Source organism: Meriones unguiculatus, chromosome 17 (genome assembly GCF_030254825.1).
Source record: "Meriones unguiculatus strain TT.TT164.6M chromosome 17, Bangor_MerUng_6.1, whole genome shotgun sequence".
In the NCBI taxonomy this organism is placed as follows: Eukaryota; Metazoa; Chordata; class Mammalia; order Rodentia; family Muridae; genus Meriones; species Meriones unguiculatus.
Genome location: NC_083364.1, coordinates 60,240,101 through 60,816,816, shown reverse-complemented (window position 1 = coordinate 60,816,816; position 576,716 = coordinate 60,240,101). Strand labels below are relative to the sequence as shown.

At 40.3% G+C, this 576,716-nt stretch overlaps 9 protein-coding genes and 2 long non-coding RNA genes across 23 annotated transcripts; 6 read left to right on the top strand and 5 right to left on the bottom strand.

Moving 5' to 3' along the window:
* The first annotated feature begins 18,065 nt into the window (after positions 1-18,065).
* LOC110540854 (olfactory receptor 5K17) lies at positions 18,066-19,019 on the top strand. Its single transcript, XM_021627644.2, has one exon. It carries the CDS (start codon positions 18,066-18,068, stop codon positions 19,017-19,019), a length of 954 nt encoding a protein of 317 aa, XP_021483319.1.
* A 12,980-nt stretch (positions 19,020-31,999) lies between these two features.
* LOC110540852 (olfactory receptor Olfr180) lies at positions 32,000-32,958 on the top strand. Its single transcript, XM_021627641.2, has one exon. It carries the CDS (start codon positions 32,005-32,007, stop codon positions 32,956-32,958), a length of 954 nt encoding a protein of 317 aa, XP_021483316.1. The 5' UTR covers positions 32,000-32,004.
* A 21,500-nt stretch (positions 32,959-54,458) lies between these two features.
* On the top strand, positions 54,459-55,602 carry LOC110540851 (olfactory receptor 5K1). Its single transcript, XM_021627640.2, has one exon. It carries the CDS (start codon positions 54,561-54,563, stop codon positions 55,524-55,526), a length of 966 nt encoding a protein of 321 aa, XP_021483315.1. The 5' UTR covers positions 54,459-54,560; the 3' UTR covers positions 55,527-55,602.
* Positions 55,603-77,218: 21,616 nt separating this feature from the next.
* On the bottom strand, positions 77,219-83,435 carry Cldnd1 (claudin domain containing 1). Of its 4 annotated transcripts, none has more exons than XM_021626599.2 (6): positions 83,261-83,435; positions 82,119-82,169; positions 81,593-81,902; positions 79,867-79,977; positions 78,504-78,641; positions 77,219-78,330 (listed from the first exon to the last, which is right to left on the bottom strand). In XM_021626599.2, exons 3-6 carry the CDS (start codon positions 81,882-81,884, stop codon positions 78,110-78,112), a joined length of 762 nt encoding a protein of 253 aa, XP_021482274.1. In that variant the 5' UTR covers positions 81,885-81,902; positions 82,119-82,169; positions 83,261-83,435; the 3' UTR covers positions 77,219-78,109. The 4 variants fall into 4 exon arrangements, with proteins under 4 accessions (XP_021482274.1, XP_060226578.1, XP_060226579.1 ...); XM_060370595.1 differs by having other exon boundaries at positions 82,119-82,162; XM_060370596.1 differs by having other exon boundaries at positions 82,119-82,184; positions 83,261-83,344.
* Positions 83,436-93,127: 9,692 nt separating this feature from the next.
* Gpr15 (G protein-coupled receptor 15) lies at positions 93,128-95,541 on the top strand. The gene has a single exon (XM_021626597.2). The coding sequence runs from the start codon at positions 93,314-93,316 to the stop codon at positions 94,385-94,387; it is 1,074 nt and encodes a 357-aa protein (XP_021482272.1). The 5' UTR covers positions 93,128-93,313; the 3' UTR covers positions 94,388-95,541.
* Positions 95,542-136,546: 41,005 nt separating this feature from the next.
* On the bottom strand, positions 136,547-148,159 carry Cpox (coproporphyrinogen oxidase). The gene is made up of 7 exons (XM_021626601.2): positions 147,503-148,159; positions 145,255-145,398; positions 144,949-145,059; positions 143,661-143,802; positions 142,673-142,891; positions 139,037-139,141; positions 136,547-138,029 (listed from the first exon to the last, which is right to left on the bottom strand). The coding sequence occupies exons 1-7, from the start codon at positions 148,023-148,025 to the stop codon at positions 137,942-137,944; spliced, it is 1,332 nt and encodes a 443-aa protein (XP_021482276.1). The 5' UTR covers positions 148,026-148,159; the 3' UTR covers positions 136,547-137,941.
* Positions 148,160-202,103: 53,944 nt separating this feature from the next.
* Positions 202,104-238,964, bottom strand: LOC132648739 (uncharacterized). Its single transcript, XR_009587127.1, has 3 exons — positions 238,822-238,964; positions 237,285-237,479; positions 202,104-203,466 (listed from the first exon to the last, which is right to left on the bottom strand). It is a non-coding gene; the product is annotated as an uncharacterized LOC132648739 (long non-coding RNA).
* Positions 238,965-248,117: 9,153 nt separating this feature from the next.
* St3gal6 (ST3 beta-galactoside alpha-2,3-sialyltransferase 6) lies at positions 248,118-302,419 on the top strand. 6 transcript variants are annotated; one of them, XM_060370591.1, is made up of 12 exons: positions 248,573-248,786; positions 265,078-265,222; positions 267,966-268,046; positions 280,386-280,485; positions 285,189-285,272; positions 287,630-287,733; positions 289,684-289,747; positions 294,394-294,489; positions 297,862-298,048; positions 298,145-298,282; positions 299,534-299,686; positions 301,317-302,419. In XM_060370591.1, the coding sequence occupies exons 4-12, from the start codon at positions 280,397-280,399 to the stop codon at positions 301,401-301,403; spliced, it is 1,002 nt and encodes a 333-aa protein (XP_060226574.1). In that variant the 5' UTR covers positions 248,573-248,786; positions 265,078-265,222; positions 267,966-268,046; positions 280,386-280,396; the 3' UTR covers positions 301,404-302,419. The 6 variants fall into 6 exon arrangements, with proteins under 6 accessions (XP_021517722.1, XP_060226576.1, XP_060226574.1 ...); XM_021662047.2 differs by lacking the exons at positions 248,573-248,786; positions 267,966-268,046 and adding an exon at positions 248,118-248,382; XM_021662046.2 differs by lacking the exon at positions 267,966-268,046.
* Positions 302,420-303,181: 762 nt separating this feature from the next.
* Positions 303,182-367,822, bottom strand: Dcbld2 (discoidin, CUB and LCCL domain containing 2). Its single transcript, XM_021662045.2, has 16 exons — positions 367,418-367,822; positions 354,407-354,634; positions 340,443-340,580; positions 328,317-328,368; positions 324,900-324,972; positions 324,462-324,595; positions 322,261-322,301; positions 321,178-321,393; positions 319,564-319,688; positions 316,014-316,164; positions 315,116-315,196; positions 314,833-314,949; positions 311,482-311,575; positions 308,815-308,864; positions 307,854-307,991; positions 303,182-306,914 (listed from the first exon to the last, which is right to left on the bottom strand). The coding sequence occupies exons 1-16, from the start codon at positions 367,611-367,613 to the stop codon at positions 306,448-306,450; spliced, it is 2,301 nt and encodes a 766-aa protein (XP_021517720.1). The 5' UTR covers positions 367,614-367,822; the 3' UTR covers positions 303,182-306,447.
* Positions 367,823-367,990: 168 nt separating this feature from the next.
* On the top strand, positions 367,991-576,128 carry LOC132648582 (uncharacterized). 5 transcript variants are annotated; one of them, XR_009587010.1, is made up of 4 exons: positions 367,991-368,176; positions 370,221-370,292; positions 371,132-371,303; positions 575,341-576,128. It is a non-coding gene; the product is annotated as an uncharacterized LOC132648582 (long non-coding RNA). The 5 variants fall into 5 exon arrangements; XR_009587008.1 differs by lacking the exon at positions 575,341-576,128 and adding an exon at positions 562,504-562,681; XR_009587007.1 differs by lacking the exon at positions 575,341-576,128 and adding an exon at positions 406,063-406,810.
* LOC110563458 (small ribosomal subunit protein uS14-like) lies at positions 509,940-510,176 on the bottom strand. The gene has a single exon (XM_060371005.1). The coding sequence runs from the start codon at positions 510,144-510,146 to the stop codon at positions 509,976-509,978; it is 171 nt and encodes a 56-aa protein (XP_060226988.1). The 5' UTR covers positions 510,147-510,176; the 3' UTR covers positions 509,940-509,975.
* Positions 576,129-576,716: the final 588 nt, after the last annotated feature.

Sequence of the window (576,716 nt, the reverse complement as noted above, 5' to 3'; positions counted from 1 at the left end):
AGTCATTAGTGACTTCAATTATCTGCCTCAGATCTTCTAGAACTAATTACAAATAAGAATACTACTGCACTTATTCAAGGCAGCAGTAATCTTCATTATAAGTAGTGGGGGGGGGCAGAGCAGAATGAATGACCTCTGGGTAAGAAGCTGTGTTTTGAAGTCTGGCTTTCCTCCTGACCAGCCATATATCCCTTGCTAAGTCGCAAATGATCTGTTCTTCTATTTTCTTAATAAATACAAATGAGGCACGAGACTAATAAAATTTTATTGAACATTTATTGTGAAGATATCCAGTATTTGTATGATTCAAACATATTCCCCACAAAGCATGTTATGTAAAAGAAGAGCTTAACAATATTATGTTGATGCATACAAATAGTTTTTAGAAAACTGATGTCTTTTGAAATTATACACAAAATACCTACCCATAAGACACCAGAGATAATGACAATGCAAACTGAATGGGAAGACTTAAATGTATTTATATATTGAGTAGTCTGATGAGAGATGATGAAGGCACTGATCTGTGAATATAGAAGAATATCATTAGGAGTCATTTTATTGCTACTTTGTTTTTGTTGTCTTTTCGTTGTTTTGTTTGTTTGTTTGTTGTTGTTGTTTTATACTAGTATTTGGTTTTATGCTGGGACCCTTAGCTCTCCAATCTTAGATTCTTGGGCACCCACACAGTGTCCAGTATTGGTCCCATCTTGCAGAATGGGCCTCAAGTCAAGTTAGATATTGGTCGGTAACTCCCACAGCTTTATGCCACCACTGCACTAGCATACCTTGCAGGCAAAACACCATGCTAGATCAAGGGTTTGTGGGAGGTTGGTGTTTTGTTTCTTCTTAGTTAACATTCAGAGTACCTTCCTGTACCAAAGACACTCTAATGTAGGGGTGAAAACTTTAGGTAGATGCAAGCTCAACTTCTTCATGTTCATGTGGCTGTTGAGACATTGCTATCAGTTTGTGGAAAGTAACATACAGCCTTGGCTACTGCCTAGGCTGTTTAGTGATTCCCCATGGGACCCATTTGGCCAACAACTCAATTAGATATAGCCCAATCCAAATGCTGAAAGCTTCAATTAGTGACAAGAATGGCCAGGAAGCACTTGTCTACCCCATTATTTGGTGATTTAATTTAGATCTTACTAACATATGTATATATTTTAGGTAGAATCTACTGTATTAGATTTTTGTACTATACCTCAAATAGCCCTTAAATTTAGCAATCTCTCTCTCTCAACTCTCTCTTGACTCCCTCTACCTTCTTTGCCTTTACTTAATCCTCATATTCCAGCCCTCCTTCCCTCCAGCATCCATTCATAGCTATCTATTATATTTCTGGTTCTGGGTTGCCTCACATAGGTTGATTTTTTTTCTAGTTCCATCCATTAACCTATGAATTTCATTATTTCATTTTTTTAGCAGTTGAGTAATACTCCATTTTGTACATGTACCGCATTTTCATTAACAACTGTTCTGTTGAGAGACATCTAATTTGTTTCAATTTCTGGCTATTGTGAATAGAGCAGCAGTAAACATAATTAAGCAAGTATCTCTGAGATAGGATGAATCATCCTTTGGGGTATATGCCTAAGATTGGTGTAGCTGGATCTCAAGCTAGTTCAATTCCCATCAATCTGAGGAACAGCCATACTGATTACTATAGTAACTGTGTAAGTTTCTAGTCCCTCCAGCAATGGGTGAGTGTTTTTCTTACACCAAAACCTTACCAGCATAAGCTGTCCCTTGTTTTATTGATCTTAGCTATTCTGACAGTGTAAAATAAAATATCAAAGTAGTTTTGATTTACATTTTCCTGGTGGCTAAGGATTTTGAACATTTCAAGTGTTTCTCCACCCTTTGAATTTTCTTTATTGAAAATTCTGTTTAGATCTATACCCCATTTTAATAGAACTATTTAATTTCTTTATATTTGGCTTTTTTAGTTCTTTATATATTGTGAATATTAGTCCTTTATCAAAAGTAAAATGGGTAAAAATACTCTCCTATTCTATAGGCAGCCATATTGTGCATATGACAGTATTCTTTCCCAGAAAGTTTTTCAGTTCCATGAGGTCCCATTTATTAATTGTTGATCTTAGTGCCTATATAAATAGTGTTTTGTTCAGAAAGTTATTTCATGTGTGAATTAGTTTAAGGTTATCCCCCCATTTTCTCTTCTATCAGGTTCAGTGATCTGGTTTTATATTTTTGTCTTTGATCCATTTGGGTTTGAGTTTTGTGCAGGGTGATGAGTATGGAACTTGAGGGGGGTCTTCAACTCAATTCTATTGATGTGTCTCTTTTTTGTATCAACACCCTGATTTTTTGTCATAGCTGTGTAGTAAAACATGAAATACAAAATAGTGATGTCTCCTGTATTTTTTTAATTATTCTTGATTGTTTAAACTATCCTAGGTTTTCTGTTATTCCATAGAAAGCTTAAAATTGTCCCTTCAAGAGATATAAAAAAAATGTGTTAGAATTTTAATGAGGATTGCTTAGGGTAGGATGTCAATTTTTTACTATATAAATGCTACTATCCATGAGCATAGGAGATATTTCCATCTTCTGATATATTCTTCAAAGTCTTTCTTCAAAGACTTGAAGCCTTTATCATACAAGTCTTTCAATTGCTTGGTTAGAATCATGCCAAAACATTTTATATTATTTGACACTATTGTGAAAGGTGCTGTTTCCCTAATTTTTTTTTCAGTCTGTTTGTCATTAGTATATAAAAGAGCTACTGATTTTGTGAGTTAACTTTGTATCCAGATATTTGGACATAATCAATCAGGTGAAGGAAATGAATAAAATGTTTCAAGGACTGAAAATGAAAATAAAATCAATAAAGAAAATGCAAACTGAGGAAATCCTGGAGATGGAAAACCTTGGAGAGAGGAAATACAAAGGTAAGTATTACCAACAGATTATAAGAGATGAAGGAAAGAGACTATAAGACTATAAGGAAAGAGACTATAAGTATCACCAACAAACTATAAGAGATCTTCGGGGTAGAAGATGCAATTGAAGAAATCAATACATCTTTCAAAAATATAAAATCAAAAAAATTGCTAACAAAAAATCATCCAAGAAATCAAGGATACCATGAAAAGATGGAACCTAAGAATCATAGGAATAGAAGAAAAAGAAGACTTCCTGGTTTCAAGACCCAGAAAAAATTTCCAAAAAAAATCATAGAAGAAAATTATCCCAAAATAAAGAGATGCCTTCAAACATACAAGAGGCTTACAGGACACCAAATAGACTAGACCAAAGAGAAAATATGCCTGCCATATAATAATCAAAGCACAAAATGTACAGAACAAAGAAAAATAATAAAAACTGCAAGGCAAAAAGGACCAGTAACATATAGGCAAACCTATAAGAATCACACCTGATTTCTCAACAGAGACTGTAGAAGTCAGGGCCTGGGCAGATATCTTGCAGACCATAAGAGACCACAGGTATCAGCCCAGACAACTACACCAAGTAAAACCTTCAATAACCATAGATGGAAAAAATAGGATATTCCCTGACAACAAAAAATTTAGACAATATCTATGCACAAACCCAGAGCTTCTTGATAGAAGGAAAACTCTATGCCAAGGAAGTTAACTACACCCAAGAAACACAGGCTATAAATAACTTCACTACAACAAAACCAGAAGAAGACAAGCACACAAACACACTATTACCACAAGCATCAATAATAAAAGGAACTAAGAATCACTGGTCCTTCATATCTCTCAGCATCAGTGGACTCAACTCTTCAATAAAAAGATACAGGCTCCAGCAAAGAGGGTGGACATCAGAAGAAGAAGAAAACAGGAAACAAGTTAGGAACTTGCCACAGAGGGCTTCTGAAAGGCTCTGCCCTGCAGACTATCAAAGCAGATGCTGAGACTTATGGCCAACTGTAGGCAGAATGCAGGGAATCTTTTGAAAGAAGTGGGAAATAGTAAGATCTGGAGAGGACAAGAGCTTCACAAGGAGAGCAACAGAACCAAAAGAATTGAACACAGGGGTCTTTCTAGAGACTCATATTCCAACCAAGTACCTTGCATGGAGATAACGTAGAACCCCTGCACAGATGTAGCCCATGGCAGTTTAGTGTCCAAGTGGGTTACATAGTAATGGGAAGAGGGACTGCCTCTGACATAATCTGATTGTCCTGCTCTTTGATCACCTCCCCCTGAAGGGGGAGCAGCCTTACCAGGCCACAGAAGATGACAATGCAGCCACTCCTGATGAGATCTGATAAAGATCAGAAGGAAGGAGAGGAAGACCTTTCCTATCAGTGGACTTGGGGAGGGGCATGCAAGAAGGAAGGGAAGGTTGGGTGGGATCGGGAGGGGAGGAGGGGGGCTTATGGGGGATACAAAGTGAATAAAATGTAATTTATAAAAGTTTAAAAAAAATAAAAAAGATACATGCTCACAAAATGGATGCATAAACAGGACCAACATTCTACTGCATACAAGAAACACACCATAGCAACAAAGATAGACATTACCTCAGAGGAAAGAGCTTGAATTTTTTTTCCAAGCAAATAGACCCACGAAGCAAGCTGGAGTAGCCATTCTAATATCTAATAAAATAGACTTTCAATCAAAATTAATTAAAAGAGATGGGGAAGGACACTTAATTCTCATCAAAGAAAGAATCCTCCAAGAGGACATATCAAACCTGGACATCCATGCCCCAATTTTAAGGGCACCCACATTTGTAAAAGAAACATTATTAAAGTTTAAATTACACATTGATCCCCACATATTAATGGTGGGAGGCTTCAACACCCTACTCTTACAAATGGACAGATCATTGAAACAGAAACTAAATAGACAAATAATGAAACTAACAGATGTCATGAATCAAATGCAATTAATAGCTATCTACAGAATTTTTCACCCAAACACAAAAGAATATACCTTCTTCACAGTACCTCATTGAACCTTCTTCAAAATCAACCATATACTAGGTCACAAAGCAAACTTCAACTAATACAAGAAAATTGAATTAATCCATTGTACTTTATCAGATCATCATGGATTAAAACTGGACTTCAACAACAACAGAAACAACAAAATAAGACTTCCCATTCATAGAAACTGAACAACTCCCTACTCAGGGAAGAAATAAAGAAAGAAATTAAAGACTTCCTAAAATTCAATGAAAATGAAGGCATAACATAGTCAAACTTATGGGACATAATGAAAGCAGTGCTAAGAGGAAAGTTTGTAGCACTAAGTGCCTTCATAAAGAAATTGAAGAGATCTCATACTAGAAACTTAAAAGTTCACCTGAAAGCTTCAGAAAAAAAAAAAAAGCTAACACACCCAAGAGGAGTAGACAGCATGAAATAATGAAACTCAAGTCTGAAATCAATGACTTAGTTAGGGTCCTCTCTCTTGCTTAGTTTCTTTAGATGCACAGGTTTTAGTGGATTTGTCCTATGTTGTATATCTATATGAGTGAGTATATACCATGTGTGTCTTTTTGCTTCTGGGACAACTCACTCAGGATGATCCTTTCCAGATCCCACCATTTACCTGCAAATTTCATGATTTCCTTATTTTTCATTGCTGAGTAATATTCCATTGTGTAGATGTACCACAATTTCTGCATCCATTCTTCAGTTGAGGGGCATCTGGGTTGTTTCCAGCTTCTGGCTATTACAAATAAAGCAGCTACAAACATGGTTGAGCAAATGTCCTTTTTGTGTACTTGAGCCTCTTTTGGATATATGCCCAGTAGTGGTATGGCTGGATCTTGAGGAAGCGCTATTCCTAGTTGTCTGAGAAAGCGCCAGATTGATTTCCAGAGTGGTTGTACAAGTTTACATTCCCACCAGCAGTGGAGAAGGGTTCCCCTTTCTCCACAACCTCTCCAGCATGTCTTGTCACTTGAGTTTTTGATCTTGGCCATTCTCATGTCCAATCCCCATCCGGAAAGGCAAAGAGGATGGACATCAGAAGAAGAAGAAAACAGGAAACAACCTAGGAACCTACCACAGAGGGCCTCTGAAAGCCTCTGCCCTTCAGACTATCAAAGCAGATGCTGAGCCTCATGGGCAACTGTTGGGCAGGTGAATGGAATTTTAGGTAAGAACTGGGAAATAGTAAGAGCTGGAGAGGACAGGGTCTCCACAAGGAGAGCAACAGAACAAGAAAATTTGAACACAGGGAACTTCCAAGAGACTCATACTCCAACCAAGGACTATTCATGGAGATAACCCAGAACCCCTGCACAGATGTAGCCCAGGGCAGTTCAGAGTCCAATTGGGTTACATAGTAATGGGAAGAGGGACTGCCTCTGACATAATCTGATTGGCCTGCCCTTTGATCACCTCCCTCTGGGGGGGAGCAGCCTTACCAGGCCATAGTAGAGGACAATACAGCCACTTTTGATGTGAACTGACAGACTAAGATCAGAAAGGAGAGGAGAACCTCCCCTATTAGTGGGCTTGGGGAGTGGCATGCAAGCAGAAGGAGGAGGGAGGGTGGGATTGGAAGGGGAGGAAGGAGGGGCCTATGGGGGGATGCAGAATGAATAAAGTGTAATTGATGAAAAATTTTAAAAAAAAAGAAAAAAAAATCCTAAATATGACCTGTTTGGTCAGTATGATCTTTCTTATAGGTGTTTTTTGTTGTTGTTTTGTTTTGTTTTAATAAACATGTCCTGACATCCTAAAAAAAAAAAAAAAAGAAATCAATGACTTAGAAACAAAGAACAATATAAAGAATCACCAAAACCGAGAATACGTCTTTGAGAAAATCAACAAGATCAACTAACCCATAGCCAAACTAACTAAAAGGCAGAGAGATAATATCCAAATAAGCAAAAATAAAAAATGAAAGGGAGATATAACAACAGACACTGAGGCAATCTAAAAAATCATTAGCTTTTCACCTCAAAAATCTGTACTCCACAAAATTAAAATTTTTAATTAGGAAATGGACAGTGTTTTTGGTAGATTTCACTTACCAAAGTTCAGGTAAACAAGTTACATAGTCCTATAACCTTTTAGGAAACAAGTCTCCCATCCCCCCCCCAAAAAAAAATAGGTGCAGGACCAGATGATTTAAGAGCAGAATTATACCAGACTTTCAAAGAAGAGCTAATACCAATACTCCTCAAACTATTCTACAAGATAGAAACAGAAGGAACATTGCCAAACTCATTCTAAAGGTCACAGTCACCCTGTTACCTCAACCATATACAACAAAGAAGTAGAATTTCAGAGTAAATTTCCCTAATAAAAATTAATGCAAAAATGCTCTACAAAATTCTCACAAACCAAATCCAAGAACACATAAAAAGTATCATCCACCATGCTCAAGTAGACTTCATCCTAGGCTTGCAGGGGTGGTTCAATACACGGAAACCCATCAATGTAACCCATATAGACAAACTGAAGGAAAAAATAATAATCATCTCATTAGATACCATAAAAGCATGCCACAAAATTCAACACCCTTTCATGTTAAAAGTCTTGGAAATATCAGGGATACAAGGCACATAGCTAAACATAATAAAGAAAATATGCAGCAAACAGATGGCAAACATCAAATTAAATAAAGAGAAACTTAAAAGCAATCCCACCAAAATCAGAGATAAGACAAGGCTGCCCACTCTCATCAAATATCTTCAATACAGTACTTGAAGATCTAGCCAGAGCAATAAGAGAGCTACAGGAGATGAAGATGATACAATGTAAAAAGGAAGAAGTAAAAGTATTGCTATTTGCAGGTCATATGATAGTATACATAAGTGACCCCAAAAATTTCACCAGAGAATTCTTACAGCTGATAAACACCTTCATCAAAGTAGGTGGATACAAAATTAATTCCAAAAATCAGTAGCCCTCCTGTATAAAAACTTCAAACGGCGTGGGAAAGAAATGAGGGAAACAATGCCCTTTCCAATAGCCACAAATAATATAAAGTGTCTAGGTGTAACTCTAACTAAGCCAATTAAAGACCTGTATAACAAGAACTTCAAGTCTCTGAAGAAATAAATTGAAGAAGAAATAACAGATGGAAAGATATACCATCTTAAAGGATCAGAAGGATAAACATAGTAAAAATGGCCATCCTGTCAAAACCAATCTACAGATTCAATGCAATTCCCATCAAAATGCCAACATAATTATTTACATACCTTGAAAGAACAACTCTAAACTTCATATGGAAATACAAAACAAAAAACAAACAAGCAAAAAACAGAATAACTAAAATAATCCTATACAATAAAAACTTCTGGAGACATCTTCATCCCTGACTTCTAGCTATACTACAGAGCAATAGAAATAAAAACTAGATGGTACTAGCATAAAAATAGACTGGTTGATTAATGGAATTGAAGAGAAGACCCAGAAACAAACCCACACATCTAAAGACAAATTGATTTTTGACAAAGGAATGAAAGCCATACAATCGAATAAAGAACACATCTTCAGCAAATGGTGCTGGTCATGACTACATGTGAAAATTGCAAATAAATACTCTTGAAACTGAAAGCTTCTCTAAGACAAAGGAAACTGTCAATCGAACAAAATGGCAGTCTACAGATTGAGGAAAGATCTTCAACAGTCCTATATCCAAAAAAGGGCTGATATATAATGGCTAAGATCAAAAACTCAAGAGACAACACATGCTGGCTAGGATGTCAAAAAGGGGGAACACTCCTCCACTGCTGGTTGGAGTGCAAACTTGTGCAACCATTTTGAAAATCAATCTGGATGTTCTCAGATAATTGGGAAGAGCTCTACTGCAAGAACCTGCTATACCATTCCTGGGCATATATCTAAAAGATGCTCTACCATACAGGTACACTAACTTAACAGTGTTCATAGCAGCTTTATTCATAATAGCCAAAATCTGAAAAAAAAAAAAAAAAAAAAACAACCAGATGTCTGTTAACTGAAGAATGGATACAGAAGCTGGTACATTTACACAATGAAATACTACTCAGCTATTAAAAACAAAGAAATCACAGGCAAATAGATGGAACTAGAAAAGATCATCCTCAGTGAGGTACCTCAGACTCAGAAAGACACACATGGTATGTACTCACTAAGTGTGTACCTCCCATGCCCCTCCCCAATTCCACTGATAGGGGAGGTCCTCTTCCCCTTCCCTCTGACCTTAGCCTATCAGGTCTCCTCAGGACTGTCTTCACCTGGTAAGGCTGTTACCCCCTCAGGGGTAGGTGATCAAAGAGCCAGCCTCTGAGTTTATGTCAGAGACAGTCCCTGCTCCCATTACTAGGGAACCTACTTGGTGACTGAGCTGCCATAAGCTACATCTGTGAAGAGGTCCTAGGTTATCTCCATGCATGGTACATGGTTGGAGTATCAGTCTCAGAAACAAACAAACAAACAAACCCATATGTCCCTCAACTGCTGAATGGACAAAGAAACTGTGGTATATTTACATGATAGAATGTTACTCAGTTATTAAATATAAAGATGTCACACAATTTGCAGTCAAATAGATGTAACTAGAAAATATTATTCTGAGTGATGTAACACAGCCCCAGAAAGGCAGGTGTGGTATGTACTCACTTTTAAGTGTGTATTAGCCATAGTATATAGGATAACTGCTACAATCTATGGACCTGAAGAAGCTAAGTAACAAGAAGGGCCCAAGGAAGGATACTTGCATCTCACTCAGAAGGGGGAATAAAATAGTGATAATAGGTGGAGAAAGGGAGGGATCTGAGAGAGGAGTGAGGAGGGGAACTATGATGGGATCAGGTGGGAGGGGCAAGTTGGCTGAGAGAGAGAGAGGGGAAATCAATGCAAGGACATTTGTGAGACAAGCTGGAGACCTGGAACAGGGGAGGCTTCCTATGGCTTTTTATGGGAATGACTCAGAGCTTAGACTCCTAGCAATGGGGAATACATATAGAGGCTGAAGTGGCCACTCCTGTAGCAAAGCAGGATTTCCAGTAGAGCAATGGGGACACCAATCCATCCACAAAACATTTGACCCAAAATTTCTTTTGCCTACAAGATGCGTAAGGAAAAGATGAAGCAGAGATTGTAAGGATAGCCAACCAATGACTGGTCTAACTTAAGACCCATCTCTTGGAAGAGAGCCAAGCACTGGCACTCTGCTTTACTTGCAGACAGGAGCCTCCCATAACAGTCTTCTGAGAGGCTTCATCCAGCAGCTGATGAAAACAGGGGCAGAGATCCACAACCAAGTATTAGGCAGAACTAGGAGAGTCTTGAGGAAGAGTAGAAAGGATTGAGAGAGTCAGAGGAGTCAAGGACACCACAAGAAGACCTACAGAGTCAACTAACCTGGCCCCATAGGGGCTTACAGAGACTGAACTACCAGCCAAAGAGCATGCATGGGATGGACCTAGGCCCCTTACATATATGTAGCAGATGTGCAGCTTGGTTTCCATGTAGGTCCTCTATTAATTGGAGCAGAGGCTGCATCTGACTCTGCTGCCCCCTTTGAAGGCAACACTTCTCTTAGTGGGATACCATGTCTGGCCTCAGTAGGAGAGGCTGTGCCTAGTCCTGCTTCAACTTAATGTGCCAGGGTGAGTTGGTACCTATGTATGGGGGGTGGGAAGGGCTTGCTTCTCAGAGGAAAAGGGAGACATGAGGAAGGCAGATGTGTAAATGTGGGACTTGGAGGAGAGGGTGGGGCTGCAGTCAGTATGCAAAGTGAATAAATAAATTAATAAAAAGAAAAGAAGGAAAAAGAAAGAAAGAGAGAGAAATGTCCTATAAACTTGCTTATAGGCCAAACAGATAGGACTATTTTGTCAACTAAGTTTCCTTCTCCTCAGATGATTCTAGCTTATGTCAAGTTGATAAAAATCTAACCAACTCAAATGTAGATATCACCATAGACTTGGTTTTTTTTTACGGAATAAAAAGAAAAAGGAAGACAGTGGATGGGCTGAAGACACACAGAAACATGCCAGCCACCACAGGACAGGCTGAAGAAACTCAGAGATGCCACTGCAAATAAACAAGCATGTGGTAGAGAGATGGGACAAAAAGAGAAGAGAACTGTGTGTGCTCTGTGAAGCGAGGCAGAACTGGAGATTGGACGGTGGTGAGGTGATCCTATGTGATAGACTGTGACACCACCTGAGGCCATGGTAAGACCCCAGCCGGTGCTGTCTCTGAGGGCCACCTCTGAATCTGCGCTCATGACCCTGCCCCTAGCTAGAGTGGTGCTGGAGAGCTGGACCTGGTGGCATCAGTTTGGGAGAGCTAGCAGGATGGCATGAGCACAGAGAGCAAGTCCCACCCTTGCTGGTTGCAGTGAGCAGAAGAGCTTGCCACCACCCCTCATGTAGCCCTGGTGGCACGGGCACAGGAAAGCTTCCAGGCTGGACAACACAGACACAACCCAGGACTAGATCCAAGGCTTTGAGTTGGGCCCTTCCCAACATTTACCCCATCCCAGGCATGAAGGGGCTGGTCCTACTGAAACAAAACTGCAGGATCTCAATGAGACAGGACAACAACAACAGGATATCTGAAAGGAGCCCTAGTGAGGATCTAGTGCTGATAGTGAGTGTAGCAGAGGCCAGAGACCTCGGACCACATCAATGATTCATTGTGATGAACATTTACAAGGAAAGCTGTTTGGGTAAAAGGGTATGCTAGGGGACATATAGAAGCTTCCACAGGAGAATGTTTTGATGGTTTTTCCCCCCCTTTTTTATTTTATTTTTTTATTTTTCTGTTTTGTTTTCTTTTGTGGTGTTATCAAGGGTGGAGGAACAGGGAAATAAGTGGGATCAGGGTGCAAAATATGAAATTCACAAAAAATCAATTAAAAAGTTAAAAAAAAATAAAAAAAATTTAAAAAGAGAAGGAAAGTGGAAATCACTGCAACAAACCATACCTTCAAGCCATAAGACAAAACATTTCCTTCCTTAAATTGCTTTTGTCAGGCAGTGTGTCACACCCACTAAAATGTGACTAGAACATGACAACATTTCATCCAAATACTGAGATTTTGTAAAAGTCTGAATTTAATATAGGTGGCAGACTAATTAATACAGCTGAAGAAATTAGAAGGAGGCATGGTATTCAAATTGTCACATGGATATAGCTGGTTTCTTCCTGCTAGATTATAGTCAGAATCGGAAGCAACAGTAATGACTCGAGGTTTGAACAACTTCACAGTTAGTGAAGATTTGATGAAAGAAATGTTGGCAACTGAAGAGATTAGGGCCATTGAAATCCCAACTTATTGCACTATGTTAACAGAAAAGTAAATCTCTGAAACTTAGAGGACTATAGCCATCAAAGCATCCAGGATATAAATGTGTTATTGGTGGTCCATTTCTAGGATAGTTGTTTGCAAGTTCTTATTTTATTATTCAAGGAATTGAAGTAAAATCTCACACATGTTTCAAAGTAGAAAGGACATTTTGTTTCAAATAAAGCATTAGAGATGATCAGAATATACTGCCTTCTCGGTCTGGAGATTTGACTCTACTTGACAGCCTTGGAAATGAGCGATCAAAGAATTTTGGGTATTGCTTTAAAGTTTTTTTTTATTTTATTTTTTTCTTATCAGTTACTTTTTATTAACTCTGTATCCCAGCTGTATCCCCCTCCCTCATTCCCTCCCAATCCCACGCTCCCTCCCTCATCTCCACCGTGCCCCTTTCCAAGTCTACTGATGGGGGGGACCTCCTCCCCATTCATCTGATCCTGTTTTATCAGATATCTTCAGGACTGGCTGCAAAGTCCTCCTCTGTGGCCTAACAGGACTGCTCCTCCCTTGGAGGGGGGGAGGTCAAAGAGCCAGCCATTGAGTTTCTGTTAGAAATGGTCCTTGTTCCCCTTAGTATGGGAAACCAATTGGTTACTGAGCTACCACGGGCTACATCCGAGCAGAGGTTCTAGGTCATATCCATACATTGTCCTTGGTTGAATGTCAGTCTCAGAAAAGACCCTGTGCCCAGATATATTTGGTCCTTGTGGAGCTCCTATCCTAGCCTGAATGGAGGCTAGCCAGATGGAGACATGTCCAGCCGCCCGTAGCGGGGTGGGGAGGAGGCCAGCCTTACTGCATTCTTTTCCTGCCTACTAGAGATACAGTTGATAGGAAACTGGCCCAGATGGCCAGGCCAGAACCACTTATGGTCTTGATGCCTAAAGTAAACCAATCATTTCAAAAGTCAATTTCCCTTACCCAGACTGTAATTAATAAAAAATAAATAAATAAAAAATTTAAAAAAAAACTGAGCAGAAAAAAATAAAATATAATGACTAATTTTGAAAAAAAAAACTCAATACTATTATTCTACTATATCAACCCTATACCTATTAGTTAAACTTGTGCTTATAAATTAGTTCATCCCTCTCAACCCTCATCAAAGAAGGTTCATTTTCCAGTAGATGGTGGTTAATACTAGAAACCCACATTCTCTGCATGATCAATATGCAGAGAATGAGAGAGTGCTCAGCTTTTTGTTTGCTTGTTTGCTTGCTTGCTTGCTTGCTTGCTTGCTTGCTTGCTTGCTTGAAGACATGGTTTCTCTGTGTGGCCTTATCTGTTCTGGACTCATTTTGCAGACCAGGCTGGCCTCAAACACATAGCAATCCACCTGCCTTTGCATCCCTGAGTGCTGGGATTAAAGGCATGTGCCACCACATTTGGCTGACTGTTCAGCTTTTAATGGGACACCTGTATCACACTCTTTCACCCCAAGGCTCAAGGAAGGAATGGAAAAAATGTAAGAGCCAGGAGTTATGGGCATCTTCAATGAAACAGAATGAGCATGACAGGGCCATTGCACACGTGACCTCACAGTAGCTGTGAGTGCACATAACAAGACTTGTAAAAGGTCAAGCCAACGAGAAGGCCAGCATTGATGGGAGAGGCGTTATTTATTTAGTCCTATCCCTACCTGAGAAGCTATTGGCAATTGATAGCTGGTGGAGGATAAACAGTAACATGTCTTCAGGGATGCAGCACCATAGAAGTTACCCACGCTTGTGATCCTATGTAGGCATACAGTACTGCCTTCACATATTGGCAGTACTAAGTAGACTCAGTGGGTTAAAAAAGAGAGAGAGAGCGAGAGAAACATATCAACTTGGGAGGAAAAGTGGCAATAGGGGTGGATAGAAAAGGAATTGTGGGGGAGGAAATGAGACTAGATTTCATCAAAACACAGTATATGCATGTGTGTATCAGTGACAAAATGCTTTCTTCCCCCCGCCCCAGTCGGTAAAATATCAGTTTGAGGAGTAGGCCTGGTGGTATATACCTAAAATAATCAGAGCTTAGGGAGGTGAAGGGAGAACAAGAAGTTAGACTGCGCTGTGCAGAGAAAGCTTGTCTCAAAAAATATACAACGGTTGATAAGCTGCCAGAAACAAGCAGAAAATCAATATGGCAAAGAAGCAAATGTTAATTTATTTTAGTTAACGTATAAAACATATGGAAAAATTGAAAAAAAACATATGATATATACTAATGTGGTATCATATTAAGCTTCAATACATGGATAATGATTAAATTAAGTTAAAGACACTTCGCAAACTTATTTGTCATTTTCAGATGTTAAAAATTCCAATCCCTTTCCAAATTATGAATCTTAAAGCACATTATTGTTATCCTTATCCATTCTGTTCTGTTCTACAATAGCATAATAAAGCTCCTTGATCCCATCAAACTGTAACTCATTAATCATTGACCTAATTCCTCACCTACCCGTACTCCTAACAGCCTCTGGTAACCAGAATTCTACTCTCACCTCTTTGACATCAACTTCTTTGGATCCTTCAAGTGAAATCACACAGCTCTTGTAATTCTGTATCTAGCTTCCTTCACTCGAGAGAAGGTATAGATCCATTTTTAGTACATAGCATAGTTTGTCCATAAAGAATTGTGTAAGTGACTTTACCTTCTATCTAGGGAGCTCAGGAAGATATTGAAAAGAATCATGTTCTTTTCTTGCACTACCTGCAAATTCACTCTGGTCTGACACATAAGTGTCACAAGGAACATAATGTCAGAGCTGTTTCAGAAAATGGATCTGTAGGATGTGGTCAGAAGCATTGTAGGTAATGAAAGGAATGGATGTGATTCTGCTATACTGAACCAGATTTTTCCCACTTATCCACAAATTTAAGTCTCTAATAACTGTTACTTCATGGGATTTATATAGATATTATTTCTTATCCATTGCAATTGCCAAGTAGGTAAAATAAGAAATGATGATATAATCGAGTATGGGACAAAACAAGATCATCTAAAAGTTAACTCTAGTCATAGGTGTTTGACTTATCTTCAAAATCCCATCTATCTTTCGGCCACCTTCAATTACTTCTGTTTGGTTCACTGGTGATTTGGGAAACAAGTTTTCAGATGAGAAGTCCCTGCAGAAATACCCAATGTCAATGCCAAGGAACTCCCTTTAGAATCAAGAGAACTTTATTTTGCCCTAAAGCTAACATAACAAATATTGCTGACCCATGTGTCGAGAAGGTATTCTAGATCTTCAAAATCTATTCCCCAATGTTTTAAAGACCTGATTATTTATTCTTAACTCCCTAAAACTAAGAAGCATCTTATTGGAAGCCAATTGTATAAAATGGGTGTCTGTGAACTCAAAATATTAGGATGGACTTTAATTTACTTACAAACATAAAGAAATCCATGTCTCAAAAACACGTCAGTGTTTTGTTTTTACAAATTCTACTTAATTTTCATGTGTCTCTAAATCAATCATATCCTGACAAGAGATGAAACAGTAAATGGGTCATTTAATCAATCTGTGTTCAAAAGCTATACAGTTTATCAGCAAATATCCAGGTAAGATATTAATGATAATATAAAACAATTTGAAAATGTATAGTAAAACAGATTTCTGATCCAGGAGTATAATTGTATTTCATGCTGGAGAAGGAAAAAAATGAGTTTTCACTTGTTATGTTCTTGTAGATCTTCTAAAAAAAAGGTAATTTTTGAAAATTAAACCTAAATATTTCTAGTTGGTTTCTCATTATGTTGTGGTAAAATAATAAAAGATAGTCATTTTACAGTTTTTCAGATAATTTTAAACTACTTTAAGTCAAAGGAATATTGTAAAATGTTATAGATCTGAAACATAAATGGCTGTTTTATTCATTTTATTATATCTCATACTATGAAACTACAGAAAACTTTATCATATTGTCTGTGTGTGAGTAGCAAAAATTATATTAAGATCAGTTTAGAAGAAAGGTCAGTTGATTACTAATTAAAATATGGTTTTTAAAGATGCAGTTTAGAAAGTAAAATTCTAAGCAAAGCATCATTGCTTCACTGTGATTATTATAACTGTATAGAAGGTCAATGACATGTAGAGAGGTCTGGGAATGTCAGGGGTTTGAATACCACTTAGCCATCTTTAAAATGTTTTTTTTTTCCTGTGAGTTATTTAAAATGAAGTGCTTTTTAAAAGGAAAATGTATACATAACTATTGTATACTCATCTCCAAAAGGTTCTACCTATAATGTGTTATGCCCAGAGATTTTTAATATGATAACTGCATCATTCTTTAAAGCTCCCGCTGTTTCTGCACTTGAAACATCACACTATTATACTGTCCAAAATATAACAGTATAAAGTGATCACTGAATTACAAAAATATAGCAGATCAGAAACAAATGGCTATACAGATTTAAATAATCAAATAAGTGGAAATTCTCTAACTTAAAAAATGAAGATATTCTGAATGAGTTTGAGATATGTAAGTTGGGCTAGAATGAGCAATAAGTGCACTGTGTCAATGGACACTGTCGTGGAGTTTCATGGTAATTATACCTACAAGAGGCCTAAAGCTAGACCAACTGTTAGGAAGATACTCAGATAACTGAACAGTAGTAACATCATTGGAAGTTTGTTAGATGATACAGAAGAGAAAATTGACTATGTCAAAAAGAGTATAAATGTGACTTTTTGACTAAGAAAACATACTGCTATATATGTTTAGCCTGTCTTAAAAAATAGATTTTTCTGAAAATATCCAAATGTGACTTTATATGAGAAAAATGTAAGCTGAAGAAATTTTTTCAAATTAATCCTGATTCTGCGTAAATTTTTAAAAATTATCCACTAGATCTAAGAGATAATTCATTTTCAACATTATTTTGACCCCATAATACAATACTCGGAATAGTTTTGCCTGGAGAATGTTATTGTAGGGTAACAAGCAGATGCTGAGGCTCATAACCAAACTTTGGGCAGATTCAGGGAATCTTATAAGAGAAGGGGGAGAGAGAAAGACCTGGGAGAGACAGGGGCTCAACAAGGAAACCAACAGAGCCAAAACTCTGGGCACAGGGGTCTTTTGTGAGACTGTATCTCCAACCAATGACCATGTATGGAGATAACCTAGAACCCCCTGCACACATGTAGCCCATGACAGCTCAGTGTCCAAGTGTGCTACCTAGTAAGGGGAACAGGGACTGTCTCTGACATGAACTCAGTGGCTGGCTCTTTAATTACTTCCCTCCGAGGGGAAAGCAGCCTTACCAGGTCACAGAAGAAAATGCAACCTGTCCTGATGAGACCTGATAGGTTAGGGTCAGATGGAAGGGGAAGAGGTCTTCCCATATCAGTGGACTTGGGGAGGGGAATAGGAGAAGAAAAGGGAGGTAAGGTGGGATTGGGAGGGAATGAGAAAGGGGGGCTACAGCTGGAATACAAAGTGAATAAACTGTAATTAATATAAAAAATAAAATTTAAATGTAAAAAAAAGAATATTTCAAGTTGAAAATGGCAAGTTCTAGAGCATGGATTTGCTCTCTGGAACAGGCTAGCTTGTGCAGGTAAAGTGTTCACTCTAGAAGTTTCACAGGCATTTCAGAACATCTCCTTGTGCACAATCTGTGAGTGACTTCTCATGATGCATGACCTACCCTGGAATTTCTGCTTTTCAGGTGACAGCACGGGATTATGTGATTAAGTTCTTTTGTACACTGATGTTGTAATTTGAGCTGGGTAATTAGGTACATTCTGCTTGTGACTGAAATTGAATTATAATTTTATCTTAGCACAGATCAAGAATGATGAAGGCAAATCACTCTTTAAAAACAGAATTCATCCTCATAGGATTCACAGATAACCCAGAGCTGAAGATCCTTCTGTTCCTGGTGTTCTCTGCCATCTATCTGATCACCATGGTGGGGAATCTCGGGCTGGTGGCCTTGATCTACATGGAACGCCGTCTCCACACACCCATGTACATCTTTCTGGGTAACCTGGCTCTGATGGACTCCTGCTGCTCCTGTGCCATCACTCCCAAGATGCTGGAGAACTTCTTTTCTGTGGACAGAAGGATTTCCCTAGATGACTGCATGACACAGTTCTATTTTCTCTGTCTTGCTGAGACTGCAGACTGCTTTCTTCTGGCAGCAATGGCCTATGACCGCTATGTGGCCATATGCAACCCACTGCAGTACCACACCATGATGTCCAAGAAGCTCTCTGTTCACATGAGCATAGGCACCTTCATAGCTGGTAACCTGCACTCCCTGATTCATACTGGTTGCCTGTTAAGATTAAATTTCTGTAAATCTAACAGAATTGCTCACTTCTTCTGTGATATTCTTCCTTTATATAGGCTCTCCTGTACAGACCCATTTATCAATGAGCTAATGATATACATTTTTTCCATGCCAATTCAAGTCTTTACCATTTCCACTGTCTTTGTCTCATACTTCTGCATCCTTTGTACTGTTTTCAAAATGAAATCCAAGGATGGAAGAGGAAAAGCATTTTCTACTTGTGGTTCCCACTTTCTTTCTGTGTCAATATTCTACATCTGCCTTCTCATGTACATTGGACCATCTGAAGATAGTAACAAAGATATACCAGTGGCTGTATTTTACACAATAATAATTCCTCTGTTAAACCCTTTTATTTACAGCCTGAGAAATAAGGAGGTCATAAATGCTGTTAAGAAAGTTATAAAAACTTACAATATTTTAAAAAATTCTTCTGCTTCTACCACACACTAATTTCAGCTCATTAAAATGACTTTACTAATATGAAATATAGAAAAATAAAAATGTTGTTTATATAAAGTATTAGTGTTTCCATCAATAGGTAATCTTATTAAACAGTATACAAATACAATTTCAAATAATTTGTCAACTATTAATATGGACTCTATAACTAGAAAAAATTAATTGTCATATATAATTATCTCATGAGATTTTTTTAGTACTGTAATTTCAAATTCAATAAACTAGTATTTTTCCTCAATTAAGTGGTTTAATGTGTAAGATTCTTGTTTGATTACTATTAATTAAATAATAGAAGAAATTTTGTGCCATTTTTTCAGCATGTACAATACCTAAGATTGACAGGCTTTAACTGAAGTCAGTTCATCTTCTTTCCCCCCTTTTATAAAGCAAATACGTTAATGAAGAAAACTTACTAAATAAGTCTAATTGCCTTCTTCAGAGTACTTTATAAATATAAAAAGAATTAATATTTGCAAATAATTATATAAATTTATAGGTTTTTGACCCATTTTCTCAGTTGATGTTAGAGTAATAGACACTCAAGCAAGGACTGTTTAATTTGTTCCACAGTTGTTCTGGCATACTTTCAGCAGATTCTGACACATTTTAAGCTCTTGTGTATGGGAAATCTGGACAAGGCCTGCCTCAGAATAAAATTAGGCAAGTTTTAAAGGTAGTCTTGTAAGTTTCTGGACAATATTTTATTTTCTTATTAGTTAAAAACGAAAAAAACAGTAAACCATACACAAAAGCATACACATTCCAGTCCTAGTTTTTACTCAAGCAGTGTTGTGTATACAGACCTTATTTATTGATTTTTAAAATTTACAATTTAACACAGAAATTTGTCCATATCATTATATAGTATTATTTGTTGTTCATCCCTTTGTCCTTATATAGTCATAGGTTACACTGTTGTGGTTTGAACTTTAATGTTTTGTTTTATTTTTAATTATGTGTATATGTGTGTCTCGTGTTTGGGAGTGTTCAGTTGTGCCGTTGCCCAAGAAAAGGGCAACAGACTCCCTGGAAATGGAATTACAAGTAGTTGTGAGCCCTCTGGCAGGGGTGCTTGGAACAGAAGTGAGATTCTCTGAAGAGCAGTCTGTACTTTGAGCCACCGAACCATCTCTCCAACCCCTTAGCTGATTTCTTCTTGATATTCTTCCCAGTGTAATAACATTGCACTGAGAAATCTCTGCAAATGCTTCTATTGGTAGGGAGTGTAAATTGCTATTTTATTATAGCTGTGTATCTTGTATTGAGCATACAATTAGCTTTCCTTTTTGATCAAGTCAAAACGTGAACGAGCAACAATAAGTTCTGTGATAGAACCAGGTTTGCCTGATTTCTGTCATAACAATTCAATCTTAAATTAACCAACTGTATCATATTGTTTACAACACAGTTTTACTCACTTTAAAATATTCCTATTGGAGAGGTATGATGTGCATTGTTGCTTGAGTTTCCTATGTTATATTTTATAACACACTTGTATCCCTTGTTTAGAGTTCTCTTTCTACATCCAGCTTTGTGCTGCTACCTTTTGTTAGTCAAAGTAATATTGACTATCATTAGTACTTATAGGAAGCTGAAGGGCTTATTTGTCTTCAGCTCTCAACCTTCTGTTGTATTTCATTGTGGTTTTTTTCTTTTTTTTTTTCCCTGTTTTGGTTGTGTGTATTTATTTTAAGACAAATGGCAAACTGTAGGTCATGAGGGATGCTTCCATTTCTGAGGGTGAAATACAGAACAGTAGGCTGTATAATAGGCAATAGAGCATGGCCCAAAGTGTTCCAAAACCTAGAAACCAAGCAATGTAGGCTTCTTGGGAAATACTAGCACAGTCACCTTGCTAACAGTAAAGCATTCTGGAGTAGTTAAGTAGCTAAAACTGCAAAACTAAACTACTTTTTGCTATTTTTCTCCCAAAGCAAGTTCTTTATGCTGACATTGCCAGTATTCAGAACTACAAATACTATTAAGTCATCTTCATTCTTTGCTTTACCAAGGAGGGCCTCTTTGTCCATCTTGTTCTGAAGGACGAACAAAGGCTTGAGGCATGCATTTCAGAAGATAGACTGCAGCATGAAGGCCCCCGATGTTCACTCAGACTGTACAGACTTTTCACCACATATGTCCCATTCCAGATAATGCCTTGGCAAAACATTTCTTGTCCTGAGTAAGCAGTACAGCTCTACCTGTCCCTGGTCTACAGACATGGCTCATTTCCTGAAGGCAGGCTGGATATAGATTCCAGTTTCTCTTCTTGGAGCCCATCCCTTTTCCAAATGGCATATCTGTAATAATAATATCCACAGAAGCAGTTATCAGTGGAAGGTTGCAGATGTCCCATTGAACAGCATCAATGGGCAAATCCCAGGATGTTTTTCCGTCTTTAATCTGGCTGTTAGTTAATAGAGACGCTGCCCGTGGGTTGTTGTCCCCAGCAATATGGTCACCTGCAGCTGTTTGCTCAAACCTATAGGTACAGTGGCTCCAACAGTGACTCAGAAATACTTGGACTCACTTCTAATGCCACTTTCTTTTTTTTTAATAAATTTTTAAATTTTTACATTAATTAAATTTTATTCGCTTTGTATCCCAGCTATAGCCCCCCTTTTCATTCCCTTCCAGTCTCACCCTCTCTCTCTCTCTCTTCTCCTCCCATGCCCCTCTCTAAGTCCACTGATAGAGGAGGTCCTCCTCCCCTTCCATCTGACGCCACTTTCTATTACAGGCACAGACCTCTCGCTCTCACAAAGGTTCAGATCCAGGATCTGTCTGGTAGCTTCTTGCATGTCAGACATGATGGAAATGTTCCTAAAAGGCCTGACAGTCTCCACAGACCCTTCCAGCAGCTGCACCTGTGGGCCTAGCACACTCAGGGCACCCTGTTTGTCGTTTAATTAACTTTATTTTTAAGCATTTCTTTTTCTTTTCTAAGATAATTACACCATTTTTCCTTCCCTTTAATCCTTTCCCTTCCCCCAAGATCTCCCATTCAACCCTTCCTTGCTCTTTTCATATTAACAGTCTTGTTTTTTATTAATTGTCATTACACACATACACATTAATATATATGTAATATATATTCCTAAATATATAAATACAACTTGTTCAGTCTATAAGTGTAGTGTTACTTGCATGTATCTTTTCAGGGATGACCATCTGGTACTGGATAACCAAGTACTGTGCTCTTCTCTGGATAAAGAGCATAGGGACACAAATTTGGAGATATTAAAGTGCACTCTTGTATCCTAGCCACAAGGTTTGTCAATAAAAACCTTGTAGCACCAGTGAGCAAACTAGCAAGTCAGGTAATCCTTTATTTGGTGCCATCTTGCTACAGAGAGAAATTGCAGATCTCCCATAGATTATTTTACAGAGGTTTCTGTGGTACTGACAAAGACCTTCCTTCCTCCTTTGTTTAGACCCACCTGAGGGCCTGTCCTTCACATTCTCAGGATTCTTTAGTTGACTGTGGCTCTTGGTGTAGGGTTGAGGCCTCCTGGACTTTGCCCCCATCTAAGTTAACTTTGTTATTTTTACTGGCATTAGGCTATGAAGGAAATAAATTAATAATATAGAGCTTGTTGTACACTTCACCAAAGCTCCCTCAAGTGAGTACCTTCTACTGTCATGGCATTCTTATTACATTATTTACATTAATATAATGCTATTAGCTGTAGACTTCACATTTGATTTTAATACTTTATCCATTAATGTCATACTATTCCCATGATTCAGTTAGGATGCCAACTTGCATTTAGTTGTCAATTCTGTTTACTTTCCTATAGAATGTAACAGTTTTAGACTGTCCATATCATCATGGCCACACCTGAGAGGAGTTCTGCCCACATATCCTATATCATTCTAATTTCTACCTAATATCAGTCTGCCTCACATTTTCCTAATATTGGATTTATCTTTTGGAGAAGAATAACAGAGAATTTAAGCTTATTTCTTCAGTGGTTATTTACATCAACATGACTTATAGCTGTTAATAGTTTATCTTGTATGACTAAAAGTAAGATATGCTTAGTTTCACTAGTGGAAAGTTACATGTCTCCTTTCCATACAATCCATTAAAACAAATCTAGATGAAATTGAAAGAGAAAGAACTTATATGACATATTCCATAGATGGAGGATTATCATAAATTCTGGAACTATTTTAATATTAAATCAGTAGCTAAGAAAAATGTTTGAGAGAATGAAAATGCCACACTTGAGTCACTGAGCACATTCTGGCATCTCTGTGGTTCTGGGGAAGAAAAATAACAGGTGTGATGCTACATGGACAGAGACAGAGACTTGGGCAGAAAGCCACATGAGAACAATAAACAATATACATATTTGTAACAGAAACATAGACCCTAACATCAGACGCAAGAGAACACAGCAGAAAGGGCATCCCCACTCTGCCACTCAACTCCTTGCCCTCAGCTGGGTCTAAACAAAGGAGGAAGGAAGGTCTCTGTCAATACCACAGAAAACTATGTGAAATAATTCATGGGAGATCTGCAATTTCTCTCTGCAGCAAGATGGCACCAAATAAGGGATTACCTGACTTGCTAGCTTGCTCACAGGTGCTATAGCAGGTTTTTATTGACAAACCTTCTGGCTAGAGTACAAGAGTGCACTTTAATATCTCCAAATTTGTGTCCTTATGCTCTTTAGTATCATAGAAACATACACATATCAATGTTATGTAGTAGCATAGAAACATACACAGTATCAATGTTAAGGCAGGAAACTGATGGAGACTTGGATGCAGAATCAAGGTCACAGGTCTATGAGGCACAAAATGAGACTGAGTTACAGGAGTGGGGAGTGCTTCTATTTGGGAATGATGGCTCAACTTCTGAAAGATGAATGAACTCAACCATGTATGGCTAGAAGAAGGGCTTCTGGCAGAAGCCAGAATAACCAGACAGCCAGGAACTGCATCATCGGTATAGATTGCTTTGAGTTATGACCCAGCACACACAAGCACCAGGGATGTTGAGTAGCAAAGCTTGTGCTCTTCAAGCATCTGTCACATGCATGTTCTGGCCAAATGCCACTGGCTTGAGGCAATGTCAAACAGGTTCTTCCCGTCTTGGCTGGCAGAAATGGATTTGAGATTGCATCTGCACTCATGACTCTACCAAGTTCATGTTGGGAAATACAAGTTCATCCCCATTGTTGTTTTGGGTCAATGGCAAGGCAAGGTGAGGCTCAGGCCTCTTTGGGTTAAGGTATCTGGATCCAAGACACAGTGACTTATACCATCCCCATTGCTCTTGCCCATTTTAGTGAACATTAAAACTAGAACCTTGGTGTGAAAAAAAAATCAAAGTATCTCATACTCTATACCCTTAAAAAGAAGGAAGCAGGGGCTGGAGAGATGGCTCAGCAGTTGAGAGCATGGAATGCTTTTCCAAAGGGCCCAATTCCAGCACCCCCATGGTGGCCCACAACTGTTTGTAACTGTAAGCTCTGACACCCGCACACAGGCATACATGAAGGCAAAACACCAATGCAAATAAAAACAAAAAAATAAACAATTGTTTAAATCATTTTTAAGGAAGGATTTGTCACTGTTTTTAATTTTTTTACTTTTATTGTATATTCAGAAATTGTAGTACATTGTGTGCACAATGGAATACTACTCAGCTATTAAAAACAAGGAAATTATGAAATTTTCAGGCAAATGGTAGGAACTGAAAAAGATCATCTTGAGTGAGGTAACCCAGAAACAGACACACATGGTATATACTCACTCATAAGTGGTTATTAGGCATATAATATAGGATAAACATACTAAAATCTATACTCCTAAAGAAGCTAAACAACAAGGAAGACATGAGGAAAGATGCTCAATCCTTATTCAGAAGGACAAATGCCTTGACATCAGAAGCAGAAGACAGGGAACTGGATAGGAACCTACTACAGCCAGCCTCTGAAAGACTCTACTGATCGAGGTATCAAAGCAGGTGCTGAGACTTATAGCCAAACTTTGTACAGAATTCATGGAATTTTATGAAAGAATGGGGAGATAGAAAGACCTGTAGGGGACAGAAACTCCAAAAGGAGAGCAACAGAACCAAGCCCTGGGAACCATGCAGAGAATGATGTCCCAACCAAGGACTGTACATGAAGAGGAACTAAAACATCTGCTCAGATGTAGCCCATAGATTCTGTCTCCAAGTGGGTTCCCAGTAAGGGGAGCAGGGGCTGTCTCTGACATTAACTCAGCCACTGGCTCTTGATCACATCCATGTGGTGAGTGCAGCCTTGCCAGGCCACAGAGGAAGACAACGCAGCCACTCCTAATGAGACCTGATAGGCTAGTCAGATAGAAGGGGAGGAGGACCTCCCCGATCAGTGGACTTGCACACCTTCTGAAGTGTACCGCTGCCAATTCTGCATGACAATCTTTTAACATGTAGACTTCTCTCTCCAGAAGGTCTCACTTCCACTCAGAGGAAAGTGCATCACAGTAACACAGCAAAGGCAAGGGCCCACATATGCCCAAGAATCAGTTGGAAATGGTAACTGTATGCTCAGAAAGAATGAAAGAGAAAATAACATAGATGATAGAGGCTAAACAATGAAGTTACAAATTAATAATATGACATAAAAAATCAAAGGGGAGGTAAAGTAAGGTAAAGACAGTAAAGATTTTGGGATAAAGACACCAAAATAAGTGTAGGACAACTAAAACCAAACATTACTGTTGCCCTGTAGTACAGCTTGAGATCAGGAATGGAGATATCTCCAGATGATCTGTTGTTATACAGGATCGTTTTGGAGATTCTAGGTTTTTTTGCTTCTCCATATGAAGCTGAGAATCTTTTTTTCAAGGTCTGTAAAGAATTGAGTTGGTATTTTGATGGGAATTGCATTGAATCTGTAGATTGCTTTTGGCAGTATGGCCATTTTCACAATGTTAATCCTACCAATCCATGAGCACGGGAGATCTTTCCATCTTCTGATATCTTCTTCGATTTCTTTCTTCAGAGGCTTGAAGTTTTTCTCAAACAGGTCTTTCACTTGCTTGGTTAGAGTCACACCAAGGTACTTTATGCTATTAGTGGCTATTGTGAAGGGTGTTGCTTCCTTAATTTCTTTCTCAGCCTTTTTGTCTTTGGTATATAGGAGGGCTTCTGATTTTTTTTGAGTTGATTTTGTATCCTGCCACTTTGCTGAAGGTGTTTATCAGCTGAAGGAGTTCTCTGGTTGAATTTTGGGAATCATAAGAAAGAAGGGGAGTTAGTCTGATGGGGAAAGGATAAGAGCTCCATTAGGACCAAATATATCTGGGTACAGGGTCTTTTCTGAGACTGACATTCAACCAAGGACCATGTATGGATATAACCTAGAACCTCCACTCAGATGTAGCCTGTGGTAGCTCAGTAACCAATTGGTTTCCCAAAGTGAGGGGAACAAGGACTATCTCTAACAGGAACTCAATGACTGGCTCTTTGGTCTCCCCACCCCCGAAGGGAGGAGCAGTCCTGTTAGGCCACAGAGGAGGGCTTTGCAGCCAGTCCTGAAGATACCTGATAAAACAGGATCAGATGAATGGGGAGGAGGTCCCCCCCTATCAGTGGACTTGGAAAGGGGCATGGTGGAGATGAGGGAGGGAGGGAGGGACTGGGAAGGAATGAGGGATCGGGACACGGCTGGGATACAGAGTTAATAAAATGTAACTGTAACTGATAAAAAAATAAAAAATAAATAAATAAAATAAATAAATAAAACCAAACATATAATAAAAAAAATTTTACTCCAAATTTTATTATTATTATTATCATTATTATCATCCTCATTTATTACAAATTATTCAATTTGTATCCTGGCTGTGGCCCCCTCCCTCATCTCCTCCCAATCCCACACTCCCTTTCTCTTCTCCCTGGCAAGGCTGCACACACAAACACACACACACACACCAGGGAGAGGTGATCAAAGAGACAGCCACTGAGTTCATGTCAGAGACAGCCCTTGGCCCCCTTACGAGGGCACCCACTTGGAGACTGAACAATATGGACTTCCTCTGAACAGGGGGTCTAGGTTATCTCCATGCATGGTCCTCAGTCTCTGCAGGCCACCCTGGGCCCAGGTATTTTGGCTGTGTTGGTCTCCTTGTGGTGCTCCAGGTCTTTGTATCTTCCTCTTAGCTTCATAACTTCTATATGTGTACGTGCTCACACGCATCACACCCACTCACCTAATAGGGCATATTAATTAGATGTCATTTTATTTTCTATACCTTTGTGGATTATAAAAAATTTGTCAGGCTAGACATATTTACCATTTATATGTTGTGAAAACCTTCAAAATCCTTTATATCAGTTTTAGAATTCTACAAAATGGGACCATTCACCTGCTTGAACTGAACTCCTTGCTGCTGTACAGTTCACGACTCACGTGCCTTTCACTACCTCACTGCTCTTCTGCCACTGCCCGGCAACTATCATTCTACTCTCTCTGTGATGTCAATTCATTAAACTTCAAAACTGAGATCACACAGAACTCATATATCACTCAGTATAATGGGTATGTTTATTTTTAATACTTAGTCTAGGTTACTCACTCGAGTTTTATAAATGATATGGATATCTATGAGAAGATTGTTTCTTGTCTATGTCAAGTTAACAATAGTTATCGAGGGCTCCTCTACCCTCTACGTGCCTTTTCTACTTAATCAGTTTATAAATTTTGAATTTAATTAAAATATCTTCAATAAATTTAAGTAACAGTCATGAAGTACATAAACTACCTGAAATTATGAAAGGCTTGTCATACGTAAAGTTAAAAAAAAATTAAACATGAAATAGGACTTTTCCAGGATGAATATACAAATAAGACCTAATTAAGATGCTTTATCATAAGGACTTCAATCGGTTTGAGATTAGAAAATTAATAATATATTCAAAGTGGGAATCAGACTTCTTATGAAGATTAAAAGTATTTGGATTCATGAATACATCTAAGAGGGCATTTAAGATTGTGTTCTCATTTGCAATCTAATAGAAAAGAAATGGTAGGTGTACTTACACCCATCAGAATGGCCAAGATCAAAAACTCAAGTGACAACACATGCTGGAGAGGTTGTGGAGAAAGGGGAACCCTCCTTCATTGCTAGTGGGAATGTAAACTGGTGCAACCACTTTGGAAGTCAATCTGGCACTTACTCAGACAATTAGGAATAACACTTCCTCAAGACCCAGCTATACCACTGCTAGGTATATACCCAAAATTTGCTGAAGTACACAACAAGGACATTTGCTCAACCAGGTTTATAGCAGCTTTATTTGTAATAGCCAGAACATGGAAACAACCCAGATGTCCATCAATGGAGGAATGGATACAGAAATTGTGATATTTTTACACAATGGAATACTACTCAGCAATCAAAAACGAGGAAATCATGAAATTTGCAGGCAAATGGTGGGATCTAGAAAAGATTATTCTGAGTGAAGTATCCCAGAAGGAGAAAGACAAACATGCTATATACTCGCTTATATAGACCTACAAGATATGATAAACATAATGAAATCTATACACCTAAAGAAGATAAACAAGAAAGCAGATATGGGGTAAGATGATCAATCCTCACTTAGACAAATGGGATGTGCGTTGGATGTATGACAGGAGCCTACCACAGAGGACCTCTGAAAGACTAACTAGCAGTGTATCAAAGCAGATACTAAGACTCATAACCAAAACTTCGGCAGAGTGCAGGGAATCATATGAAAGAAGGGAAGTTAGTATGACATGGAAAGGATAGGAGCTCCACAAGGACCAAATATATCTGGGCACAGGGGTCTTTTCTGAGACTGACACTCCACCAAGGACCATGTAATGGATATAACCTAGAACCTCTGCTCAGATGTAGCCCGTGGTAGCTCAGTAACCAAATGGTTTCCCATAGTAAGGGGAACAAGGACTATTTCTGACAGGAACTCAATGGCAGGCTCTTTGACCTCCCCACTCCCCCAAGGGAGTAGCAATCCTGCTAGGCCACAGAGGAGGACTTTGCAGCCAGTCCTGAAGATACCTGATAAAACAGGATCAGATGAATGGGGAGGAGGTCCTCCCCAATCAGTGGACTTGGAAAGGGGCATGGTGGAGATGAGGGAGGGAGGGAGGGACTGGGAAGGAATGAGGGATCGGGACACGGCTGGGATACAGAGTTAATAAAATGTAACTGATAAAAAAAATTAAATTTAATTTAAAAAAAGAAATGGTAGGTGTATATTTATATCCCGTGTGGTGAATACTTAATACGGAATGATAAAAAAAAAACAAAATCATAAAGTATTTAAAATTACTAATCCATGAAACTCTCAAAAAAAAAAAAAAGATAATGAGTATGGAGACTGAGGATAGTGGTATGGAGAATAACAAGGAACCAAAACCATTTCTTGGGCTGAAGCGATGGCTCAGCGGTTAAGAGCACTGTCTGCTTTTCCAGAGGTCCTGAGTCCAATTCTGAGCAACCACTTGGTGGCTCAGAACCATCTATACTGGGACCTATGCTATATTCTGGGATTCAGGTATGCATTCAAGTAAAGGACTCAACTACAAAATAAATAAATAAATCTTCTTTAAAAATTCAAAAGTATTTCTTGTGCAAAAGATCATGTCTATAGTAGAGAAAGGATGAAAGTGGGAGATACACTAAAATGTATCCTGTAATCATGGCATTAATCATGGTAATAAATTCATAGATGCTTATTTATCAACAATCTGATTAAACACAGGAACACAGCATTGCAAATACCAACTTTACTTAAAATTCTGTTTATTTCTCAAAACATAAATAGTGCCAAAGGACATTATGTCAGAGTAGCTTCCAAAAATGAATATATAGGACATGATCAGGTTCATGATAGGTAGCAAAATAAAAGAATGTGATTCTAGTTGACTGTACCATTATCATTTCCATGTAAGCAAGATTGATGAGGCATAAGTAGTCAAATATGTGAATAATAAAGTTGATGTTAAAGCTAACTTTATTGATGGACTTTTGCTTTAACCTCAAAATCCCGTTTCTCTTAACTTTAATTAAGGTGTTTGGTTTAGTGATGGTTTGGGGAGCAGCCTCTCAGATTAAAGTCTCTGCAGAAATAGCTAATGTCAATACCAAGCAACTCCCTTTAGAATCAATGATTTTTTTTTTTTTTTACATTTGCCCTGTGGATAGCATAATTGTCACTGACCTATGAGTAGTGTGTCCTACATTTTCATAAATTATTCCCCAATGTCTTAAGGTCTCTGTAAGCATCAGGTGACTCTATTAGGCCATATAAAGCGATGGTTAGTGAGCACACATCGTGAAGACAGGTTTCAAATTCATTTCTAAATATGAACAAGCAACTCTAAATTATTTCACCACTTATTTTCACATTTTTACCCGCTTATGTTTAGCTTGTCTCTGAATTGAAAATATGATGAAAGAATGAAGCAGTAAATGGATTATACTGTCCAGTTTGAGCTCAAAAGCACCATAGTTTTGTCAGCAAATATACAGGTAAGCTATCAACAACAATTAAAAATGATTCCAGGATGAATAGCAAAATTATTTCAAATTTAACTTGGCATCAGAGAGTGAAAATGAATTTTCACATGATATATTCTAATACAATATTTTTAAATAAAGTAGCATTGGTTACAATTAAATACCAATCTTAATACTTGATTTGCCAGTTATGTTGATAAATGCAATATTTTATACTACTAAAAAGTATTTTTTCAAAATTTCATAATTTGAGATATTTTTAGTATTATGTGTTTTAAATTATAAACAGTAATTTATTTTATTAGTTTAATTATAAGACATTAGTGATACAATGCAAGAAAACCTTTCTATGTTATGTGTGTGAATAATGAAATGGTGTATTAAGTTCAGTCTAGACAATAAAAATCATGGAAACAGTAATTACAGTGATTTTAAAGCAGTGCTATTTAAATAACTATTGTAAGCTGTTCTTAAAACTATCTATTTAAACTCTATAAAAGCCAGAGAGTTGTAACAATTCCTAGAAGAAAAAATATCACAATAGTAGGAATACATGCTGTTTCTGGATTTAAATATTTCAGTGTTGTATCGGTGAAACTAAAATCTAATAAATGTGTGTGGTTATTGAATTCTAATATATGCATTAGGAAGAAAGTAATTTAAAGTTTAAGTATATAAATCTGAAACCTTTATTGAACTCATAAAGGGAAAACATTGTTTCACCCTGATAATATTGGAAGTACACAGCAGGTATTTAACATATACATATCATATATACACTGTGAGTAGACCCTATGTCACTAAGACACATCATAAAGAACACATTGGTTGTAGTATCAGTCTCAGAAAAGATCCCTGGGCCCAGATTTTTTGGTTCTGTTGTTCTCCAAAAACAATTTTAAGAGAAAATGATCATATTATACAATATTATCTAATCTTAAAAGTTAAATAAACCTTCATTTAAAATACCCCACACTAATATTAGCAGGATAGGGTAATTAAGCCAAAAAATATTTCCAAATTTACTCTAATTCTATGAAGTTTTTATAAATTAGTCATTAAAATATTCACAGGGCAATTTACTTTTAAACAGCTCATTAACCCAGATTATAATAGTTTTTGGAAAGGTACCACAATACAGAAAAATATAGAACTCACAAAGGCTGACCATGAATTTATACAGACCTATCTTATAAATCATATATATTATTTATAAAATACATACATATATGTTATGTGAGGCCTTAAGGAGTTAGTTCAACAGACATCTCAAGACAATACTCATGTGAGCAGTCCGTGTATGATTTCTTTTCATATGACATAACCTATCATGATATATTTCAGGGGAAAGCTAAGGCAAATTGAACAGACCTTCACCTGTGAATTTAACTACAGAGGGAGAATTAGACATATACTAGCTATAATATCAAATTTCTTAACAAAATTTTGTCTCAGCCGAGAAATGAGACTGGAGAAGACAAATTACTCTTTGACAACAGAGTTCGTCCTGGTGGGATTCACAGACCAACCAGACCTGAAGATCCTTCTGTTCCTGGTGTTCTCTGCCATCTATCTGATCACCATGGTGGGGAATCTCGGGCTGGTGGCCTTGATCTACATGGAACGCCGTCTCCACACACCCATGTACATCTTTCTGGGTAACCTGGCTCTGATGGACTCCTGCTGCTCCTGTGCCATCACTCCCAAGATGCTAGAGAACTTCTTTTCTGTGGACAGAAGGATTTCCCTAGATGAATGCATGACACAGTTCTATTTTCTCTGTCTTGCTGAGACTGCAGACTGCTTTCTTCTGGCAGCAATGGCCTATGACCGCTATGTGGCCATATGCAACCCACTGCAGTACCACACCATGATGTCCAAGAAGCTCTCTGTTCACATGAGCATAGGCACCTTCATAGCCAGTAACCTGCACTCCCTGATTCATGTACTGTGTCTCTTAAGGTTAACTTTTTGTAAATCAAATCGCATTGATCACTTCTTCTGTGATATTCTTCCCTTATATAGGCTCTCCTGTACAGACCCATTTATCAATGAGCTAATGATATACATTTTTTCCATGCCAATTCAAGTCTTTACCATTTCTACTGTCTTGGTCTCATACTTCTGCATCCTTTGTACTATTTTCAAAATGAAATCCAAGGATGGAAGAGGAAAAGCATTTTCTACTTGTGGTTCCCACTTTTTTTCTGTGTCGATATTCTACATCTGCCTTCTCATGTATATTCGACCATTTGAAGAAGGGAATAAAGATATACCAGTGGCTGTGTTTTACACAATAATAATTCCTTTGTTAAACCCTTTTATTTACAGCCTGAGAAATAAGGAGGTCATAAATGCTGTTAAGAAAGTTATAAAAACTTACAGTATTTTGAAAAAATCTTCACCAGCTCACTAATTTCAGTTCATTAAAATGTTTTTGTTAATATAAAATATAGAAAAATTAAAATGTTATTTACATAAAGTAATAGTCTTCAAGTAATTACAATATTCTTCTTGGACAATCTACCACTGTAATTCCAAAGCAATTTGTCAATTATTCATCTAAATTACATAACTCAAATAGGTCAGTGTCAATTTAGTAGCTGTCATACTACTTTTAGTACCCTCACAGGATTTTCCAATACTATAGGTTCAGTAAACTAATACCAGATTACAATTAGATGCTTAAATGTTTAGGACGATCTTTTGATTAATATTGTCTAATTAATTGAACAATTTGGTGTGATTTTTCCAGTGATCAAAACTTGAAATTTTCAGACAAAATAAAAAAGAGAGAGAGTGATTATCATTCAGAAAATGTGACCAGGGCATACCTAAATTTACTAGCATTCCAGCATTGGGCAAAAAAGCAAGTATCATTACCACAATTACTTGGCTCTATCTGGCTAATAATGAATAAAAATGGGGGATATAGACAAACAGGTGTGGGCTTATAGGAAATATTATGAGAAGCCTTAACCTCCTCGTTGGAACATCCTGCGTCAGTTCTAGAACTAGCAGTGGTGGTGTCCGAGGTCTGAGTAGGTTCAGGAGACCATTGCCCCCAGGGGCGAGACGTGCTCCATGCCAATTGACTAACTCCATGTTTTCCTCCACTTTTGAAAGTCATTTAAGGTTCTTAAATTATTTTTATGTTACGCTCAGGATGCGAGGCTAAGCACTGCACTCAGGGTCAGCCGCTTTGGACCCAGAGAAGAGCATGTCTGGTTGCATGCAGGTTGATGCCCCAGGTCCCGCCTCTGAGAAAAAGGTATCAGACGGGTCTGATGCTCTTTGGGTCGATGACACCTAAATGAACATCGGTACAAAGTCCCAATTTATTTCTAATATCAGAGATCAGACCTCTACTCTTGCCTGACGCGTCTAAAACAAAAAGGGGGAACTGTAGAGAGCTGCGGAATGCTATGCCTTAAAGATGGAGCTGGTTTCCGCCTTCCACCTTCCCGATGGTGAGTGCTCTCTGTCACGAACAGTTCCACATTTGGCTAAGGCTGAGGATCTGGCTTGCTTCCATGTATGTGGACCTATCTGCATTGCCCACGTGGCACGCCTGGGTTGGCTACCCAGAGGCTATTTAAGCTGTGGGCTGGCTTTCCCCAGGGTCCGAGGATTGTTCAAGGTTCCTGAATAAACTGCATTGAAAAAAAAAAAACAAAACAAAAAAAAAAGAAAATGTGCTTTATCTTCTTCCCTACCTTCTTTCTCTGAACATTTTAAAGCTTTACTTCCCTAACAAGGAACGCTCTGAGGCTACTAACCAAAACTAACACAGTCAAACTATCTTATATTAACATAATCACTGGTCTTTAAAATACATTGTTTTATAAATGTTATTAATATTTATAAAGTATTAATTAAATTATCTTTTTAAAATTAAGACCATAAACTCACAGATTTTAGCAATTTTTTTCAGAATAACTAAGTTTTTCTAATTATTCTTTTAGTAATATAAACTCAGTTTGGAGACTTTGTTCCTGACAGTGCCTGATATAATCTCAATACTTTCTGGTACATTCCTTGCCCTGGATATAGAGAACCTTGTCTAATGTACAAATCATCAAAATAAAATTAGACTTTTTTTTTTCAAACAGTTAATGTAAGTTCCTGGTTTATATTTTCTCCATTTATACTGAAAAATAAAGCAAGCTACACACAAAAGTCTGCACGCATTTATCTCCTTTCTTACTCGAATGATTATGTGACTACAGGCATTATGCCTTGATTTTCTTTTAAACGTGGGAGAAACGAACCACTTTCTGATTAGATTTAAATCCTGCTGTAAAAGAAGAAACTCAGACCTGGTACCACTATTTGACCAAGAACCTGTAGATAGACAAGAGGTTAGGCCCTAGGAGAGAACTCAGTACTATTATTCTATTAAATGGACATAGTATTAAACTGAGTCTTATTTGTATTGAAGAGTTTAGGTTAGCCTGGGTATAGTTAGCCTGAGTATAACTCCATTTTGAAATAAAGAGCCATCTTGACTGGGAGCTGAATTTCCAGGAAAAATAATAGAATAAATGCTTCATAGAAAATAGAGACAAACTCCCTGACAATAATCAATGAGAATCTGTTGGGAATTGGGTGGAAAAATCCTCCCCAGTATTTCAGATTTGGTTTAGAAAAATAGTCATTGTGATTATATGCTTTACCCATTGTGATTATATGCCTTAGCCATTGTGATTGTGTGCCTCAGAAAAGATCACCACTCTCCTTTAAACTTTACCCAATCCTGTAATGCCAAGGCTTGTACTCCCCTGCTTGCTGCCATGGAAACCCCTGTTCACAGACTTTCCCTTTAAAAATCCTGTTCACTCAGAGCTCGGGTCCCACTTCTCTACTGCTGCATCATTGAGACTTCAGTCCAGAGTTCGACTGCTCTCGTAATAAAGCTCTCTTGCTATTGCATCAAGTCATCTCCTGGTGGTCTCTGAGGGTCCCATGAACCTGGCATTATAGTACTATAGTTTAATGCATTTTTCATTCTCAACAGAGCAGCTTCTATTTGCAGGAGATCTTAATTAACACACAAACAGCCAAAGTACAAAGAATAAGAAACTGTAGTAATATGTTCAACACTAAACAAACCATCTACATTGCACCCCTCTTTCAATGCTCAAGGACTGTTGTGAAAACAGCGTAGAAAGATGTTAAAAACAAGATACAATGAATGAATACAAGAAAGCCATGCCGTCCAAGTGCAACAGGACAGCTGCACAACATGAACTCTCAGGTTTTTATCATCACCAGTACATCATACTGATACAAGTACCTCTGATGTGATAGAGTGTGAAGGGTACAAGTTTACAGTCCCACCAGCAGTGGAGGAGGGTTCCCCTTTCCCCACATCCTCTCCAGCATATGTCAAACCTTGAGTTTTTTATCTTAGTTATTCTGATGGGTGTGAGGTAAAAACTCAGGGTCGTTTTGATTCGCATCTCCATGATGTCTAAGGATGCTGAGCATTTCTTTAAGTGTTTCTCTGCCACTCTATCTTCCTCTATTGAGAATTCTCTGTTTGGCTCTGTACCCTGATTTTTCATTTGATTACTTGGTTTGTTGCTTTTTAACCTCTTGAGTTCTTTATATATTCTTGATATTAGCCCTCTGACAGATCTAGGGCTGGTGAAGATCCTTTCCCAGTCTGTAGGCTGTCGTTTTGTTCTCATGACAGTGTCTTTTGCTTTACAGAAGCTTTTCAGTTTCATGAGGTTCCATTTATTGATTGTTGATCTTAGAGCCTGTGTTGTTGGTATTCTGTAAAGGAAGTTGTCTCCTGTGCCAATGAGGTCAAGGCTCTTCCCCACTTTTTCTTCCAAAAGTGTGTTTGGTTTTACGTTGGGGTCTTTGATCCACTTGGACTTTAATTTTGGGCAGGGTGATAAATATTGATCTATTTGAATTTCTCTACCTGTAGCATTAAGTTAGACCAACACCATTTGTTAAAGATGCTATCTTTTTTACTATTGTATGGTTTTAGCTTCTTTGTCAAAAACAAGAATCCATTGGTGTGTGGGTTTATTTCTGGATCTTTGATTCCATTTCATTGATTTGCCAGTCTGTTTCTATGCCAATACCATGCAGTTTTTATTACTGTTGCTCTATAGTACAGCTTGAGATCAGGGATGGAGATACTCCAGAAGATCTTTTATTGTACAGGATTGTTTTAGTTATTCTGGGGTTTTGTTGTTGATGTTTTTCTATATGAAATTGAGAATTGTTCTTTTAAGGTCTGTAAAGAATTGTGTTGGTGTTTTGATAAGAATTGCATCGACTCTGTAGATTGCTTTTGGTAGGCTAGCCATTTTCACTATGGATTCTACCAATCCATGAGCATGGGAGATCTTTCCATCTTATGATATGTTCTTCAATTTCTTTCATTACAGACTTGAAGATTTTTCAAGCAGGTCATTCACTTGCTTGGTTTGAGTCATACCACCATACTTTATATTATTTGTGGCTATTGTGAAGGGTGTTGTTTCCCTAATTTCTTTCTCAGCCTGTTTGTCTTTTGTATATAAGAGGGCTTCAGAAAGAAAATAAAAATGACTTCCCCAGTCTTCCCAGCAGCTATCAATTGCCACTGTTCGTCACTTAGGAATGAGAATTCATGTGCACCTTCCCTCTCTATGCTAGGATTCTGCCTTCATATGTATAGGATTCTTGTTCCTGTTAACTTTCCATAGGTTCTATCTAATCAAGCAAGTTTTTTTATAATGTCCTTTCATTATATAGACTCTCATGCATTGACACTTATATCGATGAACTGACAATACTCATCTTTTCTGGTTCATTTCAAACCTTTACAATTACTATAATTCTGATGACTTGTTTCTATATCCTTTTCACTATATTCACAGTGAACTCTGATGATGGAAGAGGCAAAGCCTTATCAAGTTGTGCATTCCACTTTTGGTCTGTATTAATATTCTATGGACCTCTTCTTTTCATATATGCTCAACTACATTCAGCCAGTCAAGGAGATAAAGATATGCCTGTAGCTACCTTTTATACCCTTGTAATTCCTCTATTAAGCCCTTTTATTTACTGTCTAAGAAATAAGGAAGAAATAAATGTGATGAAAAGACACATGAAGAAAAGATGATTCTGCAACATTCTAAAACAAGAACTATATTCTTTGGACAACTAATTTAAAGTTAAAAATGTCCTTTTATAAAGCCACACATAATGATAAAGTAGTAAAATGAAAAATGTTCAAATTATTAAAGCATAAGTACATCTCCATAAAATTTGTTCATAATAAAGAAATTCTATTAAAATATGCTTGAAATTCTCAGGAATAAATTACAGAACTATTGAAGTATTGGGATGCATCTAGTCACAGTTTTTAAGAGATCTAATAAATTTTAGGAATAAAGTTAGGCTCTCTAATGACAACATTCATTTAATATCATTAGCAAGTTTCTTGATTTCAGATCTTAAAATTTCAAACATGTGTTAATTCATAATCTTATCAAAAGCAATGCCATCAATTGAAGATAATTATTATGATTCAGTTTTCACTTTGACATTTGTTCTTTTAAAAGATTGTATTTTGAGATGTACTCATTAAAAATATTTACTTCTAACAAGAATATTTTCATATTTAGTATTGGACATCTTTACTTTCACATTTTCTAAACTATAGTACACATGCTTTAAAACAATGCTTTTACAATGACTGCTACATGTTTTTTTATTTGATTATTTGTCCATTATATACAGCAATGCAGCTCCTATGTATCTATGAAATGTCTTTTTTCTCCTCCATGGTATTATCATTGTTTGTTGGTTGTTAGGAATAACACCTTCACTAACTCAAATGAAAATCATTGATGTGTTCATAATTTTTAAAATAGTGAGATGTCATTCAAACCTGATGAAGTAAAACAAATTGGTGAAAATTCTAAATATTTAAACAAAAATAGCTATTCACCAAAAAGCAAAAGGAATTGTCCAAAATGTATAATTGATTGTGCTAAGGTTTGCTTTAAATTCTTATTGACTAAATTAGGCATTCTTTTATGTTTTCCTTGAACAAAAAAAAATCTTATACACTGAAATAACTCAGTAGCTTTCGATTCTCACACTGATTCTCACAAGGGTTTGAATCAATATTGCCTTTTCTCTAGAAGCTTAAAACCTGGGGAAACAGAGATTGTCTTTAAATACTTCAACCCTATACAAAGAACCACAGGAAACTCAGAAATCCTGAGAAATGGAGAGATAGCCTTCCTCACAGAAGATGACACCAGTTAGTTATCCAGTACCAAATGGTCAGCTCTGAAAGAAATACATACAAATAACAATCATCAGAGTAAGCAGTTTATATTACATTCTTAAGAAGATATATACTCACAGATTTCAATACATATATGTAGATATACATAGTAGATTGATAGATGATGATGAAGATAGATGATAGATAGATAGATAGATAGATAGATAGATAGATAGATAGATAGACAGATAACTGTGAGTAGAAGATAGACTCACAATTTTTATAGGTGAGAGAAGACTAGGAAGCAAACAATTGTCTGCTTCTAAAGCTGCCAGAGAGGGGGCTTTACCTCAGTACATTCTGAGAAGTTCTCACTCAGGATTAGAGTTATATGAAGCCACATATAGCATCATTGTAAATAGGAAAAACCAAAGCAGCTCCATTAAATGAGATGGGACTCCTTTCCATTGTGGTGCTTGAAGCACTAGCTATAGCAGTAAATCAAGACAGGGAAATTTAAGGTACACAAATAGGAAAAGGAATCATATTATCCCTATTTGCAGATAATATATTATTATACATTTGAGACTCAAAAGTTCCACAAGAAATTGTCTAGAAGTGACCAATATATTAATCAAAGAGGCAGGGGACAAAACCAGCTTACAGAAACCAGTAGCTTTTCTATATCCCAATAACAAACATGCAAAGAAAAAGATAATGGGGAAACTATCATTCTCAATAGCAGATAGATAGATAGATAGATAGATACATACATACATACATACATACATACATACATACATACATAGGTAGATAGATAGATAGACAGAACCTCTAGGAATAGACCCAACCAAGAAAAAGAAAGACTTCTATAACTAAAACCTTAAATTTATGAAGATATTGAAGAAGGCAATAGATGTTCGTGGATTGGTAGAATTAATATTATGAAGATGGAAAATAACCCCAAACACCTAAGATAGCCCACTGGGTAGAGGCCAAGGTAAAAGCTCAAGCAACAAAAGACAGAGCAATATGGCATCTCCAGAACCCAGTTACCCAGGGGCCAGTAGCCCTGGACACCCCAGCATAACTGAAATCCAAGAAGATGACCTAACAACTATGCTCATGAAGATGATAACAGATGAAGCAAATAAGATACATAATGACATAGAGGAAGATAAACTCAAACAGAATATTGCCATCCGTAAAGAAATAGAGGAAGTTGCAGCCAAACAGTTTGTGGCCTTTAGAAAGAAAATGCTTAAAGCACTGAATGAAATAAAAGAAACAGAGTTGAAGGAGCTAAAACAAAAACAGGAAAGTACAATCAGACAGGTGAAGGAAGTAAACAAAACAACTCAAGAACTGAAGATAGAATTGGAAAAATTAAAGAAAACACAAATGGAGGAAATACTGGAGAGGAAGAATCTAGGGAAGAAAACAGGAACTACAGAGGTAAGCATAACCAACAGACTAAAAGAGATGGAAGAAAGAATCTCAGGTGTAGAAGATACAATGGAAGAAATCAATGTATCTGTCAAAAAAAAATGTTAAATCCAAAAAATTCCTGACACAGACCATCCAAGAAATCCAAGACAATATGAAAAAACAAAACCTAAGAATAATAGGTATAGAGGAAAAAGAAGACTCCCTTCTCCAAGGCCCAGAAAATATGTTCAACAAAATCATTGAAGAAAATTTCCCCAAGTTAAAGGAGAGGCCAATTAGAATACATGAGGCCTACAGAACACCCAACAAATTTGACCAGAAAAGAAAATCCTCCCGCCACATAATAATCAAAACAGTAAGTATACAGAACAAAGAAAAAATACTAAAAGCTGCAAGGGAAAAAGGCCAAGTAACATATAATGGCAAACCCATTAGAATCACAGCTGACATTTCAACAGAGACTATGAAAGCCAGAAGGGCCTGGACGGATATCATGCAGACCCTAAGAGAACACAGATGTCAGCCCAGGCTACTATACCCCGCAAAACTCTCAGTCCTCATAGATGGAGAAAACAAGATATTCAATGACAAAAACAAATTTCAACAATACCTACACACAAATCCAGCATTACAGAAAACACTGGAAGGGAAAATACAACCCCCAAAATTAGCTTCTTTCAAGAAAACAAAGGAAATAATTAACCTTACTACAGTAAAACAAAAAGCAACCAAGCACACAACCTGATGACCACAGCCAACATCAAAATCAAGGGATCTAACATCCACTGGTCATTAATCTCTCTCAACATCAATGGACTCAACTCTCCAATAAAAAGACACAGATTAACAGAATGGATACGTAAACAAAACCCATCAATCTGTTGCATACAAGAAACACACCTAAGACACAAAGATAGACATTACCTGAGGGTAAAGGGTTGGAAGACGACTTTCCAAGCAAACGGACCCAAGAAGAAAGCAGGAGTAGCCATTCTAATATTTGATAAAATAGACTTTCAACCAAAATTAATAAAAAGAGATGGGTAAGGACACTTCATACTCATCAAAGTAAAATTCCACCAGGAAGATATCACAATCCTGAACATCTATGCCCCAAATACAAGGGCACCCACATTTGTGAAAGAAACATTGATAAAATTTAAACCACATATGGATCCCCACACATTAATAGTGGGAGACTTCAACACCCCACTCTCAACAAAGGACAGGTCAACAAAACAGAAACTACACAAAGAAACAATGTCTCTGACAGAGGTCATGAATCAAATGGACCTAACAGACGTTTACAGAACCTTACACCCAAACACAAAAGAATTTACCTTCTTCTCAGCACCACATGGAACGTTCTCCAAAATAGACCATATAGTGGGTCACAAAGCAAGCCTCAACAGATACAAGAAGATTGAAATAATCCCTTGTATCTTGTCTGATCACCATGGAATAAAGCTGGACCTCAACAATAAGAGAAATAGCAAAAAGCCTACACACACATGGAAACTGAACAACTTGTTACTAAATGACAGCTGGGTCAGGGAAGAAATAAAGAAAGAAATTAAAGTCTTTCTAGAAATCAATGAAAATGAAGACACAACATACCCTAACTTGTGGGACACAATGAAAGCAGTGCTAAGAGGAAAGTTCATAGCACTAAGTGCCTTAAAGAAGAAATTCGAGACAGCTCATTCAAGCAACTTAATGGCTCACTTAAAAACCCTAGAAAAAGAAGAAGCAGACATACCAAGAAGGAGTAGACAGCTGGAAATAATCAAACACAGGGCTGAAATCAATCAATTGGAAACAAATAAAACAATTCAAAGAATCAATGAAACCAAGGGCTGGTTCTTTGAGAAAATCAACAAGATTGACAAACCCTTAGCCAAGCTAACTAAAAGGCAAAGAGACACCACACAAATCAACAAAATCAGAAATGAAAAGGGGGACATAACTACAGACACTGAGGAAATCCAAACAATCGTTAGGACTTACCTCAAAAGTCTATATGCCACAAAATTTGAAAATCTAAATGAAATGGACAATTTTCTTGATCGATTTGACTTACCAAAGCTGAATCAGGACCAGGTAAATTAACTAAATAGTCCTATCTTCCCCAAAGAAATAGAAATGGTCATCAAAAGTCTCCCAACCAAAAAAAGCCCAGGACCAGATGGCTTCAGCGCAGAATTCTACCAGACCTTCAAAGAAGAGCTAACACCAATTCTCTTCAAAATATTCCACAAAATAGAAACAGAAGGAACATTACCAAACTCATTCTATGAAGCCACAGTCACCTTGGTACCTAAACCTCACAAAGACTCAACAAAGAAAGAGAATTTCAGGCCAATCTCCCTTATGAACATTGATGCAAAAATACTTAACAAAATACTTGCAAACCGAATCCAAGAACACATAAAAGATATTATCCATTATGACCAAGTAGACTTCATCCCAGGTATGCAGGGGTGGTTCAATATACGGAAATCCATCAATGTGATCCACCATATTAACAAACTGAAAGAAAAAAAACACATGATAATCTCCCTAGATGCTGAAAAAGCATTTGACAAAATCCAACATCCATTCATGTTTAAAGTATTGGAGAGATCAGGGATACAAGGCACATATCTAAACATAGTAAAGGCGATATACAGCAAGCCTATAGCCAACATCAAACTGAACGGAGAGAAACTTAAAGCAATCCCACTGAAATCAGGGACAAGACAAGGCTGCCCACTCTATCCATATCTCTTCAACATAGTTCTGGAAGTCCTTGCTAGAGCAATAAGACAGTTGAAGGAGATCAAGGAGATACAGATTGGAAAAGAAGAAGTCAAATTATCACTATTTGCAGATGATATGATAGTATACATGAGTAACCCCAAAAACTCTACCAGCGAACTCCTACAGCTGATAAACACCTTCAGCAAAGTGGCTGGATACAAAATTAACTCAAAAAAATCAGTAGCACTCCTGTATACAAAAGGCAAAAGGGATGAGAAAGAAAGTAGGGAAACAACACCCTTCACAATAGCCACAAATGACATAAAGTACCTTGGTGTAACCCTAACCAAGCAAGTCAAAGACTTGTATGAAAAACATTTCAAGTCTCTGAAGAAAGAATTAGAAGAAGATATCAGAAGGTGGAAAGATCTCCCATGCTCATGGCTTGGCAGGATTAACATAGTAAAAATGGCCATCTTACCAAAAGCAATCTACAGATTTAATGCAATTCCCATCAAATTGCCAACACAATTCTTTACAGACCTGGAAAGAAAAATTCTCAGCTCTGTATGGAATAACAAGAAACCCAGAATTACTAAAACAATCCTCTACAATAAAAGATCTTCTGGAGGTATCTCCATCCCTGATCTCAAGTTGTACTATAGAGCAACAGTTATAAAAACTGCATGGTACTGGCATAGAAACAGAATGGTGGATCAATGGAACCGAACAGAAGACCCAGAAATAAACCCACACACTTATGGACACCTGATCTTTGACAAAGATGCCAAAACCATACAATGGAAAAAAGGTAGCATCTTCAACAAATGGTGCTGGTCCAACTGGATGTCTACATGTAGAAAAATGAAAATAGATTCATGCTTATCACCCTGCACAAAACTGATGTCCAAGTGGATCAAAGACCTCAACATAAAACCAGACACATTAAATCGGCTAGAAAAAAAAAGTGGGGAATACCCTAGAACTCATTGGTACAGGAGAGAACTTCCTGAACAGAACACCAACAGCACAGGCTCTGAGAGCAACAATCAATAAATGGGACCTCATGAAACTGAAAAGCTTCTGTAAAGCAAAGGATACTGTCATCAAAACAAAGCAACTGCCTACAGATTGGGAAAGAATCTTCACTAACCCTTTATCTGACAGAGGACTCATATCCAGTATATATAAAGAACTAAAGAAACTGAAAAGCAGCAAACCAAGTAATCCACTTAAAAAATGGGAAACAGAGCTAAACAGAGAACTCTCTGTAGAGGAATATCGAATGGCAGAGAAGCATTTAAAGAAATGTTCAACCTCATTAGCCATTAGGGAAATGCAAATCAAAACAACCCTGAGATTTCACCTTACACCCATCAGAATGGCCAAGATGAAAAACTCAAGTGACAACACATGCTGGAGAGGTTGTGGAGAAAGGGGAACCCTCCTCCACTGCTGGTGGGAATGTAAACTTGTACAACCACTCTGGAAATCAATCTGGCACTTTCTCAGACAACTAGGAATAGCGCTTCCTCAAGATCCAGCCATACCACTCCTGGGCATATATCCAAAAGAGGCTTAAGTACACGAAAAGGACATTTGCTCAACCATGCTTGTAGCTGCTTTATTTGTAATAGCCAGAAGCTGGAAACAACCCAGATGCCCCTCAACTGAAGAATGGATGCAGAAATTGTGGTACATCTACACAATGGAGTATTACTCAGCAATGAAAAGTAAGGAAATTATGAAATTTGCAGGTAAATGGTGGGACCTGGAAAGGATCTCCTGAGTGAGTTGTCCCAGAAGCAAAAAGACACACACGGTATATACTCACTCATATAAACATACAACATAGGATAAACCCACTAAAATCGGTACATCTAAACAAACTAAGCAAAAGAGAGGACCCTAACTAAAACGCTCAATCCCCATCCTGAAAGGCAAAGAGGATGGACATTAGAAGAAGAAGAAAACAGGAAACAACCTAGGAACCTGCCACAGAAGGCATCTGAAAGCCTCTGCCCTGCAGACTATCAAAACAGATGCTGAGCCTGATGGCCAACTCGCAGGCAGAGTGAATGGAATTTTATGTAAGAACTGGGAAATACAAGAGTTGGAGAGGACAGGAACTCCACAAGGAGAGCAACAGAACAAGAAAATTTGAACACAGGAAACTTCCTAGAGACTCATACTCCAACCAAGGACTATTCATGGAGATAACCTACAACCCCTGCACAGATGTAGCCCATGGCAGTTTAGTGTCTAAGTGGCTTACATAGTGATGGGAAGAGGGACTGCCTCTGACATAATCTGATTGGCCTGCTCTTTGATCACCTCCCCTTGAGGGGGGAACAGCCTTACCAGGCCACAGAAGAAGACAATGCAGCCATTACTGATGTGATCTGATAGGCTAAGATCAGAAGGAAGGAAAGGAGGACCTCCCCTATCAGTGGACGTGGGGAGGAACATGCATGCAGAAAGGGGAGGGAGGGTGGGAACGGGAGGGGAGGAGGGAGGGGCTAATGGGGGGATACAAAATGAATAAAGTGTAAAAAAAAAATTATGAAGACAGCCATTCTACCAGAGGTAATTCACATATTTATAATACAAATCAAAATTACCATGGAATTTTTCACAGAAATATAAAAAAATATTTTTTAAACTATCATAAGCTTCATACGGAAACACAAAAGACCCCAGACAACCAAACACTCCTAAGCAAATGTAAACTTAGTATGGAAACTTTACCATACCAGATTTCAAGTTATATTGTGAAGCTATAGCAGTAAAGCAGCATGGTAGTGGCTTAAAAACTTGCTCAAGGACATGTCTCTTCTTTGTACCCTGGCCACAAAATGAGTAATTTGTTCTACTATACACATCTGCCACCACATGCTATAACACCACAGTCCTGAATTAAAAATATCAACCACTCATGAAATGAAATCTCCCAACCATGAGCCAAAATAAACTTCTATACTTGAAAAGGTGATTATTGAGAGGATGACATAAACTCCAATGTTTATCTCCATTTTAGGATCAGGCCTGACTTTAAAAGAAAAGTCATCAGTCCCACAAATTAGGCCATAGGTAACCAATTCCAGAAATAAGACCATAAAATCCCTTACCACAAGAGCAGCCTGGAAATAACCACAAGAAATGGGAAAATATCTTGTCTCAGGATGGGGGGGTATCTGTGCTGGGCAGCCTTACCTCATCCTGTAGTTAAACGTTCATGGCACAGAAATGCAGCCTGGATGCAAGCCAATTAAGAATCCACCCTTGTAACTTCCCCAGCACCCACCAATGAGGTTTTAGATTGCCTAATTCTTGCTAGAATTCTCTTGGTTTCCTATAAAAAGGCCTTTGAGCCTTTGTCTAGGGTTGCAATTTTATAAAACAATTTGACTCCTTGTTATGCCCAATTCATGAGACTTCCAAAAGACCACCAGGAATTGACTCCGATGCAAAACACATGAGAGATTATTGGATAGAGCTCGAGCCTGGGTTGTAAAACTTCCTGTGGAAGCAGGAGAGGAATGCAGCAGGGTGGTCTTGGGGAATGGGGTTTTTAAATGGAAAAACCACAAGCAACAGGTTATATGCCTTGCTGTTATAAGATTAGGAAAAGGAAATTTACTTTTGAAATGATTGGTTTACTTTAGGCTCCAAGACCATAAACGGTTCTATCCTGGCTATCTGGGCCATTTTCCTACCAACTGTATCTCTAGCGGGCAGGAAAAGAACCCTACAGGTTCCTTACAGGTGTCTGGACATGTCTCCACCTGGCTGGCCTTTGTTCAGGCTTGTGCCTTAAGCCTTAAACCAATACCCCAAAAAACTGATTTTTAATTCTTTGGTCTCTCAACCTAAATGCAGGTTTTTGAGAAATAAAACACTTGCCAATTGCATATGTGAGTGGTGGTCTCCATGCAGCAATTTCGGGCTTAACAATTATTTCAGGTACTTATAATAGTGATGATCAGCTCACTACCCCACCAATTAAGCAAACAACAACAACAAAAAAGGTATACATTGGCATTAGAGGACAACACTAAATGTTGGGAGAGAAGGAGCAAGGACTGAGGTATAGCAAGGCTTTCCAGGATCCAGCTTTAAGTTATATTAATTAAGACACTGAGACATTTAGTTTAAGGCTGTTGGCCTTTTGCTGGGGCAGTGTCTCAGCTAGCTATGAACTTAACCCGACTTTTCCAGCACTGTCTCTCTACGTGGTTCTCATTGCCTACACCTCCCTGCTCCATTCCATCTCCCTTGTATCTCCTTAACCTCTGTCAGCCTGTAAGTACCACCCAGACTTCCTGCCCCATTTCTGGCAGCTGAATCTTTATTATGCAAAGCCCCATTCTTTTTGCCACCTTCCCCACAGAAGCTTGCCTTACTTTTAAAGGCAGGTAATGGAAAGCAGTTGAGTTACACAAGCACCATTTGTGGAAGATGCTGTCTTTTTTACTTTGTAAGGTTTTGGGCATCTTTGTCAAAAACCAAGTATCTGTAGGTGTGTGGGTTTATTTCCAGATCTTCTATTCGATTCCATCGATCCACCATTCTGTTTCAATGCCAATACCATGCAGTTTTTATTACTGTTGCTCTATAGTACAGCTTGAGGACAGGGACGGAGATACTCCAGAAGATCTTTTATTGTGCTGGTTTGTTTTAGCTATTCTGAGTTTTTTCTTTTTCCATATGAAATTGAGAATTGTTCTTTCAGGGTCTGCAAAGAATTGTTGTTGGTATTTTTATGGGAATTGCATTGAATCTGTAGATTGCTTTTGGTAGGATGGCCATTTTCACTATGTTAATTCTACAAATCCATGTGCATGGGAGAGCTTTCCATCTTCTGATATCCTCTTCAATTTCTTTCTTCAGAGACTTGAAGGTTTTTTTTTCAAGCAGGTATTGCTTGGTTAGAGTCACACCAAGTTATTTTATGTTATTAGTAGCTATTATGAAGGGTATAATTTCCCTGATTTCTTTTTCAGCCCTTTTGTCTTTGGTATACAGGAGGGCTTCTGATTTTTTTTTTTTTAGTTGATTTTGTATCTTGCCACTTTGTTGAAGGTGTTAGCTGAAGGAGTTCTCTGGTTGAATTTTTGGGGTCACTCATGTATATTATCATATCATCTGCAAATAGTGATACTTTTATTCCTTACCAATTTGTATCCCCTTGATCTCCTTTAGTTGTCTTATTGCTCTAGCTAGGATTTCAAGTACTATGTTGAAGAGATATGGAGAGAGTGAGCAGCCTTGCCTTGTCCCTGATTTCAGTGGGAATGATTTAAGTTTCTCTCCATTGAGTTTGATGTTCGCTATAGGCTTGTTGTATATTGCCTTTACTATCTTTAGTTATGTGCCTTGTATCTCTGATCTCTCCAAGTCTTTAAACATGAATGTGTGTTGGACTTTTTCAAATGCTTTTTTGGCATCTAAGGAGATGATCATGTGACTTTTCTCCTTCAGTTTATTTATATGGCGGATTACATTGATGGATTTCCATATTTTGAACCACCCTTGCATGACTGGGATGAAGCCTACTTGGTCATGGTGGATGATATATTTTATGTGTTTTTAAATTCGGTTTGCCAGCATTTTATTGAGTATTTTTGCATCAATGTTCATAATAGAGATAGGTCTGAAGTTCTTTTTATTTTTTGCTGGGTCTTTGTGTGGTTTAGGTATCAAGGTGACTGCGGCTTCATATAATGAGTTTTGTAATGTTCCTTCTGTTTCTATTTTGTGGAACAGTTTGAAGAGAATTGGAGTTATCTCTTCTTTGAAGGTCTGGTAGAATTCTGCCCTGAAACCATCTGGCCCTGGGCTTTTTTTTTTTTTTTTTTTTTTTTTTTAAGGGAGACTTTTGGTGACTGCTTCTATTTCCTTGGAAGATATCGGACTATTTAATCTATTTACCTGATCTTGATTTAACTTTGGTAAGTGGAATCGATCAAGAAAATTGTCCATTTCATTTAGATTTTCAAATTTTGTGACATACAGACTTTTGTAGTAAGATCCAATTATTGTTTATATTTCCTCACTGTCTGTCATTATGTCCCCCTTTTCATTTCTGATTTTGTCAGAATCTGGAAACAATCCAGATGTTCCTCAACTGAGAAATGGATACAGAAATTGTGGTACATTTGCACAATGAAATACTACTCAGCAATTAAAAACAAGGAAATCATGAAATTTGCAGGCAAATGGTGGGAACTAGAAAAGATCATCCTGTGTGAGGTATCCCAGAAGCAGAAAGACATGCATGGTATATACTCATTTATAAGTGGATATTAGACATATAACATAGGATAAACATACTAAAATCTGTACACCTAAAGAAGCTAAGCAAGAAGGAGGACCCTGGGTAAGATGATCAATCCTCATTCAGAAAGGCAAATGGGACTGTCATAAGATGGAGAAAACAGGGAACAGGACAGGAGCCTACCACAGAGGGCTTCTGAAAGACTCTACCCAGCAGGTATCAAAGCAGATGCTGAGGTTCATAGCCAAACTTTGGGCAGAGTGCAGGGAATCTTATGAAAGAAGGGGGAGACAGAAAGATGTAGAAGGGACAGGTGCTCCACAAGGAGAGCAAGAGAACCAAAAAATCTGGTGCAAGGGGTCTTTTCTGAGACTGATACTCCAACCAAGGACCATGCATGGAGATAACCTAGAACCCCTGCACTGATGTAGCCCATGGCAACTCAGTCACCAAGTAGGTTCCCTAGTAATAGGAACAGGGACTGTCTTTGACATAAACTCAGTGGCTGGTTCTTTGATCACCTCCCCCTGAGGGGGCTCAGCCTTACTAGGCCACAGAGGAAGACAGTGCAGCCAGTCCTGATGAGACCTGATAGGCTAGGACCAGAGGGAAGGGGAAGAGGACCTCCCCTATCAATGGACTTGGGGAGGGGCATGGGAGATGAGGGAGAGAGGGAGGACTCAGAGGGGAGGAGGAGGGGGCTACAGCTGGGATACAAAGTGAATAAACTGTAATTAATTAAAAAATAAATTAATTTAAAAAAGAAATAGAAAAAAGGGAATAGGATGGGAGCCTACCATAAATGTCCTCTGAATGACTCTACCCAGCAGGGGATCCAAGTAGCTGTGGGGACCCACAGCCAAACTTTGGGCAGACTGTAGGGAGTCCTAAGAAAGAGTGGAGAAATAGAAATACTTAGAGCAGACAGGAGCTCCATAAGAAGACCAACAGAGCCAACAAATCTGGACCCATGGGGGCCTGCAAAGACTGATGCACCAAATGCATGAAGAGGATCTAGACTCCCTACTTAGATGTAGCCTAGGCAGCTCAGTCTCCATGTGGGTTCCCTAGTAAGAGAAGTGCCTGTCTCCAACATGGGCTCTACCCAGAGGAGATGAGGGAAGGGGCTAGAAATGAGATGTAAAAAATAAATCTAAATTTAAAAAAATAAAATAAAACTCAAAAAAATAAATAATGGCACATGAGGAAGTGACATTTACATATCCTGTTAGCCTGTTAGCCTGTTAGCCTGTATTGCAGGCTTCAAATAACAATAAAGAACACACTTTTTTCATAGCCAGAAAATAGAATATTTGTGGCTCATCCCAATAGGAAGGAAAAGGCTTTTAAGATGCTGCTCCTGATTTGTATTTAAATTATTGATTATTTTAGTTGATAAGTAAAAATATTGTGGATGTTATAACTTCAGAGAAGACTCAGAACTTGAATTTTGCCACTTAAAAGAAATAAGAAGAATCCAACCTCTGCTCATTCCCGACTTTCTCCCCTCAGCGGTAACAATCCTAACTGAGTTACAACATTCACTGTGAAATTTTTGCTGCAGGATTTTTTCTCACTTGCTATTTTTAATTCAAAATGGTAAATAGTATAAACTTAATTTCCTTTTTGAGTCTTTTAAATTGGCTTAGAAATAGGTATGTGTCTTATTTGCTAAGTCTCAAAGGATTATATGCAATTACTCTAATTTAGTTTGGATACAGAGTTCAGAAGATTGGGTCTCTCAGGCCATGCTCTGATGTCAATGCCAAGTAAATCAACTTAGAATTATTTTGAACATTTGAATAATTCTCTACCAATGACACACACACACATAGTCTAATAAATAGCCAAGTGAAGAGAGATTTACTGCTGAACCCTCTTTAAAGGCACATCAGACAAATACACAATTTTACAAATCGGGCATCTATACAGTTATCAGAGAAACCCAGGTGAGGACGAATTTTAAATGTACTTTTCTAGAAATATTAGCACCTTGAAACATGTCATTATCTAAGTTAGAGTTTTCTTTTCTTGCGATTTGAATTTCTCAAATTTAAGATGTTGAAGTTCCCTTTCCCACACATCTTTTGTCCAAATAGTAGACAAATAATCACCACTCATTTGTGTCACTTCTGAATTCAAGAGAAGCCAAAATTTACCAAAATGAAAGGGTCTTTTAATACTAATATAATAATACATTTGCAATGCGTTGAGATTGTTCTTAATTTAGTAAAATTCTATTTATTTATTTATTTATTTATTTATTTATTTATTTATTAAATTTTGTTTTTTATATTAATTAGTTTATTTACTTTGTGCTTCCATCTTCCTGAATGGCATTTAATTTTTGTTCAGGGTATTCCATATGTGTAATAAACAAGTTGTATGCAAAAGAACTAATTTTACATCAGGTATTTTTTAATTCTCAATGATATTTGAAAGAGCTTTCTAGCTTATCTTATGATTCTTAGGTGCCAATGTAAATTTTATTTTTTTATTTTTTATTATTTTTTTGCACACCATTGGCTGTTTATTAGTGACATCTTGGCATTTTTTTTCACTTTATTCATTTTGTATCCCCCCATAAGCCCCTCCCTCCTCCCCTCCCGATCCCACCCTCCCTCCCCTTTCTGCATGCATGCCACTCCCCAAGTCCACTGATAGGGGCGGTTCTCCTCTCCTTTCTGATCTTAGTCTATCAGTTCTCATCAAAAGTGGCTGCATTGTCCTCTACCGTGGCCTGGTGTAAATTTTATTTTTATCCATTATTATCAATTTGGAAGTTGGAGAAAATCATATTTGATGAATTCAAGCTGGCACAAAAATATATTTAGTGGAAAACTTATTCAAATCCTAAGTATGAAAAAATCCTAAAATATATATATATATATGTGTGTGTGTGTGTGTGTGTGTGTGTGTGTGTAATATTTCATTCATTCCTTTTCAGTAACGTTCCCAAAGGTTTCATCTTCAAGAAGTCTAAGATTTAAAGGTCAGAAATATTTTTGGCAAATCACAAACTGAAAACTAAAAAACCTTCCTCTGCTTCTGGTGCTGAACTTTGCTGTGCAAAGCATGTGAGTTTAGAGTAGAGCTTTGGTCAGGAACTATCCAAGTCTCTGTTCCAATGGAAATGCCTCATAGGACCAAGTACCCACCTAAAGAAAATGCATAGCACAGAGTAAATCTTAAATCAGTATAATGTAAGCAGGAAGCTATAAAATGCTGTGGATTGCTAATAAGCAGAACCATGCAATCAAGAAATACGATGGTAGGACTAAGGCACAGAAAGACTTAAGTTGACCTCAAAGACACTGTTCCCAGAGAGGAAAGTGGTCTGCATGGCCAGCCTATGTGATTGTGTTTCTCAGTGCTTAGGGAGCACACCAGGGTGTCTCTAAATCATTACTTCTAACTGCCAATGCCATCATCACAGTGAGCATCTGTTCTGCCCTGAGCTCATCCATACTAAAACTCTGATGTACATAAAACATTAGTGTTTCCTCAAAGACTACTATAGACTTGTAAAGTTACAGAATACTGCAGTGATCAGAGTATGACATTTATTTGTTAACAAATGAGGGGTTTTTCCAGATTTTTAGAGTAATGATTACTGTAGAGCTCTTGGAAAAAGGGAAATTAATAATGATGATGATGATGACGATGATGATGATGATAAATTATAATTCTCATTGCATAAGAAAACTAATATTAACATTTGGATTTTTCATGCTATCTTTCAGGCATAGTTATATGTATTTATTTGGAGATTATGATTATACCATATATAAGACTTTGTTTTGTTCTTCCCCTATTTTGTCTATCTTATGACTGAAATAAATATTCTTGGCAGTGATTGTGAAATATACCATCATATGCGTGGTTAACATTTCCTAATTGTGCATACCACTTAGTTGAAATGCAATTCTCACTACTAATAAAATCACAGTGAGAGTCATGACATGTAATAATTTGCTTTCATTTTTATTTCTTTTGATAGATTGTTCACTAATAGTCAAAGGATATAAACATTTTACTCGACATCAGAAGCAGGAGAAGACAGGGAACAGGAGCATACCACAGAGGGCCTCTGAAAAACTCTACTAATCGAGGCATCAAAGCAGTGTTGAGACCCCCAACCAAACGTTAGGCAGAGTACAGGGAATCTTATGAAAGAAGGGGAAGATAGAAAGATCTGGAGGGGACAGGAGCTCTAAAAGGAGACCAACAGAACCAAAACAAACAAACAAACAAACAGTAAACCTGAGCCCTGGGGGTCCAACCAAGGACAATGCATGGAGAGCACCTAAAACCCCTGCATAGATGTAGCCCATAGCAGCTCAGTATCCAAGCGGGTTCCTTAGTAAGGGGAGCAGGGACTTTCTCTGGCATGAACTCAATGGCAGGCTCTCTGATCACCTCCCTTGGGGTCTGGGGGTGCAGTCTTGCCAGGCCACAGAGGAAGACAAGGCAACTGGTCCTGATTAGACTTGAAAGGCTAGGGTCAAATAGAAGAGGAGGTCCCCTATTGGTGGACTATGGGAAGAGCATAGGAGGATAAGAGGGAGGAAGGGTGGGATTGGGAGGAGGCCACAATGGGATACAAAGTGAATAAATTGTAATAAATGATAATAATTAAGAAATTATTTAGCATTAAATTTTGCCTATGTTGTAATATGTCAATGTTTCCACTACTTTATAAGAATGACTAATATTGCATTTTGCATATGCACGAATTGTATCCATTCATTTGCACGTGCACATCTGGATTCTTGCTACCTTCTGGATACTGTGCATAGTACTGCTGCTATCAGTACTGTGACAATGATAGTCTTCTAACAACACCCTTAGCTACTACAAATACAGTCACTGAAGTTGTTCAGAACAATTATATCAGTTATAAAATGATACAGCATTTTATACAACCTGAGAAGTGTTTCATCCTGTTCAGAAATAACTAAAATACAACATACATGAATCCAATGTGAGGTTTTTTTTTCTTGAAAATGTGATGAAATGTTGTTTAATAAATAAATGTGAAAGGACTAACTTAGATAAGAAATGTAGCTTGGGTAGTGAATCCACTTGTCTTCCATGCACAATGCACTGGGTTCAAGCTCTAGCCCTGCAAAGAAAAGAACAATTACACTATGGATCAGCCATGCAAATTCAAGTCCATCTGACTTGCAAAGGCGTTACCCAAGAAGCATCTCCTCCTTTGGACCAAAGAGAGTTTAATGATGTTTACGGCACACAATAAACTTGTGCTTTATTTCCCAACTTTTTTTTTTTTTTCAGAGAATCAGGAATGGTTGAAGAAAATCACACCATGAAATATGAGTTTATCCTCACAGGATTTACAGACCATCCAGAAATGAAGGCCCTTCTGTTTGTGGTATTCTTTGCCATCTATCTGATCACCATGGTAGGAAACATGGGCCTGATGATTCTGATTTCCAAAGAACATTCTCTTCACACCCCAATGTACATCTTTCTGGGCAACCTGGCTCTCGTAGATTCTTGTTGTGCCTGTGCTATTACCCCTAAAATGTTGGGGAGCTTTTTTTCTGAAGACAGAATAATCTCTCTGTATGAATGCATGGCACAATTTTATTTTCTCTGCACTGTTGAAACTGCAGACTGCTTTCTTCTGGCAGCAATGGCCTATGACCGCTATGTGGCCATATGCAACCCACTGCAGTATCACACCATGATGTCCAAGAAGCTCTGCCTTCAGATGACCACAGGAGCCTTCATAGCTGGAAACTTGCATTCCATGATTCATGTGGGGCTACTGTTTAGACTAGCATTCTGTGGGTCTAATCAAATCAACCACTTTTATTGTGACATTCTTCCTTTGTACAGACTCTCCTGTATTGACCCCTATGTCAATGAGCTTGTGCTCTTTGTCTTTTCAGGCTCAATTCAAGTCTTCACAGTAGGTAGTGTCCTCATCTCTTACATTTACATTGTTTTTACAATTTTCCAGATGAAATCGAAAGAGGGAAGGGTCAAAGCCTTCTCCACCTGTGCATCTCACTTTCTTTCTGTTTCACTATTCTACGGATCTCTTTTCTTCATGTATATTAGACCAAATTTGCTTGAAGAAGGTGATAAGGATATACCGGCTGCTATTTTGTTTACAATAGTGGTTCCCTTACTAAACCCTTTCATTTATAGCTTGAGAAATAAGGAAGTAAAGAATGTCTTGCAGAAAATTCTAATGAAAAAAAAAATCTCAAAAAATTTTAAGCACGCATCTGCTATACCTTAAAGACTTGATTCAGCAGAAACTTCACATGAAATTACACAGGGGAAACACTTATAAGGTGTATGTAAAAATGGTAAAGCTTTCAAATTAAGCAGCAGTGTGCCACATGGAAGTATAGTTAGAAGAGTAAATTGGGATGGATCTTAACAGAAAACAGGAAAAAATAAAAAGTAAACTTTGAAATTCAAATACCCAAATAGTCTGCTGCTGGGCTCATGGCCTTTGCTAAAATATAAACTACCATCATGTAAGCATTTATAATCAATTCATTTCAGCAGCTTGAGCATGAGCACTTGGGTAAGCTAAGGTACATTAGAACCTGTAAAATATCACCATATTAAGGCACTGAAAAGCAAAAGCAACAAAATTCTGGCTGGTGAACCTTGAGGAACTGCTCTGATAGCATGTGGTGAATGATACTCTGTTGAACATGGAATCAGTGAGGAAATGGATGCCCTCCATAGAAGTGAATATTAAATGTGTATGTTGGAGTTGTTTTCAGAACAAAGACAACCTAAGAATGTTCATTTTTGAGAGAGGCTGGCTTTAACGTGGTTTTTTTTTTTTTTTTGTGCCCATGTATACATGCATAGTTACAATAAAATGAAATTTTAGAGAATTAAACCTAGTACAAAATTTGAGAAGCTTTGTTGTCAAGTAATTAGGCCAAATCTTTCTGTACCCCTTCATGTGAGATGAAGAAAGGGTCTAAAAATAGAAGTAGTACTTTGTGTAAATTATATGCACACACAAAGAAAGTACTGGGGTAATGAAATCTGCATAGAGATTGTCTTTAAAAATTCTTTTTTATTAAAAATAGAAAATTGTAGAGTAGAGTGGAATCTAATGCTCTTAATGTACCATACCAACATAACCACTTTCCAATTACTCACAACACAGATTTGTTGAGATCTTGCCGTGTGGGATGCAGAAGTGATTAAACATATCAATCTTCTTAACAGAACAATTGTCATTAATTTTGTTACTAACTCTACATCAAAGACGACACATATCAGGTAACACAAAAGTTCTTCCTTCCACCTATACTCTTGATACTCTGAGATCACAGCTAATTTCCCAGAAGCAATTGTGACGGTACAGCAGGCAAGATACCTAGCCACCAGAGGCTGACTTCACAGTAAAGAACCAACATCTTCAGTCTATTGAGAAAATGTATTGGAAAACATTTCTAAAACCCTAAACTCGTGAATGAAAAAATAACACCTTCTGTCTCTTAGGCACTAGGAAAACACATGTAGTAAATTACAATTATACTCATATGTTTCAAGATTTCCTTGGTCATTTGAAATGAAACACATCAATTTAGCATTTATCTAACTCCTACTGTGAACAATGTGTACTACTTATTTTTATAATCTATAATAAAGCTAGAGCGATAAAAGTAGAATAGGGCTAGCATAAAAATAGACACACACCAAAAGCATAGAATACTATCCATAAATAAACCCATTGACTAGTGAGCAATTTATTTTGGCTAAAGGTACCAATAACATACAGTAAGGATACAGTAGTCGTTCAGCAAATAGTATAGAAACCACTGAATATCCACATGAATTCAATTTAAATTCAATCATCATATCATACCACGTACAAAAAAACAAGTACAAATGAGCTAGCTAGTTAGATTTAAGACCTAAAACCTGGAAAGAGAGGTTGGGGGCACAAAGCTGTTACCTCAGGCAACGATTTTTATATAACACCAAAAGTATAGATGTTTTTATGCTTTGGTTTGTTATTTGTTGTTGTTGTTTATCTTTGGGGTGGGGATGGTTGAAGGCTGAGCAGATACAAAGGCAGGGCGAGAGGAGTAGGATTGGGGTGTATTACGTGAAACTCATAAAGAATCAAAAAGTTAAAAAAATGGTTCAGCTGTAGGCAAGCCTGTAGGACATGTTCTTAATTAGTGATGGATGGGGGAGGGCCCAGGCCATTGTGGGTGGTGCCATCCCTAAGCAGGTAATCCTAAATTCTATAAGAAAGCAGGCTGAGCAAGCCTTAAGAAGCAAGCCAGTAGGCTCTTCCTGGCCTCTGCACCAGCTCCTATCTCCAGGTTCCTGCCCAGCTTGAGTTCTTGTCCTAATTTCCTTTGATAATGAACAGTGATATGGAAGTATAAGCCAAATAAACCCTTTCCTCCCTAGGTTGCTTTTTTTTCATGGTATTTCACGGTAACAATAGAAACCCTAACTCAGACAATGCCCAAACCAGCCTGGAAGAATTCTGGGTGTTGTTTGTTGCTGTAGCTGCTGCTGCTAATGTTGTTGTTATTTGGCTTGTTCTTTTGAGTCAGGGTCTCATATAGCCCAAGCTGGCCACAAATTTAGTTGAAGATGGCCTTGTTGAAAATGACTTTGAACTTCTGATCCTCATGTACCTAGCTCCCAAGTATTGCATACAGACCTGTCTTTACTGAACAGTTTTAAATAAACACAATTATTAAGTGAAAAATTAGTAGAACTGAATTAAATTAAAGACTTATGAAAATAAAATTTTAGTTAACAGAGTGAAAAGAAACAAAAACAACTCGATAGTGAGAAAATTAATGCCTTGTGACAAGGTGGGCAATGAACCTGAATAAATACAGCTCAAAAGAAAGCATGCAAGTGTCCAGTAGATGTATTAAAGATGCTTTGCACCAACAGACATCAATCAGAGAAGGAAAAGAAGACAGAAAGGGCTTAAGATGTAGCACCTGTGAGAATAGCTATCATTAAAGGAAAAGAAACAGTAAACTGGCAAGAATGTATGGGGAAGGGGCTTTTTGTATTGACAAGAACATAAATCAATATAGACATTTAAGAAATTAGTGTGGAGGACCCAAAAAATAAAAAATAGATAAACTGATTCCCTGGGAACATGAAGGTCATTCCACCCAGGGAAGCAGGTAGGCTAACAGATCTTCACCTTTCTTTCAACTCCTCCAAATCCACCCCTCACCCAGTCTCATCTCCATCTCTGTAGCAGACTTCCAACTGCAGGTACCTTCCGAACCTGCCCCCATCTGTGGTTGAATATTTATTAAATTTTAGAGGGCTTTTCTATGACCCAGCTGAGACAAAGGCCTACTTATTTATTTAAACAAGTTTTAAGTACAAATAACTAGGCAGGTACAAGTTAAATTAATTTTCTAAGCTAGTCTGGCTACCTCCCAACTACAATTCCAAAGTTACTTGCCAATACGTCACCCAGACTTGGCTGAATCTGCTCCATCAGGCCACATTCTTTCTTTCCATTTTTTCCTTTCTCCTTCCTCTTTCCTCCCTCCCTGGCTTCATGGTCCCTACCTGAGACCCCAAGCCTGGAAACTGAAGCTCCACCTACTTCTCTTCTGCCCAGTTACAGACTGTCCAGCCTTCTTTACTAACCAATCAGAGATAATTGGGGAGTGAAGGTTACACAGCAGAGGCCAATATTTGTGAGAGTGCACTCATCTGAACTGTAACCATATCTTGGGGCCCAGAATTTAGCATTTGTATTCACATACCACCAGACCAACCTTCAACATTTCCCAATTTTTGTCTAAATAAAAAGCCTTTTTTTTACAACAATAAATGACATAAGGTAAGAACAATTATAAAGCAATTATGAAAACTATTATGTAATAATTACATTCCACAATGTCTAGTCCATTTGTATTTGGCAACCTAGGAGAAAGTACTCTACTATCTATTGTATCTTGATGAGCTCAGAGTTCTGTACCCAAATAATCTTCTATTACAGCTTGCATTTAACAACCTAAAAATTCTACTTGGACCTAAACATGTCTTTTTAAAATATTTTTTATGGTGAAGAAAGTGTATATTTAGAATTAGACAGCTGGACTCAGTTTAGATGATCCCAATCTTATCGGCAATATCCAGAGTATTATAATCAGGAGCCGACTGAAAATACATCTTCTTCTCTTTATGAGGCCTTATCAAAGTATTCACTTTGGCCACATCAATGTCATAGAGTTTCTTCATGGCCTGTTTGATCTGGTGCTTGTTAGCCTTAACATTCACAATGAACACAAGAGATAAACTACAACTTCTCCCCAACACTCCATTTTCTGGTCCTCAACTTGGCCTGCATCACCTGAAGCCTGCCAATACCAGAGACAACCAGATGGCTAAAATGGAAATAGAAGCAATAAAGAGAACACAATCTGAGGGAATCCTGGAGCTGGAAAACCTATAAAAGAGAACAGGAACAACTGATACAAGCATCACCAACAAAATACAAGAGATGAAAAAGAGAATCTCAGGCATAGAAGATATGATAGAAAAAAAATCAATTCATCAGTCAAAGAAAATGTTACATCCCAAAACTTACTATCACAAAACATCTAGGAAATGTGGGACACTATGAAAAGACCTAACCTAAGAATAATAGGGATAGAAGAAGGTGAAGTTTCCTAGATCCAAGGACCAGAAAATACTTTCAAAAAAAGTTAGAAGGGCCTCTAAGAGACCACACACAAATGCCAACCTAGACTAGTATGCCCAGCAAAACTCTCAATCACCATAAGGTAGAAAGCATGATATTCCAAGACAAAACCAAAATCAAACAATATCCATAAATCTAGCCCAACAGAAAATACTGGAAGGAAAAGTTCATCACAAGAAAGGTAACTATATCAAGAAAACATAGGAAATAAAATTGTATACCAGCAAACACAGAAGAAGATAAACACACACAAGCACACACACTAACATCAGCAACATCAAAATAGCAAATTAACAATCATTGGTCATTAATATCTCTCAACATCAATGGACTCAATTCACTAATAAAAAGAGTCAAACTAACAGAATGGTGAAACAGGCTCCATCACTCTGCTGCATACAAGAAATATACCTTAGCAACAAAGGTAGACATTATCTCAGAGTAAAGGGATAGAAAAAGGTTTTCCATGCAAATGGACACAAGAAGCAAGCTGTAACCATTTTAGTAGTAACCATTTTAATATCTAATAACATAGATTTTCAACCAAAGTTAATCAAAAGATATGGGAAAGGACAAGTCATACCCATCAAAGGAAAAATCCACCAAAATGGTATTTTAAATTTTGAAAATACATGCCTCGAAGGCAAAGTACTCACAATTGTAAAAAGAAACATTACTAAGATTTAAATCACATATCAAACCCCATATATTAATAGTAGGAGACTTCAACATCTCTCACCAGTGGACAGGTCATCACGACAAAAACTAAACAGAGAAATAAAGAAACTAACCAATGTTATGAATCAAATAGTCCTAACAGATATCTAAAGAACATTCCAACTAAACACAAAGAATATACCTTCTTCTCAGTACCTTACAGAACCTTCTCCAAAACTGACCACGTAGTCAGTCACAAAGCAAACCCCAACAACTACAAGAAAATTGAAATAACACCTTGTATTTTATCAAACCAACATGGATTAAACCTGGATTTCAACAATAATAACAGATATAACAAAAAGCCTAAGAACTCATGGAAAATGAATTTTCTACCCGATGACCACTGGGTCAGGGAGGAAATAAATAAACCAATTAAAAACTTTCTAGAATTAAAAAAAAAACTTTCTAGAATTTAATAAAAATGAAGGCACAATATAACCAAAGTTATAGGACACAATGAAAGCAGTACTAAGAGGAAAATTCATAGCAGTAAGTGCCTTCATACAAAAATTGGGAAGATGTCATACAAGCAATTTAAAAGCATACCTGAAAGCTCTAGATGAAAACAAAGCAAACACAGCCAAGAAGAGTAGATGGCAGAAAATAACCAAACTCAGGGGGATGAATCAAGAAAGTAGAAACAAAGAGAACAATACAAATGATCAACAAAACCAAGAGCTGATTCTTAGAGAAAGTGAACAAGATAGACAATCCTTAGCCAAAGTAAATAAAAGGAAGAAAAAAAGATAGTATCCAAATTAACAAAATCAGAAATGAAAGGGGAACATAACAACAGACACTAAGGAAATCCAAAGAATCATTAGGTCTTACTTCAAAAACCTATACACCACAAAAATGGAAAATCTAAAAGAAATGGATGTTTTTTTTAATAGATACCACTTACCAATGTAAAGTCAAGATCAAATAAACAATTTAAATAGGACTATAACAATAACAATAAAAATAGACCTATGGAAATAGAAACAGTCATCAAAAGCCTCCCAACTGGAAAAAGCCCTAGGCCACATAGTTTTGGCACAGAATTCTCTCAGACTTTCAAAGAAGAGTGAATACCAATACTCCTCAAATTATTCCACAAAACAGAAACAGAAGGAACGTTTGCAAACTCATTCTTTGAGGCCACAGTTATGTTAATACCTAAAGCACACAAAGATCCAACAAAGAAAGAGAACTTCAGACCAGTCTCCCTTATGAAAATTGATGCAAAAATACTTGATAAAATATTTGCAAACCAAATCCAAGAATACATCAAAAACATGATTCAACATAATCAAGTAGTCTTCATCCTAGTGATGCAGGGATGCTTCAACATACAAAAATCCATCAATGTAATCCATCGTATAACAAACTGAAAACAAACAAACAAACATGAACCTCATTAGATGTTTTAAAAAGCCATTGACAAAAGCCAATACCCTTTCATGTTTAAAGTCTTGGAGAGATCAGGGATACAAGGAGCATACCTAAATACAATTAAGGAAATATACAGCAAGCCAATAGCCAACATCAAAAGAGAAACATAAAGCAATTCCACTAAAATCAGGGACAAGACTGCCCAGTCTCTCTATATGTATCCAATATATTCCTTAAATTGTTAGCTAGAGCAATGAGTCAACTAAAGGGAAAAGGGGAGACAAAATGGAAAGGAAGTCAAAATATCATTATTCACAGATGATATGATAGTATACATAAGTGATCCCCAAAATTCTGCCAGAGAACTCATACATCTAATAAACACCTTCAGCAATGTTGCTGGATACCAAACTAACTCAAAAAAAAAAAATAGTATCCTTTATACAAGTGATAAACAAGATAAGAAAGAAATTAGGGAAACAACACTCTTCACAATAGCCACAAATAATATGAAATATCTTGGTATAGCTCTAAATAACCAAAAAAGTGAAAGACCTGTATGACAAGAGCTTCAAGTCTTTGAAAAAAGAAATAAAATATTTTATTCTCACCACAGCTACTACTTTTAAGACAGGGCAGTAATTAGGAACTAAATTGAAATTTAACATATAAAAATAGTACACAGGTCAGAGGGCACCCCAACTGAGACATGAATATTTGTAGATTATCATTTCTCCAGATATATTATCTAGAAAGTGAAGAATCGGGATATTGTTTAATAGAAAATTTTTACTGAATCAAATTTTAGCTGTGGGATTAGCTTTATCTGCTCCAATGCTTTAAATTTTAACTTAAAAAATCAATTTGTTCTTTTACATTATGGAGCTTAATCAAGAGCAGCCTTACCAGTCTACAGAGGAGGATGAAGTAGCCAGCCCTGATGAGACCTGATAGACCAGGGTCAGAGGGAAGGTGAGGAGGACCTATTCTATCATTGAGCTGGGGGAGGAGCATGGAAGAAGAGGGAGAGAGGGTGGGATCAGATGGTCATGGGGGAGGAGGCTACAACTGGGATACAAAGTGAATAAACTGTAATTAATAAAAATAAAATAAAATTTAAAAGAATTTTAAATTAGATGTAGCTAGGTATTTGATCCTAGAACTCTATGTTCTTTAGTAGCTTTTGTTTTTCATGAGACACATTTCATGAAACTTTGTGCCTTTAAAATATGATGACTTATAAGATTGTCCCACATACTACTTAAAAAATAATTGTTAATACACAAATGTTCTGATAATAAAATGTTATTTAGTATGTATAATTGCTTAATGTACCCCTAAATTAAAGCAAATCGTTAATAAAATTTTATGTGTCTAATGAAAATATGTACATTTAACTGTTCTTCCAACAATAAATTATGTAAGTTTCAAAAAAAAAGATGGAAAGATCTCTGATGTTCATGGATAGGTAGGATTAACACAGTAAAAATAGCCATCTTACCAAAAGCAATCTACAGATACAATGAAATTTCCCTCAAAATTCAGACACAATTCTTTTACAGACCTTGAAAAAGCAACTATCAATTTCATATGGAAAAATTAAAAATCTGATGGGAAAGAGCCAGCCCTTGACACTATTAAGGATATTCTGTTTTGTTCACAGACAGGAGTCTAGCATAACTGTCTTCTGAGAGACTTCATCCAGGCGCTGATAGAAACATATACAGAGACCCACAGCCAAACAGTAGGCTGAGCTATCGGAGTTTTGTGGCAGCATGGGAGGAAGGATTGAGGGATCAGGAAGGGTCAAGACACCACAAAAAGACCTACAGAGTAAACTAACCTGGGCCTATGGGGGCTCACAGAGACCGAACCACCAACCAAGGAGTCTGCATGGGCTGGACCTAGACCCCTTACAGATAAGTAACAGATGTGCAGTGTGTTCCTCATGTGGGTCTCCTAACAACAGAAGTAGGGGCTGTCTCTGACTCTGTTGCCTGCCTTTGGATCCCCTTCCCCTAGCTGGGCTGCTTTATCTGGCCTCAGTGGGAGAGGATGTGCTTAGCCCTGCTATAACTTGAGGGGCGAGGGTGGGTTGGTAACCCTTAGGGTCCCCACTTCTATGAAAAAGAGGAGGAATTAGGGCAGAATTGAGCGGAGAGGGGGGAGGGAGCTGGGATCAGGATGAAAATTGATTAATTTTTTTCTGTATTTTTAATTGTTTATTAATTACATTTTATTCACTTTGTATCCCCCCTGTGGTTCCCTCCCTCCTCCTGTCCTAATTCCTCCCTTCCTCCCCTCTCTGCATGCATGTCCCCCCCAAGTCCACTGATAGGGGAGGTCTTCTTTTCCTTCCTTCTGATCCTAGTCAATTAGGTCTCATCAGGAGTGGCTGCATTGTTTTCCTCTGTGGCCTGGTAATACTGCTCCCCCTTCAGGGGGAGGTAATTAAAGAGCAGGCCAATCAGTTGATGTCAGAGACAGTCCCTGTTCCTATTACTATAAAACCCACTTGGATACTGAACTGCCAGAAGCTAGAAACAGCCCAGATGCCCCTCAGTGGAGGAATGGATACAGAAATTGTGGTACATCTACACAATGGAATATTACTCAGCAATAAAAAATAAAGAAATCATGAAATTTGCAGGTAAATGGTGGGATCTGGAAAGGATCATCCTGAGTGAGCTATCCCAGAAGCAGAAAGATGCACACAGTATATACTCACTCATATAGACATATAATATAGGATAAACCTACTAAAATCTGTACACCTAAAGAAACTAATCAAGAGGGAGGACTCTTGCTAAAAGGCTCAATCCCTATCCAGAAGGACAAAGAGGATGGATATCAGAAGGAGAAAAGAGGGAACAAGTCAGGAGCCTGACACAGAGGACCTTTGAAAGGCTCTGCTCTGCAGACTATCAAAGCAGATGCTAAGACTTATGGGCAACCTTTGGGCAGAGTGCAGGGAATCTTATGAGAAGTGGGAAACAGTAAGATCTGGAGGGGACAGGAACTCCACAAGGAGAGCAACAGAACCAAAAAATTTGAGCACAGGGGTCTTTTCTGAGACTGATGCTCCAACGAAGGACCATGCATGGAGATAACCTAAGACCCCTGCACAGATGTAGCCCATGGCAGTTCACTATCCAAGTGGGTTGACTAAATTTTTAAAAAGAGAATCAAAAATGAAATAAAGCATCAGTATAAAACTTGGAAGTAATTGTCACATAGGAAGACTCATAAATATTTTTATGCCATGTGACTTGAAGATGACAGGAGGAAGGCACTAAAATAAAAAACAATTCAAATTACAGATGTCATGTGTTTGTTCACTCTTAATATTTTTCCTGGAGGTATTAATCTAAAACAATACAATTACGGCAGCAATGTTTTCAGAAAGAAAAAAGGAAGGAAGAAAGAAAGGAAAGAAAGAAAAGAAAGGAAGTTTGCTTGTAACTTCCCCAAGTACTTTTGGTTGTCCCTGAAATTTGGAATTGGAAGCAAACAATGTTCATGTAAGAATTTAAGTAGGTTTCTTGGCAGTAAGTTAAACCAAACTTGTCTGTTCAGCTTCCTAAGAGGTGATAAAAGGATGCTATTTAAAGATATGATAAAACTAGTGGCTATTGAACTGCAGGTAGGGCTTATCTAAAATAATCTGGTTTGGGTTTGATAGTTCTCTTTCCATCATTACAAAACCTGAAGTTGTGTAAAGTGAATTGAGCTCAGAGATTATAATGTGACATCTCAAACGGAAGCGATTACTTCACTAAGCCAGAAACCAGAATGTTATGGTGGTTCCTGAAGCAGTAGCAGCTACAGCCTTACTTCCAGCAAGAAAACCTTAGCAGGAGAGGAAAACCAGAGAAGTAACAGGAAGCTACAGGTTAGAACAGATTTGTCAGCTCAGCCACCCACAGCGCTGGCAGGGCCAAGCTGCAATAAAGACACATTTCAGGTAATGCTCCTGGGGTGGGGAAGGAATTGGGGGGGATTACTTGAGGATAGTATTGGTCTTTTGCTTGTTTGTTTTCTGTTTTTATTTCGTGTTTTTGTGGGTTTCTTTTGTGTTTCTTGTTTTTGTTTCTTGTTTGTTTTTGAAAGAGAGAGAAAGAAAAACTTGTGTGGGTTTGGAGGTGGAAAGGTTCTGGGAGGAGTTGAGAAGGGGGAAACATGATCAAAATATATTGTATCAATTTTTTTCAGTAAAAAATTGTAATGGTTGTTTTTATTCTTTTTATGTGTATGTGTCAGTGCATGTCACATATGTGCATGTGTCTGCAGAGGCCAGGAGAAGGCACTGGACCCCTGGAGCTCGAGTCACACCCAGTTTTGAGTCACCTGACATGGGTGCTAGAAACAAACTCCTGTCCTCAGGAAAAGCTGCAAACAACCTTAACAGCTGAGCCATCTCTCCAGCTCCCAACAGAAGGGTTTTCATGGAATAGTCTGATCGTGACACTAAATGCATATGTCTTTTAAAAAGATAATTGAGTGTAAATGAGGGGCTAGAAAGTAGAACCTTACTGAGAGTGTAGTTTGTTGTTTTTCATTTAATCCATGTATCTAACTCTGAAAACCATATGTAATATATAGACACATATGTACACACATGTATACATATATACACAAATATGTACATGAGTGTATATATGTACATACTAGTGATATGATGAAACTACATATAGACACATATACATACATATATACACATGCATATATGTACATACACATGTACATATTTGTGTATATGTGTATATATACATACACACAAATATGTGTGTGTGTATGTGTGTGTGTGTGTGTGTGTGGACAGGTGTTAAAAAACAGAAGACGACACAGAGACATGGGTAGAGTACCACATAAAGATGGAGGACCGGAGTGATGAACAAGGGTTAGAAACTAGGAAGGAACCAGGGATTTGCCTCAGCAAGTATGAAAGGGAGCATGGCCCTATTCTTATCTTCCATTCAGACTTTATAATAATACTAATCTTTAAAATAATAAATAATAGTATAAAATAATAATCTTTTATCATAAGCCATTTCTTGCTATGACGGTCCTAGGAAATGAATACACTTGTGATTTTTGTTTGTTTGTTTGTTTGTTTGTTTACATCATGACTGCTTAGCTCCAAGAAAGAAGGAACTAAGAGATCAAAGTGAGGTACAATGTTGAAGACCTAGTTGTAGAAGCTTCATAATGCTACTTCTGTCTCACTTCACGTGTTGAAGCAGTCCCAGTGTTTGGCCTACTTTCAAGGAGAGTGGCAGTAGGCTGCTTAAAAGATAAAGGATCCACATCACACTTTAAGCAGCGTGTGAGGCTGGAGAGATGGCCCAGTGGTTGGTGGTGCTTGCTGCTCTGCCAGAGGACGGCATGGCAGTTTCCCAGTACCCAAGCGAAGCAGCTGACAACTAACTCCCTGTGACTCCAGCAGCTCTGCTGGATCTTTCTTTTTTTTTTATATTAAATTTTTTTATTTTATTATTTTTTTTATCAGTTACATTTTATTAACTCTGTATCCCAGCCGTGTCCCAATCCCTCATTCCCTCCCAGTCCCTCCCTCCCTCCCTCATCTCGTCACTGCCCCTTTCCAAGTCCACTGATAGGGAGGGACCTCCTCCCCATTCATCTGATCCTGTTTTATCAGGTATCTTCAGGACTGGCTGCAAAGCCCTCCTCTGTGGCCTAACAGGACTGCTCCTCCCTTCGGGTGTGGGGAGACCAAAGAGCCAATCATTGAGTTCCTGTTAGAAATAGTCCTTGTTCCCCTCACTTTGGGAAACCAATTGGTTACTGAGATACCACAGGCTACATCTGAGTGGAGGTTCTAGGTTATATCCATACATGGTCCTTGGTTGAATGTCAGTCTCAGAAAAGACCAGATATATTTGGTCCTTGTGGAACTCCTATCCTTTCCCCAACAGACTAACTCCCCTTCTTTCTTATGATTCCCTGTACTCTGCCAAAGGTTTGGTCATGAGTCTTTGCTTTGAAAACACTGCTAGTTAGAGTCTTTCAGATGCGCTCAGTAGACTCCTGTCATACGTTCAATGCACATCCCATCTGTCTTTCTAAACGAGGATTGATCATCTTACCCCATGTCCGCTCAATTGATTATCTTTTTTAGGTGTATAGATTTCATTATGTTTATCATATCTTATAGGTCTATAATACCGTGTTTGTCTTTCTCCTTCTGGGATATTTCACTCAGAATGATCTTTTCTAGATCCCACCATTTGCCTGCAAATTTCATGATTTCCTCCTTTTTGATTGCTGAGTAGTATTCCATTGTGTAAAAATACCACAATTTCTGTACCCATTCCTCCTTGATGGACATCTGGGTTGTTTCCAGGTTCTGGCTATTACAAATAAAGCTGCTATAAACATGGTTGAGCAAGTGTCCCTTTTGTGTACTTGAACGAACTTTGGGTATATACCTAGCAGTGGTATAGCTGGGTCTGGAGGAAGCACTATTCCTAATTGTCTTAGAAAGCGCCAGATAGCTTTCCAGAGTGGTTGTACCAGTTTACATTCCCACCAGCAGTGGAGGAGGGTTCCCCTTTCTCCACAACCTCTCCATCTGCTGGATCTTTCACCCCCATCTAAGCTCTCACAAGTACCTGCACATACATGACACACCACACACAGACACACAGGTGGACACACACACAGACTTTATCTATGCTGACCATCGTTGTCTAAAATCAACTGCTCCAAGCTCAAGATTTTAAAATTCCTTTGGTTTGTCCTTTACTTAGAGACTTTAAAATGTTTCTCATTGAGCTAGACTAGTGTGTGTTTCACTGCAGATTACAAATAATGGTGACAGCGACATTTTTAAAATTTATCTTCTTTGTAAACTTAAAAAGGACTCTTGCAAGCTACAGACAATCCACCTCTCAGGTCAAATGGACTCCAGATAAGTACTACAGTCTAAGTTTCCCACCTATTGGCAATTTCATAAGGTGGGATTCCTCCCCCATTTCTTGGCTTTAGGACTCCCCTCCCCCATTTATCAAGACCATATGCTTAAAAGTCCATGGGCCTAAACGTTTCAATTGTACACCCGAGAAAGAATTTCCTCCCTAACAGCTACTTTGCTTTGTCCTCTGCCCATATATACGTTCCAGTATCCTGTCAAGTCCAGGTGTTTCCTACATCTAGGACAGCTCCAAGGCACCCACAGGTGCTCTAGTTTAACCTCAAAGATTGCTTCAGCTGTATCTGCATTTTCCTCCCTAGCTGCAGATGTTCTCACAGATCCTGGAGAGTAGTAAAACAGCTGGATCTCCCAGGATTTCGCCAGCACCCCCCCATTCTCTGAGGGTCCCCAAAGATGTTGTTGCCCTTAAGTCAGCAGGAAGCAGCCTTTTTTAACATCCCAATTCCTGTCTTACCATCTCTTCCTAAGTTTGTCGTTTTTTAATTGAAAAAAAAGGGAGGAATGTTAACCCATTGGCAGTCTCGCTAGTCTTGTGCCTGAGTTTTGTTCTGGCAGGTTTTTGAAGTTGCTGGGCTTCAATTACAAACTGGTAGTTAGCACAAGCATTGAAAGGCTGAAAATCTCACCCTAGCACAGTCTTGTTTGAGCAAAAGAATAAAAATGTAAGTTAGAAAGCAAAAGTTCTTCTACCTCAAGACATATGAAAGGCCAAAATACCTGAGTACCGGAGCCCTGGTCATTTTGAAGTAAACCTTTATCAGAAACCAATGACTTCCCAACCTCTATGCTAGAGGACTTCCAAAGGGTGCTCAGCAGCTCAGAATATTGCAAGCACCGTGATCTGACTCACAAACCTGTTGGGGCAACCTATCCCCACACATATTGTATCAGCTGGCTATGAATGTTCGTTCGCCCCTGTATTTTCAATTTTTAATTGCTGTGCAGGCAGCAGTGCCAGGTGTTGGCAGAATATGTAAGATGTTTGAAATTTCCTCACCTGCCCAAAAGAGGATTCTCTGAGATTGTCCTGAAAAAAGCAAGCTGGCATGGGGGGGGGGGGGGTCAAGGTAGGTCACATGCCCTCAATCTGGCCAAAAGGCAACACTAAGATAATGGACGAGGCGTAGTCCTGCTGCTGATTGAGTAAGCTGTAGAACCTCTCCCACTATGCTTGAGAGAACCTGACTAACTCCTTTTTGAGCCCGAGCGCAAAGCTGAGCCAAAGTTCTTGCCACCCTTCCCCCTTTCCTGCTTGACGAGTTACTGGAGACAACAGAAGACAGGCAACCAAATCGGTGACTGCCCAATATGGCCAAAAACTAAGTCAGTCAAACGAAGAAAAAAACCCTATAAGGTAACCCTCTCTCTCCCAAATATGTCCCTCCATGGACACTGGCCAGTCCCAATCAAAGTCACATAGCCCCAGTTGGAATTCCCCTAAAGCCTTTAAAAGAGGCCTGGAGGTGAGTTTATGGTCGCCATGTTGTTTAAATGGTCAGTCCCCGCATGCTGTTTGTTTCTGGAGAATAAACTCTCTTTGCTTTTACATACCATTTGAGACTGGAGTCTTTCTTCAGCCATTTTCAGACCCTTTCATGCTAATAGGGTTTGTTGTTGCTGTTGTTTTATGTGAATGAAATGTGGCTTTTGATAAATAATGAGGTAGTGGGTGGAGCTGGGCAGGATGACCGGGCAGAAGGACAGAGGCAGGAGACAGAAGTAGAGACAGACCCAGACCAGAGCAGGAAGGTAAAGAGAGGGAGCCACAGGGAGGGGACACAATAGCAGGGAGGTGGGGTCAGTTTAGAAGGCTAGCTGAGGTACTGCCCAGCAAAAATGCCAACAGCCTTATACTATACTGATATCTCTGTGTCATATATTAAACTTCAAGCAGGTTCCCAAGAAGTTCTGCAATACAAACCGATGAAAGGCTGCTTCCTTCCTATGCCGGTGTAGGCCTTCAATTAACGGTTAGTCTTTATTGGGTGCTTTTATTTCAGGATCTGTTCTAAGCCCTCTGCAAGTTATAACTTATTTAACATTCACAACAGTGAGAGAGAAGCTATTTTACTTATTTTATAATCTGTCCTCCATTTCCGGCTTGTATAGAGACTGTCAATCCGTGATCTTTCCTTCCTAGTTCTTGCAAACAGTATGAATTTGATAAAATAAATAGACATTAACCAAGATTCACCTTCTTGAAAGAGGCCTAATGACCCCCAACTACAGCCGCTAAATCCTAGAGAAATTAGCATCCCTCATTTTCCATGTGTCCTGGTAGTTACCAGAAATGAGGGAGGAGGGTAGATAGGAACACGATAATTTCTTATAAATGATGCAATTTAATCTTACTTTGCCTAACTTTTGAACCAAACTTTATCACAGGTGCGTATAAGGACACAATAAACTATATGTAGCAACTGGCACTTATATTTTAAGAATCTATGGGGGGGAGGAGGTTGTCTTGGAATACTGGGGAGACTTTAACTTGGATATGAAGCCAAAAAAAGCAGGGCTTCCTTCTCCCTCTTGCTAAATCTCCATCTTGAGAAGCCACCAGTGGGAGGGCACGGTGTTACAGACACTCCCCACCCATGTCCTCAAGCAGAAGCGTTGATGCAGTTCTTAGAGACCAACGGGGTATTTCTCAGCCCAGAGCTACTCAATACTGACTAGTTACCAAAAGTCAACCTGAGCCAATAGTTCTTGAGTTCACTGTCTCCCATCAGTGATTAAGAACATAGAGACCCAGGAGTAAGCAAAGCAAAAGCAAGCTTTATCAAGGAGAATTAAGGAAGGGAGAGAAATTCTCAGAGTTGAAAAGGTTACCCAAATGGGAAAACTCCAGTGCTCCTGTAGGAAGGAACTAAACAGGATATGACTGGGCTGTTTTTCCAGGGTCCCTTATAAGGCTTATTCAAGAAATGAGACACGAACTGAGGTCATTTCTCTGAGCTGTTCTTGAGCCAAGAAGCTTAGGTCACAAACTGTGTTTTCTTCTGACACAACCAGGAAGATGACCATGTGCTGCTAGGTTGTGCTGCAACCCATTGAGGGTAGCTGAAGCCCCTCCCCAGTCTGTCCCTCTCTGACTTCTGCTTTATCATCTGATGGCTGTAATGTTCTGCTAACCATCAGCTCTGGTTGGCATTACTGCCAGCATCCCAGGTATCTTGCTGGCTGTTAATCAAATCATGTTCATTTTTCTAAGTCATGCAACCAGCTTATAGTTTTACTACTGCAGGGAAGGAAGAAAGTATGCAGCTGGAGTTTTCCCTAATTGTCTCTTCTCTAGCTCCTTTATGGGGTAGTCTTGGAAGCTGGAATAGGTGGAGACTTTTTAGAAATGCTCCCTATTTACATTAACGTAGTCTGTTACAATTGGCTACCTTAGAAGAAAGAATATGAGAAAAGAGAACAGAGCTTTGCTTATGCTCCTCCAGAGGGCTAGAGGCAGGGGGAAGAGAAGACAGCCAGAGCTATGTTCCCCCAGAGCCCTTTCCTTGCTGTCCTCTGCTCAGCTTGGTGATCTCACACCCCAATGCAAGCCCTTTTATTTCTCATGCCTATCACTCCTGACCAGGCCTCACAGTTTTAATTCTAATCCTTTTAACTCTAATCTTTGTCCTCGCTGCACTGTGTTAAACTGAAGCTGACCACAAAGGGTCATGTCAGCAGCTTAAGACAATGCTGGAAACACAGGTACAGCTTCGAGGAAAGCAGGTTCTGTGCACTTTGTTTGCTTCACTGTCTCTAACAACTTCTAAAAAAAAACATAATTTTATTTTACTTTTTTATTATTTTTAAATTTTATAATTTTAATTATGTGTATATTTGTGCAGATTGAGCGCAGTGCCTGCAGACGGCAGTGTCTGACCCCCTGAAACGGATGTCACAGGTACCTGTGAGCCTGCCGACCCTGTACTGGGAACAGAATCAGAGTGTGCTGAAAGAATAGTACATGCTCCCAACCACTGAGCCATCTCTCCAGCCCTCCTAGTTCTTACTTTAGTTTTCTAACACAGTTGCCTAATGGATTCACTTTTTAAAGTGAATTAATTAATCAAAAAATTACAACGAACTAAACACTACCAGATCAACTAACTTAGATTGTCTGGAACAAAAGTAACTTTTATAAAAATATATGTATGCATATGTCTCTGTGTGTGCATGTTACTGTAGGGGCCTGTGGAAGCCAGAAGTGAGTGTTGGATTCCCTGGAACTGGAGTTAAGAAGCAGTTGTGAGCTTCCTGACATGGGTGCTGAGAACCAAACCCAGGTCCTCTGGAAGGGCAGTATATACTCTGAGCTATCTCCCCTGGCCCCAAAATTCATCTAGGAAATTACAATGTGCAATCTAGGCAGAGAACAACTTTATAAGCTCGGTTGCCTCCTAATGCAACCAGTTGTAATTAGCATTTTGAGTAACTGACTACTTTATGCTGGGCAATTTACATAATTGTCACTACAACTCTGAAGCAGGTATGTTAGTCATAGACTATCACAGGTGTGAAAAGTAGGGCTTGGACAAGCTGAGACAGATTCTGTTTCCTAAGCTGGGTACTTCAGCATATACCAGGATGCTCTAGAGCATACCCTGGCCCAGCAATTGCTCCTATAAAATATATTCTTTCTTCCTTAGGGTCAAAAAGGGTCATCGATACTCAAAGAGTTCATACCAGCATTCCTCAAGGATCACATAAATTCCTTCCATGGCAGTTGTGAAGAGTATGTTTCTAGGAAATGAGCATTATAGAGTAATAATTCAATACTCTGAGATGACTATAGTTGTCAGGCAGTTAAGTCAGTCTAAGTTCTTTGAATAAGTAAGCTTTGAGTTTTTGAACAGGCATCTTGGTATTTTGAGATTGAATCGGAAAAGGCAGAATCTATGAAACAAACAATGGATCGTAAAGGTGGGCAGCATGAGAATCACAGGTGTTTAGAAATATGGCAAGCTAAGAAAACAGGCTGGAAGGTTAGGAAGAGTCCAAAAGCTGCCAGATGGGCGGGGTAAAGTTCACACCTGCGCTACCAGCTCTGAGTCAGTAGATGAAAGGGGACCAAATTATTCAGTAATGCAAACAATTTAAAAGGTGAGCACAAAACAGTCTCTATTTCATAGTTCCAAACCTCTTCAAAGATACAGTACTACAAGCTGGATCTTGCTTTGTGGAAGTTTGCTGAAAGGATATAAATGTTTGTATGTCAGAAACATCTATTAACTCACTGAACAGCAAAAATTCTGCTACTGAGGTTAATTATTATGGTGACTTCTCTAAAGTAAATAGCCACTGTTACTCTTTTTGGAATGTAAGAGTTTCACATAATGAATGTACAGGACACTGACACCTAACTAATTTGACCCATGAGAAAATCATGTCATTAGAGCACATGAACAAAGGAAAAAGAATTTCTATACATAAACATATGGCCTTGTTTCACTCCTTTTCTGAGTCATTAATACTTTTTATGAGGGCTGAAAGGAGGACAAAAGACACTGCCCATCAGGACAGAGCTGTCTCCTGCCTGTAAAATACCAGTTTGTAACTCACAGCTACTTAGCTAGAAAGTGCTGAAGAGAAGTTCTGCAACCCAACAATTAAAAAATGTTTGCCTTTGAATTGTAAGTTTACATGAAGATTAAACATTGAAATGCCTTACTATCTTTTAGTCTGTTGGATTAAATTTTAAGACTAATTTTTTACGTGTGTGTGTGGTATGTTGAATGTGAGACTACATGCACCATGACACTTGGGTAGAGATGGAGAACTTTTGGGAGTCAGATCTTTTCTTCCATCATGGGTGCCAGGAATTGAATTCAGGTCTTGAGACTTGGGCTAGCAGCAAGAGCTTTTACTTGCTAAACGTTCTGGATGGCCCCAGATATAAAATTTAACAGTCCTAGTATAAAATTTGATGTTGGTAAAATAAAAGCACTCCAACACTGCATGGAGTCAAATCGTTTTCTGTTATGTGATTTAGAGTTCACCTGGGACTAGTTCCTAACCACACCCATTATTGAGACTACTATATGAATGGTGAGCACTTAAGATTACCAGAACAAATTACAGAATTATCCTGCTTTTTAAAAATTACATTAAGTTTTAGTGTTTTCACGGTTGTCCTTCAATTTGGCCAAAAAAGGAATAAATACAGAAGATATTTACCCAGTGTTTATTATTGGTGTTATAAAATTAGTTTTGAAATGCACTTTCTGCGTGCCACAAAACATGTTTGAGAACACTGGAAATTACCTTGAAGGCTGCTTTGAAAAGAATACCTGTAAAGATTATTAGGATTTACCTTATGTTGGTCAAAATTGCTATCAGCAATTTCATATGACTTAATTGGGAAAGAAAAACTGTTATCCTGGGAGGGGGCTACAAAATGAATAAACTGTAATGAATATAAAAAAATAAAAAATTAATTAAATAAATAACTGTTATCCTAGTCTACGTTAGGGCCCTGCTAGGGTCCTATTACATAGACAAAAAGTTGCTGCAGAAGAGAACACCCTCAACTATGCAATGTGTATAACATATTCAATATACAGATTAATTGGTGCTGGCTTTCCACATTGAAAGGTATTGCTGGGAAAGCAAGAACTGAGGCCAATTCTGACTTCATCTCCACAATACTCGTGAGGTTAACAGACACAGAGAACTGGGGCTAAAAGGCAGGAAGAGTTTGAAATAACCTCTTCATACAAAAAGGTCATGCAGCTAATGATTTCCAAATTGCACTCCCAAATGGTATGGTCCTTGTTCACTTAATTTTTATCATGTCCACCTCCTACAGAAGCTGTTGAAGGCCAAGAGTGAAGAATAACTTAGCAACAATGACAAGACTGGAATCCCAACTACCCAGGAAGCTGAGGTGAGAACTGCAAGGTCAAGGCCACATTGGATAACCTAATAACACTATTTTACGATACTGAGTATCTATAATCTAGCACTTGGGAAGCTGAGGCAGCAGAATCAGGAGTTCAAAGTCAGGCTTGGCTAAATAGTGAATTCATGACCAGGCTGGCCTACCTACTTTTATGTCCAAACAAACAAACAACAAACACACACAGCTATGGATGTAGCTCAGTGCTACATTGATATACATTGCCTTGAGTTTAATGTCCAGTGCCAGAAATTAAATAAATAAAGTTGGTAAGATCCCAGTAACCAGCTATATCAGAAACAATTGGCCAAAGTAATAAATACTGGCTTTGTTATAAGACAGAAGCTGACATGCATCAATGCAGAACACAAATATCAGTGGATCACTGGTAGTTCAGTGGCTGAATTCTCTCCTCCCCCAACTCAAATATCTAGTCATTAAATGACTTCTTAGAAAAAACCAGCTACATTAAGAATAACATGAAGAGTTCACAGACCTAGTTCAGAAACATGTTTCATTGAAGGCACTTTGTTTTCTAATGAGGAAAGGGCTTTTCAGTTTCTGCAGTAGACTGTGATTTGAATGAGGGGTACTCCTATAGGCTCACATATCTTACCACTTAGTCCCCAGCGCTGTTTGAGGAGATAATAGAACCTTTAGGAGGTGCTGCCTGCTGGAGAAAGTACTATCACTGGGGGTGGGCTTTGAGTTCACAACCTTGCCTCACTTTCAGTTCTTTCTCCATGTTTCCTGTTTGCAGTTGAAGATGGGATTTCTTAGCCTCCTATACCAGTAGCCTTCTGCCATATGGACTCTGCCTCTAAACTGTAAGCCAAAATAAACAGTCTTCCCTAAAATGCTTTGGTTATGGTGTCTTATGACTGCAACAAAAAGTAACTAATACACAGACCCAGAGAGAAGACTAACTCATCTCCCAGAGATCTACCATGACCTCCATTTTTAGCCCAATGAGCTGAGACCTAAAACAATACACGATTCTTTTTTTTTAATTTTTTTTTTTTTTTATTTTTTAAAAAAAAGACAGATTTAGGATTTGGTAAGAAATTACTGAGTTACTTTTTTTTTTAAATCTGTGAAGTGCTACAATATGGAGTAAAGAAATAAGATTTTTAAAGTTCAATGTTTACAGACATAGTATAAAAAAAAATGACTGAATTAGAAGACATTAAATAATGTTGATACACACCAGGAAGGAATTTGGGCAAGGAAAGGCACATAATTTCACCACAAGAAATAAAGACCATAGGTGGAGGTCAGTGGGTAGCCACAGCTCTCGATCTTGTGGTGGCAGTACCCCAGCACTGGGGGTCATTATTGGTAGGGCCTCCCAATTAGCTACAACAAAGCAGTTGGGAACTGACTGTGGTTCTTCTAATGCTCTCTTAAGAAGAAAGTGCTCTTTTAATAAGCCTGGTGTGTGGAGGGGGAAGCAGCAAACATTCATAATGGTTTGGTGGCGCTGAAAATCCTAATGAGTTTCAGTTTTTTAAAAAAAAATAGTATAATGTAGTAAGATTAATCAGCTTTTATCATTGAATTGAAAATTTGCAGTTAAAAGCTACAATTTCAAGTAAACATCATTTTTCACTTTTTTTTTTTTCTTGTAGACAATCACAGTATAAACAGCTGCCATATTTCACCTCAGATGAAGCAGTGTACCAATGTTTAGGGACAAGGATGCTAAATAATTTTCCAATTTTATGTGCACACATCTTTAGGAAACTGGTTCTGCTAGCTGACTGGTATTAACAACAGAAAGTAAACATGAAGTTTTGACAGTGTCAACAGATAGCACACAGAAATTAGTTTCTAGCTCAGCACACAGTTACTACACTACTGAATTTACCAGACGTTAGAGGACCCTGTTCTGGGTCAATTTTCCACTGCCGTTATTCTTTCACAAATTTGGGTCACATCTCTAAAGTTCTTTCTGTCTGGATTCCAAATCTAGACCAATTTGGTAAAAAGACCAAATCACTCAAAGTAAACCACATACATTTTAAATGCTATTTAGTATGTATTTAGTGGCACTGTATTTAAATAAGAGGGACTTTTAGGATAAAATAGCATATCCGCAAAAATAAAAATCAAAGACAATTCAGAAAAAGACATGGAAAAATCTCAATAGTTTAAAAAAAAAATTAAAAAACAGCAATTGCCAAGCAGGCAGTTCTCCACTCATGCCACGCGGTAGGCCTTCATTAAGGTGTACTCTTTCCGGTTGGTGTGGGCAGCCCAGATGAAGAGAGCAGACGCCATGAACTGTAAGGGAGCCGAGACGCAGGCCAGACAGAAGGACCATCCAAATTCTCCAGTCACATTCTCGGGCAGCCCTAGTTTCTGATGTAGGAGCTCAATGCCAGCAACATAACAACTCACAGAGCCCAGCGTACACAGACCTTAGGAAGAAATTTAGAAATCAGTATGTGACTGCATGAGAGTGCAGTGCAAAGCTGCTCAAGGAATGTGACAGTACAACAGAACAATGACATGTGGTCATTGTGAAATTATGAAACTTACAACTCTGACTCCTAAGAAGAGAGAAGAACCAAAAAACTTATGACGAACCCACCTGCAAGGAGATGGAGAATGCCCGTGGCAATGGTGGGATATAGGCTGCGGCAGATACAGGCACAAAGTCCAATTAAAGCCCCAAAGCACATCAAACCCAAGCTAACGAAAGGTAAAAGGAACTGGCAACGCCAAAGATCTGGTTTTAAAAAGAAGGAAATAATAAAAATATCATTTCAGACCATTTTTCTACAATGGTAATTTCTTTTATATTCTAAAGAATTAACTAGAGCTTTCCTCAGAAAGTGAGAAACATATATTTTCATATCAAAGCCTTCTTATCCAAAAGGATTCCAACTTTATCCTGAAACAAATAAAGGGCACAAATAAAGTTACCGAACAGTTACTATGAGCCATGCAATGTTTTCTGTAAACACACTTGAATTAATCCTCCCAACATCTTATACTATTGGTGCTTCTATTTGTTTTTTGGTGTTTTGGGTTTTTTGTAACTGAAGGAACTGAGTCCAGGAACATTAGTAACTTGTTCAAATGAAGAAAAGTGAAGAACCAAGACTTGAAGTTTCCTTCTATCGAAAGACAGAATGAAAGTCTTCGCATGATCAAAAGCAGGGGATAGCAAGTAAATAAATGGAGATTACAAATGGGGGCATCACGGTGGACCTGGAGTGCATCCGGCACTTAAGGCAGCTGTAAATCTCATACATTCCCTTTGTAGTCATTTTGTTTTCTAGAACATCATAAAAGTCTGTTTCTAAATATTATCTTTCCTTAAAATTCTGCACCCAATATACTTCTTCCTCTCATTCTCATTGCAGAGTTGAATAACTGCAGCTACTTCCATGATTCCTTTGATGATGCTGTCATTTTTCTTGGTAAAACCCTAAACACCATAGCTCAAATCTAAAGATAGCCTTTTATTGGCAGTCTAACCGTCAAGGAACAGAATACTCATGATATTGCTTGTTTTGGTATCTACTCTTTGGTTACTAACTCCTAAAACTGGAAGGGTACTGTCGACAGGCCTGATACTGAGCCATTGAGAGCCTGTAGCCATTTCTTCAGGTATGCTCACGTGAGCTCAGGCAATGCAAATGGGCATCTCAAGGAGCAAAGTTTAGTCTATAAACTTACTAATTTCTCCCTTATCTAGGCCACTAATAACATCTTTTAGAGATCTGGATTCCACCCTCTACGGTATTAGCTCTCTCAAGTGCAAAATATTTGAAGTTTGTTAAGTTTGTCTCTGTCTTCCAAACAGTATTAGCCATGGAGCAGAGCTCAAAAATGCTGCTGGGGAAATTATTTCATGCTGACACTGTGTTCTAAAACATCATTCCAAAAAGAGCTTAAGCAAACAAATATTCCTCTTTCAAATGTCCTGCTGAGAGCTAAGTACTCACAGGTCCGAAGCAGATCAATTCCACTATTGTGGTTTCCAGGATCAACATATTTCTCCATGAACTGTTCATTTAGTGAGAAACTCATGCACTTAGTAACCACATCAAGTGTCTCTGGAACAAGAATAACTGCTTGTTATTTTCATGAATAAGATGTCAAAATAATCTCTTTCAGTAATTATAGTTCGAAGCAAACACTGATGCAGAAAGACATCCCCCCAGGCTTACATGATCTTTGGACCCCAGTGACTCACAGGTCATTCTGCTGCCACCACTGAGTTTCAGTGACAGTCTCACGATTTAGACACAAGGAACAAAAAAGGGAACAGTAACACAAACAAAGGAGTAGGTATGTCAGAAGACCAGGAAATACGGACTGGGATACAAAACCTGAAGAATTCTCATCTCTTCCCCCAAAGTTACTATACCAGCCATAGTCCTCAGGAGCACAAGTCGACCTTTCTAGGTTCTTGATGAGAAACTTCAGTCATTCTTGCCCATATACATTTTAACAGAAAATCCTAACAGCTGTTTCTTCAAATAGATACAAGACCCAGCTACTACCCAGACCAGTATGCTGGTCGAATTCCAGTGATCTCTCACTGAATTCTAACAGCCTCCTAACCAGTCCCAAGCAGACACCCTTGCACACTGCCCATGTGTGCAGGCACCAGCCAGGGTGACCGTGGTGAAATCTCTCCTCTGCTCAGCATCATTCCTCTCAGCGGTTCTCTATAATCTACAAGGTGTTCGGAAAACTAAGGAACTAAAGGATTTGCCCCACACCCACCTGCACGGTCTATGCTTCTAGGTAGAAGTGCAGCTGTGTTCCTTTCTTTGCATGCTACTTCTATTTTTCATATATGGTATACTACCACCCTTTTAACATATGGAAACTCAAGTATGTTCTGCTGCGATTTGAATATAACGCTTCCCCAGTAAGAGGCCAAAAGAAGTAAATATAAACAGAAATACAATGTAAAGTTGTTTTTCAATGAAGAAGGATAAGATTTCCAATTTAATACCTGGAAAATTAAAACCTTTGTGTTAATAAGAATTTTTGAAGACTAAATCTAAGAAACAACTTAATAATTTTGAGCTTATTAATTCTTTATAGTTGTGCAAGTGTCAAATACATACAGATTTAAAGACAGAGTTGGTCAAATTATGGTTTCTAATATACAAGGCAAATGATAGAAACCTACCATAACATAGCTAATTGTTTTTAGTTTTGTTTGTATTTTGAGACAGGGTTTCTCTGTGTAGTCCTGGCTATCCCTCACCTTGTAGACCAGGCTGACCTCAACTAACAGAGATCTGCTTGCCTCTGCCTCCTGAGTGTTGGGATTAAAGTGTGCACCACCACCACCTGGCTAATTGTCAGAGGTCAATCAACTAACATTTGTTGACTTGAATTTAAATACCACTTCTTCCACAAATGATCAGATATTTAAAATCTGCAAACTAATTCATGATACGTTAGATGAATAAGAAACACTTTAATCAGTAAGTAAGAATGAGGATTCAAACAGCTGTCACAAGAGTAGGAAATTATTGACCCACCTGATGTCAGCAAGTACAATGGAGATGCACAGCATTGAGGAAGGAAAATGGCAGGAAGGAAACAAACACAAAGATTTTCTTAGGGGAAGGAAGGGGTACCCAAACCTGTTTTCGCATCCCTGGGTAACCATCATTAAGTAGTAGAGAGGAATGGAAATGAAGATACCTGTCCTTTCTGGTGGCGCGTACCAATGTGTGCTTTTGGGTATGGTGATGCACCGTCTCCACAGTCCCAGTCGGCCATTGTATCGGAATAGTGCGTCATTATAAGTCTTTTCATCTGCCTCATCACCAAGGAAGTCGTCCCAGAGGATTTTATTGGAATCACTTGAATTTTCTTGAACAGGACTTCGATATTCATACCAGAAGTCTGTGCCTATCGAGGCCGCCATGTAGATGGTGGAAATGAGGCTAAGCACACAAGCAATCACAAATGCTGTAGCAAAACGGTTATCCATTCTGGCATTCAGACTGCTCTGTTTAAGTTGAAGAAAGAAGGAAAGTTAGACCTCAACAACAAATAAGAGTGTATTAAAAAAAAAATCTCAAAAACCACCCTTTACCCTATTCCCCATCCCCTCTTTTCCAAATGCAATGCATTTATCAATATAAAAATTTACAAACAAAAAGGCAAATGTTAGGTTTAAAACAAAACTCATTCTCATGAAAGTACTTAGTGAATGCTCACATACCCAAGATGCTACGGAGACAGAAGTCTTGTTCTCTAGTCTATCACCTGCATACTAAAACAGACAACACTGAAATGGACATACACATTACAGATACAAACAGCAGACATGCCGTGGTCAGCAGCGGAGCGTGCACACGCTAATTGCAGGCTGAATTTTTACACGCGCTACTAAAAGTGCTGTGTTTAGGGTTTGGGTGAGAAAAGGATGTAAGAAAAGAAAACTAGGAATCACCTACTTTTTGGTTGGGAAGGCTTCCAAAATAAAGGACAAGAGTGAGGAGTTATTTGGAAATCAGAGTCGAAAGTGTTAACCCAAAGGGAAAGTTCATTTTAAGTGCATGTCATAGCAAAGAGAGCAATAGCATCATGTTAGGTATCGATCTCCCTCAATCCAATTAAAGCTAAGCCAAGCTTCTTGACACAGCCAGATCCTTTACTCCTTACTCTGTCCATTTCTTACACTTCTCAACCTCCCAAACTGTGCTCCCCAAATCCCAAAGTATAGCATAGATCCATAAAAACTAATGATCCCTACTCGCCAATAGAAAACTGAGTTAAGCAAAATCTGAACACTCCCTAGGCGTGGACAGCGTTCCGCGGCGGTAGTAAATGGCCGCGGTAAAATGACTGAAGGAGGATCACGCTGAGTCAAACCCTGCCAAGTGTATGCACACCGTGACAACACCAAACTCCTCGCATAAGCACCCGAGAACAGGCTCACAAACTGGGGAGCTGAGTTTGGAAAACGGGGAGTGACTCCGGAAGGACCCGGGGCGATAGCAATAATCAAGAATAACTCAGTAAGTGGGGTCTGTATTTTGGCTTTTCAATAATCTCATCCAACCTGGCACTCGCGGATGACCTTAAAGGCCGGGTTCTGGAAGCTGCGCCTGCCTGGCGCGGTCACCCTGGGCCCACACATCAGGGCCTGGCATGGGCAGGCTGAGGCCGGCTGGGCTGGGCGAGCCCTGGGTACCCGAGCACCGCCAGCCCCAGCCCCCTAGCCCGGAGCCCCGCCCCTCCCCTCCCCGCCCCACCCGCCCGACAGCCCGCCCGGCCCAGCCTCCCGGCCCCCGGCCGCGGCTGCGAGCAGACCCCTCCCCAAGCCACGACCCGTGCCGACCCGCGACCCCGCGCACTCACCGCCCATCCTCTCACTCCACCGGCTTCGCCCTCCAGCTCCGACCACAGCACCCTACTCTCCCGGCGCCTCCTCTGACGCACTTCCCTGCAGAGCCCGCCCCCTCCATAACTCCCGCGCCTCCGCCTCCGCCTCCACCCCAGGCCGGGCCAAGGCGGCCCTGGGCCGAGTGGCCTTGTGGGACTTGTAGGAAGACCGGAGGAAAAGCTGCTGGAGCCGGCGGAGAGCATGCCTGGCGCCGCGCGGGGCATTGTGGGGAATGTAGTTCTCTCCGAAGGCGGCGCCGCAGAGGTCTTGGCTGAGGGATTATTACACCTCAGAAAAGGAGGGACCAAGCTCCAGAAAGTAATGGGGGAGGGTCTTTGGTCAGCCATAGTCAAAGGCTGTGATTTATGGAATACAGATCTCTCAGTCTTGTGTTTTCCCTACCAAAACACCTTACCTCTAAAAATTACTACTACTGTGTAGATGAACGTTAATGGTATTCTACTCTTCAAATATCAACACACCCCCCTATTTCCTACATCCTCCCTCCCATTTGAGCAAAGAATTCTTCTGATTTGTTTAAATGTAACTGAAGATCTAACCCAGCATATAACTATAAACTAGCATTATAACGTAATAGGATATAATTACATTATTCTCATTTGAAAATATCCATTATTTGCTCTGTGCTGTAATAAATTTCCCTTTTTAAAATAAGTTTCAGTTGTTTAAAACTTATAAATCCTAAGGATACTAGATGTCAAAATGTGACTTTAAATTGCGAATGTAATATGAAAGGAGTTTAGAGAACATTTCCAACAGAAAGTGTCATGGGCAGCCTCAGAGACATGATTGTGCAGCATGGAAGTAACACAATGATTCTAAGCCCTCAAATATTTCATAGAAAGTTCTGAACAGGTAGCAGAGGTGTTTGTTTGTTTGTTATAAAGCATGGCTCACAGTTCTGGTTCACCATCCCGGACTGTAACGGACAGGTGGAGCATGTCATCCCATGGAGAGCAACAAGAAGATGACGGTGTGGTATGTATGGGCTTTTCTGTTCGTAGAGTAGGTAAACAGACACTTATATCCACTGCTTATCTAAAATAAGCAAGCTGTTAGCTAAATACACCGTAATATCCTCTTGACATGACTAGGTATCATATATAGCGTCAAATCAAAAGGCAACTTTGCCATTTGGCATCAGCTTGTAAGCTTGATGGGTGTGCACAGGCAAAGAGAAAATGTACAGTAAGACTTGTGAATGCTTTTATACGCCGGAAGTCTTCATCCACTGACCTTCCTTAGAAGTTACTCATTCATTGCATCCTAAAGTAACGTGCTCAGCCAATGCTGGTAAAAGGGACATTTTAAGAAGAAAAGAAGAAACAACCTAAATTTCTAGACAGAGATACTGAGGCCCATGAAGATTAACTAACTTGGTAAACATGAACGCTGAGGTAAGTTAACGAATTTTATGTCTTTGGACAATGTACTTGAGAAGCTTTAGGATTTTTTTTTTCAACATATCGATTTTTGAAAAAAGCATCTACCCATATAATCATTGTGAGGATTAGATGAAAAAAGGTATTTTAAAAACAGGCAGGGGACCTGAGGATTATTAAAGAATCATTAAAGTGATTGGAAAGATGGCTCAGGGGTTAAGAGCACTGGCCCTTCTTCCAAAGGTCCTGAGTTCAATTCCCAGCAGCCACATGGTGGCTCACAACCATCTATAATGACATCAAGTGCTGCCTTCTGGCACGCAGGCACACATGCAGGCAGAATATTGTATAAATAATAAATAAATAAATCTTTAAAAAAAGAATCATTAAAGCATTATTTATAATTGAATCTCTAGTGTTTGAACAAGATTAGTATAAGCAGCTTTTTAAAACTCCCGATTCCCCTGGTAAAGAGAAGCAGATGTCCTTGCTCACCCCAGCTGGCTTCTGGGCCTGTCTGCTAACTACTGAGCGATTAGGAAGGACTTGCCAGGAAGGCATTTCCAATGTGCTTGCTTAGTCCTCTGTTCAGGAAGTTCGAAGTCCTGGGCTCACAGGACATTAGTCTTCATGACACAGTAGGTACACGTTTCAGGGGGGTGGGGGCATCTCCATGACGGAGAATAATGCTTTCACCCTTCAACTCCACAGAACACCCCAAAAATCACCCAGGGCACCTTTTGGTCACAAACTTAGTGTCAACATTTAAGGGTGTACTTGAGGTTTTGACCACTTCAGCACAGAAGACCTGAACTTCCTTCTCATACACAGTCCCACCAACCACATACTCAATTTCTGGTTTATCTCTGCATCTTTGGTGTTTTCCAATTGTTATTTATACTGAGTTTCATAGGTAGGCAAAACATCTGAAATCAGTTATTAGAGATAAATTTTTGCTCCTATTTTTGCTCGACTGTTAAAAGATCAGTAGCTGGTCTCATATGCATTACTGACAAACCAAGTAGATCTCGGCAACCATCACAGATTATAGGCTACAGGCTTCAAACAGAGTTGAGTGAGGCTTCTGGCTAAATTCACTGAATCTGATGTTTCTCGCTTTCAGGAGGAAGGTGTTATAGCTATGCTATGCTGAAAATGAGACCAGTAACAGAAAATATATATATTTAGATAATACTCTTTGCACAATAATTCCCTTCCCTCCCAGGTTCTATAATATTCTTAAATACAACACTACTTTTTTGAATTGTTTACTGTTAGGAACTAAAACTTACCTTAATCAAAATCTTAAGTATTTGTCCTAATTTTTATAAATTTTGGTGATCAGGAAAAAAAAATAGAAATTGTTTCTGAGTTCTAACCAAAGCCCAAAATCATGATTAAAATTGCTTTGTATCTGTTTACTATAAAACAATGGCAAAACTTTATTTGGAAAAGCAAAAAAAAAAAAAAAAAAAAAAAAAAAAAAAAAAAAAAAAAAAAAGAGGATCTTAAAATTGTGGGGCATTCACCAGAGAAGACTGCTCAGACATGGATTTATGGCAATAGAAAGTCTTTATTAGCCGGCCAGTGACTACACTGGTTATTCAGAATCCCCGTGTATTCCCGAGTCTTTTTCTCAGGGTGAGCTTTTAAGCACAAAACCCGTGTTCTGAGCTGACATACTTCAGTTATAAGAACAGCTAGCCAGAAGCAGAACTACAGAAGCTAGAATGAAAGCAAGCTTAGTACATTTAGAGACTTTCCCAGAACAATGGACTTTGATGGATTGGAGGTTTGTTTTCAGTTGGTACTGTCTGTGTGCTGAGTTGTATGGCCTGCATGGTGCTTTCATCAGTTGTACTAAGTTTGGGGGCCTGCTAAGTCCCTGTTACAAAATATTAAACTTCATTCTTTTTATTTAGCAAATCCTATTTAGAGCCTCAAGGTGGAACATATTATAGTTGTTTGACTCCTACGGCTTGTGATGGATAATATAGTAAATAACCATTTGGAGATGAGGAAGTTTAGTTAAAATCGTGCTCTGTTTTAAAAGACTATGGATTTGTCTGCGTCCTAGCGACCTCGTTAGTCAAATAGTTACTAAACCACTACTGAAGCCCTAAATTTTATGACTGATAATTCAATTGAAAGGATAGGAATGTAATTTCAAAATACAGTTTTCAGAGGTTTGTCAGCAGCAGCAGGGATTGGGGCACACATAGTAGAGGTGTATGTTCTCAAATGAACTGGCTTGTTAATTCTGCTTTAACAAGTTACAGTTAGTTAAAACATTAGTTAAAGCAAAAGAAGCATGCTGTGTTAACTCAGCTCTCTGTGTTCGTTTATGGTGTGATGGGATTGGTAGGGTTAGTGCTGACCGGAAGCTAAGGGGATTATGAAAAGTTCTTGCTGGTTGGAAATGGCTCTCAATCCAAGTGTGATTCAATCCAGACTTATAAGCACTTATTGGCTACCTACTGCAGCCAAACACTGTGTTGTATTGCCAAGGACACCAACGCAAATAACTCTGTTATGCATAATGTAAATCCATATTCAAAGAAATCCATGTTTATTTCTATGTGCCTATGTGTGTGGGCATGCACATGCTATAAGCACATATATAGAAGCTGGAGGACAGTTTGTGATCATGAGATATCTCCTTCCATGATGTGGATCCAGAGGATGAGAGTCAGGTCATCAGTCTTGACAACAGGCATTTTCACCCAGTGAGCCATCTGCCATCCCCAAATCTACTATTACAAAGAGGCCTAAAGCGTATTATTCTAGCATAATAGCATGATTGTTATCCATGTAAACATGCGTTAACAAGGAAAATAATAAGCTAAATGTGGGTTCACTGATGAGAACAAATACATCCTTCTTAGTTTAGCATGCTATTTTAATAAATTCTAAATTCTCCAAGTAGCTGTAGGAATAAAAAACTCCTAGAGTATGAACTATTTCCTTAACGTTAACTGTTTGAATGACTGCATATTTTAGCTTCAAATAGGAAGTGAACAAGAGAGTATTTTTAACATAAATAATCATATGTCTGTAAGAATAAAGAGAAAAAGTTTGCTTCATGCTCTTCGCCATTTATCCTGAGATCTTTGAGCAAAACACACATGAGCAGATGACCTTATGTCTGAGAGGGCTCTGTGCCTTACTTTTGGTGTATAATCTGATGACATCAACCATGTCAGCTTTGCCAAGGGACAGACTTGATGAGTGGAAAGAAGCCAAAGTAATTTAATCCGAAAGGCAGAAGTTACAAACAAATTAGATTTTATCTGTTTTTACAAAATACTTAACACTTGAGAGTTGGAGGCTACAAACTGCAGACGCAGCCATACAGTAGACTCACCTGAGCAAATGTCTCCATGGAGTAAACCTACCTTCTTGTTCATCATCTTATACGGTTCTGAATATATCTTAGGAATCGAACGGACTACGAAGCAGATTTTTTTATTACCAAAATGTTGTGAAGTCCAGGCTAAAAGCCTTCTACAGGTTTCAGCTTTTGACATACCTTTAAACCTTCAAAAACTGTCAATATAATTACAAAGCACAACCTATCATGGTGGTTGTTTTATGTAAATAAGTATACTGATTCTAAACTTTTTTTGTGTTAAATACAGCATTCTAGGCTTCATCCCCAATGGCCGAGTCTATGAAGCTAGACAGGGTTTAAGAATCTATAATTAGTAAGTGGCATAGGTAACTCTAATGTGAGAAATGGGCCTTGACATCCTCAAGTTCAACATTATAGCTCTGAGAACAGCCTGCTGTAGAGCAGTAGAAAGAAGATGAATAGCCTCTTCCATTAAATTATTCACACTAAGTTCAGTGGGTCAGATGCCAAGGTAACTAGCCACATGAAATAACATCATGAGTACTCCATAGAGTATTTCAAAATCCAAAGGAGTAATGCATGGTGCTACACACCTTTAATCCCAGAACTGAAGGAGGCAGAGACAGGGAGATCTCTGTGACTTTGAGGCCAGCTTGGTGTACAAAGTAGACTCAAGTCTCAAAAAGAATAACATAAAGTTTTAAAAAATCCAATGGAATCATTTCTGGCAGGGATTAGAAAGAAAACCTGAGTGTTTTCTGGTAAATCAGTCCCTAAGAGGTGCATGCATACTTTGATTCAATTATTAATACCTTCATCCTTTTTTTCTTCTTCTTCTTTTTGAAAGAACCTTGTTTATCTTGCCTCTCACATGCTTAAGGACTCACTGATGCATCTGAGTTTTGGACAGGCTTTTTTTTTAACTGTTTTTTTTTTTTTATCATTAGCATCTGCACATGTATTTCAAAGGATGTTCAAAGCGCTAAAAATGACCCTTGCACTCAGGTTTCTTGGAACTTCCCTATTTTATAGCCAGCCTTTACTGTGGGTTTTCTTTTATGCCAACACTGTATTCTGAGTTACTAAAATCCCAGAACCAATGCAACTTCCTCCCCATATTCACCTTAAAACAGCCCGTTTGTTTCCTAATGTAGATCTGGAGATGCTATCAGTCCACAATGGATGTGTTCATTCTTCTATTCCTACCACGTGTCATAACTGAGGTTGCCGCATCTGAGAAATCAAGTCGCTTTATCTGTAACTGCTTCAAGAGTTTGCTGTAAATGTCAGATTCATTAGATAAGACTGACACCGTCAGTTCAGCAACTTCAGAAGCCTGAAAACAAAGAGTTAGGCCTACAGAGATTAAATTAAAAATTTTTCTTTTCCTTTCTTTTTTTTGTTTTTGTTTGTTTGGTTGGTTGGTTGGTTTTGTTTTTGCTTTTGTTTTTTGAAATTGGCTCTTTCTATGCAGTCCTAGTTGTCCTGGAACTCACCATGTAGACCAACCTGGCCTTGAACTCACAGAGATCAACCAGCCTCTGCATACTGAGTGCTGGATTAAAGGTGCGTGCTACCTCTCCTGGCTAGCAATTCTACTTTCAAGTATACATTCTATTAAATTAATATTTTCCTCCAAAATATGAGCATGGGCTCTTATTTTTCTATTTGTATTTTTAATTTTTTTATATTTGTATTACATTGTGTGTGCATGCATGTGTGCATGTGTGTGCGTGTGGGGGTCAGGGGACACTTGTAGGAGGAGTCAGTTCTCTCTTACCAGATAGGTTCCAAAGATCCAGCTCAAGTTATTAGGCTGGGTAGCAAACATCTGAGCCATCTCACTGGTGCCAAGATATGTTATTGACACATAGCTAAGGATTACAAACTACTAGCTAGCCCCCAACGGGAATGCATGGATTTCCCTGGAAAGCAGAAATAAAATACATCTTGTGGGTGGACTTGAGTCAGGTGGGGATGGGAACAGGAAGAGTCAGGTAGTGGATGGATAGAGAGAGGGTGTACTGGGAGAGACAACTAAAACTGGAGGAGTTTCAGAGCAGGTCAGAAACCTAGTGCAGTGGAAACTCCCTGGAATCTGCAAGGTTAACCCTAGTTAAGACTCCTAGTAATGGGAAAGACGGAGCTTGAACTGGCCACCTTCTGTAACCAGGCAAGGCTTCCAGTGGAGTAACTGGGACATCTACCCCGCCAAAAAACTTTGAATGTTAAAAAAAAAAAAAAATGTATGTGTGCTGAGGTAAAGGTGTTGCAGAACTTGTGAGAGTTGCCAACCTGAGACCCATGCCACAGGAAGGAGTTCATGCCTGACACTGCCTGGAGGTTCAGGACCCAGAGGCTGGATAGCCCAGAAGCCTGGGATAGAAGCAAAACAAGACGGGGAGGGGGATGGAAAGGCAATGAAATGACTCCTAAGGATACTCTGCTACATGTGAAGACCAAAGCCTAGCACAGTCATCATCAGGGAGGTTTCATCCAGCAAATGATGGTTACAGAACTCAGTGGATCCTGAAAAGGAGGCAGAAGGACTGTAGAAACTAGAGGGGCCAAGAACACCACAGAAGAAAAGAAGAAGAAGAAGAAGAAGAAGAAGAAGAAGAAGAAGAAGAAGAAGAAGAAGAAGAAGAAGAAGAAGAAGAGCATCAACTAACCTGGGCTTATAAGGGCTTACAGGGAGCCTGTATGGGCCTAACCTAGGCCACTGCATATATGTTATGGTTTTGTGGCCTGTTCTTCTCGTGGGATCCTAACAGTGGGATGTGGGGCTGTGTCTCTGAATATTTTGCCCACTTTTGGGACCCTCTTCCTCCTACTAGGTTGCCTTGTTTAACCTTTATATGAGGGGAGGTGCCTAGTCTTCTTCCAACTTGATAGACCATGTTTGATTGCTATCCCTGGAAGGCCTATCCTTTTCTGAAGGGAAAAGGAGGAGTGGATCTAGGAGGGAAGGACTGAGAGAAGAGGAGGGAGAGGAATCTGCCATTGGGATATAAGATATGAGAGAAGGATAAATTTAAAAAAAATCTTAGCCTGTATCAGCCTGATGTTATCAAATGCACAATAACTTCTCACCAAACAAGTTTAGTATTACAGCAAAGGCCCCAGCCCAGAACATTTCTATCATTGATCCTTCAACACATGCACTTAGAGATGTGGTGTTTAAATATTCTGTTTTAGATAACTATTCTTTTCCATGTAAATATTGCCTTATTTCACACTGTTTGAAAAAAAAGATGAATTATTCTCTTAAATAATTAAAGTTTACCCAATGAGAAGGATTTCTGTCCCAGAACCGTCAAAGTGTTAATTAGTTTCTCTGAACTACAGTCTATATTTAGCAAAGAATATGGCCCCCTTGATGTGAAGGAACAGCACAGAACATTTGGGGTCAAAGGAGCAAGTCATCCTGTAGATTAACTCGTGGTGACTTGTTGACTTGTCCACTCCAGACAGGTCGCCATACTTCCCTGATCTTGCTTCTCTTGCCTGTGACAGAGATGACCTTAGACCTCAAGGAGGGAGAGCCGGTTTCTCTCTTCAACATACCAGTTATTGAAGAAATTAAGTTTCTGTAGAAAGGATTTTAAATATGTAACAGTTACATTTTCATCTACAGGCATCCCTTCTTCTGTGTGATTACTGTGAAGCTGAAGTTTCGAGGGTTAAATGAAATGGACAGAAATAGCAGAGAAGATGAGACTCGAGACACCTTGGGCAGTGAAGAAATCAATGAACTCAACTTCGAAAGTTGTTCTATTCTACTATGGTCTTTGTATATGAGAGATACACATGAAAATGAGAGGTGAACAGCCTTCAGTTTTATTTTGTTTCTCAGCTATTTTATTGTACTGAAGTTCAGAAGCTAGCAGCTCTCCTATGAAAGCACTTTACGTGGTATTTGCTTCTGTTGCCATATCACTGATGTGTGGAGACACGTAACAAAAAGTGATGGGTCAAAGTTAAATAAAAAGCACTTACTCAATGCAACAGCAAACACTTCTACTCCCAGTGCTGGGAAAAAGGAAGCAGAAAAGTCTTAAGTTCAAAGCTTCTCTGGGTACACAGTGAGATTTTTTTTTTTCCCACTGCCACAAAGATGCAGTCTGGCAGCACAAAGGGAAGCAAGAAGAGATAATCTGAAGTCTGATGACAGTAGTCATGGTTTGTAAAAGCATAGTCTCATATCAAAGAAGTAAACTGAAATAAAAGAGAACTTTGTGACCAAGTTACAATAGCAGGTGGGAAAGTAAAAATAGCAGTTAGTGTTTTAAAACATGCTTGTAATCGCCATAGATTGCAATAGCACCTAGAGCTAGACTTAGCATTGATCCCCAGAAAGGAGAAAAGAGAGAGGTGACTGAGGAATAGAAGGAAAAAAGGGAGAGAAAAGAAAAGAAAGGGAGGGATGGAAGAAGGAAAGAGAGGAAAGGGGGAAAGAGAACAAGAAAGAAGGAAAGGAGTGAAGAAGAGAGAAAAAAATGAATGGAACAACAGAGAAATAGTAAATAAAAGTACAATATGCAATCCAAGCCATTTAAAAAATTAGAAATTGAGATAGGGCTGATTATGAAATAAAAGAGTCAGATAAATGGGAAGAATTTCATGCCCTTATGGCAACCACAGTGGCTGCCGTGCATGTGAACCTCATGGTTTGGGAAGACTGTAATTCTCTCAGTATGCAGTGAAAATATTATTTATATATATGTACATATACATATATACATATGTGTGTGCATAATTAACACTATGTATATATATAAACACTGTGAGAAAACAAAGCATTTTCATCAGCAGTTTCCATTCTATAACAGTATTTGACTGTGGCATAGAAGGTTAGAATTAAATAATTTAGTGTCCAAAAAAGTTCTTCTTTTAAAGGTGAAAATAAAAATGTTGATTCACCTTTTAATTTTCTAAATTTAAGAAAACAAATCAAACATTGCATAAAGAAGAAGAAGAAAAAGCACCTAAGTTTCACAGGCGAGTACAAATAAAGAAAACCACAACCACAGCCAATACCAATCACAGGGGTGCTTTCTTGTTGGCCTTCAGAAGATTGGCAGAAACTATACTTTTTAACCTGTTTTCACGTTCGTCCAAGATCTTGAGAGGGAGAAACAGAGAGCCGTGGGAGCAGAGAGAGAGAGAGAAGAAGGAAAGAGAGGGATTGCATCAAGAAGCTCCCTTGATTTCTCAAGTTCATACAACACACGGTAAGGACACTTACCAGATTCAGCATCTACCCTTCGGTGATGGAACCAACAGCAACCCTGCTTTATTTGGATTACCTTGACGCTACAAGCCCAGATCCTCCTCTCATGAAGACTCCCTCCCACATTTCCTACACATCTGTGTTTCTCCCTATCTTTTACACAGCTGTGTTCCTGACTGGAATACTGGGGAATTTCATCCTCATGATTGCGCTGCATTTCAAGCACGGCAACCGAAGACTGATCGACATCTTTATCATCAACCTGGCAGCTTCTGACTTCATTTTCCTTGTCACACTGCCTCTTTGGGTGGATAAGGAAGCCTCTCTGGGACTATGGAGGACTGGCTCCTTCCTGTGCAAAGGCAGCTCCTATGTGATCTCTGTGAACATGCACTGCAGTGTCTTCTTGCTCACGTGCATGAGCATGGACCGGTACGTGGCTGTCATGCGCCCAGCCTTATCCAGGAGGCTGAGAAGGAGAAACTGTGCCCATGCGGTCTGTGCCTGCGTCTGGATCGTCTCGTGCCTCCTGGGGCTGCCCACTCTACTGTCTAGGGAGGTCACTCTCTTGGAAGGCAAGCCATACTGCGCAGAGGAGAAAGCCACTTCCATTAAACTAATGTGGGGTCTGGTAAACTTGGTCAGCACCTTTTTTGTCCCCCTGCTGAGCATTTTGACTTGCTACTGTTGCATCACAAGGAGGCTGTGTGCTCATTACCAGCAATCGGGAAAGCACAACAAAAAGCTGCGGAGGTCGATCAGGATCATCATTATCGTTGTGGCGGCCTTCACCTTCTCCTGGTTACCCTTTAATACTTTCAAGCTCCTAGCCATTGTTTCGGGGCTGCGGCCAGAACTTCAGTTACCCTCTGTGTCTTTTCAGCTGGCCATGGGGGTGACTGGGCCCTTGGCGTTTGCCAACAGCTGTGTCAATCCTTTCATTTACTATGTCTTTGACAGCTATATCCGAAGGGCCATTGTACGCCCTTGTCTGAAGAATTCTGACTCTGGGAGCAGCACTGAGACATCAGACAGTCACCTCAGTAAGGTTTTCTCCAACTTCATTCACGCAGAGGATTTTGTCAGGCGGAGGAAGAGGTCTGTGTCACTCTAAGAGAAGCTGCAACATGACTAGCTCTGTTGGCACTCTTAGGAAGCTGGGTTTTGTCAGCAGCAGAGAAAGAGAAAAGCATTAATGATGACATTCATATTGCTTCAGAAATCCAAGGAAGTGCTGATTTGTTTTTTAAAGGCCTCCCTGAAGAGCTCCTGCGTTGTGGACATAATTATGTCATTTGCTTCATTTTCAGCTAAACAGTCTTACTTGGTAATCAAGCCAACTGGGTAAAATATAGACTTCATTGTCCTTGAACTCAGAGGCTGATTTCTTCATGTGTGTCAACACCCCTTCAGGCCTTTCAAGACCATCGACTGTTCGCAATGGGCTGTGTTTTGAAGACATGCTTTCACCTGGTAAGGCATGTAGTGGGATGCAGGATAACAAGAATGTGGGCTTGCACTCTGTAGCTCACTGTCCCTGAGTTACTGACATGGATTCTGGCCCCGTTTAATATTCTGTCTGGTGGGTCTTCCTCTCCCTCCAGTGTTGGTTTTCATCCCAAGCCATTCTCAACAGCTTTGGACCGGCCAAAAAAAGAAAAATAAAAAAAATACAAAACGTGAGGATAAACCACTTTTCATTGTGATTATGAGTTGAGACTCACCTCATCACCCAATCTGAAATATGTTAGCAATTACACATTATGCAAGGTTTGACATTTGTCTTGTGAGAAACGTTGGTAACAGTGCAGGTTATGATAATGCTACGGTCACTGCTTTTGTAGAAGACTTTAATATGCTGTTTGTTTTCGTTGCCTTTATAAATTAGAATTTGACTTTGTTGTAATTACATGTTTTGAATTGCCTGTCATCTAGTTATCAAATGAAAATGTTACTACGAATGTAATTGGAGGTTGGAGGCTTGGGCCCACCCCCATGCAGACTATCGCTTAGGGTTCTAATTAAAATGTTACTGTGTACATTCCTTTAACAATTCGTTTGCTTGGTGTATATAATTTCAAGATGATGTGGGATGCTCTGTATCCAGCTGAAGTACAAGGTCTATAAGAGCAGTGGTGCCGGTGTGTTACCTATGCTTTCAATCCCAGAACCATGCTGAGTCTTCTGACCTCATACGATAGTCACTTAGTTGGCTTGCACCCATATTTAAAGCAAAAAGAAAAAGAAATACAATTAATGGTAACAATAAAAGACCACTGCAGCAAAGTGGGCTATTGTAAGCTTGGGCTTTGAGTCCAGAAAAAGTGGGATTTTATTCCCACTGTTGACACAAATGAATTACCTTTTTGTTGCTAAAAAAGTTCATGTTGGAATTTGAAATAAGAAAATACAGATTATTTTCAGAGACTAGCTTACTTAATTTCCTCCCAAATATCTTTCACAGTAAGAGAATCTCAGAGAGTGGGCATGTTCTTATATTGAACCTATTTTGAAGGTGAAAGTACAGGTTTTGGTTTGACAAAGTATTCGATTTATTTATTTCTCCACACTGTTAAAAATAAAATATTATGTCCTTGTACAGGTATTCTTCATATTAAAATATTAATTTCAATAGCATTAATACCAGTACCAAAGGTACTAAGCAGTTTTTTAATTTTAATAGCTTGTTGCATTTATAGAAGGAGACTATGTAAACCATAGCAAATAAACTTTTCTGAGAAAGTTCAAAATTGAATTCAAAGTAGTTGAACAGTTCCTCAAAGCTTACGCAAAAGCAGAATGCAGAACATCAAAGATACATTTTTATGCAAGCAGAACAATGAAACAGCTTACTAACCATGGAAATTACCACTTTTGAGAAATGCATCTAAAAAACTAAGCTGAGATAGTCATTGGAAATGTGAATGGTTTGGAGATTACTGTAAGCATTGTCTTAACATCGTGCCTTAATTATTCCAAGGACCAATATCAGAATCAAAAGAAACAGCACACATTACAAAGAATCTTCAGAAGCTAAATCTGACACCCTAACATATTATATCTTACAGGTTACACCCAAAGTTAGTAAAACAAAGCAGAAGTAATAATCTAAAGGAAAGATGTAGTAAGATTGCTTGTTTTCATTTACTTTAAGCTATTCTAGGTCTTTAACAACAAAACCAACAGTAAACCTACATCCAAAGCATTTTCTAAAGTCATTTTCTGGAATTTACCTAAAAAAAAAAAAAAAGCCCTTGATTAAACTCTTGGCAAACTGTTGCCTTATAACCATGGTTAGTTTTTAAGTGAGTGTAATGAAGACGCATGTACTAACCTGATCCTTCTTGAGATTCCTGTGATGCGTGCACTCTGGCAAGTCCAATCACTTCTGTGCTGACCATAATGGTCAGCTACGATGTGTGTGTCTGAGAGTCGTCTATCACCATGGTCACAAGTTAATTTCTTTCTTTCTTTCTTTCTTTTTTCTTATTTCATGCAGATAGCACACTATGTAGTGGTGGGTGGAAGAAATCTTGCTCTGTGATTCATCTCAACCCCTCAAATCACTCTCCTTTCTCACTGGCAATCTCAGAAGTGAGAAATGACTTGCCTGCTGTGCCTAGCCTCAGAAAAGAATAAGCCTAGGTTTTTCTACAGACCTCATTCACAAAAGTCAAACAATACTACAGTGACTGTAAATTAATATTTAAAAGCCATGCCATGGGTGTAGCCTGCTAGCAGGACCATAGCTGCAACCTTGTCAGAGTGGAAGAGTCAGTTGGTCATTCAAACCACTGAAACTGTTCCAAGTTTCTTGTATTCCATTGTGTGAATTTCTTTCTGCAAGTATTTACCTGTGATCTTTGCTTGCTTTAAGTCAACATTTATTATTATTATTATTATTATTATTATTATTATTATTATTATTGGAGATTGTCCAGAGGAAAGAGTCTCTCAATATTCTGATTTTATTTTGCAGATTTAAAAAAAAAAATCTCCCTACCGTACAATGAGTTGCCTACATTGTTTCTGTTTATGTTAGTCATTTTCATGATAGAATTGTATTTCATAACTGAATTGATAAATGAGAATCACGCCCTAAAATATGACCACAGCACCCTCAAAAAAGTCCTGCTTTTAATGCCTAGTGCACTAAACTATAATATGAGCTTTTTTTATTCTTATTTTTTCACAATTTATTCATTATGTATCCTGATTGAAGCCTCCTCCCTCAACTCCTCTCAGTCCCACTCTTCCTCCCTAATATGAAGTCTTAAAACAGTGTAAGCTATCAGTTCCAATAAATAATCTATTTGTTATACATATTAAATTAGTATACCCAAAATTTCTAAGGCCCAAGTTATTTTAAAATTATCATGGAAAGTTTTGTAGTTTTTGTTTGTTTGTTTTTGGTTTTGTTTTGTTTTATTTGAGACAGAGTTTATTTGTGTAGCCCTGGCTGTCCTGAAACTCAAACTTTAGACCAGACTGGCCTCAAATTCAGAAATCCGCCTGCCTCTGCTTCCTGAGTACTGGGAGAGAAGGCATAAGCCACTACTGCCCAGCTTGTGTAATGTTCTTTAGTTGGCTACTTGTGATTAAGTTGAAATTCTGCAATGGGACCTGATAGGCTAGGGTCAGACAGTAGAGGAGAAGGGCTTCCCCTATCAGTAGACTAGGGAAGAAGGATGGGGAAGAAGAGAGAGAGAGGGTGGAGCTGGGAGGAGACCAGAGAGGGGCCTACAACTGGGATACAAAGTGAATAAGTTTTTTTAAATAAATAAATAAATACAAAAAAATCAATAAAATAAAATTTTAGAAAAGAAGAAAAAGTTGAAATACTGTCCAGTTAGACAAGTGTCTATTCAGAAGATATGCAATTCAAGGTTGACCTTACTTTTATGATTTTTTACATGTCTTTAACTGATCTTACAAGTCTAATATTCCTTGATTATTTCTGTTGCTTCTAACTTAGAAGGTTTAATAATTTACTAGTCTCCCATAACTCCCTTCTAAGAATTAAGTCTTCGTCAATAATACTTCATACTTCTCAACACTGATAGGAAATTTAACACTTTTGTTTGTGCTTATCAATTCTTTTTAGAAAATGCTTGCTTTTATCTCATTGCTTATCAAAGAAAAGGATAAAAGTTTTCCTTGATAGCATGCTTATGATCTATGTTCCATAAATGCACTGTTTTATTTGCTCTTGATTATGTATTAGGCATGAAATATAAGCTACTTGTACATCAGATAAAATTTTGTACATAAAAAATGATTTAGCACTAAAGATACTTTCAAAAATTTTTTTTCTGCTAGTCCTCGGCAAATACAGCTTTGCTCTGAACCTTATAAGTACAGACCCTCTGTAACTAATGACTATCGATTGTGAACTTTTCACATATCCCTGAATTTGACAGTTCCAGAATGATATGATCAACTCCACAGAAATTGTAGGGAAGGGTAAAATTTGGAACAACTGCCTGGATTAAAAAAAAAAATGAGCCTAAATAGGATTATTGGTCCTAAGTGTATAGCCTCACTCTGGTTAAATGACTCATTTCTCATCACAATGAATATGTTGGTGGCTTGAATTTATGATTTTATGCTATAGATCTGTGGGGATTTTTTTAAAACAAAACAAAAAATCAAATCATACACACTGTTAGGCATACACACTGTGTTGTGACAGTTTGTTAAATCTCCTTATTGTATGTATGCTTCCTAAAGCAGACACACTGCAATTGCTCACTCTATTGACAAAATAACTTTCTCACATACACATACTCAAGTATACACACCTACAGAGCAATCACTGCTGGTTAGCATCTATTAGATTTTGTTACTATGATTAAGTATCTTACTGTGATTTCTCAGAACACATAAATCTTTCACCTTCTGCTAATATTCTAAATGAATTACTTGAGCTGGGTGTAACTGTCCTCCACTTGATAAAATATGAAACACAAGGGGCCGTAAAACAAAGAAAAAAATGCAAGTGAAAACAAAAAGAAATGGCATGTGTACATATATCAACACTTGCATGACAAATGCAAATAGATTAAAATGCAAATAGATTAAACTGGTAACAGTTTAAACAAAGGTGTTAACTATCATCCGTGGTTCTAGTCTCGCCTTTATACATCTGGGATTTTATTAGGCAGTTGTGGTCAATCCCTCAAGGAAATGTTTATGGTGGCATTCCAAGAGGAAATGATGCCTCTGTTCTTTAAAGTTATTTTAGACCCTATAGTGGATTTTAAACAGGAGGAGAATCCTGACCTGCATTGGGTTTCAATGCACTTTCAAAGGTCAAACTAAAGAAGTGTGCAAAGCAAAGCACACATCTCTGAAGAACTTTCCAGACTCCATGATTGGGTAAGATGCCCTCTCACTTACCCTCAGTCTCCAGCAAAAGCAAAACTGACAGCTCCAGTAGAGAAGTGGTAAATGAGAAACGGAACTCCGCCTGCGGTTTCACTTTTGAAGCAAAAAATACAAATTCTCAGGGCTCAAAGGCAGATGGAAAACGCTAGTCTGTTTGTAATGGAAAAGGTTCATGAAATGCAGACCTGACCCTGTATTAGTAAAACTAGTTTAAAATCAGAACAATTAGTCAAGAATTGAGAGAGTCAGATTGAGAGAGTTGATGCAGAAATTCACAATGCATCAAACTCCAAAAACTTAAAGTCAAGGCCATTTCACCTTTGTAATTAAAACAAAACATGCCAGCAATAGTCTGGTGAAAAATATTCACTATATAATCAAAGATGATTATAGTAAAACAACAAAACTGAGTTTTACCTGTAAAGCTGGCAATCATTTATACATTAAATACTGTTTGGCCAGGGTTGGACCTGTGCAATGCAAAGGAGGATTATTAAAGCATCGCTTGATTAAGCTTTCTAAATGTAATTTAGACATATACCACTCATAGGATCCGACCTTGGCAAACAAATGTGGGCACCACCATGCATAGACAAGCACAAGAAATTTCTCCATGTTTTTATTGCAGCATTTCTTGTAAAAGTTAAAAAAAAAAAGAAAGAAAGAAAGAAAAGTTACATTGCAGAACTGACTAAATAAGGTTCCTGTACACCCTCACTATCACATACTATGCAGTCATTAGAAGATATTTTGAGACATTTGCCATAGGCAAAGGCCCTGTGTTATATCAAACAATACCTGATTTCTTAAGTGCAACCATGTGAGAACTTCTATGTATTTAAATGTTTTAAGATGATGGCTAACCTGAAGTTCAGGCACCACTTCATTTTACAGTACCACACTTGATATCAAATCTTATGTTTTTATGTCTATATCCAAGAAAGGGAGAGAGTTCTCTCCAAATCCTGCAGCATGAGTCTGGAGAAATGCCTTCATAATCGAAAATCCCATCTCTTTCGTTGCTCCCCATGAAACACTCAACTAGAGCTAAACCAGAATATCATTACTAAAATTAAATAAAGACTTCTTACAACCATTTCAAATATTAAAAGGTCATGTGTTTGCTCCAGTATTGATTCCTTTTGCTTCTGATACATTATACATAGGAAAGGTTAGGTGTATGCTTCACTATACATCATTTAGAAGTTACCTCGCCACTCTGAAGTCTCTTGATCATTCGAGCTGTCGTATGATTAAAGAAACGAATGGTTTGGATCTGGCTCTCATTCAGATCTTTCTCTTGACAGATGCATTGCTCAGTGGAAGACTTTTCTGGATGTCAGCTCACTTTGTAACCCAAAGTAGTGACAATCACTCACCACGTGATAGAGCAGTGCTTCTAGCTGTGACTGCGCTACTGCGCATCTTTCCACAAGCTCCAGGCCTAGAGTCCACATTGAACGATGCGAAACTTGGTTGGCTATGAATTGTTGAGGGTGGGATAGTATAAAGATAAACAAGACAAACTTTATGAAGTCTATAAAAACACTATGATGGAAAATAATCCCTTGCTCACTGTTCCGAAAAAGGAGCAGAGCAAATTCTGTAAATCGTATTTCAAAACTTCTCCTGAATGTATTTGTCATTTAACTCTCTCTAATGTCTCAGGTCAACATGTAGTTTAAACTTACTTAGACCTGTGAATCTATGTCTTCCTTCAGTAATTCCTATAAGGTTTCAGTGGTTGATTAACACAGATGTATATGTACAAACAGTTAAATCATGACCATATATAAAAATGGAAAGAAATGCCTAAGGATCTCCTGAGCCAGGGCTGTCCTCCAAAGACAGGAGATGTAAGGTGGAAGTAAGAGGTTTTTTATTCAATAAATGTTCTTGGCTCTAATGTCAAAGCACAGAATAGTCTACAAACATAAACCTGCAAATATTTGAAATGTTCCATCAAACAGATTAAAAAAAAACATTGTAAATACTACAAACATTTATGTCAATTATGTCAATAGGTAAAATATATATATACTAACTTTCTTGCTTCTAATTGTGGTGCTTACCAACCCTGCTCTTTGGAATAATGGACTCTAAGTTTGCATTGGGTGACACGGAAAGAAAGAAATATCTAGGAGGCAGATCAGTTACCATCATTGCTGCAGCTTTTTTTTTTTTTTTTTTTTTTGTCCTAATCCCTGTTTCATGTGTTTTTTATGCTAGACACATTGTGGACTAAAAATAAAATTGATAAATTCATGTTTCTAGTTTTTTATTGATGTTTGGTGAAGCAAAACATAAAAGGCAGGGTAGAGGTATTAATAAAAGTTAGTGTAAGTAGGAGAAATCTTGGGGGAAAAATTTATGTCCCATGGAGGACATTTGACCTGGTGGGGAAAGGTTGGAAGGTCTGTAGCCCCTTCCCTGCCCCTTCACCTTGGATGCCACTGTCAAATGCAGCCAGGGTGTGAGTGGAACAGTTCAGCCACTGGCCCGGCTTGGGACAAAGAAACCCGTCCATTCAACTGTAATTTTTCCGTAACTATTTCTGCTTTTGTGCTTGTCTACTCTCTGTTCAGGTCAAAACAACATCAGTGGTTATATTTAAGATGTCAAATGGATATTTTTCTCTCCCTTATTCTACACGCAAAACACAGAAAAAGAAACGAGAAACCACTTGTGTTCTTAGGAAGAAGAGAGTTTAAAATCTGTGTCAAGATCCAGCTAAATTCAGTTATAGTTGATGTGCCAGGTTTCAAATGGAAATCTGGTTCTCTGCATTTTAAATTGTGTAACAACTATTGATTCTAAAGCGGGCTTATCACAATGTTCGTTACGGATAGAGCTAAAGCTCATTTATGTAAAACGTTATAGGTTACAGCACAAACATTGTTCTCAGAGGAATTGTTAAGACTGTCTAACTCAACCCACTCATTTTTCAAATAAGAAAACTGAGAGAAATGAAGAACCTATTCAAAAATCCAATTTCATGTGTTTTATTTAAAGTTAGAATGGTGGATATGATAATGAGGGTTTTAATAATGCTGACAGTTAGTTAATCTGGTTGGTAACAGCCACCAGATCTGAGTGTTCTGAGTACACCACCCAACCACGGCCCTGCACCTTCCCTAGTTGTTCTTGCATCTCTCAGCATCAAGCAGCTAGGGAGTTATCACCTGATATAAAAGAGCCCTTAGAGATCCAGACTCCTGCAGTGAGAAATGTCTTTTAGATCTGAGTGTTGACCACGAGGGTGAAAACTCTTAATGGGGTGATATCAAGCCTGCTGCCATCGGTGATGAAAGTTCAGATATCTTGCTCTAAAGAACATTGTTGGTTGGTCCAGCACCCATCCCCCCACTTTCTCTTTTATACCAATAGGTAAGGATTTGTAGACTCTCACCATCAGGCAGCTAACTGGCTGCACTTTCCATTGTTGCCAGTGTGCTTCAGTAAAACTTAAATCAACTCTCACCCACAGGATAAAACTTTAGTTGACTTCTGGACCTCCATGCTTCTACATCATAGTCACAGGTACCTCAGGGCAAACATCTGAGAGATCATCAGGCTGTTTGAGAGGCCAGTCAGTGCTCTGTTGGTCCCTCCCACTGCACCACACTGCAACCTGGCTGACCACAAAGTAGCCAGTCTACTGTTCACTGTAAAGAAGGAAAAAAAAAAAGATACTAAGTAACTCAAAAGTAACTCAAGCTAGAAACTCTGAGCCCTTCCTGGCGTGGCTGAGCCTACAGATAAATCCATCCCAAAGTCTTTCCTGTATCTACTTTCCAAGAACCTGGACCTGAAAACACTTGCTGAACCATATTTGTTTTAATTTTTTTCACTTGAAACCCAAAGGACCTAGATCATGCTGGCTCCTCAGGGGGTTTATAGTGCTGCCCACAGTTAGTTGTACCTCAGAATACAAGTTCTCAAACTGTGTGCCTAACAGCACAAATTCAAAGACAAGATAATAGCCATGGTCCTTGGGCAGAACTATTCTGTAAACAAAGTCAAACGAAGGGATTGGAAAGAGATTGGGATCAACAGAGATCTCCACAAAGCATGACTTTTTTTTTTTTTTAATTCCTATCCAGTCCTTTAAGGATGTATTCAGTAAGGCAACATTCCGATGCAGATCCATTGACTTGTGCTTGTTATCTGGGAGAGCTTTAAACTAAGCTTTAAAACAGTGTCAGTTCAGAAATTACAGAGTAACTCATGTGTTTTCCAGTCCCTCACTGATCAACTGCTTACCAGCTGCTCAGGGAAAAGTGGAATACGATTCTAGTTGCCAGATTTAGTAAACAGAAAGAGAAGATATGCATATACATATATCACATATGTATATACATATATATGAATTTAAAATGAATAGCAAATGATATTTTAGTACAAGTGTGTGCAATGGATTGCTTGGGAAATAACTTAAAGCAAAATGAATTTATTGTTCATCTGAGATTCAAATTTAGCTAAGTGCAGTTTTATCTGACAATGCTGTGTGAGAACAAGGAGGGACTGGCAGGGAGCTTACGGTTTTAACTGTGCCTAGTGGCTTCACATCCTTTGGACATAGCAAACGGCAAAGGTAGATTCATGGGACAACTGCAGGCTTTTGAACACTGCATCAAATAGACATCTCAACTTTCAAGACCCGAGTGATGCTCCCGTTGTCCTTAGGATGTTCACACTTCTTTAGCTGTCAGCTTTCCAGCCAAGGTGCTCTTTTCCACTCACTCTATTTCACTCTATTCCTACAGCTCCCCTATGGCCCCCATTGAGAATAAAACAAGCCTTCTTTACCAGCAAAGTCCAGCCTTAATTCAAAGTGCAAGTCAGGTAGTTTTCTCATTGAAATTTCTTAAAAGGAGCCAATTATGCCCAGGATCCCTGGATCACTGAGGAAGGACGCTGTACTCCAAGTCATTAGACTAAAGCACCTGCCTACTGAGCAATGGCTTTCTCCAGTAGAAAAAAAAAAAAAAAACTAGGCTGCTATAGCACAGCCACATTCATTCATTCCCTAGGAAGTCTGTACGCCTTTCTGTGTTCTCTGCGGGGCTCCAAGAGGTATGGAAAGTGTTCTCAGAACTTAGACTTGCTCATCTGCAAACATACTGTGATTTTGCAACCACTTGGGCATCTTGCATTTATTTTATCTAGATGTCTACTTGAATTTTCAGTTTTACATTCTGTTATATAGGTTTCTTTTCTGGGAAAAATCCTCACAACTTTTATTATAGCATGACTAAAGTAAAACCTGGAGGAGGAAATGAACCACTTTCCTGGGAGGACTGTCTCAGGCTTCAGCTCAGCCCTTGAATATTTATTAACAATATCTTCCTATTTTAAAAAAATGCAAGGAATTTTAGGGGGCTGGATTGTTAGCAGATTCTTGGTGAACTATGGTTCTCAAAAACTACCTGTTAAATTAAAAGCTTTTTAAAACTATTCTATTCTTCCAGCTAACTTGTCCTATCAACAACTTTTCCTCTCTGGATTATGAGCTTTGGTGAAGAACACCAATGTAAGACCTCAATGTTTTTATGTGCGGTAGGAAGAAATTGGACATAACTGATCAATTCATAAGGAAGAATATATAGATGCTGCAATGACTTTATGTCAAAGGCTAATTTTAAGACCTAAAAGAACTCTTGCTTATAGTGACAAAGGGAAGATCGAGAGATCTGTATGGTAGATCAGTGTTATAAAATTAAATGATCATATTTGGGAATAAAAGAGTAAGGCTTCCATCTGTAATACAAATAAACACAGGCAGTAGCTCCCCTAGATAGAGAAGCTGGTGGCTCTCACACAGCTGGCCCGTGTTTGATAGTCTTTACTTCATGAAACTGGAGGATGGAGCCTCTAGAGAGGACCGTTATGGGAAGCAGCCCTAAAGGAAGGCACCAGGAGAATAAGCTCTAGGAGGAAAACAGCCTCAGCTCTTGTTAGCCAACACAGCTCATGCAACTGTTCTCTACCATCCCCCGTCTGTTCAAAGTGTGTCCTTAGTGAGGAGAAACTAGAAGTAAATAGTCTCCGACCAATCCACAATCCGAATGACTGAGGTGAGGGAGGGGTGTGTTCAGCAGGGATCTAACAAGATTCCTTAGCTCTGCTTCTCGGCGGATTAAGGCCCTAGCCCAAACAGCTCTAAGAGCGTGTTACTCATTATGCTTGTAATGAGTTGCATGCCAGACTGGTTTTTCTTTGGATACACTCAAGTGTGAGTGTACTTAAACACCATGACTAAACCGCCAGATTTAAAGCAAGAAGGAAATTGGCTCTGAAGTCCTCCCTCCAACTCCCAGCATTGTTTCAGAAGGCCGCTACAGTCAAACCACCAAGGGTGTGCCATAGAACTATTTGAGTCTGAAACCCTTAATGGAACTTATCCTCCAGTCAGTATTCTCTTTCATCTCAGTTGTCTCCTTTCCTTTAGCTGCATTTTACCCAAAGGAATAACCTAAATTTTCTCCAAGTTCTAAGCCGGATTGGCAAATTACACAGCCAAGTACTTCCACTCGTCACGCCTCTACTCCATAGATGTGACTCGCCAGCTGTGCCGGTTTCTGCAAATTGCAAAATATGGTAGAGTGTTTCTCTGTGAACAGACTGTCTGTCAGCCAAAGGAAATCAGTCTCTGCTTCCTTCCTCATTCAACACAGGCCTTTAAACCCCTCGGTGGTACAGACTACAAAGGTTTTGTCAGGGTCTCTTGCAATAAATCATTCCCACACAGTCATAACGTATGCCCAGTAATTAGCCTTCTCCCGGCATCGCTAATAAACCAACCTTCTCTATCTGTTCCTGTGCATCTGACATCCCTGAATTAGGAAGTAGTCATAACTAATTAACATCCATCCTCTGAGAAGGTCATTCTCATGCTACTTACTATAAATACACTGCAAAACAATGTGTCTCCTTACAGGCTTAGGGCTTACAACCTAAGCCAGTGTTTGTCAACTTCCTAGTGCGATTGGGGATTAACTGGAGTGGGGAGCATATAAAATATGAGGGTGCCATTGCTTTAATATTAATCACATAACATTTCTTGCATAAAAGTAAGTCTTAAAACTAAGACATTTAAAATAGCTTTGCCACACATAATGTGTAATGGGGGACTAGTTTGGAGAAAATGGGGACAGTTACATGACAGCAAGCTTCTTCCTTCATTTTCCTGCTCACAATATAAACCATGACTGAACCAACTATTGGCAAGACACTGTGCAAAGGTGTTCATTGTTAGCTGTTCCTAAACATGAGGACTTATTTAGAGGGAAGCTCATGGGTCACCGTGCATGTTAACCCCACACCTGAAAGTTGTAGGAATAGGATGGGTAGAACATAAATCTGGTGTACTTTAAGCCAAATAATCTTACAATCTTGCAACATTCTTCTTGTTTATTTTGATTTACTCAACTGTGTAATCATGATGCTACCTGTCTAAACCCTTTGACCTGAGTAATCCTAAGGAAATTTCATGTATAGATAAATATAGGCAATGGGGCTAGAGTCCTACCTGATCCTTTGACCAACACTGCTTTGACTAAATAGTTGGTTTTCTCTCTCCTGTGCTCTGGCTATGGAAGTTTCTCCAGTTTCAAACATTCCGTTTCTAGCGCTCTCAAACACCTTCCTAATTTCCAAAGCTCTTGTGTTCAAAGCTTCATTCTATCCAGGCTTATACAATCAAATCAGCAGATAAGAAAGAACGCTCAGAGATAGGGCTTATGGCTAAGGGAATCCAAAATGCTATTGGTTTGCTTTTTTTCCAGAGGGGATTTGGACCTGGGCCAAAAGTCCTTCTCTTCTTTCTTGTTATATGAGCAACCATCTCCTTTATTAGCACATGATTATTTACAAATCTAGTTTCACAAAGTGGTTTAGATCTGGATCGCATTTAGAGTTATTGGGCACTGTATATTGTTTTTCTCCTGTGGCTTAAGAGAGTTATTTACATGTGAAACATCACTAGCATTGAAATAAAGAATGGTTGTGGTGTAAACATCAGGAGAGCAACGGTGTCTAGAGCGCAAGGCAAGCGTTACGAAAACATTCACCCAAGCTTAGCTTATCTCAGGAGGAAGAGGAAACAGAGCGCAGGCTACGCAGAGTTTTCTAAAATTGGACCTGTTCACGGGGTGACTGGTAATTAGGAGAGTAAACACAGCTGCCCTCTTCTACCCAAAACGCCTTGTCTGTATGTGTGATTATGCAGAAACATGCCTTAAAGGTCAAAAATCACAGATTACTGCCTTTTGTGTTTCAGATAAAAACATACTTTGGCGATTTAAAAAGCTTCAGTGGAATCCGGAAAGCCAAATGAGAGGCAAGAAGAGAAAGAGAGAAACGGAAGCCAGAAGCACACCCGTGCTTCTGGAGGACGGTCTCGGGAGGCTTTTTCTGGAACCCCTTCAGCTGCCGAGAAGGTGGGGCCAGGCTGAGCATAGCGTGCCATCCTTGAAGGGTCCTCGGGGTGACTCATCTGTTTTATCATTTCTCATGATATTGAGAGCTGGTGGCCGTCACTGGAGAGCAACGTGTGACTTGATGACTGATCTCGTTACTGAACGGAGGAAAGCGATCACACGCAAGGATCAGGAACTCCCCGCTCCTCTAAAAGCCCGGCGGCTTCGTAGAAAAGTCATTTCCACCCAAGAAGACAGGTGTCGAGTGAAAACATGGCCAAGAAGAAAAGAGTAAACATCTTTTTATAAAAATGTAGCACTAGTTATGAACAATCGGGATTTTTCCCCCCTCACTGTAGAACTGATCATTCTTTTGTATTTTTAAAGCTCTCTCCTTTTCTAAATGTATCACTCCACTTTTAACTGTCCAAAGATCCCCTTGTGGTTTTACTTCATCTCAAATAGGTGTACTTTTAATAGAGCGATAAGATAAAAATGTCACCTGTCTGTCCCAGAAATTGGCTGAAGTTTAGAAATAATACCCCAACTATGTCACTACAGCTTGCTGAAGAGTGAGCTAAACAGAATGGAACATCAGAACCAAGGTCCATAGCCTCTGCCCTCTCAACCTCACCCACTCCCCCCACAACTGTACCTTCCTCTACACGAAGAGCAGCTTTTTCTGACATGTTTTCATCTGCCAGAAGATCCACAAGGCATTGCCATTATCCTGAGTCCCCTCAACAGGAATCTCCTCAGTGTGGAAGGAGACAGATTACATTCCAGAAAAGATGCAAGATACGAGATACGCCATGCCTGGGCAAGCTCTGTCACAGACTGTCACCAAGTCTTCTCAGTGACGCTCGCTTGTCTGGGTAACAAATCGATGTTTCCATTGGCGTTTCCTAGCACAGTGCATGCTTCATCTCAGCCTTCTTGAAGAAGCTCCAAACTCCTATTTCTCTCATTCTCAGGATGTTTAACTGCAACCATAAGCGGTTCTTCATGTATCATGTTCTGTGAGGCTTCTGAGCCTGTGTGGGACTCTAATGGTTTTTCTTGGGTCTATCTATTGTCAGTTTATTTAGATTCACCTATTAAAACATATGTGGGATAAGGAGGAGGTTTCCCACTTCAGCAGACAACAGTAAGCCCAAAGAAGTGATCACACACTAAGGAAACAATGGGAAGTCAGGTTCGCTCTCTGCTGGAGCAATGGGCCATGAATTTAGGCCGAGCTAAACTTCAGAGATAGGCAGCGATGTTGTTCTGCACTTGGAAAGAGCACAGCTTTTGTGGGTCATTTACTAGGCTAAAACAGGAAGGTATTTCACTAAATATGTTCCAAGCATATCTAATTTGTACTTAGAACAATAAGGTAAATTGATTCCTGCTCCAAATTTAGAAATGAGAAGGTAAACACGTCAGGTTCAGGGACAAGCAGAGACAAATCAGCAGAATCCAGACAAGCAGACCCCAAGGCGCGTCTGCTGCTTGCATGATTCTGGTGCACCGTTCTCTTTGTGAGTAATAATCAAAATCCTGGCATCACTTCAGTGCATCAAGCAGGGGACATACTGTGCTGGGAAGCTGTTCACTCTTGAGTTTATTACTCAGGTAAGGAAAATGAGTCTTGGGGCGTTCTCACAATCACTCATGCAGGAAGTAATCCAGCCATGAGCAGAACCCGGAGCCAGCGCCTTTAACCAGTGTTTCCTCTTTATTGTTGCCCTCTCCTCCTCATGATCTGTGAGAAACCTGTAGATCCCATCGACTCTCACAACCATCCTCGGCCAGAGCTCTTAGTCAGCAGCCTAAGGCTTTCTTCTCCAAAAAGACTATCTTTTTGCACCTTAGCACTTGAATCTTTCATCAGCCATTTACACTAGAAATTCTTTGAGTTCTTTTTGTCAACTCCCTCAACATTCAGCCACTGGTCTTTTTCAGTGTGGAAGGAGTTACTGTTCATGTGAAACAAAAATTAAACCAGCAAGCTCGATGGCCACTGTAGCGTGCCCGCAACTTGGTAGAGTCATGAAGATCATTTGGTGCCTCTTTGGGGGCCCTCAAGGGCAATATAAGTGATCCTGCCTCACAAAAACTTATTTAACTACTTAATTCATTAATTAATTCAAAAATACAAGATGGAGAAAGCGAGAGGAGAGAAAAGGCTTTAGTACTCAAGTATGAAGGGTGATATAGATGGGGGAACAAAAAACCAACAGGGAAACCATATCAGTTTTGTAAGCAAATTAAAGGCACACCTCTCCGCCCCATCCACCCCTACATCTGGCTGAAGGTGACTTCAAACTGTGTTTTAAGAGTGACAGCCTATGTTGGAAGAAAAGCTAACACTAACACACAGGATATTAAAGTGTGAACACAGCTGAAGTAAATTTATGTTGGCCTGAAGGTTTGCTTATTTCAGAGACTTCCTAAGCTGGCTAGAAATAAAAGCAAAGAAGATGCTGAGTTTCCCTCTTCCCTGTGCACATCTTGTTCAGTGGCTTGTGAGAGGTGGAAGGGAGTAGCTGCTTAGTTCTTTGTGTTTTTCACATTTTTTCTAACTACCTCTGTGTTATAGTACACTCTTGGCTCGTGATGGAGCGTAAAGCAAGCACTCAGATATTGGAAATCTGCAGATAAAATGAACCAGGGCTTTTGATAAGTTTTCGTTGAGAGCCAGTTTCTCAGTTACCATTGCTGATAAGAAAAGCATAAAAGCTACAAACTAGATGGTAATGTGGTATATATTTTCTCTTCATAATTTTTAGAGATTTGGGGGGATATTTTAAGACAAGGTCTCCTATAGCTATTGCTAGCCTAAAATATGTTATATGGCTGAGAATTACCTTCCAAGTGCTTTCACTTCCAAGCACTGGGATTACAGGCATGCTCTACTGTGTCTGGCTTCCAGAATCATTTTTTAAAATATGTATTACACCAAAAATTTAATTAATTAAAAATTTTTAATCATTTAAAATATTTTTTTAAATATTTTTTTAGCCGTAGTTGGCCTAGAACTCACTATATAAATTAGGCTGGCCTCAAACTCAAAAACATCCAACTGCCTCTGCCTCTCAAATGGTTATATTAAAATAATGTACCAAGTAATCCAATTTAAAAATGGGGCACAGCGATAAACAGAGAATTTTCAACAGAGGAATATCAAATGGAAAAGAAACACTTAAAAAAATGCTTAATGTCCTTAGCCATCTGGGAAATGCAAATCAAAACTACCCTGAGATTCCACCTCACACCCATCAGAAAGGCTAAGATCAAAAACTCATGGGATGATGCATGCTGGAGAGGTTGTGGAGAAGGGGGAACCCTCCTCCATTGTTAGTGGGAATGTAATCTTGTACAACCACTTTGGAAATTAAACTGGTGCTTTCTCAGAAAAATAGGAATAGTGATACCTCAAGATCAGCTATACCACTCTTGGGCATATATCCGAAAGATGCTCAAGTACACAACAAGGACATTTGCTCAACTATGTTCATAGCAGCATTATTCATAATAGCCAGAATCTGGAAACAACCTAGATGTCCCTCAACTGAAGAATGGATTCAGAAACTGTCATACACTTGCACAATGCAATTAAAAACAAGGAAATCATGAAATTTGCAGGCAAATGGTGGGAACTAGAAGAGATCATCCTGAGTGAGGTAATCCAGAAACAGAAAGACACATACAGTATACACTCACTTATAAGTGGATATTAGCCGTATAATATAGGATAAACATACTAAATCTATAGTCCTAAAGAAGCTAAACAACAAAAAGGACCCTAGAGAAGAGGTTGAAACCTCTCTCAGAAGCGCAGACAGGATAGACATCAGAAGTAAGAGAAGACAAAAAACAGGGCAGGAACGTTCCACATGGGGCCTCTGAAAGACTCTACCCACAAGAGTATAGAAAGAGATACTGAGACTCATAGCCAAAACTTTGGACAGAGGGCAGGGAATCTTATGGAAGATGAAGAAGATAGAAAGACCTGGAGGAGACAGAACTCCACAAGGAAAACAGAGCCAAAATACCTAAGCCCAGGGGGTCCTGCAGAGACCAATAATTAACCAGTGACCATAAATGGAGAGGACATAAAAACCCTGCTCAGGTGTAGCCCATGGGCAGCTCAGTTTCCAAGTGGGTTCCCTAGTAAGGGGGGACAGGGGTTGTCTCTGACATGAACTCATTGGCTGGGTCTTTGATCACCTCCCCCTGTTGGGGAGCAGCCTTGCCTCGCCACAGAGGAAGATGATGCAGCCAGCCCTGATGAGGTGATAGTCTAGGGTCAGATAGAAGGGGAGGAGGTCCTTTGCTATCAGTGGACTTAGGGAAAGGGCATAGAGGGAGAAGAGGCAAGGTGGGTGGAACTAGGAGGAGATGGAGGGGGCTACAGCCGGATACAAAGTGAATAAATTGTAATAAATAAATAAATAATAAACTATTTAAAAAATAAGTAACCTATAAAAAATAATATGCCATTATATGCAACTTTTTCTATTTATTTATTTTTTAGACAGGTCTGACTATATAGTTTTAGCTGGACTTAAACTTACTTTATAAACCAGGTTGGCCTCAAACTCATATATATTCATCTTCCTCTGCCTTCCAAGTGCTTGTATTTGTAAAAGTAAAAAAAAAAAAAAGCAATAAAAAGTTCATAGTAAGTAAAAATATGTACACATATAAAAAGAGATCCATTTTCACTGCACAAAGAATTGTGAGCTGCAGAAGCTCAAGCCAAACAGAATCCAAGCATGAATTGACGTGGTGGACACAATGTAGCTATGGAGCTATTGGCGGATCAATAGGTACTGGAAGAGGAAGAGTTTTAGGGTATGGCCCTTGGTTAGTTTACCCCTTTCATTCCTCTGTGCTTCAATAGAAGGTCATACATCAAAGTAATATGACTCTATAGGCAAATATATATATAATTATATATATATTATATTTTGTATATATTATTAATTATATATATATATAATTGAGTAGTGAAGGAGGGCGAGTGAAATATTTTATTGAAAGAAATGAAGTATGACAACATGTTCAAAACATGTTGCACAAAATTTCCATAGGACTAATAAAAATGAGGAAGAGAGATGAGGAGTCTGCTATATGTATAAAAGACATCAATTGCCAGATAACAAAATATAAATAGCTAAAATATATTTTAAAATCATCACATGCATAACTGTGAAGTGAAAATATTACAAATGAAATATTTAAAGCCACAAAATAATGAAATTCTTTTTGTTACATATATATATTATTTTTTGAGATTATACCTTGACATTTCCTCCTCACCTTTCGTATCTTCAGCCACCCCCATGTACCCCACCTTTCTCTCTCTCAACCTCATTACTCCTTTTTCTTTAACTGTTGTTGTAACTGTGTGTTCCTAAATATATTCCATATAATCTGCTTAGTCAGTATAATGTTACTAGTATGTATGTGTGTGTGTATGTAAATGTGTATGTATGTATGTTTTCCTAAATACATACATATAACCTGCTTACTCATTTTAATGTTACTCGTATGTACGTATTTTCTGGGCTGACCATTTGGTATTGGGTAAAAATTGGTGTGCTCTTCTCTGAGGAGGACTATTTCTTGGACTCCCAGCATTCCTCATTGCCTGCTGTCGTATTTCTAGGGTTGAGGTCTCCTGAACCTTCTTCTTCCATGTTAGTGTGTCTGTTGGTGTCATCCTTATTTAGGTCATTTTTAGGCAGCCATGTTTGTAAGACTTCATGGGAATACCTTCCCTGACATTTCTGGGAGACAGGATCTCACAGCAAACTCCCCAATTTTCTGGTGCTTCCAATCTTTCTGCCCCTTCTTTTACAACGACCCTTTAGCCTTAAATGCAAGAATTTTGTGTTGCATGTGTCAGTTGGGACAGGGCTCTACAATTCTGCATTTTGATTAGTTGTCATTTTCTGTAATGGTCTCCTTTTGTTGCAAAAAGAAATTTCCTTGATGAGGTGAAAGCTGTACTTAGCTGTCAGGATAAGGATAAATATTTATACTGTAGTTAGGATTGTGCTGGTTAAGTAAAGTGGTGGCTGTAGGTTCTCCTCTAAGATCCATGACTTTACTAGCCTTGGGTAGTTGGCAAAGTTTGCAGTACCAAGCATGATGTCCTTCTTGTTAAGAACATTTTCAGGGTAATGGTATCTCTGTGGTAAGCTGGAGACCTAAGTCAGGGTGAGATCCTGGGAAGATATGATGGGTACTCAAGCAGAGACTACTAGTAGCAGAGGCCACAGAGACTGAAGAGGACACTCACTACTAGGCTAGTCTCCTAGAAGAGGGAGGGGAACAACAACCCCCACACAAAAACTTTGACCCAAAATTTACCCTGCCTACAAGATGTGCAGGGATAAAGACAGAGCAGATATAGCAGAGGTTAAGGGAATACCCAATCAATTTCTGGCCCCGCCAAAGACCCACCCTATGGGAGAATGCCAACCCCTGACACTATGAACGATACTCTGCTAAACTTGCAGACAGAAGCCTGACAGAGTTGTCCTCTGAGAGGCTCTACCCAGCAGTGCCTCAAAACAGATGCCGAGACTCATAGCCAAACATTGGGCAATGCATAGGGAGTTTTGTGGAAAAGTTGAAGAAAAGAGAAAAAGACTTGGAGGTGACAGGAGCTCCACAAGAATACCAACAGAGCCAACTAACCAGGGCCTAGAGGGGCTTGCTGAGACTGAAGCATCAACCAAGGACCATGCATTAACTGGACCCTGGCCCCCTACAAAGATGTAGCCGATGGGCAGCTTAGGCCTCATGTGGGTTCTCTAGTAAGGGAAGTGGGGACTGCATCGGACATGGACTCACTTGCCAGCTTTTTGATCACTTTTCCCTGGGAGGACTGTCTTGCCAGGCCACAGGGGGAGAGAACATGCTCAGTCCTAATGCAACTTGATGAGCTGGGGTAGATGCGAAAGGGAGTTCCCTTTTCTGAGGAAAGGGGAGGAGGGGAGGAAGAGGGAAGGTAAGACTTTGAGGGGAGGAGGAATGGGGCTACAACAAAGGTAAAAAATAAATTTTAAAAAAATTTAACCAAAAAAAATAAAAGAGCATTAGTTACTGCTAAGATGTGTGTGCCTCCTTTGCAACGTTAAAGTATTGTGCCCCCTCCCCACCCCATTTTTCCAGTTTACCCGTTTGGCTCACTTGTACCTTGTTATTTCCCTCTCTACCAAAATGGTAAATGGCAAAACTCACACACACACAGGCACACACACAAATACATACAAGTAACACGATGCTTTAAGAATGGCATGAAGCTACTCATCCACTATGAGACACTGTGCAATTAAACAGAAAAATACTAAAAATTTTTAAATCCATGTTTTTAATTCTTTTTCAGTTCTGCTTCTAGGAATTTGTCTTGGGTACATGCATATTTTCATAAAAATAATCACATGTGCATGACCTTTGTGGTAATGCTTGTCTATTGGCTGTGCATAAAGCAAAGCAGAAAGCCATAATGGCACTACTGAATCAGAGAATTTCCCTGCGTCGGCCATGAAGAGCAGGCTGCGGCTGGCATTTGGCAGAGGCTGGTCCAAGAAGGTTCAATTTCAGTCTGACTCACTCACAGGCTGCCAAGTTGCAGATGTTAAGTCTCACCTCCAGACCTTTCAATATGACTCCTGGAGAATCCCCATAACCCCCTAACTGCTGTCTACCAGTGTGAATGATCCCAGAGAGAGCAAGGCAGAAGCCACCAGGCTCCCATGGCCCAGTCTGGAGTTAACATTTCTACAACAGCTTCCATATAGGTCAGCCGAACACCACCAAGGAAGGGACTAGAAAAGAAAGCAGGTACTAGGAAATAACGCTTATTAGAGGTCATTTTTGTACCCACCTATCACAGTTTGGAGAGTGGAGGAGAATAAAAGAAAGAGTGTTCCAATGTCCATTATTAAGGTGTCAGCCAAAAAAAAAGAAAAAGTTTATATTTTACGAAGTTTTATAGAGCCTTTAAAAGAAAACAGCCTGTATATGTTGTTACAGGAAGTTCCCAGAATATAAAGTACACACAATGTATATCTGTAAGATGCATTTGATGTTTCTCTTAAAATATGTATGCAAAAGAGTAAGAAATTTCTGAGACACACTTAAGAATATTTATCAGTGTGAAATAGAGCCGGATACAGGGGCATGTAAACATTCTACCTTATGTTTTATATTTACACCACTAAAAATTTTTTGATGTTTCGATTCAAGTACACTTAGGAATGTGTGCCCTAAATTTCATGTTACTAACTCCCCAACTTGGAGAGGTTACTGTTTAAATAAGATCCTCCTCCCATCCTGAAAGGCAAAGAGGATGGACATCAGAAGAAGAAGAAAACAGGAAACAACCTAGGAACCTGCCACAGAGGGCCCCTGAAAGGCTCTACTCTGCAGACTATCAAAGCAGACGCTGATACTTATGGCCAAATGTTGGGCAACATGCAAGGAATCTTATGTAAGAAGTGGGAAATAGTAAGATCTGGAGAGTACAGGAACCCCACAAGGAGAGCAACAGAACCAGAAAATTTGAACACAGGGGTCTTCCCAGAGACTCATATTCCAACCAAGGAACATGCATGGAGATAACCTAGAACCCCTGCACAGATGTAGTCCATGGCAGCTTAGTGTCCAAGTGGGTTACATAGTAATGGGAAGAGGGATTGCCTCTGACATAATCTGATTGGCCTGTTCTTTGATCACCTCCCCCTGAGGGGAGAGCAGCCTTACCAGGCCACAGAAGATGACAATGCAGCCATTCCTGATGTGAACTGACAGACTAAGATCAAAAGGAAGGAGAGGAGGACCTCCCCTAACAGTGGACTTGGGGAGGGGCATGCTTGAAGAAGGGGGGGAAGGTAGGATCGGGAGGGGAGGAGGGAGGGTCTTATGGGGGGATACAAAGTGAACAAACTGTAATTAATAAAAATAAATAAATTTAAAAAAAAAGAAGATCCTCCTCTCTTTCCGGGCTACCCAGGGACGGGTCCACACAGTGTTGTTCTCGATTCCTGGCGTAACTTAAAGGGGAAACTTACACAATGTGCAGAGCCTTTGATGTCCTGCAGATGAAGGAGGAGGATGTTCTCAAATTCCTAGCTACAGGAACCCACTTGGGTGGCACCAACCTTGACTTTCAGATGGAGCAATACATCTACAAAAGGAAGAGTGATGGTATCTACATCACAAATCTGAAGAGGACCTGGGAGAAGCTGTTGCTTGCTGCTCGGGCTATTGACATTGAGAACCTTGCTGGTGTCGGCGTCATCTCCTCCAAGAACACTGGCCACAAAGCTGTGCTGAAGTTTGCCGCTGCCATTGGAACCACTCCAACTGCTGGCCGCTTCACATCCGGGACCTTCACTACCCAGATCCAAGCAGCCTTCAGGGAGCCACAGCTTCCACACCACACAGATTCTGGTGGTAACTGATCCCAGGGCTGACCACCCTCACGGAGGCCTCTTACGTCAACCTGCCCACCACTGCTCTGTGCAATACAGATTTCCCCTCTGTGCTGTGGACATTGCCATCGCGTGCAACACGGAAGCTCACTCAGTGGGCCTGATATGGTGGATCTGGTTAGGGAAGTACTCCGCATGCGTGGCACTATCTCCCGTGAGCACCCGTGGGAAGTTATGTCTGATCTTTATTTCTACAGAAATCCAGAGGAGACTGAGAACGAAGGAGCAGGCTGCTGCTGAGAAGGCCGTGACCAAGGAGGAATTCCAGGGCAAATGGACTGCACCAGCTCCTGAGTTCACTGCCGCTCAACCCGAGGTGGCAGACTGGTCTGAGGGTGTGCAGGTGTCCTCTGTACTCATCCAGCAGTTCCCTACTGAAGACTGGAGTGCCCGGCCGGCCGCTGAGGAATGGCCTGAAGCTCCCACAGGGAAGGCCACCGAGTGGGTTGGAGCCACCACTGAGTGGTCCTGATCTCTTCTGCAGAAGACTGAGCAAAGGGAAAAGGGTAGCAGGAAAATAAAGTTCCTAAAAGTTAAAAGAAGGAGGAGGAGGACATCCTCCTCTCCTGAATTGATGAACGGGAAGAAAGCCATCTTTGTTATAGAGTGGGCTAACAAGTACAATTGTACTGTCTTGAACTGGGATGGCCTGCACTGTCTCAGGGCGGCAAAGCATCAGAACCAGCAGCAAGGTCCCTTTGCTTGACTTTGCTTGACTTTGAGTTTGGGGCCTCCAGAACTGTAAGAACACATCTCTTGTGTTTATAAAGTAGCTAGTGCATGTGTTCTGTTGTAGCAATCAAAATGGAGCAGGACAATCCCTTTGAAAACTAAAACCCAGTGACTCTAATCCAGTTGTTGTCAACCTTCCTAATACTACAACCCTTTAATACAGTTCCTCATGTTGTGGTGAGCCCCTACTGTAAAATTATTTTTGTTGCTACTTTGTAGCTGTAATCTTACTAGTGTTATGAATCATAGTGTGGATATCTGATATACCACCCCTGTGAAAAGGTCACTCAACCCCCAAAGGTGTTTTGACCAGAAGGTTGAGAACCACTGCTCTCATGAAATGGGGTAAGATAAGGATAGGCTCAGCCTTCAGGTCTAGCTGGGTCAGAGTTTCTGATTACCAAAAACTAAACCAAGACTATGAGCTGAAACTGTGGGATTTTAATGATAACACTGAACGCTTATCATGGGCCTGGTCTGTGTCAAGCTTTGTGTGTGTGTGTGTGTGTGTGTGTGTGTGTGTGTGTGTGTGTAACAATGTTTTCTTTCATTCTGTCAAGGTACCTGCCATTTACATGGGATTCTAACCTCAAAATCTGGCCTCTGAGTCCAAACCTTGCTGCCCCCTATGATTTTTATGATTTTTATGATCCATGTGGTGTCTTAGTTACAAGCACAAGCCTAGCTGTGGTGAAGGGTTTGGCTCAAACACTGCAGGTTAATGAGTAAACAGATGCAGGAAGTGGTTTGGGGCATCACAGTGAGTTTCTATCCATACTTCTATAGCTGTATCAAGTAACATGTCAGTACTTTCCAAAAATATCAGCAAGACCTTGATGTTACTAACGTTTCTTGGTTCAGAGCTCTGCAAATCGTATTAATCTATCTTTTTATTTAATATGAAAAAGGTGAGGCAAATGATGGGCCTGTTTCCATAACTACGGGATTCCTTTGCCAGAACACCAATCACAAGATATTTACAGATCCTTACAGAATGTAAATCATGTTTTGGGCCTCAGGGCAACTGAGATGTGAGGGGAGGTCTTGATTCCTCGGAGCTTCTCTTCCTCAGAGACTCAGAGTACATCTCAAAGACAGCCTCTTTTGGCAAAAGCTTGATATTGAGCACACACTCTATTCCTCTCTTCTTGCTTCAGTAGGGGTAACTGCCCACTAAACTTACTTCAGATCACGAAGACGTCAACATGTAGTTAGACTAACACCTGGTAGAGTCGACCCTCAGTGTGCGTTAGCTCCCGGGTTAGCCAATAGGAGGCAAAGAGGAGGCGGGGCATGGTGGCCCACTCCTTTTATCCTAGTATTTGGGAGGCAGAGTCAGTGGATCTCTAGTCTGAGGCCAGCTTGGTCTACAGAGTGAGTTCTAGGACAGCCATGGTTATACAGAGAGACAGTGTCTTGAAACCCTGCCCCCCAAAAAAGAGGCAACATAGAGTATAAATTTACAAAGAGAGAAATCATTATCAAATGTGATGAGAGAGTCAGATGAGAGACAGGAATATCAAATACCCCTGGGTCTAAAGTGGGGTGAGTCATTCAAGGTGGGCCACTGGGGTAGAGTTTCAGGGTAAGAGGCCTAAGGTAGAGACAGAAAATAGCCTGTTCTGTTCCCTTTGATGTGGGTCACATTCACTTGCTGTCCCTGGTGCAAAGCTCTCAGCTCCACCTAGATGGAGTTCAGTTTGTATTCGACCACAAAGAGAGAACAAAGAGAATGAAAAGCCAAGCAATAGATGTGAAGCCAACACAAAGTAAAATAACTGGCCTTTTGGTGTAGGAGATAACATCTTATCTTCTTCCCTGGCGAAACATATATATACCTATAAATATGTATCCAGTATTTTGACTATACGTACTATCTGTACTTTTTCAGCCAAGTTCTTCTGATTACTAAAATTTTTAATTTAAAAATGACTTGATGTGTAACGATCAGAGAAAATTAAAAAAAAAAAATACATGCCTTCCTAGTGCATCTGTGAATGCGAAGTATCTCCATTCACCTGTGTTTCACCCGGGAGGGGAAAGTCTGGGAAGAAAAGAACTACATTCTCCTCTCCGCTTGGTCTCACGTCTGTGTTTTCTTCCTGTGGTTAAAGTGCCAACCAATCACATGGTCTGCTCCAGGTGAAATATCTGGATACTGATTAATGTCTTCAGTGTGCCCCTAGCTGGTTCACTCACTAAACACCAGCACCCATATAGCTCTGTCTCCCACAGGGAGTGTGGCCAGCCTTGTTTTAGCATGGGTGCTGAGGATTCGTCAGTTTGAAGAACTTTTCCCCACATGCTATTTCATTAACTTAACAGGAATTTTTGGAAGTACACATTCTTCACACAAGTCAAATTGAGAGTGGAATCGCCCTCAGACCACAGCTGTGAGTAGCCTGGGATCTAGTCACAGATGGTATGGGAATACAATAAAAGTGTTCAGAAATTATCATTCTGTATTTAAGGTGAAAGCTTAAAATGGGGAAAGGGGACAAAGCGGAGTTATATTGGGTGCCTATGAAGTTTTTAATTTTGCCACTTTCTTGTATTCTTCTATTCTTGTTTTGGTTTTCTTTCCTTTTGAAAAATAACGTAAAAAGTTTTCGTCTGCAAGGAAGCAAGACATGAAGCAATAGGTCATTTGTGCTGTTCCTCTCAGAGCAGATACACTGGACCAGTCGGTCCTGAAAAGGGATCCTTGTTGCTCTGCTCTCACATAGAGGTCTTTAGAGCCACACACCTTGTACAGGCTTGACCGGAGGTAGCAACATTAACCCACTTCAAAACCCTTCAGCAGAAACTCATTAAGGTGTGAAACCACACAAGGAAGGCCAAGGAGGCAGAAGAGCCACTTGGGCTAGCCCAAGATCTGTTCAGAGACATCCATTGCCCACCAGGAAGCTGAAGCTTCCCTTGGAAGTATGAGCTCATAACTTGATGTTCCTCTGGAATCCTGGGTCTCTGCACTGCTAAGTGTGAGGAAGAAAGAGTAAAGTGAAGAATAAGTGACGCTTTATGAACTAGATAAAAGAGAAAAAGCACACAGCAAGGAAAGGGAAGATAAGACGGAAGGCCTTGCAAGTATCAAACTCTAGGTATATAACAGAATGTTATGAGTTGGGCAGAGTGCCTAAATTTGTCATCAAATGCTGGTTGCTCATTCTAGATGCAGAAGGAAAGAGTGAGCTGGTTTTTGTTTCTTACTTATTTGCTTGATTTGCTGTTTTGTTTTGTTTTGTTTTGTTTTGTTTTATATAAGTCTCACATAGCCCAGGCTGGCCTTGAACTTACTATGTATCTGAGGCTGGCCATTGAACATCTGATTCTCCTGCCTCTGCCTTCTGAGTGCTGAGATTGACGGCATGTACCGGGTATGTACCGGGCATGTACCGCCATACCTGATTTTATTATGTGTTGTGACTCAAACCTAGGGCTTCAAGAGGGTTTTGTCAGTACTGTACCAAGAGCTAGATTCACAGCATCTGCAAGACTCTTGTGTGTTTTTTACAGTTTGAGTGAGGTCGGGGGTGGGCACATGTGTTTGAGTATATGTGTAGCTATACAGTGGCTAGGAAAGAATGTTGGGTGAACTCTTTATTACTTTCTGCCTTATTTCTTTGAGACAGGACCCTTCACTGAACCTGGAGATAGGCCCCATCAGTCTTCTACCTCTGCCTCCCATAGCCTTTTTTCATGTGGGTGCTGGAGATTCAACCCCTGATCCTAATGCTTTTGCTACAATTATTTTCTCCTACTGAGTCATTGTCCCAGGCTTGAAAGGGTGAAGAGATCTGCATTCAAGTCTGTGGACACTGCAGAAAATGGTTTCTCTACAGAAATCATTGAATTAGTGGGAGCTCTAAATTAAACAAGCCTAGCCTTCCTCCACACAAGAGAGAATCTGCCGGCAAACACAACTGCGGAGCTCGAACTGCAGCTTCCATACTCACATGAGCCAATTCCTTCAAACTGATCTCATTCTCCACATTCATCGCATGCCCTGTGAGTTCTGCTTCTCTAGAGAACACTAGCAGTGAAGAGTTTAAGTTAGCCTGAATATAACTCCATTTTGAAATAAAGATCTTGACTGGGAACTGAATTCAGGCACCAGGAAATATCACAGAATGTACACCTGGCAGAAAACAAAGTTAACTCTCCTAGCAACAGCCTCCAGGAAATATAACAGAATAAATGCTTCATAGAAAATAGAGACAAACTCCCTGGCAATAATCAATGGAAATCTGTTGAAAATTCTCCCCAATGTTTCAGATGTGGTTTATAAAAATAGCCATTGTCGTTATATGCCTTAGCCGTTGTGATTATGTGCCTCAGAAAAGGTCACCCCACCCTGATAAACTTCACCCAATTCTGTAACACCAAGGCTTGTGCCCCCCTGCTTGCTGCCATGGAAACCCCCTGCTCACAGACGTTCCCTTTAAAAATCCTGTTCACTCAGAGCTCGGGGTCCCACTTCTCTACTGCTGCGTCAGTGAGACTTGGGTCCCGAGTTCGATCGCTCTCGTAATAAAGCTCTCTTGCAATTGCATCGAGTTGTCTCTGGTGGTCTCTGAGGGTCCCATGAACCTGGCCTTACAGCAGGAATAGGTTCTGACCATCTTTGTACAAAGAGATGCGTCTGAAGCTGCTCAATGGAACAAGAAGGAGCTGGCACCAGCCAAACTTGTGGCCCTGGGTGTCTGGATCCTGCCCTCAGTCTTCGGTTCCTCAGCAGCTCCTTCTAGCTCTCTTTGCTGACTCTTGTGTGTAACTGACTTCATTCAATTGTATTTTATGCTCCATTATGTGTCATCATAATCCTTATAAGGGGAAAAATGAAGAATCTCAACAAATGGCTTCTTACCAAATAAAGAAGTTACATGGGTACTGACTGATTTTCCAGGGTTCAAATCCCAGCACCCACATGACAGCTCACAATTGTCTGTAAGTCCAAGATCTGACACTGTCACGTAGACATGCACATAAAATAAAGGTAAATAAATTTTAAAGGAGTTACATAAGCTATATTTTGACTTCCAACATTCAAGGAGCATAGAAATTACATTAATCTGAAAAAGTATGATGACAATGAGATATAGAAGTCCCAGTATGTGCACAAGGGAAGAAAGCATTTTTGCAATAAAGCAGTGAGTCTTGAGATCAAGCCAAATGCTTAAACATTAAACCACAAAAGTGTAATTTATAGCAAAACAAAAATCTTCATTATAAAAGATGAAGCATCGGTTATGCATGCTATCCCAGCACTTGAGACAACGAGGCAGGAAAGTTGTGCTGAATAGGACTGTGAATACTAGGTTAGTGTAGGCTACAGATTGAGACTCTGTCTCAAAAGAATAATGATAAAATTAAAATAAAAGTTCTAAATTAAAAAGTTGAGGAGCAGTAAAGGAAAATGAATATTGCTTGAGCACCTGTACCTGAAGTTCGTGAGTACTCTGTAACTATAATATTTTCTGAGGGAAGAAAATTAAAGTGTCCGAGGGTGAAGACGTTATGAGTAATGAAAACATGATGCTATGTTGCCTCTGCGCACACCTCTCATTCTGAAGGGCTTTTCTGTGCTAACAAAAATTCTTGTACTATTTTATGATTGTCAGTAAGAGAAGCAAAAGATGTTTTTAGCTATATCAGGGATTTCAGAAAAGCACAAAAAAAAATTTGAGGAACAAATACTGGTGAACTCAGAATGTCACCACAATGCTAGAGTAAGAATGGAAGGACTCCACCCTGCCTGCCCACACAAGACCCTGGCCAAAGCGAAAACCAAACCATGAGAGAACACACCAAGCAAGCTCAAAGATTTCAGAAGAAAACAGTTATCTTAAGACCCATTTGCCCCAAACAGAATATGTCCTTTAGTCTCCTGTGCTTGTCTATGTTGCCTCTCACACAAATAAGACCACGAAGTAATGGAGGAGAGTGACGGCACACATATTGTGACTGTTCAGTCAATGGGACACATGTGTAACACACTGGCTCATCCCTTCTGCTGAACTTCCACTAAAGTCTGAAAGGGATGGAGGAGGAGTGGAAACTGTATGAGGAGTTTTTTCTGTGATTACATTACTTTCTTTCATTTCATTATTCTACTTATGGCAAAAGAAAGAGAGAGAGAGAGAGAGAGAGAAGAAAGAAAGAAAGAAAGAAAGAAAGAAAGAAAGAAAGAAAGAAAGAAAGAAAGAAAGAAAGAAGCAAGAATGTTGAGGTTTTTGGAACTATTTAGATAGCATCTTTTTAAATGTCATGAAAATCTACTTTGAAAAAGCATGAAGTAGACGTGTAAAAGCCAGCATATATGTTTTCTTTCCAATTTTGTTCTCTGGAAAACCAACTATGCAAGGATTCCCGCAGAGCACGTAAGATGTCCCCATGGTTGAGCCGGAGGGCTTCAGAGCTGAGGAAACATAACCACAGGAAAAGTGGTCAGGTTGTTCCACAGTTGTTGCTTTCAGTGTAACCCCAAACTAGGAGGTGAAACAATTCAAGAGGTCACACATCTTTTTTCACTCAGTACCCACCCTCAGAAGTGCACTTCCCATGCCCTTTGTGGCACACAGGAGCTGTGATTTAACAACTCGGATTTTATGAACAAAAGTTGATTCAATAGCAAAGGTAGAAAATGTGGAACTTCCATGGGTCCTTCAGAACTATTAGAACTCATGAAGTAATTCTTTCCTCTGAACACATCTGCCTCCTTAGAGCTTCTTGGAAGGTGATTCATGTTCATTAGTCTTAGCAGTAATGAACAACAGGAAGAGGCTTCTGAAACTGATAAAATGTAGCAGCTCATGATAGAAACATTACTTGATAAACATTTTTAAAACATAAATATTACTGTAACAGGAAGGAAGCCCTTTCCAATAAGAAACATGAGTTGATAGAAATCTACATGTGATTAAAAAAATGTTTTGAGGGCTTAAAAAATCCAAGGTCTTGAATATAATTTTTTAAATGTATTTATTTACTATCTCTACAGTGTTCTTCCTGCATGTAGGCCTGCAGGCCAGAAGAGGGCACCAGATCTCATTATAGATGGTTGTGAGCCACCATGTGGTTGCTGAGAATTGAACTCGAGACCTTGGGAAGAGCACCCAGTGCTCTTATCCTCTAAGCCATCTCTCCAGTCCTCCCTCCCCACATTTTTTTTAAGATTTATTTATTTGTTTGTTTGTTTATTATGTATACAATATTCTGCCTGCATTTATGCCAGAAGATAGCACCAGATCTCATTATAGATGGTTGTGAGGCACCATGTGGTTACTGGGAATTGAACTCAGGACTTTTGGAAGGGCAGCCAGTGCTCTTAACCTCTGAGCCATCTCTCCAGCCCCCAAAGTTTAACAATTTTAAAATGGTAATGGCAATAAAGTCTTGTAAGAAAACAAACATCAGTCTCTTCCTCACCTCATCTTTTCCTCTTTTACCCTAAAGCAACCACTCATACCTTTTCAACCTTTGTTTACCTCCAGCTTGCTTTCTTTCTTTCCTTTTTTTTTTTTTTTCCTTCTTGAAATTGGATTTCTCTTTGTATCCTTGGCTGTCCTGGAATTCATCCTGTAGAGCAGGTTGGCCTCAAACTCAGAGATCCACCTGCCTCTGCCTCCCAAGTGCTGGGAATTAAAGTGTACACCACCACCACACAGCTTACCTCTACTGTTAAAAAAAAAAAAAGCTTATTTTTATTTTATATGTATGATTGTGTTGCCTGCATGTATGTAAGCGGAAACAAGGCAAGGGTGTAACTGGTAACTGAAGCTACAGACAGTCATGAACTACTGTGCGGGTGCTGGGAGAAATCCTGAATGTTCTAGAAGAGCACGAAGTAGGCTCTTAACCATTCAGACATCTCTCTTGTCCCTATCTCCACATTTTATGTTAAATTTAAATTCATATTTCCCTGCAGATAATTACAATTTTTTTGTTTGTGTTTCTTTGCTTTTTTTCTCTCTCTCATATTTGGAGACTCCAACACTGCTAGTGACCCCTGGCTGTCTACTTGCATGCAGAGACACTAAAACACTGACAGGAAGACTCTGGAGACAGATAGGCAACAAAAAGAGCTAGCTACCTTTTGGTGGGGTCACCAAAACCTCCAGAGTAAAGCAGTTTTCTGTAAAACTACTTATTTTTCTGCAGAAACGATCCCATGAGTCTCCTGCCCAGCGGAGCCTAGTTTCCTCTGAGGAAGGAGACAAGAGTCCACAGTTCCTGACAACTTTTAGAAAATCCCTTATTTTCTCATCTCTGCCTCTGTTGTTGGTTTTGTTGTTGCTGTTGTTGTTTTGGTAAATTTTATTGTCCTGTGTTCACTGTATGTAGTGACGGGCTTCGCAAGATGTTTACAAGCCAAGTACCGTGGCCACATTCACTTCCCACAGTTTACTGTTTCCCTCTCACTCTGCCCTTTCATTCTCCTAGTCTTCCCGCCTTTCATGTCATGTACGTGTGTGTGTGTGTGTGTGTGTGTGTGTGTGTGTGTGTGTGATTTTATGTAATGATAAAATCAAAGACCCACAAATGAGAGAGAACATGAAACACTGTCTCTAAATCTGGCCTATTTCACAAACGTGAGTCTCTCCGATTGGAGCCATTTTCCTCCTATATACAACCTAATTGTGTCCTCCTGGTGGCTGCAAACTCCATTCTGTACATGTTCATGTGCTCACAGTCATCAAGCCAGACTGGATAACTTGGCTATTGAGAATCTTTTTTTTATGGTTAATTATAAATTTTTAATTAAATTTTTATATAAATTACAGTTTATTTACTTTGTATCCCAGCTGTAGCCTCCTTCCTCATTCCCTCTCAATCCCACCATACCTCCCTCATCTAATTTCCTGCCCCTCTCTAAGTCCACTGATAGGAGAGGTCCTCCTCCCCTTCCATCTCACCCTAGTTTATCAGGTCTCATCAGGACTGGCTGCAGTGTCCTCCTCTGTGACCTAGCAAAGCTGTTCCTCCCTTGGGGGAGGGGGAGAGGTCAAACAGCCAGCCACTGAGTTCATGTCAGAGAAAGTCCTTTTCCCCTTACTAGGGAACCCACTTGGTTACTGAGCTGCCATGGGCTACGTCTGAGCAGAGGTTCTAGTTTATATCCATGTATGGTCCTTGGTTGGAGAATCAGTCTCAGAAAAGACCCCTGTGCTGAGACATATTTGGTCCTTGTGGAGCTCCTGTCCTCTCCAGGTCTTACTAACTCCCCCTTCTTTCATATGATTCCCAACAAGGACATTTGTTCAACCATGTTCGTAGCAGCTTTATTCATAATAGCCAGAACCTGGAAACAACCCAGATGTCCCTCAACGGGAGAATGGATACAAAAATTGTGATATATTTACACAATGGAATACTACTCAGCAATTAAAAACAAGGAAGTCATGAAATTTGCAGGCAAATGGTGGGATCTAGAAAAGATCATTCTGAGTGAGGTATCCCAGAAGCAGAAAGACACGCACAGTATATACTCGCTTATAAGTGGATATTAGATACATGATATAGGATAAACATACTGAAATCTGTACACCTAAAGAAGCTAAACAAGAAGGAGGACCCTGGGTAAGATGATCAATCCTCACTTAGAAAGACAATGGGATGGATATTGGAAGTAGGTGAAAACAATTAACAGGACAGGAACCTACCATAGAGGGGCTCTGAAAGACTCTACCTAGCAGTGTAGCAAAGCGGATGCTGAGATTTAAAACCAAACCTTGGGCAGAGTGCAGGGCTATTGCAAATCTTGAAGCACAGAAATGCAAGTCACTCTCTGTGCTTACTGTCACAGGAGTAAAATGCTTTCCCTGCTTACAAGAGTGTTTCAGTTGAATTTCTTCTCATGTTTACTTATTCCCCTACGAATAAGGAGATGTTGTGTAATTCTTTGGTGTTCATAATTCTATGTAGTCACATTTATATTCTCTTCATTTTCTTTCTTTGTGTTCTTAAGATGTGGCTATTTTAACTCTTTTTTAACTCTTCTGTCCCTGCCTGGAATAGCTACCATGTATTACTTTCTAAAGTACTGTGTCTTAAGTATGTCTCTGCTACACATTTTCTCCTGGCCTAACTTTATAGTTCCAATCGAATTATTTTAACAGATGATGTGATACTTTTATTGGCATACTATAACAGATGCATTTGTTATCGATCTATTATTTTATATTATGTGTTATAAATTTATGTTTTAAAGTTCCCCAGTTTGGATTGGTTTACATTTCTACATTATATTATACTTTTATTTACTATCTAAGTTCTCTTGTGTCTTTAGACAGTACCTATAGGCTCCCTCTAACAAGTAATTAGCATATTTCCATTTCTTCCTCTGTAATTCCAACCAAAAGAAGCCAACTCAAGTTATCATGTTCTTATCTTTTTAAATGCTTTTGTTTTATTTTTATTTTATGTGAATGAGTGTTTGTCTGCATGTGTGTATATGTACATGCTTAGGCCAGAAGAAGGCATCAGATCCCCTGAAATAGGAGTTGGGCTTGGAACCAGCATCCCCTGCAAGCAAACCAAGTGCTCCTAAAACTGAGCCACTTCTCCAGCCTCACGTTCTCTTTCATTTGTCAAGAAATTTGGCATTCTCTCTTATCCATTTTTGGGCCCCCCAAAATTTAAGAATCTGTGAGCTATTTAAATAGTTTCAGTTGCTTATGTGTGTGCGCGCGAGCGCATGTGCGTGGAGCGGATGAGCGTGGCGTTCGGGAGAATGATTTGTGGGACTCAGTTCTCTCCTTCCACCATGTGATGTCTGGGGATTGAACTCAGGCTGTCTGTCAATCTCCTCACAGGTGCCTTATCCACTAAGCCATCTCCCCCGCCCGAAGAAGTACGTTTTGAAAATTTCAGTTAGACATGATGATTTCTGAACTCTTGGGTATGCTTATCTATGAAGTAAATACATGCACTCTTGTGGTGATTTGCAGCGGGAATAATTTAATTGTGCACAAAAACAGAGACTCTGAAATAATAAAAATGTTTGCTTACTTGTCTCACTGAAGTTTCAAACATACCCTGTGCTGTACAGAAATTAAACACTAGACGCTCCTATTTGAATGAATAGGTTTTGTACATTTTTTTTCCAGATCATCTACTATTCAAAGTCAAACTATCCTTGTTCATTCTTACTAAAAAAGGCACACATTTTCTCAGGGAATCGGGCAACTTCAGGTTAGGACCTATGGGAATTCTGACAAGAACCCTGCTTCGGATAAATTTGCTCTGAAGAGCATGAAATGAGGTGGCTTTCGGAAGCCTGAACGACTTCGGTTTGTTGATTCTTCAAAACACACTTATTTTCCCAAATCTTATGCAACCTCTACCACATTTATTTTCATATATCAAATCCTACGTACATTAGATTTGCTTTGTGGTTTCTTCCAAGAAAGGAAGTTGTAAATATGTTTATATTTAGCTGCTTTTATTCATTAAATTAGCCTTAATTGACTTGGGAAAAAAAAAAAAAGAACCCTGCTTCGGTCGTACAACGTTCTTATAACTGTAGCGCGTAGCAAGCGCAGACGCTCCTGGCAATTGTAAGAAACGCGGTACGTGGCGGAGCCCTGCAAGGAGAGCAGCAATCTAACTGCCTGAGACACAGCTCCTTCGGAACGTCTCTCCACACGAGCGCAGGTTTCAAAGGCTCGCATCTTGTCTTATTCTGCCTCCTCCTTCTCCTGAGTCTTCTTCATCTCTCTGTCCCGCTCCTACCCTGCCTTTTCCTCTTCCTTTCACTCTCCCTCCTTCTTCCTCGGTTTTCTTCAGTTTTTCCTCCCCACCGCCTCCTTCCCCCAAACCGAGAATCTACATTTCTTGAGCAGAGCTGCGCCACCTATTGGCTCTTAGAAGAATGTCATGGTTGTGCGCAGGAAGACCCTGGAGACAATGCACGTGTCGATGAAAATAATTATTACCTGGCTTTTACTGCCGAGAGCACCTTGGTATTTAATGGGCTACACCGTTGGTAAAATACTAATTGAGTTCCAAACTGATCAGACATGTTGACTGGGAGCATGTTGGGCGTTATCGCCTTCTCTTTCCTTCACAAACAGCAGCTGGGAAGTCTTCACTCTGCCGCAGGTGCGCCTCGTAGCCTTTCAGTTTCTCTCTTCCCTATTCCATTTATGTGAGCTGTTTCTCGGCTTCCCCGACTTTTCTGCCCTGGTTCAGCCTATGGCTTCCTTTCTCATTAATATTCCACTCACTTCCTTGAGCCGTGCATCCTCTTCCACCTTTTCAATTATTGCCTTTACATCGTACGCTTCTAGATTGAACTTGCCTCGTGAGCTGTGGATTCCAATCTCTAAACAATAGCCTGGGTAGCTTGCAGGCATTTTCCTCTCATTTATACCTTCCCCTCGTTGTTGTATTCATGGCACCTAGCACGCTCCACGTCTATTGATATTTAACAAACCTCATATTTCATGGCATACCGCAGCAACCACTTCATCGTGCTTAACGATGCTGTGGATCAATGATTCTGGGATCTCAGAGATACCTTGGCTCTGCTCCATGGCGGGGACTCAGTTGAAAAGCCTGCCTTTGGCTGTGAACAATAGGACCCATTCATTACTAAAATGAGGAAAAGTAGGTCCTTGTCCATTGCAGCCTATAAATATTTTTAACTATCTATCTATCTATCTATCTATCTATGTGCATTGATATTTTGCCTGAACATATGTCTGTGTGAGGGTGTTGAATCCCCTGAATTGGAGTTACAGATACCCATATGGCTGCTGGGAATTGAACCCAGGTCCTCTGGAAAAGCAGCAAGTACTCTTAACTGATGAACCATCTCTATAGTCCCAAAATATATTATTTTTAAGTACTCCTTCATGTTGAGTAGCATAAAAGAGAAACTGCACTTTATAGAAAGAAAACTACCTTGATAACCAATTGGTTTCCCATAGTAAGGGGAAAAGGGACTATTTCTGACAGGAACTCAATGGCAGCCTCTTTGACCTCCCCATCCCCCAAAGGAGGAGCAGACCTGCTAGGCCACAGAGGAGGACTTTGCAGCCAGTCCTGAAGATACCTGATAAACCAGGGTCAGATGAAAGGGGAGGAGGTCCTCCCCTATCAGTGGACTTGGAAAGGGACAGGGAGGAAATGAGGAAGGGTTTGGGAGGGAATGAGGGACCGGGATACAGCTGGTATAGAGTTAATAAAATATAACTAATAATAAAAATTAAAAAAATAAAAATGAAAAAAAAGAAAAAGAAAACTACCTTGAGCACAAGCTGCTAAATTTTATTGTACTAATGAAAATATTTTAAAGGATATTTGTCGGTCACTGTTTGGTAGGGTCCTGGAGCTCAGGTACTTGATGGAGAACGGGGTTCTGTTTCTTTCAGGAGCAGCTAGAGGGCTTTAGGGCAGGGCGTGAGTGTGCTAAGCCGGGGTGTAGAAAAGGTTTTCCACAAAGTGTTAGCTCGTTTAGCATGAAATAACCAGTGGCAATAGAAGCTCAGGCTTTCCAAATCCTATGGCAATACCAAAGCATTAAAAGCTCTTGGTCAAGCTGCAGTGCTGAGCACAGCAGAGGACCCACCAAGGCCCATGCCTGGTCAGTTTGCAGCCAAGAGACACAGACCTGGTGTGGCCCAGGCCCTGTGGAATGAGGCCCAGCAGAGGATAAATGATGAATCTCAGAGAGTCTTGAAGTGAGAAAGCTTTATTCATGTGAAATCAAGGGCAATATAAACTGTGGGCAAAGGGAGGGATTTCAAGCGTGAATGTGCTTGATTTTCTGGGGTCAGAGGTTCAGGGATACTTAATGGTCCTCTCACAAAAAGGAAAATACTAATTATTCTGTGGGAGGCAGGAATCTCCAAGCACAACTGAAGGTCACCACTAGCTAAGATCCTTAGCAGGGTGGGACATTTCTAGGAATTCCTAGATGCTTGCCAGAGCAGTTTCCTTACCTGAAAAGGGTCTGACCTGTCATCTGCCCTGAGGAGTATGCTCCTTACAAGACCTGGGGACACTCAGGTCAAGGAAGACTTTTAGAACCCCGCTGAGAAGAGGGAGTCTACCATCATAGTCGAGCACAATTGAATGGCTATCCAGAGACAACTGACTTCTGACTTATCCAGCCGAGCTCCACAGACACTTAATTATTGGTTGTTTTGCTTTTTTGTTTTGGCTTGGTTTGAGACTAAGTTTCTTTGTGTAATCCCTGGAGCTCACTTTGTAGACCAGGCCGGCCTCAAATTCATAGAGATCTGCCTGCCTCTGCCTCCTGAGTACTGGAAATAAAGGCCTATATCACCACCACTCAGCAAGGATATTTACTGAACTAATTATTTTTAAAAGCAAAGCTACAACATAGCTTCAAGAATTTGGTAAGTTGAGTAGCGTTCACATATTATACTTGTGGTTAGAATGATGTACATCCGCATGGAACAGATCATGGAAAGGGCTTCCAGCCTTGCCCAATAGAAAAATGGAAGTGACCTTAGCCAGACCTGAACATGGAAAGATTGCCATGAAGACTAACTTATAAATGTTTGTGTTCACACTTCGTGGTGGTGGTGGCACACACCTCTAATCCCAGTAGGCAGAAGCAGAAGATCTCTTTAAGTTTCAGGCCAGAAGTCTACAGAGCTTGAGGACAGCCAGGGCTAGAGAAACCCAGTCTTGAAAAACAAGTGTGGGGTGTGTATGTGTGTTTTGCTTAGTAATAAAGTGAACTTTAGTTTGAGGCCTCACCAACCGCGTCATAAGCAAATTATCTATGACAGGGCAGTGAGGCAACTGTCATCCTACAAGTAAATTGCTGAGAATATGTCAGGTTAGATCGTGTCAATTTTTATGTTAAAACACGTTTCTGAAATATGAAAGAGACACCAGAGACTGCAGGTAAAAGACAGTTTAAAATACCAGTTGAAGGAGTTTAACTTCTAGACTTAAACCAGGAACACTGCCGAGAAGCTGGAATGTGGTTTAATTACTTGCTGTGCTGGCATGCCTCCATGTGGGGTTGGCTTAAAAACCACCAGTAGAAACTGGTCTATGAAGTTCTGTTGTGACTGGGACTCGGGGAACATGGGAGGATTAGTCATGCATTTTCAAGTACCTAGCCTCACTAAGTGTTTTGATTAAGGCTTGTTATGAAATTAGAACTTAACAGGTTTATTTCTTTGGGAGGAATCAAATTATAGAATGTGGGTTTTTTTAATACATAACTAAGATTTGTGGCAGGAACATAATTTCTAATGGGCTGTTCTAGATGGATGCTTGGAACTCCACTTTCAGGGATTAGGTTTCATCATACAAGTTTGATGTCAAAATAGTCTGCAAAAACAGCTGTAAACAAAGGGTTAACAGGGCACTCATATACAAGTTTGATGTCAAAATAGTCTGCAAAAACAGCTGTAAACAAAGGGTTAACAGGGCACTCATAAGTAAATAAACTTCATCTCACACATTTTGTTTTTTATGAAATTTACACTGAATGACTACTGTAATGGGAGTAATAACAAAATTAAGAAATGTGTTGAACAAGTAAATGAGACTGTTTCCAAGGCAAGACACTTAAGAGATTTGAACTAGGCATGGAATGATGGACAAGAGCATGAGACAGTCCAAGCAAAGACAGCAACTATTGGAAGGTCAAAGGAGGCATAACTGAGAGGATGCTCAGAAAATCGTCTGAAGACAAAGTGCATAGGAGAAACACACAAAAGGCTGAAGGGCAGCAGGAGTCAAATAATGGACTAGTTTCAATGTCAGGCTAATTTAGAATTTTTTATAGGACTTGCTTTGAATATTCAGTGCAGAAGTGCCAATAAGATCTAGATAAGCAATTCTGAAGCACCCAGAGTGACTGGAGGCAATGCAAGACTATGAGGAAGTCCTTTACCCTTGAATATAGGGACCAGTAGAATGTAGAAGTGACAACATATAACTTCAGGGGTTAGATATGTAGCAGAATTTTAATCCAGCAACATGGCTGCTCAGATTACATCCAAAGACCTTCTAGGTCAGTGGAATGCAGACACATACTTGGTACATATCTTTAATTCCAAACAAGGAAGGTAAAGTTAGTTTGTAGAAGGGGCAGCCATGTTTGAAAGTGATGTCTAGTTGAGGGACAAACAGAGTGACAAATCAGAGAAAGTTCTGCCAGAATAGGATATACCCAACTCTCACAAGAAGAGAGAGAAAAGAAAGGTGACTTAAAAGAGAGATGCAGAGAAGATACGAGGCATCTTTCCAGGAGAGTTTTACAGAGACAGGATGTAGAGAGAGCAAGCTAGACACAGGTGAAGAGAGATGAGCTAGAGAATGAGGAGCCAAAAGATTAGACCATATAGCCAGAGCTACTTTGAGGCCACGCAGAGCGATTCAGTCAACAGCCAAGACAGGAGCCAGATTGACTCAGTCATCTTGGGGTTGACTCATCAGGCAGTTGAGTTGAGCCAGCCTGCCAGAGTTCAGAAAGAACTGGAAAAGGTGAGCTCATTCAGCAGTAAGTCTCAGAGGCTGAAAACATTTTAGCTTAGCTTAGACTGTATGGAGGCTAGAAGCTTTCAGGACTAGGTCTAAGTTAGCAGATAGAGCCAGAAAATTACCTTCACATATTCCAGGATACAAACATGCTCCTTCCATCTTGTCCCATGGAGTGTGTGTTGAGCCACCAACAGGCACTGGGACCTACTGTCTAATATGACGGGAACTTTGAGTTGTCCTGGCCAAGCTCCTCCTTACATACTGAGTTGTGTCTTGTTAAATTATAACAAAAGACACATGAAAGGATGCATCCTGTAGAAATACATTATTTGGTTCAGATCTGGGCATGCCAAAGTATTGCACTCAGCTCACCCATTATTTGCCTCCTGAAGGAACACAATGTAGACTTGGTCCACTCTGTGGGAGTTTCGAGGTGGTAGAAACTTGAAGAGATCTAGCCCAATATGACACTGCCCTGGGAAGGGATAAAGGCTGATTCCTCAGAAGTTAGTTATTGGTGACTTATTATAAAGGGTATCAACTGCACATGCTTGGCCTCTACTAGGGATGACCACTTCCCTTCCCTCTTCTCTGCCATGTTGTGAACCCGCCAAAAACAAAAAAACAAAACAAAACAAAACCCTCATGAGAGTCCAAACTGATGGAGCTCCCTAATCCTCATTTTAGCATCCAAAATGACAGTCTAAACCTTTCTTTATGAACTACTCAGCCCCTTATATTTCATCACAGTAACAGAAAGCAGACTATGTAAGTCAGCAGAGTAGCGGTGGGAAGGAAGTTAGAGACTTCTCCCTGTGTATTTACATCTCTCCCTACACACCTCAGGACCAACAACAAGTTAGGCGTTTATACCACATGGATATGTACCTTCATCCAGTCAACTCAGAATAGACACCAATAAGAATTTGAAAGGGCAAGGCACTTTGAAGAACAATAGAATATTCTTCAAGTTGGTAACTGTTACTGGTCTTCCAGACATGGCTCCGAAGTGGCTACTGGAGAATTCCAAACAGACACACAGGGTTTTAAAATTTCCTCTTTGCCTTGAGTGTGTCACCTACAAGCCTTGAATACAACTAAATCAGCCGGAGAACCTTGTGCTTTCCCTCCCCCTCCCCAGTTCTGAGATTAAAATTTAGGGCTTCATGCATGCTAGACCGGCTCTACCACTGAACCATATTCTCAGCTTGACATTTTTAAGTTCTTAAAAGGTAACCAGACAGGTGTGTGTATTTGAATATCTGTTTTTACGTCTTTTTTTCAAAATCTTTACGGAAACATCACCCACAGAAAATTAAGTCAATTATATGATGTTGTAATGTTGAGCTCACTGAATTTGATAAATGTATAGAGCCTAGTAACCATTGCCACCTCAGCCTCCACCGGCAGCCAGTGGCGGCCACTGACCTGCTCTCCTGCATAGGTGACATTTGACAGCACATACTCTTCTGTCTGACTTCTCTCTGTTGCCATGGAGCTTCTGATGCCTTGCACACCTGCATTTCTCAGTTGGCACTCCTTTTTGTTGCTAACTGTGTTTTAATGTCTGTGTAAGTCAAAAACTATTTATCTGCTAATTTGCATTTGAGTTACTTTTAATTTTGTCTATTTCAACTAAAATTACTAAGAAAATTAAATGCAAAGTATACATTTCTCTTGGGTAGAATTCCTAGTAATAAGGAACTATTGCTATACTGAGAATATTCCTAAGTTATTCCGATAAAATAAAGAATACAAATATTTACTTGTCTTATTTTAAAATAAAATTTATTAGCTGGATTTATATAAGACATGTAGAAGAACTTGTAGATTTTCTCACCCTAAAGAGCCAAATAACAATCACATACATTGAACATATTTAGGATATTTAAATATGTATGAGGCACTGTTCCTTACAAATAGTGCAGTCATATTACTATTTCAACAGATAAACCATGCACTAAGCAATCTGCTGTGACTTTTAAAATAAAAGATAAAAGTGGAGGAATCTCTAATTTGAAAACTAGAACAATTTCTATTTGTCTATTTTTTAAAAATACATAAAATGCCCACATGTTAGACTAGCTCCATTTGTTTTAATTAAAGATGAAAAATGTTTTTCATTTGTTCTTAGTCTAAACTAACATATCTAAATGTCTGAAATATAAAACTTCTTGTAAGTATCAGAATCCAGGGATATAAGCTTTTGCTTTCAAAAATCCATAGAATCACAATGTCAGCAAATTATGACCCCACAAAAGCTCACCATTTAGATGTCCCTTATTTAAATAATAATAATAATGCCATTTACAGTTGTAAACTATAGGTCATCATTATATAATACAGGAACTGACTTAAGGAAATTTCCAGAACTCCTAAATATCTATCTTTATAAAAATGAGTATTTCTATAATATTCTGGTCTATAGAAAAAGATACATGAAAATTACATTAAAAAATTTCAAAAATAACAAAGAAAAATATTCCTTCAAATTCTGTCTTTTTTTCTTTTGTCTTTTTTGTTGTTTTTTGATTTGTTGTTTTGGGTTTTTGGTTTCCTGGCTTTATGGTTTTTCAAGACAGTGTATCTCTGTGTAGCCCTGGCCATACTAGAACTCACTCTAGTAACGGTCTCTAACTCACAGAGATCCACCTGCCTCTGCCTCCCAAGTGCTGGGGTTAAAGGCGTGCACCACAGACACCTGGTTTCAAATTGCATTCTGAAGTTACCAAGAAGGTCAACCTGACTAAACTAATGAAGATAAAATGTATCCCTAGAAAAAAAACGACTGTGGCAAAAAACTGAAACTTCAAGCAACAAATAAAATGAAGAGTTTCCTGGTACATTTTCACAGTACTTACATTCCCTTATCTTAAGACCTGGAAACCCAATGTCAAATTAAATGGTCATAGAGAATGATTCTAAAAAGTACAAATGGATTTTACATCCAACAAATCTGACTTTTTCTACATCCCCACCCATCACTGCCACCTCACCCCATAGCACTGGAAAGGCTCGTGAACAGCTGCCACAGAGTGGTGCCCAGAGCAGAGAAGGCTGGAGCAATAAGGCACACGGGCCTGCCTGCCACACACGGTAACAGTGCAGGGAGACCACACCTGTGTCCACCACGGCCTGCCACGGCGCTCTGCCGCATCAATGCACCCAGTCCTTCGGATGGCGTAATACTTCCAGAATTTCAGCTTCTTTGGAGTTCTTCGGGGGTGAATGCATGTACTCCCATCTACACACGTCCAAAACAAGAGCAAGAAAATGCGAACAGAATAATAGTTAAGTGGCATACATAACTAATGAAGAATAAAACCCTAAGAGTAAAAAGAACACATTGTACCACCACATCCCTGTGGCTACCCTCCCTTACACCTTGTCATACTTGTATTATACCTGCATACTTGTAAAAAAGAGGAAAAAAAATCTGCTACTGAAGAGGTTAAATTTCTTAATAAGTCTTAGGTATAACTGGGTTAATATTAAGATCCAAACATCAAAATACACATTGATTAGAAACTAGGGTTTCACAAAGTCGAGAGCCTTGGGTGATACTATGAGTGAGAGCTCATAGTACATATGAGCTTAATTTTTTTAAATATTTTATTTAGTTATTATTTATACAGTATTTTACCTGCATGTATGCCTACATTTATGCCAGAGGAGGGCACCAGAACTCATTTTAGATGGTTATGAGCCACCATGTGGTGGCTGGGAATTGAACTCAGGACCTTTGGAAGTACAGCCAGTTCTCTTAATCTCTGAGCCATTTCTCCAGCCCCAATATTTTTTTTTATTTATTTTATGTGTATGAATGCTTTATCTTCATGTACACCTACATGCCGGAGGAGGGCATCAGATCTCAATATAGATGGTTATGAGCCACCGTGTGGTTGCTGAAAATTGAACTCAGGACCTCTGGAAGAGCAGCCAAGTGTTCTTAATCACTGAGCCATCTCTCCAGCCTAATATTAGCTTAATTTTTACAAATGTATCTTTCCAGAAGCAAGGCTGGGATCAAAGCCAACCTCAACCCTCAAACACTTCCTGCTCCCTGCACTTGCTCTCTCCATGCCCTCAGACACAAAGCTGTGACATTCATTCCATGTGCCTTATTCACCCTCAATTTCCTTATGAAATCGTCAAAATAAAAACAAATGGAGTATTAGGTAACAGGCTGTCGGGGCTGATATGCACATTCTGTGGGGCACAGGAAGTTACTATGACGAGCCATCGCCTTACCGGGCTGTTAGAGGTAAAGACATCAAGATGCTTTCAATCCTGGATCCCGGAGTAAAGAGGCCAAACTTGGTTCCCCGATCATACACCAGATTAAACTCCACATACCTGTCAAAAAGACATCAAATTACAGTGAGTGTGTGTTGAGTGGAACCTTTCAGAAATCCCTAAGGAACAAGGAGAGGGGAGCTGCTCCCCATTACTCCTATCAACTGGAGTCAGAACACAGGCGCAGCGTACAGCCTGGTGAGCTTTCTCCTCCAGAAAGCATTGAAAAAATGGGGCATTCAACTCGCTCAACAATTGGATACAGATTGTGCCCAACACAGAGCAATTACAATCAAGAAGATTATATTTTCCCAATGAATATACAGTACAAACACAAATGGAGATCAGGCATGCACAACAATTAAGAAAGAAATGGTGTTCTTTCCTGAGTAACACAGCTTGGGTCCTCACTGTAGCCCAAGGAATTTCACAGTAACTCACAGCACTAAACTAGGAACACTGAACTTCTATCAGTAAGGACTATATACTGCTTAGCAAGGTGCAGTCTGCTGACATTGACTAACAGCCCCATCTTCCTCCTTCGCGACAGCAGTTCACAGCATCAACAGAGATGGGATCACTCATTCCTACTTTATTCATAGCTGTCACCACGAAAGCTACTGCTTTATGGTTCAGTGCTCAGTTTTACTCGTTGTGCTTCTGTTTGTTTTCCTTAGTGAAAATATCTTGGTATCAACTAAAGTTATGTTCAGTGTATTGTCCAAATTTTCTACTAACTGTTAGGAAAACAGATTTGAATTCCATTTAGCCCAAACATCTGTTTCTCCCTTTAACATCATAGGATTCACAAGTCTCTTCAAGGGCTGGAGAGATGGCTCAGCCATTAAAGACTAGGCTCACAACCAAAAGCCTCTTCAAATATAAAACTGCAGTTTCTACTGTCCTAAAGAATTCAGAATGATTCATAAAAGTGGGTCTTTACAGAGCCTCTTTTCAGTCATTTCCCAACTCATTGAAGAACTCATTGAAGAACTACTCTTTTAGTCCAAACTTCCCTCAGACGTTCTTAGTTAGTATACATGCTGCTGTCTTTAAGCACATATATATGTGTGTGCGTGTGCGTGTGTGTGTGTGTATGTATATTGCTCTCCATATAAAAGGCAAGTTTTACATGGAGTTTTGTCAAAGAACATGTAACAATTAAGCAACAGTCTCTATGGATTCCTTTCTGTCTCCATCTTATTTATCACTGACTGGCTTTTATGCACTACTGACTATTTTATGCCTTCTTCTACCTGTCTCAAAAGATAGTTTAAGCAACTTTTAAAAAAGAACTCATCCATGAAACCATGAGAAAGGATTTCCCCCTTAGTGACCTTCCCTTAACATGGCATTTCTACATGTTCTCTAAGAGACAGCTGTGACTTGAAGACCTGTCTCAAGGAAACTGTAAAAGACCTCTCAAGATGACCTTTGTAGCATGTTTCTGCTTTCTTGAGTCAAGAAGCCTCCTTTCTCAACACCACCCTTCACTCTCACCTGGAGCTGACCTTCCTAGTACTTTCTATGTATCTAGCCTCTGACGTTCCTATAATCACAGGCTGCGGTAAAGAATCTCTTCAATGTCACAGATGCCTCTGTTCTTTCCTGCTGCCCTTTCCCAAAATAAGAAAAGAAAAATTAGCTCAAATTTTAGTTCCTATCTTCTCGTGGAAAGATGACTAGGAGTCTAACGTTCAAGGTCTAAAAAGAAAACAGTACTAATTGAGAAAAACAAGAGATGAGATGTACAAAAAGAGAATGTTAATGAAGTCAAAAGGGAACCCGAATGCCTTCTGGAAGGGACAGTCTTTTTAGGGGTGGGGAGGGAAGCGGTCTGTAAGGGATGCAGATAAAGGAGATTTGAGTGAAGTGTGAGAAACAGAGGCCATCGCTGACCACTGCACGGCTTTCCTACGGTCCTGGGGTTATCTAAAGCCCCAGACTCTACTGCTATCTTGCAACCCAGAGATAAGGGTGACAGAAAGCTTCTCTCTGAAGGTTAGTGACATACCAAACCATGAGGAATTAATTTAACCCTCCACACGTCTCCTAACTCAAAAGACAGCAGACAGGTACTGAGGCACACAGGTCAGACCTCACAGAATGACCTGCCTTCAAATGATGAAAATAAGAAAAACAAAACTATTGGAATAGTGTGGTAAGAGCTTCAACTACGTAGGATTCATAAACTCTTCCAGCTTCACATACAGAATATGTCCAAAACTGAAACAGAATTTCAGTTAGCAAGGCCCTCCCTACTGAACTATAAGCCACTTTCAGCACTGTTTATGCTATACCTACCCTGTAGTCAGGGCTATGCCGAACCTCAAGGGACCCAAGACAAATCTAGAGCAAGGAGGCCAGAAGGGGAAGGGTTTCTGATAGATGGGCCAGGAAGGGGGCAGCAGGGAGAGAAGGTAACAAAGATGTATTGCTTAAAAACATTCTAAAACAAAACGGAATCAATTCTCACTTCATCAGGTTGTTGCACGGGGACCAGACAGGGCACACAATTATGTCAGTAAAACTAACAAACAATCCAGGAAGGCAAATATAAACACTTATCTTTAAATTTGGAATACTTAAGTTGATTTCGTCAAGACCTCGTCAAGGCTTAAAGTTTCAGGTGCCGGAGAGAGTGAACATGAATTGGAAGAACTCGCATGATGACTGTGACTTGTGACACACAATTTAGATGGCCAGGACATACTAGTGGGGGCTGAGACAGTGGCTATGTGGAGCTGGTTCACGAGGACACTGTGACTGAACACAGCTCGTCTCACCACCCATGAAAGCAACAACTTCAATACAGAGTCTGGGGCTGGGAGTAAGTCTGGGTGAAAGCATACACAGGGCGATTTTAACATCTGGGATGTTATCAGATCTACTGTGTAATCTTGGGCAAAGGAATTCATCGGTAAAGATCAGTAAAATAATGCCATGAATATCACAGGTTTCCTGGAAAAACCAAGCATAGACTGCCTCATGCAGGGGCTATGTATAGTAAGAGGTCCAAAACAAGTAACAGTCATCGCATTGCCCCCGTGGCACGCCTGGGTAGGCTACCCAGAGGCTATTTAAGCTGTGGGCTGGCTTTCCCCGGGGTCCGAGGATTGTTCAATGTTCCTGAATAAACTGCATTGAAAAAAAAAAAAGAATGAATTGCTTGTATTAAAATGGGCTTCATAAAATATTTAAGATGAATCCTTTTAAAGCATGATTCCAAATTTATAAGTAGAAAAAAAACAAAAACAAAAACAAAACAACCTTAAATGATGCCCTCTTCTTGGCAGAAGGTTAGAAGCAGTGCCACTAGGACATGAAGAAAATTAAATTCCATAAAGTACTTATCATATAAATGTCTACCACAAGCATATGTACAGGTGAATTAAGTAAACCTTGTGACATTGATTATACAATGTTATTAAATTAATTTTTTATGCTCGTCTACCTAAGGAAAAAAAATAACAGTGTGGACTGAAAGGACTAATTATAAAGTATTTGGCCGAAACAATACAATAGCCACTGTTATTAGTGTCCATCCACTTTTGTCGGTTGTGTAAAAAGGCCATTGGTTCTGTCACTCACCGCCCTCTCCTCAGCTGCTGCCACAGCTTATCCTGGGGGGTGAATGAGTCATCGCAGTGCTTTTCCACAATGGGGACGTAGGAAGGAACCACCGCTTCCGCGCACGACTTAACCAAGCCGAATGCCTCCTCCTTGGATGGAGAGTTGAGATCATCGAAGAAGATGCCTCCGATGCCCCTCCGCTCTCCACGGTGCACTATAAAGAAGTAGTCATCGCACCTAGAACATGCAGCAAAGAGTGAAATCACGGACCGGAAGGGAAGATGATAGGTACTCGTAAATCGACAGGGGCCCTCAAGCTCAAAGAACTCTCCCTGACGCCAGCAGAACCTTCATTTTCCATACAGCTATGAAACTAGGACTTCAGCCAGCTCTCCTGCAGCGATTACCTACATAGAGCATGCATGAACTCTGACCTTTGGAGCAATGAGGCAATTCAAAACAAGCCAATCTAAAAGATAAGAAACACTATGAACTCCAGCAAATAAAATCAGAGTACAGGGCAGCGTTCTAAACCACGAGATGCCTCCCTCTCGGGGCACTGCTGCTTTTACAAGAGGAAAAGAGTGATGGTCTCCTCACACTGATACCAGCAGGGGTGCAAGCCTGAACTCTCCTGTTCCAAGTCTTCATCCACCAAAAGCAGGGCACTGTAAACAACTTTAGGTCTCTTTCAGTAAAGAAAGTGGTGACTCTAAAAGTATGCACACCTAGGGAAAAGGCCAGCAGAAGGAAATGTTTGCAGACTGTCTTCATATGTGGTAAAGGTTACTTCCCAGCCAGCTCGAGAAGCAATCAACCTACTCTCGATGCTCTTATCCTCTGTCTAATAAGACAAGTCTCCGAAGACGCCACTTACTAACACTACACATGTAGAATAGTCCTTAACTTGGAAAGAGTTTTCTTGATGATCTTTCTATAAATGAGGCCCACAGACAAGTCTATTCATAAACAGAAGATTACAGAAAACACGGTCTCAATAGCTTACCATTTTTTAAACTTGGGGTAGATGTCTGGCCCATGTTGATCGCAAGCTTCCTTTAGAGTGCGATGGAAATGGACAGCATCCTCCTTGTTCAAGTATGTTGGGGTGAGGTCACATCCACCCCCAAACCACCAGTGTGTGTTACCTACCAAAGCAAGGCAGCTGAATCAATGGCGCCTCGAGACTCAAGCAACACTGCTGCTACCCGTGAGCTTAATTCAGCAACTTAATTGACTAACGTGAAACAGGTGACAGGCAAAGAAGAGCTAACTGAACTCAGCTCTGACAGCCAGTAAAGCTGAGGCTGGCAAGATGTAAAAACAGAAACAAAAGGAGATGGGAAGTGAGTGAGACAGCAGAAGCCAAGTAATAACAGTTTATACCGTTTGTATAGTCTCCGCTGTGAGTCTCAGTGTTGGCTTAACATTAGGATCACACAGCTCAAATATCTGAGCTAGGTCACTATTTGAAAAGAGCAATTTCTACCTCAGACCACGTAAATTTAGTAAAACTACCCAGGAGATTCTGATGGTCCCACTATTAGGAGCCACCCTAAAGCCCTTGACACCTTCCATTTACCCCATAAAGTGAAAAAACGCCCGCCCAGGGATCAGTGTGCCAGGTAAGAGCAACTGTTTGATGTACTCGCTGGTATCTGTAACGTGTTGATAAGCGTCACCGACTTCTACACGTGTATCTGTGAGGATATAGTGTTTGCGTGTGTACAGGGTACATGGTAGATTGCACATTCATGTGCATTGGGGTGGTGGCCAGAAGCTAATGTCAGATGCCTTCCTCAATCACTTCTCCATCTTCCTTGTCTTGAGACAGGGTCTCTCATTGACCCTGGGGCTTGCCAGTTAGCGAGACTGCCTGGCTCCAGATATCCCGTCTACACTCCCCAGCTCCTGGCTTTTTAAATGAGCGTGGAATAGGATACCAACTTGGGTGCTCATGTTCTGTATGTATATAGAGTATACAAGTTTGGGTATGTGAGCCAGTGGCAAGTTTTCAATTTCAGAAATAACAAATTTACATTTGCAAAAGTTTTTTTTGGGGGGGGGGATGAAGTTTGGGTTCACTGAAATCATTCTGTGTGGAGGAACCATTAGAGGAGAAAATCAGCCTTATTCCGATGTTTCAGGTCCTGTACCTCCTGCCAAGACTAAGCCCCTATGATATTCCTGAAAAGTCTAGTAAGTTTGTTCTTTCTCGCTTTTTGATACCTTTCGACTTCTTTAAAATACAGACTTTGCACAACGATATTCTGCATACCTCTCAAGAGGCTTACCATCAGCTTCTTCTACTTCAAAGTATCTGTAGTTGAAATGCATAGTGGGTGCATAAGGATTCTTGGGGTGAATCACAGAGCTCACACCCATAGCAGTAAATGGCAATTTACCTGGAAAGTAAAACAACATAGTGAGATGCATTCAATCAGCTGGTTTGACCCAAATTACTCCCATGTGCTTTCTGGACCCATTATCATGTGCTGCTTTGTAACTTGTCTTTTAAGTAATGGCTGTTCCAGAAGAAAGAGCTATTTTTAAGTAAAACCGGTGGGAAAACAGTTGGTAGGGGGAGTTATCTGATTTACCATCTTTCCTCTTCAGAGCTTTCCCCCTGGCTGTCATTTGGCTGGCTGCTTCATCAGAAAGATTCCCATGAACGACGGAGATGCTCACCCCTGCCTTCTCAAACACACGGCCATCCTGAAGGACACAGGTGATGCCACCACCTCCTGTCCAGAGAAACAGAAAAGATCATGGGAAACAACTCTCCCATGATGGTGGCAGCATGGGGAGCTCGCTTCCTCCTCTAGTTTTTCTATAGGCAATAAATTGGATGATTAGCTTAACGTGTGTCTTATGCTGCTCACACTAGGAAAATATTGAACCCACCATTTCTTCCATGTTCTTGTGCATAATAAATCACTGAAGAACTCTTTCTTCAAATATCGGCAAAAAGTATCCGCTTTTTATTCGCAAAATAGAAAGCTAGTGTTACAGGCAGGAGTGGGTACATTGAATGGTGTTCTGTTTTTACTGAATACAAGAACAACTCCATATTGCTTCATTTTTTTTTTTTCTCAGCCTGCTTTTTACCTTTAATTTTTGGTTTTTGCTTTTCAAGACAGGGTTTCTCTGGGTAGCCTTGGTTATCCTGAACTTGCTTTGTAGACCAGGCTGGCCTCAAACTCACAGAGAACTGTCTGCCTCTGCTTCACAAAATGCTGGGATTTCAGGTGTGTGCCACCATGCCTGGCCACCTTTAATTTTTATATGCAATTTAAAAATATAATTATTCAAACTCTTAAAGGTTTGAATTAAGCAAAATATATATTATTGTTTAAGTATGTGACTTTAATGGGATTTTTTTTCCTCTTTTTTTCTTTTTTTTTACTTATTACAATTTATTCACTTTGTATCCTACCTGTAGCACCCTCCCTCATCCCCTCTCAATCCTGCCCTTTCTCCCTCTACACCTCCCATGCCCCTCCCCCAGGCAACTGATAGGGGTGTCCTCCTCCCCTTCTATCTGACCCTAGCCTATCAGGTCTCATCAGGGCTGGCTGCATGGTCCTCCTCTATGGCCTGGTAAGGCTGCTCCCCTCTCAGTGGGAGGTCATCAGAGATCCAGCCACTGAGTTCATGTCAGAAACAGCCCTGCTCTCCTTACTAAGGAACCCACTTGGAGACTGAGCTGCCATGGGCTACATCTGTGCAGGGGTGGGATTTTTTTTTCTTAAAGTCTATGGTGTCACCAAAAAGTCATTGTTCTTGAAGATGAACAATGTTTGGGTTGTCTTGTTTCTAAGAGCTGGTAAGGGTGTGCACATGGCACAGGATGACCCAGCGCAACCCTTGAATGTTCCAAATGAGAAAAACTCAAAAGAAGTGGGACGCTACACCCAAGCTCACACAGCTGGGAAGAGTAGGGGAGTTTTGTTTTTTGTTTTTTCAAGTGCTGGCCGTGTTTTGGACATTCTAAGTTCTCTGCATACAGCATAGATTAATGAAACAGAAAACAGTAACTTCCAAAGGCTAGAGAACTAGTATTTGTGCTTGTGTCCTGGGTCAGCGGCTTTCACTTTAAAATATTACAAGATAGAAAACTACAAAAATCAGAACGTCATTTAATATCGATATGGCAGTATCATAGCTCAAAATGTATTAATGATACACTGCTATAGATCCAGATGGAAAGAATTCAGAATCCTCAAGTTTAAGATCAAGATGGGAGGGGAGAAAGGGAGAGGGCTGCCTTATGGAGAACAACATGGTCACCAGTAAGAAAGAATGGGTAGGTATTTGGGAATTCTAAGGAAATGTTTTCCTTCAAGAAACTTGATGATGCAATTCAGTAAGGACTATTGAAACATCAATCAGCCATTTCTCGTGCAACCCCCAAAAAAGAGGTGGGGAGATTCTTGACACCGGGAGTCTAGTAGACATAAAGGATCAGTGCTCCTTCTGCTTCCATAGGACAAGGAAGAAATGCACTCTGACCAACAGGTGGCGGGGTGCGAGTAAGGGGGATCTGTTTATGAACAAACTTTGAACGTGCCAGCTCCCGTTTGCTGCCTGCAAATATTTCTTAATAAACCTATAGAAAATGCAGTTATGGCTTGCCAATATTTTGAAATGGCCTGTCCTGCGTTGTTGGCACATTTGCATCCCTATTTTGCAAGCGGAGAGTGCGTCCGCTCTGTTAGAACGCCCTCTGCTCTCTCAATGACAGTCTTTTTAGGGGTGTCCCTTCCAAAAAATACAGGCTACTTTAACCTATCCCCAATCCTAAGCTGCAACCGATGCCCAACCAGGAGACAGGAGGGCTCTCCTCACCTTCCTTCCTCTCCCAGCGGTCCACAGAAAAGTCGGCGACTCCATCTACCTGTGCCAGCGCCCGACACACCTGGGCCTGGGTCTCCATAATCATCAGCTCCATTTTGGTCTTCATGTCCTCCGGCCTCTTCCGCAGCTCACGCACATCGGTCACCGGCGAGGTCATGAAGGTGCTGCAGCGGCGGGCCAGCTCGTCATCGTCCCCATCCCGCCGTCCAGGTGAGGGGCTTCGCACCCCTGAGCTCTTGGGCACCATCTCTGCCCGCTGAACGTGCCCGAAGGCGGCGGCTGCCAGCCCTGCCAACCCCGCCAGCGCCGCGGCCAGACCGGTCCCCAGCCGGGACCCGCCTCCAGCCCAGGGGCCATGGCCCAGCCCGCGGCGAGGCTGGGGACCAGCGGTGCCAGGCAGTGGGCAGCTGCGCGCGGATGCGCCGCGCGGGCACCAGGCGTGCAGCTGTCCATAATCGCCCCGCACTACGTGCCAGCAGGGCCTCGCGCCCAGCCAGCCCAGCCGCAAGGCCATCTCTGGCCGGGACTGGGCAGCGCCGGAGTCCCGGGGGTCTGGAGACCGAGACTGGCTGGAACTGAAACCCAGAAGCCTGGAAGAGCCGCTGCTGGTGTGGGCCGCAGGAGGCAGACGGGAACCGAGGATGCTGGGAACTGTAGTCCAGTGCTATCGCCACCTGCCCTCGCCAGACAGCTCAGGGACTGGAAGATAAGACGCCACCCCGCCCACAGAGGTGGGTCCTCCTGAGAGGACGCCGGCCTCTGACGGAGGTGTTTGGACTGATAAGAGAGGCGTAAGAGAGGAGGTTTAGTCACGAACACCTTCCATTGCCCTGCTCACTCACCCACAGTGGGGCCGGAAGGGGCAGAAATACGACACTCGGACACTCCTGTCTTAAAAAAATCAAACAGGGATTGCAGAATAGTCCTTGCTGGGTGTCTGCGGGATCGCCCCCCCCCCCCCCCCCGAGCTAGGCTAACCCAAACAGCTCTGGAAGGACTCTAGAGTAAGTCACGGGCCCCCGAGTAAATCCAAGAAAAAACATTCATTCTCCACTTTCCTCTCAGATCTCTATTCTCCACCACAGCCCTACACTTTGAACATACGAGGGCGGAAGCTCCAGGTTTACTAAGCGCTTTGTTCCAAGCCGTACGGTGCCTAGAACAGATGTCATCAACACATTTTATATTATCAGAAGGGCCCACTTGCCCTTTTACTATCCAGGGTGATTTTCATTTCTAAATAATGATCTAGGGTACTGGTTATTTTTCCACAAGCTTTCCGCACTGGCTAGAGCTGTAATAGGGGCTCAGTGGGTGTGGTTGCGACCGGTCTGTTCACGCCACTGTTTCTTATGCTAAAGAAGATTCAAACTGCCTGGAACAGCGTGCTTGTTCTGGCCTGACAATGAAGAGAGTGGCAGGCGATTGACTTCACAGAGAACGCGAAGCTTTCAGAGAAGAAAACTCCTTAACTCTTAGCTGTCGTGTGCCCTGCCTGGAGACCAGCTTGGAAGAGAAGGAAAGATAAGAGTTATCTTTTGGAAGGTCCTTTGCGTCCTGGGAACGCCTGTGATGTGCCTGGCTGGGCCTGGTGATGATAAATGAACCCCTTTAATGAAAAAGAATCTAAGAAATTTCTCTGAAAGAAACGCCTCCATTTATGCTCCCATTCTGCTAATGCAAAGCTAGTCAAAAATAAGCCAAAAGGGAAATTTTGGAGACTTGCCCAGAAAAACAAGTGGGTCCTGAACAAAGTGTGTACCTGCTTCCAGCCTGTTTGGAGGTCTCTTCCTTCCCCTCCTTTGGCTTCCAACAGAGTTCCCACCTTCAAATTTAAATGTGCAGTGCTTGGTGGAATCCTCAAACTGATTTATAATGAGGAAAAAAAAAATCTTCCTAGCTGGGCATAGTAGTGCATGCTTTTAATCCCAGCACTCAGGATGTAGAGCCAGGTAGATCTGTGAGTTTAAAGCTAGCCTGGTCTACACAGTGAGCTACATAAACCCTTCCTGCAGGTGGGTTGCTGTATAAATGCAGACGTGGCCCTCCACAGAGCTGAGGACTAAGCGCAGGTGAGCAGCCCACAGTGCAGAAGGAGGCTCCCACGAAGCCTTCGTAGAACAAGGTGTCTCAAAAGTAGAAACGAGCAACAAAGATTAGCAAGGGACAGCGGAAAGCAGCCTGAGGGCCTCGGGATGGTGTGTCACCGGAGCAAAGGGGAAGGCTTCATACAGAAGAGTGAACCAGTGGGAATTCTTTTAGGTGTTGCTGTCTGAGCCACAGAGAATACACGTGCCAAATGGAGGAAAGCAGAATCCAGGAAGACTCTGGCTGCCTTTGAGACAAGAGCTTCAGGAAACAGAGAAACTGTTGACTTTCTCAGTACTGAAGCAGAAATTCTGAACTGTGAGATCAGGGCTTCAAATAGATGATTCCTCCTGTAGACCTCACTTTGCATGGTGCTGCAAATGAAGCTCAAGCAGAAGCCAGTGTGCCATTCTTAGTAATAAACAGGAAGCATTGTGTCCTTCCGTGGTCATTAATACTTTTGCTAACACATAAAATCTAAGTGATAATAAATTATAGATAGAAATATCTGACTTATTAACTACTTAGTAATTTAAAACACTAGTAACCTCGAAAACTTTTGAGCATAGCTTGAGCCATACCTTCTTGTTGTTACTGAGCACACTACAGCCTGGAGCAGGAGCCTTTAATGAGCTTTGCTGAATTGTCACACTTGTTTTTATTCTGGGTCAGCTTAAAACATTACACATTTTGGGCTTTCAGTCTTTTGAAATATTCTAGTAGTGCCTTTGTGTGTGAGTGTGTGTGTGGTGCCCTTTTTAAAACTATCTAATTTACGTTTCTTAATCCTTCTTCTCCCTTCTCCACCCCAATCCCTTCCAACACCCCAGTACCGGGTAGGAGAGAAAGATTAGTCAGTGGGAATGGTGGGGGGGCAGTGCAGGGAGTTCTCTCTAGCTACTTTCTGCTGGTTAGGGTAGTCGGGTTCCTTGTGGAAAGCCCAATCTTTGTTTCAGGATATCTCCAACTTCTTGTCAAACTTCATCAACAGCAACCAGGAACAGGATTAGGGATTGGGAGACCACTCAGCACTCGCTGGGCCCTGGCATTTATTCTCTCTCTAGAGTCCTCAGAGTTAAACTATCTGCAGCTGGCAAAGGGCTCCTCTCAGAGCCTGCATGAGGCAAATAGTTTGCTGCTGTGGAGACTCTGAATCAGTCCCATATCCTACACCTGGAATCAGAACAGAAACATGTTCACATCCACAATGTGTGTGTGTGTGTGTACATTTGCACCACAGCCCCTTGTGGAGGTCAATGACAATTTTCAGTAATCAGTGTTCTCCTTCTACCATGTGGGACCCAAGGACTGAATTCAGATCATCGAGCTTGATGGTAAATACCTTTACCTGCTGAGCAATCTCACTGACCCTTGTATAAGTTCTTATGGATATTAATTTTATGTATCATATATGTTGAGCCACATTTCATAGATATTTTGTCAAATGTGTATGTTCATGTAAGGGTAATTGCACATGAAACTGACATATGGACTGGTGGGTATTCTGCCTTCCAATATATGTGTGAACCTAAGACTTTAAGATTCAAATAGGATAGTGGATGAGCTCCTTGAGCAAGTAGAGACTTGCAAATTCTACCAGCAGAACATCTTCTGACAGTTTACCCTATAGATCTGAGATCTGCCAGACTCCGGCCTTCTTAAAGGGAACACACAGACAGACAGACACAGACACACACACATCTCTTCTACCCACTGACCTTGTCTCTCTTAGTAAATACACACCACTGGTCCTGACAAACTTTGACTAATAACGATCTTCATGTCATAAAGGAGTCTCAAATGGTGTAAGCGTCATTCTCTGGGTTAATAATTTCTCCTCTAATTCCACTTACATTTGGCCAGAATTTCTCTCTCCTTCCTTGATGTTCATCCTTGCTAAATAATTCTCTTTTCTAATCATTCATTTTTAAATAAAATGCCACATAGGTGCACCTTATAAAATGTACACATTGCACCCTTGAGCATATATCAAGTTGGCTGAGAAACACGACTGATGAGTGACCACTAGGAGCACTGTAATTTACATAGTGATCCATAGGCTAGAGGTAAAACTTAAAGTTTATACTTTACACAAAAAGCCCAAGTTGTAGAACTCACACTTGAGCTGTGTAGTTGGGGAACTGGAAATATTTGCATAAATCAGGTAACTAGCTATGTAACCTGGCAATGCTGGAACAACTGCTTTTAAACTAATTGTCTTGGTTTGTAATTGCTGAAGTCTCCACCAAGAATGACCATGAAGAAAACATGATTTTCAACACAACCAGCAGCTTCTCTACAAGAATGGTAACATTTCGTTAAGCTGGAGTTGTTGAAACAGAGGACATTTTTATCATAATTTCTATGAATAATCACCACTTGAAAAAATATATATATGTAAGGTTGTTCAAATAGCCAGGCAGTGGTTGGCACACACCTTTAATCCTAGCCCTCAGGAAACAGGCAGATCTCTGAGTTTAAGGCCAGCCTGGTCTACAGAGTGAGTTCTCGGACAGCCAAGGTTACGCAGAGAAACCCTGTCAAGAAAGAAAAGAAAAGAAAAAGAAGAGAGAAAGAAAATTGTCCAAATAAACAAAGTATCCTGTGAGCCAAAAGGCTAGTTTTCGACCCCAAATCTATTATTTTCTTCTTTCTCCAACAACAGCACTCCAAGTTTTGCTACACACATAACTTCCTCACAAGAAATCGCCACCCCCAATCTCTTGAAGCTTCTGACCAAATTACTGGCAGTAGAATGTGAAGGGGTGTGTGTGTGTGTGTGTGTTTATGTGTACAGATGCAAGTGTTATGAATTAGATTAGCTACTTTGAATCCATTCTACTTTTGAACACGTGGTCTGAGCAAAGAGATAGAGCAGCATTCTGCACCCCCAGGTCACTGCCTGTTGACAATTGCATCAGAAAGAGCAAGCTTCCCCTCTTTCATCCTCTGCCCTTAGAGACTTTGGACGCTTGGCTCCAGCCTGACAAGTGTTACACATCTTGGATCAGTAACAGTCTCATACAGAAACAGGAAGGTCTACACACATGTAACTAAGGAGTTCATGGATTCTCATTCCTCCAATTGTCATGTAAAGAGGACAAGAGGAAAAGATGAGGGACACAAATCTAAAATGATTCCCACCGGGAAATAAACTGAGCCTGTCCTGCTGAAGATAACTGACGGCAGGGAAGCTGCTGCAGCTATGATGATGACAGTCTGCATCTGGCACAGTGGCTATAACGCCTCCCTCTCCTAAGTTGGAATGTGAACGCACAGTAATAGAATGGAATTTAGAAGCTGGAGAGATAGCTAAGGATTCTTGGCCCCAAACCTAAGGAATGATCTGATTTTGGTCCCTGGAACCCAACAAGTGGAAGGAGAACTGACTGGCAAAAGTTGGCTCTGCAAGTGCTCTGATACACCCGAGAACATGAGCATACAGACCTTAATAAATCAATTGAGGCAATTTAAATTTTTGATGAAATGTAATTTCCAGGAGTCAATGAGAGCTAATGACATTCATCTGGCAGTACTCACACACTAGTGACAAAGTTGAATAATGAAAGTAGTTTATCCTACTACACCTGTAGAACATGAATTACAAAGTTTGGTTCCTGTATAGGAGGATTGGAAAGAAGGAAAGAGAAGGGAAAATTATGTAAATATTGTAATGTCCAACAACAAAATTTAAACCATCAACTAGGAGGGGTGTAATAGTTGAGTATGACCGCTAGAAGGCACTCTTGTACTGGTTGTTCTCAAATGTTTAACACTAACCCTTTCCTCTGGTTGTGGATGGGCCTGTGAGTTTGCCCTTTTGAAAGGTGCATAAAAGCATGGTTCAGAGGATGAGCCTAAGAGGCAAGTTTTGAACCCTGGCTTTGCCATTCGTCAACTCGGGCAATATTCATTGGAGCTTCCTGACCTTAGACTTCCTGGTCTTCAGAAAGGTTAGAAGTAGAAGCTCCCTTAGAGCAATTGTCACCAACTCCTAAAAATTTAAGTTAATTTAAAACAAATACAGAACAGTTGTAAATAATGCTTTCATGAAAGTGTTCACTGATTTTTCTCTGTGAACCACAGAACACAAGATAATTTTTTAAAACAATGATCCCTTTGTAGTGTAGCTTATTAAAACTTATTAAACGTTCTTTTAAACCTACAGAAAGTTCAGATTCTCAGCCGCAACGATCATGGAATGATGGTGATCAGAGCTACAGGGTAATTAACGGGGTGAGGTGATGTTGGTGTTTGCGTGCTGTTTCAGAGTTTATACTTTACCACTAAGTGGGTGGCATCCATTACAAAATGCATTGAGGCTGAAGCCAGGTAGGAAGACCAGGTTTATACTCGGCATGATCGCTGTAGAAAAAGAGGAGAAATGAAGCTGGATATGGAATTAAGTAAAGGAGAGCACAGGCCAATGTAAGCTTGCCTCTACTCTAAGAAAGAATCTTCAGAAAATACTACTATTCATATCTGTGACTCTAATAATAACAATTTGAACCTTATAAATGTCAAGATTAAGATTGCTGCTTTTCCAATCTAAGAAGTAATCTTCAGAAATAATAAAGTTATTCATATATATGCCTCTAATGATAATAATTTGAACCTGATAAATACTTTATTCTTACTGGATAAAAATGCAGTCTTGGAACATAGCAAGCCTAGTCTAAATACTTTGCTCATAACTTCCCTGGTTTATACACAGTTCATATTATAAAGTGATCCTGCAAGCCTCTTCCTCAGTTTTGGTTTTGGGCATGCAGTCCTACAAAGAGGAGACTGTGTACATTGCAACCACAAGGGAAAGCTGAGCTGCTTTTCATAGATCATGGGGCCAAGAAGGACAAGCATTCCTCAGATAGCCTGGCAGAGCTGTAGCAAATGCAGTGCGTTTCCAGGAACCACGGGAGCTTTGAAGTGTCTGACTCAAGAGATACTGAAATACATTTCAGTTCCCCTTATCATCCTGAGCCAGAATGGGCGAGGCTGCCACAGGGCTGCCTGGACGCGGGGAGAAGAGCAGTCGTTGTGGTTTGGATCTATAAATGCCCCTCGAACACTTATGTCTTGAACGCTTGCTCCTCCGCTGATGGGTGAAAGGTTCAGAGCCTGCGAAACCTTCGAGAGCTGGGGTCTAGCTGGGAGAAGCACGCTGTTAAGGATAGCTCCTGAAAGCAAAAATCATCCGCTGGTTCTTCCATGCTGTCTGTTTCCGGGCCTGCTGCCTTGCCAGCAACCCTCTCCCACAAGGCCAGACCTCCCCGACCTGCCCCGCCCCGTGACTTCCACGCCCACAGTGAGAGTCTCTGAAACCACGAATCCGAAAGAATCTGCCCTTCTTCAACTTGTCAGGTGTTGTGGTCCCAGTGGTGTGAAATGAACTGATACAGGTGATCCGAGCCAAAGAAGTGAGGTCACTGCTGTGACTGATCCTGGCCATGTGGCTGAGTCTTTGAAACTCGTGGGGGAGTGTGGGCGAATTAGGAAAATAAAAGGAGGTGTGGACTGGAGAAGCCATTGAATGATGGAAGCAGAATCTGATGGCCATTCTAGTGGGAGCGCAGAAAGGCAAAATGCTGAAAGAAAATGGAGACAGTAAAGGCGACGATCATAAGCTTCCAGATGAGATGGGCCTCTATTGGGATAAAACTGCTGGTCAGTATTTTGCTGGTGTCCTGACAATTTGAGTGAGGCTGAATTCGAAAGTAATGGACTCATTGACTCAGTCTCTCTGTACCAAACCGCACTCTTTCTCTATTCGTCTCCTCTTTGTCTCACTGTGGACCTGGATGAGAATAGTGAGCGGTAATCCTGACACACCCTGAATGCCATCCTGTCTAGACATTTCTTCCATCTCACACATTAGCCCGTTGCTTCTAAACGTGGCTTCACTCAAGCTTTGAAGACACAGGCAAGATGCAGCCAGATTCTTTACCAGCCACCGAGGCAGACAATCAGCCCTCCAGTTCTCCGCAGAAGCCTTGTCTCTCTCTGAAATCTCATGTCAGCCTCTACTGTCTGCCTGTCTCCCCGCATTAGGGTCTTCCAAAACTGCAAGAATGGTCCATTCACTTCTGCTTATTGCGTCCTAGCACTCTTCTAGATGCCTCCTGCGTACCAGTTTCAAAGGCCTGTGACCTACGTGGCCAGGTTTCTCGCAGCAACTATGACACGCCAAATTTTCTGTCTTAGTTTCTTTTCTCATTACAGTGACAAAAGCCTGGCAAAAGCAACTGAAAGAGGCAGGTCTTTTGACTGGGGTTTAAGGAGAGATAGCACCCATCATGCAGGCATACTAAGGCATGATCATGAGGCAGTTTACTGTGAACCTAAGAAAAATAATCTCAATTAATTATAAAATGTCACCCGTTGATCTAGATTTATTAGAAGAAAGGGAGAGGGGAAGAGGAAAACGCCTAAAGAAGATTTTAAAACATTTCTCTTCCCCACCAGATTTCTTTTTTTTTTTTTTCAATGCAGTTTATTCAGGAACCTTGAACAATCCTCGGACCCTGGGGAAAGCCAGCCCACAGCTTAAATAGCCTCTGGGTAGCCAACCCAGGCATGCTACGTGGGCAATGCAGATAGGTCCACATACATGGAAGCAAGCCAGATCCTCAGCCTTAGCCAAATGTGGAATTGTTCGTGACAGAGAGCACTCACCATCGGGAAGGTGGAAGGCGGAAACCAGCTCCATCTTTAAGGCATAGCATTCCGCAGCTCTCTACAGTTCCCCCTTTTTGTTTTAGACACATCAGGCAAGAGTAGAGGTCTGATCTCTGATATTAGAAATAAATTGGGACTTTGTACCGAAGTTCATTTAGGTGTCATCCACCCAAAGAGCATCAAACCCGTCTGATACCTTTTTCTCAGAGGCAGGACCTGGGGCATCAACCTGCATGCAATCAGACATGCTCTTCTCTGGGTCCAAAGCGGCTGACCCTGAGTGCAGTGCTTAGCCTCGCATCCTGAGCGTATCATTTTAGCTTTTTATGGTATCCAACCATGCTTGGGGAGAATGTCCTGCTTCAATGGCTGTAAAGGCCTGAATGATCATGGCTGCATCACACTGTTGTGAGACTCTAATCTTGCATATATACCACAGGCAAACCAAGGAGACCAACACCAGAAGGCCTGCTAACGCTCCCATGCCCGCCCATTCCTTCAGATGATTCATGGCTGCAGCAATCCATGTTGATAATCCTGTGGCTAGTCCTGCGTCCACTCTGGTAGAATTTACTGTGACAATGGCCACTCTCAGCTGCTCCATCGTAGTATCGAATTCTCCAGTCCAATTACCTAAAATATAGCTCGACAATTGTTTAGACAGATTTGCAGCACAGGAAAAATTCTCATGTTATATGCTAGTGACTCAAAGTCCAGCATATTTTCATTGACAGCCAAGTTGAGCGATTTGCCATAGGGTATCAATTTGCTCCTGCACGAGGTCAATCCTCTGATTGAACACCATCAAGCTTCCTTTTAGTTGAGCATTAATTCCTTTATGTACAACTAAGGCATGAGCTACATTGGCTAAATGATTATTCAGGGTCTGAGCAGTCTGCCCAGTATGACTCATGGCTAATGCCCCGCCCACCAGATTTCTTTAACATCACGTTCCTTTTGCATCCCGCCAACATGCCAGCTCTTGCCAAGAAAATTAACAGGAACCAGCCACCCCACTTCCATCGTCCTTCTAACATGTGAACCGATCTAGTGTAGCCTTTTTTCATTTAAAGGATGATACTGATGGTTTTGATTCCATAGTTTTGTTTCTGTTTTTTTTACCAGGGTGTGGAATCAAACCAAACATAAACTCATCTAAAAAGAGACAGCGATGTTTTTTCCCATCAAATATTCCTCAGCCGAGAAAAACTGTAGTGGGCCCAGGGAAAGTAATAGCAAAAAAGATTGACCACAACACAGAGCAGCATAAAAGGGTGGATTAGGGTTTGTTTTACTCTCTGCTCCTGTAATTGTTATTTTTGGTGGTACTTATGGTGGTGGTGTGTGTCAGTGTGTGTCTGTGTGTCTATGTGCATCTGTGTGTGCATAAAACAATAAAATTTCATGCAACAATGTCTAATCTTATTGTAGTAAATATTTACCATTATTCATGCTGATAACACAGACACTACAGTCTCATTACTGAGATCATAATTTCTCTTCTCTTGGGCTATGAATACATTGTGTTTCTGTGAGTGATATTCTCCACATTTTCACTAGGATGAGTGCTTAGGTGGACCACAAAGGCATTCACCAAATGATAGTGCAGGGGTGGTTACCACAGTTACTGTAGAAACAAGTTGTCAATGCCATGATTGTGTCTCCCAGAAAGGCTACACTTTAAAACCCTAATGTACTCTCTTCCCCGGTCATTTTCTTTCCTATGAAATGTTTAAGAGGTCGCAAGTGTATCCATTACAATGCGAAGTAGCAGTGTCTTGTGTTTTACTGACCCTATAATAGGACTGATATTTGCTTTCCTGAGAATACACTAAGTTTATATATATAGTCAGTGATCTTTTATTCAATCACAAGGCCCTTCATTTTAAAAAGTGTAATTTCACATATTTTTATTAAAATGGTATTAATAAAGTTCCAGACTGCAGGAGTTGATTTAGAAAAAAAATAGGCATACCTGCAGAATTAATCTTAAATATTTTATTCTAAGTAGGATTATTTGTTATTTATCAAATTTTATGTTTTATTTATTATCTTTCCTTTTTTAAAAAAATATTTATTTATTTATTTATACAGTATTCTGCATGCATGTGGGCTTGCACGCCAGAAGGGGGCACCAGATCTCATTACAGATGGTTATGAGCTACCATGTGGTTGCCGGGAATTGAACTCAGGACCTTTGGAAGAACAGCCAGTGCTCGTAACCTCTGAGCCATCTCTCCAGCCCTATTTTTCCTTTTTTAAAAAAGAAGAGTTTATACCTACTAAACTCATTTTTGTTTTGTATTCTTGAGAGACAAAGTCATGACTTCATGAATATTGAGTCAGTATATTGTCTGAACTATATTCCTAGAAATAATTGTGTTTGAGTGGGTACAATCCATCATGGCAGGAAAGCCATGGCTGCCGCAGTAGCTGTGCCCACAGCAGGGGCACTTACTGTTCAGCCTGTCACATCTCAGCAGATCTAAAGCAGAGAGCTTAGGCCACACACAGAAATGGCATATGACCTCCAAGCTCCACCTCCCTGGCCCTACATCTGCCACCAAGATGCATGTCAAAGACACTGCAACCTCAGAAAACAGTGCCACCACATGGGGATTATTATTCTGAGGAGCACATTTCACTCCCAAACCTTACCGCTGGGAGTTGGTCTAGGGCTACGTATTGTGATGCTAATTACCGGGCCCTGAGATCTGGGTGCTACCCCCAGACAAGCAGACACTCGCCCACATCAAAATGATGTTTGTAACCTTCCCTAAGAAATTATTCCTGTTTGACCAAAAGACACCTCTGCAGGGCCAAAGGAAAGCAGGTGTAGCAAAGATTCTGGGCTTGGAGACAGGAGGATCATGGGAGCAGGGAGCAGACAGGTATTGGAGGAAAAGGAAACAGGGAGCCACGATGATATGGATGGAAGAAAACAGGCCAGATGAGAGAATAAGCAAGTAGTTATGAAATTATGGATGGGAGCTAGCCCAAATAGAAATTATTAGAGCAGGTGTTGTGGGATGGAGGCTGGCAGGTAAAGAGAGCTTAGGGGGTAGTAACTGCCATTCCCCAGGTGAATTAAAGCTGTTCTAAACTCTATCAGGTGAATGTGTTTTGTTTTGTTTTGTTGTGGATAATACCACCATAATAATTATAAGGCTGATAATGAACATTATTAGACCATACCTTTTAATTAACCACAATACCTTCCATTCCCCTTTTCCATCGGAATCAGAATCTATGAAATATAGATCAAAGATCTAAATACGAAACATGACACTGCTAGAGGACAACGTAGGGAAAACTCTGTAACGCACTGATGTGGGTGACACTGTTTTAGATAAGATTTCAAAACATGCCACCAAAACCAAAATTAAATTTAAAAAAATCACAAAAAGGGAAATGACTAGGACAGTGCAGAGACCGACCATGGAAGAATCACAGAGTCTGCAAACTATTCAAGAGGGATAGAATATTAATGAGGAGAGAGAAAGAAAAATCTCAAGAGCAAAGGTTGAGAAATCAGATTTTAAAATTAATAGGTGGTGTGAATACGCATCTCTTTAAAAGATATTTACAGCCCGGCGGCGGTAGTGGCGCATGCTTTTAATCCCAGCAGGTGGGAGGCAGACATAGGTGGATCTCTGATTTCCAGTGAGTTTCAGGACAGCCAAAGCTACAAAATAAACCAAAAAAGAAATTTGCAAATGGCAAGTAAATGAAAAAGAAAAAAATTAATATCATCAGTCATTAAAGAATGTACATCAAAGTCACACTAATAATAATTGTAAAAAAAGGTTGGCAAAAAATCAGGGAAAGGGGGGCTAGGGAGATGGCTTAGTGGTTAAGAGCACTGTCTGTTCTTCCAAAGGACCAGGGTTCAATTCCCAGCACCCACATGGCAGCTTACAACTATCTCTACTGCCAATTCCAAGGCATCTGACACCTTCACACTAATGCACATAAAATACATTAAATTAATTATTTTTAAAAACCAGAGAAAGGTAAACTCATTCTGTTGGAAAAAAAAATTAAAATAAATATACATAGTTGGAAGTCAGTACAGCAGTATCTCAAAAAAACTAAACTATAGGCCAGTGAATTGGCTCAGTGAGAAAGACACTGGCCACTCAAGCCTGGTCACTTGAGATACATTCCAGGAATGCATAAAAAAGTGGAAGGAGAAAAAAACAACCCCCAAATTTGTCTTCTGACCCCCATCTACATGCCATGGCATGTTTACCATACACTCACACATATCCACACACAGAATATATATAAATACATTATTTACTTATTTAAAAAAACTGAAAATAGTCACTGTATCATCCAGCTTCCTTACTACTGATATTAATACTATTATATTATTATTTTATTATTATACTATATTAGTTGCAGCACTAGTCAAAATAACAAAAATGGGATGTTAAGTAACATTCATCTAGAGATGAACAGATATAGAAAGTGTGGTAAATATATACATATACATGAACATTATTCCATCTTCAAAACCTTAAACCCTGACATTTGCAGAAATAAAAATGAAATTGGAAGAGACTGTGTTAAATGAAATCAGGGAGGTGTCAAGAAACACTGTGAGTTCTCATTCTTGGGCAGAGCGTGAAAAGCTGAGTCCATAGAGTAGAGCTGAAATCGTGACCACCAGGAGCTGGGAAGGGTAGGAGTAAGTAGTGAGGTATAGAGTCCCTCAGATGACAGTTCTAAATAACTCACTGTGTAACCTTTAAGGAACTAGAAGACAGTTGTTTGTAGATTCCCAACAAAAGAAATGGTGTGTGTTTGCGAAGAGAGAACAGCTGACTTCTCTAGCTGCATCATTACACATCATGTAAGTTGCACAGAGATATCATCCTCTGTAAATGTGCAAAGTGACTAAGTCTCACTGGAAAATAAAAACTAGTATTTATGGACAGTAAGGCTAGTTAAGTAAAACCTCTGGTAGCCTTTTTCTTTTTCATTAGCTTTTTCAGTTAACATACAAAGTAATGGGTTTTAACAGGACATTTTCATATACATATATTAATATGCTCTGTTCGTGTTTATCTCCCTTGCCAACTGCCCCTCCACCCACCTCATAATATTCCACTTTCTCCCCACAAGAAGTCCTTCATTATCCTTCAACAACTAAATAGATAAAGAAAATGTGGTACCTATACGCAACAGGATTTATTCAGCTAGCCATAAAGAAAAATGAAATCATAGCACTTGAAGGAACATAGATGATACTGGAAATCCTTATGTGAAGCAAAATAATCCCAACTCAGAAAGACAAACACTACATGGTTTTTCTTGTGTGTAGAACTGATATTCAACTGTGAGTGTGTGGGGGGGAGGTAAGCATATAGGTCAAGAAACTAGAAAGGAGAACACGAGAGGGAGAAATATCACCCACCGTTAGGTGGGTCCTAACAGTCACAGGAAGTCTGGCTCTCCCCACTGTTTCTTCTTTGGTGACCAATTTTATACCGTTAAAGTCTCCTTGATTAACAACTTATTCAGGTGAGAATAATTCACTGAATGAATTACACTCAATGAATTCACTGTTATAGACAACACAGACTATGAAGTGACCTAGGAAACAGGAAGAGCTAACACCAAGTCCCCTTTCCTCATGAAATCTATAAAATGAAGAACATGTGTTCACAGGAACACAATAAGAACAATGACTGCTCTATGAAAGTTATTCTTAATGATAAGGACTTCCTGGTGGAACTAAATGTAGAAGGCAGCCCCTTGCTTCCTCTTTGGTACACATGACAAGGTAGAGGAACACTGAAAAGGTAAGAACTCAGGAGGATCGGATTAAGATTTTCAAAATGTAAAAGGAACTATATCATTGGGGGGGGAGGCCCTCGTCATTCTTTTTAAAACACATTCCAGGGATGAAGATGCAAAGACATTAGATAACCAATTTTATCTCACATGCCAATGCAAAGGCCAATGCAAAAATACAACAGTTTGGAGGAAATTATATTTTTTGAAAATATATATTCTAGCTAAAGTGCTTATAATGGGCTTTGATTTCTGTCAGGACATTTCTGTAATGCTGGAATATTTTATAATGATCATACTTTGCATTTCCAATTAGAAAAACAAGATGTATATGTTAAGCATCAATTAGGGTCTGATAATGGGGTAACTCCTGCGTTCTGTTATATTTCTTTATCGTAGCAAAAATAATTATAAAAGCTATAAAAAATGAAAAACATCACTGAAGCTCTTTCAGAGTGGTTAAATAATCAGCATTAAGTTTTTCTTAATAATTCATACAGTAGGGTAGAAATAGTATTCATACATGTCATGTATATGTACATGGTATAAATGAATATAGATACATAGTATGCATGAAAATATATGCATAGTATATATGAATATAGACAGATATATTCAGTCACAAAGAGAATGGTAGAATCATGAAATGTTTGTATGGGAGTATCTTAGGGATCATGCAGAGATATCCAACTGATCATAAAAATCTTTCTATAACTAAAACCAACAGCTTGTGGATTCATTCTCATATAAATTGCACCATACCACAAGAAATAAACCAAACTTCTTTTCTTATCTCTAAACATATGTTACTCTCACAGTATTCTGATCCTCTGAAAAGTTTCATGAACTGGGTTAGGAGTAATTAGGCTCATGTTTTACTGAGTGGTGAGAAGAAGCAGCGGACAGTCTTTACAGCTGCTCGGTTCTTTCTTCCTGGCCTGCTTTGATTTTCAGAGTCCAGTGTCTGCAAATTTTTTAGTATTTCTTCCCAAGAACCCTGCCATGGAGATCTTGACAGTGTAGTCATGTCAAGATGTCAGCACAGTAGTCTCAGGAAAAAAAAAAAAAAAGCCTCCTTTTCTCTCCTCAGAGATCACCAGCCGTGTGATTTCTACCTTACAGAACTTTATTAGCAGCTTTTCAGGGATGCTCTGAAAGCCTTTCTTCTCAAGGAGTGTCCCTGCATAGGCCGCAGGTTAGAGATGCAATGTGTCAGGTTCCACCAATCACAGGATGTGTTTGAACCAGCACCTCAGGTGATTCCCATGCAAACTACAGTTTGAGAGACAGGGTCATAAACCACCTCTCTCTCCTTCTGAAATGGAGGTAGATATTCAACTGGAACAAAGGCAGTGTTGCATCACAAAGCAACAGAGACAAGTTTCGTCCCTTCCTTAAAATGACCTTGCTTGCGAATCTCTGCCCAGCCTTAAAAGCTCCTTCACTTAATAGGACTCCTCCTTCCTCCAGGGGCTGCTCACCCCTCACCACCACACAGAGATGGACTTTTGGACATATCCTATTCCCCTTTGTACCCATCCAGACATGATTTGGGTAGAGACCCAGGAGACACATAGCATGTTTTACCCTTTACTCGCATGGAAACTGGTACGCTTTCAACACACTGAGACTAAGTACAATAGCCCCTGTTCTCAGCAGATAATAATTCTTTATTATCTGCTGGTAATAGATGCCAGAACACATCGAGATTTCAGAGAGATGGAGTGGGGAGGAAGCAGACTATCCAGCAGAAGAACCGGGAAACGATTACCTTCACCTGGTAGCTATAGCTGTTCTCCAGAAAGATGCCCTACTTCCTGTTCCACTTCTCTGTCTTCCTGCCACTATTAAGACAAATTTAGAACCTATATTTACCAGAGAATCTTCCCTACTCTCACTAACTGGCATGATTTTTTATTTTTCAGAACTCTGCCTTATCCCACGTTGTCTTGTGATGCCTCATGGACAAGGTTTGGGGTCACAGGGTAGACTCACTGTGAAGCCAACATGTTGCCATCAGTTTTTGGCAATACGTCACTATCCCAGAATATACCAGCTTTCTTTAATCATAGTTAGAAAGATGAGCAAGAACACTGAACAAGGAAGTAATCAGAACGAAAAGCTCCTCCCACGGATGATTTTTTTTTTTTTTTGGCATCCTTTAACCTGAGTCATTCTTTCATTCAGAAACAGTGTCTTTATTGGTAGGTTAGGTACTATTAATCACAGCTGGAAAAAAACTCACCTTCTTGTTAGAAGTGGGCTGATCTATCAGATTTAAGGAGCACTCTACAACACTAGGAAGCTCATTTTATGGCTGAGTCCCCATAACACCAAAATGGCTTCCAAAGGCCCCTTTTCTAAAGAAGTCATAGATGCTTTGAACGAAGTTGTGGCCTTACAGCTCCACATCTCCCATGTGTATGTGGGAATGGTTAGTATGGGCTCGAGCAGCTGTGTGGGAGGATTTTGCTCTAATCCGGGTGACAGTGGACTTGTTATTCTTTACAAATATTTGTAGCTATATCGTAAAATGGAAACTCGGTGGTTAGGATGTCGATGTTCTGCGGTCTGTTGATTTAGAACTGTAACTCACGGACTACAAAGAAGAGGGAAACAACCCTTCCAGTGGGTCCCCAACGTTAAGTGGACGTCAGGCGGTGGTAGGAGGCAGAATCAACAGGCTTATGCCAATCTGTGGGTTCATTTTTAATGCAGACATGTGGAGATTAATGAAGCTTTCCCTGAACCTCTGGCACAAATCTAGGAATGAATGAAAGTGTTAGCAACAAGGCTAAGCTTCCCCAACCTCCAATGTTCTCATCATTATCACCTCTCTCGTAGGCATATAATTTCATGGTTAACAAGAAAATGCCTACATTTGCCAGCTTCTTTGAAAGAGAGGCTGATACAAGAAGGAATAACGCGGAGGAATTACTAAAATGTCTATGGAAACATGAGGGGAAGCTATGCCCTCCAATCCATGAGGTAACTATAACTTTGCTATGATTGTCTCCACACAGTCTTGTCTAGGTTTAGAAAACAATTGCTTGCTATCTCACTGATTCGTTTTATTCATGTTCTTAGATGGCCTGCTTTGTAGCTGAACTCAAGGGTAGGCCTTTGGGGTAAAATGTAGTCACTGAATGCTTGTTTAGCTTTTCTCAATGAACTATGCAAAGGGTGAGCTCTGCATCAGCAGCTCTAGCTCCACCTTAGGATCCCGAGAAATGCAAATTCATGGACTGCAGTCCATGCCCAAGAGATCTGTGAGTGGGACCTCAGAGTTGCATCTTAACAAGGTCCTCATTCGGACCTGACTTGATCCAAATGTTGTGTAGACTGTGAAACTATATCCTCTCTTCTTCCCAGACCCACTAACATCCTCTTTTGTGTCACTAATTTATCCACAGGTTCAGGTATTTTTTATCTGTCTTGTCACTTCCACCTCATTTCTCAGGGAAGACACTCAAAAGAAATGGTCTGAAACTCAGGAACATTGCATCCCTGATTACCTAGAAGGTTGCTATTGTTAATAACTGACGGTTTATAGAGAGAAATGTCTGCTAATAAGAAAACAGCACTGTCACCACTGAATCCCAAAGCTAACAGAGCAGCTGAATATATACATACACCCACACACATGCTATTTCCCCTCCATGCCTTGATTTGTAGCACATTAAAATGATCTCTGCGTGTAAAATCCATGATCCTGAAGCTCTCTTTACATAGCCTACCAATTAAATCAGTGGTTAGCAGTGAGGCACCCAGACTTAGCTGACGCCAAGGTGCTCCAGATTGTGGAAACTATTGGACTGTGCAAGTCTCGCCATTATGTGTAAAGTAGAATGTAATGCTGTTCAGAGGAAAGAAACTAGCGACTCTGTTTCTTTCCAACAGACGCCTGATATGACAGATATAACCAGTCCTATAACAGCTGTAAAATTGGCTCGGGAGATGGAAGAAAAATTAACCCAGCTCCTGCTAGAGCTAAATGCTAGAATTTCTACAGTCCCTGAAAAGGATGTAAGTAGTTCACTGAATCTCACGCTGTCACTTCTCATTTTTGGCTAGCAATTTGCCTACGGGATGGACAGACAGAAGTACAGTCCACATTGTATGTATGTGTGAGTTTATCCCCAAAGAAGGGCAGAAACGTATTGCTAAGAGTAACTATGCCCTGGACAATTATACAAAATAATGGCCAGCTGCCAGCTTATCAACTTCATTCAGAAATGCCTAAGCTCATCGATCTGAAATGCTTGGAGAGTTCACTACCAGAAACTGTTGGCATCTACCCACAATTGGTTTTACTTGATTTGCTTTGCACAGGGTCTCCGATTTGCTTTTGAAATAAGTTACAGGACTGCTACTGCCAGCTGAGAGGCACCATTTGAGATGTTATTATGCTATAGTCCTGATGAAATCTTCCTGGCTAGCCAAAAGTGAAAATACTCTGTCCTCCTCCTCACAGTAGAACTCATTCACCAAGCCCATAGCATCTCAAGAATTCAAAGTGAAGAAAACACCATAGCACAGAAATTCTCCACCCCCATTAGACAATGCACTCACCAAGGGTCTCTAAGGAGATGCAAATAGCTAAGCCTGAACATCTACGTTTTTTTTTAATTAGTTATATTTTATTAACTCTGTATCCCAGCTGTATCCCGCTCCCTCCTTCCCTCCCAAACTCTCCCTTCCTCCCTCATCTCCTCCCTGTCCCTTTTCAAGTCCACTGATAGGGGAGGGCCTCCTCCCCTTTCATCTGACCCTGTTTTATCAGGTATCTTCAGGACTGGCTGCAAAGTCCTCCTCTGTGGCCTAGCAGGACTGCTCCTCTGTTGGGCCCCTGAAAGACATCTACGTTTTTTAAAACGGGCTCTGAGTATCTAGTTAAAGTTTCCATGTGATTCAAGTAAAGGGGACCGAAAAGCATGACAATAGAACCTTATTCCTTAAACCATCTATACCCTTGATGAAATACCCTGGCACCCCTGGGAGTGGGTGCCTGTATTCACCTAGAGGTTTTGAATGTCTGTGATCAGTTTTCTTGGCCCTTCAATCTGCATATAAATTGCCTGCTCATTCTCAGTGCTCAAACAGTGATTTAGTAGGTTTGTGGCTGAACTTGAGATTCTGTGTATCGGTGATGCTTTAGACTGTGGGTCACATGCTACAATTTGGGTAAATTGCCTCACGTTGCAGATATGGTCCTTAATGAACGTCCTCCCCTGCTTTTATGTCTGTAGCTGGTAAGCATTTTGACACCGTTCATCCAAAATCAGAAAAGGAATCAAAATTATCTGAAATTTCAAGTTGGTTATCAGGAAAGGCTGAGGAGACAAAAGCAAGCCCAGACTGAAAAGCCTTGTACCTCATCAGGTGAAGGGGTTTAACCTCAGAGGGTAAAGAAGCAAGTGGAGATCAGAAAGTCGACGATTTTCTTTTCCTAATGCTCATTGTTTGGATAAAAAAATAAATCTGTTTTGCATTAATAAACATGACTTAAGAGTACAATGTATGAGAAAGGTTAGTTCCACAAATGTGGGATGGGCAGAAGCATCCTGAGGGGTAGCTATCAAATACATTACGTGTGTTTTTTTTTTCTTCCTTCGCCTATGGTTCTCAAACATTTGGTGGCAATCAAGATTAGGGGAATTCAAGTACAAGTGAATGTAGAGAAACTACGTGGCAAAACTTTATTTTTATTTTTCGTGTATGGATGATTTGCCTGCATTCCTCTCTGCACCACATGTAGCGCATGCAATACTTGTAGGGCCCACAAGAGGGTGTCACTGAGCCATCTCTCCAGCTCTTACTAAAAAAGTTAAAAATCTCCATATTCTGCCCTCATGTGTGTATGTATTTTAAATTGGAGAAGATTGGAAGTTTTTGTTGTTTTGAGGGTTTGTTTTTTGTTGTTTTTTTTTTTCTTCAAATTAAATGCAATTTGAAAACAAGAGTTGTTCATGTAGAAAGGATGACTCTCCCCTGAACTATGTACAGCAGATGGTTTAATGCCATCTGGTCCCTCTCCGTGAGCAGAGATAGACATGAGTGGAATTAAGCAGAGGCAATCAACCCAAATACAGTCCAGTCCATGGCTTCCTCTACCTCCTTACAGTGGGCCAACTAGCAGCAACTGGAGTAAACTTTCAGGAGTAAACAATTACAATGTAACCTTAGGTCAAAGTTCCCATGGCTAATGTGGAGGCTGCTGCAGAGATCAAAGGCCTTACACTGTGTGTTTGGGCTCCAAACCTTGTAACTTCTGCAGTCATGGGTTTAGTTTTTACTTTTTTGTTTTGTTGGGTTTCTCTGTGTAGCCTTGGCTGCCCTGATCTCGCTTTGTAGACCAGGTTGGCCTCAGACTCACAGAGCTCCACCTGCCTTCCCAGAGCTGAGATTAAAGGAGTGAACCACCAATGCCCGGCTGATTTTTACTTCTTTATTGACTGAGTTTAATAACACATAAAACAAGGTTAATCTTCTAGTGAAGTTCTATTAAGTAAATGAATATTTATAAAACATGTAGAACAGTACCTGTCCAGATATATTTATGTAATATTAACACATTTTAAATACAAAGAAAGTTGATGAGTAAGAAAAAATTTGCAATAGGAAAACAGGATAGGAGTTAGAAAGATGGCTCAATGGTTAAGAGCACTAGCTGATCTTCCAAAGGAAGAGTTCAGTTCCCAGCACCCGCATGGTCTCCAGCTGGGGTGGTTATAGGCTCTGGGTGGGAGTGGAAACTGCTACTGCTGGTTTCCTAAAGGGACATGGTATCAAACTGCCTCCGAAATATTTATATTTGTGGCCAAATAGGGCTGTTCTCTGCCTTGGTCACAGAAACTTCTGTTTGCAGCGGGCAATAGTTAATAAAGACGGTCCTATATGGTCAAGGTGCTGAGATGTGATCACAAAGTGTTCAGCTCTAACCGGTCCATTTATATCACACATGCACACCATGTACTCAAGCATGCGTATGTGTTCAAGAGTGAGGTGGCTCAGCAGGCGGAGGTGACCTAACTTCCATCACCAAGATCCATATGTTGGGAGGAGATAACTGACTCCCATAAGTTCATAAGTTGTCCTCCACCTGCCACCTATACACCAATGCCCAAACATGTGCCACACAAGAACACACATACACATGGGTGCATAAATGTTTAAAAATAGAAAAGAAACATATTTGATCACTTATCAGAGTTACTGCTAGTGTGAGGACAAGGAGGCAGGTAAGAAATGCCGGCAGCTCCATTTGCACCTGTCCTAGATTGCTAGAACCAGGGGGTGGAAATCCACCATGCCTGGGGAGATAGACTGACAGGAAAAGAGCTGGGAACCAGGGGTGCAAGTAGACCAGAACCCAGCAGAGAACTAAGAAAGCCTGCCTTCTCACACCCAAACTTGGAGGCAATTGAGAAAAGTTGGGTTGCGAGGACATATATGAGCAAAAATACCACACCAGGACACATCTGCCATCAAGCCTTACATCTTCAGTCAAGGGGTGCAGACTACAGGTGCTGTATGTGGGCCTGGGATAGGAGAAAAAGCAGAGCGAAGCAAGACAGCAAGGGGAGGGGGGCTGGCAGACCAGCCATTAAGTACTCGGCCCAGATGACGTCATAGGACACAGGTACTGACATAGATAAGACTGTCAGGACCCTGAAGGTCCCTATGGCAGGCCAGTTGAATTGCCTGCACAACAATGACAGTACTAGTCCTTTAGAGCTTGGGGATAAGGCTGGGCCCAGGCACCGCTTGCCCATGGAGCACTAAGCAGTGGGCTCCTGAAAAAGTTCCAAGGAATGGACTGCCTGCCATCTGGTCCACATACAGGTTCTGTGATGAACACTGACCACTTGATGGCTTTAAAAACAGGAACAGCAAGGCGACTGCTTCACTAAGCCAGCAACAAAGTCCTGGCCTGCTGTGTTTGGTGTTTTCAGGTAATCAAGGCATGTGGAAGTTACAGTTGCTTATTCTTCATGCCACAACCCACATACCCAGAGAGGCTAAGCCATAGGAGAGCTCACACAGAGATGCATGGATCTCCCTGTGAAGAGAAAATAGATCTTGTGGGTGGACTGGGGGCAGGTGAAGACCAGGTGGAGGGGCTTAGAAGGACAGAGCATGAGGAGAGAAAACTGGAATTGGGGATCATTTGGAGGCTGAGGTAGAAACTTCCTGGAATCTATTCCTGATGATGTTCTGTTATACTCATAAACAGGAGCCTAGCATAACCATCATCAGAGAGGCCCCATCCAGCAATTGGTGGGGAGACCCACAGCCAAACATTAGGCTCAGGAAATCCTATAGAAGAGAGGAAGAAAGGATTGTCGGAGTCAGAGGGGTCAAAGACACAAGAGCACAGCCCACAGAATCAACTAACCAGGGGCTCGTGGGGCCTCACAGAGACTGAAGCAGCAATCATGGAGCCTGCATGGGTCTGACCTAGGTTCTCTGCATACATGTTATGGCTGTGTAGCTTGATGTTCTTGTGGGACTCCTAACAGTGGGAGCGGGGGCGGGGGGGCGTCTCTGACTCTCTTGCCTGCTTCGGGGGACCCTTTCCCTTCTACTGGCTTCCCTCGTCCAGCCTTGATATAAGGTATGTGCCTAGTCTTGATGTAACTTGTTAGGCTATGTTTGGTTGATATCTGTGGGAGGCTTGTTCTTTTCTGAAGGGAAATGGAGGAGGAGTGGATCTGGGGGGTGGGGGAGGTAAGAGAGAGAAGGGAGGGGAAACTGCAGCTGGGATGTAACATATGAGAAAAGAATGAATGACTAAATAAATAAATAAACAACTGTTTATCCTATTGCAAGATTCTGCCGTGTGTGTCTTACATTCACTACCTATAACCAAGAAAAAGGAACATCCACGATCCAGGGCACTCTTTCTTTTCTCCTCAGCCCTGTATTCTGAAAACCCGAGGGCAGAGGCTAGTGCAGCATTTGATAGGCAGGAGTCTGTTCCAATAACATACCAAGCCTTAGGAGGAAAGGCAAGATGACAATTATTACTCCTGAAAGGATCACGTTTGCCTATTAAGAACGTCTGGCACCTCTGGGAGCCACATTTAAATCAAGCAAAAATTTCTCACTGTTGTGCCCTCCATCCTCGGACTTTAGTTAATTCCAGAAGTAGTCAAGTTGACAAACCAGGAATAGTCACCGCAGCATCTCACCCTTAACTGAGGTGACGTCTGTTCCTGGTGATGCTCATTTTCTTAATTTTTATTTTTAATTTATTACAATTTATTCACTTTGTATCCCAGCTGTAGCCTCTTCCCTCATCTCCTTCCAATCCCTTCCTCCCTCTTCTCCCCCTATGCACCTCCCCTAGTCCACTGATAGGGGAGGTCAATCTCCCCTTCCCTCTGACCCTAGCCTATCAGGTCTCATCAGGACTGGCTGCATTGTAATTCTCTGTGGCCTGGCAAGGCTGCTCCCCCTCAGGGGGAGGTGATCAAGGAGCCAGCCTCTGCTCCCCTTACAAGGGAACCCACTTGGACACTGAGCCTATGGGCTACATCTGAGCAGGGGTTTTAGGTCCTCTCCATGCATAGTCCTTGGTTGGGATATCAGTCTCTGCAGGGCCCTCAGAGCCCAGTGTTTGTTTGTTTGTTTGTTTGTTTGTTTGTTTGTTTGTTTGGCTGGCTCCATTGGTCTCCTTGTGGAGTTCCTGCCCCCTCCAGGCCTTTCTATCACCCACTTCTTTCATAAGATTACCTGCACTCTAACCAAAGTTTGGGTATGAGTCTCCGCCTCTGCTTCGATACCTCCATCAGAAGAGTCTTTCAGAGGCTGTCTGTGGTAGGCTCCTGTCCTGTTTGTTCTCTGTCTTCTCCTGCTTCTGATGCCTATCACATTTGTGTAGCACTCATTTTTAAGATTTAATTTTTTTACTTTAAAATTGTGTGTATGTGTGTGTTTATGTATACCTCTCAGTGCAGGTGCCCAGGGAAACTGGAAAAGAATACTGGATATCCTGGACCTGGAGATACAGGCGGTTATGAGCTGCTTGATGTGGGTGCTCGGCACAGAACTCAGATCCTCTGTGAGAGCAGACAGAGTGCCCTCATAATAACTTGTTAACTCTCTGTCTGCTTGAATGGAAGTTTTCTCTCTCTCCCTCCCTCACTCCCACCCTCTATCTTTTCCTTCATTCCCCCCTCCTTTTTTTTTTTTTCATAGAAAACCTTTCTTTTGGCTGTTCTCATAGGATGTAATTAATTCAAATAGCAATTATTTTTATTAATAACAGTTATTACTTTTTCAAGTACTACCCTTTTGGGAAAAAAAGCAATAGTATTGTACTTGATAACAAAAACTATCTGTTTGAGTTGGTCTGGTGCTATCTATTCTATGTTAATCACTTCCCCCGCCCCAGAGGCCTGCTTAATACAAGCAGACACTGTACCCCAAAAGATGTTGTAAACTTTGCCTCTCCATTTGACCAATGAAATGTGGACACACCTGACCAAGGAGGATGGGGAAATGTGGCCTAGGTTCAAGGGTTTGGGGGACAGAGAGGATCTTGGGAAGGAAAGAAACAGAAAGAGGAGGAAGGAAGAAGGATGCCAAGAGGGTTAGTGTGGAAGGAACCATGTAGGCCAGGAGAAAGGGCTCTGAAAATGGCGTGGAAGGAAATATCAAGATGAAAAATATAAGCAAGTATTCCTAGAATGATTAAAGCAGATGGAATGGGATGGAGGCTGGGAGATAATGAAAGGTAGTTTGGGAGGTGATAGCTGCCATGCCCAAGATAAAATAAAACAGTTATAAAACCCAGCAGGTATCTGTGTCTTACTGATTGTGATTGCAGATTAAATAATACTACTGTAATAATTATAGTGCTAATAATAATAGCCCGATACAATTTACCACAACTATCGAAAATTGCAAAAACAAGTTTCTCTTTCTCACAACTCCCGGAAACCATCATGGTTATTTTTCCTTGTGCACCTTTCCTGGAATGCCACACCCATGGACGAGTTTCTACGTCTGTTGCCTCTTTTCTCTTCCTCCTTTCTTCCCTAAACCTCATGTGTCCTGCTCCTCATGGTCTTCTTTCTCCTCTGCCCCCAGAGAAGAAAATACGTAAATAAATAAATAAAATATAAAGTCAATACACAAAAGAAATCTCTCTACTCTATTTTTCTGGGAGCAAACAGAAAAAAAGAAAACCTTTTGCTTCTGCTAATATGAAGTTAGTAAAATATAACTTTTGAACACTAGACAAGTCACAAAAGTTGATCTTGAGCAAATGATGTACTATTTGCTAGATGCTGTTCCAGCCTTTCCCATCCTAGCTTCACTGTGCAAAAGCCATCTTCTTCACTGCACAGTGCAATGCTCAACTGAGTCCTTAAATAGTCTGACTAGTGTGAGTTGTGTCACCTCCCTGGAGCTTCAGATTGTCCTCTGTATTCATTGCTTTTCTTGTCAATGTGACAAAATACCTGCCAGAAGCAACTTAGAGAAGGAAGGTTTTATGTTGACTCAGTTTCAGGGTGGGGAGGAATGGCAGAGTTCATGGTGACAGAAATGGCTTCTGTCCATGGTACCATGGACATGAGGTATCTGGCTCACATATCTACTAGCAATAGAAAACTCAGAACGAGGACGACCTATAATCCTCACCTACACAGCCTGCTCAGCTAACTAGATCACAAGTCAAAAAGTTCCCTGACCTCCCAAACACTATAATCAGCTGGGAGCTAATTGTTCAAACAGATAAGGCTGTGGGGGGACTGTGGTAGTTTGAATGAAAATGGCCTCATAGGCTCACAGATAGTGACATAATAGGAGGTGTGGCCTTGTTGGAGTAGGTGTGTCACTGGGAGGGGGCACTGAGGTCTCAGAAGTTCAAGCTTACGCCTGGTGGACTTCCTGCCGCCTGCTGATCCAGATGTGGAACTCTCAGATCCTCCTCCATCACCATGTCTACCTGCATAATACCATGCTTCCCGCCATGATGATAATGGACTACGCCTGTAAGCCATGGAAACTGTAAGCCAGCCCCAATTAGATGTTTTGCTTTATAAGATTTGCTGTGGTCATGGTGTCTCTCACAGCAATGAAACCCTAACTGAGACAGGGACATTTCACAGTCAAACCATCATAATCTCCAAGTGGGACACCCATATTTAAGTCCCATTCAGGTTCTTGGTGGACTGGTTTACTCTCTTGGAAAATACACATGTAAGATATTTTATCTTTGTCTTTTTACATCTAGAAGCCAAGATATTTGTTTTCTGCAAATATCTATATTTGCCCTTTGTGGTTTTGTCTATTTGCCGTGAACAGTGTTTTTAGAACTGAATAGGTTGAATGAATTCAGAGGGAGAGAAAAGCCAACAAAAAATTCTCTCTTCCTACAGACTTACTGAACTGGCTGATGAATGCAAATGGGGCCCAAGATGAGGACAGGAGGGAACTGTAGCAGTCTCACAAAACTGAAAACCAGTTCATCCAGAAGGATTCTTAGAACAACTAGATAAAGAGCCGAAGGTCAGAACATAGGACAACAGGTAGTCTTAAAGAAAAAAGAAAGAAGAAACCTTGTGGCTTTTGTTGCAGTGACACAGAGGCAGGGCCGAAGATGGCAGTAAAAAGGAGAGTAGTTCAGTGAGCTTCGAACATTCATTGTCCAGTCAACAGAGAATGTAGGTACAAGGAGAGGAGCAGTGAGTCCTAAAGTCTACGTAGTTAGTATCTCACTATCATTGAAGCAGGAGCTTCAGAAAGTCTGGTTGGACAGCATCTAAACTGACAACAAGTGGGAGTAAGTGTGGGAAGTTACAGTGCTATCGTTTATTTGAGGTTGATGGTCAGTACTTTTTGTTTGTTTTGCTGAAAGCAGTGAGACAATACAGAAAAACTAAAAGAATAAGAATAATCACTCTTCAGACTTCAGGGATGAGCAAAGATTTGTTTCCTTCCTTTTCTAAATTACACCAGGGGGGCTCCAGCCATTGAGCATGGAAGTCAAGATGAATGGAAAAGGATTAGCAGTAGTGAAATAGCCACATCTGCTCCTGATATATGTGCTTTCAAAAGACCTTTCTCTCCTGCTCCAAGTATTTGCTTTGATTTTTCACTCTCATCCTAACCAGAATCCAGGCAGTTTTTATATATGTTATATTTGAAAGATGAGCTGTCTATCACCAACTCAGAAATTGGTTTGGTTGCCACTTGACAGTCTTTGAGAAGCAACTGCACATGCAGTGCCCTAACTGCATCAAAGGATTATCACCTAAGGGGGTTGCTGGAAGGAACATGGTAAAAAGTAGGTGATGAGGCTGAGTTCAGAGAAGTCACTGGGCATGCAGCCTGGGAAGATTTATCTTGTCTCCTGCCCCTTCTTTCTCTTCCTCTCTCCCTCATCTCCTCCCTCCCTCATCTGTCCTTTTCTTCTTCCCTCTTTCTCCTTCTGATTTCAGGCAGCCATGAGGGGGCAGCTTCACTGTAGTTGCTGCTAGACAACCGCAGACCATGACTTCTGAAACCCAGAGCCAGAACAAACCTTTCCTTCCCTTCCATTGTTTTCTCAGGCATTACTCCAAGCAATGAACGTTCTGAGTAGTATAATAACTAACCTCAATTGCAATTGAAAGTTAGAAGGTCAATACTGTGGAGCAGCCTGAACCCAGCGTCATTCATTTTCATTTTATCAGCCCTTTCTCTGTGTTAGTTCGTATCAGCCTTATGTACATGGAGGGCCACAGCAGTCATGCTCACATGGTATGTTAGGAAACTGAAGTTTGGGTGGATTTAGAGGAGGACAAGTCTAGATCTTGTCTTTAATTTTTTTTAACACTAGAATACTTATTTTTCTGCCTTTCACCAGGCTTAAAGTTGGCACTAATGCAATGTCAGTAGTATTTACTAAACACACGTACCTGTCTGGGAACTTCAGGGTTACAGAGAAGCTGTCAGTTTCCTCCCATGCCCAGGAGCAGCAATCCCTTTGAGCCATAAGATCCTGTCTTCAAATCCTGTCAAGCAAATTCCTTGCGCAATGCTGCAGGACCATGAAAATGACCATCAAGCAGAAACCAGATCATTCTTTTTTTAAAAGTCTTTATTAATTACACTTTATTCACTTTGTATCCCCCCTGTGGTTCCCTCTCTCCTCCCGTCCCAATCCCTCCCTTCCTCCACCTTCTGCATGCATGCCCCTCCCCAAGTCCACTGATAGGGGAGGTCCTTTCCTTCCTTCTGATCCTAGTCAATTAGGTCTCAACCCAGATCATTCTTAATAATCAGTGGGAAGTACTGGATCCTTCTTAGAGGCCTTAATAGCTTTGCCAATATAAAAGAACTAAGTTATAGTAAATTATGTGTGAAAATAGATAAAACATTATTCAGCTAGAATGTTTTCTTTGTCCTTTTGAGAATGACTTGAGCCTTGTTTGCCTTCTTGTTCTTTTTTTTAAAATCACTTTTAAGATGTATTCACTTTACATCTCAATCTTAGCCCCTTCCCTCCTCTCCTCTTGGTCCATCCCCTCCGTACTTCCCTCATCATTCTCTCTCACTCCCCTGCCCCTTGTAAAAGAGGAGCCCACACACACAAACCCACAGCCAGGGGGATGTGATCAAAAAGGATGTAACAAAGACCATGCCAGAGATAGTCCCTGGTCTCCTTTCTAGGGGACCTACATGGAGGCTAAGCTGCCCATTGGATATATATGTGTAGAGAGCCTAGGTCTAGTCCATGCATGGTCCTTGATTAGTGCTTCAGTCTGTGCAAGGTTAGTTGGGACTGTTGCTTTCTTATGGAACTCCTGTGCCCTCAGGTCCTTCTATTCCCCCACACCCCCACATACTCTCTTCTACAAGGCTTCCTACGCTCTGCTCTGCTCATTGTCTAGCTCTGAGTCTCATTTTCTGTTTCGATCAGTTGCTAGGTGGAGCCTTTCAGACCATAGCCATGCTAGGCTCCTAGCTGCAAACATAGTAGAGCCCAAGAAATCTAATCTTATAAATTGATCCACTTGTAGAAATTAGTATGACAATAGCATCAGGGGCTGGCTGTCTCCCATTGAGTTGGTCTCGGGTTGGGCAGGCATTAGGTGCACATTCCCTCAATCTCTGTTCTATCTTTATCCCTTCATATCCTGTAGGCAGGGTAAACTTTGGGTAGACGTTTTTATGGGTGGGCTGGTGTTCCCCTCCCTCCCCAGGGCAGTCCCATCTGATTAGAGAGTGGCCAGCCTCTCCAGTATCTATGACCCCCACCATCAGGGGTCTCAGCTAGGGGAAGTATAATAGTCATTGGAGGTGGTTGAATCAGAGAAACAGGATAAAAGAGGGGACACTAAAGAAAATTAGGGTGGGGATCAGATATGAGGAGGGGCAGGAGGGCAGAGGGCTTGCAGAGAGAGGAAAAAACATGGGTGGGTGCGTCTCTGAGACACGATGGAGACCTCCAATAGGGCAGGCCCCTGCAAGGATATGGGGGTAACTCTAGTCTTCTTGTTCCTACTGTGTATGCTCTGGCCTGGAGCACGAGTCTATGCTGGGTTTTGCTGAATTGTCACACTCATTTCTACACATGGATCACTTTGTAAGATTAGATTCCTTGGGCTTTGATTCTCTGAAATATACCAATAGGTCTTTTGATGTAGCTTTTAATTTTAATTTCTTTCTTTCCTTTTTATTTTCAAACATGTCTCTTCTCTATGCTATCTTCAACTAACAAACAAATAACAGCTGCATGCACTACCTACTGAACATGAACTGAGAAGCAGAACAACAGTAGACAAACACTAGAAGCTTACTTTGAAAGTAACATGATCGGGCTGCAAAGATGGCTCAGAGGTTAAGAACACTCACTGTTCTTCGAAAGGTCCTGAGTTCAATTCCCAGCTACCACATGGTGGCTCATAACCATCTATAGTAAGATTTGGCATGCAGGCAGAATGTTGTATAAATAATAAATAAATATTAAAAAAGTAACATGATTAATCAGTGAACATTGTGTACACTGTCATTTCCATAGTCACCTGTGGACTGATGAGTTAGCATACAGTTTGTATCCTTCACAATAAGCTCATTGTATTGTATGCAGTAAGTACAACGGGGTAACACATTTGAACAGTGTTCTTAGGGTACTGGTGACATTTAACTAAAAGCAGAGCAACAATTTGTGCCCAAGAAAACGAGCACAGTGACAGGTGGCATTTACTTTTCAGTTTTCTAGAGTCACAATTACTCAAGTGACCATCATGGAGGCCCCTCAAACAAGGGAAAAAAGGGTTCCCACAAGAATCAGTTGCCCCATTGTTAAGAACCCTATCACTTTCATTAACCGGAATTGTAGAGATAGCTAACACATGTAGCTTAATAGCTACAAACAATTGGCACATAAAAAAATCATATTAGAACATGTGAACATACAGGGTGACTTGTGTTAGAGACAGGCTTCCCTTCCTACAACCCATTACTTCTTGTAGGCTTAGATTTTTCACCAGACCTACTATATTATGGGTTCTTAAGCACCTTTACCTCCCTTCTAACCAACCCCTCCGGCCCCTGCAATCTTAGGTGGATTAGTAGGGAAAGGGACTGTAGTCCTCTTTTATCAACTTCCTGCCAATCAGGGTTGATGGGTCATTAGGGTATTACCAGACTCAGTCATCAGGATACCAGCAGTCTGGTCCAAAGGCCAACGTGAAGCAGCAACACAAAGTACAAAGTCAGCAAAAGCCACAAGACCCAGTTGGGTTGCCTGGAGAAACTCTCTAGAACATTTCTTGCTGTGAAGTCAAGTGTGGGAAGTGTGAATACCAATGCAGCGAAGCTGATCCAAAAAGAGATGCCTCACTCTTCGAGTGCCTCTATATATGTCCTCTCCTCAGAGTCCACCCTCGGATGCTCTCAGCTGGCCAAAGTCACACCCCTCGCACATGAGGGGTCACAGAAAAACGTCATGTGCCCTCTCACAAGCCAACCTGGGCAAGACATCACGTGCCCATCTTGCAGGAAAACATCACATGACAAAATTCAGTCTTCAGAGAAACCAGAAATTTCCACTTTAACTTCTCCCGTTAACAATAGGTTTCAATGGGGGCAAACGATCTCCTCTCTGACATTGTTAACCACATCCTCGTTTGAACCTTCTGACCAAATACTGGCTCGTGAGATGTGGAGGAATCTATGTTGTGTCAATTCTGGGTTTGACCATCAGAGGCATGGCTCTGCTTCCCTCTGGCCTTTTCTTCCCTGTCTGGGATACAAACAAAAGAGAGGGAATTAAATCAGCTACTGTGAACCCAGAAATGAAATTTGTGTTGAATAAGAGTAAAGAGCACCCTGGACTGTTATATCTGTTTAGTTATATCAAAAAGAACAACGTTCAGTCTCGTGGTCGCTGTGTTTTGGGGGACTGTTTGGTTACAAGCACATAGCAGTAGCTCACAAGTTCAAAGGACTTTTTCCTGTTTGGGGATGAACAGCCTACAAAGACAGAATACTTACAGACATGACAGTAAACAGTGGCCTCTCTCCCTTCCAGCTCGCAATTAAAGATAACAAAGTGGAAAATGATGAACCAACCATCCCTTCCAATGGAAAGAAGCTGGAAGGCCTTGCTAAAGATGATTAGTGGTGCAGTGAAGACACTGTCACTGTGTTGAAGAAAGTTTGCCTCTTACAGAGTGGCTATGGTGCCTCCCCGTTATCACTGCTATATGCAAAGGCCACAGATTTCCATCCTGACCACCAAATATGTTGGAGGAAGGACTCCAACAGAATACAGAAGCTGCATTTCCAAGAACAGCTGAGGCCCAGCAACTGTCATCTGGCATTCACTGTATAGTTTTTGTGAGGAAAGCAAATTTAGGGTGATAGTACCTCTTCAGGGATTAACTTGGAAATCAGCTATCCTGCTTACTGATACTGCTTTAAATGTGCATCAGAAAGTCTGGCTCTTACATAAGGAGTACAATTTAAAAACACAAAACAAACAAGCAAATAAACAAGCAAGGATCTGCAGTAGTACAGGAATAGCCATAGCCATTGTGTAATGCTTGTGTGTAACCATTAGAGGGCATACACCTACTAGTTCTCAAATCTAAATGTGACAGAATCACAAACTATATAAAATGTATATAGATTAAGTATATGTGTGTATATATATATACTGAATTGCAGTGAAATTCAGAGTAAGAGAAGACACAGACATATATATATATATATATATATATATATATTTTTTTTTTTTTTTTTTTAACAAGAGAATAGCCTCAGGTTTTGGAGAGGCAGGTGAATCAGCAATTTAGTTTACTGCATAGAAACATGATTTTGAAGTTGCAGTCATGCTGCAGTCATGCAGCCTGAATGTCACCCTGAATGTGGCTTTGCAATTGTCAGCTTAGGCAATCACTTTACCTCTCTGAGCCTAGATTTTCTCATCCTTCAGAGAAAGTTACAAATAACACCTGCTCCTTATAGTCACTGTGATTTTTTCTAAATGAGTTCATTTAAAACACAGTACATAAAATGCTTTTAAGAGGTAATAAGATGGCCTGTAATCCCTGTACTCTTGGAGGCAGAGACAGGTGAATCTTTGTGAGTTTGAGGTCAGCCTGGTCTACAAAGCAAATCCAGGACCTCCAGAGCTATACAGAGAAATCCTGTCTCAAAAAAACTGAAAAAAAAAAAAAAAAAAAAAAAACCTATGTAATAAGATTCATGTATGAGAACTTAAAGAGAGTTATCGTCTACCAATAGATATCCTAGAGTTAAGAAGTCAATAAATGAAAATTTTAAAACATAAAGTCGAGCACTTCAATAACAGACTAAGTCAAGCAGAAAAAATAATTTTCTGAGCCTCAGAATAGGTCTTTAGTAGGCATGCAGTCAGACAAACAACAAAGGAAGAAAGGAAAACAAAGCAGGAAAGAAAATAAATAAGGAAAAATGAAAGATGTCTACCAGACCTCTGAGAAACCACTGAAAATAGAGTGAATTCAGTAAAATTCAGAGTAAGAGAAGACACAGAACTTATTAGAAGAATGTTCTATCCTTTCCCAGTCTTGGGAAAAATCCTTACACCTAGGCTTAGGAAGTTCAAAGAACCCATCGTGCCGGGAGCCAAAGCTATCTAGTGAAGCCAAAGTCAATTAGTGAGCCAAGGCTATCTACGGAAGCCAAAGTTAAAGCTATCTAGTGGAGACAAAGATAGTTACTGAAGCCAAAGCCAAGTAGAGAGCAAAGGTCATTTAGTGGAGACCTAAAGCTATGTAGTGAAAGAGTTATCTAGACCCTAAATCTTTGGTGATAGATTGTGAGGACATCCTTTGTTAGAGCATCCGTAAGATATCTTAAGAGAACATCCTTATGGTATCTTGCAGGTACAATAGTTAACCCATGAAGGCACTCTTCCTGTCTCCTGCAGCAGCTAATTACCTTCCCCCTTTTTCTGCCTTCTCCCTATATAAGTTGGGTAAAATTTTCTAATAAACAGAAGCCTTGATCAGACAAACAGACTTGGCTTTCATTCCTGCGTCTCTTGTTCCTACCCCCCCATTCCTTCCAATCTCTCCACCTTAGGAACCCCGTTGAAGCCCCGCGGGACGGGGCACCATTGGACATAAACAAAGAAGATTCTTTTTGTGACATATTATAATAAAATTGTCCACAATCTAATCATTATTCTGCTATGACACTGTGTATCTGTGTCAAAAGATCACACGTGCTGTGTGTGTAAGTATGTGTTAATCAAAAACAGTAAGTAAAGCTGGGGAGAAGGCCCAATGGGCAAAGTGCTTCTTGCCCAGGCCTGACATGCTGAATTCTGATCCCCACTACACACACAATACCACAAGTGTCTGTGGACCCAGCATTGTCCTACCAAGAGATGGGAGGCAGGAAGACTGCAGGACCTGGCAGGGCAGGTACCCTGGCATATGCAGCAGTGGAGAAGACAGTTCCCATCTCAAGCAAAGAAGAAGTGGAAGACTGGCAGCTGAGGCTGTCCTCCACTAGTGTACATGCATGTCAAAACTCACACACTACACATACATGTGTATTCATGTGTCATGAATAATTGTAATAACATTTTAAGTGGGATAGAAAGAAGTCACTGTAAATCTGCCGTATTTGCATAATAATTACTGAAGATGTAATATGTTTCCATTGTGTGTGTGTGTGTGTGTGTGTGTGTGTGTGTGTGCTTTTTAGATAGAAAAACCTTTAGTAATATCTAATTCAAAGAGCAAAACTGTGCTTTAAAATACACATTCAGTTCTCCGTTGTGGCCCAGGTTGTATAGTAGAATCATGGAATGTTTTCGTGGAAAGATCTTTAAAACCACCCAGAAATACCTAAATTCTCAAATTACTTCAGTAACGAATCTATAAACTTCACATTTACTAACTTGTAGGTTGGATGTTATAAACTTGTCAACCTTGTCCACAAAATGCTGATCTCCTAGAAGAATCACAAGGTTTGAGGAGGAAGAATTGGGGTCATGTATCACCTAAGCAAACGTTAGACATGGGTGTAGGGGGCTGGGGATGACTCAGTGGTTAAGAGCACTTACTACTCTTTCAGAGGATCTCAGTTCTGTTCCCAGTACCTACATGGTGGCTCACAGCCATTGTGGCTACAGTTTCATGGGATCCAATGGTCCTTTGTGACCTTCTGACCTTTGAGGGCTAAGCACACACATGGTGCACATATATGCACACACACACACACACACACACACACACACACAGTGAAACAAAAACAACTATATCATTAAGAACAAGGGTGACAAACTGCATAGGTGCCATATTCTTGGCCTGCTCTCAATTCTAGAGCCTAGCTATTCAAAAATGCCCTCTCCATGAGGCTGCCATGGAGGAGGGCCTCCCTCTCCTTCCTTACACAAAGATTCCCGACTAAGCCAATGTGTGCCTTACACAACATTTACTGAAAGCTTTTCAGGAATTTTCTTAAAACTTTTCTTTCTCCTCAAAGTGTGTCCCTGGACAAGCAGTACCTGGCAGCAGGTTAGAGTTGCAACGTCTCAGGCTCTACCAATCACCATTTCGCTTTTGAACAAAAGTCCCAAATGATTCTTGTGCAAACTATAGTTGGAGAGGTACCTGTCTTAAACAACCTCTTCCTTCTAGGAGTAATCTCAGACTGGATTGGAGACAAAGGCAGTGTTGGGTTAGGAAACAAAAATGATCGAGAAAAGACATTTTTTTAATCATTCCTTCTTTTATTTCCTGGTTTGATTTTGTCCAAATTTGAAAATTTGGCTCTTTCCCTTAACATGAGTTCTCCCTCAAAGAGGCTTTTTCTGCCTTCACCAGCCCTCAGGGATGGAATTCGGGGCAATTGCTATTTCTGCAAATCTGTCTCACACATCAAGATCTTTGCTGCCATGTGGGTGCTGCGAATTGGACCTAGGTCCTTTGGAAGAGCAGCCAGTGCTCCTAGCTGTTGAGCCATCTCTCCAGTCCCTGAATTTTAAAGTTTAGTTGCATGTCAAATACATTTTCATCTAATCAACAGTGACTCAGGACATTTCTACAAGCACCCCATTATCAGCCACTAAGAATAGTGAAACAGGTACATGCAGAGCCACAAAGAGAGCTTTGAAATAAAGAATATGGGAAGAGCCAAAAAGATGCCAATTGGGAAGTTGAGAAACTGCTGCCTTATCTTGTAGCTACAGCTGTGTGTGTTTATTGCAGCTGCAGGTGGAATGCCTTTCTTCTAGCTCCGCTTCTCTATCTTCCCTCTGCTTCCAAGGCCAACTCAAATTGCCAGTTTATCGACAAAATCTGTTCGACTCCTCTAGCTGTATTACGGTATGTCAAAACTTGACCATACTCCACCATAAATTCAATTGTGTACGAGGAGGGAGAGGGATGTTACATTTCCTATAAACAGATGTGTTCTCAACATGCTCCTTAGATCCCATGTGTATAAGCATGCTATGCCATCATCATTTCAGATAGACTGAGAAATGAAAGATAATCCACATTACCCTTCAGGAAGTATACCTGCCTTCTCAAACAGAAAATGAGAAGGAGTGACCACTGAGAGAAGACGACAAAGCCTTGCATTCCCTTCTAATACATCTTTTCTCTGTTCAACTTGGTTTCTTTGCCCAGAGGACGACAAAGCCTTGCATTCCCTTCTAATACATCTTTTCTCTGTTCAACTTGGTTTCTTTGCCCAGATACAATATCCTTGTTGGTAGATTAGTAGCTGTAGTCTCAGGTGGCTGTGATTTCATCTTGTTTTGCGAGGGGTGGGTTGTGCCCACTCCTCTTAGTATTTGAGAGGCTTTCCAGCCCTGTGGGTAACACGTCTTACGGCTGAGTTTCCCTATGCTGAAATGGCGAGAAGTAACTGTGAGCCCATTCCTGAAGTGTCTTTAGGTCTTTTACATCGAATTGCCAGGGTCCAGATGAATATGAGTGATGTTTGTATTTTCCTGGTGAGTAAGGCTCTTGGGCAACTGTGAGGGGGAACTTTGCTTTGATCTGGGTGATGATACACTTGCTAACTTCATGTCTTGCTATATGACATTAGGTGAAATAGCAGTTTAATAGTGAGGCTTTGCTGACTTAGAACTGTGATAGCAAACTACAGGCTATGAGAGGAAGAATCAGTTCTTTGGTTGGGTTCCCAAGCAATCGCCAACAGTAGCAGTATAAACCCTTTTATACCTAAGTGCAATTTCATACTCACCATCAATATGTTAGGATTAGCATGATAAAATCTCCTCTTCGCTTTTTAATAAGTCTGTGCTAGGCTTCTGTGCTAGGCAGCCTGAGTTCAAAAAGACTGAAACGAACTCAAAGGACAAACAAGCTGCCCAGGAACACTAAAGACCACTAGATGACCACAGAGACAGAAAACTATTTTCATGAGATTCCTACCTGAAAATTCAACTTTTCTTTTCCCCCTTCCCTTCCCCCAAATTCTCACCTCCATCCCAGGCTTACCATTATTACGATGAGATGACAATGACTGCTTTTGGAGCATACATTCAGGACAAGGCTTCGATTAAATGGTCCAATGCCAAGACTACCCTAAGATACATCGCAATGAGAGGCAGTAAAATCTGCATTACGAATGACCAGGTGACTATAATTCCACTACGGTAATTTCTACTAGAGCTTTTTACTAGATCTAAAATAAACTTGCTCACCTCTTCAACTTCCTGGCTAGGTTATTGGTGTTCTTAATAACTGAACATCAGTCAATATCTCCAAAGGTGAAACTTGGCTGATTAACACCTGTTTAGCTTTTCGCAACGGGCCAGCATCTTGTATCTCCGTATGGGCAGCACCAGTTCCATATGAGGATGGGGTGAGAAATGCCAATCCGTGACCCTCATGTTGGCTCAAGGGCCCTGATTGTGAGTGGGGTCAGGCAGCTGTGTCTTACCAATCTCCTCAGATAATCTTAATATTCTACAAGAGCTTAGAGGCAGGGCTCTCACGTGTTCTCCCCAGAGCTGGTAGCAACCTTTTACGGTTCACAGACAATCCGGGTGGACCCTCAAGTATTCATTATGGTTGCCTCGTCAATGTCTGGGACTACGTTGTGCTCACTAAATGCTGACATTCTAAAGAAACTGATCTTATGTTAAGACTGTTGTATCCTAGCTTGATGGTGATGGTGGCACACATGCCTTCCGTCCCAGCATTCAGGAGGCAGAGGCAAGCAGATCTCTCTGAGTCTGAGGCCAGTCTGGCCTATAGAGCAACTTCCAGAACAGCCAGGTTTACCCAAAGACTGTTACACCCATTCATCTGTAATGTTTTAGGTGCATTTTTATGAAGGAAGTACATATCTGCTACATAATAAAATCTAACCACCATTATAGAGTTTCAAAGCCAATGGGATAATTATTAACCTGGGCTATTTTCCCTCAGTACCCTTGCTATGCACCAACTGAAATTGAAGAGTCTTTTATCCATTCATTCATTCATTCATTCATTCATTCTGTATACAATGTTGTGTCTGCACATACATCTTCATGCCAGAAAAGGGCACCAGATCTCATTATAGATGGTTGTGAGCCACCGTGTTGCTGGGAATTGAACTCAGGACCTCTGGAATAGCAGTCAGTGCTCTTAATCTCTGAGCCACCTCTCCAGCATGTAAAGGGTCTTTTTACAGTCCTGAGTCCCATATCAATTAATCAACATGACTGCAGGTGAGCCAGGTATCAGTCGTTGATACTCTCAGCCGACTCCATTAAGCTCCACCAAGTCTGAAAGCCATCTCACTCACAAACCTATTCCTCATCTTACCTAGAAATTACCTGAGGTAGGAAATTAACTGCCTGTTCATTTCCAACAGAGGCCTAACATAGACTACCAGGACTGCGTCCAGTGTTTGGAGGCCATTCTAAATATGGAAAAAGAATTAACGGAGATCCTGAAAGATCTTCACACCAAAGCCTATAGGATTGGAGACAGTGATGTAAGCAGCTGTCTGGTACTAAGACCCTCTGGGATCCCTTCCTAACAGTTGGTGAGCAATCAGGCTCAAAGTAGACCTTCCATCTCACTAAGCCCATAGCACCTCAGGAAGTCAAAATGAAGAAAGTGCTGTAGCACAAAAGTTCTCTGTGGCATTTAGACAATGCACTCACAAAGGGGGGCCAAGTAGATGGAAATGGCTGAGCTTTGTGCCACAGCACTTACATCTAAGTCTTCGAAAATGGGCTCTGTCAATCTCCATGTGATAAAAGTAAATAGGCTTGAAAAGCTTGACAGCAGAACCGTGTTCCTTAAGGTGGTCTATAATTCTGTCATTCACACAGCAAGTGGGTATTTAATAGCTACCCAGAGGTCTTAAATGTTTTTGGTCTGTTCTCTGGGACCTTCAGTATGCATATGAATCACCTGGTCCATTTGAAGATGCAGGTATTGATCTAATGGGTCTGATAGAGCTTAAAGGTGTTTTTCTACTATGGTCTGGGCCTGCTGGTTCATAGGCTAAGATGTGGGTTAACTGCCTCTCAATGAAGATATGGTCTTTAATGAGCATCCTTTTCTATTTTATTTATGTAGACATTAATCTTTGTGAGAGAGTTAATGATTAACCAGAAAAAAAGTGAAAAGCTTATGGAAAAGGAAATTGCTAAGCTGAAAAACAGAAGTGAGCAAGCTCAGCAGGAGAGGAAGGAAATGGAAACGCATCTGTAAGCCCACCATGGAAGCTGCCAATTACTGACTACTGAGCTGTAGCAAATAGCAAACCTTTCTATTACAGATCCTAGAATCGGTAATTTAAAGTCTCTGTCACTTTCACTTGCTAGAGGAATGCTTTCCTTTTTATCTTCCTAGTTCTCGTGGATGAAGATAAATCTGTTTTGCACTGTAATTATGTATAAAGAGGTTACTGTACACAGGTTTCCTGAGGGTTATGTAGTACACTATACATTTTAAAAGGTATCTCCCACCCTGTCCCATGGTTCCCAAATAATCAGTGACAGTCAAGACTGGGTAAATTCTGGAGAAGCTGGAAGAAGAAATGGAGGGTGGATATGATGAGACTATGTCTTATTTGAAATTCTCAAAGAATTAAAAAAAAAAAAGGCAAATTCAAGGTACAAGGGGAATACAGTGGTAGCACTAAATCTGAATGTTCTGCTCTCATTTGTGTGTTTAAGCTTGTGGAAAGTGGGGATTTCTTCACATTAAATGATGTTTTAAAGGGGGGTTTTATGCCAAAAAGATCTTTACCTTAAGGGCATTAAGCAAATGGCTAGAGCTGCCAGATGCTTTCTCAAGGCAGTGGTAGATGTGGCTGAGCTTACACAGAGGTAACTAACTCCCTACAGCCTGCTTTATGACCTTCTCTACTCCTCTGTAGTGAGACAGCCAGCAGCTATGGCAATAACTATTCTCAGGTGCAAACAATAAAGATGCAAACTTGGGTCAGACTTCTCAGGACTGATGTGAGTAGTGCAGGATAGGCCTCTTAGTGCTGATGGGGCTAGCGCCAACTGAGAATGTTAAGACCAGTGAAAATGATGATGCACGAAACAGATTTTATATGAAAGCGGTTTATTGGATGAAGAAAAAGAGAAAGAAAAGGAGAGAGCAAGACATTATAGGGGGAAAGAGGGAGGGCACCCCGACAGAGAAAGGGGAGAGGGCAAGAGAGGGGAGTGAAAGAGACAAAATGGCAAGTTGAACCTTTTAAGGAGCAACTGATATGCCTTCCAGGTGTGGCTACCTGGTGGGTGACACATGATGACATCCTAGGTTACTAGGCAACCCAGAAGCAGGCTGACATAATACTATCAGAGAACAAATGGGAACCTCTTTAGGATTGAGACCCAGCTCCAAAGTTACTAGCCATGCATGAGCCTTACCTCTTAATTGCCTCAGTTTAACCTATAAAATAAAGCCAATATTTCATAAGGTATAAATTAGGTATAAAAAGTAGGTCTCATTATAAATTAATTTATAAATTTATTATAATATAAATTTATAGATAATATAATTATATAAATATATTATATATTATAAATAATAATATATTATAAATATATAATATATAATAGTTTACATTATAAACTATTTATATTATATAATATATAGTATATATTATAAATTATAAATATAAATTATACATATAATTTATTTATATTGTAAACTATTATACATAATAGTTTATATATAATATATTATATATGATTATATAAATAACATAAATATATATAAATATATAATATAATTTTATTAAAAAATTATTATAAATGCACAAGCCTTACCTCTTAATTGCCTCAGTTTAACCTATAAAATGAAGGTAATATTTCATAAGGTATAAATTAGTAAAAGTAAGTCTCATTATAAATTAATTTATAAATTTATTATAAATTAATGAAAAGTACTTAGAGCAGCACCTGTCCAGGTTATGTATCCTTTTTATATACTACTATTTACAAGCACAGAGGAAGCTGATATATCTAAGAAACATTTCCCAGCACGGGAAAATCTTGAGAAAAAGGTAACTTTTGTTTGAACATAAGGACATGGGCATAAGAGTCAGCCATAGATGTCTTTCAAAAAGTGAAAATGTTCAATAAAAAGTGTTCAATAAAAACTGCCAATTAAGCGCTCAAAATATCATCCCAAAGGAGTAAAATATGTTTAAAATGTAAGCAAATAATCACAGGGAAAAATATTGACTCAGACAATCAAAAATTGAAAGAAAAAAAAACATAGTTAAAATGTCACTCATTGGTCATAAAAGCACCCCAGGAAAGGTCAGAAGTGATAATACAACTGATAGATGGAAATGTCTTTCTCACCAAATAAATGTCTTTCTTACCAAAACTAGACTAAAAAGAAAAAAAAATTTTTTTTTGGAATGTAGATGTTAAAAAGTGACAATGAGTCAGAATAAATCTTTGCAAATATCCATGGTGAAAAAGGCTTCTAGAAGCCAATAGTCAACAGAAGTTCACGAGGAAGTGTGCCATCATTTCCCAGGCATGCGCTTTGCATGCAGGTTCCTGTAGAGAGCAGCCAACATTACAGAGAACGTTCGTTGTCAATAATTGCCATGAGGAAGGGTGTGCCCCCAGCGGTGGCATCCTGTGGTGAGCTTTGCATATTTTCCAGTCACGTGTTTTTTCTAATCCTCCTCCTACTCTGTCACGGTGAACTTCCATCAACCCTAGCCATTACTGGTTTTCACTAGTTTGCATGACACTCTTGACTAAAGAAAGTCCTTATCTTTACACTTAATGGTGTCTATTGAATCTCACAACTTTCATTGTTATAGACATCCACATTAATTTAAAAATCAAGAGTAAGAGCCAGGTGTGGTGGCATAGACCTGTGATGCCAGCTAAGAGGATGAGGCCTGAGGATCTAGGGTTTCAGATTAGCTTGGGCTAAATACTAAGACCCTCAAAATAAGAGGCAGGAGAAAGACATCTCTCTCTCCCTCTCCCTCTCTCCCTCCCCAGTATGTTTCTAAAACATCTTGATCAACCTCAGCATTTAAAAAGTATGTTTATTTTGTCACAGGGCCTCATGCATGCACCCCAGGGCGGCCTCCAGCTTGGGTAGCCAAGAGTGAGCTTGAACTGATTGTCCTGCTGCCTGCATAAGTGCTGGTATAGCAAGCCAGTTTATGCCATTACTGTCAGTTTCACGCAGTGCTGAGCCTTGTAGGTGCTAGGCAAGCACTCTGCCAACTGATCCACATCCCCAGGGTCGGCAGTGCTGTGGATGCCTTTAGTGTGACAGAGGACTCACTGGTTTGTTTGTTTGTTTGTTTGTTTGGGCGGGGGGGGGGGGCGGGGGTATCCTTTTCATCCCTGACCTCTGCTTCAGACAGGGTACCTCCTGCACTCACAACAAACCAAAACTTCTCCAGACACCGTGAAATGCCCCCTTAAAAGGCATAATTTCCCTGTTTGAAAAACAAAATCTCAACTGTGAAATAAAAAAAAAAATCCATTCGAAAGAAGACTAACAAGGGCTGTAGAAATAATGGAGTTGTTCCCTCTTCCCGGAAGCCTGCTGCATTTCTAGAGTCTGGGGTGCCGCCTGTGATTCACAGCTATGGGGAGAGGTTAGATGAGCAGAAAAGATAGTTTATAAACGAAACAGCAAAGCAGGTTAAGCTGGAGCACGGAGCAGAGCCCCTCCACCACCACCCCGCCCCCGCCAGGCTTCAAAAGACAAAAAGCTCCACAGTCTGCGCAAGGTCGAACAAGAGCAAACCACAGCTCTCACCTTAGTGGGAATGAGAGAGACAGTTTATTCCAGAAACAAACGTGAGTGGCCGTGGGCCAGAGATACAGATGTAAGTTATTCCAAGTCTTGTGTTTGAACTGAGTAACAGTTTTGTGAAACACCATTTTGGGTAGCAGTACAGAGAAAGTCATTGTGGAGACACTTTGCCAATGCATTGGTGGCTGCATCAGGTAGGCTGGTTGAAACATATTTTTTATTGATTTATTCACTTTGTATCCTGGCTATAGCCCCTCCCTCATCTCCACCCAGTCCCACCCCCTCTCCGTCTTCTCCCCCTATGCCGCTCCACTAGTCCACTGACAGGTGAGGTCCTCCTCCTCTTCCCTCTGACCCTAGCCTATCAGGTCTCATCGGGACTGGCTGCATCCTCTTCCTCTGTGGCCTGGCAAGGCTGCCCCCACCCCCCAGGGGGAGGTGATCAAAGAGCCAGCACTGAGTCCATTTCAGAGACAGCCCTTTGTAGGTCCCAGATACTAGAACATTTTTTTAAGAGCTAGAAAAACAATTAGCTTTATATCATCTCTTATAACCAGTATTTATTTTATATATAATGTTTATCTGAAATGTACATAAATAATGTATGTGTCTAACATATACATTTTAGATAAAGTATATGTCTCTTGTGTATTTTAGATAACAGGAATCTTTGGGAAATATTTCCATCCTGTTTTGTTTTTTCATCATTATTTTGCAATTAGAACATTTTTTAAACCAGGATTCTCTGGAAGAACAGTCAGTGCTCTTAACTTCTGAGCCATCCCTCCAGCCCCTTCCCCCGCCCCCAGAATGTTTAAGTTAGTGGAAAGTAGCTGTCCGTGCACTCCAATAGGATTTACCTATGTCACAAGGATGTTAGGTCACATACATAGAGGGAGGCAAGAAGTAACATCTAGCTGTACTCTTCACAGCTCCACTATTTGGCCTAAGTCGGGCAGCTAGGGAATGAAGAAAGGACAAATACACAGATAGATGAACACAGACAGAAAAGCCAGGATCTGAGGAGAGGCCTCAAAACCCAAAAGCTTAGCTTCTTATCATATACAGGTGAACAAGGAGGCAGGTTTAGCTAATCTTCGTAAGAGCAGTTTCTATAAAGCAACAGTCTTCAATCTGTAAACACCCAGGGTGAGAAAGCTATGTGGGCCATTTTCCAAACACTGTCAACATTTACACTCAGGTTCAAGGAAGGCTTTGCTATCACTCTGAACCTCACCAAGGAAAGGTTTTGCCCCTCTCATGGGCCTGAAATTTTGAGGTCCTGGATGTGGCCATTACCAAGTCAGCAATACACATTAACTCAGGACTGCATTTGCTCCCCACATTTGGGGAAGCTAAAATGGCCCAAGATAATTTGGCTCTGGAGCTGCAACAGTCCAACTCTCCTCAGTCATTGAACTTTGAGCTATCAATAAGCCCTCCGGAATGTGGGTGCAGCTTCCCCCCCCGACCCACCCATGGGAAATTCAGTTAACAAATCACGGATGTCTCAGCCGTCACTTTGAACAAACCACAGATGTCTCAGCCATCACTTCAGGTCCGAAGTGAGAAACCTGCGTCATCACTACAACAGACAGACACTGGGGGCGGTGCCCCTGTGCTTCCCTCCCTCACAGACTGGTGCAGGATAGAGGACACACTGAGAAAGGATTCTAGATCAAGTCTTTCTTAGTCAGTAGAAGGCGAGATGCTTTTACATATCTAAACCCCTTACCAAAACTCTTGTCAAGCACTGGGGATACAGGAGAAGAGAGAGGACTTGAACTCTGGCTTGCAGAAGCGAATACATTTGGTTGAGAGGGTGGACCATGAGCTCGTGCTAGGACAGTAGGTGCTAATCTGATGAAAAAGCTTCATTCTGTCAAGCATAAAGACAGGTTTATTGAGTGCAAGGTTCACTGGTCCAAAGGAACAAGGCCAGGGAAGTTGAAATGGGGAAGGAGATGGAAAAGAAGGGTAATAGAGTGTGTGCATGCAGAGAGAGAGAACATGCGGGGGGCGGGGAAGAAAACAAAATGTCTGGATTATATAGGGAACCCCAGCACCTGGGCTGAAAGTTCAGGTTAGAGGACAAATTATGCCAGCCATGACCTATTACAGGTAAGGACTGAAGGATGCTGGGAGAACTTGGAAGCCAGGTCCAGTTTGGTATGTTTAATATGCACCTCAGTTGCTTGTCCTTGTTCTGAAACCCAACCATCAAGAACATTTTAAAAGGCCCTAACATAAAAATACATTAACGATAACGGCACTTACAGAGGTACTAAATCAAATGGACCTAATAGATGTCTACAGAACTTTTCACCCAAACCCAAAAGAGTATACCTTCTTTTCAGGACCCCACAGAACCTTCTCAAAAATTGACCATATAGTCGGGCACAAAGCAAGCCTCAACAGATACAAGAAGATTGAAATAATCCCTTGTATCCTATCCGACCACCATGGCCTAAAACTAGACCTCAATAACAACAAAAATAACAAAAAGCCAACATACACATGGAAACTAAACAACTCTCTACTCAATGACAGCTTGGTCATGGAAGAAATGAAAAAAGAAATTAGAGACTCCCTAGAATTCACTGAAAATGAAGGCACAACTTAAACTTATGGGACACAATGAAAGCAGTGCTAAGAGGAAAGTTCATAGCACTAAGTGCCTCCAGAAAGAAGTCTGAGACATCTCATACAAGCAACTTAATGCACACCTAAAAGCCCTAGAAAAAAAAAGAAGCAGACACACCTAAGAGTAGATGATTGGAAATAATCAAACTCAGAGCTGAAATCAATGAATTAGAAACAAAGAAAACAATTCAAAAAATCAATGAAATTAATAGCTGGTTCTTTGAGAAAAAACAAGATACACAAACCATTAAAAGTTTAACCATTAAAAAACTAATTAAAAGGCAGAGAGAAACTCTCCAAATCAGCAAACTCAGAAACAAAAAGGGGGACACAACAACAGATACTGAGGAAATCCAAACAATCATTAGGTCTTACTACAAAAGCCTATATGCCACAAAATTTGAAAATATAAATGAGATGGACAATTTTCTTGATAGATTCCATTTACCAAAATTAAATCAAGATCAGGTAAGTAAGTTAAATAGTTCTATATCACCCAAAGAAATAGAAGCAGTCATCAAAAGTCTCCCATCCAAACAAAGCCGAGGGCCAGATGGTTTCAGCTCAGAATTCTACCAGACCTTCAAAGAAGAGGTAACTCCAATTCTCTTCAAACTATTCTACAAAATAGAAACAGAAGGAACATTATCAAACTCATTCTATGAAGCCACAGTCACCTTGATACCTAAACCACACAAAGACCCAATAAAAAAGGAAAACTTCAGATCTATCTCTCTTATGAACATTGATGCAAAAATAATAAAATACTTGCAAACCAAATCCAAGAACATATAAAAGATATCATCTATCATGACCAAGTAGGCTTCATCCCAGGCATCCAGGGGTGGTTCAATATACAGAAATGCATCAATATAATCCACCACATAAACAAACTGAAGGAGAAAAACCACCTGATCGTCTCCCTAAATGCCAAGAAAGTATTTGACAAAATCCAACACCCATTCATGTTTAAAGTCTTGGAGAGATCAGGGATACAAGGCACAATCCTAAACATAATAAAGACAATATACAACAAGCATATAGCAAACATCAAACTGAATGGAGAGAAACTTAAATCAATTCAATTGAAATCAGGGACAAGGGAAGGCTGCCCACTCTCTCCATATCTCTTCAACATAGTACTTGAAGTCCTAGCTAGAGCAATAAGACAACTAAAGGAGATCAGAGGGATACAGATCAGAAAGGAAGAAGTCCAAGCATCACTATTTGTAGATAATATGATAGTATACACGATCAATCAGAGAACTCCTTCAGCTCATAAACAGCTTCAGCAAAGTGGCTGGGTTCAAAATTAACTCAAAAATATCAGTAGCCCTCCTGTATACAAAAAAGGGCTGAGAAAGAAATTAGGGAAACTACACCCTTCGTAATAGCCACTAATAACATAAAGTATCTTGGTATGACTCTAACTAAGCAAGTGAAAGACCTGTTTGAAAAAAGAAATTTCAAGTCTCTGAAGAAAGAAATTGAAGAAGGTACCAGAAGATGGAAAGATCTCCCATGCTCATGGATTGGTAGGAATAACATAGTGAAAATGGCCATCCTGCCAAAAGCAACCTACATTTTCAATGCAATTCCTATCAAAATACCACCACAATTCTTAACCCTGCTCCCCCTTGCTTTGGGGTTCCATCCTTTCCATCCTTTAAAAATGCTGTACAATTTCTCTTTAGGGTCAAAGTTCAGCTCCAGAGTCTGTTCTGCAGCACTGATTGATCAGTAGTAGCCTGAGTACAGTAAGAGTTTGTTATCTGATTAAATACCTAATAATATGAATGTTTAAAGACACAGCTCTGGAGTCTGTGCTGTTGTCCCTGACTGGTCAGTTTTTGTTGCCTAACTCAAATAGTTTGCTTGTGGGACTCTTGTGATGGCTTGGATTATTTTGGTTTTCTGGACCCCAATGCTATAAGTATATAACCACTATATTTTACTGAGGAAAAAAAAATTGCAACAGACAAATAAAAAAATAAAACATAAAAAGAATTGTGGCAGTGGATGAAAACTAATCCATATTGCTAGACAAAATAAAAGCCAAGAATGGTATTTTCAACAAGAGTGTACTTATACAGCATTATGAGGTTTTGGAGGTCAGGTTTATAAGTCATTTGATAATCAACATCCATTTGTGACTTTAAAAGTTCTAAGTAAAAACAAAACAGATACTGTCATGTAAACCTGTAATCCCAGCACTTGAGAGCCGAAGACAGAGAACATGGAATTCCAGGCCAGGCTGGAATCCGTAGTAAAATGACAAGATTGAATGCAGGCATGGGGATGGGGGAGCGGTTCTTGGTAGTCTCTAAAGAGATGAAACTCAAATCCTGCTAAAGGGTGTTTATGAAAACAGACACTACACAGGTGGTGGTGATTTTAGCCCAAGTACTTCAGAGGTAGAGGTAGGCAGATCTCTGCGTTCCAGGCCAGCCTGGTCTACAGAGTAAGTGCTAGGACAGCTCCAGCTACAAAAGAGAAATCCTGTAAAAAAAACAAACAAAATAAATAAATAAATAAATAAAATAAACAAGTGTAGTGAAATCTCAGAGATCATTTTATTGCAATCTAAAACAAGATCAAAGTTTGTGCTGATACTGTTTTATTGGATTAGCCTACCAACTTACTAAAACTGGAAAAAAAAAGTCCCTAAAACATTTACTTTGTGTCAGTTGCTCAGTACTGAATATTTCTGCTTCTCTTCCCAAAAATGATTTCATAAAATAATGGACATTCATAAAGCAGTTATCTTTTGTAACATTAAGAGAAGAAAGCATCCTTAGTAAGCTAGAATCTAGATAAACCCAAAGCAACAGCTATTAGCAGAATGAGGGAAGGAAGAGTGGTCTGGGTGTGGAGTAAAACAGATAAATTATCTGTTGCAAATAAGATAAGTGTACAGATAAATATTCACTATCAAATACACAGGTGCCTGGGTACCAGGAGTTAAGCAAATCCTGACAGACAGATATGGCAAGGGAGCACAGACAGATAATAAATATAGCAAGCTTCCTGATTCTTTCTCACCTAAGAAAAAGGCCTGCCTTTTGTCCTCCTGCCAGCTGACCTATCCCACAAATTCAAGGCCAGACAGAAGTTATTCAAGTTGTGGCCCTAGCACCTTCCCTTTCTTTGTTTACACTGAGTAACCCTAAATTAGGGGAAAAAGACCCCAGCCTCAGCCTCAGCCCTCGGGGAGAAAGCAGACTTCCATTTTCCCAGTCTCCCAATATTTTAATCTTTCTCTCGTGTGCTTTGCTGTGCACATGGGAGTCTTCACTTTAATCGAAGCTTTTCTTCACCAATTAAATGTGCCTGATAAGTCTGATACCCGCTATGCTGAGATTTCTTTCCCCCTGCCTTTTAATTCTTTACCTAGTAGAGGAAACTAACTCAGTCCGGGGCACTAGATCGCCATCCACCACAGCTTCATACTTCATCGCGGATTCACTGTAGTCAATCTTTGTCTGTTCTAATAGATCTGTCATTCCTTCATATCCCCACACTTTCACTAAGAATAATGTTTCATCCTCGCAATGGTGGCTCACGCCTTTGATCCTAGCACTCGGGAGACATAGGCAGGTGGATCTCTGTGAGTTCAAGGCCAGCCTGGTCTACATAATGTGAATTGCAGGACAGCAAAGGCCACACACACACACACACACACACACACACACACACACACACACAAAACTCTGTCTCAAAATTAAAAAAAAAAGAAAGAAAAGGAAAAAAAAAAGAATAATATTTTTCTTTGGATGTAACCTGCAACTTTATACTAGTAAATGAAATATGCCTAGCAGGGAAACTAATACACAGGCTCATTTTGCCATATTGCTTTCTGTTTACTATCTATGCACCAGCATTAAATACAGGAGAGTTCAGCGCTCAGATTAGCACCAAAAGTATTCTGTATCCATCATCTGAGTCTGCAAAAACACCACAGATTGGATAGCTTAAACAACAGAAAGGTGTTTTCCTACAGTTTTGAAGGCTGAAGGCCTAAGAGCAAGGTCTAGGCAGGATTTCTCCTGAGGCCTCTCTCCTTAGCTTGTTCATGTTTGCCTTCTCATTTTCTGGTTCTCTGTGTACACATGATTCTAGTGTCTCTCATTGCATATAAATGTCTGGTTTTTGTCAGGACTCCAGTGAAAATGGGTTGTGTAATCACCTTTCATAAAGACCCTTTTCCAAATGCCACTTTTTAACACTGGGTGTTAAAATTCCAGCATGGGAGTTTGGAGGAACACAAGATGGCAAGGAGTACTATGGGGAAAAAAAATTATCTGGAGGAAGGAAGGGAGGATACGAGAAGCCCCAAGCTGATTCACTGATGCTCAGAGTAGAATTCATCTGCTGCTGTCAGAACAAAGGGTATTCTGTGGGTATCGTGCAAAATTCTAATTATAAAATCAGTCAACTGAATAAAAATATCATAACTATAATTTTAATAAACAACACTCCATAATGAGAGTTATACAAATGCAATTGTCATAGCTGCACTTTACTTTGTAACCTTTACTTCAGCTTTGTCCTAGATCTATTGTTAAAGAGTTCACCCCAGTCCATTTACTAACAATTCCCTGATCTTTTGATTCTCTGGGGCATGTTTCAGTAAGCCCTGATGTGTATAATAATCCTCTGAGTCTTTTAATATGAAAAAATATAAGCCTGAAACCTTGACACTCGAAGGAGAGTTTAGATAGATTTAAAATCTTTGGTTCAAGCTCCCTAAAGTATCAGACAGAAGGTATCTGTTTCTGTTGGTGTTGATTCTGGCAATGCCAACTTGGCTTTCCTTTGGTACAGAATGACACAGTGTTCTTGCCCGGATGCCTAGTTGTGACTAGTGCAAGCAAGATGATCTAGTTTGTTATGAATAGAACTAGCTGATGTATTAATAGACACAGCTACAGGCTCCTGATACTAATCTCAGTGCTGGCCATTCTAGGACAGTTTATTCAGACTTTGGATGGGCTGTTCAACAGTCTTACTTCATGAACACATTCTACCTGTGTTCTCCCTGAATTGGAGGCCAGTCTCATTTACATAGTGTGTTCCAGGACGGCCATAACAGGTTGCAGTGTTTGTTCTCCATTGTTTCGGTTTTCCTCAGATTGAAGGAACTACCATTATTCACAATTTGGAGTCTTTTCCCTTCAACTTAAACCCTTCACTTATTCTGTTTTACAAGTATTTTTGTTCCTCTTTTTTTATTTTCTCACTTTTCCCATGAGAATAGAATGCACAACCCACATAGCTTCCTGTGGTTTCCCATTTCCCCCTGTGGACCTTATAATTTAGTCTTTGCTTGAGCAATGATTGTTTTCTCCATCTCTCCCATAACTTCACAAGCAACCACTTCACATCCTGATTTTTATGACCATTGTCTCCTTTTAATGGGCCATGTTAGTGGGTTTTGGCCGTGTTCTCTGAGGCCCTGTTTATATTTTCATTGTGTCCCTTTCCTAGGTCCAATTATATCATTGACTTATTTATCTTTTATTTGTGTTGGAATATTATGTTACACCCATCCTCTGCTTTGGAGAGATATTGCTCTAGTGAGTGTTAGCTAGCAGGAGAGGTTTTCTTTTGTTTTGTTGATTTTTTTTCTTTTGTTTTGTTTTCTTTAAGCTTAGGATTCTTTTCACCCTATTCTTCTCTCATATATCTTTTTTGTATGCCCTAATTATGCAATTATTTTGTTGATAATATTGAAGTGAGATAGGGCTTTTCTTAATTAGGATGAGGCTATGCAAGAGGCCATTGCTTTCCCCGATTCTCAGCTCCACTGTAGAGCACATGCCACTTTTCATGCCAAGTTTCAGACCGTGCTCACGAAAGCTCCGATCAGCAGTTCTGTACCCCTGTAGTTCTTTCCAGCCCTCAATGAAGATTCACCAACAGATCCTGTTCCCCACGTGTACACAAACGTGCCTTTCTCTAAAAGGTGATGTTTTCGTGAGTGTGTCATCCCCCCCAGCATCCTCTCACCCCAAATTTTCTATATCTTGTCTGCCTTTCTTTTCTGTTGCTCTTCCACTCTCAGTTACAGCAGTTCTCACTGGGGATAGGTCTCACTCTTCTGGGAGTAAATATTTACTATTAATAGAATAATAGTGGGAGTAGGCATTTACTATTAATAGAGTATGGGAGTAAATATTTAGTATTAATAGTGGGAGTAAATATTTATTCTTGATTTCCCAATATATGCTGTTTCCACACCCCCAATGTGTATCTCATTGTACTCAAGGCCCTTTTGTGCCTTTCTGCACCCAAACTGCCTCATTTACTTACACACACACACACACACACACACACACACACACACACACGGGGGGGGGCAGAGGCAAAGACAGAGACATAGAGCGTTACCACCCAGGATACCCACAGGAAAGGAAAAAAGGGAGAGAAAAGCTTGTATAACAGGAGCCATAAAGCCCAGGCGTTAAAATGTATTCTTCATTAGTGTGGGGGATCTCTCTCAAAGACAAAGACAAAACTATCCTATGTTTCCTGCAGAAATAGTTCTGGAGGTGGCAGTAGACAATGCTCCTGGCATGAGTTGTGACCATAAATGCAAAGAGGCAAAGCTTAGGGAAAAACATGGAGACTAGAAGTCAGGTGAGTTTGTGGTTCCAGAAAAGTAATACTACATAAGGAAGGCCATGATGTCTTAACAGGGCTTCTTTTCCTGGCTCCTACAGGAAACTCCTTAAAAAGCTAAGCCATACACTTCTAAATCAAATAACAACTATAAATAGAGAAGGAGGAATAGAAGAAAGACAAGGAGACGAAGAGGTGGAGGAAGAAAGGAGAATAATTGGCATGGCCAGTGTGCAGGTGTTATTATTAGATAGAGGAGGAAAACCGAGCATTTTGTTTCTTCTCTTTCTATTTTCATATTTATAATTATATCTTAGGTAGGCCTGTGTGGCTTAGCTATTTGCAAGAATTTCCTATAAGAACCAGTAAAATAATCCTTGCTTAAAAAGCATGGCTTTCCTTATGCAATCTCTTCCTTAACTGAACCAAAAAAATCAACTGTTTTTTTTTCCTAGTCTCCATGTTAGAACTAGAACTTTCTATAAGTTCAAGAGGAACTATTCATATTCCCTCTTGCAGAAACTCATTTTTTTTAACAGATAGAAGAGTGTCTATGTCAATAAAAGGTAGAAGGGGGGGCGTCACATCACATCACACAGTTAAAGAACAATGACAGGATCCAGGTAGAGCTTGATGATGGCTTGAGCTGTGGTCACCCCTGAAACACTGCTGCTCATAATAAGTCCCAGTTTCCAGGAAGGCAGTCGAAATGTGCCACTATCCTTTAAGTAGGCCAGATTGTGAGCTCTGTTCCCTACTAGAACTTTTACCACCTGCATCACAGGAATTTATCCGTAAACTTGTCTGGTGGTGGTTATTGATGCTAAGTGTTCATCAGCCTGTAATAGTGACAACCTGTGTTAACTTGGTCATCATTGCTTTCAACCGCATGAGCAATGCCGTCTCCACTGACAGTAAGGGAGATCACTTTGTGGAGGTGATATGGCGGAAGCTGGTCCAGGATACTTTGCCAATCTAATGGTATAATTTCCTGTGGTACCCACAGGAATCCTGGTTGAGCTCTACTGCCTCAGAAATTAAGAAGAGATTCTTGAGGAAAAACAAATGACTTTGAAAGAACCAATGATCAAAGAGGTCAGAGTAGGTAGAAAGTCTTCACTGACTACTAAGTCTAAGGTCCTGGGCAGCCTGTGCAGCCATTTTCTGAGCTGCTCAGCAGTTTCTTCATAGAGGGAGAGGTATAGCTCTAGACTGCTGAATAGGCAGGGGCAATAACTGTTGGACTTTTTGTTGTTATTTTTGTTGTTATTTTGTTGGGGGGAGGATATTGTTGTTGTTGTTTCTCTGTAACAGCCCTAGCTGTCCTGGAACTCTCTCTCTGCAGCCCAGGCTGGCCTTGAATTCACAGAGATCCACCTACATCTGCCTCTCAAGTGCTGGGATGAAAGGTATGCAGCATGACTGCCCAGCCAAAATTAACTTAAAAAAAAAAAGATTTATTTATTAATTTATTACATATACAGTATTCTGCCTGCAGGCCAGAAGAGGGCACCAGATCTCACTATAGATGACTATGAGCCACCATGTGGTTGCTGGGAATTGAACTCAGGACGTCTGGAAGAGCAGCCAGCAGAGCCACTCTTAACCTCTGAGCCATCTCTCCTCCCCCGCAAAATGAACTTTTTAGCAACTGAGTTTGGTCTTATCTAATTCTGTGGTAAGGGAGAAAAAAAATCAAACTTGCAAGAATTAATTATTTATTCTTCAAAACAATTCCTTTTGTCATCATTAGCACTGATGAGTTCTTCAGTAGGAGTGCTCACCACTCTGGACTTCACTCCTGAGCAATGTACTACAGTAAGGTTCTAGAAGAATGAAGGTTAAGACATCAGCCATACATTTTTGAAAGGATATTTGTAAAAGAAAATGTCAGCAAAAAAATCAATATCATCACCTAGGAGTTATCTTTAACAATTGAAACACAAATGGACATAGAGGATATGTGAACTATCTGAATCTGAACCTTACATAGAAATAGAGATAGACAGATAGACAGACAGACAGACAGATAGATAGAAAGGTGATGGATAGGTAGGTAGGTAGAGATATGTGTCCATATAAAAATCTGAACAGTGATTTGGGTAATAATCTTATGGTGTCAAGACACCAATACAGGAGAGAAGTAATGTATAGAGAATATTAACCAGATCTAAAAAAAATCTAGGTTTCAAAGTCAACTACTTCAAAAGCTACCAGAAAGCAAATGCACCAGTGTCAAACAAGTTATGGCACCAGAAACATTTATTGACTTTTGGCATTATTGCTCTTAGTCTGGGATTACTGTGAGCTCACTGGGTACAATTGTGCAAGCCTGTGATCTCAACACTCTGAAGTTAGAGGCTGAAGGACCATGAGTTTGAGGCCAGCCTGGACTACAAAGCACAACCCTGATTCAAAAATATGAGAGGTGGGAATATGGCAGAGAACTTGCCCAGCAGGCTCAGGGAAGGCGTTGGGTTTATACCCATCACCATGAAGAAAGAAAATGGAAAGAGGAAAAAGAAGGGGAGGGGAGAAGAGAGAAGGAAAGAGAAAAAGAAGGAAAAAGGAAAAGAAAGAGGGAGGGAAAGAGGGGGAAGTAAAGCAAAACTCTTAGTGGTCACTTATAAAAATACCAGAGATCAAATTTACCGAGAAACCAATAAATAAAGGGAAACTATCAAGGGTTTAACCTTCCCTTGTCTATATAAGCCACCATAAAGTAACCAAATAGTGTAGCTGAGGAGATGGCTCCTCAGATAAGAGTGCTCTCTGCTCAGGAATGAAGGCCTGAGGTCAAACTCAAAGCACCAACATTTCCTACAATTCCAAGCATACCTGTAATCCGAAGTCCTCCTCTAGGCTCCTGACAGGTGTGTGCACACACTCTCATACACAGGTGTGCATACATGACACACTCAAACACCACCAATACACACAAATGAATAAAGGAAAGCTTCAACTTCAGGGAATATTCTGTTAAGATAAACAGTGAAGGTACAATACAAAATGTTGTAAACATTTTCACTTAGTAAATTCTTTGAAAAACAAAAACTAGGGGCTGGAGAGATGGCTCAGTGGTTAAGAGCTCTGTCTGCTCTTCCAGAGTTCAATTCCCAGCAAACACATGGTGGCTCACAATCACCTATACTCTCTGCTGCACTCTTCTGGCATGCAGTTGTACATGCATGTAGAGCATTCAGAATAAAATTAAAAACAAAAACATAGGGTTTAGGGTGTAGTTGAGTGGTAGAGCATTTGACTAGCATGAGTGGGGCCTTATGGTTCCCCCTTAGCATCTCAACAGTCTGAGGAGTCTGATGATGGCATGGGCTTTGGTCTTTTTGACTAAACCTCTTGTTCATGTCCAATAAAAAGTTGAACCTGTAAAAAACAACAAAAAAAATCAAAATTAATATAATAAAAGCAATAGTAGCAGGGCAGTGGTGGCACACACCTTTAATCCCAGCATTCAGGAGGCTGAGGCAGCCAGATTTCTCAGTGGTAGGCCAGCCTGATCTACAGAGTAAATTTTTAAAAATCTGGGGCAGAGAATCCCTGTTTTAAAAAACCAAAAGAAATAGAAGAGAGAGAGAGAGAGAATTATTTCTAATAAACACTTTGGATTCCTTAATATCTGGCTCAGGGCAGATGAATGCCGATCTCTTCATTTATTTGTTTATTTGTTTGTTTGTTTATTTGTTTATTGCCTTGTCTCCACATCTCTTTCACAGAATTCACAATAATGGGCATCACACTAACGCCCATCCCATTGTCCTTAGATGTCAGAATTCCCAGATTCAGTCTGTAGACTTCCTTGTGGTGCTTCATTCTTTTCTGAGAGCAGGGTTGCCTGTTTTTTTGTTTTGTTTTGTTTTGTTTTGTTTTTTGTTTCCCTCGAGAAAAGAACAGTGCCGACTGAATAGGCTCCCAGACTACTTAAAAATCTTCTTTTCTGCCTTGTTTTCTAGCTACCCCACTACTGAGCAGAAATTACTGGCATGTATGAAGGGCACTTAGAGAACTCTTCCTTTATAAGCACGAAGTAATGGCCAAAGCATAGTACTCTTTAAAAGCCATTTTTCTGTCTGCGGTTAATATTGGCAATGGCCATTACTTCCTCAGTACATGCTTTAAGTGCTTCACATCAGTGTGCTTGTGTTTCTTGGATCACCCTAAGTATTTCTGATATCTTTCTCATGCTAACTTGTTAAAGGAAGTTCTGTCACTAGTCCCACCTGCAGCTACTCTCCCAAAGAATCTGCCCCAGGAACTTTCACTCAAATTCACCACCCTATTTCAATAGTAATAATTTTGTTTGGTTGGTTGATTGGGTTGTTTTTTGGGGGAGGAGAGGGTGGTTTTCAAGACAGGGTTTCTCTGTTTCCTTGCCTGTCCTGGACTTGCTTTGTAGACCAGGCTGGCCTCGCACTCACAGAGATCTGTATACCTCTTCCTTCCTGGGTGCTGGGATCACAAGGGTGTGCCACTGCCAGCTCCAATAGGTAACAAATTTGTGTAAGAATCTTCCTTTTAAAATTTTTATTACATTTTATTTGCTTATTAGGGAAGGACACACTCATGCCATGGCACAATTCTGGTGGGTGTTGGTCTTCTCTTTCTAGGACACAGGGCCCTAGGATGGAACTAAGACCGTCATGCTGCTCCCTGAACCATATAGCTGATCCTGTTAGGAGACAGTGATTTGAGTCAAAAACATGGCGGGCAATTTTTTTGATTATTGTTCTCTATGATCTAGCTAGACCTGTGGTTCACAGGAGATAGTTTATAAGGAAGATTTCTGAGTTCAAGGTGTCAGCAGCTGAAGGTGTTCCTTTGGGAGACTGGTGGGCAGGGAGTTGTGCCCAAGACCTCGCTTTCAGAGTCTGGTAGCTGTTGTGATGTTCAACGTTCCTTGGCTAGCGGATACTTCTTGTCAATCTCTACCTTTGGACTCATGTCTTTTCTCCTCATTCCTCCTCTTCTACCTTTGTCATAGTTAGGATTTTAGTTGCTGTGAAGAGACAGCATGGCCACGGCAACTCTCATAAAGAAAGCACTTAATTGGGGCTGGCTTAAAGTTTTAGAGGTTTAGTCCATTATCATCAAGGCAGGAAACATAGTGGCATGCAGGCAGACATGGTACTAGAGAAGGAGCTGAGAGTTCTACATTCTTAAGGTACAGGCAGCAGTAGGAGATTCTGTGTTATACTGGGCATGGCTTAAGCATAGGAGTCCTCAAAGTCTGCCCCTACAGTGACATACTTCCCCCAACAAGGCCACACCTCCTAATAGTGCCATTCTCTATGGCCAAGCATTCAAACACATGAGTCTGTGGGGGCCACACCTACTCAAACCTACTAAAATCTTATATAAGGATATTCTTATTTAATTCGGTTCAACTCCAGGCATACTGCAGAAGTTTCGGTTTGGAAGAAGGGTCAATATACAAACCTAACATATTATTCACAAGACTTTCTTTGTAATCAACTTTTGCTCCACCTGCCTCTCTTAAGCTATTACACCTCTGTCAAACGGTTTCTCTGTGGGTGGCACCATTCTCAGCATTACAAACTAATATCTACCAATTGTTATGAACTGGTTTAGTTTCTCTGCTGGCATTTCCCCCCCATGTCTGGAAGTCTGCCAGTCCGACCCTCTGCCATTGGTTCATGTTCTGGGCATAGCCGTCAAGTCTTGGCCCAAGACCCCGCTGTGGCTGCCTGGTCTCAAGTCTATGTGGTTTCTTGCTTGGAATAGATTGCCATCTCCTGAGGAGCACTGAGGGATGAGATTTAAAAAAAGAAAATGTAAGGTTTGCGGTCACAATATATTTTTACAAAATGAGAGCAGCCAAATTTCCCAAGGAAAGAAGAATGGAAAACATGAGGAAGTGGGCTGGTAGCTAAAGCCAGATGCAGTAACTGGCTGTTGTCCTCAGCAGAGTTTCAGTGAGGTGTTCTTTGCTTAAAGAGAAGGGTTTTCTTGGTCTTGCCCCTCACCATGCCTTCTACATCACTACGTCTTTTTCTTCTCTACTCAGATCTGGAAAGGCCTCTAACTTGTAATTGAGGAACTGTGCTAGACTGATATGTTTCATCATATCTAACTTTTATTTTTATTTAAAATGCCTTGATGTGCCTCAATCCCAGCACTAGGAAGGCAGAGGCAGGTGGATCTCTGAGTATGAGGCCAGCCTGGTCTACAGAGCAAGTTCCAGGACAACCAGAGCTAACACAGAGAAACCCTTTCTCAAAAAACAAATAAAACAAAAATTAAATTAAATTAAAAAATATTCCTTGATGACTTGTAACTTAGTAAAATGAGTGAACATTTTAGCATATCAGTTTTCTTTCTAGCCAAGTAGAATAACTTGTGTAGCAGTGTATGCACACTTTACTTGGAAGAAGCATTCATTGGCCTTAGGGACCTACTGATACCATCCCTTCATTGCAGTTATGACCTCAATACATCAGTAAGTTGGCACCTCCGTGCTGCAGGCACTACATTAAAGTGATGGAGCTTTCTGGCTTGCAGGAAGAATTATCTGCCATAAGTACCACAGACATCACCAGGGTAAAAGATGAAATCAATGTATTTGGTGCAATCAATGTATTTTCATATAAAAAGACTATTGTCAGGCTGGAGAGATGGCTCAGAGGTTAAGAACACTCGCTGTTCTTCCAAAGGTCCTGAGTTCAATTCGCAGCAACCACATGGTGGCTCACAACCATCTATAGTAAGATCTGGTGTGTAGGCAGAATGCTGTATAAATAATAAATATATCTTTTAAAAAAAAAAGACTATTGTCCTCATGGGAAGGAACAAAAACTGAAATAAATTATTACAGTTTCTGTGCCAGAAATGAAAAAAAATAAACTTTCTTTAAAAGCTGAGTATGGTGTTGTATTCCTATAATAACATTCAGGAAGGATTGTCGCAAGTTTGTGGCTAGCCTGGGTTACACAGTCAGTTCCAGGCCAACCTGCACCAAAATAAGATTTTTGTCTCAAGAATATTTTATATACATACTTTTATATAATGCTGCCTCACATAAATCAGCATAATTTGTTAGCTTTAAATTGGAACAAAATTAGTCCATACCTGAATTTTTACTTTTCCTAAATATAAATAAAAGATGGGTACATTTAAAAAATAATGCCAAAGCAAGGGCACTAAATAAACAAATGTATCCTATGCTAGTATGGTTTCAGATACTTCTCGTTTTAGCAATAACTTTGAAATCATATTTCCAGAAGTATTTCCAGGACTTTTTCTTGGCTTTAGATTTTTTTTTTAATTAATCAGAAATGTATTAGCAGGGTGTGAATTTTGTTTTAAAGTCTGGAGATAGTTCCAGTTGGTTGGTAAGTAATCACTCTCATCGTTTGATAAGAACAGAGCAGTTTGATCCTGCAAACTGTCAGGTACCTGTTTGGCTGCAGTCATGTATGATATTTGTAAGTTTTCAATGTCTAATTCTCTAACTTCTTTTAAAATTTACAAAATGCCTTCAAGATAAGATGTCAAATGTAATACATCTCTGTGGTGCTTGACTAAATTCTAAACTTAGCAGAAAGCACAAGATTTCATAATGCTGAAAGGCTGGGTTCCTGATTCCTGGATCAAAAGCAAAGAACCTTCTACTTGTGGTCACTAGCTGCCCTGCCTCTCTCTGTCTCCCTCTGATATTTGCTAGTGGCCTGAAGATCTTCCTGGAGTCACATCCACCCCCTCCATCAGATCTTCCTGGATACACCTGTTTCCTTACCCACCCAACCTTGGATCCTCCTCCCCTTCCCCCCCCATCAAGACCAATTTCTGATACTCAAATATTCTTGGATGTGTGTCTTCCTTTGGAGTGTGGACAACTTACCACAGGCTGCATGGACCTCACTCTGTAGACCAGGCTGGCCTTGAACTCACACAGAGATCTATCTACCTCTGCCCGCCCCCCAAGTCCTGGGATTAAAGGTGTGTGCCACTACCACCTGGCTCAAGCTGCTTTCCTAGCAGCTAACAATTGCCAATGGCTCGACATGAAATTTCATGTTTAACTCCCATCTCTGTGGTGGGATCTGTTCTGGCTTGGGCCTGCACAGGTTTTGTGCACGCTGTTACAACCATTGTATACCATGTTTCTTGAGTCATAGAACATGGAGTAATCAAGTTGGTACTGGCCTGTAAGTCTCATCCTTACTGTCTAGCTTTTGCAGTGCTAGAAGGTCCTATGTACACAACCAGAAGAGAAAAGTAATCATCAATCATACTGAGCTATGCACACTTTGAGGTTTAAGAATGACTGGCCTAGTATGACATGCCTATGGAATAATAGTGGCAAGACTATCAAGAGAGTAACCAACCAAGAAAGAAAGGAAAGAAAAGAAGAAGAGGAAGGAAGGAAGGAAGGAAGGAAGGAAGGAAGGAAGGAAGGAAGGAAGGGAAAGGAAGAAAGAAAGAAAGAAAGAAAGAAAGAAAGAAAGAAAGAGAGAGAGAGAGAAGAGGAAAAAAGAAAGAGGAAGAAGAGAGAGACAAAGAAAGAAAATGAAGAAAGGAGTAGCAATTTAAAAATGTTTGATTGCTATACTTTAGTATATTGTGAAAAGGCCTTGGCATATAGTCTCTCATGAGCTAAAGCAAAGGCCAGCAGATGAATTATTCACCTGTCCAGTAGGGAAAGGAGCATAATGTTTTACAATGTTTATAATAGTTTATAACGTGTTATATGGCTTTTTTATTGTTGGATATAAGTCCTAATCCATAAAATGAAGCACCTACCTTCCACCGTTATTGGGTCAAAAACCTATGACTACACAGGGAATAGGCCCTAGGGGAGAGCTTACTTACTACTGTTATTTTGCTAAGTTAGCATAGTATTAAAACTTATATCAAAAAAAATTTTAAAAAAACTTATATCATTATACCCACAAACTAATGTATCTCACAGTCCTCCTCTGAGACGTTCCTGTTTGCAGCAGCATGTTTTCTTAAGATATTTCAATCCTTCCTCTAAGAACTTGAACATGTTAATAGCACTCTCATTTTCATCAATGGAAACACTTCACAAATAAAGAGAAAACAAAAGTCCAGAGAATAATAAATAGTCCCGAGGAGTATTCAGCTCTGCCAGTGGCTTTTACCAAATCATATTGCTTTGTTGGATCAGGGTCCTCACCTAGAAAGTGCAAGGAGGTTGCTCAGAAGTTCTTAACCCCTTTTTGGATGTAATACATGTAACAGACCAGTACATAAACAAGAAAGATTTCCTGAGGAGACAAACACTTTTAGAGAAGAAAGAAAGAAAGAAAGAAAGAAAGAAAGAAAGAAAGAAAGAAAGAAAGAGAAAGAAAGGAAAGAAAAGAAGAAGGAAGGAAAGAAGGAAGGAAGGAAGGAAGGAAGGAAGGAAGGAAGGAAGGAAGGAAGGGAAAGAAAGAAAAAGAAAGAAAGAAAGAAAGAAAGAGAGAGAGAGAGAGAGAAGAGGAAAAAAGAAAGAGGAAGAAGAGAGAGACAAAGAAAGAAAATGAAGAAAGGAGTAGCAATTTAAAAATGTTTGATTGCTATACTTTAGTATATTGTGAAAAGGCCTTGGCATAGTCTCTCATGAGCTAAAGCAAAGGCCAGCAGATGAATTATTCACCTGTCCAGTAGGGAAAGGAGCATAATGTTTTACAATGTTTATAATAGTTTATAACGTGTTATATGGCTTCCCTAAAAGCTCACACCCATTTCCTGTGCCTAGTGTATCTCAGGGTAACTCCTCTAGCTCATGCCTGCGTGGCAAACGAACATTTCTTTTGAAAGCTTAAATAATACTTTTCTCTGTTTGTGTGTATGTGTGTGTGTTTCTTAGCTCTTCCTCTCACGGACACAGCCGCTGTAATGCTTCAACAAACATGGGTGTTCAAGGCTTTCCCTGGAATGCTGATTTCATTTCCTCTGCACATAAAGCCGGTCATGGGATTCCTGCATTACACAGTAGATGTAGTTTGACTTTTTGAGAAAACTCCATGGTGGTTTCCACAGTGGCTGTCCTAACTTGTTTTCTTACTAACAGTGTGCCAACATCCCCTTTGTTCTAGTAGCTGCCTATATTTGTTATCGTTTATCTTTTTGTGTGTATGTGGTTTCTTTTCTTTTCTGTTCCGGAGAAGGAGTAGTTAGATAGGATCGCCTGTATCTCAGGCTGGCCTCAGTCTTGATATGTAGCTAAGGCTGGCTGTGAACTCCTGATCTTCTTGCCTTCACCTCCAGAATGCTGGGATTCTTGTGGAAAAGTGGAAGGAAAGAGAAAAGGATCTGGAGGTAATGGGAGCTTCACAAGAAGACCAACAGAGCCAACTAACCAGGGCCCAGAGGGGCTTGCTGAGACTTAAGCATCAACCACAGACCAGGCAGGAGCTGGATCTAGGTCTCCTACACAGATGGGCAGCTGAGGCCTCATGTGGGTTCCCTAGTAAGAGAATGGGGACTACATCAGACAGACTCACTTGCTAGCTTTTCTTTATCACTTCCCCCTGGTGGGACTGCCTTGCCAGGCCACAGAGAAAGAGGACATGCTCAGTTCTGATGCAATTTATTGAGCTGTGTGATGTGAAATGGAGCTTCCCTAGCGGGGAGGGGAAGGGAAGGAGAATGGGACTGAGAGGGGATGAGGGATGGGGCTACAACAAGGATGTTCACAAAAAAATACGGTGTCTTGAAAACTCCACAAGAAGACCAAGAGAGTCGATTTAAACAGGGCCCAGAGGAGCATATGGAGTGTGAAGCACCAACCAAGGACAATGCACAGACTGGACCTAGGTCCTCTACATATGTGTATTGTATCCAATGGACAGCTCTGGCTTCACATGGGGTCTCCAGTAAGAGGAGCGGAGAATATCTTTGACATGGACTATATTGCCTGCTTTGATCACTTCCCCCGATGGGATTTCCCTACCAGGCACAGAGGAAGATTAACTCAGTCCTCATTCAACCAGATGAGCTGGGGTGTGCGGGTAAGGGAGCCTCCCCAATTCTGAGGAATAGATGCAGGAGGGGGGATGGAACTGGGAGGAGAGGAGGGAGGGGCCTATGACCAAGATGTAAACTGAATAAACAGATTAATTAACTTAAAAAGAAAAAAAGGCAGTGTCTTTCTACAGAGCCCAGATAAGACTGTGGCTCCCCTGTCCTCAGTTTTCCAAGTGTTAGGTTTACAGGTGTGGACCACCATGCCCTGTCAAAAAAAAGGAATTTAAAGACACATGGCCTTCAGGAAATGCTCATTTTGTCCTCTGTTAAAACTACAGTTGGCTTCCTTTGAACTTTCTTACTTCTTAGTCGGAGTTACCATTCTGTAATATACTGAACAGAATACTGTGAGCAAGAATCATCACAAGCATGCATACCTTTATAGCACCCATGAGACCAAGAAATGGAACCTAATGGTGACAGGGACGTGCACTTCCTTTTGCTCCTCTTTTTATCCTCATCTAATGTAACCTCTCCTGGCTCTACCTGCTTTTGCCTGACCTTTAAGCTGCATCTGGAATCCTCGAGTGTGCACAGTTTTGTACCTGTTTCTTTCACTTACTGAACTATTGTAAAATCTATTCTGACCTGCATGAAGCAGTTTATTCACTCACCCTGAAGATTCTCCATTGTTTGAATATGACATATTGTATTTATCCTTCCCACACTGGCGAGCATTTGTGCTTCCAGACTGATGGTATTACAGTCCTGTGAAAATTCGTACGTATGTGTAAACATTGCTCTTGCAAGAATATTTATGTGTTTAACTGCTGTGTGCTAAGTGCTTAAACAAGACCTCATTTAAATGACATAAAACACAGTAACGAAACAGCTGGCTATGTGTCAGCAGACCACAGGGAAACTGTACATCTAAGTTTACTGCTTCTTGTTCGTAATACCTAAAATATGAAACCAACCTTGGTGTCCATCAACAAATAACTAGGTAAAGAAAATCTGGTTGATTTGTTAGCAGCTATTTTTAGTAATGAGGGCACCTTGTCCTCATTACTAGAATTAGAAATGAAGGCTATTACATATTACTGGAAACAAGCAAACAGAAAGTAATCCTTCAGTCCCTTGCAGATAGGATTACATGCTGCTGTTAGCCCTCTCCTGGAATTCTAGCATCTCAGAGGTGAGACAAGAGGATTGGTGAGGTTTTCAGACCAACCTATGATACAGACTGAGAATTTGCCTCCAAAAACAAACAAACAAAATCAATCAACAAAAAAAAAGTTTTACATCAATATGGACAACTATATACCTGTATACTGACAACCAAACATAGCTGAAACTAGTTGGCACTAACCCCTTTCCAGTAAAATCAGTAAATCACCAAGATGTGATGCTCCTTCCTGTGAGAGAGATAACCCTTGGGCTTTACATAAGCTCTTCAGATAAGTTTGGTAGTGGTATTTTTTTTTGTGTGTGTGTGTCTACTTGCTGTTGGTTTCTCCACATTAACCACTCTCTGTATTACACATCTTACAAAAATTCTCATCATGACTAAGTCATTAATCATTGAGGAAACATGACGAATGGCAGAAGATTCACCTGTTATATCATTCCCACAGAAAGAGTCCACAATTAGCCTATGTTCGCCATTTGTTTAAGACAGATTGTCGTGAAAACTCATCACAAGTGATCATTACTGTTTTTCCTTCTCCCAGCTACACACCTATCTCTGGTCTAAACCCCCACATTTCTGAATCATCCCATCTAATATGACAAAACATTGTTTAATCTCCTGCAGTTTTTGTGTTTGTCCAAGATGTGCCAAAGAAACTAGTTCATAATGTAACCTGTTCATGGGAGCTCACCATTGCATCTGTTGCCCAGTTTGTGTGACAATAAGAAGCAGAAAGACACACACGGCATATACTGACTTATAAGTGGATACTAGACATATAATATAGGATAAACCTACAAAAATCTGTACATCTAAAGAAGCTGAGCTAGAAGGAGGACCCTGGGTAAGATGATCAATCCTCACTCAGAAAGGCAAACAGGACAGACATTGGAAGAAGGATAAAACAGGAAACAGGACAGAAACCTACCACAGAGGGTAGACTCTGAAAGACTCTACTCAGCATTGTATCAAAGCAGATACTGAGACTCATAAACAAATTTTGGGCAGAGTGCAGGAAATCTTAGAAAAGAAGGGGAGATAGTAAGACCCGGAGAGGACAGGAGCTCCACAAGGAGAGCAACAGAACCGAAATATCTGGGCACAGTGGTCTTTTCTGAGACTGATACTCCAACCAAGGACCATGAATGGATATAACCTAGAACCCCTGCATAGATGTAGCCCATGGCAGCTCAGTCTCCAAGTGTGTGCCCTAGTAATGGGAACAGGGACTGTTTCTGACATGAACTCAGTGGCTGGCTCTTTGAACGCCTTTTCCTTATGGGGGAGCATCCTTGCCAGGCCACAGAGGAGGACAGTGCAGCCAGTTCTGATGAGACCTGAAAAGTTAGGGTCAGATGGAAGGGGAGGAGGACCTCCCCTATTATCCCCTACCAGAGGACTTGGAGAGGAGCTTAGGAGGAGATGAACAGGTAATAACAACTTTTCTAAGTGAAGGGAATATGTGTGGCTATAGTTTCCTCCTCCTCCAAACTAATCTCCAGCCCATATTCAGAAATACCTAATAAAAATGTAGGACGCAGGACTAGCCACAGGATTATCAACATGGATTGCTGCAGCCATGAATCATCTGAAGGAATGGGCGGGCATGGGAGCGTTAGCAGGCCTTCTGGTGTTGGTCTCCTTGGTTTGCCTGTGGTATATATGCAAGATTAGAGTCTCACAACAGTGTGATGCAGCCTTGATCATTCAGGCCTTTACAGCCATTGAAGCAGGACATTCTCCCCAAGCATGGTTGGATACCATAAAAAGCTAAAATGTTACGCTCAGGATGCGAGGCTAAGCACTGCACTCAGGGTCAGCCGCTTTGGACCCAGAGAAGAGCATGTCTGGTTGCATGCGGGTTGATGCCCCAGGTCCTTCCTCTGAGAAAAAGGTATCGGACGGGTCTGATGCTCTTTGGGTGGATGACACCTAAACGAACATCGGTACAAAGTCCCAATTTATTTCTAATATCAGAGATCAGACCTCTACTCTTGCCTGATGTGTCTAAAACAAAAAGGGGGAACTGTAGAGAGCTGCGGAATGCTATGCCTTAAAGATGGAGCTGGTTTCCGCCTTCCACCTTCCCGATGGTGAGTGCTCTCTGTCACGAACAATTCCACATTTGGCTAAGGCTGAGGATCTGGCTTGCTTCCATGTATGTGGACCTATCTGCATTGCTCACGTGGCACGCCTGGGTTGGCTACCCAGAGGCTATTTAAGCTGTGGGCTGGCTTTCCCCAGGGTCCGAGGATTGTTCAAGGTTTCTGAATAAACTGCATTGAAAAAAAATATATATATATCACTAATGTTCAAAATTTCTAATAACAAAGGGAAGATTCATTTTGTAGATAAGAACAATTAAACTTTATTTTTGTTAATAAAAATACTTTTTTTCAATTAAAAAAAATGTATGTTTAGTAAAAGAAAATGTATTCAACATGACCTAAATTATAAATTTATATGTCTATAAAATATGCATGCATGAGGCTATATAGCAGAATGTTAATTTATCACACTAGGTGCCAGATAATTTTCCTATGCAACTATTTGTATTTTACTCACTTTATTTAATGGTCACATAGTTTTCAAAAAACTACTTTTAAAAGTTGTGGTCTCTTTGTGGAGACCCTGTCCTCTCCAGCTCTTACTATTTCCCACTTCTTACATAAAATTCCATTTACTCTGCCCAACAGTTGCCCATCAGGCTCAGCATCTGCTTTGATAGTCTGAAGGGCAGAGGCTTTCAGAGGCCCTCTGTGGTAGGTTCCTAGGTTGTTTCCTGTTTTCTTCTTCTGGCTTTCACAAAGAGAGCATCAGAACAAGAAAATTTGAACACAGGGAAGTTCCCAGAGACTCATACTCCAACCAAGGACTATTCATGGAGATAACCTAGAACCCCTGCACAGATGTAGCCCATGGCAGTTCAGTGTCCAAGTGGGTTACATAGTAATGGGAAGAGGGACTGCCTCTGACATAATCTGATTGGCCTGCTCTTTGATCACCTCCCCCTGGGGGGGGGGAGCAGCCTTACCAGGCCACAGAAGAGGACAATGCAGCCACTTTTGATGTGAACTGATAGACTAAGATCAGAAAGGAGAGGAGAACCTCCCCATCAGTGGACTTGGGGAGTGGCATGAATGAAGAAAGAGGCGGGAAGGTGGGATCGGGAAGGGAGGAGGGAGGGGCCTATGGGGGATACAAAATGAATAAAGTGTAATTAATAAAAAATTTAAAAAAACTGCATCACAACATGAGAAAATTGTGCTTTTATAAAGCAAATATCATTCAAGTACCTACCATGTTCTAGGCACTATGGTAAATACTAAGAGCACCATGTTGAACAATGAATGATCCAAAACTCAGGAAATGTTAATGTTCAAATAAACAAAATTAGTTTCATTACTATTGAAAAAAAAAGTTGTGGTCAAGAATTCATACAAGTATGGTGTTCTTTAGGTTACAGACTGTTTTCAAAAGATATTAAATATTTTATTAACCAGACAAAAATTAAACTCATCTTTTTTCAGGAACACCAATGTCAAGCCTCTGCATTTAAAGTCATGGGTTTTTGTTTGCTTTGTTCTGTTTTTGTTTTGTTTTGAGGCCACAGCAAATCTGAGGCACTGTGGCTATTTTATTGAGAGCAATCAGACTTTTTATAGCTTCATCAAAAACAAAAGATAATCACAATTGCCAGTATCGATATAATTGTAGTTGACAAGATATGGTCAAGATTGCAAGCTCTACAGGGTACACAAGATTAATCTTTAAGAACAATTATCCTCTCAAGCTGCATGCCTCCTTGAGTACTAAGGGAGCATAGATAGAAACACAAAGCAGCCTGAATGCTTTGCTGCCTGAGGGAGTCTATTAGTCTCTCCCGAACTGGAAAGCACATTGTGCTTCAGGAGCCAAAGACTCTAACCTGGATGATGCATACCTCTCCAGGTAGCCAGGCCAGGCCCAACTAAAGCCACGAGTCTTAAAGGATATAAGTGATTTTGCAAACCACCAAAGCCAGCAAGTGATCTATGATCTACTGAAAATTCTGGCCTCCTCTGCCTCCCTCCCACTCTATCTCTCTTCCTCTCCCTCCCTCCCCAGCCCCCACCCCCATAGCTTTGATTCACTATGTAGACCAGGCTGGCCACTACAATCACAGAAAATCAACCCCACCTCTGCCTCTCAAGTGCTGCGATTAAAGTGTGTATCACAATGCCCAGTGATGCTGCCTCTTCTTTAAAATGAGGCACCACTTTGACAGCAATCTATGACAACTACTATACAGAAGAATATGAGAGGGTCAAGGGCAGTCACTTTTTAGCTGGTAGTAATGGCCTTGGCTGGAGGGCTGGTGAGGTAGCTCAGCGGTTAATAGCACTGGATGCTCTTCTAGAGGACCTGAGTTGATTCTCAGTACTCACAGGGCAGCTCACAACCACCTGTAACTCCACTTACAGGGGATCTGATGCCCTCTTCTGGTCTCTGCCGGCAGCAGGCATAATGAGGTACATAGACATACAAGCAGGAAAATCACCTATGCACATAAACTAAAACATAAAAATTCCAAAATTTGTAAGAAATGAACAAGATACTGCCTAGACAGGAAGAGGATGAGCAGCTTGGTGGAATGGATGAATGTGGAGGACACTGTGTTAAGCGAAATAATCAATTCACAGAAGAATCTGTAGCACATGATCTTGCTTATATGTGAAAATTTGAAAATACAAGCTCAAGGAAACTGAGAGTAGAACAGTGGCTACTGGAGCTGAGGAACGGCTGAGACCAGGAGAGGGTGATCAAATTATGCAAAACTTGAGTTATGTTGGAGGGATAAGGTCAAGATATCTATTAATATAGTTACTACCATTAACACCAATCTGTAGTAAACATCACCAAAATAATTAACTTAAGTATTCTCACTACAGAAAAATTAAAGGTAGAGGGCCGGAGAGATGGCTCATTGGTTAAGAGTGCTGTCTGCTCTTCCAAGGAATCCGGGTTTAACTCCCAGCACCCACATGGCAGCTCACAACTATCCGTAAGCAGTTCCAGGTGGTCTGACACCCTCATACCAATTTACAAAAAATAAAATTAAATAAATTATTTTTAAAAATTAAAGGTCTATAAGGTCTGTAAGGTAATGCATGATTAGCTTCGTGATTAGCTTCATTTAGCTGTCCCACAGTGCAAGCATATTTGAAAACAGTGTGAAGCATGCCAGAATTATATAAATCTTTATGGTAAATAATTATTTAAAGAAAATGAGGAGGAAAAAAAGAGCGGAAGAGGTAAAGAAGATAGACGTGGAAGAGAGAGAAATGAAAAGGACATGAAGGGTAAGTCAAAGAACTAGAAAAGGGGAAGCTGACGGTTGAGTGGCAGGGGGTGGAGACAGCTCATGAAGTTAAGTGCTGGCCTTGTCCGCACAGGGAACCTGGGTTTCATTTCTGACCCCGTGGGGCGGGGGGAGGGGGTGCTGAGAGTGTTGAGAGAGAAGTAGTCTTTGCCAGGGAGGAGCCATATCCAACGCTGAGTGGTCAGCCTTGAAATCATTTATATGCAAGCAACACTAAATGGACTCTGTGAGTTCAAGGCCAGTATGGTCTACCTAGTGAGTTTCAGGTCATCCCAGGATTCATAGAAAAGCTCTGTCTCAAAATAATTAATAAGAAGAAAAAAAGAAAAAATAATAAAGAAATTTCCAATACCCCACAAAGCTAAGTAGGAGGAGTGTCTGCTATGATATTTGCAGTGAATTCAACTTAAATGAGTTGGTGGTCAGGTGGGCCGTAGTATAGCTCCCAGCTCACCATTGGACATCTTTGGCCCCATGCACAAACTTCTCTGTATCTTAGTCTATAGTCCATAGTTTCTTGTGTCTTTGATTTCTGATTGATAAATTTAGGATTTGGGCAATATGCTGCAAAGATCTCAGCACTCAGAGGTTACAAAGAACTTTAACATTAGTGATGTTAATGGTTAATAATGCCTTTGCTAGGAAAACTATTCACTGTTTATTGGCTTAATTGCTTTCATAAATACAGGGGACATTATGAAATTGGGTAAAAGAAAACAAAAACTATCCATAATTATCAAGTTAATGAAGGCTATGTATCATTATTGTCGTGTAATATTTTCATGCCACAGTCAACAATTTAATCCAAATTGAGATGATCAAAAGGCAGTTGCATGCATTTTACTGATTTTTATGGCAGCAAGCACTGTGTCTGATATATAGTTAAAGCATTTTCCAGGTACAAGTCCTTCACAGGAAGTGTCAGAGAGCATGAAGGGAAACAACGAAATCATTATCCAGTCACTCTTGAAAACTATTAATTAGGGTCAAATCACATCAGTTATTCATTATGCTAAGATTAAATAGCTTAATTTTTAAGATTTACTTTTCCAATTTACAGATTTGAAAATTAGAAAACTTAAGATGAAAATTAATTAAATTTAGCTAGGCAATGGTGGTGCATGCCTTTAGTCCCAGAACTTGGGAGGCAGAAGCAGGTGGACCTCTGAGTTCAAGGCCAGCTTGGTCGATAGAGTGAGTTCCAGAACAGCCGGGGATACATGAGAATAAATAGACAAATAAAGAAATAAATACTAATTAATTTTAAAGTAGCTATCGTTTCCAAATCAGTCAGGATGTATTCAGCTTCAAGTAGTAGAAAATGTCTAAACGGTTTTAAAAATACAACCAAGACATATGGAAGACAGTTTACAGGTTTCCTGGAGCAACTCAGAGTTTCAGAAGGCAGAGGCCCCACCCAGCTGTCATGGTTGTTGTTCTTGAGATGCATTGTATTCAGCCTAGATTGGCCTCAAATTTGCTATGTTGTACAGGCTAGCCTTGAACACTTGACCCTCATGTCTCCACATCCTGAATGCTGGAATTGCAGACTTGTACCATTATAACCAGAACTTTTGCACTGCTAAGGATGGAGAACGGAGCTTTGTGTATGCTAGACAAGCATTCTTCAGATGAGCCCCCCCCCACACACACACGCTCTTTAGCATACTGTAATGGCACCTGACTGCTTGCTGGGTGGCTGTCCTCATGTTCCATAAAACCCATGCAAATACTACAACTCTTAGACCCTAAAATGATCACATGTACAATCCCCATTACACTTAATACTTTCTCCTGAGTATATGTCTCATAATAAATTTTAAAAATTTTTAAATGGTGATGTGTTCTGAACCCAACACCACAGGAAGCCTGTGTGAGATATGCCACAGGTTTTGGCAGCTATCTCTACATCTTAAAACAATGTTGGAGGTCACTATCACCATTCAGATTTCATAGGTGACAAAACTGCAAGTATAAAACGGTAAAATTTGTGCATTTTGTGCTGGTAAACTACAGAACAGGGATTCTGAACATCTGACTCCAAGCCATCATATACAAAATCACATGTTAAACACTACGAGGAGGAACGAGAAAAGGTCATCAAAGGAAGGAGCAAATCCGGAAATCATATGAGACAAAAATACTTGAATTCTTGCTTGTGGCCAGCCTGTGGCTACAGAGCCAGGGAGGATATTCAGCTCTACTGAGATGAACTAAAGCTCCACTCGGTAGTTACTCAATTTGCATAGGTAGACATGCTGAGGTCTGGCTGACATAGCGTTTTTGTGATTCTTGAAGCTTACTCTAATCTTCATAATTTTTCACCAGCCCTTCCAGTAGTTGCCCCTGAGTATCTAGCCCACAAAATTAATCATCTTTTTTTTGACATGTCTCAGGAAGTTTCCTCACATTAACCCAACTATAAAAAGCCCTTGGTTTGATTCACATAGCAGAGCAAACTCCTTTCGCCAGTAGGATATACTGTGACCTATGCATGAATGTGTTTGCAAATATGTTACAGTTCTTGTGGTGGTGTAGTCTGGGCCCTCAAGCAAATGGCAATCATAGCCCTTTGTTTTAGAGACAACATTAAAAAAATCTTTAAGTGTCAAAGGTAAGTGAAAGAAAAAGGGAAAACTAAGATAAACTAAGATGGAAGGAATAATTCCTCGATCTCTAAAACTTAGAATAATAAATTCCCAAGCAAACTAGGAGCTTGCTCATGTTCCTGGCAGACACTGCTGGCAGGCACCACACTCACCTTCTCCCTCCCCCACCCAGAAACTAGGGCACTTGATTGCAAAATCCCTGAACAGTTTCAAGCCCACTGAGACATACTTCTCAGCCCATTCTGGGATACATTCCAAAAGCTTTCCTAGTTACCCAATACACTATCTCTTTTTCACATCCAGTCCTCTCCTCTGTCACTTGACACCCCATATCCTTCCCGCCTGCGGTGGGTGGGAGTGGCTCTGAAAGGAAGGTAGGAATATTATAAAGTTTCCCTAAGGACTCCATACCAAACCCAAAGAAGAAATTATACTAGTAGCTTTCCTCCTTGCTGTCATATATACACTGAAAGGCCCTGACACGCTGGCAGATGAGATAGGCGACTCTCTCAGAGAACCTGCCAGCCTCCCTCTGCCTTCCGCACTGGTGCCACAGGATATGGCATCCTTGAACAAGAAAGCCTCCATTCCTATGACTGAATGACCAGGCCAAGGTGGTAATTGGCTGAAGCTTCACTATAGCTCTTCTTCCCACCCCATTCCAAGCACCTGGAAAGGAGAAGCAAAATGATTTGGCTTAATTTGCATGAGCATCAACAAAGAAGGCTTATTTAACTCTATGCAATTGTAAATTACTAATATCCTCACCCAACACTTTAATAATCCAATGCTGCATTTGTGGGTAAGTTGGTGTTCCCCTCCCTCCCCGAGGAGTCCTGCCTAGTTAGAGGGTGTACTCTTCAGTCTCCATGATCCCTGCTACGAGGAGTCTCAGCTTAAGTCACCCCCATGTCCTCCCAGAAACCTACCCTGTCTTAGGTCTCCAGCTTGTCATAGAGATGTCTTTGCTCACAGTTTCTCTTCTCTCTGTAGGCCCTCTGTCCTCTCATCCCTGCTCACCCCAGGTCTGGTCTCCACCGTCATTTCTCTCTGTGTTTCTTCTCCTACCTGGTTCCCTCTCTTCAACCACTTCTGTTGTCTATTCTATTTCCACTTATGGGTGAGATTTGACAATCCTCCCTTGGGTTCTCCTTGTTACTTTTCTTCTTTGGGTCTGTGAATTATAGTATGTTTATCCTGTATTATATGGCTAAAATTCACGTACCATGTATGTCTTTCTGGGCCTGGGTTTTCTCACTCAGGATGGTCTTTTCTAGTTCCATTCATTTGTCTGCAAATTTCATGATATCCTTGTTTTTAGTAGATGAGTGTCTATATTAAGGACATGATAGCTACCTAGTTTATCTAGAATAAAAGTCTAGAATAAAGGTAATCTATCAATCCAAAAAAATTACAGGTTTTTTGTTGTTGTTGTCTTTTCAACAAACCCACAAATGCTTTGAAGTATTACAATAGCATTACCACTTTCAACAAGTTTATGATCCAATTTGGAATTCATGCTGTGTCACATGAAACAACACAAGAGCTCTTATTAAAGAATTGGGCTAAGGGTGTAGATTGGTGGTAGAACACGTTCCTAGTATATTAGTTTTCTGTTGCTGTGATAGAATACAATGACCAAGGTAACTTCTTCAAGAAAGTGTTTTTGTGGCTTAGGGTTCCAGAGGAATAAGAGTCCACCATGGTGGGAAGGCAAGGCTACAAACAGTAGGCATGCTGGCAGGTGCAGGAATCTTTAACTGCAGGCCAAAGGAGTGTAAACCAGAAGTAGCTTGAAGCTCTAAACTCTCAAAGGCAGCCCCTAGTGAAGTATTTCCTGCATCAAGGCTGCACCTCCCCATAACTTCTCCAAACATCACCACCAACTGGATGTCAGACGTTCAACTACCCAAGCCTAGGGGGAACATTTTTCATTCCAAAGACCACACCTAGCAACATAAAGCCCTGAGTTTGACCAGTAGGACGCTGGACACATGGGACAGCTGCACTCATGAACTCACAGCCCCTGTGGTTGCCTTCACCTTGCATGATGAGTTGGACAGGAAATGAAAGCATTAGCTGGGCAAGGCAAAGCAAGGTTCATTCATGACACTGACAATGGAAAAGCTGAGTCACTGTGCCTAAAGCAAGAACCTTAGTCATTCTGAAGAATTTAGAACCTTATAAATAGAAGTAAATGCCCCTTCTTGCAATTCATGCAGACTGTTAGAGCATATGTCCTAGAGGGAAGTGGCTTTTGTCGGTGGAAATGATTCTCATCTCATGGCATTCAAAATACGAATGTTCTCCAAACATTTTACATAGAAGAAATGCAACATACCACGAAAGTTCACAGAGAAAAAAAAGTGGATTTCCTCTGAGTCTTTTGCTTTTTCTACATATTAGAAAAGATAGGTAGTATAACAGCTGTGACTTCATAGTATTTCTCTTCACAACTTAAGATTGTCTATAGTTGAGGGAGGGAGGGAGGGACTGGGAGGGAATGAGGGATCGGGACACGGCTGGGATACAGAGTTAATAAAATGTAACTGATAAAAAAAAATAATAAAATCAAAAAAAATAAAAAAAGTGAAAAATTAACATAAAAAAAGATTGTCTATAGTCTTTGTTTCAGAACCCCTTTGCTAAAAAAAAAAAAAGAATAAGCACAACACTAGGTAGATAAGAAGAAACAGTCCAACACTGAAACAGTCTAACAATTCAACAGTCCAACAGTTCAAGATGCGGCCTGGGGAATAAAGATAGGAATACTTGCAAGAAAACATAACATTATCTTAATTGAATACTGTGAATCAACAACAAAACTGTATCTCCTTTTAATGTCCTTGCCTCCTGTTTAGGAGTTGAAAACTCATGTAGAGTAGTTAGTCACTTCAGATCCCTGATGTCTACCCTCATTTCTCATTAAACTCAATTCTTTTGATGTCCACATTTACCTCCTCCTCAGCCAGCTCTCCCTGCCGGGAAGGGGCTGATTAATTTCAGTATAGAGGTGATACCAGATGCAGGTCAGCCTGGAATTTTCCTTCCCCATCAGAAAAGAAGAGGTTCTGGTAAACTGTCTCTCTGTCTTCAAAGTCCATCCATTGACCCACAGAATAAATGGCTCTCTGTTGTCAAGTGGGTTTCTGGGAATTTATGCTGAAATATAAGGAAGGACTTAGCAAGTGGTAGAGAACTGAGAGATTCAGTTGATCTTTAATGTAAACAAGAATTGTAGAAATTGAGAGCACATGGAAGGTGCTGTAATTATATAGATGTAAGATAACACAGAAGGCAGGCAAAAGTAAAAGAAGAATTAGTGCTGGATTTTGGTACAAATCAGATTTCATACATTTGAGACTGTTTCTCCAACCAAGGACCATATAAGGATATAACCTAGAACCCCTGCTCGGATGTAGCCCACGGCAGCTCAGTAACCAAGTGGGTAGGGGAAAAAGGGACTATTTCTGACATGAACTCAATGGCAGGCTCCTTGACCTCCCCTTCCCCTCAAGGGAGCAACAGTCCTGCTAGGCCACAGAGGAGGACTTTGCAGCCAGTCCTGAAGATACCTGATAAACCAGGGTCAGATGAAAGGGGAGCAGGTCCTCCCCTATCAGTGGACTTATAAAGGGGCAAGGAGGAGATGAGGGAGGGAGGGTGGGATTGGGAGGGAATGAGGGAGCGGGCTACAGCTGGGATACAAAGTAAATAAACTGTAACTAATATAAAAAAATAGGCAACAAAGACTCTATTACCTTCAGGTCGATACTATGCGACTATAAAGGTTTCACAATTTCATTTTCCAGGAATATAATAACCTCTGTTTTTTTTTTTTTCATTAAAAAAAGAAACAGTTGGAGAGGATTAAATAGAAAATATGATGAACTACTATACTCAAGCTCCAATTGTAGAATTGAAATTTTCTGTCTTTTTTCAGTCTGCATTAGGTCAGGAATAGTACTTAGTAAAAAGAGGTAGGGTGGCCAAGCATAGTGACACACACCTTTAATCCCAGTACTTAGGAGGCAGATTTTGGCAGATCTCTGAGTTCAAGGCCAACCTGATCTACAAAGTGAGTTCTAGGACATCCAGGGCTACACAGAGAAAACCTGTCTTGAAAAATAAAAAAATAAACAAAACAAAGAGATATGGGGAAAGATCAATACAAATTGAGAAGGGAGGATAACAAGTAGTAAAGGAGACTTAGTAAAGAGAGGTGTGTGTGTGTGTGTGTGTGTGTGTTTCTATGAGAACAGATGTCAATTAAGCATGATTTTATCCTCCAGAAGACATTAGCAGAGCTTTTGGCTCTTGGAAGCAGGGCATCACTACCAAGTGAGTAGAAAGGACACTGGTAAACATAATGTATAGCAACATCAAAATAAGAATGAATTTTCCTGAAATCAAAGTGTCAGTAGTGCCGAGGTTATGAAACTCTGACCCAAACGAAGAGATCAGGAATGGATATCATGAAAGTGCCAACAGGAAGAAAATTGGGTTGTACCCTCTTATTTTCCCTTAAACCATAGCATTCCATGATATTGAAAAATAAAACAACTTAGAGTATGCAAATTGTCTTATTAGCACATAAATATAATGCTAAGAGAACATGGATAAAAAGTAGGAATCAAGTGCCAATTTATTGTACTAATTTATTGTACTAATCCCAAGGATCGTGATTAAATAATCTGACAGAAAAAAATAATGCTTCTTTAAAGTTTTCTGAGATTAGTATGAAAGGCAGTGTCTCAATTCAAAAGTTATAAAAACTACTGTCAAGCCAGGTGTGGGGCATCCCAGCACTCAGAGAGGCAGAGGCAGGCAGATCTTTGTGAATTCAAGGCCAGCCTGGTCTGCAAAGTGAGTCCAGGACAGCCAAGGCTACACAGAGAAACAAACAAACTACTGTCAAATAGAATGTGAAACAATGATTAGTGAAAACAAAATTCACCTCATGGTCACTACAATCTGCTCATTCATTCAGTCCACAGAGATAACATATCTCCATGGATTTATTCAGGATTCTTGAAGAAACTGGGTATAAAGATGAGCATGCTACACTGAAGGCACAGAAACATAGTCTGTGAGTAAAGTCAAGCCCTGAGCAGCCTCGAGACTATCCCATGGAGACCCATTCTGCTTGAATATGTCTCATAATAGATAAAAATTCCTCTAGACCTTAAAGACTGAATATTAAAAAAATCGACCAGAGAAAGTCAAGATGTGGATGATCCAGGCCAAGCTCACAAAAGTACCCAGAGTACTTCTCCCACATCCTCACTATTGCCTTCTCCTAACTCAGGGTCTAGTTCACAAGCCCCTCTCTCTTTCTTCTGGGTCTCAGCATATATCAGTCAGGCCTAAGAGATGTGGCTTTACTACTCTGAGAAAGAAGACATGAGTCTTCTTAATAGTCATGGACTCTATCAATGGCTAAGTGTCTAGTAAGTTTTATAAGGAATACCCCGGAACTCAAGAACCATGGAGCATCACCATCATCAAACTCATCTTCATCATATTAGCACCTTCTCTGATTCCTTTTTCCTCAACACAAACATGCCTTGCTCTTACTTTATTCTTCTTCGTATGTAGTATGTAAAGTTAAACATCTTTCCCAAAAATCACTTTCAAAAACTGGCCTTTTCTAAAGAATATGAAAATGTCCCAACTACTTATTCTATCTGAGGAGGTCAAGACAGGCATATTATTTGTGATTTTCCATAAACAGAATTTTTTTAATATATTGAAAGGCTGAAGTAAAAGAACCAGGAAGTTGGTGCCAGCCTGGGCTATATAGTATAATAATAAGCTCATTATATGTTAAAATAATGCATTTTTAAGTAGCTATCTTCTCTAAAACAAATGGAGGAGGGAGAAGAGCAACATTTATTTATATTTGCAATTCTCTTTGATATAGACAGATGAAGTCTCATATCTGCTCTTTGAGTCAATTCTTTGGTTACCCATACTGTTCTAGTTAACACATATGAGGAAACTCTAGCCTCACACAGATTAGTAATTGAAAAAGGAAGGAGTTTATGATTTCTTCTTGAGAGGATAGCATTTCCATCTACCATGCTGCATCAAAACCATGAAAACAGTAGCTGCAGTGTAGGGCCTGGAACATGCATTCAAAGACTGGCTGTAACTCACATGTAGGGCTCTATCATATTTCATATCACATTTTTTGAATCCTTTATTTATTTTTTACACATGCATTGGTGTGTTGTCTGCAAGTACATCTACATGAGGCTGTTGGATCTTCTGCAACTGGAGTTACAGACAGTTGTGAGCTGCCATGTGGGTGCTGGGAATTGAAACCCAGGTCCTCTGGAAGAGCAGCCACTACTCTTAACTGCTGAGCCATTTCTCCAGCCCCCTCCTATCACATTTTTATAATCGCCTTCTCTCTTCTGTTTCACACAGGAGAGGGTAAGAGTAAATAAGTGAGGGGGCGAGGGGGACACTTATACCTCGATTTGTAAATAGAGCAAATCACATCCATGACCTTGACAAGAACATATAATAAATGACTTGCATCCAGAATAGAACCCTGTGGACCTGCAAACCTACCTCATTTGTGACCTATGGACATGATGTTCATGACATGAACTTCAAGTTGTACATAAGGAAAATACTGTGATTTAGATACTATGCTAATGAATGACCACACTATGGACTTTTGATTTTAATGTTCCACATTTATATTGAAGTTTGCAACACAATCCTCATCTCAGAAAGAAAATACCATTTCTTTGTTCACTTATATGAGGAATAAAATTTAAACAGAAGGCTTTTTTAATTTTCTTTGGACAAAGGTATTTTTATTCACTACTTTATTTCAAAGTCATTTAATAAAAATTTTACTTTTATAAGCACAATCTCAACACTAGCGAGACAAAGGCAGGAGAATCATGAGTTCAAGGCCAGCCTGGTCCAAGGCTAAGGCCACACAGAAAAACAGTGTCTTGAAAAACCAAAAACAAACAGAAAAACAAATCACACAGTCAGGCACACAGACCCTGAAATATATTAATTCCCAGGTTTTTATGTTAAAGAGTAAAAAACAATGCAAATTTTTACCCAAGTCGAATAGGTATTGATGAATCAAAATTCAGGTAATCTCAAACAGCCAGAGTTTCACATATGGCCTGAAGTCTGACCCTTGTTGTTTGTTTCCCCTGGTAAGTGAACATTTTGCTTAAAGCTAGTTAGTAGTTTTAAGTTTCTTGTTCCATTGCTTTCATAACATTACATTCTCTCCAAACGGAAGGCCCTTACTTTCACAGAGAGGGTGAAGCCTGGAGTTTCACCTTTAGTCAGCCTAATGTAGAATCTTAGATAAATTCTTTAAACCTTGACCATCTGTTCTCCCATGAGATGACTGGTAGGATATTGACATGAAGCTTAATAACTGGGCTACATTATGAGAACTGTGTTGTTAGGTGATTACAGACATGCAGACGTCACAGATGATAACGAACTGGATGGCCAAGACCACAACATAGCTAGACCATATGGTACAGACTCTCGCTCCCGGGTTCCCAACATGTACAGTGTGTTAACATAGGAGATGCTGTAGCAACAGAACATAACAGTAAGAATTTCTCTTTCCAAACACATCTACAGTTAGAAAGGCATGGTAAAAATGTAGTGCCTAGTCCTGGCTAGGGTACAAGCTGTGAATGCAATATGCAGGTCTGAAACTTACTCTGAGTGGTCCAAATGACAGAACAAAGCATGAAAGCAAAGCTTAAGGCCCTATTATGAGTTGCAGCAAATTTATAAACAATAAACCTATAAAAATTTTTTCTTCATTATAAATAAATTGTAGTGTATTATTACACTTTAACCTATTTCACCTTCTTACTTCCATGTAATAACAGTTAGCTTAAAATACAAGTATAGGGCTGGGGAGACGGCTCAACTGTTTGCCTGGCAACACTGAGGACACAGTGGGTGGAGACGGGTGACTCCCTGGTGCTCAGTTGCAAACCAGATTAAGCTTACTTGGCAAGCTCAAAGCCAGTGCAGACCCAGTCTCAAAAAACAAGGAAGGGAAAGGTTGTCCTTGGCCTCCCAAAGCACCCCAACCACAATCTTCTTCCCCTTTCTCCCCTCTTCCTTCTTTTTCTTCTTCCTCTGAGGAATCACACTGAGGATCACACCCAAGGCTTCACACATCCTAGGGTAAACCCTAATTCATTTACAAATTGAGATGGGAACGCACCAGGTTTGTAAAACTGCCTTCAAACTTTCAATTCTCCTGCCTCAGACTCCTGAGGGCCGGACACTGCACCTGGCCTGATAGATGTGCTATATTTTTGGATGTCTGGCAATGCAGTGGGTTTGGTTCTATCAGCATCAACATGAACATGGGAGTAAATATAACCTTTATGGTGTTACAATGGCTGCAATGCTGCAAAACAATAGAAACATTTCAATTCTGCTATAAAGCTTCATATATAATGCCACCATCATATATGTGGACCATTGTAGACTGAATGGTATGATATGTGATAGGCTATATTTATGTACATATGATATATAACTGCATGATATAATGAAGTGTTGTTATTAGAGACATGTGCCAGGTATCGCTATATGGTAGCTGCTACAGCTTGTTTTGTTCCTGTGGCTCCTGAGGGTAATAGGTAGACCAAAAGTTGTGCATATATAATACAAATACTTGGCAAAGTTAACTATTCTTTTAGGAGTCACCTAGTTATGATCAGTCAATAGTCTATGGTTCTGTTTGCTATAGCTACATATCCGTGTCCATTTTAATCAGAGTCACAGGCTACAAGGTTATGCTTTTCTTTCTCTGTCTAGAGATGTCTTGTTCAAAGATGGCTTCAGTTTTGTACCTCATATCTTTATACATACCACAGTGAATCCGGCTGCAAAATGAAGGTAGTTTTGTCACCTGGTCACCATTTGTTAAACACTAACCACACACGGTGGCATTTGTATGCAAATTGTACAAAAACAAACGTGGCTGAGCTTCTTTGCTTGAAGTGGGAGGATACACGGATTTTAAGATCTTCAGTTGTTGACAACTGCTTTAATTACTTTTCCTTTTCTGTGACAAAGCACCATGAGCACAGCAATTTATAGAAGAACGAGTTTGTTTCTGGCTTACTTTCTAGAAGGGTAGAGTGCATAATGGTAAGGAAGGTACGGCAGCAGGAAGCAGGCATGGAGGCTGGAGCAGGATGCTGAGAGCTTACATCCTTTACAGTAAGCAGGAATCAGAGAGAAGAATGAAAATAACAGGAGTCCCTCAGTGCTCAAAGCTGCCTCCAGTGACACACTTCCTCCAACAAGGACAGTTCTCCTCAATCTCATCAAACTGCACCATCAACTGGAGACCAACTGCTGAAATGAACGTGCTGATGAGGGGGCATCTCCATTCAAACCACTGCTGTCACCTTACCTCATTTTATCATAGGTCTTATCAGTGGATGAGCTGGAAATGATGTGAAATGATCTCAGGCCTAAAGAATGACCATTTATGGCAGACTAGAAGTTCAGGAAGTCTGCCCTAGGACAGAAGGCATTTTGTTCAAGGGCCCCAGGAGTTTGAAACCCTATAGGAATTTTAATCTAGGCCTCTTTCAGGCTGCAGCCCACGAGCCCCATTTTACTCTTGTCCTTTAAGATCTCGGGAAAGTGGGGCACAGAGTGTGCATAACTGCTCACACAGCACCCTGCTGCCATTATTCTCATTCAACGCAAGGATTGTTGTTTATTTCATTATCAGAATGATGGAGCATTGGTCTTACATTCAGTTAATGACAGAACTCCACTTTCTGCGTATATTCAGAGATGATTAAAGATTTAGAAGAGTAAGCAGTTTTTTGCTCATCCACAAATCACATGTATCTTTGTAAGATCTTTCCGAGAACAACTCATTTGGTGATGATACCAAAGCAAATAATAGTTTTGTTTGTTTGTTTTTTTAATTGTTGGTGATGGTGGTGGTTGTGGTGTGTGTGTGTGTGTTTAAGGTTGGTTTGTGAGTAGTCAGTCAAGACAGAATGAGGAATTTTCTAGTTCAGGGTGGATGGGAGAAATACCACCAGAAGGAAATGGAGTTGTCAATTGCTAGTAGCCACCTCCAGGCAGTACTGAAGGGGTTTGAGTCATTGTTTTCCAATTTGTCTCTTCTCAGGTGACTTCTGCTCAAACAACTCATTAACTCCCTCCAAGGTTTCCCTTTTTTAACAACATGCCTTTCATTTGTTTAGTTAAGCGCTAGGCTTCAAACTCCCAAGTTGAAGATTACTTAAATATCTCCCTCCGGCCCCCTCCACACACACAGGGTTTGAAAGTACAGAAATCAGCATACAACACACCAAGACCACCTTCTCAGCACAGAGGAGATTTGCCCCAGAGATACAAAGGACAGGGGATAAGAGACAAAGACAGGAGACTGAAGATGAGAGAGAAAGAAAAAAGAACAAAGGAGAGGGGGAAAGGGGTGCCCCAGAGAGACAAAGGACTCCCTCTAGAAGAGACAGTGATCCAGACGAAATTGGCAGTTTATAAAGAGAAAAGGTGACACCTGTGTTGTTTTGATTGGGAATGTTAATTAGGCAAGCCAAAAAGGGCCTTTTGATTGCTGAATTTGAATACTTTGAGAGCTGGATTTTGGTGATCAGCCTCAGGGGGAGGAAGTGGCCAAATACCGGATGTCTAGCTTTAAGAATGTGATCTAATGCTTCAATGTGGCAGAGAGAATGGTGGAAAATCAAAGGCCTACCAAGGCCATACTTGCCATGCTCCGGCTTGTTAGAGCCCTTCAGGGTTTCTCTGTGTAGCCCTAGCTGTCCTGGAGTTCACTCAGTAGAAGAAGGAGGCCTCAAAGTGATCTACCTGCCTCTGCCTCCTGAGTGCTGGGATTAAAGGTGTACACCATCCATCTAATAACTTCTACTTCAAAGAGAAAATTAAACGGGGGCAGGAAGAGAAGATCCAAGGGCTGGGACTAGAACTGAGGCAAAGGCTGCTGTTTCCGGTAAGCAGGACTTGGAACTTCCCAGCTGGTATTTTGACAGCTGTCCCGTCACCCCTCCCCACTCCACCTTTGGCAGTAAGGGCTAGGTCAGCTTGCTCTTCCCATTGTTCTGATCAAAACTGTAATTTCGCTACAGTAGATGACACAATAGATCACACCTCACAAATTCTGTTTCACTTCATCCTCAGAGTTATCCATGAGAAGATGGCATCACTGTCTCATTTCACAAACAAGGAAAAGAACGTGGGACAGCTACTCAGGTCGACTTTTTTATTGATCCTGATTAAGTGTACCATAGGGCAAATAATCCACGTTCAGAAGTCTCTGATGAAGGCAGTGTTTAAATCTTTGCGTGATCCTCAGTATTTTTAGATCTGCTTGGCAGAGTCCTTCCAATGTGAGTTCTGATTAATCACTGCCACTCTGTTCTTGGACCTGGGACAGCATGAAATAAGCTGTGTGAAAGTGGGCTGATTTCATGACTGTCTCCTGAAACCAGGGAAGTAAACTGGTGTTAAAGATCCTCTTTTTTCTTAACTTAATCTGTCCTCATTGTTTGTTTCATTGATCCAAACAATAGCAAGGCTCTTCTTATCATTTAGGCTCAAATTAAGCATTCCTTCCTCTTGGAAGGAATGAAACTTAACTGGCAGCCATTGTCTGCCAAGCCTCCCTATTTCAGCATCTGGCATAAGGCACAACACTCCCACGACTGCGTAATTCTCAGAATTGGGTTATCCAAAGTATATTCTTGGAGCACCAGAAAAACAGAGGCACCAAGTACTTTTGGAGAAATTAACAAATTACTGTTTTCAACTTCAAAAAAAATGATTTGGGGGCACAAAAGGATTTTCGTTACTCTGTCACATCTAAAATTGGCTTTATTTCATCTTGCTTTATTTTTGGCACTGTGGGGGATTGAATAGAAGTCTTTGTGTACACTAGCAAGTGCATACACTGGCCTACAGCCACAATGCAACATTTTCTATTATTATTATTGTTATTATTATTATTATTATTATTATTAAGAGAGTCCTGGTAGGAAGATAGTATTGAACTTACTCTGAAGACCAGAAAGTCTTCAAGCTTGCCATTTTCCTGACTCAGCTATCCAAGTAGCTGAGATTATATTCAGGCAGGTACCACTTGGCCTGGTGGATTGGTGTTATTTTTATGTAGAATTACATAATAGACATGAATTCCATTACAGTTGACTTTGAGTCTCTGAAAGTTTTAATTTGTCAATCTTCGTAGTACCTCTTTACAAATACTTCCATTTTTCAGAAACATTTTAATAACAAGAAGGGCATCTATTATACTCAATTCTATTTTAGGGAATAAAAAACTGCAGAAACAAGAGAGAGAGAGACAAGGTCTTTCCCCTTAAAAGCCTCAGCATTCTGGACAAAAAAGGGCCATGCCTGGGTTCCTCAACACTCCTGTGAGTTCCCAGCTGGCTAGAATAAAAGAATTTCTATTGGCTGTACCCTGTGTCTGTGTGGTTGATTCTGGTGAGCCCCACAAAACAGTAAGCTGGCATTTGATTTCTTACACTGTTCATTTGGAAGGTGTTGGGCTCCACATTTATAGATACTTTCCTGTTCCTGTGCAGCCACCTCTGAACTCACCTTATACACACTCTAGCTGTGTTGTTTTGTTTTGTATTTTGTCTTATTTTTGTTTTTGTTTGTTTTCTGCTTCTACCCTTGTGGTACAGTTTGGCTCTTGAAAACCCATGTGTTGAAAGCCTGGAAACCATCCCATGGTGCTGTAGGAAGATGATGGAGGCATTTGTAAGTGTGACATAGTAGAGGGGACTTAAGGTCAGCTCGGTGTGCAGGTTGACCGGCCGTTAGGACTCAGGAGCCCTCCTCTCTTTCTTTACTTCCTTGCTGTACTAAGATGAAGAGTGAGTTTCCTCTGCCCTGTGCTTCTGAAACGTTGTACTGACTCTGCCATCCCAGGACCTAAGCAACTTCGCCACCAAAATAGGCTGCGCACTGAAACATCTTAAACGGAGTCAGAGTAAACCTCTCCCCTCCTTTAAATTGCTCAGTTATTTTGTCACAGTGAAGGAAATCTTACTTTCCTTCCTTGTAATTCTCTTTCTACTTGGTCCATGGAGTAATCCTTCAGAAAGAAGTTAGATTGTTTCCCTCCATGCTTCAAATTCTTTAGCTAACTTCATTCACATTTAAGGTAATCCAGACTCCTAATCCTTATCTTCAAGGTTCTATGAGATTCATGATCTAGCTCTTACTTTTGCTTACTTCCACTCAGATAACAACTCATTATACTGTGCTAACTCAAATATCAGGCTCTGGGTACACTGAGCTGTTTGTTGCCTTTCTCCTGCATGCAAAGCACATACTCACATAATGTTTGCATGAACTCTTCACTTGCTGTGCATGGATTGTCTAGCAGATCTAGGAGTTGAGTTTATATTTTAAAATGTTCTCACAATTTTCCTAAACCAGGTAGGATAAGTCAAACAGATATGAAGTGATTGCCATGAAAGGTTTTTGTTTTTTATACTTGCATGTCTCTAGAGTCAAGGCACATGCCAATAAGCGCCACATGGGAGAAACATGGGGATCATCCAGAACAGGAGAAACAGGAGACAAACTTGGCAAGAGACATGTGAACAAACAGTGGGGCAAGGAAAGGGAAAAAAAAATGGCTTAGGATTGGCTAATTTGAATATTTCCTAACAGGCTCTGCAAAATAGGGAGAGCGTCTTAAGTCTGGTAGTTGGCCCTGGGGTCATTCAGGCAGAGGACTTTTGGCCTGGAATTTCAGAGTTCAGTGGTGCTTATGTGATAGACTGGTTAGTTTGCATATGAGCAGCATGTTTTTCTATACCCAGGAATTAAACGACACTGGGAAAGAAGTCCCTCCCAAGTCCCTGAAACCCCAAAAGGCAAAGCACCAAAAACATAGAAAATGACTTTTGTGCAGTTTAATACTATAACTCCATAAAGGCACTGAAACACAGACGAAGACTTCCAGAAGCCACCTGCTTCCATCTAGAGACAAGAACACCTCTGTCTTTGACTTTGCAATTAAAGTTTGGCTTGAAATTTTTCCCTCTGGATTTGGGAACAGATACAGTTTTCTTACTCCTGTTTTTAGAGGGGGTGGGGGGAAATTGCAATTGTATCATTCTTTTTAAAAAATTTTTTTATTTTTAAATAATTTTACACATTCACTTGTATCCCAGCTGTAGCCCGCTCCCTCTTTCCCTCCTAATTCTCCCCTCCCTCCTTTATCTCCTCCCTGCCCCTTTCTGAGTCCACTGAGAGGGGGTGTCCTCCTCTCCTTCCAACTGGCCCTAGCTTATCAGGTATGTTCAGGATGGTTGCAATGTCTTTTATCTGTGGCCTAGCAAGGCTGCTCCTCCCTGCGGGGGGGGAAGCTCAATGAGCCAGACATTGAGTTCATGTCAGAAACAATTCCTGTACCCCTTACTAGGGTACCCACTTGGATACTGAGCTACCATGGACTATGTTTGAGCAGGAGTTGTAGGTTGTATCCATGCATAGTCCTTGGTTGGATAAACAGTCTCAGAGAAGACCCCTGTGCCCAGATATATTTGGACCTTGAGGGGCTGCCTGTCCCCTCTAGGTCATACTAATTCTTCCTTCCTTCATATGATTCCCTACACTCTGCCAAAGGCTTGGTTATGGGTCTCAGCATCTGCTTTGATACACTGCTAGGTAGAGTCTTTCAGGTGCTTTCTGTGGTAGGCTACTGTCCTGTTACTTGTTTTCTCCTACAATAGTTCCTAATGAAAATTGGCAAGAATATGGCTCTGAATAAAACTCCCCACTCACCCTAAGACTGACATTGGCCTTTATGCCTTTTGAAGGGAATCTTGAATGTCATTGCTCATTAAAGTACCTGTCCTTCTCTGAAGTCTAACTAAGCCCACATAGTTCCAACAACATAATTAACATGAGGGTGAAATGCCAGGGCTACAAAAGAGAACGGATTAGAAGGAGGCTTACGAGAAAGCTTCTGCCAAATGTAAGGATATTTAGAGCAAGATGCTCAGAAAAAGAAGAAAGCTCTCTCTCCCACAGAAGGGAAGAAAGAGTGCTAGACAATCTTTAGCTGCAGCTGCCACGCTGTGCTGTTGCTACTGTCTCATCTTCCTATTTGGTTAAATTTTTATAACGGCAAAACAGGAAAAATGTAACTAATAATAAAAATAAAAAATAGAACAACAACCACAAAACAAAAGGAAAAAATAGGTTATCAACACATATTGAGAGTTTAGTGCAATGATAAAAATTATGGAAGTCATAGAATCTCAGAGATTTAAAAGTTCTGAGTTACAAAATTAATTGTTAACCTACACAGAAATTAATACTGTAAGGTATTTATATGGTAAATACAGCCAACTTGTTCTATTACTAGACACCATGTGAGGTTAATTATAATGATGAATTGTAGGCTTCTAATTCAGTACTTTGGTCCAATGATAAAATTGTTGACTTTTTTTACCCCCAGAGAGAGAAAAAAAATCTTTTTAGAACCTCTCACCTGAATATCAGGTCAGCAATTTAAAGCCAGTATTTTATTTCATTTATTTTTATTTTTTATTTTTATTAGTTACATTTTATTAACTCTGTATCCCAGTTGTATCCTGCTCCAGCATTCCCTCCCAAACCCTCCCTCCCTCCCTCATCTCCTTCCTGCCCCTTTCCAAGTCCACTGATTGGGGGGGACCTTAAAGCCAGTATTTTAATCAACACATAGATAGCTGTGGCTATTTCCTGCTAAGAACTTGGATTGTCAAGTTTCCATGAATATATAAGCTATTTGGGGAGCTATCAGAAGAAGAAAAACAACAACAAAAACAATATGATTGACCGTGCCATTGAAATGTGCCTGAATATGTTATATATTAATATACTAAGATGTGATATTATGATTCTAGGAGTTCATATTACAGCAGCCCATTCATGCCAGCTAAGGTCCGGCTCTCTGTCTTCTTGCCCAGCATTTCTTACAAGTTGTTTTATCAGAGATGGTCCTGGACTGTTTCAAGATGGATGCCATTGCAACCTCTTAGCTATCAGTAAAACACAAACCAAAAAACAAATCTTCCCCCAGCCAGAAAGCAAGTGTGGTTACCAATGAAGAAACAACATGATATGAAGATGGGATAGGACACCCAATATACTGTTGGTGAGAATTTATATTAGCAAAAGTATTGCTAGACAGTGATGGCATACACCTTTAATCCTAGAACTCTGGAGTCAGAGGCAGCCAGATGTGAGTTCGAGGCCAGCCCTGGTCTATAAAGCAAGTTCTGGGACAGCTAGGGCTGTTACACAGAGAAATTCTCAAAGAAACATAATAATAATAATAATAGTTATATTGTTGCATTGTTATGATAATATAGCATTGTTATTGCTATTATTACAATATCTATGTAAATCAGTATAGTGGTTCCTCAAAAGACTGAGTAGTGTATGGCCATCTACTCTACTCCTGTTATCCAGTCAAAGGAACCAAGGCAGCATGGAATAGAGAAATGTGAACACTATTTACAATGGCATTATTCACAATAGCTGCTTTGGGCTCACCCGAATACCATTAGTGGTTGCTGGGTGTGGTGGCACGTGCCTTTAATCCTGGCATTCAGGGAGGCAAAGGCAGGCAGATCACTGTGAGTTCAAGGCCATCCTGGTTTCCAAAGGAATGCAGGACAGCCAAGGCTACACAGAGAAACCCTATCTTAGAGGGGAAAAACAAACAAAGAAACAAAAACACTGGAAGAAAAAACAAACAAACAAACAAACAAAAAACTTTGAACTCACAGAGATCTGCCTGTCGTTGCCTCCCAAGTGCTGGGATGAAGGGGATGTGTCCCCAGGACACACAGGATTCTGCAACTGTGAGAACAAGTGTTTGCTGTTTATAACAGTCCAATTTATAACGTTTTATTACATTGATCTCAGTGGTGAATGAGCACCACTGAGGCCGGAATCTTCGGATGACTAAGGCATTCTCCGATCCTAACACAGTGCATGCCCTAGTTAGAATCTCAGCAAGTACCTGTGATCTGAATCTTCTTTCCCCATGTTGCTTGTCAAGGCAGAAATTTCAACATTTGGACCTCTGCATGTCTGGCGCCCAGGATGCCCGTGTGCTGAACTTGCAATGGGTTCTCATATAAATGGATAAGTGGATGAAACCATTCTTGCATTCAGTGCACATTCAGTGCACATTCTGGTATGCTATAAAGTTTATCTGAAAACAAGCAGAATTGGGTTAACGCCAAAGGAATTTCTGTTGCAATAATTTGGTTGCAATAAAATGTGTTAAAAGAATTTTTGCATAGGCTACTTCAGTTAGAATGAGGACAAGCTAGCTAGCAAAGAGAAGGTCATTACAGGCACTAACCTTGAACAGGGACCAAATGCTACCCTGTTAATTCTGAAATAAAACAACTTTTAAAATAATGGCCAGTGATATTAAACTTTTAGCACAATCAAATATTAGGGAATGGGAGTATAGATGTTTCCAGGAACAATAAATAATGGTTGGTATTGAATTTAGCTTTGCAAGCCTGCCATGTAATGTGTTTCTAAACATTTTTCTCATGAAAATGGCTTTCATATGAAATCTTTTATATTTGTGGCTGATCTCTTGAGAGATTACAGACCACGTGGTTCCGTAACTGGATAAACAGAGAACCAAATCTGAAGAAACTTTGTTTTCTTTTTCTCTTTCAAAATTTTTTTTATTTTATTAAATGTCTTTAGGAGCTAGAGACAGGGATCTATCATCATAAGACACTGAAGAAGAAACAACAAAAAGCATTACATGTCCCTCACGAGAGCCACCCACCGTGTTGAAATTAGATTTGTCTAACTCTTAAGTTAAGTAGGACATCTTTCCTTATTGCTGCTTTTGAGCTACCAGGAGTGACAGACTCTCTGGTAAGCAGACAGGGAGAAGGGCGGTGGCTAGGTAACAAAGGCAGCAGGCTTCCTCCTTAGCCTCCTGACAGGAGACAAGGGCCTGCTAGCTTGTAACCTTCCTGATGCTGCGACCCTTTGATATGGTTCCCCAGGTTGTGCTGATGCCCAGCCATAAAATTATTTCGTCGCTACTTGTTAACTGTAATATCTAATCGCAGTGTAAGTATCTGCTATGAGGGCTATCTGATCCGTGAACCTTGTGGGGGTCTCGGCCCACTGGTTGAGAGCTTCTGGCTTAAGCCAAAGGCTTTTATGCTTTCCCTTGCTGACCAACTGTGGCTCAACAGGCACAAGGCCTGACCCTAAATTAAAAGACAAAAACTCTTCAGTTGCTTTAAAATCTCCAGTCTTTGGGGGGGGGGAAGGGAGTTTTTGGTTTTCTGAATCTCTCCCTGCTTCCAGAGGGTCTTTTTTCTCTGTAGTCTGCTGGATGTGTTTCCTCACTCCAATAAATACCTTTCTTTAACTGTTGATTTTTGTCTCAGCTGCTACCTGTTGAGCGTCTTATTTTCTTGCCCTTTGATTCTTTAACTGGCAGAGGAAATGAACCTGACCAAGACCCCTAGAGTGTATCATTTTTTCTTTATCATCATTATTACTTTACTTACTAGCATGTTTCTAACAATGTGCACTGGTTGGAGGCATTGTGAGAACCCAATCTTCCTTGCTTCAAAATCCTTTGTTTTTAGTAGCTCCGGACAGGACACAGATTGGGAAAGGCTACTCCAAGTGTTGGCCCCTCCTTCCTGTACTAACAACGGTGCACCCACCCTGCCTCAGGCTATGGTTTTCCTCACCAGCATGTTCCCACAGAAACTTTGTTCAAAAAAAAAAAAAAAAAAAAGCCTTTCTGAAAAGAAAGAAGCAAACACATCATTATTACTTACGAAACGTAACAATTGTGTCAAGTTTTGTTTCATTTTGTTTTGTTTTTCTACAGGCAGGAGTCCATGAAGGGCTTTCCTGTGAGAAGCACCAGCCCCCTCCTCACCTGCTGTCCCACGATACTTTGTGCTGTGGCTTTGGCCCAACTCAGATCTAGGTTTGAACCTAGATCCTGTTTTTGTTTTGTATTATCTCGGTTGTTCTTACCTGCCAGGCTGATTGCAAAGTGCCTGCCCTGTCCCCAGTGCTCTAGTGACTCCCGAGGTCTGACTGAGGCTCTTTTTTGTGCTTTCTTTCCTGAGCTTGTGTGGACAGATGATCATTAACAAGAATTGGCCTCAAATCTCTTTATGTAGTTTCAGTTGCCACTGCTGTAAATATTTTTCCATCTCAAGGAAGTAACGCAAACTTTGTGCTTGTTTTGGCGACCTAGTCACCTTTTGTTAGAGTGAAAGAAAACTTTTCAGCTATATAGGAGCCAACCCAATGTTAAAAGTTCAAAACAAAACCGGGAATGAGTCTGGAACCATGGTCCAAGCTCAATCATTAAACCGTTTGTTTTGTCTTGGGAGAATGAGAATTGAGTTCAACAAGCGAGAGCGGCATGGGGAAAAGAGGTGAATTAGTGGAAAAATAAGAGGAGAGGGGAGAAAGAATGGGGAATTGGAACGGGAAGAGAAGGGCGTGTTTAAGAGACTGCTCTCAGGCAGAGAAGCAGAAAGGTAAATTGTAGGTCTCTAAATAATCACCAAGTGCCAAGTGCCCCGCAGCTCCAGGGGTGGAATCTCTGCTGGGAAGCCTCAGGGCAGCAAAGGAATGCTAAGGGAGAAAAAGCACCATTGAAATGCAGACAAGGGATCAATCAGCAAGGGGACAGGGAAGGCTCCTTCTGTCACGAGCCTTTAGCACTTAGACCACAGGCTCTGGAGGGAGGCAACTGACTTCTGTCTGCCCTGGCACTGAGCACACTCATGCCTGGCAAACAGCCGGCACATGGTAAAGGTCTCTTTAATGACTCGGTGTGGAATGTGTTGATGACACAAAGGATGAATATTCAGTGGCTTGGGGAAAGGGAAGGGAAGGCCAGGATGACTAGGGATTTCACAAGTGAGGAGTGGGGGTGATGGAGAGTGATGGTGATCACTCTAAGGCTGGTTGGGCAGGAAGGCTGAAGAGATTTTTAGACTTGTTGACACAGTAACAAGCACTTGGAACAAGTAGGCTACTGCTAAGTGCATGCTGATCTGAATGCAGAAGATTTAATTAAAAAAGCAGTCTCTATGGCTGGAACTGCACCTTCGGAGAAATGGCAGGTAGAGAGAAAGTGTGGGAATGGACAGTTACCACCACATTTTCTTCAGCCTCTGAATCATACCGGAGAAGGGAACTAGAGACAAATTTTAAGTTCCCGGTATCGACATTTCATTACTTTCTAGCCTAAACTTTTGTCCATCTGCTTGATAGATATTTTAACTGCAGGACTCTTGGCTCTAAAGGGCAGAGGAAAAGTTAAAACATTTACCTTTGTCATCTACAGTCTATATAAAGAAATATTTATCAGTTAAACAAAATATGGAACATCTATAATCTCGGAGCTATTTGACCTGGTTAAAAGGCATTAATTTACCATGTAATAAGCACAGAGGCATGTAATTAAACCCTGCCTATTCCCATCTCTTTTTGCAGGGAAAATCACAGTGCATATGCTTCTTTTCATATCCTTAGACAAGCATACAGAAGGTCTTCCATATTATGGGATAATAGTAAAACAATGGTATAAATTAAAGCCATGAGTATTTGCCAGTTCTGACATACTGCAGACTGTTGTTTGGATCTCAGGATATTAACACTCAACTTAGTTAATGGGCTTGTCACAGGTTGTAATCATTTTGCTAATATTCAGGATTTACAGAATTTGTCCTTCTTAGGGTACAATGGCTACAAAAAAATGTTAACAAAATGGTACAGCAAAAGTGAAAACTAAGAAACAGATTCCTTTTCTTAAGTAAATAATTGTCAGATTGATTTTTTTTTTCTTATACTTCATATTTTCACAGCTGGGTTGTCAGCCTGAGATGCCATTGAAAAGCACCATATCATGAACTAAGTAACTTACAAACAACCTACCCTTAATCCTGGAGGCTAGAAGTCTGAGTTGAAGGGGACATCACAAACAGGGTCTACAGAATATTCTGCTTTCTGGCTGCAGACAGCTGCCTAATGTCTTTTTGTGGTAGAGTGAGGATGTCTTCTGGGACCCCTTCCCCAAGAACATTAATTTCATGCATGATGACTTCACCCTCACTACCCAATTCCAGATCAAAACCCCCACCTCTTACTAACTTCACATTCAGAGCTAGGATTCCACTAATGAAGCTGGCCGGGGCAGGGCACATTCCATTACAAATGGTTCTAAGGATCTCTGCCTCTGCTCTTAGTCATGTCTTATCTTGCAATGAACATTTACAGGTAAGGAGCAGAGATGGAAAATTCAAGCATTTGGCTTCCTCCTTCTGGGGAGCTGCTTTAGTCTGTGACGAGCTTTCTTTCTCTAGAGTGGCTACTGTACCTTAGGAACAGGAACCATACCTAGAGTGCAATCAGGCATGGCAAAGGGCACTGGGCCTGCTAGGAGGCCGGGTGGCTGGTATTCTGCAAACATGTTTGTATTAGTCTATGTTTTATTCATCCCTGGAGAAAACATTCTAAGTTGGGAAAGCTGGTCGTGAAACAATAGGAACCAGAAATGACTAATTCCATTTTATTCTATAATCTTATGCTCAACGTACCAGAGGCCCAACTGAGTTTTACAGGATCCCCGGTCAAACTTAGTACAGTGATAAAAGTTTTCCAGAAAAGTCATACGTACTCCAGAATAATAGACACCACTAATTTTTCTCACATGAATCATTGGTTAAACAGAAAAACGTTATGTCATGGGTTTGAAACACTTAATCTGGTATCATCCCATTGGTGACACATACTAACAGCAGGTAAGTTGTTTAATTTCTCTGGATGTGCAATTTGTCATCTGGAAAATGGGGATAGTGTTAGCCCACAAAGTTTCTGCAGGTGATAATGTACATAAAAGTTGTTTAGCATCCACCAGAATATAGCAAATGTTAGCTCACATTTGAGTGCATCCTGTGACCCACTGGCAGCTTCTCCTTTGACCACCCTCTTTTCTAAGGCATGATGGAAGAAGCTTGGAGATACCCAGGCATGCAAGAGCAGCGGTTTCTGATAGACTCTCCAGTAACAACCTTGTCTCTGTCATTGTCTCCCAACCTGTCCAGAAGCCTTCTAATAAACAGAAAGATATTGGGGTAAATATCTACTGGGGTAGGTATTATGAAAATTCACTTCAAGTTTGTAGATGGGTGAATCCCTCTGATTCTAAGGTTCAGAACAGCAGGCACACTGAATGCTGTCATGGTCAAAGTTCTAATGAAGGCGTTGCACACACGCCTTTACCACATCAGCTGCTATCTAGTCTTCTCTGGTGGATGACTCCCCATTCTTAATAAAAATTCAAGCGTCGAATGGCGGTACACACCTGTAATCCCAGGACTTGGAGGGTGGGGGAAAGAGAATATGGAATTCAAGGTTAGCTTTGGCCATATAATGAGTTTGAGGCCCGTCTGGGCTTCATAAGACCCTGCTGAAGAGGAAGAAGGGAAGGAATAGGAAGAGGAGGAGGAAAAGGAGGAGGAAGAATGGGAGGAAGAGGAGGAAGGAAGAGGAAGAAAAGAAAAAGAGGAGGAGGGAGAAGAAGAGGAGGAGGAAGTGGCGGCTGCTGCTTGTGGTTGCAGAATCTATCTGCAGCAGAACAAAACTAACAAAAACCATGCAAACACAAGGCAGGTTGCATTAGGTATGTTCCTAAGCACTTGAACGCTTAGATACCTAAGGTGAAAAAACAAGCCATCCTTTTTCTTTTTCAGTTACAGAAGTTATTGTGAACCTGGAACATCCAGAATATATATAATAGGGTAAGTCTAGCTTTGGAAGACACTTAGGATGAGAGACAAAAAAAGGAATAGGCTAATACTGTTAAGCATTAACAAACCAATACTCAACATGGAGGCATTTGTAACACTTTAAAAGAACACACACCATGGGACCAAAGTAGAAGCCAGAGACAGGCTCCACTACCTCCTCTCTCCTGAAAGTGGCCTTTTTCATAACTGAATAAAAGCTCAGAGCAGGTCGCTTTGTGTGTTGCTGTTTTGGAGACTGCTGTCCTCCTCTGACCCTAGGAAGGGAACCTGGCATTTCCTACTTTTTGTGATGAAGAGCTGCACAGCAAACAGAAAGGTTGTTCCTGTGTTGACCAGAGTAGCTGGGCACCGGCTGAGAGAACTACTCCCTTTCTCTCCCCTCCTCATCCCCTCCTTTTCTCCCTCTTCCTCCTTCTCCTCCTCCTCCCTCAGGCTTAACCTGTCTGTTGGACTGAGGCCAAACTGTCTTTGAAGGGGCACTTTCAGCAAGAATTTGAAATCCAAACCAGAAGTAACCTCGTAATTTTGATAGGAATCACTAAACAGTTCTCCCAAAAGGAAATACCGCTGGAAAGGTCTGTGAATATTTTTTCCAACACCTTTTGACAAAACTGGACTTCAGAATGCTTTAGTTTCTGTAAAGTTTATTTCTAATTGTTCATTTCTTTTTTATTAAACATTGATTGTATATCAGAACATTAAGGAAGAGATGGCTCAGTTGCTAATAGCCCTTGCTGCTCTTTCGGAGACCTCAGTTCACTTTCCAGACCCCACATGGTGGAATGTGACCCATCTTAACTGCAGTTCCAGGGGAAGCCAGGGCCTTCTTCTGGTCTCCTTGGACACTATATACACAGGAAGTGCACTTACATACATGCAGACAAGCAAAACAGTTCCTAAGGCTGTTGGTATAGCTAAGACAAATGCTAGAAGGTCCGTCACAGATGAGGGACTTTGTTACAAGACTTGGTCAGCTTTGAATTGCACTCAGTCTTTTACCCCTAGTCTGTAGCTCTTCTCTCCTGAGGTCATTTGATTGCCTGATGATCTATTTGAGCAGAGCCTAAAGGCTGAAGCTGTGAGCTGAATGCTATACAATGAATTATTTGACAAATGTTGATATGTAAAAGGCATTAAGAACCATGCAAGTATGAGGGTATTGAACATTGAGAAGGCTCAGTAGATAACCCCGTGGCCAAGGTTGACTACCTGGTTTAGATCCCCAGGTCCTATACAGTAGAAGGACAGAACCAAATCCCTTATGTTGCTCTCTAATGCAGTGCTTGTACACACATACAGAATGAATAAATAAATGTAATTAAAAGAACATTGGGAATTTTGCACATTTGTGAGCCATTTTATTAATTATTATAAGAATTAATTGCTATGAAGGCTGTGTCTTCACGGCTTTGTGGTTTATTTTTATTTTTTTTTTATGGACCCATAACAAACCTTTATATTTTCTGGAATATTATCCCTTCTGTTATTAAGTAGCAATGGTTTCCTGTTGTATTAATTATAGCTTCCACCAACCAGATGTTCCACGTGTTATGTGAATGGGAAGTGTTGGGACCATTCTCTACTTTGTGGAAGAAGAGAAAATCTGGTCCTTGGGACTAAGTTATCACAACCTTCGAAACTGTGGTTGGACTGTACAATGTAGGGACACTCTCATCTATGGAGTAAAACGGTCAGTTTCCTTAAAGACTCACAGTTCTTTTTTTTTGGCAAAATCTTCAAATTGGCAAAATCATTACAGCACATGCTTACATGTGCATAACTAGTTGAGACCTTGGTCTGATAGACTTTGGGAAAGCATGGTGCTCCCATAAAGACCCAAACTCCTTCCTAAGGAGATAGCCTTCCCCACGTACTCACAGTAGTAGATCACTGTACAGATGGCTTAGCACTGTGGCTTATTCTTTCTGAGAAGTAGTTGCTGTTGGAACTGGTGTTCACTGGAGATAAGACCCCCATGACAGCTAGAGGATGGAACCGGCAGGATCGGCGCATATGCAGAGGGAGGCTTAAATGGAATATAGAATCAGCTTGGTCAGTCAGTCTCAGCCTTGAAGGAGATAGTATTTCAAAGTGAACAACTTGCTGGTGGTGGCATACACGCCTTTAATCCCAGCAGTTGGGAGGCAGAGGCAGGTGGATCCCTGAGTTTAAGGCCATCCTGGTCTACAGGATGAGTTCCAGGATAGCCAAGGCTACACGGAGAAACAGAAACAACAAACAAACAAATTTCACAAAACTGAAAAACTCAAGCTTTAAGAAATGTTTTAAAAAAGCAAACTCTTAAAGAGTATTATTAAGTTAATGAGTTACAAAAGTAGACTGTCATGTTTCTGGGTATCTTCAGTTCCAGAGTTGGTCAACTATGATCTAATACACTGTTGTAGTGAGAACACTCGTATATGAGTAGGCCTCTCCCACAAGATGCAGACAGTCTTCCGTCAAGACGCTACAAAAGGCTGGGCTTGAATAGGACAGGTTTCCACAACCTATATGGAGGCACAGACAAACGCTACTCTCCTGATTCTTTCTCTAGACCAGTATGTTGGCTTTAGCATGCCAACACCCCCAGTTCTCAACCTTCTTACTGCAGCGACCCTTTAATACAGTTCCTGATGTTACGGTGACCCCTAATCATTAAATCATTTTTGTTGCTACTTCATAACTGTAAATTTGCTCCTGTTATGGATCATATGAAAGTACTTTTTGTGACAGGGGTTGCCAAAGGAGTCGCAACCCAAAGACTGAGAATCACTGCTCTAGACCTTTCATGTGGGCATGCTGGGGGGAGGGGAGGGAACTTGGCTCCTCCCCACTACTGGGTTTGCAGAGGTTCTAGCTCCATGAAGCAATATAATTTAACGTCAAATGGAATGCATCATTCATAAAACACAAGACTAACTAGCATGACCAGCCCCATATGTCTAAATATTTTTATGCCAGAGGCCTCTGATGGACGATCCTTCCTAACTCATTAGAATACATCTACAAAAAAAATGTTAAATTAAATATGTTTATGTTTTGAAAAAAAAAATTCTCCCAAACATCAAAAGCGTCGAAAACTATGGACCTACAAGCCTGGCTTAATCCTCTGCAATCTTTCATGAGAACTCAAAATATCTGCATGATAGCAACCATGCACCCTATACAACCATATGTCTTCAGTTTTTAAGCAGTGTTTTACAGGTCAAAACTTTCCATGTAGAAGTTACGTGCTCTAAAAAGAAAGTAGATTTTTGGTCTCTAGCACATGCATTTGAATCCCAGCTCCAACTTCTTCAGTTCTACCCGTGGGTAATTCTGGTTCACGCAGAGTAACCGAAGGACGCCGAAGGGCAGTGGCTTGTGGTGGCTCCTGGTTGGTAGCGCACAGTCTCTGCGTTATTTTTGAAGGTCTCCGTCTTGAATTGATAGTCTTGTGCTATGGGATTGAATTGATAGTCTTGTGCTATGGGAAGGGGAAGGGGAGGGAGAGAGACACAGTTTGCCTGGACTTCCACCCTTGTGTTTTAATAAGCACTAAAATGTTTATATTGTTTCACCTCACAGCTAATCAAAACGGAAGCACAGGGAGGGGGGAAACCACCTGGCTAAGATCACACAGCAGGCCAGCGGGAAAGGCAGCATTCCAAGGTAGGTGAGCAGCTGTTCCCTCAATCTTCGCAGACATGAAAAGTCATGGAGGTAACCTAAGAGCAGCCAGTGGCCTCCTCCTTTAGCATATTTCTTTGCAGATTAAACAATCAAGGTATATGTGACCGGAGATATAGCTCAGAGGTTAAGAGCACTCTCTGCTTTCCCACAGGTCCTGTCTTCAATTCCCAGCAACCACAGGGTGAATCACAAGAACATCTGGGGTATTCATATAGTATGAGCAGTTTGGAAGTATGAGGCAGGAGGATTGCCATGAGTCAGAAGCCAGCCTGGGCTACACTGCAAGACAAAAAGACCTTATATAACAGCAACAACACAACAAAAACAAAATGGAGGAGAGGCTAGACCTGCCCCTGCCATCCCCCCACTACACAGATGGGTATTCCAGTACCCCAGCATCTGAAGAAAGGGGAGCAAGCGTTCCCTAGATTACACAGCGTTCCCTAGATTACACAGGGAGATGCTGAGCAAAAACAATCGAACACACAAAACCTAGGGCATCAAAAGGGATACAGCACAGGATTAATTTTGAAGACCATGAAGAGAACATAAAAGAACTCAGCAGAAACTAAAAGAGTATGGTAATTCTCCAGAAAAACCTATCTAGATGGACAAATTCCAGGAATCTTTTTGACAACCCTGGTGTCCCAAGAGCAAAGCTTATAATTACAAAATCTATGTGAGTTATGTCAAAGGGCGTTTGTAGAACGGGCAGAGAATATGCATGATCCGTGCTGCTTCCTAGGGCTGTTGGAATAATTAAGAAAAATACCAGAAGGTCCATCACAGATGAGGGACTTTTTACAGAACTTGACGCATGGTCAGGTTTGAATTGCACTCAACTCCTTTCCTCCCAGTCTGTAGCTCTTCTCTCCTGAGGGTCATTTGATTGCATGTGATTATTTGACCGGGAGCCCAAAGGCTGGAGCTGTGAGTTGAATGCTAAACAATGACTTATTTGACAAACACTGACATCTAAAAAAGCATACAGGGCTATGCAAGGATGAGGACACTATTAATACAGACTTTTTCCAAAGGAGAGCTACAGAAAGAAAGAAAGGATGAAGGAAGGGAAGGGGGAAGAAAAGAAGGAAGGAAAGGAAAGGAGGAAGGAAGGGAGGGAAGGAAGAAGGAAAGGAGGGAGGAAGCCCCACCTTCATTCTTACAGAGGTTAACAGTTCCCTTTTAAGATACAAAATGTACCAAATGTCTACAGCTACTCCCTTTAACACTAACACTTTTTTTCTTTGAAGATCAGAGTCAGGAAATTGTGTAGCTTTGTGAACACCCCTCCCTTTCTGCTAGGGACCAAAATGCCCGCTGTGTCTGATGTCACAGACAGTGCAAGCTGCGACCAAACTGTGTTGATTTTTTGCCTCCCTCAAGCTAAGCACTGGGAAGGAGAATCCCTCACAGGCTCCCGCTTCTGCTCCCGCAGCTTTTCCAAACAAACTGGGGCGGGATGGGAGTGTCTTCTTGGCTCTGGAAATCAATCCTCCTACCTTGTCCTGAAGCCACCCGCCTCACTTTCCCGGCCCTCCCTTCGCAGTGATTTTCCTGTCCTGGACTCCCGGCGAGTGCAAGCGGCTGGTGAGCCGCCCCGCCCTTAAGGTAGGAGCCTGGAAGCGCCGCTGCCGGCCCCGGGGGGTCTTGTTGCTCTGCCCACCCTCCCTTCCCCAGTCTCCGGGCTGCACTTTTCGGCGCGAACTTGGGGGAGGTGGCCCCGTGCATCTGGCGCCAGCGACAAGGAGGAGCTTCCCGCGGCGTCGCACGCAGCCGCCGGGGACGGGGAGCCGGACGCGGGGGGCAGCGAGGGGACCGGTGGGCGTCTGAGCGCTCCGCTCCGCCGCCCCGACCCGTCCAGGGAGAAGGGGTCGCGTCCGTGCCTCCTCGCTCAGGCTTCCGCCCGCCGCCCGCCCGGGGACCCGATGCGGCACACGCCGCGGGACAGACGGAAGCGCGCTGCGGACAGCCCCGCACATGCCCCCGCGGTCGCCGTGCCCGGGCCTCGGCCGGTAACTCTCTGCGGCACGCCGCGCTGCTGCTCTGCTTTGGCGGCCGGGGGTGCGGGGAGACTGCCTTCCCCACCCAGCTTGGGGATTCCGGGGTGCTGCCCAGACCCTCTGGCTCTGCAGCCGCTGGGGAGGAGGGAAGAGGACTCCGCGCGCTCTCCTCCGTCCCCGGCCAGCCCCTGGGGCGGTTCGGGAGCCGCAGGGCCCTCACACCCTTCAGGCAACCTGGTGTGACCGGCCAGGACCTTTCCTGGAGGGTTCTGGAGCTGCTGGGGAGGGCCCCGGGAGAGTAGCGTCTAGGGGCGCGGGGACCTTCCACCCTTGATCGCCCCCCAAATCTGTGCGCAGGGAAGGCGACCAGGGTGCATGGTTCCTCGCTCACCATTGTTTGTGAAACGGTCTGTAAGCGAGTCTGGAAGGTTCTCTTTTACCATACAGTGTTTTCCAAACGATCCCCCTTGCCACAATTACACTAAACCTAGTAAAATACCGAGGCAGTTTGGAGCAAAGGGCGACAGTAAGAAAACTGCAGTTTTGGCTGCTGCAGGGAATTTTTAAGAGAGGAGAAACTTGATGTTTTGCGGTTTTTATTGTTTGTGTGTGTGTGTGTTTTTTTTCCCTCGGAAGCTCACATGGATTTCAGCTCCCTTCTTGTGCACTGTTATTTTGGGTTAAAAGAAAAATCTATAAAAAGCGGTTTCTAGAAACTAAAGAAACTCGAAGCGCCTTTTAAGATCTTTAGAGGAAGCCCGGAGGAGGACAGGCTGGGTGAAGAATTTTCTTTAAAGGTAATGTTTTAAGATTGTGTGGGGGTAGCCTATCAGAAACCACACATTCCAAATTCAGAAGTCAAATTTGAGGACCACCTTAGTACCATGGTTAGTGGATGGTTTAGAAAATAGATTCTTCATGGCTCCCTTGCGCGGTACTGTGACCTCCAGGCCTCTCTAACACTTCCTCAGCTCTACATGGCGGCCTCTTTTAGGCTCTCCTGACTATTTGACTTTCCGGGTCTTCAAACTCAATTTTCCCTTCCAGTTTGTGACCGTGTAGCTATCTCTCTGTCTCTTTTTTTTTCCCCTAAAGATTTACTTATTTTTATTTTATGTTCATTGGTGTTTTGCCTGCAAGTATGTCTAAGTGAGGCTGTCAAACCCCGGAAACTGGAGTTATAGACAGCCCTGTCAGTTCTGGTAAAGGAACCCAGGTCCTCTGGAAGAACAGCCAGTGCTCTTAACCGCGGAGCCATCTCTCCAGCCCCTAGCTATCTTTTTCTTTACAAGGTGGTGTTTAATATTTGGGAAGCTCTTAGGAAGGTGCTTAAGGTTCTGTTGCCTCCCTTGCATGTCACCCAAGGATTGCTTTTCAAACCAAGATCAGAAACAAACAAACAAACAAACAAACAAACAAACAAAACCTCCTGAGATAGTTTGACTTTGAATGAGACTATCTGCTTCAGAGACTCCTTAGATAAAGGCAGTTTTGGATCAAGGAAACGTCTATGGAAAATATTTGTATGAATCTGATCTGTTTTTCTAAGCTGCCTCTAAGGCTAATGTAGACTGGGCAGAGTGATCATTCACTGCAATTGTGAAAACATTTCAGTAGACTCATGGCAGGTACCTTTTTATTTTTATTTTTCTGTCCAAATCAATACAAACAGAATGTGAGAACCAAAGAGTAGAAGGCCTGACAGAAGAATGCAATCAAAATGCACCAGTCTGTGTTTCATGAAATTGTAATTCTCAGGTTTCTCATTTCAGAACTCAGAGGCAGAGAACCGAATTCCACAGCCCTTTTCTTCTGTTAGAGATATTTCTGTGTTCTACATTGTGAAGCACAAATGGGTAAAGCCCTGCTTCCTACACTTCCAAGCCTCTCAGCCCACTTCGAAGATTCCAGATGGCTTTTGTGGAAAGGAGGACTCTTTCCAGAGCTGGGGACAGGCGTCTACAGGATGTCCACTGAAGAGGGATGGCAGCGTGGACTGTGTATAGCGTCCTCACGTTGATCCCTGCTGCGTTTTCATGTGGCATTTCACTCAATATTCCCAGCAAGGCTGAGACAAAAAAAAAAAAATTAGCCTCATTTTAAATCTGAAAGAAATGAAAACGGCCCTAAGTTGAGTTGCAGTGACTCCTGTTCAAGGCTGTCTCTGTCCATCTTACATTTTAGGGAGGCCTGTCAAGTGACACAGTATGCATTCTTCACAAATTCTTCCATTCTTTGTTCACACACACGCACAAACACAAACACAGAGACAGAGAGACAGACAGACACTAGACCTGTGTGCATACACAGTCACAGAGACAGACACAAACACACATGCACACAGACAGGCACACGGACAAACACATACAGACACAGACAGACACAGACAGACAGACACACGGACAAACACACAGACACAGACAAATATACACAGACACACAGCACTTACAGCTTGATCTGTTGTTAGCCACTTCCTAATTACCCTCACTCCACAGGCTTCCTGGAGAGATGGTCAGTACGCTTTCCATTTGACACCTTCCGACTTCCCTTTGTTTCTGTCTTCTGCTGAGTTTTAATGCGCCCTTGGATATCCTATATCTGGCCCACCTAGAGAGTCGGCTCTCTCCAGTGGATTATATTCTGAACTTTCCTACTTTTAAAAGTATAGTTTTCCTGAAGCTCCTGCTTCCTTCAAAGGCCAACTGTGTCTTGCTTGTCTGTGGTCTTTCAGAGTCACAGTCTGATCCTCCACAATAAATCGAGGGTTTCTCCTGTGTACGCCTACTGCCGTGGATGATGGCGTACTTCACAGTTCCGAGTTAACTCTTATGATCTGAGAGTGTATGGGAGGCAGAGAGAACGCTGCTCAATGGGGAAAGGTTTGCTGTCAAGCCTGGTGGGAGGAGAGGACTGATCCCAAAAGTTGTGCTATGGCATGGAGCGAGCTTAGCGTGTGGGATAAAATAGTACACAGGACATTAATTACATGGGTCAGTTCTTAAGGTTCCGTATCAGCTTGTCAGAAACAGGGTTGGTTCACGTTTTGTGGGTGGCAGGAATTCTCTCCCGATGGTGACACCTTCAATTGTAATCACTTCAGACTTGATCAAGAATCTGACTGTCGTGCCCCCAGGTTGAGGAAGATCAGAGAGAGAAGTTATGAGGGTGAGAGAGAACAGTAAGATCTGTTTTCTCTCAGGTCTGAATTTCTTTTCTTGGTCACCAAAGAAAGAATTGTGGGGCTATCTCTCCTTGCCACACTTTCTGATTGGATGCCAGGGGATTTCCTTTTACTGGAAGTTGGGAAAAAGCTCGGGCAAAACAACCAGCTCCTAGGAAGTTTTCCTTATCAAGAATACTTAAAAAAAAAAAAAAAAACGGTGAAAGAATTCCGTTCTCCCAGTCTCTTTTTTTCATATATATGTCCCAAGATAAAGTACATAAATGACATCATTTTTTTTCAGTAGCATGTAAACACTTTGAGACTCTTTAATCATTTTTTATCTTTTTATTTTTTTATGCTTTTTATCTCATTGAGAATGGAAGGATTTCTTTTTTAACATGATGAGAAATAAGGTCTCCAGAGAAGGTGCAAGATAGCTAGTTATTTCCCCAAAGATATAGGGACATTTCTGCCTTTCAGGCTTGTGGAAGTAGTGCTGGAGTTGGCAGAGAGGGAAGGGAGCTGCCCTTGGAGGCAAGGCCAGAGAGGAAAGGAGTTTCCAGTGAATCCTGGATGACTTGTTTCATGGTCTTTCATGAGGTAGCCCTACCTTCTGAGAGGTGCTATTCTAAATTCTTCATGGATGAAAAATATAACTTAGTATGCCCATGTAACAAGAAGTGTTCTTGGGATAGAGGTGATGCGATTGGGTGAGATGTGATTGAGGAATGAGCCGGTCAAGTGGAGAGCAGAAGGAAGGGGATTCCAGGAAGAGGAAACAGCAAGTACAAAGGTTCAGGGACATGCATCGATTTGGAGTGTTTGGGAAAGGAAAGCTCAGAAGGGGAAGAGAGGCTGGGTAATGTATAGCCCTAGGAAAGTGCAGAGTGGAGTGGGAGATGGAGTTCAAGATACAGAAGGGGGACAGATTTTGTGATGCCATCAAACCTCTTTGGAAAGGTGCTGGATATACTTAATTGAAGCTGCTGTTACCCACAAATATGCCACACACTGCACAGAATTGCAGCCTCCGGGGCTTACTCATTGGCAATCACGGAGTTTCCCCTTCATCCCAGCCCAGTATCCAGGCATATATATATATATATATATACACACAGGTGCAAGGTGCAGAGAACCTGCACAGGATTCCTCACAGCCTCTGAAGACTCACATGCTTTCACATTTACTTTTACATTCATGCATAAAACTGTATTACCGTGGTTCCCCAACTATTCTGTGGACTGAATATTTCATGTCTCCTTGAAGCCTTTGTGTTGGCTCTTAACATCTGAAAACAGATAGCAGAAATTAGTTATCCAAATCAAGTCCTAGCTGAAAACAATAGGCAGGACAGCCGCAGCTCGGAGAGGCACTATTCTAAACAGCACAAAGGCCTTGGCCTCCCTGAATTTGTTTCTTAGCCTCTTTGTAATGTGTCGTCTGTGTTCTTTGTACAGAAGTCTTGTCTCTTCGTCGTGGGAATGCAGTACACCTGTGGCAGTTCCTTCTCCATGCTTCCCTAGAATGGAGCTCTTGGAAATGTGAGAGTACTGCACAGATCTAGGATTTATTATTTCCAATTAATTAGTAGAACTGGCTTATTAGAGATGTTCAGACATTCTGTAAACCTTCAGTTATTCTTTTGATTCCAGGAGGACTCATGTGACGGCAAATTGCTCTCTGGAAAAGACTGGTCTGGATTTTAGAGAGAAAACTGCTTTTTGAGATTCTTTGATATATTTATTTCTTGTTACTTTAATCCACTAGCTGCTTACTTTTGCCTCCCTCACATACCTTCCCCCCCCTTCAAAATGTGGTCTTGCTGTGTAGCTCTGAGCTTTTGACTTTTCTCCCTCAGGCTCTCAGTTACATATGGGCACGATATGCTCAACTTTGTGTTCTTGTTCTTTCAGTTGACTTATGTGGCCTAAATCTAGACTTCATTTCTGTTTGAGAGGACAGGCTTTGCTTAACACGGAGAGGCAGCAAAGAGCTGGCAGACAACACAACCGTTCTAGGTTGCTTTATGTTGCTGTGATAAAAACCATGACCAAAAGCGACATGGGAATGAAAGGATTCATTTTGTTTATAGGTGAGGGGCCACCGTTGAGGGGAAACTCGAAAAGAAACCATGATGGAATAATGCTTATTGGCCTCATCCTTGGCTTGCTCAGGTACCTGTCCCATACAGCTCAGGCCCATCTGGCCAGGGATGACACCTCCCACAGTGGACGAGGCCTTCCCACATCAATCAGCAACTGATGCCTCACAGATATGCCCACAGCCCCAAACGAACTGATGGTGGCAATTCCTCAGCTGAGATTTCCTTTTCCTGGGTGGGTCAATTTGATTACCAAAGGTAGCTGTCACCCACCTAATGCTGTCATCAATGGTTAATGTTTAATATATTAGCACAGTTATAAAACTGTCACAGTCGGCGTTCATCCTGGTAGTTCTTGTGATTATTGGTGTATTGTTTGAAAAGCTCCCCCCACTAGACAGAGAAAACTGGTTCATACTCATAAATTTGCTCTTAAGCTGATCATGGTAGTTGCACCAAATTCTAACCCTTGAATTTGTGAGGTCAAGGCAAGAGGATCAGGGATTTGAGGACAGTTTGGAGGACTTGGAAGAGTTGTCTCAAAAACAAAACAACCATCAAACAAGAATGGAACCAAAAAACTTAAAACTATAGGGAAAAATAAGTTTTCTTTTTTTGTCTGGAAAACTGCAATGTACTTATGCTTGAAGAGGTGGATACATAGATGCCAGTCCTCTGGCATTTGCTTTCATGAGCGGCAAACTGTCAGTACAGTTTCATAATTCCCAACTGATGGTAATTTGTGTTGGCATACTCAGGTTTGTGGTGGCCTTAATGAGGCGTTTAAGTGTTCCAAAGACATCAAGGTTAATGGACTCTTTAGGAATAAGACATCTTAGCAGGCCTGGTGACTCAGGAAAGTTGGAAGTTTAAGGCCAGCACGGACAATTTAGTAAGCCCATGTTTCAAGATTTGGGTCACATAACATGTATGAAACAAAAACAAAACAAAAAAAGTTGCAAGCTTTGTATTCATAGTTTCATGCATTTTTTCCCCCAAGCAGTTTCTAAGGCCACAATTTTGTTGCTTATCAAGTTTATACTGCTTAATTCTGGTGTTTTCCTAGACACCCATTTGGTATTGCTTACCTAGCCTGAGACATACTTAGTAGCCCAGGGTATAAAATGCTCTCCTTATCAGAACTGACAAGTGGAAGAAACTTAGACTGGAGGAAGAGATTGTCAGGGATAAGGGGAGCTGGGGTGTGGTCGGGACAAAGCTGGGGAATAAGGAAAATCATAGGTGGACTGACCCCTGTCTGTGGATGACCGACTATACTTAAAGACTGAAAAAATATCTAGGGCTCTGATTCACTGGTAGAGTACTTTCCTACCATGCCCTGGGCATGGGGATCAACGCCTGCACCATCTACACACACACAAACACTAGAAAATGAAAAGATTCCAGGCAGTGCTTGCATACTCATTTAATCCCAGAAGTCAGGAGGCAAAGGCAGACAGGTGGATTTCTGAGTTCGAGGTCAGCCTGGCCTATAGAGTGAGTTCTAAGACAGCCAGAGCTACATAAAGAAACTGTTTTCAAAAATAAAGTAGAATAAATAAAACCACAGTGATAAAAGGTCTAGGCATCAAAGTGCCATGAGAGGTATTTAGTTGCTTTTCAACAGAAATTCATTTATGATTTTAAGAGAGTGTAATGATTTTAAAAGTTTTCTGTTGTAAATGGGTCCTTCCGAGGGGCCAATATTTCAGATAAGCATGCAACAAAGTCTTACATGTTTAAAGTGTACATGTTTTCAGATTTTGCATGTTTTGAAGCACATACTTGTCTACTTATTACAAAAGCCCATTTTTACCAATTTGGTGAGCGGGGCTCTTTGGCATTCATGGTAAAAGAAACATTCTTATAAACCTTACCTGCCCAAGCACTCTACCTATGAATACCAGTATTCCCAGTACACAAAACACTCATTCTTCAACATGACTTCTTGGAGTTTTTAAACTTATCTGCTCAAAAGTCTGAAAATCTGCTGCCTTTTAAAGTTCACTGTGTCATGTTATCTTTCTTTCCAGAGTTTTGGTTTGACTCCTGAGTCCTTCCAGGCTTTAGCTGGGCCTGGGTGGTGACACTGAGGGCCTTTTCTTTGACTTCACACTCTCCCATCTAAGCCAGGCTATAAGGTTTTCTCAGGCCCCACCCTCATGGCCTATTACTTCCTGACTGAATAAATTGCCTAACTTACCAGGGCCATTCTTTCCTTAACTGTTAACTGTTATGGCCACACCACAGTTGATTGTAAATAATCCACATGAACAGTTCAACATAGTTTCTGCCACATAATCTAACATCTTTATTGATGTTATCTGTTGTTGCTAGTATTACAACTTCATTCTATTGTCTGTTGTTTGTTTTGAGACAGTATCTTACTATGTAGCCATTGTCCCATATACGAGGCTGGCCTCAAACTTGCACAAATCTGCCTCCTGAGTGATGGGTTCAAGGCACGCACCACCATGCCTGGTTTTATGGCTTTTTTTCTTATGTCTGTCATTGCAGCTACTATTTCTCAGATAGTTAAAACTTATCTTCCTCTCCCTCCAGAAATCCTTTCAGGCTGACCTTACCAAGTTCCACTCCCTGCCCCTGTTTGTTTCTTTGTAGGAGCAGACTCCACTTTGGACTATATGATGTAAATTGTGCTTCTTTAGTTATTCATCAGTGAACAACAACTCATATGTATACATACCTTTTGTACTATGCACTATTCCCTTTGGTAGGAGCTCACTGGCACAAAGTAGACAAAATATGTATGAGTGTATGCGTTTAAATGTATACATGAGTTCCATAAACTGGGGGAAAGCCAATGTTGGTTGAACAGGGCTATCTATTTCTCACAGTTAACTAAAGTCAAAGAGTACAGTCTACTCATTAGATTCCTTTAAAGGCTTAGGTATCTTTAGTTGGTGTTTTGTTGTTGTTTGGTTTTATTTATTTATTTATTTTTGGCTTTAAAATAAGATTATCTACTCAAAAAACAAAAACAAAAAATTCAACGTGTGTGTGTGTGTGTGTGTGTGTATGTGATTATTCAGCAGTCATAGTAGCATACACATGCAATCATAGCATGTGGGAGGTGGAGGCAAGTCTGGCTTATATGATACTTGGTCTCAAAAAAAATACATATATATGCATACATATATATACACACACACAAATAACATATGCACACAATTTTATTTTACTTGAGCTGCGATTAGCCTGGAAATGGAATGTGAGGGAGAGGTCTGCAAGGAGGATAGGAAAATAGAGACAAAGCAGATATCTCAGCACATTGCCAGCACTGTTCAGGGCAGAGTGTACCCTTATGGGTATGTGCTTACCAAACACATGGGTTTCTTAATTATCAGTCTCGAGTTTGCTTATAGAACTTTTCAGTTTGCCAGTTAAAATAGACAGACTCCTTTGCACTTAACTTTCTTCTTTCGTCTTCACATATTGCATTGCATTTCCAGTTTCACACCTGTCTCCTGTGAGCTCTTCCTCTCAGGTAAATTGATCACTCAGAGAGATGTCTAAGTCACCTGTATGGAGCTGCTAGTTCCCAGCTGTGTGACTCCAAGTCGATGCTTCTTTGAAATTTCCACTGGGCTGCCAGGACCCCTGTGTCTTGGACAATTTTATTTCCTTTAATATTTTATGGAGCCACATTAGATATATCTTAGATGTGTGTATATGTAATGGCCTGTACAGCCCATATGAGTAAATCTCGATAGATTTCCTCAGTAAGCAGGTCAGCTGCCTTGGATATGAAGCAATAGAATAATGCTCCTGACTTTAGGAGGGCACTTAATATGTCACTGCTCCTAATCAGTCACTACTGGTTTCCCAAGATATGACCATTATGTTGACTTTCATTATTGGTAGTGTTCTGGTTTCTTCCCTTTAGCATTGCTGTCAGTACTTTAAGGGTTACAGCTCTGAAGGGAAAGGTATCCTCACAGTCCAGAGCCAAGGAATACATAAAGTCACACCACACAACAAGCCTCACACAAGAGATTTACTCGGAGATAAAACCCAGGCTGCTGTTACTCAAACAAGAAGTAGCAGGGAAATGGGAAGAACAAAGGGTTTAAAAAGGGTTTTTTGAGGGGCAGGGAGGGCAGAGCTTTTTGGGGTGGCCTTCCATTGGAGGGGCATGTGGCCTGAGATGGGGGCAAGCTCTGGGATTGGTGGGATCTTTTTGTTAGTACTGTTTGGAAAGTCTGGGCCTGAGGCCTTACCACTGGAGCTCCAGGTGTAGGGGTTGGGGAGCCACTTGCAAGCCTTGAAGGTTTGCAAAGTTTACAAGTCTTACAAAGGGAGCGTCTGCCCTGCCACTTGAGTTGGCATGAGTAGCCACAAGTAACTGTAGGTTCTGAAGGCTCCATGGCACCAGGGTCTCTGGCTGAGCATGAAAACCTGGCCTCCCTCCAGAGGTGTTATGTGTTTACCCTAACGTGCAGCACATGATCAGCCCTGTGGTCCTTTTTTAAAAAAAAAAAAAAAATTTTTTTTTTACTTAATTTTAAGTGTATTGGTGTGAGAGTGTCAGATCCCCTGGAACTAGAGTTACAGTTGTGAGCTGCCATGTGGGTGCTGGGAATTGAACGGGGTCCTCTGGAAGAGCAGCCAGTGCTCCTAACTGCTGAGCTATCTCTCCAGCCCTCCCCCCTTCCCCCGGGCCTGTGGTCTTATTTGGATATAGAACTGAATCTGATATAACTAAGATGAGATCACACTGGGATAGGAACGGCCCTTAAGACAATTAATTGATGTAATGTTGGAGGCCTGGCGAAAACAACAGGTGAAGGTAGACTTGAGGGATGACTCTATAAGCCACAGAGTGCTTAAGATTGCCAGCAAAGCTCACAGAGCAAGAGAGAAGAAGGATCATCCTAGCTACCCTTAGGGGGAACATGGGCCTGCCAACACCTTCCTTTCGGACTAGACTTCAGAACTCCGTGAGTCGCCATTTATTGATTTCTTTAAGAACCCTCCTTCCTCCAGTTTCTGGAGCCCCGGACGCTGTACAGAGGGTCTGCAGGGGACTGTTGTTCCGCTTCTCTTTGGACATCACTGGCATTACCTGGCTGAGTAGGCAGAGACTGTTCCCCGTTGAGCTGACCTCTAGACTCGCTCTCTGGCCCCTTGTTCCTCCCTGTCTGAAAGTGCCCCACGGGATGACAGTGTTTATTACCACCATGTGACTCCACCTTCTCCCTCTTCAGGTTTTCAAGAGCGTTTTTAGGGGCCCGCTTGACTTCCTGATTAAGATACAGGATGAAGCTTGAACTGGTACAAGCTCTTCTACTTTTTATCTGCCCCTTTCTGAACTGGCCTTTCCCCAGATCCAGGCTGAAGCCATGCTGTGGGTGTGGTTTCCCTAGTTCTCCACTCCAGAATCTTTGAGCGGAAAACAAAACAAAAAAATAACATGCTGTATTTTAAAAAGAAGGCCCCTGTTTTCCTAGTGTTGTGCTGTCTTGTGAATGGAGGCTTCATTCCGCTGCACTCAGGTGTATGAAAGAACGGTTTTCATAGGAGAAAATACAGCCTTCTGCTCAAAAACAGCTTGACAATGAGATCTTCGACTCTAAGAAACTTCGCAGAGCTTAGGCGTCTACAGGATGTTTTGTTTTGTTTTGAGCAAAGGTTGATTTTTAAACTGCCTTAACTGCTTGGTCTAGTTTTTATTTGGGACTAAGTTTCTAGTGTGATCACAAGGAAGGTACTGTTTTGAAATCCCCAGGGTGAGTCCACAGACTGGGCCTAATTCCTGTGCTCTGTGCTTGTGCCCTGGCTGCCAGGTCTAGGGACTCAACTGGCAGCAATTCTGTTGCACACTTTGAGCATAGACTGCCTTTTAGTCTCCAGTGATGTCTAGAGTGGCTGCAGAGTGGATATGGAATCTCCAGCGTCCCCTCCCTGCCTGTGCCCTTAGTAAGTATGGGAACATCTTCAGGGCTCCTACAAGCGTAAATGTAAAACTTTCAGGAGTTTAATTAATGCTAGTGTGTGTGTTGTGGGGGGGAGCGTGAGAAGAGAGAGAGGGAGCTTTCTCAGTTCATTGAGTCTTTCACCTGCTAGTTCTTAGCATTTATACCTGGAAAAAAAAAGCGGCCTCTTTTTGACAATACCTGTATTTATTATAACTTAAATTGTAAAGGAGTGTACCTTGAACAAGCAGTTAAGAGGTCAAGAGGGAACAGAAGGTTCTGTTTTTGTTATGGTTAATTGTTTAAATGTGTAACTGGGGATTTCCCTGTCAGGTGACAGTGATTTCAGCTCAACCGTTGCATCATGAGATCCTGTGGTGTGTGATAGATGGGTATTAAATCTAAGTTGAAAGGGTTAGTATACAGATGGGTGGAAGGACGTGCTCCCTCCTTCCCCCCACCCCCGTCATCTGGCCAGTTTTTTTTTTTTTTTTTTTTCACTAAAGTACTAAAAGGATTTCAGTTGAGTTAGGCCAGTGGTCGGTCTCCTGAAGGTTGGAAGGGTTTTCCTCAGCCCAGGAGGATTTAATGGACTTTAGCCAGGAACTGAGCAGAGGTGCTATCTTGTTGCCTTGCCTATGGAATGTGCTAAAGCATTTTTGTAGTTCTTTGTGAAAGCAGCACCAAATAGTTGGACTCCAAGGAGACTCCTGTGTGCTAGCAATTACTTCTTGCATTGGGAACATAGATTTCTTTTTATTTCCTCTCTTGGGGATGATGTGTATTTCACTGTAGATCATCTCAACTCCACCTCTGCATGCTCATCCCTAAGACAAATGCCCCTCCTAAACTGCTGAGCCATCCCTCCAGCCCCACAGATGCTCTTCTTTAAAGAATGTGGACATTAATTAATAGTTATACATGTTTTGAAATAGCTAATGTTTGAGGATGGGTTTTATTTTCAAATGTTTGTTTATAAAAATAATGTAGAAGGTACATTTAGATGGGTCCAATATATTTGCTGGTCTGACTTCAGTTTATGCCTGACAGTCAGGATACCATGTTCTACTGTCCTGGAGCTAAAAATGCAGCAGATGCAAATAAGATTCTTGTTTGCAGTTAATAGGTCTCAGGCATTTCACCGAGTTGTTGGTTTTAAGCATCCTCTCTGCTGCACAGCACACACATCACAACCCTTTTTATTTTCTCTAAAAAGAAAAAATAAGGCAGTTTTTATGTTTGTGCCTTGGGTTGTTTTCTGGACAGAACATAGCACAAAGCATTCCAGAGAAACCTTTGTTTATCTGCTTCTCCCTCCACACAGCTGATTTTTCTGCTCCGTCAGCATGGTTCTTGCAATGAGAAAGAAAAATATGTTTACTTCCTCATTGCTTTTTGTTTTGTTTTGTTTTTGAGACAGGGTTTCTCTGTGTAGCCTTGGCTCTCCTGGACTCACTTTGTAGACCAGGCTGGCCTCTAACTCACAGAGATCGGCCTGCCTCTGCTTCCCAAATGCTGGGATTACAGACGTGTGCCACCGCTGCCAAGCTAGGATGCTTTGTTAACATTATCATAGGTTCATGTAAACGAGAAATTTATTAAGATTTTTTTTTCCAGCTGGGAGTACTGGTTAGTGTAATCCTAGCACTTGGGGAGGCAGAGGCAGGTAGATTTCTGTGAGTTGAAGGCTAGCCTGGCCTACAAATCAAGTCTAGGACAGGCAAGGCTACACTGAGAAACCCTGTCTCGAAAAAGATTTTTTTCACTTATTTTATTTGTGTGTGTGTGTGTGTGTGTGTGTGTGTGTGTGTGTTTGGCATGCATATCCATGTTCATGTCTTGCACATGTGTGAAGGTCAGAGACAACTCTTGGTACTCTGTTCTCTTTCCATCCTCTTGGTTAGGGTGACTGTTCCTCAGGCTGCTGTTGGAATGGCTGCAGGTACGCTATTCCCTGTGTCTGGGATGTTCTTCCTTCCTAGCCTGTTTCATGTGATTCACTCTCACGTGGGAGTGAACTGTTTCCTTCCTTCCCCTGCCTGGATCAGTTCCGATAGTTGCCAACCATAATTTGATAAATGTTCATGAATGGCTTGCTGATGTATGCCTCTGAAACACTGAATCCCTGGAGGTTGGAACACTGTCTGGCATTGAGAAGACGTTGGGAATTTGTTTATTGAGTATCAACAGCGTCACTTTAGAGACAAAACAATGCTCAGAGTTAACTTCGCTAAATACTGGATTTTAGTCAACACCCTCTGCTATAAGGATTATTAGAATCCTGAGATTTTGAAGTAAATCTAAAATATATGGTTTCATGGAAACATTACTAATGATTTATTTATAATAATCAAATATATAGTACTCCAAAATAATACCTGCCTCTCATTTGTAACTCATGTTGGCCCATGTATTTGCCCTGAAAAGCAGGACAGGTTTTAACACTGGAATCTTACAGTTTGATTTGTTTTCTCTCGGCCTGATTCGTTTATTTTAAAAGTAGGTGAAGAGGCAGAGACAGGGTAAAAAAGAGTTGGAAGGGACAGAATGATCTAGGCACATTCAGAAAACGAAGACAACAACAAACCTGGCAGACGAGGTGATTTGAAAGGGGGCTTCTGTGAATCAGGTGTTGTTGATAACTTTAGGAAGGCAACACAGGAGGTGCTGTGTTTTCTGGTTTTTGTCCTTGGCGCGGTGCTGGGAAGCACCTTGGGCCTCACCAGTGCCAGGCAAGTACTTCCCCACTGAGCTGTCTCCCCAGCGCCATTGCTATTTGTTTATGGTGAAAACATGGTATTACTAAGTTGCTCGGCTGGCTGGCCTTGCAGTTGTTCTGTCCCAGCCTCTAGAGTAGCTAGGACTGCAAACGTGGTCAGGCAGGTCTGGCTTAGTCCTTGTTGATCGATCGTAATATTATTTTCTCCAGAAGGGAAACTAAAGGTTGTTTACAGTTTGAGAAAGGGCTACATTTAGATCTACATATTTCTCCAGGGAAGGTTTCATAGAAATTGTTAAGAACTGATTGAAAAATGTTATTTGGTGAGGTGAGGAGCAGAACAAAATATGACCGATTGATGATCCAGGTGGGCATTAGGTGAAATGTCAGGGCTGGAAAAAGAACAGAAAGTCTACACATGGATTACAGTTTGTGGTGCTAAGAAACTCCCTTTCCTTTAACTGCCACTCAGTTTTGCAGAAATCATTGTGAATAGTTCCTTTAGAGCTTTCTTTTTCACATTCTGTGTTACTGTAAGCAAATAAATTGCTGGCTGTGGTTAATTTCTAAGCTCAGGATGAAAGCACTGTTTCTTAAGAGTAGAAGTGAGCTGCATCTTTGTGGTCGTGCACAGTTGTTACCCAAGAGATGAGTGTAAGGTCCTCAAAACAGCAGGATGTTACACTTTTGCTGGAACTTGGTGTGCCCTCGTTAAACCTTTTAACGCGTTATTAATCACTTATTAACATTATTAGTCATTAATGTTGTTAATCATTAGCCGTATCCCAGAATAAGGGCTGGAAATGGATGTGTGTGTATATATATGTGTGTGTTTGTATATATATGTGTGTGTGTGTGTGTGTGTATGTGTACATAAAATCAGAGCACAAGACTGCATTTGTGAAACACTGGTTCTTACTTAACACACTAATCTTACTACAAAAAGTGTGGGGCCATGGCCTAGTGACTTTGGAATTGCCTGGGAGCCTCCTAGGAGGGAGAGTGATGAGGTCTGGACTCAGACCTGCAAAAGCAGAATGCGCATGTCCAGCTGATGCCAACGTTTTTTAAGTGCTTCTGCAAATCCTGCCAAGTAAGGCTGGAGAGCAGAATAAGTATTGTTAACAAGTGACTCGCTCATGTTGAATCCTGTTATTATCTTTAGGTACCCTAAATCTTAGGAAGGGAGCTGAGACCTAACTCTGAATAGCTTTCAAAGTACATCTTCATCTCTCAACTGGTTTTGATATAACATTGTTGGCCTTTGCCCTTTGATCTGTTCAGACTAAGTAACTTTAAAGAGCAATTTGCATTCTTTTACTCCAGTCAGTTTTAAGTAGTAGTTGGTTGTAGGTGACAGAGACCCAGGAACTCCATGTCCTATATATTCATGGAGAGTAATTCTGTAGATCAGGCTGGCCTCGAAAGAGATCCACCTGCTTCTACATCCCTTGTGCTGGGATCAAAGGTATGTGCCTCCACCACCACCTGGTGGTAATCTCTTTTTGGTGGTATCTATCTCTGCCTGGCATTCTAACTTAATCAGATAATTATTTGCCTAGACTTCAGAAATAAAAGTCACCTTTTTTTTTCAATCTTTTTTCTAATAGATCCAGTTAATTTTGTATAAGAAAAGCTGTATGAGGGCAGCCACAAACTTACTTTGCGGCTTTTTATTTTTCCTCTTGTTTTAGGAAGTGGCCATGGCACATTCTGACACTACTTTGTCTGTCTGTCTGTCTGTCTGTCTGTCTATCTATCTATCTATCTATCTATCTATCTCTATCATTAGAACAGCTTTATTTAGAGGCTTGGGGAAGAACTGAAGACAGCTGCCTGCTGTCCTCTGCAGGGCAGATCTTGGAAGTCTCCTGATCGATAAGAGCTGCCGGCTGTTCTTGTACCATGAGGCTGCCCTGCTTGTTCTCTTCTGTTTTTTATTCTCAGCCCCTTCCCAACTTCCTTTCTTCCCTTGTTAATTTCCCAGAGTGTTGAGAGCTTGTAGCTCCTCCTTTCACTTCTTCATTTCACAGTAAAGCTGTGTGTGTGTGTGTGTGTGTGTGTAACCCAAAAAGTGAGACAGTTGCTTCTTTTCGCTTTTCGCTTGCTTTAGATTAGGTAGCTGGATATGTTATTTTTCAAAGAGATTGAGCTGGATCTTTTGGAAAGCCAGTCTGGAAGGACAGGATGTAACGTGGGGCTCGCTTGGCTGTGTTTGTTTTGTGTTTATTTTCATTTATGTTTCATGTTTGGTAGTCTCATCTAAACGTCCCATAAAGCAGCTTTTAGGAAATCACAAGTGAGCTGACTAATACGGCGTTCTTACTGTACTTTGTAACAGGCTAACCGTTTTCTGAGCATACCGTCTTTGTGTTTTGTTTCAGCACGTGAGGCAGCAGCACACCCCCTCATCTTGGATTATTTCCAGCATCAAGACCTCCACATGTCAGCAGTAGGCTCCTGAGGTGTTCCATCCTCCATCATCTCCCCTCAGAGAGGGCCTTTGGGAAACACACTCTAAAAGTGCAGGTTGGTGGACGGTGGAGTGAACCCAGCCTTGTCTCGGGTTCCTTAGATGTGAATTTCAACACTGCAAAATGTGCCGGTACTTTCAGGTGGTGTGAGTGTCTGTTTCCAGCTGCAAGCTGTTTTCCTTCTTTCCAGTTCTGCACGTGGCCAGAGGCTTAGGAGACGTAAAGCTATTGCTTCCTCCTCAGCCTATCCAGAAGTCAAACTATGGAGTCTGGGAAGCGTACGTTTATAGTCGACCCGAATGTCCTTTCTTTGGAGCTGCTTTAAGTCAACATGGAAGGGGGGATTGAGAAAGCTCTAGAGGTCAAAGTAGGATGTTAAGTACTTGACAAATATTGGACTGACAAGCCTTGGAGGAGATGCCTTCTCATCCTGGGTCTGGGTTTCTGGATAAATTCTATTTCCCTCTGTCTTTAATGAGAGAATTAATAGTAATATCATTACATCACCCTAGTGAAATTTTTAGGCTTATTCTCCTAACTATTTGCACAAATTTCATACACCAGTTCATCAATTATTCTGAAAAAGCTTTAAAGCAATACACACACACACACACACATATATATATATCCATCAGGAATTAGCTACTTAAAAACAAACAAACCCACTCCACCCCTATGGACTCTTGTAGTCTTTTGGATCCATTAAGATTCAACAAGATAAGATTATTCTGCTAGCAAATTGGTTACAGTACAGCCTTTTAAAGCGTTATGATTTTGTTAATGGGTGTATCTGTGTGCTCCTGAGCACGACTGTGAATACTTGTGTACCAGCACACAAATGCCGCATGTGTGGAGGCCAGAGGGCTGCTCGAGGGAGTCCTTTTACCACGTGGATCCTAAACAGCGAACGCTGGTCGTCGGCTTTTGTGGCAAGCAACTTTAGCCACTAAGCCAGTGGTTCTCAGCCTTCGTAATGCTGTGACCCTTTAACATAGTTTCTAATGTTGAAGTGACCCCTAAACATAAAATTATTTTACATGTTACTCCATAATTAAGTTTGCTGCCGGTATGAATCCTAGTGTAAATATCTGATATGCAGGATATCTGCTATCTGACACCCCAGAGGGGTGGAGACCTACAGGTTGGTAACCACCCAACAGTTCTGTCTTCTTTGGAGATCTTTTTGTGCAGGACACATCTTGATTGAGAACATTATGTTTTAGCAGCATGGACACTTTAAATATTCGTCATGCTGTTAAATTTTGGTCCATGGGAGTTTCCTGTTTATTACTGCTGAGATTATTTGTGGTGTTTCATAGCTCCACCCCAGCCCAGGATACCCCTAGGTCACAAGATTTGGACTGCACTTAACTATCTAGAATTTAGATGTGGAGGATAAGATCCTGTTGCCTCCTGCTGGCAATTTCTTAATGGAATCTGGCCTGTAATCTTGACTTTGCTGTTTTGTCAGTCTTTACATTTTCTGGCATCAGGGAGATAGGAGGATTTTGAGAGTCCTTTTAATAATGAAAAAAAAAATTAACATAGTTTCAAGTTCCAGTTCTGCTGTGTTTTTCTGGTCTTCAGTAGTGTTTCTGGTCAGGTTTTTACCCTCTCTGTAGTGTCTCTCTGTAGTGTAGCCCTTTCTAGAGGGTGATTCTGACAACTAAAGATTTCTACGTCTAGAGCATTCAGAACAGTTTTGCCAGATAAGGGTTCAGTAAGTTTTAGCTATTGTTGTCCTCTGTGCTGGTGGGTTGTTGTCAGCGCAACAGGCTGGGGTTGTTTTGAAAGAGGAAAGCTCATCTCAGAAAATGGCCTCCACTGTGGGCTGTGCTGCTTTGAGGCAGGCGGTTCTATGTTGTATGAGAAAGTTGTGGGGAGCAAGCCAGTAAGCCTCCGCTTGGGATCCTGCCTCCAGGTTTCTTCCCTGTCTTCTCCTTGGTGACTGATTGTAATCTGTGTTGTGAAATAATCCCTTACCTTCCCAAATTGCCTTTATCTGAGTGATAGAAAGCAAACTACTGCCTGCCACATTTTTTCTTCTCTATCCATTTTCTGCGCTTGAGCTCATATGATTTTCAGTCTTCATCCTTATCTTGTTAAACTTGTTGAGTTGTAGTATTCGCTTCCACATCTAGAACTCTCCACATAAGTGATCTCAGTCTAAGATGAGCCTATTTTATTTACCAACTTAGATTATTTGTAAAGTTCTTGATTTTATTTTTAGGTGTGATGATAAACGCCAAAATCCCATCAATTGGGAAGTGGAGGCAGAAGGATCATTCAGTTTATGATATAAAGTGAGCTTGAGGACAGCTAGTGAACAGGACACCTTCTTCAAGAGGAAAAGGAAAAAAATGAAATGCTAATTATAAATCTGAATTACCTTGCTTTTTTTTAATTTCTTAGTATCTGTGTAGTTTTATTATGAAAACCATAAAAAGATATGGTTCCCTAGAAAAAGGATTTAATTTGAATTTGGCCAAAGAGTTGGCACTGCTGTTTTTGGAATGATTAATAGATGCTTAGAAATGTCAAAATTAGTGTACAGACGTAATCGTTACTGTGGCAATGGAAACTTAACTTTTGAAGCTATTATCAATACACCACTTTTTCTGTAAGATCTTTACCTTCGGTATTTTCAAGATGGCTTTGGGTAGACTTGGTGTATTCAATTCTAAAAAAAAAATTAAAATAAGATTTAAAAAATTCTTATCTGCCAGATGCTTACATTACATTTATTACTTGTAATACTTCACTTCAGTTATGTAGCATCATTATTCTCTGTTTTGCAGAGGAAAATAAGACATAAAAAAGGCTAAGTAAACTCAGAGGAATTGCCAAGACTCAGATCTAAGGATTCAGTTACCAAACAGGTAATCTTAACACCCAATAATGGTGCTGCCTACAAACTGTAAATTGCATCAAGAAGAGGATGGAATGGAAGGTCCAAATTATAGAAGTCTAGAATTCTGGGCTTAGTGATGTTATGTGAATTTGGCAGATAGCCAGTGAAAGTTTCACTGTGGGTGCAATGGCAAGATGGAGACTGTACTTTGAGAGTTTTATACCAGCTCTAACATATGGGCTGTTGTAAAGGGAGGATTGGAGATCATTAAGAGTAGCTGAGTGAGATGGAATGAGAATGAGGGCTTGGGAGAGAAGATTTAAGATAGCCAGAGAGCCTGAATGTGATTGGGCAGAGGTAGAAGTGGAGATCTAGAAGCACAGGCAGAGAGGAGTGATATACAGCCCAGGCTCTCTCAGCATCACCCACAGAGAAGTGGGCCAGATGTTTAACACCTTAGAGATTAGAGAGACCTGGATTAAAAGAAAGACCAGTAGTGTCAACTGTATCATTCTTTTTGATTTGTTTATTCTCGAGTAAGTAAATACTACTGTACCTTCACTGTGGAACAGGAGTTGTGCCATGGGGAGGAGTTTTAATCCACATAAAAATGCTCTGCTATGCCCCGACTCTGTTTCTTAAGGCTAAACACTTTTGACAGATTTTTACATTTCTAATTCTTATAATCCTCACTGTCTCTACTGTGATTTAGTATATAAGGCCTCATTCTGTCTGAGTGTCCTCTAAGTTTTTGAACCCTTCCTAGGTCTAAGATTGAAATTCCTGGATATAGTTGTACTATATAGCAGTAACTGAAAATGCTTTTGTCAGTGTTGGAATGGTGATGTGTTTGGCACTTTAAAAAGACCTCTAAATCACATTTCCATTTATTTATCTAATTGTTTGTTTAATATGTGTGTGTGTGAGAGACAGAGACAGAAAGCAAGACGTGGCCAAAGGACAACTTACAGAAGTTGGTTTTCTGCTTTCACCATTTGGGTCCTGAGGATTGAATTTCAGGGTCAAGAGTAGAGTTCTACATATTTCCTTCTCAAAACACCACTAGTATCATGGGGCAGCCGTAGTAGGTAGGGTATGAAACTGTCACTTATGGAGGAACAATTGTGTCTGCTGTGTTTACAAGTAAACCACAGACATTTCCTGCTTGCTATGGTGAGCGAATCTTTTCTTCAAGCCCTCTTATCCTTAAAGGGTGGGTGTTTAATTTGTTTCTTCTGAGAAAATTCCGTTCATTTGCTATTTTGTAGGATGCCTGTAGGTGGAAGCATGGGAGTTAAGGAACTTGTAAAATCTCAAAACCCATGGTTTGCATGAGGCCCTGAGCTTCTCACCGGGGACCTGTGCCCTTTCCTCTGACTTCAGCGGTGCTTTTCTAGCAAACATCGCTCAGACATCTGCTGACTCACAGGACCAGAGAGGGCAAGGGTGCATTGCTGGTGATTCGGACTCTGGACCACACTGGAGTGCCAGGGCCATGTGTACTGTGGACCACACTGGAGTGCCAGAGAAAGGCACTCCACATGTTTTTCTTTATTGGTGACAGATAACCAGAATGATTTTTGAATTTGTGTAGTTTAACTTCAGTACCACACCGACTGCTGTTTTCTTCATCCTTGGGAACATATGCATCATGTTTATATGTATATAATCAATGTATTATCATTACTAATACATTTAGAGCATCTTTGTTAGTGACTTTCGTGTTATTCAATAGCACCTGTAACTTAGATATATATATATACATATACATACATATATCTATTTCCATTTCAACTGACTGAAGCAAATATGTTTAAAAATTGGTATCAAAATGCAATGTAAACTCTTTGTATACAGTTAAAAATATTTACTGTACCATTTTAGTGTGATTTCTGTTGCTCTGATAAAACACTGACCAAAACAAACATGGGAGGAAAGGGTTTATTTGGCTTTATAGGTTCAGTCAATCACAGAAGGAAGCCAGAGAAGGAAATCAAGGCAGGATCCATAGTGTGAGGCACTGAAGAGACTATGGAGGGGCAGTGCGTAGGGGCTTGCTCCCATGGCTTGCTCAGCCTGCATTCCTAAACAACCCAGACCCACTTGGTCAGGAGTGGTTATCAGCTTCAGTGGGCTGGTCCCACAGTCCATCAATGCAGAAAATGCAGTTCAGGCTCACACATAGGACAACCCAGTGGGGTCATTTTCTCCACTGAGCTTCCCTCTTCCCAGATGACTCTAGCCTGTGCCAAGGTGGCGTAAAACTAGCCAGCACACATGACTTGCCCAGCTCGGTTTCTTACGTAATTCAGAGCCACAGTGAGCTGGCCCCTTCCACTCCAGTCAGCAATCAAGAAAATGCCCACAGACAGGCCCGGAAGCCAGTCTGATGAGGCAATTCTTTGAATTTCCCTCTTCACAGGTGACTCTGGTTTGTGTCAGGTTGATGAAAACCAACTGGCACATAAAACATGTTTCTACCCAAAGAGCTATATTTGAATGTTCACTGTAGTTTATTTACAGTAAACAAAGATCTGCAAAGAAATTCAATCTCTCTTTCCAGGGAAATGGTAAATCAATTCCTGTATCCCTAGCCACAGTGGAATACTATCTAGCAATGCAAACTTGGTACAAGCAGGAGCAATGAATGTGCTTTTAAAGCATTATATTAGCGTGAATAAGGAATACCTTTTGTGGCTGCATCACTATGAAATTATATAGTCATGTATTTATGCATATATATTCTATAGAGATGTAAAAACTATAGTGATGTCATCCGTTTGTGAGGAATCAGAAAGAAGGGGCAGGGAGCTGAATGAAACAAAGGGAGTTTGGGATTTGCTGAAAAACATTTGGTATCCTCACATTGGTGCTTGTTACAAGATTGTCTACATTCTCCGAACCTCTTCAAATTGTACAATTAAACTGATGAGTTATATAATTTCCATTATACAACTAATTTTTAAAATTAAACAGTCATGCATTTAAGTTATCAAATGCTTTTTGCAGCTGGTATCTTCCAATTGAATATTAAAGTAGGAAAATAGGCCAGCTGCGATGGCTCATGCTAATAATCCCAGGCCTTGAGAGGTGGAGGCAGGAGAATCAGGAGTTCAAGTTTAGCTTCTGCTGTAATAGTGAAATTGAGGCAAGCCCGGGCTAAATGAAAACCTGTCTCAAAAAGAAAAAAATCCACTCTAAAACAAGTGAATCACCAGGCACTGGTGGCACAAACCTTTAATCCCAGCATAGGAGAGGCAGAGCCAGGCAGAACTCTTGAATTTGAGGCAAGCCTAGTCAACAGAGTGAGTTTCAGGACATACAGGGCCACACAGAGAAACCCTGTCTCAGAGAGAGAGAGATGGAGAGGGAGGGGGAGGGGGGAGAGAGGGAGAGGGGGAGAGAGGGGGGGAGAGGGGGGGAGAGAAGGGTGGGGTGGGTAGGTTCCTGAGAGGAGGGAGAAACACACAAACACACACAAACACAGAGAGAAAGAGAGAGAGAAGAGAAGAGAGAGGGAGAGAAAGATGGAAGAGAAAGAATAGGCTTACACAGAGGAAGCATAAGAAGGAAGCCTCCTGAAAACTTCCTTGTGTATGAGCAGTGGAGCAGAGTATCAAGTGAGAGGTTCTGAAAACAGGAACTTTAGTTCATTTATTTTTAGCATCCAATACGGTTGCTGTTAACTGAGTGGTTTTCATGTCCAGCTGTGATATTAAAAATAAGAATTCTGCTGAAAGTGCTTCCTCTTCATGTTTGCCATGAGCGTGTTCCCTGTAAATGGGGGTTGGGAGGGCGGGATTTGGTCATCTGTTTTGGCAGTGGCAGCTTACGTTCAAGTAGATAAAGCAAGCTGTCTGCATCCGCACATGATGAAATCTACTTGGCAAAGCACTGGCTTTCTGCATAGACTGAAAGAGAAGAGTGTGTGGCTGAAGATTAGCTCATTATCTAAACAACTGGTGGATGAGTGACGAGAAACAAAGAAAATTATGTATGATGCTGCCTTTCTGCCCTGAAGAGGGAAACAGCTGTGGCTTTAGAAATTGGCCAGAATTTATGTAGTTGGGGACAGTTTTAAGACTACTCAAAAAATTTTTTTGGGGGGGATAAAAATCAAGTTATAATTTTTTTTTTTTAACAGGCTTTCTCTGTGTAGCCTTGGCTGTCCTGGACTTGATTTATGGACTAGGGTGGCCTCAAACTCGCAGAGATCCACTTGTTCCTGCCTCCCTGAGTTCTGGAAGTAATAATTTTGTATTGGTTCATTTGTAGGTGTTTTCCCCTTTTTGATATTTTTTGATCAAATAACAGTAGTTAATAACTTCATATTTAAGGAAGTAGTTCTTTTGGTATAACCAGGCACATTATTGTGTATGTGCTTTAGCTCTTTAACTATGGCCTATGGAAAACTGTCAGATGTTTCTAGCAGAAAATTCCATCAGTGCCTTAAACTATCTCTTTGAGATAGATTAGTGTTTCTAAGTCGGTGTATTTTAATAAACATTTACTTAATGTGTATTATAACATTACTTTTTATTTGCTTAGTGTTGGAAATTGAATCTAGGGCCTCATATATGCTAAATACGTGCGTTGCCACTGAGCTACACCCCAGTCTCTTTTGTTTTAATTTTAAAATGTTATCATTAAGTTCATAGTATTATGGTTAAAAAATACAGTTATTATGGCTCACAGTGTTATAGTTAAATAGTTGTTATAGTTTTATTTAATATATAGTTTAAAATTGTGGGCTGTGAAATCAGACAGTTGCCAGTTTGAATTCTGACCACTGCTTGGAGTATTAAACAATTTCACTGAGGATTTTAAAACTCTTGACTTATTATATTATATGCAAAAGTGCTTAATACCATGTTATGTATTTACTGTATGCATCATAAACTGTGCTGTTAATTAATGGCCGTGGCCTCCGCCCGATCAAGGGCCTCAGTAGGTTAGACGGTCATCCCCACAGGTTGGGACCATCAGGTAAAATAATGACTGCGCTTCAAAGGAGGGTTGTGAGTTGAAGAAGACTGAGGCTTTTCCCTCTGTCAAAGTGGGGTCCAGTGTTTCCAGTAAGACATGGGCTAAGCAGAGATGGCTGGGTCTAAGAGACTGCGCTCAGGGCTGGAGCTAAATATTCGAAATTAACACAGACTCAAGTTTTGTCGGTTTCTTCACACGAGTATGTAATTGCAGAGAACAGTCAGAAACCAAGAAGTGCAGAGGGGGAGGAAGGCAGGATGTGAGGTCGGTTGGCCTCATTCCGGGCAGTTTTGAATGTGGTAGTGTGAGCTGAGGATAGCCGAATGGAGGAAGGCCCCTGGGAGGGCTGAATGGACACAGGTGTCAGCAGGGCTTAAAATCATGGTGTTGGGTGCCCACAGGGATGCATGGAGCTAGGAGGCTAATTTTTTTTTTTAAACTTGCAGAGATATGTTATTTATTAGGTCTTAACAGCCACAGACTGGGTATGAGATCAGGCCTTGTGTGAACAGTTAAGTCATGTATCACTGACCAAGCAGGAAGCACAAGAAAGCTTTGCCACAGAGAGCACGGGACATGGTTTAAGACCTTATTAACCTACAAAAAAAAAAAAAAAAAAGAAAAAGAAAAAAAAGGGTTTGGCTGCCAGGCTGCTGGGGAGAAGAGCAAGTGAGAGAGAATATGAATAAATGAGTGCAGGTATGAGGAAAGAGGGAGCTAATGTCAGAGTCGAGCGTTAGGAACCAGCTTTGCAAACGGATGCTGTCTGCAGGAAACTGATCAAACTGTTGAGCTGCAGCCCTGGGCTCTGCAGGTTGTCTTTTTGAACAAAGACCAGCACCAGAGCTTGGGTGGCTTAGCCTACAAATGGACTTTCAGAAGCCTCTGTAGAAAGGCCAAGAGGAAGTGGGATCCTAGAAACCAGACAGCAGGGGTCTGCGAATGCCCCAGCGCTGAGAAAAAGCGAACAGCATGGCTGATTCTGCTTTTTGTACTTAGGGAGTTTTCACTATTGGTGAACGTGTTTTCTTCTTTTTGGCTGTTTAAATTAGCCAAAAGCTTCCTTTGGCTGGAGAAAACATTAGGAGGCCCCCAAAGGGGAAAAAAAATGGCCCTTTTTCTAGTGCCATTTTATAGGGTTTGCTTTGTTTCTACAGACAACACTAGTGGGGAGGGCGAGGTTGGAAGGAACAGGGTTGAGAATAATAGGGTTTAATTTCAGCAGAATTTGTGTCAGAGCCTTGAACTTTCTCCATTTTACTAACATTGAGTTAATTCCGCAGAAGAAATGCGTAGGCTTGACCATTAGAGAAACATCCTGTAATGTTTGATCTGGTGTCAGAAGTACAGAACTGCTCATCTGTGAAGGGGTGCCCCGGCAGAGGCTGGGTGTATAAGGATCCTGGCATGATAGATACAGGTTGAGTCATGGTTCTGTTACATGTCGGGGCAAACGTCTCTCAGCCCTCAGTTTCCTCATCTCTAACAGGAATTGTGTACGCTCGCAGGGTCCTTGTAAGGTGGCGGGTGACGAGACGCCAGAACCCTTCCCCAGATGCTTCGGCACATGCCAGTGCTAACTTTTCAACGAATATGTGTCATCACTACTCCTTGGGCATGTGCCGCATGCTAGGCACTTACAGTGAGAAATTAGTACAGAGCATTGAGTTCTGATATTTGTAAGTATATCCAGTACCCATCTACGTAGCCACTTCTGTGTGACGGGCCCTGTGCTAAGATTTAAAATAAAAAGGAATGCCAGCTTTCAGGTCACCGGATGTCATATTTGGGGACATTTACTTTACCATCTGTTATGGTCTCTATATTCCAACAAACCCAATAATTTTCTTTTTCTATCTCATGCTTCTCTAGTGAATCCCAGAGTAGTGATCCTCAGACTGTTGTGTGCATTAAGAATCCCAGGAAGGGGAGGAGGACCTTCCCCATCAGTGGACTGGGGGAGGGGATGGGTGGAGAAGAGGGAGGGAGGGAGCTACAGATGAGATATAAAGTGAATAAACTATAATTAATACAAATTTAAAAAAGCAAAAAAATGAGGACATATCAATATAAAATATGTCAAGTATATCAAAATATGAACATAAGATTACTGTCATGAATATTAGCTTTTAACATACAGATATTATTTATATTATTGTTATCCTCTATGAAATGTAATAACCATCATTTATAAGACCTGGATAGCAGAAGATACAGAATATTTCTTATTATGCTTGGGAAGCTTCATGTTGAAATAAAAACACTTATTTTGTCTTTAAAAAAAAAAAAATCCATGTTCTGCAACCGATCTACATGCCCAGCTGGTTAACTTATTTTAATGGGGACAAACTATCCTGTTACTGTGAGAGAAATTTACCACTCCTGATAAACAGCGTATACTTGGACTTAAACAGTGTGTACCTATAAACAATTCAAGTATATAAGTATACTTAAACAGTATATACTAAGCAATATTTTTGCTTAAATTAATGAAATCTTTATGTTCCCATTTTCCCCTGATAGTCTTTCATTTTATCTCAAAGAAGCTAGGCAGAGAATGTGAGATCACCCAGGGCTCCGTGGCCTCCCTGTGCATGCACAGGTGCCTCTGTCTGCAGACATGCATATACCATGCAGGCATACGCATCCTGGGTTCAGTCCTGAATTCTAGAGCAACAACAACAAAAATAACAAGTGGAACAAACGTGGTACTCACATGTTTGTCTCTTTAGACAATGTTATATATACCACATTAAATGTGCCCCAGGAAAATGTGCACACAACAGACTTGTAATCCTTCCTTCCATGCTTTTTTTTTTTTTTTAAAGAATGCTTAAAGAATCCCATAATCCCATGCTCAAATGTGCTAACTTGTTGAGTGACTTCCATCTTACCCTGGCTGGTCCTGACCCTTGGTCTTTGCTGTAGAGAAAGCTTCCCTTAGTGTTATCTGCGCTTCCAAAACAAAGTCAACAAAGCACCGTGAGGAAGTCTTAGATTACCATTCTCTCTTTTGGGTTCTCCTCTTGCCTTGTATCTTGAGATGACAAGGTGACCCTTCTAAGGGACAGACTAAACTCTTTCTCTCTCTGTTAAATTGTATGATGTACCTGTATTTTCTTCACTCATTAAGAGGATCATATCCACATAGCCACTTGGCTAGCTTATTGTGACCCTTACAGGCAATGTTTACAGGTCATCTGTGAATTTAGAACCTCAATGTAAACTTTTGTTACTGAAGAGAAGAGGAAGCTGTTATCTAAAAAGAAAACTGTATGTGTGCGTGTGTGTGCATGTGTATGTATGTGAGAGAGAGAGAGAGGTACTTCTGTGTGTATGCAGGGCAAAGGTCAACATCGGGTGTCTTTCTCAATCTCTTTCCTCATTTTTTTGAGGCCAGGTCTTTCACTGAACCTAAGGTTCAGCTGTTTGGCTATACTGGTTGGTCAGCAAGCTCCAGGGATCCGTCTGTTTCTGACCACAACCCCACAGAGTGCCAAAGTTAGAGAAAACACCAACTCCTGCTTTTTTGGAGGTATGAACTCAGGTCCTCAAACAGTAATGTGCGTAGCAAGCATGTTACAGAGTGAACCATTCAGCCCAAACTGCTTAATTTGGTTCTTGAAAATCATTTATGCACTGAAAAGAGTATCAACCATGTGCCCTCTGTAGATGAGTTCTGACTTCCTCACAGCCCCCAGCCCACATGTTAAAGTAGCGGTGGCTTTGTTATACCCTGGTTTGAAGGGCACCTCTGCTCCAGAGTCGGCTACCCTTCATGTTTAATGTCAGACTCTTAAAATGTGCTTGTTTGTTATGTGGGAGTTGCATTCCAGACCCTATGACTTTTTCAAGCACACGTCCTCTACAAAATCCTGGCTGGTTTTCCTTCGAATCCTTTTGCTCAGAGCAACATAGTCATTCCATTTACGGGATTACAGTTAGTGAATTATTCTATTTGTGGAAGCTTTCTTCTTCCCCATGGGAAAAAAACAAAACAAAACAAAACAAAAAAACAGAGGGACCATACATGTTTCTTGCCAGGATATTCTGGTTGGCCCTGGCCTACTTTGCACCTTGAATATCAAAGCTTTAAGTTGGCCATGAAATTCTAGAAACTACCTAAGCTTCCTCAATTTTTTTTTTCCCCAGGTGCTGTGTACAACACCTCCTCAAAAGCAGGTTTGGTTAATGTTTTGGAGAAGGGGGAAAACATTTTCTTATACTTCTTTGTTTTCAGTAAAACCACACATTAATGAGTGAAAAACAAGACCGTACCAGGATTCTCTTTTGCACATTGTACCGTCCTTTATAAAATTACCCCAATGGTATGTTTTGATAGACTATTGAATGCTCAATACTGACATCCTTTTCTAGACCTTTAAGTGTAACTATATTTTTTTAAAATTTTGCTGATAAGATACTGGTAAGGTTTTGTTTGTTTGTTTATTTTGGTTTTTGAGACAGGGTTTCTCTGTGTAGCCTTGGCTGTCCTGGACTAGCTTTGTAGACCCGGCTGGCCTCGAACTCACAGTGATCCACCTACCTCTGCCTCCCTGCGTGCTGGGATTAAAGGCATGTGCTACCTCGCCCAACTAATAAGTCTGTCTTTATTAGATATTTATATGAAGTGCGCTATTCTGAGCAGAAATTTAAATGCTTCTTTTGAGCATTTAAGTGAGTTATTTGGTGACAAACTTGGGCTGTGGTCAGTTGTTTTCCAGGACGGTGTGACAGCTTGCTGACATTGAGGGCTCCTTTTGCTTACAGACAGGTGTGGGCTCTCGAGCTACAAGCAAATTGTTTGACCTAAGGCCCCCGGCCTCAGGTGGATTTGGGCTATGGATCATGTCATTTCTCAGGAATTACACAAGCTTGTGCAGACTAACGTTTATGCACCTAACTATCTTGCTTAACTGCTTTCTCCTGTCTTTTGAAACTAATTTATTATAATGGTACTTGGGAGTGGCGGCTGCAGAGAGCAATAGCTGACAGAAGTGACAGGAAGCTCCGCCAGGGAGTCATCCACTTAGCGAATCTCCTACATTATCATTAGCACCAGTGATGACCCTGAGTGAGAAAAACAGACAAAAGCTAAAATTTTTGTTTAGTGTGTTCCATTTACAAAGGCAAAAAATGGCTTAAGATTGGCAGCCATGGGATAAGAGCATAGTTTAGTCAGTAGAGTGCTTGCATGAGGACATGAATTTCACCCTCAGAATCCATGTAAAAAAGCTGGGCATGGTAGCACACATTTATAATCCTAGTGCTTGGGAGGCAGGGACTGGAAGGTCGCCGGGGCTGTCTGACTAGCTAGCCTAGGCACTGTCTCAAAAAAATAAAAGGGGTGAATGACTCATTATATTGTCCTCTGGTCTCCATATGCATGCACACATACACGTGTATGTACGAACACACACACACACACACACACACACACACACACACACTCTAAAAACAAAGCCTTTTTACCTTAACTTATTTTCCTCCTTTTAACTTATTTTCCCCTTACAGGGAACTGCAAATGATTCCAGCCTGACCTCACTTTCTTGTTGTTGTTGTTGTTGTTATTATTATTACTATTAAAAATTTGTCTTGCAATTTATTCATTTTATATCCTGGTTTTAGCCCCCTCCCTCATCTCTTCCCAGTCCTACCCTCTTCCCTCCCTCTTCCTCTCTCTCCCCTTCCTCTAGTCCTCTGAAAGGAGAAGTCCTCCTCCCCGGCCATCTGATCCTAGCTTACCAAGCCTGACCTCACTTTGTATACTCAGGTGCTTGGAATGAAGTTGTTAGATATTGATAAGAAAGAAAGGAATGGTATGTGCAATGGTTGAGATCATCTGGTACCTTGGTAAGGGAAGCAAAGCAACAGTATACCAGCTTAAAGTTAAATTCACTGAAATAAAAAGATATGTTATAGAAATGTGTAGTGTTTGCCTTTTGCATTTAATTTCATAGTAGAGTAGGAGTTTTTAATGTTTGCTTTTGAAGAAAAGAACAGGGGTACCCAGCAGACATACTTTCAAATGTTCCCCTGGTTATCAACCTTCCTAATGCGGCAGCCCTTTAATACAGTTCGTCATGTTGTGGTGATCTCCAACCGTAAAATTATTTCACTGCTGCTTCATAATTACAGTTTTGCTGCTGTTATGAATAGTAATGTAAATACCTGATATGCCACCCCAAAGGGGTCTCGACCCATGGGTTGAGAACCGCTGGTTATGTTTCTGTCCCGTAAAGTGTTGTGTGTATGTTTACACCCTAGAGAAGATTGTCGTCTATATTTTTTTCTGTTTACAAAGGTACAATGAATAACACACTGATGCAAAACAAAGCTGGATGCACCTATGCTGTGATGTTGAAAAGTCTAATAGGAGCATCTAAAAGTTGGAATGTTTTAATAGTTTTTTTCCCCTTGTTTTTCAAAATTAAAACAATTGGGCACTGAAACTATGACACATAAGATTTAAAGTCAATTCAGGACCTAGAGGAGTAAATGGTTATTCATATCTTGAAGCACATACTCACTTTAAAAAAAAATTATTAGTTATTTACTTTACATCCCAAGGGTGGCCCCCTCTTTCCCCTCCTCCCAGTAACCTCCACTCCCCTCCTTTTTCTTTCCCCTTTTCTTTTCCCCCCAGAAATGGGGAGCCCCCTTCCCCTCTGTATTAACCTTCCCCAGCACATCAAGTCACTTCATCCCCTGAGGCCAGGCAGCCCTGTCGGGGAAGTGATCCAAAAGCAGTCAACAGAGTTCACGTTAGAAACCGCACCCCCTCCACCCGCCAAATGACCCATATGAAGACCAGGTTACATGTGTGCAGGGGCCCTAGGTCCAGATCATGCATGCTCCTTAGTTGTCTCAGTCTCTGTACTCCCGCATTGGACTGGCTTAGCTGGCTCTGTTGGTCTTCTTGTGAGGTTCCTGACCCCTTTAGGACTCTCTAGCTTTCCCCAGCATTTCCTCAGGACCGCCAGAGTTCTACCCCGTGCTCGGCTGTACATACTCACTTTTCACTGGGAAGGATAAAAAAAAAGATATTTTTTCTGTTTTTGAAGTAAGGTTTTGGGTGTGAAGATATGTAAATTCTGTTTTTGAATGGAGCTTTTACTCTTTTACCTAACATGAAAAAGTTTCAGGGAATCTTCTAGCTTTGATACTAGAGAACTTCTGGCTGTTGGAAATCTGCGTCATATTTTTATAAATTACTAAGAATAAACAGAAGTGTTCTTTCTGTACATTTGTTGAGCATTTTCAATGTTATAGACCCATGCCAATTTCTCTCTCTATAGATTTATTCACTAATTCATATATGTGAACCATTGTGAAAAAAACTCTCTGAATAACTATCTTCTCTCTTTGGATCCTGTTTCAGGCAGGCCAGCCATGAGAGGGTACCTGGTGGTTATATTCTTGAGTTCCATCTTCCTCTATTATCTACTACATTGTATCCTGTGGAGAACAAATGACTATGGGTAAGCTTCAGCTTTAACTACTCAAACATGACATTCAAACTAGTCTTCTACTTATTTGTTTAAAGAATCTTCCAGAGTTATGTTGTAGCATCTTGGCTATTACCTAGCTTTTCAATGTACACTGTACACTGTATACCATTCCAGTATGCCATAGATGGTTTCTTTAGCAATTTGAAACTGTTGAGCAGGTCTGGGGAGATGGCTGAGGATGGGTCAAGTGCTTGCTGCACATGTATGAGGACCTGAGTGTAGGTTGCTAGAACACATGTGGAAACCACACATGACCTGATGCATTTGTAAATCCAGTACTGGGGAGGAGGGATGGTTTAGAAATGGGAAGATTACTGGTAATGCCTGACCCAAAAATCAGGTTCAGTTCCAGGGCTAGTGAGAATCTGTCTCAAAAGAACTAGGGGAAGAATCGTAGAGCAGTAAGATACACATGCACGTGCGCACACGCATCCGCACACACATGTGCACACACACACACACCACACACACGTACACAAACATACACACAAACAGATATACAAACACATAAACACATACACATGCCAGGTTTTTAAACAAAAAAATCATTTCTTAAAAAAATTATGTGTGTGTGTTTCTGTGTGATTATGTACGTGTGTGTAAATACCCAATAGAAGGCAGAAGATGGCGTTGGATCCCCGGATCTGAAGTTATAGAAGGTTGGGAGCCAACCTAGCAGATGTGCTGAGAACTGATCTGTAGCTGGATTTAGCTATTTTGTGGGTTCTTCTTTCCCTACCCTTTATTCCCACCCTTTATTCCAACCTCCCACCCCCTGTCTCACTCTCTGTCACTAGATAGAACAAAAGGATAGACTGGAAGAAAGAGAGATAGACATCTGTGAGTCTAATTTCTTTCTTCTTGTTTCTGTTTTGAGCACAACTGCTCACAAACCACAACCAGCCCTCCTAAATACCACCAACCCCACCTTCCAGGGCTTTAGCATTTATATGCCCTCTGAAAAATTCCTAGAATTCCAAAACATCACACAGTTGCAGAAACCATTTGCAACTGTCAAATCCATGCCTCTGCTAGAACACGGGGCAAATGATAGTCAGCTTCTGCAAAGCAGCTCCATATCCCCACGGCAGGGATTAAAATGAAAACATATTCTTACAATAGTTCTGTGTTTAAAAAAAATAAAAAAAAGCTAGAATTCCAGAATTCTTACTACACTCACTGGAGGTCGGCTTTAAGAGTAGCATATGCTCTAAGCCTTTGAGCCTCCCTCACAGCCTCAACCTGTTATTGAAGCGATAGTCTTGAGTGTCTTCAGGACATAGCATTCTGTGTTTACACAATAGTTCATTTCCTTGAATTAATGAAGCAGTGCTTGGACTCAGTACCAGTTCACCTTCAGTTTCCTTTGTTTGAAAATATAGCATGTTTCAAATAGCTTTGACACAAAATATTAAATATTAAGGCGTACTGCAGAGAAATTTTTTAGGTGTGTTTCTTACATTTCCCATCTTCGTCCTTTGGCTAAGAATAACGTTTCGTTTACCTTTTAAATCCTAAACGGATGTTACTACACAATTAAATCCAAATAAATCAGATCTTAACTTCCCATGTTAGATCAGTGTTTAGTCAGTGTTTCAACAGGAGATCTTAGTTTGTTTCTAGCTAGCTGGAAAAATCCTATGTTTCTCTTTCTGTACGTCATCACTGAAGAAATATGGTTTTTTTTTTTTTTTTTTTCATGGAATGAGGTTGGGCAAATGCTACAGGAAGAAAACCTAATTCTAGGTGAATGGTTTGGCCCTCCAGTTTTAGCCTCAAGACATTAAAATACTGGGCCAGAGAACTTTGAAGTCTGATTAAGTATTTAATGAAGATCTTCCCTCAGGACTCTCTCTCTCTTCATGTCTGCCCCCTTCTAATAGTAGAAGAAAGGAAAGAAAAATGCAGTGTTACTTCTTGTAGTGCTGTTACTATTTGTAATAGGCAGGGTTCTCTAGAGGAATAGAACTCATAGAATGTGCACACGTTATAAAAGGGGATTCATTCAAATGGCTTCCATGATAGGGGTTGGATAGTTCAGCCGCAGCTGTCTGCCCTAGAGAAAGGCTCAGGTCATGCCGTCAGCTTGAGAAGCCAGAAGCTTCAGCATTCCCAGTCTCATGATGAAGACCTGAAGGAACCTTCAAAATTGCTGGGTGTTAGTTCACATTGGAGGACAGAAGAAGTTGGAGTCTATGCTAGTTAAGGACAGACATGCTCATAAACAAAAGGACAGGCAAGCTACATTGCTTTTTCCTCTGACCTTTTTCTATCTGGGCTACCTGACAGAAGGTACCATCCACTCTGTAGGTAGGGTCTTGTCCCCTCAGTCATTACCAGAAATGTCCTCAAGGTCCACCCAAAGGCATGTCTCTTAGTTATTTCCAAATCCCATAAGATTAGATTACCTGCCATTCTCCTTTCCTATACATCCTGTTTATTACAGAGGAAATAAGGAAGATAATAAGACTTTGAATTCACTACTGCTTTTGTCATCAGAATTTGACAGCACCTGGGAGATCATAGCTAATACAATTAAATGACACCAGGTTTTGTTTCCTCCAAAACTGCTTAAGAGGGACTGAGGTACCAAGCCCTTCCATAGCCTTTAGGTATGGACCTGATGGGGACAAAAAGGGAACAATGACAAGACAGATAGACGGACACATGGATAGAAAGCTAGGATTGGATGGATAGTCTGGATTCTCTGCTAGAGAAACCCCAGCAATATGAAAACTCAGTGTGTTTAGCATATATAGTTGAAATGAGAGGCCAAGTTATTCTATACAGATGGAAGAGAAGGCAGGATTATACATAAGTATAAGACAGGAGGCAGGGTTGGTGGCATACAGCTGGATCAAGGTGACAGGTTAAGCTAATCTTGATAGGCACAATCTTTGTAGGAGAACAGTCTTCAGGCCAAGTGCATCATGGGAGAAAGCTATGGTGGACATTCTCTGCATATACTATCAACATGGCAGAATTAGTCCCCCAAGGAAAACTTTACCATCCCTATGAGTCAGAAGCTATGGGGTCCTTGATAATGGCTATGTCCATGTGAAAAAGCACACTTACTCAGGACTTCATTCATTCAGGGCTTCCTTTTTCCCTATACAGTTCCCTGGCATTTAGCTTCTATGTAAACAGCCAGGTGTGGTAGTACATACTGGCCAATGGGCCTAACCTAATCTGTAGACCACAGTTCTCTATGAGAGATTAAGACAGCAAGGTAGAGGGTACCTAAGGACAAACCATACCCAAAGTTGCCCTTTTGTGTACACAAACACAACAGAACCAACTCAGCAGCTAAAGCACTTGTCATGCAAGTAAGATGACCAGACTTTGGATTCCCACAATGCACAGTGTGGGAGCTCGCCTGTAGCTCATGCTTTGTAAGGCAGAGACAAGTAATTCTACAGAGCCAGCTGGGCTCACAAGACTACCATATTAGCGAACTAGTTTTTCGCGCTAGACTTTGCCTCAAAATAAAAGTGATCGAGAGTCCCAGTAGTGATCTTGAGCCTCCACTTATCCATGCACACATGTGGGTGCATCCACACATATGTAACATGCATACGACACATACACATGAAAAAGAAAAAAAAACATACAGGTGATTGTCTTTGTTTTCAAAGTACCTAAACTCTGTCTTCATTATATTCTAAAACAGCTGTTGATTTTCTGTCTTTGTGTCACTTCTGGGTTTCTGACCTTGTAAATGTAGTGGTAGACTCACTGAATGTAATGCAGCTCTCTGGCTAGCCATGCTGCTCTACCACATCTATGTTTTAACCTTATTCATAAGCCAAGTGGCCCTTACCATGGCAGTATTCTCTAAATATCTCGTTTCATAAGGACTTATATCTTCTAGTTCAATAGCTTACTCATTCTAATTATGGAGATTTCATACTTTTAAAAAACTGGAACTTATTTGTCTATAAAAGGTTCCATCTCTTCATATTGAGTCCTATTTATAGTCGGGAAAAATGATTAATTTTTTACTTTGTCTTTTTCTCTTTCGGCCGCTTGAATTAACTTTTAAAGCATGCATTCTCCATAGAATTGCTGATCAGTGAGTTCTTATGTGAGGTTGTTTTCCTCTTCCCCGGCTATTTCCTCTCATCACCTACTCCTCCTTCAAATTTATTTTCCCTGTTGTGTTTCACAGTACCCCTTTAAGTCATGGAGATAAGTACTGCATTTAGGAGCCCCACCAGCCAAGAACCTGGGGCATTCGATATGGCTGTCAGTGGTATGACCTGTGACATCCCCAAGACAATGGTCTGTGAACCCTGCTCAGTCAGTGTTTCCACTGTCTGCTATCACTAGGTGTTCCCACATATGACCTGGGGTGTAAAAGCCTCATGTACTTGTGCTCTGGGTTTGGTTTTGCCAGCCTTTGAAGGCTTCTAAAACCTAAAGTGTGAGATAACCCTGTCAATCACTGCTTCCTTAATCCCAAAGGGTGCCATGATTGTTTCCGTTCTCCCTTGCTTTTCACTTAGGAGTTTTCAAGCTTGTTGAGGATTTGGAGAAGGCTGAGTTAACCATCAGGGCTGTGTGCATGTGTGTGCATGTGTGTGGGGGCTACACAGTGGGTTCTTGGGGTACACGTTCCTCCTTGAACAGGATCCTGGTCCTGGCTTCTCACTGCTGCTGTTTCTTTCTCCTAGGGTCTCACCTCTGGATTTAATAAAGACGAATAAAAGCAATATCCAGTATTGTAAAAAAAAGCCACCTTTCATCTCTCTCCTGAGGTAAAAATAGACATAGATGAAAAAAACAAAAAACAAAACAAAAAAAAATACACCAAAAAAAAAAACCTGGCCATACAATATATGCCGAATGTGTTTGTGGTCATTTTTACACTGTTTACTTTTTCCATGCAAATCTTGGTACTTGGTAGATACTAGATGTGTAAGAAAGTGTGTAATGGACTTGAATATCCTGCTGTGTGCCTATAGTCAGAATGAACTCTGAGTATATTTTAAGGAAAGTATATTTTAAGGAAGCTTGTATTCTTTTTATGTGGGTGAACCTGGAGAGGCCTACCTGCATTTGATCAGAAAAAATGAACTTTCCTTAGGCTTTCCTCACCTCCTTCCTTCCATCCTTTTTTACTTTTATTATTATTCTTATTAGAATTGTTTTAATTCTAACTTAGAATTAGAATTTTTTAATTAGAATTTTTCCCTCACTTTTACCAAGCTACATAAAATGCAAATGACTGAGCTACATGTAATGTGATTAGAGAGTGATTGTTACGGCTGCCAGAAATTGCAATTTACTCTTCCACAAACATGTCTATCCTATGGCCGGCTCACATACTTAACAAAAGCAGCGGCAAATTCAGTTAGGCATGTTTAACTGTATAACACATTTTTTTTTTTTGAGACTTCCTTCCCCTGAAGTTTTATTATTTCTTCAGGATTGCTAAGTGAGTAGCTAAGATTGCATTCAGTGGGACAGATAGGCACGTGTTTGTCACTTGTACAGGATTCTCTAAGGATGCTTCCTGGAGCATGCTAACTTCTTGGAAATAGAGGAAAACCAGCAACCTGAGAAGGCTTCGTTCAGGAACCTGGTTTGTGTGAAGGGCTACTTCCCTGCAAACAGGAATTGAACTTGTGTGCAGATTGCAGTTTTGTCATTTGTGGGCTAATGGCTCCCTCTCTGAGCAAGAGCTTCACTGCCTGTACTTACCTAGCAGGCTTTTGTCAGAACTTAATTGTAATGAAATACATTTTAATATATATAGAGCACTGTGAGTATCAGAATTATTACCAGTAAAATTAATACCTATCGAGGCTCTTGCTATGTCTGACATATTGTCCCAAATAATTATTTTTAATTTTTATTAATTATTTTTAATGATTATTACATAATTAAGCAACGAACAGAGGTTTGACTAAAAGCACATGCTAGTTAGTAGCCAGCATTCCTGTCACATCACTCTGACTGGCTAGGAAGAAAAGAGCCCTTTACTGGTACAGTGTGTTACGGTTTGGTTTCTCCAAGAGCACAGGGAGTTTTCCCCAAACCTGTATTGCTGACCCAGCACTTCCTCCTCCCCAGTGTAGGTCCTGGACTTGGGGAATCAACACTGATTTAGAAATGGCTCGTGCAGGTTGGCTGGCTCCTAAGGCTGCTGTCACTGCGAGTGCCGAAGCTAGGGTATGCATTTAGTCAGGGGGTGCTGGTGCTTTACCTGTTGCCTTCATTTAAACGCAATGCTGGTTAGTAATTGCAGCTCTTAGGAGCAGGCTAAATCGAAGGCACTCTTGCTCTGTGGCTCTTGCCATTTTTCTTGCAGCATCATGAAATCCCAGCCTCACTCTGGTTTCCACCTGTACCTTTAAATGTAAGCGCAAAGCAGATGAAGTATGGTATCGTGGCCCTGCAGTAAAGCTTGGTGGGTCCTGCCCTGTAGCCTCCTGGTGGTCTCTCCGGTGGGAGAAAGTATCTTACTAATAAAACATGTTAAGACTGTTTTTCTCTCTCTAATAGCGTGAATAAACACTTGTCTACTTTGTAATGGTCCCATGCAAACTGATTTGGAGTTAAAATTCACTCACCGCACATATTAAAAAGGCGTTGACTCAGGCCCCCTGTGCCTGACTCCACAGTGGCTCCCCCTGTCTTTATCAGATGGCCCCAGGAGAGATGTAGGGGTCACAGGGCACATCTCAAGGCAGAACATGTACCAAAGACAGGTGTCCACAAGTTTTGTTCTTGAGTAAAGTTTAATGACATTAGGGCAGAGTGACATTCTCTGGCCATGCTTAACTTTCAGTGTATCTTTGTTTTTACAATCGGTACAGTTTGCACATACGGTACTCTGAGGTTTTGGAGTGGCTTAGCATCAGTGCCTACATCACTTCCTGGCCATCACTTTCTCACCCGGAGTTGTTCCCAAAGCATGGTTTTACTTAGACTGTAATGTAACGTTGGTCCCTGTACCTGAGTATTGCATAGCTCTTCTAAACATCTTAAATTATTTAAAAAGGGTTTGTAAAACTCACGCCGTCTGCTGCCTTGAGGTTCAATTGAGATCATAGATGGCTAAAAACTTGTAGGTATCTGACAAGGTCATGCTTTTATTATTTCTTTCCAGGTTTCCTCGATTTTACCCATTTCTGTGTGCAGGTGATTTTGAAAAGTCTACTTACGCGTACAGTAGCCGGAACTTTGCTTTGCCCTACGGCACAAAGATATCAGGTCAGTCCCGGCGTTCGAATCCTGCCTGATAACCCGAGTGGGTTTTGATGACCTCTTAGAGGCAGTGTAGCGTCCAAGAATAATAATGGCAGGCTGTGAGTGTGCGTGTTTGTGGTGGTGGTATTGGAAAATGGATTTACTTTTGTTCTGTCACAGTGGCACTTAGCTGGGCTCCATGCCTAGTAACTTTATTCTAGTTTAGAGTTAGTAGGATTACCCTAAATGGTAATTTCTTACCTATCGCTTCCTTATGCCTTTGTGTGTGTCTTGTGTCTTCACGTGTGCATGGGTAGACATGTGTGCATGTGCACGTGTGAAAGACAACCTCAGGTGTTCTTCCTCAGGCACCGCCCACCTCTTTTTTTTTTTTTTTTTTTGAGACATAGTTTGTGCTGGCCTGGAACTCAGCAGGTAGTCTAGACTGACAGGCCAGTTAGCCACAGGCCTCTCCCTCTCTCCTCCTGTCACAGCATGCCCTGAGCTATGAGGCAAGCAAGGCTACCGTGTTATTTATGTGGATTTCAGGAATTGACCTCAGCTTCTCATACTTGCAAAATAAGCACTTTACTGACCCAGACATGGCCCCAGTTCTGTTTCTCCTCTGACTTACTTATTCTATCAGCAAAGTCTAGACCAGTGGTTCTCAGCCTTCCTAATACTGCGACCCTTTACTACATCTCATGCTGTGGTGACCCCCAGCTATCAGATTGTTGTGTTGCTGCTTCATAACTGTATAATTTTGCTACTGTTATCAATTATAATGTAAATACCTGTTTTCTGATGGTCTTAGGTGACCCCTGTGAAAGGGTTGCTCAACCCCAAAGTGGTGGTAACCTATAGATTGAGAACCACTTCTCTAGAGCCTTAGATTCCCTCCCTCCCTCCTTCCCTTCCTTTCTTTTCTTTATTTCTTTTCCGAGACAGGTTATCTCTGTGTAGCCTTGGCTGTCCTGGACTCTTGTAGACCTGCCTGCCTCTGCCTCCATGAATGCTGGGATAGCAGGTCTGAGCCACCACACCCCCTCTATCCTTAGTATTTTAATTTCACAATTAGATTTTATTTTTATTAAGTTGAGAATTATTCAACCTCTTAGCAACACAGCAATCTTCCCGCTGCTCATTGAGAGCTTTTGGGGTTTACATAGCTTTGAGCTCTACATTTTGGGAAGATGTTAAAAACAACAAGGGGTGGCAGAATTATGATTTTGTGAGACTTTACTTTTTCAACTGGTCCTGGTTTAGAAATGTTCATATTTATACTTATATATTTTGCAGAAGGCTAGGGATATAGCTCAGTTGGCTAATGTTTGCCTGACATGGTTGAAATCCTTGGTTCAGTTCCTAGCATTACATAAACCAAACATTGTGGCCCAGACCTGCAACTCAAGAGGTGGAGGTAGGGAGTTCTCTTTATTATATATGCATGTGTATTTATGTATACATGTATATACTATATGTACATACTATATATATACTGTGTATATATACATATATGTATGTATATATACATATATAGACATACTATGTATATATACATATATGTGTATATATATACATAGACATATATATGTACTTATGTATATACACATATACATATATATTCACATAATGTATATCAGATTTTGTATGTATGTATCAGAGATTTTAACTAATTGACTTAAATTCACTGAGTTTGATTTTATGGTAAACTTCAAAGTCATCTGATAATACTAATTTTTCTTACTATTTATGACTGTTTTTGTATTGATCATCACTCTTTGGAGGCAGTTTCAGAAAATTTACTATCCTGAGTGTCTTTTCTGAGTACCATGAACAAACTGGCTAAGCTGTTAATTTTTCACGGAATAACACCGATGGCCTGTGTGCTCTTTGGGAGCAGGGAAGCTGGGCAGCTCGCTGTCTCTAAGGAGGTGTGGTTCTTCTATTCATAACACTCTGTTTGTTTTCCAGGAGGATTTTTTCGTGCTGTCCTTTCACTACTGCCGAGTTGTGATGTCTTTGATGAGTTTGACAAGTGAGTTTATTCTCTTCTCTCCGACTTCTAGCTTGATTTAAAGTGACTAAAGTATTTGCCTCAAGGAATGCAAAGTGCATGTAGTCTGACTGATTGCACTGGATGTATGTATTGCTAAAACTCCTGTTCCCACCCATGGCATTCTTAACCCATGTTCATCGTCTCTAAGTTGTTTGTACCAAATGAAACCACTTGCTGTGGTAACCAGCACAGAGCTTCCACCCATGGTAGGTTCCCACACCTTCTGTGCACATCTAGCAGCTTCCTCATAGTCTTTCTCTTTTTCTTGCTTAAAACGTTGACCACTGAACCTTAGAAAAAGTTTCTTACTGACTTGGTCAGGCTGTCCCCACTATTTCCTCTTCATTGCTGCAAATGCCCCCACTTTCATCAGCCTATGCTTAATTCACTTGACTCTTTTCCCTTCACTTCTCTCTCACATTTCCAGAACTAAAACAAGACAACAACAACAACAACAACAACAAAACCCAACCTTTTTGCTGCTGTTTCAAATATAAACTCTTTAAGACTCTATTAGTTTGGTTCAGGCAACTTCATTAAGCATGCCTGATGCTTTGGTGTATTTTACCGTGAAGGAGAAAACATGAAAGTATCAGTTAAATTTGTAAGTTGGATATTTCCCCTCCCCCTCTCTCCATGCATGATGTCTACAGGGCTGTTCCAGGGCTAAGACCCTTTTACATTGGACCCTTCTGTTCCTCAGTATGGGGCTTCCTCCTTATGGTCCAGCATGAAAGATGGAGTTCAACCCATCACATCTGCATTCCTGCCAGAAGGGATGGGAGAAGGGCATGCACTACTTCTTGAGGCTTGAACCTCCCTGTCCCCACACTGGACATCTCAAGAAGTTTATCACTGTACCTAGTGATGAGAGAGCCAGGGGTACCGACAACACAAAGCTGCAGCCTCGGCCGGAAGCTTGACATCTCCCATGGAGCCATTATTTCTATCATGGGAACTGGGAAGTCTCACAAGCTGGAGTTTCTCAGGCTCTCTCTTCCTTCTCCTTCCCTCAGAATTGATTGTTAAACATTTGCTAGCAGCCATTGATGACCTCCCATTGGGTAGACTCTGGCACCTCGCCATTTACCTGGCTAGAAAGGTGATGGCAGAGGTTGCCTGTTGTCACTCGTGTGCCTACCGTTGAAAACAGCAAGTCCTGGGGCTGACAGGACGGCTCAGCAGATATGGGTGTTTGCTGCCAAGCCTTACATCTTGGGTTCAATCTTCAGGAGAGAATCTATTCTCTGTCATATCGTGTGACAAAATGTAATAAAACATGTCTGTCCTGTTTTAAGGGACAAAGGAAGCATGGTGATAGTTCTTTTTAGTAGCTTTCTCTGTCACTTCTTTGGTCTCAAGTGTTTGTGTGCCTTGGAGGAGTCTAGAATCAACTAGGCTAAATAGTCCAGAAAAATCTTCTCTGCTCTGCTGTTGCTTTCTCATAGATGTAGGTCCCTCTTCATCCAAGCCCAGTGAGCATTGCTACCATGCTCAATGAGCTTCACTAGAGGTGGATATTTCAAGGCAGTTGCAAGGGACACTTATTTAGAGCAAGCCCACATTCTAAGGTTATGGCTTCCTTGACATCCATGCCACTCCCTTGATCTAGCCAGGGCCATTGCAATCTTTTGTGTGGGATTTCATCCCTCCCCAGCTAGGGGCAACAGAAGCCTTGGCATTCAGAACTGCACTCCCACTTCAAGTGCACAAACTAGCTCCCCACCCCCAACCAGGAGACTGTTTTGGTCCTGCATCACGGGTAGTTACACGGTAACTACGTATAAACAGCTTTCTAAGGGAAACACCTGTCTAAGTCAGGTGGAAACTAAGTGGGGGATGGGCTGTAAAAGCTCACTGAAATAGTATCCATGTCTTCTCAACAGAACTTGTTTGGATTGGTTATCAGTCAAGGCAGGGCAGGAGCCTGGGATGGAAGCGTTAGAGGCCCTATAAACACAGCGAGGGGCTGCCTTCCTTCCTTCATGTTGCTGGTGGAACATGATGGACATGTTGCTGAGTGAAGGGTTGTTTACCTCCAAGCCTTTGTGGGGTGGAGGGAACTGAGGGCAAGGGGAAGTTGTGATTTCTACATCAACAGATGGCTCATTTGTGGGAAAAGCACAGTGCAACCACTACCTGTTTTCTGTCGTTTCTGATAGATGCAGAGAAGAGAGATAAGAGCTGGGGCTACCCAGGCTGGAGGAAAGGGCCCTGTCTAACAAAGCAACATGGAAGATATTAGTGATTTCTGTATTTCACACAATGCAAAAACGGAAATGAGAGGTCAGCTCCCCCAAGCCAAGTTCCCAGAGATGCTAGTGAAACCTGAGTATAGAACCTCCCGTCTCTTGAACGTTATTTTAGGATTTGGCCCCAAGGAATAAGATGCTATTGGAAAAGGGCATCCAGTTGCACCACCTTCAGTAGCCGGTTGCCTGTGTGAGCTTCAGAAAAATATTTAGGTCTCTGTGGTATCCTTTCCTTTGAGGAAAAGTGTATCAGCTGGAATCCCACTTTTCCTCTAATAAAGGCCCTTTCTTCCCCTATCCCCTGTAAAGCCAACAAAGAAGAAATGGAATTCCTACAAGCGTTTGATACTGAAGTTTGATGAGCAGGAATAGCACTTTGTGGTGAGCTAGTTGTAGAGGATCCTATAGAAAAGATCTGCCTGAACTCTGTATCCTTTGCCTTCTTGGCTCAAAGTGGTAGGTCTGTGGGAGGTCCAGGACTTGGAGTTTGAGGGGTGACCAGTGGCAGTGGCATGACAGGCACACGGCTGTCTTTAATCCTTAGGTCCTGATGCCACCTGCAACCTAAGGAGAACATGCTGGGAATGCTATGATTCAGCCTGTCAGTGCATTGCAGCATTATGGCACGAGGTAGAGCTTATGAGCCAGGAATTCTTTGAACCCCCAGCATAAGTCCCAAGGGCCGTGCTGGTAGCTTCTACCTCCAGCTGCGTGAGCCCTTTTGTGTTTGGTGTAGTCAAGCCTGGTAGTCTGGTACCAGCTGGTGGAGGCCAGAGTCCTGCTGTTTGTTCCTGCACTTAGGGGAAAGCAGCCCCTCCCTGGATAGAAGAGCTGAAAGTGGCTTTCATGGAGGCAGCGGGGTTAGACTGGTGAATACACACACTCTTCCCTCATCTCCGCTAAGGCTGTCTCATGAAAATGGCTGCGTTTCTAACCTGTCTGTTCTGAGTGGGCCCCTTGGTGCCCGGCCTCACTCAGGACTTGCAGTAGGGAGGTGGAGGCAGCTTCAGCACGATCAGGCTGGGAAAGAGCTGACCCTGCGGTCCTGAAGAGAGAATTGCTCACTGTAGAGCTGAGGATAACAGCTATAATATCCTGAAAACAGGGGTCTGATTATCCAGTGGTGGCCGCCCTGCAGCAGTGAAGAGCAGAGAGCTTTGGTCAGCTGCAGTTTGTGTTGGGGTCATACTTGTTCGTAGAAGCCACTAGAGACAGGTTTTTTTCTTAAAATATACAGACATAAACGACACCTCCAGAACATATTGTAACATGCAGGGTATCCATGATGGGAAGGTTTGTGGGCACTTTTTAATTTATTTATTTAGACAATGACCCCTGTCTTTAGACCCCCAAAGTCCTGACAGCCATAAACAAAACAAAACACAACACTAGTGCTTCTTGTTATCTGGTGAGGTAGACACTGGTGTTGGCAGAACCAATATTTATTAACTGGAGCTAAGAGCCTCCAGTTGTGTGTAAAGAGTGATCAGGGGAGAGGGGCTGGTGAGATGGCTTAGTGGGTAAAGGGGCCAGTACCCATGTGATGGAAAGGGAGAAACAACTATCATAAATTGTCCTCTGATCACATTTGTACACCCAACACAACACACACACTATTTCCTAGGCTTAGTGGACAGTGGTCAGAGGAAGAAAACACTCAGCCGGGGCCACATGAGCCAACGCTGTGCTCCTCAGGGGGCCGACTCTGGCCTGAAATAGCAAGTTCCGTTTGTGCTCTCCCTAAAGCTTCTTCAGAGGCAGAGTGAGCATCGTGCTAGGGTGAAACACCAAGAAGCAGTCTGTTTGAGAAACTGAAGTGAGCCCAGGCAGGGTTCGCAGAGACAGAAAGCCGCTCGTCCTCTACCAGACGGGCCATTTCTACACTCAAGTGATGCAAGGGAAGCCAGGGCTAGATGCAGGATGGGGAACACTGGTTTAGAGCACAGATCGTGGTGTAACGTGAGCCGTGCTTGCACCTTTGAGTTCACGCTGACGGGCTGCCTGGCTACTCTGGACGTTCGGAACCAAACACTAGATCCACCTTTTTGGAGTTTGGACTTTGCATGCTACATATTTTTTCCCCCAAAATTTATTTCTTTATCTGTCTATCAGCTTTCTCTAAACTGGTGATTTTAAGGATCATATAAAGGAATGTGCATGAGCCACTGAGGGTTGGTGTCAACCGCGGTGATTCGCTTTTCCCAATGGCATTATTTTTCTTGACTCTCTGGACCTCACTCACAGTTGGTTGTTCTTCTACTTGGATGACTAGTGAAATTTAACTTCGTTCCAGAGAGCAGGTGCAGTTCCTGGGAATCGCCCTATCTCATTAGTGTAATTACTCAGCCATTCACTTATCTCTCTGCCCAACAGAGTGCCCTGTAAAAAGTGTGTGGTGGTTGGAAATGGAGGCGTGTTGAAGAACAAGACACTAGGTGCAAAGATCGACTCGTATGATGTAATAATAAGGTAAACATGTCTCCTGTTTGCAAACCTAGAATTGCTTGAGAAGAATTGGGCTTCCCATTCCTGGCCAGCTGTGTTTTAAAAATGACCATTTTGTGCACCTGGTTACACAGCTTTCTGCCTCGGTCACTGGCTCTAGTAAACTAAATTTCAGATCACTGGTTTAGCAAATATTTAGTAAGTCCACTTAATATGCCAGGGACAGATCTAGCCACAGGGGGAAGCAGAGCATAAGAAGATCATTCTTGTACCTTGTGGTGTTTATATTCTAAAAGAAGGGGGGGCAGTAATTAAATACTTGAGAAGATATTTTAAGTATAATATAGACAAAAGAGATGATAAAGAATTATCAAGTGACTGCTTGGCAAGGGATTATCGCATAGAGGAGAAGTTTGAGTTAGAGAGAGTGGAGGAGCAGACCAGACAGAGGATGTGTCCTGGTCCTCGGAGGCTTTTGACAGTTTGTGAGGAGTACCAGATAGTGCAAGCTCAGGAGGGTGGTCTAACCAGACTGGAGGGGATGGGCAAAGAACAGGCTATGTAGGACTTTTAAGGTTAGAAGAGTCCGTTTTTAATCTTAAAGCCAATTAGGAGCTTTGGAAGCCTCTTAGATAGGAGCGTAGTGAAATATGGTTTTGTCTTGAGAGCATTGTGGCTGCAGCAGACAATTGAACATGACAGACAAGGCAGAGTATGAGGCATCAAGAGAAGTTGTATTCAGGCTGTAAATGAAGGGAAGGGGGGAAGTGAACAGACCGACGGTAGGTTACAAGGGGTTGTCAAGATTTGCTGCTTTATTACATGTAGCAAGTCCTGCAAGCAAAGGAAGCAAGGGACCTCTGACTCCACTGATTGGCTAGAGAGTTATAGAATCATCTATCAAGTCTGAGAGAGACAGGTTCAGAGGAAAGAAAAAATTTCTGTATTATGTCAGCTTTGAGATGTGGAGTAGGTAAGCAGGCAGTCACATAAACAGGCTAAACTTTTCAATAGTGACTGGCCTATGAATTTTATTTCAACCGGTGGCTTGGTGATATTCCCCAGGAAGAGACAGAGACACACAAGAGAGGGCCTGGTACAGAGGTTTGGAGCTCTTAAGACTCAAGAGGTTGAACTAAGAAAAGGAATGATCTGCCCGTTAGGCGTGAAGAAAATGAGGTGACTCCAATTGCCAACAAGAGGGCTGACTGTTTTAGAAGAGATTTCATCTGGGTCTTAATTATGATGAAAAGTTATGCAAGCGCAGAAGGGGGGGGTGTCTGCTGGATTGTCATCCTGATGGTCACTGGTAAAGGCTATAGCAAGAAGCCCAAGTGGAATGGATTGAAGAGAGAATGACGGATGAAGAGCCAAACCAGTATAGTCAACTGTCAATTAATGTTCTGAGCAGTTGAAGAATGAACTGGGCCTTAGAGGTGGTGACAGAATCTAAGAAGGCATATTGTTAAAGTGATTGAAATGAGTAGTGAGCCTGGTATAATAATAAGAGGCCATAGGGTTAAGAGCTCAAGGTTTATTCTTTTTTTGTAATGGGAAGGAGACCCATGACTGTGGCCACAGCTCTCAACAGTCTCTGATACACAGTATAAGGGAATTATCTTTCCTATCTCTATTGTCTGAATAGAAGGGAGGTAAGGTTCTTATCTGGGTAATATTCTCCCTTTATCCCTCTCCCTTTCCATCTCTCCCTTTCCTCTCTTCCCATCAACTCTGTGTGTGTTTTAGAAGTAGCTTTTTTTTTAATTTTTATTTTTTTAATATTACAGTTTGTTAACTTTGTATCCCACTCCCTCTCTCCCTCCCAATCCTCACCCTCCCACCCTCATCTCCTCCCTGCCCCTTTCCAAGTCCACTAATAGGGGAGAACCTCCTCCCCTTCCATTTGATACTGGTTTATCAGGTATCTTCAGGACTGGCTGCAAAGTCCTCCTCTGTGGCCTAGCAGGGCTGCTCTTCCTTGGGGGTGGGGGGGAGGTCAAAGAGCCCATCTTTGAGTTCATGTCAGAAAGTCCCTGTTCCCCTTATTAGGGTACCCGCTTGGATACTGAGCTACCAAGGGCTACATCTGAGCAGATGCTCTAGGTTGCATCCATACATGGTCCTTGTTTGGAGAAACAGTCTCATAAAAGACCCCTGTGCCCAGATATATTTGGTCCTTGTGGAACGCCTGTCCTCTCCAGGTCGTATTAACTCCCTCCCCCCACTTTTTTTAAGCAGCCACTGTACTAGTATACCGTGGCCACACATTGGGAAGGCCTTGTGTGTCTGCAGGTTGCCTGGGATACAAGCTGATTTCTGCATAGCAAGGTCTTACTTTTGATTTATTACCCATTTTGAAGAAGCTGTGGCAATTTATAAAACAAGAGGATTTATCCATTTCCCCACTTACATATGTTTAACTCTAATACTTTTTAGAACCTTTGTAGGGAAATACCATGGGTACATTTTTAAAGCCACTTCAAGTGTCTTGTATTACATAGAGTTGGTGGCAAAAGAGTGAAACAGTATTTATCCTCTCAGGGGACATTGTTTCAGAAACAAAACAATTACTGATTTTCAAAAAATAGAATGTCTTTATAGTGTGTGCACAGTGAGTGTCTAACCTTGGCCTTGACCGTACACTAATCCAGCAGATCTTTTGTAGTGTTTTAGATCAGTAGCAAAAGGCATTCATCTACTTGTGCTGAGTGTGGTACTGAGTGTGGCTCTTTTATGGGATTAATTTCAGAATATTTAAAGAAAAATAAGGATGTACTTGTTTTATGATTGTTTGTCTGCATGGATGTAAGTATACTGTGTATGTGTGTCTGGTGCCTGTGGAGATCAGAAGAGGGCACTGTATCCCTTAGAACTAAAGTTAGGGATGGTCGTGAGCCAGCACGAGGGTGGCGGGAACCGAACTCCAGTCCTTTGGAAAAGCACCATATGTTTTTAACTACTGAGCCATCGTTCCCGCCCAGAACACAATTTCAGTGGGTTTTCACACTAAGCTCAAATGTGATTCTCCATGCTTCTCAGTCATGTAGGTGCACATCCATGTCATTTTGGGCAGAGTAGCCTGTAGGCATGTAACTTTCTCAGTACTTCAGGGCCATTAGCTGTTAATCTAAGGTAGGTTTGTGTAGTTATCCACCATGGTCTCTTCCAACTCTAGTAATTCTGTGGTTCTGTATTCTCTCTTCTTTTAGTCATGTGCAGGTCATACTGAATGACTGATGTTGTAATTAGTTTTGGTCATTTCTGTAAAATATTAATCAAGTCTCTTGGGTCTCAAGATTGCAGGAATAATGACTGCTGCTTGTCTAATTCTGAAGCCACTTGATGAAAATGGCTAATATTTTACTCATCCTGTATATGTTGTCTTATTACCCACAGGATGAATAATGGTCCTGTTTTAGGACATGAAGAGGAAGTTGGGAGAAGGACGACCTTCAGGCTTTTTTATCCAGAGTCTGTCTTTTCAGATCCTACTCAAAATGATCCCAATACTACAGCTGTTCTCATTGCTTTTAAGCCACAGGATTTAAGGTGGCTGATAGAAATACTGACAGGTAGCAAAATAGTAAGTTGGCAAAACTATTTAGATTCAAATTACTTTCAGTATTTTCCCCCTTAAAATAAAACACATTCTCAACATTTTCTGTGTCCTTTATTTCAGGCCACTGATGGTTTTTGGAAGCAACCAGCCTTGAACCTGATCTATAATCGATCTCAAATCAGAATATTAGATCCATATATTACCAGAGAAGCAGCTTATCACTTTCTTCATTTTCCCAAAGTGTTTCCCAAAGATCAGGTATGTATGTCATTACATAGTTTCAAATTAAAGATCCAGCTAAGGGCACAGAGGAACATTAGAACTTTCAGATTGTGATGAACCATGGCTCAGATGGGATTTTCTTAAGACTACAGACATGTTTGTGAAATTAGACACCAAATGGTTATTATCTAGTGTTTTACAGGTTACAAATTGACTGTGAGAAGTGTATATTTTGGGTTTGTTTTGTTTTTGTATAGCCTTCCCAGGCTCTTTTTTCCAAATGTCCAGTACTAATTTTTTTTTCTTTTTTAATATTACAGTTTCTTAACTTTGTATCCCTGCTGTATCCCGTTCCCTCTTTCTCTCCCGCCAATACTAATTTCTTAAAGCCTTATCTTTAGTGTTGTAGAGCAAGGTCACTATGACTGGTGGGTTGGTCAGCAGCCTTGAGTGGAGAACAACTTTAGGACAAGGATGTAGCCTTTCAGTGTATAAAGAATTGTCTCAAGCTTTCGGTGTTCCTCAACTTCATGTTACATTAAGTGCCAGAGGTATACCACTGATCAAGAAGTGACTCTCTTAGCTCAGTTTTGGAGGTGTCCATCATGTGTCGGGGGTGATACACCATTGTAGGAGTGTTTGAGTACTCACATCTCAAAGGCTGGAAAGAGGGAGGGGAGAACACGGTCTACACTGGTAGACCGTGAGGCCATAAATGAGTGAAATGTGTGACCTGACATTTTGTTGATCTTCTTAATTCTCCAAAGGCAGTGTCTTTCCCATGGGAGCTGGACTCATGATATTTGCAGGATGCATTTCACAGCTGCCCTTTGACCTAAAGCTGCAGCTGTATTTTATTTTAAAAACTTTCCAAGATATTATTCATAGTGTATGTCCTTCTCAGAGTAATGTATGTTCTTTGGGGCTTGAATTTTAGGCATAACAATGGCCTAACTAGTTCTCTTTTTAATGTTTATAAATCATTTTCATCAGAGTAAGCCAGCCAACTACATTTGGGAAGAATGTAGCTTATTTGTATGTGTGTGTCTATGTATACATATATTTTTAAGAGTTATTTATTTTACATTATGGGTACTCTATTTGTAAGACACTTGAATGCCAGAAGAGGGCATCAGCATCAAATCCTAGTACAGATGGTTGTGAATCACCATGTGGTTGCTGAGAATTGAACTCAGAACCTCTGGAAAAGCAGTCACTGTTCTTAACCGCTGAGCCATCTCTCCAGCCCCGCTTATTTCCATCTTTAAGTTTCTGATTTCTTTTTAGAAACCCAAACACCCCACGACAGGAATTATCGCCATCACAATGGCGTTTCACATATGCAGTGAAGTCCACCTCGCTGGTTTCAAGTACAACTTCCTCAGTCCAAACAGTCCTTTACACTACTATGGAAATGCCACCATGGCTTTGATGAAACAGGTAATTTTTCTTTTTTACCGTTTAAAAAACCCTTGCCTTTAAAATTGTGTCCATTGCATTCCCGTTTGTAGGTGAAAACTTGTGTGGGTGTCTCTGGAGGCCAGAGGTCAATGTTGAGTGTTTTAACAGTCACTCACTGGTGCAGAATTTACTAAGCAGACTCGGCGATTACTAAGCAGACTCGGCGATCTGGCCAATTAATCATAGAGATCAGATCCCAGTTATCACCACTGGCTTTTTACATCTGTGCTGGAGGGAGAATTCGGGTCCTTGCCCATACTTTACCAACTGAGCTTTGTCTCCAGGTGCCTGTGTTTTCCTTTTTACACTCTTGAGCTCCCAAAGGCTAAAAATAGGATTCTGGTCCAGGGATTATTTTACTATAGCAGCAGTTTCTAACTTGTGGATCTCAGATTCTTTGGCTAGTCTCATGGTGACTGCTGTTTCATCTAGCCACAACAGGGACTGAGTCTTATTTCAGATTTTAAAAGAAATACTAAATATAATCAACTAGTGTGTGTAAGACACACAGACTCACCAAATCATTACGGTCATAGCAATTGTGTTCACACTTTTGGTTAAGTAGACAAAGTGGTCTAAAAACACGTGACCCTGTGAAAGCCTTGATGACGACAATGTGGCAGGCCTGTTTATCACATCATGTTCCTTTTGGTCAGACACTGATATTGGTACACTTGAACATGAGGTTCAAGTTTTGAATGAGAAGGGATTTCCTGTTTCTGGAGTTCTTCATCCTACACCATAAATGACACACAAATATTACGTCTGAAATTTTGAAACATGAGTTATTTGCTATAAAAGTATATGGCGATAGCTCATGAAATCAGTCCTTCTAAATAATCCCTGGATACCTCAGAACTAGGGAAGGTGATAATCATGTTGAATTTTACTGTTCCTCCAAGCACGAAACCAAAATTTTAAGCTTGGCATGGATTTTGAGCTTTTCCTCAGCTCTAATTTCCCATAGCACTTGTAGAATATTGAAGCAACTCCCTGGGGATATCAATAGAAAGATTTAAAAAAAAATGGTATTTTACAATGCTAAGCCTCACACCCAACTCCAGAATTACTATTTTTGCAGTATTAGGAACTGAACTCGGGCACTCATGGAGGCTAATCAAATACCCTTCGACTGAACTAGTATCTCAGACATAAAAAAAAAAATCTTGTGTGAGGCAGGGTCTCTCCTTGTAATCTAGGCTGGCCTTCAACTTACGATTCTCCTGCTTCACTTTTAAGCACTGCAGAAGTGTGTATCAGGCTCAGAACTGTTGTTTTAAAGGTGGAGGCAGAGGGTCAGGAGTTTAAAGTCATCCTCTTATGTATGTCCAAGTCAGTTTTTAAGACTGGACTCTGGGCGTTACTCTTACAGTGCACATTCTGACGTAAATGTTTGGTCTCTGCATAGTTCACCACTCCAGGTGAAACTCAGGTGGAAAAGTGACTCAGGGGAAGCTCTAGAGCAAAAAAGTGAGCCAGCAGGGAAACAGGGTCCATGTTGTTGCTGTCTGTGCTTACTGTGAGGAGCTTTTACGTTGAGTAGCTCTCTTCCTTTGATAATGTCTGCAGAGTGGGAATGATGGCCGTCCTATTTCATTTTCTTTTTCAGAACGCTTATCACAATGTGGCTGCAGAACAGCTCTTTTTAACAAATATTATAAAGAAGAAAATGGTAATCAACCTAACTCAAGATTGACGATATAGATTTCAAAAGATGACGCTAAACAGTATTAGTTTTTATTTTTGTACTGCAAATTTTAGTTTATTTTTAAATATGTTGAACTTATGAAATAATTATGTATATTAAGTCTGTTGCTGCCTGGTGATTTATAACCACCAGCTTAATTTCTATGAATGTATTTATGAAAAACAAAAAAACCTTTTAGTTAAGATATCAGGGAAACATGTAAAGTTTTGATTGTGTTTTTTAAAAATCAAGCTGGTGTCTTGAGTTGTTTTAAAATACCCCTTTGTAGTTCGCTTATGTGAAGAGCTCTCGGATATTTAGTTGACTTCACTAGTTCTGATAGTCATGTGTCACTTTGAGATACGTATTAAGATTGGTTGTTCCTGGGCACGTGACTGGGAACCAGGTGCAGAAAACTGAAACTGACTGGTTGTGGAAGTCCATGGTACTCATGGTGGTTTAGTTAAGTGCCCCCTGCAATTGATGAAAGCAGCAATTTGCTGTGTTAGGGAGTAAACCAGAGCCTTGTACAAGTTAGGAAAGTACTCTTCGCACCGATGAGCATCTTAAGATTTTGCTTTTTGGGGAGATAGGTTCTTCCTATGTAGCCTAGGCTGGCCTTGAACTTGGTTCTCTTGTCTCTGTCTCCCTAGTTCTGGGATTACAGTTTTGTGCTTTGTGCCACTGTATCCTACAGCACCATATCTTAAAATACCTTTTTCTTTTCTTTTTTTTTTTTTTTTTTTTTTTTTTTTTAAAGACAGGGTCTATGTAGCTTTGGATGGCCTAGAAGCCATAATGTAGTCTAGGCTGGCCTTGAACTCAGAGTTGAGCCTACCTCTGCTTCCAGAGAGCTGGGATTAAAGGTGTATGTCAGTTGACCTGTTCAAAAAAAACAAAACAAAACAAAAAAAAAGCAAGTTCAAGAATGAGCAAATTTATTTTCCTAGTTTCATGTAGTCATTAAATCTTAAAGTGTTTATTTGAAACAAATTAGAAAAGTAAAGCCTTAAGATTTGAACTGATTTTCTGTTTGTTTATTTGTATGGGAAAAATGTCATATTTTACATGACTAAATTTAGCCTTCAATGAAACATTTACTAGGCCATTTCAGGTACATGAGAGAAGAGTCAGATGAAACAAACGAGAGCTAGCCCTGTAAGGCAAGTTTCCCCTTTCAGCTGTTAATGCACAAACCGATGGTTACTGGGGTAGAATGGAAGGAGAAGAGAGAACAGATGAAGATGGATTCAAATGCTGTCAGAAACCTGAGTTGAATGAAGAATTACTGTCCTGTTTTATCAGTAAGCATTATTAGAAGCATTGGTGTTACTGGCAACCAACTTGCCCCACTAAAGAGTAGCTATAAAGAGAAAAAAGAACAATTGAAAAATACCTCATAAGCAGGAGGGTGACTTAGTTACTGTCTGGAATCTGACAGGCTGGCTCATGCTGGCACAGTGTCCAGCTTTGTAACTCTGAGGTGGAAGCTAGGTACTAGCTGACTCTCCATGCTTTGGGGAGGGGGGAGGGAGGGTTCTCTTTTATTGCACAGCCACATGGAGCTGTGCTGCCCAGATTCACTTCCACAGTAAATCTGGCTTGAGCAGGGTGGAGCTGGCAGCAGGGAAGGTGGGAGGGAGGAGAGCAAGGGAAAAAACTCACAGGAGTATTCTGGAATGATGCTATAAATACTGGTCATAAAATGTGACTGACTGTTGTCAATGTTGAGAAATTTGGCATTTTATGGGGTATGATGTCAAGGTTGGTTTATTTAATCCAAATAATCTGAGCAAGACACATATAATTTATTAAAAACACATTAGAATTTCACTATTTTCAACAGCCTAAATTCTAGCAACATATACAAATATCAAGTGACTACAGTACATGCCGAGGTAAGAAAAATACATTCTGGGAGAATAGAACTGGCACTCCTCTGTACTTCAATACATGTTTTCACCATTCCCAGTGCCAAAAATGGAAAATGAAAGTTGGACTAAATGAGAATTGGTGCCACAGTTCGCCTAAACACTATCATCCAACTCCTTAGAGTTTGCAGTTTAGGGACTTCAAGTTCAACCCAAAGGTAGAATTACCCCCCCCTTTTTTTTTAACACAGAGCCCCCACCAGTTCTCCTTGGAGGATCTGGACCCTTCCAGTATCCCCCATAATCTCGGGGCTCTTTCTAGTGGTCTTGTCTGCCTTGGTTTTCTGCTCCCCTTTGCTGCTCTCCAGGTGACAATGCAGAGCCAAGGCACAGAAGCTCCCACTCAGTCCCTGGCCACATCTTGTGGCTACATCCACTTTTAACACTTCATCCCCGGGACAGGCAGAGGAGAAGTGAACACACACACAGCACACCATCACTGTAACGACTGCATAAATTCTCTGTGAATAGCGAATAAAACCATTGTTCAATGGAAAGTGCAAACAGTGAAACATGAATGAAATAAATGGATAGACCTGGCACGTTCAACAGGAACCACTTGGAGCTACAAACCGCATTTAATAAAATGCAAACCAGAATCCACAGTATCTCTATCTGTGCTGGTTTCTAGGATCAAGGAACAGTCAAGTCAGTGTAATTTTCTGAAACCTCCCAAGGCAGCGCTCGCCACACTGTTGTCTATATATTTCTATAATCGTTATTAGGAAACAGAAAATCCAATTAAGCATTGAATATTTCGAGCGAAGAATTAAAAAAAAAATCAAGGAGTTTGGTCAAAAAATGGTTACTTTCACATTTTACTTGATTGTCCTCTCAGACATGTAAGTGACTAAGAACCTAAGGTAATCTATAATACAGAAACTAAACGGGAAAAGTATAAAACCAGGAAGAAATCATTTGAATCAGGCTCAGCTCTTTATCTGCAAAGTAAAAATATATAAAAATAACTAGGTATTCTGTGAAAACCATTGGTAGAGTTCAAGGACAGCACAGTGGCAATAGGAATCAAGTCTTACAATATGCGTCATACCAACAAACATGGCCTCACTTTGTTTTTAAAGAGTTCTGGGGGAAATTAACCGGGGGCACACAGTTACACAAAATAGCAGGCTTCTTTGGGAAAAATGACTTCATCTCTGCAGCATCTCTTCAAGCTTCCAGTGGGAATGTGACTCGAAGAGAACTCGACTCTCTGTGTCCTGGGCATGCGTGAAAACAAAACAGCAGAAGGTCTGCTCTGTTGGCACCTGAACAGCATGCACTCTACACATTCTCAAACATCTGTGCTTTTTGCTTTGTTACCTTGAAGCAAGCTGTGCGCTCATGTCTCAACAAGTGAGATTGTGTCTCAAACTCTGTAAGACAAAAGGCAAAACTACAATAAAAGCAAGCCGTATGAGAAGGCGACAGAAACCTGCGGAAACAAACAGTTGTGTTTCGGAAGCAGCGTTTTACAATACTGGTGTGCGGGCTGAAGGAAGCAAAGGCAATACTGTTTACCACCGTCCAAATGGAGTGAAGTCTAATAACAAGCTGAGAAACATGCCAAGGACCCAACGGCCAAGTATACCTTAAGTCTGCAAACAGGTTTGTAGACGGGGCAGGGCATTTATGTCCACCTCTGATGTGCTTTTTCAGTTATCTTGCCAGCCTACAGACAGGAGAAGGTGGTTTCCGTACTACAGGCTAATCCATTAAACTGTGGTTTTTCCTGCTGAAACGTGTGCAAGGCGGGTCCTGTTCAAGCAGTGAAAGTAGGATGCTGGAACAGTCACACACGGTTCGGATGCTACAGCATCTCTGTCAACCAGGTCTGACACAAAGGACTATTTAGGTCTCTTCCCAGACAGAAGGCAGAATCAGAGAGACCCGAAGAATGCATGCCGCCCTTTATTTTCCTTCTGTAGTAGTGGGGATTGAACCTCGGGCCTCACAATGTTGTAGGCAAGCACTAAACCACTGAGACGTATCCCCACCCCTTATTTTGGGTTTTATGAGTGGCCTAGGTTAGTCCTGAACTCAGTCTGTATAATACAAAGCACTGAACTCGGGGTCCTCTTGCCTCTGCCTCCCAGGTACTGGGGACTATAGGCCTGAACCATCAGGCCTGGCTCATATGTTGGTTTTCTTTTTCTTACAGTGGTTTACTGAAGAAAATTAAAATGTATTTGTCAAAAATTACAAAATATTTTGGGACTCACAGAAAATTTGCATATTTGGGCTTGTGTGTAAGTAAGGCAAAGGAGGTTAAGTTTTAGTGTCTTTTATTTCTTCCGTTTATAGCTTTTCTAAACTGTGAGTTGCTTCTCTCCCATGTCCATGTGGAGAAGTATACTTAGGGAAGGCTGGTTTCACGTGACTGCCTACTGCAAAGGAGGCCTCCAGCGTTCATAAAACACATGGTGGAGCAAGGCCACAGAGGGTCCCGGGTGGGATGAACAGAGGAGAGACCAGGCCCTTGGCACAATATGTTACTGCTGTCAAGAGTGTCATCAAATAAGAGGCCAGTCACCTAGCTCACTGCAAGGCAGAGTGTTCTAACCATGCATCTTCCTGGGGAAACAGAGAAGTATTCATGGCTGCCACTGGAACAGGCTTACCCATCGCTGATTGTTGTGAAGTAAACAAAGAATGCGGACAGCAACACAGGATTAGCAGAGGAGGAAAGCATGATAGTACACACCTTTCACAAAGGGAGAATTTCAAGCCATTTGGTATTTCAAGAACAGTACCATGCATTATTGCCAGCAAGGCTTACAGAACCATCTCAAGCTCATTAATGTACCTGCAGCATTGGTAATAAATACTCAGTGATTTTCAGTTTCTCTGAAGTGCATTATAGGGAGCTTTTTCTGTATTAAAAATAGTGTTTTACAGTAGTAACAAACGGGATGTCTGAAATGTAACAGGCAAGCAGTAACTGTGTCACACAGTAACACCTTTAAAGCAAGATGGCAAAATAAGTAGTTTCTTGTACCTCGGTCACCACATTCCCCTAACCACTTCAGTGACAGATACTTGATACATTCTACTATCACTACCACTAAGAATTAAAAAGCCATGTGCTTTAAATGGATGCTTTGTCAAAAGCAGCACCACCTTTAAAGGATTTCTTTAATGGCATCACATTTCTCCTCCCTTCCCGCTCCCGATGCCTCCTGGGTGCTCTGTGGCACCTGGTACAGCAGTTCCTCTGGGGTAGCTGCTGGCTTCCCACCCTTCGGGGTGTCGTACTGAGCCTGGCCCGAGGAGCAGCTGTCAGTCCTAGAGAGAAGCGTGTTGTAAGTTCCCACTATAGCGGGAGGTTGGTTCCCTGCAGTTTTGAAAGTGGATGTGGAGGGCAGGCCAACTGAGGCTGTGGGGTGCCCTGACATGTCCATGACGATCGGAGTTGCATACTCGGGCCCCGTTATGGGCAGGGGTTCAGCATAGGCGTGGTATACTTCCTGCACTGGAGAGTTGTAAGGATCTAGGTCCGCATAGGCTGCTGCTTTCCCTTCTTCAGGTTTAAAAGTAGATCTCTGATGGAGTGTGCCAACGATTCCTCCCACGAGGGGCTGTGCATATTCTGTGGATACCACAAGACACAATGGGACACTTGTGCTATGAAAACAGATCACAACTTTAAGGTGATAGCTACAGGTTGCACCAAAACCAAGCATTTTTATCATGACACTTTGGTCTTTTATCAATGTAAAGCTTTGGAATTCCTACCCACAGGGACCAGCTGAAGAATCTAGGACCTCAGAGTAGTAACTTGACATTTCAAAAAGCCTCCGTCATCTATTTTTCCATAAAGTATTTACGTATGCTCTTTAGACTTACAAGCCATACCTGAATGGAAAGAAGTATCCCATTAATGGAATAAGTCGTAGTCTAGGGAAACGTGACCTGTATGCCTTGAGAACTGTCAGAAGTGGTGAGAGTGCACACACATCAGGGTGCCACGGTTGGGCTCTTTCAGCCTTTCCTGGTCTTTTATTGTCTTGAGTACTGGCATTCCTGTACATGTGGAGCAGGTCACCTTGTTTCTTGAGACAGTATCTCTCACTGGGACCTGGGGCACACCTAATGGGCAAGCCAGCCAATCCCCAGGCTGACGGATACAAGGTCCCGTGTTTTTAGAAAGGAATGCTTCAGTTTTATGAACAGAACATCATTTTTTGAAAAGTTAACCTTTGGAACATAGTTTATCTTAAAAAAAAATTATGTGTATGAATGTTTGTGTGAATGTTCATGTGCCATGTGCGGGTGCGGGCCTGGTGCCTGCAGAGGTCAGAAAAGGACATCTCATCACTTTGAACTAGAGCTACAGGTAGTTAATGAGCAGCCATGTGGGTGTTAGGAACAGAACTCAGGTCCTCTGCAAGAGCCACAAGTGCTGGGCCTTCTCTCCAGTACCATTATCTTTAACATAGACAAAGGATTAAATCTGCTGTAAATCCTAAAGTCCTTGGAACAAATGTGTTTCCCCTCATGCCTGGCTCTCCGCGCGGTGCAGTCTTACCTGCAGAATCAGCTTGCAGCACTGTGGTGACTTCCCTCGGACTCAGGTGACTAACTTCACTATTGCTGTAGCGAACTGGCGTCTCCTCGTGTTCCACCGATTTGGCAGGAAGAAACTGCTTCACTCCTTTCCACCAACCTTCATTGTGATTGTAAGCCAGGGACCTTGCATTACTTACAGAGATCAAGTCTACAGAAATCAGCCTTCATGTGCAAGGTGACTTTGCTCTGATAGAATGACCAGTGCAAAGCAGCACACAGAAGTCTCTACCTAATGTGCATGCAGCTTGAACATAAGCCACTGTCACTGCAGAGATTTTAAAAAGGTTTTCTAGAAACCTCCAACACCTTTTAGCCCTCCCTGGGCTGGACTGTCGAGACTAGGAAAGGAACTTTCAGCAATTCAAATGACCAAGGACCTCACAGGTTGGTAAAGTGCTAGCCTCCCAAGTGGTGCTCACCATGGCAGAGTCACATATACACGCAGTTACTGGTTCTTGGTTCTTACTTAGTGCTTACACAGACCACATGGAAGGCTGTTCTCCTCAAGAGGAATAATCACAGGAAAAGACCAAGCTTCCAGAGGAAAAGATAACAATGTGTATTGCAAAAAATTTACACTTTCCCTTTAATTACTCATGAACCAGATGGTGGAGTATGTAATGGTGGAGCATGTAAATCTCTTTTTAAAAGGATTTATTCATTTTTATGTGCAATGCTATTTTGCATGCACATGTCTGTGTGAGTGTCAGATTCCCTGGAACTGAAGTTACAGAGAGTTGTGAACTGTGGGTGCTGGGAACCGAACCCAGGAGGTCCTCTGGAAGAGCAGCCAGTGCTCTTAACTGCTGAGCCGTCTCTCCACCCCAGGACAACATGAATTTTTATCTAAGGACTCCCTAAGACCATACCCGGAAGAGGGGAGATTTCTCTCTGAAAAGAAAACTAAATCTACAAGTTACCTGCACGATCCCAGTGGGGTAAATCATAGGTGCCTTCAGTTTTTTTCTTTCTGAAAATAAAGGTTAGAAAACAGTGAATCCTCTAGTAAAAACGTCCCAAAGGGAAGCATGACCACCAGCTAATAACTAGTTAGGAGCATGTGGTCCTTTCACACAGAGAAGTTTTGAGCCTCTCATACTCTCAACTATATAGATGCCTCATGACCACTGTCTGAACAAACACGCTGGCACGAGCAGTGACAGTGGTGGAGGGAGAGAATGCTTTTCCGGGCCTGGAAGGCCCCACAGAGTCTGAGGAAGAGGGGCACATGTGCAATGGACAAGATTCTTCCCAGCCTACTCCCTCCACCTCAGAATTCTGGTTCTCCTCCCAGAAGACATTGCTCTCTGTTAAGAACAAGATTCTTCCCAGCCTACTCCCTCCACCTCAGAATTCTGGTTCTCCTCCCAGAAGACATTGCTCTCTGTTAAGAACAAGATTCTTCCCAGCCTACTCCCTCCACCTCAGAATTCCAGTTCTCCCAGGAGACACTGCTCTCTGTTAAGAACTGCTATTTGCTCAGAGCACTTTACAAAAGGAAATCAGCAGTGAAAGGGCATTTCCTGACACAAGTGCCAATCTCACATGGGCTGGTGAGACGGGTCCACAGGTAAAGGGGCTTGCCATGGACCCTGAGGACCTGAGTTTGGCCCCTGGAACTCACAGGGTGGAAGGAGAGAAACAGACTACCACAGCTGTCCTCTAATCTCCACACATGCAACATGGTATGTGAGTATTTAAATACCCAGTATAGAAACAAAGCTCAAGACAGAGAAAACCCCCAGCAGACATGAAGCTCCATCCAGCTGAGGAACTGTTGGTAACTGACAGCTACCCAAAGAGGGAAAATTAACTAGTTTTCTTCACAGCTGTGGCCCCTGGCAGGTAGACCAGACTCCAGTGGATGGCCTCACACCCAAGAATACATAAACACTAAGTTGGATAGGTGAGGACACAAAGTTGGGTGGGTATGGAATGGGAGGAGGGTGGATCCACAAGGAGTGAGGGTGGAGGCAAGTATGATCAAGATGTAATTATGAAATTCTCAATATATATATATATATATATATTTTAAAAAACAGCAAAAAAAGAATTACTATTTACTGAGAGCCTTTTACATGGAAAAGCTAGCAAATGAAAGGCCACTGATAGAATCACGCAAATCTAGTCCAGCTAAAGTTAGTATTTATAGGCTAGCCAGAAACATTCTGCTTTACAAATGAGGATACACATAGCTAGCTGTATGAATCCTTTATCAGATCACAGGTGTGGCTTTCATTAAGAGCTCAAGCCATTCGCCTGAAAGGATGTACAGATCCTAGAGCTGCCAGAGGCTAGCACATGGCAGCCAAGTCTTCAGATTCAGTATTTGTCGAAGAGCGAACAAATGAAGTGTATTCTTCCTCTGTCAGAGAGGTCCCTCCTGCTGTTATCTCAACTCATGGTGTCACTGCTAGTCAAACTACAAACGCCAGAAACCTCACGCTGCTCCAGAATATTGCTGCTTCTTCCCTTAAACTAGTCCCGCACCGTGATAAAACTGCTGTAAAGTCATGCTGCTGGACTTCTGTCTGACTAGACTCTTTCCAAATTCATTTGGATGCCTTGTCTCACCTATCCTCTTCTATTCACTGGACCCACACTTCACAAATCCTGTCACTTTCTACAGTCATTTGATAATATAACCAGCATGCTTAGCATTCAATAATTTGCTAGTCTATAGACTAGAACACAAATTTCTCTTTCCTGGCAAGCCCTTCCTAATCCACTTCCATGGTTATGTCACTATGAAGCAGATGCCTCTCTGTTTATTCTGCCTACAGTCCTATCCCTGTCTTCACTTAAGCAATCCCTTCAGTCTGGGCTGTTCTTTACTGTGATAAGACTGAATGCCTGTGTCTCTCCAAGACTCAGATGTTGCAATCCTAACCCCACAAGGTGATAGTGTTGGGAAGTGGGGCGGCTCTCGGGAGGGATGAGGTCATGGTTTCTTTGATGGGATCAGTATCCCTGTGAGAAGCTCAAGGGAGCTTGTTCATTCCTCCTCTACTATCTGAACCACAGAGGGGTCTCTCACGAGTCACTCATTTGCCAGCAACCCATGTCCAATTCTCAGCCTCCGGAACAACAAGGAAATATGGCTTATAAACCACCAGTTTTATGGTATTTTCTTTTCACAACCTGAAAACATGAAGCCCTCTGAGACTCTTTGATCTGGGAAGATCCTGTTTCTTTAAACAAAACACGAAGCAGACCTCCTGAGAAGGTTTCGGGTTAACTCTCATGGTTCTCTCAGCACTTCATGTGTATGACTCATCAAACGTGAGTGTTTGTTATTTTGGTTAGACAACCCTGCTAAATGTGTTAGAGAAATCAATCAGTCTAATATTATCAAATACCTATATTGTCAATGTTCATCTTAATGTATAGATCTTGATATACAATGCAGACCTTTTTATTAGAGCTCCCCAGTAACTAACTATCCATGGAGCCGAAGGAGAAACCTGATTTTATTCTAGTGACTATCCTAGCAGGTGAGCTGTACCACACTCCATTATTTTAAATATTTAGGTTGTTTTCCTTCACCAACCCCCCCCCATCAATCATGTAATAAGCTTGGTACTGACCTGTTTCTCCAATGCCAAGCACACACTAAAATGAGGATGAGTGTGGTAAGGGCCATGACCAGCACAGGAACAAGAACAGCAGCCAGCGCGACATCTGAAGCCATGAAACAGAACAACCATATCGACAGTGAAACAGAAACCATGAAAGAAAAGACAGAGAAGTTGAACCAGATCACCATAGCTCAACACTTTCTATCTCAGTTTGGGTCTTTCTTTCCTTTTTCTTTTTGAGACAGGGTTTCTCTGTATAGCCTTGGCTATCCTGGAGCTCTCTGTGTAGGCCAGCCTGGCCTTGAACTCAGAGATATGCCAGCCTCTGTCTCACCAGGGGCTGGGATTAAAGGTGTTCACCACCACCTCCCAGCAACAGTTTCTATCTCAAAGAATATCTTACATATCACTTATGGAACAAGGCTGGCAGAAATGGGTGACACAAGTTTTCACACTTCAGTGGACAGTTCATTCAGCACACCCTTCTTTCTACCTCTGCCCATCTCTGAAAGCAGTATAAGGTTTGTTTGTTTTGTGATGGGGTGGTTTCTTTGTGTAACCTGTACACCAGGCTGGCCCCAAACTCGTAGAGATCATCCTGCCTCTGCTTCCCAAGTGCTGGGATTAAAGGCTTCCACTAGCACCACCTGGCAAAAGCAGTATATGCTTTAAATTACCAGCAGTTAACAGACGAGCAGTAAAGTAGAAAACCACCTTATACATAGGTAGTAAAGTGTATGTTGTAAGACGTCATAGGCCAAAAACAAATAAGTCCAAAGTCATCTAGAAACCTATCAAGAAAAATACAAGTAAGCCTCAGTTGCAAAGAACTGTCAGTTAAAGGAAAAACAAGGTGCTATGTTGGTTTATGACATTTAAAGGAAGAATGGACAGCAGGAAACAGGTTTGTTGATGAGAATACAGATACTACACTTCTGATTGGTATTTTGAGGCAGCAAGTACGTGGGTTAAAGGATGCAATTCTACGTCAAGAATTTAGTGGGGAAGACATCAAGATCCTAAAAGTTACATCTCTAAAGATGCCCATTCCTCTTTCTGTAGAAGAGTGAAACCGAAGGAATCTGAGTATCCAGCGATGAGAGGGAAAAGTGAATTGTGCTCTCTCTTCACTACAGACGAGAGAATCTATCAACCCCAAATGACAAAACATCAGTAGCTACGGCTAGGTAACAGTGCAGCTGAGCACAGAAAGCCCTCTGTGCATACAGTCAGGAATGCACACGATGGTGGAACAGGCAGGGCCTTGGACCTCACGGTCTAGCCTTATCACAGCAAACAGGCTGCTCGCAATTACTTGGGTAAGAAAAGTCTGCATTTGTAGTTTCAGTTTGCAAAGGTAGAGGAGAAATGGAAAGTGAGTGAACGTCTCTTGGTGAAGTTTTTAAAAATATGGGGAGTATTTCAAAAAGCCTTAGTAGAGAACAGGCAGAACTGTTCACTCAGCGCATCTGTAAAACTGCCATCGCACATCTGACCACGACATGATTTTCCCCATGAAATTAAATGTGGGAGATAAAGTCATGCCTGAGGCCAGGAAGCACTCAGAAATCAGAAAAATAAATCTGGCTTTTCCTTATTTTTTCTTAGAGCTGGAGAGAGACGTACAGGTTTACATGCAGAGTTTGATTAAATCCCAGACAGTAAGACAACTGCCTAGACCCAGGAGCTAGTAAAGTCGCTGCCTTGTAACCCTTAAGTCTTGGATTCATTCTCCAGAATTCATGTTAAAAACACACAAAAAGCCAGGAGTATTGGCATGTAATCCCAGCACGGTGGCGGCAGGGACAGGCAGACCCGGGAGGTGTGCTGGCCAGCTGATGCGGCTTGGTTGGCTAGTTCCAGGCCAGAAAGAGACCCTATCACATTGAAAAACTGGAACATATCTGAGCTTGTCCTCTGGGCTCCACATGCAAGCACAAGCAATTCAGCTTAGCTTTGAAAAACAACACTGTACATCTACCCACTATTACCCCGAAGCTGAGGTGGCTCCTGGGAGACGCTCCGCTCTACTTGCTTTGAGAACCTTGTTTCTCTCTAGCTTTTCCTACACCACGAGGAAGATGAAGACAGAAAAGAAGCACACATACTGAAAGCTGGAGGAAATGACCTGAATTTATAAAAACTTAAGAAAATGAAAGTAATTATTAAGTTCTAGAGGACAAGGAAGCTACAGTAGATGAAGTGGCCTCTAGAGCCAGGAAAGTAGTGACTAGGGATGGAAACAGCAAGATAGAGAAGCCAGACACATGAAGACTGGAAGCTTTCACACTGGATTTCAGGCACCAGCAGAGAACGATTGAGAAAAGCCTGTGAAATACAAATGGGATTGTGGGTTCTATCAAGGGTTATATACACCTTGTGGCCCAAGAGTTCTGGGCTTTTCTTCAGCTCACTAACCTTCTCTTCCTGAACTGCTTTTTCTATATAAACCCTCTCTATTTCTAACCACGTGTCCTTGATACAACCCTTTTGTGTGGGGACGTATGCACTTGGAGTCAGTCCCGTACCCTCTGAACCCAGAGCCTCAGCCTGGCACTCAGCATGGTTTTCCTTTTCCTTCTTTCTTTTTCAGTTGTCCTGTATGTGATTCCCCGCCAACCTGAATCTTTGAGGCCCTTCTCTTCCTCTCCCACATAGCTGCTCACTACTGATGCTTATCAGCTCTCTCCTTTCCTCTTCTCTACCTCCTGACTCTGAAGTTGTGAAGGTTTACAGATTTCCTGTCCTGTTTCCTTCTCATGCTGTAATGACACCATATTTGACTTCACTCTTTTATTAATGAGATGGAACTAGGGTTTCCTTAGTAACCCTTTCTTTACATTTTGCTGACAATGAGTGTTTTTTCATGTTAGCAATTATTATCATTTTCCTGACACCGACACCTTATTTTCTGAACTTAACTGAAAATTTTCTTTTTAACAAGTAAAAAGAACCTCACTGGTTTCTGCAGTTTAACACTCTACTTATCACTGTAATATAATTTAGACGTATTTTTAATATTTGATTATAAATATATAGAAAGGGTATTTAAAAAGTGAGAATATTAATTGAATATTTTTATAAGTTTTTGTTTTCTGTTCTTCTCTACCAACTGTCCCCTTTCTGAGCTTGCACTTAGCTGACGGGGATTATGAGAAGAGGTCTACAGAACAGCCCAGCACAGCAGGCTTAGTGACCGAAGAGCACTCTTGGGCAGTTGCAGGCTTTTCCCTGAAGAGAGAAGTCTTGTTTATGTATCTAGGATTGAGCTGAAAACACACACGAGAGCGTGAGCGGGACCCCCGAGCAGAGAACACGAGCCCACCAGGTGGCAGTGCTCACGCCTGCGCTCCTGCCTACCTTTGGTTACACTGGGAGTCACGGTCGTGTTTTTTATGTCAGGAGTGGCAGTTGTATGTGCAGGAAGTTCATTCCTACTTCGAGGCTGAAGTCCTTGGGTAAATTTAGGGGCACGACCTGGAAAAAAGTTAGAAGAAATATTTATTTATTTATTTATTTTAAAATCATTAGCAAGTCCATTAATGAAAGTCCATTTTTTAATGCTTTAAATATATTTATAGTACATTACATCATAAATCCAGGGCACATCAAACTTTCACATTAAAAGCAGGTATACAGTCACCTGGTTTGGGATGGGTTGTGGTGTTTTTGAGGTTATTGCTGTTCCGAGGTGGTGGAGGCTGAGTAAGCTTTGGAAGACGACCTTAAAAAATGGGTTAGAAATGTTTAGACATTTTGCTTTAAAAAAAAAAATCATAGTTTAAAAGAGCAATGTTAAGTGTTCAACATTTCCTAAGTTGTTTAATTCTTCAGAGCAATTTAAAATCTCAGAATCTAGGTGGATAACTATATTTTGCATTACATGCAGAAAAACTAAGAATTTTCAGCTTTTATACAATTAAATCATTAACAGACAATCTTAGAAGATACTGTGGAGCAGAATGCTACAGAATCCCATAGGTACAGTTTGATATATGGCATATTTAGTGTCTTTAGTGAGTGTGTACGGAAAGCCAACTTTGTCAGGCACAGTGATAGTTTTGTGGGTGTAAGTAAACAACATTACGTTATATAAAATAGAGTGAATTTATTCCAGTTTTATTAATTGAAAAGAAAGTTACTCAAGCTAAGGTTGCTGTTCTGATCTTTAGTGCATAGATCTAAATATATAAAACCTGATGGCCAGTCTTTAAAACCAGAACTGGAAAGCAATCACAAAATATTGTCTCACAGGAATGATGCTGCCTTTTCATTTGTATTTTGAAACCATTTTGACGGGCAACTTTTTAACAGGAAAATAAATGAGCATTTCCTATTAGAGAGAGAATTCTGAAAGGTTTCAAATACAGAGAAACGGTATCTATTTGAAGCAACCATTACCCTGATCTGATCATTGTATCTACACACATGTACTGAAAGGCCACAGTATCCCATGAGTATGTGTGATCACTGTGATGGTTACACAGTAAATTTAACAGGGAAGCAGCTCAGACCACTGTTAGCCCACACTGACTCTTTACCTTTGAGAGTGAACTGACATCCAAGCAGCTCCACTTTCATGGCAATTTTCTGTTGCCACTGGACAGGGTTCACTCTAATGAAACGTGCAATAATTGGTGGCAAAAAGTTATTACGAACATCCTTGTGATAATCTTTGTTTCCTTGAAATATCTTTAAAAAATAACAAAAATTGGTATTTTACATCAAAGAGACCAGAACTGGACTGCTCCACTTAAGCATGCTCAACAACATCTGTCAAGTACGACAACAGAACAGACTTCTCAGAAAAGGACTTAGTTACCATTTGGAGAAACAAGTATTAAGGAGCTGCACATTCTATTCTGAAACTTACGTGAGGAAAATACTAGCTATAAAAAGGCTTTTAGGATGGTGTAAGAACTGAACAGGCGTGCTAGGCTGGCAGTCTGTGAGATGGTTCAATTGCAGTGACACAGCTCATTCTATTAATAAGCTATCAACCCAGTCCTTATAGAGTTAATTATTTAAACATATAGATTTTATTTTTAAAGTGAAAAAGAACTGATCATACAAGAGACTACTGGAAATGCTTTGCTCATTAATTTTTTTAAATTTCAGTTTATTTCCTTTATATCCTAAGGGTGCCCCTCCCTCTTTTCCTTCCCCCTTCCTCATATTAGGAATAGTTCCACCTCAAGACCCAGCTATACCACTCCTGCGCATGTACCTAAAGACACTCCACATACAACAAGGACATTTGCTCAGGCACATTTCAGAATAAGTTTCCCAATAGGCTGGACGTGAACAGAGTAGCAAATGCAAACAGGCCTCCACCTGCTGGAACAACTGCGTTATGACATTCTGCTCACCATGATCCCAGTTTTCATCACTTGTTGCTTATGTGAAGAAGCAACAAATGGAACAAATGCATTATATAAACATGATTTAAAGTGATTACCTTATTCCCTCAACTCATTCAAGCAAGTGTGTTTTATATTCAGTCAGCTCTTATTTATAAAGTATTTTCATGTACTTGTCATACATTCAATGCCTTCAAGGCAGTGCACAGAAAGAGTGACCCACAGAATAACAGTGGCCAGCAGCAGGGAGCTATCGCGACTGTCTGACTCTACAGAAAGGCTGTACTAAGTTAAGCAAAACCTTGTTTTCCCTGGACCTCTAAGTCATCCCCAAGCATGAGAACTATTTCTTCTGGGCCCATCCACATGTAACTACATTATACACATTTGAGAACACATTAAGAGCTTTTATTTTCTATAAAGTTTGCTCCGAATGTCTGTGAGCTTCTGTGATTTCCTTAAGATACTTCCCTACAATAGAATAACGGAACTAATCGAAACATCATTTCAGGACAAACTGTTGGCAAAGAAAGGCTGGGCATGTAGTCCAGATGGTAGAGTGCTTGGTTACGTGCACAAAGCCCTACTGTCTATCCCCATCACCACATAAAACCGGGTATTCTGGAGCACACTTATAATCCCAATTTCAGAATCAGGGGCACAAGGTCATCCTCACCTGTGCAGTTTAAGTCCAGACTTAGCTTTATGAGACCCTGTCTCAAAAACAAAGTGCCAACATTTACTGAGAATCCAGTACACAGAAAGGTGTATATGATGTCCTCAGAAAAAATAAAAACAGAAGCACACAATTCTTTCTCACTCTCCTCTCACATGAAGATGGTGTACTATTAGAAAGAAATAGATTATGAAAATTTAGGAGACATATTGATTTGGCTTTCTAGAAATAAAATAAAATTTAGGCTCTGTATGTATGTGCAGACTTAGAAGACATGTGAAAACAAATATAACACTTACTTGAGAAGTGAGCAGATAAACAGAGTTAAGTGAGAAGAAATACTGCTATTTCATGCAATTAAAAAACAACTTCTTTACTTCAGTGACAGGAACTGGACCTCAGCTATAAACAACTGAAAAACTAGGAAAGTGCATGACACAGTAGTTCCCAAGACACTGGGCAACAGGCAGCAGAGGGTAAGAACCACAGAGTAGGGAAACAGACAAGCCACGCTCTGTTTATCAGTACTGCCTGGTGAATGTCCAGGTCACAGGCAAGAGTATCCTACATGGAGCCTGCTGGTCTGCTCTGTCTGGTAGACAGAGCCAGAGACCATGAGGCCAATGGACACCTAGACTTTCTGGGGTAGAGTTTAGCAGAGCAATGACCTGGAAAGAACAGAATGAATGACAGCAAGAGTAGATGAGCTGGAGGCAGGCTACTAGGCTCTACAATGCGGTTTTCTATTAGTCCTAAGACATGAGCAAAGAGGCAACTTAGAATCAGAAAAAGAACCCTATGACCAGTAGAGGAATCTTACAACAACACAGGTGTCAAACACGCTACATCATCAGTAAACACAACGGAGAAATTTCATAATACATGGGATGCTGCCATATGATGACTGGCAAGTTAGACTCTAAAGCCGCCCATTCCTGCCTAGCAATACTTAGAAAGAAAACAATGTTTTCTGACAGCTTAGCTGCATCCCAGAACAAAGCTCAAACACATGTAAAGAATTAATAGTGATAACAGAACATTCAGAGGCAATCAGTGGCATCCTGCCTGGTATTATGATATGCATGATGAAGCTACTACATGAGCACACTAAGGACTTACATGCTCCACGTTTTATGTACCTATGAAGAAATACATGAAAGAAAAAAATTAAAACCCAAGGTGAAAATGAAGAAGGGAAAAATACAGTATTGGAGGTAAAATGAATTAGGTGGGATTAAATGATTAGATACTGCAGAAGAGTAAACCAATGGAAAGACAAAGAGGAAAAAAAAAAAGAATCCTCCAAGCTAAATCATGGAGAGAAAAAGATTTTAATGAAAGAAAAAGAGCAGAGCACAAGTGCAACTGTGTAGTTGCCTCAAGAGATTGTGAAGAACAAAGTGTGGTAAGGGCTCTTGGAGGAAAACAATGCAAGTCTCATTGAAAGAGAAGGCTATCAGTTCCAACTCCACGCAGCATTCAGCTTCCCTGGGACAGACTCCTCCACTTACAGCTTCTCTCAAGGACCACAGGCAGGACCCTGGGACTGGGACAAGCACCCCAGTGAAACACCCACCCTTTCATTTTCTCATCTCCTTGTCCCATGCCAGTGTCTCCACAAGCTTTTGCTATCTAAGACAAAAATGTCCTAAGTGTCACTGGAAATGATGGAATTTTGCATGTAGGAAGAAAAGGTCTCCACTGACACAGAACTGGTGAGGTGATCTTACAATGACCTTTCTATCTTTAATGAATGTTCGCTTTTGCTCTGCCTCCCTTCCCTCTTGCCTATAGTTGAAATCTGAGAACAAAGTCAAAGCTATATCATTTGGTAGATGTTATAGAGACAAAATTTGAATTTAGCTGTTTAGAAGTCCTTAGTTTGCTATCCAAAATACTTATATAAAAATTGAGTTAAAAAAAATCAGTACTGATTACCCACAGTTTTCTAAGTCTACTTTGGTGAAGGCACTTCCTAAAACAACCAGAAGAGGGCAGTGTGAGACAACATGCCATTTAACATTAGCCTCTGACTTCACACAAGCTCCACTTTACCTTGTCTTGCTCCACGCCAGGTTCTCTGTACACTGTCCATTTCTGCCCATCGTCGCTGTACAGAACTCTGTAGGCAGACACATAGTAATTGTGCTCTACCATGGTAGATCCAGTGGTTACAATACCTAGGGAGTAAGGAGTGGCTTTCATTAGTGCATAGGCTCAGGCTCCAAAAGTCAGCTAGGAACACCAAGTAAGCATGTCTGTCTGTGGCTTATTTTGTGGACAGTTTTCATCATGACAGTTACTAAAGTCCTGGCTTTGCTCCTTTGCAGATAGGAAGAACTGCTGCATTCATACCGACAGAAGACACATTTCCATTAGGAAGAAGGATTCCCTGGGCAAGAACAATAAGCATGATGACTGGCAGGCAAATGATTCTTTTAACAGAAGTATCTAAACCAGTTTTAATTATTCAGATCATTGCTAAGTTTACCTAGGTTATATTTATCCTCAGCACATATGGAATTTGACTTACTTCCAGCACTTAAAATGCATTCTCCTTAACTATTAATTTCTTAACAACTGTAAGGGATTATTATTTTAGAAGTCTCAAAGATCAATTTATTGAAACTCTATCTTAAAAAGATCATATTAAAATAAAACAGGACGGCTGAAAATTAGATCCAAATTCCTCTTTTGGCAAAATTTTTTAAAAAGCACCCCCAGTAACATTAGCACCCATGAAGAAAACTGAGGCTATATAATTTTCAGTGATCTAATTTCCGAAAATTTGAGGTGCCATGGGGTTTCCAAATAAAACCAGTGCTAGCAGTGCCGCAAAGAGCCATGTCTCTTTTTTTTTTTGGGGGAATCACAATCACCTAATTTTATTTGATTATCTTCACCCAAAGGACAAATCAACTATTTATTACACTTTGCACAATCTTCCTTAGTGACGGCAGGTTTTTTGCAAGGACATATCCAAGACAACAAACCAAGTGAGAGTCTGGGGAGTCTCCACATCTACTTTATAGAGAATGGAAAGAAAGAAGTAATACTGTAAGTAGAGGAAGATCAAACCGTGGATTGGAGGAAAGACAAGATTGTTCTAGGTTGAGCCCAACTGTGGAAAAGGCTCAGGTTGTGCTGGTCACACATCCTGGGCACATTTTCTACCTGGAAATCTCTGTGACAGAGTGCATGTCTGAATGGCTATCATTCTGGGTAATTAGAGGCATGTCTTTCACATGTGAAGTGGGTAAGTGCAATGGAGGTTGAGCTGAACCTACAGGGACTATGACTACTAAGTCTTCCTTGTGACCTTCTCCGGATACCTAAATACACTCTTCGGTCAATCAGGCTGTGTTATCCTTCACTTTTAAGTATTGTTATCTCACAAATAAACATATATTTAAACATGTGTACTAATGTATATTCAAAAATTTATACATATATGTATTCAAATGTTTGTATAAGCATATACAAGTACATGTTTAGTAATAAGTATATTTATTCATATTTGAGCACTCATTTAAAGATGTACTATATAAAATATAAAACATTTATCACATACTTTGCATATTAAATATATTTTAGGTGATACATATATTTATCATACCCTGTATATATTTACAAATGAATAGAAATTATTAAAGAGCCATGTCTCTTAACCTGTTATCTTCTTCTCCTTATTCAGGTCTATCTGCAGCCACTGATGCTCGTCTGTGGCAAAAGCAGCCCAGGGAGGCCCAGGCTTCCTCAGCCTGGCCTTCTCGGGTTTCCAGCTGTTCTCCTGCCCCATGTGGTCAGTCCACTCCAGTACAGATGACGCTGTTATCTGGGGATCAGCAATCACACCGGACTCCATCCCCAGAGTTCCATAACAACCTGAGGTAGAGAGAGGAAAGTCCATTTGGTCCCTTAAGGTAAGTTTGAGATCTCTACGACAGCTCTTACTGCAAACTGCTGATTCACAACTGAGGAACTAACTGCTCCTTAGGCTTTTGCCTTTGTGTCCCATCAGAAACCAACAAGCATGCAGCTGGTGTTGTCTGTGGGGTCCAGTTCCAGGACGTCCCATACTCCCTGGCAGACACTACATCTACAAATGCTCCAATCTTAGATATAAAATAGCACAGTGCTGGCACATAGGGTACTATCTGTCATCTCTGGGCTACTTAAAATGCCAAAGACTATAAATGTGATGTACACAGTTGTGACACCACACTGCTTAGAGAAAAACAACATTTGAAAAGAAAAATAAGTCTACACAGCATAGAAACAAGATATCCTCTGACTCTCTTCAATCTGTAGGTAAGAAAACCATGGATTTGAGGGTGGACTAGATGTATTTATAAGCATTAGCTGTCAGTCTACGGAGATCGACTATCCTGCCTCTCGGGTGCCCAGCAGACTAGAAGGCAACTTCTCCCTGGGCCTCTGTAGGTTTTGCTCTGTCCTCTGAAAAGCCTTCCCTGACTTCAAACTTCAGACCAATGGAATGAATTAATTCTTTCTTCAGGCAAGTTCAAATAAAGCTCTCAAAGGGATCTTACTTGCTTCTAATTCCCCTGTGAATAGTGAACTTCCGATTTAGTCTACACTTTACCTAACTAGGCCTCAATTTTACTCATGGTGTTCTCAAAAGCAAAGGAGAAAGAATGAACAATTCGGTAGTCACTGGGTGCCTGGCGGGGCTTAACACAGCATTAGCTATTTTGCAAAGATGATGACCCAAGTCCATGGAAGGCTTACCACTTGTCTTAAATGTAAACAGACTCGCAGACAAGTATCCCCTGAAAGAGAAAGGGCCTCATGTGATACTCCGTTAACATGCAGCTTCCTCACAGTCATCATAGTGAAGCTTTAATTTCTCCTGTTGTTTAAAGGGCTAAGAAGATCACATGGCTACAAACCAGACAATGATATGCATTAAAAAAAACAAGCAAACAAACGAAAACCAGCAACAACAACAAAACATTTGTAAACAGAACAACTTGTGAAATTACCATGAACAACTTTCTACAAGTCTAGCACCTAGGTTCACACACAACTGTGCAAATGTGGCATGTGACCTTTAAGTCTTATTTTACTTCTTCTTCATGAAATAGTTACATAAAACTTCTTTATTTTTTAATTCTGTGATACAACATGAAGAGGTGTATATTCAGAGAACGAGGTGAGATCCAAGTCGCCTGGTAAATACAAGAGTACTGACAAAGAGACTGTGTTTCCCCTGGAGAAAACCAGCACGTCTGAGTGAGTTGAGGGGGTAAGGGTCAAACAGGAGAAGAGCTTGTCCTATGAGAAGACCTAAGAGCACTGAGGACTCCAGGAGACACAGAGGGTGTTCATTTACACCCCTCCTCTTAACACAGTGTTCAGATAGTCATAAGAGAATGCAAATTACTTTTTATTGTGTTTGAGATAGGGTCTCTCATGCAGCCTTCACTAGCCTTGAATTCACTAGACAGCTCAGCCTGACTGAAACCCCAATCTTCCTGCTTCTACAGCCTAAGTCTGGGGACTGCAGGCCAACATTACCACACCCGTCTTGGATTCCACCAGAAACCTACAAACAGGCAGCTGTCTACTGACGTCTGTGGGCGCCAGTTCCAGGGCATCCCATATTTCCTGGCAGATGTCAAAATTTGCAAATGTTCAAATATTTTAAATAAAATGTTATAATATTAGCACATAACTTACTGTCAACTTAAAGTCATCTTTAAGGGTTACTTATAATGTTAAAGAAAATAGACTTTTTATACAGTGAAAGAGAAACTACACATACCTCCAAACTGTCTTTAAAGGGTAGAACACAGAAAAGAATGAAAGGATGTGCATAAAATCATATAAAAAAAAAAAACAAAAGAAAAAAAGGAAGGCAGCATAGCCTCTTTTGCATGGCCAATGGCTGTTTTCTGTGTAATTAAAAGGCTGTGGATAAAATAAACAAACAAGAAATGAATGGAGGAGACATGTTTTTGCTTGTTTTTAGAGACAAGGTTTCATGTCCAAGCTGGCCTCAAGCGAATAACCCTCTGCGTCAGCCTTTACAGTTCTAGGAATACAGGCATGTGCTCTCATGCCTGTAGATGGATTTTTCAAAGAAAGTTTGCTGTTATACTCTATTGTGTTCTGGGCATGTATCATGCTCTTTCCTTCTGAAAGGAAGCAGGCTGCAGCTGGGGTTAGTACAGTGTCTGAGGATGATGTACATGGAAGAAACAAGATTTTAGAAGGTAATACTGTATTTTTATTTAAGTTTTCAACTGGTCCTGATTTGGATGCCTTATATGTCTTACAAAATACTTGAATATTATAGAGACCAAGAGAATCCATTCTCAATACTCTCTTGTGATGAGATGCTTTACGGTTCTGCCTTTGTTATATGTCAAAATCTGTTTTCTAGTAACTATTTCAGTTAGCCTCAAGTCCACCCTTGTTTGCAAAAAAACAACAAGAAATACCATAGTTTTGTCTTTCTGGTTGTCAAAAGAAAGTATGACCTTGTCCACAAACTCCTAAACTCTTATTTTAGAGTATTTCAAAACCAAGAAAAGCAGCAGCAATCACCCTTCCAAAGGACAACCTGCGTACAGCAGAATAAGGCAAACAACGTAGAATGACCCAGCCACCGGGACAGACCCTTCCACCTGCTGGCCTGCACTGTGGGCTGTGTGTGCAGTGAGTACCAGGCTTGTTTCTGTGAGCTGTCACCTAGGCTGGAGTGAGCTTTAGTGATACAGCTGCCTTTGGCTAATTGTTGTTCCTGTAAGTAACCTGTTACCCTACTCTTGTAAGAAACCCCAATAAAATGCATTGCTTCCCTACTCAGTCCTTTGGTGCCGTCATCGGTTGCCTCTCTGGTGGATGCTTATGTCTCCGTGGGAATAGTGACACACAGACCCTCAATCCCACCCAGCATGCTTACTACAAAGAAGGTTTATACTTACACCATGGAAGTGACGTTGTTAGCCAAAGAGCTTTCATAGTACGGGGTGCCTTTGCTAATCACAACACTGATTTGGCCACCGAGCACATTGGACACTACTCCCGCGTGGATTCCAGCCACACACAATGGCGAAGACTTGAACACACAAAAAAAAAAAAAACAAAAAAGAAAAATTAATTTTTCTTTTGATGATTCAGAAGCAAGATACTTGTTCTTTCTCAAAAAATTATCCGATCTGGAAGCTTCTTAGAAACATAGGTTATTGTAACGAAACACATTTTTTTAGCACAGGAGTTAGGTTTTGCTATAAAGATATTAAACATGTTTGGAAAGATAGAGACACATTCTATGCATTTTTGGGACCACGAGGCAGCCTCCTAAGCATTTTTAGGTTTGAAGCAGTATCCACAGCAGGGAAATAAGTGTGTATTCAACTTACATCTCTATATCCGTGAGGAACTGTTCCTGATATTTCAGCAAAGGGGAGCAGACAGCCAGCTGGGCAGTACTTACTGAGAACGAAAACAAGGGAGAGATTACAGAATGCTCACTTTCTGTGGGAAAACACTCCAAAGAGAAGTCACAGCTTCATGCATGCTTCTGTTCAGTGTCCAGAGCGCAGCTTCAGCATGGCAGAGGTCCCATTTAGACTTCTTCCACCCACACATACTTCACCGACAAACATGCTCTTGAAAGCCATAACTCCTTGATTATTTTACTTTACAACCAGCAGAAGATATCTCTCTGCTCTATGGCCTTGTCACCACGTCCCACAGGTATATATGAATGTCCACATGTTATCTGACAAGGTCCGTGGCTTTTGAATGCTAACCAAATAAATATAGCCTTGTCCATATTCAAGTGGCAGAAGAAAATATTCATCCAGTATTTACACAGATATTTGGGGTGAGAGAGGAGAATTATTATTTAATAACATACATACATTTAGCAAATTTGCCACGTATGGGGCAGCACCCTGAGTGTTTCAGGTAATCTGCACAAGAATGTCACATAGGAGGTACTATTAAATTATTATTCCAACTTTACAGTCAAGGAAAATAAAAGAACTATGCACCCAAGTCAGAAAGCTGGGCTCTTCTTACACAGGGTTGACCCAGCTCATTTGTGCTAGTGGACATCACTGAGGTAAGTCAATGATGGGAACTGCACTCCAGAAGCCTGCCCCAGTCAGGATGGTATGTTCGGGTGTGTTCCTCAGAAAGTGCTGTGTGCAGGAAGGTTAGAGAGATGCAGGATCCAGATCATGCAGAAGCCAGTGGGCTGTGAAGTAGGGGAAATGCTTCTAGATAGAAACAGGAAGCCAGTAAAGGATTGTGACAGCTCACGTGCAATCTGATGAATAACTTTTCAGACAGCTTATTCTGGCTTCTGGGAAGGAGAGACACATGAGGGGAAGCTCAGGAGAGGACTGACAAGAGTTTGGATGTGGGTGTGACAACAGTGCTGGAAACTAGAGGAGACTTCTACCATGTTGTCCAGATCACACTGAGCAACACTAAAGGCAGCAAGTTCTCCACAATACTAACAACCTTCTATGTGCACACATGACTGTGTTTGTGCATGTATGCATGAACACATGTTCATTGTGTGTACAGGATGGAGTTAATGCCAGGTACATTCCCCCATAATTCTTCACCTTATCTTTTGGAACACGTTCTCTCCTTGAAACTAGAATCCAAAGGCATCAACTAGGTGAGGCTGGCTGGCCGTGAGCTCCCGGGGTCCTCCCGTCTCTACCTGCCCAGATCTGAGGTCACAGGAGTGTGTTGCCTGGCTTTCTGTGTGGGTGGGAGACTGAACTCAAGTCCTTGTCCCTGCATGTCAACTCTATGGCTGAGTCTCTCCCAGCCCGGGAACCTTTCTGGAAGATCAAAGTTCTCTAGGGTTGAGTGCCAGCATGGTGGAAATTAGTGACAAGGACACCGTACAGATGAAAGCATGCTGCTAAGCAGTGAGGAATAAAGTAACTATGCAAAACATCCCAGGAGCAGCTTAAATACTGTGTACAGAGACAAGACTAAGGGAAGACCCAAGGCTTTCTTGTCAAAGACACTGAAGACTGGGTTAGGGAATCTGCACAGCTTTTCCTTTCTTTAATGAAGTTTTAAGCAGGAAAACCATACTTGCACTTTAGAAAACCAAATGCCGGCAGTGTGAGTAACAGAAGAGAGTCAATTGAGATTGTTGGGGTTGAGCTGGAGGTACTACGTACTCAGTTAACTGCTTGCTCCCCAAGATCCTTACAAGCAAATTCCCATGTATCCAAAATGATGCAGTGTAAACTTGGCCTCCCAATTAGTCCTTGACTGGCAAATAAAGTTGCTTATACCTGGGCTGGGCAGAAGAGAGGTAGGTAGAGCCAAGGTTTGCAGCTTTTGGGGAGGGTTGTCAAAGAGAGACACAAGGACGAAAGAGGAGGAAACAGGAAATAGGTCGCCATGGGTTAGTGAAAGTAGGAGCAGTGGCTGGAAGCAGCTTGCTCTGAGGACTGGCCTGATGGAGCAGCCCAAATGGAATGTGTGCAAGTATTTATGGGGATTTTGGCTGGAGAATAGACAAGCTAGCTAAAAGGTCCAGCTTCAGAGTTTTAAGGCTTATTAAAAATCTAACAAGTTTCTGTATCTTTTATTTATACAATAGCGGGTTAAGGAATAATGGCCACCTTAATAATATGAATCAATATTAAATATTAATAATTCTACAACACAAAATTAAAACGGGGCCAGCTGTTTTGGCACATGCCTTTAATCCCAGGAGGCAGAGGCAGGCAGACTTCTGAGTTTGGAGCCTGTCTCATCTACAGAGTGAGTTCCAGGACAGCCAGGGCTACACAGAAAAAAACCTGTCTCGAAAAACCAAAAGAGGGGGGAGGGAGAATAAGGGGAAAGAGAGAGAGAGAGAGAGAGAGAGAGAGAGAGAGAGAGAGAGAGAGAGAGACCAAGAGAGAGAGAGCAAGAGAGAGAGGAGGAGGGAATAAGAGACAGAGAGAGACAGACACAGAGAGAGATATTAGAAGTTGGAAATTAAGAAGAAGTCAATTCTCCAAGCACAAGGCAAAGACCTAAAGCAAAGATACTTCAGAGAGAGATGCTGAGTAAGAACACTTAGAGATGCTATTACAGCCCATGCAATTTTACCTGTCTGTCTACCTACCTACCTATCTAGAAAAATGACTATGAACCCCAGCTCTATCAGTTGATGATATCTGAGAGAGGATGAGTTACTCACCGTGGGGATTTGGCCACTGCTGTGCTGCTCATGCCCCTCACTCAAGAGCATATTGCAATACCAATAACAATTAATGGAAGAGGACATGAAGTTGGAAGGGAAAGGGGATGAGAACACTGGGGGAGTTCAGGAGAGGTGGTGGTGAATGGGCATTACCAATATATACTGTACAAATGTATGAGACCTTCAAAGGGTAACAGTATTAAGATAAAATTTAGAAAAAAAATAGCTTCTCTAGACGCAGTCCTGCCAGATTTAAGAGACTGAGCCATTCCACCTCCAGAGCATCCCACTATTTACCTAGAACCACAGTTTGGGCTACACAGTGAGACCTGGTCTCATACACTTCTCCGTAGAAAGAATAAGCAAGATAAAAGTTCTCCTTCTGTTCTGGAGATGTAACCACTACAGTTAAAGTCAGATTTAAACATGGTAACTGTTTAATTTAAATAAGTACTGCCTGACTGGGAGCCTTCAACAGTGATTAGTTATGTATCACATTTTCTACATTACCATGCGGTATAAAAGAATGAGAGAATGAAGAGTGCTGGAACACACACACACACACACACACACACACACACACACACACACACACAGTTCATACCTGAACTCAGGTTCCAAAAAATTAGTTACAGTATCCAAACAAGTGATTAAATCTAAAAAAAAGGAAAGTGGAGAAAAAAAACATTTAATAAGATACTTAGTAATCTTACTGAAAATACTGTAAAATAATCTCAAATTGTAGTCATCTAAATTTCAAAATCTTACTACCTATAACTTCACAAATGTTGTTAAAGTTTTTCTCATTTGATTATCATCTTCATTTCTGGAACTGTTTCCTTCATACTACTTTTTACTATATCACATCTTGAAGTCATATATCATATGTAGTACAAAGAAAAGAAGACTTTATATATTCTTCAGTAGTTTCTATAAAATACAACCCTCAAAACACAGAGAAAAAGATTTAGTGGTTATTATGACTAAAAACAATCTTACGCTGTTTATAAACAAAACAATAACAAAAAAAAAGAAAAAGAAAAAGAAAAAGAGGCAAGTTAATTCTACAGCTCAAACTTTGACTCAAAATATAGTCTACTGGTCCACAGCTAGAACCAGCGGTATCGACATCTTCTGGGAACTCCAACGACCCTTTTGTTGTAGCCAATGCTCCAAGTCCAAGTGCTCTAAGGGAAACAATTAAAGACCCAGCCCTAGGCACATAAAAAGTAGCTTTTACTTAAAAAACATTGAGCATCTTCCCCTCCTTGTGTTTGGATAGGATACACCACCCAGACTGCAGCATGTTGTAGGGTTGACCTCACTTCACTGTCAACCTCTGTCTTGCACTACAGCTTCTCACAACCTGGCTCCTCTGGTGCATCCCTGGGCACATAATTTCCTGCATCCTGGGCACATTTTCTCTTGCATCCCTGGGCACACACTCTCTTAAAAGACTTTTCTATTGCCCCCAAGCTCCCCAAAGCCTAACTGATTCTCACTAATATCATAACGTGACTGTCATTTCCTCAAAGGATGTGAAATCTCTTTAGCCAATACAGCACTTCCATTATGCTTGATTTAACCAACATATAACTATTATGTTGTGTTCCCAGCATAACATGTGTTGTGAAAAGACTAACTTGCTGATAGAATCGTACATTTAAAAGTAACATTATTTTCTAACATCTAGTCCTTGGACAGAGAGTAGAACTGTGTTTTCACTTTTTTGGAATAACAGAAAATAGGAATTACAGTGTGGAGTACAATGGGGGTTTTCAATGAACATTTCTCAATGAATATCTGGAAGAACAAAAGTTTCTGTTTGTTAGCACGTTTGGCTACACCCAGTCACTTACTAGATCCAAGGGTGAAAACCTGGAAGGAGACTGGGAGGCAATAACAGATCGTATTACGAGCATTCTGTGTTGGTTGGCTTGGCCTTACCAACTTGACATAAACCTAGACATATCTGGGAAGAGGGAATCTGCAGTGAGAATATGCCTCCATATGGTTGGCATACAGGCAAGTCTGTGGGGTACTGTCTGGATTAATGACTGGTGAGAGGCCCTGCTCCCTGTGGGTGGTATGAGTGACCCTATTCCTGTGCAGGTCGTCCCTGGGTCTGTCAGAAGGTAGGATAAGCAGGTAATGATTAGCAAGCCAGGTATCAGTATTTCTTCATGGCCCCTTCTTCAGTTCCAGCCTGAGTTACTGCCCTGACTTCTCTGAGTGATGAACTTTAAGCTATAGGATTAAATAAACCATTTCCTTCCCATGTGGATTTTGGTTAAGGTGTTTTGTCACAGCAGTAAAACCCTAACTGGTGCCTTTCTACCACACTGTCAGTACATAAATGTTGCACTGCTAGTCTCAGCATCAAGCCCAGGGTACTCCATCATTTCATTTTACTACTCTAAAGAAATTTTATATTCATTACCCAACCGAAACATGTCTTAAAAGACCCTGAGTGTAAGTGATACACAGAAGAGCAGTACTGGGAGAGCAACTTGTAGAGATCAATATGTATGCACCACTGCTTTTTGAAAGATTCAGTTAAATCTGTGTTTCAGTTTTCCATGGGGGCTCACTAGCAACTAGTTAATTCACTAGGAAGGGCAAATGAATGGAATGGTTGGTACTTTTGCACAGCATCAATGACAGAAAATTTTCTGCTCTCCTGATCTATCAAAAAGTAAATAAAATAAAAATTCCAACCTCTAAGATCAGCTTCTAAAATTAGCCTGCCACGAAAGGGACCTATGTGTTCCAAGGTGGCATTCTAGCCACCAGCTGTCCCTACCTTCCTACCACAAGCAATGATGCTTGAGCAGTAAGTCCATGCAGGGCTTAAGCCACACGTGCTAATGTGCAAATAATTACCTGGCTCTCAGATTCCACTGGGGCTCCAAAGAGCTCCTGAAGAGGAAAGAAAGAGTCCAAAGTGGACAACTTAGAGAGCCAAGAAGACTGAAGACAGGAAAGGGAAACCATGAGTACAAACTCTGACATTTACAACTCCACGAAGGCAAATAAAAACCACCAAATTAAGGACTTAAGACATTATGTGCCTTTCCTGAAAGCTTTTCCCAAGGAACTAGCTTTCCAGAAAACTGTTATTATAGAGCTCTCAATGAATAAAAACACAGCCTGGGCAAGGTGAATATGGTTAAAAAGAATACATCTGGCCCCAGAGGCTTCTGACAGCAACATATAGGAGGTTACTGTGATGAATGGAATAGAATTAAACCCACAAGAGTTTGGAGTTAAACCTTTACATTTATAGCCAAGTAAATTTTGACAGTGGTGTTTGGATAAAACAATGCAGTAGGATACTGTTGGGATAATGTTTTTAATAATACTGGTACAACATGGCTTCCTTGTACAATAACATATCCATTCACAAAATGGCTAATTACCTAACCTCACATATACAAATATTAACTCCAAATGACCTAAATTTAAGAATAACACTGCAGACCTTTGAAAAAAATAGAATAAATTTTGACTTTGGATTAAGAAGTTATTTCTTAAAGATGATGAAAAAGCACAGCAATCAAACTCAGATAAACTGAAATAATAATTAGAAACTTCTATGCTTCAAAGGACAGTATCAAGGAGTAAGACTGCTATAGCGGTTGAATGCAAGAGGGATACAGGTCCCCCATAGTCTCTGGCATTTGAACACTTGGTCCCCATGTTATGACATTGTTTGGGGAAGACTTAGGTGGTGCAGTGTCACTAGAGGAAGTATGTTGGTATAATGTGCTTGTGGAATGTGTACAATTTACCCTTGTTTATTCACATGCTGATTTCTCTACCCAACTATCTGGTTTCAATTGAGCATCACCTGTCTCACGTTTGTGTAAACATGCCACCACTGTTCTCTATATTGTCAATAAAACAACCAGATACAATGCTGAGCAATGGAGAGAATAGGGTAGGACATTCTGGTCTGGAGGGGAGGAGAAAGAAGCAAATGGGAATCAGAGACAGAGATGGGCAGGAGAGGACTTGGAACCACCAGGAGAGATGAACCGGACCTAAGATATGACTAAAGCAAGTATAATGGGTAAAGTCTGAATGGTAGGTAACTATGTGGGCTTGGAGGTTTAGGATGGAGGTTTAGCATTGTGCTCTAGGTTAATTAAATAAATCCTAGTCTCTGTGTGGTGATTTGGGTATACAGCTAGTTTAGAAATAACTGCTGCTTAACTAAAAGATAAATCAATAGTAAATATTAATATTCAACAACAGAAGTATATCACTGAGGATGAATTTAAGATTAAAAAGCCTCCCCTACTTCCAGGTTAATCTTTCTGTTTCATGCCTTAAGTTCAAGATGTGCGCTCTCAGCTTTCTGCTCCTGCCACCAAACTGTCCCCATCATTATGGATTCTAACTCTCTGGAATCATAAGCTCAAATATATTCTTCCTCTATAAGTTGTATTTGTGATGGTGTTTTATCACAGCAATGAAGAAGCAATGAATACAATGGCACACAAAATTATCCTTGCAAATCGTATATCTGTTAAGTATCTAAAATCAGTATAAAAAGTATTAAGATGTAACATTAAAAAGGCAAATGTGTATTTAGCCAATGGAATATAGTTTGGCTACAAAACCAAAGGAGTACTGGTTACAACCTGAAAGAAGTTGGCAAGTATGTAGGTAGTCAAAGCCACCAGTCACAAATAATCCATAATATATTGTCCTAGATGAAATGTCCAGGGTGAATGCAGCTAAAGACAAGAAGTGGCCTGGTGGTGATGAAGGATGCAGGGAATTAAAAGTGATAAATAGAGACTGACCGAGACTAATTGTGGGTTATTTTTAAGATGATGAAAATATTCTCAAACTGTGGTGAGGATTACAGCATTCTGAAACTCTGAAAAAATAGGTTACAAACTCTGAGCATGACTACCATACTCTATAGGAATTAAATCTTTATAAACTTGCTATAAAAATTAAAGTGGTATCATAAGAAGTAATAACAATTTTACTTTAACATATACCACATCTGCATGGCTGGATAAAACAAAGCCTCGTAGAGAGCCACGGTGGGCAATTCATCAGATAAACATGACTAGGGATTAGTGAAAAGACCAATCAGACAAAAATGTCTGCATAGAGAAAGTATACCTCCAAGTGGGAGAGGGTAAAAGAAAATATTACTATCTATATCTATATCTATATCTATATATAGTAGAGCAGATGGTGATATACGTGCTTTAATTAAATAAAGGCAGTAAGAAGTTAGAAAAAGAGAGCTCAAGTCTTGAAATTTTAAGAGTTATGTTCAGTATGGATCTAACTGCAAAGGCAACATTGGAATAAAACTAAGTGGGTAAAGAATTGAGGCTCGAAGCATGTAAGTCTGAAAATAGGTAGAGAGGTTTAAAAAAATGCACCAGGGGGTACATGCTCAGTACCTATGAAGCCGCAGTGCAAAATGAAGTCAGACAATAGGCTGCTGAATCCTATAGGGTCCTGGAGGCAAGGACATTTGACAGAATATGATGGGAATTTCATCTTAATGAGATCACACTGACTGCTATGTTCAGAGCAGATTCAAAAAGAAGGGTAGAAAAAAAGGTTAGAAAGAATTTGTTATCATAATTGAGGTAAAAGCTGATAGTAACTTGAACTATGGTGGTTAAGAGTAGAGCTGTTGACATTAAATAAGATTTTCATAAATATCCCAAGAAGTGGCAGATGCTTGGGGATTTGGGAAATAATGGCAAGATCTTTGGACTAAACAACTTAAATGGCCAGGTCAAATGTAAAACATAAGTACTGATGCAGAATCTACCTGATTATTTCATAAAGCTAGAACACAGGTAGGCAGGTAGTGTAGATTAACCACATCCTTAGATAAGAGCTTCTATATGGGACACACACACATATATATGAGCTGCCCTTGTGTGCAGCTCAAGGAGAAGCCAGTGTCTCTAGTGGCAGCTCTATACGAGCCAAAGCAATAGGATCTAACTCAGAGAAGTTCAGTCTTAACTCTTACAAGAAGCTTCTTCCCCTCCTCTAACTCCGCACAGCCAGTCTCAGTTGCATTTTTGTACAGAGCATCCTATTTTTCTACAACAGCTTGAAATTTAACACCATTGCATACAGAATCTTGACATAGCTTAAAAAAGAGAATTTAGCTGGGTGGTGTTGGGGCACGCCTTTAATCCCAGCACTTGGGAGGCAGAGGCAGGTGGATCTCTGTGAGTTTGAGGTCAGCCTCGTCTACAGAGCAAGTTTCAGAGCCAAGGCTACATAGAGAGAGATGCTGCCTCAAAAAGCCAATACAGTAATAAATTAATAAGTAAATTAATTAATTTTATTTAATTTTATTTTAACTAAAATTAATTAATTTTAATTAATGATTTATAGAGAACATTATAACTGCTCTGTGAACATTATTTTGCACATATATAAAAATCTTTGTTGACATATATAATACTGTAAAATATGACAACTCTTCTAGGCCAGCAAATCATTTAACATAGCAGAACACTAGTTTCTCTTTTGGGAATAGAATATCTTGATTGACAGCACCATGTATTTCTGAGATATAGGTAATTATGAACTATTTGATTTAGATTTTCTCTAAGTCATACTGGTATGTGTTCTTGATTGAATTGCAACTCCCCCCCCCCCCTGGCATCAGTAACCATTATAAAAGACAGTCTACACACTATTAGCTGTGGGATGTAACATCTTGTGCAACTATAATCATTTCTTTCTATAGGAAAGCAACTGAAACATGACAAAACATCAGGTTTTGCTTCTCCTTGACCATATTTATTTACCAGAACTGAGAAAACAGGAAAAAGACAATAAATGTATACTTAAACTCTCATTTCCTCTAAAATTCCTTAAAAGCCAACTCCCCACAGCCAGGAGTCCCCTGACATAGCAACACTGCTTCAGTAACTTTACTTCATGGTGTGTAGATGTCTTTGTTCAGATACAAGAAGCTGTGGAATATGGTTGATTTCTATGCTCAGTATTTCAATGTAGAGATTAAATATTATGCTTCTCTTAGACAAATTACAATGATACCTGTGGAATGACATCTCCACAGATTTTGCACATTTCTGTGATAAAAAGTAAGGTTTCTTATCAATAATGTAAAGGGGATGTAAAGACAGCTAAGTTGCCTAAGCAACCGACAGTACAGTTAGATAGCCTGTAAACCACATAATGTTAACTGCATCAAATGAACCCCCCTCTATATCTAACTTTCCACATATATAAGAGACATCAAAAGTTAGCATGTTTCTTTTGTCATCTACACAGTATCTAGGACACTAAACAAAGCATTAGAATTTAGCAACAGTGTAACTAGTGATTGTTTTGCTTAACTCAGCACAATACCTATGTGGTTTTTTTTTTCCACAGAATTTCTAAGGTATCAAAATCTCCAACTACATAGAAAACACTAGAAACAGGATGGTCACCAGGTGGCAGTGGCACACACCTTTAATCCCAGCACTGCCTGGGCTGCAGAGAAACCGTGTCTTGAAAAAAACAAAATCTAAGAAGATAAAACAAAGAGAAACAGGCTGATAGACTTAAGGTTGTTTTTTATGTCTGCTTGGGACAAACTGCATTCTATAGGTTAGAATGCCTCTTCTGGTCAAAGATTTTCACAGATTAATTCTGTGTTCAATTCTTTCTCTTGGTAAAGCTGGTGAAACTACTCATCAATACGCTTGCTGTCTAAACGAACACTAACATATGGCTGGTTTTCAGCACGCTATTTATATGAGACATAAACAACTGTGTGTGTTCCCTATTCATTGACCTATAAACAAGGGCACATCTGGAGACAGGAATACAAACTGAAATGTCACTGAGAGTCATTCACTAGATTCAAAGTTTTAAAATGTGTGTCAGATACAACAATAACAGAAACTAAAAACACAGGATGGAAATTACAAATAGTAACCTGGCTGAAGCAGAAGCCGGCACAAAACAGATTTTGTATCCTCACTACACAGTCCAGGCAACAAACAATCTGAAAAATTCATACCCTAGTTTCAAAACCAAAAACATCCCATGTAGAAGAAAAAATGAACCAGCAACAGAAACTCAAACTTTATTCTCCCCTTTGTGTCACAAGCTTATATACTGATGTAAGACAAAAGAAATGGAAAATATTCACAAAAATATGCAGTTAAAGAAAGTAACAATCAGAAAAACTTTATGACTTTGGTGTTGGTACTAAAAATACTTGAACATGCTGCAAACGTGACCCTCAAATGGGTGGTTTTCAGGCCCAGCTGTTCAGAAGTCTTAGGTACACTGTCAGCAAACTCTAGGGTGGAGGCAATAAATGGACCCATGTGTGTGAGTTCACGCTGGGAAGACAGTGTGTATCCACACCGACTATGCTGTCACAAGCAATTTTAAACTGTTCTACTTCTTCCCCCCAAAGAAAGAAAGAAAAGGTAAATTTAGGCTATCTACCCCAAAACTCTGGGCTGGTAAGACCCAAAATATTACCTTTAAAGTTTCGATTTAATATTCTCTAAAATGTGTCTGATTTCAATTTTTGAATCTTGTGTGTATATGCCCACCCACGCACACAAATCAATGCTGCCTTGAAGGATCTGAAGCTTTCAATGCATAATGTAAACTCACTGCTATCTAACAAAAAGATTTAAAAACCACTGTTGAGAATCCTTCTAGAAACTGACCAGGGTTAAAATGATTTGAAAGCAGAAATTTAGATCACATATCTGTAGAATTAATTTTATTTGTCAAGTTCAACTGAATGCTGTTTTCAGTGTTTTTGAATGGTTTTTTTGAATGTTATTTTTTTTTCCTTCATGTATGTATGTCCACCCCATGCATGCCTGGCACTCTTGCATGTCAGAGGAGAGTGTTGGATTACCTGGAACCAGAGTTAACAACATTTATGAGCCACTGTGTGGGGGTTGGGAATCAACCTGGGGTCCTCTGAAAGAATAGCAAATGCTCTTAACTGCTGAGCCATCTCTCCAGGCCAAATGATGTCTTTAAATTGAAATTTATTTATGTAAACAGTAGCATTGATTATCAACCATGAATGAGAGATCTGAGTTACAAAGTTCTGAACTCTGAGAGGCTAGCTTTGAGTTTTCTCACTGAGACCAATGCTAACTCAGGAGTTTTTCCTCTATAGAATACCCCCATTAGTGCATGTTCGTTAAGGATACTCATGGGCTCGAACACATCTTTTCAGAAAGTCCAGCTGGAGTTTAACGTTTATGCCAGTTCACAGTAGACATGCTGTGGTGGTTTGGACGAGATGTCCCCATCCTCTTGGGCATTTGAATACTTGGTCCCCAATTTGAGATGTTGTTTAGGGAAGCTTAAGAGGCATGGCCTTCTTAGAGGATACATGCCCCTGGAGGCAGTGGCCAGTTTGACTTTGCTCTCTATTTCATGCCTGCAGCAACTTGGAATTGTAAGTTAAAAATAGATCCCATTCCTCCAAGAGAAATGGAGGATGTAATTTCTTAGCTTCCTGCTCCAGCTGCCCACCTCTGCTCTGCCATCATGGACTCTTGTCCTCGTCCTTCTGGAAATGTACACAGAAATAAAACCTTTCTTCTCTAAGTTGCTTTGGTCTACTTATCTAGCAGTAGAAAACTAACTAATATGACTCTAACTCTCAGATTTTGATGTGCCCGCATTTCTATGCATGTCTGTTTGCCTGCCACTGGTTGGGATGAGAATCTGTTTTGTTTTGTTTTGTCTAAAAGAAAAAAAAACTTGAGGAAAAGGCTGGTAACTACTCCTCACTGATAATTAAAAATAACAAGGAAGGGGAAAAATACTACATAATGTTTTAAAAACAAGAAACAAAAGCAGAAGAGGATGCTAGGAAAAGGGCCCTAATTTGACCTGGTAATTTTGGGTGTCATTCAAGAGAACTTTGCCATGAGCAACGTCTCTTAGTACAACTTAAAGCACAAGCGCAATGAGTGCCCATCCTCTGAAGTGTGTCCTTGCAGGCGAGTCTGACCATAATGTTTGTGTCACATGACCTTTAATCATCTCTTGTCTGGGCTCTTCCAACAAGCTTCCTCATTGGCCTTCACACAACTATCCTATTTCTCTTTCATGTACTTTTCACACAGCAAGGAAGAGCAACAAACATAAACCAAACACAAACTGAACAGGTCACTCTCCCAAGTCTAGAGCAGAAAATGGAAGGGAACATAATTTTGCATAGGTTCTGACACATAATGAAGTCACCCTATCTGTGACTCTATACATACAACATGTAACATATATATAATACAATGTATATAATATATAACATATGTAACATTAGTAAGTCTTTGTAAGAGTTTATAAGAAACAAAGTAGCTGCTGAAGCAAGATTGTTCATATTATTTTATTCTCTATGACCTTAAACTTCAACAAGACTCCTTAGCTATGGACATGTAGCAGCAATCCTTTTAGGTATTTAAGGGATTTAGTGGCAGCTAAGTTTCCTAGATGGAAACAAACTGATATCTCAACCAAAGCCAAGCAGCCTCCAAATAAATGAGTTACTAGAAAAAGTTGTGACTGAAAGGCCACCCAAGAAGCAGTAAGGAATTCAGCTGGTGTTCCCTAGAAAATGTTGTAGCCAACTCATTTCAGTCAAATTAAACAAATGTTTGATATATGGGGCAGGATATGCAAAACAAAAAACAAAACTAAAAAACCAAACATGACTTCAGAAGTCAATTGGGAAATGGGTTTCTCAAGATTGTCACTGGGAAGTGACATCAGTAAGTGCCTAAGGAACCTGTCTCTAATTTGGAATAGAGATTTTAAGTCTACAAGGTGCTGACTCTGTGAGATCACTGAGAACATCTTTTGTTGTTTGTTTATTTTGTTTTTCAAGACAGTGTTTCTCTGTGTAGCTATGGATGTCCTGGACTCGCTTTGTAGATCACGCTGGCCTTGAACTCAAAGAGATCTGTCTGCTCTGCCTCCCTGAGTGCTGGGATTACAGGCGTGAGACACTGTACCCAGCTCACTGAGAGCATCTTATCTAGAACCAGTATCAATTCTTTAAGAACATCAAGTTTCTATGGGAAGAACAACCACAACCCATGAGTTGAATACCTAATGTAAACTAAAACCTCCTTTCATAATAAAAAAGAAGACATTTATTTTCCAGGAACTTAATAGTGGGGAAAAAAACTGGGAAACTATGAATCAAAATAAGAATTTAAAACCAAGAAACTTCAGACAAAAAACAAAATCAACTGTTGATTTCCTACCTTCTCACTTGTCAACCTGAGACTCCGACGCATGTGCCAAAAGAATAATAATCTCTTACGTCTGTTCTCTCTCCACCACCCATTAGATGGTGGGAGAGTGCAAATTCATGTTCATAATCTCAGGTGGGGGTGACCCTATGCACCTCCTGTGCTGTGTCTGTGGACACCCCCACAGAGCCCATGGAGGTAAAGCGACATGATGCAGGTGATCAGCCTAGCACACGGTACAAGCAGGCTGGCCTCGAAAATTGTGATCCTCCTGTTTCAGTTTCCAGAGTGCTGGATTACAGGGTAAGCTTCCACACCCAACCAGAAGCCAGTTTTAATTGAGCGCTACCTAGCAACTTTCTTATGACGTAACTCCATCATAATTTTCCTAGCTCTGTCAAAACATTAGCTGTTCACTTACACTTCTAATCCTTTTAGCCACATTATTTTATTCAAATGAGCTAAACCTTTTTCATCCAGTGAGTTTTTAGCTTCACATCTTGTCCATGTATGTAAACTGGAGTAAAACAGATTCCCTTTTAAGTAGGCCCAGCTCTTTCCTCCTTGTGAAGGTTCTAAATGAAGCTTTTAGGGAGACAGTGTTCAGCCTGGTTACCCCAGCTAAAGACCGACAGCTTGCCTTACCCTCAGCAATTTCCAGGGCTCAACACTCTCATACCTAGGAGGTCTTGATATTTTTCTCATTTAAATGGCCTGAAAAGCTAATTTTCAAATTTAAATGGCCAAATTAGAACATTTACTGTTGAACATAAGAATAATCATCTATATTCTAATGCAAATAATTGTTCTGATAGTTCTTTCAATGACACCACCTCTGGGCTGTCCTCTTTACAGTGCTTCTAATAACAGAGATGAAAGACAAGCCACAGCAGTCAAAGCACATGACAAATTTCATACAGGTATTGCATTTTCTGTTAGAGATTCAAACACATTTTGGATTCTATTCTATTTACTATCCTTGCTTTTAGTTCCACCTTCCCTTTAGATGCTAAACATTAACAATGAGAAAAGACTTTATTATGCTCTGTCTCAGCACTTCTCAAGGAACAATCAGTGATATGAGAACGAAGTCTTTGTAAACAACAATGTGGCCTTTAATACAGAATTGTGAAATTGTAACTTGTAGATAATAAACCTTTAAGTCGATACAGTTTACCTCAATGTTTCACAGATTTTTGTTAAAATTAAGACAGTTTGTGTTCTAATCTCACAGAAATGAAAAATCAGTATTTCCTCTATCAAGGAAAAGAAAGTACATGGAGTTTATATCAGTTAATACAGTCAATTTTCAGAATGCAGACCCAGATCCTGCAGCTTTCTTGTGCATTATTCAAAGTTCAATCTTTCTGTTCTACTCCTCCAACATGAGATTACAGGCATCTGAATCATTTCCTTCTTGCTGTCAGAAATGACAAAATGTGAGAGCTACAACATAAAATGAAAGTTACCTTGTTTATCTATAACTGAGTATGAAGCCAAAAATCCTCGTCCAGAAGCATGGATTCCACTCATGAATAGCACTGTGACTTCACTGCCTTTGGACTCAATTGACCGATTCATTTGTAAACCCAGACCACAGTATTTGCCTAGGAATGAAGGAAACACATACATTAGGTGTGACTTCCATAAAGTCAACATTTGTAATGTACATAACAACATCATACAACAAGCCAGGCACTAAATTAAAAAGAAATTGGTAAAACGGGTTTAAAATGCAATAATAACTATTTAAATGATTAAAAACAAAAATCCAATACAGATTTTCACTGAACTCACAGAGATTCAATTTCTATCAAACACACATATGTTCCTCAAAACAATAATGAAATAGTTTTAGAAACACGCATTGCAGACAGGGTGGTGGCCATGAATAAGTAATTGGTCAGCAGTATTCTCACAGGGTCCCTTCAGGACCTCCTAGACTCTTTGCCTAAGTGCATTCCACAAAATCTCCTCCAACTGGACCTATTCAGTTTCATTTCTGAGGATTATCAATCAGGTCTTTCTTGACACTTCAGTGATCATGTGGACTTACATGGCTTCAGCTATGATCTAGACTCAGACACTTAAATTTCTACCCACAGCCTTGGCCTCAAAACTCAGATGTGTATATTCAATGTAAAACAATATCCTTAGAAAAACATAGTCTTAGGAAAAAAAATCTAAGCATACTAAGACAGAAGAGGAAAAGAAATCAATGATGCACACTAGCCACCAATAAGTAAAAAAAAAAAAAAAGGCTTGCAACAACACTAGTAAATCTGGAGTACAGAGTTCTAAAAATTGTTTTAGAACAACAACAAATGATGTTGTTGCTGTGGCAACATCATTTGAATAAGAACAACATGGATTTTGTGTGACATCATTCATCATTGGAGACATAATATTAAAACCATGATGATATATTACTATACACCATAGGCTGCAGTCAATAATACAGACTATACATTAAGTATCAGGGAGGATGTGGAATCGGAACCTTCATAAATTAACGACAGAAATATAAAACAGACAAATTTGAGACCACTTTGCAATTTATAGATTTCCTTTTTATGCAGGAGGAAAGAAGGTGCACTCACAGAAAGGCTGCAAGTGCTCATTTGTACCCATTATTTATTCAGCCTCAAAAGAAAAGCATTTGATTTGATCACCTAATAACTAATGTGCTACACACTCACATCGAGGAATGCTCCTTGTTAATACTAGAGAACACATTATTTTGCAGCATGGATGAACCTCAAAGATATTACGCTAAATAGGAGAAGTCATTGTACTTCTGGAAAAGGCAAACAAAATGACAAAATTAGGAGTGCAAAGAAGATTGGTAGTTGTCTGAGTGAGAGATAAATAAGAAATGCATGTCAAATGGACACACATCTGAGATGGTCTGAAATTTCTAGACCTGGATTTTAGTGATGTCTGTGTAGGGACATATGTACTTAAATTCATCAAAGTATAAATTTTAAAAGATAGGCTAATTTTGTGGTATGTAAAACATACCTAGCAAGGTTCATAAAGGAAAGAGATAGTTTTTATTGAGTAGAATTATCAGATAGGAATGAATTCACTATTTTTATGCAAAGGAAAAAAAAAACAGATCACAGAATTCGATATTACTTGGAGATAGAAAGCTATCCCAAACCTCTCATCCCCCAAGAGAAAAATGAAAAATCATGCAGATAACTTGATTACCTTAACTGACACTACAGGTTAGTGGTTAGGCCAGTCCAGACCCTATGTTTTTCATACGGAATGAGTAATGCATCCTCCTCAGATTCTTATATTGAAAACCGCAGTCCTACTGTGACAGTATCTGAAGATAAGACTTTGATTTGAAAAAAAAAAAAAAGTCTTTTGGTTTGTTTGTTTGTTTTTATGGGTAGAGTTCTCACGACAAAATTATACCTTTAGAGGAGGCCCATGGGACAGAACAGGAAAAAAACCACAGATAAACCAGGAGGAGGCCCTGCCACACGCTAAATCTGTTCACTGGACCTCAGAACTTGGAGAGTCTAGAAAGTTGAGAAATGACTCTCTGATGTTTAATCTTATAGCACACTTGTTATACTAATATAGAGATAACACACTCTCTCATGTTCCACCTTTTTTTCCAACCCATTACTCTCTCACCACGGTAAGACTGACATTACTCTGCAGCAGGACTGTCGTGTCCAGTGGTCTCTTCCTCCCACAAAGGCAGCCTTTGGCTTTTCCATCACCAATGCATCAACAGCCTCACCTCTGACTAAACCAGCAAATATACTGGCTCATCTTCGGGATGCACTGCCTAAGTATCTTGCAGTGCTACCTTTGCTCGCCCTAACTGCATTGTTTCTAAACCTACACTCGTAGAACTGCACCCAGGAAGTCATAATTTCCTTTAAAGGACCCTGAAAAGAATCATTATATAGAATTTTAAGAAAGAGATTTAAAAAAACCAAATACATAATGGTTACATCTGAGACTCTTAGGAACTGTCAGTCACACTCCAGTTTCCCATAGCCCTACCCACTTCATTAATGTCTTCAACAGCATTTACTGTCATGACAGTGCTGCTATTTTCCCAGTGCCCAGTCTTCGTCAGCCCATTTATTCCAGATGCCTGGTTCATGCTGTGAGTTTGTATCCAATTATATAGACTTTAGAAGCCTAACAGTTGTCACCACTCTTCAAATGCCCCTCATCTTCTACACCGAGGGGCAGCAGCAACTTCTATAGATGTTAAAATAAAACACCATGTTTGAAGAGGACTGTTCTTTGTGGGTCAGAGCCACCAAAGTCGCAGTTGATGTGGTTACTGCAGTTAAGCAGCCGGGATCCTGAGCTTGGTTGGGTTGCACATATCCTGTAACCCCAGAACTTAAGAAGCTGAGATACATGGGTAAGATAGGGATATTTAAAATCATGTTTTCTTTTCAGAATAAAAAAAAAAAAAAAAAAGCTGAGATAGGAGGATCGCTAATATTTCCAGACCAGCCTGAGCTATAAAGTGGATTTCAGGACAGCTTGGGTTATCCTTGTCTGAAACTATAACAGCAAAAAAAGTAACAGCAACAACAAGTAATCCAGAAATCGTGCTCTTAACTGCATGAAAACTCAATGTACGGAGGTGCACCTTGGCACAATGTCTTAGGAGCTGTAACTTACGGAGGAAGTGGGAGCACAGAAGGACGACCCAGACAGGAAGCACACAACTGTGTACACACACTTGGGAGGGAGGCAGTGTTGCTTTACAGAGCATTTCTCTTACTGTATAAGTGAATGGGTTTAGGGACAATTCTTCAGAACCTGGAATAGGAGCACCTCAGACGCCACAGCAAAATTTAGAATTCTCAAAGGAAATGTTGAGTACTTGCCACTGACCCAGGACCCCGTCATGAAATGCAATGGGCACAGTTTTAGCACTCCAAGGGCTTGGTGCAATGAGACCAGAGCAAATGAACAGAGGGGCCTCCCAGGCAGAGTGAACCACTGTGTGGTCCTTCTCAAGAGAAATTTAGAGCACACACGCTCATTAAACAGCATAACAGCTTTGAGAAACTCACCTTTCAAGGCTCATGGCTTTGTACTTCGAGGTCAGAGGGAGGGCATTTGTCTAAGTTGGCCCCTTTTGTGGCTTAGTATGCTTCTTTTAAATGACAGGGCCTAGAAGGAGCGCTCTCCTACTGTGGCTGAAAACCCTATTTTTGTGAAGATAGTTAGCCTTAGTTTTAGCAGCTTCCACAAAGACTCGCCTATACAGGACACTGTCCGAAGCATAAATTATTATTTTTTTTAAGAAATAGACTTAAATTCTGTGAAATACACTGAATTTAAAAGGAGATACACCAGATACTGACTATATTTTAAAGGATGCAAGAAGATCACTAAGAATGAATTTGCCTTTCCTTTAAGAAGACAGTGATGAGTAGTCCCTCAATCTGCTCTATTTGATCTTTTTCCCTGCACATCTTGTAGTCTGGGTAAATTTGGAGTTGAAGTTTTTGTGAGTAGGTTGGTGTTCCTTTCCATCTACTAGGAGACTAGTCTAGTTAGAATGTCCTTTTCAGTCTCTATGGCCTCTGCTACTAGGAGTCTCTGCTTGATTCTCCCTCATATCCTCCCAGGAGCCTACCCTGGGAATATCATCCCAGGAGCCTACCCTGACTGAGGTCTCCAGCTTGTCACAGAGATAGCCAATGAATGTCTGGCCCAACCAAATACTTACCCTATGAGTGAATGCCAACCCCTGACATGAATGATATTCTGCTAAGCTTGCAGACAGGAGCATGTCAGAATTGTCCTCTGAGAGATTCTACCCAGCAGTGCCTCAAAAAAAGATGCTAAGACTAACAGCCAAGCACTGGATGATGCATAGGAAGTCTTGGGGGAAAAGTGGGAGGAAAGAGAAAAGGACCCGGAAGCGACAGGAGCTCCACAAGAAAAACAACAGAGCCAACTAACGAGGGCCCATTGGGGTTTGCTACGATTGAATCATCAAACAAGGACCATGCAGGAACTGGATCCAGGCCCCCTATAAAGATGTAGCAAATGGGCAGCTTAGGCTTAAAGTTGGTCCTCTAGTAAGGGAAGTGGGGACTGCATTGGACACAGACACACTTGCTAGCTTTTTGATCACTTCCCCTAATGGGAATGCCTTGCCAGGCCACAGGGGAACAACTTGATAATCTGGGGTGGATGGGAAAGGGAGCTCCCCTTTTCTGAGGAATAGGCAAAGGGGGAAAAAGAGGAAGGTGGGACTGGAGGGGAGGAGGGAAGGGGCTAAAACCAGAATATAAAGTAAATAAAAAATAAATTAATTAAAAGAAGACAGTAATGCCTATTTTAGGAATTTTTTTTCCCATCAGAAAGTGATTGTGCATTCTGATATTAGGTAAGCTAGTTCACTAGACCTTCTTAATAGATAGATCCAGTATCTGCACATTTTCTGTGAGTAAAAGCTACACAGGAAAATGACATCTAACTCCTATCTCACACATCATACAATGAAATCAACTCTAGAAAAAGCAAGAAAGTATCTATAGATGGTTCTAAGAGAAAACCTTCAAAACCCCTTCATGACTAAGAAATGGGACAAAATATACTAAAGACAAGAGTGCTAGTCATAAAAGGAAAATATAATCAATGTGTGTTACAGTAAAATGAAATTGAATTTAATGTCTGCTTATCAAAGTACAGCAATACTATAAAAGTATAATGATAGCCCATAGAAAGAGGGGAGATATTTACAATGTTCATGTCCAAAAGGAACTCACAACTGGACTGTATTTGCAGAACTCCTACAAATGAATAAGAACACAAACAAAATCAAGAGAGCCAGGTATTGGGACACATCTGCAGTCCTGGCTACTTGAGCAGCTGAAACAGGAGGATCATTTGAGTCTGTGAGTTCACAGCCAAGCACAGCAACATAGTGCTGGAGAAAAACAGCGTGGAAGTAAACAATAGAAAAAGTACAGGAAAATGAACACTCTTCACAAAAGAAAACATTCAAGTGGCCAGCAAACATAAACAGTGCACACAATGAACCATCATGGAGACACAAGTGATTACGCGCAGACTCAGCACACACCCTGGACGGCGACACCAATCAAATCAGAGAGCATGCTGCAGTGGTGGGAGGAACAAAGCAGCCCAGTCACTGAAGCTGCTGGTCTAAGAATCCAGACATCGGCAACAAATGACCCCCAAGCTCTTCTTCTAGGTACAGAAATGTGTGCTGAGTTCAGAGAGGATGGCTAGGCTAGTAGCTACCCAAACCTGGTCACACCACAGACAGAACTTCATCATTTTGTAGTGGGAAGTTGGACTCACTTCTAAATTTCCACATAGTGAATAATGCTAACGCTGCAACAAACATCATCCTAACACTTCTGTTAAGTTCCTTAATGCTTCAAAGTACCACCCAAGCCAACCATCGGTATCCTCAATACAAAAACAGTGCCACCTTCATCAAACCAACATAATCTGAAATGTTAAAAATGTTCACTTATCCAAAGCACAGGGAAGGAATGCAGCTGGTTTTAAAGTCTTTGATTGTTAAGTATAATTGCCTTCCAAATGCAGGTGTACTAACATGGCAGACCAAAGCATCCAAAGCATCCTGAGGATTAAGGTTCTCACTAAGTTAGACTGCTTTGCCTCATCACACACTTCCTATAGACTCTCTCCCTCCCTGTGACACTCCTTCTCTGAGAGTGATTTAACAGTTATTTTCTGAGGCTGGCAAGACAGCTCAGCAGATAAAGGCACTTGTCAAGTCTGATGACCATAGTTAGTTCCTATAGATTCATATGGTTGAAAAAGAAAACCAATTCTTACAAGTCCTTCTCTGATCTGTATGCACACACATGAACACACACACACACACACACAAACACATGTGTGCACACCCAAATAAATGTAATTTGGTTAAAAAATTATTATCTGAAGGCTAGTTTGGTGGTACATGGCTATAATGCCAGCATTTAAGAAGCTGAGGCAAGAAAATTATTCCAAGATTGAAGCTAGCCTGGGCTACATTATGAGACCCTGTCTCAAAAAAAAAAAAAAAAAAAAAAAAAATCAAACAAAAGATCTATGTTCCGGAAAAACAACAAACTTCTAGCTAAAAGCGAACTTCATGTTCTGCTTACATTTCTTGGTGAAATCATCTGAAGAGGCACAGTGTAAAGGTGCTGGCTCTCCTAAGGCTCACAGCTTCAACATAGTCTGCTTCAGTGAGCAGTCCTCGTGCCCACCACGCTAGTCTAACAAGCAGAGGGTCGTCACGTGTAAGATAAGACCTGTTGCCAAGCAACAGGGAAGCATGCATGGCATGCCAAGAAAGCTCTCTCAAAGCTTTTCTGGAAAAACAAACTTTTATGGGGTATATAAAAACTTTGAATAATTTCTAAGAAGACTCACAAACGAACCAAACCATACCTCAAATGGATGGTGTAACCATACAAAGGTCTGGGAGAGAAGGGAAGGTGTTTGGTTTTTTAACAATGTGGAGGCAGCATTTCCTTAGGTGGAGATTCCAGACAAACATGCAGGCATGGCCCAGCTGCAGCCATACTCCAGGATCTGACTCAGAACATGATGAGATTTTTGCTTTGGTAACTCCACGGCACAGCTCTCCAGTATGAATTTTGCTGATGACAATGTCGTTGGACAGTGTCAAAAAGCTAATACTCCAGACCAAAAAAAAAAGTAATTCTTGACTTTCTGGTGTGAGCACTGAACAAAAGGCCAGTGACAGCCAGATATCGCATTATCAGAAGTGTGTTATAAAATATATACCCAGAAAAGGATTGGATGACCCATATAACTACTAGTGAAAGACTAAAATATCAGTACAAAGTTAACATTTTTAAGAACTACAGCCACAGAAATATAAAAACATGCAATGTATACACACAACTATTTATGCATGCATACACAATCTATGAGTGTTCTCACATCAGATTATGAAGTCTGTCTTTAGAGGGTATTGCAGGCCACCATTCTTCAACTAAAAAAGATTCTGATTTCTAATTTTATTCTATATTAAAAGAACAAAAGACTTCCAGAAGAAATAATGAATTTCAAAATCTGGGCAAGATAAATCTAGGATATTCTGTGCTTTACATTAGGATTAAAAAAATCAAAAAGTATAAGTCAAGGCTTAATTTTTTTCTTATTATAATACAGTCTGCCTAAGCGGGAATAGACTTCAGATCTGAGAAGACATTTTAAACTATCATTCAACATGTCACTTGTCCATCAATGTTTCTATTCATAGTACTATGATAGTAAGTTATTTCAAAAACTTCACAGTTTAGCAACTCAGAAAGTTATAAAAAATAATGTTGTTAACAGCACATAAAAGAGAACAAGAAGTAACACCCAGATGCAAAGTAAATCAATACCTTGTCAGTTAAATGAGTTAAAGCTCATTCCTTTAGAAACTATTCTATTTGTTTCCTCTGATTATTCCAGAATACTACTTCTTAAGGAAATAAAATTAACTTTTATAAAACCCCAAATCTAATTTTCAACCAAATGGATGCTAGTTATGGGGAAATGAGAGCGTAGCTGTATGGGTGCAACTAAATGGGCCTGCCTCTGTTCTGAAAAGGCAGTGAGACAAGACTAGAAATGATAAAGAACTCAGAACCTCTGTCATTCGTGTCTTGAAGCCCCTATGGATTTCTTCTATCATCCTCTGCAGAGGTACAGGGACCAGAATGTTAAATGCTCATTTTAAAAGGATCAGTGTGTCAGGAAACACATCCCTACCACTAACCACGGACTGTGTGGCCATGGAGTACTAGCGCCTGTCAGTGTGATGAGGTAAAGGGGCACTTGAGCTGAGTCAGCAGCAGCTATCATTACTCTGCCCTCTGATCTTCCTGTAGTTTTATACCCTGTGCAAAGGATGAAGGTGTGGAGGAAAAGCAAAAAGATAGAAAACAAAAGGTAGTTGAGACCATTAAACAGTAATCGCATGGCAGCAGGGCCAACTATAATTCCATCTCATGCCTTTACACTCCAAGCAAGGACCATGCATGGAAATAACTTAGAACCCTTGCACAGATGTAACCCATGGCAGCTCAGTATCCAAGTGGGTTCCCTAGTAATGGGAACAGGGACTGTCTCTGACATGAACTCAGTGGTTGGCTCTTTGATCACCTCCCCCTGAGGTGGGGGGAGCAGCCTTACCAGGAAGGTAATCGAGAGGTAACAGAGGAAGACAATGCAGCCACTCCTGATGAGACCTAATAGACTAGGGTCAGAAGGAAGGGGAGGAGGACCTCCCCTATTAGTGGACTAGGGGAGGAGAAGAGGGAGGGAGGGGGCTATAGCTGGCATGCAAAGTGAATAAATAAAAAAAATGCTGGGGAAAAAAAAGAAGTGCAGAGGATGACTGAAACCTGGGCAGTGATGGCTGGTGGGAAGGACTCTCACAAGGAGCTCTGGAAGCTCTGGATAGACAAGAGCCATGTTAAACCCATGCCCCCAACAACTGTCTCCCATGCCACTGCTGCTCTTCATAAGCCACAGTTCATTTTCTGAATACAGAATTTGCTCATCTTATTAAAAACATTATCATGGAAATTTCCAAACACACACACAAATATTTGAAAGTAACCTCCTCCATGACCCCATTTGTTTGGCTTATCCTTTTCTTATCATCTTTTCTTAAAGAAGTACTTTTTTCACAACTAAAACAATCATTCTTCATTATCAGTAAATAACCAATGCCTAAAATTTCTCTAATGAGCTTTAAAATATCATACACTTAGTACCCAGGACTTCAGTAATTCAAGCTGGATTTGACCTGGTGTTTAATGGTCTCAACTACCTTTTATTTTCTATCTTTTTATTTTCTGACCTTTTCCTGTGATATAGTGCTCGTGGTTCCAGAAAATACTATGCAAGCTGTCAAGAGGGGGATGTAACACCTATGAACCATGGCAATTACCAGCATGACATGATATATAAAAAATATGGTAAGTACCATTCACACGCCTGTGACAACCAACAGCTGTCTACTTGAACTTAAAGCCCATTCAAAAGGAGGAAAATCATACCTGGTCCTGGAAACCTAGCCAGCTTCCCAGAGGTAGCGAGGTCATGGATCTTAGACTGTACTACTGCCACTTTGCCAGAGTAGCAGAATTCTTGACTACATTCTAAATCTTATCCTCATACCCACAGACATAGGGAAGTATAGCCACCATCCCTTACCAAAGAAGCCTCTCTTTACAGAAAATGGGTATCATCACAGAAAACCACAACTGGCCACAATGCAGACATCAACAGATCGTGGGGAGTCCAGCCCCAATGGATACCACAGCTCCTACTTCCACAGCTCAGGTTACACTGTGGAGGAGGGGGCTCAAAGATTCGAAGAGACAGACTATCAGGATGAAGGCAATGAAACAGTCTCTCCTAGAAATGGCTGCACAGACACAACCAGAACAATGGCAATATCAACGGATAGTTTAATGTGGAAGGGAGAAACTTTGCAGGGGTCCTACCCAGACAGAAAAATTACAGGCTACTACTGGCTGCTGGGAGAAGGAAAATTAACCTCTTCCAGGAAGCCCCCTTATTGGCTGTCCAATGCAGAGTGGTCAGCCCTGAACCAATATACACAGAAACAAAACCAGCCAGACCCAGCAGGTCGTATTTATATATATTTGTGCACACACATATACCTAGATATAGGAAAGAGGCGATCAACTTGAGAGTAAGGGTCATGGGAAGGGCTAGAGGGAAGAAAGGGAGAGGTGATAAAATTCTATTTTAATTAAGAACATATTATATCTTAGCCATTCTGATGGGTATAAGGTGAATCTCAGGGTCATTTTGATTTGCATTTCCCTGATGAGTAAGGACGTTGAGCATTTCTTTAAGTGTTTCTCTGCCATTCGATATTCCTCTACAGAGAATTCTCTATTTAGCTCTGTACCCAATTTTTTAATTGGATTATTTGATTTGTTGCTGTTTAACTTCTTGAGTTCTTTATATAGTCTGGATATTAGCTCTCTGTCAGATATAGGGTTGGTGAAGATCCTTTCCCAGTCTGTAGGCTGTCGTTTTGTTCTGACAACGTGTCCTTTGCTTTACAGAAACTTTTCAGTTTCATGGGGTTACATTTATTGATTGTTGCTCTTAGAGCCTGTGCTGTTGGTGTTCTGTTCAGGAAGTTGTCTCCTGTGCCAATGAGTTCAAGGCTCTTCCCCACTTTTTCTTTTAACAGGTTTAGTGTATCTGGTTTAATATTGAGGTCTTTGATCCACGTGGACTTTAGTTTTGTGCAGGGTGATAAGTATGAATCTATTTGCATTTTTCTAAATGTAGACATCTAGTTAGACCAGCACCATTTGTTGAAGATGCTAAACTCAAGTGACAACACACGCTGGTGAGGTTATGGAGAAAGGGGAACCCTCCTCCACTGCTATGGGAATGTAAACTTGTACAACCACTCTGAAAATCAATCTGGCGCTTTCTCAGACAGTTAGGAATAGTGCTCAAGATCCAGCTATATCACTCCTAGGCATATATCCAAAAGATGCTCAAGTATACAACAAGGACATTTGCTCAACCATGTTTGCAGCAGCTTTATTTGTAATAGCCAGAAGCTGGAAACAACCTAGATGCCCCTCAATTGAGGAATGGATACAGAAATTGTGGTACATTTACACAGTGGAATATTACTCAGCAATTAAAAAAGAAGAAAATCATGAAATTTGCAAGCAAATGGTGGGATCTAGAAAGGATCATCCTGAGTTAGGTATCCCAGAAGCAGAAAGACATACAGGGTATATACTCACTCATTAGTGGATATTAGACATATAATATAGGATAAACATACTAAAATCTGTACACCTAAAGGAACTAATCAAGAAGGAGGACTCTGGCTAAGATGCTCAATCCTCATTTAGAAAGGCAAAGAGGATGGACATAAGAAGAGGGAGAAAACAGGGAACAGGACAGGAGTATACCACAGAGGGCCTCTGAAAGACTCTACTCAGCAGGGTATCAAAGCAGATGCTGAGATACAGCCAAACTTTGGGCAGAGTGTAGGGAATCTTATAAAAGAAGGGAAAGACCTGGAAGGGTCTGGAGCTCCGCAAGGAGAGCAACAGAACCAAAAAAATCTTTTTTGGCACAGGGGTCTTTTCTGAGTCTGATACTCCAACCAAGGACCATGCATGGAGATAACCTAGAGCCCCTGCAGAGATGTAGCCTAAGGCAGTGCAGTGTCCAAGTGGGTTCCATAGTAATGGGAACAGGGATTGTCTCTGACACGAACTGATTGGCCTGCTCTTTGATTACCTCCTGAGGGGAGGGGGCAGCCTTACCAGGCCACATAGGAAGACATGCAGCCAGTCCTGATGAGACGTGATAGACTAGGATCAGAAGAAAGGGGAGGAAGAACTCCCCTATCAATGGACTGGGGGAGGGGCATGGGTGGAGAAGAGGGAAGTAGGGTGAGGTTGGGAGGGGAGGAGGGAGTGAGCTACAGGTGGGATACAAAGTGAATAAACTGTAATTAATAAAAATTAAAATTAAAAAAATTTGGAGAAAAGTAAAATAACAAATGAAAAAAAACTGAATATATTAAAACAAATAAAAAAATAAAAAAGCAAACAAAATCTAATTTAAAAATGTCTTTTTGAAATCAGTTATCTCTGATCAGAATAACCAGGACTTAAACATTACTTTCAGCCTCCTTCCCTTTCTCTTCTCCTCCTAAATGTTATTATGTATAGACGAAATGAGGCCATTGGTTTTACCAGAACCTCTCCTATTTTTAACTTAGTCCTTAGTGTGTGTATATAATTTACTTTTCCTTCTTTTGTTTTCTATGAAGTGCTAGGCTAGTGTTCCTTTTTCACTGCTGTTTCAGGTATGCTCACAGAGTGCTACTACCTACTGGGTGTCCTCAGCAGGCACTGTCCACACACCATTCACCAGAATTGCAGCACTGTGCCTACACTCTCAGGTGGTCTGACCTGGCAATCTTACCCAACATCAAATTCTGATGGCATGCAGGAGCTAATCAAGCCATCAGGTTAATCAAGCATTCTGAGTAACAACAGAGGTAATCAGCAGCCAGGAAACGGGTTAGATGAAAGACTCGGCTAGAGAAGGGGGAGGTGGTCAGAGGGTGACCACAGCTGGATAATAAAAGAACAAGACACCAGATTCCTATTATAATTCTCAAAAATTATGTTACATATTGATCCCAATAAATGCTTCTATACGAAGTCGGAGAATTCAAGCGTACTCTTTACTTTGTGTCAGCTCACTAAAACCTTTACGAAGTTTTCAGCCTTTCACAAGAAAACGGTACTGATCTCTAAGCCAAAGCTTCTAAATCTTGGCAGCAAAGGAGATTTTCCTGGAAAGCTTTTATAACTCCAAGGCTTCCGTCTCACACAATCGATTTCAATCTGTTGGTTTCGGATGGGTAGCAGGGCAGCAGTGTTTTAAGTCTCCCAGGTGACTGTCACACGGCTCTGAGAGCCATCGCTCTTACACTAGAAATATAGTCACCATTGTGTTCTCTGTATCACACGCCGTTCCGGGCCCTTTACATACACACGTGCATAAGTGAGAAAACAGACGTCAGGTGCTCCCTACAGATCACAGCAGGCTAATGGCAGACTTGGGCTTTAATCCAGAGCAGTTTTGGTTCCAAACCCATAGCTACATGTTACATTGCCTCCCGAACATGTTTGAATTATATCTGTATCCTCGGACTATAAATAAAATGATCAAAGAAAAACATAAAACATTAGAAAATTTACTTCTACCTTCTTAGAAGCAACACAGTAGCATCCTGGAAGTAACCATGTGCATCCTGCACGAGGGTAGCATGTGCACTTTGCATGAGGGTAACCACGCGCACCTTGCACTAAGGTAACCATGTGCATCTTGCATGAAGGTAGCATATTGCATCTTGCACTAAGGTAACCATGTGCATCCTGTATTAAGGTAACCAATAGGTATTTTTCACTAAGGTAACCATGTGTATCTTACATGAAGGAAGCATGCGCATTTTGCATAAAGGTAGCATGTGCATCATCAGAAAGATGGTATATACATCTTGCATGAAAAAGCATTTGCATATTGCATGAAGGTTAGCATGCATCTTGCCTGAAGGAGGCATGTGCATCTTGTATGAAGGTAGCATGTGCATCTTGTAGAAAGGTAGCATGCATATCTTGCATGAAGGAAGCATGTGCACCTTACATGAAGGGAGCATGTGCTAAAATAAGCAGAGGAGAATCCCCTTCCCAAAAAAAGATTCAATTTGAGATGCCTACATTTTCTCACATCATTTTATGTACTCGCTCTTCAATATTAAGTATTAAAAACTACCCATTCAAGGGAATAATATATAACATACACATACACATTAATGTCCTACCTATTTCCGTCCTGCTGACTCCAATTCCATTATAGATTTTCAGGTAATTAAAGTGACAAGAATCAGAATCTTCAATGTCAAAGTCACCAAATTTGATGCGAATTCTTTCTCCCATCTTTACACGGATTTCCCATTCACATACGGTGCTGTTAGGATAGGTGTGTGGGTAGTTGATGGATGCAAGAGTTCCACTCTCAGGGCCTAGTACAGTGTGTCCACATCCATCACCTTAAAAAAATAAAAACAAACAAATCATTCTCCCACCTTAAGTATACATGTAATCAGGATTTTTACACAGACCTGCAGCAATGTATGATGTCAACACGTTTACAGAGCCAGTACTTCCTTTATAAAGAACACAGGAGATGACAGGGTTCTTCGCACATCCACTCACAGGAAGAAGCCAAGAGAAGTCAAGTCAGGTCAAAATCAACAAGGATTACCAAAATTAAAAGTAATAGAATTTGTAAGTTCAAAGGACTTTCCAGTCAAACATACAATTGTGCAGTAGTTTAAATATACGCCAAAATAAATCCTACTGTTAAGAGACTATCAGCATGTATTTACAATAACCATTCAAAGTAAATGTAAATGTAAAGATGTGGTCAGCTTCACTAACTTACAAACAGAGCTGCTAAAGTCTCTGAGCAGAAACAGGATTTTGAGAAAACATTTATGCATATGAAGATGTTCCAGACCACTGGTCATCATACAGACAAAAGAAACTAAAGCAAGATCTGGAGGACTCTCAAGATTCCACCGAATTGAACTGTTTGGCCTCTCCTCCCATGTCTTATTTCTCTCTCAATAAAAAGGAAAAAAAAAGTTATTGGCTTCCTGGAGATTGGAAAAGAAATGACTTTAATATCTTAGCAACAGGATTTCTTTGATTCAGAAATATCTTCAGCAACTGAGGGTATTAAAAGTTTTAATAACAGTATATTATTTGCATCTTAACTTTCTCACAGTTGATGTTCTGAGTGTTCAGTCATTAACAACTGCCCGTCTGAACCCTTTAATGACACCTGAAACAATGTGCGGCTTCTGTCCACAGTTTTATTCTCCAGTCCACACTTGCACTGCACACTGGTCTATGTTTGAGTTCAAAGAGACTATAAATAATGCTTCCTAAACAAACACTTCTCCTATCAGTTTAGCTCTGAGTCAACATTAAGCTCTATTTCTGACCCCTGCTTTCATTCATACATGAGAACTAGGCATAGTGGCATAACAATATAAAAAAAATAAGGAAATAATGAAGTAAATGTGTGTGAAATACACCTGATTTTTACAATAAAACAGCCTTTTACATAATCACACACACAAAGCACTACAATTTCCTCCCGAAGCTACCATAAAAACACCATGCCCTTCTCTCCTGGATATCATCTAAGGAAAACCATAAGACTATAAAAATCTTCACTGTGAAAATAAACAACTGAACTATAAGTAACTTTTGAGGAATCATTAACATTTTCCCTCAGAAAGGCAAAAACTACCCTAAAACAATTTCTAACATTTGAAACTAGCCTATGATTTCTGGGATTTCAATATTTAAACGACAATCTCTTGATAATTGAATCTTTGGAAATATGTTATGCAGGAGGGAGAGTGCTGACTGGGAAAAATCACCTGCTGGCAATCTGCACCTGATGGCAACTCAGCATCTCAGTTTATGTATTTCCTGCAGACTGTCATTCAACCTGAGACTGTTATTTTAAAATCAGTGTTACAAGAGTACAAGCAGAGTGTTCAGAGTAATTTTTAGATGTCTTTGTGAGCCTGTTTAGATTTAATAAAATATAAATTGTTTTCTGTTCCTTCCGCCATGATTGAATGGTTTAAAGTCAACAAAAATAATAATTGATGAAAAGAGGACTTTTGCATGTGCAGTGATGATAAAAGCAATTAAAATGGAGCTGTCTTTTTGCAAAAGCTTGGTGCGGGGGGGTGGAGGGCCCACCCTGGGCCCACCCTCCCCCACACAAGAGGGCACAGCCAACAAGTCTACAGCCCTGTGCCAAGAATGCTCTAAAATATGTGCTGGAGTTCAGCACTCCCTCCTCTCCACACAGATGACGTGCACCAGAAACCCAAGTTAAGAAAGATGCCTCCAGCTTGCTGCCGTGAACATTCTTGAATGTTTTACATTTCAAAGAGTGAAAAATTTAACCCAAGTAGACAGAATTTGCCATCACCTATGTGTTCAGAACAGCCCAGCTCAAAGGGGCAGTTAGGCAGTGTACCCACAATTAACAGGCCAGCAGTTGCATGTTTCATGTTGCTTTAAATGAAGAAATACATTTTCTTTGTGACTCTTGGCACTCTGACATGCAGATTCCTGACTAGCTTTGACAGTGTTTCTCAACCCGCGGGTCACGATCCCTGCCCTTTCACGGGGGAGGGGGTCACTTAAGACCATCAGAAATGTGGGTTCCCTAGTAAGGAGACCAGGGACAATCTCTGACATGAACTTGTTTGCCTGCTCCTTGATCACTTCCCCATGACGGGGCAACCTAGCCAGCCCACAGAGGAAGAGGATCCAGGCAGTCCTGATGGGACCTCATAAACTCAAGTTAAGACTGTAGGGGAGAAGGACTTCCCTTATCAGTGAACTAGGGAAGAAAGGACAGGGAGGAAAGGGAGAGAGGGTGGGACTGCGAGAAGATGAGGCAGGGGCTACAACCAGGATACAATGTGAATAAACTGTAAATAATAATAATAATAATAATAAAGAAACATCAGTTATTTATTTTACAATTCATAAAACAGTAACATTATAGTTATGAAGCAGCAGAAAAACTATGTTATGTTTGGGGATAGCCACAACATGAGGAACTGTATAATAAAAGCATTAGGAACCACGGTACTAGAGGGTCTGCACCTGCAGCATGGAAAACGCTTCTCACGGTCAAAGGTCCCCATGTTAAATTCAAGTCAAGGAAAAATCGTGCCCTTGCTTTCACTTCAAAAGTAGCAATGAGCTTCCTGGTGATTTTTGAGTCTTAAAACGAAAGTAAATCTATGAAAACACCTGAAATATATAAAAATATTTAGAAGTTAAAACCCAAACTTAGAAAAGTATAAAGAGGCCACCTAGCTGGCTGGCAGGGGCTCGGCTCCCAGCGCCTCTCCCTCCCACGCAGCTCAGCAAGTTTCCAGGTATCTCTAATGGAGCGAGAGGGCTGTTACCGGCAACCGAGGCAGAGGCCGGGCGGGAATGCTACTCAAGCATCTCAGGATGAACAGGTCAGAGAATGATCGGCCCCAAAACAAAAGTGATGTCGCCGTTCAAGAGTGCGACTTGGGGCCACACTAGAGAATTGAGTTCATCTGGCCAAAGGGCAACGCTGCTCAGCTCACCCAGGGTGCAGCTGGCGCGGAGGGTGTAGCTCGCCCTTCTCAGTGTTTGAAATAAGTGAATCTTTCATTCTTAGGTTACAGAGAAAACATCTTTCAACTAATCTTCAAATCTCAAACGATGTTCACTGGAGGCTGGGAGCTTCCAGGTTCAGAAGAGAAAGAGGGAGATGCTACAACGGGATCCGTGTGACTGTCCCCGGATTTCCAGACTAGTGTTGTACACTGTTAAAAATAATGCTCGGTGCCCAGGACCCACTACCCACTACACTCGTGCCTGTTTACATGACAGAACTGAGGAAGTTTATTAGAAAACCAAAACCAAACAACATGCCCAAACCCTTCTAACACCAGAGTCCACACACTGTCCACAAAATCACTAACTCTGCAAACACCACCACCATCACTGCCAACTTCCTTCTCTTTCCCTGGATGGTCTCCAGGGAAGACCATCAACTAACGAGAAAGGGTGGGCGCCCGTTATTGTGTACTTTTTATTTTAAACGTATTTCAGTCGGGAAAAGAACACTGGACTTTGATCTGCCGGCTCTGTCGCTGCACTTGCACGCAGGGATTACTTAGGGAACATGTGCTCATTTCCTCTGAAGAGTGCAAGGTTGGATGTGTGAAGCCAGATAACAAATTCTGATACTGTTCCAGGAAAATAACTGAATAATTTTCTTTTACTTTTTCCCCCCCAACAGAAAACATCAAACATATTCAAATGACCATGAAATAATGCTACTAGGAATACAAATCTATTTCAGGCTGTTCTAACAATCCATACTCCAAGTGTGGTTTATAGACAACTGTGTGCCCTGATGGTAATTAGGTTGAACCTCCAGTCACCCTTGTGTATTAGTGATGGGGTTACTAATAAATAACAGTTACTGAATTTTAGTAATAGGAGCCCCATGACTTCTAAAAATGTATCCTTGGCAACAGCAAATATGAATGCGGGAAACCTGTAGGAACTACGCCCCAAATGGAGCGCAAGTGGACTTTCATTACAGCTCATACTTTCCCAGAGTTTTCAAGGATTTTGGTTTTACCAGTGAAATGGTGAGTCTGACCACACTTCCTCTACGAGTCACTTACTTTGTCATATCTCAGCATGCATCTGTGACATAGGAAGAAAAACCTCACAGCATTTAGTGAATAGGAGAAAGATCATAAAGAAAAGTTACAACTGTTCAGGATACATCCAGTTTCCTCTGGCTACAGTGAAGTTTTTACCATTTTACTCATAGTGAATTTTCAGACTAGAAGTACTAGACCAGCTATAAAATTACCAGGTTTCCTAAACTGTGGAACATAACTATAGCTTAACTTCACTTAGTGATCTTTGACCCTGGCAACATCCTGTGTTCTGAGGTGAATTCTTTCTGACAGTAACAGTGTTTTTGTTTGTTTGTTTTTTTACTGGTGGTCACATGTTATGTCTTCCAAATAACATGGTTACAGTTTTAAATAGACTTCTTTTTTACATAGCCTTAGTGCACAGGCTCTTCACAAAGGGGAGGTTAGAACTGACTAATCAACAGACGAATCATCTCCCACAGCCCACTCTATAGCTCCTCTTGGTCCTGTGCTTTCAGTGGACTTAGGCAAATCCGTGAGTGGATGATAATGGCCAAACCATGTATTTCCTCCCCCACCCCCACGCCTGCTCCCAACCTTCACAGACTCTTTGGCAGTCACTGTAACTTTTTGTCCGTGGTGTTGCCTCCTCCAGAATGCTAGCAGGTCGAAGCACTCCTGAGCAGCCTTTTCAGCTTCGCTTCTTTCACTGAAGCAATTAAGTTTGTGCCTTTTTAAAAAATTGCCTGATGGCTTTCTTTTACTTATTTTCTTAATACTAAATATAAGGCAGATATTTATGCAGAGTTCAGGGGAAATTTAGAAAATGAAACAACGCCATCACTCTGTCTGGTACTGAACTCACTCCTCCACGTGATCTTTATTATTTTTCTGTGGGAACTTCAGGAGGACTGTTATTTACATCCTCTCGTCCTTCTCCACCTCCTCCCATGTCCCCCAGTCTCTCAAGTTCATAACCTCTTCTTCAGTTATGTTACATATTGTGTATGTATGTGTAGACCACACGTGTCTATAAAGCCCCCTGAGTCCATTTAGTGTTATTCAGCGACTCACTGTGATCCTGAGGTTAGCTACCATAGCTAAGCTATAGTTTGGCTGTCTGCAACCATGTGCTGAGAATTAGGTATTGTATGAGCACACCTGTCAGCCAGGGCAGACTTCACGCTCATGTTCTTACTACACATTTGTGGTGACTATTCTCACAATAGTACAATGCCACTACTAAAAATATATCCAGATGGTTTTGTCTTTTTGTGTTGACCCTTACACTTTGGCTACAACCTACCTAATTGACAGGAAGAACCACGGTCCACTACTCTTGAAAATTTACAGCAACTTCAGAGGCCCAGATGATCTCTGGTCTTATGAGGATGATAATAAATTCCCGAGAGGTGCTCCTTACTAATCATTTCTACTCCAGTTGAGCAGCTCACTCACTTGGAAACTTCCAGAACCCCCCATCTTTATCCCAATCCTCAAAACCTGTTACCTTCTTAGAAGATCCTGCTCAGCTGTTTCACAGCATTTCGCATTCAATACAGCCAGGCCTTCAGTTGACAGCCTTTGCATGCCATGGTGGGCCCTTTCCACACAGTTTATAGCAGGACAGATACAACAAGTACTTTCAGGAGGGTGAGTTCTCCCAGAAATTCCTTGTCTGTTAGCAAATCTAGGTACTGCATTTTAATATGCTTAGTTATGCACATTATGTCAGCTTACCATTGCCATCTGGAGGGCAATGCACTCTACTCACATGCATAGCCACAGACAGGAATGAAACACAAAGTCTTTAACACCCTGCTTAACTCAGAAGCAAACCCCACATAAGAACTTTTGAAACCCTTTGCAGCTCTATATAAGCTCAACTAACAGTGATCTACACCATGAAGCTTCCAAGGCAACAGTGTTGACTCAATAAGAACTTACTTAACTCTGTGTGGCTGTACATGCCACCATGGTCAGAAGGCTGAAGCAGAACTACATAGAGCTTAAAGCATGCCAGAGCTAAATAGCTTGCATTAGGCCAGCCAGGACTGCAGAGCGAGATCCTGCCTCACAAACACAACCACACTACACACAAAGCTCTGACGTTAAAAAGAGAACACTTTAAAAATTTTATACTTTTCCCATCCTGAGCGGACTGCCTTGTCTACCCAGGGCCTTATCCTCCTGGGACTGTCCAGAAGTTCTGAACAGTTTTATGTGACCTCGTGCCCCCTGTTAGCGAACTGGTCCATGGGTAGGTACTGACTCACCCTCTGCCTACTCACTCCTCCCTCCAATTTCTGTGTTTTGCTCTAGAAGGAAAACCCCAGAATTTCTCCAGTTTAGTCCTTCAAGTCTTGGGAACTTCCAGCAGCCATGACACCTTCCACACAGAGAAACCTGAGAGAGGAAAGCAATGTGGAAACCCTGGTTTCGGAAGTGCAACTGCTTTTCCCTTGGTTTAGTGAGGTAAGTTCTAGTCTGAAAATTAGCCCAGAATCCTCCAGCAAGTTCTCGTGTACATCCAGCAGATCTGGATTTCAGTTTCTATGACCCCAAGAGTCCTGACTACACTTCCTCCACCCTTGCCAGGCCTCATATCCAGACAGCAAGCTCCTAGAATACACAAGAACACAGGCAGCAAGGAAGGGCAAGATCAACCATAATCCAACATGATTGCAGAGGCTGAAGATCAAGGGTAGCTGAGTTACAGAGTCACAGCAGGAGGGAAGAGCAGCATTAAGGGTTGGGTCATTTTGTGGCCACCTACAGGCTCATCACCTCATTTTACCTTCGTACCTGAGTCTTCTTCTTCCAGAATTTGGCTCTTTTCATTGAGCCAGGGCAGAACTTCTACGAGCAGTAAATGAGGTGGGGAGCACAAGCAGGGAATGGAAAAGCGGGTCTCACAAATTTGAAATGGGTAGATTTTAAGTGTTGAGGAGTGAAGAGCTCATTAATTTCATATACTGACTCCACTTGTTGAATGACCTGAGAAACAAGTTTAACTTTGTGAAGCTGGTAAATTTTGACACAATTAGTGAAATATGACTGGAATTCTTGATCTACTTTTTCCTGTCCTGTCAGCTGGGAAAGGAAAAGGCTGTGGCAATTATCAGAACTAAAATTTATGTCAGAATCTGAAAGAGATGACATAGGAGTTCGTTCAACTTTCTGGCAATGATTAGGGTTATCACCATTCGTGAAGGCAGCCAATCCAAGAGGAGAAGCTTTTACTAAATTAGCCATGTCTATATTCAGAGTTCCAGTTTGAAAGAGAGCTCCCAGAGCCAAGACACTACAGCAAAGAGGACTGGTGCTCCTGGCCGGCCTGGGGAAGACTGACAGACTCCCAGGCCCTGGGCAAGCAGGCAGCAAAATTTAAGAGGGCTCCATTCCCAGGGGAATGAAGTAAGTGCCCAAATTCTGGAGTCATGGCTATGTGTGGGGATTAGCCAAAAGCCAAAACCATGAAGGACCGACACCAAGTAATGTCCTGGGGCAAAAGATCCGCATCAAAGGTGGGCTTAATACAAACATTCTGCATAACAGATGCCACAGTAAATATTAGCAGAAGGAAAATAAATAACACTCAATCCAACATGAAAAGTCCAACCTGGAGGTGGGTGTGTGGTGATGCTTACAGAACGCTTCCTAAGGACAATGCTTGCAGGTTTCAAGCATGATTATTAAGAGAAGAGAAGTAAGGGCGGGGTTTCTGAGAACAGGCTACTGCTATATAAAGAGGTCAGTACAGACACTAAAACAAAATGTCGGGAAATTGCTTCTAAGTGGAAAACAAAGTAGCCTAGTCTTATACCCCAACTATCAGCTGTTGACAGGTGCTGGGACAGACTACCGTTAGAACCAGTGTATACATGTATGTATGTATACATGTATGCATGTGCATTTGAACAGCATCCTGTAAGTGATACAGGGGCTGATGACAGATGCTCACCATGGCGAGCAATTATTCTACCCAATGGCTGGCTCGCAATAACCAGTCAACAGCTATCTGTCAAGTGACTAGGCAGAAACAAAGGCACAGGCGGAGGCTTGCTACTGATTTTTAAGAGAGTAGGGTTCCGACTCCCTTCTGGTGACGCTATGATCAGCACTTCTCAAACATCTGCCAATCCTGCAAAGGTCAGCCATGTAAAAATATTGATCAGGAAAGCGCCTGCTTCTCCAGGCACTGTAAAATGTCTCCTTTAATCTACACCACCATGCACACTCTTCCAGTTGGACAGACTGACTCCACTTGCTTGTTGTGTTATCTCTTCTGAATGTCGCGGGGTTGTACTGACACTGAACAGTCTCCTGAGAGAGCATGATGGCAGCTACCCCCCAGACTGTGGGGATTTAGTAAGAGAAGTTCAGTAACTTTCAGAAGTCACCATTATACCAGCTTTCATTAAAATCAGTTTATTTCAATGCTTGTACTTCCCACCCTCTTGAATCATGCTCATTTAGTCCAAATAATGATCTGGAAATTTATCATCATATAGTCTACTAAAGTAACATTTTGAAGTGAAATCCTTTCTTAAAAATTCTCTCATGGATGACAAATTGAATAAAATGTAAAAAAAAAATACTGAAAAGTCAAGACTAGGTGGTATAATATTGTCATAAAAAGTAAATGCCTGTGATAAACTTTTACATTCTAAAATTTTCTGTATTTTATAAATATTTTTGACTGTTAAAATTTTGATACTATGTGAACATGGAGTAGAAAGAAAAATTTAAAAAAAATGATAAAGTAAGAGACAATTGTAGATCATTACCATCTAAGATTTTTGCTCTACTCAATTATCATTATCTTCTGTAAAATATTTTCTAAGATATATGCAAGGAGTCCTGGCTCTGCTAATTGTGACAAAGTTTTCCAAAACCAAACCAAGAACCTCACCAAAAAAGCTGCTAACTTGTCTCACTCACTTCCTATCTCAGCAGTCACGTTTGGACAGTATGACGCGTTTTCATCTGAGGTCAGCCTTTATACCCTTCCAAATAACAAGTCTATATATATGTATTTAATCCAGGTGCACCATGTCAAGTCTTATTTTTATATTGCTCTTTAGGATTACAACTCCATGAGAGAACTTGTTGAGCTTGAATTAAACACATGCAAATAGAAAGTTTCTACTTCCACATCTTGCTTATTTAGAAGGATGTGGAAGGATGACCTAAGATGAGAATGACTACGAAAAGGCTCATAAAGACGGCCTCAGAATACAGATACACGAAGTGCCCTGTTTTGGTTTAGTACAGTGGTACTCAACCTTCTGGATACTGAGACCCTTTGATACAGGTGTGGTGACACCCACATAAAATTATTTTCGTTGCTACTTCTTTTTTTTTTAATTTTTTTTCATTGCTACTTAACTGTAACTTTGTTATGTTTATGAATAATAATGTAACTATCTGATATGCAGAATATCTGATATGCAACCACTGTGAAAAGGTCATTTGACCCCCAAATGGGTTGTGACCCACAGGGTTAGTGGTTGGCTGACAGGTTTTTGAGGTAGAGTCCCACAGGTAGTATAGATAATCAGGAAGTCCTGATAACCATGCTTCAGCCAAGAGCTAAAATTACAATCAAACATGTTTTATCAAACCAAGAAGAGACAGAAAATTCTAAGTAAACCCAACAGTGATAATTATAAATATCTCTTTGCTAGGAGAAGTAAGTTCTTGGTTTCTGACAATTCAAAAGTACTGTACTTCCTTATTACCAAAGATATTGCCTACCAGAATACATGTTTTCTTTCATGCATTAACTACAAATATTACTGTTTAATAGAAATGATTCTTTCAAAGAATCAATGTGATTTGTTCCATAGGTAATTAAATTGCAAACCCAAATCAATGCCCTTGGCAACATGTCATATGAAGGGCTGCAAACAAATCAGTCTCAATGGGTTTTAACTTCCTGATATTACATCGTGTTCAGGTCACACAACAGCCCACAAGGTAGACAAATTTTCTGTAATATAAATGAGATAGCTGGCCTATTCAGATGAGGTGACCCAAATTCCTAGTCATAATATAAACTGGAGACAGACGCTCAATCACAGTAGATGTAAATTTATTACTATGAAAATTTATTACAGTGAAAATATACAATCATGCTAAGCGCCACTGACTTCGGTTTTGTTAAAAAGATGTGTACTTTTAAAAAGGTTTTGAAAATAAACTTAATATAAAGACTTGAAACTTAATATAAAGATCTGAAGATGAGCTTACCATGAATCTTAGAATTCACATATATAAACTATATCTAAAATGCCTATATTATGAACATATGTAAATAAACCAAACATTTATAAATTTAAAGAATACTAATTAGTTAAGATACATCATTGTGAAGGATCAAGTTTTCAAAACATTTATGAATTTTATTCTAAGCCAAACAGAAAGAAAAATCATTCTCAGAAATCTGCTGAGAAACAGCTAAGTTTGGTATTAATTGGAACAAAGGTAATAGATAATATCATTTCAAAACAATGTCAGAAAGATAAAAAAGCACTTATGCAGCTGAATAGACACAGAATACATTTTTATCTGTGTAGGCTGAGTAGGGGAAAAGACTTATTCAGCAAAAGTGTTTTTTCACTTTACTTTTTATTATCACTACATGCAAATAGCACACAATTTGGAAAAGTAAAAAGAAAAGGACCTAAAATTCTACCAGCAAAAGACAGATAATGTCTTATTATTTCCTTCCAATCTTCTTCCCAAGGCTTAAGAGAGTATAAATTCCACTGTGGAACATGTGGGCATTCTCATATTAAAAAGTCTATAGGTGCTTCAGAGTTTCACATCTGTGAGGGAATGTCAGCTGACCTGGAAGGAATGTGCTAAACTAGTTAAGACTGGCTTCAAAGATATTTCACTGCAAGAAGCATTAGGGCGTTTGAGTACGAGATTTTTTTAAAATTAGGGAATTCACCTCTCATGCGATGTCTGAATTTTCCGATGCTCACCAAACTAGCTCTTAATTTATTAACTTAGTAATTTAGGATTAATAATTGATAAATACATTATGCTTTCCCTTTGTAAAACTGTGCACGACCAGTTCATTTTCTTCTATGAAAGAGATGTGCATTCTCATATGAACAAGACAGAAAGTCGATAAAAAGGTATAAAAGTCATGTCTTTTAAAGATCTCTAGTATTATTTTTATTTGCGTGGATACCTGTTGGCATTTACCTAAGAGAGTTGGGAGATAAAAGTATTGTTAAAACGCTGTCTGAAATTATTCAAAGTTGTTAGAAATAAGATAGTTGCATCTTACATTAGTCTTTGCATAAGATATTACAATGGTCTCCTGCAGAGCTGGCTCTATTAGTCAAAGATTTGTTTTCAACATGATGTAAATACTTAAACCATCCAGAAGTGCACAGACCAGGAATGTGTTACTTAGTCACATTCCTTTCTATAATGAAATATGCTGTGTGCACTGTGCCTCGGTCTCCTTTGGTTGGAAATGGGATAGCTATCTTGCCCAGCTGTGTGTGAAGTGCACTGATTTGCACGAACCACTTGGTCCTGGGCCCCCCGACAGTAAGCCTTTGCCCACCGTTAGCAAGGAAACTCACGCGTCGATGCCGAAACTTGAGAGGCTTCTACATTCTAAGGTGGTGAGTGCTGACTGAAACCTGCCTGCGGCGACACATCTAAACCTCAGGTTACTCAGTTCAAATGTGAGTATTAAAGAGAACTGATAACCAAGCTCCCATTTCCCTTGGAGATTACCGCTCCCATGGCCATCAAAGCCGCAGCGCCTCCTCAAGACAATCCCATGACCTTGAAGATCCACTTTACTGACAAAAATGTGCACTCGGCGGGAAGCTGGACTTAAAAATGAAAACGCATTAAAAATAACAAAACTCTACAACACAATCCTTATCTTCTCATTGCAATGCAATGAGGAAAGCAACGGAAAATGTGTTCAACAACTAACGCCAAACAAAATGTGGTATGCTGCCTGAAAAAGCAACGCTAAAAAGCTCAGTCCTGTATTCTCTTTCCATTGTGATGATTTATCAACCAACAGTTTAGCCCCCTTCTGGAACAGGTTTTCCGAGGATGGAAAAAAAAAAAAGTTCTGTCACTTTCTGGGAAAGTTGGCCCTTTTGATAGTGGACCACTACCCTGGGCCCCTTCTGTGTTTGATCAAGACAATCTACAAACCACGGTCCTCAGTAACTGGCAGGTGCTCTGAACAACCAAACGCAAGGCTCTAGACAGCGCTGCAATTTGCCTCACTCGCTTTCGAACCTGGGCGCTATCCCTAAGCACAATTATCACTACCTGTCTCCAATCGGATTAATTTGCTTCCTACTCCATCAGCGCAGAAGGAGACAAGCCAAGAGGCCTCCGTGGCAGGGTCTCACGTCCCTTCTTTCAGAGAAATGAATGGCCTTGCGGAAAAGTAGAGAGAAGCAAACTTGAAACACCGGGTGGCATCATTCCCCGCATCACCCCCGCCCCTTGGCACGCTAGCCTCGCCGGTGTGGTGTCGCCGCGTCTCAGGAGGCCGCGCTGGCCACCACTCACCTTGCTGGGCTCCCGCGTCCTGGAGCAGCAGGAGCAGGAGGAGCAGCAGAGGCCTGGACGGGGAGTTGCGGCCGGGAGGGAGGGGGCAGCAGCGGGCGATGCGCAGCGCGGCCCGGCCGGCGGTGGCGGCGGGCGCGGCCCGGCCTCGGGGAGCTCGCGGGCTGCGCGCGGCTCTCAGCGGCGCCCGGCTCGCCATCGCGGCGGCCGGCAATCCGCCCGCATAGTGCGCGCGCCGCCGAGCCCCGCGCGCCCGGGGTCCGCAGCTCCCGGAGAGGACCGGGCGGCAGCGCAGCGCGCCTCGACCCCCCTCCGCCCTGCTCCCCGCTTCGCCTCGCTTCCCGCCACGAGACCCCAGGCCGGAGCGCGGCGGACGCGAGGGCAGCACCCGGGGCCGAGCTGGGACGCGCTCCCGCCGCGCTCGTAGCCGGACCGGCTCGCGGGCAGGCCAGCCCCGCTCCCTCGCCCTCCCTCCCGCGCGTGGAGGCCACGCCTCCCCGGCCGCGGAGACCAACGAGCGGCCAGCCCTGGTCCAGCTCCTTTCGTGCCGCCCAATCAGCGCGCTGTCTGCTCGACCTCATCTCTAGGGCTCTCCCGCCCCTCATCCGCGTTCGCCAATCGGCTGGGACCTCTGGGAGCGTCCCACCCGCCTCCCTTGATCCGGGCCCGCCCCCAAGCCGCGGCCGGGAGCGGTCTCCGCCCCGCCGAAGAGCCTGTAGTTTTTGGGACCACTGCCCAGAGTGAACCCGCCGAGACTCTCTGGTCAGTGACTTCCGGGACTTCCCCATCCCGCTCTCCCCCGTCTTCCCAGAGCCAGCTTGCTCCTGGCTCCTCCCTCGTCGCACATCAGGCCACTGGAAGGGGTGGGATGGCTGGATGCTGGAAGGTTTCAGTGGGGAGCTGTATTTAAGGCACTGTTTTTAAATAGCAGAGCGTGTTTTTCTTAGTTAAAACTGCAGTCAGTTGTAGCAACATCCCCGCTTACAATTACAGATGTAATGTCCAGTTTTTGAAAAGATACTTGTCTTTACTGTGGAGGTCTTTGAAGGGGGAGAGTATAAAATAGGCCCATGCCTCTGAGACAATTTAAGTCTAATATCTGTAAAACTGTGCTCAAAGAAGTACCAGGAGTTAGAGCCACCTTGCAGAAAATTTTCAGATTCTGGAATGGGAAAGATATGTCAACACGTTATGCATGTCAAAATGAAACAAGTACAATTGAGAATAATGGGCAGTTTGATGGAGGCTGTGAGCAGACAATGTGGGGAGGGGGAAGGAGCCGTCTTTAAAGAAGAATCCACAGAACTAGACAGACAGTAGTGTTATAGGGAAGAACCCATCAGGGATGTTTTTAATATGACCTCCCTAAGAAGAGAACGGCGTTAACAAACAAGGGAGGAGAACAGATTGCGTGGCAAAGGAGGTGACTATATCATCTAGTTTACGGTGCTTCAGCTTGGTTGATTTTCACTGGACCAGCAGTATGGGCTGTGATGCGCTGACCCAATGCTTGACTGCCTCAACAAACCATAGCCTTCGGGCAACTGGGTATTCTCAGCTAAGCAGCTGCTGCTCTACAGCAGACTGATACTGACACGGGGTGTCTGCAACCCTGAGTGTGTTGAAAGCACGCGTGACTTACCGTATTTTCAAGGGATGGGTGGGTTTATCAAACGCAAGTCCGTCATAAGCTGAGAAGCACCTATATTGGGATGCAAAGCTAGTGAGATAGGTCATTGGTCAGGAGCCCTTGCTTCTAATCCTTATCTTAATCCATCTCTGGGACGCACATGGTAGCAGAAGGAGAAAAGTGACATCGGCAAGTTGTCCACCATCCTCCAGATGTGCATCGTCAAGCATGCCCATGACACACAAACACACACACAATAAATAAATAAATGCAATGATTTGCAGACTCAGGCAATAAGTGGGGCGAGGTAATAAGCAGGTTGTGTACGTGTCCCTTTGAGAAGTGTGTGGTGACTGAGTCTAGAATTCATAAATACTTGTGACAGTCATAAACATATAAAGGACTGACATCGTCAAAAGAAATCTGAGTGTTGGAAAGGACTCTAGAGGTTATCTTTTTCACACCATCTGCTCATATCTACATGACAAGCATCTACCGGGTATCAAAGAAAGTCTTACAGTGATAGGCTCAATATGGGCACTGGTCATACAAAGTTCAGTTAGAGAAGACGAACATGTAAACAAACCTGTTGTCATCAATGCCAACTTGGAGGTCTGAACAGGTACGACAGATGTCACATCCTCACCTACCCTGGCAAATAGTCAGTCCTAAGCCGAGGCATCTAGTGATAGTCCCTGAAATAATATGCCTCACTTGTTGGACTACACCTTCTCTATGGCCACTTAATGATAACCATGGGCTGCAGAGTGGACACAGAAAAGTACTTGAGACTTCTGGCTAGTATTTCTTCAACTACATAGAGCTGCACCAGAAGCAGAATGAACTAGCACAGGTATGGAAACCTTTCTAGAAATGAGAAAGCTGGATTGTGGCCATCCCACCTCTTGGGAATACAGCCTGAAAGACTCAGGATTCCTTGTTAATAAATACCACTAAAGCAAGAGAGAGAGAGAGGGGGGGGAGAGAGAAGTGTACACCTTTTTTTCTCTGATTAGTAGTTTTTAAAGAGTTGGTAAAGCAGAGGATGAAATGGTAAGAGGTTCCAGAGGACAGGATAGGGAAAGAAAGAGAGGAGAAACTGGCGTCTGGAAAAGGATGCTATCTGTCTGGTTTTGTGTGTTTTTATGCTTCAGCTCCCCGAGTTTTGTTTTGTAGGTTTGACTGGAGAACAGCTGTGGAGCATCCCTTTGCTGCTGGACCATGGGAAATGATAGGTGGAGAACTGAGGTGAGAGGGTTGAAACATGCCGCCCACTTTGTCCCTCCACTTCTAATTACTGTTGTTTCAGAAGGCTACTGGGAGATAATAAAATTTTTCTCAGGAACCTCCCACCAAAGTCACATATCAGGCATCTGTGTCTAGAACAGTAACTGCCAGAGAGGAGTCCTGGTTTATAGTCCCTCTCCCACTCTGCATATTTCTCTAGTCAAACTCATCATTTCCTTTGCTGCTGAGACTCAGTTTCCTTGTAGGTTGACATCTGCTGAGTCACCAGGTGGAGGATGATTTTGCCCCGTGAGGCTCATCTGCATAGAGCCAGCCGAGACATAATTGGCGATAGTGAAAATCACCCAAGGTGAATAGGATTGTAGAAGGCTGCCATCATGCCATCCTAAGAATCATAGCTAGACACTACAGTGTGTCTCCTAGGCAAGCCTGGTTCTGAAGCTTTCCTACAGAAGCTCCAGAAGGTGAGAGCTTTAGAGATTCCCTTGGATGCAAAGCAACAGCACAAGCCCAAACTGAGTAGAGACTTCATTACACACAAGGTCCTGGACATGAGCCAGACCCTGCAGTCATGGCACTTGTCTCTTTTGGTTGGCAAATAAAACAATGCTTTGAATGCAGGCTCTAGGAAAGATTTGGACTTCAGGTAAATACCACATAGGATAGTTGCATACAAAACACTAGGAATTAAACATTTTAGTTCATATTTAGTCCACAAAAAGACATTTAAAAATACAAACAGACTGCCAATCTTAATTTTAATTTATAAGATCTCCCCTTCCCTAATGTTTCTTTCTTCCTCTTTTTCTCATTCTTGCTTTTCTTTCATCTTCTCCTAGTTAATAAAAAGAAACAGGACTTGACATATAGAGAAAAAGAAGTATGAAGAGTCACACCCCACAATTTCATCTTGTAAATGAGCTCAGGAAATGAGAATGGAGGGAAAGCCCCTGGGGCTGACGGCCTGTGCTTCTGTCACCGCAGACATCTGGGTTTTAATGACATGATATGGTAAGAATCATTTGGCACCATCATTGCTGTTAAATGTCTTTCAAGCATTAATAAAACATAAGAGACTTGCTTAAAATGGCATTTATACTGGAAACCTTACGGTGATGGTATGTAATGAATCACTGGTGAGCTTTATCAGTGTTTTTGGCAGGATAACTGAAAGGGGCGAATGAAGGAGAATTTGCTTTTGCGATCTTCCCCTGAGGTCAGAGAGAAAGAAGCCTATGGCAGTTTTGAGAAAATATTTCAGACTTCAAAGACTGGAGGCCTAAGATCTGGCTGTCATTCTAACAGGAGTGTTTCCTTTGTCCTGTAGACTGTCAGGACAAATGTTTACAGTCATGTTTGTTGCAGAGTGTCTGAACTCCGCTAAGGACCCCTTCTGTGGTTTGGATGCGTTCTTTCCTTTATGTGGCTGGTTTCTTTTAGTTCGTCCTTTCAGACAAGATTCTCAGGTTTATTCCTCAGAGTTTTCCTAACCTTTTTCAACTAGTGCAAAAGATGTTCGTTATAGCAAATTTAAGGCAAGAGTGTTCATTATACCTATTTATATTTTTTATAGGAGATATTTAGTTTCTACAAGAAGTTATAAGTCCTTTTTCTTGCAGGATTAACATCAGTGTTTAACAGTGACTTTGTTTTCATTGCTGCAACTGTCTCTTTCCATTTTCACACTACCCCTTTCATTTTTTTTAGGAATATAAGAAATTTGGGATTGAGAGCGTAGCCTCATGGTAGCGTACTTGCCTGGTATTCAGAAGACCCTGGGATTTATTTCTAGTACCCAAAGTAAAATAAGTAAATAAAGTTAATTCATCAATTCTCTAGTGGTTCAGAACAAGCTTTCACTCAATTGCTTATCTCTGATTGAGACTTCAAAAGACTTTAGTGAGAGCATGTGAAAATTGCCTAGAAATGGGAGAATTAATTATACACAAATGGTCAACATACCACTTCAATATAAATACTGAAAATAGCCAAATATCTGAGATAATGTGTTTTAGAAGTGAGGCACCTACATGCTGCCTTGTTTTTGTCCTGTGTCTTCTCCTGTAGGGATGTTTGCTGGCAACAGTTAAGAATTACAGCATAGAACTGAGATGCTATTGAGCATCTGAGAAACTCTGTAGGGAAAGGTCATGGAAACAACTGTAGGGAAGTGCATGCATTGAGCTCCTGCTACAGACTGTTGTTCAGCATCCTGCAAGACCCTAGTCTCTGCTTAAGTTTCTCTGCAGAAAATGGCTGAACACTATTATAAATTTAAAGATGAATAATTCTATATTTTATTTCTTTTTTACTTTATTTTTATTTTTTTGTTTATTAACCTTACACCCTCTCTCTCCTCTCCTCTTGGTCCCACTCTCCTTCTCTCTTATCCCTATCCTCCCTCCCCTACTCTTCAGAAAAGGGGGGCCCCTCCCCCCCACTGACCAACCAACCCCAGCACATCAAGTTGCATCAGGACTGAGCTCATCCTCTGTGGCCTGCGGAAGGATCCCCACCAGTGGATGATTCTCAGTGTTCATTATTTGCTCCCGTCTCCCTCCACCCTTTCTCCCCCAGCCTCATTTTTCATCTTTGTGTACGTGTCTGTGTGCTTAAGTGTGGGAATATGGACAAGTATGTATGCCATAGCGTGCAAGAAGTCGACCTTGGGTGTTTGTCTCAGCTTTTACTTTGTTTGATACAGTTTTTTGTTTGTCACTTTGTACTCCAGGTTAGCTAGCCAATAGCTTCTGGAGATCCTCCTGCCTCCGCCTCCATAGGAACACTGTAATATGTGTTCTGGGAGTGTGAATGTTTGTGTCTGTCTGGTATGTGCTTCGCCCAATGAGCCACCTCTCCAGGCATGCGTCTTTCTTCTATCCCGTGGATAAATTCTAAATCCTCCATTTCCAAATTTCTACATAATATGGGAAGGAGAGAAAACAAAAGCTGATGAGTACAGAATTGGTCTCTAGGAAATGTTGACTCTGAACAGAAATGTGCCTTAAGGGTCGCTTGAAGGACAACGCCCAAAAATGCAGCTCCATATCTGCAACGCCTGTGTGGCTGGGCTAAAAGAACAACCTCTGTTCTCTTCTGTGGAGGAAGCAAACAGGACCTTGGAGCAAAGGAGGTAACATTATCCAGAAGAAGACGGAACCAGAGGAGATAAAGCTGGTCAGCTATGTGGCAGGAAGCTGCTGCTGCCAACACTGGAGAGATAGAATTATCTAGCTGTACGAACGCCAAGATGCCTTTAAAAATAAACCTAAGTCAGGAGTACTGGTACATGCCTTCAGCCTCAGCCTCATGGGAGGCAGGCAGGATGGAGGCTAGCATGTACTACATATTAAGACTGTTGTGGCTGACTAACTCATATAACAAATAAATAAATAGATCCTATAATAATGATTAGATCTAATAAATAACTTCAAGGCATTTGTTGTATATGGTATATTGCAATTCTTTCTTTACTCTCTTTTCAAATGTTCCATTAAGTTTGCTAGTCATAGTCTTGATTTGAATGAACTTAAATCATTGGGAAGGGAATACAATGACGACAGTACTCAATTTATTGATTGTACATAGAAAGGAGCACTAGCCCCAAGAGGCAAAGGAGACTGTGCGAACCATAAATTTGAGAAACTTAACCCTCCATGCTGCTCCCTACTCTTAACAAGAAACTGATTTCCAACTATTATTAGGTCAGTGTATTTAAAAGTTGGTCATAGCTCGCTAGAGAATTTGGAACCATCTAGGCAACTAATACCTCTTATAGTAGTATAAGTAAATAATATAATAAATTTTAAATATTTATGAACCAAGAGAACAGAAGTAGAAACTGCCAAGTTTTAAATACATACATTATTTCTTTCCACTAATTTTTTTTGGCCTTCAATTAAATTTTAATTTAAATTCCTTAAGTTTAGAATAAGTCAATAACATAGGATTCCAGAATCAAGCATTTGTAAATTTGGTGTTTAAAAGGAAGACCTAAGGTCTTTTAAACCAAATAAGTGTATTATTCCTTTAATACTGCATTCATAGGCAAGCTAATGTTAGCCTGCCTAATGTCATAGCATGTAAATGAGATGAAGATGTATATTTTCATTTAAGCGGTTCTTTTTTTATTTTTGACATTTTATTAACCATGGTTTGCAAAATGATAGATTGTGACTGGAAAGGAAATTATATATTATTCAGATTAACCTAATTTTCCACGACCTTCTGCATTGATAGGCAGATTTTAATACCATTGTAAGTATTGCATTTGACTGACACACACTATCATTTGGTCCATAGCTAACATATAGCACAAAAGGAATGAAGTGAATGATTTCTTTTGAAGGGTTGACTGCTGACTGTGATAACTTCTAGGGGAGAAACAAAAGAGAGTGTCATTTGCCTACACTACTTATTTCCCCCCCGTATTAAAGAATACGACATGTCTAGCCTGTGTGGAATTTTGAATAAATAAGATTATTTTCTTACCACCTAAATGGTATTATCTGCTGCTGCTGCTTCTAACTCAATGTTTTGTGTACATTTGTGGATCTGAAGATTCATTTTGGGTGTGTAGAATAGTACATATGGTGCCCAGGGCTTGTACTACTGCTAACTTGACTAAGTGAAACAGAATTACATGGCCTTTGTAAAAGTCACAGATTATTAAGTCACAAAAAGTCACGTAGTGATGATCATGCATTTTCTTGATGTTTAAGATTCATGCATAAAATGCATGGATAAGAACATCATCAATCTAAATATTTATTTAGATATTTTGGCTCTAAATATATTTTTTCCAAAATATATTGTCAAACATATGTAGTCCAGGATTCATTTAGTCTTTTTGTTATTTTCCATTACTCTCATTTTCAAATGTAATATTCAGAAAGTACTTCAAACACAATATAAATCACTTATGAACATGTTCGCTATAGCTATTGTTAGCTACATATGCATGCCGTTAATTAAATCACCTACAAAATAATATTCCTTACTAGAGAGACAAACTAAATTAGCCTCAGATTTTCATAATAACTACAGCACTGTATAATTAAATTGAAATTCTCTCCAAGTGAACAAACTCATATGGCTACTCATGATGGTTAAAGAAGCCATTCATTTAGAGAAACTAATGTTATACACACCCAGAATGGAAACTGAAATACAATTCTTTGCCCATAGAAAACAAAATGAAATGAGTAAGCCATGTCTAATGATATATAAAAATATTATACTCAAATCTCATCTGTACTAATGCCTTCTCTTCTGTAAATTATTTCTCAGCTTCCAGGTCTACATGTTCTGTGTATGAAACATTCAAATTCTTTACCCAGGAAAATTTTCTTTCTGATTCTGGAATTGTTTCTGCAACCTGTATTCTTACTCCATTCTGTTAGATGAAATGAGCCCTGTCCTTATTTTCTCAAGATAGACAATAAAAGAAGTAATTAATATTCATGGAAGATAGAGTATCTCTCTTCTCCCCATCTCAAATATTACCTGGGTGTCGTGGCATATGTCTATAACCTAGCCCCCAGAGATAGAAACAGGAGATTCTGAGTTCAAGACCAGGCAGGGCTATGAAATAAGTTCAAGCCAGCATGTATTGGAGAGCCTTTGTCTTAAAAGCCAAGGGTTATGGGTGTAGCTCAGAGGTTTGGCTAGCATTCACATGGTTTGGGGTTTAATTACCAGCACTGCCAAAGAACAGAGAAAAGGTACCTCTATGCATTTGATAAAGATAGCAAAGGGTATGAAATTATTTAGAAGAAAACAACATGAATTTTTATTAAGTCCATTCTGAGAGTGTAAAAATCTCAGAACATGACAGTGTTAATTCTTTTTCCATCGGGTTTCCGGTATGCCTGAAAAGAAAACCAGCTGCATAAAATAATGAGGCTTGAGTTTGTGAACTATGGCACACTCTGAGTTCAACCCTGCCAAAATGTAAAGTGCCAAATGAACTATGGCATACATTGAACTACTCCACAGAGATAACAAATACCCAGAGTAGCACCAGACTGGACTTTCCAAGTTGTGAGAATCCCTAATGGAAACCTAACTCTTAACCAAATAGTAGGGGAAACTATTGAGAACAATTTTGTCAGAGCAATTTTGTGGCTGTGTGGGTTCCATAGAATCACTAGAAATTTACACTTGGGGAAAAAGGAGGAGGAGAGGATGGAGATAGGGAATTTTGAGATGGGACTGGGAGGAAAAGAGGGAGGGCCCTAAGATCAGCTGTAAAGCAATTGAATGAATGAATGAATGAATGAATGACCAAATGGGAAAAACCTATGTTATTTCTTCCAACTAAATGTGTGTCTATTTGAGGCTATATAAATGCCATGTGCATTTGCCTTTGATGTAAGAGTCTAAATGAAACACTTTGATCCACTGATGTCGAATCATTGACCTGGAGTCTCTCTGTCACAATGTTGATTTGTAGCCACAGGAACAGTGGACAGCAAGCTAGGCTACACAGATAGTGTCTAAACCTTAGCAGCAGGTCAGACACAATGCTTGCCTTAATAGTCCCTCCACTTCAGGCAAGTAGATCACCCATGACCATGAGTACAGCTTTATCACTGAGAATTCATTTTCCACAAATTCCCTCTCACCAGGACACTTCAGAAAGCTGTTTCTGACAAGGGTGAGGTACCTTCCTGCAACCAAGGAAGAATCATGAGCTTTATAATATGGAAACACTAACTCCCATGCTCAGTGACAATTCCAGCCAATGGAGAAAGGGACAAGTGCCACACAATACTGAAGATTCTATGTACCTATTACTGATGTTTCCTAGCTGTCAGTAAGGTGGGTGCCCATACCTTAGTCAGTGACTAGACTGAAACTCAGCTGGGCTGAGACACCAGAGCAGTCTACTGCGAGCATTTGTCTATTTTCCCCACCTTATCACACTTCCTCCATGCTATCTTGAGAATTTTGCTTGTATCATTAAGTGAGTAAGACTCTCTCTAAAGCTTTCTCCTACTCCCAAGTGAAATATCTAATTAAAGTACAAATTAGGATTGCTGCACTTATTTTTGATAAGTTGGTTGTTTTGAAATCAAAACAGTGTTAGTAAATGCCCATGTCATTTGTTTTATTTTCTAAATTCTCATTTTAAAAAAGTCATGTTTACATTTTTACAGCCACTATCCTGATGGACAGGAGCATGCATTGACTTAGGGCCACATTAGTTTGAGGAAGAGAAGACTAATTGTTTTGTGTGCTTTTAATTATTTTTTTTAAAATTCTCTCCATTTTTTATTTAATATCTTTATAAAAAGTTATTACAATTTATTCACTTTGTATCCCAGCTGTAGCCCCTTCCTTCATCCCCTTATCCCATCCTCCCTCTCCCTTCTCCTCCTATGTTCCTTCCCTAGTCCACTGATAGGGGAGGTCCTCTTCCCCTTCCATCTGACCCTAGACTATCAGGTCTCATCAGGACTGGTTGCATTGTCCTCCTCTGTGACCTGATAAGGCTGCTCTTCCCCCCCCACACACACACTAGGGGGAGGTGATCAAAAAGCCAGCCACTGAGTTCATGTCAGAGACAGCCCTTATTCACATTATTAGGGAACCCACTTGGAGACTGAGCTGCCATGGGCTACATCTGTGCAGGGGTTCTAGGTTATCTCCATGAATAGTCCTTGGTTGGAGTATCAGTCTCAGAAAAGACCCCTGGGCCCAGATTTTTTTTTGGTTCTTTTGCTCTCCTTTTCCCTCCAGGTCTTTCTGTCTCCCCCTTCTTTCATAAGATTCCCTGTACTCTGCCCAGCGTTTGGCTATGAGTCACAGCATCTGCTTTAAAACCCTGTTGGGTAGGGTCTTTCAGAAGCCTGTGATAGGCTCCTGTCCTGTTCCCTGTTTTCTCCCTCTTCCTGTTTGCCTTTCTAAATGAGGATTGATCATCTTATCAATAGAGCTGGTTGAACAATATAAAAACATGAAATTTTATCCCACATGCATGTTCAAATCTTAAGTTACCAATCTATTTGCAACTGGAAAACAGACAATGTCTTTTTTTAAATTTATTTTTATTTTTATTATTAGTTACATTTTATTAACTCTGTATCCCAGCTGTATCCCGCTCCTTCTTTCCCTCCCAATACCACCCTCTTTCCCTCATCTCGTCCCTGCCCCTTTCCAAGTCCATTCATAGGGGAGGACCTCCTTCCCTTTCATCTGACCCTGGTTTATCAGGTATCTTCAGGACTGGCTGCAAAGTCCTCCTCTGTGGCCTAGCAGGACTGCTCCTCCCTTGGGGGGTGGGGAGATCAAAGAGCCTGCCATTGAGTTCTTGTCAGAAATAGTCCTTGTTCCCCTTACTTTGGGAAACCAATTGGCTACTGAGCTACCACGGTCTACATCAGAGCAGAGGTTCTAGGTTATATCCATACATGGTCCTTGGTGGAGTGTCAGTCTCAGAAAAGACCCTGTGCCCAGATACATTTGGTCCTTGTGGAGCTCCTATCCTCTCCACGTCATACTAACTCCCCCTTCTTTCATATGATTCCCTGCACTCTGCTGAAGGTTTGGTTATGAGTCTTAGTAACTGCTTTGATACATTGCTAGGTAGAGTCTTTCAGAGGCCTTTCTGGAATACTACTCCACAATCAAAAACTAGGAAATCATGAAATTTGTAGGTAAATGATGGGATCTAGAAAAGATCATTCGGAGTGAGGTATCCCAGAAGGAGAAAGACGCACATGGTATATACTCACTTATATAAACCTATAAGATATGATAAACATAATGAAATCTATACACCTAAAGAAGATAAACAAGGAAGAAGACCCAGGGTAAGATGATCAATCCTTGCTTAGAAAGACAAATGGGATGGGCATTGGATGTAGGAGAAAACAAGTAACAGGACAGGCAATGTCTTACATTGATTTCAGTGTGTCATGTCAGTAGACCAAACTTTATTAGATTTACAGTGAAGGTTTAAAAAATCTCCAAAATATGCATAAATATGGTGATTTTTTTTGACAAAAATTATTTTCTTGTTTAGACTTTAGGTATGGCTTTCTATCCCGAGGTTTTGCTTCCAGCTTTTTTTCCTAAGACCCCCCAACCCCCCAAGATAAGGATGTGTTCTGAGGAGATATCATCACTACCACTCTAGGTTGAATCATTTTAGTGATGTTTCACCTTTCCCAAGTTCAAAAATATTCTGCCACTTTCCCTGGTTAAGTGTACAAGTTTCTGGGGTTTGAATGCAGGTTCTGGTTTATTAATCTGTAAAATGGGGTTACTAATGGAATCTTGTCACAAAATTGTTGAGGATTGAATAAGAGGGCCATTTAAAAGGTTTGGTGTAGAGCCTCTCAGAGGATAGACCCATTTGGATCCTGTCTGCAAGCACAGCAGAGTATCATTAAGAGTCAGGTTGGTTCTCTGCCATGGGGTTGGTTTCAGGTCGGGCCCGTCATTGTTTGGCCATTCCCTCTTTCTCTGCTCCATCTTTATCCCTGCACATCCTGTAGGCAGGGCAAATTTTAGGTCGAAGGTTTTGTGGGTGAGTTGGTGTCCCTTTCCCTTCATTGGAAGTCCAGCCTGGCTAGGAGGTGACCCCTCAGTCTCCATGTGCCCCACAGTTAGGAGTCTCAGCTAGGGTCACCCCATATCTTCCCAGGAGCCTAATCTGTTGCAGGTCTCCAGCTTGTCTCAGAGATCCTCCCCCTTAGGTTTCCCTTCTCTCTCCCAGCACTCTTGCCTCCCATCCACGTCTCCCCACAGCTGATCCCCACAGCGAGCAGAATGAAACAGATGCTGGGACACATAGCCTAACATGAGGTGGAGTTAGGGAAGTCTTGTGGAGGAGTGTGAGGAAGGATAGAAGGTACCAGAGGGGACAAGAACCCCTCAAGAAAACCAACAGTGTCAACGAACTTAGGCCCATAGAGGCTTACAGAGACTGAAGCACCAATCAAAGAGCTTGCATGGACTGGATAACAGAATTTCTTAACTGAAAGTCATGGGATCTATCGTGGACTTTGAGGAGTCTAAAAAAGGAGCTAAATATGAAGCCACTAAACAACAGCAGTGACTTGGTAGCTGTGTCTCTGACATTCAAGATGCCTCATGGTGGTTAAGTATCCTTTAAGCTGCAGATAGATTGTTCCCACTACCTTTAAAATGAAGAAACTGGGCATTTTCCCATTTGTACACCAATGAAGGGTTTCAAGTCTCAAATGTCCTTGACTTTATCATAATATGATTTATATCATGGTTTTAATCATTCATTGATTTTCTAGAGAATCATGGAAAGAAGCTAAAAGAGGAAACCCATTCTATTGTAGTTTGGGAAGGATGAGTATCATCTCATCCAATGAATATGCCACCCACCCCATAAACAGTCATAAGAACAATGACAAAATCACAATCAGAATCCTCTGTGTTGCTGTCTCCTCTCCCTTTGGGACAGCCCATACCATCTCTAAAAACTTGTTTTGCTATGCGAAATAAATTTCTGCTAAAAAAAAAAAAGCAAAGAGTATAGGCAGAGCAAGAAGGAGGGGACCAGGGAGGTGTGATCTCAAGAAGTAAGGGTTGCTGTATGAAATAGGCTAATTGTGTTCAGCTCTTGGGTTATGGCAAAATATCATTTTATATCCTTTTATCTGGAGTTGTAACTCCATGGCATCCTTTGTTTCAATCCCAAGCACTACTATAAAAAAAGTCTCTGGGTCATTTTGACTTCATATTAAAATTTTAATTTAACTGTCTTTGAAACTTTTATTTGTTAAAAAAAATGTTTCCCCATTCAGTTCTTTCAGAAAAAAAAAAAGTAGAAGCATTAAGACATTGTAGTTTGAGAAAATTAACAGAAATGTAAATTCTTTGCACACACTGCCTGTGAAAGAGCAAGGAACACACTGGGACATCTTTATTCTCCATGATAATTTGAAAGTTGCCTGTTTTGATGATATCAGGAGTATAATAACTGCAGTCTCCTTGACTGTCCTTGTCTTCTGTATCATGCACCAATGCTTTTAATTGTATTGCTCGCCAAGCAGAAGAATATCCCACAAAGGAAGAAACAGAGCCTTGGACTGATAAGAGCTTGTACATTGTGAATTGTTCCTCAGTGTAGGAGAGTCCCCAATGAATCCTTGTTCACCACTTTATCTCCCTCACTTTGAAAGTGTGGTCTATGACACGCTTTGTGACTGGGTAGTGGGATGAAAAGGTTGCCCTTCTTCAAGGTTACCAAGTAGTTAATACCATGTATTTTTTTTTCCTGAACAAAGCTTCTCATAAGCCTGTCTCAGGGAATGGTTGGGCTGTAAGGGTTTCAGGAAAGAATTTTAATTAATAAAAAGTGTATCTATGAAAATTAGGCCAATATGGTATGCGATGCAGCTGGAACAATGTTCCTTCTGAGCTGCTGCGTGTGCCTGGAGACGATGTGCTGAGTGGAGGATGCACTGTGTGAGTCCATAAAGAATGCATTCACATCATGGTCTGTGAAGTGACGCCCTTGTTGCCGGATGACGTAGAGCTTCTGTGGTCACGTAAATCAATTCAGACAATTCTTGGTTTGTCTCTTGGGTTGTTTATTGCGGCTGAAGAGATTTCCTTGCAGAATTCTCTGTCTTCTGACATTCCTCCAGCTCTCATTTTCTGTGGAGACTGGTCATAGGAGTCACCAGTGCCTGTTACCTCTGGGTATGGTTGACTATGCCCTTGGCTGCCTACAATATCCTGAAAGCTCCATGCATATATCCAGTCCTTGGATATTAGGTTAAGTTTTTCTCTGTGTTAATTATTATTACTCCAGAGTTCCAGGCTTTTCCCGACCTATGACTTTGTTTGCTTCAAAGAAAATAATGTGTTTTGGTTTGTTTTTGTCCTTGTATTGGGTTGTATGATACAATTTTTAGTCAGGGACAAATTTTTGTAAATATCAGGCTGTCATTATACCATAAGGTCACAAAAATGCAGACATGATTCTTTAAGGAGCTGTCACTTCTTGATATTGGAATACCAGGTGCAAACGGGGACTGTCCTGGGCCTCTTTACTGTCTTGCCACCGCTTTAATTGATGAGAATATAATTTAGGAGTATTTCTACTTTGTAAGTAAATAGTCATAGTCCTTCTGCCCACCCTTATAGCACTTCCTAAGGTTTCCGTGTGTTTCATTACCACCCAGCAACTAAAATGATAGCCCTTGGCCAGGACAGAAGTGTCTGTCTAACCCTTCCCTGGGCCTAAGGCTGCCACCTGCTCTGCAAAGAACCTACTCTGTTCTCATCATGCTTGACATTTTCCTACATGATTCAAAGAGAGGAAAGCATTGGATTCTGTTCTCAGCACCTCAGACTTGCAGGGTGACTACTGTTACTTTGCTCGCAACTTTAAAGGAGAACTCTGTCTCTCTCCACAATCCCGGCATTGTAGAGAGATGGTGTGCCTGTGATTGCACCCCCTGACTGGACTGTGGAGAGGACGGCTGGCTGGCAGTGGGAATGAAACTAGAAACAGTAGAGGAGCATTTCAAAGAGAGATCCAAAAGAAAGGTAGAAGGCACTGTCTTTTTCTTATAACAACCACATGCCAAATATCCCCTGTTATTGACTCAAAATAAAACATTTTAGGGGCAGTAAATTTTTAAAAAGATGAAATTATTAGAATGTTAAATATAAAATATAAAAATCCTAAAAGACGCTGGACAAGGATTTGTCTTTGGTATTAGTTTCTTTTCTGATCTCTTCTTTTGTCACACACAATATGTATTTTGAAAAGTGTAAAGGGAACACAGACTGTCTAGGAGTGTGATGAGTTGTACACAGAGCAGATGATCTGGAGTAAGGCAGGTCTGGGTTCAGATCCCAATTCTGTCTTCCTACTAACCTCTCTGTACAGCAACTTCTTCCTACTAGACAAAGGCCCATATGCTTTCCCTATGCAGTAGTTGCCAACCATTACAAGCTGATATAGGCAAAATGCCTACCAGCTTGCTACTCTATAACAGGTGCTTGGTAAGTTTGCACTTCTGAGTCTGGAATACTTTAATTTAGAGTGAAGGAATTAAAAATAAGAGCAACGAGAACAGGAGGGTCAGAGTGACCTAGGTCTGGGGAATGTGTAGAGAGCTGGCAGACACAGCACACAGGAAAAAGGGGGAAAGAATGCAGCTGCAATTTCCAAAGCAGGAATGAGTGGTCAGCAGCTGGCTTCATATAGCATTGGTCAAGGTCGAAGACTGCCCTGGCTTACACATGAAGATTAAAAAAAGGTATCTGTGATCATGTCTAGACAAACAGCGAGAAAAAGAAAAGCATATTGTTGGAATGGTTCACTTCTTGTTCAACATCATGAGCCTGGTCAACCTATGTCTTATCCTTTCTCACGGGCTGGTAAATGTACTTATTATTTAAATAAGCTTGAGTAGAGTTTTCTGTTATTTTCAACTAAGCACATTCCAATGGGTCCTTACACTATGTTAAAAAGGAAGATGGCATAGGAAACACAAACCCAAGCTATTTAATGCTTTAAAGTCATGCCCATAAAACTGAACAACACATTTGTATACAATGGTTATAACATTTTTCAGTATAGTAATTGTAGGCATGCCTTTGATTGATTTATTGTATTGAGGGCATTAAAAAGCAGAACCATTTAAAAGGAGGCAGACATGGGAATTCAGGGGGTATTGTAAGGACTTTTGTTATGTAGAGTATATGATTTGTGGAATCACAACCATTTAGAAAAACTGAAGAATACAAGAATGTGATTGGGAAGGTCTACAACACAACAGCCTCAACCTGTACAAAAGGAGGGAGCTGGCTGCTTTTAGAAATTGACCTAAAGGGCCCTTCCATAGGCTTTTACTCTAGAGGTAACCCTTGTGTTTTTTTTGTCAAGGGTGATTATAGTGCTCCCCTGCCTTGACAATTGGCTGGTGTATGTGCACTAACCCAGAAGACACTCTGCCCTTGACTCTGTCCTCTAAGTCCCAGCTCAGCACAGGTCTGAGATTTCCTGCTGGTCTCAGTTCATACATTTCCAGACTGCAAGGCATTCTTTCCAGAGCATTCTCATACAATTACCACAGTCTGCTCAGAGCCCAACTCACTTTTGGATGTTCTGTTACACAGAGTGTTATGGAAGAATTAGGATGATGAAGAGGTTAACCTATGAAGAGCTGGTGGATAGATCTATGGTGTTCTCCCTGTTGACTTCTTGAGTTTGCAAGGCTGATTCTACCAAAGGTCCAGATAGGAAGCCAACATCTTTTGTAGTCCTAAACCTCAAACTTAAGAGGAATCCTGAAGACCTGTTTTCACTGACACTCATTCTGTTTGTGCTTTTATCAATGGCTTATATTTATAAACAAATATACTGTGATGGTCTAGACTTTTTATGGGACAAGGCTGAAGGAGATGTTTGGAAATACAATCATAGCTTGTGATACTTTTTTTTTAAATATAGTTATCATAAATTAGCTCATTTCATTACTATTTTTTATATTAAGGATTTAGGACATAGAGCTAGGATCTCAAGCATTTTGTCTTAAGGTCACACTGCAAGAAAAAGATAGAGGTAAAGTTTGGGACCCAGAAATTTTGCTGTAAAACACATGCATTTGACCTTATATTTTGATGCCTTTGGCATGGTGTAATAGTTAAGGTGGTAGAAGAGATATTTTTGTTTGCTTAAAATAGTGGCAAAAACTAAAAAGGGAGGAAACAAATGATTTACTAATAATGTGCATGAGGAAAGGCCAGTGTTGTTAGTTGGTCACAGTCTGGATCTCAACAGAAGAGACGTGAGACGATTCTAAAGAGGAAGGTTGTGGTTCAGGACAAAGGTAACTGTTTCATCAAGTTCTAGCTACTCTGACTCCTAAGAATATGACAGAATGTTTTAGTTAAGTCTGGCGCCATATTTCATGAGCAACACTTGCAGGCTAATGACACGACCTCGGCAGGCCAGGGACTGCTTTGTCTTAGCTGACATAGAAGCTTAGCTGAGATAGAAATTTGTAGTACCAGTTTCTCATATTTAAAAAGTCATCAGTTGTAGCAAGTGTAATCTAGGACATCTCAGATAAAGACCAGGTAGAATCATGTAAACGGTGAAACCTTAAAATGTCTCAGAGCTACTCATGTCAATAGGTACGGAATATCTAGCCACACCGTTAAGCTTTTTTTTTTTTCTGTTAGCAATTAGACTATTTCTTCCAACAAAAGTGCTTTAAAATACCTGGATTTCCAAAAGCAGTTTTTAACTCAAAACTGAAAGAAATACTCACACACACAGTCGTTAATTAGGAACATCAAGTGAGTGTGGGCTTCCTGGGATTCATTATCAGCATATTCTGACGGGCAACACTAACAGTGAAACATGGAAGACTAATACCTGAAACGAAGCTTCCAAATTCTTTATTATGCAGATGGGAAAAAATGTTTTGAAAAAAATCCATTTCAAATGGCCATGTCTCTGACCCCTTCATGTTGGTAATTGCTCTCTGTCTTTGGGAAGGCACCACAAAAATATGGAAGTTAATAATGTAAATACCTGGTTGAGAGCCACAGCGAGATGCACCTATGGCAATTGAAAAGAGTAGAAAAATTTAATGTAATCAGAGAGGTGACTCCTGGATAACCCCAACAAAATTTCTTGTGAGTCATCTATGCTCACATTTCTTTGAACTATGTCTCTCCCAAGGGAGATGAAGCAATTACGTAGACATAATGTCTTACCCTTTCAGTGCAACGCAACCCGCATTCCCCAATCCATTCATCATCATCCGTGGTATTTGTGTGCAGTGCTGTCATGCAGAGCTGGCTGCCAGCGATGATTAAGAAGAAATCCATAAGGTTCTACATTTAGGAGACAAAGGAAAACCAATTTTCACCATGTTTACTATGGAGACGTCAATCCATTAAGGGGAAAATCCCCCGAGTAGCTCCTCGATGAGCCTCTCTCCATGAGGGCCGTCTCCAGAGACCCCAGAGATAAATGAGGTGATTGTCTGTCGCTCACAACCTGAGGGGTACTGCTGTAGTCCAGCCTCTCTCTCCACTCGCTACTTTGCCTACCTCTCGCCCCTGGATTATGAAGGCTTTTTTTCCCCTCTGACTTCCCTGATAGCCTGCTTTTATTCTTAAAACAAACAAAAATGAAGATCCTAAACACCTTATTATCTCATTAATAGAAATATTTCATGTAGCATACATCCTATCTAGCCCATGGAGTTTCCTTTCAAGTTCTTAGAGAAAAAGAGAATGCTTTAAATCTAAATTCCCCTCCTCATCTCTTCCTGTCTCCTCTCTGTACCCCCTTTCCTTCTCTTCAATCCTCCTCCTTTTTGACTTTCTCCACCTCTTCCTTCTCTACTTTCCTATGTTTCCCTTCAAAATGGAAATGTCAACCAGTTTTCTGATACTACTAGTATAGCAGCACTGTGGAAGTACTTGCACCATGCCCAGCCCAGTAGTATTCTAAGCATATTACACGTATTGACGCATTTAACTGACTTAAATGGGGATGATTGTTAATTCTCTTCAAACAAACAAAACAGAGGCATGAAGAAGCTATATAATTTGGCAGTGGCCACATGAAAAATGAGCTCTAAAGATTTCAAACTCTATGTGTGAATCAGTGTTACACAACATTCTATAGAGGATGGGGAAGGAATATTCTATAGAGGATTGAGGAAGACACAGGGCCCCTAATTTGTTCCAGCACTCAATCTATGCATTACTTAGTTAAATCTGACCAACAATACATCATGCATGATTATCCTTGCTTCCACAAATAAGATTAAAATAACCTTGTCCAGGGAGACTGATAACCAGATGATTAAATTATTCAGGCTAATACATACTAGATTATCATCTGCTATTGGAAATTATCTAAATGGCCTTCATCTGAAGTCACATCTTTGGCATTAAGTTCTTGTTCATTCCGACACCCTGACCACCTGGACATGCTAAAAACATCCCAGCCACTCAAGGATACAACTTTTCTTTAACTTTTCTTCCTCCACGTCAGTGACAGCCTCTGCTCTTCTTGCTAAGGGACCCACAGGAAGACTGAGATGTCATCCATCAGCTCCATAAGTGTAGAGGGCCTGGATCCACCCTGTGCATTGCATTTAGGTTGATAGTTCAGTCTTCTGTGAGATCTCATGGTCCTAGGTTAGTTGATTTAGTTGGTCTTCTTGTGGAGTTCTTGACCGCAGAACAAAGGCTATTTTAACAGCAAGCATTTAATTGCCCTCAAGAAATAACTGTCTTACAGAAGCTTTTCAGTTTCATGAGGTCCTATTTATCAATGGTTGATCACAGTGCCTGAGCTATTGCTGTTCTGTTCAGGAAATTGTCTCCTGTGCCAATGCATTCAAGGCTTTCTTTTCTATCAGGATTAGTGTATCTGGTTTTTTTTTTTATTTTTTATTTTTTATTTTTTTTATCAGTTACATTTTATTAACTCTGTATCCCAGCCATGTCCCGATCCCTCATTCCCTCCCAGTCCCTCCCTCCCTCCCTCATCTCCACCATGCCCCTTTCCAAGTCCACTGATAGGGGGGACCTCCTCCCCATTCATCTGATCCTGTTTTATCAGTATCTTCAGGACTGGCTGCAAAGCCCTCCTCTGTGGCCTAACAGGACTGCTCCTCCCTTCGGGGGTGGGGAGACCAAAGAGCCAGTCATTGAGTTCCTGTTAGAAATAGTCCCTGTTCCCCTCACTTTGGGAAACCAATTGGTTACTGAGCTACCACAGGCTACATCTGAGTGGAGGTTCTAGGTTATATCCATACATGGTCCTTGGTTGAATGTCAGTCTCAGAAAAGACCCTGTGCCCAGATATATTTGGTCCTTGTGGAGCTCCTATCCTTTCCCCATCAGACTAACTCCCCTTCTTTCTTATGATTCCCTGTACTCTGCCAAAGGTTTGGTCATGAGTCTTTGCTTTGAAAACACTGCTAGTTAGAGTCTTTCAGATGCGCTCAGTAGACTCCTGTCATACGTTCAATGCACATCCCATCTGTCTTTCTAAATGAGGATTGATCATCTTACCCCATGTCCACTCAATTGATTATCTTTTTTAGGTGTATAGATTTCATTATGTTTATCATATCTTATAGGTCTATATAAGTGAGTATATCCCATGTTTGTCTTTCTCCTTCTGGGATATTTCACTCAGAATGATCTTTTCTAGATCCCACCATTTGCCTGCAAATTTCATGATTTCCTCCTTTTTGATTGCTGAGTAGTATTCCATTGTATAAAAATACCACAATTTCTGTACCCATTCCAGCGTTGATGGACATCTGGGTTGTTTCCAGGTTCTGGCTATTACAAATAGAGCTGCTATAAACATGATTGAGCAAGTGTCCTTTTTTGTGTACTTGAACAAACTTTGGGTATATACCTAGCAGTGGTATAGCTGGGTCTGGAGGAAGCACTATTCCTATTTGTCTTAGAAAGCGCCAGATATCTTTCCAGAGTGGTTGTACCAGTTTACATTCCCACCAGCAGTGGAGGAGGGTTCCCCTTTCTCCACAACCTCTCCAGCATGTGTTATCGCTTGAGTTTTTCATCTTGGCCATTCTGATGGGTGTAAGGTGATATCTCAGGGTCGTTTTGATTTGCATTTCCCTGATGGCTAATGAGGATGAGCATTTCTTTAAGTGTTTTTCTGCCATTCGATATTCCTCTGTCGAGAATTCTCTGTTTAGCTCTGTTCCCCATTTTTTAATTGGATTACTTGGTTTGCTGCTTTTCAGCTTCTTTAGTTCTTTGTATATACTGGATATTAGTCCTCTGTCAGATAAAGGGTTAGTGAAGATTCTTTCCCAATCTGTAGGCAGTCGTTTTGTTTTGATGATGGTATCCTTTGCTTTACAGAAACTTTTCAGTTTCATGAGGTCCCATTTATTGATTGTTGCTCTTAGAGCCTGTGCTGTTGGTGTTCTGTTCAGGAAGTTGTCTCCTGTGCCAATGAGTTCTAGGCTGTTCCCCACTTTTTTTTCCAATTGATTTAGGGTATCTGGTTTTATGTTGAGGTCCTTGATCCACTTTGACTTTAGTTTTGTGCAGGGTGATAAATATGGATCTATTTTCATTTTTCTGCATGTAGACATCCAGTTGGTCCAGCACCATTTGTTGAAGATGCTGTCTTTTTTCCATTGAATGGAATTGGCTTCTTTGTCGAATATCGAGTATTCATAGGTGTGTGGATTTAGTTCTGGGTCTTCTATGCGGTTCCATTGATCCTCCTTTCTGTTTCTATGCCAATACCATGCAGTTTTTATTACTGTTGCCCTGTAGTACAGCTTGAGATCAGGAATGGAGATACCTCCAGATGATCTGTTGTTGTACAGGATCGTTTTGGAGATTCTGGGTTTTTTGTTTCTCCATATGAAGCTGAGAATCTTTTTTTCAAGGTCTGTAAAGAATTGAGTTGGTATTTTGATGGGAATTGCATTGAATCTGTAGATTGCTTTTGGCAGTATGGCCATTTTCACAATGTTAATCCTACCAATCCATGAGCACGGGAGATCTTTCCATCTTCTGATATCTTCTTCGATTTCTTTCTTCAGAGACTTGAAGTTTTTCTCAAACAGGTCTTTCACTTGCTTGGTTAGAGTCACACCAAGGTACTTTATGTTATCAGTGGCTATTGTGAAGGGTGTTGTTTCCCTAATTTCTTTCTCAGCCTTTTTGTCTTTGGTATATAGGAGGGCTTAGTGTATCTGGTTTATATAGAGGATCCACTTGGCCCTGAGTTTTGTGCAGGGTGATAGATATAGATCTATTTGCATTCTTCTATGTGCAGACATCCATTAGAACAGCACCATTTGTTAAAGATGCTTTCTTTGTTCTGTTGTATAATTTTGGCTTCTTTGTAAAAAATCAAGTGTTCATAGGTGTGTGGATTTACTTCTGGGGCTTCAATTCAATTCCATTGATCAACTTAACTGCTTTTATGCCAATATCATGCAATTTTTATTACTATTGCTGTGTAGTACAGCTTGAAATCAGGGATGGTGATACCTCCAGAAGTTGTTTTATTGTACAGTATTGTTTTAGCTATCCTGTTTTGTTTGTTTTTTTACATATGAAGTTGAGTAATGTTCTTTCAAGGTCTGTAAAGAAGTGTGGTACATTTACACAATGGAGTGTGTTACTCAGATAATAAAAACAATGACACCATGAAATTTGCAGCCAATATGGAACTAGAAAGAACCATTCCAAGTGAGGTAACACAGACCCAGAAAAACAAACATGTTATGTACTCACTTACAAGTCGGTATTAGCAATAAAGTACAGGATACTTTATAACCATGCTACAATCCTCAGATCCAAAGAAGCTAAGTAACAAGTAGGGCTCAAGAGAGGATGCTTGACTCTCACTAAGAGTCAAAGGGAAATAAAATAAACATCTGGGTTGGATGGAGGGAAGGAACTGGCTGGAAGAGGAGGTGGGAGGGGAACAGGAGGAATTGAGCTTGGGGAGGATGGTGGGAGAGAGTACTGGGAGAGGCAACTGGAATGGGGGGTGGGGAGCATCTCTGAGATGAACTAGAAACCTAAGGCAATGGAAACTCCCAGGAATCTATGGGGGTGACCCTAGCTAAGCCTCCTAACAATGGAGGATATGGAGCCTGAACAGAACACCTCTTGTAACTGAGCAAGATGTCCAACGGTGGGATTAGAACGCCAACACAGCCACAAAACTTTCAGCCCACAATTTGTCCTGCCTACAAGATGTGCAGAGATACAGATGGAGCAGAAATTGAGGGAGCAGCCAACTAATGACTTGTCCAGCTTGAGATCCATGCCATGAGAGAGAGAGAGCCCATCCCTGACACTGTTAATGTTAATGTTATTCTGCTATACCTGCAGACAGGAGCCTAGCATAACTGTCATCAGAGAGGCTTCACCCAGCATAAAAGCAGATGGAAACAAATGTAGAGACCCACAGACAAACAGTAGGACAATCTTGAGAAATCCTGTGGAAGAGAGGGAGGAAGGATTGTAGGAACCAGAGGGGGTCAAGGACACCATAAGAAAACATACAGAATCAAAAAACCTGGGCCCACAGGGGCTTACAGAGACTGAACCACCAACTAGAGAACATGCATGGGAGGCCCTTTGTACACATGTAACAGTTGCATAGCTTGGTCTTTCCTGGGCTCCTAACAAAGAGCAGGGGCTGTCTCTGACTCTGTTGCCTGCCTTGGGACCCTTTCCCCATACTAGGCTGCCTTGTCTAGCTTCAACAGGGGAAGGGAAGATGTGCCTAGTCTTGATATGTAAAGGCTGTTTGAAATCCATGGTAGACCTCACTTTTTCTGAAGAGAAAGGGAGGAGGAGTGGATGTGGGAGGGGAGGGGAGGTGAAGAGGAAGGGCTCGGAGCAGAGGAGAGAAGGGAAGCTACAGTTGGGATGTAAAGTAAATAAATAAATAAAAAAAGAAATAACTGAGCCCAGGTGTGAGGTGGCTTACACCTTTAATCCCAGCACTCAGGGAGGCAGAGGCAGGTGGCTCTCTGTGAGTTCAAGTCCAGCCTGGTTTACAAAGTGAGTCCAGGACAGCCAAGGCTACACAGAGAAACCCTGTCTTGGGAAACAAACAAACAAACAACAACGGAAATAACTGTGTGCATCTTTTACATAATTTTCTTTTTCCTATAAGTGACTGATTATTGATATTACAGCTTTAGGAGCTAGTGTCTGCCACACCGCATTAGCTTAACGAAAAATTTAAAAATACACTGTGTTCCATGAAAATACAAAGTATCAAAATTTATGAAGTGCATTAAAGCAGAGCCAAAAAGGACATTTATAGCACTAAATGCTTAGTGTAGAAAATGAAAATATTCTTAAATAAGTAATCTCATTTCCCATATTAAATAACCAGAAAAACATTAGCAAGATAACCTCAAAACAAGAAATATCAAAGATAGTAACACAGACCAGGGGGCCTGAAAGCATAATAAAACAGAGAAAAGTCATGAAACAATGGATGTTTCTTTGAAAAGATCAATAAAACTGGTTAACCTCTAGCAAGACTAGAGTAAAGAGAATATGCAAATTACATATGTTAGGAATGACAGGATATGACTACTGACCTAGAAGACATTAAAATTATAATAGAGAAAAGTCAAAAAACATTGTATATATAAATTATACAGCACAGTTGAAATGAACCAATTTTTCCAGAGGCACAAACTGTTACAGGTACTTTCATATGAATCAGGTAATTTGAGTAGCTCTATAAGTATTAAAGAAATTCAGTTTATAATTTCAGTTCTTTTTCCAAATGGTTTTAATAGTGAATTATTCCCAATATTTAAGTAAGAATTAAGAACAATTTTCTCCAAACTTTTCAGAAGATTCATTGCTAACTTGACTCCAAAGTCTATTAAAGATACCAGAAGAAACAAACTTCAGTGTCTCTCAATGGCACATAAAGAAACTACTCAATATTTAGTCCATTAAAATTAGTAATGTGCAAAAAGGGGCCATGAACAAAGCAGGATTAAACACAAGAATATGCACTTGGTTCAAGTTTTGAAAATCAATCAATATAATGTACTATTTCAACAAGGTATAGAAGAAATACCATATGATCCAATCAGGTGGGACAATAAACACCTGAAGATTTCAACATTCAGTATGTATGTATGTGTGTGTGTGTGCGTGTGTGTGTATACACATATAAATTTACAAGATTCAGTTTTACATAAACTCAGCAAAATCTGAATGGATGGTAATACCTTATTCCTATAAAAGATGTATATAAAAATGGTTATAGTTAAATAATATTTGCTGGAAAATTAATGTTACAAGGTAACCTCCTCAGGGAATACACATGGACATGCTAAAAAGCTGAATAGAGAGTGTTTACTGCCCAGATGAAGGCTGAATGGGGAACTTGCTCAAATCATGCAGTCATGAGCCTTGCTGTTCTTGGCTTTTTATACACAAAACCCACATCTTGGTTGGCACACTCCAATCAGCAAAAACAGCAATAAGCAGAACTACAGAAGCCAGGTTAATACACTTAGGGACTTTACTAGAACTGTGGACTATGATGGGTTAGGTCTTTGTTCTCATTGTTGACAGATGTTGGGCTCTATGTGCTGAGTTTTTAGGTAGAGATTGCTTTGGTGTCTTTAATATGGCATCAGTGTGGTGGTTTGAATAGGTATGGCCTCCATAGACTCCTGTGTTTGAATGTTTGGCCCATAGGGAGTGGCACTGCTCAGAGGTGTGGTCCTGCTGGAGGAAATGTGTCACTGTAGGGCTGGGCTTTGAAGTTTCCTATTCTCAGACTATGCCCAGTGTGGCACACAGTCTCCTTCCACTGCCTGAGGATCAAGATGTAGAACTCCTGGTGCCTCTAGTGCCATGTCTGCCTGCATGCTGCCTTGCTTCCTGTCATGATGATAATGGTCTAAACCTCTGAAACTGTAAGCCAGGCTCAATTAAATGTTTCTTTTATAAGGATTTCCATGACCATGATGTTTCTTTCACACCAATAAAACCCAAGCTAAGATAGTCAGTTGTGCTATGATCTGTGGGCTGTCACATTCCCCACTGGTTCTATGGGAATGAGTCAAATTGTAGACACATTATGGGATGGAACCTCCAGGAGAAGAGGAGATCATACATGTTTTCTTCTTCCCCCTTGGCTTCATTCACTTTGTTTCTGGGCTCTTGAAAAAGGGAAATTTAACTTTTTTGCTACCTGTAATGAAGAGAAGAGTCAGGCTCAGCATCTTTAATCTCCTCTAAAATTGTGAATCTGACAATTATGAAAAAAATATCAATAACAGCTATGTGTGCCCCAGAAAAAAATGACAACAAGGTTCTTGTGTTGCCTATCATGGAGAAATAATTGTACAATAGTAACATTTGGTATGTGCTTTGTTTACCATATGCGGGTGCTGCTTTCAGCCAGTGAATCTTCCCTTCATATCACTAATCCATATGCTTACCAATGGAGAAGTAATGATAGAGTAAGGCTATGATAGTTGCTAAAGATGGTGGCACTCCTAATTTCTGGTGTTGGAGTTAAACCCAAACTTTAATAATTGTGCTATTTTTTTTCTTGACCAGAGCTTCAATTATAAATATTTTTAGATGCAATAAGTGTGACTCGAAACAAATCACTTATGAAAATTAATGATCCACATGAGATGAGAAATTTGCCACATGCGTTGACACACTAGTCCACCTGCTGGTTTGGAAACAAGAATTGCAATTATAATTTCTATTTTAATAGCTTAGGCTATCCGAGAAATAAGCAATAGAAGACACCTTCTGGGTTAACTTAGCACTGTCTTTAAACAGGCAATGGCTAGAATAGTAATCTTAAAAGTCTCATTTCAATTGTGGGGTTATTTTTCAACAGGTAGTGGTTGCAACAATCTGACCAGGTGTAAGTTATGGTTCTTGCTTGCTTCATGGAATCTTCTGGTAGGAAAACTCATCATTCTTATTACACACATACACAGACACACACAGAAAGAGTAATGGTATTTTGTTTAAATACCACAATGAATAGCATATATAACATACCCTTACAATCTTCAAGTGGTGGTAGAAGAATGTGGACCATTTGGGAGAAAGTTCTTGTAGGGGATGAGCCTGAACTAGGACCTGAAAACTGGTACTAGTCAGGAGAATATAGCAGGAAGCATCCTACATGATACATAAGATCTGGTTGAGAAGTTCTGGAGGAAGTGAACACATGGATATAACTTGAGCAAAGGTGTGCAGAGAGCAGGTACATTATGTATCTGGGATAAGTTGTGCTACTTATGAACTTTGGGATTTGCACTATATTGTATAGCACTATAGAATTAGGAGGGGCTCTCAGGAGACCTTAAAGTATTTTCGGATGGCAATAACAAGGTTGTGGAGAATAATTTAGGAAAGTATAATTGAGGAAAACATTTAAAGGTTGGGGTGTATATCCTATTGAAAATACAGTGCACTCTTTTGTATTCTGTAGGGGAGTCAGTCAATCCAACTGCTATTGTCATTGTTTTCTGGGATGTTTAGGATAAGATGGGGTCAGAAAAAAAGTGCCTCTGCTGAGAAAAGTTCTAGAGCTCTAAATACAAGAAGCCAAATCTATTCAGCTATAGGAGCACTCATGAAGCTGAGAACAAGAGATAAAACTAGGAAAGGGCAAGTAAAGGCAAGAGTTGAGCTGGAAGGGAGGAATTTTTATGTGATGCTCACAAGCAGGCTCACAGTGTAGTAGTATCAAGATTTAGGTGTCTCAAGCACTTTTTAGGTGATGCTGAGCCCCATGGTCTACTGGTTCATTTTCAATCCCCATCAGAGGGTGCATTAGCTGCTCTTCTAGATAACCTGCATTCCATTCCCAGCACCAGGGCCGGTGGCTTACAATTACCCACGACTGCAGCTGCAGGGAATCCAACATCCTCTTCCGAACTCTGTACAAACAGGGACATATATGCAATGCCCACACTCTGACACATAATTTAAAAATAAAAAACATAAATATTTTGGAGTGGGAGGATTAAACAGAGAGGAAGGGAAAAGGAGGGTAAGAAAGGGATTGTGGGGAGCAGGTGACACTAAGGGTCATTTGAGGGGTTATTTGGAAACCGAATATAATAGATGTTTCTTAACATACGCATATATGAATGAAGTCTAAATGAAATCGCCAAATAATGGGGAGACAAAGTCACAGCTAGATCTCTCTTACCACCAAATGAAATCTCCAGTTCTAGGATGGGTTATATATAATTGAGTTGTTGGCCAAAGGGGCCCCATGAAATCCCCAACTGACTCAGGCTATTGCTAAGGCTATTGGTTGCTCCCACAAACTGTTGGCAAGCCCCTTTTGCAGAAGACAACACCTACCCAACTGATTGAACATGAAAAAGCCAAGTTAGTACCTTCACTAGAAGGTACTTCACTAGAACCTTCACTCTACTGACTACTATTCATGTACTCTGCATTTTACCAGAGGGAAAAGCTAAACATCAACCCAGCTACAAATCCTTTGCTCTACAATGATGACCTTCCTGCAAAATATGCTGGTGACATACTGGCACAGAAGTTGTAGGAATAATAACCCACTATCTGACTGTATTTAAGGTCCACTCCATGAGATGGAACCCATGCCTAACCCACACCTAACACAGGTGGCCAAGAACCTGAGATTAGACAGGGTAAAACCAAATACTATTGTTCTGATAAAAAGAAATAGCAATAAGATGGCTCCTAATGACATTATGCTAAACTCATAGATCAGTGTCCTGCTCAACCATCATCAGGGAAGCTTCTTTCTGTAGTAGATGGTAACTAAAACAGAGACCCATAATGGGACAATGTACAGAGAGTGACAGAACTTGGAACCCTGTCCTAAGTGGGTGTCTTCATCAAACCCCTCCCCTCAGGGCTCAGGGAGCTGTGAGGAAGCAGAGGCAGGAAGATTAAAAGTGTCAGTGGGGTTGAAGTCACTAAGGAAACAGAACTCAGAAAGACTGTGGCAGCAAGCCTGGGGCCTGCAGAGGTCTAAGCCACATGGAGTCTTAGTGCTGCAAAGGGAACTGGACATGGGCCTCTATCCCTAACCCAGAAGCTGTCTACAAGTGATACTTCTTGCAAAGGAAAAATTAGCTTTCTTCAGTGAAATCTCACTGGGTATACAAACCACATTTAAAAGATCTCTTGAGATCTTTTGTGTCACAATGTTTATTTGGCTTTTTTTTTCTTTTGCTTATCTATTATGGGTTCTGATTTTGTGGGTTTTGTTGTTGTTCTCTGTTTGCTTTTGTTTTTCAGACAGGGTTTCTCTGTGTAGCCTTGGATATTATGGACTCTCTTTGTAGAACAGGCTGGCCTCAAACTCTCCGAAGTCTGTCTGCTTCTGCCTCCCCTAGTCTGGAGCTTATAGGCATGTGCTACTGCTCCCGGCTTGATTTTGTGTTTTTATGGTGTGCATATTGTGTGTGTGTGTGTGTGTGTGTGTGTGGTTTATGCTTTTCTCCTCCCACTTTCATATGTTTGCTTTGCTTTACTCTCGTTTGTTTTCTTATTGGCCTGTTTGTTTTCTAAAGAGAAAAACAAAGAAGACATGGAGTTGGAAGGGTGAGGCGGCAGGGAGGATCTGAGAGATGAGAAGAGGGGAAACTGATCAGAACACACTGTCTGAAAAAATTATTTTCAAATAAATAAAGTTAAAGCAAGATAATTTTATTTTTATCCCAAACATTGACTGTCTGTAGAGCAGGAAAGAGATGTCGTTCTTCTGCTATGTCTGACTCTATCGCAGGAAAACAGTCATTAAAATCTGGCGGTAAAAGACAGATGCATAGAGAACCAGGATTTACTTTCTTTAGTTATAGCCATGTAAATTGTTCATCAAATCTCTAGAGAGAAAGTGGCATTAATATCAGGACCAAAGAAATATGATTAATATCATTTAAATTTATACTACATGTACTTCTAATAAATAATTACCAGATGCATCCTATCATTCCATTATCACTTTAATTGAGAGTTATAGAATGAAGGGCCAAAGGCATTGGGTTAATTTGTGACAGGCTTTTCTTCAGCACCTCCTGGATCATTCACCACACTGTCTTTCTTACTAAACAGGGAGAATAGTCTTAAAACCACATTAAGAATCAATCACAGAAACAGGTTCTAAAATAAAATAATATTTTTCTCTATGTAAAAAAAAAAAATCAAACCAATACCAATAAACCCAAAATCTTTTTTTTTCCTGGAGAATAAATTGTCTTCTCACAAAATAACTGTACATTCATCTCATCTTGTTCCTATTATAGTTTGAGTCACACAGAGAACTGTGAAAGGAAACATGCTAGTGTACCGTGTTCACATACCAAACGGTGCCAGGGCTGACTGTAGGAGATGTCATCCGTTATTTCCTTTATGAAATGTGGTTCTTATCATTTCCGTGGAGCTAGCCAAATGAGATATCAGTGGCATTAAGTCATTTTTGTGTCCTCTTTCAGATGCTGCTGAGTAACATAAAAAGTGCATTGCTTTTCAGTGTAAGCCCTCACACATCATGGTTTTATACTAGAGTTATTTTTAAATAAAAATATGCAAGTGAATTTGTAACTCACCAGGTCTGAAGGCAACAGGACAGGTCATAATTGGGCTGCTATCACTGTCCAACTTGGTAATAAAACACAGAGAGGGTGCAAGAAATTTTCAGAAGGAAAACCTCTTTATCTGTATGTAAATGAAGTGATTGATTGAAAGAAAGGACTCCAAGAAAGTAAGATGAGTAACAGGCGTGTCCAAGAAGGGCTGATTTTACGTGTGGTGGGGAATGAGAACATTTGTTCCTTGCTGACTCAGAGTCAGAACCCCAGATTAAAATGAAGAGTTGCCAGTACAAGGTTCCCTCATTAGCAGCTCTTATTTATTGAAGAATGTGGATCCATCCAGGCTGTGCTGGATGCCTGGGGCTGAGTCAGATGAAGTGATCATCCAAATGGTCTTTCATAGGAGGTGACTGGGCTTGAGTTGAATTTGTAGAAATAAGAAAAATGACTCAGGCTAGCAATTAGTGTAGAATCAAGGGAGAAGGAGAGAGGGCGTTTGGTAGAACATGAGATCCACGCAGGGGACAGATGACTGCTATTTCTGCGTCTGTGAACTTATTAAAGTTGGTAAGAAGGAGTCACTAGCTGTTTCCAATATGTGTCATTTCTCTACTAGGAAAATAAGTATGATTGAAAGTGAATTTTTCCTTCATCCAAACACGGTGAACTGAATGAAGGAATCTTGGAACATATATATATATATCCATCTTACTGTAAGATGAGAAAAACTGGTGCCTCATGTCAGCAGCACCAGCTTATTTGTGTTCACAGAAGAAAAACAAAAGGAACTTGAAACTTCTGGAAAATCCCAAAGTGCATGTTATCCGCTGATTTTTTTTTCCTGAAATCTTTTTGCTGACACTATGAAAACTGCAAGGACACATTGTCCCATCTTTCTTTACTGATGGTGTGAGAATGCAAAATATTGGAATGTATAAAAATTTCAGTTTTGATCTAATGCTGAATGGAGGATGCTCAAAAAATATAATTTAGGTATACCAAAGTAAGTTAATTCTTTGAAGACTGATCAGTGACCAGTAGCCAAAACTAGAAGAAGAGGTAGGCATCTTTACATGAGCTTATAAAACAATTACAAATAATTTAACCTATGTTAGAAATGCATTTTTAAACTTTGCTTTGTGTAGACCTGGAGTCAAAAGACAACCTGGGAGACTAGCTCTTGTCCTTCCATGCTTACACTGGTTTTGTGGCTTGACCTCAGAAAGTCAGGTTGTATCACTGGGCAGCAACCAGTTCTAAACTAGAAATATTTTTAGTAAAATGGGCCCACCTAGAGCCATCATTTTGTTCCTAGGATTCCCAAGTGACAGAATATGAACAGAAAAGAAGAGGCCTCTTATGGGAAATCCAGACATAGTAGGTATGTCTTTAGGATTTACTTTCAAAGACTTCAGTATCCCCCACCATTTTGGCGTGTTTGCTGTGCCCGACACGCTGTGAAGTGTAGTCCTGTGTAGAGCATGTGCCAGGCTCTGTGTTAAATGCTTCTGACCTAATAGCTCAGACACCACGGAGTGTATGCCCATTTCTCAGGGAGGGAGATGGCGACTCAAATTTTTGACTTCTTAAGCTTATACAGCAGTGGTTTGCATCTGTACTTGCCTAGCTCCAGAAAAATAACCATTTCTACAAGAAACTTGATGCTTAAAAAAAAATCCCGTTTAGTTTTAAAGAACAAACAAGTCTTTGAATAATTTATCTAAAATTAACAAAATTTGATTCTCGTTCAATGCTGTTGAATGCCTTCTAAATATTATTATTCAATACAGAGTATGTTTATACATAAGAAATTAATGATGACAGTAACCCCATTTCTTCTTTTCTTTCTCACAAGCACATCATCATTCTCAAAAATGACGTTTTCTTGTTGTCAAGAGTCATTTGGTTTTCAAAGTGATTGTACAAGTTTACATTCCCACTAGCAATGGAGGAGCGTTCCCCTTTCTCCACATCCTCTCCAGTATGAATTGTCACTTGAGTTTTTGATCTTGGCTATTCTGATGGGTGTAAGGTGAAATCTCAAGGTCATTTTGATTTGCATCTCTCTGATGGATAAGGACATTGAGCATCTTTTTAACGGTTTCTCTGCCATTCTATATTCCTTTACAGAGAATTCTCTGTTTAGCTCCATACCCCATTTTTAAATTGGATTACTTGTTTTGTTGTTTTTTTAACTTCTTGAGTTCTTTATATATTCTAGATATTAGCCCTCTGTCAGATACAGGGTTGGTGAAGAACCTTTCTCAGTCTGTAGCTATCATTTTATTCTGATGACAGTATCCTTTGCTTTACAGAAGCTTTTCAGTTTCATGAGCTCCCATTTATTGATTGTTGATCTTAGAGCTTATGCTGATGGTGTTCTGTTCAGGAAGTTGTGTCCTGTGCCAATGAGATCAAAGTTCTTCCCACTTTTTCTACTAACATATTTAGTGATCTGGTATTATGTTGAGATCTTTGGTCTACTTGGACTTTAGTTTTGTGCAGGGTGCTAAATCCAGCTAAACACTTCTAGGCATATATCCCAAATATGCTCAAATACACACAAGGACATTTGCTCAACCATGCTTGTAGCAGCTTTATTCACCATAGCCAGAACCTGGAAACAACCTAGATATCCCTCAATTGAGGAATGAATACAGAAGTTGTGATACATTTACACAATGGAATACTACTCAGCAATTAAAAACAAGGAAATCATGAAGTTTGCAGGGAAATGGTGGGTCCTAGAAAATATTTTCCTGAGTGAGGTATCCCAGAAGCAGAACGACACAGATGGTATATACTCACTTATAAGTGGATATTATACAGATAATATAGGATAAACATACTAAAATCTCTATACCTAAAGAAGCTAAGCAAGAAGAAGGGGTAAGATGATCAATCCTCACTTAGAAAGACAAATGGGATAGACATTGGAAGTAGGAGAAAACAAGAAACAGGACAGTAGCCTACTCACAGATGGCCTCTGAAAGACTCTACCCAGCAGGGTATCAAAGCAGATGCGAAGACTCATAGCCAAACTTTGGGCAGAATGCAAGGAATCTTATGAAAGAAGGGGGAGCTAGAAAGACCTGGAGGGGACAGGAGCTCCACAAGGAGAGCAACAGAACCAAGAAATCTGGGCTCAGGGGTCTTTTCTGAAACTGATACTTCAACCAAGGACCATGCATAATAACCTAGAACTCCTACACAGATGTAGCCTGTGGCAGCTCAATCTCTAAGTGGGTTTTTCCCTAGTAAGGGGAACAGGCACTGTCTCTTACATGAACTCAGTGGCTGGCTCTTTGATCACCTCCCCCTGAGCGGGAGCAGCCTTACCAGGTCACAGAAGAAGACAATGCAGCCAGTCCTGATAAGACCTGATAGGCTAGGGCCAGATGCAAGGGGAGGTAGGCCTCCCCTATCAGTGGACTTGGAGAGGGTAACGGGAGGAGATGAGGCAGGGAGGGTAGGATTGGGAAGGAATGAGGGAGGGGCTACAGCTTGGTTACAAAGTGAATAAACTGTATTTGATATGAAAAATTGAAATAATGGAGACATTTGGGCTAATTGTTTTCTGAAGCCTGAATTATCCTTACAAGTTCCCACCTAGTTGTAGGGCTCTTTTAAAAAAATTCTCCTTTATTTGGGGTGTTTAGGCTTCTACCTCCTTTCCACCAACCTCCCAGCCTTAAGTAGGAAACAGAAAAGGTTAACGGGGAGAGAGAACTAAGACCCCTTTATTTCTTCAGGCTCTTTAGGGTCTAAGGGTTCTTTCAGGGCTCTATACAAAATTCTGCCAGCTGCCAGCCAGCAGTCTCCTATATGCTGCTGTTCCCTGAAGCTTTTCTCACCCTGTGTCTGCTCCAAACCACTACACCATCCCTGGTCTCTGGTCGCTCCAAATTGCTACATGCCACACGCCAACACCAAATGCCACACAGAATGCCCACGTGGAAAGCCATTACCAGCTGGTAAAAGCCAGTCTCTGCATGAGACGAACTATAGCCCAACTATAATCCCACACTTTAGATTAAAACAAAAACATATTCACATAACATAACTGAGTTTACAAAGAAAGCAAAACTTCCATTACACCTAGTACTTGAATATATCCCACAGAGAAGAACTTCACCTGCTCCTGCTGACAATTCTATTTTTGGACTCCACTGACAGTAAGAAAAAATAAATAAAATGTGTCTTATCATAAAGCTAACACTGTGTTTCTGTGCACTTCACCCACCTGTCCCAGTTAGTTCTGTGGTCTTGTAGAATAAGACCATTCTTGGAATGCATTTATCGGGTGGAGTAAGTGTGCCTTGCATAGAGTAAGGTGCTTGTAAAGTAGATGCGGTGAAAAGAAATCCTATGATTTGAGACTTGGAAAGATGATATGAGGGGAGAAAAGGAAAGGAGGAAAACTGAAGTTTTGATGCAGATTATTTTGAGATAAATGTGATGTTGTTCTTTCATGTAAATTCAGCAAATAAGAGGCTAAAAAAAGAAGCCCACAAAAATCCCTCATTTTCCCCTGTAAGTCTATAATCTTCAAATAGCTGATCTTTGCAAGTGATAGCTCCATGTGCTGGCTTAAATAGCTTTCCCAGGAGGCGGCTGCTCTTCCATATTGAATACTTGCTGATGTTAACTGGCTTAGGAATCTTTTATTTTTATTTTTTCACAGACATAAAACCCATGGTATCAGAGTCAGAAACTTGCAGGGGTCTTTCATAATGCAAAAGGCTGGAGTCATTTTTTCAATAAATGTATGTTATGTTTATATCATATGTTTCTTTGGGAAATAATGTTTTTACTTTGTATTATAAAATATCTCAAAGTGGTAATAATTATATGAAAATCAATAAAAATTAGAAGTGATGAGTCCCCTTTCCTCCTACTCCTATCAAAGTCTGAAAAGCAAACTAAAATTAATAAAAGAGTGTAAGCTCATATAAGCAACAGCAAACACAATGATAATATAGAAGATTTTTATTTCTTTTTATAGTGAATAATTATTGAGATAGTACTGGCCAACTTCCTAATGCTCAAATTGGACAAAAACTATTTGGAGTCAAATGCCTTGGTTCTTTGTTAAACCTTGTCAAGCGTTTATTGTATTACAAGTCTTGTGTTCTTTGTAATGCCTTACTGCCCCCACAGTTTAGAGTCCAGAAAAGCTCTGGGTTAGACTCTCAGAAGACATGGTCTTTGAAACTGCAGGGAACATAACAAACTCCTATGGTTGATATCTGAGGACCTTTCAAGTCAGAAGTACATTGCAGAAGCAGGTAGATGCTCTGCACCTTCTGCCAGATAGAAACAGTAACATGCAGACTCTTTTCTCTCTGTAAGCTGGGGGTGTGGTGCTTAGACACACAATACTGTGCAGTGCTAGGTCAACCTCATCATCTGAGAACGCATCATCTGAGATGTGTTCAATTACATCTTACCGAAATCATGCTGCTATAGTTTCTAAAGTGACTGGTTGGGACTCAAGTAATTTCTAATAAGATCAAAGCGATAGATATACTAGGCTAATAGAAAAATAGGAGTACTGTAATTTGTTTATACATACAAGGGAGAAAAAAAAAACAAGGGCAAACTTCAACAATTCCATTAGGAGATGGAGTCAAATGATGAAGGAATTCATTTTGTTGTTTTTTGTTTTTTTTTTCATGTTAGGACTTGAGTTATTAAGCTTGATTCACTTGGTCTCATCTGCTAAGCTGTATTCCCACTGAGAGAATTTATGAGCAAATTATTCTTATTAGTTGTGACAGGCTGTGCTGCTTTTTATCCATCCTAATACACATGTAAAGAAACCTCTCTCTGACAGCTCGCTATTGCCAAGGCAATGCACCTGCCCAAGTTTATAGATAAAAGTGGCCCATTGTTGGCCCATTGCTTTGGGCTTGTAAAAGCCTCCCATAAAACATCTATTTCTTTCTAAGTCTCCATTGGTGCTTTTGGCATATATTTCTTTTACCATTCTGATCCAAACACTAATTCCAGGGTCTGGCACTCAGAAGTAAAATTAATTTACTAAAATTAATTCAGTAAATTAATTTTAGGTTTATACTGTGGTCTTTCTAATGGACAGTTTTATACGTTTGTTTAGTTTTTCTTTATTTGGGGAAAAAAAAGGGACATTATCTCAAGTTGAAGTGCATACCAGAAACATGATCATTCTGAATATGAACAGACATACAGAAAGGAAAGCAACAATTAGTTTACATGTTTAGTGAAAAGGAACTTTAAGAGCAATCATGATCTTTATATTTTTATTTACTAGTTTTTGTTTCCTGATATTTTTGAATACCTATGGGGTTGTTTTCTAAGTCAGGAATGCTGACATTCTGCTTTCTTCTGACCCATATTGACGTGAATTGCTCTGCGCTGCTACAGTTCCCTTGTGATGAGCTGAAACCTCGGAAACAAATAAACTGCCTTTTAATTGTGCTTGTATTTAGTATTGCTACCACAAAACCACAAAAACAACCACTGCACTACCCAGATACATCTCTCAGGAGGCCTTCATGTTAGACCTTATATTGGCCAGCTTGTCTGGCTTGCTCTCATCCACTAAAGTAGACTCTCATTTGAGATAATTTACAGCTAAACCTGGTTGTTGCAGATTGACAATAGCTCTTATCCATTCTGATATCTCTACACAGAAACCTCCATCTGATAGTTTATTCATATCCGAAGTCTTTGGTCCTTGGTTTTTTTCTACTTATCTTTAGAATGTTTCTTGCTTTTCAAGGAGATGTCACAAGCTTGGGCCAGTCTTCATCACTTCCCATCCATCTCTCTCTGCTGCTGCTTCCTATTAGCATCTACACCTTAGCTTACATTGTCAGATATTTCCCCTAAACAGTTCTTTTGTTGTTGTTGTTTTTCCTTATCACCTTCAGTGGTGCCATCTTAAAACTTGGAATGATCATATTCCTATGAACAGTATTGAATAACATCTTGTGAGCAAAAGAGTGCATGTGAAAGATTAAGATAATTATAATTTCAGAAATGTCAACATTTAGGGTAAACACACACCTCATATGCAAAGAAATCTGGTACATCTTTCATCTCCACAATTGTAAAAATCAACAAAAAGCTCTTAGTAGCAAATACTATTATTTATTTCATCAATACTAATATTGCCAAATCAGTATTGACAATCACTAGCCTATCAGGCTCATATGCAAAGCTTTTGCTTCTTAAGACTTTACATCATCTTAAAAATCATATACTCTTTTAAAAATGTTTTTTTTTTCAGAAAATTGCTTTAAAATTACATATACTATGGTATGCAACATGAAAATTCAACCTAAGTGAATTGATTAGTCAGAGCATACTAACATATCAGTTCTCTCCCTCTCTCTCTCCTTCTCTCTCCCTTGTTCCTTCCCTCTCTCTCTCCACCCCCACCCCCTCGTGTGTGTGCGTATGTATATGTGTGCATGTGTGTGTGTTGAGGTGATCTTGGCTTTCTAGGCTGAAATCACATACTGTATATCATTCAGTCCCTTAATTTCTCATTTGATGACCAGTATCTTGATATTTGGTATTATGTTCCAAAGCACAGCTCAATAAAAAGCAATAGTTACCTCAATGGCCGGTCCCAGAATTCATGTTCCTAAGGCATCATCTTGTATGTGTTTCAGAAAATACCTCATGAACCTGTGTGAGAGCTCTGGAACTGTGTATTGAAGAAGAAGCAGAGTACAGAGAAAGCGATAATATCGTGCACAATAAGGAAATGATAAAGTGTAAGAGACCAACCTTTCACCCTATATTTTACTATGAGAAAAGGGAATGAGGGAGAAATAAAGGAACAGTAACTTGCATAGAAACTCCAGAGATGGTGAAAGTCTGAATCTTGAACAGTGCTAATGAGAAGACTTTTAAAAAAATTAATTAATTCAATTTACATCGGAGTCATAGGCCCCTCCCTCTTCTCCTCTCGGTCCCACCCTCCATCCCTCATCCTCTCTTCCCTATAGGGAAGTCCCATCAGGGGAAGTGATCAAAAAGCAGGCAACATAGTCCATGCTAGAGATAGTCCCTACTCCCCTAGCTAGGGGGCCCACACGAAGCCTAAGATGCCCATTGAGCTTCCTTACACCAATCTTGGGGGCTATGGTATGCATTGTAGTATGTCTATCCTGTACTGTATGACAAAAATCTGCTTATAAGTGCATATATACCGTGTGTGTCTTTCTGGGTCTGTGTTACTCACTTAGGATGATCTTTTCTAGTTCCAGACATTTGCCTGCAAATTTCATTATTTCCTTGTTTTTAAGGGCTGAGTAGTAATCCTTTGTTTAAATGTACCACAGTTTCTTTGTCTATTTTTCTGTATAGGGACATATAGGTTGTTTCTACCTTCTGGCTATTATGAATAAAGTTCCTGTGAACATGGTTGAGCAAATGTCCTTGTTCTATGGTGGAACATTTTTTCAGGTGTATGCTCAGGAGTGGTACAGCTGGGTCTTGAGGTATGGCTATTCCCAGTTTTCTGAAAAAGTGCCAGATTGATTTTACTTAACATTCATTCATATCTTGTTCAATACAACTCAATATCATTGTTCAACAGCTTGATGTAATCAAACTCTTTTTTTTTTTTTTGTGACATGGGGATACTGTTTGCTGAATTTCTGCAAGGAGTGGTTTATAAGAAAGTTTATATTATTAGTTTTACAGATTAATGAGAATGAATGTCCTCCAGTGATAGGAGAGACTGTGAGAACCAACCAATAACGAGTTCAGCACTAGTTAAAGCAAGCCCAAACTTTCCTTGACTCCCAATGCTTTCTGCTAAGGGAACGCAAGGGGCACTTTTATAAACCCACTGAAGCAATTTAACATAGATTTCTTTCTTTCTTTCTTTCTTTCTTTCTTTCTTTCTTTCTTTCTTTCTTTCTTTTTTCTTTCTTTCTTTTTTTTTTTTTTCATTGCAGTTTATTCAGGAACATTGAACAATGCTCGGACCCCGGGGAAAGCCAGCCCACAGCTCTTTTTTCTTTCTTTCTTTCTATTTCTATTTCTTCTTCTTCTTCTTCTTCTTCTTCTTCTTCTTCTTCTTCTTCTTCTTCTTCTTATTATTATTATTATTATTATTATTATTATTATTCTTTTCTCAAGACAGGGTTTCTCTGTGTGGCCTTGGCTATCCTGGACTCACTTTGTAGACCAGCATGGTCTTGAACTCACAAAGATTCACTTGCCTCTGTCTCCCAGAGTGTTGAGATCACAGGCATAAGCCACCATGCCCAGCCTTTAGTTTCTTTAAAATGAAATATTCAGCAATCACAATTTAGGAGGCACAGTATCAGGAACCAAGTGAAAGCAAAGAGCATATGGCTCTGTATCAAAGATTTTTACACTTTACAATCAAGTCTTTTATTAATATAGGCATTAAATCAGTAATGCCACATAGTGCCTTCAAGAGAAGCCCAAATAGTAAGCTCTGAATTGAAGCATTCACTCCTGGAGGCAAGAGAGATGCTCACACAACTCAGGAGGCTCAAAACGCTTACAGGACCCACAAAGCTCCTCCATAAGGTTTCAGGAACAGGAAACAGTTGCCTGGGAAAAGGAGATTTTTCAGTCACGCTGTCTTCAAGTTGCACAGAAAGTACTGGGATACTACTTTTGTTTATCACTCATGCTAGGGTATGTTTTCAGGTATGCAGCTTCCAGGATGAGGGGGGAGTCACTCATGCTCCACTTAATAATACCTCACCAGTGCTCTGGTAAGAAGTTCTAAGAAGTGCATTTGTTCACCCAGCTAGCCTTTAGTGGAATCATTTCTGCCATGGTCCACGCGGAATGAATAGACATTTGCTGTCCTCTCAGCAGGAAAAGCCACATGTAACAGAGCTTCAAAGTTCAGAAGAGTTGTGTTATCTGCGGTGGTTTGACCTGAAGTCGTGAGATGGAAGCTGAGCCTAGAGGTTGGATTGCTTTAGTAAGTGAGTATAGAGAGGAAGTAAACAGAGAAATAGGATCCAAGGTAGAATGAATGACACCTAACTCTGTCTCAGGCCACCAAGCTCTGTTTTGGGCTTGCATCTGACCAACACTCCCATCACATTCATCAGTACGTGGAGTCCTCAGCATGACCTCTCACTCATTTCGCACTGCTGCAGTTCTACTGTCTAGGCATCCTGTGCTTTGGGCGCTTCCATCTTGGATCCTCCAGTCCTTGGGTTACTTTACACTTTACCAATGGGTCTCTCTGTCCTACTTCTTCTAATTTGTCTTAGGAAATACATTGCCTCTTATGTTACTTTACCACTAAAAAAACATTCAGAGGCTCATGACCCTGTGTGTAGAAAATAAATTCCACATGTAAGATCCTTCATAATGTGGTCCTTTTTCTACCAGTAGAAAATTTGCACATTCTGAGGAACATTCAACAAGGCGATGTTTGGAGGCATTTTAACTTCTCATAACTTGAGAAGCATGGGTACTCCTAACATCTAGTAGGAGAGGTGAAAGATTGCTAAATAGTCTACAAAGTCCAAGGCAACTTCCACAATGCAGATTTACCAAGCTCAAATGCCAACAGAGCTGAAACTGAGAAATTTTGGATTATTCAGCATTTAATTCATTTATGTAATTATAAAAACAAGACCAGAGATGTGAGGGAAGAGATAACTGGCTCTTAATAAATAAAATATCATCGAATGGTTATGGGTAAACAGAAGAGTCATCAGCTATATGCAATTTGTATGTCCTATACATTTGCTCATTTACTCACATAGGATTGCTGTGTCCTGCATAAGATACCATAATATAGGATAATCATACTACAATCTGTACACCTAAAGAAGCTAAGCAAGAAGGAGGACAATGTGTAAGATGATCAATCCTCACTCAGAAAGGCAAATGGGATGGATATCAGAAGAGGGAGAAAACAGGGAACAGGACAGGAGCCTACCACAGAGGGCCTCCGAAAGACTCTGTTCAGCACGGTATTAAAGCAGATGCTGAGACTCATAACCAAACTTTGGGCAGAGTGCAGGAAATCTTATGAAAGAAGAGGGAGATAGAAAGTCCTGGAGGGGCAGGAGCTCCACAAGGAGAGTAACAGAAGCAAAAAATCTGGGCACAGGGATCTTGTCTGAGACTGATATTTCAATCAAGGAGATAACCTAGAATCCCTGCACAGATGTAGCCCAAGGCAGCTCAGTTTCCAAGTGTGTTCCCTAGTAATGAGAACAGGGACTATTTCTGACATGAACTCAGTGGCTGGTTCTTTGATCACCTCCCCCTGATGGAGGAGCAGCCTTACCAGGACACAGAGGAAGACATGCAGCTAGTCTTGATGAGACCTGATAAGCTAGGGTCAGATGCAAGGGGAGGAGGACCTCCCCTACCAGTGGACTTAGGGAGCAGCACAGGAAGAGATGAGGGAGGGAGGGTGAGATTGGGAGGGGATATTCTACTAGATGGAAAAGCAGACATGAATGAAAGAGTGGTAAAAGGCTAGGCTGCAGAAAGTACTTGAAAGTTACTATAGAATGTTCTGTAGGCCTCGGGTTTGTGGTTTATTTGGGAGGGCTGATAGAAAATAGGACATCTTTTTTTTTAATCAATAAGTGATATAAACTGTCACTGTAAAAATATTAACTGGTGGAAGCATTAAAAGTATTTGGTAATGACACAGTCTTTTAATCTTTTGACCATGCACATGAAGCTTATGTAAATACTACAGGGATTAGTGGCAGGGCATGTGAACTCAGTCTAGAGCCTCTCCCATTCCCGGAAGACTAAGGAGCGGATGCACTGGAGTATTACTATAATCATGCAACATGTCCCCAAGAATTTGTGTAGTCTACTGAAGAGCGGACATAGAAAAGGAGGACACCAGGTCTGGGAGTTTGTACAACCACCGGAAACGACAAAAACCTAGCTTGTTTTCCAGGGAAGTGCCTGCTCCTCTCCCCATCAATATCCCCACTTTGTACATCTCATGGCACCCACTGCCACTGATATTTATGCTACTATCGAGGAATTCCGTAAGTCTAATTATTATTATTATTATTATTTTTTCACTAGATGACTCGTTCCATCTTTCTTTTTCCTGATATAGTACTTCCTTTTCTTTGGTGAATTCTTAGTCTCTTTATATGCTCTTTGTATACCCATTGATGTCTACAGTTCTGTCACTTCAGTCTCATGTTTGAACACTTGATTCAGGCTGAGGCAATCATTTAATCACATGCACTTGGCCAGTTGGAATTCGGAGAGTGAACACATCAACAAGACGAGGCCCATTGGAATGCTTCCCTAGAACTTTATGGTTGAAAATGGAAATGGATCACTTTTCTCCACTTAGCCTGTGAACTCTGAGAATGAGGGTCTTGATCATCTGCCATTTGCAGCGAGTCTATACATACAGTAGATGATAAAGTAGGTACTAATGCAAAGAGAAGCCAATAGCAACAAAAACAAACAGTGGCAGGAGACAGTGGCTGCCATCGCGATGGAGGTAAGGTCTTGCCCAGACTGACTCCCTGGCCTCTGCGGCTTCTTCTCCAAGTTTCTAACAAGCCTTGATATGCTCCCCCAGAACAAATGAGTCAACATATTGCCTCTTTGCTTGAATTCATTTTTTTGTTGGAATGTGGTCATATGGAACCTAAGGAATTTAACTAATAGTGTTAACCCTTGCATAATGTTACAACAATTCAAGGGGACATTTGTCTGAGCCAGCTGTGTTGCAAATACCAGCTCTTATTGCTATCCCCCCACACACAATTTATTGACCCTGCAGCACAAAGTTAGGTATGATTTATTTGGATCTCTATTATGTCTAACTCACTGCATTAAAAAAATCAAAACACAAAGCTTTTATATTTCATTAAGTGTTGCAAAAATTAAAAATATAAAAAAGTTCTCATTTTGTAGTACATACCAGTGGTGATGGAATGCGTACCATCAATCACAACAGGATCTGCCTCTGATGTGAATACATGGCTCTTCCTGTTTGGACACTTCAGAACCATAATGACTTTCTTCCTAGTTCAGCAGTTCTCAAGCTGTGGGTCACAATCCCTCTGGGGGTCACATATCAGAGATCCTGCATGTGGGATTTTTGCATCATAATTTATAACAATAGCAAAATTACAGTTATCAAGTAGCAACAAAGTAATTTAATGGTTGGGGGTCACCACAGCATGAGGAACTCTACTAAAGGGTCACAGTGTTAGGAAGGTTGAAAACCACTGCCCTATTTTCTCACCACTGGAAAAGGAATGGCAACAGTTTGGTTTGCAATGGCGAGAATAGAAAGAGTGGACACAACTAGCAAACACCGGGAGTTCTAAACCACAGGCGAGGCAGTATCATGGGTAGACTGTAGCTGGGAACAGTTGGCTGGGACTGTGATTTGTTCTTTGAGTATCTCAGGGTACTGTTTGCTCTGCTCTTCGTGGATCTGAACAGCGCATTAGTGGTATATGCTTTCCAAGGGTGTTTTAAAGTTTGATCAGACCATTCTCAAGAAGGAGGCTAGAGGTTCAAGACCCTGTTCTGCTGCTTACTCCTTTGGGCAAAGTTCCAGCTTCTTGGGTAATTTACTCTCCTCTAAATGGGCTTCCTACTGGTTTTGCTTGAATAAAATTCTGAAGTATTAAACATGCTTATAGCCAATTTACCGTCAGGATTCTCAGATTTTCTTCATTTCTGTCTTTCACCCCTTTGTCTTGCATTTTTTCTTTGTTTATTTGAGATGAATCTTGTTATGCTGCTCAGACAAGTATCAAAACTCTGGCAGCCTCCCAACCTCAGCCTCCCCAGTGGTGGGTCTACCTTCATGTGTCTCCAAATCCAGCTAGTGTTCTGTGTTTAACCTTTTGAGCTTAAATGAGATTATGCCCCCAATCTGACCTCTCTAGGAAGAACTTTAATCAACTGAAGATTTTTTTTTTTTTTTTAAATCCAAGACAGGGTTTCTCTGTGTAGCACTGGCGGTCCTGGACTCACTTTGTAGACTAGCCTGGTCTTGAACTCACAAAGATCCACCTGTCTCTGGCTCCCAGAGTGCTGGTATTAGAGGCATGAGCCACTGCACCCAGGTTGAACTGAGGACTTTACTGCTGTATTTTTATTGTCATTAACTTTTTTGCCACTCAAAGCTTTTAAACTCATTTTTTACTTTTGAACTATCACTCCCATGCCTGGGAGGCCCTGAAATCCTAGTTTTTCCTGCAGATTCCTTTTCAGTTTGCTCTTGAACAGTCAGTCCTTTCTGATTTCATTTCCTTCTGGCAATGCCTTGCTGAACACAGCAAAAGATCCCTAATACACAGTGCAAACCCTGTTTTCTACCCTTCCTCTGACTCCCAGATGAAAGCCCTTTTAAGCTGACTTCCTAGCGAGGATTAACCAATGATTTTATCAACACAAAACACATTGTTGTTCAAGCTGCTCAGATCAGTTTTCATGCCCACTTAAAAAAAGTAACTTAGGTTATTTAAACTGCTCCTTGACATTCAGATACTATTTTCCTTATTGGGATGATTGATGCCAGCTGCCACAACAGACATTCCAAAATGACACACAAGTGACAAAGGTTTCATATTCTCCATTCTACACATCCAGAAAGAACTGGCAGATAGAGATGCGGAAGTGCTGTTCCACATGGGAAAGCAAGCTGGGAGATTAAACTCATAGTATCTCTACTCCTCTGGGTCAGTTGGCCTTTAAGGTGTCTTGCACAGGAACTAAAAATTGGACCAGCACACCAACTCTTCACTCCTCAAACCTGGACTTGTGAGCATCACTGTGTGCATGGCTCATTTGTTTTAAATAATCACTCAGCTCAAACCTAATTGCAAACAAGGCAGGAGGCCGTGAAACATGGGGGCGGGGAGGCTTGTGGACTAGTGGGTGAGCCTCCAGTGATTCAACCCCTGGAAGCTGCTGTAGCAGTATGCAGATGTGAGACTGCAGATTGGAACGTCTTTCAGGAGAGTGTCTGGTAGTCATTAGCTCCGTTCCACAAATGCTCCCAGTTCTCTCTCAGCCTCTTGTACCTCTGCATTTCCCAGGAGGTGCAGTGCTTGATGTTGTTGCCTTTCATTGCTTTGTGAAATGAAATGTGAACAGAAGGGCATGTGCTTCTTGCAGGTTGACTCTTTCCGCCCAGGATGCAATTATTTGCACAGTATCTTTCCATCTGCCTTAATCCCCAGTGGCACTCCAGACAGAGGTTGCTTCATTAGTCTGGACACCCAAGAGAGGATGACAGGAACCAGAGATCTAGCTAGATCACTGTAGACGTGCATGCGCGTGCACAATAAAATCTCAATTCTAAGACACTGAGATGTGTGTGATTGTTTGTCACCGAAATGCTTACCATTCCATTCTGATTGATGTCACTTTTGTTTTTCCAACTTTGCTCTTTTTAATGTCGGCAAATCAGTAAATGCAGAAGGAAATGTCATGTCTTTGCTTGTTTTTTTTCTTGTGTTGTTGTTTTTTCCATTTTTTTTCCTGCGGTATTTCTGTATCTATTATCACCAGTGATATTTCCAAACAACAGAATAAAAATTTCTTCTGATATGAACTCAGTGGCTGGCTCTTTGATCACCTGCCCCTGAGGGGGGAACAGCCTTACCAGGCCACAGAGGAAGACAATTCAGCCACTCCTGATGAGACCTGATAGACTAGGGTCAGAGGGAAGGGGAGGAGGACCTCCCCTATCAGTGGGAGGACCTCCCTATCTTGGGGAGGGGCATGGGAGGAGAAAAGGGAGGGAGGGAGGGATGGGGAGGGGGTGAGGGAAGCGGCTACAGTTGGGATACAAAGTGAATAAACTGTAATAAATAAAAAAATTCTGACAGTTACCCAACTACTGCTCGAGCTAGTGCTCATTGACAGCAGGGAGAAGAGGACCACCCATGGCTTTTCCTAGTTGTGCTTTCAAAGCAACACTTGTCTCCACAAGTTAACGTCAGCAGAATGTTCTCTCAACCTCAAATCACTCGGGACTTCCTTTCATTCTCTCTCCTTTCTTCTTTGCTGGAAAATCATCCTTCCTCCATTTTGCTGCAGCGGAACTCTTTGCTCACATAACAGTGCATCAAATGTTTTTATTTTTATTTTTTTGAGTTAACATACAAAATCAAAGGTTTTGTTATCCCACATTCAGACCTACTTTGCTTTTATTGTCCCACCAGCCTCCTCCCTCCTCCCTAACGTAGTCTGAGGAAATAAAGAGAGTGGCTTTACTGCACACCAAGGTTTAGCTATAGGCGGTGTGCACGGTGGCCAAAGCACCACACATGGAGTCAGGGACTGAGATTCAAATCGTGTTTCTGCTTCTTACGAGCTGTGAGAATTTTAGCTAATTTCTTTACCCCTAAATGGGGTCAGAATGGACTCGATTTTCTATAGTATTGTTATGAATGTAAAAAATATTTTAATATAAAATATGATGGTGACAGAAACTCTTTAATATTTATCATAAAAAATAAATGGTTCAGCTATCATAGAGACCTGTGTAACTGTTACTTGTTTGTATTAAATGTCTTTGAGACTGAAGAGGCCCTTCAGAGAGGTTTACCTTATTCTGTCTCTGGCCTTGTCTACTTTTTTAGCCTGGTCATAGTGGAAAAACCTTGTTGAGGGAACATTTTTGAGAATGAATGAAAATTGTAAGTAAATTTATTGGCTGCAGTTTAAATATGAAGTTTACTCAGTTCAGGTTTGTATATGGTGTGGTTTTAGTTTTCAACTTTATTCAACAACAAAAAGGTTAAATGAAAGGGACTGATAGTCTCAGTTACAAAGATGTTCAGTCAGTGTGCACCTGTATTCTCAGCACTCGGGGAGGCAGAGGCAGGCAGATCTCTGTGAGTTTGAGGCCATTCTGGTCTACAAAATCGAGTCCAGGACAGCCAAGGCTACTCAGAGGAACCCTGTCTCAAAACAAACAAACAAACAAACAAACAAACAAACAAACAAAACCCAAAACACAAAACCCCAAATGCTATTCGATTGAACCTAGAGCCCACAAGAAAACCCTATTTACATTTTTTTCAGTGTTGTTTTTAATTTTTCTCTCCAGAGAATGGACAGAAGACGGAGATGAACATTCTCAGAGAGCTGTAGTACCATAGTTAACTGCTCCTTCCTATGGCATTCTGATGCTTTTTTCCCCCTCTTTATTGTGTTACTTTGAATCATCCAGTGACTTCTGTGTCCCCCTCTGCATCATTTTTAGTTTTTCAATTTCAAAAGAATCTCAACCTCGGTGAAATTTTCTCCTATACTTGACCACACAGTGTGGTTATTTCTAGCAAGCTGAGTATCACCGTTGCTAATAGGACTGAAGAATAGAACAGGTCTTGTCCCTTGGCCCTCTGTCTTTTTGCAAGATAGGGTGGCTCTCACCGGGGGCATGCGTTGGCACAATCTTTGGTTTCCTGCTAACTGTGTAGGAAGTTTTGACAGTAGATGGGAAAGGGAAGGGAATGTGCCCTCTGGGCCAGGGACACGGTCTCCTGTAGCTGAATTCCTCTCACATCCACTGCTTTCCTCAAGTCAACTCTCTGTGGGTTCCTGCACTGTGCACCCTGCTCTCTCCGCAACAGGCGGAGTGTTAGACTATTGCCAATTCCCCACTGCCCGGTTCCCACAATCCACATCTTTGCAGACAATCTCTTTTTAAATAAACTCATGGAATTATTCTATTTGGATGACACCATCTGTTTCCCCTTGGGACAGTGAGGAACTCACCAGATGCCTTCCTTGGATCTACTCTGTTTCTGCTTTCTCTTTCGCTGTTGCTCTTTTTGATATTTTCTTCACCTGTATATAGTGTCTGTTGTGTGTTTCTGTTCTCTGTGTGGGTGGTTTTGTTTTTCTATTTAAAATCATTTGTCTTTGAATTACTCTGTTGTTTGCCAAGTAAGGGTTGTTTGGGGCTGAATAGTATGTTTCTCTTTTTTTTTTTTTTTCCTCTTCTTTTCGAAATATTTAAAGCCACACAAAAGTGGCAAGAATAGACTGAAGAGATTATTAGTAGTATCCTAAAACATTTGAGGAAGTTAAGAATCAACACTAACTTGAGCCAGCAATATGGCTCAGTAGGAAAAGATGCCTTCTGCTAAGGTTCACAATTGGAGTTCAAGCCAATTAAACAACAAAATGGATTCCCCTAACTTGCCTTCTGATCTTTGCACATGTTCTGCGGAACATGCACGTGCAAACACACACACACACACGCACGCACACACACACACACACACACACACACACAAACACTAAAGTAATTAAAATTAAGAACTTACCCTAATTTGAAATACTTTAATGAATATACTCTATAAATAAGTATAGGTTTTCTGTATAGCCATAGAAACACCGTAGAAGTTAACCATGATAAATTACTACTACTGAAATCACAGATGTCTTCCTAATAAAAGATTTAATTCATTCTGCAATCAGCTGTCATGTCTTTGTTAGCTAGTATAATCAAGAACAGTCCTTTAGTGCCTTTAAACATTATTATGGATTTATAATTTTGTTAAATCAGTTTATAAGGCATCTCAAAATTGGGCGTATCAAAGTGTTTCACTTTGAATTCCTTTTGCAGTTGAACCACTACAGTAACAATTTTGTGTTCTCTTGGCATCAGGCTTGGTGGTATGAACTTTCACTTCTTCCCACTGCTGGTGACATCAGCATTAATCCTTGGGAGGTGATGTCTGCCAGGTTTCTCTGCTGTGTATTCAGTCTTCTTCTTTACGATTAACCTTTTTTTTTTTTTTTTAATAATTGACCAAGTAAAAATTTCATCTCTTTAACGTGCACTTGAATTTTAGAATTTGCTCATGTTTCTTGTCCAAATTAGTTTCTAATAGGATGGCTGCAAAATTGTCACTCTTTTTGTCATGTCTTCTGTATTTATTAGCTAGCATTTTATCATTAGGAATTTATTTTATTTTCAAGACAGGGTTTCTCTGTGTAGCCTTGGCTGTCCTGGACTCTCTTTGTAGACCAGGCTGGCTTTGAACTCACAGTGTTCCACCTGCCTTTGCCTCCCTGAGTGCTGGGATTATAGAAGTGCACCACCATGCCCGGTCTCATTAGAAACTAGTTATTACCAGTTGATTTTGTTTATTCATATCACTGTGGAATTATGAATATTTGTCTTATGTGATGGGCTCCTAATTTGAGGGCACAGATTGTTAAAGACTTGCCAGCAACAGCCCTTTGAAGATGGCTCCCTCAAGAATTTGACCATTTCCTCGATCTACTGAATAAAATATTCAGGTTCATCTTTAATCTCCCAGACTTTAACCCTAAAGTCGGCCATTTGATGAGGAGCGCTGACTCCTTTTAATAGAGAGTTAAGTTCAGAGACCAAGATCCGGGCACTGGTATCCTCACTTGTTTTGAAGCAGTGCTGCCCTTAGGCCTCTCAGGAAGTGCAAAATATGTGAGCATGTATGTATGTATATAGTCGCTTCTCTTTGATATAGGTATCATATAATATCTATGATAGTATAGTATACATATACTCTACATAGGTTGAGATACCTAGCGGCATGGAAAATTGGGAACCATTTTAAGGGCTGACTACCGTGGCATTCATGTTTATTACACCGTCTCTCTATGTACCATACCTTTATATTTGTGCATGTAGCTCTGTATGTATATGTTCATGTATCAATGCTGTGAGTACACAGCAACATCGTCAAAGCTGATCAAGTTCAAATTCAGTTTGTGATTTTCCATTACAGCGAGGAAGCTATATTCTCAGTGCAAACAATCTGCTGGCCCCGTAATGAGCCCTGGCACCCCTGGGCATGTGCGCCCTTCATCTCACGTGGGTTCTTACCTTCACTGCATCAGTAATTCTTCTCCCTACCCCCCTCATATGGATTAGCAGCAAGACTATCTAGTGAAGTATATTATTCAAGAAGAAAGGGCAATAGTATCACTACTTTTTCCCTTCATGAATTTTAAGTGGTCAGTAGGAAGACTTTACCATTTGGATTAGAGAAACAATTCTTTTGATTTAATACAAACTAACAATGGTTTGTCATACTTATGTAAAAGCTTGAGGCATCCATGTTCTCTGTGTAAGATGAATCAGGAACTTATTTTGTCTGTGAAAAGTTGTTTGTTTAGCCTGCCAAGGATGCTTTTATGAAGGCTATATTTAAATATCTTAATCTCTTTCCTTCTCTTCTCCCTACTTATCATAGCTTTTATCCTCCCTACTTTTTTTTTTAACTTGCTTTTGCTTCAGGTATGTCCTTGACATTGATGAGTAAGACTCAATTATTCTCATAGCAGTCTTCAGGAGGTTTAGTGGTACTGAAAAAGAAAGCCTCCAAGGATACTTATTAAGAAAACTTGAGAATATCAGAATGTCCCATCTCATATTAGACCTTTGTAGAAAATACTTCCTTGGAAAACATGGGTATGGATTGTTTTTAATGTTGCCATTCTTCTTGTGTCTCTGCTGAGGTACTTACTGGTGACCAGGGAACTTCAGCTTCAAAATAAGAAATCTGAATAAGTGAAACAGGATGTCCAACACACAATTCATGATTACTCCAATAATATGATTTCTCTAAATTGTACACTGATGAATCATACTAAACACTATTCTTACACTGGCCATTTCATCTTCCCAGAAGCTAGGGTGATTTACTGGATGAGACACATCCTGAGGACTATGAGACAGATGTTCCAGATATGTCAGGGAGACAAAGGCAAGCTGTTCAATCCTCAGTTCTCGACACAGAGAAGCATAATGGACAGTTTTGGACTTGGAAATTGGGCATGGTTAAATCCCTGTAGGACTGGATGAGCTTTGTAGAATGAAGACATGAATTTTTTATGCATAGAAATGGCAGGTTGTTATGGTCTTACTGTGGAAAGAAGCAGGGCAAGGCGACAACATGCACCTGCCAGCATCAGGGCACAGACGGCTCTGAGTTCAACAATCTGAGCCCTCTCCTGAGAGTAAGTTGTGGAGGAAGCCAAAGGCAGAACTGTCTGCAGAACATGCACATTGGGCATCAGACTCAGTGGAAAGTCAAGGGATGGTGAGCAGATTCATCTTTTAGTACAGCTCATGCCTTCCGAGGTTAATATGACACAACACCAATGTGTCAAGTTATCTTGCGCTGGGAAGTTTCACCACTGTTTATGAAATGGCTTTTGTTTTTCAAAATCAAGGCTATTGCCAAGTTATATCTAAAGTAAGTTCAGAAAAATCATTCCAACTGACCAAGAGAATGAAGTAAACAAATAGGAAAAATATAAACATTTTAAAACGTGAGTATTGGCACAACACGTTTCAGATAGCGCAATAGGAGGACAACATGAACAGAGAACATGGTAGATTCCCATTTCTAACTTGGACTTCTGTTTAGCTATGTTAAGTCATTAATAAATGAAGCTAACACTAACATTTAGACATGCTTCTCTTCAATTTTAAGGAGTAACAGAAGAATAACATTTATTCAGTATGAATTTTGACATTGAATTTTTCTTGACATGGTCATTGTAATTTTAATTTCTCTGGATATATTTAATATGATAAATCAAGTGCAAAGACAGAATTTATTGTGCAGAATGTATGGGAAGATAGAAAGAGCTGTTCTCTAACTTTGGGGAGAGAAGAGTGGAGAAGAAATCTCAATCATAGGTGTTTATTCCCAGGAATCATTAAGAAAAAAAAAAAAAGTACAAATAAATAAAACCAAAACTTGGTTTCACTAAGCTTTCAAGTTGCCTTCTTTCCTTCCCCCCCCCTTTTTCTTTCATTCACATCCTGATCAAAGCCCCTTCCCCCTCTCCTCCCAGTCCCACCCTTTCTCCCTCTTCTCTCTATCCTGCTCCCCTACTCCTCAGAAAAAGGGACCTTCCACCAACCCATCCCAGCATAGCAAGTTGCATTAGGATTGAGTGCATCCTCTTCCCCTGTGGTCTGGTGAAGCAGCCCTACCAGAGGTTCATAATAAAAAAGCAGACAACAGAGTCCATGTCAGAGGCAGCCACTGCTCCCCTTACTAAAAGACCCATATGAAGACCGAGGTGCCCATCAGCTACATTTATGTAGGCAGAACAGGTTCAGTCCATGCATGGTCCTTGTTTGGTGCTTCAGTCTCTACAATCCCGCCTGTGGCCTGGTTAGTTGGCTATGTTGGTATTCTTGTGGAGTTCCTGTCTCCTCTGGGTCCTTCTATCCTTTCCCCCACTCTTCCACAAGACTTCCCTGCACTCTGCCTAATGTTTGGCTATAGTCTCAGCATCTGTTTGGATCCACTGCTGGGTGGAGCCTCTCAGAAGACAGCTATGCTAGCCTCCTGTCTGCAAGCAGAGCAGAGTATTTTTAATAGTGTCAGCGGTTGGCTCTCTCCCATACGGTGGGTCTCAGGTTGGGTGAGGCATTGTTTGGACATTCCCTCAATCTCCATTCTATCTTTATCTTGTAGGCAGGGTGAATTTTGGGTCGAAGTTTTTGTGGGTTGGTGTTCCCCTTCCTCCACTGGAAGTCCTGACTAGTTAGAGGGTGTCCTCTTCAGTCTTCCTAAGCCCTGCTACTAGGAGTTTCAGCTAGACTCACCCCGTATTCTCCTAGGAGCTTACCCTGTCATAGGCCTCCAGCTTGTCCCAGAGCTGCTACTGCCTGCTTGGTCTTCTTTCTTTTAGTCTCATTTATTCTTTGGTTTGTCTTTATAAGAGACTGACGGAGGATTTCAAAAGTTAATAATATTAAGTAAAAAGCTGTGTGTCCACAAGGAGAGCAACAGAACCAGAAAATTTGAACACAGGGAACTTCCCAGAGACTCATACTCCAATCAAGGACTGTTCATGGAGATAACCTGGAACCCCTGCACAGATGTAGCCCATGGCAGTTTAGTGTCCAAGTGGGTTACATAGTAATGGGAAGACGGACTGCCTCTGACATAACCTGATTGGCCTACTCTTTGATCACCTCCCCCTGAGGGGGAAGCAGCCTTACCAGGCCACAGAAGATGACAGTGCAGCCACTCCTGATGTGATCTGATAGACTAAGATCAGAAGGAAGGAGAAGAGGACCTCCCCTATCAGTGGACTTGGGGAGGGTTATGTGTGAAGAAGGGGGAGGGAGGGTGGGTTTGGGAGGGGAGGAGGAAGGGGCTTATGGGGGGATACAAAGTGAATAAAGTGTAATTAATAAAAAAAGCTGTGTGTCTCTCTTTGTTTATTCTAAAACCATTTGTGTTTTGAAATGAAACATTCTAAACAAGGAAACCCTCACAGAAACAAAATCATCATCATTTCCTTAGAGAAGGAACTAGTCATTATCTTTGAAAACATGGAAACAAAAATTTTCTAGTTCCTCCTGCTTTGGACAGGGCCAGAAAATATCACGCTTCCTAGTATGGATGCATATTTTCATATCTCTGGCATCTGTTATCATTTCTCAGAACAGCAACTATTCCTTCCTTAAGGTGAACTTGCTCCCTCTCACTGGTTCTAACAGGTCGCTATCTCCTTAGATAGGTGACCATGGTTTGCCCTTTGAGCACAGTGTTTGGCTGAGAGATCACCATGTGACCCAATTTAAGTTCATGAGAATCGGTTCTTGGAGGTGGTTGGATGTATTGGAAAAGCAATCTTTCTTCAGTGAGAATCGGTTCTTGGAGGTGGTTGGATGTATTGGAAAAGCAATCTTCTCTTCAGGAGGCAGGCCTGAGATGTTAGGAAGTGTCCCACAGTCTGAACTAGCCAGCGAATGGAGGCGACAGAGAGGAGCATGCCATTGAAAGGAGGAAACTGACCAGGCATTAAGGCTGTTGCTGGAGGTCTTTCCCAGTGGAAATTTTGTAGGATTTTGTTTGTTTTAGATGATTTCATGGTAACTTTACAACACATTTTTATTTAAAAAACTAGCAGGAGTAAATGTGATGGTTAACACTGGTTGGCAACTCGACAGGAACTAGCTCATCTAGGAGACCAGTCCCTGAGCGTGACTGCAGAAGGATTAGATTACGTCACTCACGGCAGGAGAATCCACTTTAAGTTTACACAGCGTCCACTGGGGTCCTGGAGGAGGGGAAAGCCGGCCAAGCACTAGCACTTATCACTTTCTGCTCTTTGACGGTGGGTGCAGTTCGACCAGGAGACCTCCTCGCCATAATCGTCTATACCCTCAGACTGTGAGCCAAGTCAACTCCTATGTAGTAAATATGGCTGTACTGAGAGTCAGTGTGATTACACAGTAACAAATAGAATATCCACACTGTTTTAACACCTCTTCCCTTTAACTTTTATACTTAGATCAAGAAATGTAATGAAACACTTAAGTCATTTTTATGTGTCAGCACTGTGTTAACCACTTGGTCAAGTGTTCAAGACAGTCCCGTGATGGGCACCTCGATTTCACCATAAAGGAGGATGAGACACACATAGGTCCTGTGAGTAACGCGCCTCAAGTCACACAGGTGTCAAGGGCAGACCGAGGAATTGGAGCTCGCCATGCTGCCTTCAGATATGCCTCAGCCAGTACTCTACATCGTCTCTTCAAAGCAGTGTCCTGCCTTGTTCAAAATTGTGAATAGAAGTAGAGAGTAAGTATCTGTTCATTCTGTGAAGGAAATTTAGGTTGAGGATACTGTCAGGCAGTTAATTACTTTTTTAAAAAGTAACCTTGAAAGGCTAGATAGTATTTTCACTCAAGAGTGTAGAGAACCAAATAAATACCCTCAGCAGCAACTACCAGCTGTAAAGGTTAATTGCTTCACCTCTGTGTCTCTACTGCTAAACTAATACATACGGTTTCTATCCATTTGTTCTGCCACAACAGAATACCAAAGACCAAGAAGTTTATAAGGAGGGAAGTTTATTTTTCACACTTCTGGAGTCTAAGAAGCCCAAGGTTAAGGTATGACCTCTGACCTTACTGTGTGCTTACATGGTGGAAGACAGAGGACAAGACAAGGTTCAGTTCCCTCTGTAAAGTCCCTAAAGAAAGGCACCTTACCCCATTCACCATTGGTAGACTCGATGATATAATCTCTTAAAATTCAAATATCTTAATGCTAGCTCATTGGCAACATCTGAATTATGGAGAAAATTCATTCTTTCTCTCTGTGTGTGTATATGTGTATGTGTTCTTTCTGATTCTTTTATTCTTCCCTCACATATTATATCCCCACTGCACTTTCCTCTTCCTTCTCTCCTTCCAGTTGCCCCCAACTCCCCTCTCCCCTTAATTTACCTCCTCCTTCTTTTCCCTTCAGAAGAAGGAGGGATATCAGCCAAACTGATATCATGTTGCCATAAGACTAGGCACCTCCCCTCATATTCAGGCTGGAAGACACAACCCAGTAGGAAGACAAGGGTCTCAAAAGCAGGTAAAAGGGTCAGAGACAGGCCCCTACTCCACTGTTAGTTGTTCCACAAGACCACCAAGCTAAACAACCACAGCGTGTGTGGACCTAAGTCAGACCCTGATTGTTGGTGCAGTTTTGGTGAGCCCCTATGCACCCCATTTAGTTAATTCTGTGGGCCACGTTCTTGTGGTGTCTTTGACTCCTGGCTCCTCCCCCTTTTCCACAGGGTTCTTGGAGCTCTGCTCAATGTTTGGCGGTGGGTCTCTGCATTCACTCCCATTAGTTGCTGAATGAAGCCTCTGTGCTGGCAATCAAGTATAACAGAGTATTGTTAGAAATCATTTCATTGACTTTTAATTTTTTTACTTTTAATTTTTTATTGTAATTTATTTATTTGTTTGTTTGTTTGTTTGTTTATTCTACCAGTTGTGTTTGCGTATATCCTATGTCTACAGGCTATTGAGATTCGGGCTCCTGGCCCTCTAGGCAGTGTCAGGCCTGGACTCCCTCCCATGGCATGGGTCTCAAGTTGAACCAGTCATTTATTGGTCACTCCCACAATTTCTGGGCCACTTTTACCCCATCAAATCTTGCCACCAGGAAAAATTGTAAGTCAAAGGTTTTTGTGGCTGGGTTGGTGTCTTAATCCTTCCACTGGAAGCCTTGCCTGGTTACAGTAGTTGGCTGGTTCAGGCCCTGTATCTCCCATTACTAAGAAGTTTTACTAGGGTCACCCTCGTAGATTCCATTTGCATTAGTTTCTACCATGGTCCCTAAATGACCACAGCATTACCCCCTTCCATTTCCTCCTCCTGGCTGGGTTCCTTCTGTTCCAGTCCCTACCCACGCCCAGTCCATCAGTGAAATTTATCTCCCCCTCCCACGAAGATCCATGCATCTCCCTTTGAGCCCTCCTTGTACTCAGTTATAGAGAGGATTCTTAGTATCTACTTGTGTAAGTTATTTTGGGGGTTTAGAATTGCAGTACCTATAGTGCACTTAACAAAGCACACTAATTAATACATTGTTATTAATTAATTAATATTATTAAATCTCACCTTTCATTCTTACAGTTGTTTTCTCCCTCTTTTCTGGTTTTATGCTTTGTGTCAATGCTTGTAAATATTCTGTTTTGATTATACCAGAATTCTTATTGTCCTCTCCAAAAACCATTTCTTAAAACTAAGTTTGAATCTACTCTTCTCTGATCTTGAGCTCCCTGCTCAAACAGGATTATTTTGAACAATTAGAGAATTAGGGTGACATCCAGTTAGACCAGCACCATTTGTTAAAGATGCTATCTTTTTTCCATTGTATGGTTTTGGCATATTTGTCAAAGATCAGGTGTCCATAAGTGAGTGGGTTTATTTCTGGGTCTTCTGTTCGCTTCCATTGATCCACCATTCTGTTTCTGTGCCAGTACCATGCAGTTTTTATAACTGTTGCTCTATAGTACAGCTTAAGAGCAGGGATGGAGATACCTCCAGAAGATCTTTTATTGTAGAGGATTGTTTTAGCAATTCTGGGTTTCTTCTTATTCCATATGAAGTTGAGAATTTTTCTTTCCAGGTCTGTAAAGAATTGTGTTGGTAATTTGATGGGAGTTGCATTGAATGTGTAGATTGCTTTTGGTAAGACGGCCACTTTTACTATGTTAATCCTGCCAAGCCATGAGCATGGGAGATCTTTCCATCTTCTGATATCTTCTTCTAATTCTTTCTTCAGAGACTGGAAATTTTTTTCGTACAAGTCTTTGACTTGCTTGGTTAGGGTTACACCAAGGTACCTTATGTCATTTGTGGCTATTGTGAAGGGTGTTGTTTCCCTGATTTCTTTCTCAGCCCTTTTATCTTTTGTATACAGGAGGGCTACTGATTTTTTTGAGTAAATTTTGTATCTGGCCACTTTGCTGAAGGTGTTTATCAGCTGTAGGAGTTCCCTGGTAGAGTTTTTGGGGTCACTCAGGTATTCTATCATATCATCTGCAAATAGTGATAATTTGACTTCTTCCTTTCCAATTTGTATCCCCTTGATCTCCTTCAACTGTCTTATTGCTCTAGCAAGGACTGCCAGAACTATGTTGAAGAGACATGGAGAGAGTGGGCAGCCTTGTCTTGTCCCTGATTTCAGCGGGATTGCTTTAAGTTTCTCTCCATTCAGTTTGATATTGGCTATAGGCTTGCTGTATATTGCCTTTACTATGTTTAGATATGTGCCTTGTATCCCTGATGTCTCCAAGACTTTAAACATGAATGGATGTTGAATTTTGTCAAATGCTTTTTCAGCATCTAGGGAGATTATCATGTGGTTTTTCCTTCAGTTTGTTAATATGGTGGATCACATTGATGGATGTCTACAGTAGAAAAATGCAAATAGATCCATACTTATCACCCTGCACAAAACTAAAGTCCAAGTGGATCAAAGATTTCAACATAAAACCAGACACATTAAATCGGTTAGAAGAAAAAGTGGCGAAAACCCTAGAACTCATTGGTACAAGAGACAACTTCCTGAACAGAACAGCAACAGCACAGGCTCTAAGAGCAATAATCAATAAATGGGACCTCATGAAACTGAAAAGCTTCTGTAAAGCAAAGGACACTGTCATCAAAACAAAACGACAGCCTACAGATTGGGAAAGAATCTTCACCAACCCTTTATCTGACAGAGGACTAATATCCAGTATATATAAAGAATTAAAGAAGTTGAAAAGCAGCAAACCAAGTAATCCACTTAAAAAATGGGGAACAGAGCTAAACAGAGAACTCTCTGTAGAGGAATATCGAGTCGCAGAGAAACACTTAAAGAAATGCTCAACTTCATTAGCCATTAGGGAAATGCAAATCAAAATGACCCTGAGATTTCACCTTACACCCATTAGAATGGCCAAGATGAAAACTGAAGTGACAACACTTGCTGGAGAGGTTGTGGAGAAAGGGGAACCCTTCTCCATTGCTGGTGGGAATGTAACTTGTACAACCATTCTGGAAATCAATCTGGCAATTTCTCAGACAACTAGGAATAGTACTTCCTCAAGATACAGCCATACCACTCCTAGGCATGTATCCAAAAGAGGCTCAAGTACACAATAAGGACATTTGCTTAACCACATTTGTAGCAGCTTTATTTGTAATAGCCAGAAGCTGAAAACAGCGCAGATGCCCCTCAACTGAAGAGTGGATGCAGTAATTGTGATACATCTACACAATGGAATATTACTCAGCAATGAAAAATAAGGAAATAATGAAATTTGCAGGTAAATGGTGGGACCTGGAAAGAAAGGATCATCCTGAGTGAGCTGTCCCAGAAGCAAAAAGACACACACAGTATATACTCACTCATATAAACATGTAATATAGGATGAACCTACTGAAATCTTTACATCTAAAGAAACTAATCAAGAGAGAGGACCCTAACTAAAATGCTCAATCCCCATCCTGAAAGGCAAAAAGGATGGAGATAAGAAGAAGAAGAAAACAGGAAACAACCTAGGAACCTGCCACAGAAGACCTCTGAAAGGCTCTACCCTGCAGATGCAAAGCAGATGCTAAGACTTATGGCCAACTGTTGGGCAGAGTGCATGGAATCTTATGTAAGAAGTGGGAAATAGTAAGATCTGGAGAGGACAAGAACCCCACAAGGAGAGAAACAGAACCAGAAAATTCGAACAGAGGGGTTTTCCCAGAGACTCATACTCCAACCAAGTACCAGGTATGGAGATAACCTAGAACCCCTCGTATCCCATGGCAGTTTAGTGTCCAAGTGGGTTACCTAGTAATGGGAAGAAGGACTGCCTCTGACACAAACTGATTGGCCTGCTCTTTGATCACCTCCCCCTGAGTAGGGAGCAGCCTTACCAGGCCACAGAAGATGACAATGCAGCCACTCCTGATGTGATCTGATAGACTAAGATCAGAAGGAAGGAGAGGAGAACCTCCCCTATCAGTGGACTTGGGGAGGGGTATGCATGAAGAAGGGGGAAGGAAGATGGGTTTGGGAGGGGAGGAGGGAGGGACTTATGGGGGGATACAAAGTGAATAAAGTGTAATTAATTAAAAAAATTAAATTAAAAAAAGAATTAGGGTGAGGTACACAAAAAGTCAACCCCCTATCCTGCTTCTATTTTCTTTGTCTCTAGAGAAGCAGCAGTGTAGTCAGTCCCTTCTTGCTCCTGTACAATACTAATGATGCTGGTGCCATCTGTTTCTTCAGCACACGGACCCATTTTCTTTGCAGAAGGACTGTCGGCTATCTGTCAGGGAATTGCCTCTGACCCCATAGTCCTACACATGGAGCCAGTGCATCTTAGCTCAGGTCAAGGCCAGAGGCTAAGGATTAGTAACATTTTCCTAGGCTGAGTGGCTACTAATGAGGTATTTCAACATATAAAAATGCAATGAGGTAGGAAAATTAGTTTGGGGCAAAGCACTGTAGATCGTAATTGCTAGTTACTGTCTTGTATGGATGATAAACAACCATAAGAAAGTATCTGAGAATACAGCTGTAACCTTGTTCAGTGAGAAATATTTTTTGCGATTTTTTTTTATTAGTTATTATTTACTTTACATCCTTATCACAGCTTCTCCTTCCTCCTCTCCTCCCCTTTCCTGTCGTTCACTCCTCCTTCCATTCTCCAAAACAAAGAGAGGCCTCCATGGATATCAACCAGCCTTGGCATATCAAGTTGCATTAGACTAACATAACTTTTTCTATTGAGACTAGAAAAAGCTGCCCAAGTTAAGGGAAAGAGATGAAAGGCAGCCAGTGTAGTCAGAGACAACCCCTGCTCCCGCTTGCTTGAGGAATCCCACATGAAGACCCAGCTGCAAAAGTGTCAACATACGTGCAGAAGGCCTAGGTCCGTCCCATACACGCTCCAATGAGGAATATGCTGCACTCAACAAAAAGCCAAAGGAAGCTTCACTGTACCGCTTCCACCTGAGAGAAAGGTCTGCATACTCTAGAGCAGTGGTTCTCAACTGGTGGGTTGTGACTCTTTGGGGAGTCAAACAATCCTTTCACAGAGGCTGCCGAAGACAATCAGAAATAACAGATCTCTACATTACAATTCATAACAGTAGCAAAATCACAGTTATGAAGTAGCAATGAAAACAATTTTATGGTTGCAGGTCATGACAACATGAAGAACTGTATTAAATGTTCACAGCATTAGGATCATTGAGAACCAATGGCAATAATTAAAAGCAAGCACGTGACTAATGAACTACACCCATTACCTTTATGCTGGCTGTGAAAACAAAAGTACCATATTCCCAGTGGTATAAACAATAGAAATTTACTTCTCAGTTCTAAGGCCAAAGATTTAGGTTCTGAGGAAGACCTTCTTCCTACATTGCGGATGGCTTTTTTTTCCCTAGACAGATGATAGAGATGGAGTTAGCTCTGTTCTGTTTCTTTCTTTAATTATACTAATCCAATTTTGGATTCCTACTTTGGAACTCTGTCTAATTAATTAGTGCCTCCCAAACTCCACACCTCCAGATACCATCACATTGAGGGGTAGGGTTTCAACTTATGAATTTGGAGGTGACATATGCATTTTCTAATCATAGGTCCCTCTTTATAAATTAGCCAGGGAGGTCAATTTCAATGTAATTATCATATTCTACCATAATTGCATAAGAGTTTGGACTTTAAATCAAGGTTATTATTAAAATTACTCACATCTAACATTTTATGACCCAATTTTCTGTTAATGAGGAGAAAAATTGTCTAACATTTTCATTTATCTCAAGTTTTCTTAGGTAGTGAAAAATGTTACAAGAAAACTTTTCCCTTCACTGTTTTATCTCACTGCTAATGAGAAGTGCTATGAAATGAACATCACTCTTTCTCTTGGGGGATTTCTCTGGCTGTGGCTACAGGCAGGATGTGGAATCAGATGGACAAACATGACCTTGTGACCCTTTGGCTAATGTGGACCTTTGAGAAAGATTAAGCAGATTTTCCAAGCAACTAGTTTAAGACTTAAAAGCTTTGAGGTAGATAAAATGGAATCCCCATGTTGCTCCATCTTGACCCACCGATTTGTCTTTAAAACTATGAGTCAATTTCCTCTTAGCATGTAAAAACACTATTAAAAAATTCACTGGTAAGTGAATCAGCAAGCATTCTGAGAGCTGATGGCAGGGTTTGTTTTCAAGTATTTGAGGGAAGATATCAAACTCCTCTGATTTTCCAAGGTTGGGGGGTGGGGCTTTCCAAATCTTCATGATTTTTTATGTAGACTATGAGATAGCAGAGATTCTTAGAGGCTGGGATTTATCTTGAAGGTGAGGTTTCAACTAATGGTCATGGGCAAGATATTGAGTCTCTAGAATCTTCCATGACTTGAACTGTTAGTTGAAATAAAGAAAACCCACCAACTGTGACTTTGCCCTGAAGTTGTTAGACTCTAAAGGGAATAAGTTCAAGCAAGACATTAAGACGAGAACTTCCCAAATGAACTAACACATCAACTGATCTGTTGCTTCAAAATGAAAACAGACCCTCTGTGGCAGGTTCCCAGCCTGTTTCCTGTTTTCTTCCTCCTCTGATGTCCTTCCTCTTTGCCTTTCAGGATGGGGATTGAGCATTTTAGTTAGGGTTCTCTCTCTTGATTAGTTTCTTTAGATGTATAGATTTCAGTAGGTTCATCCCATATTATATGTCTATATAAGTTAGTATATACTGTGTGTGTCTTTTTGCTTCTGGGACAGCTCACTCAGGATGATCCTTTCCAGGTCCCACCATTTACCTGCAAATTTCATGATTTCCTTATTTTTCATTGCTGAGTAATATCCCATTGTGTAGATGTATCACAATTTCTGCATCCATTCTTCATCTGGGCTTCATCTGTGGCTGGGTTTCCAGCCACAGAGGGTCTCTAAAAGGCTCTGCCCTGCAGACTATCAAAGCAGATGCTGAGGCTCATGGCCATCTGTTGGGCAGTGTTCATGAAATCTTATGTAAGAAGTGGGAAATAGTAAGATCTTGAGAGGACAGGAACTCCACAAGCAGAGAAACAGAACCAGAAATTTGAACACAGGGGTCCTCCTAGAGACTCATACTCCAACCAAGTACCAGGCATGGAGATAACCTAGAACTCCCGCACAGATGTAGTCCATAACAGTTTAGTGTTCAAGTGGGTTACATAGTAATGGGAAGAGGGACTGCCTCTGACATAATCTGATTGGCCTGCTCTTTGATCACCTCCTCCTGATAGGGGAGCAGCCTTACCAGGCCACAGAAGATGACAATGCAGCCACTCCTGATGAGATCTGATAGACTAAGATTAGAAGGAAGGAGAGGAGGACCTCCCCTATCAGTGGACTTGGGGAGGGGCATGTGTGAAGAAGGGAGTGGGAGGGTGGGTTCGGGAGAGGAGAAGGGAAGGGCTTATGGGGGGATACAAAGTGAATAAAGTGTGATTAATACAAACAAACAAACAAACAAAAAAATGAAAACAGACTTAAAAGCCCAGCACACAAAAATTTAAAGCTTCCTTTTTTTTTTTTTTTTTTTAAAGAAAATGAGGAGTGTGGAGGCAACATAACTTTCTAAAGAACAATACAATTTCTTTGGCCTAGCTCTCTTTCCTCTGCATTTGACAGGGATCACTGAAACAACTTGATGTATTTTATAAATAAGTGGAGTGAGGCTTGCTGGAAGGTGTGGATTACTTTTTTAAAATATAGAATATAAGCAATCTTTGCTCCACCTGAATAACTGGTCAGTAGAACACACACAAAAATCATAAAAGTGACAGGGTAGTGAAGTACAACATCCAGGAGATCATTCCCAGAGTAAGAGCATCATGACAAGTCAATATGACACTGGGCCAAGGAGAGATGTTTAGAGACTGAAGAAAAATTATATCATTATCAAAAATTTGCAAGTAGGATGCTCAAGAGGTGGAACTGAGTCTTGAATTTCTACAATTTAGAAATGGTCCAAAATAGGCTCTAAGATCAACAATCAATAAACGGGACCTCATGAAACTAAAAACTTTCTGTAAAGCAAAGGACACTGTCATCAGAACAAAACAACAGCCTACAGACTGGGAAAAGATCTTCACCAACCGTGTATCTGACAGAGGGCTAATATCCAGAATATATAAAGAACTCAAGAAGTTAAACAGCAACAAAGCAAGTAGTTCAATTAAAAAATGGGGTACAGAGCTAAACAGAATTCTCAATAGAGGAATATCGAATGGCAGAGAAACACTTAAAGAAAGAAATGTTCAATGTCCTTAGTCATCAGGGAAATGCAAATAAAAGCAACCCTTAAATTTCACCTTACACCCATAAGAACGGCTAAGATAAAAAACTCAAGTGACAGCAGCCTTACTAGGCCACAGAGGAAGACAATGAAAGACAGTCCTGATGAGACCTGATAGGGTAGGGTCAGAGGGATGGGGAAGAGGACCTCCCCTATCAATGGACTGGGGGAGGGGCATGGGAGGAGAAGAGGGAGGAAGGGCAGGATTGGGAGGGGACGAGGAGGTGGCTACAGCTGGGATACAAAGTGAATAAGTTGTAATAAATAAAAAAATAAATTAAAAAATTAGAAAAACAAATGGCCCCAAATCTTTTTTTAAATTTTTTATTAATTACACTTTATTCATTTTGTATCCTCCCATAAGCCCCTCCCTCCTCCCCTCCCAATCCCACCCTCCCTCCCCTTTCTGCATGCATGCCACTCCCCAAGTCCACTGATAGAGGAGGTTCTCCTCTCCTTTCTGATCTTAGTCTATCAGTTCTCATCAAAAGTGGCTGCATTGTCCTCTACTGTGGCCTGGTAAGGCTGCTCACCCCTCAGGGGGAGGTGATCAAAGAGCAGGCCAATCAGATTATGTCAGAGGCAGTCCCTTTTCCCATTACTATGTAACCCACTTGGACACTGAACTGTCATGGGCTACATCTGTGCAGGGGTTCTAGGTTATCTCCATGAATAGTCCTTGGTTGGAGTATGAGTCTCTGGGAAGTTCCCTGTGTTCAAATTTTCTTGTTCTGTTGCTCTGCTTGTGGAGACCCTGTCCTCTCCAGATCTTACTATTTCCCACTTCTTACATAAAATTCCATTCACTCTGCCTAACAGTTGCCCATCAGGCTCAGCATCTGCTTTGAGAGTCTGCAGGGCAGAGGCTTTCAGAGGCTCCAAATCTTAAGAGAGCTATACTATTGAGCCAAATATAGTCCAAACTTAAACAAATGAGAATTGGAAATAAATCACCAAATGAGTAGTGACTGGGTTTTACCAAGAAAGCAGAAATTTCTGTAAATCAGTGGCAGCAAAATTTATTGACTGCTATTCTCCCACCAACGCACTAAGTCCTGGAGAATAGGAAAGAAAATGGAACATAATTACTGTCCTCCACTTGCTCACAGTTACAGACTGGGGCATGAGTCTAAGAGCCAACCAGGAACAAGTGCCAGCATCGTAAATGCTGCAATGGGAAAACAGTATTATTTGCTCTTTGTTTTTGTTTTTATAACATTTCAAACTGTTCTTAGGGGTAGGAGAGAAGGGGTTGAGTTTTAGGCGGGGATTTAACAGTTATATCTGCGGGAAGCGGAAGGTGGTAGAGGTGAAGAAAGCTCAGGGCTTGCTACTACAGCAAGGGTGTTGGCTGGAGTGATGCAGTGTTGGCTGGTGTCTTCCGCCTTTAGATTCCATCTCAGTGGTTTATATGGGGCAGCTTCTATCGGGCCTTCTCTGATGACTCCATCTTGACAGGGTTGTGAACAGGGTCCTGTGAACAGGGATACCCTCCTTTTTAGCAAACAGAGAATTTTACACATTTTAATTAATCTGAGTATCAAAGATTTTAATAACAAAGACACATGTAGAAATCAAAACAATCCTGTTACAGTTGACTGATGGAAAGCTGCGCCTGGAAAAGCAAACATAATAATCTGTGTTTTCTCTTTACTTACTCATTTCTCTAGTGAGGGAAATAGCATGTTTTCAAAACTTAATTTCTAGATTCCCTGCTCAAGTGCAGGCCACACCAGCCAGAGAACAAATAGAAGCCTATGTGCCTAGTCTTATCATCATCAGGGAGCAGATGCAGAGACCCATAGCGAAACATTAGGCAGAGCTTGGGGCACCCCAAGGAAGAGGGAGAGGAAGGATTATAGGAGCCACAGGGGTTGAGTACACCATGAGAACATGGCCCAGAGAATCCACTAAACAGGTCTCACAAGACTCACAGAGCCTGAGGTGACAATCACACAGGAGCCTGCATGGATCTGCACTTGGTCTTCTGCATATATGTGGGAATGGGAGTGTCTCTGACTCTTTCACCTGTTCTTGGGACCATCATTATCTTACTGGGTTGCCTCATCCAGCCTTGATTTGAGGGTTTGTGCCTAGTGTTATTGTAACATGCTATGCTGGGTTCTGTTGACATCCTTGGGATACCTGCTCTTAAAATGAAGGGAAATGGAGAGGAAGTGGATCTGGGGAGAGGACAGGTGGGAGGTTACTGGCAGGAGTGGAAGAAGGGGGAAAATAAAAACTTGCTTTCTAGGAACTCACTTAATAATTAATACTACTTGTACCAAATAGTAGTTTAGGCATTGGTAAGTAATTGGTCATTGATAGCAAGTGATGGCAATCAACCACAGCCTTTCCTTTCTTGCTATGTTACCATAGCCAAATGCCTTAATGGTCATTGTGCTGTTTTGTTTTCATTGTTTGAAATTTGACACAACCTACAATCACCTTCGAAGATGGAGTCTTAAGAATGAATAACCTTTGTGCATGTCATTGGGGGATGTCATGATCATGAATTGATGAAGGAAGACCTAGCTCATTATGGGCATCAGCAGTCCCTAAGCAAAGAGTCCTTACTTTATAATATAATGCAGTAAGAAACCAGATGATCATAAACAGGCAGCAAAGATACATTCATTTCTTTCTGCTCTTGACTGTATATGGAATGTGTATATGGCTGGTGGCTGCTTGAGTTCTTGCCTTGACTTCACTTCAGTGATTTATTGTAATATGGAATTAAAGCCAAATATACTCTTTTTCTCCTATGTTTATTTTTGGTCAGAAAATTTTATCATAGCGCAGAAATGAAACTAAAACAGTTTTCTCTGGTTTCCTCATCACTAAAGTGCCGAGGTCATGTGGATGTTACACATTTTAAATGAAACAATCTGCATATATTCAAGTGCTTCAGACTGGAAGCTACCGATGCTGAGGTTCATCTCATCTGTCACTCCCAGCCTCCTTCGTTTGTATTCTCGCTTTCAGTAACACAAAATAACAGTTGGCATGTACGATTTATATACAAAACAATTTACTTCTATTTTTATTCATTTCGTATGTCTGTTGTCTCCAGTTATCTAGAAAATAACCTCTAGGGGTTCAAAGCAAAGTGATTCTTACTTATTTTTTATTTTTTTCTTTCAGTTTTGTTGCAGTGAAGTTATTTATATCCTGTGTTTTCTTGGGTGTAGTTAACCTCTGTAGCTTGCAATTTTCCTTCTAGTATCTTTTGAAGAGCTGGGTTTGTGTATAAATACTGTTTAAATTTGTTTTTGTCATGGAATACCTTGTTTTCTCCACCTGTGATGATTGAAGGTTCTACTGGGTATAGTAGTCTGGGCTTACATCTGTGTTTTCTTAGGCTCTGCATGACGTCTCTCCAGGCCCTTCTGGCTTTCATAAGCTCTGTTCAGAAGTCAGGTCTGAATCTGATAGATCTGCCATTATATGTTACTTGCTCCTTTTCCCTTGCAGCTTTTAATATTTTTCCTTTGATCTGTACATTTAGTTTTTTGATTATTATGTGGTGGGAGAATTTTTTTTTTGGCTTAATCTATTTGGTGTTCTGTAAGCCTCTTGTATGTTTAAAGGAATCTCTTTCTTTAGATCGGGGAAATTTTCTTCTAAGATTTTGTGGAAAATATCTTCTGGTCCTTGGAGCCTGGAGTCTTTTTATTTTTATTTTTTTCTGTTCCTATTATTTTTAGGTTTTGTCTTTTCACTGTGCCCTTGATTTCTTCAATGTTTTGTGTTAGGGATTTTTTGAGTTTAATATTTTCTTTGACAGATCTATTGATTTCTTCATTTGTGTCTTCTGCCCCTGAGAGCCTCTCCTCCGTCTCTTGTATTCTGTTCATGATGCTCACATCTGTAGCACAGATCTCATCCCTGCTTTTCATCTCCAGGATTTTCTTTACTGAATCTATTTCCATTTTCAGGTCTTGAACTGGTATATTTATTTCCTTCACCTGTTTGATAACTTTTTTTCCTGTATGTCTTTGATAGCATCCTTTCCAATTCTTAGTTATTTATCTATTTATTTTGAGATAGACTTTTACTATTGTGATGGTTTCAATGAAGATAGTTCCCATAGGGTCATATGTTTGAATACCTGTTCTCCAGTTGGTGAACTGTCTCAAAGCATTAGGAGGTGTGGTCTTGTTGGAGGAGATGTATTACTGGGAGTGGGCTTTGAGGTTTCAAAAGCTCATGCCAGGCCCAGGCTCTCTCTCTGTCAGCTGCTTGCAGATGAAGATTTAAAAGCTCTCAGTTATTGCTCCAGTGCCATGTCTGTCCACTTCCCATCACGATGATCTCACGTCACGAACCCTCTAAAACTGTAAGGAAACCTAGTTAAATGCTTTTTTTTTTTTTTTAAATAAGAGTTGCGTTGGTTATGGTGTTTCTTCACAACAATGGAACATCAAACAAGACAACTATGTAGCCCAAGTTTGCATGGACCTGTATCTTTTTCCCCAGCTTTAAGCCCTGGTTGAACTTTCAGGCATAGACCACTATCCCTTGATGGGTCCCTTCACTTGCTTCCTTGATGCCCAAGATGAAGAACTGTTTTTTGTTTGTTTGTTTTTTGTTTTGTTTTGTTTGGGATCCAGAAAATGTGACCTTGGCTTTAGCCAGTTTAATGGCATGTAAGGTTTTCCTCTCTATTTTCTTATAATTTTGATTGATATAGGAGAGTTGGATTTAGTGTGATATTTAACTTTATCATGTAACTTATTTGAGCCTGGGTAGGAGAGGAATTCAATGCTAAGGCTTTAATTAATGCTTCTTCCATAAATGGATAAAATGTAAGTATTTAGTATGATGTGATTTTAGCAACTACAGAATTAGAGGTTATTCTTTTTCAAAATCTCCCAGAAGCTGCTGTGATTTTACCCACCCCCCACACATACCCTATGCATATATAAATCTATTTTTCTATAGTAATGAAATAGTAATGATTTTTTTAGACTGCACTTCTTTATATTGGTTAGTTGATATATGTTACTAGCAACAATGGGAGTTCACGTTTATTGGGATCCATAATTTCGTACCTGAGATTTTAAATATCAGTATTACCTCATTGCAAATAAGTAAAAAAAGTTCAGAATGCTCTGAGAGTGAGCTCAGATCTGTCCTACTCTAAAAGACAGCCTAAAGAGATACTTTTTCTTTTTTGAGTCAATGTCTTATTATAAAGTCTGGACTAGCCCCAGATTTGGAATCTTCCCACATCAGACTCCTGAGTGCTGGTAATAAAGCTGCACACCACCGCAGTGACTCCGCATGAAGATATATTTCAACATATAGGACAAATGAAGAAGTGGTTTTTAATCTCACTGGGAAAGAGTGCTGTGAGGGTGTTTCAGACACTGGCAAGCTCCAAGGAATTATGTGTGCAGCTCTGGCCACTACTAAATTGACAATGATTGCTCATGAGTCCTATGTGGGAGGAGGTGGTTTCCTACAGGAAGAGGGTTGGGTAATAAAGCCACAGAGATTTGCTGATATATTTGCTAGGCATGACTTCTGGTCATTTAGGAAGTTATTTTGTGGCTCCATCAATATGGTATTTCCCAGCTGTGTCACTGCATCCCACTATTGTCTCTTCCATTTGAGTGATGGCTTCCTGGTCTGTGGCAAGGACAGTTATTTCTTTACCACCAACCTCCAAGGCTGGATGCTTGACTGCAGTAATGAGCAGAGAAAATTAATACCTAGAAATCAGTTTTTGGATGGTGTGGGACTTAAATGACCCTTGATTCTGAAATACTGCTGATGTGTAAGATCATCTGAGCATTCTTAGAGATAAAAATTTCATGCCTCTTTGTAGAATAAATAGGTAGAATCTAAAGTATTCCCTGTGAGTCATAAGATTAATTTTTATAAATAATTTCTTACTTTTATAAAGTCTTCTGATTGTAAAATAATATATATGAGAAAATAAAACAAGAATAGGTGAAAATTTTGATTGCAACAAATGAGACCATTGCTAACATTTTGGTAGATTTTCTAGGAGGCTGGGAGTTTTGTGGCAGCTCTAATCCTATCTGTTTAGGTCATATTGTGGGGATACTTTCCTAAATTATTAACAATGGAAAAATCATTTTGAACTTCCTGATATAATTACACTCAATATTGTTGCAAAGTCTCCTACCTAGAAACACACAATACTCATATAATATTCTTTCTTATAAATTGGCCATGTTGATAAGAGTGTATATTCTTCTTACAGAAGCTGAATTCAATTCCCATCACCTACATGGGGGTGGCTATTGTGAACACCTGCTGACACACACAAGTAACTCAAAAATAGTAAAAAGAACTCTAAAAAAAAATTAGTCATGTTTGTCCAAGACCATGGACCTAGTTATTCACAGGATTAGGGAAAGAAAAAAAAATCTCTTATTCTTATTCGACTGAGGGTGTAATCCTAGCAAGGTTTTGTTTTCACACATTCTTGAGGAGGGATAATACTAAAAGAAAAAATCAGAAGTTTATTAAAATTAAAATGATGCACTCTTAAGGAAGCACCACATTGCTTATATTTAGATTTCCTTTTTTTTTTTTTTTTTGCCTCTTTCATAAGATTATTTTGTCTTAAAGGAGCTGCATGCAGGTAATAAAACATGCCAAGAAGTGCATGTTAGTGGAATTTCTTTTGCCTGTTAAAGAATATATCAGCTCAATATCTGTATCAGACGGAACACAGTGGATCATCGGTGACGAATGTCATGACATGATAGCATCTGGTCTAGGATTGGCGGACTTAGTTACCCTGTGGTTTTCATTGTGCCAGGCTCATCAATTGTTTAATCGTGAATACGGCGATCCACCACCTCAAACTTCCCTGGCCATTTCATATAGATGAAGAACTGGGAATGCGGAAGGCTAATCACTTGTCTTCATCCACAGAGGGAGCTGATTACACAGCTCGAATGGAAACCTCAGGACCTGGCTGAATCCCTGGTTTTGTCCACCGGCTCAGCTAGAGGCATACGGCTTTTCCCTTTCCAAGCAGTGGTTTTTGAGTACCAGCTTTCAGGGATTAGTTTGACATTGAATCTGAGCTTTGTGAGGAGCTTCAGCGGGAGGAGAAGGGGAGGAATTACTGATCCCTTGGCATACATTAACATGCAAATAAATCACTTCTCTGCATTGCAGAATGGCTGAAATTATCCCACATACAATTTATCTTTTTTAAGCAGGTCTGAGTATAAGCGTTGCCCTGAAGGGTTTATCCTTCTCCAAGCATTTGCAGTGCTTCTTTTTCTTCAATTACGACTTCTATTAATTCTCATTTTAACAAAAAGAATTATTAATTTATTCATTGCTAAAGCTTCTATAGTCTTCCAATTTTAAAGGCATTTTTTACATTTACATTTTACATTATTCACCACATTTTATGTATACAAGGAAGCTTTAAATTGAAATAAAAATTATAATCACAAAAGGGAAATTCTATAAACCTCACAAATTCAATTCATATGGCTAAATGCCTGGGTTTCTTTTTTTTTTTTGTATTTTTTGCTTGTTTGTTTGTTTCTCCTTTTTATGGAAACAGAAATCTCATTTGATTGGTGGAAACAAGCCCAATTCAAGTGTGCCACACTTGAATTATTATTATAAGATAAAGGTTAAAATAAATGTATTCCAAGGAGCTACTTTTTGATGGGGTATGAGTCAATGGGTACTACTTTTATTGCTGTTTTCTTGGTGCTGGAGCCAAACAGTATTATGTGTGCCAGGCAATTGCTTACATTTGCCCTACCCTGAGCTGTAGCCCCCATCTGAGACAACGATTATTATGTTTTTGAAGGCCAAGGAAAGATTCAGTGCAACCAGATACTTACTAGGCCAAAGAACAATCCACTGACAGAACTGTCTGGTCTGCTGTGTACCACAAGCAATAAAATGTCTTTGCTTAATACCCTGAGTAGTAAGATTAGAAATAATCTAAACATAGAAATGGTTTAACAATGGAAAGCCAATTTGGGATTTAGAATATTGTTAGCTTTATGTTTCTCTCCAGTGGTACATTTTCACTAAATGAAAAAAACCACCTTCATTTAATATCATCCTCCTTGATATTAGGCAGGTAGTCATCCTATAGTTTGTTGCTTATTTCCAATTTCTGAACTGACAGACACATGACAGAAAGTGTGATCCAGTGGTTTCTGATCAGGGGTGATTTTTTTTTTTTTTTTAATCCCAAGAACTGTTTGCAAATGCCTACAAAAACCTTTGGTTGCCACAGCTTAAAGCAATATTCTATGGTCATTCAGCAGTTAAAGGTTAGAAAAGTGTCTCTGAAATTCCAGTAATGGATAATTGCTTTTCACAATGGAGAGTCATCAAACTCCAATGTCAAATATTGCAGCTGAAGATGACTGGCCTGAAGACTTACTTTCCTGTATAACTTCTCCTAACTTATACAAGAAAACATGGAGATTTCCCAAAGAATCCTCCAAGTATTTATGGTCTAGTGCTTTAAGACTTTCTTACAGTAAATTCATTAGGGAAAGCCAGGTATAATGATCTTCATTCATCTTTCTCTGATGAATCGTCGCAGTGACTTTTAGTGGGTGTGATTACTTTCTTTTGTCAGTGTGATTGGACTGAGAATCATCTAGGACATTCTTGGGGCACACCTTTGATAGTGTCCAAAAGACTTTTCTATAGAAGTGTAGCTGGGTGGGAAGGACCTGTTCTGAATCTGGGAGGCAGCATCCCTGTGGGATGGGTTCCTAGACTGAATAAAAATGGAAATTGGAAAAGGCAGTTGTGTACCAGCATCCTCTGCTCTCTGTTCCTGTCTCATCAGGATGTGAGGAGTTGGAGCCAAATGTTTCCTCCTCTAGGACCTCTACCATGCTTTTCTATCCATTGCTGGCTGTGCTACCAGAAAGCAAGTTCTTACTGTCCTTAATTTGGTTTGTTAAACCAACGTGAGAAAAGTGGCAAACTGTAAGGTTGGCCCTCACATTAAGTCACTCCAACTCTCAATAGGACCCTAGAAGACATCTCTGTTGCAATGTCCTTTACTTTAACTCATTCTGCAGGCAACCTGTTCAGTCAGAGGCTACTCTAACTGGTGAAACATTGACAGCATTGTCTGTTTTTATTGTTGATGGCTGTAGTGTCAGAGGTTACAAGTTTTTTGTTTTTCTGTGACCTCACCCTGTGTCTTAAGGTGAATAAAATGGTTTTCCCATGCCCAATTGTATTAAAATTACAATAGATATGCTAATGGGGAAAGAGAAAATCTCCTGAGATTTTCTAGACAAAGAACTACAGGCAGCTAGTAACTGCTGAGAGAAGGAGAATTAGCTTCTCTCAGGCATGAGCTCCTTAATCGTTTATCCAAAACGAAGTGGTCAGCCCTGAAATCACACACAAGCAACAAAAACAGCCCCAGTAGATTGTATTAATACTTATGCATAATATGTAACAGTAAAAGGAAATCAATTTAAGAGGGAGTGTGAAAGGAAAGGCGAAAGAAAAGGAAAGGGGGGAATGATGTAATTATACTTTAGCCAAATAAAATTAAAAGGAAATTAAGCTTACCGTGTTATAGCTTACATACAATGAGGTGGACACACAGTATATAATTTGATATGTTGTTAAAGGTATACTTTTACAAAACCTTTCCTGGGTTGAAGACGATGAAGATGTACATCACCTGCAAAAGTTTTGTTTGCCCCTTGGTAGCTCCTTCTGCTTATTCCTCTAGTCCGAGACAGCCACTCATCTGCACCCTATATCTGCAACCTATATACAGGTTACTTTGCATTATCTCAGAATTTTACATCACTGGAAACTCACGGAATGTCTTCTTTTTGAGTATTATTTTCATCACCAGGATTATTTTGAAATTTATTCATGCAGCAAGTGTATCTTCAGTCCTTTAGTTCCTCCAGGGCTCTGTTGTATGCATTGCCCAGACTTTATTATTCAACTCATTGAGAATAATGATATATAATATTCTTTTTATTTTTTTAAATTTTTTAATTTAATTTAATTTTATTAATTACACTTTATTCACTTTGTATCCCCCCCATAAGACCCTCCCTCCTCCCCTCCTGAACCCACCCTCCCTCCCCCTTCTTCATGTATGCCCCTCCCCAAGTCCACTGATAGGGAGGTCCTCCTCTCCTTCCTTCTGATTTTAGTCTATCAGATCACATCAGGAATGGCTGCATTGTCATCTTCTGTGGCCTGGTAAGGCTGCTCCTCCCTCAGGGGGAGGTGATCAAAGAGCAGGCCAATCAGATTATGTCAGAGGCAGTCCCTCTTCCCATCACTATGTAACCCAATTGGACTCTGAACTGCCATGGGCTACATCTGTGCAGGGGTTCTAGGTTATCTCCATGGAATAGTCCTTGGTTGGAGTAGGAGTCTCTGGGAAGTTCCCTGTGTTCAAATTTTCTGGTTCTGTTTCTCTCCTTGTGGGGTTCCTGTCCTCTCCAGATCTTACTATTTCCCACTTCTTACATAAGATTCCCTGCACTCTGCCCAACAGTTGGCCATAAGTCTCAGCATCTGCTTTGATAGTCTGCAGGGCAGTCTTTCAGAAGCCCTCTGTGGCAGGTTCCTAGGTTGTTTCCTGTTTTCTTCTTCTTCTGATGTCTATTCTCTTTGCCTTTCGGGATAAATGGTCCTGGGAAAACTCATAGCCAGAAATTAGATCCCCATCTGTAACCCCGTATAAAAATTATTCCAAATCAATCAAAGACATGATTAAAGACCCAAAACTCTAAAGCTGATAAAGAAAAAAGAAAAAAAAACACTTTAAGATATTGGTATAAGCAAATAAGTTTTGAATAGCACTATAGTGGTTCAAAAAATAGTATCAATGAGTGACAAGTGGGACTTCATGAAATTCAAAGGCAACACAAAGTTTAAACTAATCAAGTGAGGAGACAGCCTAAGGAATAGGAGAAAAGTCTTTGTTGTCCATACACCTGAGAGATGGTTAATTACTAGAATATTCAAAGACCTAAAATAATCTAAATAACAAGAAATAAAACAACCCAATCAATAACTGGGGCAACAGAACAAATAGATATTTCTTAAAACATAAAGCACAAATATGGCCAGCAACGTTCAACATCACTATCTCCCACACAAGTTTAAATAAACACTGTGCTGAGATTCTACCGCAACCCACGTGAGCATGTCAGCTATCAAGAAAACGAGTAACTGAATGGTAGGATGCTGACAAAGGGGACATTATGTACTGTCTCAGTTAGGGTTTCCATTGCTGTGGTGAGGCACCATGACCACGGCAGCTCTTATAAAGGAAAACATTTAACTGGGGCTGCCTTACAGTTAAAGAGGTTTAGTCTGCTATCATCATGATGGGAAACATGGCAGCACGCAGGCAGACATGATGCTGCTCGAGAGGTAGCTGAGAATTTTATACCTGGATCCACAGGCAGCAGGAAGTAACAGCGAGCCACTGGGCTTGGGGTTGAGCTTTTAAGACCTCAAAACCCACCCCCTAGGAACGAACCTCCTCCAACAAAGCCACACCTGCTTAAATAAGACCATACCTATTCCAACAGGCCACACCTTCCAATAGTGCCACGTCCTATGGCCTAAGCATTTAAACAGTTGAATCTATGGGAGCCATTCCTATTCAAACCATCACATAGACCATGAATGGGAAGGCAAACTAGTCGAGCCATTATGAAACTCAGCATGGAGGCTCATCAAAAAACTAAGAATAGATCTACCATATAGCCTCCTTATAGCTATACCACTTCTTGGTATTTTCCTAAAACACTACAAGTTAGCACAGAGATACTTCCATAAAAAGTTTTCACTGCATCACAATTCACAAAAGCTAAGTCATACAGACAACCTAGTCAGCCCCAAACAGAGGAATAGTGATAAAGTGTATGACTTATATACACAATGGGATGTTTTTCCAGTCATACAGAACAAAATTATATATTTTTTCAGGAATATGGAAAATTAAAGATAATATTAAGTGAATTACGTCAGTCACAGACAGACAAACATTGTATGTTTTCTATTATTTGGGGGTTTAGACATTATAGACACATAAAATAACGTACATACTGATGATGTGACCGTAGAGGCGACACTGTCTAGGCAACAAAAGGAAGGGAAAGGAAAAAAGGAGAATAGAATCTAGAGGTGGCACATGTTCAAAGTACATCGTATACTTGCATGGAAATGACCTTTTGTAACCCTGTATGATAAAAATAACCAGAAAAGAAAATTATACAATCTTGCTTTGAACTTTTTAAATAAACATTTTCATTTGTCCTTTGGCTTACTCAGTATGTCTTTGAAATGAATTTAACATATATAAATTAGGAGGGCTTTGGACCAAGAGAGTAATCTCTATTTACCAAAAACATGACTCCATACACATATATTAAGAATCTGGCATTTCTTTTTGAATGGTTTTAGCAAATAGAAATGTACTGGGAAAAACATTAAAACTCCCACCACTAAGTTATCTAAGCAATGGACATGGAGGGAATAACGAAACTGCTAACAGCTTAAATTGGCACTTTTCTCACTCATCTTGTAAAGCAATTGGTCTCAGATTCCCAGCTTGGGTGGTGCTGGCTGAGATTAGGTTGAGGGTGGGAGTTGGGGTGGGGGATGAGGTCCCCTTCTACTCAGAGAATGGGAAGCTGCAGGAAAGAGAAACGTTACTCAGGAAGCACCAAGGACTTGGCGGTCTCAGCTGGGTAACTGCCCAGTTGAGAGAATACTGAACTGCCTTTCTTACCTGAATGAAATATTTCTCGGGTTCTGCTTTCAGCATCTAGCACCCTTTTGGGAAGATTCCATCTCTCCAATTAGTTGCTAGTGAACAAAAAGAATGTGCTTCCCAAGGTTGTTTGATTTGAAAGATATTGATTAACAGTTACCGGCCAGAAAACGGTAACATTCTTTTATTGTTATTATTATTTTTTTATGGAGGGGACTCTGTCTGTAACCCTGCAGTTTTTCAGTCTGTAGCAGCATGCATGATGGGGAAGAACACAAGGTAGGAGGCATTCCCCTTGGTCTCTCACCCCTTCCCAGACAGGGGTGAGTGTGTGGAGTGGTGTTTACTGTGAACTCTTTGCTACGGTACCACCAGCTAATACATACATACATACATAAAATTGAAAAATGCAGCTACAGGGCTTGCCTTATAATAAACAAAACAAAACAAACAAACAAAGCAATAAAAAAAAAACCCACAAAGGAATTAATGCATCCATTTGGTAAACCTCATTGATTTGATTAGGTCTAAAATATTCTCCTAGGGAACTGATTGCAGCGAGTTTAAGTTCTCATAGCTCATGCCTCCTTATAGAAAAGTAGTAAAAGTATGTTTTGTTTTTGTTTTTGTTTTTTTCTAAAAGGTTCATTTTTTATCTTTTGTTATTGGAAAATGCAAAACATGTTTTTCTAGTATCCCTGGGAAATGCCAAAGGACCCACCCAACTCCCAGGCTTCCCACTCTTTCTGTAATTGCTTTTACATCATGAAGTCTGGGCTCTTGCACTTAACACAGCCTGATGAACTCCACTAGGCTGAAGGCTGTCTGCTTTAAATTTTTCAGTCTGTGAAGGATTTTTTTTTCCTGCTTCACAAGCCTAAAGGGGCAGAGGTCAAACCTTTTCAGCTGCAGATGAGGTCATCCTTGCTGATGGACTGCAGCTGATCACAATAAAAACAGGGTCTCCCATGTGACCGGTCCTCCCCATTTAGGGGCAGTGATGTCATCTCTGCTGAGACAGGATGAGACATGTTTAAAACTTGTTTTAAAACACATAAATTTTCTTCTGATTTTACCACGACCTTTTTTTTTTCCTCTGTGTGTTCTAATGCAAAGATTAATTTGATCATCATTTCAAATGAAAAGAGATAGAAAACATAGATGGCACTTAAATTTTGCACGTAGCCGTTCATCTTTATTAAGCTGAGCTCTGTGAAATCACCATTTTACTCAGCCAAATGATTACAAATATTCCAGCAAGGAGTGGAAGGGGGGATGAAGAGTCCCCACCCTAACTGAGGAGCTTCGGACAGTGAGGGCTTCTGGGGGAGGAGGAATCCATTTTCCTTATGGGTGTGGCTCCTGCTGGGTTGTCCTAAACCCAGAAGTATGGACAATACAAATTGAAGTCGATAGTCTATTTAACAGGTTATATTTAGGGATATATATATGTATATACAAATACACATATGAATGAAATAGCAATTAAAAAAAAGAGGCCATGAATTTGAAGAAGAGCAGGGAGGGATATATGGGAAGGTTTGGAGGACAGAAAGGGAAAGGAGAAATGTAATTAAATTACAGTCTTAAAAATTTATGAAAAAAAAAAGACATGGAATTGGGGAGGCATATCACTGGGGGTGGATCTGGAAGGAGCTGAGGGTGAATATAATCAAAATACAGAATAAATTCTCAATTACTAAAATTCTCAATTAATAGCTGGGCACGATGGCACACACCTGTAATACCAGCTCTCAGGAAGGCAAAGGCAAGGCAGATCCCTGTGAGTTCCAGGGCAGCCTGGTTGCAAAGTGAGTCCAAGACAGTCAAGGCTTCACAGAGAAACCCTGCCTCGGAAACCCCCCAAAGGCAACAAACGCAAAACAAACAAAATTCTCAATTAGTAAAACATCTATTTAGGAACAAAAAGATTATTACATATTGTCAGTCTCAAGCGGTGCCTCCTCATAGTTCAAAGGCCCTTACACCTAGGAACATTAAATGTGTTTCTGGCTGGAGAGATGGCTCAGTGGTTAAGAGCAGTGGCAGTTCTTTCAGGGGTTCCTGAGCTCAATTACCAGCACCCACTTGGTGCCTCACAACCATTTGTAACGGGGTCTGATGCCCTCCTTTGGTATGCAGATAAACATGCAGACAAAAAATCCATATACATATAAATATATAAAACAATATTTATATAATATGTAAATATATAATTCCTGTATTAACACATAATCTACATATTATTTGCATAACAATACATTAATATGTAGTGGATAACATTATAAAATATATAACATAATTATATATAATGTATAACATATATGTATTATAATATATAATATTTATGAATTATAAATATATATTTTATATTACATTAGATAAATAAATCTCTAAAAATAGTATCTTTTGTGAGCTCCAGACTGAAAAGGAGCTTGGTTTAAATTCTACCTTTGCCATGTGAGTGATCTTAAAATTTTTGTATAAGTTGCTGAACTTCGCCAATCAGCCGTGAAACCTGAAGAATGCAGTGTGGATGCATAGAGCTCTGTCTAACAAATGGCTTACTTGTGAGTGGTGTTTAGGAAAATGAGTCTTTGCATGTTCAACAGAGATGACTTTTTTTTTTTCTGAATATCTTCCACCCTTAACTGATTGAATCCCATATGTACACATGATTTCTGTTTCGTTGTTTATCAGTATGCGACAGTGTCTTTGGGTAGAGTTTGAGTCTGTAAAGCAATAATAGGCACCACTTATTACATTTTATTATTTCAGTGAACAGAGAATAGTTGAACCATCAATCATACAGACTTGGATCTAAACTTCCTGTTAGCATTTCACAGTATTTGTTAAGATCTATATAGACTCACTTTATTTGTTAATGATCCAGCAGAAAAATTCATGGTTGAAATTACACCAAGAAACAAATCAGAGTATTTTGACTTGTATAATATGTATTTTAATTACAAAGTCTTACTGAGATTTAAAATAAGTAAGAAGGATTTTTATATAGAATTTTAATTGAAAACCAAACCAAACCAAACCAAACCAAACCAAAAAACATAAAATGAAGAAAATAGATGCATCAGAAAGAAACACCCTTATAAAATAGCCTCACAGAGAACAGAATAGAACAATGGATGGAATTATCCTAGAAGAATATGAGACTATGCATCATTTCAAGCATGCTACATTGAGGAGAACTCAGGATTCATGTTTTGTGAATTTGCTTTCTAGAAACACGTGTCAGCCTATGAAAAAAGACATAGCCAACTTCAATTACTTTTGCAAGAAGCATGTGAAATTGTGTTATAATTCAGTCAATAATCAAAACAGGAGCACAGCTCATTGTGACTGAGACCATACCAAGACATTTTCAGCAGAAACACTGTATTATTAGAATGAGTGGGAATAGTCTGAGATAAGTGTGTTTGCCTGAAAATGCCTAATTATAGATGCAAAGTGTTTGAATGTGAGCCATTTATTTAACAGGTGACATGAATATAAACAGTGTGGTCACTGAGACTGAAGAAAGGGTAGATTTATTTAACAGGAACAGTCAGTAATGCCTTTCCTGTTCAAGTAAGACGTTTAAGTAAATTGCAAATCCTAAATCAATAAGGTCTTCCTAATCTTTACATAATGATATCACTGATAGAAATTACCAATAAGCCTCGTGAAACAATACTACTGTATGATAAAAGGTCATGTTTCAGTAGCACAGGGAAATCTGCCTCCACCAAGGCCCCATTGGCTTTGCACTTCTCTCCTAATACTGGAAAGGTGGGGGTCTCTGCTATCAACTGGGCTGCAATCTTGCCTTTACCAGTAAAGTCCTAACTAAACCACAGAAGGATACGTTACATCCCTCTTCTGGGCCCTAGAGTAGCACACTCAGTTGGTAAAATAACTTACAAATACTGTTTGGATATATTTTAAATCTTTATATTAAATAACTTCTGTGGCAATGATTAGTAATTTATAACTCCTGAGCAGACCTGAACATGATACATGATATGTAACAAAACAGAAAGGATATGTGCGTGTGAGATTCAAGCAGCTTCAAATGGAAAATATTAAAAAAACAAGATTCTCATATAAGGTGGCATTTCATCATCTCTGTCACATGAGCATACTCTCTTGGCATTCTGCTGAAGAGGCTTCTTTCTTTTGTAATAACTGAGCTCTGCTTGCTCTCCATGGCAAGTATTTTCTTCAGGTCCAGTGTTCTTTAAGAAAATGGATCCTCTTATTTATTCAACCCCATGTCACTTGTTGTGTAACTCCATTACAATATTCAGTTTCCTTTAATAAAGCCAGTGCCTTAATCTTTGGTAGTGTTGAGAACACTGGGGGTGAGAGCTGTACCCTTAGAGTAAAACAGCCAGATGCTTTACAAGCTATGGGACCTGAAAGACAAATTAGGGCTGTCTGTATAGTTGAGGCTTCTGTGGATGAAGAATGCCTAGGAGTTTACCATGGGGAGAGCCAATTAGCAGCCATGGGTTCCAAAATAGGCTCTGGATTTGGGGTTTGAGAGAGGAGTGAATGGAGACTGTGTAAGGAAAGCCCATTCCTTTGTTCATGGGCAGACTGTTCTGTCATTTAGTCCTAATGGTTTCCTTTTACTCTTCCCAGATCTCATTCCCCGATCTCACTCCCTCACCCATAACTGTTCTTTCTAATTGACTATGATATGGGCACAGCACAACAAATTCTACACTGCTGAGCATGCTACAAATGAGAAAAGTAAAAAATCCCCTCTTACAGAGGATCTTGAATTAAAACTGGACACAATTGTATTTTTTTTCCTCAGGTCATTATTTCCCTCTGCTGGTGAGAGCCTGTAACTTCCCCCCATTGGCTTAACAGTGGTGTTAAGATGTAATCAGTGTACAATGCAAATTGCTTTCAGAATTTATACAGCCTCTAAGGCAGTGTTTTCCAACCTTTCTAAAGCTTCGATCCTTTAATACAATTCCTCAATCATGAAATTATTTTCTTTGCTACTTTATAACTATAATTTTGCTACAGTTATGTATCATAACATAAATATCTGTTATGCGACCCTGTGGGAGTCAAGACCCACAGGTTGAGAACCACTACTCTAAGGAAATCAAGTATTGCCTTTTTTTTTTTACATTTTCTCAGAGTCCTAAAATGATGTATTTGTGTTTGTGGAGTGGCTGCAGTCATTTCACTATATGGAGCAGTCTCTGAGCTTGAGTGTTGGTATGTGCCCCCAAAGCCAAACAAGTAAAATGAAAATTTATAAGCAAGTTTTAAAATATTTGTCCCTTAAAACATTCCTTTTGTCCTCAGAGAATAAAAAGTGCAGTTGCACTCCACAGAGTTTGGGATGGATGAATGTATAAGAACCTTGCATTAAATTCAGTCAGCAGTGTAAGAGCCTTGTGATGTAAATCTTAGACTTCCACGGAGTTCTGTCTTCTGAGGAAGGCTAACTCACTTCCAGAGAACCTAGGCCACTTTCCATGGCCTCACCTTCCCAGAAAAGACATCAGCAGGCTCACAGAAGTAACGAAATCCCATCCCATCATATGTTTGCATCTTAGTTCTAGTGTGATTTTTTTGCACTGATAGTTAACAAATAGGGAGAAGAAAGAAATGCAAACAGAAGGAAAAGGAGCAAATTAAATCTTGGATTAGATTCTTCCCTACAGTCTGACAAAGGTGATAGTGTAAGCAGTTGAGATAGCTACAAATAACTTCTAGTATAACATGTGAATATGGTTGTTACTTCAGAAAGCATATGCTGAGCATTCATATTATATATGCAAATATGTAAATTTGTTATTTGGACACTAATTTTTTTTTTCCAAACTCAGCTCCCAAATTATTTTTGCATGTCTGAGTGTTCTCTTCATTTTCTGTATTGTATGTGCAGGTGTATTGAGTTAAATATTTGCTTTGTCCTAAATACCACTTTGGAAAGTGTTAAAGAATGATGACTTGCATGGAGATACAATGGAGCAAGTGCTGAGGGGTTTACTCTCCTTATTTATCACTGAGAGAAGCAGGCATATATAAGCACTTTAAAAGAATATCTGAAGAACAGACATGCTTAAGTCAGGAATCCTAAAGTGAGTATGCAAATGTAAGCAAGACTGACTTTTCCACAAAAGAGGAGGGGAAACATTGAGTCTGTACTGAATTGGGCAGAATTTATGCCCTGTAGTTGTTTTTGACAATTACACTTGAATATTTAATGTTTATAGCCAAACTTTGGGCAAAATGCAGTGAATCTTATGAAAGAAGTGGGAAATAGTAAGATCTGGAGAGGACAGGAGGTCCACAAGGAGAGCAACAGAACCAAAAAATTTGAACACAGGGGTCTTTCCTGAGACTAATACTCCAACCAACTACCATGCATGGAGATAACCTAAGACCCCTGCACAGATGTAGCCCATGACAGTTCCGTCTCCTAGTGTGTTCCATAGTAATGGGAACAGGGACTACTTCTGACATGAACTGATTGGCCTGCTCTTTGATCACCTCGCCCTGAGGGAGGAGCAGCCTTACCAGGCCACAGAGGAAGACAATACAGCCACTCCTGATGAGACTTAACAGACTAGGATCAGAAGGAAGAAAAAGAAACCCACCCCTACCAGTGGACTTGGGGAGGGACATGCATGGAGAAAAGGGAGGAAGGGAAGGATTAGGAGGGGAGGAGGGAGGGAACTAGAGGGGGGATACAAAGTGAATAAAGTATAATTAAAAATAAAATTAAAATTAAAAAAACTGTAAACAGCTCACAGCAAGTCAAAGAATAAAATCAAATCACCCTTAGAGTGTCAGGTAAGGTCTAGTTTTCCAGCAAAAACACACATATTTTTCTTTAAAGGAATGCTTTCTGCTTAGGGCTCATTCTTCTATCAGTTTTATGAAAAACTGGGCAGGTTCAAGACCCACAATGGAATACTTGGTATTCTACACCATGATTTCTTTCTTACAAGATCCACTGGGTTTAGGTCAAATTTGCTTGAGGTTAACATGAGACATTCCATGGTCAGAGATCATGTCTCCCAAATGGAGTACTTAACTATGTGAAACAAATAATTTGTTCTTTGCTTTGAGTTATCCATCTGATGGTTATGCAGCCTATTCATTTAGTAAATTCTTCTCATTCAGTGACTTGTCTAGGTCAGGCTCAAGAAAATAGAAGTAGACAACAAAGTCTGTCAACAAGGAACTTGAATAGAGCAGATGTGAATTTAACCCCACACACTCAGGGAAACAAGAAATATAAAAGACCTGAATCTGAGCTCCAGATTCATCTTTGCAGAATAGGTAATCTCAGCTGTCATCTGACTTTTATGGCTCTGGGGAACCATTCATGGAACTGTTTTGTTGTCTTTGGTCCTGAAAGAAGAAGCTGTGTGAGATTTTAAATTTTACTAACTTCCAACTTCATCCTTAAAGATCATCTCTGCTTTTGGGTTACTTAAAAATGCTGTGTTATAGCAATGCCTGAGATGCACGAATTTCCTGTAAGCAGCTCAACAGTGATTCCTGTTCATGGCAGTGCAGTAAATTTCATTAGACTGACACAGAGTCTCTCCGGACCATATTGCAGCTCAAGATGCTGAACCCTTCCAGACCTTCAGACCCTAAGTGTCACTCACTCTTGATTAGGTCAGGTTGCTTAGTTGCAGCAAGAATCTTGCTCTGTCACTTTAGCTAGAACTCCCGCTCTTGGGGTCTGATCACCCTGGGTAGCCAATCAAATGTCCTGTCCTTGACTCTCCCTCAGATTGTTCTTACCCTGGGTTTGCCTTCATTGTGAACTCAGCTGGGTCTGTTTAGCTGGAATCTTCTCTTCCCATAAGATCTTATGTAGTAAGGTGTTCAAACCTTTCCACATCTTTGGAAAACATCATAATTTATCTTCCCTGATAAAAATCCTAAATGAATTAAATAATTTTTAATTAATTGTTTGAGAATTTCATTCATGAGCACTGTATTTACATAATTTCCATCCTTTCTCTCCCCAATACAACTCTTTTTGTGTTCCTCTCAGATGCGTGTCCTTTTTTCTTAAAAATAAGCAAACAAAAAACTTAGTTCTTTGAGAGTGTCAAGTTTCATACAACATGCTTTGATCATAGTCATGCCCTCTTACAACTCTTCCCAGAAATATGTCCCCTTTCCTATTCACCCAACTTTGTTTCTTTTTAAAAAAAATTTCAAGACCAATTGTGCTGCTCAAATACACTTTGATGTGTCATTTTTCACTGGAGTGTGGTCAGCTTATCAAGAGCTACACTCTTGAGAAAACAGTCTCTTGTGACCTTTTCTTGATCCTGAACTCTTCTTGAGATTCCTGGAAAACTTCAAAGGATTCATTCTCTCACTTTGTAAGAAAGAAACATTTTTCTGATCAGGCTGATTTAGTGTGCTGAATTGCATGTAAAAGAATACTGAAATAAAGACAAGAAACTTAATATTTCTAAGTTAAATTTTCATGGACATAGGAATACGACACATCCAGGTATGATACTAGTGGTAGGCTTGGTTATTATTTTAAAATATTGTAAGCCATAGAAATAATCTAATTTCCTTGTTAAAGGAACTCTCATCAGATCCTTGCCAGTTTCTTGAGTAGGTTTTGCTTTACTCTGATCCTTTTGCAGATGGGTTTAAACTTAAAAAAAAAAAAAAGTATGTGTGTGTGTGTATTATATAAGAATTCTCCTTGTTGTGTACTTGAGCATCTTTTGGATATATGCCTAGGAGTGGTATAGCTGGGTCTTGAGGAAGCACTATTCCTAATTGTCTGAGAAAGCGCCAGATTGATTTCTAAAGTGGTTCTCCACAACTTCTCCAGCATGTGTTGTCATTTGAGTTTTTGATCTTAGCCATTCTAATGGGTGAGGTGAAATCTCAGGGTCGTTTTGATTTGCATCTCTCTGATAGGCTAAGGATGTTTGAACATTTCTTTAAGTGTTTCTCTGCCATTCTGTATTTCTCTACTGAGAATTCTCTGTTTAGCTCTGTACCCCATTTTTTAATTGGATTGCTTGATTTGTTGCTATTTAACTTCTTTAGTTCTTTATATATTTTGGATATTAGCCCAAAGCAGATACTAAGACTCATAACCAAACCTTTGGCAGAGTACAGGCAATCATAAGAAAGAAGGGGGTGTTAATATGACCTGGAGAGGACAGGAGCTCTACAAGGATCAAATATATCTGGGCACAGGGGTCTTTTATGAGACTATTTCTCCAACCAAGGACCATGTATGGATATAACCTAGAACCCCTGCTTGGATGTAGCCCATGGTAGCTCAGTCTCCAAGTGAGGGGAACAGGGACTATTTCTGACATGAACTCAATGGCAGGCTCTTTGACCCCCCCCCCCCCCCCGAAAAAGGAACAGTCCTGCTAGGCCACAGAGGAGGACATTTCAGCCAGTCCTGAAGATACCTGATAAACCAGGGTCAGATGAAAGGAAGGAGGTCCTCCCCTATCAGTGGACTTGGAAAGGGGCAGGGAGGAGATGAGGGAGGGAGGGTAGGATTGGGAGGGAATGAGGGAGAGGAATACAGCTGGGATACAAAGTTAATTAACGGTAACTAATATTAAAAAAAAGAAAACAATCATATAAAGAAAAAAAAAAGAATTCTCTTGGAGGTAAAAAGAGAGTAGTGGATCCCAAAGAACTGGAGTCATAATCTAATTCTGATCTGGGTGCTGGGAACCGAACTCAGGTCCTCTAAAAGAGCAGTAAGTACTTTTAACTGCTGAGCCATCTCTCCAGCCCTTCAAACGTGTTTTTAATGACCCATAGGATGGAATGCTTCATGACAGAATTTCTTAATAATTTTGTGGTCATGCCACTGTACTGAGTAAGGATTTTCAGAAGTATGGTGGAAAAGCTGAAAGATTGGCTCATAAAACTGCCTAACCCAGAAATGAGCAGAACAAGAATTAATTACAAGGGGTTGAATGAACTGATATTTGTTTGGTAGGATGGTGTTCTAATGCACTTCTCTGTTTCTGTGATAAAACACTGAGCAGTAGCAACTTGGAAGGAAGTGTTTATTTAGCTTACAGGTTACCACTCTTCATTAGGGAAGGCAAGGTAAGAGCTCAGATCAGAAGCTTGGAGCAGAAATAATGGAGGAATGTGCCTTACTGACTTACTTCCCCTGACTTTCTTAGTCTGCTTTTATGTACAACCTAGGGCCACCTGTCCAGCGGTAGCACCACTCACAGTGGGCTGGGTCCTCCCACATCAATCATGAATCAAGAAAATGCCCCACAGACATCCCATAGGCCAATAGGTTGGAGACCATGCCTCAGCTGAGTTTCCCATTCCTGGTGGCTCTAGTTTGTACCAAGTTGCCCAAACCTAACCAGCAGAGTATTTTCTTTGAATGCTGCTGCTGCTGTAAAACTTAATTTTCTGAATTTAAAGCGACCCTCCTTTTCCTTAGGCTATAGGTGACACATGTAGTAGATTATACTCCCACAGTCAGAAATGAAAATGATAAAGCGTTCCTTTTTCATTTTTCTTTGTCTCCAGAATTCCCATTCTATGTTCCTCCCCCATGTTGTTACTTTTGTGCACCATGACACTGATTTGTATACCATCCTCAAAGCCATGAAGATCACAGAGCAAGTAATGTCTGTCATTACTAATCTCAATTAAACATTAAAAGTTATTTGAGCTCTACAGTAGGGATCTTTTCAATTGTAAGTAAATCCTTCTGGATTCAGGAACTGGGTTTATAGTCTCTTCCAAAAGTGAATTTTTGTCATTGTTTTTGTAGATAACCCTCTCATCAAATGATTGGCTGCTCGCACCATCTTGAAAATATCCTCTAGTACAAAGTCTCACTAGATGGTTCAGTTGTCCCAGATTATAAAACAAGGTGATAGAGTTTGAAATAGATTTTTATTTTTCAAAATTTCAATGGGGATTCTCTCCCCTTCAAGAACAAGGGGAGAAAGTGATAGATGTCTTCTTTGACCAAACCATAGCTAGGGTCTTCTGCCCTCTTCTTTTCTTTCTTCTGCGTGTCTACTTATCACCCAGTGCTAAAAATGAATCTCAGCAAGTTGGTGTAGCCAGAACCTTTGCCCTGGACAGCTGGACAATTTCCTCATTCCTGTTCCTGACATACACTGTGATGGCTTGGCAGTAATTCTTGAAAAACTAGAAGAGGATGAGTAAAGTCACATCATTCAAGCATCTTTTCTCTGTTCCATTACTTGCCCCTTAAAAGGCACTTGACTTCTTTTCTTGCTGTCTTCCAGTATAATTTTCTCATTAAGTATATTTTCTGAAAATGAAAGACAAGAAGGAAATTGTTAGAAAATTTTGCTTTGGTCTTTTAATGGCTCAGAATCAAAGAACAAGAATAGTGCCTTTCATTTTCCTGATGAAAAATGAAAGGAAAAACCTAATGAGATCCAAACAGTGACTTGTATCTCAGTAAATATTCTGTCATAATGATTAGAGCCAATTTTTACTATAATAAGTATTTGTATTTTCAAACTTTTTGTGAAGCACTACATATTCTTCAAAGTACTTTTCCACATGCACACCAAGAAGCAGGAAGAGTTACATGAGAAGTGTTCTGGTCCATGTTTAGCAGCTGGCTAAGATCAGGCGAGGTCTGGAAAGTCCATGTGGCTTCTGTCTGGTGTCTTCTGGAGTGCTCGTTCTGAGGCAAGTTAGCCACCACATGGAACACGATTACCTCAAGCCCACCATACTGGAGAGGTCACATGTGAGTTGTGGTAGAGGCTGTCCTCCATGTAAGGGAGCAGCCACACATGACATGTACAGACCAGTTCATTCTTCAAATGGCCTAGATACCGTGATGATGTAAGAACCACCGAGATAAGGCCTTTGTGGTACCTGAACCATACAATGGTGACCAAAGCAAAGTGGTGCTGGTTTAAGAGCAGAGGGTTTTTTTTTTTTTTTAATGTAGTTAGTCATGGGGTAAAGGGAACTGTAATAGAAAGAAAACAGGATTAGAGGAGCCACTTGAATAGATAATAAGTGAAAGAGAAGATTTAAATATAGCTGTATGAACTGAGCCTTTTGGAAAACAATTCTTTCTTTTTGGTGAACAGAAATAGTGAGTTGAAGGGCCAAATGACGGTCTTGAGTAAATTAAATCTAGAGGGTCTTAAAATTAACACTTATGTCCATAAAAGGATTTAAACACAAATATTCACCTAACTTTTATCATATTATTCTGAAACTGGAAACAGCTCAAATATTCACTAACAGGAATCTATCAAAAACCTATATTATTTAAAGGAAACAATTTTCTTCAGTGACAAAATGAGAATTTTGTAATAGCTTTGCCTTTCTTTTTTATAGAAGAAAGAGTACATGAATAAAAATAGAACAGTTGGGAATGAACAAAGCTGTTAAAAATTCAAGTAATTTACAATGTATTCCACTTGAGCTGCTTTTTTAAAAAAATGTAATTTCCCTGGGGAACACAGAGATGAGAAAATGAGAAAATGACCTGGGAGAGATATACCTTCACATACATAAACAACATTCTCTTTACCAAACCATAGTGCAATATAAAAATTGAAATGTTTGCATGTAGATTTTGGACTACTGTTTCCTTTGAGCTGTTGATTCTCCAATCACAAATAATCATTACAAGCTGTTAGGCTGTGTCTATGTCTTTATGAATTTAAAATCTATATATCTTCTTTTACTGATGAAGTGACAATGAAGTCAACACATGTTGAAATATTCCAATAGCTCAGAGAGTACAATGGAAAACAACTTGTCTTTTCATTTTTAGTTTTTACCTTTTCTTTTTCGGAACTATCTATCCACCCTAAGGATCTTTTAAAAACCTGTTGTTGTATGAGCTTATAAATGTCATCATATATAATCAGTTCACGTCCAACCGTGTTCTATCTTGCTGTATCTGGGAGAAGTTCCTTTAAGATATGCCTTTATATTTTTCAGGGCACAACATGCTGACATATGAATGTGTCAATATATTATATCTCTTTATGTGATACAAAATGATATATAACTCTTGCCTGTATATTACATTTAAAATTTTTCTTATTAATGAGCATTTAGGTTTCTTAAAAAAATTACAGTGCTAGGGGCTGAAGAGCTTTCTCAGGGGTTAAGACCCTGTACTGCTCTTGCAGAGGACCTGAGTTTGGTTCTCAGCACCCATATGGATCACTGCGGCCACCTGTGACTCCAGCCCCAGAGAACTTCATGCCCTCTTATGGCCACCATGGACAACCGCACACACATACACACATTCCTGCACACCCATGCATACATTCATTTAAAAATAAAAATTAATCTAAAATGTTTTACAGTGGCAAAAGTTGGGTGCCAATGCCACCCACCTGTATTCTCAACATTTTCATGGAAGCAGAGGCAAGAGGATACATGTTCAAGGCAGGTTGGTCAAACATAAACTCAAAAGACAAACAAACAAAACCCAAACCAGAATAACAACAACAAAACAGTAAAAGGGCTGGACTGTATTCAATGGCAGAGCACTTTTCTAGCATGTGAGAGGTCCTAGGTTTAATCCCTAGTACAGAAAAAAAAAAATCAGTTAAAGCCCTTGAAGAGTGAAGTAATCTTAACTAGAGAGAGAATTGCTGGAGGCAGTTTTATACCTTATCTCAAATTACACTACAGAGGAGGATGCAGTTGGGTTTCCTGCCCCTGCTCCTCCAGCTTAGAGAAGCTTCGCATTACATCCATCTCAGCGCATCTCTCTGCTGAGAAGATTCCTTGTTATTTAAGCACTAGCCAGGCGTAAGAGCAAGGGCCTATCTGAAAACAAAACAAAAGTATGGTATCTTTTTGGGATGGTCCAGCCAAAGGGACTAACAGGATGGAAGAGTTTCTTGTGGTCTGGTATCTTCATGGAAGCCAAGGAGCGGAGCATTTAGGTGGAGCTGAAGTGTTCCTGCGGGCATCCTCGTGAGCCTTTCCTAAAAGCAAAGGTGGTCTGTACAAGGCGACTACTCGCTGATAACAGAAAGACGGCATGACCCCAAGCTTCTGCCATAATATGCCTCTGGGAAAGGGATACCTGAGAAAAGGAAAGACACTGAGCCTTTCTTCAGCCTTTCGGAGTTCCCAGGTGCAATGAAGACTCAAGGGTGTGCAGTGCAGCTCCCAGGCCCATTAGCAGACGTTTCCTTTTCCAATAAACAAAGGGGTTAGTGAGATGGCTCAAAGGGTAACGTTACTTGTCTCCAAGCCTGAGGACTAATTTCCATCCCTGGAACCCACATAGTGGAAAAGAAAACCAGTTCTTACAAACTGTCTTCTAATCTCTGAAACCGATGTGTGCCACCCCCACTACTTCCAATACCTTTAAAATAATTACAGTATAGATCCATAGGAACAAAAACTGTGTGGTCATGTACATATAAAGACACATAGCCCAATAAATTAGAATACAGAAACAAGGAATAAATTCACAACGCTATAATAACCTGACTTTGTTTGTTTCTTTATTTTTGTTTCCCAAGACAAGGTTTCTCTGTATAGTCCTTCTCCTGAAACAAGCTCTGTAGATCAGACTGGCCTTTAACTCAGAGATCTACCTACCTCTGCCTTCCAAGTGCTGGGATTAAAGGAGTGTGCTATACACCCAGCTATAACCACTAGACTTTTGAAGAAGTTGCCCCTAATCTGTACTACTGTATTAGCTAATCATCTTGTTGCTGTGACATATCTCAACTAAAGCAATATAAGGAAAGAATTATTTAGGCTCACAGCTTCGGGGTTAAGTCCACTGATGCCTTGGACTAGATGTCTAGCAAATATAGCTGAACCAGTGAGAGAGTCTATCTCTAAAAATAAGGAAAAGAACAACAAAAGAAGATACCTCATGTCAACATTTAGCCTGCAAACACATGTGCACACAGACACAAAACACACAAACACACACACACTATACCACACCACAGAAAGAGAAGGAAAACAAATGACAACAAATGTTAGTGAGGATTTAAGAAAAGAGGAACCTTGTAATACTGATGGTGGGAATGAGACTGGGGCAGCCACTATGGAAATCAGTATGGAGGGTCCAAAAATTATCATCTAGTCCAGCTATACCAGCCATAACTGGGTATGAACCCAGTATTATATCTAGATTTAAATTAGTGTGTATGGATGCATGTATTGTATGTGGTGTATGTGTGCCTGTGTGTGTGTTTGTGTATGTGGCATGCATATGTGTGTGTTGTATGTGGTGTGTGTGTATGTGCTGTATGTATGTGTTGTGTGTGTATGTAGTATGTATGTGTGTATGCACGGTATTTGGTGTCTGTGTGTGTGTGTCAGTTATGAAACTAGGAAGAGGATAATGAGAGGAAAGGAGAGATATTAAGAGACAAAGAGGGAGGAGAAATAAGAATGGAGTACATGTGATACAAAAGGAGAACTATTTGGGGAAAGAAAGGAGACCGGTAAGAAAAAGAAAGAGAAAAAGAAAAAAGAAAAAAGAAAAAAGAAAAAAAGAGGGAAGACCAAGACTGGGGAAGGGAGACAAATAATGGCAATGTATGCTGATATATATATATGGAAATGATATAATGAAACCCATTACTTTTGTTTGTCAATTAAAACAATAATATGTGTGTACATGCATATCCTATATATCTGCAGAAATACAGTTGGTATGTGTAGTTATAAACACAGAATGAAAATCTCAACTGTTCTATCTTACCAATAAAGACTCAGGAGCCAGATGCTGGGTTAAACTGCTAGCTCAGAGAGGCAGAGAAAGTAGCTAGCTGATCTTCCATCTCAAGGTCAGGTCTGGTGGAAAAAACCCAAAAGGCTCAGTAGCTCAACTGAAAGCTCTGGGGGAAAAGTCCAAAAAATTCATAGCCAAAGTCTTGCTAGCTCAGAGCCCCAAGAGCCAGGGAGCTGAGGAGCTGAAGCTGAAGCTAAACTAAAACCTCATTCTACTTCTGCAACTGTCTTAAACAATGTTCAACTCAAAGTCCTTCCTACTCTTAAAAAAAAAAATTCAGTTTATTTACTTTACATCCCAAGGGTGTCCTCTTTCTCCTCTTCTCCCAGGCCCCTATTCCCCTCTTTCCTTCTCCCTTTCCCCCTTCATCTCCTCATATCAACCCTCTCCAGCATCTCAAGTCACATGAGGATGAACATACCCTTATTCCCTGAGGCCAGGCAAGGCAGCCCTGCCAGGGAGGCGGGGGTGGGGGTGGGGAGAATTGATCCAAAAGCAGGCAATAAAGTCCATTTAAGAAACACCACCCCCATCCACTTGTCAAGTGACCCACGTGAAGACCAAGATGCCCATAGACCACATATGTACAGGGGGCTCAGGTCCAGACTATGCATGTTCTTTAGTTGATGTCTCAGTCTCTGTAGGCCTTCATGTGTCAGGGCAGAGTAAGGATAGGCTCCTGAGTGGATGTAGGAGCGACTAAAGCTGAGACTCCTAACAGGGGTCTCTTCATGTTAGGGACTCCTAACATAAAGACTGAAGTAACCATCTCCTAGCCAGGCAGGGCCAGTAGAAGAAGGGAAACAACAACCCACCAACAAAATGTTTTTTTCAAAAATTATGCTGACTACAAGAAGTACAGGGATAAAGAGGAAACAAAGATTGAAGGAAAGTCCAACCAATAATTGGCCCAATCTGAAATCTACCCCAAGTAGAGAGCCAGCCCCTGACACTATTAATGATGTTGTGCCATGCTTGGAGACAGGAGCCTAACTTGACTATCCTCTGGGAGGCTCCAGCCATCATTGGAGAGACAGATGTTGGGACTGTCCAAGCACGGGTTGGAGCTCTGGGGGTCCTGTGGAAGTGTTGGAGGAAAGATGGAAGGACCTGGAGGGGACAGAAACCTCACAAGAAGAGCAACAGAGACAATTAACCCTTTTACTCTTTAATCCATGTCAGCTGGTTTCTTGCTCCACCTCTTGACCTAGACTTAACTTTATTAAATCCTGTGTACAGAAAGCTCTTGGATTATAGGTATGTTCTAGGGCTGGATGAACCCACACCATAATCACCCATTTGCAATAAACAGAAAGCTCAACCACACCAAACAAGAAAAAGGGTTTTCCCAGTTCACAATTTTGGGGTTCATAATGGGATAAAATATCAGGCAACATTTCCCCATTTTGTCTAAATAAAAGACCTTTTCTCTAACATCAATAAATTATATACTAGCATGAAAAATTTCATTCACAATGTCTAGTCCATATTTAATTATCAAAAACTTGAAGAAAGTATTCTACTCTATCCTATCTTGGTGAGTCCAAAGTTCTGTACCTAAGTCACTTTGTATCAAAACTTGCAATACCAATCATAACCCATCTTTTTGGACCTAAAATATCATCTTAAATCCTAACGAACTTAATCTTAATTATAAGATTACAACTACTTAGTCTTCAACCCGATCAGAGACCTGAAAATGATTAATATCTGAATAAACAAGAAGCACAGAGCAAGCAGTTTCCAAAACTGTAGAAAATGACAGAGACTGCTTCCTGCTTGGACAGTCACTCAAGATATCTCTTTAATATTAGGGCATCATCTTCAGCCTTCTGGATCAGAATATCTGCCAGGCTTTTCTGTGAAACAGGTATTATGAAGGACTTGCTTACCTTGTCCTTGCGAAGCTCGGCCGTTGACTTTCCTGAATCCAGTTTCTTCAGCATCCTGTCTGCAGTGAGAAGCAAGGGCATTCCTTGCCCCATGGCATAAAAAACTATCTTTTAAGGGAGAAAGTTTTGATGCTCATCATCTTCTTTGAAGTAAAAAAGGGGTGCTGTCAGGAGCTGACATGTCTCATTGTCAAAAAATTCTCAAATTAATAAGATATCTTTAAATGACATATTCTATAAATCTTTGAGGTTTTTGCAGACTATCTATCTATCTATCTATCTATCTATCTATCTATCTATCTATCTATCTCTAGTATATCTGAATTAGTTGCTTCTAGCTATATACTGACTGATTAAAAACAAAGTTTGTGTTTAACTAAACTAGTACCTAACAAAACCACAAGTTTGATTGACTATTAGTTTGCATTTATTAATTATCCTAAAGAGTTTATGATAGTAGCTCTCAAAAGAACTAGGACTTCACATTGCATTCTTAAGAATTACATAGGTACAAAACCTTAAAAAGAGTTGACATATAGTATGTCGTAACCAAAATATAAACTTAATTTTGTATCAATATGCAAAGTTCTATAAGAGTAGACTCAATAATCTACCCTTTTTTCCCCTGTTGTTCCTATATTATTTCTATATCCCCCTCTTTTGTCTAAATAAAAAGTAGTGATACAGTAAAACTATTTACAAAAACGAAACAATGTTGGCTAAGCTTTCCACAATGTCCAGCTTGGTTGTATTTGACAGTTTTAGGATTAAAGGTATTTTGGAATTCTATAAAATGTTCACATTAGTCTCATATGAACTCAGCATTTTGAATGTCCTAAGCAACCTGTAGTTCTATGCTAACCTTTGGGTGGTGATTGTCAGCTTAGCGGTAATCATGACTAGGCAAAACATCAGTCAACTCAAAAGTGTCCACTGTGGGCAGAATTAGGCAGCAGAGGAAAGATGAAGCAGTTTTTTCCCCAGTGATTGTTATTACACAATCCAAGTGTTCATTGTTCATTGTTCGGTGCCCAATCCTCTTCTCGGGAACCTAAACGCTTACTGTTAGAAGTGAGTGGTAGAAAACCTAAACATTTTAAATGCCATATTCAGCAGATCTCAGAAAGGTTTGAGGGCCATAATCTGTCGAGTACATATGAGGTATACATATGTACTAGAAACTTTGTTTGTAGTTACTTGCTTCAGACTCAACCCTGAAGACATGTACAGGAACCTAGATGAAGCTTATTTCTAAAATTAGTTAATGATTACTAGTATCATGACAGGGAGTTTATATATATATGTAATAATCTTGTAGATTTTGTGATAATATATCTTAAAAATTTAGAGAGTCAAATGAAAACCAAGTATTATGAGATCAGTGGCAATAGAATAATCCCTGCTGTGTTTTCCTCTGTCCCATACCAGGTATGTGTGCACATACATTTTATGTAAGTGTTTATATTGGCACCTAGACATAATAATTTATAGGTAGCACAAATTTCTGGAAGGGAAAGACTCTGTTAAGGGATGTGTGAATAATTTACAATATGCTAGTTATATTTTGGAATACCACACCACATTGCTCCCTGGAAAGATTTTTACTATTTTTACCCTCACGGTCTGTTCTCATGTCTTTATCAGTGATATTATTATTTTTTATTTTTAATTATACTTTATTTACTTTGCATCCCCCTCTAGTTCCCTCCATCCTCCCCTCCCAATCTCTCCCTTCCTCCACCTTCTCCACACACTCCTCTCCCCAAGTCCACTGGTAGGGGAGGGTTTCTTTTTCTTCCTTCTGATCCTAGTCTGTTAGGTCTCATCAGGAGAGGCTGCATTGTCTTCCTCTGTGGCCTGGTAAGGCTGCTCCCCCCTCAGGGCGAGGTGATCAAAGAGCAGGCCAATCAGTTCATGTGAGAAGCAGTCCCTGTTGCCATTACTATGGAACCCACTTGGACACTAAACTGTCATGGGCTACATCTGTGCAGGGGTTCTAGGTTATCTCCATGAATGGTCCTTGTTTGGAGTATCAGTCTCAGGAAAGACCCCTGTGCTCAATTTTTTTTTTTTTTTTTGGTTCTGTTGCTTGAAAAAAAATTTTTTTTTGCAATTCTAAGTATACTATTTTTTAATCTTTCTTTTCCTTAATTATTAGGTAGGCTTAGCAGTCATTATATCTTTGGCCAGCTAATTTCCTTTTTCCAAATTTACCAGTTTTCTTGTTTTAGCAGACTTTCAAGGTTTTTTTACATGGGGATTCTTTTGTCTGGCATGTTTAGTTATGAACAGCAAACAGGCTGGGAGGGTGAGCGGGTCAATGGGAGACCATTCTTGCCAACTCTCCAGTTGGAACAAAGGGACAGTACAGTGTGGCTTCCCTTCCAGTCAGAGCTCCTTAGCAACCGGTTGTCCATTAGCAAATGCTCACCCCTGAAAACACAAATGCAAGTAACATTTTACATGCCCAGCAGGTTGTATTTATATATCTAGGGATATACGCATGCACATATATGTATATAATAACAATGAATAAAGAGGCTATGAATTTGAATGGGAGGAAAGAGGGGTACGCAGGGAGGTTTGGAGAGAGGAAAGGGAAGAGGAAATGATGTAATTATTTAATAATGTCAAAAAAAATTTAAAAATCAGATTTTTAAAGAAATAACTTTGGAACGATCATGCTCACTGTTTTATGGCTAAGCTTATAAAGGAACATAAATACTTCATGTATATCTACTGTGTGAGTAATAAACTAGCTATATGTCATTTTATGTACAGTGAAATAATGATACAAAGTATTCTTGTTCTTGCTTCTGAAGTACTGCCTTAGTTGGACTCTGGTTCAAGACTCACTTTCATTCTAAACATTTGCTCCATTTAGAGAATAGATTAGCACAGATGAGGAGTTTAAAATTTTCATATATTTTGTAGCTAAAAAAAAAATTACATGGTGTGTTAGTCTATAGTACAGTCTTTGTAGCACCAGATGAACTGTTTTTCTCTGGTTGGGATCATTGTTCCCAGGACTTTGAGTGCCCCAAACACCAGAGATTTTATTTTCTTTAAGGCATGACTGTTAAGATAGGATTTATTGTCTTAAATTCAAATAAGGATAAAGGTCTGAGGGACTGAGCTACCAGCAGCTCTTACAGAAGTCAGCAAGTATGCATGAGCTGTCCAAGGAACACAGTGAGGTTATAAATGGAGCACTGCTCTCATCGCAAATGGCCAGGACACAGCCAGCCATGCAGCCTACCAGGAAAGAAACAATTCTTCCCTCTGCACTTGAGTGAGTGCAGTAAGCATTGTCATTTTCCTTGCAAAGCTTTGCACTGTCTCACACATGACAAAAGACCCCCATCTTATGCTTCCAGGTTCCAGGTGCTTGCCTCTGTCTTCTTGCTTCAGAGACTTAGCAAAAATGATAATTTAGGGGTCATTTGTTTCTTGAGTTCAGAGACTGAAATGTCAGCCAGGAGCTGACTTACACTTCACTGGGTACCAGATGTTTGAAATGTCCTGGGTCCTGTATGGTTTGGGTCCAACAACTCTGGCTGGGGAAGCAAGGTAATGAAGAATGGGCAGATAGTTGCACAGGGAAGCTAGGATTAGGTGCCATTCACTACTGCTATTGCCTCAACCTGGAACCTGAGCGCATTTCTGTTTTTTAGGTATAGAATGGGGATGGGGTTGGCTGGCCTAGGCAGGAAGTCTCTGTAGGTGGGCAGTCTCAGGCTTTAACCATTCAGAAACAGGAAGCCATAGTTTCCAGTCTTTGCACACACACTGATCAACCAATCACACACACTCACACTCAAACTCCTGAGGAAAGCTTTGTTATTCCTCCTGTTCCTGGCCCATAGGAGTAACGGCTTTGCCAATTTCTCATGGGTCAATTGACTTTGGAGTGGTTGAGAGGCTTATGTTTAAAAATACAGCCACTCAAGAACATCACTCAATCACTCACTCAGGGCTTCCTCCACTTTCTAGAGTGATGCGCTGTTCAATGCAAGCATTCACTGTAACGGGACGCTAGACTGTCGACTTTCTAGCCCTTCCTCCCAACCTCAACCTAGGCAGACACTGCTTGATTTCTACCACTATTAGGTGGTCTGATTTGTCTTAAATTTTATTGTAATAGAATCATATATTATCTACTCTTCTGTCAGATCCCTTTACTCAGCATAACATCAAGGATATTTATCAGTGTCTGCTGCTCCACATATCAGCAGTTTGTCTCCTCCTATTGCTGAGTGATATTTCCTGGAACGAATAAACCATGATTGGTTTATGCTGTTTTGTCAAAGATTTTGGTTGTGTTAATGGTTTGCAAGCTAAGGTACCTGAAACACATGTACAAATGTTCTGTGTACATGTGTTTGCACTTTTGGGGTAAATAAATACACATAAGTGCATGTTAGTCATATGTTAAATTTGGTAGGCTTTATTAGAAATATTTTTTCAGAATGGCGGCAACATTTTATGACTTCCTTTTCAAACAACAAATGAGCCTTGGTTTGTTTATCTATCTATCTATCTATTTATTTATTGTTTATTATAATTTATTCACTTTGTATCCCAGCTGTAGTCCCCTCCCTCATCTCCCAATCCCACTTTCCCTTCCTCTTCTTCCCCTTTGCCCCTCCCCTAGTCCACTGATAGGGGAGGACCTGCTCCTCTTCTTTCTGACCCTAGACTATCAGGTCTCATTAGGATTAGCTGCATTGTCTTCCTCTGTGGCCTGGCAAGGTTGTACCTACCAGGGGAAGGTGGTCAGAGAGCCTGCCACTGAGTTCATGCCAGAGATAGCCTCTGTTCTTCTTACTAGGGAACTCGAGCTTTGGTTTCTTAGCACTTGACTCATATTCAATAATTTCCCTTACTCTAATGGTACAGAGTCTTATTTTTTATTTTGATGTGTTTATTGATGATTCCTGTATTTCTTGTCACATGCAAATATTTAGGAGATTTTTGTAGATATTCTTTGCATTGTGAGAACTTATTTTTACACTCTTGCTATTTTGTCAGATCTATGTATTCTTGTCTCAAATCCATCATCTTTTAATTTTCTTAATATAATCTTTTAAACTTTGCTTATTTTATTTGTGTTTGTGTGTCTATATAGATCTGCACAAAGAAAGATAGAAAGGTCAAATAAAAATAAAGTTAATGCATGATTGTAATTATTTTAGCTTTAATTGCCCATTCAACAATTTTACAGTCCAGAAGAGAATGTTACCTGCACAGGTTCATCACCCTACAAAGACACAGGGAATCATTTTATTTTCCTGGGAAGCTATGCCTGTTTCTCTACTTTGTTTTTATCATTTAATGACTATTAGTAAGGCTATCTTCCATACATACAAGTGTTGTTCCCAGGATTGTTTCTATATGTCATAGCCCAGAGTTGCTCAGCCTTTCCACTGTAACAATTACATTAGTTTACTAGTGTGGCTACAACTAGTTACCATAGACCAAATGTCATCCACAACCAAAGTTTAATTCCCCCACAGTTTTGGAGATGAAAAATCCAAGACTCTGGCTAAGATGCTTAATCCCCATTCAGAAAGGCAAAGAGGATGGACATAGGAAGAGGGAGAAAACAGGGAACAGGACAGGAGCCTACCACAGAGGACCTCTGAAAGGCTTTACCCTGCAGGGTATTGAGGCAGATGTTGAGACTCATAGTCAAACTTTGGGCAGAGTGCAGGGAATCTTCCAAAAGAAGTGGGAGATAGTAAGACCTGGAGAGGACAGGAGCTCCACAACGACAGCGACAGATCCTAAAAGTCTGGGCACAGGGGTCTTTTCTGAGACTGATACTCCAGCCAAGGACCACTCATGTAGATTGCCTGGAACCCCTGCACAGAAGTAGCCTATGGCAGTTCAGTATTCAAGTGGCCTCCATAGGAATGGGGACAGGGACTGTCTCTGACAGGAACTGATTGGCCTGCTCTTTGATCACCTCCCCCCGAGGGAGGAGCAGCCTTACCAGGCCACAGAAGAAGACAATGCAGCCACTCCTGATGAGACCTGATAGACTAGGATCAGAGGGAAGGGAAGCAGGTCCTCCCTTTTCAGTGGAGGGTGGGGAAGAGGGAGGGTGAGACTGGGAGGGAAGGTCTCGCGTACTCTGACATTCTCCATTACACAACCATGTTAGCTTTGAACCTGACGCCTTATGTTAGGTGTTCTCTCCGAACAATATATAAAAGCTCTTTCAACCTCCTAGTCTCCCATGGCTCCTATGGCTCCTATGGCTCCTATGGCTCCTATGGCTCCTGATGGACTGAAAATGTGCATGGGTAATCTTTGTGCCCAGTCAGACTGGGACATATTGCTCTCCTCTCTGTGGCATCAATATCTACCTTGCTTAGCTGGTAGCTGACATTGGGTAGGTTATTTTTCAGGCAGGAACAGGAAACAGATAGAGGGGGAAAACCCTAAAGAGCTCAACTGGCTTTGAAGAGGTTTTGATCAAAGGAGAGCTGTTCAAACTAATATCCATCATCTTTTTCTCTTCTAGGCTAGCCTAAGTCTCTCTGTGGCAATATTCTCTTACTTCTAAACTCTTGGGTGAGAGCAAATTTATCATCAGTGAGGATCTAACTAACTAGAAAAAAAATTGTAAAAGTTTTCTTAGACTGTTAGGAGTTTCTTCACTAACCCAGTGACTCAAAGACAATTTTGTCTGGAATTGTAAAGGATTTGGACCAAGTGAGCGGAAAGAAAGACTACTCAGTAAAATGTCATAAGAATGCCATCTTCTTTAGCGTCTTTGGTCCTGGGATTCAGAGAGACTAATTATGTTGGCCAGAGATTACATCATGGAATTCAAACTCTGTTTAAATATTAGAAAACAAACATAGATGCCTTTTCCAAGAATTGCCATTAATTCATTGTTTCATTAGACAAATCCTGGAGTTTGGTTTCTCTTTTGGTAAAATGAGACAATATTTCACATTAGCCAAAATAAACAGGTCAGTGAAATAAGAAAAAAAAAAGAAAAAAAAAAGAAACCAAAACCAAGAAATGCTTCATTTCCCAGGTGAAAACATTCATGTAAGTACCAAATATTGAGCATTTTCTAAAACATTATTATCTTTTTTAGAAACACTCCAAAGGGCAAAACTGTGGAAATTAAAATGCAAGAAAATGTTGACTTTAAAATGTAACTAACTAGACCACTTAAAAGACAATCATTCATGCCCTTGACATTTGAAATAAAATAAACATGAAAAATAAATGTTTTGATTAGTTTTAGTGGAAACTCAGAGATTGGTTTGTTGGTCCTCAATTTTAATAAAATTAATTGGAATTTGTGCATTCTTGGAGAAAGAAAGATTGACCAAATACCTCTGGAATACTTGTACTTCATATTTCTCCAGGCTTATTTTATTCTCTCTTTCATCAAATAAAATATCAGAGTTTTTATACTTCAAATTTATGGTTATAGTTTTATTATAAATTATTAACTTTGTTCCCAGTAAGTCATTTGGCCTTAATTATTATGTAATTTATGGACTTAAATGACTTCAGCTGGATCATATTTAGATAAAGTTGTCAATTGTAGGGACCAAGTGGGAAACAGAATGGACAAGGTGTCCTGAGACTGGAGTTCATGCTCCCATCTTGTGGAATCTTAGCTAAGTTATTTACTTCTGTGGTTTCAGTTTCTCTTGTCAAATGGAAGGTGACTATACTGAATCTGTCTGATTGCTTTCTGTAGCATTGAAAACTGTGATAGCAATGCTTGAAGATCCACAATGCAGAATGGTAGAAGATCTAGGTATTTTATATTTAATGTCCTCTGTGTTCATCTGGACATCAAGTAAATGTCTTCTACATCTACTTTACTTCTCACATGCCTCTCCTCTCATGACTCTGGCACTATCTACCTAGCTCATCTATCCTCAAGAGTTTGTGAATCTAGTCTTTATGCTTATTTTTCCTACTTCCTCATAGCTAATAACTTATTTCCTCATGATTAAAATGAGCTTAGTTATTTCTTTCTTTACGTCAGACCTTAGTGTTACTGGTCTACCCGGGTGTTATTGCTATGAACATATTTCACTCCCCTTTTCTTACACACCTGCTAAGCAAGCATTATATCACTGAGTTATAATTCAGTGCCCTACCATCTGTTTTTATCAACAAAATTTTATTGTTATAGAGGCATACTCATCTGTTTCCTTATTGTCAATAGAATTCCTGCCATTTGTGGCAGCTGAAGGACAAGCTGTGATACAAGGCAGATACAACAAACAAACTATGTGATTCCATTTACCTGTACAATATTAAAAAATTAAATTCAAGACAGCAGAGAATAGAACAATGGTTCCCAGAATCACGGGGGGTAGGGAATTGAAAGTATTAATGAGAGGATGTGAAGTCAGTTATCTAGAGTGAATAATTTCTAGAGATATAGATACAATATCCAACATAAAGACAATACAATCATTTATTCTTTGTTATATAGTTGAAGTTTTCTAAGACACTAGGCCTTAAAAGGTTGTCAACATGGGAAAAATGGATACGTTAATTCACTTCAGAGTTAATTACGCATGTGCATATGAAAGCATCATTTTAACAAGTAAAATAATTAACTTTCATCTCTCTTCAAAATCCAAATTACGTAATATTTGAAAAAAATGTTACAAGAATGTTTGAAAATTTCTTCTCTAGAGACTGGTGATAGTCTGGAGTGAAAACCAAACCAAACCAAACCAATAAACGTCTACATTTTCTTTTATTTTGGAGGAAGAAACTTTGTGTGAGTGCGTGCGCGCGCGCGCGTGTCCACACAAGCATGTGGAGTCCCAAGAAGGACCTCAAGCACTCTGCTCTACCACTTTTCACCTTATTCCCTCGAGACAGCATCTCTCACTGACCCTCCAGCTGGCGGCATCCATTATATCCCACAGATCCTCTTGTTTTCCCCAAGCCATCTGTGCTGGGGTCACAGGTGTACATATGTCACGTAGAAGCAGCCAGCTTTCTACATGGGTGCTGGGCATCCCCACTCTTGTTCTCAGGTTCGTGCAGTCCTACCCACTGAGCCGTGTCCCAGTCCCCTGAAGGAAGAATTTTTTTAAAAACTTCATTCATTTATTGTTTTTATTTATAATGGAAGTTGCTTGTCAGCCTACTTAGACAAGAAAAGCGTGTTGATATAGAGATCCATTGTTTTAACAGACAAAATGAGGACCTCACCTGCTTTTGTCATGTTTGTTTCTTCCAACAGCGCCAGTTGTGCTTGTGTTTATTCTTTGTATTTTTCTCACCAAGGAAAGCAGTTCAGTCTTTTCAAAGCGTTCAAAGAACATTCGAAGACAAATGGGGAACCAAGTGTGATACCAGACAAAGTCCAACAGGTGGCTGTATTTCTCAAAGTTTCAAAACTAGCTGCGTTGTCTGTTGGCAGGCAAATTTTCACCCCAGCTCGCAGCTCCCACTCGCTGACCGTTTGATTCTGGGATTGTCGGTTTTACAACAAAGGGCTAAGCAGCGTGGGCCACAGAGAGAGGGGTTATCGCACTCCCAGACATGATTTCATTGACTTTCTCCAGATCAGTGCTTCCGCTGCTCATGGCGCAGATTCGAGCGAATACTCATTGATATTGTCAGTCTGGTCGGTCACTCTGCAGTGTGCCCCGAAAGAGAGGGGACTCTGAAGCTTAATTATACCATGTCATAGACAACTGAACCTGGTGATTAATTGTCCCACTAGAGTGAGTTGATTAGTAAAAAGTCACATTTCGACTCCACCCACTTTAGGCAGTTTTACACGTTATTGGTTAACACTGGCTAACATTTATATTAAATGTTAGCTCACTCTTGTGTTCACTAAATGTTCACTCGAAATAACTGAAACTTCATGCCCTCTGATCAACACTTTCCTTTTCCTATCCCCAGTGCATCTGAGAACCATCCTTCTACTCTCTGTTTTCCTTTATTTTATTTTATTTTTCTTTATTAATTACACTTTACTCACTTTGTATCTCCCCACCCCCGTGCTTCCCTCCCTCCTCCTGTCCCAATCCCTCCTTTCCTCCACCCTCTTCTGCATGCATGCTCTTCCCCAAGTCCACTGATAGGGGAGGACTTCTTTTCCTTCCTTCTGATCCTAGTCAATTAGGTCTCATCAGGAGTGGCTGCATTGTCTTCTTCTGTGGCCTGGTAATGCTGCTTCTCCCTCAGGGGGAGGTAATTAAAGAGCAGGCCAATCAGTTCATGTCAGAGACAGTCCCTGTTCCTATTACAATGGAACCCAATTAGATACTGAACTGCCATGGGCTACATCTGTGCAGGGGTCTTAGGTTATGTCCATGCATAGTCCTTGGTTGGAATAGCAGTCTCAGGAAAGACCCCTGTGTTCAGATTTTTTGGTTCTCTTGCTCTCCTATGGAGTTCCTGTCCTCTCCAGATCTTACTCTTTCCCACTTCTTACATAAGATTCCATGCACTCTGCCCAACAGTTGGCCATAGGTCTCAGCGTCTGCAGGGTAGAGCCTTTCAGAGGCCCTCTGTGGCAGATTCCTAACTTGTTTCCTGTTTTCGTCTTTCTCTGCTTTTTTGAATTTAATTTTTTAATATGGTACAGGTAAGAGGAATCACATAATTTTCTTGGTTGTATCTGCCTTATCTCACAGCTTGTCTTTCAGGGTCATCCATCCTGTCACAAATGGAAGGAATTCCATTGACAATAAGGAAACAGATGTATGCCTCTGTAACAATAAAATGTTGTTGTTAAAGCAGATGGTAGGGCACTGAATTATAACTCAGTAGTGTAATGCTTACCTAGCACATGTGTAACAGAAAGAGGAGTCAAATATAGACCAGTAGCACTGAGGTATGACATAAAGGAAAAAATAACTAAATTCACTAAATGAATTTATAGTTCACTTTTAACTCACTAAATGCCTTATTGTTCACTCTTCTTCTTTCTTTTCTCTCAAAAAATTGTGTTATCCTTGTTTATTTCATTATATAAAAAAAGTGTTAAAATGTGGAGGTGAAACAGGGTCAGATGAAAGGGGAGGAGATCCTCCCCAATCAGTGGACTTGGAAAGGGGCAGGGAGGAGATGAGGGAGGGAGGGTGGGATTGGGAGGGAATGAGGGAGCGGGATACAGCTGGGATACAGAGTTAATAAAATGTAACTAATAATAAAAATAAATAAATAAATAAATAAAGTAACAACTTTAAAACATCAAGGAAAAATGTGGAGTTGTAGCACACACTTTTGATCTCCCTACTCGGGAGGTTGAAGCATGAAGGTCAGAAGTTAAAGGTCATTACCGGCTACATAACAAATTTGAGCCAGGATAGTATACTTTAGTATACATAAGAACCTGTCTCCAAAAAAAGGATGAAGATGAGGAGGGAGTGAAAGAGAGAAAATGTTGATGCACTGACTTTGAGTGACTGCTACACAACTGAATTGGTCTCATTCTTTCTGCAACATGGAGTTTATCTTGTTTTCTTTAAAAATACTTTTTACAAGTACAAAGTATCATTTTGACTTTATTTTTATTAATTACAATTTATTCATTTTGTATCCCAACTATAGCCCTTTCCCTCATCTCTTCCCAATCCCACTCTTCTTCCCTCTTCTTCCCCCATGTCCCTCCCCTAGTCCACTGATAGGGGAGGTCCTCCTCTCCTTCCATCAGACCCTAGCCTATCAGGTCTCATCAGGACTGGCTGCATTATCTTCCTTCACTTATTTTTTAAGTTTTGTCGTAGGGACATCTCAAGTCAGATTCTAAGTGTTTTATGAATGTTCCTATGTTGGCTTCCGTCTCCTACCACATTGCTGTTTACATGGAATCTAGTTCTGATCCAAATGATTATTTTAAAATATTTTGTTAGTAACCAGGTTAGTATGGTTTCTGTCAAAGACCCCTCCCTCCCCATTTTTCTTTGTGTGGTGTTACGGATCAAACTCAGAGCCTCTCCCTTTCTAGGCTCTGCCACTGAACCAAAACATTGACAAAGGATTTCAAATCTTCATAAAATACTGCTACCTTCATATTATTTTTGATATTATAGACTGAGGTGTGAAAAATAAATTCAGAAATTTATATATACAAATTTTAGAACATATAATTCTAACTTCAGGAACATTACAATAAAATATGAGCTGTGCGTGGAGATATCTCTATGTTGCAAGTCAGAATAAACTGTTTCACTGACATTGCAATCAGATATGCACTTGTTTTTTTAAATTTTTTATTTAACTTTATTAATTACACTTTGTTCATTTTGTATCCCCCCATAAGCCCCTCCCACTTCCACTCCCGGTCCCCCCTCCCCCCCTTTCTGCATGCATGCCCTCAGATATGCACTTGTTATATCGTTTTTTTTCTCTTTCTCTCAGAGTATGTGGATCAGCAGATGGACTTCAAAAATGTTGGCTATTCAAACTCTACTTCAGATACATGCCTGTACCAAGATTAGCTAGAGTACAAACTCCCATGCGTGACCCACCAAGCCACTGTTCTTAAAAAAATAACTGATGGAAAACTCTTACTTATGTTATGACAATACCCTGACACACAGTCCCATTGTCACACCAATGGAAAAAAGATTTCTATATGTTTTAGCCTCCAGAAGAAGTAAAAGAATGCTGAGGTCAATTCTGTCTACTTTAACTAAGAACGATTTTGAAAAAGATCAAAGAGCTAAAGTAATCATGAATCTATATTGATTAGAAAACATCCATGGGAAATACTATAACTCCTTTTCGGTGTTGAAAGATATTGGCTGAGTTGTAATATAAGTTTCTATATTCACAGACATTTCTTTTTAAAAAAATATTTAAAATTTTTTTCATAGCAATTTCTAAGAGCAAATGAAATGCATATTTTATTCATTGAATTTTTTTCCGTTAAAGCATAGGAATATAATTTATGAATGCTTCCATGTATTAATTCAACAAACTCTTATTCAACTGTCTCTTTCTCTGTCTGTCGGTCTGTCTCTGTGTGTGTGTATGCATGCACATGTATATGTGTTTGTGTATGTATGTGCATGTTTGTGTGGCTATCTCTGTGTATGAGAGTGCTCATGTATTCAGGTGTGTAATCATGGAGGCCAGAGGACAGCCTTGGCTGTCAGTCCTCAGATACCATTTCCCTTCTGGTTGAAACAGTTTCTCATTGGCCTGGGGCTCACCAAATAGGCTAGGTTGGCTAGCTATCAAGTCTCTGCCTGCCTAACATTGAGATTACAAACGCAAGCCACCTCTGATGGAAAACTCTTACTTATGTTATGACAGTTGAATTCAGGTCTATGTTTGCAAAGCAAATACTTCACCAATGTATAATCCTTTAGGCTCTGCTTAATGATTTTTATATATCAGGAACTAACAGATACAGAGTTACAGTGAAAAAGAAGGCAGGGTCCCTGACTGCATGGAATGTACCTTTTTTTTTTTTTTAATATATATATAACTCCTCTAACAAACCACTGGCAAAATTTGTAGGTCAGAATTCAAACAAAATTCTCTGAAGTAAGATGAAGGGTCTGGAAAGGCTTTATTACTTTCTAGAGTCTAGGGAATTGTCCTTTTCCTTGCTCTCTCCAGAATTCAGGGTTTTCTTTGTAGCTTTGCTATGTATCTTCAAAGCTTTGTCATGTGGCATCTGTCTGACCTTCTGTCCTTCATCATATATTTCTGTGACCATAGCTGAAACAGTTCCCCACTGTACAGAATGTGGGTTACATTGGAACCATTTGGATAACCCAGACTTAGCCTCCAACTGCAGGCTTTGTGTCTTTTTTTATTTTATTATTATTTTTTTATCAGTTACATTTTATTAACTCTGTATCCCAGCCGTGTCCCGATCCCTCACTCATCTCCACCGTGCCCCTTTCCAAGTCCACTGATAGGGGGGACCTCCTCCCCGTTCATCTGATCCTGTTTTATAGGCTTTGTGTCTTTAACTAACAATTTAACTAACAATTGACAAGTTCCCTTTGACCTTCTTGTTTTTTTTTTTTATTTTTATTTGTTGTTTTATTTTATTTTTTAAATTATTTAATTATTTTTATTTTATTAATTACAGTTTATTCACTTTGTATCCCCCTGTACCTTTCTCCCTCCTCCCCTCCCAATCCTACCCTCCCTCTTCCCCACCTGTGTCCCTCTCCCAGTCCACTGATAGGGGAGGTCCTCCTCCCCTTCCCTCTGGCCCTATCTATCAGGTCTCATCAGGAGTGGCTGCATTGTCTTCTTCTGTGGTTTGGTAAGGATGCTTCCCCCTCAGGGGGAGGTGATCAAAGAGCAGGCCAATCAATTCATGTCAGAGACAGTTCCTATCCCCATTACTAGGGAACCCACTTGGACATTGAACTGCCAGGGGCTACCTCTGTGCAGAGCTTCCAGGCCATCTCCATGAGTGGTCCTTGGCTGGATACTAGACATATAATATAAAGTTAAAACATACTAAAATCTTTACACCTAAGGAAGCTAATCAGGAAGGAGGACTCTGGCTAAGATGCTCAATCCCCATTCAGAAAGGCAAAAAGGATGGACATTGGAGGAGGGAGAAAACAGGGAACAGGACAGAAACCTACCACAGAGGGCCTCTGAAAGGCTCTTACCTGCAGGTTATCGAGGCAGATGTTGAGACTCATAGCCAAACTTTGGGCAGAGTGCAGGGAATCTTATGAAAGAAGCGGGACATAGTAAGACCTGGAGAGAACAGGAACTTCATAAGGACAGTGACAGATCCTAAAATTCTGGCACAGAGGTTTTCTCCCTTTGACTTTCGTTCCAAGCATCTCAGAAGGGAATCTTTGGTGATATTTCTGAGACTGTTACATGGAACTTGAAGACTTATGCCATGAGTAGTAAATGTCGACAACAGGGAAGCAGGGGACTCAAATGACTGAGACAGGCTGGATGAAGGCAGTGATGATCTGAGGCATTCTTGCTCACGTCAGCTCATGAGAATTCCGGGCTTCATGTTCCAGATATTTCTATACATTGAGAAAAACAGGGGATCTTGATTATGTGAATTATACCAATTTTAAAAATGTGAATATATATTGGGGTGTTTCCTCAGAAGCAGAACCTTAGTTGGACACTGACAGTAAACTGTAGTTTATTAAATAAGTCTTCTAGGGAAACTGAGTAGGAAATGAGAGACTTAGGTGAGAGAAGGGACAGCGACTACAGCTGGGATACAGTCTCAGGCTGTATCTGATCTCACGGGAAATGCTGGAGCAGGTACTAGCTCAATGTCCACCACCGGAAACTGGGGCTTTCATAAATACTTACTGGCTAGTCATTTGCTCAGAGCTTCCCCAGAAGCACGTAAACAGTTTAGCTTTAAACAGATGACCATAAATGGAAGTGCACATGATTTTTATTGTTTGGCTTGCTCTTTGCTTTCTACTAGACGACTATATGATGAGCCTAACTGGCTTTTCTGTTGCTGTTGTTTAAGCCTTCTATTTTTATTTTCCAAATATTAATCATACAAGTTTACAGGGTTCAAAGAAAATATCTTGATATGTAAACACACATTAGAAAGATTGTATTAAACTAATATATCTATTGTCTTATACATATTTTTATTTTAAATTTTATGGGTAAAGCATTTTTGTCATACTTTAACTGTTATGCTGTGTGGACTTCAAGTCGTGAAAACTTATTCCCTCCATCTAGTTGAAACATTTCCCCCTTGAACAACATCTTTCAAAAACTCACATATGGATAATGTCTTATAGGTCAATAAAAAGGTTTATTATTTAGCCTTTTGAATTCACATTTATAGTTCAAGAGATGCTCCGAGATGTAGAGCAGGGTAATTTTATTAAGAATATTTTTTTTTCTTGAAAACACCATGCATTGCCTGAGATGTTTTAAAACTTTATCTTTTTCCAGATTTTAAGTTGGGAGATTTTAAATTTCTGTTTCTATTTTACTGGATCTTGTGGGGTCTATTAAAATTATTTACATCACCTTGATTTGACTTTCGTTAGTTGTATTTATCCAAAGATGCATTAAGTTAACATGCAATATAGGAAGAAAAACAAGGACCAAAAGCCAAAGTCTTTAATGGAAGCAGTTCAACAACACATGCCATTCTCAATGCTGTGTGTATAATATAGTTCCAGTTCAGGTAACCGAAACTATATAAAATGTACCTTGCTTTCCATGCAGTGTGAACACTCACTAATTAAAAAAGCCACAGCTACAAAAGTATTTTTGATAACTGACAATACATCTGACCAACTCAATCTTGTTAGAAAAAAAAATTTACAATCCTGTCTTCCTTTGGAAACACATTTTTTACAGAAGACAAAAATGGCAATGGGCCTTCAGATAAAATGTTAAAATGTTCACAGTTAAAATCCCAGATTTCTTAGTGGTCAGTTTAGAGTGAAACATAAATCTATAAACTATTATGAATGCATTTCAAAGAGAGTGCATTATCAGGTTTGAACTACTAAATTATTAGGTGTTTCCACTGAGACGATATTTTCCTATAGTACAGCCGGAAGATGCACAAATATTAATGACTCTCATCAAGACACAAATCTAGTCATACCTGTTCATAACTCTCCCAGTAGGCTTTCATCTGACCCTCAGCTGCCCTTCCAATGAACACTTCCTCACTCACAGGGCCCAGGGCGGCATTGCCACTCTCTGTTCAATAGGGAGATGTTCTGTTGATTGTAAGACATTTACAAATTAGCTAATTAGCTATGCTTTTCACACTGTCACCATCACCATCTGTAGCGCTTACGTATTGTGGAATGAGCTGTGTGTGCACAATCAACACAAGTACTTTACTAGAAGTGAGCTCAGACTTGTGGTTATAGTTGAAAGCTGTAGTCCGGATACGGAGACACCAGCAAAGAAGCCTTCCTTCACCACCTCTGTACTAGCATAGGCACTTCAGGATGCCACTAGCTACAAGGGGTGCATTATCCAAGCTCACAACCAGTAAATAGTTCTTCCTAAAAGCTATCAGGACGTTTACATATTATTTTGATATTCCCGATAGTCTTTTAAACCCTGATGATATTAACTGAAATGTACATATTGATCAACTGTTAGACAATCTGATGCAAACTACGCTGCACAACCCTCTTCTCTGCTCCCCACCCCTACCAAGGTGAGTGTGGCCCTAGATGGGGACACGATGGTGATCATCAGGTCAAGTCTTCCATCTGAGAGAAATGACATGCAATGTGTGGCTGATTAAAATGCCCATGGAAGATTTATTGGCCATTAGTAAATAGTCCTTTGAATATAATTTGAAAAAGCAACTCTTAAGCTTTTACCAAATTTAGAAAGGAAAGTCTTGCTTTATCTGGCTATTACAGATGTTAAGATGTCACTAACCTAATAAAGGAAAAGTACAAAGTCCCACGCTCATGCCACTATGGTCAACAAAATTCCGAGAGGTCTGGAGCAGGTGCCAGCATCTGCTCGAGGATGTCACGTTTAATGCACCATTCTGCAAATGCAACCACTCTTCTAAAGTGATGAAAACATTCTGAGAGCACACTGTGTTAGCCTTTCCTTTTAAAATACAGGCTGTACGCTTTTAAAGTTTCAGAAAGACCAGACACTTCCAAGAAGGACTTAAGTTTTCCACCGCACATACCTTTGCATTGAATAACCTCACACACTAAAGGCTAGAATTGAAAAATGTTTCCTAAACAAAAGCTGCCTCACTGCATGCCTACCCCACCCATCTCTATCAACCCAGTGGTCAAGTTAGTGCAAGTGTAATGTTTTCAGGGGAAATTTAGAAATTGACTAACAAAAAGGTATAAAGACCTTTGGGGATGGACACTGGATGTAGGAGAAAACAAGTGGAGCCTACCACAGAGGGCCTCTGAAAGACTCTACCTAGCAGTGTATCAAAGCAGATATTAAGACTCATAACCAAACCATTGGCAGAGTGCAGGGAATCATATGAAAGAAGGGGGAGTTAGTAAGACCTGGAGAGTACAGGAGTGCCACAAAGACCAAATATATCAGGGCACAGGGGTCTTTCATGAGACTGTTTCTCCAACCAAGGACCATGTATGGATATAACCTAGAACCCCTGCTCAGATATAGCACATGGTAGCTCAGTGTCCAAACGAGTTCTCTAATAAGGGGAACAGGGACTATTTTTGACATGAGCTCAACAGTGAGCTCTTCCACTTCCCTCCCATGAGGGAGGAGCAGGCTTGCTAGGCCACAGAAGAGGACACTGCAGCCAGTCCTGAAGAGACTTGATAAGGTAGGGTCAGATGGAGGGGGAGGAGGTCCTCCCCTGTTAGTGGACTTGGAAAGGGGCAGGGAGAAGGTGCGGGAGGGAGGGTGGGATTGGGAGGGAATGAGAAAGGGGGTTACAGCTGGGATACAAAGTAAATAACCTGTGATTAATATAAAAAATTAATTAATCAAAAAAAATTATTAAAAAAAGACCTTTGGGCTGATTCCTACTCCCTCCATGAACATACACAATACTTTCCTATGAATTAATAGAAAGATATTTACAAAAACTGATCCTTTAATATATGTTATGCATGTCTAAACAATGTCTAAAAGGACTTTCACAGTGATATTGAAAAGTTGTACACAGGTCTCAGCGATTATATCAGAAAGTGCCTTCTGATCATAATTCTGGTTCAAAACTTTTTTATTTCTTCCAGCACCTTCACTCTTATATCAAATGTGATGTTATCAACCTCAAGTCCAAAGAGTCCTTTTCAAAAGATAGCCTTTCTATGAATTTAAACACAAGGTACACATATGTGTTACCTCACTAACTTTCCTTTTATCATATATTGGCACCTTAAGATATTAAAAACTTAACAGTTATTTCTTGTATGCACACACGTACACATGAGAGAGAGAGAGAGAGAGAAAGAGAGAGAGAAAAAGAGAGTGCAAAGAGTAAAAAAAACCCACATAATGGGCAATGCAAATGTTTTGTGTCACATATCAACACAACCTTTTTCTGTTTCCTCTCCCCTACTATCCTCAGTCCAGCAATCAGCAAGCAATTACAGACAGTACTTGCTGTCTGTATTATCAGATGCAGTTTCCCAATTCCATTTTCAAACAGTATTTCCTAAGTTTTCAAAAGCTATTTTCAAAGTATCATCCTACCATTTCTACTTTTAAATGCATCATGCATTTAAAATATCTAGAAATACTGGCTTTTTTTTTTTTTTTTTTTTTTTTTTTTTTTTTGTATCCAGCAAAGACAAATTACACTGCACATGTGGCAATGGTTATAATCCAAGGTAGCTTCTAAAGTTGACCATTTGGGCTTTGCACCATTATTTCATCATTTTCAGATCTTGGCCTTCATGCAGTAGACAAGTACAGGCATGTGTAATGCTTTGAAATAGTAAAAACAAACATATATCCCATAACCATTCATGGAGAACGAGATTTCCCATGAAGGTTGACACAAAGTGTACAAAATATACTAGATTTACTGATTAGATAGCACATTGGCAACTCCTTCAGCATCCAGGGACTCGATGCTGAAACCCCTTTTTTGTTGAACACCATTCTCTCATGCCATGTCTACCTCCACACACAGGTGGGGCCAGGTCCTGCTTGACCTGGCCGGTGCTTTCTCTGGGTCCCTGCGTCCAGGCTGGGGACCAGCACAGGGCCTTGAACATGGACAGAGGAGCATTTTGCCACTGCTTGGTGGCCAGGCCTCACAATGCTAGGCTGTGGAGTCTGCACGGCTGAAGCTTGGCCAACCCAGCTTACCCTGGCCTGAGTCAAGGACTCAGAGCCCCCCTGTGAGGTTGACAGGCCACTTGGGTGGAACTCCTAACACTTGGTCATTGCTACTCAAAAGCAATGTGGTTATATCTTAGCTATAGTCTCACAAAGTCCTGTGAGATCTGCTCTGAGGTTCACCACAAAGATGCTCATTTTTGCCCTACCTTCAAAGCACCAGAATAAGCAAATACACTTACAAATTATCACAGGGAATAATATACAGGTCTTTTTAGAACAAAAAGAACTAAGTTGATTAGGTTTTAAATTATGACTCTTTATATTTCCTTTGTCCCCTCTTTCTGTGTGCCTTGCAAGTCAAGTTTGCCTTTGGACACATTTGGTGAACACTATTATAATATATGTTCAATTTTGGCTGCCTTGAGGGGGGGGGCATGAAAACAGCCTCAGAGAGTATTAATAGGCCAGCTGCAAATTTGAGAAGCCAATACTTTCATTTGATTTCATTGTTCACAGCTGAATGAGTCTGGAGAGAGAGGGAAATTGATTCTTCATTATGCCGCTGGGAACACGTGGTGCTACTCTGGGGATAATCTCATGAGTCTTACAGAAGGAAGATTCTGTGACTGCGCATTGGAAGTTTGGGCTCACTCCTGAACGCCCAGGCTTAGTCTTTTTATAATTATATTCTCAGAATATTCTAGATGTTGCAACTGCTATTGGTTGGCCAACTAAACAATAGTTTCCACATGGAGATGTCTGTAGAATTCATGTCACAATGTTTAGTTTTTTCAAAAATATTTTAACGGTATTTAAAGGCACCGAACACCACAAGTATACTAATGTGAAGGCTGACACAAAACCTCAGAAATGTGTGTATGTTAAACTCTCATAACCTTTCTGTAAAGTCAATAGATTAGGTTTATCTTCAGAGATCACGCTTAGTCACACATATTGTTTACCAATGTATCTTTTTTTTTTCTATATCACCTTTGTATTTCAGCGCATCAGATCTCAAATCCTGCCAGATCTACTGAACAACCGTGGAGAGATAGTGGAGACAATTTAGCCAAAAGAGCACATTAAGGTTCAGGTACATTCTCAAACATGGTCATGGGGTCAAAAGGACACCTGCTTTGAAGAAGGCAAGCTTGATTATACATTTCACTAGCATGTGACAGCACATGCATGTCTTAGCCTTTGGATGTCTGTTTCCTCATCTCCGAAATGAAGAGCTTAGATTTAGACAACTTTTGAAGCTTTTTCCAAATCCAACATTTGCCTCATCCTCTGTTCCTCCACGGAGACAGGCTGGAGACCGCTCAGGATAACGTCACTGTCTCCTCTCTTGCTCAACTGATTTATCTCACACTTGTCTGGCCATTTCTCGTCTTAGGAAATCCAAGCTGGTGTCCTGGAGTAGCTGGACCTTGTAAAGGGAAGTGTTGGACTTTCTCCTACTCAGTTAAGCTGTTTGTTCCGTCTACCAATACCATAAAATCATCTTTCTGTTTCCACTCCAGGATTTTTGCTTTGACTCCTAGACAATGAAGAGAATTACTTTAAAGATATCAGCTAAGTTTCTTTTCTCTATACACTTTCAGCTGGTGTGGTCTTGGTAAGGAACATGAAGGAAAGGGCATGTTCTCTGGGAAAAAATGGCTATTTCTTTTTTTTTTTTTTTCTATTTCCAGCAGCCGGATGCCACTGTGGAGGATCATCAAAGGTTTAAACTAGGATCAGAGATTAGGGCATACTTGTGCTGTTGGAAACAGGGACATTCTTATTTTCTAAGTAAATATGATTTCTTGGAATCTTGAGCTTGTTTAGACATTTCAATATTGTGTTCACAGTAATTATAGGCCTATGTGAGGTTTTCAGGATTTCATTCTTTATCTCAAATAACATATAAGTTTTTTTATCACATAATATTCCTTCTTATGGAAGGAACCTTGTGACTTATAGGGGAAGGGTCGATAGAAGAAAGAAAGGAAAATGAGTCATTTCCCCTTCTTTCTGAGTTCCCTTTCAAACATGAAAACGTGATTAAGCATGTATATGAGACACAGTGGTGGCAGGAATGGCCTAGATCCTTCTGAAAGCTATTAAAGCAGGTGTTTGAGTCCAAGGAGCCACATGCAGGGAGAGGCCCTGGGGTGTGTCCCAGTGCATCTTGACTTTACAGCCTTGTCTTTACCTTTGGTTATCCTTTCCTCGTGGACAGGTGTCTGAAAGGTGTTCCAGCTGGCCAGTCCAAATATGCAAAAGAGTTACTCAGGACGCATCCCCTGTCTGTTGCTTTGTGTTTGCCTGATGTAAAAACAGTTAAGTAAATTTTATTTAACATCGTGTGGTGGGAATGCCTACATTAAATTTACATAAATATATGTAGAATAGATTAAGAAAAAATGTCTCTCCTATCTTATGATTGATCAGCCCAAACACTACTGCTGCTGTTTTATGTTGAATCTGTGTGTGTGTGTGTGTGTGTGTGTGTGTGTGTGTGTGTGCACGAATGCTTGTACCTGCCATGAGTGTTATAGGCTATTTGTCAGCTTCTGGACTTTACAAACTGGATTCCAGTAAAACTTTCCAGCATTCAGCTGTGAGGACCAGACTAGTTCTAGATATTGCAAAATGTCCACAGGAAACACGATCTTCTTTGGTTGAGCCCGTTGCCCAATTCTAGATACATTTTTGTTCCATGATGATCTATCACTTATTTGGAAGCAAGGTGATCAGCCCTGAATTTCTACAGAATTTCCATTTGACAGACTCATTTGAGTTAACTGCTATGATTGGGAGGAACAACTGAGGATAATCAGCACTTCACAAAGTTACCATAATAACCACATTGATAAAATTTATTTAAGAGAAGATTCTTCATGAATGTAGCAAGTAAACTCTTAAGAATATATGTGTCCCCTAAAAGCCTTTCATCTCCCCCTTCTATTATATGATTCCCTGCACTCTGCCCAAAGTTTGGCTATGAGTCTCAGCATCTGCTTTGATACCCTGCTGGGTAGAATCTTTCAGAGGCCCTCTGTGGTAGGTTCCTGTCCTATGCCATGTTTCTCCCTCTTCCGATGTCCATCTCCTTTGCCTTTCCTCTGAGTGAGGATTGATCATCTGACCCAGGGTCCTCCTTCTTGCATAGCTTCTTTAGGTGTACAGATTTAATATGTTTATCCTATATTATATGTCTACTATTCACTTACAAGCGAGTATATCCCATGTGTGTCTTTTTGCTTCTGGGATAACTCACTCAGGATGATCTTTTCTAGATTCCACCATTTGCCTGCAAATTTCATGATTTCCTTGTTTTTAATTGCTGAGTAATATTCCATTGTGTTTATGTATGACAATTTCTGTGTTCCATCCTCCATTGAGGAACATCTAGGTTGTTTCCAGATTCTGGCTATTACAAATAAAGCTGCTACGAACATGGTTGAGCAAATCTCCTTATTATATACTTGATCATAATTTGGATATATTCTTAGGTATAGCTGGATCTTGAGGTAGCACTATTCCTAATTGTCTGAGAAAGTGCCCGACTGGTTTCCAATGTGGTTGTACAACTTTACATTCCCACCAGCAATAGAGGATGCTTCCCCTTTTTCCACTTCCTTTCCAGCATGTATTTTCACTTGAGTTTTTTTCATCTAGCCATTCTGATGGGTGTTCGGTGAAATCTCAGGGTAGATTTGATTTATATCTCTCTGATGACTAAGGACGTTGAACATTTCTTTAAGTGTTTCTCTGCCATTCTATATTCCTCTACAGAGAATTCTCTGTTTAACTCTGTACCCCATTTTTTAATTGAATTACTTGATTTATTGCTGTTTAACTTCTGAGTTCTTTATATATTCTGGATATTAGCCCTCTGTCAGATATAGAGTTGGTGAAGATCCTTTCCCAGTCTGTAGGCTGTCGTTTTGTTCTGATGAAAGTGTTTTTTGCTTTACAGAAGCTTTTCAGTTTCATGAGGTCCCATTTATTGATTGTTGATCTTAGAGCCTGTGCTACTATTGTTCTGTTCAGGAAGTTGTCTCCTATGCAAATGAGTTCTAGGCTCTTCACCACTTTTTCTTCTAACTGGTTTAGTGTGTCTGGTTTTATGTTGAGGTCTTTGATCCACTTAGAATTTAGTTTTGTGCAGGGTGATAAATTTGCATTTATCTATTTGCATTTTTCTTTTTATTTATTTATTAATTTTTTTATATTAATTACAGTTTGTTCACTTTGTATCCCAGCTGTAGCCCCCTCTCTCATTCCCTCCAATCCCACTCTCCCTCCCTCATCTCCTCCCATGCCCCTCTCGAAATCCACTGATAGAGGAGATCCTCCTCCCCTTCCATCTGATCCTATCTTATCAGGTCTCATCAGGACTGGCTGCATTGTTCTTCTACATGTAGACATCCAGTTAGACCAGCACCATTTGTTGAAGATGTTATCTTTTTTTCTATTATATGATTTTTGCTTCTTTGTAAAAAATCAAGTATCCATAGGTGTGTGGGTTTATTTCTGGGTCTAGCTCTACAAGAACTAAAAAATCTGGGTACAGGGGTCTTTTCTGAGACTGATGCTCCAACCAAGGACCATGCATGGAGATAACCTAGAACCCTTGCACAGATGTAGCCCATGGTAGCTCAGTGTCCAAGTGTGTTCCCTAGTAATGGGAACAGGGACTGTCTCTGAAATGAGCTCAGAGGCTGGCTCTTTGATCACTTCCTCCTGAGTAGAGAGGAAGATAATGCAGCCAGTCCTGATGAGACCTGATAGGCTAGAGTCAGATGGAAGGGGAGGAGGACCGCCTCTATCAGTGAGTGTTGGGGAGGAGGGGGAAGGGAGTAGAAGAGAGAGGGAGGGGATGAGGGAGGGAGCTACAGCTGGGATACGAAGTGAATAAATTGTAATTAATAAAAAATAATAATATAAAAGAATATATGTGTATTTATAATAAATTCATACTCAAATTATTAAAAACATTTTAAATAATACATTTAATTTTTTTCTTTTAGAAATAAATAAATCCAATAAACAGAGCAAAATATATTTCACAGAAGTGATTTTCAGGAAGTAATGTCAAGGAGTTAACTTAGAGTTCTATTGTATCTCTCTTGACAACAACCTAAGCAATGTCTGTTGTTGGAAAAATTACCAAGAGCCCAATACATATTGGGATCACTTTATGGCAAAGAAAACTAAACCAAACCAAACCAAACCAAACCAAACCAAACCAAACCAAACCAAACCAAACCAGAACAAGGACTTTCTTATCTTGGTTCATAGCTTATACATGGGTAAAGTACAGCCATCAAAAGCATTTTGGGGTTATCATTGTTCCCATGCTTGCTTTAAAGTGGTAACACGGCCTTTAAAGATGAGTAATATATACTATCTTAAGTGACGTCCCTCTTGCTGTGTGTAGCTCTCACCTTAGATAACAGGAGTGATGGGACTTCTATGACACATGTATTCCCAAGGTTGTGGGAAACCTTGGGAATGTAAAGTCCACTCCCAACGACCTCCAGTGGGTTGGTGGTAGTCAGATACCAGTCCACAGCTAGGAGTGATAGAAGTGGCAAGAGAAGAAGTGTTTAAGGGAGAGTAGATGGAGGTCAAATATTTCCTTAGGAGTTTTATTCGTCATTTTAGAAACTAGGTGGAGGCTAGTTGGCAACTGTTTTTCTGTGTCTGGAAGTTGTGCTGGTTTTATTTCTCACCAGCATCCCACAAGTTGAGAACAGCCACAGTAAACTCACAGTAAACCGTCAGAAACTGTTGACTTATTACGGTGTCTTTCCTTGATCAACTTAGGTTTGGTTTTAGAAGTTCTTATCCTGGTATTTTCAGCAATCATTGCTCAATGGTTGGAATTTGTACATGAGTTCAAAAGCTTCACTTGTCACTTCTGATGATTATTGATAAGACAAGCATGTCTGATTATTTATGTTTCCCTTTAAGAAAGCTCTGTTCTATAGTGTTCACAAAAATCTGCAAAACCAAGGTTTTTTTTTTTTTTTTTTTGCAGCCAGCATCACTTTTCAAGACACACCTTAGAGGACAGTTGGCTCAAAGTCATTTTCCCCATACTACTTGAAAAATCTAAATTTTTTTTGTTTTGTTTTGTTTTTGAATTTTATCCTGCATCTTATATTGTTACTGGTGACAAACGTTTTTAGAAAAGATGGTCCTGTACAACCTGGTCCTCATTTTAATGAGAGCTTTTAGCAATTTTCTTCAGAGTGGAAAGTTAAAACTTTTACCCTTGGTGGAAGGATGTGGAAGCCAGAGCCACATGACCATTCTGATGCAGGTCAGGAGCCGATCATCAAGGCTCTATGGTTTACTGTATTTGTATTAGTCTCTGCAGGACTCTGAAAAGAAAAAAAATAGCCTTTGTTTGCTTCAATTACTCTGAAATCTCATGGGACAAAGTAAACAGACCAGTGCATTGCTTTTTTTTCTTTTGTATTCTCTTAATTGACAGTTCTTTCCTTCAACATGTCAACTGTATTTACCTTATTTTAATCTTTTAGAATGTCCAACATCTCTTTATTCTGCCCAAATATTTGTCATATATACAATTTTATAAAATAATTAAATATTCACAACTTGTGTTTCCTATGACACAATTTTCTATCTGCCACTGAAGCATTGTTTTCTTTTTTTTATATATTTTTGAGGGTCTTGTTTATTCCAGGTTGTCCTGGAACTTGTCATGTTTAAGAATGACCTTGAATTGCAGGAATGTATTTTTTTAGATTGCATTATGTCTTTTTAAAAAAGAATATTTTTATTGATTATTTGGGAATTTCACATCATGAACCCAGAGCACTTCCCAGTCCTCCCAGTCTGCCTTTCTGAGTGTTGGGACCTCCCTCCAAACAGAAAGAAAGAAAGAAAGAAAGAAAGAAAGAAAGAAAGAAAGAAAGAAAGAAAGGAAGGAAGGAAGGAAGGAAGGAAGGAAGGAAGGAAGAAAGAAAGAAAGAGAAACCATGTCCAAGTTTCCAATTTTTGTTGCCCATTAGAGCATTATCAAACTCATGATAATGTTCAGTCCCTGAAAGAAAACTGAGTCCCACAGACATCCACAAGATCCCTGGCATCAGCACATGTCACTGACCTCAGCATGCTCTCCAGTGGCAGTATAGACCACAGACAACCACATGGCCTCAGAAGGCAGTGCTCACTCACATCAACATGGCTTTGGGCTGCACCACTGCCTGTGGACATGAACATGGGTTCAGGCTGCAACACAGACCATGGACATCCTCATGGCCCTTGATGGTAACACAGGCCATTGACATCAACATAGACCCCTGCTACAGTAAGAGCACAGACCCAGACATGGCTGCTGCATCAGCATGGATCTGGACATCACCATGACTTCAAATGGCAGTGTAGGCCATTCACATTAATATGACCCCCAGTGGTAGCACAGCCAATGGATATCAACATAACTTCAGGCCATTTCGTCTATTTTTTATGAAATGCTGGGTATTGTGCCCAGGGTTTTGGCATGTTAGGTAAGCACTGTACCTACTGAGCTGCACCACTAGTCCCTGTTCATTTATTTATGCAAGCAAAATGTCTTGAACCTAGGAAAACCAGAAACTAGGGTAGAGATAAAAGTGAGTGATCGTTTCCAGGAGACTGGCATTTTCCCCTTGCTGGTAGGTGTGGAACTAACTTCTGTTCTCTTTCATTATGGTAAGACAAGACTAGGAATCATCTCTTCATTTAATTTTTGTGTCTTCTGTGTTCATTTTATTAGACTAGCCTCATATTCAATTATCTAGGGTTGTTATCAACCTAAGTTAAGCCCAAGGTCAACTGAAATCCTTTATGTTTTTTCAAGAGCTGCTGCTCTTTCTTTTCTGAACTTGCACAACCATTTTATTTTTATACTAAGTACTGTTTACTCCATTCTCATAAAACTTCATGTCATATCTTCAAGTGCAGAGAGAATGTTTTGAATTCCTGTAATGTTGATGTTGATCTTCAAAATGTCCGTCTTCTAAAGAGCTTATAAGCATGCTTTTGTCTTCCTTGGAACACTGATAAACATGTGGAGTAAGACAAGGCCAAATGCGAGCCCTGGGGCACATTATCTTTGCAGTCAGGCACAAATCCCACTAGCCCTGCCAATATCTTGTTTGCATTTCTTCACTTTATCTATAAGCTTCTTTTGAAAGATTTAATCAAATGCTTTAAGACACCCTCTTTCATCTAAAATATTGTTCCTTAAAATTATAAATGAAATTGATTTGGAGTAATATTGTCTTAGAAATGGAAATAGATAATTTAATTATTAAAATGGGGCAAATGTGGTACATCTCTCTTTAAGAAAAAAAAATGATTCCTGCATCCAAGGTTGTCTGGGAGGTAGATAGGAAAAAGGGATGTTGAAGAACTAGACATTGGCATCATTAAATCAATAGCTGAAGTCCCAACTAAGGTGTGCAGAGTAAAAATGGAAATAGTGGAGGAATAATGATGTCTATTGAAAGGAAAAGAAACTGACTGCTTTGTTTTATTTTATGTTTAGGTTAATCTAGAACAACTCAGAATGAACACACTCAGAAGAGCAGCTCATCTTTTAAAACGCAGACCCTGAAATTAATGGAAACTAGTCAAATTGTGTAACATTTTATAGTTTTATATAGCATTTAAAATAAAACAAGGGATATTATCAAAGGTACATTCATTTGAAACAAAATTCTCAGCAATCAACTATTCTTTTCATTTATTATATGTCACTTCATAACTTTCTTTCTGTCCTCTCTTCATTCCTGTATCCCCACCCAGCTCTATGTCTATTCATCAAAGGCTGGATAAGAGGATGACACCAGAGATACAGAATACACAGGAGCAATGCAGGGAGAGAAACAGATCTGAACATCACCTGTGGAGCTAATAAAGGAAAAGAGGAATAATGTTCAACTATCCAAGTGCAGAAGAGGCAAACAAAGCCCAAAGCTTTGTTTTGTAACTGTATCTGTTATTGTTAAAAGTTACAGTAGAAAAGAATAGTCAAATATGCAAGGGATTACTCAGATGAACTTATTTGGACTTGTTTGGAAGGATGGTATTCATGGTTTATATATTTGAGAAGAAATCTGACACTATAAAGAATAGCTTGTAAAAATGAACCGGTTTAGAGATCTGAGTGGGTTGGCAGTGGGAACAATAGTTCTGAGCTGCCTGTATCTCTGTGTGGGAGACCTGAGACTGAAGCCAGAAGGAGAAGGTTTGCAAGGAGAGAAAGCTTGACAATACTTGGGTGTTCATACAGATTTAAATGCACGGAAAAGGAATTTGTGGAGATGAAAAGTTGCAATTTGAAGGGAATGAGGCAACCTTATTTTATATTAGTGGAGGTAGGCTCTTTCTCTCAGACCATGTGGGAAGGGTAAGTATGAAACCCAGGGAAAATGAGCATGATAAAGTCAGAAAACATAATTTTCAAGTTGAGAATTTCTCAAGGGTAGTTCCACTGATCTGAAATTTAACTTTGCAGTACATATTTACTTCCTTATTAGGTCAGTTTATGATTTCCATAAATCTAGAAATCTTTGAAGACCTTGTTGCCAGCAGGTATGACTGAGGAGCAAGAGTTCCATGGTTCAGAACATTTCCTGTAGGATGCTGAATACAAGCTAAGTTCAGGAGCACTGAGGTGGCTTTCTGAGCCTGCAAGTTTTTATTACAACTGTATAAGAAGACATTTTCACCTTAAATAATTTATCCTTTGCTTTAACTGTTTTTTTTTTTAATTTTTTATTTATTATGATTTATTCACTTTGTATCCCAACTGTAGCCCCTACCCTTGTCCCCTCCCAACCCTGCCCTCTCTTCCTCCCTCATCTCCTCCCATGCCCCTTCTCTAGTCCATTGATAGGGGAGGATCTCCTCTTAATCCATCTGACCGTAGCAAGGTCTCACCAGGACTTCCTTTCATAGTTTTCCTCTGTGGCCTGGTAAGACTGCTCCCTGCCTCTCTCAGAGAGAGGTGATCAAAAAGCCAGCCACTGAGTTCATGTCAGAGACAGCCCCTGTTCCCCTTACTAGGGAACCCACTTGGAGACTGAGCTGTCGTGGGCTACATCTATGGAGGGGTTCTAGGTTATCTCCATGAATGATCCTTAGTTGGAGTATGTTTTCTTTTCTTTTTTTTTTTTAATATGAATGCTCTTTAAGGTTTTTGAGATTTGTTACTTGTTTCACTTTAATATCACATCTAAATTCATTTTAACAAATAATTATTTAGATTGCTTTTCTTTTAGAATCTTATGTTTTTCTTTCATCTTCCTCTTCTCCTTTCTTCTTTCTTTCTTTCTTTCTTTCTTTCTTTCTTTCTCTCTCTCTTTTTAAAAATTTCTTTCCACTGTTCTTTTCCTTCACAAATGATGAGCCTTTCTCACATGCCAAGGGAGCATGTGAAACAAGATACAAGTATGACTATGAACCTAGAGATCATGTTCTAAAATGGTTCATAGATATCAGCACAATGGTGGAACAATTCAAGGATGGAGGTATTCAATGACTGGTCAGTGCATTCAAGCTCAGGGATTTTACTAGAGGGAGAAAACTGGATGATACAGTTTATAGTTAAAGAGCAATGGCTTGGGATCAGGATCCTCACAGTTAAGCCTAGCAGAGGGCAGCTGTCATAAGCTAGGTAAATAGTGGACACAGAGAACATGCCTTAGTTTGTACTGAATACAGGAACTTTGAGTACTAAGTCAGGATATAATCATAGCGTATCAGGTCTATCAGAATTATTATATCGCTAACTTTGAGTACTAAGTCAGGCTATAAGCCATAGTGCCTAATTTTCGAGGCTCAGTGTTTTTGTTGCCCACCAATGAGGAATCAGGACACAAGCCTATGTAAATCCATCCCAGGGGTTAGACTAGAATGTTTCCATAAATTAATTCTCTACTTTCAAACAATAGTACCATAAATTTGCCAAGCTGATTTTGGAAGCCAGAATAGCCCTCAAAAGTCTGTTTAACTGCAGAGGTTTAGATCTAATCTCAATTAATAATGAACTTCAAATGGGATGTTGTCTTTTCTCCAGCAGTTACACAAATAAATATAGATAATTTATATTTTGACTCATTCCCAGGGCTCTCACTGTTAAGACACTGGAATTATTGTCAATGGCAAAACACAAAAGGGAAAAGAGAAGGAGGGGACTAGGAAAATAAATTTTAACCCAACTTTTTCTTACTAAATACTTCCCTTCTGTTCAGTTTTATTATTTTCACAGAGCTATTAAATGTCGTATTTAGAGTAAATGTCATTAAAAATCCAGAGGCAAATTAGAAAAATAACATCTGAATTCAATAAGAAAATATCTGCTTAGAACAACACAAACTGGTGGAAAAAGAATTCTCTATACCCCCACCTCCACATGTTCCAAATTCACCCACTCTCAACCCTTCCTCTTAATCCTCCAGAAAAAAAAATCTTGTATTTAACCAATGAGAGACAATAATCTCTACTGGCCTAGAATTTTATTAGCTGCTCTAGTTATGAAGAAAAAATGCTTTGTTTTTTTCAAAATTGTCCAGCTCAGGACATGATGCAAACCATCTCTCAAACTGGTGATTTGAGAAATTGCACATGATATTTAACAGTTGCATTCTTTTTAAATGTCAGCAGTGTGCCAGCCAATACTCAGATTATTAAGCCAGATTAGTTTAATTTTAGTTCATTTAAGGGGAAAATCTTTATCACAAACCCACTGTAGTCAATGGTAAGAAATGATTTTAGGTTGTTTTCAAGGGTTACTGTAATGTTTTATCATTTGGTCAATGATGAAAGCCATTATTGATGGCTCTTAGCAAATATTGATTTAATTGTGCTACGAAATGTTAAGGGTTTAGAACTATTCCATGGAACTTGTTTTCTGTTATAGTATACTTTACCTAGAATTTCATTTTAATTATGATTCTACCTGTAGGATTTAAATTTTTCCTGAGACCACATCTCCTCAAAAACTAGCATTTGGAAAAGTTGACAAATGAGACAAAAACTTATCAATAATAGCCATTAGAGTACAGTCATTGTCATTTAAGAGCTAGGGACAAATTAGAGAAATGACCTTAAGAAGATATTGAAAAGAATATCAAGTATTAAGAAGATAGTTGTTTGGAATTATATAAACCAATGGAAAGAAAGTTCTCTGCACTGCTACCTCCACATAGCATTAAATCTCTCCTCCCCAACTTCCATCCTTCTTTTAATTTCCCAACAGAATCTGCTGATCATTCCCTGACCCAAAATCAGCTATGTCACTGGTTCTGTGAGTTCATCAGGTGGGGGGACAGAGCAGAGGGCACACACATGGTTTGACAGCTTTCCTACCAGCGGCCCCTCAGATAGCTGAGAATCAGTGCCATATTTTAAAATAGCTTTGCAGTGACGATCTCCCCGCTGAGCATGGGCACAATAAAGAGGGTGTTGCAAGATGTTCAGAGACCTCTACAAACTTGCTTCTGAAAATGTTTGCACTACTATGGAAAGTTAATCCTTCCTAAGAATAATTTGGATATAGTCTCTTTAGTGTTCAGTTCCAGGAAAATTTGTCTTTTCTAATAAAAGCACAAAATTAAAAAATATTAATAACATAATAACTCTGAGAAAAACTGCATGGTGAGTGGTTAGGAGTCTGTCAAAGTTGAAGACTAATCACATTATATTTTCTTTGTGCAATGACTCTCAGAAAGCTCAGTCTATATTTTGTATTGCAGCATTTACTTTCTCTTAAATTATTGGTAAAAATGAATTATTTTTCAGTTGCTCTCATTTTTTTGTTTTTTTAAATTAAATTAAATTTTTTATTATTAGTTACATTTTATTAACTCTGTATCCCAACTGTATCCCACTCCCTTATTCCCTCCCAAACCCTCCCTCCTCCCTCATCATCTCCTCTCTCCCTCATCTTCTCCCTGCCCCTTTCCAAGTCCACTGAAAGACTCTAGCTATCAGTGCTTCAAAACAGATACTAAGACTCATAACCAAACCTTCGGCAGAAGAGGAGTTAATATGACATGGAAAGGATAGGAGCTCCACAAGGACCAAATATGTCTGGGCACAGGGTCTTTTCTGAGACTGACACTCCATCAGTTGCTCTCATTATTGGGCACTTAATATTTTGTTCTGAATATGTCTTTACTCTTAAGTTGAATCAGTTTTTCACGTGAAAGAATCATAGATAATGCAGTTAAAATTTAAAAGTTTCTTTTTAAATTATCATTTATTACAATTTATTCAATTTGTATCCCTGCTCTGGTCCCCGCCTTCATCCCCTCCAACCCCACCCTCTTTCCCTCCCTCATTTCTTCCCAGGCCCCCTCCCCAGTCCACTGATAGGGAAGGACCTCCTGCCCTTCCACCTGACCCTAGCGTATCAGGTCTATCAGAATTATTATATTGCTAATATCCACTTATGTGTGAGTATATATCATGTGTGTCTTTCTATTAGTTCCATTTTAGACTGCCTTAGTCTCTAGGTTTTTTTTTAATACCTTCTGTTACTTGCATTATTCATATCCTTTATGCTTATTTCTTTAAATATTTGTTTTCTCTTATTTTTACAATTTCCACTTACATTTTAAACTTTATCATTATTGAATCTTTTCTGTTTAATTTTCATCTTCTTTCTGCCCTTAAGTGAGCACTGGTCACTACCATGTTTTAGTTGGTATTTACTCATGATTTTCTGACAATCAAGATAGGCATGAAAGACAGACATTAAGCAATACAAATGTAATGAATGTTATAACAAAAATGTGCAGGACACAACGCGGACCCTATGTAGGGTTTCTGAACTTCAGCATTGACATTCAGTGTAAGATAATTCTTTTTGGAGGGGGGCTGTCTTGTCCAACGTAGAACATTGAGCAGCATCCCTTGCCTATGCGCATGGCCCATCCATTACATACTAGTAGCTCTTATCAGCGTTGACAAACAGAAGGGTTAATAGACATTATCAGATATTCCAATGGGTACAACAGTGTTTTCCATTTGAGAATCTCTGTTCCTGGTGAGTTTGGGTGTGTTTACCGTGGCAATGAGAAGTTGATTCAGACTAAAAGTTGATGAAGAAATTAGAATTTGAGTTCTGAAAAGAAGTGGGTGGGATCATATGAAGACAAGAGTCTTGGTGTTCTCACAAGAGAGCTCAGTATCTGCAAAGCACTGAGCTGGGAATGAGAATGGAACAGTCTAGGAACTGAGCGGAGGCTGGGGTATTTATAGCATCCTCAGAGAATGGTTACTTCCTAGCTTTAGAGGTACACCTCTCCTACTGGGATTTATAGGCCATGCTTAGAACAAAAAGCAATGAGAATACTAAGACATTTTTTTTTTTTAAGCAGGAAATTTAGAGGACACTGAACTGGACCTGGATAATGGCAGGAATTAGAATAGGAGAGAAGTTGCAGACAATATTTTCAGTGAATGATGGTGGACATGGGCAGGTGATTTGATGACAGAAATCACAGATATACTGGGGATATGTTTAATTGACTAATAATACAAGCCTTAGAACTAAGATCTCTCTATATATTATCTATTTTTTTTCTTTAACTAGAGAGTGAATTGCATAAGAGTAATGGTTCTAGGAAACCATTGTGCAATATCAGCTTCTCCTCCCAACCTTAATACCTATGAAGGAGACATGAGGATGGTGCAGCATTTGTAGCTTTTACATACAGAGGGAGTATGTAAAGAAAAGGGAAAGAAAGGGAGTACCTGTTACAGACTATAAAAGAATTTTCTTCACCAGAAACTCCAGAATATATTGTTGAATGCTGGGAAAGAAGGAATGGAATTTGGGGTAAGGATATATGTTAGACTAATGACAGACACATGGTAGACTAATTCCGAGTTTTATGTGTGTTGCGGGAAGCAGTGGGCATTTGGATCTAAATTCAAGAACTGGGGAGTTAATATCATGGAGTAAATCTTCCTTTCTCTTCCCCCCTCACACTTTTAAAATGTCTTTCTCAGCCTTCTCTGGTTCTCACCCAGAAGCCTGATAAGCAAGCGGGACCAGATAGCCTCTATACTACACTTCACATTACACTGCTTCACCTCATGAACTTGGCTCTTCATACACTGGTCTTACTGTTATGTTCCTCATTCTCCCACTGACACCCATGGTCCAAATAATTTTTGCTATTCAGATCTTACACACTTTAAAAGGCCTAGCTTATAATCTTCCACCTTCTATGGCAGCTCTCAGCCTCCGGGGTTTCCTGATCTCTATAGGAACCAAATTAAAAAGCTGCCCTGGGTGCATGGGAGTGTTAGCAGGCCTTCTGGTGTTGGCCTCCTTGGTTTGCCTGTGGTATATATGCAAGATTAGAGTCTCACAACAGTGTGATGCAGCCATGATCATTCAGGCCTTTACAGCCATTGAAGCAGGACATTCTCCCCAAGCATGGTTGGATACCATAAAAAGCTAAAATGATACGCTCAGGATGCGAGGCTAAGCACTGCACTCAGGGTCAGCCGCTTTGGACCCAGAGAAGAGCATGTCTGATTGCATGCGGGTTGATGCCCCAGGTCCCGCCTCTGAGAAAAAGGTATTGGACGGGTCTGATGCTCTTTGGGTGGATGACACCTAAATGAACATCTGTACAAAGTCCCAATTTATTTCTAATATCAGAGATCAGACTTCTACTCTTGCCTGATGCGTCTAAAACAAAAAGGGGGAACTGTAGAGAGCTGCGGAATGCTATGCCTTAAAGATGGAGCTGGTTTCTGCCTTCCACCTTCCCGATGGTGAGTGCTCTCTGTCACGAACAACTCCACATTTGCCTAAGGCCGAGGATCTGGCTTGCTTCCATGTATGTGGAACTATCTGCATTGCCCCCGTGGCACGCCTGGGTTGGCTACCAGAGGCTATTTAAGCTGTGGGCTGGCTTTCCCCGGGGTCCGAGGATTGTTCAATGTTCCTGAATAAACTGCATTGAAAAAAAAAAAAAGCTGCCCTGGGTGGTGTATTGGTGGTGTTTTAAATGTTGGTAAGGGCATGAATGTGTTGCTTCTGCAATGAAATTATAGATTTCTTGAAGGCTGGGGTAACTCTAGCCAGTGCTCTGTTGAAGACATTTTCTGTGTGCCTAAAGATGGGACTTGGAATACAAGCTAAACTATGTATTTAATGCACAGGTAAGATACGTGTCACATTCCGAGAAACAAGATAGAGGAGTGGTAGAGTCATGTTCTGTGGTTTGTAGACTTGACGTGTAAATCTGCCTGTGAACTCTTTTTGTGCATCTCACACAGATGGCCCATTCGGTCTCAACCACCTACTCTTCTGCAGATCTTGAAGAAAAAAAAATGATCATCACTTCCTGGAGCTTTTGGCACTGATTGGCTTAGCTTTCCTGCAATCCCTCACCCATTACATAACAGGAAAACTACAGGGATACCTTCACAAGGACCTCTTACTCATGTCTAAATTCACAGCACTGACATCCTTCACACAATTATTTCAAAAGACAAGAGTCAAGTATAGTTTAATGAGAAGTTAGAGGAGCAACCTGACCTTAATTCCTGGCTTCAAGCTCAGTTGACCCTATTACTTGTAGATTAGTAATTGTAGTATAGTAATTACTTGTAGCAATTCCAAGGCCACAAAAGTTTATAGTCCCAAATGTTCAGGAACAATTAAATCATAAGGAAACTGGATGTGTGCTTCTAATTCAGATGAAGCTTACCCACTTCTTAAATTCTTTGTAACTAGATAATGAGAGCTTTGGAGGAGGAATATCTCTAAGTCAATGGATATGCAATCACATAATTATATTTCCACACCAAAGGGCCATTACAACTTCTTTGGTATTTTAGACAAGGAAGTGACACAAGTATATACTTTTGGGCGAAAGTACTTCTTAACGCCTGGAAAGTCTGCTTTTGATTTTAATTTTAAAAGCATTTGAAGTGGTAACAGAAGAGAGAGATCCTTCATTGGCTAATAAATACTGGTGAGAGAGCTCTTCAGGTACAGGTATCTGCTTACAGGTCTAAAGCTCTGAGTCTGCTTCTTATTACACACATGGTGGAGGGCAGAAACGGACTCCCACATGTCTTCTGTCAGAATACGGCCCAGGAAGAGAGTTGTGAAAGCAGAATTTTCAGTGCTTGTGAGAACAAGCCAAGAAAATAGGATAAGAGTCATGTGACCTCAGTTTCTTCAAAACATGGGATTGTTCTTGGAGTGTGTTTTCATGCTCCTCCCAGGTGTAGCAAATAGGAGTAGGGTTGCTACAGATTACTCATTGCTGTTGCTATATTCAGAATGCTTACAGCCTGAACTCATGGGAACTTTCCTCATGTGACCTTTTTCTTAACCCTCAAAGCATAAATTGTCTGGTGCTTTGAATAAATTTGGCTGTTGCCTGAAACTTTAGTCCATCTCACTTATCAGCTCCATTCTCTCAGGTTCCACCACCTCTAGAGCAGTGACAGTGTTCTGATGCTCATGTATGCGTCACAGTGCACACACAAAATAAGTTAATAAATCTATAATTTAATTAAAAAATTAAATTTTATTTAGTCAATGAGACAAACAGTTCATCCATAAGGTCAAATGATCACATTTAAGACAGTATCTTGCTCTTTGTTTAAGCTGTACATCATGATGGTCACCATCATGATGGTAAGCTTCTTTCTCATTGTCTTCCTTTGTATTGTTGTATGTACAACCTGTGCGTTATGGTCTTCTTTATGACTGAAAAAAAGCCTCATTAACATCTAGTCCCTGCTCTCATGATAAAACCTCATAACCTTAAAAATTAATTAGTTTTTATCCGAGTGGGTGTAATTAATGCAGACTCTGTGCACATGCATGTGGGGACATTCATAGGGACATATGCAGCCTACCAGCAGCTACACTCCTGAATAAGAGTGACTCTTTGTCCCTTAGCGTCTGCCAATGGAAGCTCAGCTAAAAGGTGGAGCCTTTGGTTTACTGATCCCATTCATACCGGATTTTAGCTGCCTTGGTTTCGGGTTGGTCCTGTGTAGGTAACCACAGCTTCTGAGAGTTCATGTGTGCAGGAGCCACGTCACATCCAGAGGACAGCACTTCACAACATTCCTCCTGATCCCCCAACTCTTACATCTTACATGCCTTTTAAAGCTTCTCAGAGGATTTCAGTTCTCAACTAGGGCTAAGAGGTCCTGTTAGAAACACAGAAGGCTGGGAAAATCCCAATTTGTTATTGATGTGGGCACATTTGCTTTTCCTACTGTATCAGGAGTTAGGATTCTCAGTTTTCTTCCTCATCTGACAGGTATAGGCTGCCTCAGCCTATGCGCTACAAACTGCTATTGCCTGTGCCAATTCTTCAAAGTTTGGGGCCTGCAGAGACAATAAGCTAGAGGCATGTCCTGTCAGACACAGAGGGTAGAATTTGAGTTGAAAAACTGGGAATTCCTACAGGTGTAGTTAGTTAAGGGGTTCTTTCTTTCTTTTTTTTTTATTATAAAATTTTATAGGCATTATTTTTTCTTTTTTTCTTTTTGTTATTAGTTACATTTTGTTAACTCTGTATCCCAGCTGTATCCTGCTCCCTCATTCCCTCCCAATCCCACCCTTCCTCCTTCATCTCCTCCGTGCCCCTTTCCAAGTCCACTGATTGGGGAGGACCTCCTCCCCTTTCATCTGACCCTGTTTTATCAGGTATCTTCAGGACTGGCTGCAAAGTCCTCCTCTGTGGCCTAACAGGATTGCTCCTCCCTTGGGGGGTGGGGAGGTCAAAGAGCCTGCCATTGAGTTCCTGTCAGAAATAGTCCTTGTTCCCTTAGGGGGTTCTTTCTAAGCCTAAAATTAATATGAATTTTAATTTCTACTCATTCGCTAATAAATATGTATATTCAAAATAAAGCACACACAATATCTAAAGAGTTAACAAAGTTGAGAAGAAAAAAAAACAAGCTATAATCATTCCATGTTCATTAATCATAAGTTGTTATTAAATGCTGATTAATATAGTTAAGATGTTTTCCTGCTTATGTTGAATTAGCTAACTTGTCTTACTCAAAGTAGGTTATGTACCTAAATCAGATTTTTTTTTCACAATTTCAAGGCTCTAGTATAGGTCAAAATTCCTGAAGTCTTTTATCCAGGTTTTAATTCTCCTAACAACCATGTAATACTTTCATAGAAAGGGCAATTGTTTGGCGTTTCAGCTTCTTAACACTATGCTCCTATCTGATTTCAGCTGGAGAAAGCAGAAAACCACAGAGAAAAGTTCTATAGCTTTTGACCTTAGTGTGACTAGTCATTGTTTCCCCTCTCATGGAAAATGGTCTTAATTTGAGACCTAAGGTCCCACTCCCTCTCATCTGGCATTTGCTGTGCATTTGTGTGTGCTGGCACTCTTGTCAATCACAGCTAACCTAGGGTTACAGGTATACTCTGCTTCCTATAATTACAATGGTTTTGGTTTACCAAGTTGCTGTAATTAAACACATGCTCCAAGTCTTGCACAACGTAACGCAACTACACATAGTTTTTACAGAGACCCACAGAAATGGCCTTTTAAACTTTTTAAACAAAAGCATGTTGTAAAAAAATAAAAATAAAACAACATAAAAAGCATATCATAATGAAAATTTCTTGATAGCCTCACATGTAGAAAGGCATTTTCCAAGAATCATGATTTCTTTTATCTCATTCTTTGGATATACTTGAAATGTTTAATAATGAATTCATTGATATGATCTAAAAATTAATTAGACGTGTATAAAAGTTAATTGACAAAGACCACATCAAGAATTTTCCATGTTATTGTATCATTAAGAGTTGGTAAATGTTCATATTGGTAATGGAATATTGTTCAGCACTTGCACAAGACAACTATATCTTTCAAGAAAGAGTAATGCATGAAAGATTTCATTGTGATTACACATGGCATGAATTAAATTATAAAAGTCTTAGAGCAAGACAAACTAAAAGACACTCTTATGTTGTAATTTGATGTCTTGACTCATTGGTATTGGATGATTTTCTTGCATATGACAAAAGTACCAATGAAACAAAGGATATGAGTGATTGTTGTAACACACATGAAACATGAATAAAAGTTTTCTTACTTTTATGTAAAATGATGTTACTGGAAGTGTTGGAAACGAAGGGAAAACACACACTCTCTATTACTAATCCTGCTAGTGGCAGGTGGCTCTTAGAATCAATGCTCTATACTGTGCTGCTCTGACTCCACAAAAATGCTTGTTCTATGCCCCCACCCTTTTGATTTTATTAATGACAGAACCACAGAGGCACATAGCAACCAGGGTCACAGTACTGGCTCGTGGCAAAGTTGGAATTTGAGTCCTAGCTCTGTTCCATTGTGTCCCTTGTATACAGTTGCTTTCCATATATGAGAAACTGACGCTGAAGGGAAGACTCAGAAGGTTCTCATGGAAGGATACCACAGCAGGGCATGTCTGATCACTTCTTCCTGTTCTTCTCTGCTGGCCAGGTCCTCAGAGTTGTAGGTAGACCCCTGCTCCTCATCCCCAGTTCTTTGGCGGCACTGTCATTGTCTTAAAAAAAAATGCTTCTCAGGATTCCAGCAATGAGTGACTGCAGGCAACTAGTCATCCCCGAGGCTCAGTATGGAATAGTTTTTCCTTTTAAAATATCAGCCTCTTTCTTGATGGGAATATTTTGGCTTTGCTCATGATGTTGCCCAGGCCCTGTTTCCTTGAACCATCACCCACTAACCCAGTCCTGTCTGTGTACTCTCTTAGCCATGCTCTCTGTTCACACATGTTTGCCGTACCCGCCATCCTCAACACCGATGTTCTAGAGTATGGCAGATAGTTTCCTCGACTCTGCTACATTCACGTTATTACCAAGACTCTCGTTACTCACAGCCTTGATTATTCATGATCATTCATCCATCAGTACATAGCTCTGTCGGTAGCGTCACTCCTGCACCCAGCCCTCAGAGTGTCAGAGAGCCCAAAGCCCTACACATATCACACGGATACCTTGGGACATTAAAAACTGTCAGATTGAATCCTTGAGTCCTATTAAAAATTCTCACATTTTGCCATCAGCTGTCACCACCTGCTGGGAATGTCTGTGAATTCATAACTTTCAAGGAAATTGCACTTTGTAAACAACATCTACCAATGAAGTGTGATTCAGTATCAGGGCACAATGAGCCCACAGCAGACTGGATTAGAATCATAAGACCACACTAGCACACTGTATGCTAGATTTACAGTCAGTAAAATTGTGTGCTATGTGACACAATTCCTGGGGAGATATAAGCAAAATTTCACCCACCTCAGATAGGGAACCCAGGACATACCAAAATAAGGACACTACTGAAATCTAGCTTGGGGAACCAATGTTACTGTAGTTAGTAACAGGAATATGGGTGATACATTACTTACAGGAGTATAAATAACTCAGTGAGAACATAGATGATGGCTCAGGAAGGCTGTATACCTGGAGCTTACTGTTCAACTTCTAGATGGTTTGGAGAATCTTTCTTCCATACAGCTTGGTCAACTTGACTGTCTCTCTTGGGTAGCTTGTCTGAGAGTGCCTGTCAGCAGTCCTTGCACTTGTGGTGGCCCAATAAATCTGGCAGATTTTAGGGACTTCCTGATATGCTTGAATTGTTTTGGTCCCCAGCTTACTGAGACTCTCTACAGAATGGAAATTTTCACCTCCCTTTCCAACATTCTGTGTCATAAGGAGGAGTTTTAAGATAGAATGTTTATCTCAGAGGAAGATTTTTTTATAACACTGTGCCAAATTACCCTAAAGTTGACTGAATTAATTCAAAACAAGGCCATACAAAGACACTGACAATGATCCTATTCCAAGGAGAGCACAAATCTTGCCATGACTTTTCAGTGTTGACAAATGGTAGCTTTTCAACACAATGAGATCATAATGCTTCCCTCAGATATTAAAGATATCTTGACAAAACCACAAATGTGTTATTTTATTTACCATCCTTTTAAAACTGGCTAATAATACCTTTAATTAGTTTTTAAAATTATTTATTTATTTATTTTTTTCTAAATTTTTTATTAATTACACTTTATTCATTTTTGTATCCCCCCATAAGCCCCTCCCTCCTCCCCTCCGGATCCCACCCTCCCTCCCCTTTCTGCATGCATGCCCCTCCCCAAGTCCACTGATAGGGGAGGTTCTCCTCTCCTTTCTGATCTTAGTCTATCAGTTCCCATCAAAAGTGGCTGCATTGTCCTCTACTGTGGCCTGGTAAGGCTGCTCCCCCCTCAGGGGGAGGTGATCAAAGAGCAGGCCAATCAGATTATGTCAGAGGCAGTCCTTCTTCACATTACTATGTAACCCAATTGGACTCTGAACTGCCATGGACTACATCTGTGCAGGGGTTCTAGGTTATCTCCATGAATAGTCCTTGGTTGGAGTATGAGTCTTTGGGAAGTTCCCTGTGTTCAAATTTTCTTGTTCTGTTGCTCTGCTTGTGGAGACCCTGTCCTCTCCAGCTCTTACTATTTCCCACTTCTTACATAAAATTCCATTCACTCTGCCCGACAGTTGGCCATCAGGCTCAGCATCTATATCCAAAAGAGGCTCAAGTACACAAAAAGGACATTTGCTCAACCATGTTTGTAGCAGCTTTATTTGTAATAGCCAGAAGCTGGAAGCAACCCAGATGCCCCTCAACTGAAGAATGGATGCAGAAATTGTGGTACATCTATACAATGGAATATTACTCAGCAATGAAAAATAAGGAAATCATGAAATTTGCAGGTAAATGGTGGGACTTGGAAAGGATCATCCTGAGTGAGTTGTTCCAAAAGCAAAAAGACACACACGGTATATACTCATATAGACATACAACATAGGACAAACCCACTAAAATCTGTGCATCTAAAGAAACTAAGCAAGAGAGAGGACCCTAACTAAAATGTTCAATCCCCATCCTGAAAGGCAAAGAGGATGGACATCAGAAGAAGAAGAAAACAGGAAACAACCTAGGAACCTTCTACAGAGGGCCTCTGAAAGCCAGAAGAAGAAAACAGGAAACAACCTAGGAACCTACCACAGAGGGCCTCTGAAAGCCTCTGCCCTGCAGAATACCTTTAATTCTTATCCAGAAGATCGGTCCACTGTGAAACAGTGTGAACTCATGTAAGATATAAGACAGCTACCTTGGAAGTGTTTAATATGTTTGACAAGTGTTTGTGAGGATGTGACTCTTAATTAAGAGACATTGTTTTCACATGTGACCTATGAAGATACTTTTCTTTCTCTGACTTTCATAACTAAATACTCTGCTCATTGCTATTCAGCGTTTCACAGTCTCTCACTTTGTTAACGCAATAATCTCACTTGCCCTGATTTTTATCTACTCTCACTTTCAAAACCTGGAAATTCCAGGCTCACAGAGGACCCCTATGCCACTATCACGTCATCCTCACCCTCACTTATAACTTCAATAAACAACATATCGGGGCCTAGCAATCCCTCACCCATTTAGCAAACTCTGCTGGAGGGGAAGTATTGAGTACTGGAATGTAGCTCATACATCTTACAGCTTTGTGCTGGTAATTTTTTTTAGGTGTTTGACTTTCAAACTCTTTTCAGAAATGAGTTACATAGGAAAGTGGGGTCTTCCTGTAAAAGACAAATTAAAATACAACCTCCGCCCAACTGAGCGAAAATGCCTTGCTTGGCAGAACAAGAAAAAAAAAAAACCCTCTTTGTTAAGCAGGATTCTGTACACAGACATGCCTAACTAATAATTCTAAACATGTTTTTGTGTGTTTTATGAAAATGAACAGGAGTGATTTTTTTTTTGATAAAATTGTTGATTGTCCTATAGAATGTCATGTGTGGTGGCCCTCTGCAATGTAAAATCTTATTCACTTTGAAGGCATTCCACAGTGAAGTGTGTTCAGCTTCGGGGTAGAGGGTGTGTTCTGTACTTGCTGACCCCTCCAGGGATTTGTCTGAAACAACAGCCTGTCACACAATAGAAAGGTATTCTTATTTGAGAGAAATTTCAATTTCATTAAAAAATAATAAGCCCTTTCTAAAATTCTGTGGTCTGATTTTTTTGCCTGTGGTGCATGCTGGTCTTAAAAGTGGCTCAGTTTTATTATATGTAAAAAAAAAAACAATCTTCCAAAGAAAATAATAAATATATTTCTAATTTTGTACTTGTGGAATCATACCACTGGAAAAATTATACAAAACCCAGGGACAGGTATCCAAAGCCAGCTGCAAGTTCAGAACACTGGAGGCGGCACTTGGCCTAAACGTTTGTCTGCCGAATCTGAACTTTTTAAATTTTATTCCTTCTGAATTTTGCTAGAGACATCCCTGTTTTTGCCAACCTCCCTCCTCAGAGAAATTCATTTAATTTTTTCGTTGTTGTTCAGGATTGTTTTTGTAGGCCTTCTCTAGAGAATGTGAAGTAATTGATACAGAAAAAAAGGTGCTTTTTAACACACTTGTCCAGTTCTCAACTGTGCTTAATCTTATGAAGCTATAGATTTCCTTGAAAATATTAAGAATGTTGTTATCTACCATTCCAGGATATATATATGTGTGTGTGTGTGTGTGTGTGTGTGTGTGTGTGGTATTTGAAGGACGTTGATGGCTTTTATTTCTTCATGGAGGGGAGAGTGTACAAATGAGTTGGAAAAACCATACATTTGTGGTTTCTCTATCAGCTTTATTGGCATTCCTTATGTATGCTGATATATTCAGTGTTTCTTAGCTCAAAATCTATTTTTTTCTTTTCCTTTGTTCTCTGAGAACAAAGGAACTTCTCAGAGAAGAAGTTTTCTTCTCTGGCTGACACTATATTAAGATTTATAAATAGGAGAGCTGAGGGGGAGTTGGAGGGCAAGCTGGAAGGGGAAAGCTGAAGTGGGGATCTGGAGGGGTCCTTTAAGAGCTAGCAGAGAAGACTTCCTTCTGCTTCTGGTGCAGTGGGTATTTTCCTCCTGTGGTGTGCCTCTGTTTCAGATGCATAGGGTCTTTATTATGCTATGTCCCCAAAGAGATAGCCTAATGAGAAATAGCTGTAGCCTGCTGGTAACCCAGAATAGAATCTGGGCCACACTATACCACCGTCAGAAAATTGGGAGGGGAGGAGGGAGGGGCTTATGGGGGGATGCAGAATGAATAAAGTGTAATTGATGAAAAATTTAAAAAAAAAAGAGAAAAAATAATTTAAGAACCTTAAATGACTTTCAAAATTGGAGGAAAACATGGAGTTAGTCAATTGGCATGGAGCACGTCTCGCCCCTGGGGGCAATGGTCTCCTGAACCTACTCAGACCTCGGACACCACCACTGCTAGTTCTAGAACTGACTCAGGATGTTCCAACGAGGGGTTAAGGCTTCTCATAATATTTCCTATAAGCCCACACCTGTTTGTCTATATCCCCCATTTTTATTCATTATTAGCCAGATAGAGCCAAGTAATTGTGGTAATGATACTTGCTTTTTTGCCTAATGCTGGAATGCTAGTAAATTTAGGTATGCCCTGGTTACTCGCATGCCTCACTGGGTGCCTGTGCCCATTGATGCCCCTCATGCTATGACTCTCTTCAGACAGAAAAGGGATCTTGGAACTACAGCCACCATTGTTGCTACCATCTCATTGGCGGCTGTTGGAGCTACCACCAGGGCATTAGCCATGAGTCATACTGGGCAGACTGCTCAGACCCTGAATAATCATTTAGCCAATGTAGCTCATGCCTTAGTTGTACATAAAGGAATTAATGCTCAACTAAAAGGAAGCTTGATGGTGGTCAATCAGAGGATTGACCTCTTGCAGGAGCAAATTGATACCCTATGGCAAATCGCTCAATGAAAGTATGCTGGACTTTGTGTCACTAGCATACAACATGAGAATTTTTCCTGTGCTGCAAATCTGTCTAAACAATTGTCGAGCTATATTTTAGGTAATTGGACTGGAGAATTCGATACTACGATGGAGCAGCTGAGAGTGGCCATTGTCACAGTAAATTCTACCAGAGTGGACTCAGGACTAGCCACAGGATTATCACCATGGATTGCTGCAGCCATGAATCATCTGAAGGAATGGGCGGGCATGGGAGCGTTAGCAGGCCTTCTGGTGTTGGTCTCCTTGGTTTGCCTGTGGTATATATGCAAGATTAGAGTCTCACAACAGTGTGATGCAGCCATGATCATTCAGGCCTTTACAGCCATTGAAGCAGGACATTCTCCCCAAGCATGGTTGGATACCATAAAAAGCTAAAATGATACGCTCAGGATGCGAGGCTAAGCACTGCACTCAGGGTCAGCCGCTTTGGACCCAGAGAAGAGCATGTCTGATTGCATGCGGGTTGATGCCCCAGGTCCCGCCTCTGAGAAAAAGGTATTGGACGGGTCTGATGCTCTTTGGGTGGATGACACCTAAATGAACATCAGTACAAAGTCCCAATTTATTTCTAATATCAGAGATCAGACTTCTACTCTTGCCTGATGCATCTAAAACAAAAATGGGGAACTGTAGAGAGCTGCGGAATGCTATGCCTTAAAGATGGAGCTGGTTTCCGCCTTCCACCTTCCCGATGGTGAGTGCTCTCTGTCACGAACAATTCCACATTTGGCTAAGGCTGAGGATCTGGCTTGCTTCCATGTATGTGGACCTATATGCATTGCCCCTGTGGCACGCCTGGGTTGGCTACCCAGAGGCTATTTAAGCTGTGGGCTGGCTTTCCCCAGGGTCCGAGGATTGTTCAAGGTTCCTGAATAAACTGCATTGAAAAAAAAAAAAAAAGAAAATTTCCCCCGCACACCTGATAAGGGTGTCATCCTCTGGGTTTGTTGTTTAAATGTTGTCACTAAGAAGTTGTAGTTGCGGGTTGCTTGTTCTTTCCATATTCCTTCCATTTTTCTAGCCATTAATCAGCTTTCATGCATTAATTCAGTGCATTAAGTTTTCTCTACTCAAGTTACTGGTGCCGTTTCCATCCTCTGACTAACACTGACACTTAACTTCAATTTTAATAACTTTTCAATTTTAAAATAAAATAATTTAGGCAAATTTAAAGCTCTCTTTTAAAAACAATTATTGATGATACTTTTTTACAGACACTGATACCTAATTTGCCTCCACATCAGGGTACCTGGAGGCATACCCTTGAAGTTAAGCATGGCCAGAGGTAACTCATGCCACTTTCCTGGTTACATCCAATGGCTGAAGCTCAAAAATTTTGTCTTTCCTGCAACTGTCTATTTTTTTCCTGTTTATCTCTTAGCTGATGATTGCTAAGTTGATTACCATTATCTAAGACATCGACAATGATTGCCTAGAGGGTATGTGTAAGAAGTACTAGACAAGGAAGAGCCTGGGATTGCTCATTGATTCACAGCTTGTTGAACAAGTTTTTCTGTAAAATTTCTCTCTGCAGAACCACTGAGTATGTGTAAGCGGCAAACACATAAGGCCGCTCTCTGTGAAGGCAACATTTTAAAGCTTTCATAGCCGCAATTGCCGGGGCACGAAAGAATAAATTGGAACCCGAGTCGGGCCAACTGAATGCTTCTATTAGAAAAGGCAGTATGTTGCTTCCATTCATAGTCGCCTGGCAGGGGATCCTCATGAGTACTTTGAGATAAAAATGAATTGTCAGTGAACAATAGCAATCTCTGCCCCAAACTATCACATTTATTAAAATGACAAAAGCAATAGTAACAACAAACAAAGCTTTTTTTTTTTTTTTTGGAGGTTTCAGGGGTAGACAGCCTGGAATAATCCATTAAAGGTTGCTCAGTCCAACTTAATGAAGCCAATGTCCTTCGCGTACTGACAGAAACACTGACGGCACATGTTCAGCCCGTATTGCCGGATCAGACCGTGGTGGTTGGAGCAGACGCGGCAGGAGCGAGAACCCTGGCCGAACTTCCGCGGGTGACTCCAGTAGAGCTGCTGGTGACCCATCTTGCCTTCAGACAGCCAAGGAGGAAAAAGGCCAAACAAAACATTTTTAGGTCATGCTAATAACCTAAAATTTAATAATGCAAAAGTCATGGAAGAACAAATAAAATGGTTAGTTTTATTGTGATTTGTTACACATATAATCTACCAAGGACATGAATTACTATTCTTTTGATTATGTCTAGGGTAGGGGCACATATAGAAAATTAAATGTTTTATCTCACAAAGTTATCATTGAAGAGATTAATTTTTTAATATCAATTGTTGTATTTGCACTGCTATATGTTATTCTTTCTTAGTTGTTGGATAATGTCTGAAAACCTTTCATGGTTAATGACACTAAGGGCTTTGAATGCTTTATAATAGGAGATCTAATGCTGAGAATAGTCCTTGATTTAATCAGGTTTCTTCTATTTCATGGAGTTCTTTTTTCCATTTCCACCTTTTCACTAGGACTGTTTTTGGCAATATTAAGTATCTTGAACACAAAAAAATATTGGTACTCAAGGATGGAAAGTACAACAGCAGAATTGATGGGTTCTTGACCAGGATATTGTCGTTAGTAAGAGTGGTCACTTAGTCAAATTCTTTAATATTTTAGGGTCTTATTTTTTGAAAGTTTTTATTGATTCTTTTTGAATTTCACGGCATGCACCCTAATCATACTCATCTCCCTGCCCCTCTATTTCTGCCCTCTACCCTTGCAACCTCCCCCACTAAAGAAATATTTAAAAGCCCACCCAAAGCAAAACAAAACAAATCAAAACATCTTGCCATGGAAGCTGCAGTACGTCACGGTGTATGCTTCTGTCCAAACAGCTTTACTTGCAAATGTTCATTGCCATGAAATATTGGTCTGGTTTGAGGCCGTTGGCTTCTGCTACACTACAATACTGAATCCTCACCAGGACAACTCTTGGATACCCTGTCATTGCCCTGTGTCTTGGAGAGCCTATAGCTTTAGTTCTGTAGGACTAAAGCTTCATGCAGTCTGATAGTTTATAGATGGGGCATATTGGTTTGTGCTAATTCAAAGTCCTAGATCTGGGACTTGGTGGTGACTGAGTCATTCTGTCACCAGCTGTCCTGCACCCCAGCCATCAGGGCAAGTTCTCTGACTTTGTCCAGGAGACAGATAGTGCCAGCTCTCCTGTGCTGCAGGGGGCAAGAGGTTGGGCAACTCACCCATGCCTTCTCCTCCAGGGCCAGCTCCACCAAGCTTCCCAAGGGAAGTGTGGAGTCATCTCTCCTGTGCCTTAACACTGCACAGCCAGTGAGGGATGGGGCCAGCTCTCTCTAGCTCATGACCTAGGGGCCACCTCACCCACACCCACACCACCAGGGCCAGCTCTACAGTGATGTCCAGGCAAAGTGTGGGGTTCATTCTTCTGAGAACTGATGCTGGTGAGGGATGGAGCTACCTCTCCCACCAGCTGCAGGAGGTAGGAGGGGGAGGTCTCTCTCTCACACCCATGTGACTACTTGGCAGTGAGGGGCAGGGCCATCACTCCCATGCTTAAGACCTAAGGTTTATTTTTTTACACTTGTAAAATATTATAGTTGAAGTAGTTGGTTCTTAAAATCTCAGCATTTTCTGTAAGTCTAATTTGGAATATCTATTCGATGTTATCTACTAGAACCTGGTAATCATTGTGATAGTTCACATTTTGTGACTTATTTATTCATCAAACATTTAGTGAAAAATTGTCAGGTTGTTTTGCCAACCACAGGGGTCTAGGCATAAAATGGCTAATCTAAACTAGGCCTATAACATTAACAAGCTTATATGGCCAGCACTAAACCTCAAAAAGTCATCAAATTAAGTGTGTTCTATTGAGAGTTCTAATTAGCTGAAAAAATTCCTTGCTTGCTGTTGAGATCTGATACAGTTGGCTTCGATGGAATATGTTCAAAAAGATCTGGGAGACTCTGTGAAGGCCACTAGGATTTAACAATTTGCATGAAAGGCTGCTGTTGATATTGCATTTAAACAGAGGGAAATGGAAATTTGCATCTTCAATTGGCAGCAATTTACCAGAAGAAATGAACAACTCTTCCAACTAGCAAATAAAAGAATACGTCAAAATTCACAGCTGAACAATGTGTTCAAGGATACAATTCTAATACGGTGGAGGTGGAGAGATAGTCGTTTGTGTCAACTGTTCTAACTGTGTAATTAACTTTGACGCGGAGGAGGAAATGTATCTCCTCACTTGACTATCTGGAGCTGAGAACTGTACAAGCGAGTCTTTTCCCAGGGAAGTCGTTGCCAGAGGGTTGGGCAGGATGTGGCGTGACCTACTGCAGTCTTATTTCAAGGGAAGCTTCAACACATGCAGAGGATGGATTTATGGCATTATTTGATTCGTGTCTCATCTGTTTCAACTGTCCTCCTATGCCAGTAATGGGCCTTTACAAAGCACTACTGAGAAAGGAGACTCATCTCCTTCACAGCTATCATGGACCACATAAGAAGAGACTCCAGAGAAGCCTGGGAAGTGCCTTTTCTATTTTTCTTTTTCCTTTTTTTGACACAAGAGTGAGGATGGAGGCACTTCTAGAAGCATAAACCCAGATAGGTGGTAATGGTTGAGACAGATCAGGTAACCAAGTTCTCAACTCGAAACAAGGTTGTTTCTGCCTCTGTATGAAGAGAAACTCTCCTTAGACAACTGAGCGTTATTATTCTTCCTCTATGAGCTGATCATAGAAGTAGAAGATGTAGATAAGCAGATAAGTAGAACTTACCTGGCCGTGCATATCAAGGATTTTGTGCAAAAGATGTACATGCTGAATGGATGCTGCATCCTGGAAAACAGAATGAGCCCCATCTCTCTTCAGAGCTTACTAATTCAGGTACTTATTGACTGTCTAGTATTACTAGCAAATGTGCTATGCTTTGAAAATAATACACAAACAGACAAAGGAGATGCAACAAACAGGTAATTTAGATAAGACTGATGATAGAAACATATGAGATGCTGAGACTGAGGAGCAATAAGAAAGGAGAACTATCAGGAACTGCTCCTCTAGGGAAGTGACATTTGAAGTGAGACTGTGTGTTAGCTAAACCATCATGGATGAGATTGAAATAACCATGTGAACACTGAGTGCAAGATTGGATCAGGCAGAGGGAAAGACACATACAAACACCACCACCACCACCACTGCCACAACAATCTCTCTTACAAGAGAGCAAAATAGTTGGAGCCAAGTCAGGCCAGTGCCATGGGAGCATTCATTATGGACATGGAAGAGTTGCAGGAAGTGGTGCGAGTGTTATGTCTTGGGGTTGTCACATTGCTGATGGATTCTTGTAGGATTTTCCTGTGCATTTTATTTGAATGAAAAGGAAGAACCCTGGTTTAAAAAAAAACTGAGTGTTTTGGTTTGCTGCTTTTCAGCTTCTTTAGTTCTTTGTATATACTGGATATTAGTCCTCTGTCAGATAAAGGGTTAGTGAAGATTCTTTCCCAATCTGTAGGCAGTCGTTTTGTTTTGATGACGGTATCCTTTGCTTTACAGAAACTTTTCAGTTTCATGAGGTCCCATTTATTGATTGTTGCTCTTAGAGCCTGTGCTGTTGGTGTTCTGTTCAGCAAGTTGTCTCCTGTGCCAATGAGTTCTAGGCTGTTCCCCACTTTTTTTTCCCAATTGATTTAGGGTATCTGGTTTTATGTTGAGGTCCTTGATCCACTTTGACGTTAGTTTTGTGCATAAATATGGATCTATTTTCATTTTTCTGCATGTAGACATCCAGTTGGTCCAGCCCCATTTGTTGAAGATGCTGTCTTTTTTCCATTGAATGGATTTGGCTTCTTTGTCAAATATCGAGTATTCATAGGTGTGTGGGTTTATTTCTGGGTCTTCTATGCGGTTCCATTGATCCTCCTTTCTGTTTCTATGTCAATACCGTGCAGTTTTTATTACTGTTGCCCTGTAGTACAGCTTGAGATCAGGGATGGAGATACCTCCAGATGATCTGTTGTACAGGCCCTGAGATATCACCTTACACCCATCAGAATGGCCAAGATGAAAAACTCAAGCGATACCACATGCTGGAGAGGTTGTGGAGAAAGGGGAACCCTCCTCCACTGCTGGTGGGAATGTAAACTGGTACAACCACTCTGGAAAGCAATCTGGCGCTTTCTAAGACAATTAGGAATAGTGCTTCCTCAAGACCCAGCTATACCACTGCTAGGTATATACCCAAAGTTCGTTCAAGTACACAAAAGGGATACTTGCTCAACCATGTTTATAGCAGCTTTATTTGTAATAGCCAGAACCTGGAAACAACCCAGATGTCCATCAACGGAGGAATGGGTACAGAAATTGTAGTATTTTTACACAATGGAAATCTACTCGCAATCAAAAAGGAGGAAATCATGAAATTTGCAGGCAAATGGTGGGATCTAGAAAAGATCATTCTGAGTGAAATATCCCAGAAGGAGAAAGACAAACATGGGATATACTCACTTATATAGACCTATAAGATATGATAAACATAATGAAATCTATACACCTAAAAAAGATAATCAATTGAGCAGACGTGGGGTAAGATGATCAATCCTCGTTTAGAAAGACAGATGGGATGTGCATTGAACATATGACAGGAGTCTACTGAGCGCATCTGAAAGACTCTAACTAGCAGTGTTTTCAAAGCAAAGACTCATGACCAAACCTTTGGCAGAGTACAGGGAATCATAAGAAAGAAGGGGAGTTAGTCTGATGGGGAAAGGATAGGAGCTCCACAAGGACCAAATATATCTGGGCACAGGGTCTTTTCTGAGACTGACATTCAACCAAGGACCATGTATGGATATAACCTAGAACCTCCACTCAGATGTAGCCTGTGGTAGCTCAGTAACCAATTGGTTTCCCAAAGTGAGGGGAACAAGGACTATTTCTAACAGGAACTCAATGACTGGCTCTTTGGTCTCCCCACCCCCGAAGGGAGGAGCAGTCCTGTTAGGCCACAGAGGAGGGCTTTGCAGCCAGTCCTGAAGATACCTGATAAAACAGGATCAGATGAATGGGGAGGAGGTCCCCCCTATCAGTGGACTTGGAAAGGGGCATGGTGGAGATGAGGGAGGGAGGGAGGGACTGGGAGGGAATGAGGGATCGGGACACGGCTGGGATACAGAGTTAATAAAATGTAACTGATAAAAAAATTAAAAAAAAACCGGAGTGTCTATTTTTCTATTTTAAAATAATATTTGTTTCTACATGGGATATTAATTGAAAAGACACCAGAATAGGGGGAGGAAGAACTGTCAGAGAGGTGTTGGATCATTTAGGTCAGAGATGATATTAGTGCTGTGGGAGAAAAGAAGTTGAAATGAAAACACATGGATATATATTTCCTAGGTAAAGAATATAAATAAAGAATATATTATACATCTTGCCCATAACATATGAAGAAAGATATCAGGAAAACAATCTCATCTGCAACACCCTCAAAAAAATCTATATTAACATAAATAAGGGGTAAAAGTCCTTTACAATGACAATGGTGAGACACTAAGCAAATATATTGAAACAAGAGTATGGAAAGACGTAATGTTCATGGATTGTCAGAATTAGTACCTTGAAATGGCTATGCTACTGAAACTGACCAAAAAAATTCAATGCAACCCCCATCAGCATTCCTCACAGTGGAAAAAAAAAAAAAAACTTGTGTGTACTATTAAAGCACAGAAGATCCTGAAGTGCTAAGGTCATCCTGAACAAAAGAAGGATGTCACAATGTCTGGTTCCAGGTTATACTATAGAGCTATTGTAGTAGAATCTGGTACTGGCATGGAAATGGGCAGTAGATTAACTGCATACAGTAGAACACTCAACGAGGAGCTAGATCAAAAACATATATTGGAGAAAAAAAAATAGTCTCTTCAACAAATGCTACTGGCCAAATTGGATATCCACATGCAATAGGATGAAACTAGATCTTCTCTTCTTAGCCTGTACAAAAAAGCAAATTCCAAAAGGGACCAAAGATCTCAATTTAAGCATCTTTTGTGTGAATGTTTAGTCTAAATTTTTATAGGCATAGAGCTTTTAATTTTTAAATACGATATAAAGTTTGTTTGTCAGTGAAACAAACTCTGCAATAGATAAAGAAAGAGTTATTGAAGAGTTGCTACACTATAGACAAGCAGTTTCTTGTTGGTGAATTTGTATATTATACCAAGTGACTTGACACATTCTACATATATTTATTAAATTAGATTCTAAAATTCCATCTATGTATGTATCTATGTATGTATCTATATATTTTTCCATATGTACATTAAACTGTTCTACAGAAATAAGTGTAAAAAAAGATTTTTAAACTTAAAATTGAAGCAAACATAGGGAAAACACTTCAGGCAATAGGCATACAATAGTTCAGGAAACGGTTCCGAGAACTGAATGGGATTGTGTGGAATTTAAAAGCTTCTGCATGGTCAAGGAAACAGCAGAATGAAAAGACAATCTATGGAATAGTAGAAAATCTTTGTCAGTTGCTCAATCTGGTAGGGGATTAATAGCCAGAAGAAAAAAAAAGAAGAAGTTAAAAATCTCTCTAAACACAAAAATTCAAGTTAATAATTGGGCAATTGAAATGTATAGATAAAAGTATATAAGATTGGCACAGCTAAAGAACAGGATGACAAAGAGCTATATTTTCCTGAGGCATCGTGACAACTTCCCATGTGAGCCAGCTGTGGCACTCCTAGAAATATGCACCCTCCCACACAGTTCGTAGGAAAGACTCCTGCTGCTTCTGAGACTATTCACAACAGTCAATTATGGAAACAGCCAAGGTGTTCATTACTGTATGAACAGGTAAAGGAAATAAAGTATGCATACGACATGTGTATTCTATGTGTGTACATGTTCATGTGCGCACATGTGTATGGAGCACATAAGTGGACATCAGGTGTCTTTCCTGATCACTTCCATCTCATTTATTATTATTGACTTTGTTGTTGTTATTATTCTGTGTGTATAATGTCTGTTTTAGGGTGTGCAATGCCAAAGCATATGTATGTATAAACTTGTGGAGTTAGTTCTTTCTTTCCATCTTCATGTGAACCCTAGTGACTGAGATCACATCCATGTCCTCTTGCTGGCCCAGCCATTTTTTCTTTATGTTTTCTTGTCTGAAACATGGTCTTTCGGCAAACCGACCGTGCTCAGTAATTTGGCCGCTCTGGCTGGCCAGTGAAACTTAGTGCGCTTCTTGTCTCTGTCTTCCCAGCACAGGGTTTACCAGTGTGCACTACCGCAAGTAGCTCTTTACATGGCTGCTGGGGATCCAGAGCAAGTGACTCACTGAGGGAGCCACCTACTCACCCCTACAATACAGTTTTACTTGGACCTATAAAACATGATGTCACTGGCAAGAAAATGGTGGAATTGGAGATCATTAATAGTAATCAAATTAACCTACACTTTGAAAGACGAATACAATTTTCTCTCGGATATGGAACCTATGTTATATACACAGATATGCACACTTCTCTCTCTCTCTCACACACACATGCACACACACACCCAGAAAGAGAGAGAGAGATAGAGAGAGAGAGAGAAAGAGAGATGGGAATGGGAACAGAAGGGCAAGAGGCATAAGAGGTGGCAGGCAAATGTAATGAGGATTTAATATGGTCAAATTGAATGGAGAATGAGTAAAATTATGGTTATAAAATCCACCATTTTGTACAATAAATACAAACTAATAAAAGTTAAAAACTATATTATACATCTGAAAAGAGACATGAAAATTGTATAAGCACTCAACTGTTACATGTCAAACAGTTATTAAAAAAAGTAACATAGGTCATGTGGTCCAGACTTTTCATTTAATGATAAAACAAAACAAAACAAAAAAAAAATAGCCTAGCTAGTGGAATAACCAGTATTATATACTTACATTTGGTACTTTCATTTTTATAAAACATTGTGAAATATAAGAATAAAATTATGGGGTATTTGTTAATTTTTATTAGACAAGTTTGAAATTTTAAAATTAAACATGGTTATAATACAGGTAAAAATCTAATGAGATCTGTTTGTCCTGGAGGCTTATTTCATTGCTAACAGAGAGAGAGAGAAAATGAGCCCATTAGTAATTTTGGAGACAATGCCAAATGTGGAAGCATTTGGATGGTTTGGAATGGCATGGTGTGATGCAATCTTAATTTTACGCAGTTTTGAGAAGAGAACACTTAGTGGGCTGAGGTACACACACCTTTGCCTTTTTGCAACATAGCAGGGGCGTGTAGGCAGAAAGAAGGAGAGGTAGTTAGAAAAGACTGCCTCCTTCATGGGGACTCCAATGGATTTTGGCTTCTCCATCCTCCTGATAACTAAAGCTAGACTGGAGTAATCAGCCATTAGTTAATTATAGAAGCATATTAAGGAGCGGTGGTGGGCATAAAGAATGACTTTGGATTCGTGGAAGGAATGCTAATATTTTTCCTGAGACAGCTAATTAAAAAGTATGGCTTATAGCATGTTTTCATTCCTCAAATACACTTGTTTCCCTCATTGGAAACTTTGGCTTAAATGTTCAGAGCAGCACATCTTTCTAAGTTTTCGTTCTAATTAATTCTGCCTGCCCCATGCCAATACAATACAGCTTTCCTTAGATTTTGACTCAAATAAACCAGTCTCTTCCTTTAACTCAGAGTGTGAATGTATGCTCTGTAACTTGCAATCTGTTTTTAGCATTAAAGCATTAAGTTGGGCCAGTGGAACACAACCACAGTGAAAAGGAAACAGAAAACGAGTGAAAATTCGACCCTGAATTGTCTATAATTCTATAATTATAGATCACTGTGATCTTTGTTGCCACTAGATAATATATTTTCATTAATCATTACATTTTCAAGAATGGTGGCTCTACACTTAGCTGCTCTGCACCCTACATAGAGAAAAATAATGTAAATGTCTTGACATAATCACAGGGGCAAGTGGATACTAAAGTTGAAAAACGCAAATTCCTGAGCACTTTGCCTCTTAACTTTCTCATTCCCTTTCATATTTCCTGCCATTTTTGTAAGTATTAAATGTGGTCTCATGGATTAAAAATACATGCAGGGCTGTGCTTGGTACAGGAAAATACCAGAAAAGAAAATCCTATCTCATTCCTATCTTCACGTAGGCTTTCCCAAGCCAGTCTCGGTGTTTCCTGTAAGTTTATCATCAGGTGTTGCTGACATCTTCTTGCATTGGTTAAAAGCACATCTAGTGCGTTCACATCAAGCGAATTAACCTACACTTCACATCACATCCAGACGCTCTAGGTTTTACTCTTCCAGCATATGTGTTGGGGAAGCAAATAACAAAGTTTGCTTTGGTTAAAATATTTTGTTATTAAAGTTTTAAGGGTGAGATTATTGCCACTATCTTTTCATTGTACTTTAGAGATGCATACTAAAGTATGGTGAAAGAAACTACATGGTAGCTAAATTATCTTTGAAGTTTTTTTTTTGTAACATTAATAAGAAAACAAAATAATTTTGTACATATTATTGTAGTTAATTTTCTGCTATCTATAAATAGCTGGAAACTTTTTCTCTCACTCCGTGGGCTGTCCTTTCATTTCATTTGATTTCTCAGCTGCGCATAAGTTTTAAAATTAATTACGTGTAAACTCATGTTAATTTTTGCTATTAAGTCCTTTTCAGAAAGTATTTACCTGAGTTTGTATCTTAAAATGTTTTGCTCATATTTTTCTACAGCAATTTCAAAGCTTCAGGTCCTACATTTAGGTCTTTGATACATTTTGAATAGTGAGAAGGCAATGGAAAGTGAATTTGGTCCAGGTCCAGGACGCATTTATGAGGATACTATAATGAAATCTATTATTTGTACAATGAACATAAACCAAAATTTAAGAAAACCGAAACATAAAAAGAAAATAAAGCATTAAAATGGTAGGTGAAGAATTTATCTAAGTTGAATCCAAATAATGAATTAATAGTCGTGTAAATATTTTTAAATCAGATAGTAAACATTGTCCTAAAGCTGTTGGTACAAATTCTTAGGTGGAAACAAAGAGGAATTAAAGATAGACTGATTAAGGAGATCAATTAGCACTATTCATACTTCTTTGGTTTTATAAGAATTGCAATTTATCTTGATTACATCAAAAGTTTAGAATGTTTAGTTGGTTCATTTTTTTCTTTTTACTTTCCTTTATGAAAAATTCTTGCAGAATTTCATACAGTACATGTTATTCATATTAAGATTAATTGTATTAATCTGTTAGTAATTAACAGATAAATCATATTAACAAATCCACCCTACTTTGACTCTTTGTCCATCTAATTTTGTGTCCTCATTTTTTTTTTTTTCAAATCAGTGGAGTCCAATTTGTGTCATAGACTCTTGGGTGTGTGGCCCTCCACTGAAGTATGGTTGACCTCCCAGGAGCCACACTCTTAGTAAAAATGGGTTCCTCTCTTGCCAGAAGCACTCAAGTGCCAACAATCCACTTCTTTCTTCTTCTTCTTCTTTTTTTTTTTAATTGAAAACAGATTTTTTGTACACTATATTTTGATTACATTTTCTCCTCCTCTAATTCCTCTGAGAGTCTTCTCACCTCTTTACCCACCCAAATTCACACCATGTTTTTGCTGTCTCTCATTAGAAAACAAGCATCTTTAAAAAAAGTATTTATTGTTTTATTAATTACAGTTTACTCACTTTGTATCCCAGCTGTAGCCCCCTCCCTCATCCCCTCCCAATCCCTCCCTTCCTTTCTCTGTCCCTCCCGTGCCCCTCCCCCAGTCTGCTGATTAGGGAGGTCCTCTTCCCCTTCCATCTGACCCTAGCCTATCAGGTCTCATCAGGACTGGCTGCACTGTCTTACTCTGTGGCCTGGTAAGTCTGCACCCTCAGGGGGAGGTGATCAAAGAGCTAGCTACTGAGTTCATGTCAGAGACTGTCCCTGTTCCCATTATGAGGGAACCCACTTGGACACTGAGCTGCCATGGGCTACATCTGTGCAGGGGTTCTAGGTTATCTCCATTAATGGTCTTTGGTTGGAGTATCAGTCTCAGAAAAGACCCCTGTGCACAGCTTTTTTTTTCTCCTTGTGGGGTTCCTGTTTCCTCCACATCTTTCTCTCTCTCCCTTCTTTCATAAGATCCCCTGCACTCTGCCCAAAGTTTGGCTATGAGTCTCAGCCTCTGCTTTGATACCCAGGAGGGTAGAGTCTTTTAGAGTCACTCTGTGGTAGGCTGCTCCTGTCTTGTTCTCTGTTTTCTCTCTCTTTTGATGTTCATCCCATTTGCCTTCTAAATGAGGATTGAGCATCTTACTGAGGGTCCTCCTTCTTGCTTAGCTTCTTTAGGTGTACAGATTTTAGTACATTTATCCTATATTATATGTCTAATATCCCTTGGAAAACAGGCATCTTAAAAAACAATAAGAGCCAATTTTTGAAAAGCATATAATGAAAGTAGGGAGAAATGAGACTCATGCAATATTCTAGCTCTTTACTTGCATAATCACCAATGGTTTACTGTGTGACCCTCAGCAATTGCTTATCACTCATCAGCCCTGACTTTCACCATGAGGATCACCTTAAAGCTCCTTTATAAGAATAAAAATGAAAATGGCATAATGGGGCTAAATAAAGAGTATTTTGAGAAACACATTTGAAATCCCAGGAGTTTTGATTAGCAGGTAGTTCAAATCTATTCATCAGAGCTCACCCAAATAGCCATTCTTTTTCATTTATGTGCTGATTTCTCTTGTAAACAGACATCACATAGAAATCACTATAATATGTTGCAAGCTTAGTTCTTGGATTTTTGGTAAGAAAATATTTGCACATAAAATGAAAGACCCTGTTATTTAGAAATTAGCACACATCTTATATCCTGCCTCAAAGGCAGAATAAACCCTTTATTGTGTTTCCTGAATTTTTCCTATGTACTGTATGTTTTGGACCTCACAGCATTACGCGTGTCCTGTGTTGGTGTTTCTGTTTTGGTTAAATAGATTACGCTTAGGAGCCAGGACTGTGAGTGTCCATCACAATGCATGTTAAATCAGTTATGGAACTGATTTAATTCCATAGTTCATGGGTGTAGAAGTAAAAGCATTTCTACCAAAGGCTTCATTAAAACTGTTACATTCAATTAAATACCAATTTTTTCTTCAGGATTCGAGGTTTAGATTCCAACTCTAAGCTCAGTTTTCCTTTGTTCTTTTGTTATACTCATACATGTACCCAGCCATTGAGGCTATCTGTCCCCACCACGCCATCTCTCTCCTAAACACACAGTATGTTGCAGCCCTCCTTCTGAAAAGGTTATTGCATTCACTGGTCTCATTTGGAAGAATTTTGATGATTTTTTTGGGGGGGGGCACCTTTTTTGTTGGTTACTACAGGAGGGATTTGAGTTTTAAGTTTTATTTTCATACCAGGTTTGGGTTGCTGAGCCGGAAATCAAATTAAAAGTGGCACGTCTCTGTGGTTTCATTTGCTTTTCTTCCCGCCATGGGACAAGCTGGCACAAAAGTCTTGTTTTGAAACCCTGAAATCCAAGCCCAAGAAAATCAGTGCCAATAGCAAGCTGAAAATGCTTGCTTTGAATTTCCATAGGATTGCGTGCACCCAAAAAGAAAGGCCGAGTTAGACTTTGTCCCAGGCACCAGCGTCTTCTTCACCCAGGCTTGAAGGACATAGACGTCTCATGAACTCTTTAAAGTTTATCTACACTGGTTCTTGGTCTACCGTGGAGGGTACCTTGTTTATGCGAGAGGTACACTTTGTAAATGCCAGAAAAAGAAGACACATGTTGTTGGGTTGCTCTTTGAAGAAGGAAGCGCCTTTGTGATGCTGAATTTGTTTGTGTGTGGACATTAGCAGAAGACTGAAAGTTTTTATATGCATTTTCTGTGTGTCATGAGTTCTCATAACTAAATCTGTAAAAGTCAAGAATTTCAATTGCCTTAAAATCTTTACTTAAGGAAAGGTCAGACCGAGTTACAGAAGATGTGCTGATGTCTTCGGTGGATGAAACTGACATCAGTTTGGACTTATCCTTATTCTGAGATGCACAGTATCCAAGTTTTATATGTAGAAAGTTTTAAATATTCATTAGTTTTTTCTTAATATTAGATTTTGAATGGGAAATGTCTCCAATTCCTGTAGATGTGACAGGAGATTCAATTATCTCTCTTTATTACTTTTCATCTAATATTAGATTTTATAATTGTAAATATTTCCAGCTTGAGGCAGCATGGTATGTTGTTGATAAATATAGAATTCTGAGTATTTCATATACACTGCAATGGCAGCCCATTGGCAAAAATTAAGAAAGGTACATGAAGACTTACAGAGTTCAGATTTGCCATGCCTTGTTGCATGTTTTTCCTTAGTAACAGCCTACACATAAGACATTTAAATTCCTCCCATGCCCCTCTTCGAGGAGATGAGAGAGGGAGGGTGGGATGGGAGGGGGGAAGAGGGAAAGGGCTACAGCTGGGATACAAAGTGAATAAACTGTAATTAATAAAAAATTTTAAAAATATATTTAAATTGCACCATAGACAGTGAAAAAGAGAGTCAAGAAGTCAAATGCAGGGAATGATAATGTGTCTGCAGTGTAGAAATGACAATTGTCTATATTCCCCAAACTTCCTTTGTCAATTTTAACTGCAAGAGTAAATGAAGAAGCAGTTAATGCACTTTTTAAAAATCAATTCATTCATTCGTTAATTAATTTTACATCCTGCGTGCAGCTTACCCTCTTTCCTCTTCTCCCAGTCCCTCCCTCTTTCCTCCTCTCCCCCCACATCCTCCAGTTCTCCCTTTCTTCTCAGAAAAGGGGAGGCCTCTCATGGATACCAACCAGCCTTGGCATAGCAAGTTGTAGTAGAACTAGGTACATCTTCTCCTAAGTGGCTAGACAAGGTGGTCCAGTTAGGGGAAAGGGATCCAAAGGCAGGCAATGTAGTCAGAGATAGGCCCTGCTCCCACTGTAGGAGTCCTGTATGAACACCAAGCTTCACAACTGTTACATATCAGCAGAGGGCCTAGGGAAGTCCCATGGATGCTCTCTGGTTGGTAGTTCAGTTTCTGTGGGCCCCTACGGGCCAGGTTAGTTGATTTGGTAGGTTTTCTTGTGGTGTCTCTGCTGTCTCTAGCTCTTTCAATTCTTTTTTCCCCTCTTTCACAGGAGTCCAGAAGCTCCACCTAATGTTTGGCTGTGGGTCTTTGCATCTGTTTCTGTCAGTTGCTGGGTGAAGCCTCTCAGTGAGAGTTATACTAGGCACCTGTCTGCAAATGTAGCAGAATATCATTGTGTCAGGGGTGGGCTCTCTCTCATGGCATGGGTATTAAGCTGGGGCAGTCATTGGTTAGTCTTTCTCTCAATTTCGGCTCCAAATTTACCTATGTACCTCTTGTTGGCAGGACAAATTGTGGGTCAAAGGTTTTGTGGCTGGCTTGGTGTCCCAATCCCTCCATTGGAAGACTTTTCCGATTACTGGAGATGATTTGTTGCAGGCTCCATAGGCCCCATTGCTAGGAGTCTTAGCAAGGTTAGTGCAGGTTTAAGGGCTTTTCCAATAAATCACCACTGGTTTGATTAGTTTGGTCCAGGTCTGAATTTCAGAGATAGCAGACTGATGCTCCTGTAGAGCAACAGGGTCCTGTACAGACTTATCTATTCCCCGCAGAACCACACATGTTGCAACTTAGAAGTGTGATAAAGACCCATTTCTTTTTCTTTAAAGAATGAAACTCTCCATGTATTCATTATGCAATAAAGCCAAATAAAGCTTTTCATGAAAGGTGGCCTGGCCCATAAACCATTCATTATTATCTCTTATGGCATATTGAAGAAGCAAGACTAACAGGGACAAGCATAGAAGTGTAAGAGTTGGATGAGTTATAGCTAACATGACTTAACAATAACTGACACCAGCAAAATCCTTTCCATTAGGGAAGACGGAGCAAATGAATGGACCACAGCCTCCCTGGTCTGATGAGCAGGCTGTTTGTAATCACACAACTAAGCCTAATTTCATTAAATCTCCCTGATTATTCAAGTCTGACTAAGCGTACGCTTTAATTCTGCCTCCATACAAAGCAGAGGGCTGTTCACTCCAGCCTGGCTGTTTGGTTAGTAGGTTTTGGAAGAAAGGAGCTTAACCGAGAATTGGAGAATGTTATTGTTTTATTTGGGAAAATGTTAAAGACATCACTTTAAGTATGATTAAAATATGCTTTTAATCAATACGTTATAAAAACTACAATGTTTAAAAGTGGAATGAAGGAAGAAAGTTTCTGTTTTTTTAGGCTTCGGTGTAAGCTTGCTTTCCACATCAGTCCTGGGAGAGGAAGTGGGAATGGAGTGGAAGTCACATTAATCAGGGCTGGAACCAGAGGCCCTGGCTAGGCCCAATTGAAATTTTGTGCTTCATAGATAATATCGTGGCCAAACTAGGTACTTTTAGGTGAATTTGGACTTTAATAAATTTCAGAATCAAAAGATTTCTGAGAAGTATTAAGAGCTGAAAATAAAACCATGTTATTAAACTGAAGGAACTAAAACCAAGGAACCCTAATTTTCAAGAATAATAATAATAAAAACTTCAAGAGTAGGATGGCCCTACACCACTAATTCCAGAAAGGTCTTTGCTTTGACTCTCACCTGCAGGTGGATACACATATATACCCAAGTACAAAAAAAATATCTTAAGGGCATAATTATGTTTTGCTTTTCAATGAATAAGAATGCTACCACAGAGTTTTCCCTCTTAGACCTGAGTCCTTCTGATTTCATAGATGTCTGGCTGTCCATTCCATGTCACACTGAGTCAGAATTCAAGACCATAGGCCTTATGACATGTTATAAAAGAACTGATGGAATTGAAGTGAGAAATATCACTGTTCAGTTTTGCACTCTATCACTTAAGCAATGTATGTTCCTTGAAGAAGTATGGGAAATGCAAGAAAAAAACCCATTGATTAATTTTTGCCACCATGCCTTGGTCTTCAGAAGACCAACGAAGTAATTATGTGAAAAAAAAAATGGCTTTACTGCTGAAGAGTTTTCCCTGAAAGGAAGATGATTTCAGTGGCTCTGTTCCTAAAGAGTGATTTCATCTTAGGGTGTCATTTCACCTTACTATGTCTCAGGCATTGTTGAGAAAACACTGAGGTTGGATTCAAGGGTATCTCTCCCACTACCCATGTGCCAGATACAGGCAAGAATAGACATGAATATACACTAACAAAAAGACCATAAATGTACTTAAAACTTCTTGAGATTGTTTACTTGCCAATTCAACTGTATGGTTCTCAAGCGGCCAGTGACCACCTTGTGTTGCAGTGACAAAGGCTGGACATACTTGGAAGGTTGGTTCTTGCTCTAACTTTGTACATTTTCAAGATGTTTGCATTCTTGTTAATTCAAGTTTCTTCTTAAGAACAAATAAAAAAAAAAAGAAAGGAATCGTCCTGGAGAGATGACTCAGCACTTCCTAGCATCTACATCAAAAGGCTCCCAAAGACCTGTAACGCCAGCTCCAGAGCATCTGACATCTCCAGTCTTGGCATCTTCACTCACATGCCCGTGTTTGCATCCATGCATATGTGTGTGTGTATGTGTATGTACGTGCACACACGCACTTAAAATAAATCTAAAATAATTTTTAAAGTGATCTCATTTCATCTTAAAGCCATGGGTTTGGGATATTCACTTAATGTTGTTAGCAGGTCTTTCTTTAGACAAATTATTCATCTTTTCCTCTGAACTGAGTACTTTAGGGTAAATTTTAGGAGCTTTAAATCTTTTCTTACTTGAAAAGAAGGCCCAACATTTTAGGGGAACAAGTTCTAATTACACAACAAATATAATCAGAAGTATATGGCAGGTTATGGCGCCCACCGTAGTCATGAGTTTCACATTCCTATGGATTTGGGAGATTGCTTTTTTACTAAGTATTTTCCAACATCTCATTGCTTTTAATTGAATCCTGAAGGCTTCTTTTGGCACCTCATTTCTTCCCTTACTAAATCTGGGAAGTAGTGAAGGAAGGCCCCCAAAATAGACAAAAACAGTAGGCTGCTAGGAATCTTTATTTCAAGTTACCTCAGATTTTTCACTCCTTATTTTGCTTAGGCAAAAAAAGAGACCATGTCCTGCTGTGGGACGGATGCACAGGCAAGGTTTTCCAAGATAGATATTGCTGGTGTGTGTGATTTAAAATAAACCCCATACAGGCTGCCAGGAAATGTGGTTTGGGGAACAGGCTTGTACATTCACATCTTGCCTTTCCTATTTGAATCACTTCCCTCTAGAGTGTGAAAGGAATTGGCTGATGTAATGAAGTGAAATGATGATTGATATATTGGTCCTTTTGAAATAAATTTGTGTTGCTCGAATGTTGCAGGTAAATGGTTGAGAGCTCTGCAAAGGTAAAGCAATGCTCCTGTTTTGAGCCATTATCTCATGAGGACAGATGTGTCTTTTTTTAAAAACAGTAACCAGTTTACAGTATGATAAGCAAGCTCCGCCTATAATGCTTATAGTCATGGGGAGACCACTGATGAGCTCAAGTCGCACTACTGGCTAATATCAAACATATCCTCCTAGGATATCATAAACAATAAACTAATCTCATGAATTTGTACTGTCATGTACAGTGTATGGTATCTGTTTACATGAGTTAAAGGCTCCTGGACAGGCAGAATGGGTTCCTGTGATGAGAGAGAAGAATTAGGCGTCTTGAGTCTTGAAAAGACAGCAATAGAGTTGGAAGGCTTGAGAGTCAGAGGTCCAGCAGTATAGATTCCAGTCTGAGTCTATAGGCTTAAAAATCATAAATGCCAACAACAGGGTAGTATAGATGTCCTAGTTCATGTACTCAGGAGGAAAGTCAGTGAATCCCTCTCTTTCCAGTTCTGTGTTCTGTTCACATTACATGGTGTCTAGCCAATCTACTGATTCAAATGTTAATCTCCAGAAATGCTCTTATAGACACACTCAGAACTAACAGTCAGATACTAGCATCCACGATCCAGTTACAGCGCTCTATAAAATATCACACTGCCTAAGTGTCATTAAGAATATGATCTTTAACAAACGATAAAGTGTCAACAAGGTAAAAGACATGGTCAGAACATTCTGGGTTTTCTAGTGTGAGTAAGTTGGTTTACACCTCTTGATGACTTTGCTATGACAATACGACCTGCTTATGTGGCAAGAATTTTCGTATGTGTAGCGTGCAGGCACATACAGGCAAGTTCTGCTTTTGGGGTTTGGGTTTACAAGGCTTAGCATCTATATGTCACACTTGGAAGCACCCCTTTCCCTTCTAGAGCCCCATAGCTCCCTTTCCTAACTGACAGCCCCACATGGAAGTTACCCTCGTCTCCCACTATGTCTTCTACAGGCTTCCCATGACATGGAGTCCTCAATATTTCTGATTCAAAGACTATATTTTGAAAATGGAGAGCTTCCCCAGCCAGCATTTGCTGGATCAGTGTATAGCTATTGCTTTGAGTTCCCAGAGGGAAAATGATGTAGGGCTTTTTGATTAGAAAAGCAGGAGAAACAGAAAATTACCACCCAGAAGGCTTCTAATGCTCAAGAGAATGGAAGGGTTTCTCTATGCAGACTTGAGGTCACCTATCTGGTTAAGCTCGACTTCTACACAGATGCTTCCAGTCACCTAGCTAGAAAGTGTTCTCTATATCCAAATAGAAATCATACACACATGAGCAGATGCCTTTCAAGTGCTGGCCCATGGCAGCTTGTGTTGTCCTAGGTGTCTGGAAGCAGTGACTGGAACTGACAGGCAAGAGCAGAGTGACAGGCGTTACCTTGTAGTGTCTCATTTACAGCTCTAGTGCAGACTTTCAGTATCAGGATGCTCAGCCCTACAACTTGTATTGCTGTTGTGTAGGCCTAGAATGTTAAGATTTAGCATGGCCACTAGACTCTGAGACTCTTGTTCCTAAAGGCTTGACAACTCTCTAAAAATCTTTTGGCAAATGGGGCTTGCAGATGTTTTTCTTTGGATCCTTACTTTTTGTTTGTTTGTTTTTATTTATATATCATCATTCTTGGCTTTCTGCCCTCTCTCACTGTCGCTCCACTTCTGCCACTTTCTTCTTCTTGACAATCTACAAATGTTTAGCTGCTGAGTAACTAAGAAATGCTGGGAATGGAAGAAATATTCTTCCCCAGGAATGACATCACCTCCTTTCTACCACTGGTTATACAACACTAAACAATCAACCAGTTTTCTTTAAGGTTTTCATTTTAGTTAATTTTTTTCATATAACATATTTTAATTATAGTCTTTCCCTTCCTCCAACTCCTCCCCCAGAACCTTCCCATTTTCTTGCCCACCCAACTTCATGTCCCCCACCTCTCTCTCAAAAAGAAAAATACAAAAATCAAAACTGGCCATGCTCCTCTCTATCTCCTTTGTAACACTTATTTCTCCTCATGATTTTAAGGCTTAATTATTTGTCTCTTCACTGCATAGTTTCTTGTTGTATTTATCCTTTTAATCTCCCACTTATTTTATATGACACACATTCATCCATCCACATACTTGTTCCATCTCTACAATGTTGTCTAGCAAATTTTTAACATAGTAAAGAATAACACAAAGTTCTTACCTTCATGAATTTTTAAAATACACTTTGGTATAAAATAAATAAAAACCAGATAAATGTAGTGATAACATGACTTCAGATAATGAAAAGTTTCTTAAATAACAGCAAAAAGAGCAGTTTGTAAGGCTAGAAGATGTCAGAGTTAAAAGTTCCTTAGTGCAATGGCTACTATAACAAAATAACACAGACTTTAATTTATAGAGAGAAAAGGTTATTTCTGATAGTTCTGGAGGCTGACAAGTCCAAGCTCAAGATGTGGGGAAGTTTCAGTGTCTGGTGAGGGCTAGTTTTTGTTTTCGAGGTGATACCATGTTAATGTGGAGCGGGGCATAATAGAAGGTGGGCCAGCTAGCCTAACACTAGGCGAAGCCGCTTTTATAAGAACCTTCATCTCACTCACAGAGGAGGTGCACTGGGTGGTAGATGGACTCCTTAAACATGCTACCTTCCATCTTTTCTTATTGGCAAGCGAATTTTGGGAAGGACACACTGAACCCATTACAGGGAGACCTGAATTAACTGTAGTAGCCACACTGGCATGCTTCATATGGATTTGAAATAGAGCAGAAAGACACACACAGCATATACTCACTTGTAAGTGGGTACTAGGCCTATAAAATAGGATAAACATACTAAAATCTGTACACATAAAGAAGATAAACAAGAAAGAGGACCCGGGGTAAGATGATCAATCCTCACTTGGAAAGACAAATGGGATGGACATTGGAAGTAGGAGAAAACAAGTAACAGGACAGGAGCCTACCACAGAGGGCCTCTAAAAGACTTTACCTAGCAGTGTATCAAGCAGATGCTGAGACTCATATCCAAACCTTTGGCAGAGTGCAGGGAATCATATGAAAGAAGGGGGAGTTAGTTTGACCTGGAGAGGACAGGAGCTCCACAAGGACCAAATATATCTGGGCACAGGGGTCTTTTATGAGACTGTTTCTCCAACCAAGGACCATGTATGGATATAACCCAGAACGCCTGCTCGGATGTAGCCCACGGTAGATCAGTATCCAAGTGGGTACCCTAGTAAGGGGAACAAGAACTATTTCTGACATGAAGTAATGGCTGGCTCTTTGACCCCCCCCCCCCCCCAGGAACAGCCTCACTAGGCCACAGAGGAGTACATTGTAGCCAGTTCTGAAGAAACCTGATAAGCTAGGGTCAGATGGAAGGGGAGGAGGACTTTCCCTATTAGTGGACTTAGAGAGGGGCAGGGAGGAGATAAGGAAGGGATGGTGGGGTTGGGAGGGAAGGTGGATGGGGGCTACAGCTGGGTTACAAAGTAAATAACCTGTAACCTGTGATTAGTACTAAAAAACAAGAAATAGATGTTGTGAAGTTGAAGTTTCTGGCTTCTTTTTTTTTTTTTTCAATGCAGTTTATTCAGGAACCTTGAACAATCATCTGACCCTGGGGAAAGCCAGCCCACAGCTTAAATAGCCTCTGGGTAGCCAACCCCAGCGTGCCATGTGGGAGTTTCTGGCTTCTTTGAAGACTCAGTTGTGTCATGTGATGTTTTGCTGCCAGCTGTCTCGTACAAGGGGCATAATTCTGACCAGTTGAAAACATCTGTGGGTGGACTTTAAGGAGAGGAGATACACAGAAGCCCATGCATTTTGAGACAATGCTTTTTTTTTTTCAATGCAGTTTATTCAGGAACCTTGAACAATCCTCGGACCCTGGGGAAAGCCAGCCCACAGCTTAAATAGCCTCTGGGTAGCCAACCCAGGTGTGCCACGTGGGCAATGCAGATAGGTCCACATACATGGAAGCAAGCCAGATCCTCAGCCTTAGCCAAATGTGGAATTGTTCGTGACAGAGAGCACTCACCATCGGGAAGGTGGAAGGCGGAAACCAGCTCCATCTTTAAGGCATAGCATTCCGCAGCTCTCTACAGTTTCCCCTTTTTGTTTTAGACGCATCAGGCAAGAGTAGAAGTCTGATCTCTGATATTAGAAATAAATTGGGACTTTGTACTGATGTTCATTTAGGTGTCATCCACCCAAAGAGCATCAGACCCGTCCAATACCTTTTTCTCAGAGGCGGGACCTGGGGCATCAACCCGCATGCAATCAGACATGCTCTTCTCTGGGTCGAAAGCGGCTGACCCTGAGTGCAGTGCTTAGCCTCGCATCCTGAGCGTATCATTTTAGCTTTTTATGGTATCCAACCATGCTTGGGGAGAATGTCCTGCTTCAATGGCTGTAAAGGCCTGAATGATCATGGCTGCATCACACTGTTGTGAGACTCTAATCTTGCATATATACCACAGGCAAACCAAGGAAACCAACACCAGAAGGCCTGCTAACGCTCCCATGCCCGCCCATTCCTTCAGATGATTCATGGCTGCAGCAATCATGTTGATAATCCTGTGGCTAGTCTTGTGTCCACTCTGGTAGAATTTACTGTGACAATGGCCACTCTCAGCTGCTCCATCGTAGTATCGAATTCTCCAGTCCAATTACCTAAAATATAGCTTGACAATTGTTTAGACAGATTTGCAGCACAGGAAAAATTCTCATGTATGCTAGTGACACAAAGTCCAGCATACTTTCATTGACAGCCAGGTTGAGCGATTTGCCATAGGGTATCAATTTGCTCCTGCAAGAGGTCAATCCTCTGATTGACCGCCATCAAGCTTCCATAAAGTGTAATTGATGAAAAATTAAAAAAGAAAAAAAGGGAAAAAAATAATTTAAGAACCTTAAATGACTTTCAAAATTGGAGGAAAACATGGAGTTAGTCAATTGGCATGGAGCATGTCTCGCCCCTGGGGGCAATGGTCTCCTGAACCTACTCAGACCTCGGACACCACCACTGCTAGTTCTAGAACTGATGCAGGATGTTCCAACGAGGGGGTTAAGGCTTCTCATAATATTTCCTATAAGCCCACACCTGTTTGTCTATATCCCCCATTTTTATTCATTATTAGCCAGATAGAGCCAAGTAATTGTGGTAATGATACTTGCTTTTTTGCCCAATGCTGGAATGCTAGTAAATTTAGGTATGCCCTGGTTACTCGCATGCCTCACTGGGTGCCTGTGCCCATTGATGCCCCTCACGCTATGACTCTCTTCAGACAGAAAAGGGATCTTGGAACTACAGCCACCATTGTTACTACCATCTCATTAGCGGCTGTTGGAGCTACCACCAGGGCATTAGCCATGAGTCATACTGGGCAGACTGCTCAGACCCTGAATAATCATTTAGCCAATGTAACTCATGCCTTAGTTGTACATAAAGGAATTAATGCTCAACTAAAAGGAGACAATGCTTTTAAAGAGAAATGTTCCAGAGAACTTTTCAAGGTAATCCTACTGAGTCTTGTGGCTTTCACTGGCTCGGATTCAGCGGAGTCTCACTGTTTCTGCTGAATCGTGGTGATTCGTGTTGCTCTTTGGTGTTGTCATTTGGACTTGACTGTTGATATCCATACAATGAAGAGGGGACACACCATGAGGAACTATTTCTAAAAGTCTTTTCCCTAATAACCTTCTTTCTCCTCTACCTCTGGTCAGTGGGTTAAAACGGAGGTGGAAGCATTTAAGAACTCTAAATAAGGTAGGTTTGTTGAAAAATCTAAGCCTACAATGATCTGAGAAATAGGAGGCAAAAATAAAATATGAATATGAATAGGGGAGAGAGAGGGGAGAAGAGGGAAGGCTACAGTTGGGATGTAAAGTGAATAAATAAATTAATTAAAAATGTGAATATGAATGAAAGTTGACAGGCCATGTTTTGAAATCATTTTTAGCTCTACCACTGCACATCCTTGAGCCTTAATTTTTTAGTTAATTTATTTGTTTACTTTACATCTCAATCATAATCCGCTCCCTTCTCTCATCCTCTCACTCCTTCCTGCTGGTCCCACTCCTTCCCACCTCTCCATCTCAGCTCCTGTACCCCTCAGAAAAGGTGACCCTCTACCTACCCCTTCCAGAACATCAAATTGCATTAGGTCTGAGCACATTCTCTTCCATGGTGGCCTGGCAAGGCAGCTCTACCAGGAAGAATTGATTGAAAGCATGCAATAGAGAGTTTTTTTTAAATTAATTAATTTGTTTTTTTAAAATTAATTACAGTTTAGTCACTCTATAGCCCAGCTATAGCCCCTTCTCTAGTCCCCTCCCAATACCACCTTCCCTCCCTCTTTTCCTCCCATGCCCCTCCCCCAGTCCACCGATAGGGGCGGTCCTCCTCCCCTTTCCTCTGACCCTAGCCTATCATGTCTCATCAGGAGTGGCTGCATTGTCTTCCTCTGTGGCCTGGTAAGGCTGCACCTCTTTCAGGGGGAAGTGATCAAAGAGCATACCACTGAGTTCATGTCAGAGATAGTTCCTGTTCCTTTTACTAGGGAACCCACTTAGACACTGAGCTGCCATGGGCTACAACTGTGCAGGGGTTCTATGTTATCTGCATGCATGGTTATTGGTTGGAGTATCAGTCTCGGAAAAGACTCCTGTGCCCAGATTTTTTTTTCTCTCTTTGTGGAGCTCCTGTCACCTCCAGGTCTCTCTATCTCCCCCTGCACTCTGCTCAAGTTTGGCTATGAGTCTCAGCCTCTACTTTGATACCCTGCAGGGTAGAGTCTTTCAGAGTCTCTCTATGGTAGGCTCCTGTCCTGTTCCCTGATTTCTCCCTCTTCTGATGTCCATCCTATTTGCCTTTCTGAATGATGCTTGATCATCTTACCTCTTTTCAGAGACAAGCCCAGCTCCCTTTTCTAGGGAACCCACATGAAACCTAAGCTGGCCATCAAGTACACATGCGCAGGGGGCCTAGGTCTAGTGCATACACTGTCCTTGGTTAGTGCTGAGCCTTAATTTTTTAAAATTGACATAAAATAATAACATACTTAGGAAATATAATATATGTGTATACAATGTGTAACAATCTATATCCTGGAACATGTCTATTTCTTTGTGTTGCCTATAGATCTTCTGCTAAAGTTCTTTATAGTATGTTTAATAAAGTGTTTTCTTTTTGATATTACTGTGTAATGAAATCTACAAATTCTTCCTCTTATTGCATCCATTATTTTTCAGTGTCCTTCAGTCTTGCACTTACAACCTCAGTCATTCTTCTAAGTCCATGGTGAACATGGACTCTCTCTCGTTCTGTAAAATATATTTTTAAGCTTCTACATATGATTAGAACATATGGCATTCATCTTTCTCTGCCAGTCTTATTTCACTTACCATAATGTTGAGTCTTAAAACTTTAAGATGGGCAATTTTCCAGGAGCTTCAAATCAAATGCTTCTTTCCCAAAGACATTCAGAGTAATAGTCCCCTATGCACAACACACATTACCAAGCTCTTCAGAAAATTTCATCTTCAAACACAGTCTTCAACAAGGATCATAATGATAATCTAAGGGGAACAAAGAGACTAAGCATAAAACAAGCAAGCAAGCAAACAAACAAAACCAAAAGAACAAAAAACAAGGAATAAGAGCTCCTGAGACCTAGCAAAGATATATACAGTTAATAATAGAGAAACCTTGAAGTAAAATTTGTTCATTTGTATTCTTGTAAAGGGACATCCACATGATCTTTCTCTTTATAAAACTGAGCACATGTATGGATCATTTATTACCCACAAGGAAGGAAGCAGCCCATGGTCTTAGGGGGAACAGGAGCCATTGGGAGGCCAGGGCCCACTCTGCTTTGTTTACACCCAGAAATAGAGGACTTTCTAAACCTCATTTCCATTAACTGTGAAGTAGAGAAATTGTATAGAACCCACTCACCTCATGGCATCTCCGTGGCCTTTTGCCAAATAACTTCATGAACTTAAGGTTTTCCCCCACCTCACAAACCCATGAATCATGAAGCTTTATACACTGACAAGAAAACCACCTTGATTATAAACTTCACTTCTATCAGGGCTATTACAAAGGTCTCAAAGATCAGTAATATATCTGGAGAGTGTTCCTGCAGCAGGAGCAGCAATAGCATGCCCAAGCAACTTTAAAGCAAGGCCTAAGTGAGATACAGAGTAAGTTAAAAGGAGTGCTATTAATGTCATTCTGCATTGTAGTGACTGCTGTACTCATTTATTTCCCAAAGAGATGATAAATTCCTGAGTGTTAGAAAGCATGTCTTGTAGAATATTCTCATATTCCCACTGTTGGCAGCAGTTATGAGCTCAGTAAAGATTAGTTATATGAATCAGTGTAAGGAGGGAAGTTGGCCGAGGAGCTGTATCACTACATATGTAAACACTCCATAAATCTTCCAGGCCATATACACAGTTCCCGTACTTCTCTGCGTCTCCCCTTTTGGAATGTCCATATTATGAAACTAGATTGGTTTTCTTGGGCCATGCTCCTATTCCCTGGTGTCATGCTTTACCCTCCCATAAATATTTCCGAAGACATTCCAGAAAGATCTGCACACCTCAATTTTCCTAAGAAAAGTAGACTTGCTGAAAATGCCTTGGCAAGGTTAGTTCCACTTCCTGAAGTCTGTGGAAGACATGGTTTAATGAGATAGTTCATCTTATTTCTTTATCTTAGGCACACTGCAATGTTTTCTTCTAGTTGTTTTAGTAAAGGTGTATAGTAAAATTGCCCAGAACACTAGAAAACTCATCACAGAAGTATATTCCCAGGTTGTTCCCTGACCTCATTGGGAGAGTGGCTAAGCTGTGATGAGGTTGTTACAAATACAGGAAACAGCTGCAAAAGAACACACTGCCCAGAAATCTGGCTTCTGTGGTCTTAAGCCAAACTTGCTATCTCTCTTGAATGTAAGCTGTTTGATCAATGTCACTGTCAAGTGCATTCCAAACACATTGTGTCAATTTAAAAATAAGAGTAAACGCAAATGTTGAGCTCACCCAAGTGCACAGAACACCTGGCCCTGTCTCCCAACTGGGCATGAAATACAAATGGGACTAATTGATTAGAACCCAATCTAGTCTCATCCCTTTAATTGTGTGGTGCCAGTAGGTAAAACATCAAATCAGCCTAAGTAACTAGACTTTTCCAGTTCATGTTAGTTTTGCTATGTGGTCATGTTTATTTGTGCTTGAGAAACATTGTGACATATTATGTCACGTTCCTATTCAGAAGTTAGGAAGACAGGAGTTAGCTATTCCAATGGTCAGTAATAAAATCTCTTATGTTAGACAAACCATTTCACCATTTAAGATTCATTTTCTTACCAGTTAGTGAAGATAGTTAGACTGAGTTTGAGATATTTTTCCAGCTACCACATTTTTTTTGGTTTAATATCTTTTTCTTTTTTTTAAACTTTCATTAATTACACTTTATTCTCTTTGTATCTCCCCATAAACCCTTCCCTCCTCTACTCCTAATCCCACCCTCCCTCCCCCTTCTTCATGCATGCCCCACCCCAAGTCCACTGATAGGGGAGGTCCCCCCCTCCTTCCTTTTGATCTTAGTCTATCAGATCTCATCAGGAGTGGCTGCATTGTCATCTTCTGTGGCCTGGTAAGGCTGCACAACAGAACCAAAAAATTTGAACACAGGGGTCTTTCCAGAGACTCATACTCCAACCAAGTACCATGCATGGAGATAACCTAGAACCCCTACACAGATGTAGTCCATGGCAGTTCAGTGTCCAAGTGGGTTCAATAGTAATGGGAAGAGGGACTGTCTCTGACATAAACTGATTGGACTGCTCTTTGACCAGCTACCACATTCTTAGTGCTAGCCACTTACAGCACTACATAGCATAAAGCTAACTGAACTTTTTAGTCTATTTAAGGACAAGATGTGCTGAAAAAATACCAGAAGTAGATTGCTTGATTCCTTACACAAAGAGAGAGAGAGAGAGAGAGAGAGAGAGAGAGAGAGAGAGCATGTTTTAGTAATTAAAGCAAAGTGCCAGGCTAGAAATTCCAAGGTAAAGAACAATTCCATTTAGGTATTGGGTGAGAACTTCCTATTGCCAGAACTGAACACAGAGGTCCCAGAACGTTCATATTTTTAAGGCTTTTTAAAGGTCGGTATTATGATGAGACTACTTTAGTTATTTTTATTCATTTATTAAAAAATGTTTACATATATAGTGTATGTGCCTGTTTGTCTGTATGTTCACCACATGTGTTCAGGTGTCTATGGAATCCAAAAGAGGGCAAACGGACCAAGGGTAGCATAGTAATCAGTAGTAGTAACCTGCCCAGTGTGTGATCCTGAGTCCTCTGCAAGAGCAGCATGTCCTTTTAACTGCTCCATCTCTCTAGTCACCGTACTTTGAGACATAACAAAGTAGCCATGTTACTTTAAACAGGACTATGATTATCTGTAAATAAGAGTAGAAAATTAAATAAACACCAGAATGATTGAGCCGAAGCAGAAAGAGTTAGACTCTTTCTTTGTGGAAATTCTTCTTTCTTTGAATCAGTGGATCCAACACCAGCATTCCTAGAGTAGCCACAAGGAGGTCCTGACAAGGTCTGTGTGACACACTCCAAGGCAGAGGATGTGCAGGACTCTTGGTGATGAATTGACAGGTCTAAGGAAGTGAAACGTGGGTGGTCTGAGTAAGGGAGTAAGAACAGAGCAAGGGTCACTTTGAACTTTGTCCTGTGAGAATGCCCCCAAACTTTTGTGGTCAAGGACAACCTCGAATCAAGAGGCAGGGACATGCTATGGAAGGCACATATGGGGCTTGAAAATGCCAAGTTTGGGTTAATCTCTGGGGCTGAAACTGTGTAGTTCGAAGAGCACAGAAGTCCCGTGAACACTTTCTTCTGGGTCCTCTAGAGAGGCGTACAGCAGACAACATCTCACAGAGAAGACCACTCATTTACCTGAACCTTTCCACCTTTCTCCATTCCCTAAGAGGAAGGTATTCAGAAAAGGGGTAAGGAGGAGTGAATGGGGTCCTCTATGACTCTTCTCCAACCATGTGCTTAAGGATAAGGCTAACGGACTAGGGACGATACAACAACATAGGATATGAGGTTAAAGTTCAGAAAAATAAATCAGTTTCATCTGTTTATGAATTTGACTTCTCTGTACTTTAATGTAGCTTCAAGCCCATGATGAAGGTTTCAGCAAGAGGCAAGGCCCCTTCTGGTCCTGGGAAAGTATTGTTAAAACTAAAAACCAGGCTTGGAGAAATGATTTAGCAGCCAACAGTGCTTACAACTCTTGCGGAGGACTCGGGTTCACTTCCCAGCTCTCAGGCAGCTTCCAGCTGCCAGCAGCTCTAGTTCTGGCACTAGACACTCTCTGGATCCTTCAGGTACCTGAATGGAAGTGGTAAACATAAAGTGGCATGCGGACACAGGTGTACACTCTCACACACCCATGCACGCTCTCATACAAATGGATAAAAACAAAGTAAATCTCTTCCAAAAATGAGAACAATTTTACTTATTTATTCTTGACACAAAGATTGGCTCTGTAGTCCAGGTTAACCTCAAACTTGTGATCATTTTGCATTGATCTTCTGCGCACTAAGGTTCCAGAGTTCCGTCACTAGACCTGGTGAAAAAAGAGCAAGATATTTTATTGTACTGTTTATTCGTCTCTATTTAGAACTTTTAACAAATTGGCAACCAAATGATAGAATTTTCTAATACCTTCACCCAAATTGTGATTTAAGCCTGGAATGCGCCCCTGTAGACTCATGTTCTTCAACACTTGGACCCCAATTTCTGGTATTCTTTTGAACACTGGCCCTTTCTCATTGTAGGACCTGGCTGCCCAGAGCAGGTCACCATGGGGGAGCATTTGAATGTTGCTAACCCAGTCCCTCATCCTGTCTGTTCTGTTTTCTGTCTTCCACCATGAAAATGCCCTCCTCCTTACACTCCTACCACCAAGCCTTCTTCATCATGAAGACTGAGATCCTTCTGCAGCAGGAGGCTAAAGTAAACCTTGTTTCTGTCAGGCATTTGATTTACTTGTACCAGCACAGTCCACAATATTGTTTGTGAGAAACTCAGCCTATGGGAGACGGTGTTGCTCCTGCCACTGCTACAAAGTTAGGTGGCTATGTCTGATGTCACATCACAAGTTTGTGGAACATCATGAAATACTAGCTGAAGTAGGAGAGAAAGATGACCTACTGCTCCAAATCATCCACAGAAAATGTTTCCAACTGCTTTGATGGGGAGGTGATTCTCCACGAACAGTTTCATATCACTGCATGGTTCAGAGTGCAGATTGAATAGCCAACATGTCCTGGAAAGCTGATGTTGTTCAAGGTCCTGGAGACTTAGCTACCATGAGCCCTTGCTTGCATTCCAAGGTAGACTGTTACCTTCATTGCTCAACAAAAATTTCTTTACATTCATAGTAAAAGTTTCCTCCTTTCCTTCTGTCTCTGAAAGGGAGGAATATGTGTATCAGCTATCATTTATAGGCTTGAGTAACACCTTCAGTAATGTCTTGTGATAGGAATCCTGCTGCAAGTCAAGATGAACAACTGCCTCTCACTTTGATGACTGAGGTAACTGGCCCTAAAAAACTGTAAGACAAGAATCCAGCTAGAGCTGATGTTTCTGTAAGTGTATGTCACATATGTTGTAAACATATATTTATATATACATTATATGTAAGTGTACTTATGGTTATATGCTACATATCATGTATAGTATATTCATATACATATAAATTTCAATATGAAAAATATTCAGTATTTTGATGGTTGGAAATTTTATCCTTAAAATCAATAAAATTAAGCAGTTTTAATCTAGTATAAAGCATTTTACATTTTATTTTTGCAATGCTATTTTAGAAGATATTTTAGAAGCAATGATATTTTAATTTGCCTACAAAATAAAGTATTCAATTTCATATTCCTTAGTCTGAGCATATTTGAATCTTAATAATATTAGGAAAACATATTATAATGATCTATTACTAAGACAGAAACATCTTAAATATCCAGAGGAACTTTTATATTTCACAGTTAAAGCCTAAGCTTGGTGGCTATTTTGACTTGAGAATCCTTGTGTATCTCTAAAGACAGGAGGAAAAGCCAGATACTAGTGAAAATCTACATATGAACAAATATGTTTTGTGATCAAGTTGAAGTTAATTTAACAAATTTTGAGCTCTCCTTGGGAATAAGGCACTCAGATACAAAAGGTGATAAAATTCTCAACTTTGGGACAGGGTAGTTGAAAACAGAAGTATCTCTGTGTGACATAATGAGAAGAGCAACAGAGTCAACAAATTTGGGCCCAGGGGAGCCTCCAGAAGCTGATGCAATAATCAAGGACCATACATGGAGATGATCCAGGCCCTCTCCACAGATGTAGCTGGTAGGCAGCTCAGTCTGCACGTGGGTGCTCTACTAAGCGGAGCAGGTGCTCTCTCTGACATGGACTCTGTTGCCTGCTCTTCAGTCACTTCCCCTGGGTGAGGTGGACTTGCCAGGCCACAGAGGAAGAGTCCTGAAGAGACAATGCTAAAGACACTTGATAGTCTGGGGTCAGTTGGTAAGGGATGGGGGGAAGAAGGAGGAAGGGTGGGACCAGGAGGAGACGAGGGAGGGGAATACAATCAGGTTGTAAAATGAATAAATATAAAAACAAAAACAAAGGAGTAAAGGCTTAAAAGATGCTGGGGTTTGAGGAGAACAGCAAACCAGTAATGCCTGGGAAATATTTCTCAACTTTGACTGCACAGTAGAATCTTCCTATGAACTTAAAAAATGCCCACTCAATGCCCTAAACAAGATGAAGAATCTTGAGATGCTGCTCTGGGTGATTTCCTGGTGATTCTCGGTGCATTTCAGCTGGAAGCCACTGTACAGGTCATAGACAATGAAGTGGGACTTGATAAGTGAACAAGTTTGCTCATCTGTAAACCACCATGACTGACACATCAGGTTGGAGGATGGGCATGATCCTGAAAAAAGGACAGATGATTTGCACCTCCTAACAAACAGTACCCCATTAAGAAGGATGCATTACAAACTGCATTTAAGCTACAAAGTCCTTTAGAATGCACAGAATCATCACTGCCTCATAGGCTAAGATCTCTTGGAACATAAAACTCATGTCTTATTTATCTTTATATTCTATACATTCTAGCATAAGGTTTGTCATCCAATAGACATTCAATAAACTTTTGCCAAAAGACCAAAAGAGTAAATGGATGAATAAAAGAGCAGCACAAACAAACACACTGAGCTCTTGAAAGAACACACACACACACACACATACACACACACACACACATTCACACACAGATTAAAGAGAAATGTTATCCTTATGGTTTACATTCAAGTGAAGGCTTATAGGGACATGTAAGCTTATGGAATGATTCAAATTAAGTTGATTTATTGCAACTTTCAAACAAAATGTGGAGAAACTTTAAAAATATGCATAGGAACTTGTTCCTTATGTTGAATGTTTAAGCTGAGAACAAAGCTTCGTGCACAGACAATTTAAACAACAGGAGATTTCCAGGAAAAAAAAGGTCAATATTTAAATGCACAGTGGAATTCTTGGAAAGCAACCACATTTTCTTTGGAGTCTCCCAATTCATTATATGTTTTGGATGGTCTGACTTTGAATATGAATATGAAACTTTCATCTCTGTCTGTCTGTGTCTGTCGACTGTTTCTCTCTCTCTCGCGCTCTCTCTCTCTCTCTGTCTCTCTCTGTGTGTGTAAGTGATGCTTGGATTCAGGCATTATGAATATGTTCAGGAACAATAAATCCATAATACAAAAGTGTTAAATACACTTAAGAAAATGTAAGAAAGGTGAAAATTTATGAAGGTGTTGTGTTTTTAGTCTGCTCTCTGTAATTTTAAGGAAATATACTGAGCAAACACTCCCACAATGCTGGTGTCTAAGGAGAGCAAACGTTTGGGGGTTTTGCTGCAATTTCACTTCTTACTGTCACCATCCCATTGCCATTCAGTCTCTGAACCATGTGCCAAATCCTGTCTTATAAAGAAGAAATAAATTGTGATAATTAGGTGCTTTTCCTCTGGAATGTTAAAATTCAGGCCCAGAGTCTTACTAGATCTGAAATGTGGCACAACTTTCTCAAAATTTGCATCTCAGTGTCTCTCTTTACTGTAAGATGAGGGTATTTTTAAATTTATTTATTTTTATTAATTACAGTTTATTCACTTTGTATCTCCCATAAGGCCCTCCCTCTTCCTCTCCCGGTCCCATCCTCCCTCTCCCTTCTTCATGCATGCTCCTCCCCAAGTCCACTGATAGGGGAGGTCCTCCTCTCCTTCCTTCTGATCTTAGTCTCATAGATCACATTAAGAGTGGCTGCATTGTCATCTTCTGTGGCCTGGTAAGGCTGCTCCCCACCTCAGGGGGAGGTGATCAAAGAGCAGGCCAATCAGATTATGTCAGAGGCAGTCCCTCTTCCCATTACTATGTAACCCACTTGGACACTAAGGTGCCATGGACTACATCTGTGCAGGGCTTCTTGGTTATCTCCATACCTGGTACTTGGTTGGAGTATGAGTACTTCTTTTTTTTTTTTTTTTTCTTTTTGAGAGAATACTGTTCTTTCCATGTCATGCTCCTGACTATTTTCTACAGTTACTTAAGGCCAAGCACACAACTATATAACAACTATATACTATTGGGAATAATATAAGCTAAATTCATTTATAATAAGAACTAATAATGAACTTTAAGTCTGTATAGCATTTAATAAGGCTCTTTAATACTGTGATGCTTTTGTGTCTTTCATAAGCAATAGAAACATATTTCTTACAAGAGATAACATATAACACTGATGAAAGCCAAAGTTTAACTAAGACAGTTCTCAGGCTTTGGTATTTGTCTAAGGGCAGGGGTTCTACTGTCTGAGCCAGGAATGAGTCCGAAATTCAGGAGTGGGGCTGAGGAAAGTGAGGAAAGCCTCGGTGTGTTGAGCTTGATGTAAATAGAGGACTTTACACAGAGCATAGGCAGTTAGGCATAGCAGGTAGCGTTAACTTAGGACTGATCGCAGAACCAGAAACACAGTGTGGGAGCCATCACTAATGAGTGGCTGGGGAAGCCAGGTGAATGGATTGAGTTAGGATAGACAATGGCCCGGGCATGGAATCCTGGTGGAAAAACCTTTATTAAAGATTAACAAGAAAAAGCTAGGGCTGTGGGAGAATCCAAGGAGGGAGGGATATGAAATACAGAACAATAGCAGTGAAGAGAGTGGAAGAATCTGCTCCAGGGTGGCAAATCAGCTGACACCAAGTTTGGGATCATGCCATCTCTCCAACCATCATCTAATCCTGCTCCTTCAAAAGTCTTGTGAACCAAGGATCAAAGCTGACTGGTAACTAGGACATGATACAGAATAAAAATCTGGGTCAAATAATTTCTTTCTTTCTTTCCTTTTTTTTTTTTTTGATGGGCATGCCACAATGGGCAATTCCAGTTCTTTTACTGGTCCACAGTCAGAACAGTCATGCAGTACAAGAGTAGAAAAGTTAGTATCTGGATAGACAATACAGTTGATCTGAGGAGTGATGAGAATTATGGCGGACTTAAGCCGCATGATAGATGTGGTTGTTTGAATGAGAGTGGCTCACATAGGATCACAAATTGTAATGCTTGGTCCTCAGTGGAACTGTTTTTGGGAAGGATAAATGTGGCCTCGTTGGAGTAGGTATGACACTGGGGATGGACAAAAACCCCACACCAAGCCCAATCTCTCTCTCTCTCTCTCTCTTGTTCTCTCTCTCTCTCCCTCTCCCTCTCTCTCTCTGCTTGCTATGTGTGGATCAGATGTGAGCTCTCAGCTACAGCTCTAGCAACACATCAGCTTGCCTGCCTGCAACCACAATGACCATGGACTAAGCCTCTGAAACTGCAAGAGATTTATGTGGTTCTTGGGAAAATGAAACTGAGATATTTTAATGGAGAAACAAAAAGGATAGAAATGGGGAAAGGTGGAGTTCTTTTTCAAAAAATTAAAATTACAGGAAGTTAGTTGCAAGCAAAGATCCAGAAGCAAAGGAATCTTTGCTAAGGTAATGGCGTCTGTATTGGAGGTTTGGAGGTACAGTGCACTCAACAAAGCAAAAATGATTCACCAAGTTGAATTCTTTTTCTATCTTGGCAAATGATAGAACACTATGCAGCATTAAATCTGTGTTGGAGAGATGGCCCAGAGTGCGTACAGATCTTGCAGAGGACCTAAGCTGGGGTGCCCAGCACCCACATTGGGTAGATCACAACTGTCAGCTTCAGGGTATCCCATGGCTTCCCATGGTTTCTGTAGGCACTTGCATTTATATGTACACCCACACCTAGACATGACCAAAACTGTAAAAATATTTTAAAAATTAAATCTCAAATATTTATAATGCACATAATATAAAAGCATAATTCTTATGTTATAAATGAATAAATAGATGTATGCTGTAGATACATCTCAATTTTATTGATAAGTGTGTGTAATAAAAAAGACTGAGGGCATGGTACTAAAGCATCAAAGAAGTAAGATACTCATTCCCCCAAAAGTCAATATTAAACAAGGAATCATCAAGTCAGTAACATGAAAGAAAAATGTTTGGCAAAGTGAAAAATTAAAAAAGTAAAAACAGGTGTGTCCTAATGTGAAAGCAGTTCCACTAAAAAAAAAAAATCTTATTTTTTTGTGCTTTCTTGAAACTTCTCCTTATATCTTAATGAGGTGAGCTTTATGAAGCTGGGAACTGAGTAGAACTCAATAATATTTTTACTTTATTACTTTTCCAGAACAAAGACTTTTGGTAATCAATGACTGATCCCAGCATACCAAAAATATCAGGCATGAAATAAAATATTTCTGAAAAGAAAGTGCCAAGAGAATCTATTTTGATTCTTTTCTTAACCTGGTGGTCTTTGGATGTCCTAATGTCTCATTTCTAACCAGAGAGAATGAAAAAACAACAACAAAAAAAAGGTGTCCTGATTGCCAAAATTGAGGCAGTCACTCCTCTTTTTCATAACAAAGGCAGTAAAACAACACCAAAGACAGAAAACATTTTGTTCCAAACACTGAAAAATTCTTAGTGTTCATATAGCTTACTTACAAATATGATGGCACTAACAATCACTAAATAAAGATTCATCTTCATATTCTGTCCACTTTTTGGCCTCTCAGATGATAGAATTTATAGGTCATAAGAAGGGTAAAAATTTTCTTTTTCATTCTTTGCTTGAGGTGAAATTGCGATTACTCAATAGATTTAAGTGCTCTATAATAGCTGTGTGTATGAAAATTAGACCTTACAAGCAGGAAAATCCCTACCTTCTCCATGAAGGTTCATGGAGGACCTGGGTGGTGAGGGGTGGGGAATGAGCAGAACTAAGAAAAGACCCAGATAAAAGGTGAAAAGCTTGCATTCACTCCATTGTTTAGAATATACTTGTCTAGATCCCACCATTTGCCTCCAAATTTCCTGATTTCCTTGTTTTTAATTGCTGAGTAGTATTCCATTGTGTAAATGTATCACAATTTCTGTATCCATCCCTCTGTTGAGAGACATCTGGGTTGTTTCCAGGTTCTGGCTATTACGAATAAAGATACTACAAACATGGTTGAGCAAATGTCCTTTTTGTGTACTTGAGCATCTTTTGGATATATGCCTAGGAGTGTTATAGCTGGATCTCGAGGAAGGACTATTCCTAGTTGTCTGAGAAAGCGCCAGATTGATTTCCAGAGTGGTTGTATAAGTTTACATTCCCACCAGCAATGGAGGAGGGTTCTCCTTTCTCCACAACCTCTCCAGCATGTGTTGTCCCTTGTGTTTTTGATCTTAGCCATTCTGATGGATATAAGGTGAAATCTCATGGTCGTTTTGATTTGCATCTCTCTGATGGCTAAGGATGTTGAGTATGTCTTTAAGTGTTTCTCTGCCATTCTATATTCCTCTATTGAGAATTCTCTGTTTAGCTCTGTACCTCATTTTTTAATTGGATTGCTTGATTTATTGCTTTTTAACTTCTTTAGTTCTTTATATTTCCTGGATATCAGCCCTCTGTCAGATACAGGGTGTGAAGATCCTTTCCCAATCTGTAGGCAGTTATTTTGTTCTGACGACCATGTCTTGCTTTACAGAAGCTTTTCAGTTTCATGAGGTTCCATTTATTGATTGTTGCTCTTAGAGCCTGTGCTGTTGGTGTTCTGTTCAGGAAGTTGTCTCCTATACCAATGAGTTCTAGGCTTTTCCCCACTTTTTCTTCTAACCGATTTAGTGTATCTGGTTTTATGTTGAGGTCTTTGATCTGAGACCTGTAAGACAGGATAAGCATACTAAAATCTATACACCTAAAGAAGATAAACAAGAAAGAGAACCCTGGGTAAGATGATCAATCCTCACTTACAAAGACAAATGGGATAGACATTGGAAGTAGGAGAAAACAAGTAACAGGACAGGAGCCTACCACAGAGGGTCTCTGAAAGACTCTACCTAGCAGTGTATCAAAGCAGATGCTGAGACTCATATCCAAACTTTTGGCAGAGTGCAGGGAATCATATGAAAGAAGGGGGAGTTAGTATGACTTGGAGAGACAGGAGCTCCACAAGGACCAAATATATCTGGGCACAGGGGTCTTTTATGAGACTGCATCTCCAACCAAGGACCATGTATGGATATAACCTAGAACCCCTGCTTAGATGTAGCCCATGGTAGCTCAGTCTCCAAGTGAGTTACCCTAGTAAGGGGAGCAGGGACTGTTCTGATATGAACTCAATGGCTGGCTCTCTGACCCCCCCTCTCCCCAGAGTAGCAGCCTTGCTAGGCCACAGAGGAGGACCTTGTAGCTAGTCCTGAAGAAACCTGATAAGCTAAGGTCAGATGGAGGGGAAGGAGGACCTCCCCATCAGTGGACTTGGAAAGGGGCATGGGAGGAGATGAGGGAGGGATGGTGGGATTGGGATGCAATCAGGGTGTGGGCTACAGCTGTGACACAAAGTTAATAAACTATAACTAATATTAAAAAATAAAAATTTAATTAAAAAAGAATATACTTTTATGAAGAACTGCATGCCATGGATTTCCTTCTGATCAGAAACATTCTAAATGTTTATTTGTAACTAAAGGCTTATGTAAAAATGCAAACTGCCATTACACTGCAATATTTTACATTATTAATATTCAGGGTTGAATTGTAAGGGATGTTACATTTTACTTCAGAAATATCACAATATCATCTGAACATCAGTCAAAGTTCAGCATTTTCAGAGGAGTTAAGTCTAATTAAAAAAAAATCTATAATTGAACTTGTTTTTCCAACGTATCTTTCACACATTTAAAAAATTTCTAACCCATTTCAGCCTTAGTAGAATTTTAGGTCTTTATTTCTTCATTATACTATTAAAAACTGTACTTTTAGTGTTGATTTAAATTCCAAGTAACTTTGCCCACGCTGGGCAATGTGTACATGTGTAGACTTAAGGGTAGTAACCCCCCAGCGCCCCTTCCCTCCAGGACAGCCTAGATCAGGGTTAACTGGCAACTAGAACTATAAAGCTCAAATCATGTGTGTCAGCTTACACATAGTCTTTGTTGTTGTAGGTTACTAGCTTCCACAATCTAATCTGAGCTTCTTGAACTGATAAGAAAAATGACTTATTCTCAAGATAGAAATACAGGAAAGACAAAGTGGTATTACGTCGTCATTCATTGCAAACATCATGGCTGAGCTTCTGTGACAAAGGACAAGAGAAAACCATGAAATGTTAAATGGTGGTTTAATAGAGTCTTAGTTAGCTTTATTTTTATTTTCTCTGTATATATACATATATATAAGAGCATTCATACACAGAATATATATATATTTATACACACACATACACACACACACATATATTTATAAACACACACATGAATGGTTGGTGGCCCACTTTCATGGGAGGTAGGTTGGAGAAGTCTAAGAAGGAAAGCCAAAGGAAGATCAGAAGTGATTCCCAAGTGTTACATCTTAAGGAAAAACATCCTGCATCTTGTGAGTAATTATGTGCAACAGTGAGGCTAGGGCATGGTATCCACTTGCTTGATTAAATGGGAGTTTTGTGTCCTACAGTGAAGATATATTTTAGATGAGCTTAATGCTGAAGTTAGCATGCATACTTTGAGCATTGTGTTACACCATAACATGAGTGAGTACCAGTCCAACAGCTGAAAGTCTTAAGAAAAAACAGAAACAAAATAAAATCAAGATAGGCAAAATGGGAAGAAATTCTGCCTACAGATTGCCATTGAATCAAGAATGTGCCTTTATCTTCTGCCAGAATTTTGAAACTTTTACACTGCTGATCTTTCTTGCAGCTTTCAGACTTGCCAGAACCTTTTCCCTTACATAAGTGCTTGTGAGGGTCTGTGTACATTGGATGTATTCTGTTTTTTTGGGGGATCTATAATACAGATAAATTGAGATTTCTTCCCCAAATGACTTGATTAAATGATATTGGCATTGTTTTGAGAGCAATAAAATCTTGCAAATGTGCATTCACATGTCTATTTAACAAAGCACTGAAACATGCATAAACTGTTTTATTACGGGCTGCACATGGTACTGGACACAGCAGTAGTAAGACAAAAGTGCCCTTGACTTTATCTTTGAATGTCCTGCTGATCTTTGCCCACTTGCTTCTGCTGTTAGTCCTAACACCTGCTGGTTTGCAGAAAAAAAACATTTCCAGTCCTAAAGTCCTGACAACAGGCTCTCACTCAGAAAAGCCTTTGTGGAATTACAATTCAAATGTTTCCAGAGCTGTGGTCAGTTCACTGCTAAAAATTACACTAAAATAAATGATTGTTAAAAAATTTCCAAATGCTGAGTGCAAACATGCCCCTCTCTGAAAATTAGTCTGATTAGCTATTCAAAGGTCTGCCCAGTATTCACGAATGCTTTGATTCGTCTGCTGTTCAAGGTAAACAAATGAAAGAGGTTTCCTGTCACATTCTTCTTTGCTGGGCTGAGGTTTAATAATTTAGAAATGACCGTTTCTTACCCACATACTTTCATCCCTCACCTTTTAACTCTGAGGAACCTTACATTCGATTCCAGGTGAAGGAAAACAGAAAGGGTAAGTACAAGGGCTTCATTTGCATTTTGCTCTCTTATGCTGCTTGAACTGAAAAAAATCAAGTTAGCTCCATGAGACTAGACTTTACCCTGTCCTGATACCCCCATGGGAGTAAGAACAATGCACTGTATGAACATTCTTGCCGTGTGCGTGCCTGTGTGTGTGTGTGTGTGTGTGTGTGTGTGTGTGTGTGTGTGTGTGTATGGAAATCTGAGTATGGGAAGACCAGAGCTTGATTCTGCTTCTCTTCCTTAAACCACCTTCCACCTGATTTGCTCTTCGGCACAGAGACCCTCCATGGACCCAGAGTTCATTGATTTTTACCACGCTGGTGGCCAGAAAGCCCCAAAGAAAATCCTTTCTCCACCGATCTAGTCCTGAGGTTGCAGGTGGTCACCACCATACCTGGGGTTTGCAATGTGTGATGGGTTTCTGAACTCAGATCCATGTTGTTTTGTAGAAGAGCTTAAAAACATTACTGTCCTGAGTTTAGAATTTATTTCTATCTCATCTAATGCTGGAATAAATAAAAGTCATCCAGGTAGAGTGGAATAAGTCATGAAAATTCTCCAAAAAATATAGGTATCTCTTCTTCTTTTTGTCTCTTTCAACACAATTGCCTCCTTTTGTTCAGGGTCTGTAATGAGACAGCTCTAGTTTAAATGCTCATGGATATAAATAGAGGAACCGAATCTATTGTATTATTTAGCCCAATCAGTTCTCATGCAGTATGAGAATGAGAATTCAACAATTTTCAGTGAATTGCTTTCCCCCTACAAGGTACAGTCATTCTACTAAGTTTAACTGTGCTAGGTTAATAACAACATTTTTTCATCTTCATATCAAAAAAGGAGTTTTGCTTTCTGTAGGGCCAAGAAAGAAAAATAGTATATACTTCATTTTGTCAGGACCAAATCTGGCCCAACCTGGAAGAGTGAATTTAAGTTGTTCAAAGAAAGAGACCAAGATAAAAAAATACCTCAGACTAAACATTTACGCACTGTCTATCTGGACCTGACTTTGACCAGTCTGTAAAATCTGGCAGTATGTGTTAGAGGCAGTCAATGGTCCTGAGGCTTGCCAGCTTCTCATCCAGAGACTGAAGTGGCCACAGGCATCTAGCTATTATTGTCAGGATTCAAAAAGTCTGAATAAACATCAACATTTTCATAAGGAAGTTCAGGAATTCCAGATGCGCCAACCCAGGGAGAAGGGCTCTAGAAAGGAAGTGGAGGCAGACACACCCACACCTCTTGGACAGACATCCACATTTCCTACTCTAGGCATCCATTTGCCCCCAAATCTGAGAACTGAGCAAACACCATTTTCACAGCCCAGTCTAGCCCCGCCCGGCCCAGCAAAGGCACATTTTTGATTCCAAAAATTCTGCATGTTGACTAAAGGAGTCTACCTATGAACATTCCTGGCTATTTTCCCCCATTCTGAGAAAAGAATGTCAAGGCATTATTCCCCTCATCCCTCAGGGAAGAGAACACCACTGAGATGGAAACTCTCCATTCTAGACAGGTGTGGCTTCTGGAAGACCATAGTCACTGTAAAAAGTTGTTCATAGTCAGGTCAAAGATACTTTGAAATGCCATGAAAGGCAGGAGAGGTGTTTCATGATGTTCTGGAGAGAAAGGACTATGGTTTTGTTTGTAACAAGAAAGAGATGTTAGCATGTTCACTTAACCATGTTTTCTCCTAGGCTGACCTTTGCTCCTACATAAGAACTCTTGTTTAAATGTGATAGAAGAGAATTTGGCTCAAAACAAACAAACAAACAAACAAACAAACAACCAGAAACCAGTAACACAAGAAATGGAAGTTATTCATTTTGGAAGTGGTGGCTGGTTTTGATTTTGTTGGTTCTCAGGTGGACAGCAGAAGCAAATTTACGTAGGTTTTCTTGCCAAAGCAGGGTGCTTCTCTGTGCAGAAGAAGGAAGGAAGGGTTGTCTTCACACTTGACACTTAAAAGAGTCCAGCCCTGAAAAGTGGCACTGAAAATAGAGACAATACAGGCCTTCAGATACTTAATTTTTAAAACTTGGAATGGGATAGGGTGGAGATGAGGGAGGGAGTGTGGGATTGGGAGGGCATGAGGGAGGGGGATACAGTAGGGATACAAAGTTAATAAACTGTAACTAATATTAAAAAATAAAAAATAAACATTTAAACCTTAAAATTTTTTTTGAAATTATAATATAACTACATTATTTTTCCTTTTCCTTTACTCCCTCCAAACCCTCCCATGTAACCCCCACCATTGCTCATTTTCAATTTCATGGCTTCATGTTCTTTAATTTTTGTTACATATATCTTTATATGTGCATATTGACATACACACATATATTTTTAACAATAGAAATACAACCTGCTCATTCTATGTGATTTTACTTTTATGTACATGTTTTCAGGGCTAACTATTTGGTATTGTGCAACCAATTGGAGTGCTCTTCCTTGGTGATGATTATTACTATTTTTATATCTTTTTTCTTTTTTAATTTTAATTTTTTTCACAATTTATTCATTATATATCCTGATTGAAGCCCCCTCCCTCAACTTCTCCCAGTCCCACCCTCCCACCCTCTTCTCCTATATCTCTTTCCCCTAGTCCACTGAAATGGGGAATTCTCCTCTTTTGCCATCTGCCCATAGCTTATCAACTTTCATCAGGACTACCTGGGTCCTCTTCCTCCATGGCCTGTTAAAGCCTCATCTCCAGGAGCTTCAAAGAGCTTGCAACTGCATTCATGACAGAGGCAGCCCCTGTTCCTCTTACTCAAGAACCCACATGTAGACTGAGCTGCCAATTGGCCACATCTGAGCTGGAGGTCTAGGTCCTTTCCATGCATGGCCCTTGGTCAGTACATCAGTCTCTGCAGGACCCCTCGGGCTCAGATCTTTTAGCTTTGTTGGTCTCCTGGTGGGGCTTCTGTCCCATGGGGAAGGTTATTATCTCATTCACAGAGTTCCTTGGTTGTCAGTTATTCTTTGTCCCAGGATGAGGCCTCCTGAGCTTTCCCCCTTCTATGTTATCATGGGTATTGGTGTCATCGTTGTTCAGGTCATGTTTAGGCAGCCATGTTGCAGCAGAATCATGGGTGTAGCTTCTCTCACTTTTCTACTTTTGTCCATTCTCACAGCAAACTCCTTGGTCAAATGTTCAGATGGTTGTATTTGAATTCAAATTCAGTAAAATAGATTTAGCAAATAAATTAAAAGTCATTTGGATGAAAAGAATTTCCCTTAGAGGTGTCATTTGCTCAGCATATATGAAATTGCCCAATGTGCTGAGTTATTTTACATCTTTAGTTTCTACTTACAGAAAGAGTAGTTTTGTTTCCTCAGGAACGCTGAGGCAGTCATACACAGATGGGAAATGTAAAAGTGAAGACATAGAAAGAGGGCACTTAAAAAGCGGCACCCACCAGGCATCAATGCTCTCTTTGTCAGGTTTGTGGGAGAAAAGAAGATGCTGATGATGGAGTTTTAATACTCAAAATGTATCTTTTATTCTTAAGTAGGACCCTGTTGTATAAATGTTAGAAGTGCTGATTTGATTATCATCTAGCCTAAACAACCATGAAGGATTTGATTTTCCTTTTTCCTTTGGATATTTGTATTTTGCAAGGTTATCAATAAATCCCTTACAACTTAACTGAAGCTGACTTGTGGTTGAAAAAAAAATTAGCGTAAAAGAGGTTAACAAAGCTCTAGGAATGTCCTTCAGACACGGAATTTATAACCTAATTTTGAGTAATTTAAAGTTGATCCTTCTGAAGAAACATAGTAGTTTATGAATCTAGTAGATGCTGAGCATTTTTTTTTTGTAGTAGTAGTTGTTCTTATTTTCCACACTGAGAGGAATATAATCTATTAATGTCAGGGCAAGGCTTTATAGCACTGCTCTGTAGGACTGAGCCAGCCAGGAGACTGAGAGTGGGGCCCATGTGCACTTGAGCAGAGGAGACTCATTGCCAGCTATTGTCAGATGGTAGCTTAATTAGAGGGACCTTCACATTCAGAGATTAAAACATATTTTAGCTAGCCCCAAAGGAATTATTTTGCTTTCAGTATACTTTAAAACACACCGAGTCATAGAGCGAGGCCAAGTATGTGTTTGGCACAGGTTTATCTGTTATATTCATTTGTACATTTTAATGGAGTCTATCAGTATATTTAAGCTGTCTACAGAAATACAATATCCCAGGTTGGAAGCAACTCAAGTAAAATCAATTTCCCCTGTACACTGGGGTTATGATACTGAAATGTGTAAAGGATCAGGAGTTGGCCAAACCTGCAGAATTACAGCATGACATGTCCATCGTTTGTGCCCCGTACGAGTTATTAATCATTACATTTATCAGCAGCAAGGCAAAATCATGCTGAAAAAAATTACAATCTTTTTCATCATTATAGTCTAGTGATTTTTTTTAATTAAAGCAGAAATATGAATAAAAAAATTTTGGCACAGCCCACTTCTACAAACTCACTCTGTGGTCACCAGGAAGACATAAACTAAGTTTCAGTCTCCTATTTTGATAATTAAAAAAAAAAAAAAAAACAAACACAAAACTTAACTCTCTATAAGGTATATTCTACATATTTCTTAACTTGCAGACTCGTTAAGTGGAGAAATGGAGAGAAATTCAGCTAATGGTGAGCTTACCCTTCAGATGTTCTTTATAGGTGCTAGGTCTGTGGGGGTACTGTCATGCTAGCAGCAGCTTTCTCTTATTTATGCTTAGCATTCCTGTAGTCAGGACAGGAACCACAACAAATGGTACAAACTAGACTTAGTAAGTTCAAATAAGCAGACTTAGGATACCTAAGAAGGTCTAGGAACAGAGACTCAGATTCAAGCCAAGGACTTGAATTTCTTCTTGGTGTCTAAAGACACAAAGAGCCAACTTTGAAATTGCAGGGGTCTTTAATGCTTGCTCTTAGGTTCCATTCATAAATAAGGTGCTGTCGAAAGTCATTTGCTACTCTGTTATTCTGTTAGTCATCAAAAAAGAGTGTATTTGGGACCCAGGGTAGAATGAAGCAGTAGCTTTCTCTTTAAATGTATTCTCTCTAATGTGTATCAGTCACATGCTTTGATTTTCATTACGGTACACAAAATGGTGGTCCTTATTTTTACTTTTATTTATCACATAATATTGCTGGATTCTTCCCTTTCTTGTAAGCCAGCTTACTTGACTTAGGCCATTCCTTGAGCATAATGTTCTTTCCAGATTTACTGGGCTTACCTTTCACATACAAAAGGATCTATCCTTAAATAGTCTTTGAGCTCTTCTGATGACATCAAAATATATTCTTTCACAGAACCAAGTTCCTTATAGCAAGTAACAATGCTAGTTAGAAACATGATATTGCTCAGTAAAGTTTAATTATGTTCATTTACTACAGCTATAATAACTAAGTACTATTAAACTTGGTATTTTAGGCAAGAGAAAATTATTTATTGTTTCAGTGTTTGGGCAGCAAGAAGTTTTCAACCAAGTAATACCTACAATATCTCATTCTCTCATCTGCAAACTGAAAAGTTAGGTTTTAAGATTGTTTTCTAATAGTTTGAGTTTAGAATGTTTTTAAAATGCATATCCCATATTTTGTGTTTCCATTCATGTTTTCATTATGTTGGAATATATTTTCACTTCTAGTAATCAGCAAGGAGTATCTAGAATGACAATTACAGAAAAGCACATTAATTCCATGACATTTAGGAATGCCAATACCCAGGTTTGGTTTACCTACACACTTTAGAATGTATAGAATGTGTGTGTATGTGTGAATATTTGTGCACATGCAAGCATGTGTGTGCATGCACATATGTCTAGTATGATAGTCAGATCAGACCTAATTTGTGTATTCTGGTCCAGTAAAATTGCACACATGCTCAGTGTTTAGCTATCTTAACTTCAAACTTGCTTTGTAGAACATGATAGTTTTATTGACATCCCTTATTCTCTTTCTCTTGTTTACTTTTGAGATTATATTTTAATTACATTTCTCTCATGCATTTCCTCCATCTAAATCCTTCTACATACACCTTCCTGCTCTTCTTCAAATTCATAGCATATATTTCCGTCAATTTTTATTGGATATGTCTGTATATTTGTACATATATTGTATATACATATATTCCCAGATGTAACCTATTGAGTCCACATAATGTTATTTGTGTGTATGTGTTGAGGACTGAGTGGCACTGGACAGCCTATCGGTGTGCCTTTCCTTGGGGAGGGTCACCTCTTCCATTCCCAGCTCTACTTAGATGCCTGTAATTTCTTGTGTGGCACTTTTCCCCATGCATTTTGGCATATCATTGGCGTCCCTCTTGTTCAGCTCATGTTTGGGCAGTCATGTTGGTGAAACTTTTGGGGTATAGAGCCTGATGTTACTTGAAGACAGAATCTCACAAGAATGTTCCTAATCCTCTGGCCCTGGCAATATTTCAGGCTTTCTCCTACAATGTTCCCTGAGCATAGGTGTGGAAGTGTTTCACAGATGTATCACTGAGTCTGAGCTCCACAACTCTTCGTTTTGTTTGGCTGTCATTTTCTGTAGTGGTCTCCGTCTGATGCAAGAAGTTTTCTTTTTCTTTTTATAATAATTCAATTTACATCTCAGTCATAAGACCCTCCATCCCCTCCTACCACTCCCACCCCCTGCCCCATATTCCCTCTCCCCTATTCTTTAGCCCCCCCTACGCAGACACCCCAGTTCATCTATTTCCATGAGTACTGAGTTCCTCTTCTTCCCCTGTGCCCTGGTAGGGAAGTCTCATCACAGGGAAGTGATCAAAATGCAGGCAAGGTAGTGCATGTCAGAGATATGCCCTTAACTAGTGGGCTGACATGAAGCCTAAGATGCCCATCGGGCTTATCTTCTTGGGGTCTGTGCATTGTAGTGTGTATATCCTGTCCTATGTGACTAAAATCCACTGTGTGTGTCTTTCTGGGTTTGTGTTACCTCACTCAGGATGATGTTTTCTAGTTCCATCCATTGCCTGCAAATTTCATGATTTCCTTGTTTTTAATGGCTGAGTAGTATTCCATTGTGTAAATGTATTAAGGTTTCTTTATCTATTCTTTGGTTGAGAGACATCTAGCTTGTTTCCAGCTTCTAATCAGAGAAAGTTGGATTGTTTTAAGTCCAGTACTTTCAGCAACATCTTCATGTAGAAAGATTTTTAAACATTTTTCTACACCTGAAATTCTAATGTTTGAAATTTAAGACACAAAGGGATAATTTAACTAATGTTTCTAACTCTCCAACCTTTTGCTGCTAATGTGAAATTGTGAGTCAAGAACCATTTTCATTTGAATGAGTTCAATATAATTGTTACTGAATCATTATGCACGTGAGCAATGACAGAATTATTGACAGTTAAAGCATCCTGAGGATATATTTATTCTAGGTCTGACTTAATCAAAATGATTGATGACGTCACAGTACTGTCTTTTGAACTGATATTGAATTATTGATGAAAAACAACAAATATTCTGTTAATAATAGAAGACTGACAATACTGATTTATTGGCCTCCTGGATACAACCAGACCCAACTGAAAGGATAGAAAGTCTATAAATATATTTCAAATTTCATTTTAATTGTTAAATTAGGAGTGTTCTGTGGATTATTTGTTTATAACCTTTATTCTGCTGAGTAGCTTACTTTTTAAATTTATAGATATTCTGTATGTTTTAGATATCAATTCACAACTGGTTGTATCATTATAAATGCTTTCTTCTAACCATTATTTGGCATTTTCTTTATTGTATCATCGTATAATTAAATACAGTAGTCAAATGCATTAGTAATTACAGCCATGTTTTTGTTCTGTGCACCTTGGTTAATTAATCCTTTACTGCCATGTGTTAGATACTTCCCCAAATCTCCTCATTAAAAATATTGTCTCATTTACATTGAAGGTCACCTAGCTATAATCTAGTTTTTAAATATGCAGCTGTGTTAGCTTTCTGTCACTCTACCAAACACATGCTATGAAACACAAAGAGAATGGGTTTGTCCTGACTCACATTTTCAGAGATTTCATTGCACAGTTGGTTGGCTTCATTGCTCTGACCGAGGGTGACATCACAGCAAATATGTGTTGAGTCTAGAACACAGGAAGTGTTCTAGACTCAAGTCATGGCAACATTATTATTTAACATGGAGATGTAATTTTATCTTGTTACACTGTGTTTAATATCATGCCGAATTTACACTGAGCAGTGTACTTTTCTGTGTATGTACACATTAACAATGAGTAACACCCTACCATTTCTCAACCCCCCTCCCATTTTTAGGCTCCATCAATTATCGTTATTTTTATCATTTCTCATGCTAACATTATATTGTTTTAATTATGACAAACCTTTAAAACTTTCTGTACTTACATTATTATTTGTGTGTGTGCGTTTGTGTGAGTGTTTTACCTGGATGTATGTCTGTGCATTGTGCCTAGTGCCTGCAGAGGTCAGGTCAGGAGAAGGTACTGGATCCCTTGAAACTGGAGTTGGAAATGCTTGTGAGCCACATGTCGGTGCTGGGAATCAAACCCCGGTCCACTGCAAGAGCAGTACATCTCCAAATCTGAGCCAAATCTCCAGGCCTAATTATGGCACCTCTTGATATTATATTAGTGTTTGGTTTTCAAACTGTTCTTTGCCACCCCTGGCTCTTTTTGTTTCATGTACATTTTATGATCAGTTTCTGCATTAGTTATTTTTCTAGTCTCCAGACAAAAACAACTTAGGAAGAGAATGATTTCTGTCATCTCCTGGTTTCAGGAGGTGTTGTCCGTGGTCACTTCATGCTATACATTTGGGCAAGAGTAAGCAGGGCACAGGGGAACCTGTGCAGGCTAGCAAGCAGAGAGAAGAGGAATGCATGTGTGCGGTTGGCCTTCCTTTTTTCATTTTATTTTTCTGGCTTTGAAGCTCTTGGGATGATGGTACCACTCATATTTAGGGCAGGCGTTTCCCTCTCAATATTTAGGGCAGGTGTTTCCCTCTCAAAAAAAATTTTTTTTTGGAAATACTTTTACAGAAACATCTAGAAGTGTGTGCTTCTATGTCTTCTAGATGATTCTAAATCAAGTGGCAGAGACAGGAAGAATGTCAGAACTTACTGGTTACTAGCCCAGTTCAGGTTCAAGAAGAGAACCTGTGTTATTTACAGGGACAGGCAGAGAGTGGGAGAGAACACCCGGTGCCCCCATCTGGCCTCTGTGCAGAACAGGCACATGTGCACACACCTGTACATACATGTCTCCACTCATACAGATGCATACACAGACTCACATACATACACATGAAAAAAAGATAGTTATATAGACAACATTATTTTAAAATGTTTATTTCATTTTTCTAGGAATCCACTTGAATTTTATGTATTTTTGCACATTAATGTTGCATCTAGATATTTCTTATTAATTTTAATAGTATTATTATTGTCACTTTGCCAGAATTGTTTCATGAAGATTATAAAAAAAATCAATGGAAAGCACTCCAGTGCCTAAAAGTAATAATGCTATTGATTTTGGAGTTCAAAGGAAATCCCTTAGGTATATTACTTTTATTATTAATAAGCTTTTGGCCAGCTACCAAGTATCAGAAACTGTTTCCTTATAGTAAGTAATTTTCTGATGCTCCAGGACCCTCAGAGACACCTAGAGAGCTTACTGAAAGAGATGGCTGGGATTTATCGCATGATACCTGACTAGGAGGTGAGGAAGAGAGAGCCCTCAAAGGTACATGTCTAACGTTTTCCTGAAATGCCGGTGCTACTGGGTGGGAGATCACACACTCGTATCTGTGCCACAGATCCACATGAAACTTCATTAACTGTGAGTGCTATGCTACAGTGAGCTGGACTTTATTTGTACGTAAACTTGATTGTATCAGTTTTACAGCGTTTATATTTTTTCCTGTCCTCACGGAGAAAACCCAGGGGAACTTGAAGCTCATTTCTTCTTTCCAAAGTTTGCAGCTACTTGTTGATGGCTGCCAAACCCCTGAGGACAGTTCTATGCATACTTTGCTCGTCCAGGCTTTATGGTTGTTTTTATCTAGCTAATGCTTTTATTCTTTTATTTTTGAAAGCATAATAAAATTACATCATTTTCCCCTTCCCTTTCCTCCTTCCAGCCCTCCTCATGTTACTTTCCTTTGCTGTTTCTCAAATCATGGAATCTAGTTCTTTAATTGTTATTAATTGCACATATATATGTATTAAAGTATATAATATGTACACATATGAACATTACTAATATATAAATATCAATGTATTTGAATACAAATGTATATTGCTAATATATAAATACACATATATGTATATTGCTAACATATAAATACACATATATGTATATATGGTCAATATAAACACACATGTATACACACACACACACAAACTCCTACACATATAAGCACAACTTAGTTAGCTCTATAACATTACTTGCATGTAAATGAGTTCAGGGATGACCATTTGGTATTAGATAGACAACTGGTGGGGGGCTCCTTGCAGGAAAATTATTACTTCTGCTCTTAGACTTCCTCAGTTGCCTTTGTCTAGGGTTGAGGCTCCACAAGCTTTCCTCCTTCCACATTAGCATGTTTATTGGTGTCATCCTTGTTCAAGTCTGTCTAAGCAGCCATACTGGTGATATTTCATTGGTGTAGCTTCTCTGACATTTCTCAAAAAACAGTTTCACATCCAACTTCTCTTTCAGTGTCCAGCCTGTCTAATTTAAGTGCATGTATTACAGTAATTTGTTAAATCTTTTCCAAACACACAAGAACTGGAGGAATGTCATGTTAATTGTCTACCTGTTCCATAACTACTTTACTATATTTGGTAAACAAATTTGTATGTCTTTCTAGCTTTCAGCACATTTTATTTTTCATGCATCTCATCATTTTTTTCCTTGTGTATATAAGTTTCTTTTTCTCATTAATCACCTTAACAGTATTTACTTTAGATCTATTATGTTTTTCCATTTTCTGTCATTACTGGGAATAGTAATCTTTGTTGTAAGTTCTGTGTCATTCATGATACACTGTTTCCTCTTATTTTATAATTGCATTGAAAACATACCTTCATTTTTTTCTTTATTAATTGCACTTTATTTACATTGTACCCCCATGTCGTTCTCTCCCTCCTCCCGTCCCAATCCCTCCCTTCCTCCACCCTCTGCATGCATGCCCCTCCCCAAGTCCACTGATAGGGGAGGACTTCTTTTCCTTCCTTCTGATCATAGTCAATTAGGTCTCATCAGGAGTGGCTGCATTGTCTTCTTCTGTGGCCTGGTAATGCTGCTTCCCCCTCAGAGGGAGGTAATTAAAGAGCAGGCCGATCAGTTCATGTCAGAGATAGTCCCTGTTCCTATTACAATGGAACCCACTTGGATACTGAACTGCCATGGGCTACATCTGTGCAGGGGTCTTAGGTTATCTCCATGCATAGTCCTTGGTTGGAATATCAGTCTCAGGAAAGATCCCTGTGCTCAGATTTTTTTGTTCTGTTGCTCTCCTTGTGGAGTTCCTGTCCTCTCCAGATGTTACTGTTTCCCACTTCTTTCATAAGATTCCCTGCAGTCTGCCCAAAGGTTGCCCATAAGTCTCAGCATATGCATTGATAGTCTGCAGGGCAGAGCTTTTCAGAGGTCCTCTGTGTCAGGCTCCTGACTTGTTCCCTCTTTTCTCCTTCTTCTGCTGTCCAGTCTCTTTGCCTTTCTGGATAGGAATTGAGCATTTTAGCAAGAGTCCTCCCTCTTGATTAGTTTCTTTAGGTGTACAGATTTTAGTAGGTTTATCCTATATTATACGTCTATATGAGTGAGTATATACCGTGTGCATCTTTCTGCTTCTGGGATCGTAGCTTCATTTTTATGGGAATCCTGTGTAGCTGAGCTTGAAAATATTCCTATCAGAGAAATTTTTGTTTTCATATTCCATGACTCAGGAGTATAACAGTTACAAGGACATTTTTTATGGTAGTTTCTCTTCCAAATCAGACAATGTTTGGTAGAGGCCCAACATAGACGTTTATTACAACTATTAACACTGCCTCTTAAAATCTATGCTGGAATAAACTTTCTTGTATTTTCCATATGCTGGGGGGCTTTCTTTCCTCTTTTTAGTCTTTTTATTTCATGTAGACTTTGAAGTCCCAATTTTACATTGGTGATCTTATCTCCAGTGTCCCTGTTTTTATATTATATATGTATATATATATATATATATATTCAACATTTGTAGAGAATTTTATAAAATATGTTTTGATCATAGTCACTCCCCACTTCTCCCCCAACTCCTCTCAGATTCACCCTTGTTCAGAAAGCATGCAGGAATAGGAATCTATTGGCCCAAGAATTAAGGTCAAGATTTGACAAAGTTAAGCTCATAAAATTTAAGAGCTTCAGTACAGCACAGGAAACAATCAGTTGAGTGGAGAGGAAGCCCACAGAGTGGCCTTTTCCAGCTCTTTGTGTTATAGAGGGTTGATGTCCAGGATACACAAAGAACTAAGAAATAAAAAAGTCAAGAAAACAAGCAACCTCATTACAAATGGCTTATATATTTGCACAGAGAGTTCTCAAATGGAGAAATAAAAATGGCTAAGAGATATCTCAACAACTGTTCAACATTGTTAGCAATTAGTTTTCCGAGGGCCAAGGTTAACGTTCTCTGCTCTCATTTCAGTGTGGAAAACCGAAGAACAGCTCATCCCCAGGCCCAGCTGCAGCTTCATCTCAGGAGCTTATTACCTACTGCTCAGTTTTTGTTCACTGGCATGTCTGGTTTCCTTAGTCATTTAAAGAATGAATCTATTGTGAGACACATTCATGTTTTTGGATCCTGTATGGTTGGAGAAAATAAACTTGCCTTGACATCATTTGGTTGGAATTTAGTTTTGTGCATATTCTGCGAAGTTACCTATGTCAACTTTCTGTCTCTTTCCTGTGCTGTCAGTCTTACTCTACCTTCTTTTAGATTTAGAAATTACCCTTTCTTAATAATTATCAGTGTGATTTTTTTTCTGTAAATTACATCGACTGTGGCTCAAAGGTATCAAATACTTATAAGCAAGAATATATTTTATTCTCTTTTGAATATTCTGTTTACATCAGTTATGGTATACACTTATAGTTGGTTTTTGTATTACGTTATATTATTTTAAATTCTCACTTTAAAGAAGCCAAAATCACCAATTTTAGATACTATTCAAGAATAATATCAAACAACATATATCATATAGGACCTTGGTAAAGATGTGTAGAAAAGTAGTATTTAAACAATGTATCACTTAAAAATATTCCTCACCTTAAATGAGTTTTAGTTAAATAACCAATTGCTAATTATCATTGTATAAGACAAAGAAACAGATTTTGTTAATTTTTTAAAAATTAAAACCAAATTTTCTCACTTGCTGAAGTGTTGCTAAAATGTTATATTTACCAGAAAATCTTTCAACAGGAATAGGAGGCAAGCAATAAATTAAAAAAATTAAACTTCTCAAAAATAAAATGAAACATTTAAGACTGCCCAGATGTTCATGGTTACAAGATGTCCCCTGTTCACTTGGGATAACATAATCTTTGATTATGTTACCATGTTCATATTACATGACTTCCACCAACCCTTGGGAAGCTTATTGAATAAAGGCCAAGTTGGGAGACACAGCAGAGCTGAGCAACAGGCTTACAAAGGTGGTGGGAGTATCAGCAACCTGCCCTCATATACTAGCATGCTCAAGGGATTTTTTTAAATATATTTTTTTATTTATTACAGTGTATTCACTTTGTATCCCAGCTGTAGGCCCACCCTTGTTCACTTCCAATCCTGCCCTCATCTCCTCCCATGTCCTTTCCCCAGTCGACTGGTAGTGGAGGACCTCTTGCCTTCCACCTGACCCTAGCCTATCAGGTCTCATCAGGACTATCTTTCATAGTCTTCCTCTGTGGTCTGTTCAGGCTGCTCCCCTTCAGGGGGAGGTGATAAAAGAACCAGCCACTGAGTTCATGTCAGAGACAGTCCCTGCTCCCCTTATTAGGAAGCCCATTTGGAGATTGAGCTGCCATGGACTACATCTGTGCAGGAGATCCAGGTTATCTCCATGAGAGGTTCCTGTTAGAGTATAAGTCTCAGAAAAGACCCCTATACCCGGATTTTTTGGCTCTGTTGTTCTCTTTGTGGAGCTCAAGACCCTTCCAGGTCTTTCTATCTCCCCCTTCTTTCATAAAATTCCCTTTACTCTGCCCAAAGTGTTGTTAGGAGTCTTAGCATCTGCTTTGATACCCTACTGGGTAGTCTTTCAGAAGCCCTCTGTGGTAGGCTCCTGTCTTGTTCCTTATTTTCACCTTCTTCCAATGTCCATCCCATTTGCCTTTCTGAATGAAGACTGAGCATCTTACCCAGGGTCCTCCTTCTTGCTTAGCTTCTTTACGTGTACAGATTTTAGTATGTTTATCCTATATTATATGTCTAATATCCACTTATAAGTGAATATATACCATGTGTGTCTTTCTGCTTCAGGGATAGCTCACTCAGTATGATCTTTTCTAGTTCCCCCATTTGCCTACAAATTTCATGATTCTCTTGTTTTTAAATTGCTGAGTAATATTCTATTGTGTAAATATGCCACAATTTCTGTATCCATTCCTCAATTGAGGGGCATCTGGGTTGTTTCCAGATTCTGGCTATTATGAATAAAGCTGCTACGAACATGGTTGAACACATGTCCTTGTTGGATACTTGAGCATATATCTTTTGGATATATGCCTAGGAGTGATATAGCCAGATCTTGAAGTAGCACTATTCCTAATTGTCTGAGAAAGTACGAAATTGATTTCCAAAGTGGTTATACAAGTTTACATTCATATTGGAAATCAAGGGATCTTTTTAAAAGAGAGTAAATGAAAAAAAAAAATAGAGCTCAAAAATAAACGAAAACATTCAAGGGTCAATAAGTGGCTTTGATCATTGAAAGCTATGAAACAAACAGAAAGCTTATAAAGATGGGTCAGCTAGAAGGTAGGAAGGGAAAGTTGGATTCCCCATCTCAAGATCTGAGTATTCTCCATGACTTTCCATAGATAACTTCTCATTCTTTGAAACCACAGTACCACTTGCCCCAGTCTTCCTGAAGATCTTTAGAGACCCATGCTTTGCTATCTCAACTACAAACCTGCTGCTCACATGCAATCTACACGTATATATTTCTTTGCATGCTAAAAAGGCCAGACCAATATAAGGGGGAAAGGAATGGATTTACAATTCTACTGTTTTGTTTTGTTTCGCTTTGCTTCACAGCAAGCATTCTTGAAGACAGGAAACATATGTCCTCCACATTTTGGCATACTAATAACTAGGCAACAGAATAAAAGCAGCTTTGGTGAGTTTATCTGCACAAATTTGTTCATTTAGAACTGCATCTTAGCTGAGGAGTACCCCAAAGTTTGAGCACAGCTTCTCTTTTATCATTGAACGTGGTCTCCCATGAATTAAAGGCAATAAATCTTTGGCTCCAGAGTCAGAAAGCCTAGATCACAATCAGAATTCAGTCATGACAAAGAATTGACAATTTGGGAAAATCATCTAAACCCCTTCAGCTTCAGTTTCCTTCTTTGTGGGGCTCAGGAAGCCTATGTTGGGGGAGACTTTGCAACACCCCAGATCCAGTTATTACCTGGTTTATTTACTGGTATAACAAAATCCAGTTATGTTTGGTTACTGTTACAGTCAATAGGGAGGGATTTATGACAGCCAAAAACAGGGGGTTATGTGGCACTTCAGAATGAATTTCAATGATTTTAATCTTGTGTAACTTTTGTTTTATCACTTCCATTCATGCTTGATATAAATGTAGAGGACAGTTGCATAGACTTTATTCAATGAAACATCTTCATATTCCTAAACTAACATTTAACAAAGGCTAGGTTTATTTTTGGTCTCATCTTCACTATTAAGTACAAAGAGAGAGAAAAATACTTTATTCTCAAGCTTGGAAAATACAAAGTTGTTTCCAGCCTTAAAAAAGAAAATAACACTAGTTGAGGTATCTTGTATAAAATTGCACATGGATTGGGCAAATGCGCGAGCTGGTAGAGTCCAACAGCATTCCTTCCTCTCTTTTGACCTGAGCGCCTTTAACCTCCACTAAGCAGCAGCAAACCTAAGTCTGCCCTTCTCTCTCCATCCCCATATTCTCAACGTCCTGCTCGCTGGGATCTACTTGGGTAAAGGTGTGGATCAAGGGAAATGCTCCTCCACTGCTGGTGGGAGTACAAACTTGAACAACCACTTGGAAATCAATCCAGCGCTTTCTCAGAAAACTGGGAATAGATCTACCTCAAGACCAAGCTATACCACTCCTGAGGTATGTAACCAAAAGATGTTCCATCATACAAGGGCACTTGTTCAAGTATGTTCATGGCTGCTTTATTCATAATAGTTAGGAACTGGCAACAACCCAGATGCCCAAAGAACGGATATAGAAAATGTACATTTATACAATGGAATACTACTCAGCTATTAAAAAAAACAAACAAAAACAAAACAAAAACAAAAACAAGGATAACATGAAATTTGCATGCAAATGGATGGAACTAGGAAAGATCATCCTGAGTGAGATAACCCAAACCCAGAAAGACACATATAGTATGTACCCACTTGTAAGTAGATATTAGCCAGAATGTAGAGGATAACAATACCGTAATTCACAGACCCAAAGAAGCACAGTAACAATGAAGGCTCAAGGGAGAAAACTTGAATCTCACTCAGAAGGGGAAAGTAAAATAGATTTTGGAGGTGGACGGAGAGCGAACTGGGTGGAAGGGAAATAGGTGTGAAGATCAGATGTGGTGAGGAGGTGCTGAGAGAGAAAATGAAAATCAATTGTGGGGCACCTCAAAAATGAGCCAGAAACCTAGGACAAGCAAAACTTCCAGGAATCAATTACAATGACCCTAGCTAAGGCTCCTAGCAACAGGGGTTATGGAATCTGAAATGGCCACCATCTATAACCAGGCAAGACTTCCAATGGAGAAATGGGGACCATAACCCACCCACAAAACCTTTGACCCAAATTTATTCTGCCTATAAGAGGTGCAGGGATAAAGACAGAGGAGAAATTGAGGGAATGGTCAACCAATGACTGGGCAAACTTGAGACACATCCCATGAGAGACAGCCAACCTCTGACCTTCTAATGATACTCTGCTATGCTTGCAGACAGGAGCCTAGCATAACTGTCTTCTGAGAGGCTTCACCCAGTAGCTGATGCAAACAGATACAGAGACCCACAGCCAAACATTTAGGCAAAGCTAGGGGAGTCTTGTGGAAGAGAGGGAGGAAGGATTGATGGAGACAGAGAGGTCAAGGACACCACAAGAAAACCTACAGAATCAACTAACCTGGGTTCACAGAAATCTGAACCAACCACCAGCCAAAAAGCATGCATGGGACAGTCCTAGGGTCCCTACACATATATAACAAGGTGAAGCTTGGTCTTTATGGGGCAGCCTAACAACTGGAGCAGGGGTTGTCTCTGACTCTGTTGCCTGTCTTTGGATCTCCTTCCCTTAGCTGGGTTGCCTTGTCTAGCCTCAAGAGGAGAAGATGTGCTTTGTCCTACTGATACAATATGGCAAGGCTGGTTGATAATCATGGGAGGCCTCCCCTTCTCTGAGAAGAAAAGGGGGAGAAATAGTGGGGGTGGGGTGGCGAGAGGAGTGAGGGAGGGTCTGGGAGGAGAGCAAGCTGTGATCCAGATGTTAATGAATTAATTAATAGGGAAAACAAAGAAGAAAATGCCTGCTAAGGTCTGAATATATTGATCCCCTAGAAAAACAACGGAATTTAAAAATCCTGCTCCAGCAGTGGTGAACACCTAGAACTGGAGGAATTTTTATTTGGCTTTTGATTTTTTAATTGTTCTATTAGTTCTTTGATATTTCATTTAATATATTTTGATGATATTTACTGTCCTCTCCCAGTTCTCCCCATATCCAACCTCCCATTTCTTTTTTTTTTTTTTCAATTAATAAGTCTAATTTGTACTGCCCATCCACTCTTGGGTAAGAGATTGTCTACTGGAGTGTGGCACATACCAGTCACACACTCAACAAAGGCTGACTCTCCTGCTCTGAGTAGCCATTAATGCTCAATAGCTCCTCACTTAGGGGTGGAACTTCACAGCCCCTTCCTCTCACAAGCCACGTGTAAATGGTTTGTTTTACCACTGTGAATTCATGTGTGGAACTGTTGTGTTGTGCCTTGGAAACACTAACATAGCCATCCACGACCTCTGACCTTTACAGTTTTTATGTGCCCTCTTTCAAGGTGGTCCCTGAGCCTCTAGGAGATGGGGTAAGATATACATGTCCCATTTAGGGTTGAGTGTCTCCGGGCATACATACAAGAAGCAGGCTAATTCTCCACACAAAAGTCTTTCTCTGTCTCTTTCTGTGTCTCTGTCTTTCTGTCTCTGTCATCTCCTTTCCTTCTTCCATCTCTATATGTTCTTGCCTAGACTCTCTCTCTTCTCTCTCTCTCTCTCTCTCTCTCTCTCTCTGTGTGTGTGTGTGTGTGTGTGTGTGCACCAGTACATGCATTTTCTTGGAAAAGAAATTCCAGCTTCAAATTATTTTTTTCTATCTTATCTATGGCTAACCCATGAATGGAATTGTTCTCCATAGTGATTTTATCTGTCCTGTTTGGGGGAAACTGTTGGCCAATAGGTGTCAGGGAATGATTTTTCTTATCACTGACAGTCCTTTATTGATGAAGCCAGCAATAGCCAGGTTGAAAACTATTGTTTATGCAAGGTCCAAATGCATGCTGCTCTCTTGTTAGGCACAGATGTCCATATTCTAGATACAATCTTCACGCCAGCGCCCAAACCAACATTGTGTTAGGAGACTGAATTCCACAAAATTCAGCCCTTATTATCTCCACTCTTTTGGGAAACCATGCATCTTGTCCTTTTCCCTGCTTCTAGCCCTTCAGATCACTAAGGGAGCAGTTTGAAAGCAGTGGAATACAACAGGAGTGTATTTGCAACTGTAAGATTCCAGCCTTTACCACGATTCAGGAGGTCTACCAGAATTTTGTCAGCAGCTAAAGACAGTTGTTACCAACCCTTATAAAACCTGAGTTCAGTCCTTGGGGACACTCATGATAGAAGAAAATACAGTTTCTTTCTTTCTTTCTTTCTTTCTTTCTTTCTTTCTTTCTTTCTTTCTTTCTTTCTTTCTTTCTTTCTTTTCTTTCATGTATTTTTAAAATTTTATTTTTTATATTAATTATGGTTTATTCATTTTGTATCCTGGCTGTAGCCCCCTCCCTCATTCCCTGCCAATCCGATCCTTCCTCCCTCTTTTTCCCTCTATGCCCCTCCCCAGGTCCATTGATAGGGGAGGACCTCTTCCCCTTCCATCTGACCCTTGCCTGTCAGGTCTCATCATGTCTGGCTGGATTGTCTTCCTCTGTGGCCTGTAAGGCTGTTCCACCCTCAGGGGGAGGACAGATTCTTAAGAGTTGCTCTCTGATCTCCACACATGGGACCTGGCACAGGTACCCCAAGATATATAAATGAATGAATGAATGTAATAAGACTGTACATTTTCTACTGGACTGCTTTTATGTTGGTATATTTAAAAAATATTTTAAAAAGATGGCAGCTTTACTAGCCTGGCAGGAGAGGAGACATTTTAAAGAAACAGTTTTGCTACCAGACTATTGAAATGAAGGACCCCAGAGGGGATGAAGGAGGGGGCTACAGCTGATATACAAAGTGAATAAACTGTAATTAATAATAAATAAATAAAGAAAGAAAAAAAATACTGAAACCCTGCTGCCACACAGAGGAAAAAGTTGCCTCCCAGGAAGAGATTTCACACACTTCTGACACCTTATGGGATCCTCTGAAGTACAAGCTGGAGCCAGCTAACATTGTCTAGTACTGTAGTCTACATAATGTATATTATTACGCATTCTTATTTTGTATTTCTATTCATTTTGAATTTTTTAAGCATTCTCTCTCTCTCTCTCTCTCTCTCTCTCTCTCTCTCTCTGTATCCACTTCCTTACTAGATCTTCAAGAATTTTGTGTAATATATTTTAGTCATAGCTACCATTACCTAAATTCTTCCAGATCTAATCTAGCTTCCCTACCAAACCCATCTAGTCCAATTTGTGTTGCCCGAAACTCATGGGTGAAGGACCCATCTGGATTATGGTTTACTTGCCAGATGCCACACCCTTTAAAAAAATGACTACTGTTCATTGCCAATAGTGCCTCTGATAGTAGTGGGATTTTGTTCATAGATACCTTCTCTTTCACGTGAGATTTTATCTGGCTCGAGCTTGTATGGATCTTGCACCTGTCCTGTTGAACTTGGAAAATATTGTTTTCTTGTAGTTATCCACTACAGTAATAACTGTTCTTATGCTTTTCTAATACTTTGTTTTGCTTGATCCCCCTTTATCCAATCCCCCCTATTTTTGCATTGCTTTGCCCCACCTGGCCAACCAGCCCCTGCATTTATACCCGTCTGTCCTCCATACTCCCCTTGCCACCTTCATGCCATATGTGTTCTATTATCATCACAACCTTACCCTCTCTAGAATATCATTTCTCTCTACCATGGTCCCCTTCCTAGCTTCATGACCTGTCTCCACCCCCACTCTCACTTGACTACACAGACATAAAAATCAGAAGATAAGATCAGCATGTGAGAGGGAACATGTGGTGTTTGTCTTTCTGAGCCTGAGTTACCTCACTTAATATAATATTTTCCAGTTCCATCAATTTTCTTGCAAATTTCTTAATGCCATGAAAAAAAGCACATGATGTTTTAAGTGGAGCATTCACTTCAGTTACTAAATCAAGTCAGATTATTGTTGTCATTTTTGTAAGAAGAGATGTGACAGAATAAAAATTTGTGGGTTTTTTTTTTTGCACTTATTTTGAAGAGCTGTCTAATCAGGCTGCTTTCTGAGTCTTAGAAAAAGCCACTTAATACACCTACATTTTTGTTTAATTCAGTATTATTCAGAAATGGATCATATTCCAATGTTCAAAGTACAAGACTTACAAAACTTAACAAAGACAAGTTATCATAAGAAAACATGCTGTAATATAAATATCAATAATTATATTTTATGCTTATTATCTTATGTGCAAGAGAACTGCTTTAATGGTCTGGATGATCTAAAGGCAAACCTTATCTATACCATTGGCAAACCCCCTGTATCATAGTAAGATTTCCATTGTGATAACCAAACCTGTCACAGATGCAAAATATCTAATAACATTTTGTCAGTGGGATAACTAAAAACCACCAAGGGAAGCTTGCCTTGAAGGGTTGCTTCGTCTCTCAAAGTTCTGCAAATACAGAATTGTAAGAAGAGTTCTTGAGACTTACTATCAGGTCATGTCCCCAGCAGCGTCACATTGAACTCCACAAATATGGAAGACATTCGTCTTCTGCAAAGAGGAAATTAATTTAGTATTTATTGCTCCATGGTATTATTCTGGATAAAATTATATCCCTAGTAATATGGCTTAAGCCAAACATTTTGTGCATCTCTACGTTTGGAAACATCTGGCAACCAATCATTGAATCAAGGCTCTTTGAGTATTTAAAGAGTACAGGACATGACTCTTGGGCCTTTGCTTCTCAAGTTAGGTGGTTCCTCCCCTCCGAGACTGCCTTAGCTTCCAGTTCTTTAATCATCGTCTGGATCATCTCTAAAGTGTTGCAGTCTTTCATGAGTCAGTCTACTTGTAAAAGCCCTCCAGCTGCTAAGAAACACATCAGGATTTGTCTTCAGTTGTCATAGTATTTTCAGTCTCATGATGTATATATTTCTTTGTAGACTCTGGGCACAAGGACAAAGCAACAATGATGCTATCAGAAGAATATTTCTGCTTTATTCTTACTTTTCAAATGTTTGTACGATAATGTGGTTCACCAATGAGTCAGATGCATTAGCCAAGAGTACAAGCTAGCACTACTTTCCAGGGAAAGACTGGGTGACCCAAGTAGCTCCACAAGGAGGGCAACAGAACCAGAAAATTTGAACACAGGGGTCTTTCCAGAGACTCATACTCCAACCAAGTACTATGCATGGAGATAACCTAGAACCCCTGCACAGATGTAGCCCATGGCAGTTCAGTGTCCACATTGGTCCCATAGTAATGGGAAGAGGGACTGCCTCTGACGTAATCTGATTGACCTGCTCTTTGATTACCTCCCCCTAAAGGGGGAGCAGCCTTACCAGGCCACAGAAGATGACAATGCAGCCACTCCTGATGAGATCTGATAGACTAAGATCAGAAGGAAGCAGAGGGGGACCGCCCCTATCAGTGGACTTGGGGAAGGGCATGCATGAAGAAGAGGGAGGAAAAGTGGGATTGGGTGGGGAGGAGAGAGGGGTTTATGGGGGAATACAAAGTGAATAAAGTGTAATTTAAAAAATAAAAATTAAAAAAAAGAGTGCAAGCTAGACATAAGGATGATAGTGTAGTTCCATTGACGTCTAGAGATTCTACATTGCCAGCTTTTACTCAGCATTAACAATCTGAACTTTGCTAAATGGCATTTGTATAAAGCTCTTCCAAAAATATATTTGTTTTTCCCCCTTAGACATTGTGTCTTGAATACAGTTTAGGCTTCTTATCTGATAGCACAATTAGATATAATATATTATGTATTTTATTATATTATTATATATTTATTATAATATATATATTATATATTTTATTGAAAATTTACAAACACAAGAAAGTAGAAATAAAGTAAATATGAATACTACTAGTGGCTAGGATCTAGCAGCAGAGGTAAGTGTGCTTGGAAATGATTCTCATACACATTGATAAGTCGAGATGTTATAAATTACTGCAGATACAAGTTAAAGGGATCTTACAGGAAATGGACAACATGGAGGAAATATCTTTAAATCTACTCATTAAGACCGAAGACATGACTTCTCAGCATAAGCATCAGCCCCCCCCATTATGAAAAGGGACCATAAAATAATACTTAAAATTTCAGTTTGTTTGACACAGGTTTTCAATATATTGGAAAACCCTGGAAAATCTAGAGCTATATATCTTCTTTCTACAGATTATCACATATATATTATCTCTTTATATTATGAATTAGTAGATAGATGATTGCATGTGCAGTAGGTAGTAACTGGAAATGTGGCTCGTAAGTTTATACATTCTACAGACACTAAGAAAACACTGTCATTTTTAGAGTGAAAATGTGAAGAACATGGTTGAATTTCAATAAGACTGATTTGCTCTTCATGAATAAAATATACTCAAACATAAAAATTATTTGAAAAATAAACAATTTAGGAAAAATTAACAAAAGCTTGAGAAATGAGAAAGGATAGACTGTTTTAGAAGAAATTATATAATTTGACAGGTCTGGAAAGGAGGATTCAGAGGGACTGAAAAGTTGAGAATAGGTGGCAAAAAAGATGACACATTTAGAAAAACAGAAAACCAAAGGGCAGGAGACTCATTTGTATCATAAGAGTCAAAGCCAAATTTTAAATATTTGGTGAGTCAAGTTCATAAATGAAGAAATATGTAAATATTTTCTAAAATTTAATGACCATGAGAAAGATAAAGGTTATTAATTTGAGAAATGGAATGTAAAAATGATTTGGAATTATGGTAGATTTTGTTTGTGGGAAACACAATGTTTGTAGGCTATTAGGTAAGATATGGAGATGATAACCATGGAAAAAAAGACAACAGACTGTGACTTGCAGATGGCTGGAGTAGCAAAAATCATAACCAAGGATTTTAAAATAGCTATTGAAACTATATTAAGGACTTTCAGGAAAAAAAAAAAGTCAAAGGAAGTGAACAAACAGAAAAATCTCAGCCAAAGAATAAAAGGAATCATAATCAACTAATATAGAATTGAAAAGTCTTTAACATTATTTATTTATTTATTACAATTTATTCACTTTGTATCCTAGCCTTGAAATCCTCCGTTGTCCCCTCCCAACCCCACCCTCCCTCCCTTTTCTCCTCCCATGTCACTTCCCCAGTTCTCTGATAGGGGAGGTCCTCCTCCTCTTCCATCTAACCCTAGCCTCACAGGTCTCATCAGGCCTGGCTGCATTGTCCTCCTCTGTGGCCTGGTAAGGCTGTGAAGGAATGTTTTAAAAAGAATAAAGGACAGTAACAACTGTAATAAGCCTTATTGACTGGAAGTGTGATAACAAAAGGCAGACATGACCTGAACTGTTTCAACCATCAAGTCCCAATTGTGTTTGTCTTAAGAAAGTTCAAAGTTGGAGGAAAAGATGAAATGTGATATCCCATACAACACAATGTGATATGCAGTTTCCTGTCTGTGACAAGCCTCTGAGAGAAACACATTAGATGAAGGGTTTACTCTGCTCCTAATGTCAGAGGTTTCAATACACGATGACTCAGCTGTGAGGTTTTGATCATGGTATCAGGCAGAATACCATGATGGCAGGAGCATGTGACAAAGGTTGCTTGCCTCATAGTGAACAGGAAGCAGGGATGGAAAGACAGTGCTTGGGTGTAAGAGGTAGTTCCCAAGAATATATTCCCCCAGAGACTTACTTTCTATCTAAGCCCCACATGTGAAGGTTTCTATTCCTTACAATGTCATAAAATTGTCAATTCATCACTATGTCAATCCATTGATTAGATCAAAGTCTTCATGACTGATTCAATTACTTCTCAATGATTAGATTCACTACATTTTTTTGCGGGAACATTGCACAGCATTTAAGGAAGTGATACGATTCTATTACTGTGGGTAAATGTACTTACCACTAGAGTGTTATTATAGGCACAGAAAGACATAACACAACTTAGGAGGGATGACCATTCATTAGGACAAAATCTTCTTAATTAGCTACACTCTTGCCAATGGAAGTCAGGGTGCTGCGTTACATAGGTGAGGGAATTTCAGTGACGGGTTCTCAGGGATGGAGACCCTGAAATTCCCACTAGCAGATGGGCTGCTTAAGCTTCAAGTGGGTCCTCTAGTAAGGGAAGTGGGAATGCATTGGACATGGACTCACTTACTAACTTTTTGATCACTTCCCCCTGGCAGAACTGCCTTGCTAGGCCACAGCGGAAGAGGACATGCTCAGTCCTCATGCAACTTGATGAGCTGGGGTGGATGAGAAAGGGAGCTCCCCTTACCTGAGGAAACGGGGAGGGGAGAGAGTGGGATTGGGAGGGGTGGAGGGAAGGGGCTACAAGCATGTAAAAAGGAATAAAATAAATAAACTAGGGGGAAAACCCGTCAGAGACCTAGAATCTCTGCTCGTGAAGGACCCCGAATCCTCACAGTCCCTGCATCCAGGCTAAGGAGCCCGGGTCATAGCGCTTCTCTCGAGACCCAGATGCCTGCTGTGGGACAGCAACTTGAGACCCAGACATTGCCAGTGTGTTCTAGGTCTCTGCAGTTCTAATAACGGCCATCTGGTTGCCTTCCGCTTATTTTTTTTTTTTTTTTCCTTTCAGGAGACATCCTTCTTGGTTCCAAGGCCGTTGTAATGGAAGTTGGCTCAGCAGCGGCAGAGGATTCTGTTTCCTTCGCTGAGTCTGGAGGATCTAGAGTCTTTGTCACCATGGCTGAGCCCTGCAAGCAGGGTCGCTCGGATGCACCAATGGGAGAATGAAGTGTGTATTCCTTGTTTGAACCTTTTACGTGAAGGGAGTGGGCATTCTGCTTTTCTTGGAAGACACCTTGCTCTTTTCCCCTGCAAGGGATCGTTTCTGTATTGAAAGCACGCTGGTTTAAGCTTTTACTGTTTAGTCAAGGATTAAAACTTTAAGGGAGAGACTAAGAAGGAATAAAAGTCATAAGTTCTTAATTAATAGACGGGAGACAACAGAATGCCCTAATAAAACAAGCCATGAAAAGATATTTCAAAATACATTCTTTAAAACAAAACAAACAAACAAACAAAAAACCTGAACTCACAGAAGAAAGAAAAACATAGAATAAAATGCGCAACCACGGACATTGTCACCACTACCACTGTAGAGAGCTAAAGGGTCCATTTGCTCAGCTAGAGACACTACTGTTAATAAGGTCTAGCTAACTAATCCCGGGTATTGTAGTTGTTTAAGGGTTGGTTGCATTTATGAGCAGTGGTTTATGAAAACATCAGCACTGCTTTGAATCTGAAGTAATTACTGTATTTCTCAACTATATCTTATTCATAAATCATTCAGTTATATACTGGTTTTGCATTAGCCACAAGCTATTTTAGGCAATTATTTCAGCTAAAACTATTTGTTCATTATTTTCCAGATATACAGCCTTTTTACCATCTGCTCATTTATGTTTTTTTCAGCAAAGTATTTTTTATGCAGTTACATTCTAAATGTTCACTACAAATCTCTTCTTTCTTTCAATTATTATCAAAATGTCAGTTTCATTATTGAATGAGGATTATCCATAGGTGAGTAGATTATAGTAGAGTACCAAAGAATTTTTAAGCCAATTCAATATTTGTGTGTTTAGGATTGAGAAATTAACAAACAAACACATAAACCAAGACCCAACCAACCAACGAAACAAACAAACAAACAAACAAACAAAGATACCCCAAAACAAAACTCCAACTTTCCTAAAAGGAGAAAGGGAAGAGGTTTTAGTTGAGTTTATCCAGGCGCCTGAGCATCAACCTCCTTCTTAAGATTATTGATTTTCAGCCCAGTGTGATTTTTATTTGATTCAAAGGAACCTGGAGAACTTCCTTGTTGAAGAACAAAGTGCATAGAACATGTACCAACTTTTTTTCGAGTAAACATTTACCCCATCACTAATCCTGCCTAGTGGTTTGTTTTAGGTAAACATTTAAAATTACCAATGTGATCTTACTTATCTT

What these genes read in the sequence shown, in the direction of transcription:
- LOC110540854 (XM_021627644.2), top strand. Translation starts at nt 18,066, where the DNA reads ATGATGAAGGCAAATCACTCTTTAAAAACAGAATTCATCCTCATAGGA.
- LOC110540852 (XM_021627641.2), top strand. Translation starts at nt 32,005, where the DNA reads ATGAGACTGGAGAAGACAAATTACTCTTTGACAACAGAGTTCGTCCTG.
- LOC110540851 (XM_021627640.2), top strand. Translation starts at nt 54,561, where the DNA reads ATGGTTGAAGAAAATCACACCATGAAATATGAGTTTATCCTCACAGGA.
- Cldnd1 (XM_060370595.1), bottom strand. An exon ending in CGCGCCACCAGAAAGGACAG is followed by an intron (nt 79,978 to 81,592) that starts GTATCTTCATTT and finishes TTCTTGTTCCAG; the next exon opens with AGACACTTGATGTGGTTACT. An exon ending in AATTGATCTGCTTCGGACCT is followed by an intron (nt 78,642 to 79,866) that starts GTGAGTACTTAG and finishes TTTTAAAACCAG; the next exon opens with ATCTTTGGCGTTGCCAGTTC.
- Gpr15 (XM_021626597.2), top strand. Translation starts at nt 93,314, where the DNA reads ATGGAACCAACAGCAACCCTGCTTTATTTGGATTACCTTGACGCTACA.
- Cpox (XM_021626601.2), bottom strand. Translation starts at nt 148,025, where the DNA reads ATGGCCTTGCGGCTGGGCTGGCTGGGCGCGAGGCCCTGCTGGCACGTA. An exon ending in AGCTCTGAAGAGGAAAGATG is followed by an intron (nt 145,060 to 145,254) that starts GTAAATCAGATA and finishes TTTACTTTCCAG; the next exon opens with GTAAATTGCCATTTACTGCT. An exon ending in TGAAGTAGAAGAAGCTGATG is followed by an intron (nt 143,803 to 144,948) that starts GTAAGCCTCTTG and finishes TTGCTTTGGTAG; the next exon opens with GTAACACACACTGGTGGTTT.
- St3gal6 (XM_021662047.2), top strand. Translation starts at nt 280,397, where the DNA reads ATGAGAGGGTACCTGGTGGTTATATTCTTGAGTTCCATCTTCCTCTAT. An exon ending in TCGTATGATGTAATAATAAG is followed by an intron (nt 294,490 to 297,861) that starts GTAAACATGTCT and finishes TATTACCCACAG; the next exon opens with GATGAATAATGGTCCTGTTT. An exon ending in TACTGACAGGTAGCAAAATA is followed by an intron (nt 298,049 to 298,144) that starts GTAAGTTGGCAA and finishes CCTTTATTTCAG; the next exon opens with GCCACTGATGGTTTTTGGAA.
- Dcbld2 (XM_021662045.2), bottom strand. Translation starts at nt 367,613, where the DNA reads ATGGCGAGCCGGGCGCCGCTGAGAGCCGCGCGCAGCCCGCGAGCTCCC. An exon ending in CACAACCCATCCCAAACCAG is followed by an intron (nt 314,950 to 315,115) that starts GTGACTGTATAC and finishes ACTTTTTTCCAG; the next exon opens with GTCGTGCCCCTAAATTTACC. An exon ending in ACCCCACTGGGATCGTGCAG is followed by an intron (nt 307,992 to 308,814) that starts GTAACTTGTAGA and finishes ATCACAATGAAG; the next exon opens with GTTGGTGGAAAGGAGTGAAG.
- LOC110563458 (XM_060371005.1), bottom strand. Translation starts at nt 510,146, where the DNA reads ATGGGTCACCAGCAGCTCTACTGGAGTCACCCGCGGAAGTTCGGCCAG.